Genomic DNA, 576,716 nt, shown 5'->3' on the forward strand with positions numbered 1-576,716 from the left:
CTCCCTCCCCTACTGTACGGTTATTGGCTTACACTAATTCATTCCTGATTATCTCCGAGAAGGAGATAAATGTCTGTGTGTGTCTCTCTCTGTACCGTAGTCTTTTTGTTACGATTTGGACTGTTTTTTCTCTACGTCCCTGATATGCAAAATGTAGTCCCTGACTAGCAACCTCAGCATCTTGAGGGAATTCGTTAAAAACGCCAAATCTCAGGGCCGACCCAGACTTACTGAATCGGTATCTGCATTGCAACAAGATCCCCTGGTAATTCCTATGCACATCAAAATTTGGAAGGCACAGCCCTCAACTGATGTCCTTGGGTCTCCTTCACATCCATCCTAGAAAGGTCTTAATCCTCATTCCTGAGATGAGTTCTCTATTTCCTGAATCTGTATCTTCCTTTTTCTTGATTATATACCCTCGTGTTGTGGAACATATCCTCCAATAGTTCTTTGAGGGAGGTTGCCGCCAGGTCTTTTTTCCCACAGAGTGTGCATGTCTGGAACTGTTTTTATTCTGGCTAAGCACAGAATTCTAGGTTGAAAATAACTTTTACTCGGAATATTGGAGGGCTTGTTCCACAATATTTTAGCTTCCAGAATTATTGAGAAACTCTACGTTATGATATTTCCTTCTGCTTCACAGGTCACTAAATTTCTTGATATGTAACTCACTTTCGTTTCTGTTTCGTTTTGTCACAAGAAGCTTTAGGATCTTCTTTTTATTCCCAGTGTTCTAAGACATAATTGAGTGTTTTGGTTATGGGTCTTTTCTCATTCCTATTGATCAGTTTTTCAATCCTGAAACACATGTTCTTCAGTTGTTCTCCCAGGAATTCTCCTGGGAGATTTGATCATTTCTTCCCCCTGCCTCCCCACCATTGTATCTTTTATTTTTTGAAATTTGTTGTTTAGATTGTGGACCTTCTTGGCTGATAGATTTTCTTACCTGTCTGTCCTACTTTCTATCTCTTTATCTTTTTGTTCTACTTTCTCTGTGACGTTTTCAACTTAATTGGACAAATGATTATCAGATTATTTTCTTTTATCATACCTTCATTACTAAGTGCCCTCCTTATTCTCTGTTCTTTTATAGCATTACATTATTTTTTCATGAGTATAGCTGCTTTTATCTCTGAAGATGTAAATTATTTGGTTTTTAAAATGCTTTCTACAAAACTCTGCATTGACTTTGATTCTTTTGAGTCTTCTTTGGTTGGTTGGTTGTTTATGTTTGGTCCCTGTCATTTCTGCTAGAGGCATTCTTCATCTTGTGTGGTGTTCCTTGCTGTCAATTTATATGTAAAAGTGATACTCTAAAAAGATGCTTTGGGGAAACAGGCAAGGCTTGTTCACTGCTGGACAAGGTGTAAGATGATGGGGCAAGGACCATCTGTTTATTTTGTTCTAGAGATAAATATTCTAATTACTTGCTTTGAGAATATACAGCCTTCGTGGGGTGCCTAATGCAGGAAGGAGGCTGGGAGTCTTAATAATTTCATTATATGCACTGTGTTAGTGGGGGTTCTCCAGAGAAACAGAACGAATAGATATCTGTATCTGTACCTATATCTGTATCTATCTATCTATCTATTAGCTCAAATGATTATGGGGGTCAAAAAGCACTACAATCTGCTCTCTGCAAGTTGAAGACCCAGAAAGCCCATGTTGTAGTTTGTAGCCCTGATAACTGCGGAGCTGGTGGTGTAGATTCCAGTCTGAGTTTGAAGTCCTGCAAACCAGGATTGCTGAGGGCAGGAAAAGATCAAAGATTCAGTTCAAGAAGTCTAGCAGAGAGAAAGTGAATCCTCCCTTCCTCTACCATTTTGTTTTATTCAGACCCTGAGTGGGTAAGATGATGCCCACCCACATTGGTGAGGGTGATCTCTTTTACTCAGTGCCCTCACAGACACTCAGAAATACTGTTTAACCAGCTATCTGGGCATCCTGTGGTCCAGTCAAGTTGACACATATTGTCTGTCAACCAAGGGGAGAGAGGCTGATGTTACTCTTATATCACAAGGAATATACACCCCCCTGTGATATTGTTCATAATATCCAGGAGGGAAGAAGATAATATTGCTCCTCATATCACAGAGGGTGTACAGCCTTCTGTGAGAGTGTTCATAATAACGAGGGAAGGAGAAGATACTATTACTCCCCATATCTCAGGTGGTGTACACCCCCCTGTGAAATCATTTGTAATCTTCCGGGAGTGAGTTTAATATTACTTTTTATATCATAGGGGATGATATTGTTCATAATATCCAGAAGGGGAGAAAATGATATTATTCCTCATATCGCAGTAGGTGTACAATCTGCTTCGATGTTCTTCATAGTGGCCAATGGGGGAGAAGATAACATTACTCCCCACATCGCAGGGGGTGCATAGCCCCCTGTGATAATGTTTGTAATATCCAGGTGGGGAGAGGATAATATTACTCCCTTTATCACAAGGTATGTACATCCCCGTGATATTGTTCGTAATATCATGTAAGACTCCCATAAAGAAACTCTCCCTAGTGCCAGTCTTTGCTGTCTCATCCTTACGAGCAGCCCGCCCTGAATCCTCTCTCAGGGTGCGCTGTCTCATCTGCACCTAGCTTTCAGAATACTCTTTCTTCTTTGTAATAAATTGTTCTATGCTGCCTCTCCTTTGCTGTGTGTCTCTTGTCTAAATTCTTTTAAACTAAGGAGACAAGAATGGAGGTTTCACAACAGCCATCAACAAAACCATTTACTATCCCCTATCCGTTTTTAAATCAAATGGAAGAAAGGTACAGCTGAGTTTTAATTTGGGATTGATCAGAGTGGCACAGGTACCTCTGGTTCCTTGTCTTCCTCTTTTTTCTCTTTTCCTCTTCTGGTCTTATTGTCAGTCCCTTTCTGCCATTCAGTTAGAACAAAACCTTTCTCCGTTAAATGCTAGAATGTTTAGTGCCTATAACTATCTTCTTCTGTTATGAGGATAAAATAAAATAAATAACAAGTGAAGAGCTTAGTATAAGCTCTGGAATTGTCCATTGCTGGACTGACATCATGGACACATAACCTGTGTGGTCCTACAGAGTCCCATGCCTAGCAGCCACCCACACTTGGTTTAATGCTCTGCTATCATTGTCTTGAAATTCTTAATAATTTTTGAACGAGGAAACCCACAGTTTTATTTTTCACTGGGCCCCTCAAATCCGGTAGCTAGTCCTAGTTAGCCATAAAGAGGAAAGATCATGCTTTTAGCTAGCACTGACCTCTAATGCAACTCTCATTGCTGATAATATGTGACTCTCAGAATCCTAAAGATTTGCCTTTGTGGGTGTACATTCAGACACCAATTGTTCTTTCTGTCTGTTGCCACTACAAAAGAGCTAAAAAAAAATAGTTGCTGTGTTGTATATTTAAGACATAGTTGTCTCTCACATACCACAAAGAAAATTGAGCTCCTTTAAAATCAAAGGATCAGTGTGATTGGAGATCTGTAGCATTTTCAAAAGCGTGCCCCCAGCTTTACCTGCTTCTCTGATTCCCAGGACAAAGCAGTAAGATCCTCTGCTCTCATAAAAAGAACTGTTGTATCAGTCAGAGTTCTCCAGAAAAACAGAACCGGTAGGACATATATAGATATATAGGAAGGAATTGACTCACTTGATTATGACAGATGAGAAGTCCTATGGTCTGCTGTCTGAAAGCTGGAGGCCCAGAAAAGCCAGTAGTGCAGTTCTGATCTAAGCCCAAAGGCCTGAGTACCAGTGGCCAGTGGCGTAAATTCAAGTCCGTGTCCAAAGGCCTGGAGAACCAGGAGTACTGATGTCCAAGAGCAGGAGAAGATGGATGTCCCAGTGCAAGCAGAAAGCAAATTTGCCTATCCTCTGCCTTCTTGTTCTATTCAGGTCTTCAGTGGATTGGATGTTGCCCACCCACATTGGTGAGGGTGATTTTCCTTAGTCTGTTGATTCAAATGCCAGTATTTTCTGAAAACACCCTCACAGACACTCCCAGAAATAATGACTTATCAGCTACCTGGGCATCCCTTAGCTCAATCAAGTCAACATATTAAAATTAACCATCACAACCACGGTGGAGTATTATCTTTATGAATCCGTGTGTCCCACAAACACTTCTTGAGTGCCTATGAGGAGCAAAACACTGTCTTACCCACTAGGGTTCTAACTGTGAACACATCACAGTTAGAGGCTCCTGCCCTCCCTGAGGTCACAGTCCAGTGGGAAAGATTAGGTGTTACAGGTAGTGCTGGATGAAGAGATACTGAACACCTTAGGTGTACATGAGGGAGCCTAACACAAGAGGGGGATCAAGGAGAATTCTGGAGAACAGGAGTTCTAATTTGATACCAGAAGGATGAAAGGACAAGAGAAATATCCCTTTAGTGGTAGTTGGCCTAGGGAAATGAGAGAACTTTGTATAGAAATCTACTAAGGATGGTTTTGAGGTCAGATTGACCTGAGTTTGAGTATTCTTTCTGTTGCTAACTAGCTGTGTGACCTCAGAAAAGTTACTTAACTTCTCTGAGCCTCTATTTTGTCATCTGTAAAATGGAGACATAGTACCTACTTCACTTGGTTGTGATAAAGATTAAGGAGCTAATTTCCTTGAAATCTAGCATAGTGCTTGGCAAAGGGTAAGTGTTAAATACATATTGGCTATTTTTATGTCAAGTCATATTAACTGATTTCCCAGCATAAAAGCTGGCATTTTTGTGATTAAGATATGAAGTTCTGAAGCAGTACAGCAGAGATTGGTTTAAGGTCATAATATAGCTGGCTTTTCATCATGGCTTGGCCACAAATTCCCTGCCTTCCACCATTTCTGAGTAGTCTTTCTACTGTGAAGGGGTTTTCACTTGTCAGTGTGGAAACACAATGGCCTGGGACCTCAATGGGAGGGCCAGTCAAGCCCTGAGACATGGTATTATGAGGGAATCAGAGTTCTGAATCCCATCCATTGTGTTCAGCTGAGCTGCAAACAGGAAATATTGTGGTCAGTCTAGTAGAATTAAAACCAGGGATCCTTATTAATTCAAGACGTTGAAGTCATAGCCCTGGGGAAGGAAATGGGAACACTCATAATCTCTTTGAAAGCATTTGTTGGGTACAATTTATTTGTGGTTATAGCAGATGGTATCTAGAGGATGCTGAAAATGGGAACCTCAGGATTCACTCCTATTACATGGTCTCCTAATTTTTGCCACCTGTCTTTCTCTCTTCACTGAGTTCCCTGTGACAGGGTCAGACCTACACCATAATGGTTTAATCAGGTCAGCCTGAGTGACAGCAAAAACCACGATTATTGTTTGTGGCACTCTGCCTAACAGTGTATTCATCAGAGAGTTAATTTCCTCCCAGAAACAAAACACAGGACTATTTGGTTTTTCTGGCCTGAGGCTTAAAAAGTTCTGAGTGTGGGGCGAGGACCTTTGGCTCTGATTTGGATCATCTCCCTTCCGGAATTCTTTCTGAAATAGGATTGGTTTTTTGAAGCTCTTCCTGTCTATAGAAATTTTTTGTTTGTTTGTTTATTACTCATTCACCAATAAACAATCAAAACCTACATTCAAAGCACCCTAGAAAAAGAAGACTGTCTAGTCCCTGGAATCAAGGAGTGAAAATCTAATTGCAGAAAGGAAACGAGCTGACATGAAAGCTAGATTAGTGTATCTGTGTTGGATATGTGGGGACTAACTCTCTCAGTTAACAAAATAAAGGATGCATATCATTCCAAGGTTTCAATGGTCTAGAATCTAAAGATCTTGTGGAGATGTTACCAGTAGGGGGTCTTGACTGCAAGTTGTCCAGGTTCTTAGTGTTTTGAACAAAGAATTGGACAAAACACCCAGCAAAGCCAAGAAAGAAGGAAGCAATGCAAGAAAAAAAGCAAGGATTTATTGAAAATGAAAGTACAACCCACAGTGTGGGAGCAGGCCAAGCAGTGGCTCGAGGGCTGAGATACAGGATCTTCTGTGGTTCAAATACCCTCTACAGGTTTCCCATTGGCCACTTGGTGGTACCTCATATAAATAAAGTGGTGGCCTGCAATCTGTCTGATTGTGCAAAGCAACCAATCGTGGCTGAATTGAAGTTACAAAGGTCACACTCCTGTGCAAACATCTGACTGGCTGCAAAGAGCAACCAATCAGAGGCTAAGGTGACATTACCAAGTTGCACTTATATGCAAATGAAGACTCGGCCTGCAATCAATCCGATTGCTTGCAGGCAGCCAATTTTCCATCTGTTGTGCAGAAAAGGTGAGGCTCTGCAAAGGAAGTAGCCTCTGGTCCTTTTGTTACTTAGGCATGGAAAGTTAGGGTTTCCTTTCAATTTAGTTCTAGGAAGTTGGCATCAAATGGCCTTAGGTTCTCTGCCTCCAGACCCTATTCTCCTGCCTCAGAGAAGCCTGATTTGCCATCTTGCTGAGTGAAACTGAGTGATGTAACAATGATGATGATAATGATAACATCTGGGTTCTCTGTTGTTTATCCAGTGCACATCTCAGATATTCGACATATAATCTTTACTTTTCAAAACAAAAGTATTATTATTATTATTTCCTTTTCACCGATGAAGAAAACATCTTAGAGAAGTTGAGTAATTTGCCCAAGGCCACACAGCAAGAAAGTGGCAAATCCAGGGTCGGTGATTCATGAAATGTGCTGCTTCCTATTTGTGTGATGTTAGGCATGATGCACACCCTTTGGAGATTCCTATTTCCTTTTCTATAAGGTGAAATCAAAAGGTAATTAGGTTGTTATAAGTATTAAAAGAATTAATATATCTGCCTAAGTGCAGTGGCTCACACCTGTAATCTTAACACTTTGGGAGTCTGAGGCAGGAGGACCACTGGAGCCAAGGAGTTCAACCTGGGAAATGTGGTGAGACCCCGTCTCTACTGAAAATAAAAAACATTTGCCAGGTGTGGTGGCACATGCCAGTAGTCCCAGCTACTTGGGGAGCTGATGCAGCAGGATCACCTGAGCCCAAGAGATTGAGGCTACCGTGAGTTGTGGCCATGCTACTGCGCTCCAGCCAGGGCAACAGAGTGAAACCTTGTCTCTAAATAAATAAATAAATGTAACAGGGCTTGGAAAACTGTAGAGTACTATCAATAGGTAGCTTAATATTATGAAGAATATTTACAGAGAATTCCTTGAGCTCATTTTGGGCTGTTTCATGCCAAAGAAAACCTGTGTTCTTTATGTTAGAATGTGTTGGTGATGCATTTCTCCACATCATCAACAATTTCTGGTGCATTTGCCCCCAGGATAGCTGGGCCATTCATCTGAAAAACATTTATTGAGCTCCTTTACTTATGGAGCAAAATGTCAAGCTGGGTGCTGGCACCTGATGGGGCACATGCACCTGATGGACTCCTCCTTCCTGAAACTTGTAGCTCCATGGGGAAATTAGCAGTAGACATATAAACATACAAAAAATACATAATTGCAAATTTTCATGAGTGCTCTGAGGGAAAAATGCCATTATGAGAAAAAACCAGGGAGGTGGCATAGTTGAAATGGACCAAGAAGTAATTTTTTTTTGCACTCTTGTGACTTTATTTATTATATATATATATCTCTCTTATTGCATTTTAGGTTCTAGGGTACATGTAAAGAACATGCAGGATTGTTGCATAGGTGCATTCATGGCAATGTGGTTTGCTGCCTCCATCACCATCACCTATATCTGGCATTTCTCCCCATGTTATCCCTCCCCAAGTCCCTACCCCCCACTATCCCTCCCTTAGTCCCCCCCCGACAGACCTCAGTGTGTGATGCTCCCCTCCCTGTGTCCATGTGTTCTCATTGTTGAATACCCGCCTATGAGTGAGAACATGTGGTGCTTGATTCTCTGTTCCTGTGTCAGTTTGCTGAGAATGATGGTTTCCAGGTTCATCCATGTCCCTACAAAGCACACGAACTCATTGTTTTTGATGGCTGCATAGTATTCCATGGTGTATATGTGCCACATTTTCCCTGTCCAGTCTATCATCGATGGGCATTTGGGTTGGTTCCAGGTCTTTGCTATTGTAAACAGTGCTGCAATGAATATACATGTGCATGTGTCCTTATAATAGAATGATTTATAATCCTCTGGATATATATCCAGTAATGGGATTGCTGGATCAAATGGAATTTCTATTTCTAGGTCCTTGAGGAATCACCACACTGTCTTCCACAATGGTTGAACTAATTTACTCTCCTACCAACAGTGTAAAAGTGTTCCTGTTTCTCCACATCCTCTCCAGCATCTGTTGTCTCCAGATTTTTTAATGTTTACCATTCTAACTGGCATGAGATGGTATCTCAATGTGGTTTTGATTTGCATTTCTTTAATGACCAGTGATGATGAGCATTTTTTTCATATATTTGTTGGCTTCATATATGTCTTCTTTTGAAAAGTGTCTGTTCATATCCTTTGCCCACTTTTGGATGGGTTCGTTTGTTTTTTTTCTTGTAAATCTGTTTCAGTTCTTTGTAGATTCTGGATATTAGCCCTTCGTCAGATGGGCAGATTGCAAAAATTTTTTCCCATTCCATTGGTTGCCAGTTCCAATATTGTTTCTTTTGCTGTGCAGAAGCTCTTTAGTTTAATTACATCCCATTTGTCTATTTTGGTTTTTGTTCCCATTGCTTTTGGTGTTTTAGTTATGAAGTCTTTGCCCATGCCTATGTCCTAAATGGTAATGCCTAGGTTTTCTTCTAGGGTTTCTATGGTTTTAGGTCTTATGTTTAAATCTTTAATCCATCTTGAGTTAATTTTTGTGTAAGGTGTAAGGAAGGGATCCAGTTTCAGCTTTCTGCATATAGCTAGCCAGTTTTCCCAACACCATTTATTAAATAGAGAATCCTTTCCCCATTGCTTGTTTTTGTGAGGTTTGTCAAAGATCAGATGGTTTGTAGATGTGTGGTGTTGCCTCTGAGGCCTCTGTTCTGTTCCATTGGTCTATATCTCTGTTTTGGTACCAGTACCATGCTATTTTGATTACTGTAGCCTTGTAGTATAGTTTGAAGTCAGGTAGCGTGATGCCTCCATCTTTGTTCTTTTTGCTTAGAATTGACTTGGCTATGCGGGCTCTCTTTTGGTTCCATATGAAGTTTAAGGTGTTTTTTTCCAATTCTGTGAAGGTCACTAGTAGCTTGATGGAGATAATGTTGAATCTATAAATTACTTTGGGCAGTATGGCCATTTTCACAATATTGATTCTTCCTAACCATGAGCATGGAATGTTTCTCCATCTGTTTGTGTCCTCTCTTATTTCATTGAGCAGTGGTTTGTAGTTCTCCTTGAAGAGGTCCTTTACGTTCCTTGTTAGTTTTATTCCTAGGTATTTTATTCTCTTTGTAGTGATTGTGAATGGCAGTTCATTCTTGATTTGGCTGTCTTTAATTCTGTTATTGGTGTATAGGAATGCTTGTGATTTCTGCACATTGATTTTGTATCCTGAGACTTTGCTGAAGTTGCTTATCAGTTTCAGGAGATTTTGGGCTGAGACGATAGGGTCTTCTAAATATACAATCATGTTGTCTGCAAATAGAGACAATTTGACTCCCTCCTTTCCTAATTGAATATGCTTTATTTCCTTTTCTTGCCTGATTGCTGTGGCTAGAACTTCCAATCCTATATTGAATAGGAGTGGTGAGAGAGGGCATCCTTGTCTAGTGCCAGATTTCAAAGGGAATGCTTCCAGTTTTTGCCCATTCAGTATATTGGCTGTGGGTTTGTCATAAATAGCTTTTATTATTTTGAGATACATTCCATGGATACCTAGTTTATTGAGAGTTTTTAGTATAAAGGGCTGTCGAATTTTGTCGAAGGCCTTCTCTGCATCAATTGAGATAATCATGTGGTTTTTGTCTTTGGTTCTGTTTATGTGGTGAATTATGTTTATAGACTTGCATATGTTGAACCAGCCTTGCATCCTCAGGATGAAGGCTACTTGATGGTGATGGATAAGCTTTTTGATGTGCTGTTGCAATTGGTTTGCCAGTATTTTATTGAAGATTTTTGCATCTATGTTCATCATCGATATTGGGGTGAAGTTTTCTTTTCTTGTTGAGTCTCTGCCAGGTTTTGGTATCAGGATGATGTTGGTCTCATAAAATGATTTGGGAAGGATTCCCTCTTTTTGGATTGTTTGGAATAGTTTCAGAAGGAGTGATACCAGCTCCTCTTTGTATGTCTGGTAGAATTCAGCTGTGAACCCATCTGGACCTGGGCTTTTTTTGGTTGGTAAGCTATTAATTGCTGCCTCAACTTCAGACCTTGTTATTGGTCTATTTAGGGTTTTGACTTCCTCCTGGTTTAGTCTTAGGAGGGTGTAAGTGTCCAGGAATTTATCTATTTCTTCCAGGTTTACTGGTTTATGTGCATAGAGTTCTTTGTAGTAATCTGTGATGGTGGTTTGTATTTCTGTGGAATCTGTGGTGATATCCCCTCTCTCGTTTTTTATTGCATCTATTTAATTATTCTCTCTTTTCTTTTTTATTAATCTGGCTAGTGGTCTGTCTGTTTTGTTGATCTTTTTAAAAAAAAAAACCAGCTCCTGGATTTACTGATTTTTTGAAGAGTTTTTTGTGTCTCTATCTCCTTCAGTTCCGTGGCCATGGAGGTCAGAATCTGCTAAGGAGTGTGTAACAACTCACCTGCCAAATCAACTAGCCCTGAAAATGGATGTTGCTGGAGTGTCAGGCCCATACCTGGCCATTGCCGGCAGTCGAGAGTGGACGGGAGCAGTTGGGGGGGGTGTGCCCGAAGACCATGTATATAAGATGGAAAGAGGTTGGCAGATTTTAAAATATGTTTTGGATATTAAATCAACACGATATGAAGTTGGGTTAGATGCGAGGAGTAGGAAAAGAAAGGCATCAAGAATGACTCAGCCTTCAGGCTTCAGAAACTGGGTAGAGGCAGTAGCATCTAAGGAAAGGCTGGGGAGTGGCTTGGTTGGGTGAACATTGAGGGAAGACTTGGAAAATTAAGAGTTCTGTTATGGACATCTAAAGTTTGAGATATCTCTCAGATATAGTCATGGAAATGTTAAATGAGCAGTTATAGATTGTTCTGGAGCCCAGAGGATCAGGACTGGAGATAGAACTCTTGGAGGCATCTGCATATTTATATTAAATTGTGGGATTAAATGGAATTTCCTATGCACGGGGTAGTGTAAGAAAAGGAGTGGGCATAGGACTGAGTCCTGAACCACTCCAACAGTTTGGGTGGAAGAGGTGGGGCCAGCGATGGAGATTGACAAAAAAATCTGAGAGACGAAAAAAAAAAAAAGAAGAGTGTGGAAAAGATTATGTGCTTGACTAAACTTAAATCCAGCTCCTGAACCTTTTTCTGAATCCATCTGTGTAATTTTAAAATCCAATTTTAGCAAAACTGGTCTTATGCCAGTTTATTAAGAACCCCTTCACCTTGTCCTCCCTACCTGTGATACCTATCTAATCCTTCTATCCTCCAGCATCCCCCAAATGGTGGGATGTCTGATCACCTTGCCTTGCCTTTAGCAAGATTCCTATTAGTTAGGTGTAGCCAGAGTTTCCCCTGTTAGTAATTTTCTATCCTGAGACCCTCACCCTGCTCCTTGGCTGTGAGTTCCCGGTTCCCTATGTTGTGTTTGGAATTGAGCCCAATTCTACACCAAGATCCCTTTCCCCCTATTGCAATAATCCTGAATAAAAGCTGTTTTTACTATCCAGCCCTGGTTTTTCTTTGATAAGTGCAAGGAAGTGAAGACAGTGTTTCATGAAGAAGAAAGTTGTTTTTTAATAAAATAATTGTTCACTGGATTTGACAAAATGGAGGTCTCTGGTGCTTTTTGGTGATTTACAGAGGACTGAAGAGTGAATTGGAGGAGAGGAAGTGCAGAAAATCTTTGCAGACAATATGTTGTGCGAGTACTGGCTGAGAAAGAGAACAGATGATGAGGCTGTGCACTTACAGGACTGGGAGTCAAGTGGGGGTGGTTTGCATGTGTTTTGAGCTGGATGTTGATGGGAAGCAAAGAGGATTCTGCTGGATGTGGAGCCTGAAAATGAAGGAATGAGCTTTCTGTAGGGAGAGAGGGAGTAGGATCTTGGCCCAAAGCATGAAGTGGCCTTTGATTCTCTTAACAGGAAGGAAGTAACAAGAGGTAGCCATGGACACAGATGGGCTGGGAATTTGGTGGTGAAAAGATGCTGGAAGGCTTGGCTTTTACCATTGAAGCATGAGGCAAGGCTGGGGTATCAGTAAGTTTCTGTAGAGTTTCCTGGTCCATCTGTGTGAAGAGTCAGAGCTTGGGGCTGGTACAGTCCCAATGGCTGCTTGTAGCTTTCTGGCCAGAATAACACACAGCTCTTTGTTTGATATTTGGGTAACTTAAGGATCATTCTGGTGCTTGGCCCTATAATGATTCTATAATGATATGGGTTATCCTTTCCATGTCTAGAAACTAAAATTACCCAGCAAAACCCCATACTAATGCAATTTAAGTTTCTCTTCACAATCACACACATTTATCATATACTGTGTCTACTATGAGTGCTGCATACTCCCATTGTAATGGGAGAGATAGGAATATAAACATAAAAATAGAATGCAAGGTGAGAAAGTGAGAAGTCCTGGGGGATGGGACAGTCAATGTAAGGTGTCTAGAGAACAAGGAGAACACCTAACCCATTTATTTCCAAGCATATTTTGGCCTCTAGTTTCTAAGTTCTCTCCAGAGTCTCCAGCCACATTTGTCACAGCATCTTTCTTCTTTCCTGGTGGGGATTCCCCTAAGAGTAGTGGAGATGCTCACTAATGAGAAATATTAGATATTAGTAGCAGAAGGCAAGTATTAGAAAGAATCTCCTGACAGTGGGTCCTAAATAATGACAGATTATATTTCAAAGAGAACAAAAAAGAACAAAAAATCCACCCCCTGAGGCATTTAAAACCAAACAGAGCAAATAGGTAGACTATATAGGGTGTGTGCACCTTGCCCTGCCCCCAGACAAGATGTTCAAATGACTGTTTTCAATTGGAAGTTTCCAAGATACTATGATTTAGCTGAAAGGCCCATGTGAGTTGTGATTAGATATGAAATAGGACACATGGTTTGCTTTATAATCCACCGAAGCCCTGATAAAGACCAAATGCTGTGGAGGCTGTTTTAAGTTCTGGCAAAGGTCATGAAGTTGGAATAACCAGGCAGCTCAGGCAAACTTTATTAAAATATCAGTTCTTATTTCCCTCTCTGGAGTAGAAGATAGCGTGGGATGAAGAACTGGAGGAGCTTAGGTCATTATGTTTTGTTTATTTTTTCCATTCTCTTTCTTTGTTTTGTTTGTCAGTCTTTCTTAGAAACTGCTTCTGCTATTATATTAGCAGTTGGCTTGCTAATTTGTCAATGGATGGTAGGAAGACATCTCATCCTAATGCTGTCTCATTCTGGTGAGTTTGACTTGTTTTTCCCTCCCTCCTCTCTCCTACAACATTTCGCTTTTTACTTCTCTGCCCCTTTCAGAAGATTTATAATTGTTTTCTATGTGGATTTTTAAAAATCCTTTTTTTTTTTTTTTCTCAAGACTCCAGGCTGGAGTGCAATGGCGCGATCTCGGCTCACCACAACTTCCGCCTCCTGGGTTCAGGCAATTCTCCTGCCTCAGCCTCCTGAGTAGCTGGGATTACAGGCACGCACCACCATGCCCAGCTAATTTTTTGTATTTTTAGTAGAGACGGGGTTTCACCATGTTGACCAGGATGGTCTCGATCTCTTGACCTCGTGATCCACCGACCTCGGCCTCCCAAAGTGCTGGGATTACAGGCGTGAGCCACCGCGCCCGGCTTAAAAATTCTTAGTTTTTTTAAGTGTATTCTTCCTCTTTTCTTTTTCTTTCTTTTATTATACTTTAAGTTCTGGGATACAGGCGCAGAACATGCAGGTTTGTTACATAGTTATCCATATGCCATGGTGGTTTGCTGCACCATCAATGCGTCAACTACATTAGGTATTTTTCCTAATGGTATTTTTCCCTTAACCCCCACTCCCTGACAGGCCCTGGTGTGTGATGTTTCCCTCCCTGTGTCCATGTGTTTTCATTGTTTAACTCTCAATTATGAGTGAGAGCATGCAGTGTCTGGTTTTCTGTTCCTGTGTTAGTTTGCTGAGAATGATGGTTTCCAGCTTCATCCATGTCCCACCAAAGGACATGAACTCATCTTTTTTATGGCTGCATAGTATTCCATGGTGTATATGTGCCACATTTTCTTTATCCAGTCTGTCATTGATGGACATTTGGATTGGTTCCAAGTCTTTGCTATTGTGAATAGTGCTGAAATAAACATATGTGTGCATGTGTCTTTATGTAGAATGATTTATAATCCTTTGGGTATATACCCAGTAATGGGATTGCTGGGTCAAATGGTATTTCTGGTTCTAGATCCCTGAGGAATCACCACAGTGTTTTCCACAATACACTCCCACCAACCATGTAAAAGTGTTTCTGTTTCTCCATATCCTCTCCAGCATCTGTTGTTTCCTGACTTTTTAATGATCGCCATTCTAGCTGGTGTGAGTTGGTATCTCAATGTGGTTTTGATTTGCATTTCTCTAATGACTGGTGATGATGAGCTTTTTTCATATTTCTGTTGGCTGCATAAATGTTTTCTTTTGAGAAGTGTCTGTTCATGTCCTTTGCCCAATTTTTGATGGGGTCATTTGTTTATTTCTTTCAAATTTGTTTAAGTTCCTTGTAGATTCTGAATATTAGCTGTTTGTAAGGTAGATAGATTGCAAACATTTTTTCTGATTCTGTTGGTTGCCTGTTCACTCTGATGATAGTTTCTTTTGCTGTGCAGAAGCTCTTTAGTTTAATGAGATCCCATTTGTTAATTTTGGCTTTTGTTGCCATTGCTTTTGGTGTTTTAGTCATGAAGTCCTTGCCCATGCCTATGTCCTGAATAAGATTGCCTAGGTTTTCTTCTAGGGTTTTTATAGTTTTAGGTTTTACATTTAAGTCTTTAGTCCATCTTGACTTAATTTTTGTATAAGGGGTAAGGAAGGGGTCCAGTTTCAGTTTTCTGCATATGGCTAGCCAGTTTTCCCAACACTGTTTATTAAATAGGGAATCCTTTCCCCATTGCCTGCATGCTTGGCTGCTCCCACCTTCCAGGTGCAGTTTGTACTGGCACTGTGGAAAGCTGTTGTGACTTAAGGAGTTTTCTTCTCTTTCTTTCATTAAAAAAAATTTACTTCATTTTTCCTCTTAATTATCAAAGTAATGTATATATACTCAGGCAGGACATTTGGGGAGTCAAGTAGAAAAGTCCAAAGAACAACAAAAATTATTTTATGAAATTTTCTCTGTATATAGTTGATATCCAGTTTCAGCTCCAGCAATTCCTACATGAATGACCCTGGGTTACTCTTCTCTGAGTCAGTTGTCTTGTATGTTCAAGAGGTTGACAGCAAAAACCTAGTAGAAAAATTGGCAAATGTTTTTCTATGAGATAAACATTTTTTCTACTAGAAATTTATTATAAAATAAAAGACATGAGGGATAACTCACCAAAAATATTGAAATGGCTATTAAACATATACAAGATGTTTAATTTTATTCAAATGCAAAATGTTTCATGTTACTCATAAGAAAAGTGCAAAATGGCAAAAAATTTAAAAGCTTCATGATATGTTTTTTCAAGGAGGCAGGGAAAAAACAGGCATGTCCACATATTGCTAGTGAAAGCACAAAATAATACATCCTTATGGAGTGAAATGTGGCAATGCCGAATCAGACCACAGTGTGTTTACACTTTGATATAATAATCCCACTTTAAGGAATTTACTCTGAAGATTGATCTCAACAATATAAAAATATAGATGCACACAGTTATTCAATGTAGTATTATTTATAATTTTAAAATGTCAGAAATGACCTAAATCCCAAAATATAGGAAATTTTTATTGAATGAAATATGGAACATTCATATGATGAAAAACTACAAAAATATCTCCAGGCTGGGTTCAATGGTTTATGTCTATAATCTCACCACTTTGGGAGGTCGAGGCAGAAAATCACTTGTGCTCAGGAGTTTGAGACCAGCCTGGGCAACATGGCAAAACCCTGTCTCTAAAAAAAAAAATTAAGAATTTACTGGGCATGCTGGCATGCACCTGTAGTCCCAGCTACTCAGAAGGCTGAGGTGGGAGGATTATCTGAGCCCAGGAGGCCGAAGATGGAGTGAACCATGATTAAGCCACTGCACTCCAGACTCAGTGACAGAGAGAGATTCTGTCCAAAAAAAAAAAAATCTCCATTAACAAAGATGAAATAACTTACTGTGAAAAAAGCAAAAGGCAAAGGAGTACATACAGTATGCTATCTTTCCTGTAAGAAACGAAAGTGATAAGATAATATACATCTCAGGAAGGATGAATTGGAAACTAATGAGATTGATTACCTACAGGATGTGGATAGGAACAAGGTAAGGGATAGGAACAAGGTGAAGTTTTGACTTTTGGCGTCATGCTAATGTTTTTCACTCTGAAAAAAATTAGATCAACAAAGATGTAGGGGAAAAACCCTAAAATGGAATACAAACAGAAGCAGACCAACCTAACCTTCAAATGAATGACATGACCACACTGAACAGTGAAAAAGAACAAACTCAGTAGTACTTTGGCTATTGTCCATCAAAAGATAAAGCTGAACTATATATATTAGGTTTGATTTCCACAATGTATGGGTTAGCTATTCTGAAATTACTTTCTGTGTATGGTAGGACTGAGCAAATGAGTAAATATATTGATTATGCTGGCAACCAGATTTTCACAGTTTGAGAACAGCGATACAAATAAAAAGCAGGAAGGCTGTGAAGAACACGGTAGTGTTTGGTGTTGGATTGTAATTAGAGGTATTAGTATGAATATCTGTTTATATATAGACACGCGTATATATGCATGTCCACTTAGAGGTATATATATACTCATTAACATTATTTGTGGGTGTATATAGATACATCCATAGGTATCTATACACACACACGCACACATTTCCTAACTGTGCACTGAAAAGACTTAGAAGTAAACAACAAAAATAACAACAACACACTTTTGTTTACAAATATCATGCGCCATTAAAAATAGATGTGGTGCTAGAATTCATGACTGATTCCAGGGCCAGGGAAGAGAAAAACCAAGATGAGCCTGGAACATCTTCTTGGCTAACAAGTAAAAATGTACTTAAAAAACAATGGGACTTTGTAACAGGGTTCTTCAGAGAAACAGAACCAATAGGATGAATGGATCAATAAAAAACAAGAGACATATTATGAAAAAATGGCTCATGCAATAATGAAGATCTTGGCAAGTCTCAAGTTCTACAAGGTGAGTTTGGAAGCTGGAGACCCGGGAGCGCTGATGGTATAGTTTCCATCTGAGCCTGAAGGACTGAAAACAAAGAGAATCAACGGTGTTGTTGCATTCCAAAGACCAGCAGATTCAAGACCTAGGGAAATATAATATTTCAGTTAGAGTCTGAAGGCAGGAAAAATTGACCTCCCAGCTCGAAGGACACCAGGCAGAAAGAATGCTCTCTTTCATGAAGGAGAGGTAGCATTTTTTTGTCCTATTCAGGCCTTTAGCTGATTGAATGGGGCCCATCCACATTATGAAGGGCAATTTGCTTTACTCAGCCTACTAATTTGAATACTGATCTCATCCAAAAACATCCTCACAGAAACATTCATAATCATGTTTGACCAAATATCTGGGCATCTTGTGGTCCAATTAAGTTGACACATAAAATTAACCATCACAGGACTTATAAAAAAAATAACAACAATACGGGATTATAACTCACTGAATAAAATAAGAATTGTGAGTCCATAGTGACAACAAACAAATAAATAAGTAAAAGAAAAAAGAAATCTCTTTCTTATAGGAGAAAGTCAGGAATGATGGAGTTTAGAAGATCACCAATTTGCAAACACAATAAAAATGAAGACAAACACAAATTTAGGGGCAATCTACAAAATACATGGCCCAAGCATTTATACAATTTTACTGTCATTAAAAACAAAAGCTGAAGAACTGTTTCCAATTGAAAGAGACTAAAGAGATACAACATCTGAATGCAATGAGTGATCCAGGATTAAATCCTGAATCTCAAAAAAATTCGCTATGATAGACATTATTGAGACAATATGGCATAAAAATATTATTGTATAAGTGTGAAATCTCCTGATTTTAATTATTATACTGTGGTTATATAACAAAATGCCCTTATTCTAAGGAAACCATTCAGTGAAATATTTAGGGATAAAAGAGCAAGATATATGCAACTTGCCCAACTTGTTCAGAAGGGGTGTGTGTGTGTGTGTGTGTGTGTGTGTGTGTGTGTGTGTGTGTCTAGAAAAAGAGACAGAGAAACAGAAAGAAACATAAAGCCAATATGGCAAATTGTTAATTGGTAAATTCAAGTGAACATTGTAGAACAGTTCTTTATAGTATTCTTACGAGTTTTCTATAAGTGAGAAGTTATTTCAAAACAGTTTTAAAAGGTTTTTTTTCAAATGAGTGTTTATTTTTAGTGTTGCTACAAAGACTAAATAAAATAATCTATAAGAAGGGATTAAAACAGAGCCTGGCATGAAGGAAAACAACTAAGATTTTTAGCTATTATTAATAATGTGAATATAATATCAGCATATTAATTTTGATTTATATAAATATATATGTATACTTTATACAAATCAAATATTTATGTTGACATAAAAATTAAATATAATGTGTTTAAATATATTAATATCCACATATATATCAAAATATTTTATATCAATAATGGCATCAATACATTCATATTAAATGCATATATATCTATAATACAGATATAATATGTATATATATTTATATATTTTTTTCAAGACAGAGTCTCTCTCTGTTATGCCAGCTGGAGTGCAGTGGTATGATCTCAGCTTACTGCAAACTCTGCCTCCTGGGTTCAAGAGATTCTCATGCCTCAGCCTCCGAGTAGCTGAGATTACAGGTGTGTGCCACTAAACCTGGTTAATTTTTGTATTTTTAGCAGCAATAGGGTTTCACTATGTTGCTTAGGCTGATCTTGAACACCTGGCTTCAATCTACCTGCGTTAGCCTCCGAAAGTCCTGGGACTACAGGCATGAGCCACTGCACCTGGCCTATACTAATATTAATGTAGTACCAATGTATTACCTATTGAAATAACTAACTTATTTTTTAAATTACATAATATTATATATGGCTTGCTTTTTTCACTTAAATTATACCATAAGTGATTTGATTTTTCAAACTCTCGGCCTCAAGCAATCTTCCCGCCTCAGCTTCCCAAAGTGCAGGGACTATAGGTGTGAGTCACGATACCTTGCCTAGTAATTTGAATTTTAAAGAGGTGTGGTAGTTTATTTTTTGTATATATCATAATTTTTAAAATTTTCTAATTTTAGGTGTTTGTTGTTTCTATTTCTATTCTTTTAGAAATAAATAATACCTGATGATCAGAGTATTATATATAAAATTATTTATACTTTCATAAAATAACTAAAAGTTATAAATTTTTGTTCCTTTTCCTAATGATGTAGGACAGGACCCTTTATAAGGCATACTATATGCCTTATAAATATTAGTTAAAAAAAATTCCTAATGTAATTAACAATATTTTTAAAATTACAATCCTAACAATAAATGAACAGTGAGTGTCCTACATGTATACACAGTGTCCCTTAATGTAAGTCAAGAGAAAAGTATTGCCAAAGTATAACCCACAGAAAGCAAATTTTGTGGGAGGTTAAAAGTTGTCCTAGGATTTGAATCCCTGACTCCAGTGACTGTAGCTTAGTAATGAACGGAACCATAGGTCTGTTTGCCAGATGACTGCATCCTAAATGCTTGATTACATTCCTACATTTGCCCAGGAGACCACCAAAGAAGAGCCCCTGCTAATTAGATTTTGAACTGAGATTTTTTTTTTAGAGAGGAGAACATTTATTTGGTTTGATTCTAGAAGTAACAAAATCAACAAGTTTTTAGCATAAAAAATACTGTAAAACAGTATTTAGATTACCTGTGAATCAGACATGTTTGAAGAGATGTGACCATTTCAAGATTCTTTAAATCAGTTTGGCCTTGATTGAAAAGACATCTAACATATCCCACTGCCAAAATACCTCTTAACAGAACAATTGTCTACTTTTAAGTGGCTATAAAGGAAATAGTTTCCCCAGCTCTAGGTTCTTACTGTAAAACTAGATTATTAGTTGTAAAAGTGCTGCTGATTTAAGGTTTTTTAAGGTTTAAAACAATAGATGTTGAAAAATTAAGGTTCTTTTCCCCCTATTTATTTCTTCAGGAAACAGTCACCATAAAATGCATTCCCTTGCCTCTTGATAGTAAGCAGATGCTACCCTCCCACAAAACAGAGCTCAAGAAACCTTTGCCTACGGGGCAGACTCTGCCATAAATGTCTCAAGATATTTACTTGGCCAAGATTTATGCTACATTGCTATTAAGCATAATCTTAAAAGAAATCATCCATTTAATTAATATTTATGAATACTAGTAAATAATTTGAAAACATATGCTATAAATTTCTAATATGGAGTAGTAAGGCAATGTGCCATTGCATGGATGCATAGACATAGAAATAGAGCTTGGTTTAAAGAAAAAGACATCCTGAACCCTCTTGGATATTGCCTCTTTTTTAAATTCCCATGTTAAAAAAGAAAGAAAGAAATTACCACGTTTCAATTTGTGTAATAGGGGGCCCTTAATTTACATTGATGATCACTTTTTTTAATGTAGAGATAAACTCAGTGATGCTTGAAAATACAGGTCAGGGGCCTTTGTTTGCAGGAGTTTATGAAAATAGATTGGGCATTTTGTCAGCTATTCTGGGGAAATTGCCTCCCTAACTCGGCAACTGTCCAGGAGTGCTTTATTGAGGCAGTAGTCTGGGAGTGTACAAAAGCACAGTAGGTCACATTTTCAAGGCTTGATTTCTTTTCGAATTCTCTGATGACCATACGGCCCAACCTCTGACTATGGTGGTTGGCCTTTTTATAAAGGGAATTTATTATTGTTTTTGCTAAAGCTAAATTGTTGCTGAAATGCGATGACTTGCTTAGGAGAAAATACAACTTAATGTTGATTTCCCATTCCCAGGAACTCTAAAGTCTCTTCATTTAGAATAGAAGGATTTATCCCTCCTAACTCTCTTGTTTTGGCAAGTATAGCATTCCATCCTTCTTTTTTAAAAACAGCTCCAAATCACCAAAAGTTGACAAATTTGTGATCTTTCATTTTAGTCATTGGGGGGATGGTTTAGAATTCTCTAGTCAAATTTAAGGAGGTAGTTTCAAAAGAAAAACTATTTCTTCACTCTCCATTCCAGCCCTCAAACTCAGCTCCTTCTCCCTAATTCCAGTTTTAATACAAATATTGAAATGACTAATACCATATGACTTTTTTCAAATATAAAAGTTGGAAGTTTGTGTATATGTATGTATGTATGTATGTATGTATGTATGTATGTATGTATATTTTGAGATGACCTCACTCTGTTGCCCGGGCTAGAGTGCAGTGGCGCGATCTCGGCTCACGGCACCTCCGCCTCCCGGTTTCAAGCGATTGGCCTGCCTCAGCCTCTTAAGTAGCTGGACTAAATTCTTTTCTATCTCCTGAGTTCTGACCACTAAATAAAATCATGAATGTAAATATATAGTCATGAAGCATGACACAATTTATGGAGACAGAATAAATATCTTCCCAGTATTCTTTGATGGATTGTATACGCCCTCCATTGTTTCTTAGTTTCCATAAGCCTTGTTTTCGTTGATTCAGTTGTGGCCGCTACAGTCATGACTAAAGCCAGACGGACTGGCGATCTTGTTACATAAGGAGATAGAAACTGCTAATCCAGGAGCTTGTCGCATGAAGAGATTGAGACCGTTTGCAAGACATTTGCTTAGTAGTTCTCAAACTTTTTAACCTCAGGATTACTTTTCACTCTAAAAACTTATTGAAGACCCCAAAGAGCTTTTATATATTTGAGTTATACTATGTATTTACTGTATTAGAAATTAAAACAGAAATATTTATTTAAAAGAAACAATGCCTTTATTACATGTAAACATTATTTTGATGAAAAATAACTTTTGAAAATAAAAAATTGGTGAAAAAGTGGTGGTGTTTTATATATTTGTAAGTCTCTTTAGTGTCTGACTTAATGGAAAACAGCTGGATCTTCACATCTGCTTCTGCATTCAATCTCTTGTGATGTCACATGTCATGTAGCCTCTGGAAAATTACATTCTATACTCATGAGAGCATGTTAGAGAAGAAGGAAAAAATATCTTGATATTATTATAAAAATAATTTAACCTCATGCATCCCCTGAAATGGTCTCAGGGACCAGGCATCTGTGACTACTTTGAGGATTTCTAGCTTAGAAGATACTAAAAATGCACATTGAGGCTGGGCACAGTGGCTCACAGTGTAATCCCAGCACTTTGGGAGGCTGAGGCGGGCAGATCACTTGATCCCAGAAGTTTGAGACCAGACTGAGCAACTTGGCAACACCCTGTCTCTACAAAAAATACAAAAATTAGCCAGATTTGGTGGCATGTGCCCAGTCCTAGCTACTCCAGAGGGTGAGGTGGGAGGATTGCTTGAGCCTGGGAGAGGGAGGCTGCAGTGAGCCGAGATCGGAGCACTGCACTGTAGCCTGGTGACAGAGCGAGAATCTGTCTCAAATAAATAAAAAAACATTTAAAATAAAAACACATATTGCATTTTATGTTGTGATAAGGGTACCTCCTCAAAGAATGATACCTGAATCTGATTTAGTAATCGTACAGATCTGATTATGCTGTCATTTAAAGACATGATGAGTTAACAATAATCTTTTTTTTTTTTTTTAATATTTATTTATTCAGATGGAGTTCCACTCTTTTGCCCAGACTGGAGTGCAATGGTGCAATCTCGGCTCATCGCAACTTCTGCCTCTCGGGTTCAAGCGATTCTTCTGCCTCGGCCCCTGATTTGCTGGGATTACAGGTGCACCCAACCATGCCTGGCTAATTTTTGTATTTTTAGTAGAGATGGAGTTTCACCATGTTGGCCAGGCTGGTCTCGGACTCCTAACCTCAGGTGATCCACTTGCCTTGGTCTCCCAAAGTTCTGGGATTACAGACATGAGATGCTGTGCATGACCCAACAATTACTCTTTTTTTTTTGAAACAGAGTCTTCGCTATGTTGCCAGGCTGGAGTGCAGTGGTGTGATCTCGGCTCACTGCAACTTCTGCCTCCCAGGTTCAGACAAATCTCCTGCCTTAGCCTCCTGGGTAGCTGGGATTATAGGCAAGTGCCACCACACTCAGCTAAGTTTTGTATTTTTAGTAGAGACAAGTATTCACCATGTGGGCCAGGCTGGTCTCAAACTCCTGACCTCGTGATCTGACCACCTCAGCCTCCCCAAATGCTGGGATCATAGGCATGAGTCACCGCACTTGACCCCAACAATTATTCTTATAGCTAAAGATACACATGTGTTTTCAGAGAAACTGAGTTTTCTGTTACTTCACTTGACTATAAAAGGATTAAATATCTTTTTGTAGACAGAAAAGTATCAGGACTCCTCATCTGACTTCTGCTGCCTGGTTTGTAACAAACTCATTTCTTCAAACAAGAGGAGCAGTTCGCTCTGTAACAAATGTAAGATGATGATATTGCAGATGAGACTTGGGAAGGTAGGGGATTTGCCTCAAGTCACACAGCAGCCTAATGGGAAAACTGCAAATGGAATCCAGAGTGCTTTGATCACAACTCATTCTTGTCCATTTGGTTGGAAAACTCAACTTGTATTAAAAATAGGGAAAGGCGGTCAACCTAAGAGCACATTAGAATGCTTGTTATATGCTCCCATCGTGACTTTCATTTCTCCTCATGACCCTCAGCATGTTCCCATTTCTAGTTAGGTGTCCTCCTCCAATTAGATGGTAAGCCTCATGAAGACAAGCTCACATCTGCCTTGCTCACTGTTGTAGTCCTGTATTTAATCAGGGCTCTCCAGAGAAACAGAAGCAATAGACAATATATACATATATGGAAAAAGATGATTAAAAAGATCTCCCTACCCCTAGCCTTTAGTTTCTATCCATGATTGGAAATTGTAGTATCAACCCTCCTCCCAGTATTCAGGGGTCCCATCAATAACACGAGCTGAAATGCTCCAGAGGGACCTTAGTAAGGAAAACAGAAGGCGTCAGGAAATTCTCCATCATTTTTCAGTGACAGCATTTGTCAGAGGAGGAAATTAGATTATAGAAAAATGCTGAATTAGATATCTTTATCAGTGACTGTTAAAACCCCAGGGGAACAAGATAAAACTATTCTGAAGACAATGGGGTTGGTAAGTATACTGTAAGAAACACGGCTATTGTGCACTGCTGGAGTCATAGGCTGAATGTGAGAGTGAGAGCACACTTGTCAGGATTCAGAGAGAAGTGCAAACAGCCCTACTGAATTATCAAAGAATGCACAAGGATGGTTGATGGCAACCACACTCATTTTTGCTGTGTGTTATCAGAGGTTGCTGGAGATTGCTGGGACTTGCTGTATCATATCAAAATCACAACAATATTCCAGAGATATGGATGCCTTTCTGTTTAGCATTATCTATCCAATGCAAAGCCTAACTATTTTCTTATGTCCTCCAGTGGCTCTCCAGTGCCAACACGGCAAAGACTAAGCTCCTTGGCAAGATATCAAAGACTCTCCAAACTCTAGGTCTTGCTTGCCTATCTCACTTCATCTTCCCTTACCCTTGGCCTTCTGCTTTAAGCTTCAGTGAAACCCAACTTCTTGTGATGTTCTACTTGTAGCAAAATGCTCACACACCTATGCCTGTGGTCTTACAAAGACAGCTGGTTAAAATGGCCCATCTGTCTTTCTGTATCCACCCCTTCTTATTCCTCCTTTTAGTGTCAGCCCTGGCATTTAGGTTTTCTGAGAAGCCTTCTCTGAATGTTCCTCTTAGCCCATCCTTGATCCTCCCATGGTATCTTATAATGCATACTACTACAGATGCAGGTATTATATGACCTTCTTTACGTTTTCCTGTGGTCGAATTTTAGGTAAGTGGTGCATATGTTAATACACTGGTTAGTGCTACTATTGCTATGCATGATAAACTGTTCTTTGTCTCAGACTCACAAGTTTTGTGTCTTCTACCAGCATTTATGAAAGTGTGGCAAGCTAATTTGTTAGCTCGCAAGTAGGGTAAAATCCCAGGCTCTTTATAGTTCATTGTATGTGTTATATTCATTGTTTTACTTCCAGCACCAAAGTAGTAGTCAACATATGCTTAGTGTTTAATAAATATTAGATGAATGAGTGAATTGATTTAATGCTACAGAATAACAGCAAAGAAAAGCAGCCCAAAGTGATCAGTCCACTTAGACAATGTCTTTTCAATGGCACCTCTGCTTCTGCTTAGCCATCTCCAGTATGTCTTCCCTGGTTTTCCAGTGTGGCTTCCAGAGTTTATTTCCTAACTACATTTTTATTGATGCCAGCAGAGAGAGCTCAGATATTTCTGTGACATTGTTTAGAGCATGAACCCAAATTGCACCATCATAAATGCCATTTCTTACATGCTTACCAGGGCAAGATGCAGTGATAAGTGTCATACAATTGAAGTTTATTCTATAAATTATTGGGCTAAAAAAATAGATAGCATTAAAAGCATAGTGTACTAAATGGGCTGTGCAAAACACAGGAGTATATAGTGCAGAAATTAAGGAAAGGCTATAACTAAATATTTTCAGCCTCTTCTGAACAAGGCTTAGTATATGTAATTTGTGTCTGAAGTGCTGGTATGACTTTCTGAAATTGTATACTTTTTTTTTTCACTCTCAGTTAATACTGGAAAACTTAGTCATGAAGTTAAGAGGTGAAATAAAATATGTATGGTCAAGTGCTTATAGCTAAAAAGTTGGAGAAAGGGACTGTAGTCTCCAGAGAAGCTACATTACAATTTTTTACTTCCTGTTTAGAGCCTAGTCCACTTTATGAACAAAAATTTTGAGAAGTATTTTTGATATAATTCCAGAGAAGACCTCCAAAAGATTCCTAGACATGGGGAAGTGTCACCTATTTAAAAAAATATTTAATTAAAAAAAATTTAAACCAGTGACACTAGTCTTGAGATTTAGAAGTAATGAGAGATAATTTGAAACTCTGAACAAATAAACTTTTAGACAAAAATTTTTTTATTATACCCCCACCACCTACCTTAAACATATTTGGTTGAGTGTGTTGATTGTAAGTAAGTTGGGAACCTATCGTAACTGTAACTTGTAAGTACAGACGTGTTTTTTAAAAAACAATAATAAGAGGCCAAGGCGGGTGGATCACGAGGTCAAGAGATCGAGACCATCCTGGTCAACATGGTGAAACCCCGTCTCTACTAATACAAAAAATTAGCTGGGCATGGTGGCGCGTGCCTGTAATCCCAGCTACTCAGGAGGCTGAGGCAGGAGAATTGCCTGAACCCAGGAGGCAGAGGTTGTGGTGAGCTGAGATCGCGCCATTGCACTCCAGCCTGGGTAACGAGCGAAACTCCATTTCAAAAAAATAAAAAAATAAAAAATAATAATAAGGAAAAGTCATTGCATAGCTGGTCATTCTTCAAATGATGCCAGATCCTAAGTGACTTCAGGCTTGTTAAGTATATTCATCTTGTTGTGAAATAGATCTCCAGAACTTTTTCATCTTGCAAAAACTGAAATTTGTCTCAGAATTTATTAAACAACAAATTCTGTTGTTGTTTAATACAACAACACCCCTCTCCCCTGCCCCCAGCCCCTGGTAACCATGATTCTACTTTCAGTTTCTGTAAATTTGACTACTTTAGATACTTCATATAAATGGAATCAAACAGTATTTATCTTTTTGTGACTGACTTATTTCATTTAGCATAATATCCTCAAGGTTCTCTTACTTTGTAGCATATGCAAGACTTCCCTATCTTTTTAAGGGTGAATAATATTCCATTGCATGAATAAATCACATTTGTTAATCCACTTGTCCATCTATGGATGTTTACGTTGCTTCCATGTCTTGGCTATTGTGACTAATGTTGTGATGAATATGTGTGTTAAAACATCACTTCAAGACTGCTTTTAATTATTTTGGCTATATGCCCAGAAGCAGGATGGCTGGATATGATAGTTTCTATTTTTAATTTTTTGAGGAACTTCCATACTATCTTCCACAGCAGTTTCACCATTTGATAATCCCACTAATAATGCACAATTATTTCAATTTCTTCTTGTGGAATTCTTAAGACTGTCTTTTCTCCTTGAGAAACTCCCAGGGGATTATGACCAGTGATGTCACTGATTTTCAATCTGGCTGAAGAATGTAATTTTCCTTCGAATTGCAAAGTGTGTACTCCCTAAGGAAGGGAGGAGAGAAGGTTAAGTGGAGAAAAATGTCAATAGGTAGATGCTGGGTAAATACTGGAGGAAAACAAAGTTGTTTCATTACATATCATTTGTCCAAATCAATACACATGACTTGGTGGCTACATTTACGTTAAGGTCTTTTCAGTCTGATGGACAAAGCAGATGTGTGAGCATGAGTCCAATCATGAAAAGACTTTATTAAAATACAAAGAGTCAACATATGTCACATGGGGGAGGCATATTACTAAGAATGTAAGTTCTTAAGGCAAAACCTTCTTATAGCCCATATGATAAAACTCTTTTCTCATCTTAGTCTTATGAAGGGCATGTTATAATGCTTTAGGGCACATTTATTTGTTGGACTTACCACAATTTATAATTAATATTTAGTTTTGTGATTATTTTTTAATATAGGAAATGAATACAGCATAAGGCCAGGGGGCATTTTTTTTTCCTCACTGCATTTTCTTTGTTGATAAATCTGGTGTCTGGGGCATTGTTGGAAGTTAATTGATACTTATCAAATGAAAAAATTAAGTGTGGTACAGTCTTATTTGCTGAGGGAGAAGATGTGAGTTCTATACTCAGAACCACTACTAAGTAGCTGTGATTTCTAAAGCAATTGACTTAGTCTCTTGGCCTTGGCTTACTCATCTGTCAAATTATGATTTCATATTTAAACGCTTTTTTCCCCAGACAGTGTTACTTGGGATCCTGGGGTTTCTAGGAGGTGCCCTGAACTGAAGAATGCAAAAATCCAAGATCTGGGGCCCTTGGTCCTCCACCCCTACTTTCCAAACAAAGAAATCTACTTACTGCTGTTTCATGTGTTAGGATACTATCAAGGTGTTCATTTACAAAATGATTTCAATACTTAAAAAATGTTCAAAACTCATAATTTGAATTGGAAAATCTCTAAGGCTCCTTTCAGCAGCTAACTGACTAGGCTGTCCTTACCCCCAGAATCTTTACTTCATCTAGGGTTTCGATAAAGTATCACCTCTTCAGAGAGACCCTACTTGACTAACAAATCTCTTGGTATAATTTGTATTTATTATCTGGTATTCTCTATTTTGTGTGGCAGGGGTTAGTGTATAAATCTTATCTTCTCAACAGCACTGCAGGTTCTTTGAGAATGAAGGCCAAATAATGTGTATCCCTTTCTCCATCATAATCAGTATTTAACATATGGCCAGAAATGTAATGAATATTAGTATTCAACCCATTCATTCACAAATTTTTAGAGAACTCTTTGTAATGGTTATTATACATTAGACACTTGACATTTATAAGTCTTACTTCTCCAATTAGATTGTAAAGTTTTTGAGAGCAGGCACTAGGTCCTACTCAGCACCTGGCTTGTACTAAGGTAACCCTTGTTGAAGGGATCAGCATATTTCTGTGAGGCACAACCAGTGTGTGGCTTCAGCTTCAGCTTTCCAAACAAGTCTGTGATTTTGTCAGTAGAATGTTGAAATTTACTCCTAATATGTGGAAAGCATCTTTACCTGTGGTTTGGTTTTGTTAATCTCATTGTGTTCTGACTTAGCCTAAGCTGCCATGATGTTTTTATGTGACAACTATGTTTATTTTTCTTTTTCCTCATGCAAAATGTCTTTTGAGAAAGCTGGAGTTAGGACATTTTTCTAGAGTCACATTTTAAAAAATTAAGAAGATCAGTAAGCAAAGACTCCCAATTCCTTGAGTTATGCTTAGAAAAATAAAATTGCTCCTGGTGCTAAGCTTTGAAGTGACCAAATCACTCCCAAGCCCCACACGGATCATTGAAATGGAAAACATCTGAAAATTAAATTCTTTTTTTGCCTTTGGTGCATCTTCCTCTTTTCTATAAAAGCTGGAGATAAAAAGGATTCCTGATTTTTTTTCATGTTTTTAATGCATGCACAAAATTCTAATGTCTATTTAATGCTAGCGTTTGAAGCTGTGTTCAAGTTAATTAGTAATAAGAAAAATGCATTGCCTGTTTGATTTTCAGTTGTGAAGGCAGAGTGGAATGGAAGCTGTCCGTTTGTTCTGATTTCCTGACTGAATTTAGTGGACAAATGTGGAAATGACAATATGATCAATAGAATTTTTAGCCTGAAGTTCCATGTCTATACATGATAGCCTTGAATATGGAGGATGGAAAATGTTTTGCTTAAATAGATTCACTGAAGCACATGATTTGAGTGTAAGCTCTTGTAAAGTTAGAGGACCTGAATCCTTCATCCTTTCTGTAGCTGGACCATTAGCTTCAGACATAAAACAAAGTGCTGGGAGAAGGATTCCTTTGTTGTTAACAGCTACATGCTTGCACAGTGTGTACAGGTGTGTGTTTGGAAGCCTGTCTCCTCAATGTCTCTCCAGTCAGGGGCATCCTCTTCCAAAGTCTTCTTTCAGATCATTCCTTTAAAGCCTGCCTCTTATCTGAAATAAAGCAATAGTAGCCTGGGAGCCCTTGAGGTAATGGCTTAATTGAAATTGGTATGTATCTTTTTCATCTATGCTTTTATTTTTAACCACAGATGTACAAATAAACAATAGTTGTGTTGGTTTTTGGTTTTTAAGAGTTACATATTATCCTGTCCATATTTAAAAAAAAAGTTTTATTGAGGAATAACTGATACACAAAAAATTGCACACATTTAACATATACAATTTGATGAGTTTGAACATATGCATATACCATAATCAAGGTAATAGATAAATTGACCATCTCCAAAAATTTCCTGTCCTCTTTAATTTTTGTTTAGTTTCATTTTGTTTTGTGGTAAGAATACTTAACATGAGATCTATCTTAACAATTTCTAAATACAATACACCTTTGTTACCTATAGGCACAATGTTGTGCAGCACATCTCTAGAACCTATTAATCTTGCATAACTGAAACCTTGTACCCATTGAATAGCATCTGTTCCTCCCTCCTCCAAGCTCCTGGCAGCTACCATTCTACTCTCAGTTTCTGTGAGTTTAACTATTTTATATACCTCATATAAGTGAAATCATGCAGCATTTGTCCTTCCATGGCTAGCTTACTTCACCTAGCATAATTTCCTCCAGATTCATCCATCTGGTCACCTATGGCACGATTTTCTTCTTTTTAAAGGCTGAATAATATCCCATTGTATATATATAACACACTTTCTTTACTCATTTATCTGTTGATAGACACTTATGTTGTTTCCATATCTTGACTATTGTGAATAGTGCTGCAATAAACATTGTAGTACAGCTATCACTGTTCCCTCAGGCAGTGCAGGGTTTATCTCCTCCGACAAAGGTGGAAAGGCTGATGGCAGCATAGGTCAGGGAGGGGATGTTGCCACTACTGGGAATGGGGATCCTGATTTACATTCTTTTGGATATACATTGACTGAATCATATGATGGTTCTATTTTTAATTTTGGGGGAAACCACTACACTTTTTTTCATACTGGCTGCATCATTTTATATTCTCACTAAGAGTGTAGAAGGGTTCCAATTTCTCCACATCTTCATCAACATTTATCTTTTGCTTTTATTTTTGATAATTGTGATAGTTAATACTGTCAACTTGATTGGATTGAAGGATGCAAAGTATTGATCCTGGATGTGTCTGTGAGAGTGTTGCCAAAGGAAATTAACATTTGAGTCAGTGGGTTGGGAAAGGCAGACCCACCCTTAATCTGGGTGGGCACTATCTAATTAGCTGCCAGCTTGACCAGAATAAAAGCAGGTAGAAGAACATGGAGCGATCAGACTAGCTTAGCCTCCCAGCCTATATCTCTGTCCCATGCTGGATACTTTCTGCCCTTGAACATCAGACTCCAAGTTCTTCAGCTTTGGGACTTGGACTGGCTTCCTTGCTCCTCACCTTGCAGAGGACCTGTTGTGGGACCTTGTGATCATGTGAGTAATACTCCTTAATAACCCCCTCCCCTTTCTATTTACATCTATCCTATTAGTTCTGTCCCTCTAGCAAACCCTGACTAATACAGATTTTGGTACCAGGGGTGATTCTAGAGGAGCAGAATATTAAGGATGGAGTTCTTTAATTGGTTTTGAGGTTTCTGGAGTTGGCTGCTTCTTAGGATTAGCCCTGGTATTAATCAGGGTTCTCATAGAAAACACTGTTAGTTTTTGGAATGAACTGTTTAGAGAGTTATGTAAAATAAATGCATTTGACACTCCTGATTCACTGCTCATGAGAGGCAAGGAGGTTGGTGACTATACATAATATTTTTGACTATATGTGAAGAACCAAGGAACATAATGAAGTTGGTTAGTTGCTCCTAACCTCATTGGACAAAGTGATGAAAGAAAATGATGAACTTAGGGATTCTAACTCTTAGCTTCAGAAGCATATATTAAGCCTCAAATCTGCTAAGATTGCCCTGAGTGAGACTCTTATCTCCTGTAGAGAAAGAGCTCAAATTGTGGAAAACCAGACACAAGCTCTTATTATGAGAGTGGCTGACCTGCAATGTAAGGTGCATGCACAGCCTCGCCAGATGTCTACTGTTAAATTGAGGGCATTGATTGGAAAAGAATGGGACTCTGAAACTTGAAATGGGGATGTGTGGGAGGACCCTCATTAGTCTTTCCACCTTTGTCTGAGGAGATAAACCTGCACTGCCTGTGGCAACAGTAATGCCCTCCCCTGAGGCAGTTGCCAGGCAAGATAATGTTGATTCTCCTCAGGGGCCACCCCCAACACTCCTGTTTGCTTCTAGACCTGTAACTAGACTAAAGTCCCAGCAGGCCCCTAGAGGAAAGGTTCAGAGTGTGACCCATGAGAAGGTGCACTACACTCAAAAAGACTGCTTGAGTTTTCTAATTTGTATGAGCAGGAATCTAGAGAACAGGCATGGGAATGGGTATTAAGGGTATGCAATAATGGTGGAAGGAACATAGAGTTGGATCAGGCTGAATTTATTGATTTGGACTGACTAAGTAGGGATTCTGAATTTAATGTTGCAGCTCAGGGAGTTGAAAAAGGTTCTAATAGTTTATTTGCTTGGTTAGCTGAAATATGGATTAAAATATGGCCCACGATGAGCAGCTGGAAATTCCTGATCTCCCTTGGTTTAAGGTAGAGGAAGGGATCCAAAGGCTTAGGGAGATTGGGATGGTGGAGTGGATTAGTCACTTTAGACCTACTTATCCCAGCTGGGATGACCTAGAAGACATATCCTTGATCAATGCTTTGTGAAATAGATTTGTGAGGGCAGCACCTGCATCTTTGAAGAGCCCTGTAATTGCTCTTCTCTGTATGTCAGATCTAACAGTGGGAACTGCAGTCACTCAACTTTAAAATTTAAATACAATGGGAATAATTGGATCCTGAGGTGGCAGGGGCCAAGTGGCAGCACTCAACCATCAAAGGCAAGATGGGCATAGCTATTGCAATGGAAAGAAGAGGCAAAGAAGCAATCGGAATAGTCTGACTCATGTAGAGCTCTGGCACTGGCTAATTAATCAGTGTTCCTAGAAGTGAAATTGATAGGAAGCCTACTGCAGTTTTACTTAATTTATATAACCAGAAAACTTCCAGGTCAAGTGAACAAAAGACTAATTTGAATTATAAAAACATAGAATCATGGCCCCTAAATAAATTTCCAGACTTGAGCCAGTTTACAGACCCAGAACCCTTTGAATGAAGGGGAGGCTGGGTCCCCTTGAGGAAGGACTCCACTACACTACCGACAATTTATACTGTTAATCTTTCTCCCATCTGTTCCCAAAGAGACCTCTAGCCTTTTACCAGGATAACTGTGCATTGGGGAAAGGGAAATGATCATATGTTTTGGGGACTACTGGACACAGGCTCTGAGCTGTCGTTGATTCCAGGGAACCCAAAACATCACTGTGGTCCTCCAATTAAAGTAGGGGCTTATGGAGTCAGGTAATTAATGGAGGTTTAGCTCAGGTCTGACTTACAGTGGGTTAAGTGGGTCCAGTGGGTCCCTGGACTTATCCTGTGGTAATTTCCCCAGTTCCAGAATGCATAACTGGCATAGACATACTTAGCAGCTGGAAGAACCCCCACATTGACTCTCTGACTGATAGAGTGAGGGCAATTATGGTGGGAAAGGCCAAATGGAAGCCATTAGAGCTGCCTCTGCCTAGAAAAATAGTAAATCAAAAGCAATATCACATCCCTGGAGGGATTGCAGAGATTAGTGCCACCAGCAAGAACTTGAAAGACAAAGGGGTGGTGATTCCCATCACATCCCTGTTCAACTTTCCTATTTGGCCTGTGCAGAAGACAGATGAATCTTAGAGAATGGCAGTGGATTATAATAAGCTTAACCAAGTGGTGACTCCAATTGCAGCTGCTGTACCAGATGTGGTTTCATTGCTTGAGCAAATTAACACATCTCCTGGTACTTGGTATGCAGCCATTGGCTGGGCAAATGCCTTTTTCTCCTTTCCTGTCCATTAGTCCCACCAGAAGCAACTTGCCTTCAGCTGGCAAGGTCAGTAAAATACCTTTGCTGTCATACCTCAGGGGCATAGCAACGCTCCAACTTTGTGTCATAATCTTGTTCGAAGAGACCTTGATTGCTTTTCATTTCCCCAAGATGTCACACTGGTCCATTACATTGATGACATTATCCTGACTGGATTTAGTGAGCAAGAGGTAGCAAACACACTGGACTTATTGGTGAGACATTTGCATGCCAGATGATGGGAAATAAATCTGAATAAAATTCAGGGAACTTCTACCTCAGTAAAATTTCTAGGGGTCCAATGTTGTGGGGCCTGTCATGATATTCCTTCTAAGGTGAAAGATAAGTTGCTGTATTTGGCTCCTCCTACGACCGAGAAAGAGGCACAATGTCTAGTGGGCCTATTTGGATTTTGGAGGCAACATTTCTCATTTGGATGTGTTACTCCAGCCCATTTATCGAGTGACCTGAAAGGTTGCCAGTTTTGAGAGAAATCTAGAACAGGAGAAGGCTCTGCAACAGGTCCAGGCTGATGTGCAAGCTGCTCTGCCCCTTGGGCCATATGACCTGGCAGATCCATTGGTTCTTCAGGTGTTAGTGGCAGATAGGGATGCTATTTGTGAATGCCGTAGGTGAATAATAGTGGAGGCCTCTAGGATTTTGGAGCAAGGCCCCACCATTTTTTGCTGATAACTACTCTCCTTCTGAGATACAGCTCTTGGCTTGTTACTGGGCTTTGGTGGACGTTTGACTATGGCTCATCAAGTTGCCATGCAACCTGAACTGCCTATCATGAACTGGGTGCTTTCTGACCCATCTAGCCATAAAGTGGGTTGTGCACAGCAGCATTTCATCATCAAATGGAAGTGGTATATATGCGATTGGGCTTGAGCAGGTCCTGAAGGCACAAGTAAGTTACATGAGGAAGTGGCTCAAATGCCCATGGTCTCCACTCCTGCCACCTGCCTTTTCTCCCCCAGCCTGTACTGATGACCTCATGGGGAGTTCTCTATGATCAATTGAAAGAGGAAGAGAAGATAGGGCCTGGCTCACAGATGGTTCTGCACTATATGCAAGCCAAAAATGGATAACTGCAGCACTACACCCCCTTTCTATGACATCCCTGAAGGACGGTGGTGAAGGGAAATCTTCCCAATGGGCAGAACTTCGAGCAGTGCACCTGGTTGTGCACTTTACATGGAAAGATAAATGGCCAGATGTGTGATTATATAATACTGATTCACGGGCTGTAGCCATTGGTTTGGGTGGATGGTCAGGGACTTGGAAGAGGCATGATTGGAAAATTGGTGACAAAGAAATTCGGGGAAAAGGTATGGGATGGATCTCTCTGAATGGTCAAAAACTGTGAAGATATTTGTATCCTATGTGAATGCTCACCAAAGAGTGACCTCAGCAGAGGAGGATTTTAATATCAAGTAGATAGAATGACTCATTCTGTGGATACCACTCATCCTCTTTCCCCAGCCACCTCTGTCATCACCCAATGGGCCCATGAACAAAGTGGCCATGGTGGCAGGGATGGAGGTTATACATGGGCTTAGCAACATGGACTTCCACTCATTGAGGCTGACCTGGCTATGGCCACTGCTGAGTGCCCAATTTGCCAGCAGCAGACTAACGCTGAGCCCTTTATATGGTACCATTCCTCAGGGTGATCAGCCAGCTACTTGGTGGCAGGTTGATTATATTGGACCTCCTCCACCATGGAATGGGCAGAGGTTTTTCCTCACTAGAATAGATACTTATTCTGAATATGGGTTTGCCTATACTAAAGGCAATGTTTCTGCCAAGATGACCATCCCTGGACTCATGGGATGCCTTATCAACCATCATGGTATTCCACACAGCATTGCTTCTGACCAAGGGGCTCACTTTATGGCTGAAGAAGTGTGACAGTGGGGTCATGTTCATGGAATTCACTGGTCTTACCATCTTCCCTGTCATCCTGAAGCAGCTGGATTGATAGCACGATGAAATAGTCTTTTGAAGTCACAATTACAATGCCAACTAGGTGACAGTACTTTGCAGGGCTGAGGCAAAGCTCTCCAGAAGGCCATTTATGCTCTGAATCAGCACCCAATATATGGTACTGTTTATCCCATAGCCAGGATTTATGGGTCCAGGAATCAACAGGTGGAAGTGGAAGTGGAAGTGGCACCACTCATCATCACTGCCAGTGATCCACTAGCAAAATTTTTGCTTCCTGTTCCCATGACGTTACATTCTGCTCTCTTAGAGTTCCCAAGGGTAAAACACTGCCACCAGTAGACACAACAATGATTTCATTAAACTGGAAGTTAAGATTGCAAGGTCTTGGCTCACTACAACCTCTGCCTCCTGGGTTCAAGTGATTCTGCTGCCTCAGCCTCCCCGAGTAGCTGAGATTACAGGTGCCCACCACCATGCCTGGCTAATTTTTGTGTTTTTAGTAGAGACAGGGTTTCACTATGTTGGCCAGGCTGGTCTTGAACTCCCGACCTAGTGATCTGCTCACCTTAGGTTTCCAAAGTGCTGGGATTACAGGCATGAGCCACCGTGACCAGCCTCAATGCACCCTTTTTAACGTTATTAGCTGAAGAAAAATAGGTTCCTTTTAAAGATGTTTTAAGGTTAGGGGAAAAAAAGAAGTTAGAAGGAGCCAAATTTGGACTGTAAGGTAGTTGTCTAATGATTTCCCATCAAAGCTCTTGCAAAATGGCCATTGTTTAATAAAAGAAATGAGCAGGAGCATTGTCCTGGTGGAGATGGACTCTGGTGAAGCATTCCTGGGTGTTTTTCTGCTAAAGCTTTGGCTAACTTTGTTAAAACACTCTCATAGTAAGTAGATATTATTGTTCTTTGGTCCTCCAGAAAGTCAACAAGCAAAATTCCTTGAACATCCAAAACAAAGTTGCCATGACCTTTAATCCTGACTGGTCCACTCTTGCTATGACTGGACAACTTTCACCTTTTGGTAGTCATTCCTTTGATTGTTCTTTGTCTTCAGCAGCATGCTGGTAAAGCTGTGTTTTATCTTCTGTTGTAATGATTTAAAGAAATCCTTCAGGATCTTGATTCTATTTGTTTAAAATTTCCATTGAAAGTGCTGTTCTTGTCTACAGCTGATCAGGGCACAATCGTTCTGGCACCACTCAAATGGAAAGTTTGCTCAACTTTAATTTTTTGGTCAGAATTGTGTAAGCTGAACCAGTTGAGGTGTTTATGGTGTTGAATGTTGTTTGTGTTATTGATTGTGTTATTGATTCTCTTCAGTTAAGGTATAAACTAAATGTTTTTTTATTGCATTTTGATGTGGATGGTGTGCGGTCTGCCCCTGTGAGCTTCATCTTCAACATTGTCTCAACTCTTCTTAAAATGAATTATCTGTTTGCATACTGCTGATTTCTGTGGGGGCATTTTCCCCACAAACTTTTTATAAAGCACCAGTGATTTCACCATTCTTCCATCATAAATTTGATGTTTGCTCTTTAATTTTAACAGAATTCATGTTGCTCTGATAGCAGTGCTTTTCAAACTGAGGTCTTATACGTCTTAGTGCCTCAAGTTAGATGCTGTTCAGACATGTTATAACAAGTTAGTAGCAAGTTTATTGTGGTGCAAAGAATTTTTGAAATCCATGTAATTTTTTTTCATAACACACATTTTTCATGAACTTTCCGAAGTCCTCTTTACTTAGTAATAAATATAATCAAGGAGATGAAAGTCTTGTACACTGTACACTAAAAACTACAAATCACTGATAAAAAAATTAAAGAAGGAACAAATAATTGGAAAGATATCCCATGCTCATGGATTGTAAGACTTAATATAGATAAAATGTCCATACTACCCGAAGTAATCTACAGAGTCAGTGTAATCCTTATTAAAGTCTATCCCTATATTTTTGCAATTTTCTTTTCTTTTCTTTCTTTTTTTTTCAAGTCAGAATCTTGCTCTGTCACCCAGGCTGGAGTGCAGTGGTGCAATCTTGGCTCACTACAACCTCCATCTCCCAGGTTCAAGTGATTCTCCTGCTTCGGTCTCCCAAGTAGCTGGGATTACAGGTGTCCACTGCCATGCCCAGCTAATTTTTCTGTATTTTTAATAGAGATGGGGTTTCACCATGTTGACCAGGCTGGTTTCAAACTCCTGACCTCAAGTAATCCACTTGCCTTGGCCTGAAGGATTACAGGTGTGAGCCACTGCACCTGGCTGCAATTTGCTTTCTTTACTCAACATCTTTTTTATTTAGATGATGGTTATTTCAATATTTTTCAATTGCAATGGTGAAGACTGTCAGGTATAAGACTTTTTGTACACATATGAGAATCTAAGTATAACTCTAAAATTTAAATGCCTAACTTAAGGTTTTTTGAATATTCACTTTTACTGGAAATGGTCAAACTGCTTTCTGTTTGTAACTATTTAAAACTTCCAGTAGCAAGTAAGAGTTTTTCCCCCTCTCATCTTTTACCAGATTTAATATTGTAAGATTTTAAACTTTTTATCTTATCTATCTAAAAGAATCTCATTTTAAGTCTGTAATTGCATTTCCCTGATTTTCTGTTTAATTGTGGATGTTTTCATGTATGTATTAGCCATTTGTGTATTTTCTCCTTTAATAAAAGGAGAATATTAAGGTTTTTTTCTTAATTATTTGTATGGGTTTCTGACGGTTCTTTAAATTTTAAACATAAAGGTTTTGTAATTTATTTTCATTGTGAGTACCTTCTCCCAATTTGTGTTTTTTTTAAAAAAATCTTTAATTTTTTGCTCTGTGGAAAATTTTAACTATTATATAAAACATATCGTTTTTCTTTTTTTTACTTATTTTATCATACTTAAGAAATTTTCCCTTGATATTAAGATGATAGTCCCTTATGTTTTGGTTCCAAAAGTTAAAGCCTTTGTTATCAAATTAAGATATTCAAATCAACTGCAATTTGTTTCGATGTATAGTATGAGGTAAAGATCTAATGTTTTTTGATATATGATGTGAAGAGTAAAGATCTAATGTTATGTTTTCCATATAGATAATCAATTGTTCTGTCAACATGTGTTTGATTGTGTATCATTTCTTCACTGGCTTCTATTCTGACCGTGGTCGTATACCAGGTTGCTATATGTGAGTCAGCTACTTCCAAGCTTTTGTATACTCTTTCTTTGCCTTATTTCTATCACTGTAAAAATTCCAGTTTCTTCATTATTAAAACTTTATAATATAAAAATATTAATCTTTAACAGGGCAAATTCATCCTTAAATGTATCTTTTTCAATTTGTCTTGGCCATTCTTGGTTTTCACTCTTGTAGATAAATTTTAGTATCAGCTTGTCATTTTACACATAATATATAATTTACATATTTAATATTATATGTAATATACACACATAACATATATGTACATAATGTATATATGTGTACACACATATATAAAATCCCTTGTTGGCATTCCAATTGACACTTCATTGAAATTTTAATTTAGGGAGAATTGATATTTTTACATTATTAAGTCTTCTTATCCAGTTAGATATATCTTCCCATTTATTTAGATGTTTTTATGCCCTTTATTAATTTTTATTTTCTTCCTGAAATTTTACCCAACTTTAATTAACTTAGATAAATTACCAGGGTCATTAAAGTTTTGTTGCTATTATGAAAATTGTCTTTTAAAAAGCATTTTAAGTAATTAGTTGTTACTGGTATACATGAATGCCATTGATTTTTGTACGTTGACCTTATGCCCAATGAACTTGTTGAACTCTTTGAATAGTTTAAACAATACATTCTTTTGTATATTTTGTACAGAGACTCCTATCTTTTGCAAATAATGAAAAGTTTATTTTTTCCTTTTAAATTTTCATGCCTCATTTTTTTTTCTTGACTTACTGCATTGGTTAGTATCTCCTATTCAATGTTGAATTGTGGAGATTGGAGCAAAACATCTTTAATTGGATTTAGAAACTTCCCTTCTAGTCCTAGTTGACTAATAGCTTTCAGTTTTTGTTTTTTTAATGAATGAGTATTGAATTTTACTGAATGTCTCTTTTCTGCACTTACTAAGATGGTCATGTCTTTTTTCCTTCATTTTTAAACTGCTAGATGTTTTGATTTTGAATGAACCTTGCAATTCCAAAAACTTGTCTGAAACCCTGCCTCTCTAACTAGTTCTTTTTAAAAGCCCTAGCTTGGCATTTCAACCTGTTCAAAGAGTATTTTATTGATTGAAGTTGATAATTGTATTATTTCCAGGCCCTTATCCATTTGTGACAGATAGAAAAGTTGACATTTGTATAAATCTTCAGATTTCAGGACATTTTGACTAATCTAACTCTGTTTATTTTAGAATATGTTCGGCACAGTTAGGCCAAGCTTCATGTATATAATTAACTTTGCAAAGATTATATTTCCTGCAGACACTTCGAGTACATTACAATCTGAGTTTGTTATTTTTTGCTTAGCATGCTGAAGTTATTTTTCCCATAGAAGTGATATAAAAACATTTATCTCTGTTTCTAGACTAATCCATAAACCTTATTTAGCCCAGATGTTAGAAGAAGCATGTCAATGCAACCACTTATACATAGCGTACAATCCTTTATCAAATGGATTCCAAATTTCAACTAACAGCTTCTAAAAGAGATATTCACAACCTGGGTAATTTTAAAATTAAGTTTGAGAATAATATTGTCTATTATGCTGTGTTTCTTAACCATCATTATTATTATTTTTGATTATACTTTAAGTTCTGGGGTACATGTGCAGAACACACAGGTTTGTTACATAGGTATACACGTGCCATGGTGGTTTGCTGCATCTATCACCCCGTCATCTACGTTAGGTATTTCTCCTAATGCTATCTCTTCCCTAGCCCTCCACCCACAACAGGCCCTGGTGTATGATGTTCCCCTCCCTGTGTCCATGTGTTCTCATTGTTCAACACTCACTTATAAGTGAGAACATGCATTAACTGTCATTATTAAGGCTTAATTTCTTGCCTTTTCAAGATTAATACATGACTCACACATTGTCACTATGTTTAATAATAACTGTTTAGAAAATAGTATTTGTTTACTTATAAAGTAATTTAGGTGTTCTGACTTTGAACCATCCTTGCAATCCTGAAAAAAAAAAATTCTTTGCTATTGGTCATATTATCTTTTAAAACACAGAGCTGAATTTAATTTGTAAATAAGTTATTTAAGATTTTGCATTTATGTTAAAAGTCAAATTGACCTATAGCCCTCTCATGTCAAGTAGAGCATGCTGCTCTTCTGCCCTGCTCAAAGGGTGGTTTTATTTCTTAATGTCCTCTAATCATGTTGTCAGCTCCCAAGTCTGAGATCAACAAGGCTCTTCCTGTAAACCCTCTCATTGGGCTGTGTTTCTGCTCTTTTCTGGTACACAGAGGTGTTTGTATAGCTTTTCTTTATTTATTTGTTTTCATGTTTATGTATTTTGAGTGTGGTATGTATAACCTTTCCTTTCCTGAACTGATCCTCTTCTCTTGCCATAGTATTCTTAACTTTCACCCACTTATTCTCAGAGCAAATAAAATGAATCAAGAGATTCTTGAAGATTTGGAGTAAGTATATATGCACCATTCATTGCTAAAATATCCACAAAGCATGTTTTTAAAATTTTTTCTTCCTTCTTTTGCATTCTTTCCTTCTTTCATTTTTTCTCTTTTCTTTCTTCCTTCCTCATATAATTTTCTTCTCCTTTTTCATTTTCCTCTCTCTATTCCTTATGGCTTCTAAAGAAATAGATATGGTATTGTGACCTTGTTAGGGGAACCACAATCCAGGTTGAGTTGGATTCACAGTGTCCTGTATTTTTGGCTAAGGTTTAGGATAGCCAGAAATGTCTCAATATAAACAGTTCCCCCAAAATGAGATAACACTTCAAATTCTCTCTTTATGGTTAATTTAAATGTTAGGCCAGATGGTATGCCATTATCTGTTTTTCTTTTCCTGGTGGGGATGAAATACAGGCAAGCATTTTATTAAACAAGACTTTCACTGACCACTGAATATTGACAAGTTAACTACATGAATCTCTGTTGAGAGAACAGTTCTTGGCCTGTGATATATCTGAATTATTGGGATTGTGAACTATATGCAAACGGATTAGATTAACGGGATTTTTACAGATTTTCAAAAAGAGCCAGATACACAAAAAGCCTTCTAAACGGAAGAACTAAAGATGGTACTTAAGAAACAGCACCCTGGGATCTAGTTCCATCCTATCTTTTCCCTTAAATGCCATGACAAAAGTTAAAAAGGGGCCAATCCTGCCTCTCTGTCCCTTCTGAATGCCAGGCTCCTAGTCTGAATTTAAATAAAAACCTTTCAAGATGGGAATGTGTTGGAAGAAAAAAAGGGCAGAAAAAAAGTGTGTTGGAAGAGTCTGTGTGAGTATGTACACGGGTGGGTGTGGGCATGTGTGGCCTATGTGTTTGTGTGTGCTCCTGTGTGTGTGTGGAGCACTCGTGAGAATGCATGCACATGTGTGGGGCGTGTCAGTGTGTGTGCATGCATGTGAATGCATTTGCCAGTGTATGTGTCTGTGTGTGGTGACTGTGTATCTTGTGTGTGTGTGTGTGTGAGTGTGTGTACCTCTGTGGATGTGTGCATGCTCGTGTGTGTGCGCCTGTGTGTGTGTGCATGTCCGTGAGTGTGTGCATGCCCATGTATGAATGTGTGTGTGGCTGTGTCTGAGTGTGTGTGTGCCTGTGTGCTGCAGGCGAGAGAGGCTGCTCCGGCTTGGCGAGTGGCAGAGCAGTTAGTACATAACTAGTAGTGAGAAAGGAAGCTGGGAAGAGACTGGGAAGAGGCAACCGACCTCATTAACAAAAGCTCAGTTTTGTCCCTGCGGACCCAACCAGCAGAAGAGACGGGGGCGAGCCGGTGGCTGTCCGCCAGGGAGGTCGGGGTCCCTGCAAACAGTTAAAGGCATCTTTATCTTGCCCTTATCAGGGGGAGTCCTGAGGCTTGGCGCTCAGGAAGTTTTCAAAGCTGCAGCAGCTGCGTTGGAGAAGACCAGCAAGGAGAGCGGAGTGTGTATGTGAACTTCAATTCTATATTTTCTGTGGGGTAGGTTAATGGATTTTTAGTACAAAGAAAATTCAAACACAGCTGACCTGAAAGACTGGAATTTCAGCTCTCTTCCTTCCTTGGGTTCTCTTTCCTCCCCCTTCCTCTCAAAGCCCTTTAAACCAGATTGCCGGGTCAGTGACTCTTATCCTGCCCGCCAGTTCCAAGGGTTTCTAGCTTTTTTGGCTTGGAAAGGAAAACCACTACCTGTAAGTATCTGCTTTATGTGTTTCTTTTCATTGTGACTGTGAATGTTCTGTTAGCAGAATGCCCCAGAGATTGTTAGTGTGATATCATTGATGCCAAGTAACAATGCAAGACATCTGCAAGAGTAGGCTTGCAAAAGTTTAATTCTCCTGTTAACTCAGAAGGTAGCAACTTACAGTGTTAACAAACCAAATGCCAAAATTGAGGTTTTTTTTTTTATTACGTGACACAAATTTCTCTCTTCTTAATCCATCCGTGGTGGCATTTGCCAATGAAATAACCATTTTTAATTGTGTAATTTTTCCATCTGAAATTAGAATGTTTCTTCTCAGCTAAAGGAAATGGCAAAGGGAAAAGACACAAAAACGAACGAAACAGATAATGTCCTCGTGGTGCAAACAGAGAGAAATTTGGATGAGATAATTTCTGGATACCTTTGCTTTAGTTTAGTTGCATTTGGAGATATGTTTTTTTTTTTTTAAAAACATGATTTCTATTTCATTGTGGGGAAGAGAGATAGTGCTGGGGAGGCAAAGAAATGGCATTGTTCTGAAGTTTTGTACTGATTTTTAGGCTCTCTCTGCTCAGTACTGAGATTTGGTCCAGAGACTTTGGTGCTGTTGTAAAGAATTTCTTTTCATTTTATCTGGAAATCCGGGAAACAATTTCTGGCTTACAGAAATTGTTTTCAAGGTATATAATTTTAGTTTCTGTTTTTTTTTTTTTTCATGACTGCACCCAGTCTTGTTACTTGGTGTGCATTACAAAGCTTAAAAAGAGCATTTCAGGGAGCTGATTGGTGTTTATAGCCTGGGAATCCTGCTGGAGAGATTAACTCTTCAGGGCTGCTTCACAGACTAGAGCAAGTATTCGAATGCTTTCCAGGTTTCTGCTCTGGAAAACTGACACCCACTGTTTCTGACTCTAGGTAACGCTTGAAAAGCAGTTCCTCAGCCCCTTGCTTACACTTGCTAAAAATGCCTTTGGTGCAACTCTAGGAAACTTTGCTGTTTCTCTCCATCAGGCATTCTCAAAACTTAATGTGTGTAAGAACCCCCTACTTGCTTGGTGAAAGGCAGGTTCTCAGTCCCCAGCCCCAAATGATTTTAGACCTGGGGTGGTACCAGGAATCTTCTCAGGTGATTCTGAAGCAAGTGGGTCACACTTGGGTAAACATTTCATTGTCCTTGACAATGAAATTCTTGTCATTTACTTGGTTAATATGAAATCTTTTATCTAAATAAGAAACCTGAGTTTGAGCTGTTGTCGAGGATAACTTATGTGCAACATGGTTTTTTGGCTGACAAACCAGGGCTTTTTAATTGGCTTTCCACCAATCTCTTCATTTTTGTTTCTTGCTCCCCTTTCATTTCCATGAGGAAGAAAAGGAGTTGGCAAAGGGACCTGACTACGATGTTCCCTGCTTTTACATGTTAGGCTATATGGCCTGATCTGCCCCCTCATGGCTAAGCAATGTTTGTTTTGGAAACTTTAAACCCAGGACTGTTTTTAATAGTTTCCCAGCCTCCTGGGGTTGCTGGGCTGCTGGAGTTGGGCTAGGCTGAGTTGGGGTAAACTGAGCTGGATTTCATGGAATGGTTCAGAAGTCTCATATTTTGAAAATGACTTTGGATTGGACCATCCCACAGGGAAGAAAAGAAACAGAAAGTGATTCCTCGATGGTGTTAAAATTCCCATTTCACAATATATGAAAGTCCTAATTCATCCTCCGTCCCCATCCTTGCATTTTTATGGCATTTAATATTTATATTAAAAAGAAAACTGGACATGGTCATCAGAACCCCTTCCTTTCTTCCCTTTCTTCATTCCAATTATTTTGGTGTGCCAGGCTCAGTGCTAGTTTCTAAGGATTTGGAATGGCACGCACAGGGTCCTTGTCCTCATGGTGTTTCAAATCTTAGCTGTTACTAACCAGCCTTGGAAGAGCCATCTAACCCTCAAAGCTTCACTTCCTCATCCGTAAAATGAGTTGAATTAAATGAGGTTTGATATCTTCCTGGCTCCAATATTCTGACATTGGTGGACATGACTCAGTTTTCTAAACACAGATATGGGATATGAGAGCTTTTTAGCGTTTATTTGGAGAATAGGCCTGAAGATTTGTCTAATTGCTTTTCTTCAAAACTGTTCAGATATATTTCTTTCTCTCATAAAGAACCATGGCTGCAGGTATACTAAGTTAGACAAGTGTGACCTTTTCAGGTCGTGTAGCCATTCCTTACAATGGGATCCTGTAACTCCCTAGAAAGGCTGTTTCCCTGGGCCAGGTTACACAGAAGGGCAGCCGCTTATCTTGTCTGAATCTAATGTCGCTCCTCCTTTGGAGAGCTGGGTGGTCTGAAAAGGGCATGACAGCTTCCACACAGGCACAGCTTGCAACCTGACCCTTTCATTCAAGTGATTCAGCAACTTTTGTGCTACCTGGTGAGAGGCTTACACAGACATCTTTGAGGAGCTGAGCAAAACAAAACAAAACAAAAAAACAAAACCCAGTCCCTAATGAAATCCTGTCTTACTATATTTTGTCTGTAATGCAGCTTCTCTCACTGCAGTAACTGGGGCACCATTTCAAAGGGTTCTGAAACTTGGTCATCAAGATAAGAAATTATAGCTGTGATCTATGTGCTTTTCGACAACATAACATTTAGCTGTCTGAAGATAATATGTTTGAGTGGAAAATTATTGACTGGAGGACAGGGATCTTGCAAAATTAGGATATTTTTAAACAAATGTTCTTTGCCTCTCACAGGTAAGTTTTTACAGAAGTCAAAAATAGTTTTTGGTTTCTCCCTTAAACCTGCCTATTTATGGAGTTGATATTTGGGGGAAATGTGTATTAAAAAATGAGGCCAAAAATGCTCTTTTTGTGCATCATCTGAAGGCTGCTAAGATTGCATGTCACTTTTCACTCTCAAGTTTATCCTTGAAACTTTATCTTTCTTTTATTTGACCCCATGGAAAGACCTATTCCGCACTCTCTCCCTGAAACAAAGAACTCTGTTCTGTGTCTATACCTCCCTAGTGACAGAAGACAGATAAACACTCCAGGAATGACTGAGCCTTGTGTCCTTCATGGGGTGTTCTGCTTCCCTGGAACTCTTCCCTGCTTTCTGTCAAACATTATCAGCTGCTTAGTACTTACAGATGCTCTGTGCACTCTTCTCTTAAAATAAGTAAGCCACAATTTTGTCTGGTTAGGTCATACCCACTGCCATGGCATCTTCATTCTAAGACCTATATTTCTTGCTAGCACAAAAATTATTTGGTAAATTACAAACTCAAACCACAGTAAAGTTAGGAAGATTTCAGAAAGGATAGATACCGCAGAGGAAAACTCATCCAAATTTTTAAAATTTGTCAGGCGTTTCCTATCAAATCTCATTCAAAGTACAGATTTTTTTTTTTTTAAAGTGATCTTGCACCTTAGAAAGACAGCAGAGCAACAACACAACAGCAATACTTTAATTCTGTTTTACATAAATATTCCTTTTTATTATCACGTGGTAGGATGGTTCTATTTTATCCAATAAGCCTTAGTGATTGTTTTAAAACCAAAAGGTAGTATTGATATAAGAGCTCGAATGTTAAATCAGAGAGGTGCAGTAGGAAAAAATCATGGCCTTTGAAAACATTTCATCTGGGTTCTGATCTTGGGCTACAGTGTTCTTTGGTTCTGTAGTGTTGGCCAAGTTACTCAGCTGGTTTCCTCAGGGGTAAAATGAGGGCATTGATATTTACCTCACTAGATGTTTGTATATGGAACATGATGTACAAGTGTTTAATAAACATTTCTTCTTTGGAAGATGGCTAATACAGGTGTAATGGCTGAAAAGAAAACAAACCCATGGCAAGTAACTTAATTTATAGATGAAAAGAAAAGAGAAACAGGAAATAAAGTTATATTCCAGATCCCACTGTCTGGGCAGAACAGAGCTCCACCCACCACCCCCTGGCCTTTAACTCTGATACTCTGATGAGCAACCCAGTTCTCACTTGATTCTTTTTTTTTTGTTTTTGAGATGGAGTCTCACACTATCAACAATGCTGGAGTGCAGTGGCATGACCTCAGCTCACTGCAGCCTCTGCTTCCCGGGTTCAAGCTATTTTCCTGCGTCAGCCTCCTGAGTAGCTAAGACTACAGACACACGCCACCAAACCTGGCTAATTTTTTTGTATTTTTAGTAGAGACAGGGTTTCACCATGTTGGCTAGGCTGCTTTCAAACTCCTGACCTCAGGTGATCTGCCCGCCTTGGCCTCCCGAAGTGCTGGGATTACAGGCATGAGCCACCGCTCTCAGCCCTCACTTGATTCTTATAGATGAAAAGCCTGAAACAGATCTGTGAGCTTACAGATTATGAAATTGGTTGGTATGGAGAGATCAAGGGCAATGTGAAAATCATTTGGTCTTCATTTTTTCCTGATCCTCCTTATATATAGGTGTTTTATAAGGAGAGGCATCATTTTGTTTTTCTCAAGATTTTGCTCCATTGTGACAAGGGGCCCCTCAGGGGTAATATTTATTTGAGAACTTGAAACTCTGGGGTTGCACCATAGTGAGCCTGCGAACCATCACCAAAGGAAGGACGTATTCATTCAAACATGTGGAGGAGCGTGTTCTCTCTCTCTCTTATCATTTAAAAAAATAGATCTGGTGTTTGCATTTACTTGCTCACTCAACTGATATTTATTGACCTTCTCTGTGAAAGGTTCAATGATCAGCACTAGAGAAACTTGGGTGAACAGAACAATCTTGGTTTTTGTCTTCAAGGAGTTTATAGATCAGGAGAAACAGCAGACTTCTTCTTTTTTTTTTAACAAAATGCTTATAGATGTGCAACATGTGGCAAAGTGTAGTTGAGGATTCTGTGTGAACAGATAAAACTGGTTTGGGAGATCAAGTCCTGAAGGATGGGTAGAATTTAGCCAGGCTAATGGGATGGTTGATGGCAGTGAGGAAGGGCATTCATGGCAGATGGAACAGCATGGACAAAACCTGCAAAGGCTTGGAAGCTGGGGTTGGCAATATGGTGAGTTTAAGGATGGAAAGAAGTCCAGTTTGACTGGCATGTCAATGGCAAGGAGGAGAGTCATGCACAAAGAGGTTGGAGAGGACAATCGGATGCAGTTAAAAGTGACCCCAGAAAGGACCTAATCCATACTCTCTCCCTGAAGCAAAGAACCCTGTTTTGTGTCTATACCTCAGCTCTTGCCATTATTTGACAACACTGAGGGAAAGTCTTTTCTGAAAGTTAAGTTGAGACTTTCACACATTCTCCCTGGTTCTGCACCCTGGAACCATCAAATAACTCCTCTTCAAATATCTTAACACAGACTATTTAAAAAAATAGAGTGCTGCCAAAGCAGATCCGCTCTTTCTCATACATATGCACTTGATTTTGGGACATGTAGAGTTACACAGTTTGCTTATTGGAAGCTAACTCACTGGCTCAGTACATCATTCCAGGCACTGATAATCAAGGCTGTGGCTCTTGATTGTGTCTTCAATGATAATTGTGCTCTCTGTGAATTTGATAAAGCTTGTCTTCTGTATTTTTCTTTAAAGATTTAGAAAAATGTTTAACCAGAGAGATCCAAAAACGAGCTATAAGGCACAACTCTAAATGTTTCTAATGAGAAAATGATGTCCCTAACCTCTCTTTTGTTTCCTTTTAAGGAGAAAACTAGTCACTAGTTTCTATAACCCAGAATCACAGAAATGTCTAAGTTTTAATATAAAGAGCTCAAATGTATCAGTGTGTGTTGGTGTTCTTGTTTTTTATGAGACTGCTTAAGGCACAATAATTAATGATTTCATGTATTGATACATAAGTTGAACTCATCCACATGCAGCAGACAGTGTTGTCCTTCTGCCTTCAAAACACATAGGCAAATAGGTGCGCTACCAGGTAGGATGTGATAACTGCCCTGTGATGGGTTTCGATAAAATATAATTCTTCCGCAATCGGAGGAAGGAAATCTTTCCAGATGGAATGAGGAGGTCTTAGGGCATCCTGGATGAGGCATTTCTTAAGGGGTTAGTAAATGGGAAGGATCTTAATAAGGATGGAATCAAAGACATTTCAGGTAATATAAAATAGCCCCTTTTAACATGAATCCATTGTTGTTTAATGTACTGTGATATAATGACCCACTTTTCCCCAGCAGTCAAGTCATCAACCATCCATTTCAAATTACAGATGCAATTATCTTTGCTTTCCACATCAGCAATTCTTGGTACTTTTCTTTCCTTTTAATATTTTCTTCATCTGAAGAAGATCAGACGCCTGCTGACCACATGTCATGGCTCAGTAACTTTGGTGTCATCAATGACTGTGGCCTCTGCTACCTACTTTCACACATTAGATCTGAGTGAGACCACACAGCATTTTATAAAAATGACTGTACTTAAATTTTGAAAAATAGTCTATGTCTCAAGCCCTTAAAAATTTTGGAACAATAAAAAAAAGCTGCTGCTGGAGATACTGATGGGTGATTAAAAAACATCACTTGAGGGTGATTTGTCAGTGAGAGAAGAATAGGAGTTAAATGGCCATTTGATTACACTAAACAGTACCCGAAAAGTTTAACACTGCGTTTTTTATCCTATTCATAATCTTGTTTACCATGTAACCATGTTAAGATTTCCTCCTGATGTCAGTAAACTGATCTTCCAAATTCTTAAGACATTACTATAGCAAAAGGAAATAGAATAAAATATGTAGCCACATAAAACCACATTTAAAAATCAGTTTGTAATATACACTGGACTTAGAGTTTGGTGGCAGGATGGAGTGACAAAGAAAATTCCTCAGACAGGACTAAAGGACTAGCTTTACACTTTCATAGAATCTTTCAAAAACCCCAGATGGAACCCATTTTGTCTTTCTCATTTGTCCATAAAGCTTCTGTAGTGCTAATTTGACTGTTCAAGCTAGGAGGTGGCAGTGTGCTGGGTGTGGGTGTACCATTTAGCGTACAAGATGCTATGTTGCCTCACCATCACTCGTGGATTGTTGCTGAATTGTGTTCCTGGAAACTACTGGTCTTCTTTTACCCCAGTAGAGACATTTCCTGATCTGTGGCTTTGTAAGTTGTTTTGATGCCAGTCCCCTGATAGCGCAAGGAAATTACAGGCTATGGGATTCATTGGTAGGAAGACTCTGGGGTCCTTACATATTCCTTCCCCCACTTTAGGTTTTTCCTCTGTTAAGAATGGCAAATGATATCAACCACGTGAGCTAATGGAGATACAGTCAGAGATCACATAGTGTTTCGAGACAGGCTTGAACATTCACAATGCTCAGAGGCATCAAGTCTGAATTGTTAGCTCTGTGGCCAGAGAGATCTGAAATTAAGACTTTAAAAGCTAAGACTTGTCCAGGAGTGAAGGAAGCTGAAATTCTTTATTAATTAACAACAGGCAGGTGTGGTGTCTCATGTCTGCAATCCTAGAAGTTTGGGAGGCCAAGGCAGGCAGATAGTTTGAGCCCAGGAGTTTGAGACCAGCCTGAGAAACAGTGAGATCAGATCTCTAAAACAAACAAACAAAAAAATGCCAGGCATGGTGACAGGTGCCTGTCCTCTCAGTTACTCAGGAGACTGAGGTGGGAGGATCACTTGAGCCCCAGTGGTCAAGGCTGCAGTGATCTGTGATCAAGTCACTACATTCCAGCCTGTGCTACAGAGTGAGACCCCATCTCTTTAAAAAATATATATATAAACTATCTTCACACCCCTGTGAACTCAGAATTATGAATCCCCACTGTACAGATGATGAATTCAAGGCTGAGAAATTTTTAACAAATTTAATTATATTACAGATTGAGTTTCTTTCTGCAGACACTAAAGTGTTCAAAAAGTGAGTAAAGTGTTTATCTTTAGTTCAGATGATTAAAGGAAGTCTTCCTACAATGAGACGTGCGAACTAAAGATGACCTGTTTTATGCATTATCATACTGTCTCTTTATATAAAAAATCCATTTAATTTTTTAAAAAGGAGTCGATTCCTTTTTCCCTTCAAAAAATTGATTTTTATTTTTTATTATTGAGTAGAAAAAGACAGATTGGAGAAAGCTGGAGACAGTAATACGGGCTCAAATGAACAGAACTGAGGTCCATGAACATGTTGAAGAGTGTTATAAGCAGTATGGGATAAGGGCCATTGTTTCATTGAAAATTTAACAAGAAGTAATTGACACATTAGGAACACAGAGGGGAATTACACTTATAGAATAATGTGAGAGACTTTTAATTTACAGACCAGAATGTTTAAATTTTTCTTCTTTACAGCAGATAATTAAGCAGATAGCCTCAAATCTCCTTCTAATCTGCTCAATAATGATTTTGCATTTTATGATTTTAGAGAGCTCTACTACATATTGCCTAAACTTAAATACCCATTTCTACCTTGTCTTAAAATATCATACTATAAAGAAGCATGAAAAATGTTAGCCTTGTGAATAATACAATTTATTATTATAATATATAGACTTATCTTTGTCTTTAAAGATTCATAGCAAGGCACCAAGTGAAAATGCAACAGAAAATAGTGGTAGCACAAAATTTTACTAGTTAAACTTTAATTTCTTTCATTTTAGGCTTTGCTTCCTTTCTGACAATTTTGCTAATTTAGCAAAGATTTTTGTCAACACAGGAAAAAACTAAAGTTGGGGAAGGCATATGCAAGGACCCCAGAGTCCTCCCACCAATTAATCCCATAGCCTGTGATTTCCATGCACTATAAGGAGACTGGCACCAAAGCAACTTATAAAGCCACAGATCAGGAACTGTCTCTATGCCACTGACTTGTGTACTTACCCCTCACACATGGGACTGGCGTTCCAGGGATGGCTATCCCAGCTAGGCTGCCAGTGAAAAGTTGGCTCATGATGCCTCCCTTGGAACTTCCTGCCTTTCTTTACCTTGTGTCAGCCTCTCTCCATCTAGGACCATCCTATCTTCCTCTACTCTTCCCAGCCTTCCCCCTACCAACCACCTCCACACTGGGTCTTCCTTTTAGGCTCTTCCTAGTGCTGTTCTTGGAGGTGGCATCCCCAGCTCTAGACCCACCGCTGCACTCTACCCTAAGAGACTTACTGAGTCTGATGGTTTTTTAGATATGCTAAAGATCCTAATTAAGCTCCTTTTACCTGTTGTCATACTTAGAGAAGAATAAAATAAAATGCAGTTGTTAATGCAGTTAATATTTTCAGCAGTAGTTCTCTATCCTGGTTGCTCATTAGAATCACCTGGAATACTTTTAAATTCAGATGTCTGGGCCCCATCAGACAAATTAAATCAGAAACTCTGGGAGTGGTGATTGGGTGATGGTAATATGAAGCTAAAGAGGGGGCCCGTTAGTGTAGGGGTGGCAGTAGAGGCAACTCCTTTATCTTGGCGTGTTTCCCATTCTCATTAATAGCGCAGACCCAGTCATCCCTTATAAGAATGGTTTGCTTCTTTCTAGGACAGAGGAGTAGGTCTGAAGCCGTAAGCGTGAAGCTTATTTGCAGCCAGTACTTTTTTCCAGGCCCTGGGAATCAGGCCCCACATCGCACAACTCCAGCAACACTGTTCACATTGCGGTCTGTGTAAACAGCCTAAGTGGTGCCCTGGAATTTGGTGTGCTGAACTGAGCAGAACAAATAAAGGAGTCTCCTCACCTTTGGCTAACACCCTGAAGGACAGATAAGTTAGTATATTTTTCCACAGAAATATCTTCCACCATGAGGAGTTTCTGCAGTGCTCAGGGAACATCACAGTTTGAACTGTACTTGCCAGCCTGTCTGGACATTGCACCTACAGTAAATATGTTTCCACTTCTAGACAGATTTCTTGCCCAATATTTTGAATGTAGCCTATTTGTGTCTTGGAGACTCTAAGAAGGTGTCTTAGCTAAGACTGCTTGTGTGTTCCATATTGGTTTCACTTTTAAAACGTTTCTCTGACTTACTGGTGTTTGCAATTCTTATATGATGTAATTTTCTACATTGCTATATCTTTCGGCACTTTTTTTCCCAACAAATGAGACATCTAATCAGACATTCAGATACTTTATTTGCAGCCTGTGATGTTTATGGAGATTTTGTTTTTGAACCAGTACTTGAAGTACTTTTAATCCTACTGCCTGAGAATGCCCTCCCAACCACATTCTCTACAGCTCACCCCAAAGTCTGCCAAAGTAAGCAGATCAAGTTTCACTTTTCTTAATGCCATTAAGTTCTGTGAGCAACACTGCATCAGAGACTCCGGCATGTGCCGCAAAATGGACACTGGCATGGGTGTGCAGTCACACGTGGTGTCTCTCTTTGGGGGCATGGCCTGTGAGCCACTGGGTTGGTGCTTGAGTAGCTGGGGGTCAGGAGATCCCCAGAAGAGACAGTCCCCAAAAGCCAATTAGTGTGATGAGCAAGAACTCACTGTGATTTGGCTTGTTCCTTTTTTGTTACTGATGGTCCTGCACTACTCTAGAGAAAATTATCTAGCTGTGCGTGGGTGTCATGGGAGAGTCAATTCAACCTGAACGATGAGGCATGTCAAAAGATGGCCAGTTCACAACTTTTTATAAATTAGTAGACTTTAATTTTTGAAAAGTTTTAGGTTTATAGAAAAATTCAGCAGAAAGTTCAGAGTTCCTATATACCTTGTCACCTCCCAACCCCTAGTTTCCACTATTATTAATGTCTTGCATTAGTGTGGTGCATTTGTTACAATAAATGACCAACTATTATTAGCTAAAGACCATATTTTACAATAGGGTTCACTTTTTGTGTTGTGCATTATATGTATTTTATTTTATTTTCGAGATGGAGTCTCACTCTGTTCCCCAGGCTGGAGTACAATGGCATGATCTTGGCTCACTGCAACCTCTGCTTCTTGGGTCTAAGCGATTCTCCTGCTTCAGCCTCCCAAGTAGTTGGGATTACAGGTGCCCACCACCATGCCTGGCTAATTTCTGTATTTTTAGTAGTGATGGGGTTTCGCTATGTTGGCCAGGCTGGTCTTAAACTCTTGACCTCAAGTGATCTGCCTGCCTTAGTCTCCCGAAGTGCCAGGATTACAGGTGTGAGCCACCACACCTGGTTGCATTCTATGGGTTTTGACAAATGTTTAATGATATGTATCCACCATCACAGTGGTAGTTTTAAAATCAATTTTAGAAAAATTTTTCTTCAATAGGCCTGGGATAGAAAGGGGCAGGAAGGGAACTAACTTTGGCTGAGCCTTGCTGTATGTGTGTGCTGGCAACTTTGATTTACATTGACAGATAGTGTCACATTTAACTAGTGTAACAGCCCTGAAAGGTATCAGTTATTGTCTTCATTTTATAGATGAGGAAACAAACAGAGCCCAAGGAAGAATAGGAACCTTGCTCGAAGAAATGTTGGAACCAGAATAGGGGCACAGGTCTGGTAGAGCTGATTAATAGGGTGGCTTCTGATTTTCTTTCACTCTCCCTCTCCAATCCTGCATCAAAGAATTAAACTCTCTCATCCCCCTTTTGTAATGGCACTGAATCATACAATTATGTACAAAGTTATTTGTAAGAAAGAAAAATTATAAAAAACTAAGTGTGTGTAAGTCATGGTTGGAGACATCAAAATTGTGCTGAGATCCTCAACAGGGAAGAACATAAAGACTCTCATTAGACTCCTTGGCCAGGCTTGATGGCTCACACCTGTAATCCCAGCACTTTGGGAGGCCAAGGCAGGAGGATCACTTAAGGCCAGGAGTTCGAGACCAGCCTGGGCAACGTAGTGAGACCCTGTTTCTACAAAAAAAATTTTTTTTAAATTAGCCAGGCATGGTGGTGAGTGCCTGTAGTCCTAGCTACTTAGGAGGCTAGGTGGGAGGATTGCTTATGGCCAGGAGTTTGAGGTGGCAGTGAGCCATGATCAAGTAACTGTACTCTATCCTGGGTAATAGAGTGAGACTCTGTCTCTTTAAAAAATAATCTCATTAGAGTTCTATTAAGCCTCTTAGTTCGTTTTAAGTATTGCTCTTTTTTTTTTTTTTTTTTTTTTAGTTTACTATATCTCAGCATATGATAGTATGCTTTACATTCCTCACTCTACTTGCATTATGGGTAAAGCAACAACAGATGTCTAACCTTTGATGAATCACTTAGCCTCTTTGGGCCCCCGTTTCCTCATCTTGGTCACCCTATGCTAGAGCAATAAACATGGTTTCAGGCACCTGGGCTCTCCAAGCTGTCTGCTGGGATTGGAATACCAGGTACTCTAGTTATGAGAATTTGCTTAGACAAATTATGTATTTCCTTAACTGCAATAAGGGAATAATAATAGAATTGGCTTCATACATTGTAGTGAAGGTTAAATGAGTTACAACAGTGCCGGCACAAAGTAAGTACAGTAATATATGCTTATTATTGTTATTATATGTAAACTTTGGAGGAGCTCCTTCTAACTCTAGAATTCTATGATTTTTCATATACTGTAACTTGGGCTCCAACAAACAACATTGCACTTTTTATCATTTACCATAAAATTTCTTAGGTCATCAAAAGCAGATCTTTACATCAGACTTCTTTACAAAACTATTCATAGTGGTTGATCCCTTTTCTACTACAGACATCTGTGAGTTTGAATTTTATCATGAGCAAGGTATCCAAGTGAGATGAAGATGATCAAGGTTACATCACAACTTGAGGAGCAATGCTGAATAGTTTTCTGAATGTCTCAGCAACCCTTTTCATAATGAAGTGTTTCACCCTGAATAGTGGAAGTTTCTTTAAGTGTACACTGGTGAGTTTGATGGAATCATGAGAGCGTTTTGCTCCTATGCTATCACAGCAAATACCATTTTGTTTTTTGTTGTTGTGTTTTGTTTTGTTTTTTTTAAGTGAAAGCAAATTTGTAAAAAAAAAAAAAAGAAAAGAAAGAAATAAAAGAATGGCTACTCCATAGACAGAGCAGAACTGAGAGCTGCTGATTGCCCATTTTTATGGTTATTTCTTAATTATATGCTAACCAAAGGCTGGATTGTTAATGTCTCTCTTTTGTAGACCATTGTCATTGTAAATAGTCATGGTGCTGGTAGGAGTGGGAGTGTAGCAGTGAGGATGATCAGAGGTCATTTTTACCACCATCTTAGTTTTGGTGGGATTTGCCCAGCATCTTTACTGCAAACTGTTTCATCAGCAAGGTCTCTATTACCTGTATCTTGGGCTGACCTCCTCTCTCATCCCATGACTAAGAATGCCTAACTGTCTAGGAATGCAGCCCAGTAGGTTTCAGACTCACTTTACCCAGCTCTTATTCAAGATGGGGTTGCTCTGGTTCAAATGCCTCTGATGTTTCCCCTCTCCCTTTTATAAGAGAACCCTTAATCCTAGGAGTTGTAGAGGGACAGATCTATATTCTGTAACGTCTTCAGGCTGAATTGGGGTGATGATATTCCTGCCTAACTAGTAGAATCGCTTATATTTAGGGTAGAGAGGAGCTCAGTTAGGAAGTGTCAGTATGTTGAAGGCCACTCATAACTCCTGAGTTCCAACAGAAGGTGATATCTAGAAGATTAATAAATGTTTAAGAAAACGTTGAATAGGCTTATTCTGAATTCCTACACAAACAGTACAACAGCAATATATTCCACAACAGTAAAGCAAAATAAGTAAAAGCAAGCCAAGTAAACTAAATTAGAAGATTTTTCATGAGCTGGACAACTGTTGGAACCAAGCTAATATGGGGTTGCTAGCTGATTCCAATACATGCTCAAAATTAGAATATTGATCAGATTTTTTTTTTTTGAGACAGAGTCTCGCTCTGTTGCCAGGTGCCAGCAGGCTGGAGTGCAGTGGTGGGATCTCGGCTTACTGCAACCTCCGCCTCCCTGGTTCAAGCAATTCTCCTGCCTCAGCCTCCCAAGTAGCTGGGACTACAGGCGCGTGCCACCACGCCCAGCTAATTTTTGTATTTTTTAGTAGAGACGAGGTTTCACTATGCAGGCCAGGATGGTCTCTAGCTCTTGACCTCATGATCCGCCCGCCTCGGCCTCCCAAAGTGCTGGGATTACAGGTGTGAGCCACCACTCCTGGCCAGATTTTTTTTTTTTTTTTTTGAGACGTGGTCTTGCTCTGTCACCCAGGCTGGAGTGCAGTGGCGCGATCTTAGCTCACTGTAACCCTGCCTGGGTGCAGGTGATTCTCCTGCCTCAGCCTCCCAAGAAGCTGAGACTACAGCTGCATGCCATCATGCCTGGCTAATTTTTTTTTTTTTTTGTATTTTTAGTAGAGATGGGGTTTCACCGTGTTAGCCAGGATGGTCTCAATCTCCTAACCTTGTGATCCACCCGCCTCGGCCTCCCAAAGTGCTGGGATTACAGGTGTGAACCACTGCACCCAGCTGATACAGATTTTTACATTATCCATCCTTCTTGTTTCTTCTGAGCAGCAACCAGAGAAGAACTGGTTGGTTCACAGGAATAAGCAGTCAGCCTAAATTGCAGGAAAAAAAAAACTCAAAAACAACTGATGAGGCTAGAATCTAATAACAGGTGTACCACAGTTTTTGAAACAATTTCTCTCTCTAGTTTCCCATTTTTACTAAAGACAAATCAAGAATTATTTTTCACATAGGCTTTTAAAATTGGCTTTGATGGAACTCTGTTCCATAAGGAATCCCAAATAAGACTTTTTTAAAGCTGAGACTGGTCATGGGTTTGTACCCTTAAATTCCTATGAGTCGGGTAAATTCCCCTCCTCCTGAGGTCGTAAGACAACCTGAAGCTCCTGGGCCTGTCGGAAAGTGACTTTCTTTACTTATCACCAGGTCAGGAACCCTGTATAGAAACTGTGTAGAAAAGGTATGAGGACAGTTTTCCTAGAGGGTTTTTATTGGCTTTTCAAAGTTTGACTCCTTAAAGGAAAGCACACCATTCCAGTCAAAGCCTTGGTAAAATAACCAATTTCTTCAACTGTATCCTGTTACAAAAGAAACAGATTCTTATTGCACTTATGCAAATAACTATATTGCCATAAGTTAAGACTACTTACAACTAGTTTCCAAATTCTGGCAAAATCAGGTAGAGAGAAACAAATATGCTTCAAATTTTGTTCATAGGAGTATACTTTACTCAATTATTAAAAGCTATAAATAGCTCAAAAGAAAAGTTTTCTTGACTCTGAAAAAGAAAACAAAGGATCAGCAACGTTTTATGCAAAAAGTAAAAAAATCGCTTCGGTCTTCTATTAGTTTAGTCTATGCAGTTAATTCCTGTCCTGCTAGATATTTACGAACATTTCAGCTTTCCATGAGAGTCCTGAAAGTTGCTTTCCTCTATTCTAATGTAACAATTGCCAAAGTTATTAGAAACCTGCATTTAAGAACACCTGTCAAAGTCCTATAGCTGATTATAAGCTAGCTTTTGAAGAGGATTGAAACAAGACAATAATTGTCAGTGGATGACAAAACACCTTAGGGCAGCTCCTATTAAAGTCACAGTTGGCAAGGAAATTTTGTTAACTTCTGTGGCATACAACAATTGTACGTAACAATTATAACTATTAATAACATATGCTAAGTCATATTAGAATTGCAGGAATTTTTCCATTATTTTGGGACACATACCAATAACATATTTATATAAACACAGCCCAAAGAAAGCCAACACTGTTTTATATTTGACAATGCTTTCTGTATTATTTTTATAACAAATAAGCCAAATGTCACTGTTGTCTTAATGTACTATTAATGTTAAATCCAATTCTTAATAAAATCTTATAGACAAATGTATTTAATCTTAACCAGTTTGACCATAAGGTAAGATTCTCATAAATCTTTTATAAACCTTTAAAATACTTGTGAAAGAGCAGATCAGTGCTCTAAGAAAAACCTATTGTGCTTTTATTTCAATGTTCAATTTATAGAAAACCTGAATAATACCCCTTTAGCTTTAGGCAGTATGTTCACACACAGAATTTCTTTTACAATTCATTTTTTGCAAACCTTCCACAACATCCTTAAACCTTCAGCTTTATCCTAGCTAACTTAAAACAACATTTTAACCTTTTAATCTAGGCAAAATATTCTGTATTTCCATGAATTCTTATAATCTTTTATCAAAAACACATTTCACTTTCTTTACATACCTTACACGTAAAACTGTTTCTGTTTCCCAAAGATTACTTAAGTCACACAAACTAAAAGGCATTACACTTTCCTAACAAAATATTTGATTTAAGTTCTTGTTATTTTTAAGCCAATTAACAAAAGCTCTTTTATATTACACACACAGCACATATAAATACACAGATAGAAGATAAGGGACTCATTTCCTGATCTGAGAATTGAACCCTGAACCCAGGCCACCATTGTGAAAAGAGAAAGCAGGGCCACATGGTTACAAGATCAAGCTCCCAAGGACATAACTGACCAGTTTGCTGGGCTGTCTTGGACAGCAGGCAAAGGTCCTAGGTCCACATTTTCTAATCCTAAGGTATCCCTCTTTCTGACAGAAAGATATGGAAAGACAAATTCATAGCACAAAGTACAACAGATTCACTACAGTTTAAGACTAGCCTCATGAATTCTTTTTCCCATTAATCAAAACTTTACAGCGGAGATAAAGTGTAATTTTTACCATTCATTCAACCAATTTGCACAGAGAGAGAGAGAGAGTGGCCAGAAGTCTGACTGGTAAGAAATTCTTATCCTTTTGCTGGCATGCCAGGCTTCTGGGTTTCCTTTCCCTGGGTGGCCCTAGTGACCTGGCTGGCTGTACGACAGCCCTGGGGGCCAAGCCACAACATGAAGGAAAATTATCTTCTTCCGTTATGGCCAGAGTAAAATAGTGTGACAAAATACAGACATTAGCCCTTCTGCTTAGCACCCAGTATCAAACTGGCAAGGCTCAAACGTGCCCCCAGCTGGGCCCTGTCATTGTTAATCAAACCTCTGACCAGGAATTTCAACTTGTGGTCTCTGGGCAAGATAGTCACCCCTAGAAAGAAAAGATAGGAAAGGGAAAGAAGAGAGAGAAAAGTGTTGCCTGTGGCAGGGTGGGGAAGGTGAAGAGCTCAGGGAGGCCAGAGAAAGACGCCCCCATTACAGCAACACTGAAAAGTTCAGGTGGCAGTTTGTCGGTAGAGGAGGGATCTTTCACGGTAGTCCCTACAGCTCTCAAGTTTCCCCTTTTGGGGAGAAAAACTTCCCATGTCCCGTGATCCTGTACATGCCTAATTCTGTCACCCATAGCCATCAACAAAGAGTGAAAGGCAGATTAACCCAAAGAAAATAGTAGTTAACATCCTATAGTGCCAAACCCATTCTTAGCTGAGAGAGACTTTACTGAGAGGAGCCTCTAACCCTCTAAATCTTAGGAAAGACTCTAATCTTCCTAAGTTGGGTCTCAAACCCAAGTTTGGGCAAGTGTCCCTGCCTTTTATTAAGAGGGGTCTTTAACCCATTCTATCTTAGGAGAGACTCTAACTCTCCTTAGTTGGGCTTCTAACCCAATCCCATCATCTACTCAGGTAAATACACCCCACTTACCCAAAGTCAGCCAGTTTGTGCATGCAAGTGAATTTTCCTTTGGGCTGGAAGTCTCTTCAGTATCATCCCTTCACAATTTGCCAGAATAATATTACTGGATACTACCACTTACCCAGAGTTAGCCTTTGGGTTGGGGGTTTCCTCAGTATTGTCCCTTCTGTAGTGGCCAAAAAGATGTTACAGGAAAGGGGTCCCAATCCAGACCCCAAGAGAGGGTTCTTGGATGTCACACAAGAAAAAAATTCAGGGTGAGTCCATAGAGTAAAGTGAAAGCAAGTTTATTAAGAAAGTAAAAGAACAAAAGTATGACTGCTCCATAGACAGAACAGGTAGCAAATACCATTTTGTATTGTAGAATACCTGATTATAAATCTCCCTCACACAAGACCTCAACCTCTCAAAGATAGTTACTTCTTATTGAACTTTTACTTGCATAGTGCCTCTCTGCTTTTTCTCACAAAAACTCCTTCCTTCTAACGTAACATCTACTTGTTTATTCTTTGACTATGCCACATTCTTTCTCTCCATCTTCAAACATGCTTTTACTTCTCCTATCCACCTTTCTCAATACTAATTTTTCTTTCAAATTTAACTCTCTCCCCTTCTGGGAAGCATACCTTGGGCCCAGTTTGAGTCAAATGCTGCCCTCCTATAGCATAAGATATATCTCACCATTACTGCACTTACCACCCTTGCTGTTTTGTTTTTCTAAGACAGGGTCTTGCTGTGTTGCTCAGACTGGCCCTGAATGCCTGGGCTCAAGCAATCCTCCTGGCTCAGCCTCCCTACTTGCTAGGACTACAGACATATTCCCCTGTGCTTGGCACTACTGCCTGTTTTGAATCATTAGTTTATATGTTTGTCTTTCTGAATTACACTATAAACTCTCTAAGAGCAAGAATTTTTTTTGGTCATTTTTGTCTTCACAATCCCACACTTAACATAGCACTTGTCCCTAAGTGACTACTTAGCAATCGTTTGTACAATGAATGAACAAATGATATGTCATACTGAAAGACACAAGATACATTCTGAAAATGTTATTGGCTCAAAGATGAATTCCTGAACGTGATTCAATGTGAATTTAAGCAGAATCTCACTTTTGGACAGTTTGGTGTTGTTCCATTGTAAATTAAGAAATGAATTCACTAAAGAAGAGGAAATTCCATTTCAGTTGGTGTGACACTGGTGGAGAAAGCCTTAGGTGTGAGTTTGGGTACATACTCATGGTAAGTCCCAGATGAAGAATGGGGTACACCATAGTGAGTGTGAGTGAGTGTTTTTTACTCTGCTTTAGTTATTCAATTAAAGCAACCTGTTGTAAAAATTCGTATGATATAACCCTCTGGCTGAAAGCAACATGATTTTAAATTTTGGCCACTTCCTAACTAATCTTTAAGGAAATGCTTCTGATGGTTTAAGAGGCTTTGATAGTCATTAAAAACAGAACTGTAAGTTGAGGGCACACATTTTTTCCCTCTGCAATCAGTTTTCTCTACCTTTGAAGGTAGTTTTAGTGGAAGGCCTCTGAAGAAACAGGCAGATGTTTGGTTTCTAAGGGATATATTAGAATTTGAATTTCTGAAGTAGACTTATTAGGTATAGATTTATCAGGCATGGCTAGAAAATTTTTTAGATACCATCTGGCCATCCTATGTTTTAGTCATTTTAATTCTCTAACCTTGTGTCTCTTGAATGATTTCTCTAAAAAGCTGTGGGTTTTTTTTTTTTTTTTAATGAAAAAGAACAAAAAAACGTTTTCCATAAGTTTGGAAACTGGACTTAAAGAGGCTCCTTTCTGCAAGACTTCTTAGAACCTTTAATATGCTCATATTATATTGTGAATTTTTAGAAGGTGATTTTAGCATTCTGTGCTTCAAACATATTTGGGTATGGTGAACTTTTTTTGTGGAAAGCTTTTAACGTTTCCAAAATATTCATTTTCAGAAGCACAATTTGCAAAACATGGCAGAGTAGAGTTAGAACAATTGAAAATCTAAGGAAGGAAACCTAATGAGTGTGTTGTAGGCAAAGATTTGTCTGTCTTTGCAGCCTTGATCATCATGGGGTTCAGAACATTGTATCCCGAAATAGGGTGCCTTGGCACACTGAATATTTTGAACTGAAGGAATTTGAGAATTGGCATGTGCTGGAAAGATTCTCTGACCTTCTCCCCTGAACAGCAGATTACAATACCCTCATGTGAGAGAAGTACCCTCCTTATACCCAAATGAAAGGAATATCCTTAACTGCAAGGATGGAGGGACACCGTGGGGAATCTGCACAGGCAGGTCTTGCTCACTTTCCCGCAGTTTACTGCCTTCAGCTCACACATCTTTTTCCTATTGCATTTTTCCATAATTTCCACTCTTCATCAAACTTAGGATAAAAATGCTCATGCTTAATGTTTCTGTCTTCCTTTTTTTAATGAAGGCTCCCATGTTACATAACACTTACATTCAATAAATTTTATGTTTTTCCCTTGTTAATTTGTCTTTTTTCAGTCTAATTTACAAGGCCCCAGCCAATGAACCTAAGACAGTAGAAGGAAAGGATTTTCCCCTCCCCTCTAGTCATGACAGCATAGCCTGAGGGAGGGCTCCCTCTCCAGAGTTCTGAGTCTGGCAGCTTCCTAAAGATCTGGGAAGGAAATGCTGAAAGGAATATTTCTGGAATGAGCATCTGTGATTTAAGGAAGCCACCTGGGATAATGGACATAGTGCTGGTCTAGTGTCAGAACTGAGATTCCCATCCAGGCTTGGTTTCCAGATAGCTGTGTAGTCTTGGTAGGCATTTAACTGCCATGGGACTTGCTCTCTTATGTAAATGAAGGAATTCCTAGAAGAGAACACACAAATGGCTAAGAGAAGTTTAGATAAAAGGGAAAAAAACTAAATTTTCCACATAAACAAAGGAAGTGCAAATTAAAACAGTGTCAGATACATTTCACTTGGGAGATGAATAAAGATTAAAGGGGCAATGTTGAATGTGGTCAATGAGGAAGGCTGGTGAGGGTGGAAATTGGTACCGGGTTTCCAGAAAGCATGCATATCCAGAGCCTCAAAATAAGCTCACACCCTTCAGCCTTACAATTCCACATCTAGAAGTGGATCAAAAGGAATAAACTAGAGAAATTGATTTATACTTAAGGATTTTTTATCGTAATCTTTTGACATAGTAACTACTTCAATGTGGCAGTGAGATGATTATAGCAACTATAGTACACCCATCTAGTGGCTCTAATGCACAAATTAAAAGTACAATTGCAAGAAATGTTTAATAATACAGAAAATGCTTACAATAGAACATTACATTAATAAAAAGGGATGATACACAACTCTTTGTAGTACAGTTCCAAATAATTTTGAAAACCATACATGCATGCATATGCAAGCATAAATGCATTTTTTGGAGGTATTGAGAAATATATGTTTTCTTTTTCTATAGGTTTCTGTGTTTTTTTCCTTTAATTAATGAGCATGCATTTCTTTCATATTTTGAAAAAAGTTATATTCAGAAAAAGCAAATATATTGATAAATGAAATGAAGAATATGGCCTTGTTGATTTCTCATTTCTCTTAAAACCATACATTGTGTGATGTAGATTATGGTTTAGAAAAATTGTAGAGAAGAGGAAGCAAAATGTTATAGACAGAGTCAACACACATTTTATTGATTTAATAGACTGGGATTATGAAGTGGTCTATTTGACTTGTGATCTTTAAACTGTGCTTGTAGTGTAAGCAGTTGGAATGTGAAGATGCTGGTAGACAGGGCATCCCTTTAATTATTGACTCAAAGCAGCAGCTACTTTCTTTAGAGAACATTGCTTCCAGTGAAACATTAACTTCTGTGATAGTATTTATTGCTGTCTGGAACCATAATGGGAGTTGTGAAATTTCCTTAGTACTATAGGAATAAAACCTTAGGGCTAGTGAAGCGATTGCAAAAAGTACAAGGTTTTGGCATAACGTGAAGCAGTATATATAACAGTAGTGGTTAAGGGCAAGGGTCTTGGAGTTAGGCAAAACCAGGCTCTGATTGCGATGACAAGGTCAAGCTGGTGACCTTGGGCAAGTTACTTAACCGCTTTATGTCTAGTTTTCCAAATCTATAAAATTATTATCTACCTCCTAAAACCATAGCAGGGATTACACAATATAAAATAGGCAAAGTACCTTGAAGAAAACCTACTATATAGTAAACACGTAATAAATGTTGGTTTTGGCCGGGCGTGGTGGCTCACGCCTGTAATCCCAGAACTTTGGGAGACTGAGAAGGGTGGATCACTTGAGGTCAGGAGTTTGACACCAGCCTGGTCAACATGGTGAAATCTCGTCTCTACTGAAAATATAAAAGTGAGCCAGGCATGGTGGTGAGCACCTGTAATCTCAGATACTCAGGAGGCTGAGATGGGAGAATCCCTTGAAACCAGGAGGTGGAGGTTGCAGCGAGCTGACATCGTGCTACTGCACTCCATTATGTCGCTTAAATCACTGTGTATTTATGTATGAAATTAAAATAATAATAGAAACTAGCTATGTTTGTTGTGAAAAATAAATGAAAACATGCATAGGATGAATGTAGCCCAGTGCTTCTGTATAGTAAGTGAAAGCACTAATAAGCAAAGTAGAAAGGAAGGAATTTGCACACAGGGGAGACTGAAAATTGTTTATGAAAGAAAAAAAACTTAGAAGTTACAGACTTTTTCTCATGATTTTATTATCCCTGTCTGAGAGCATTCACTTTGAAATTTTTTTTTTTTTTGAGACTGTCTTGCTCTGTCACCAGGCTGGAGCACAGTGGTACAGTTTCAGCTCACTGCAACCTCCATGTGTTTTCAAGATCAGGAAGATTTTCAGCCTTTGTCGGGGTCATTGAACAATTAAAGCTCCCTAAGAGGTTATGGGCTTATTGAAAGAGAAGAATCTGCTTTATGGTTGTGTCTTCCCGATGCTGTTTTGTAGTTTGGGTCAGCTGAGGAATTGGCATGAGATTGTCAGGATAGAGGAGAAAGGGCACTTGGCCAGGATGCCTGAGGCTTGTTTCTCCCACAGCTCTGCTCTCCTGCCAGGACCTCAGGCAAGTCACTTTGAATGTTTCCTCTTTATTGCCCATAACAAGGAGCAATTTGACTTCTGTATCTACCTTAGGGAGTTATAAGGTCAGTGGGTGCCATGGCTCTGAGGTCTTTGTAAAGACTATCCAAGTCTTGATTTCCTCAAACAAAACATAAAGAAGAAAACAACTTTCTCTAAGTTTAGACAGCTGGTTGTTCCCTGAGGACAGTTCTCCTGATTTCCAGTTTGTTGCTCCTTGATAAATCAATTTATGGCACATGTGATTTGGATTCAATTCAGTTGTCCTGTGGATAATTTTATTCAGCTACAAGTTTATATTTGAAACTTCAAATTTGATTTATATGAATAGCTTTGGAAATTCATTTTTATTCAAATTTTGATGATTTAAAAATACATCATAAAAATTCAATTGATAACTTCTTTTTTTTGAAACAGGTTCTCACTGTCTCACTTTGTCACCCAGGCTGCAGTGTCACTCTGCAACCTCGATCTTCAGGCTCAGGTGATCCTCCTACCTCAGTCTCCCCAGTAGCTAAGACCACAGGCACATGCCGCCACACCAACCTAATTTTTAAAAATTTTTTGTAGAGATGGGGTTTCACTATATTACCCAGGCTGGTCTCGATCTCCTGGGCTCAAGTCATCCACTTGCCTTGGCCTCCCAAAATGTTGGGATTACATGAGTGAGCCACTGCAACTGTACCTTCCATTGATAACTTCTAAGTTTAGCTTCTGACTAGCATTTTAAAGATTTTAATGTGGAGTAGAAGTCAGAAAATCTTTATAGGCTTTCTTCACCATCTTGTTGAGGATTTCAAAAATCTCCTCCGTTTGGGTGGGTTGATCTTGAGTTGACTATTTTCACTTAAAATGCCATTTTTCTATTAGTTTATTTTATTTGTTTAATGACTTTAGTGTACTTGTAAGACCTAAAGTTGTGGAAAAGTTGTTCTCATAGAAGTAGAGAGTAAGAGGTGGTTACCAGGGGCTGGGAAGGAGGGAGGGTTGGGGAAGTGCTGATCAAAGGATACAAAATTTCAGTTAGTCCAAAGGAAGCAGATGTATTGTACAATGTGACTACCGTAGTTAACAGCATTGTATTGAGTAGTTGAAAATTGCTAAGACAGTAGAATTAAATGTTCTCCTCATAAAAAGAAGATATGTGAGGTAATAAATATGTTATTTGATTTCGCTATTTCGCATTGTATACGTATATCAAAACATCATGACATACTGATACTGTGTATATGTATGTATTGCAAAACTGCTAAATCAAGTCATTAACCTGGTGGCTCACACCTGTAATCCCAGCACTTTGAGAGGCTGAGATGGGAGAATAACTGGAGACCAGGAGTTCAAGACTAGCCTGGGCAACATTGTGCGACCCCCCTCCCTACAGAAAAATTAAAAAACCAATTAGTCAGGTATGGTGGTGCACACCTGTAGTCCCAACTACTTGAAAGGCTGGGGCTGAGGCTTTCTTGATCCCAGGAGTTGGAGGCTGCAGTATGCTCTCATTGTACCACTGCATTGCTAGCCTGGGCAGCAGAGTGAAATCCCTGTCTCTAAAACAAACAAACAAAAAAATCATGTTGTACATCATAAATATATACAATTCTACTTTTCAGTCATAAATAAGTAAAAATTAAAAAATTTTGTGAGTCGGGGGTAATAACTTCAAGCCCAGGGAAGACAAAAATGTTCCATTGCTTATGTCATCTTTAGTCAAATGGTAATAACTACCTAGATCACTGATGAGAAGAGCGTTAGGCCACATATGAATTCCGCAAAAAGCAAAACAAATAAAAAGCTATGAGGAATTATTGATATCTTGATAACTATGCTGGGCATAGGAGGGAGAAAGCACTTGCCTTATGTTGTGTAGCTACCATTGCAAAATTGAAGACAGGGAGAATAGTAAAGATTATTTTCATCAAGGCACATCATTACCATTGACCATTAAGAATTTCCTTTGCATTGAGAGCTGTACAGCTGAGATCCTTTTTTTTTCTTGTTGTGCAGAGTTTATCTCAGATTAGAGACTGGAGTATCATGTTTATAATAACATGAAGAATACATGCTCATATAGTTAAGCCGAATGTGTAATTATGAAATAAATACTAGCTCACGTTTCCCTTCCACCAATTATGTTACTAAATTATTTTCTTCTGTTCAAGAAATTTCCCAAGAAAGTTTGGTTGAAGAAATCTTTATGAATTTTCATAAGGAAGAATTCAAAACAGGGTGGTTTTTCACATTTCAGAAAGAATTTTCACACAGTTTTATTGGCATTCATTGGCTTTTACAGATGTACTGTACTTAGAATACATGATTATCATGTAAAGAAAAAAGCCAATGATGGGAAAATGGTCAGGGAGAGCAGAACTGATTTGTAGGCATGACAGGAGGATTTTGAAATGTTGAGAAACAGCTGAACCACACAAGCAAGCCAAGACAGGATTTGTTTCTTTCATTTTTTTTTTTCCTTCTCTTTTGAGATGGAGTCTCACTCTGTTGCCCAGGCTGGAGTGCAGTGGGATGATCTTGGCTCACTGCAACCTCCGTCTCCCAGGTTCAAGCAATTCTCCTGCCTCAGCCTCCCAAGTAGCTGGGATTACAGGCACTCACCACCACGCCCAGCTAATTTTTGTATTTTTAGTAGAGACAGGGTTTCTCAGTGTTGGTCAGGCTGGTCTTGAACCCCTGTGATATGCCTGCCTCAGCCTCCCAAAGTGCCAGGATTTGTTTCTATTGCAGAATCAAGTCTGAGGTGGCTAAAAGTCAGTTTACAAGCTCTCTTGGGGGAAATAGCCAGGTGCCTTTTCTACTTCCACCTCCAGCTCCCCCCAGTAATTCTGCTGACTCCACGGGTACCTATACTAGCAATCAGAGCAAGCTGTGGACAAATAGATTCTGAGGATCTGACTTGGCCCTATGCTGGGACCAAGAAAACAAAATTCTCAAGATATGCTAGGCTTCCCATTAGGGTGTTGTTTTTAATGTAGAATTTGGCTGTCACTGGACCTAGTAATTTTGCGTCAGAGACAAGACAGTTATTACCATCTCATTTTAAGGCACTAAAAGATCCATCATCACTGTGAAATCTTGTTTGCTTCAGAATCTTGCTTTGCTTTGCTATTGTTCCGTTTTTCTTCTGGCCCTTTCTTGATCTGCTCATCTGAATTCTTTTCTCTTTCTCCTCCCATGCCACCTTCTTGAAGCCAAATATCAGAGCAGTATTTTCCATGGAATGTCCACATACTTGGTGTTTCCCAACACCAAGGGAAAAATACAAGAGCAAAATTAGAATGCAAATAAAACCAAACAAACCATACCCTTTTTGATCTTTATTGCTCCTAATTCTGCAGCCTTCAGTCTAGGCTCAGTTGATTGAAGGATGAGTTTTGTTTGATTTCGAGTTTGGAAATTGTTACTCTTCTACTTTTCCTCCCCTCCTAATTGTGTTGCTTCAGGTTGTCTTTGAAATATCAAAATTCAGTTTTTTATTAGATGTTCTGTCTTAAGACTATGAGAAAGAGAAAGTTAGAATGTAAATAAAACACACTCTATTTGACATTTATTGAACCTAATTTTGCCACCTTGTCACCTTCATTCAGCCCTAATTCCTTCTATTCTGTTTTTCCTGAGAAAGCTTGTCTTACTCTCTTGTCTCTTTGATATATATAGTATATATTTGTATGTATTTGAGATGGAGTCTCACTCTGTCACCCAGGCTGGAGTGCAGTGGCACGGTCTCGGCTCACAGCAAGCTCCGACTCCCTGGTTCAAATGATTCTCCTGCCTCAGCCTCCTGAGTACCTGGGATTACAGACATGCACCACCACGCCCAGCTAATTTTTGTATTTTTAGTAGAGACGGGGTTTCACCATGTTGGCCAGGCTGGTCTTGATCATCTCCTGACCTCGTGATTCGCTTGCCTTGGCCTCCCAAAGTGCTGGGATTACAGGCGTGAGCCATTGTACCCGGCCATCTCTTTGATATATTTTGTAATAATAATGTTACATTTGTATGGGGTTTATAATTAGGAAAATGTTTCCACATAGATTATTGGTCTGACAGAGGAACTTTGGAGGAGGCAGGATGGGTGATTTCATTTTTTTAATTTTTTTGAGATGGAGTCTTGCTCTGCTGCCCAGGCTGGAGTGCAGTGGTGTGATCTCAGCTCACTGCAACCTCTGCCTCTCAGGTTCAAGCGATTCTCCCACTTCAGCCTCCCATTTTGGAAAGAGGAAAGTGATGTTCATAAAAATCAGGATTAGAATCCATGGCTGGGCACGATGGCTCACACCTGTAATCCCAGCACTTTGAGAGGCTGAGGTGGGCAGATCACTTGAGGTCAGGAGTTTGAGACCAGTCTGGCCAACATGGTGGAACCCTGTCTCTACAAAAAATAATACAAAAATTAGCCAGGCATGGAAGTGGGTGCCTGTAATCCCAGCTACTTAGGAGGCTGAGGCAGGAGAATTGCTTGAATCCAGGAGGTGGAGGTTGCAATAAGCCAAGATCATGCCACTGCACTCCAGCCTGGGTGACAGAACAAGACTCTGTATCAAAAAAAAAAAAAAAAAGATAATAAATAAATAAATAAATAATTAAGATTAGAATTCAGATCTTCAAAATTCAAGTCTATTCTTTCCACAGCATTGTGGTTCAGGGAGCCGTAAGAATAGATCTCCTCCTTTTTCTCTCTTGTCTTTTCCTAGAAGATAAACATTAGCATCTTGGACTTTGACCTTACTCTCAGTTAAGGGCTTACTATGATATAATTAGAGAATTATCTATTGTTTCAGAAGCTGTTAGGTAGGAAGTTAAATCTTTAGCTGATTAGTGACTAAACTAAATTAATAAAAAAACTTGAGGAAGAAGGTGATTATTAAAGGGGTAGATATGTTCAGTCGTGAGTCACAAAAAAACCCAAAATAACAGTGAGTTAAATAGGAAAGAAGTTTACATTCTCTGCTGTGTAAAATTCTGGATGAATGGACTTGTATGGTGATTCTGCTTTGCAAATGCCCCAGAGACCCAGGGTCCTTCTAGCTCACAGCTCTACCAGCCTATGCCATAGTCTCATTTTTTCATGTACAAGGCAGCACCTTCCATCTTGGCAACAAGATGAAGAGATGCATAAAGAAAAAGGGACAAGAGGCATACCATAACTACCTCTTAAAAAAGGTTTCTCAGAACGGCCGTGTGACCACTCTTCTTAAATTCCGTTGGCCAGAATCTGATCACATGACTGCAGATAGCTACAAGAGAGGCTGTGAAATATAGTCTTTGTTCTGGGTGACTATGTACCTAGTTAAAATTTTTATTTCTATAGAGGAAGGTGAGGTTGGATGTTGTGGGACAAATAGACATTCCTGTCAGACATAGATATTGGAAGAGAGTTACTAAGTTACCATAAGAGAAAGGAAGGAAACATTTGCTATGTTATTTCAACAATCTAAGAGGAGCTTATTTGGTATTCTAAATTGTTTACATGAAATAGAAGATTTTGATCAAGTTGTTCCATTTTGGTCTATGTTGCCTTTCTTATTAAGTCAGTGCTAATCTAAAACATATTTGAAGTCATTAAACACAAATTTGTAAAATGTGGCAAAAAGCCTTCAAGATAGTTTTTTTTCCTGTTGAGATCGGTTAATTCCCATTTATAACCAGATTGGCCGTAAAAGTGTGGGATAGTAACTGAGCTGTGATCTATTATTAAAGGAAAGGGGTGTGGCTGGTCTAGAGACAGGCTGACCAGTGATACACAACATGTACAAAGACCAGAAAATTGACTCTAATCAAAGTCTTTGTTTTACGTGCCTTTGCATAATAAAAGATGTTTGTGGGGTTTGAAAGGAGATTTGTTTCAGCTGTTGGCTGAGAGGGTGGCAGGAGAAGAGAATTCTGGGACAGCATACATGTGTCTGCCTCTGCCAAGGACTGTTCTTGCAGAACCTAAAACACACTGCTGACCAACCATTTGAAGATAACTGTTCAGTGAAATCCTACCAGTGCCTTTCTATTTTGCTGCGTTCTTCAGTTTCATTTGGAATTAATAGTCCTCCCATTAGGTGGATTGCTACACCTGAGAAGAAAGATATATCTGCTCTTTGTATACCTTGATAGGCTATTATTACCAGGGAACTAATTATATCGATGATTTTCTTCAATTTATTTTCAGTTAAGCAACAAAATGACATAATGACATATTTACCTCTGACATAGGCTTGCTTTGCACTGGATGTCAGAAGATGCATCTTTAATGAATTAATATATTTATATTTTGTCCGTAAAAATTCTGCTCATAAAAATATTTATTTTCAAGTTATCTACATACGTTTAAAAAGACTTTAAACGCAATACATTTGTTTTGATGTTTCTCTTTATATCACACACACATGCAATTTTACATAAATTACGTATGTAATTTTTGTGCCTTTTTTTTTTTTTTTTGAGACGGAGTCTTGCTCTGTCACCCAGGCTGAAGTGCGGTGGCACAATCTTGGCTCACTACAGCCTCTGCCTCTTGGGTTCAAGTGATTCTCCTGCCTCAGCCTCCTGAGTAGCTGGGATTTATAGATGCATGCCACTATGTCCTGCTAATTTTTGTATTTTTTTTTTTTTTTTTTTAGAAAAAAACACAGAGCTTTATTGTTCTCAACACCAGCAGCAGCGGTCTCTGCAGGACCAGGGAGTGAGTTCTGTTGACTGACAGGGATAGGTGGCTCCTACTTGCCAGCGATAAGCGGGTTCCGCAGGACCACGATAACTGAGTCCCCACGCAGGAACATCTTGGAGATGTAGCAGTCTTTGTTGACTGGCTTGGACTTCTTCTTGCCCTTGCCGCTCTTGGGTACCTCAGTCCACATCTCCTTCACGTTCTCCAGCACCATGTTGCAGTGCCTATCGAAGGCCTTCACGCGGCCCAGGAGTTTCTTATTGTTGCGGCAATTGATGAGCACTTGGGTGTTGTTCTTGACAGACTGAGTGAGCACAGAGAGTGGACCCATGTTAAATTCCTCCTTCTCTCGCTTCTGCAGCTCCTCCGGGGTCATCTCACTCTTGGGCTTGTTGAGGAGGCTCATGTTGGTCACTAAGCTCTCGGTTCACTCCGGTTTCCTCCGCGTTGCTGCTGTCTCAATTTTTGTATTTTTAGTAGAGACAGGGTTTCAACATGTTGGCCAGGCTGGTCTCAGGTGATCTCTTCTTATCTCAGGTGCTCCACCTGCCTTGGCCTCCCAAAGTGCTGACGTTACAAGCATGAGCTATTGCGTCTGGCCTGTTGTTGCATTTTTTTATTGCATGTTCTTCTTTTCCTTTTTTTTTTTTTAGTATTGCTGTTTGAGTAGTCTGTTCAGACTGCTATAACAGAAATACCATAGACAGGGTGGCTTAAAGAATAGAACTTTATTTCTCACAGTTCTGAAGGTTGGGAAGTCCAAGGTCACCTCTTCCTGGTTTGCAAAGGGAAACCTTGTTGTAAGCCTCACTCAACCAGATAGAGAGTGCTCTAATCTCTTCATCTTCTTCTAAGAATCCCATCGTGAGTACTCTACCCTCATGACCTCATGTAACCTAATGCCTCCACAAGGCCTAATCCCATCACATTGGAAATCAGAGCTTCAATATATAAATTTGGTGAGGGGACACAAACATCTAGACATAGCACCTTCTTCATTTTTCTTTGGTCTATCTATTCTGTATTGCTCCTTTCAGATTGTCTCTAACAACAATGCGATGCTTATCTGTCCATATTTTTCTCCATGCCTATTTAATTGTATGTTAATACAACATACATCTCCATATATGTATATGCATATACACAGATGCAGCTTTTAGAGTTAAGGAATGGAAGCATACTTTTCTACATTTTATTTTTTCTGACTCCCCAATACCTTGTAGAAATCCCTTCAAGTTGAATGATATATCTCTAATTCAAATTTTAAAAGTGACTTTCCATTCCATGGTATAAATACACCTACGCTATTTAACCATTTCCTTGCTGACGGGCATTTGCATTGCTTGCTATGCTTTGCTTACAAGTTTCCACTACGGACACTGCTGCAATCAACAATCTCGTTCATGTATTTTTGTAGAGGTTGCTTTTATCTCTGGTGGATGGAGTCTCAGTGTTGTGTGGCAATAATGAAACAAACGTTGATGGATTTTGATTTTTACCTCAGATTTTGTAGCACCTCTTCTTTCGGTGTTTGACTGGAGGTGCTGCCTGGGAAAGACTAGTCGGCCAATCATCAGGAAGTCTCAGAGTGTGACATTTTCCAGAGTCCAGAGTCTCGGCCTCAGTGTTATGGGCACAGAAAATGGACTTTATCCATATATCCCAGGACGATCTGCCTTTTTGTGACAGATTCTCAATAATAGAATTCATGTGACATCTTGATCCATGGCTAATGGTGTCTGCTTATGATGCCAGTTCTTTTTTTTTTTTTTCTTTTTGAGATGAAATCTTGCTCTTGTTGCCCATGCTGGAGTGCAGTGGCGTGATCTCGGCTCACTGCAACCTCTGCCTCTTGGGTTCAAGCGATTCTTCTGCCTCAGCCTCCCAAGTAGCTGGGACTACAGGTGCCCACCACCAAGCAATAAGTTTTGTATTTTTAGTAGTGACAAGGTTTCACCATGTTGGCCAGGGTGGTCTTGAATGCCTGATCTCAGGTGATCTGCCCACATTGGCTTCCTAAAGTGCTGGGATTACAGGTGTGAGCCACCATGCCTAGATTTTTTTTTTTTTTTAAAGATATAGTAATATTCCTGGGTTTAAACTATAATCAGTATAAGGGAATTTAAGGAATTGTTTTCTCCAATGTATTCAGTTAGTTAACAAATATTTATTGGTATATCAGGCATTGTTCTAGACACTGAGGATAAATCCATGAGTAAAAATTATAAAAATTCACATCTTCTTGAGGGACTTGGCAGTGACTAATATTAGGTTGATACAAAAGTAATTGTGGTTTTTGCCATTGAAAGTAATGGTGAAAACCACAATTACTATTGCACCAACCTAATATAAAGGATTAAATGGATTATATCAGGTGGTTAGAAAGCACTAAGTTAAAAACAAAGTAGAAAACTGGTAAAGGATGCTAAGAGATGGGACTGACATAATTTTAATGGGGTTGTTAGGTATGACCACACTGCATCTGTGACATTCGATGGGAACTTGAGAGTGGAGAGGTGGAAGGAGGGGTATCTGGGGGAAGAACATTCAAGTCAGAGATGACAGAAGTGAGAAGCTTTAGTCGGGGAGAGAGGAAGGAGGAATGGTGGATCTTGATTTGTTTGAGGAAAAGCAAAGACATTAGTGTGGCTGGGACAGGGTCGGCAAAGGGAAGACAAATGGGAGATGAGCTGAGAGAGATAAGAGGAAAACAGATCACAGAGTGTCTTCTGGGTCATCACCAGGGCTTCAGCCTCACTTTAAGACAAGACACCACTGGAAGTTTGAGCAGAGACGTGACCTGATATAAGTAACATTTAATCGAAATCTTGGCTGTGATGCTGAGAAATGCCTAAAGGAAAGGCAGGAGTAGAAGTAGGGAGATCAAATAGGATGGTATTGCAATCATCCAGCAGAGACTTGGTGGCTTGGACCAGGGTGATCGCAAAGGAAGTGTAAGACATAACTGGATTCTGGATATGTTTGGAAGGAAGAATATATTAACTTTTTACTTTTGTGTAACAAATCGCTATAAATTTTGTGGCTTAAAATAATACAAATTTATCTCATAGTTTCCCTTGATCTGCAGTCACATTATGGCTTAGCTGGGTTCGCTGCTTCAGGTTACCACCAGATTGCAATCAAGATGTTGATGACCTTCATTCTTATCTGGAGCCTTGACTTAGAAAGAAGCTACTTCCAAGCTCAGAGTGTTGGCAGAATTCATTTCCTTGTGTCTGTAGAACTCATGGAGGCTTGCTTCTTCATGTTCAGCAGGACAGCCTCTGGTTCCAGTCTGCCAAGAGAAAGTCTCCTGTATGACAAAATGTAATCATTGGAGTGACACCCATCATCTTTGTCTAATTTTGTTGGTTGGAAGTGTTACAGGTTCTGCTGGCACTCAAAGGGAAGGTACTTTTGGATACTAGGAGGCTGGAATTATTTGGGGAGTCACCTAAGATCTGTCTACCATAAAGAAACAACAGGATTTTTTGTCTGATGTAGAATATATGATGAAGAAAGGAACAACTGAAAAGTTGGAGTTGCTATTAATTAAGATAAGGAAGACTGAGGGAGGGATGATCGAGAACTCAATTTTGGCTGCATGAAGTATGAGATGCCTTTTATACACCACCCAGAGATGTCAAGCAGCAGTTGCATATGCAAATATAGAGTTACTCAGGGGGATCCAGGCTAGAGGTATAAGTTTGAGGTCCATTGACACATAGGTGGTATTTAAGGCCAAAGAATGAGATCACTAGGGAATGAGTATAGATACAAAACAGGTCCTACGACTGGACTCTAGGGTCCCGGCATTAAAAAGTCAGGGAGTCTAGAAAGAACCAGGTAAGGAGACAAAGTGAGATGGAGTGAGATAAGAGGACTGCAGGAGTGTGGAGTCCTTGAAGCCTCCATGTGTTGAGTTAACTAGTTTAAATCTCAGAAAGCAGTTTCCTCTTACCTCCCAGTTTTGGGAGACACCTACCTATCCTGTTGCTTCTCCGCATTGTTGTCTTGAGTGGTCTTAGATGCCAAAAGTGGGTGGAAAAAATAATGTATCTTGTGAAAGTTCAACAACCAAATGTGCATTCATGCCTAAATAAGTCAACCTAAATTAGCCTGATTGTGGGCAATGGAGTCAGTGGGAGTGTGTGAACAGTTTTATTCTGGGATTGATACCATAAAAAACATGCTGATCTGGCCAGGCGCAGTGGTTCACACCTATAATTCTAGCACTTTGGGAGGCCGAGGTGGACAGATCACAAGATTAGGAGATCAAGACCATCCTGGCCAACATGGTGAAACTCTGTTTCTACTAGAAATACAAAAATTAGCCAGGTATGGTGGCAGGTGGCTGTAATCCCAGCTACTTGGGAGGATGAGGCAAGAGAATCGCTTGAACCTGGGAGGCAGAGGTTGCAGTGAGCCGAGATCTCCCCACTGCACTCCAGACTGGTGACTGAGCAAGACTCCATCTCAAAAACAAAACAAAGCAAAACAGAAAAAGCCAGGCTGCTCTGTAAAGTATACACCCCCTCAGGTATCAGGTGACACATGTCAGGCACTGCCTCAAAAGTGAAAGGTTGCAAACAGTGACAAGGGAATGGAAATGGATTAGATGTGGATAATGGAGGCACTTGTTTTTCTACAACCTTCTGACAAACATTCATTTTGGTATCTACTGGTTATGCACAGATATTTAATAAAATTATTAAGATGGAAGGTCTTTCTTTGGGCATAACAATTCACCATTTATTCACCTAATTATACTCTGAATTTAAGGATATATTTCAATGCATTTTACCTTAGATAAAATCTTTTCAGTTCTTATGGAACACAGAGACATCATCATGAAATTCTAAGTGCATAAAGTGGAGACAAAGACTCTATTTGTGCATGTTGAGTACATGGGAATGTAATTAGCATTGTAGATAGTATAAATACTCATGTCCATACACCGTGTCATTAGCTGTGTGTGCTGAAGCTATGTCACCCCATTCATAGTCCCTTTCATGAATAAACGAAAACTTTAATGTTCACATAGAAAAAAGGCATATTTTCTGTAATTTCCACTCAAGGGTTTCTTAGGTGTCTTCATTGCCCAGCAAAGTTAGAAGTGTGCCCAGTGTGACAAATGGTTAAATTTCTTTCTTATTGGGGTAGCATTGATTCAGAATTAATCATGTTTTCAAACAATGTGTCAATAATCCTATCAGCTCTCTGAGAAAAATTAGATTATAATCCTCATTTAACAAATGAGGAAATAGAAAGAGTTAGACAACGGTCTGTGAACTCAGGGGACCAAAAGCACATTTGTTGGCATTGAGGCTAGCTGTTTCCTCCTGGACCACACAATTACATCCCGATTGGGGTAAGTCCAGTCCGGAAGCAGGAGCTACACGCAGGGTAATGAAGTGGCTGCATTGCCTTCCAGATGGGTCTGGAGGTCAAGTTAGTTTATTTGTTTTTAATTTAGCTGAACTCATAGGCTGGTTGAAAGATCCCTTTGTTGGTAGCGATCTTTTGAATAGCTGCACAAACCTTTTGGTCTCTCTCTTGCTTTACTCCAACCCCTTCTCCCATTTACAGGATTAGAAAAGCACTTGGGAGGCACGTTAATCTTGCCGGCCTTGTCAGGAGTGATCAGCGAGTTTTATTAAAAGCCCCGGGATTGCCTGAAAGGCCTCCTTGTCTGACTTTGAAATGAAAGGGGCATGTTAAGATCTCAGGGCACATTGTCAAGACCCCTCGCCCTGCCCCTTGGACTATGAGCTGACCCTCCAGGAGGAACCACAGAAGCCCTCCTTTGTTGAAGGGATTTCGCTGGTGGACGGAAGGGAGTTGGGCCCTGTCAGCATGAACTCTCTGAGATGGGGGGTGGTGAATGCCCTGCTGCTCCTGCTGCTGCTCCTCCTGGCCTGGGCCAGCCCCACCTTCATCAGCGTCAACCGTGGGGTGAGGGTGATGAAGGGCCACTCCGCCTTCCTGTCAGGAGATGACCTGAAGTTTGCCATCCCCAAAGAGAAAGATGCCTGCAAAGTGGAAGTTGTGACGAATGAGCCAATAACCCAGAGGGTTGGGAAACTCACTCCACAGGTAGGTCCTATCTGTGATTTTCTGTTCGGTCATGTGTATGAATGCAAGTGTATGAAAATGTGCGGGGGGCAAAGACAGAACAGGATGTAAAAGGTCTCCCCTCGATCCATCAAAGACGAGTATTAGAAGATGTTCACATTTGAATTGGTGTAGTTGCATTTAGCAGGCATAATATTGCGCTGCTTTTCTATGTGAGGTGAAAACTATTTTTAAAGCATTCTCGGCTGATTTCAGATTACAAGCCTGAAACCAGCAGGATTTTATCTTGATTATAATAACTCTTGTGGAGGAAAGCAGATTCAAACTAATATGAATGCATATATTTTTTTCTTAACAATGCACTATTTCAGTAAGTCTTTCCAATTTCTCCTCTTTTCTTGAAAATAACTCTGGTATATCTTACCAGCTGCTTGACCTTATTATAGAGTAGCTAATTATACAGAAAAAAAGCACAAAGCATAATGTAAGAGAATTACATTGGAGTTATTCTTGCCCCAAATTATCACATCCATTGCCAGTCAGAGTGGCTTTGAATAAGAGGCCAAGATTTCAAGACATTTTTAGGACATACCTGTGACCTTAGCATAGCAAAGGTAAAACTTGGTGTTTCATCTGTTGATATCACATAAACATTCTTTTGAATAAGAGAAAAGAAGTAGAAAAGAGATGTGAAGATACTTCATTTATTCACTGTTCTTTGAAAATATCTGCATAATATTTTTCCTTTTAATTAAAATCTTGGAGACCTTTATATTTAAGGGTATTCTATGGCAAATCCTTTTGTAGAGTGAAGAGTTACCTCCTAATTCATTGGGTTTGAAAAGTCTGTATTCTCTTAGACTGTTTTTGCTTAAAGTAGGAGTCACCACTATACATAATTTTAAAAATTGGGTCTGATTTTATTACTTGTTCCTACTGTCCTGTAACTTTGCTCCCAGTGCAAAGAATCTTGAGAATATTCAACACTAGATGCTTCTGCTGCTTCTGGAAAAATGGACCATTCTCTTTTGCTGAACTATGAACATTATTTTCTTTTCATTTGGCTAAAAAAACATCCATGAGGTTATTCAAAAGTGGTACTAGTTATTGCAGAGAGAGAATAAAAAGACTTAGATGGATACCAGTTCAATTGGTATCTCTCGACATTTCATTTACCACACTTAGAGACCCATTCTGAAACACATCAGAATTCCATGGAAGAGGGTCTCGCATTGCTTGTATTTCTGATGTGATAGTAACCAAATGTCTCTGCCTAGTTACAAGATTTTATTGTCAGTCAAAGAGCTTTAGATGGGTATCTAAAAATGTTAGAATACAACAATGGCCCCACGTATTAGCCATTGTATTCCCAAGTGTTTGGTAGTTGCAACATCTTCTCAGTTACTCCCAATTATACTTACATTTTGAATGTGTTTTGATTGGCACTTATGAGTCAGGGAAACAGAAGACACCTGGGATTGCTCATACTGGAACCCCAATGTGCTAAATAAGATGACGAAGCAATACAAATAAGCTCAGCACTGGGCAACAGAGACCCAACTACAGGGACTGGGGTCAAAGGGAAAATACAGGCTGGTTGCAGTGACTCACGCCTGTAATTCCAGTAGATTGGGAGGCTGAGGCAGGTGGATCACTTGAGGCCAGGAGTTGGAGATCAACCTGGTCAACATGGTGAATCCCTATCTCTACTAAAAATACAAAAATTAGAGGTAATGGCACACACCTGCAAGCCCAGCTACTCAGGAGGCTGAGGCACGAGAATGCCTTGAACCCGGGATGCGGAGGTTGCAGTGAGCCGAGATTGTGTCACTGCACTCTAACCTGGGCAACAATGTGAGTCCTTCTCAAAAAACAAACAAACAGACAGATAGACAAATGGAGAATGCAGCCCGTAGAATTTTGAGAGAGGGTAAAATAGGGTCCTGATCCTGGAGGACTGGGCTAAATTAGGGCTCTGCTCCTAGAGGACTGGGGTAAATTAGGACCCTGATCCTAGAGGACTGAGCTAAATTAGGACCCTGATCCTAGAGGACTGGAGTAAATTAGTGCCCTGATCCTAGAGGACTGGGATAAATTAGGGCCCTGATCCTAGAGGACTGGGGTAAATTAGGACCCTGATCCTAGAGGACTGGGGTAAATTAGGGCCCTGATCCTAGAGGACTGGGGTAAATTAGGACCCTGATCCTAGAGGACTGGGGTAAATTAGGACCCTGATCCTAGAGGACTGGGGTAAATTAGGGCCCTGATCCTAGAGGACTGGGGTAAATTAGGGCCCTGATCCTAGAGGACTGGGGTAAATTAGTGCCCTGATCCTAGAGGACTGGGGTAGATTAGGGACCTGATCCTAGAGGACTGGGGTAGATTAGGACCCTGATCCTAGAGGACTGGGGTAAATTAGGGCCCTGATCCTAGAGGACTGGGGTAAATTAGGGTCCTGATCCTAGAGGACTGGGGTAGATTAGGGACCTGATCCTAGAGGACTGGGGTAAATTAGGATCCTGATCCTAGAGGACTGGGGTAAATTAGGGCCCTGATCCTAGAGGACTGGGGTAAATTAGGGCCCTGAGCCTAGAGGACTGGGGCCTTTGATAACACAGGAACCCAGGGCTGTGCTGGCACATGAGTGTCTTATAAAGACTGATGATTGATAATATGGTACCTCTTCCAATCAATATATTTTGAAAAGTCATTCAACATTTATTTAGAAGTGGGGCTGAGTATTTTGGGAAAAAGACAAGCAAAATTTCCATTAGTAGCTTGCAGGAGTAAGCTGTCTAAGCTGTCTTCCAGTTTGGACCTCAAGTATGCATGCCCAACTAAGCAAAACAAAAGCTCTGCAGATGATCAGATTCTTCTCCTTAGTAAGCAATTTGGGGAGGATCTATTGTTACCTAAGCCAGCCTCTGAGAGCTCTCCTCTTTCTATTCCAAATGGCTTCTGACTCCTTACCATATATGGCACCTTCTCTGAAAGAAATAAAATTGTCTCCATTATCTATTTTTAGTGATGTTTGAATAGTCCTGATTGCTTGGCCTGTTCCAAGGCACTGAGGAGGAAAAAAGGATCCAAGTGACTAGAACTAGGTAAAAAACATGTGGTTACAAGAATCAAGGACTGGAATAGATACCTGCAAGTCATCTCCATCTCACACTCTCTGATTTTAAGGTAGAACTCCAGTTACTAGAAAGACAATATAGAGAAGAAACAACAAGTTGCCTGGCTGATTTAGGAAACTCTTGGCTGCTGAGAAACACCTCTGAATATAGTGATTCCCTAGCCTGCTGTTGCTCATTTAAAAAAAGTAGAATCAAGTCATGAATACTTAGTGTATGTATTTCCTGAGGAAAATATGATATCTCAAATGGATTTATAGTCTCTAAAGTCAGTATGTGATTTGTATCTTCTAATATTTATTGTACGGTAAAGGAGTTCATTAAAATATGGAGTTTCATCACCTTTTTTAGCCAAATGTTAGAACTTTGTGTTAGAGAAATCTGTATCCTGGGAAAACTTTGTTCCTCAAACTGCCAGGTGATCATTGCTATTTGTTATTCTCATGATTTCAACAAAAACAAGATTCCCAAGTCAAGTCTGTTTTATTTTGTTTTGTTTTATTTGTGCTTAATTTTTAACCCAAGATGGTTCAGCCCTCCCCTAGGGGTTTATTTCTTATGGAGTTTTAGAAATTAAGCATAGCTAAATGCACGTGCACAGGTGTACACACACACACACAACACACACACATGCACACACAGCCTAAACATTATTCTTTAATAGAGCTTAGTAATAAGCTGAAAGCCAAGCTTATGTGAACCCATTTCTAGTGAGATGACTATTAACAACACCCTGCTGTATAATGAACAGTTTCATGTGATTTGCACATAAAATGTTTTGTTTAACATCTGTTCAATTAGTGTTTTCATTTCATTACTGTTTGTCTTAGGACCAACAGGTACATTTTCCTATTGAATATTTGGAAAGGGATTTCAGTTGGTGCACATCAGTGCATTCTGTTTAGATAACCCTCTTGCTATAGTCAATTAGATGAGGTCGACAGCAATGTTTTCCTCATGTTTTCGGACAAGACTCCCTCACACATGGCACTTCTCACACCTAGCCCAAAGCAAGAAATATGCTGGGTGGAAAAGCACCCCAGGTTAGTGCTGAACTTGCTTTTTTATATAGGAAATATAGCAGTAAGAAAGTATCTCTAGTTTGAACCAGTTTACTGTCATTAAAGTGAGTAATGAGTTAGGAATGTGTGACAATTTAATTATAAATTGTAATTGAAAAGCAGTTGAAGTGGAAAAAAACAAAGCTAGACAGTAATTAGAAAAGGATTTAGCTCTCCTTTGTTTTAGTTAGTAAATTTATGGACAATTACGGTTGTCGCCTTTTATAAAAGGAAAACATATTATGAAACATAAAACAGATGTTTCTTTTAACAAAGCAGATTGTCTCTTTATTACCATGACTATTTGTCAATGGTATGGGGAAGGTCTTTGCTTTATCTTCTTCCTAGTTGTCAGTTAAAAAGAGGAACCAATGATATCTGTGGGAAAAGAAACTCATTTGTATTAGTGTTAAAGTCTTCTCTGAATTGATTCTGTTGCCTGAAAATGTTTGAGCCTGTGAAAAAGTACAGACAAAACACCAATGGTGAACATGCATGCATACTTCAAGGGCATTTCTTAGAACTCTACCAAAGTCAGATTGGGCAGAATAAGGGGCATGATGTGGGTGGGACAGATGATTCTTCTTCTAGAAATCAGGTTCCCAAAATATAGCAGTTGGCAATGTCCTTAATAATTCTGAGTGAGGTGAGACAGTTCACTATAATTTTATTTTAATAGAAGAAATTGCTTTTAGGTTTCTATTTGTCTTATCGACTATTTCTGCTATTACCTAACTAATAAAAGTATGTAAGACACAAGTATTGTGTATATAAGACACAACTGTGTGTCTTTTGCAAGTACATAAGACACAACTGTGAGTCATGATGGACTCTAATTAACCACAATAGTGTTCATAGTCAGTGGCTTCATCCTTGAATATGAGAATACTATTTGGAAAAGAAAGAAATAAAAGGAGAACACACATATACAGAAAGAATACAGTGTGTCTGAGGGTGGGTTAAAGCACACCTTTTCATGCAGACACACAGAAAATTGCTGTGAACCCCTGAAGGGGGTAAATCAAATTTTGAAAAATAGAACCATGTTTTAAATGCACTCTAGATGGTAAAAAGACACTTATTTAGAGAGGTAATTGTCCTTTAACTAATTTTCTTGATCCGCTTTGGTTTTCACAATTTAGATATTCTCAAAACAAGACACAGCTGTATAAATAGGATGGTGAGTGAGTTTGGGGGTAAGGTAGAGGTGGTGGTGGTGAAGACACACACACACATACACACTTTGCTAACAGACCATATTTTCTCCAGGCAGTACTCTCCTGCCAAAATGGTAAATCTTGTACCAATTTTCTCATAAATATTTATCCAATTCTTCATGTGAACTAGGTCTTTGACTGCCATTTCCTTCCCAATGAAGTCAAGTATGTTCACAATGGTTGTCCAATTCTTGATGAAGACACAGTGAAGCTCAGACTCTACAGGTAAGTGGCACAAGAACATCACTCATTTGCTGCCAAGTAACCATTCTGTGTACTTTTGAGGGCTTTTCCTATGGATATGTATTGTCATGAGGGGAGTTAATAGATTCCAGACAGGAAAGTGAAGGCCTGAGTGGATGAGGCAAGATTTGTAGCCAACTTCCACTTATTTCCATTTGTGTCATCTTCCTTAGGGTTCTTCTGTAGCCAATTTTTAGCCCTATCCTGTTTCCCTCTAGTGTCCTTATATAGGTATCTCTGGTGTTCCAACCCACCACTTATGGTGGAAAATGGAAACCATAAAACTACAAATTCTTAATGAGAATTAGGAGGAAAATATATCCCAAAAATGAATGAAATTCTTCTTTTTTATTACCAGCTCCTTAGTTACAGGAAGTGCAATATCTTCCATTTTAAAACATATTAAATATTTAAAATTCTTTAAAAATCAACTGTGAAGTTAAACATGGAATGACCATAGAAGACAGCAATTCTACTCATATGTATATACGCAAGAAAAATTAAAACTTATGTTTTACACAAGAACTTGCACATGAATGTTCACTGCAACATTACTTATAACAGCCCAAAATGGAATAAATCCAGCTGACTAAAGGTTACACAAAATGTGGTATATTCATATAATGGAATATCGTTCAGCCATAAAAAAAAGAATGAATCACTGATGAGGGCTACAACATGGATGAACCTTGAAAACATTATGCCGAGTGAAAGAAGCCAGGCACAAAAGGTGTCCCATATTGTATGGTTCCATTTATATGAAATGTCTCTAACTGGCAAATCATAGAGACAGAAAGTAGATTAGTGGTTGCCAAAGGCTGGGGGAGGGGAAATGAATCCCTTTTGGGGGTGATGAAAATGTTCTGGAATTAGGTAGTCATGACGGTTATACAACCTCGGGAATACGCTAAAAAACTCTGAGTTGTATATTTTAAAAGATGAATTTTGTGGTGTATGAATTATATCCCAATGAAAATTAAATTTAAGCACATGATCATGGTATTTCTGACTTCATAAAAGTAACAGAATTTGTGTATGAGGAGTAGGCCCTTATATGGTTTTTTTACTTGGTTTTTATTGTTTTTAAGAATATTTCATTTAAATATGTTGGGGTGAATTTCCTTTAGGCACTAGACTAATTCAAAAGACGTTTGTAGAAGACATTGGAACAGTGAATCATTCTACAAACATTGATGATGACCTATTATAGGTCAGGCTTACACTGAGCATAAGAAACAAAAGGGGGAGAATGCATAGATTATTTTAGTGCTTGTAGTCTAAGGCAAAATATGAGCAGGTAATTGCAATGCAGAACAAATGCTGAAAGAGAGGCACAAGCAAAATACTGTTCAGAAAATGAAGCGGCACCCAAGAATTCCTTAGGGAGATATGAAATTAGCATACAGGCCATTTGATCTTTGTAAGACTTTAGAGTTAAAAAACAAACTAACTTTAAAGAGCTCACATAGAAGGGCTGGGAAGGGTAATGGGGAGTTGTGGGGGACGTGGGGTTAGTTAATGGGTACAAACAGTAGTTAGAAAGAATGAGTGAGACCTAGTATTTGATAGCACAACAGACTGACTATAGTCAGTAATGATTCAATGGCATATTTAAAAATAACTACAAGAGTGTAATTGGATTGTTTGTAACAAAAAGGATAAATGGACTGGGTGAAGTGGCTCACCCCTGTAATCCCAGAACTTTGGGAGGCCAAGGCAGTTGGATCACCTGAGGTCAGGAGTTTGAGACCAGCCTGGCCAACATGGCAAAACCCCATCTCTACTAAAAATACAAAAATTAGCTGGGCGTAGTGGCATGTACCTGTAGTCCCAGCTATTCGGGAGGCTAAAGCAGGAGAATCTCTTGAACCTGGGAGGCGGAGGTTACAGTGAGCCGAGACTTTACAGGTAAGTGACACAAGAACATCGCTCATTTGCTGCCAAGTAACCATTCTGTGTACTGTTGAGGGCTTTTCCTATGGATATGTATTGTCATGAGGGGAGTTAATAGATTCCAGACAAGAAAATAACAGAAACTGGAGGCCTGAGTGGATGAGGCAAGCTTTGTAGCCAACTTCCACTTACTTCCATTTGTGTCATCTTCCTTAGGGTTCTTCTGTAGCCAATTTTTAGCCCTGTCCTGTTTCCATTGCATTCCAGCCGGGGCAACAGAGTGAGACTCTGTCCCAAAAAGAAAAAAGATAAATGCTTGAGAGAATGGATACCTCATTTATTAAGATGAGATTATTATATATTACATCCCTATATCAAATTATCTCATGTACCTTTTAAAATGTATATATACACATCTATGTACCCACAAAATTAAAAATAAAAATAAATTTAAAAAACTTAAAAGAGCTGATGAATTCTTGCTGCTCCCACCCTTTCCTTGGGTTTCTAGGCTGCTGGGAGGTTGGAAGAGTACACGTGAAAGGCAGGGTTAGAGGAGCTTCTTCTACTCTTGGTCTTAAGCACATTTAAAATAAAATATTCAGAGGAGTAGGCAGCAGCAGATCAGGGAACATGCTTATTCCCCTCTTACCACTTCTCCTCCTCCAGCCCCTTTGGCAAGTTACCTGAGCTTGTTATGCCTCAGTTTCTTCCTCTATAGAATGGGATTAACAATGTCTACCCTAGGTTTTTATAAGGATTGAATTATACACTACTGTAAAGAGTTTAGCATATTGCCTGGGCCATAATACATGGCAGCTGCAATTAGAAGCTGCATTACTGATGCATACTAATCACTCATTAATCTTCTCTCTTCAAAAAAAATGAAAATCCCTCTCTTTTAGACTCTGCAAACACCCTGAGATTAGAGTTGCTAAAAAGATGGAGGGAATGGAAGTGGCAATTGCTGAATATGCTTTACATGCCAAGCATTGAGCTGGGCACCCAAACTAGGCTGCAAATGACCACCCATGTAGTGGTATTTCTGAAGGGCAAAAAGGCCTGAATGCTTCAGAGACCACTCACTACTTCACTCCTGAATTAGAACTCAATCCAGAAATTATACATGCTTAATACTCTTAAATTACACACGTGCTAGAATTAGACTCTGAGGTCTCAGCAGTCATTAAATATCCATATGCATGATGAGTTTGAGAGCAGGTGTTAAAAGAAAGATGTTGGGAGGAAGAAGTGGCAGGAAAAGGTGTTGACACCAGGGTAAAGAGAAGAAGGGAAGAGAACAGAGAGGCTGAGGGTAGAGCCTGAAACAAAATCCAAACTCAATCTGTGGCACAAATTTTGTGAAGGCCAATCTTTAAGCGTCCACCTGAGTACACAGATATCAGAAATTTCTGAGCACCAATTAATATTGTTTTTTTGCCCTGTGTTCTCCACAGATTTACTGAAACAGATACCTTCATAGAAACCTTTATCCTGCGGGTCTATCTCCTGGAACCAGACTGTAACATGATCCGTATGAGTAACAATGTGCTGGAGGTGCCTGAATTCAATGGACTGTCCCAAGCAATTGATAAAAATCTGCTCAGATTCGATTATGATAGGATGGCTAGCCTGGAATGCACGGTCAGCCTGGACACTGCAAGAACTCGACTGCCAGCCCATGGTCAGATGGTTCTGGGGGAGCCGCGGCCAGAAGAACCTCGTGGAGATCAGCCACACAGTTTTCTCCCAGAGTCCCGTATGTCTTTTAATACTTATCTGGGTGTTACTAAAATTGACAAAAATATCCATGTATGTTCACCTTCCACCATGAGGAAGAGTTCTAGTTAACTAATACAAATTTTAGCTGGCTGAACAGTGTCAGTTAGTAGTTAAGAGCACAGACTTTGCAATCAGAAAGACCTGGTTTTGAGAACTTCCTCCACTCTTTATTTTCTGTGTAATTTTAGTTATTAACTTGTCTAAGCCTCTCTAAAATGAGAAAGAATAATAGCTGCCCTGTAGTGTTGGGTAAGGATAAGAGTGAATGAGGTTATACACATACACAGTGCTTAACACAGTGTCTGACTCACAGTAGGTACTCATTAATTGTCAACTGTTATTAGTAATAGCAACAGCAGTAGTTGGTGCATTTATGGACTATTATTGGATTATGAGCAAGTTTGAAGTAAAGCTAGTTGGTAGCAATGATAGATTAAATCAGGAAGAGTTGATGGATAACATTCTTTCTGCTATTCACTCAGTCAATATATTTTGGGTACCTCCTCTTCTCTCTAGAAACTATGAGAAACCAAGAAATATAAAGGATAATCAGAGTAATAGTAGTAATAATTTGAATTTGGATGGAATGACAAATTAGAGGCACATTTATTCTATTTTGTACATCAGAGAAATGAGACTCAAAAAAAAAAAAAGAAAAAAGTGGGTGGCTGGGCGTGGTGACTCACACCTATAACCCCAGCACTTTGGGAAGCTGAGGCAGGAAGACTACTTGAGACCAGGGGTTCAAGACCAACCTGGACAAACTAGCAAGACCCCATCTCTACAAATTGTTTTTTAATTTTAAAGTGACTTGTGATTATTACATACCAAACAAGGGTAAAAAATACAGTTGTTCAGAGATGTGAAGACTGTTAGAGAGACAGTTATAGTTTTCAGTGAGAAAGAGCATGTTGGTTCAGGTGATCAAAGAATGTTTAAAGGAAGGCTTAGTGAAAAGACTAAGTGGACCTAGGAGGATATGCAGGATTTGAATGAGTGAGAGCCACACGGGGAGGGGGTTTCAGTGAGCAGACAGTTTAGCAGAGATTGTATGACAGAGACATGGAAGCTGGTGCTGTAGAGGAAAGACCGGAGCTAGACTGTGGAAGGCCTGCAGTGAGTCACTGGTCTATTTGTCAGAGATGTTCAAGTCTCAGAAAACACATTTTATTATATTTTCTCTCAGTTTAACTTTTGGTGGGTGAGGGCATGGTGAGACACCTGATCAACTGTTTTGTAGTAAAGAAAATTACAAGCTTTCAGAATCATGACAAGCCACCCAGTGAATGATTGGAGGGTACATGAGTGTTCTTGAGGCAGTGAGAGGGAATAAGTATTCATGGGAGGGAGCACTGGTTTTTAAATTTCACAATTGTTTTGTTTAAGTGACTATCTTAATCTAATGCTGTACCTTCTAGAACTGGGAGCAAAACTCAAGTGTCCAGGTGGAAGCTGTACCCCAGGATTAAAGAAAATAGAAAGCCTCAAAGTGAGCTGTGAGGAGTTCCTGCTAATGGGGCTTCGTTATCAGCATCTGGATCCCCCTTCACCCAACATCGATTATATCTCCATCCAACTGGACCTCACAGATAGCAGGAGTAAAATTGTGTACAAGGTAGAGTTTGGGTTTATGTGTGGGTTCCCCCAGGATTCACAGTAAGAGAGCCAGTTACATGGGGGTGCTCGTGCCAGCTCTCGTGCCAGCTGTCATGCCAGGGAGAGTTCCTATGTTTTGGGGGTGAAACTACCAGTGACTCATTGGAACTGCAGGCTTATTGGTTCTGCTGGTAAGTGCTTAAAACAGTAGTTTGTATATAAAATTTCCCTTCTCTGGTTCTCTTCTAGGTCCACTATCACTACAGCGATTTGGGAAGAAGTGGGGCTAGTTATATGTTAACCTTCTTCCTCCTTTACCTCCACTACTCTTCAGCTGTCGTTTGATTTTTTATAATACCTTCTCTTTGATGCTTCCTCTTGTCCCTCTTGAAATCAGGGGGCCCACTCTGCAAGGTCACAGGAAACTAGTGGGGAGGAGAATCTCTGTCTCATGTTTATGTTTGTCACAGATTTGTCACCCTTCCAGGCTTTGGGATGAAGGGCTGGCTCATCAAGGAGACAGGCTCCCAAAGACCTCCTGCATCTTCCAATTGCTTTTAATTCTCTTGTCTTTCCTTCTTTTGATCTCTCTATATTGAAATAATTGGATTCCATTTATTGGAAATATTTAACGTGCTGTGCTGCTGATTCATGCACTCTATAATTTGTTTATTTGGGAAACCGGGGAAACTGTGTACCTGCTGAAACAGCTCAGATTTTGTGCTGATGAAAGATGATCCAAGATGAGTTTGGAAATACTTCTATCTTTCACAATCTGGCTTCTCACAGGGATTTCTTCTAAGGGGCCCAGTCAACTATTGAACATTATTACTCCAAGGAATTGATATGACAAGGAATCATAAAGAAATGATAAAACAAAATAATAGAATTGAGATCTGGAAAAAAACTGTGAGGCAGACTAGTCAAACTGATCAGGTAAATCACATGGATAGCTTTTCAAGGATAAATTTCTGAGTCCAGCTAATAGTTAAGAGCATGGACACTGGGCACAGATTGCCTGGGTTCAACCATCTATTTAATTAGCTGTGTGACTTTTGGTCTCATTTTCTTCAACTTAAACTGGGGTTAATAGTACCTACTTCTTAGAGTAACTGAGAGGATTCAATGAGAAAATACTTATTACTTGAATGACATAAAACTTGGCACATAGTAGTGCTATGCATATTGCTGGTTTTAAAAGTCACCCAGTAAAAAGCTCATCAGCCAGGTTTGCAAAATCAGACTGGGTTTAGCTCAAGCTTCCTGTTTTATAGTGGTGGCCCTGAGGAGTGACATACTTTGTTCAGACAGACCTACATACTAGGTCTACAGACAACTATCAGATGTCTTCTGTTTGGTTTAACACAAAAACTCCTTTCACTTTTAATGATTTCTTATGTCCGTTGAAAAAATTGGAGCCATTTTTCTTTTTGACCAAATTTTCTCATTTTTTTCCTTGCTAAATAAAGCCCTTGAATAGGGCTTTATTTGTTTATATTTAAAAATCTATTTTATTGGGAGTTTATCCCTTTACCTTCTTACTTTGTTTATTATTAACCTATTCCATAGCTTATTTCGCATGTCATAAAACAGATTCATTTATGAATATAAAAGTAATAGGCTCACTGCAGAGAATATTAAAAAAACACAGAAAGCAAGATAAGAAAATAAAAGTAGCTGTATTCTACCATTTTTACATACACACACACATGCACACGTGCATGCCAGAGTTGGTTTTATTTTATGAAATCAAATTTATACTCTATGTGAAGTTTTGTATCTTGTTCTTTTGTTATTTTTATGGTTATACAGTCAATTCTCATCATGTGACCAAATAACCATTCACTCACAATTTCTTCTAGATTTTTAAAAGTCTCCTTCCTTACATTTGCCTTTTTAATCTACCTGAAATAAAATTTTATTACATGATGAAATACAAGGAACAGTTTTTTCCAAATAGCCCAACTTTTCAACACCATTCATTGGACAATTAACTTGTTTCCCATTGATTTTAGATGATCTTCTATTGTATAGAAAGATATAATGTGTACAATTTCAAGGCTAGCTCTTTTGTTTTTTAGATTTACCTACTTATTCTTTGTCAGTCTCATATTATTCTAAACATAATAGGCCTGTAATTATCTTACAGGCAAGTTCTTGCTTATCACTTCTCTTCAAAATTTTCATAGCCATTGTCACCTAGACTTAATTCCAAATAAATATCATTAAGTTATTTATGTTAGTTTCAAAAAAAGCAGCCCCTAAGGATTTTTGTTAGTATCCAGTTAAAACTATAAATTATTTGGGGAAAATTAGAATAATGAAACATTGATCATATAGAGTCTTTTCATCCAGAAATGAAGTATCTCACTTCATTTGGACAAAGGTTCTTTTATATGATTCTGTAAAGTTTATAGTTTCCTTCATGTAAATTGAGCATACTTATTAAGTCCAGTCCTAGGCTCTTTGTTTTTGTGAACCTATTGTGAATAGAATATTTTTCTCCCATTATATTTTCTCATTGGTTATTTATGATAAATAGAGAAGCTATTTTTGGAATAATTTTCTTGTATCTGGCTTCTTTCCTAAATTCTGCTATTTTAAGAAATTCTCAATTCTTTGGGCTTTTAAAGACCATAATTATATCTTTCACAAATGATGATAATTTTGTTCTTTCTTTTTCTGTAATTATTCTTATTTTTGCTCTATTCCCCACTGGGTTGAGCAGAACAATATTAAATATAATGTTATTTATAAGAATTTTTGTCTCATTTTTAAAAATATATATATTTTAATTGTGTTTTAGGTTTTGTGGTACATGTGAAGAACATACAAGATTGTTGCATAGCATCTCATATTTTTTATTAATGTCAATTGTCCACATTGAATTCATCTTTGAAATGATGTGGTCTCTCTGCTTTTTCCATTATGTGATAAATTTATATCACCCTTTTCCTTTTAATCTGTCCATGTAATTTTAAGTGACTTTCTTGTAAGGTACATATAATTTGGACATTTTTATGGAATTTCAGAATATTTGTCTTGAATAGGGAAATGCAAACTTTATATTTGTGGTAGTAATAGACACACTTTTTTCTATCATGTTTTATGCTTTCTTGCTAACTAAAAAAAATTGTCTGGCAAAATATAGGGGTTTTTTTGCCTTTATCTTTCCTTATTTGACAATTCCTTATCACATTTTATGTTTCATTTGGACTTAATTCTAAACTTAAAAATATTATTAAGCCTACATTTGTAATATATACAGTCAAAAAATGAAGTGAACTCTCATCTGCATCCTCTGTTTGATGAGAATTGATCCAATTGTTCCTTTCTCTTGGCAATTGTTTTGTTTATATAATTTGCAATTTCAGTTCTAGCATATGATTTTTATACCTTATTATAAGCAGTAGGCTCTTTCAACATTTGTATCCATTTTATTAACATGTTTAAAATAATATACTTACTTAGACTTGACTCTAGACTCAATTAGTCTTAGCGTTCAGCACCAGTCCTTTTAAATCACAATTGACCCACTCTTGAGTTTTCTAATTACGCATCTTCAGAGAATTTTTTCCCCAGTGGCACGTGAAGAGTAGATACTCTAAACCCTGGGACATCTCAGTATATTGTCCACCTGGCTTCATCAACCATGCAGTGGGAAGGGGAGGGGTTGATGGTCTTCTCCTCTCTTCCTTTCTTGCAATTCTCTTTTCTCTGACCGTTGCTGGTTAGTTTCTGAGCTTTCAGGCTTGTGGCAGGGGTGGTTTCGGAGAGTGGGAGGGGGGATCTTACTTAATCAGTCACTGATGAGATATGATTTTGTGATCTCTGAGCCTAGTAGTTGTCTCAAGCTGCATCTTTGTCTTAGGGACAAATTCGTGGTTTCTCTGGAGAGCCCCATTGGTCTATCACTCATAGCTCTCTCAAGAGGCTGTATTTCTAGTCTGAGTTGTCACTTGCAATTTCTCCTTTAGCTCCTAGGATTTGATTCAATCTCCAGCATTTTGTTACTGGATTTTTGGCCTCTGAAGAGAGGTTTCTGAAGTTCAGGGTCCAGGAAAACCCCAGACCAGCCCTCTGCCCACTTGGCCCATATCTGGGAGCATTTATATGTCCCTTGCTGACACAAACAAGAACAGACTGATTCTGGCAGAGCTATCATTATTTTTCTGCTTCCAGCCACTTAGCTTCCTCAGATATGAGCCCTGCATCAGCTCTCTGTGTGTGCTGCAACCGCAAGAAACACACATTAAGGGACAGGGGATATAGCATTGCCCTGCTCTTCCTGCTCCATGCCAGCATGTGATGTCGAAGGTTGCGGAAGTAACTGAATACAACACCCCAGAGCACTCCTCTCTCCTGATCAATGTTTTTCTTACCTTTCTCAATCTTTTTATATTCTTATATGGGCAAGAAAGTTCTGGAGTGTGGAACTAGTTCCAAACAACTTGCTTTGTAAATTCTGCATATTTTACTACCTGTCTTACATTCACTTGGAAATCTAATCTCTTTTATTGGAACTTTAGCATTCTGTCATACACAGATTACAACTCCTAGCCCAATTGTCAGTGTTAAGCAGTATTGGATTAATGTGAATTTGATAACTGAGCCTAGTTCTCTCAGCAATGAGATAGGTCAACTCCCATAAGAGCTATCATCTACTGCTATGAGGATTCTTTTTTTCTTCTTTTTAGTGACAAAGTCTCACTCTCTTGCCCAGGTTAGAGTGCTGTGGCATGATCACAGTTCACCATAACATCAAACACCTGGGCTCAAGTGAGCTTCCTGCCTCAGCCACCTGAGTAATTGACTATAGGTATGCACCACAATGGCTAGGTAATTTTTTTATTTTTACCTTTTTGTAGAGACAGGGTCTTGTTCTGTTGCCCAGGCTGGTCTCAAACTCCTGGCATCAAGCAATCCTCACACCTTGACCTCCCAGAGTGCTGGGATTGCAGGCATGAGCTACCATATCTTTCCCTATGAGGATTCTCTCTGCCCATAGCACTTGTTGAGGTCTTAGACCTTGTGGCACAATTTCACGGTTTCTTTGAAGGGTCTCTTGCTCATAGTGCTCTCATTTTGGGAGGATGCATTCCTACTCTTAGTGGTCACTTGCAATCCCCAATACCCAGCCCTTGCTTGGAGATTCAGGGTTTTGACTAACTAGACAACCAAGCAACTATTCTTCATTTGCATGAGAACCAAATCTTAAAGACATATTTCCTTCATCCTTCCCCTGCCCCCTTTAAAACTACATGACAGGAGGTAAGGAAGGTGGCTGGAGGTGGTTGTTGGTGGTTGCCAGACTGCTAAGTGCCTACTTTGGCTATTTCATTTGTTCTCACTTAATACTTAGGAGTCTAGTATTAGTATTTTCATTTACAGCTGGAAAGAAAATGAGATTTAAGAGTTAAGTAACTTGTATAAATCCACACAAATTAAAAGAGTTGGAGATAGAATGATAAGCACAGTTCCTTCCGATGCCAAAGTAGGTGCTCCCTTCTTCACCTGGCTGCATGTAAGAGTCACCAGGGATCTCGAAAAATACTGGTTTTCTGGTCCCCTTTTTGAAACAATTAAGGACCTCTGGAGACGGATCCTAGTTACCAGCATGTGTTTAAAGCTCCCCAGGTGATTCCAATATGCAGCCAGGTTTCAGGTCACCTAGAGGTCACATCCTCTAGGCTGTGGCTGTATTGAATATTATGCTATTGGCCCTGTATGATATTGCTTCATTCATATTATTTCCTCCTTTGTATTTTCTTTCTCCTTCAAAAGTCAGAGAGTGCATGGCTGCCTGTCTATATCAGAGCTGGAATTCCAAATCAGATTCCAAAGGCTGCGTTCATGGCCATGTTTATTCTGGAAGTGGATCAGTTCATCCTGACCTCCTTGACTACATCAGTTCTGGACTGTGAAGAAGATGAGACCCCTAAACCTTTGCTGGTGTTCAACATTACTAAAGCCCCACTTTGGGGCTATGTGACTCACCTGTTGGATCACACCAGGCAAATCTCTTCATTCACTTGGAAGGATCTCAGTGACATACAGATCGCCTATCAGCCACCAAACAGCAGCCATTCTGAGAGGAGACATGATGAGGTGAGGAGAGACAAAGGTTCCAGCCTAGTCAGAAGTCACAGGGTTAGTTAAGAAGCCCCTATCTTGAACCCTCAGGTTCTTTTGTACATTCATCGCCTCAGAAAAGAATCAATCACTGTAAATCAGGATGCAAACTAACTGCCCAGAGGAGCCAGGCAGGTGGGGTCAATGAGCAAACCCCACTGAGGGGCACTGAGGCAAACTGAAGCAAGAGCCAGCCTCTCAAGAAGCAGCTGCCACTCAGCTTGTGCCCACTGCTGCCCTGTAAGGATACAAGTATGCCCACTGTTGCTGTAGCACTCATGTGCCAAGAGAAGTTGGAGAATGATACACTTTTTGGTAAAATGCTTAAATTCTTGAATATAGAAAACAAGTAAAAATTGTAGTGAAATGTATTGTGCCAGCTACCAAATATTTCTGAGGGCCACCTTTGGCCCAGGGCTCACCAGTTTGAGAACTGCAGCAGCCTTCCACAGCCTTCCTGCATCACAGAGACCACTGAAGTTAGAGATGGCTTATGTTTACAATTCTTTTATCTAAAAAAAATGTTTTGATGTGTTTCTTCTTTTTAAGTTCTGGGGTACATGTGCAGGATGTGCAGGTGTGTTACATAGGTAAACATGTGCCGTGGTGACTTGCTGCACCCGTGAACCCATCACCCAGGTAGTAAGCCCAGCATATATTAGCTATTTTTTCAAATGTTCTCCCTCCCTCCACCCCTCACCCCAGCAGGCTCCAGTGTGTGTTGTTCCCCCAAAATATGGAATGTTTCATGAATTTGTGTGTCATCCTTGTGCAGGGGCTATGCTAATCTTCTCTGTATAGTTCAAATTTTAGTATATATGTTGCCAAACTGCCAAAGTGAGCACACAATTCTTTTTTTTTTTTTTAGATGGAGTCTTGCTGTCACCCAGGCCGGAGTGCAGTGGCACGATCTCAGCTCACTGCAACCTCCACCTCCTGGGTTCAAGCAATTCTCCTCTCTCAGCCTCTCAAGCAGCTGGGACTGCAGGCGCACACCACCATGCCCAGCTAATACTTCGTATTTTTAGTAGGGACGAGTTTCACCATATTGGCCAGGCTGGTCTTGAACTTCTGACCTCATGATCCACCCGCCTTGGCCTCCCAAAGTGTTGGGATTACAGGTGTCAGCCATGGCACCCAGCCCACAATTCTTTTATTAATCAATTCTTTTACTCTTTTTTTGTGAGAATTTTTTATGGGAATCCTTAATTTTAATTAATAACTCAGACTCAGGATAGGAGATCCCATAGTCTCATTTGATAACTAATTTCACAATGAAACACTGTCCATCAGGAAGGTGCTACTTCTATCTAAATCCCTTTTGCTTCAGGTTCAACCTCTTTCCTCTGGTTTTGTACTCAATGGGAGTGGAGGACAGCTGGTTAAAGTCTTGCACGTCATAACGCGTCACATACTTAAAGACCTACCAGCAACTTGATTCAAACAGGATGGAAATTTTAAACCAGCAGACTGATACAGACTTGAGTTCAAGTTTATTAAGAAAATTGAGTGTCCCTGGGGTTACCAAGTTGTCCTCTATTGTAATGTAGGCATTTTCAGCATGTAGCCTCAAGGGGAGACAAAAGACTTCAGGCTAGAAATGCTATGCTTTGCCTTCTGCTTTTATTTCCCCCTCTTCATCATAGTCCCTGGCCTCCCATGCCTTCCCTGTTAGGAAATAATTTCTCATTGCGCGTCCAGTCTTCCTTGGAGCTTACAAATAGAGCACCGCTTTTCTGGCCGCTTCCTGGCACATTGTATAATGTGCTCTTAAAGCAGAACCTGTGCAGATGTGTGATTTTTTTTTTGTTAGATGGTAACTCAATTTTTTCAGTGGAGATCACACACTTCAGGTTGTGTAGACTGGAAGCCCTGGGCCAGGGGCCCAACTGAATACATATTTACATTACGCCTCCAAAAAAGACACCTTCTGCCCATGGAGTTTCATTTTCAGTCTGTTGCTTTGGCAGCCTTGAATCAGTTTCTTTTGTTATTCAGTATTTGCTGATATATTGCTATCTGATTATTTCTCTTATCCTCTCCTACCAACCACATGTTCTTCAAAAGTAGGGAGTATGCCTTGCATTTCTGTGTTAAACCTCATTCTTCTCTGTCAACATCTGGTGCAATATATACACAGTGCGTAACAAAGATCAAAATTCACCACATAGCCCCTACTTATTAGTTGTGAATTTCACGAAAGCAAAGTTGAAATATTTAAACATTTGTCTAGTGGGATAGATGTCTCTAGATCAGAGTTTCTTGATAGTAGCAGTACAACAATTGTCGTTTTGTATCAGATAATTATTTGTTTGGGAGGCTGTCCTGTGTACTGTGGGATGTTAGTGTCCCTGGCCTCTACCCGCTAGATGACAATAGCAGTCTCCCACACACCCACTTCTGAAACCAAAAATGCCTGCAGACATTCCCAAAAGTCCTCAAAGGGGACATCACCCTTAGTTGAAAATCACTTCTCTAGATCTTCTACCTTTGAGAGAGATTTAAGTGACTGAATGTGGGAATGAGTTAGTCTCCCGAGCCAGTGCAGAGACACTTCTCCAGTATATTACCAATTTTAGATTCTTTTACATAGAAGAAAATTTAAAAATACTGCTAAAGTAAGGAACAAGATCTAGAACCTGAAAAATTCAAATCAGGTTGTCAAAAATGAGATGTAGGAACAGCAGACACCTGAATCTCTGTTTGCCTCTGTGTGTGGGTATGCTCCAGAATTAATACCACTTTACCCTGTAACATTTCAGTGTGTGGCTCACTTGCACCTGTTTGTTTACAGGTAGAATTGGAGGTATACGACTTCTTCTTTGAAAGGAGTGCACCTATGACAGTCCACATCTCCATCAGAACAGCAGATACAAATGCCCCCCGTGTATCCTGGAATACAGGTAAAGCTTGATATAAGACATCAAGCAACATAGCCCTGAAGGGAATACAAGAAGGTAGATGGGTCAGGAAAGAAAGGTAGTTTTATTCCTATTTCTTACATGAGGCAACTGAAGCCCAGATACATTAAGGGCATCAGATAGTAGCTTTTGTTTTTTTTTATTCCTACTGGCAGTGTGAGAAATTTAAATCCAGGATTCCTGTGTCCTGAGTCCAAGTTCTTTCCCCTGCTGGAGATATGACAAAAGGATACCTTTCAACTGAATGAAGCAAAAAAGTGACTGTTTGTGCTATTGAGCTGTAGTGGGACTGAAATCTCCAACTCAAATTGTTCCAAGGGATTGGAGAAAGGTTTAGCTTTTGTAATCCATAGTCTATTTTTATGTTGGGCTGCATGGAAACTAAAATACACAAATAAGAGCTTTAACTGCTTTAAAATGTGCCTTTCTATGCTTCTCAATTCTCAATGGACTTATGTGATCAGACGTAAATGTGGAATGTAAATGGAGATTTTTTCCATTCTCACTGATCCCATCAATACTGTTTGAAATATACTTATAAGCAGTGGTGATAGATTGTATTAAGGGGAAAATATCTGTGTCTGATTTAAATCCTCAGGTGGCAGCTTAAACAAGCTGCTTGGTACATATGTACATGTGGGTATGTGTTTGTATGTATGCGAGTTTCAGTAGAGATAGAGAACATCAGATGAACAGCCCTGATTTATAATTCTGGCTCTATATACTACTCTACGTCTGTCAGGAGGGTAATGAGAGAAAAGATGGAATTGGTAAGCTGACGTTTAGGAATAATCACGTTGCAGGAACTCCTGCTTGAGCGTAGAGACAGAATAGTCTCTATGTGTATGTGTGACCGGTGACATCCAGGTTTGTTCAATGTCATTTTGGCTGCTTTGAACATCAAAACATTCTTTAAAAAGAATCCTTTTTAAAATAAATGTTTGCTTATTATGAACTTGATCTGCATCATCATTGAAATTTGAAGAATACTTTAAAGTTATTATTTCACCATGAAGATATAACCAATGTTAGTATTTTTTTGTATACATTTCTAGACTTCTCGATTGTTCCTCTGCTGTGTGCTCCATGACACCTTGTCCTGTGCACTCCTGGCTTCCAAACCCCTACTGCCAGTCACAGAGATTCTTATGCACTTTCCTTCCTTCTTTCCTTCCTTCCCTCCCTCCCTCCTTTCCTCCCTCCTTCCTTCTTTCCTTTCTTCCTTCCTTCCCTCCCTCCCTTCCTCCTTCCTTCCTTCCTTCCCTCCCTCCCTTTTCTCTCTCCCCCTCCTTTATATATGTATTAGCCCAGTTCCTCTAGAAAACAGACCCTGAGGCAGATCAGATGTACTAATCCTATGCTGAAATCAAGAGTAGGGGAAAACGTAGCATGGCTGAGCCGGTCACAGCTTTATAAGATAAAGCAGATTTATCTGTACTGCCGATGTCTCCAGGGAGGAGATGGAACCTCTGTGTCTGGGAAGAGTTAAAAGTGGGGTGGGGAAAAGGTCAACAATCTATTAATGGTCAGTTCTTTCCCATTTCCTGTCTTTAATGGGTTAAGGTTTACGTCACTGCATGTTAACCCCCCACATGCCCAGATTGTGTTACCTGGCCCCTCTTAGCAGCCATTGCACACACTCCCTGGGTCCCCTGGTGCAGGACCTGACCAGTCACAAGTTTGGTCCTGCCACCACCAGAGGGCAGTGGAGGTAGCCGGCTGCATCAGAAGATGATGCAGTGGAGGCAGGAGGGCTTTATAATGTTGGAGACTGGGAACCCTCTTGGGGCAGCTGCAGCTAGAGAACAGGCAGTTGGTTGCGGCTGGGGTGGTGGGTGAGGCTGGCAGATATGAGGGAAGCATAAGATAGGTCCAGCAGCACACTGCCTTGTGATTCGACCAGCTTGCTCTGTCCCTTGCAGGATTCTCTGCGATCTGTTGTAATATTGGGGTTAATAGTACTAAAAATAAAAATAGTACTAAAAATAATAGCAAATTACAGTTTCTTGAAAAGCTTTTAAAGATCCAGTATTCAGATGGTTTCATGAGTGGAAATTCATTCATCTTTTCTTAAGCAGGCATGTTGGCATGTCATAGAATTTGCCAACGTCTTTTTCTTTTTTTCTTTTACTTTAAGTTCTGGGATATATGTGCTGAATGTGCAGGTTTGTTACATAGGTACACATGTGCCATGGTGGTTTGCTGCATCTATCAACCCGTCATCTATGTTTTAAGCCCCGCATGCATTAGGTATTTTTCCTAATGCTCTCCCTTTGCTTTCCTCCCACCTCCCTGACAGGCCCTGGTGTGTGATGTTTCCATCCCTGTATCCATGTGCTCTCATTGTTCAGCTCCCACTTATGAGTGAGAACATGCAGTGTTTGGTTTTCTGTTCCTGTGTTAGTTTGCTGAGAATGATGGTTTCCAGCTTCATCCATGTCCTTCCAAAGGACATGAACTCATTCTTTTTTATAGCTGCATAGTATTCCAGGGTGTATATGTGCCATATTTTCTTTATCCAGTCTGTCATGCCAACACCCTTTTCTCCTTTCTCTCATAGGTCTGAATCTCCTGGAGGGGCAGTCTCGAGCCATCACTTGGGAACAGTTTCAGGTTGTCGACAATAACGACATTGATGCTGTCCGGCTAGTCACCGTTGGTGGCCTGCAGCATGGATGGCTGACATTAAGAGGTGAATGATCCAGCTTGATAACCTAGCAAAGAATCTAAAAGTATTTTCTTCAAAAGTATATTTAACAGATATATGTAGCATCTCTTGGGTCCCATTTCTCAATGAAATTGTCAAATGCAGAAAATCTGGAGATCTTGAAACCATTGACTTTTGTGTTCAAATGCTCAGATCAATGTCTAACCATTTATAAACAGTACCTTGTGTGTGGCTCATTGTTTAAACCTCAGTTTTGCTTTCTGGATGCCGTGCAAGGCTCCTTCTAAGTTTACTCCTTAACCAGTTGTTTTTTTCCCAGTTGGAGGACAGTGTTTTTTATTTTTCTACTTCAAAAAACTATATTGAAAAATTAGGCTGGGTGCGGTGGCTTACGCCTGTAATCCCAGCACTTTGGGAGGCTGAGGCAGATGGATCATCTGAAGTCAAGAGTTCAAGACCAGCCTGACCAACATGGTGAAACCCCATCTTCTAAAAGTACAAAAATTAGCTGGGCATGGTGACGGCAGACTGTAGTCCCAGCTACTAAGGAGGCTGAGATGGGAGAATTGCTTGAAACTGGGCAGCAGAGGTTGCAGTGAGCCAAGATCACACCACTGCACTCCACCCTGGGCAACAGATCAAGACTCTGTCTCAAAAAAAAAAAGAGAAAAATCAATGCATAATGAATACTTTAGTAATAATGATATTATGTTATTAGAAGTTGTCATAGTTTAAAATAAATGAATTTATAATTAATCTATAGGATAATAATTAACAAGGTAATAATTCTAATAAATGTAATATTTATACTTTATGATAAAATAAGCCATTCCTTATAATGAGCTCAGAGGATTTAATTCAATTATCTTCTTAGTTTGCCTAACTGTAAAGCAGAAAGAGAGCTCTCATTTTCATTTGTGACTAGGGAATTCTGGAATCAAAGCAAAATGATAAATGTATGATACATCCTCCCGCTTAATCCCAGGATACTGGGAGGCCAGTTTAAATCTGGGTGTATCAGTCAGGGTGGGTGTGCAGTTGTATGTAAGAGAAATCCAAGTGCAGTGGCTTGAAAATTAATTATTTTCTTCATGTCTTTCAAGTTGGAAGACACAGAAGGAACAATGAAAGAAGTCATGCCGTGAAAGAAGTGTGCTCTATTTAAAAAGTTTTCCCAGGAGCACAATACAACAATTTCCACTTAGATTTTCTTATCAAACTATGTCACATACAACTCCTTAGTGCAAAGGAGTTGGGAAGACTGAGTATTTTTTTTTTTTTTGAGACAGAGTCTTGCTCTGTTGCCAGGCACCAGACTGGAGTGCAGTGGTGCAATCTTGGATCACTGCAACCTCCGCCTCCCAGGTTCAAGAAATTCTCCTGCCTCAGCCTCCCGAGTAGCCAGGACTACAGGCACGTGCCACCATGCCCAGCTAATTTTTATATTTTTAGTAGAGACAGAGTTTCATCATGTTGGCCAGGATGGTCTCGATCTCTTGACCTTGTGATCTGCCCACCTTGGCCTCCCAAAGTGCTGGGATTACAGGTGTGAGCCATGGTGCCCTGCAAGACTGAGTGTTTTAAAATGACCGTATTGCTATGCAAATACAACTAGGATTGTGGTACTAAGAAAGAAGCATAACGTGGCTCTTGGGCAAGAAAGTGTTAAATTGTTTATTCCTCTAAGGTCTTTAACATAGCTGCATGGTGTGAAGAGAGTAATGGCCATTAAGAATTGTACATCTCTGGCCAGGTGCAGTGGCTCATGCCTGTAATCCCAGCACTTTGGAAGGCCAAGACGGGTGGCTTACTTGAGGTCAGGAGTTCAAGACCAGCCTGGCTAACATGATGAAACCCTGTCTCTACTAAAAACACAAAAATAGCGAGGCATGGTGGTACATTCTTACAGTCCCAGCTACTTGGAAGGCTGAGGCAGGAGAGTCATTTGAACTTGGAAGGTGGAGGTTGCAGTGAGCCAAGACTGTGCCACTGCACTGTACTGCAGCTTGGGTGATAGAGGGAGACTCTGTCTCAAAAAATAAATAAATAAATAAATAAAATTATAAATCTCTGAAGAAAACAAAGCATGTTTGCTAATACTATAGAAATGAAATGGGGAGTGGGAGCCCATGATGCAATGATGTTCCAGGTTCAGAGGAGATAGAAAATAGTATGACATGACTATTTATTAAGCATTTACTTTGTGGCAGATACTGTGCAAAGCATTCTGTATACTTTATCTCATTTATCTCATATCAACTTTATGACATTGGATACTATTATTATTCCCATTTTACAAATGGCTAACCTGAGACTTAGAACAACTGACTTATCTAAGGTTATACACCTAGAAAATGGCAGAACTGGGATTTGAACTCAGTCTGTTAGAGATCAGAGCTCTAGCTCTTGGTCTTTGAGCCAGTAATTTTCAGATGGGCTTGATAACACTGGTTGTTGCTTCCTTCCCACCCACCTCTGAATGTCTAATTCAGCAGGTCCAGGATAAGGCCTGAGAATTTGCATTTCTAACAACTTTCCAGATGGTACCAAGGCTGCTGGTTTGAGACCACTCCTCTAAGAACTGTTGCCGTGTAGAATGGTAGCAATTAACTGAAGAATAACCAACATTTTTTGTAGGCTTACTATTGCTTAAGTTTTCTCATTCTTGCCATGGATTATGAGGTATTTATATTAGTAAGGGTTCTCCAGAGAAGACAGAATGTCTGTCTGTCTATTTCCCTACTACCTACCTACCTACCTACCTACCTACTTACCTACCTACCTATCTGTGAGGTGATTTATTATGGGAATTGGTTTATGTAATCTATCTATCTGTCTATCTATCTACCTACCTACCTACCTATCTATAAGGCAATTTATTATGGGAATTGGCTTATGTAATTGTGGAAGCTGAGAGGTTTCATGTTAGGCTGTTGGAGAACCAGGAAAGCCCATGAAGTCATGAGCATTAGTCTGAAGGCCTAAGAACCAGGGAAGCTGATGATGTAACTCTCAGTCGAAAGCCAAAGGCTTGAGAAGCTAGGCAAGGGGAATGGAGAGAGTGAGTGGGGTGGAGGGAGGTGGAGGGTGTTAGGGACCCATGGGGGTGTTAGAGAGTGGCTGGTTTATGTTCTAGAGTTTAAAGACTCAAGAGCCAGGAGCTCCAGTGTCAGAGGGCAGAAGACGGAAGGAAGTCAGAAGGCGGAAGATGGAAGGAGAGAGAGCATTCCCCTTTCCTCTGCCTTTTTGTTCTATTCAGTTCCTCAATGGATTGAATGATGCTTGCCCACAAGGGTGAGCATGATCTTTTCTCAGTCTACTGATTCGAATGCTAATCACTTCAAAAAAACAGCGTCTTCACAGAACCACCCAGCAATAATGTTCTACCAGTTGTCTGGGCATTCCTTAGCCCAGTCAAGGTGATGGAAAAAGTTAAAACCATCACAGTAGTGTTATCCAGGTTTTACAGATGAGTTTCATAAATTAGATACCTTGCTCAAATCTGTACAATAAAAATGTTGCAGCCAGTATTTAAAACTAGACGTATTGTTCCTGAACCCACTAACAATCTGTAGTTTTTCCAGGTGAGGGAAATACAGGCTGCACATTTTCCATAGCAGCCTCTGCTGTAGTGATGCTTTTCTCACAGCTGCTGCTCCTGCACCTTCTCGCTCAATCTGTTCTATCTCTGTTCTCTCCCTCAGGGGGGAAAGGATTTCTCTTTACCGTAGCTGACCTCCAGGCTGGAGTTGTTCGCTATCATCACGATGACAGTGACTCCACCAAAGACTTTGTGGTCTTCCGGATATTTGATGGCCATCACAGCATCCATCACAAATTCCCCATCAACATCCTTCCCAAAGATGATAGTCCCCCGTTCCTCATAACCAATGTTGTGATTGAACTGGAGGAAGGGCAGACCATCCTGATCCAGGGATCCATGCTGCGAGCTTCGGATGTGGATGCCAGTGATGACTACATCTTCTTCAATATCACGAAACCTCCACAGGCTGGGGAGATCATGAAGAAGCCAGGGCCAGGACTGATAGGTAAGTTCCGGGCAGTTAAGATCATTTGAATGACATTTACTCTTCCATGGAGAACCTTCTATGTACCCTTCTGGGTTTGCTGAAATTGTGTCAGAGTTTGCATTAAGGTGAACATCAAGGTTCTGAAGTAAGATAGTATTTTTATTCCCATTTTATGATGAGGAAGTCTGAGATTTAGGAAAGTTAATTTGATCTATCCAAGCTTGTACATCTACAGATTTCCAGAGCTGAGCCTCAAAGTAGCAATTACACTGTGAAAAATTAAGTTGGCCAAGCAAGGTGATACAACAAATTAATCTAAAAGGAGATGTTTGGACTAGTCTAGATTATTGATAATTTCATGAACAACATTTATTTACATTTTGTTAGAATCACTTCATAACTACTTCTTTTTTTTTTTTTTTAAGACGGAGTTTCGCTCTTGTTACCCAGGCTGGAGTGCAATGGTGCGATCTCGGCTCACCGCAACTTCCGCCTCCTGGGTTCAGACAATTCTCCTGCCTCAGCCTCCTGAGTAGCTGGGATTACAGGCACGTGCCACCATGCCCAGCTAATTTTTTGTATTTTTAGTAGAGACGGGGTTTCACCATGTTGACCAGGATGGTCTCGATCTCTTGACCTCGTGATCCACCCACCTCGGCCTCCCAAAGTGCTGGGATTACAGGCGTAAGCCACTGCGCCCAGCCCCATAACTACTTCTTAAAGTAGATAGATCTGGAGTTTGACAAAATAGGGATCAAGTAAGTAGTTAGTGTTACTTTGTATATTTGAAATAAGAGTAAGTTTCTTGAAAATATTTTTCTAATGATAATTTTTCCATATATCGAGACAGATGTAGTGACTTTAGTTTTCCTGCTTTATTATTTATTATTTTTCTGCTTTATTATTTATCTTTCATGAAAACATTTAATGCCGATTCCTTGGGTACATAGAACATACTAGACATAAGACTTTTGAAGCTAAGTTCAGTATCATTTTACCTTGATATTTGATAGACTCGTACAAAAGTATGTGGTATTTTATGGACCCAATAGGCTATCCTGTCCCTGGCTTCCTTCAGAGGGATTTGTTTAATGGAATCATTTATTATCGTCACTTTGGTGGAGAAATCTTTGAAGATTCTTTTGAATTTGTCCTGTGGGACAGCCATGAACCTCCAAATCTTTCAGTGCCACAGGTAAGAGGCCGTTTCTGAACACTTTCCCAAAGTCTTGTGCACAGGTATCAATTCTGGGAGATGTGGTTAGAAACCACATGAAAACAGGTTTCAAGGTTTAAAGTTTGGAAAACAATGAATTCAATAAAATTAAGCAGATTTCTTTGGAATAGGACTACTAAGATCCTTACTTTTTGAAAGAGTTTTACATGTATCTATGTATTCAGTGTTTCAAGATCACTTAACTATGGGACCCTTTTATATAGAGCACCTCACAAAGTTTTCTTGTCTCCTGACTCTCAAGAAAACATTTATTCTGTATGTGGTGATTGAATTGTAGGTCCTAGAGTTAGGCTGCCTGAGTTTCCCTCTTGATCTTGACACTGACTAACTGGTCAACCCATGCCCCAGTTTCCTCATCTGTAAAGCAGATAAGAGTAGAACCTTCCTTTAGATTTATTGTGAAGGTGAGATAATACATATAAAGTACTGAGAATGTTTTGGTATATAGGAAACAATAAATACATTAGCTACCATTTATTGTTGTTTTTAAAGATCTAAGAATTTCTTACTACCTCTAAAGGATATAATTTAAATGTATAAAATGTAGAAATATGTTTAAGCAAACATTACCATACAGAAACTACAGAAAGTGGAGTCCATATAGTGTCTGGACAACTGTAACAGACTCCTTGAAAGGAGAGAATGGTTGATAACAGAGATTTTAAAAAAGAACAGCTGAAATTAAGTGATCACCTGATATGGTTTGGCTGTGTCCCCACCCAAATCTCATCTTGAATTGTAACTCCCACAATTCCATGTGTCATGGGAGTAACCCAATGGGAGGTAATTGAATCATGGGGGTCGGTCTTTTTCATGCTGTTCTCGTGATAGTGAATAAGTCTCTCGAGATCTGATGGCTTTAAAAACATTTCCTGCACAAGCTCTCTCTTTGCCTGCTGCCATCCATGTAAGACGTGGCTTGATCCCTTTTGCCTTCCACCATGATTGTGAGACCTCCCCAGCCATGTGGTGTGGTACATCCATTAAACCTCTTTCTTTTGTAAATTGCCCAGTCTCAGGTATGTCTTACTATGTGAGAACAGGCTAATATACCTACTAAGTACAGTACTTTTTGCTAGGCATTTTGTTCCTATTATCTTGTAGATAGCATGCATATGGATCCAAGCAAATCTTCAGCCTGTTCTAGAATGACTGCTTAAAAGCAAGTATCTTATTTGTTACATGATGCCCTCCCATAATGTCACGGACACTGACATTAGTTAGTGCTTAGATGATCGAGCTATTCATCTGTGTGCTAAGAAAAGTATAACAGAAGGAGATGATCAGGAAAAATGATTCCAGAGAGCTGATAAATGGAAGGCAGTAGGTGATCCCTATTAAGAAGAAATTGAGAATGAATGAGAAAACTCAGTTCATCTACTCTCTGACTAACAAGTCAACTCCTTTTCAAATAACATCTCCCTCTTTTTATCAATATATTATATGCCATTTCTGGATTACATTTTTGTTTGAAACCTTAGTTGATTTGATAGTTCAAAATGGTAACAATTAATAGGATTTACCTCTAAATCTTCTGTGTGTCTATCCAATCTGAGTTATGTTTCTGACTAGAATACTGTATCACTTTTAACAGCCTATAGGCCTTTTAAAAGATAGAAATTACAGGACTTCTTTTTTCTTCTTTTATTGTTATATATTATATAAATCATGTCGTTCATATACACAAATATAGATGGAAACTTTAGTACAGCATAAATATTTCTGAATCTGGGCAAATTGGTCAAACTAAACTCTGTAGATCTAGTTATAAGTTTATTCCCTATGATGAATGGGTTTCTAAGATACTTATTGTGTTTTTCTATGCTTTCATCTTCTTAATTTACATTAGAAAGAGAAAGAGAGAGAGAGAGGGAGAGGGAGATCTACACATTTGCTCTCTCTTCATCACCACGTATCTTTGGCCCCTAAATATTTATCCAGCTCAGACTTGTGTACCTGCCTCTCTGCCTGACATCTTTACATGTATGTCTCATCAGCATTTTAAATTTATTATGACCAAAATACATTTAGCATGTGTTCCTAAAAACCTGCACAAAATGACTGTAGTTGGAATTGCTGAAGTCATCCCTGACTCCTTTCTCTAATATCTGCACAACCAATCAGTCAGTAGGTTTTCTAAATCTGCTTGATGAGGTTTTTGGATCTATCTCTACCTCTCCACCTCACTGTCATCACTTCAGCTTCAGCCTTCATTTTTTTCTGGTCTAGATCATCCTTAGAACCCCTCCCATGGCCTTTTACAAATAGAAGTGATTAACCAAATCCTTATAGTTGTGATAAATTAAAACTCATTGATACAGTAGCAGTAGTCTAGTGAAATTAATCTAGCATCTGTTTTTCCCCCATTCTCTGTCTTCTGGTTGGTGGTAGCTTTGGCTTAGTTCCTCTCCAGACTATGGACTTGCTCTCAGCTCTAACATTACCTGTTCCAAGAATCCTCTGATGAACCGATTCCACAAACCATCAGGCTGGATCAGCTTGGCCTTTTATATGCTCTGGTGTCTGTTTACCCATACCTTTGTTATCGAACTTTCTATAAAGTGAAACCACTATTTCTTTTATTGAATCAACTCTCATCTCCTTGGTAGCAGGGACCCTGAATTATTCATCTCGATGTTTCTAGACCTAGATATCTGATTCAGTGTAGACACTCATGAAATACTTATTGATCACAAAATGAATTTTGGTTCTTTCAACTTTTACTGAAACTAGGAGGAAATAAAAAGACCCAAACATTTGGTAGGGACTAGGGAGGGAATGAGATGGGGAGGTAATAAGTGTAAAGCTTTATTCTTCAGAGTTTCAGAGAAATAAGTGTGTGAATGCCAATAAAACAAGTATTTTGTGTGTGTGTGTGTGTGTGTGTGTGTGTGTTGGCAAGCATTTTTATATTTAAAACTCTGATATTACCAGTGAAACTCTAATTTTTAAGGAACTCAAATGATTACCTGGTCTATTTGATGTTTACATCCTCAATTTGGACAAGCATCTAGTTATATCCTACAAATAAAAATAGATTTAAAATATTCAACAAAATTCATAACTTTCAGCTACTCAACTAGAAGTTCAGATAAGATGATTACCTGATGGTTGCTTTTGTGATCAGAAGATTCCATGGTTTTGATTTATTTTGATGTTGTGATGGAAGCACAGATCAGCAATGCCAATTTTGACTACAACAATGGTATTCAGAATACCCAATACAAAAATGATGATAATTCTTTTTGAAATTGACACACAAACCAAAAAACCAAAATATGGTTAAGCTTTTTTCTATGACATGAAAAAGACTAGAACTTCAGCTCACCAACCTACAAGCTGTCCTCCCTGGGGCAAATGAATTAACCCCATTTGGGGCTCAGGTTTTTATCTCTGAGCATTGGGAATAATAACCATGACTATTATTAGCAAAGTGCTATCTGGATCACATAAGATAGCTAGTAGCACAGTGAGTACCCAGTACTTAGTAGGTGATCAATAAATTAATTCCCTGTCTCTATCTTTCATGACTGTTGCAAAAGTTTACACCATGTTTACTATCCATTGTGAAGCATTTCAATAATTAAAAATTAAATCCAGTTATCAAAATAAAGAAACACAATGGCAGTCATTTTTCTATTTTCCTAGAGTCTGTGTCATGACTTTCCCCCCGCAATTGTAGTGTTTTGCTAATCTACAAAGTTCAGAAATTCTCTGTGGGACCTCCCAGCCATAGTGTAGATCAGTGAGGCTCCCTTTAATTGGAAAACTGGATTTAATAAGGAAACAATAGTTATTGTGTCTTCAAAGAGACCATTTTCCATGCCAATTTATTCTCCAATGTGTTCTTTGTGTAAAAAGAATGTACAGCATGCTTTCTTATACCCTTGTGGTAATTCTTGGTGGGCACATTTGTGTGTGTATGTGTGTGGTTTTAAGGAGCAGAGAGTTTAATAGGCAAGAAGGGGTAAGAAGGAAGGAAGAAGATGGAAGGAAGAAGCTACCCCTGAACAGAGTTGAGGGGGGGCTCCAAAGCCGAAAGAGGAGGTCCCCAACTGTGGTGGACCAGCCAGGTATATATGCAGAGGCTGGAGGAGGCTGTGTCTGATTTGCATAGAGCTCAGGGACTTGGTTTGACCAGGCATGTCATTTACATGGGGGTGGGGGTGGGGTGGGGAGTGGGAGTGGGGAAGGGGAGTTTGGGTGGCAGGTAGCTGGCCCTCCCACCCTAACCTTTTACCCACCCTAACCTTTTAATATGCAAATGTGGGGTGCTGTGATGTTCTACTGTGGGGATATGTGGGACGACCATGTTGCCAGAACGTGGGGCAAGGGCAAGAAGGCGCACAAATCGCCATGTTGGGTGGACCCAGTTTCTAATGGGCAGCATTTGTATATCAAAGGTTGCTGGCCTGGTTCTAAGATCCGGGGCTTTACCAGAAACTTTTCCAGCCCCAGGCTGTTCCACTTTTAAAGCATCAGAGATGCTTTAAAAGATGAAAACTTCCCAAGGGCCCCTTTTCTTCTCTATCTGCCTAAAATAATTTCTTTTTCTTAATAACTCCTACCATATTCCTCCCTGTGGTAACATCTCACTAACTGCTGTTAGGGGGTTTTGGGCAACAACTCTTTCTGGCTACTTCCTCCTGAAAAGGGTCATTGAACGGGGAACAGCAGCTAGGCCTCCTCCTGGGGTTGATTTATTGGTCTTTGGAAGAATGGTGTGTCCATGTGTGGTTCAGTTTGTAGTACCATTTGGAGTTTGATTGCTTCTGGGCGAGAAGAAACAATTTGAGTTATAGTACTGAGTATACAGTGTCCAAATGTCAATACAAGACATATAACCAAGAGAGGGCTTAATAAAAGGGTTAACCAATTCCATAAAGAAGACTGGAATTTATTAAAGAGGGATTATAGCCACCCAGGGCTGAAGCTGGCATTTTCCCTGAGCCTGTTAACAATTTTGATTTGATTTTTAAGTACCTGTAGATTTTCCTTTACTTTACTAGGTGTTAATCCAAAAGCAGCATGTTTCATTTAAAAGTGCATCACTAAATCCAATAAAAAGTCCTAGCAGACTCAGTGATAGTAAAACTTTTATGCTTCCTTTTTGTCAGTAACGATTATCCCAGTTATAAGGATAATTAAGTGAAATACAACAGCAATGGAAACTCTCTGTCCAATATTTCAGTTAGAAGGTGCTACTGTGTATAACCCTATTGCAAATAGTAGAGTGAGGACAGCAATTCCCACAAGGGTGGTGTGGTAGATAATTTCCATCTAAAATTTTACTTGCCAAGTTATAGAATTCCCCTTTAGAGATCTATGAAGTTCCTTGATTTTATTTTCCCAAACAAAGAAAATTCCAGGTTATGAGCACCTTGCTCACTTTGATTACCTGGCAGAATTTGCAAGATAATTGCCCAGAACTAGCATATTGATTCACATTTTTACATTACTCATCCTTTTTTTTTCCCAAGCTGCAGAAGATCACCACTTGATTCACAGGAATAAGCAAGGTTAGTCTAAAATGTAGGCAAAAACTTAAAAACAATTAATGAGACTAAGATTTAATGACGTATGATAAGCTTTGGGGCAAAATTTTTCTTTTCAGTCCTCATTTTTGGTAAAAACTAATTATGAATAAACTTTAGTCTTATACTTGGCCTGATTATTTGCATAAAATGGATCAAGAATGACTATTTTTACATAGGCCTTTTGGAGTGGCTTTGATGAAACTCTATTTCACAAGCAATTTCAGATAAGACTTTTAAAGCCGAGCCCAGCCATGGGTTTGTGTCCTCTAATACCTGTGAGTTGGGTGATCCTCTCCTCTTGAGGTCCTAAGATAAACTTGGAACTTCCAGACCTGTTAGAAAGTGACATTCTTTACTGACTACAGGTTAGGAACTCTGTGTGGGTACTGTGTAGACAAGGTATGGGGCCAGTTCTCCCCAGCAGGCTTTTATTGGCTCTGCTTGTCAAGCTTATTTACTTAAAGGGAAACACACCCTTTCAGTCAAAGCCTTGATAAAATAATCAGTTTTCCAGTTGTGTCCTGTTAACAAAGAAAAATTGATTCTTATTGCACTGGTGCAAACAACTACATTGCCATAAGAGTCCCCAAATTCCACAGGAACCAGGCAGAGAAAAATGAATATGCTCCAAATTTTGTTTACAGGAATATACCTTACCACGTTATTAAAGGCTGTAAATAGTTAAAGTTTACTTGACTCTGAAAAACAAAACAAGGATTAGCAGTATTCCAAACAAAAGTCAAAAAGTTTGCTTTAACTTTCTGAGTGCAATCCACTTAAATTTTGGTTTGCTTGTTATTTGTGAACATGTCAGTTTTTTTAGGAGTCCCGTACATTCTTTCTGTATTCCAATGTTACAATATTAAAAGCTATTAAAAACCTGCATTTTGAGAACACCCGTTAAAGTCCTTAATATAGCTTGATTATAAACTGTCTTTTGAGAAGGAACAAAGCAAGACAACAATTGTCTGCAAATGTCAACATTTCCAGGACAGTTACATTTAAAAACATGACTGGCAAAGAAGTTTATTTATTTTCCTGGTTTACAATAACTTTACCCCTCATTATGATTGATAGTATATACTTAGGCATTAGAATTTTAGAAATGCCATACAATTTTTGAACATATATTAGTATTCACCGAAATATAACTTAAAGAAGATTGGACATCATTTTGGCAATCTCATGTGACTAAACATGTCAAATAATCCTGTTTACTTCTTTTCTGAATGTTTCAGGGGCCCTCTGGACCATTAAAAAAAAGTCAGGAATCAGGAAGGATAATTTCCAGATTGCCATAAATTATTTTGCCAAAATGATGACTCAAAAGGCAAAAACTTTTTATTAGACTTTACTATGACATGAAAATTCTGTGTATAACTAAATTTTACCCTTGCATTAGTTTATTTGTTTAAATGAAACCTTATAGATTATTCCATTTTATCTTAACCAATTTGACCATGAGGTGAAATCTTTGCAAACCTTTTATAACCCTTTTACTAAAAGGCAGATTAGTGTCTTAATACCTCCTTGCTATGCTTTTATGTTAATGCTTAAATATGAAAAGACCATATAGATACTACGGGAGACGATGGTGTAGTGCTTCTACCATGCATTTCATCGCAAGGCAACCCAAAGCCAATTGGCTTATTTTGTAATCAGCCCATCCCTGATGGGAGTCTCATCTCCCAGTGGTGGGTGGGGATGTTTCCTTATTATCCAGGTGGCTAAGAGCATGCTTCTCTGATTTACAACTACTATTAACCATCCCTTACCTGTATTTTCTACCTAGTTATTACTCACCAAAGCTCTCTCATAATGCGAAGTAATTTCTGATGCCCCCAAAACTCAAAATCATCAGATAACACAATGCAAAACAGAACAGAGCCTTTGGTTTTGAGAGGGATCATTTCCTTTTAATTCCTGGGGTTTTATGAGGAAAACAGATTTTTTTTTTTCCCCTGCAATGGGATCTGTAGCACCTCGTCTGGTTTTCCCAAGGAATCCCATGCTACCAGAAGTTATCTTAGAGCCTTTCATGCATGCAGTAAGAGTGGTCAGGAGAAAAATGGAAAAAAATAACTCAGTTGAGTGAGAAGAAAAGAACCTTTCTTTGCCTTCCCTATTTTTCCTGTTCTCTTTTGGCCTACTATAGGAGACATTTTGCTTATCTCCAAAATTCTCTTCTGCTTGCAAAGCTGCCTATTTTAGCTGATCCTTATAACAACTCTGTGAGATTGTTAGTATTATGCTTAACTTACTAAAAAGAAAATCAACACTAAAAGGTTAAGTAACTTGTTCAAGGTCAAATAGCTGCTAGTAAGTGGTATGCTCAGGACTCTAACTGTACTGTCAAATTCCATGTGGTTTACACCATATTGTAATGCTGGTCTCCTGGAACTTTCAGTCTGGGAGAGAGACTCATTTGTAAACTAACTACTAATACAAAATAATGGAATAAATATGCTAGTTGAGGGATGCCTAAGTTTGTTAAATCTGCTGGAACAGGATAAATGACTAAGTAATTTAGAAATAATAGAAATTTATTTGCATAAATAAATTTATACACAAATAAGCCATAACATTCTACCCCTGTCCCCCCAGTTTATGTTCTTCTTACATACAAAATGCACTAATTCCATCCCAACAGCCCCCAAAGTTTTAACTTATTTCAGCATCTATGCAAAAAAATAAATAAATAAAGTCTAAAATCTCATTTAGTACATATTTATGTACTAAATCAAGTATGGATGAGACTTCAGGTACAATTCATCCTGAAACCAATTTCCCCTCCAGCTGTGAGCATATAAAATCAAACAAGTTATATGCTTCTAAAATACAATGATGGACAGGTATAGGATAGACATTCCTCTTCCAAAAGGAAGAAATAGGAAAGAAGAAAGGGCAAACAACATTAAGTCTTGAGGCTTATGAATAATCTACTTTGACTCCATGTCCTGCCTTCTGGACATGCTGGGGCTAGGGTTGGGCCCCCGAGACCCCAGGCTGTTCCACTTTTGTGGCTTTTCTGGGTACAGCCCATGCAGCAGCTGTCAGAGTTATCATCAGGTGCCTGAGGCTTTCCCAGATTGCACATTGGTGGTCTCTGGGGTGGCCCTGACCCTATGGCTCTGCTGGACATTGCCCTAGTGGGGACTGTCTGCAGCAGCCCTGCCCCTGAGGCAACTCTCTGCCTGAGTCCCGAGGCTCTCTGAGGCATCTCTTGAAATCTAGGTGGAAGCAGCTGTGCTTTCACAGCTCTTGCCCTCTGCACACCTGCAGAGTTGGTATTTGTGCCAAGGACTACTGCTTCTGTCCTCTAGAGTGGTGGCTCAATCAGTTCCTGGGCCTGCTTAAGCCACAGCTGGGATGGCCATCTGCACACCTGCAGAGTTGGTATTTGTGCCAAGGACTACTGCTTCTGTCCTCTAGAGTGGTGGCTCAATCACTTCCTGGGCCTGCTTAAGCCACAGCTGGGATGGCCAAGGAGGATTGCGTCAGAATGCAGGGAGCAGAGACTTGAGGCAGTGCTGGGCAGAGAGCCCACAGGTCCTTCCCTTGAAACCATTCTGCCCTGGAGGCCCTGGCATTCTGAACCTGTGATGGGAATGGTGGCCTGATAGATGTCTAAAATACCTTCAGGGTCATTTTTCCATTGCCTTGGTAAATGGCAACTGGTTTCTTTCTATTCATACTACTCTCTTTGTCAAATAGGCACTTGGTCACACCTTTTGCAGTCTCTCCTAAACATGCTTTTTTATTCTATATGTGGCCAGGCTGAGAATTTTTCAAATCTTCAAGTTCTGATTCCCCTTTGATGATAAATTCTGGCTTTAGTTCATTTCTTTCTTCTAGTAGTTTACTATAAGAAGTCAAGAAAAACCATGTAACATGCTCAACACTTTGCTGAGTTATTTCTACTACCACGTATCCCAACTCATTCCTGCTCAGTTCTGCCTTACCTAAAGCATTAGAACACAGGCACAATTCAGCCAAGTTGTCACTTTATAACAAGAAGATCTTTCTTCAAGTTTACAATGAGATATTCCTCATTTCCATCTAAGACCTCATCGGAAGGGCCTTTACTGTTTGTATGTCTACCAATGTTCTGATTATGACCATTTATGTAATGTCTAAGAAGACTGAGGCTCTGTCTATAGCACACCTCTTCTGAGCCCTCACTAGAATTGCCCTTTATGGTCTATTCACAGCAATATAGGCTTTTTCTAGCCTGCTTCTCCAAATTCTTCCAGTCTGTACCCATTACCCAGTTCTAAAACCACTTCCACATTTTCAGGTATTTCAGTAGCTATCATCTCTGTCTTAGTCCGTTTGTGCTGCAATGGTGAACTACCTGAGACTGGGTAATGTATAAATAATAGAAATTTATTTCTCACAGTTCTGCAGTCAGGAAGTTCAAGACCAAGTTGCCAGCGTGTTTTGTGTCTGGTGAGGGCTGCTCTCTGCTTTCAAGATGGTGCCTTGTTGCTGTATCCTCCAGAGGAAACAAATGCTGTATCTTCACACAGCAAAAGGAATGGAAGATGAATTCACTCCCTCAAGACTTTTTATAAGGCACTAGTTCATTCATGAGGGTGATTAGATGCTCATGAATTCAACCTCATGGTCCAATCACCACTAACAGACCTGTCTCTTACTACTCTTGTAATGGAGATTAAGTTTCAACATAAATTCGAGCGGAAACACAAACCTTCAAACCATAGCAAGGGACAAGTAAAATTCAGAAACAATTAATTCCAACTGAAAGACTGGGAAAAGATGTAAGAAGAGCATTTATGAGTAGGGAAGACTCAGATTGCTGGAGAAAGCAGGAGAAAAGCATTCTAGATTGAAGATGCAACATGATCCGTGGAACTGTGGTCAAGGACCAGTACATGGTCAGTGCATTGTGTGCAATTAGTGTTGGATTAATGTTGAAAGGCAGTAAAAGATGTTGAAAGGTGGCCAGGTGCGGTGGCTCATACCTGTAATCCTAGTACTTTGGGAGGCTGAGGAGGGCAAACTTGAAGTCAGGAGTTCAAGACCAGCCCTGGCAAACATGATGAAACCTCATTTCTACTAAAAATACAAAAATTAGCCGGGTATGATGGTGGGTGCCTGTAGTCCCAGTTGTTAAGATTTTTGAAGAAGTGAATTAACTTATTTGATTTGTACTTGTTAAAAGATAACACTAGAGGTATGAAAAATCTAGATTAGCTCTTGGAGTTAGGGCTAACAGAAAGGATGCAATAATGTAAGGATGAAATTATGAAAGGTAGGCCGGTAGCAATGGGAATGACACTTGGGCGTGGGATGTGGAGTATGGTCACTGCATAGGAAATTTTATAAGTAGAAACTCTGGGACTTGGTGATGTGTTATATGTGGGTGGAAAGGGAAGAACCAAAATTTATGTCAAGGTTTCTAAGATTGATGACTGAGTATAGGAATTATCAAAGAAAGCACAGGTTGTCAGTAGAAGAGAGATGTAAAAATAAAACCAGGAACATATTTTATGTTTCACACTCCCATTCTGTAGCACTCATGACTGGATTCACTATAATTGTGATAATTATATATTCTTTTTTTTTTTTTGAGTTGGGGTCTCGTTCTGTCGCCCAGGTTGGAATCCAATGGTATGATCTTGGCCCACTGCAACCTCCTCCTCCAGGATTCAAGCAGTTCTCCTGCTTCAGTCTCCTGAGTATCTGGGATTACAGGCACCCACCACCATACCCAACTAATTTTTGTATTTTTAGTAGAGACAGGGTTTTGCCATGTTGGCCAGGCTGGTCTTAAATTCCTGACCTCAAGTAATCCACCTGCCTCGGCCTCCCAAAGTGCTGGGATTACAGGCATGAAGCCCCGCACCTGGCCTGTGATAATTATATTCTTAAAATATAATATTAAATGAATAAAGAATTTCCATTTTTTGGCTCACACTCTCAATAGCTCCTGAATCATTTGACAGAAATATATTATAAATGACAGTCTTTGAAACTATCTTAACTGTCACTAGGTGATTGTGGGGCATTCTCTTTGTTTTTTTTTTTTTTTTTTTTTGGTATTTCAAATTAATGGTACAGATATTTTTATTTCAGGTGGCAACAATCCATATCACTCCAGTGGATGACCAGCTTCCAAAGGAGGCTCCTGGAGTTTCTCGGCATTTGGTTGTCAAGGAAACTGAGGTGGCCTATATAACTAAGAAACATCTACATTTTATAGATACAGAATCATATGACAGGGAGCTGGTCTACACAATAACTACTCCTCCATTTTTCTCCTTCAGCCACAGGTATCTGAAAAGTCAGCATTTGGGCTGCTAGTTCTAGGATTAAAAAGTTGAAAGTGTCAATATATGGCAATACATAGTACTGTGGTTCACTTGCTCCATTGGTCAGACATGAAGTTATACTTATTTAGGCATTTATTTTTCTCTCAAACTTACCTCCTGTCTCCCTTTGAAAGCTGTATTAGTTGGTAAGTGATCTGCAACTTGTAGTGTCTTCAGCATTGGTAGGCTAAAACAGTCTTTAATCCCCTTTTTGAAAGACAATGATTATTTTTCTTTTTAGTACAATTTATTGAGATCATCCTAACATTAATTTTGTGAATTACTGCCATAAAGTGGTTACATTCTATGATTTAAATCCAGAAAAGTGGCATGAACATACCTTAGGCGAGTATCATATACATGATAGCAAGAAAGCATTTTTAACATGAGTGTAACAATTCCCTTTCATGATGCCAAGCAAAAAGTTGTGTACATTCCTTTTGCAGTCATGACAAGGATGACATTGATGAAACTGGACTTAATGCTAGAATCCCCATAAAGAGAGAATATAAAGATAGAGAACCTGGTTTCTTCTCACAATGAGGTCTTTCAGTTTTTGATTGTGGGCCATTTGATTTCATTTTTCTTATCTAAAAATGAGCTGATGTGTTCTTCTGTATTTCTCTTTAGACACTTGGATGCTGGGAAATTATTCATGGTGGACAGCATACCAAAGGTAGTCAAAACTCCTATGGCCCTGGAGCTGAGGTCATTCACTCAGGTATGAGGATATGCTAAAATGCTGACAAACATGATGTAAATGTGCTCTTAGAAGGTATGGCATGCCTAATATTGTGCCTGAGAATGTTGGCCTTTGATACGTGCCACAAAGGCTTGATGTCTTTATACTTGTTGCTTATATGTTTCCATTAAGCATGTGGCATCTATTTCAAAGTACTTGATCAAGTTGAGTACGGTTTCATAATCTTTTCAGTAATTTTACAAAACAGACCCTTGTATTGTTTTGCCATCAGCAGGACTCTAATTTGGGGATCTGGTGTAAACATATTTATTCCACAAAATTCAGTTTATTCAATATCTTACTGTATTAGTTTTCAAGGGCCAACAATAATATACCATGAACTGGGTAATTTAAAATAAACCACCAGGACATAAAGAACTATGAGCTTTATTTTCTTGTAGTCCTGGAGGCTAGAAGTCTTAAATCAAGGTGTTCATGCTCTTTCTGAAACTCTGTAGGAGAATTCTTCCTTGCTTCTATTAGGTTGGTGCAAAAGTTATTGCAGTTTTTGCCATTGAAGTAAAAATAGAGCTTTTGGTAATCTTCAAAGTCATGATGGTGGCATTTACATTTTCCAATATCAATTAACAGGATGATTCTTTTTGACCTATAAAAGCTTTTTATCCTTGCAAATCAACACCCACATGTCCATCTCACCTTACTTTGCAGCATGCTGTAAATTATATGAAAGTGGCCTACATGCCCCCTATGCAAGACATTGGCCCCCACTGCAGAGATATCCAGTTCACATTTTCCATCAGTAACCAACATGGTGGCACTTTGCATGGGATCTGCTTTAACATTACAGTCCTCCCAGTGGACAATCAAGTTCCTGAGGTATGTACAATGTTCTGTGTGGAGGATGAAAAGGAGGGAAAGAAAGGAGAGTCTTGAAGACTTACTGGAAATGGTAACTTTCATTTAGGCTAGTTTTTTTAACTTACAAAAGAAATTTCCATCTACAGTATAGTAAAAAAAGAGGAAAAAAAGCAGGGGGAAAAGGATGTTTTACCTCCCATGGGACTTTCTATATAAAAGGTGAGATTTTCCAGTTACTAAATTTAACATTATTTTCAAAGCTTTATCAAATTCTTTTTCACTCTTCTTCTTTCTGCTGAGTTTCACATGTTGATTGGGGGAGGGGATTAAATTATGGGTCTCTTAGCAACTGGAAGGGCTTATTTACCCTCACTGCAGCCCAACTGTGCTGCTCTGTAATCTAAAGAAACTCTTTAATTTTCCAAAATGAATTAAGATGGACCCTTCTGTTGTACTTTGTCTCACTGCCCCATGTTTATCAAAGCCTTAAAGGACTTGAGTCTTCCATTAAAACTGAGCTACAAAGGCATTGCTACCTTGTGCATTTTATTTGTGAAGCTGGGATTTACACTGAGAGTTTGTCCCATACCTACGCAGTTCCCCTACCCACCTTCAGGTGCTAGACGTAATTAGTATAGTCATTATTGTTCTTATTATTTTCCTTAAAAGCAGGAAGACAAAATAGCATTACCCATTCATTATGAACCAGAAAGGACCAAAGCCTACTCGTGCCTCATCCTTAAGGAAAGAGGTCACCTTTCCAAGTGCCTACCTGGACTATAGCCGGCATTGGTGTTTTCTTTCCTGGTCACACCTCATCATCTCTATACCTACCCAAGGTTGTGGGGCAGAGGTCTTACCCTGAGGGCCTAAAAGGGTTGCCCAACTTGCAGAAGTTTTGATGGGAGTCTTAGTCTGTTCTCACACTGCTAATAAAGACATACTTGAGACTTGATAATTTACAAAGGGAAGAAGTTTAATAGATTCACAGTTGCACATGGCTTGAGACTTGATAATTTACAAAGGAAAGAAGTTTAATAGATTCACAGTTCCACATGGGAGGCCTCACAACCATGGCAGAAGGTGGATGAGGAGCAAAGTCACATCTTACATAGTGGCAGGCAAGAGAGTTTGTGCAGGGAACTCCCATTTATAAAACCGTCAGATCTTGTGAGACATATTCACTACCATGAGAACAACATGGGGAAAAGTGCCCCCATGATTCAGTTATCTCCACCTGGACCTGCCCTTCATTTGTGGGGATTATTACAATTCGAGGTGAGATTTGGGTGGGGACACAGCCAAACCACATCAATAGATCTAAACAATATATTAAAATAATGAATTGCCAACATTTAAAGGTCAGAAGATTTTCTATTAAGGCTGTTCTTAGTTTGAGATTCTGGCAGCTCTAATAGAATTGAACTCGCACACCCCACAGCAGCCATTGCATAGGGTGTGCTCTCTAGCCCACCAAACCCCCACCCAACTCACCACACTTATTTCTGTCACTGGCCTGACTTCCCACACCTGTGGACTTGCCACCTTTGGTAGAAGACCTGCCAAAGGGCTCACATGGAGGAATTTAAACTAACTCCATTCTTTGATACCTTTCCTATTAGGAACCCGATCATAGTCCGAGTGGTGAAATTGTTTAGAATGCCTATAGAGTTAACTTGATTAGATTTTATTCAGACTATTCTTTTCTGTGTCTGAGATACAAGCCATGAAATAGCCTCACACTAAAGAAGACAAAGCTTTCTCTAAAATAATCATGGAGAAATGCTCTTTTATGCAAAGTAATTCAAGGCTCTTGCTGCTAAAGGATGATCTGAGGAGGAAACTAAAAAGTGTAAAGGGAAAAGTGAATGTTATTGAATAGTTATGAGGAGTTGGGGCAAGAATGGCAGGGTAGCTTCCCTTTTTTTAAAAAATTTTTTACAATATGTGGGCAAATGAAATAGTTCCTGAAAAAACTGAGAATGTTAGAAATAAAATTAAATTAGCAGCTTCAGTGAGACCCACCACAGGAGTTGTTGCTTAATGTAGAATTCCTGCAGAGAGCTGGCTGAGTGAGAACCATTGGAGGATGTTGACACCACACTAATCTGAGTCCCAAAAACCTGAGCACTGGATTTGGGCAAGAACTAAAAAGCTAATGCCTAATGAGTAGGGAGAAATTAGCCTTATGCTTTTATTTTTTTGGAAAGTTGCTGTAAAATATATACTTAAAAAATCATCAAATATAGCAAAGTATATTCCTTGAAAAACTGGAAATTAAAGATTCCATATTGAATATTAATTCAATACAGCTCAGAAAAATGAGGTTGGCAAGCATGGACCTTCATTCAAAGACAACACTACTCTGAGTAAGAGCTCCCTCTCTCTCTTTTGCCAACAAACAGTGATAATGTAGGTTTAGCAAAGTGAAAGTAAGACTTGGGAGGGGCCAGGGTGGGGATAGTTGTAGGGAGAGAAGTCTATTGTTTCTATTGTTTGTTGTTGTTGTTGTTGTTGCTTTTGCGGTGGTAGTTGATTAAATAATAGAATAATAGTTTGCCTGTAGATCTACTAGGGCAGGGATCTATAGGCAAACAAGCAGGGTGAGCTGAGTAGGTAGGATGTAAGGTAAAGTAGGTAGGATGTAGTTGATTAAATAATAGCAGGTAGCAGTCTCTGAACTGTAGGTCTCATAATTTCCATGACTCAAAGGGCTGGACTTTTAGCACCATGAATGCCCCAGGTGGCTGTAGCCTGGAGTTGCTGCCAACACTGTGCCCTGGTGTACAGAAGGACAGAGCCGGCTCCTGAGTGGAGGCTGCAGCTTCACTTGCTTCCTTCCCTTTCCTCTGCCAATATGTTGTCATCCTCCTGTACCAGCTCTTTATTCATGGAACATCCTCCCTCCTGGGAGCAGCAGCTGCTCTGAGAAGAGTAGGTGCTTCCTAAGAGAACTGCTGCATCTTCCCATGGGCAGAGCACTTACCCTAGACCACCTGGGAGGGGCCTTCAGAGCCCGTGATTTGGTAACCCACTGTATCTGCTTGCTTTCACTTCCGCATAGTAATATAAGCATTGGGGAATTGGGGAAATGATAGGTTAAACAAAACTAGCAGATTTTTCTCCTGCAGGATCTCAGAGCCTTGGATATGTTTATGTCCCTTATGAACCTCCATGGTGAGGGTATTGTATGTAACTTTTTTCTAGACTTATTTGGCCACAGAACACTTCTTGCCCCCTCCCAAAGGGGTGATAAACTATCCCAAGCCATTCAACTTGCTTTTTACTTACAAATGAATTATTAGTCAGTAGAGCAGTGACTGTTTTTCTGTTACAGCAAATTATCTTTGTGGCTCTAATATTTAAGTCTAATGTTTGAATAAATCCATTTCCTCTGGAATCTTCAATTTTGCTGCATTATTTTCATTTATAAAATATTCACTATGACTGAAGCTTTAAAGCTCCAATCCATTTCCCAAGACTTTAAGAATTTTTAGGATGAAAAGTAGATGAAACCTTTTCTTCAGGGGAATTTGACATAGATTTTGTTTATTTTTTAGACTAAGCTGTATATGTGTAGAACAGTGTTGGGAATGGACATGAGAATGAAAATTATTATTTTCTCAGTTTAGCAGCATGGGTAGTAATAATTGCTCATTCCACTCTACAGGCTATGAAATAAATGAAAAGTAGATACTTTCAGGCTTATAGATCTGCCTTGCTTCTTTGTAATATATTAATGCTTAAAATTAGAAATAGTAAACAAAATATTTTTCAGTCAAAATGTCTAGCCATGAACTTATCCTTTTACCACATTCTTGAAAAATTAGTTGGCATGTGAAGATAATACTGGAAATTTGTTTTTTTGTTTGTGTTTTTGTTCTTTAAGTTCTGGGTTACATGTGCAGAATGTGCAGGTTCGTTACATGGGTATACACGTGCCATGGTAGTTTGCTGCATAGGGGAGGGATAGCATTAGGAGAAATACCTAATGTAGATGATGAAGTAAGGAATACTGAAAGTTTTTTAGTAATGTAATGAGCTCTGTCTTCAGGGGTCCCTCATGAAACAAGGCTTTGAATATTTCCTTCCTTTCTTCTTTCTAGGTATTCACCAACCCTCTGAAAGTGACTGAGGGAGGTCAATGTGTCATCAGCACAGAGCACATTCTGGTTTCTGATGCAGATACCAAGCTGAACAATATTGAGCTCTCCCTGCGGGGACTGCCTCTGCACGGAAGGCTGGAGCTGAATGGATTTCCTCTAAATGCAGGAGGCACATTTTCTTGGGACCATCTCCATACATTAAAAGTTAGGTTAGAACATTGCATGGCTTTTTTAATTTAAATGTTTTGTTTCCTTATTTAGATCAGTTCTGAGGCAGAGTAAGAGAAAGAAGTTTGTCCAATTCCTTGAAGGATACCAACATGCCACTTAACATACTCAACGAGTCAGTTGTAAATTACAAATGATCAATTTTTGCCTTTCTCTCCAGACGTTTTCTTTCCGTCTGGCTTGCTATACCAGTGGAGATAATTTTATGTACATTTGAACGGCAAAATTTAATTGCCGTAAATATTAAATTTGCGGTAACTGCACGTATCACAAGAGGTAATAGTCAAACTAGATAAAGAGAGACTGAAATAATCTGTGAGGCTAATGTATATAATTGAACTTGTCTCCCAGAGAAATGAATTTCATAACCTGGAAACTCTGGGATAGAACTCTGTTGATCAATGTCCTTAATGTAATCTTATTCCATTCTACTAGGGCAGGGATCTACAGGCAAACAAGCAGGGTGAGCTGAGTAGGTAGGGTGTAAAGCAATACCTGAGTCTCCAACAGGGATGGCACAATCCCTGGCCTCATAGTCCTAGAGAAGTTGCCCTCACCTTAAGGTCTTTCATTTCCTCTACTTAATGCAGTTCTGTAAGAAACTTTTCTACAAAATTGAGTGAAATTTCTCTGGAAAACAACACAAGCTATTCAAAAGCAATGGTTAGGTAGACCCACACACTAACTTCTCACTTGTAGAGTCAAGCTATAAATGGGAACATTGGCCCTTTAGATAAATTAAAGATTTATCTACAAATGCTTAGTTCTGCATTTGACCAGAAAGTTGGTCAGAAATTAAGGTTTGTGCACAAGAAGACCAGTTTGATCCTGACAGTTTTTAGTTCCATCATTGATTTACAGTCCACGATATCTTGATCTTTTCACTCACACTCCTATTCTTGTCTTAAAAAATTTTTTTTTGTTGTTTTTTTAGATTTCAGCTCTCAGCTGTCTGTTAGAGTACTCTATTTAGGTAATTCTTACTAAGGAGTGAATGATGGATAGGAAAAATAGTATCAACATTTGCTAGAAATATCTGTTCAAGCATACTATTAGAGCTTGCAATTATTTTTTTTTAATTTAATCTTCATAGTAATTAAATCTGACAGGGTATCCATTCTTGTATTTTAATTGAAGAACTAAGTACAAAGCGGTTGAGGAATTTGCCCAAGTTCATTCAACTAGTATATGGAGGGGTCAGATTTTGAAAGAATATCTGCTTGACTCCAGTCATCCTTTGGATGTGTACTCTTAGGACCATTTCATCCTTTTAGGGATTTTAGCATACTGAAACAGAATTAGTGCATTATCACTCACCGATATACTTTTGATAAAAATTGCAGGGAGCATGGCAAAATAAAGCACAGCGGGTAGTGCATGGGAGAAACATGGAGGGTGGGGAGGATGTGGGACTTCCCCATCATAGGAAGGGAATCCCCAATCTGAGATTCTGCCCAGCCTATGGGTGAAACTAGTCCTCAGTAAAGTATCTTTCAGCTCTGATATTTTCCCAATAGTTAAAGATTATTAATATATTATTTTTAACACAACTTTTATTTTCCATTCCTAGGACTTAAGTTTAAAATTTAGCTTAATTCACTTCAGCAGCTCTTTAGAACTTTCCAAGCATCACTGCAATGGGCTGGAGAACATGTGGAGAGCCTAGAATTAGACAATGCCTTTAAGAAACGTGGCTGAGAATTAATGGAAGATAGGCCAAGGCTAGACAAAGGAAAGGTATTTTTTAGGTCTGGGAGAGATTTAAGGATCACGAGGTCAAGGGATCAAGACCATCCTAGTCAACAAGGTGAAACCCCGTCTCTACTAAAAAATACAAAAAAATTAGCTGGGCATGGTGGTGCGCACCTGTAATCCCAGCTACTTGGGAGGCTGAGGCAGGAGAATTGCTTGAACCCAGGAGGCAGAGGTTGCGGTGAGCCGATATCGCGCCATTGCACTCCAGTCTGGGTAACGACAGCGAAACTCCGCCTCAAAAAAAAAAAAAAAAAAAAGAATCTATATAGATTGAGAGGAAGATAGCTAGTCAGTGGAAGAGGAAGAATGACAGTCAGAGGCAACACATAATTCATTGATCAAGGTTTTAGAGAATAGCTGAGTAGATTAGCCTTAGAAGTAGAAAAGGAGAGAAAAAAATCAAATCCACAGTGTCCCACTTTTCATCGAATGCTCAGCCTGAGGGTCCCCTGGCCCTAGTCAATGTATTCTACAAGTAGACAGACCTATACCAAATGGTTCCTATTGTCACAGTGGCAATTGAAGGGCTGCTTTTTACTCTGAGGGCACATTAGAAATGCATATAACATTTTTTCCAGGGTGGAGCAATTTTGCATTCAAGGATATATGAGTAGTTAAATATGTGACTTCAGGATTATGCTGGTTTTGTTGTTGTTGTTATTGTTGTTGTTATTTATTTATTTAGTGAACACATGGCCAGATCCTTGGAAGAGATCATGTGTCATACATCTCAATTGACTCTCACACTGTTCCTAAGAGATTAGTGACAAATATTATTCCCACAGGTATCAACATGATGGATCTGAGGTTCTTCAGGATGACATACTCTTGGAGGTCACCGATGGCACAAATTCAGCAGTATTTGTTCTACATGTTGAGGTGGGTGAAAGTTTCCTCCCTGGGTTATTGTCTGTCTGTTTTGCGCTGCTATAACACGATACCACAGACTATGTAATTTATAATGAACAGAAATGTATTTGGCTCATGACTCTGGAGGCTGGGAAGTCTAAGATTGGGTGGCTGCATCCAGTGAGGGCCTTCTTGCTGCATCACCCTATGATGGAAAGGCAACAAAAGAGCAAGAGGGAGCCAGAGACTGAACTCCCAACCTTTTATGATCAGCATTAATCCATTCATGAGGGTGGAGTCCTTGTGACCTGTAAACCTCCCACCTCCCAACACTGTTGCAAGTTTCCAGTGCATGTTTTTTTGGGGACACATTAAAATCATAGCAGTCATATAGAAATAGAGCTGGTTGGAAAACTCTCAGATCTTGACAGAACTTGAAACCCACAGCCTCCAAAGTGAGAAGTTACCTGCTTCGAACCTTGTATGTCTCAGGCCTGGCAATAGAGACCAAAGTTATAATGGTGAAATGGCCAACTATAGTATTCTCTGTCTCCAATCTGTTTAAAGATAGAATTACTCTGATCTCAAACATAGATATTTGATTTAAAAAGTAATTGATTCTATGTATAAATTATTTCTAATATCTTTGAACTATAAAACTCAGAAATATTTATTTTACAGTAGTGCAGGTTAGACTAGTATCATTGAGGTTTCTCTGTTTACAGAAAAAGCCATGTATATGTGTGTGTGTATGGTGCCTCTTTGTGAGTTCCTGTACCATATAATCCTAGCATGAGTGTTTGAGATACTATTTCCCCCTTTTGGCAAATGAAGAAAAATCTGCACATAAAATTTGAGTGCAGACCAGGTGTGGAGGCTCACACCTGTAATCCCAGCACGCTGGGAGGCCGAGGCAGGCCAATCACTTGAGGTCAGGAGTTCAAGATCACCCTGGCCAATATGGTGAAACCCTGTCTCTACTGAAAACACAAAATTTAGCTGGGCGTGGTGGCTCGTGCCTGTAATCCCAGCTACTTGGGAGGCTGATGCAGGAGAATCACTTGAACCTGGGAGGCGGAGGTTGCAGTGAGTTGAGATCACCCCACTGCACTCTCGCCTGGGCAACAGAGGGAGACTATCTCAAAAAAAAAAAATAAGTTGAGTGCATGCTGAAGGGACTTACAGGAACCCCCTGAGTTTCTTTGTTGAGTGGCATGCAAGTCCAAGAGCATAACTCGTAGGGTTTTGCAGGTATTTATAGTTGGTGACAAAAGAAGGTCTGAAGAAAAATATACCATGTTCCCTGAAGAGCCACTAATTATTTTCATTGTACTAGTTTATTTCTTTTTCTGCTGGAATTTTTTCAGAACTTTGTGATATGAAATCATTATTATATTGGTAATAATAATGTCTTTGTAAGATATTTTAGTGACTAATAAAGAATGTTCAGTGAAGAAGTTATCCCCATTTTATAGCTAAGGATATTTAGGTCCAAAAATGTTTAATGACTTGCCCCAAATCATTGACTAAACAGAGTAGGCTTGGGTTGGCATCTCCACGCTTTGTTACCTAGGCCAGTGTTTTTGCCTCCTCACGCTGCCACACTTCTACATCACTAGGTGATTATAATAATTATACTGGCCAGCAGTTCCTGTGCACCTCTCTATGCCAGGAACAAGGCAATCTCTTCCTTTTATTTTCCCACTTAGTCGTCATAATGGCCTCTGAGGTTTGGATAAAGATCAGTTTGATATTGCAGCTTCAAAAAGGACAGTTTTCTTTGTTGGCAGACTTACAGACAGACAAAGCTTTTCTGAGTTACTTTTCTTGTCTGAAAAGCAAATCTGTGAGGAGAAAACCCCAACCCTAAATTCTACGCATGACAATAGGCAATGCATTTTGGGAAAACAATCTGTTTATTGTTTCTTTTTAAACACAAGAGTATGGTCTTTAAAAGCCAAACAGAGGCACAGCCAATTTTTGGACAAGTGTTTGTGATTTTTTTTTTTTTTTTTTTTACCCAGAAGGAATATTCTTAATTCTATTGCCTTTGGACTTTATTATTCATTTGAAAGCTGAGGTTCTTTTGTGAACTGCTGCAAGATGGTCATCATTGAATTTGTTGGTGATATTCCTCAGAGTCAAAAACGATACTGGAAAGGGTCTTAAATGAATTCACTCAGCAGACTTGAACAAAGATGAATTTTCTTAAGCCAGTAGAAAAGTAGAGAATACTGTAGGCTTTTAAAATCTTAAATAACCAGCCTGGAGCTTTCATTATTCAATTTCTCTATCCATTAAAGGAAGTGTCCAAACGATTTAATGTATATTTGTTATAGAGTTGCTAGCCTGTTTAAATAACAGAGTAATCAGGATATATATGCATAGTTGCATTCTCTCATTCATTTATTCAGCAAATATTTAATAAGTGCCTTCTCTATGCCAAGTCTTAGGCTAGATGTTTAGAATATGATGACGAATAAGACAAAGTCACTGTTCTAAAGGCCACAGGCCAAGGATGAAGACAGGCATTAAACAGATTATCACCAAGATAATTAATTGATTAAAATTTAGATGGCACTGTACATAAATAGGATGCTAAAAGAGAATCAGTAATAGAAGCCCCTAAATTAGTTAAACAGTCAAGGAAGCATTTCCTGAGGAATCCCTATGTAACCTGAAGGAGGAGTTAACCAAGCAAAGAGTTGGGAACCGAATTCCCTGGTGGGAGGAGAGATGGGCAGTGGGAAGAGAGATGGTGCAAAGACCTTGTGATGGTGGGAATGTGTGTTGGGATAAAACTGGAGTAGAGTGGCAAAGGCACCTCATAGCATGAGATAAGGTCAGAGAAATCCTAGCAGAATCAATGGGAAGCCACTGAAGGTCTCTGTACGGCAGTGACTTAAAATCCACATGTTGAAAAGATCACTTTGGCTGAGCATCAGGGAAGAAGGTGTAGGGTTGACAGGATTTGCAGGGCAGACGTGGCGGACTTGCAGCACGCACCAAGTTGTGGCTGTGAACTCAGAGGGGGATTGTCTTCACTCCCTTTTAGAAAATATACTTTTCCAGATTTCTACACGATCTTTTTAAATTTAGAGAGCCAGCGTGATCCCATGTTGCTTTTCTTTCCTTTCTACTTGGAGTTTTATTTTCGTGACAGTGAGAGAAAAACATTTTGTCAAGTTGAAACCTGGCATTGATTGAATAGTTACAGAGTTTCATATTTAACTCAGACTCTTTGAAATGCAGCTGCTGCTTATTATAAGTCCAGAGAAACTTCCTGGGTGGCAGGAAGTTGAGGGTGGAAGAAAGCTTTGTAATCACCAAGTAATTTGAAACAAAAATAACTTTGATGCAGTAAATGTAAATGCCTCAGACCACAAGGACCAGAACTCTTCTGGAATGTGTGAATTTAATGAAAGAGGATAAGGGCTTTGGCGAAGAATGCCTTATATTACATTTATATTTTGTCTGTCTAGAAACAAATGAGAGTTTTGAGTCCTGAACCATAACCATATTCTCCATTGCTACCTAAAATGTCTCTCACATGGGGCATTCCTTGCAAGATGGTTTACATAGGAAAAGTTAAAAGATGCAGATTGCTTGGCCAAATTCTATGGCTATTGTTTCATGTGTCTGTAAGATCAAAAATGCCTTTCATTATGACTATGAGCAATGGATTATCAGTCAAACAATTTGTCATTTCTTTCTTTTTCTGAAAACATGCATTCTTTTTCATTGCCTAGGTATTCCCTGTCAATGATGAACCACCAGTCCTAAAGGCAGACCTCATGCCTGTCATGAATTGCTCAGAGGGAGGAGAGGTGGTCATCACCTCCGAATACATTTTTGCTACTGATGTGGACAGCGATGACTTGAAGTTGATGTTTGTGATTGCTCGAGAACCTCAGCATGGGGTGGTGAGGAGAGCTGGAGTCACGGTGCATCAGTTCTCTCAGGGAGATGTTATCTCAGAGGCTGTGACATACAAACACACAGGTAAGCAGCAGCATCGTGACCAGTGAAGGAATGCAAGCAAAATGAGAGTCTCCACTCCTCAGTGTGGGCTCCCATAATCAGTCATCATGCTTGCTTCCATTAAAAACAAGAAGCAACTGCAGCCTGGTCTCCATTTTTCCAGCATGATCACCATAAATGGAAGTATTTCTGATTGTGTTATTATAACGAATTTCAAACAGTGGAGAAAGGGCAGATGTTATTTGCTACTCTGTTCCTGACACGACCACACAGACCTTCCATTCACCCTGTGATGCTCCTCAGACCTTTTGGTCAGTTTGACCATCATAGTTTGTGGATCTATAAATCAAGACAGGAATGCCTGAAGCAAGCTCCTAAGGTAATTATATTATTAATTTTCAAAGCTTATTGATCACCAGTGAGCACCTAAGAAGTAACTGGTCTGCTTTTTGAGTTCCTGAAAAGCAACAATAATGTCTTACCCTGTATATGACTTGCCCACAGCAAACGACAGCGTGAACACGGGTTAGATGTACAGAAAATGTTTGTTTATTAGCATTGCCCTTACACTTCTGGCATTGCTTTATGTTGTCACCCACGTGGCATTTGTTCCACTAAAAATGTGTTAAATCAACATCTGATATCTGCAGGGTATAGCACTAGGCACAATGGGGTACACAGGAATATGAACTAGACCTGTGTAAGACTTTGACTTAAATGGGCAGATTTGCATGCACAGATGACCGTGTGACTGACGCATTGCACATCATCACATCATCTCCTGTTGCACGTCTTTTGAGGTCTGGGTTGGGAACATTTCCTTGGTAACAGTGCTGTATATTTCGTCTTGCTGCCTTTTGCTGTATGCTAGTGCAATTTACTGTCTACTCATCCATATGCCTCTTTAAACTGCAAATTCCAATGCAGGAAGTACGATCAAGTATGTAAGGCCAGGCAAGTGGTATAAGAAATAAGAGCTTTCAGAATTCAAATCATTTTCTTATTTGAAGAGAATTTAAGCAGTGAGGTGCCGAGACCAGCTCGGCCATAGAGACCCCCACCCAGGTGGTGCTGAAGACATTAAGAAGCAGACACCCAGATAGAACAACAAAGTGGGACTATCTAGGGCCCAACAGCCTTCCTAGCTGAGAGCATCAGGGGCTGACAGCATTTCGGGCTGAGGGCCTTGAGCAGATTCTGAGCCACAGCTTTACTCTGAACAGGTGATTATTATTAACAAACAGGTGTTCTGTGTCTTCTCATAGAACCAAGATGAACTAGGTAGGCAGCTGGTGCCTGCTTACCACTGATCAAAGACAAGCTAGAAAATATTCTCCACGAGGGAGCCACAGGGGCAGGATCGTGTAACCTGTGCTTAAAGAATTGTTTTAACCAGTGTATGATATACATATACTGTTTTGCTACTTTAGAATGCCCCAAGCAGTTTTCCACTTGGGTGGTGGGGGTCGGCCAGCTTTTCCTTGCCACTGTTCTTGGCAAACAATATAGTTCATCATACACTCAGTAGTGAGGCATGGAAGAAATTCAAGAGGAGGAATAGAAATAACGAAAGAGTAATTCAGAAATGGGAGAAAACATTTTGAAATATTTGTCCTAAATACTTTGGAAAACAATGATTTATTGGAACAATAAATATCTCATGGCCAATTAGTTAATAAGGGACAGTTTAATCACTTAATCAGACATCTTTTTTCTTTAAGTGGTATCTCTCTGTCCTATTACCTGTGTTTAGTCTTAGGAAAGGTTTCATGGGTGGTTTCCTTGTCCTGGGGAGCACAGTTCATATGTTTGATGTCTCTCAGGAGTTCACAGCTAGGTACTTGTTTATTTCCAAATAGAAGTGAAATAGACTGGAAGAAAAGGGATCCAAAGACAAATGATTGTTATTTATTGCTTAATTATTTAACATCTCTGGCAGGCTCGTGTAGCACAGGTAAACTAGGAATGAGAAGAATCTGTCTTCTTTTCCAGTGCCTTGTTCTAAGTGGAACAACAAGTATACAGATTTCTGCATCTCCTCTAGTGTGACAGCCATGGATAGGACTATTAACTAATTAAAAAAAAAAAACTAGTAGGACATTGGGGCAAATTATTTCAAATAGGTGGCTTATGGTTATGTTACTAAATTAGAAGGAATACTGAATTTGAAGGGTATTTTGGTATTTGAATGTCATGTTTTCTTGTAATGATTACTGTTACTCAATTGGTAGTTACCCAGCCCTGTGCTGGGATCAGAATAAAGAACCACAGTATTGTAGGATTGAGGTTTCAGTGAGTCTTCTAGCCCCTCTCCTGCTTCTACATGTTGATTTAAAGGCCACCTAAGAATAATTTTATCAGCGTTACTTTATTTGCTTTCTATAAGTATAAAAATAATACACATCCATTGCAGAAAACTTGGAAAGAATAGAAAAGTACAGTGAAGTTTTGAAAAATCACCTTATTACATGTCTAAAAGATAGTCACTCTTCACATTTCAGTATTACAGTATTTTATTCTCTTTATTCTAACCATAGTTTTAACATAGTTGCAATCATGTTGTACATGCAGTTTTGCAGTTTACTTTTATCATTTAGATTATCCTAAAAATGTTTATTAAAATGTATATTAGATGTTAGAAAGTCATTATAAATATGTTTTAGTAACAGAATAACATTTTACTATATAAAAGTCCATTATTAGTTTGCTGTTCTCCAAACATTAAACATGAAGTAATTAAAAAAAATTTTCTGAGGTGAGGCATGGTGGCTCACATCTGTAATCTCACCACTTTGGAAGGCTGAGGCAAGAGGATCACTTGAGCCCAGAAGTTCAAGCCCAGCCTGGGCAACACAGGGAGGCCCTCGTCTCTGTGAAAATACAAACATTATCTGGACATAGTGGGACACATCTGTGGTCCCAGCTACTTGGAGGCTGAGGTGGGAGTATCACTTGAGCCCAGAAGGTGGAGACCAGAGTAAGCTATGAGCATCCCACTGCACTCTAACCTGGGCAACAGAATGAGACCCTGTCTTCCCTCAATTTTTTAAAAAATAACACTATGATTAACATTTGTAAGTACAAATCATGTCCTTAGGCTATATACCATTTCAAGGTAAAGAATTTCTCTGCCTATGTTGTAGGCTTTTTAGTGGCTTTATATTCAGCCTACTTTCCCAGCTATTTCTGTAAATATCCTATGGTTCCATTACAGAGAAATTTGCTATTTGCCTTCTTTTTCTTAAGCTGTCTTCTCTTTCTATAGTGACTTTTGATTTCTCCTCCCCATTGCCTTTCCCTACAGATCTTCTGTCCCATCCCCCAATCTGCTTACCTGCTTGGCAAACTCTTACTCTTTAATGCTCAGCACAAAACCAGCAAAGGCATCTGGAAACTTTGCTGTCTTTCCTTGGCATGTATGCCCTGCCCCTATGCCATTGTCAGCTAAAACTCATTTTCTTTCATCTTTAGCACCTTGCACACAATCAGGCTGAATGAAACATGTAAAATTGCTATGTAATAGGTTAAAAAAAAATGGTTTCATAGTAGCAATTTCATGTGGGGGATTCTACATAATATATATATATACATCTGTGCTATTCTAGCCACTCTGCATTTTCTTCTCTACCATTAGATTCTATCAGTGCCTGATGCATAGTGAGTTTTTTTTGACATTTGACATTCTTTTGAAATGTCTTTTGACAATTCCAAAATGTCTGCCTTTTTCTCTGCTGGTGCACCTGAAACACTAATTATCACATAGTAGGTATTGAATAAATATTTATTGAGTGAATTATCAATGAACAAATGTTTTAAGCCAATTTGTATTTTAGATATATGAATAGGTGAGAGGTTTCTTATTTTTGACTCTTCCTCACATTAAAAGCTGGTTTCTTTCTAATTCTCTCAACTTCAATTCTGTTTTTCCTTTTAAGCCCAGTTTTCTCAGCCTTTGATCACTTGGTTGCTCAATAATATCATCTTTAGATTTTCCTTGTCATTTTTAAACAGGGGAAATAATAGCAGCCACAGAGCTCTGCAGATTTGACCAGTGTCCAGTGAAAAGAGAGGATGTCCCTGATCTTTTATATCCTAGGTTCGTCAAAACTCCAAGAATTAATGGCTCCTTGTATTAGTCCATTTTCATGCTGCTGCTAAAGACATACCTAAGACTGGGCAATTTGTAAAAGAAAGAGGTTTAATGGACTTACAGTTCCACATGGCTGGGAAGGCCTTATGATCATGGCAGAAGGCAAGGAGAAGCAAGTCACATCTTACATGGATGGCAGCAGGCAAAGAGAGCTTGTACAGGAAAACACCCATTTTTAAAACCATCAGATCTCATGACACTCATACACTATCATGAGAACAGAGCAGGAAAGACCTGTCCCCATAATTCAATCACCTCCCACTGGGTTTCTTCCACAAAATGTAGGAATTGTGAAAGTTACAATTCAAGATGAGATTTGAATGGGGGCACAATCAACATATCAGTCCATTCTTAGGATGTTCATGGTGATGCATGAGAAATACCAGCAGCACATGTGCAAAACTTTTCAGTGTCCTGGATAGCAAGCTCTCTTACTCCATGTCCTTAGTGGGTAACTCAAGAGCAGATTGCCCTGTTGCTAATAAACTATCTAATCATGACATTTTTTTCCTTCTTCCTCTCACTGTCTAAGCTGGGAGCATTTTGAATCCCACAGGTGTGAGACCTACAAAGTGAAAAGGAGAAAATGAAAATAAATGCCTCTTTTTTTCCATGCACAGTTGCTATTTTTAAAAACATCCTGGCTAATATATAATAAGGAGAATATTGAAAGAAGTGGCAAAAAGGTGGCCTACTTTTGTATTTCACCTATCTGACATCCTCTTTTCTCATAACTGCTATGTGGTTGATGGTTGTTCATTTAAGATGGTTACTGCAAATGGAAAGACAATTCCCAAAGGAATACAGATGCCTTCTCCCTCTCTCTGAGGTTGGTCCTAACATGAGACAATTATAAGGGAAGAATGAAACCTTCACTAGTGAAGTTTCGGGTCCCTGCCTTGTTCATTCATGAACCATCAAACCCTTGTTAGCCCTGTTTTGTCCCTCCATATGGTAATACATGGCTGGTAGGGAGTTCACCAGAGGCAACATATGGGCAAGAATTTTTGCATCATTTTCATGACTATATTTGATTTCATAGTGATAAAATTGGGTTTTACATTTATTTAATCCACTAACTTTTTTTCCCTTGCCATTTCAATGCTTGAAGAAGAGGTGTGAGTAGATTTCATTTTGGTATTCTATATTTTTAAAAAGTCAGGTTTCAGCTATAGTTGTGTCTTCCAGGTGGCGAGATTGGCGTGATGCATTGTTTTGACACCATTACGTTGGTGGTTTCGGATGGAGAGGCTGGCCCTTTTGTGAATGGCTGCTGCTACAATGGACCTAATCCATCTGTTCCTCTTCATGAGTCCTTTCCAGTGTATAATCTCAACATCACAGTATATCCAGTAGACAACCAGCCACCTTCCATTGCAATAGGTGACAATGTGTTTTTCTGTTACTATACTATTGTCTGATCTAGTGTCATACCTATGGTTCAGTGAAACAATATATTTTATTATAATCTGAAAAGAAAACCACCATATGGAATTGTCTTTCAGTAATTGCCTCAACACAAATTTGTGGAAAACCCAAATCTGTTAAGATTACAGGGCAAAAGTCTTTACATGTTTAAAAATTTAAATATTTCTGTATGGATAGAGAATACATGTGTTGGGGTGTGTGTATGTGTGTGTGTGTGTGTGTGTGTTGGGACAAGGACAACATTGCAATCCTCAAATATTCTGATTTTATTTCACATGGGAAAATATAATTTTCCTACTGAAGAGAAAGTAATTTATTTTATCCATAACAATATCTATTAGAACAGAATGAGTATACCAGGGAGACCACTTATATACATTTAACCTTACTTGCTTTTTAGAAAGTCATCTCTTCACAGGCATTATGTATATGTTCTGTCCCTCAGAAAAAAATATAAGCATATGTATGAATGTTATTGTAATTTGCAAACTATCTCCCAAGCAATGTTCTGGAAAGAAAGCATTATCCCAGCAGAATAATTAAGCATCAAGGCATGAAAAATATCTTCTTTATGAGCAATTCATAATAGCTCTCAGGCAATTAACGCTCTGACAAACAGAGGTAACAACTGATCTTGAAGAGTACATAAACTACATTTAGTGGCTTAACATTAAAACAGTTTGGCAATTCCTACTTTCATTTGTCACTTCCATAGAGACACAAGGGAAATCAGAGTTCCTTGAGAATGACTAAAGGGCTGTGCTGGAGCAGTTAGTATTTCTGCTGTCTTTCCATTATTGTCTGGCTTACCCGTACAAGAAAAAAATATAATTCCATAAGTCAAAGTAAATTCACTCATTACCACTCAAGATTTTCACTTTAAAGAGAATTATGCCAGAGAAAATGAACATCTCCTGTGAAAATGTTTTTGCACATGGGAGGCTTCTCTGAACTAGAATTTCAGTCACTGCATGTAGTCCTACCTAGTCTGTTTAGAGGATTTCATGCTAAGTTGTAATTGTGTTTTTATTTGTATGCAGGTCCCATGTTTGTTGTAGATGAGGGCTGCTCAACAGCCCTTACTGTTAACCATTTGTCCGTCAGTGACCCTGACACTGCAGCAGATGACTTGGAATTTGTTTTGGTGTCTCCTCCTCAGTTTGGCTACCTCGAAAATATACTCCCTTCTGTGGGTTTTGAAAAAAGCAATATGGGCATAAGTATAGGTAAGTTGTAGCTTCATGACCAGCAATACTCCCTTTATTATATTTATGGATGTGATTGGCCAGCTCATGCTTAGTAACTGGGTAAGGACTTTCAAAATGTTTAAAGTGCTGGGTGTGGCAGTTCATGCCTGTAATCCCAGCACTTTGGGAGATTGAGGTGGGTGGATCACTGGAGGTCAGGAGTTTGAGACCAGCCTAACCAACATGTGAAACCCCATCTCTACTAAATACAAAAAATTAGCTGGGCATGGTGGCACATATCTGTAACGCCAGCTACTTGGGAGACTGAGGCAGGAGAATTGCTTGAACCCAGGAGGCGGAGGTTGCAGTGAGCTGAGATTTCGCTATTGCACTCCATCCTGGACAGCAAGAGTGAAACTCCATCTCAAAAAAAAAAAAGAAAAGTTTAAAGCACCATATGTATTCAATGAATTATTATTATTACTATTATAGCTGATACTTTTGAATCTTACTATTTTTCATTTTAATTTTTATTCTGAATTTCCCCATGCATGCAAATTTACTTCAAAACAAATGGAATTTTATTTATGAAAAATCCAAGAATAAACATTGATGAGATAATGGTTTAAAAGGCCCTCATAGCAACACAGGATACCATGATAGAGTAAATCTAGTGGGAGCTCACAAGGTCTCATCCTCACAACCTTCTAGCACTTTGAACAGGTATTGGAGGAAAGGATGAGGAAATATACTATGGGTGTAACAGAGAGAACGCCTGAAATGTTGAAGCAGATGACATTGATTTCAAAACCAAAATGTATCCCAGATACTTAAATAGCTCTTGTATTTCAAGCAAAAACAAACCAACCAAAACAAAAACAGAAAGCAAAAACAAAATCTTCCAAGGATATATATAAATGACTCTCCAACCCTCTTTTGAAGAATGTCCATTTTAAATATGAAAGAGACTGAATTTAAGATTAATTGCATTTAATGTTACCCAATTTCTCTTGTGACTTAATGCACATCTTAGAGCATTTTTCTCTTTGGATTTAAGCCATGTCAAAATATCAAAACAGTGGGTTAGCTAATTCCACTCAATCCAACCCGTTGCCTGATATGTATTTCTTAGAGTGGACAGATGATTGATTGACTCTTGTTTTGCCTTTACATGAAGGAGGTGGTCTCTTTTATTCAAGCATGACAAGAACCATTCATGCAAAAGTAGTCATTTAATCAAGGGAAGGTCTCTGACATTTATTCTAAGTATCTAAAGTAGTCTTGAAGTCCCTGTGCATACTGGTTAGTAATTATCACTCTTCTCTCCATTCAAATTTGATCCTTCTTTATGATCCGTGGATATCTGCTTTTATGTTGATGGTTGGCTCTTGTAGCAGCCTTTGATAGCAGATAGTTAGGTCAACTGCTGCGATCTCTTATTTGCATTCCTGAGAAATCGGCTGTTATTGGGTTAAGGATTAAGCACCAATAACTTGGAAAAATGTTTTTCTTATTTATCTGTTCCATCTTGGTGTGCTCTAGATTCATTTCAGTGGAAAGACATGAACACTTTTCATATTAACTATGTGCAGTCCAGGCATCTGAGGACAGAACCAACTGCTGACCAGTTCACAGTATACGTCACAGATGGGAAGCAACACTCCATGGAGATACCATTTTCTATTATCATCAACCCCACAAATGATGAAGCTCCTGACTTTGTAGTGCAGAATATTACTGTAAGAAACATATCCAAATGTTCAATTTCTCTCTTATCGTTTTTAATTTTTATTTTCACCTAGTCCATTTACATTGGTCCAAGTACACTTAACACATTTAATTGGTGAGGAGTGCGGAAATCTTTTCATAGGCTGGGCGCTCACACCTGTAATCCCAGCACTTTGGGAGGCTGAGGCGGGCGGATCACAAGGTCAGGAGTTCAAGACCAGACTGACCAAATGGTGAAACCCCATCTCTACTGAAAAATACAAAAATTAGCTGGGCCTGGTGACTTGTGCCTGTAATCCCAGCTACTTGGGAGGCTGAGGTAGGAGAATTGCTTGACAGGACCAGGGAGGCAGAGTTGCAATGAGCCAAGGTCACGCCACTGCACTCCAGCCTGGGCAACAGAGCAAGACTCCATCTCAAAAAAAAAAAAAAAAGAAAAGAAATCTTTTCACATCAATATATAATTCTTTTTAGGCAGTTCTATTTTTTCACAAGAGTATTTAACCCAGACATAGGTTGCAACCAATCCTGAGAAATGAAATGAGCATAGGCTTTGGAATCAGAGGGACTTGGGTGCTGCTTTTTACTAGTTGTAGGGTCTTGGGAAAAGTATTTTTCTATTCTTCATCTGCAAAATGGGTATCAAATCTTTCTTAAGGGGTAGCCGTGATGATTAAGGTAGTCAAGCACAGAGTAGACTCTTAATAAATGTCATTATTATTATTATTATTATTATCATTATTATTTTTGAGACAGAGTCTCACTCTGTCACCCAGGCTGGAGTACAATGGCGGGATCTTGGTTCACTACAACCTCTGCCTCCCTGGTTCAACAATTCTCCTGCCTCAGCCTCCTGAGTAGCTGGGACTACAGGTGCCTGCCATCACACCCGGCTAACTTTTGTATTTTTAGTAGAGACGGAGTTTCACCATATTGGCCAGGCTGGTCTCAAACTCCTGACCTTGTAATCCACCCACCTCAGCCTCCCAAAGTGCTGGGATTGCAGGTGTAAGCCTCTGTGCCCGGCTATCATTAGTATTATTGATGTTAATATTATGTTTGTCATCTTTTCTCTGATAGTGACCAAAGCACATCTTAGCTATTTTGAGAGAATTATTTTGCCTTATTTTCACAAAAATAATCAAATTCTAAATGTGAAAATATTTATCTGATTTTAACTTTCGGCTGAATCTTAATGGAACACGAAATTCAGCTCAGCATGAAATGTGAGAGCCAGCTCCTGCCTTTTCACTTTTGTTGGCACATGGGTTTCTCTGGAGAGCCCTTCAGTAATTATAAGAGAGAAAAAAAATCTTCAGATGATTCCTCCTATATTTACCTTCATTGTCTCGTATTTGCCTAGGGTTGGGGCTTCTGAAGTAATTAGACCACTGGGAAGTTGTCCCTTGCTCTTCTCTGGAAGTAGTCATGCTGTTATCTGCATTCCCCAGAGAGACTATTGGAGAGTGAAAAATATGAAGCCCTGTGTGTTATGGGCAAGCAGATTTTAAGCTTCACGTTTTTTTTTTTTTAGATAACCATATTTTGCTTTCTTGTCAGAGAATGTATTTAGTTTATAGATGGTTGAGCTTACATCAAGTTAATGCTGCAAGAAGATTTGAGGTTTTAGTTTAAGTTATTATAATCCATTCCAAACCTTCTAATAAGGTTTGGCATTTTATGTATATTGAACCAAAATTTTTGTTGTCCTAATCCCAATAAACTATTCAATCTGCAAGAAACAACCTCAGATTTTAGTCAAGCTCTATGAAGAAGGATATTATAACATATTTTAAGTTGCTTTATTAAAGTTCTTGGAGAAAAAAGCAAGGTCCTATTTAAGATGTTTTCATAAGTATATATCATTGTAAGTTGAACTGATGCCACCTTAATCTTTAATAAGTAGGGCTAGATAAAAGAAAATCAGTATCCTTTTAGCCCAAGTATCATATATACCAAGTGATTTTTTTTTTAACACATGTTCAATAAAACGTGGTTGCAGGAGGGCACCCTTCAAAGTCAGTAAGAGAGGCTGAAACGAAAGGATGCTTTAGACCAGGCACAGTGGTGCATGTCTGTAATCTCAGCACTTTGGGAGGCTGAGACAGGAGGATCCCTTGAGCCCCAAAGTTCAAGACCAGCCTGGGCAATGTGGCAAAACCCCATTTCTACAAATAATAAAAATAAATTTTAAAAATGAGCCAGGCTGGTGGCATGTGCATATGGTTCCAGCTACTTGGGAGGCTGAGGTGGGAGGATTGCTTAAGCCTGGGTGGTTGAGTCTGCAGTGAGCTATGATTGATCTACTACACTCCAGCCTAGGCAACAGAGAAGAGCATGCGGAAGGAAGGAAGGAACGGAGAAAGGGAAGGAGGAAGGAAGGAAGGGAGGGAGGGGAAGGAGCAAAGGAAAAGGAAGGGAAGGAAGGAGGGAAGGAAGAAAAATACAGGAGTTTTTACTGAAATAAAAATAAAAACCACAAAATATACTTAATGTATGTAGCAGATATTTGTGCCACTTATAAAGCAGATGGAGGGAAGGAAGGAAGGAGGAGGAAGGAAGGAGGAAGGAGGAAGGAAGGAAGGAAAGGTGGGTGGGTGTTTTAATAAATCCAAACCATAAGGAAGAAAGGAAGAGAGGGAGGGAGGGATGGGGGGAGGGGAGGGTGTTTTAACAAATCCAAACCATATATGTCCTTCAAGGCTTAATTGCCTTCTCAGTCATGAAAACATCCTGATCTCTGCCCTTTTGTGATTCTTGTTTATGGATATCTAGCAACACTAGACATTTACTTCCTTGAGTTATAATTATTGATGGACAAGCCTTTGCAGTCTCACCTGACTTGGATTGTTGAGAATATTTGTATTCCCCACAGCATGTAGCATGATAACATTGTAGATTACCAATAGGCATGTGTAGAATTTATACACTCTTATTATTTAGATTTTGCTATATTTCAAAGTAGGAAAGAGAAATACTTCTTTGTTCTCGCAATCCTCACTGTGAGAAAAAACGATTGAATCAGCAGAGTAACATCGTCAAGTTCTAAATGACTAGATACTACATGAAATGATAAACAGGCGCTTGTCTTTGTGCTTAAAGAATTATAAAACCTGAAGTAGGCATGAGAGGGAATGGGAAGAGTAGTTCAGGAAATCTGGAAGTATGAGAACTGGAGGGAGATGAGGAATCCAGAATGAAAATATACATAATTAAGCATCTAGTAGCACCCTTTGTAATTGTTGTTGATTTCAATGGAAATACAGAAGTTTTTACTGTAATAACAAAAATAAAAACCACCTAATATGCTGAATGTATGTAACAGATATTTGTGCCACTTATAAAGCAGACAGAAGCATAAGACTTGTAGAAGCAAGGAGATCCAGGAAGATTGGTTTATGAAGGTAAAGTTTCTAGGTTCAGTTTTACAACTGAACTTTTCTGTGACTTCTTCAAAGCAAGCACCGTCTTTGTTGCATTTTTCCCCCGACCTTTGAATTATGAACAATACATATTTTAAAAATCATATTTTTTCCTTCATGGAAATGAATAAAGTGCTTTGAAATCTTCAGAAAAAAATGTAAGGGAGATTAATAGATTTGTTGTTTCTTTTACACTCCTAGTAAACCAGCAGTTTCTTTTTAGGATTCATCCTATACAAGTCTCATAGAAAATTTGAAGTAGGATATATTCAAATAATTTTCTTTGAGCAATTTTCCAAAGAAAGACAAGTTCTCTTTCATGCATTGCCGACTTTTGTGATGTGTTCTGGCTCAGGTGTGCGAGGGCCAGATGAAAGAGCTGGACTCTTCCATCATCAGCGCCGTGGACCTGGACGTTCCCCAGGATCCCTTGCTGTTCAGCATCACTCAAAAGCCACGCCATGGCCTCCTCATCAGTGGAGTGTTTAGCAAAGACTTCTCTGAGAATAAGCAGTCAGCCAACCCTGATCAGAAACATGCACCTGTCCACAACTTTTCCATGGAACTCCTCAAGACTGGTATAGCATGTTCCACTTCTATGCATTTGTTATTGTTGATTGAATAATTTAACCCATACTTACATGTGGAATCTAAAAAGGTCAGACCTATATAAGCAGAGAGTAGAATGGTGGTTACCAGAGTCTGAGGGTGGGAGGATTGGGGAGATGTTGGTTAAAGGATATGAAATTTCAGTTAGACCGGAGAAGAAAGTTCAAGAGATTTATTGTACAGCATAGTGACAATAGTTAACAATATATTGCATACTTGAAAATTCCTAAGATAGTAAATTTTAAGAGTTCTCACCAAACAGGGAAATAAGTATATGAGGTAATGCATATGTGAATTAGCTTGATTTAACCATTCCACAATGTGGTCGGGTGTGGTGGCTCACACCTGTAATCGCAGCACTTTGGGAGGCAAGACAGGCAGATCACTTGAGGTCAGGAGTTCGACACCAGCCTGGTCAACATGGCGAAACCCTGTCTCTACTAAAAATACAAAAATTAGCAGGGTGCGGTGGTGCACTTCTATAATCCCAGCCACTCAGAAGGCTGAGGCACAAGATCGCTTGAGTGTGGGAGGTGGAAGATGCATTGAGTTGAGATCATGCCACTGCACTCCAGCCTTTCAGCCTGGGTGACAGAGTAAGACTGTCAAAAACAAACAAACAAACAAATAAACAAGCAAACAATTTCACAATGTATACATGCATCAGAACACCCTGTTATATATCATAAATATATACAATGTTAATTTGTCAATCAAAAAATAAAATTTTTTAAATAATTTGACCTAGAAAACATAATAATAAATCACAGAAATTGGGGGTGAAGAAATAGCTTTCACCTCCTTTATTCATTTGTCCATCAAGGGCTTTCTCTAGGCCTGGATGAATGTAGGACAAGAAGCTCTAGGTAGAAACAGTAGGTAACTGAAAAGGCAATAACATGTTTTCTTTCACTTTTAGACTCCCATTAAAAATGATATTTGAGTTTTTTGTATTTTCACTCAAACATTTAATGCTATAATAAAAAAAATTCCTTTTTAAAACTATTGAGATCATGAAACTACGTTTTAAGAGATTTGTCTGCCAAAATTTCCACAGTTGAAACAAATATAGAACCACATAGAATAACACTCATTATTCTCTGAGGGGATAATTTGCTCTTTAGAGAAATGGCACATTGCATAGCAGCCTGAATTATTTTTTAATTACTTTTAAAAATATTGCTCTCATCCCATTTTTCACATATGAAAATGCTTTTAAAAATTTGAGAAAAGTGTGCGATTCCTGAATGACTGCCTCCTCCCATTGTCCTTCCTTAGGTGTTTTCTTTTCCCAGCCTGTGAGGTCTTTCCCGCTCCTTTGTCAGGCTAGCCAAGGCTGTGCCTTCAGAATGCAGCTTTCTGTTAACCTCCCCCTCGAAGCCAACCCAAGGTCTCCAAGCCACTCCTTCTCTGTGCTTGCTTCATTTTAGCACTTATTCAACATTTTTCCAACTGTCTTTTAGTTATTTGTTTCCCCAACTAGTGTGTAAGCTTTCTGCCCCAAAGGTTTTTTTGTAATTTTTGCAAAAATTGTCTCAGTTTTAAATTGGAAAAGTGCAGCCAGGCACAGTGGCTCACACCTGTAATCCCAACACTTTGGGAGGCTAAGGCAGGCAGATCATGAGGTCAAGAGATAGAGAGCATCCTGGGCAACATGGTGAAACCCTGTCTCTACTAAAAATACAAAAATTAGCTGGGCATGGTGGTGTGCACCTGTAGTCCCAGCAACTTGGGAGGCTGAGGCAGGAGAATTGCTTGAACCCGGGAGGCGGAGATTGCAGTGAGCCAAGATTGCACCAATGCACTCTAGCCTGATGACAGAGCGAGACTCCATCTAGAAAAAAAAAAAAAAAAACAAAGAAAAGTGCATTTATATATTTCTCAGCTTTTGTCAATTGTAAAGAAATACATTCTAGAACATAAAAGATGATATCATCAAATCAATAACCACATGCTGAAAATAATAGAATATATTGTTTAAAATATTTGTTTTCAAATTTGACCAAGGAAAAAATAATAATTCAAATTTTATTCTCAAGAAAGTCAATTTTAAGAAAATAACATTTGTTGGTTATTGTCTAGCTAAATAAGAATTATATGATCATTGTGTACAGTTTGGACACAGTCATTTTGAAGAAAAAATAAAAATTTCCCACATAAAAATTAGTATTTTAATATTTTGGTGACTTTCTCAGAAATTAGATTTTCACCTCTATTTTATTTGTGGTTGATTTGTGGCTGTATTTTTTAAAAAGCTTTAGTGTATTCTCATAATCATCCTTCCACACAAATATACAAAGTTTATAAAACTCCTCCATATTATATAATCTGTTTTTCTTTTTACTTTTTTTTTCTTTTGGAAACAGGGTCTTGCACTGTCACTTGGGCTGGAGTGCAGAGTTGCGCGATCACAGTTCACTGCAGCCTCAACTTCCAGGGCTCAAGCAATCTTCCCACCTCAGCCTCCCAACTAGCTGGGACTACAGGCACAAGCTGCCACACACATGACTGACTGAATTAAAAAAAAAAAAATTGTAGGGACAGTGTTTCCCTATGTTGTCCAAAGGGGCTCAAGTGATTTTCCTGCATTGGCCTTCCAAAGTGCTGGTATTACAGGAGTCGGTCACCATACCTGACCTCTTCTTACTTTTAAAATATTGAGGCCAGGTGTGGAGGCTCATGCATATAATTCCAGCATTTTGGGAGGCCAAGGCAGGTGAATCACTTGAGGTCAGGAGTTTGAGACCAGCCTGGTCAACATGACAAAACTCTGTCTCTACTAAAAGTACAAAAATTAGCCAGGCATGGTGGCACCTGTCTGTAATTACAGCTACTTGGGAGGCTGCGGCATGAGAATCGCTTGAATCCAGAGGGCAGAGGTTGCAGTGAGCCAAGATCACGCCACTGTACTCCAGCCTGCGACAGAGTGAGACTCTGTCTCAAAAAAATTTATTATTATTATTATTATTGAAAACTTAGTTTTTGATAATTACATTATCAAAAAATCATCATATAGACTTACTATGCTGTAATTTTTAAAAAGAGATGACTTTGTCACCCAGGCTGGAGTGAAGTGGTATAATCGTAGCTCACTGCAGCCTCAAACTCCTAGGATCAAGCATTCCTCCCTGTCTCAGCCTCTTGAGCAGCTGTGACTACAGGCATCACCTGGCTAGTATTTTTTTAAAAATTCTTTTAAAGACAGGGTCTCATTATGTTGCCCAAACTGGCCTTGAACTCCTGGCGTCAAGCCGTCCTCCCACTTCAGCCCCCACAGGTTGGTAGGACTATAGGCACTCACCACTGTACTGGCGCCTGTGCTACAATTTTATACAACTGTCTCTCATTTAAAAATATCCAGATCGTTTTCCGTTTCTTGGTATTAAAAGTTACATTTCAATAAACGTATTATATCAATCTGGGTGCACATCTCTTAGTATTTCAGTAGCTTTAGAGTTAGTTTTGAAAATAGGAAATGTTAGGCTTCCAATTTTGTTCCCTTTTGAGTCTGTTTTGGCTGTTCTGAGTCTCTTGAATTGCCATATAAATGTTAGGTAGGTTTTTAAAAATAACTACCTTTTTAATATTTAAATTTTGATTTATTAAGAATTTATTTTGGTGATTGGCTCGAGGTAGGGATATAACTCTATAATTTTCCCAAGTAATTAACTTTCTCAATTTTATTTAAATACCCTGCACATTTGTTTATATAGTTTATTTAAAAATATATTCTTTCCTAACTGGTTTTAAATAACCTCCTTAATCAAATACTAAATTATTTAAATAAAAAGTCTTTGATAGGCTAAGGAGGCACTCTTTTACTTCAAAAAACAAGTTTAGTTTCACCCTACTGCACTGATAAATGAACTCTTGCTGATACTCATGCCTTGAAAATTAAGACATTATCTGTGATATATGTCATGATGGTTCAATCATAAGGAAGATTTACTTACTTTTTTCTTCTTCCAGGAATGAGGTTGACGTATGTGCATGATGACTCAGAGAGCCTTGCTGATGATTTTACAATCCAGTTGTCGGATGGGAAACATAAGATACTTAAAACCATTTCAGTAGAGATCACCCCAGTTAATGATGAAAAACCAATGCTGAGCAAGTAAGCTACCTGAAAAGAATCCCTTTCAGATTTCTATACAATTCTATGAAATCTACAATACTAGGTACAGATGTGGTGTGTGTCTCCCAAAGAAGAAAGTCTTCACTAGCTCCTATCACAGCTTGCCCCTGACACTCAGGCATGAGGAGCCTTTGGTGCAAATGTTAGTTAAGGTAACCTCTCCTTAACAATCAGCCCTTTAATTGATTTTCTTCTAAACATACTTATTAGTTGTAAAGAATAAGAATGAGTGAACATACAGTATGGAATGAACAGTCTACTAAACTTATAAATACAGGCACATACACAAACATGACTACATATATACCAAAGTGCAACTAATATATAGATTCAACTAAAGTCTAATAACATTAACTGCAGACAGTCCTTAGAACAGATTTGCTAAAACTTTTAACTAAGTGTGGCTGAGGGAAATTAATCAACCCACTTCTTTCATTATCTCGGTACTTTTTTGTTTACCAGTCCTCTACTATGTTCCATATGGGTCAACACCCCCTGCCACCTCACAATGATCAAAATGATCATTTTCTAAAATTCTGAGCTGATATTATTAATTGTAAACTTTCTCAGTATCTCCCTGTATCAGTCTGTTCTCACACTGCTATAAGGACATACCCAAGACTGAGTAACTTATAAAGAAAAGAGGCTTAATTTACTCACAGCTCTGCAGGGAGGGTCCTAGATTACCTAAATATCACCTAACTCAGAATGACAGATCATCAACGACACTGGAACATCTGTAGGCCAATCATTAAATCTTTTTAAATGAGTTTCTGTCTGTAAAATTGGAACACTCATACCTAGCCCTCTTACTTCATGGAGCTGTTGTTGTGAGTGTAAAATGAAATACTGGAAACAAGATTATTTTATAGAATACATTATAACTTGCAATATTGTAAAGTTCGGTACATGTAATCAATTAGAGGTGCCTAAGTACCTCTTCCCACATTCATTGGGGTGACCCATTGTCTTTTCAGACTTTCACGAGTAAGGATAGAGAGCCTCTCACTAGTCACCTTCAGTGCTTGAATATTGAATATCATTCTTTAATTGTTGAAGATTGGAAACTGTGAGAATCAATATAAGTGTCCCCCACTAAAGGAACATCTTCTATTTTTATATCAACCCAGACATTTTCCTTTTTACAGGAAGGCTGAAATTACAATGAATATGGGGGAAACTCGTATTATTTCTAGTGCTATTCTTTCAGCCTTAGATGAAGACTCGCCCAGGGAGAAGATTTACTATGTATTTGAAAGGCTTCCCCAAAATGGGCAACTTCAGCTTAAGGTTAGTGACTTTTTACTTTTATTTTTCAAAACTAATGTAGCAGGTATAAATCTTCTCAATATACACATTTCTGTGATGGGATTTCTTCTCTGATAGCCATATATTTTCCCACAAGTAAATAATTTAATTTTATTAGTTCAGAGTGAATTCATGGTGTTCTAAAGTTTCTTTGCCAACATGGGGTAAATTCAACAAATATTAAGATTCTTCACTGCTCCCTCTCCCACAAAATTATCCCTAAATTCTGAGGAGGGGAATTACTGGAGTCAAGCAAGCTGTCTGCTTTCTGAGGGTAATCCAGACTCTTCTGAGATTTCTTCATTTCTACCAGATTTTTGATTTGTGATTCATGTAACTTTCCTCTTTAGCATCATCATCTCAATGATAAAATTCCTTCAGTTCTACAGTCTCTGTCATTCTCTTAATCTCTCTCTCTCTTTCTGTATTTCAGCTAGATTCTAGATCATTCTCAGGAACATGAAAACTTTCATTATTCTTTCATGATAGTCAGGTACAGGGAAATTTGGAGGGCTGCCTCTAGCTCCTTTGTCCCTAATGGTCTCATTAAAACATTATCTGAATCCCAGCACTTTGAGAAGCCAAGGTGGGCAGATCATGAGCTCAGGAGATCAAGACCATCCTGGGCAACATGGTGAAACCCCATCTCTACTAAAAATACAAAAATTAGCCGAGCGTGGCAGCACACACCTGTAGTCCCAGCTACTCAGGAGGCTGAGGCAGGAGAATTGTTTGAACCCAGGAGGCAGAAGCTTCAGTGAGCAGAGATCATTCCACTGTACTCCAGCCTGGGTGACAGAGTTAGATTCTGTCTCAAAAAAAAAAAAAAAAAAAACCCAAACATTATCTGAGTATTATCACCTCCTGCCTTCTCAATAATTTGCCACAGTGAGCATCTTTCTTTCTTTCTTTCCTTCCTTCCTTCCTTCTGATTCTCATCTTCCTTTCTTCCTTCCTTCCTATGTCTTTCCTAGGGAGACTACTTACTCCACAAACAATATACCAAATTGTTCTGTATTCTATCTGACATGAACTTCAAAGATGAAAGGTTGGTGTCTTGGTGCCACTGCAGCCCCACCTCCCCTTGCAGCACCAGAGCCCTTATGTTTAGGTTCAGATGGGCAAAGTCTTGAACCAAAAAGTCAGTGTGGGAAGAAACCTCATGTGGGACTTGACTCATCCTGCTAGCATCTAACAGATTTTAACACCTGCCGAATTTGAATCCCATGAACTGCATGACACCATAAATTAACATTCCTGAAATTGTATATGTTCTACAAATTAGATGTTTTAATGGAAAGCAAATAAGCATGGAAACAATAAAGGGATACTAGGGGTAAGGTCACCTGGGTTTTACTGCTGACTCTTTCAATAGCTTGCTTTGTGGTTTGGTAAAATGTCCTTGTTTCACTTTAGGCCTAGAATAGCAAAATTTCAATCTGATTCAGACTGTGTGCATGATGCCCAAGGATCAGCCCAACACGAATTATATAGATCAGTCACCTGAGAAGGTCAGCTGAGTCATCAGTCCAAATGTTTATTTCAATGGTGGATTAAGACTAGCAACCACAACCACCAACCGTCCCCAGTGCAATTATTTGACGGAACGCTTAACTTTTCATCTAATGGAGGCACAGTCCTAGAAAAGCAGCAAGAATTCATTCTGTGTGGAACAGCTTGATTGTCATAGATTGCAGGCACCATAGAGAATCAGAGTGAAGAGCAATCACTGATTTAAATTGAGGTACAGCTGTGTCCTTATTTCATTTCAAAGAGTAATGAAGCAGAAATGCAGTGAAAGCTCACACATTTGGGTGGCTTGGGAACGGAACTGTTTTGGATATGTGAAAATGCAGATGGGTCCAGGTTCCCAGTATGGCGCCACACAGTTCCCTCCCAGCTCCCTAGAAGTTCTCTCAGTCTTTCCAAGACCAAGGACCAGTACTCCAGCCCTCTTGGACTCTCCCAAGTTCTCGTTTTCTTGTTGACTTTTCTTAGATGCCCCATCTTGAATCTGACTTTTATTTTCTTTCTATTTCTGGGTCTTCAAATGATTCTATTAAGTCAATCTCACATTTGGGGGTGCCAGTGAGGAATTACATGGAGACAAGAGAAAGGGAAAGATGTCTTCTTCTGTACTTACTCCCTTAGACAAGATAGAGAAAGGAGAAAATGTTAAATAGAATTGTAGGCTTTCCCGTTTAAAACCTGAAAGAGACTGTTTTAAAAATTACATTGGCAAATAGATCTTGTGGAAACAAACACTAGCTTTCCACAGAACATAAGTCTACAAACATCAAATGGACACACACATATATATATATATATATATTTAAATAATACAAATTTATTGTCTTACACTTATAGGGATCAGAACTCCAAAAATGGGTTTCATAGGGCTAAATTCAGCATGTTGGTGCAGCTGCTTTCTAGAAGGTGTGGGATAGAATTCATCTCCTTACCTTTTGCAGCTTTTAGAGGCTGCCTGAATTCCTTGACTCTTGGCCACTTTACTCTGACCTCTGCTTCCATTATCACATCTCTCTCTGGCTCTCCCATCTCCCTCTTTCACTCCTAAGGACCTTTGTGATTAGATTGGACTCACCTGGATAATGAAGGCTTCTCTCCCATCTCAAGATCCTCCTTACCTTCATCACATTTGCAAGAATGGACACACATATTTAAGAGACAGAAACATTATCAAGTAGAATGACAAAAGGCAAGTGGTAGCACAATCAGTGGGGAGGAGGACAGAGCTCTTTTGCCAGGAACTGGGAGTCTGTGGAATAATGTATCAAGGGTAATAAAAAGGAAATGATTTAAATTTCTGTTTTAGACTCTTAAATTAGACAGTAAAACCACAAGATAATATCATATAATAAATTTTAAGATGACTTTTTAAAAGAATATGTCTAATGACTTTTTATGAGCCATTGCCAGGGAAAGCTATGTACCTTACATGAATAATAATAGGATTATTAATAAGATAATACAGATTTATGATTGCATTTTGTAATACTCTCAGATGTTAGCCACCCCCCTCAGCATAAAAACCTTTTTAAATTGAAAATGCCACGATTTCTATACCATGTTCTGTACAAAATATATGCTTAACAAATGTTGGCTTACTTTTAGAAGATTCTGATAAAAATCATATATGATATTTGCAGTTTATATCTTTTGATGACGTAGGATATAAATGTAGGGAGTGATAGTGATCCCCATCATTTTCTTTCTTTAGTAAGGCTGGAAACATACTGGCAAGTAAATGCATCTGTTCTATTTTTGTTTTGTCTACTTCAGATAAGCCCAGTAATGAGCCATGTTGAAAAAAAATATATTTGATTAGTTGAACAATGAAAAAATGGAAACTCTAAAAGAAACACATTTAATTTCTAAAGACCCTTTCCAAGAGCTCGATTACCCACCTGCTCTCATTAATTGGAATATTTAATCAGCTATGATTGCTTATGATAAATACCTTTGAAGTAACAATGCTGTTGTATTGTTTGACTTTGTCTGAAACCCTTTGGTTGAAGCTAGTGTTTTTCCAAGGTCTCAGCTTATTTTAATACACTTCTTTGAAAAGAAAAAAATAAGGTAGAGTGGCAAAAAGTAGTCTGGAATTTCCCTGACATATCGTTTCTATTAGAGGTTTTCAGGGGATACGGAAAATGTCCATTAATGTACGTTGGGGGAAAAGAAAAAAACATGGGCAGCTGACTAACTCTGGCTCTTTTCAGATAGGGAGGGACTGGGTTCCTCTCTCCCCTGGCATGAGATGCACTCAGAGGGAAGTGGATCTGAACTTGCTGAGATACGCACATACTGGGGCAATGGATTCCCAGAATCGGGATAGCTTCACCTTCTACCTTTGGGATGGCGACAACAGGTCCCCTGCTCTTGACTGTCAAATCACCATCAAGGACATGGAAAAAGGTAAAAGCAGGTCTACCAAGGTTTATTGGGATAAACTTTTATCACTGGTATAAGCATTCAACATTTGTTTCTTTCTTCCTCTTTCCCTCCCTTCTTTTCTTTTTTCCTTCCATTCTTTATCTTTGAAATTCTGTCATTTATATTTAGATCCTTTGGCTTCTCACATGCTTTGGCTGGAACCTATGAGGTTCACAGGAGTAGCCAATCCATTTGTTATTTTCATTATTTCAAAAAGTTTATTGGAAATTCAGCATTGCACACAATATGGCTATACAGGCTACTTTAACTGTTAGGAGTTTTAGCTTTAAGTAAAGTTTTACCAAATAGATGTGATAACTCTAGTTTTATCTTCAGGAAGTGATCTATCACTGGAAAATGGAGTTTCAAAGGAAAGTACTTCTAAATGGTAATGATAAATGAAAAGTACATTTTAAAATTTAAAAATAATAAGGATAAACTTTGTCATTGGAAAGGCTGGAAGTTGTTGCTTCTTTCATTTTGAAAGTGCTGATGCATGGTGGGATTGTAAATTAGTTCAACCACTGTGGAAGACAGTGTGGCAATTCCTCAAGGATCTAGAAATAGAAATACCATTTGACCCAGCAATCCCATTACTGGGTATATACCCAAAGGATTATAAATCATTCTACTACAAAGACACATGCACATGTATGTTTATTATGGCACTGTTCACAATAGCAAAGACTTAGAACCAACCCAAATGTCCATCAATGATAGACTGCATAAAGAAAATGTGGCACATATACCCTATGGAATACAATGCAGCCATAAAAAAGGATGAATTCATGTCCTTTGCAGGGACATGGATGCAGCTGGAAACCATCATTCTCAGCAAACTAACACAAGAACAGAAAACCAAACACCGCATGTTCTCACTCAAAAGTGGATGTTGAACAATGAGAACATACAGACAGAGAGAGGGGAGCATCACACACCAGGGCTTGGGGTATGGGGGACTAGGGGAGAACTAGCAGAGGGTGGGGGGATTGGGAAGTAATAGCATTAGGAGAAATACTTAATGTGGATGACGGGGCTATGGATGCAGCAAACCACCACCATGGCACGTGTGTACCCATGTAACAAACCTGCATGATCTGCCCATGTACCCCAGAACTTAAAGTATAATAATAATAATAAAAAAGAAAGTGCTAACACATACTCTTTAGGAACAAGGAAAGACACTATAAGATAAGCTTCTCATGAATTAATTAAGCAGAATCCGCTGTATAAATGGTGAATGGGGGAGAGTTAAATGGTAGATGAAGGACAGCTTTTTTTAAAAAAAAAAAAAAAGCTCAGCAAGGGAGAGTATAAGCCCTTGATATCCAACTGTCACTACCCCTAAGTTTGCTTCAGCTTATGGGAGGGGGGTGAGGATCATATCTTATTTATCTGTATTATCCCAGGATCTATATATTCCCAGGATGAAGCATAATCTTAGATCCTCAGTACATGCTTGATTGACTGAATGCTTCCCTTTTTTTGTGTTGGCTGCCAGGAAGCTCAGAGGTAAATTGAATGCTTAAGTGCAGTAAAAAAAATTGTATGTGGCAGAATTATAATTGTCCTAAACTTTTAAAAAAGTGAGTCAGTTTGATTTGTTTTGAGATGTTTACTCTGAGCTGTGTAATAATATATTTTATTTGCTTATTTCCTGGTTGTAAAATGTGTTCCTTAAAGAAGTCTAACAAATGATTTCAGATAAGCTAGATGTTACCATCCACATTTATCTCTCCCTGCAAAACAACTATGTTCATCATAAATATATGTCCAGGAAAAATGTAATACAAGTAATATATTAGGGCAGACAACTGGTGTATTCTCATTGGCTCAGCACAACACAGTTTTACAGTGATATGGGAGAACCTGTTCCACATAGTTATCTGGGGACTCTTTATATCTACACATTCCCTTATTCTGAAGGTGTTCCAGTCATACAGGAAGTGAGATATAGAAGAAAATTAGGGGATGTCATGCCCTAGGTGTGAAGGTTGTATACCTCTCATATACATTCTAGTGGCTGAATCACAGTCATATGCCACATTAAGAGAGGCCAGGCAATAGAAACTTTAGCTTTGCACCCAGGAAGAAAGAAAATAAGGTTGGCCAGTGCATTGCCAGACTCTGCCGCATTTGACATGTGATTATTTTCTAAAAGGATTTTTAAAAACTTATACAAAGTAGACACATTAACCTGTAAACATTTTCAGTTCAAATTTTTTCCTCTTTGTGTCTTCTTACAAAATGGTGTTTTATCACTGTACTTTTTTTTAACATGATTTTTTTCAGATTGCTGCATAACTTTGTAGCCGTAATTGTTTATCTCTAAACAAGACTATACTGAATAGTTGATTTAAGCATAACCTTAAAATTGAGCATTTGAGTGTTTCCATTTGAGAGCTCTTATTTATAACATTAAGCTTCCCAATTGCTGTGTCTTCTGATTTGCACAGTGGCACAAATGATGTTGAGATCTTTCAGAGAAGTTTAGGAGGACATTGTCTATAGTTGACTCCAACCTATACTTTGCCCTTACAATGCTGAAAAATTGCATCACGGCAAGAGCCAATTGCTCTTCCTCCCCTCAGATCTATTTCCTGCTCCTGGTGAAATGTCTTGTGGGTGCTTTTTGTTTCCCCCACCTAGTTCATTCTTCTTACTTCCTTAATGTGTTCATCTTGCTTCTCTCTGTAGCATCTGTGGCTAAGGTTTTGATTTAAATTTAGAATGGTCTTTGATTCTATGTAGGATTGAAGTTGCATAGCATTTTGAGATAAAAGCATAGTGTATGAAAAGACCCAATTTAATCATCTGAAACAGCGTTTCCCAGTCATGACCCTATTGACATTTTGGGTTGGAGGATTCTTTGTTGCAGGGGACTCCCTTGTGCATTGTAAAATGTTTAGCAGCATCCCAGACCTCTGCCCTCTAGAAGCCAATAGCAACTCCCAGTTATGACAACCAAAAACGTCTCCAGACATTGCCAAATGTCCCTTGGGGAGCAAAATTGCCTGTCATTGAGAACCACTGGTTAAAATTTTACCACCTTGATGGTTTATTTGTATTTCTTATTTCCTCAGGAGACTGAATATCTTAAAAAAATTTTTTTGGCCAGTTGTATTTTTAAATTCAGAAGTGGCTTTGCATTTACATCATGTGTTTTTCTTTTTGGATATTCATCCTTTTAGTATTAGTTCATAAGAACTCCCTAGATATTAAAGACAGGCAACAAAATAATGCAGTGTTGAAGAACTTGTGCTCTGGAGTCAAATGGCTTGAGTACAAATTCTCACTGAGTCTTTTATTAATTGTGTAACACAAGCCAGTTAGTTAGCATTTCTATACCTTAGTTTCCCTATGTATAATCTGGGGATATGAGAAAACCATATCTCACAAGATTGGTGTGAAAGTGTACGGGCCCTTAGTTCTGTACCTGACACAGAGTGGAAGCTCTATATGATCATTTTTTAATGGACCTCAGGTGAACAAAATTGAATTATAATCCCTAGTTTGTGAAACTGTATCGTTCGTCCATGTGTGACCCACTTCTACCTTCGTCAGTCATACATTAAAAAAAAGTGATGAAATATGCATAACACAAAATATACTGTCTTAGCCATTTTTAAGTGTACCAGTTCATAGTGTTAAATATATGCATGTTGTTGTCCATACAATCTCCAGATTTTTTTTTTTTGAGATGGAGTGTTGCTCTGTCACTCAGGCTGGAGTACAGTGGCGTGATCTCAGCTCACTGCAATCTCTGCCTCCCGGGTTCAAGCGGTTCTCCCACCTCAGTCCCCCAAGTAGCTGGGACTACAGGTGCACACCACCATGCCCAGCTAATTTTTGTATTTTTAGTAGAGATGAGGTTTCACCATGTTGGCCAGGATGGTCTCTTGACTTCATGATCTGCCTGCCTTGGCCTCCCGAAGTGCTGGGATTACAGGCGTACGCCAATGCGCCTGGCCCCAGAATTTTTTCATATTAGAAAACGAAAAGTCTATATCCATTAAATAATGACTCCCCATTTTTCTTTCCTTGGCAACCATTGTTCTGTGTTCTGTCTCTATGAGTTTACTCTAGGTACTTCACATAAGTGGAATCATATAGTATATATCTTTTCATGACTAGCTTATTTCACTTAGCATAATGCCCTCATGGTTCATGCATGTTGCAGCATATGCCAGGACTCCCTTCCTTTTTAAGGCCGAATGATATATTACATTGTATGTGTATATCACATTTTGTTTATCCACTCCTCTGTTGAGAGGCACTTGAGTCACTTGGATCTCTTGGCTATTGTGAATAATCCTGCTATGAATATGGTTGTATAAATATACATTTAAAAGTATCTTATGAACATTTGTGCAACTACCACACAATTGAAGGACTGGAATATTAATAACAGACATCTTCCTATATTCTCCAGAAAAAAATACCATCCTAAATTTTGTATTATTTTCTTACTTTTGTTTATCATTTTCTCAGCTTCCTCATATAACTAATGAATGTTAATACACTACATCTGTCTTGTTCCATGAAGCTGTAGTTCATTCATTTTGCTACTGCATGAAATTCAGTTGTGTGAATAGAACACAGTTTGTGTATACTTTCACTTTTTGAAAGGCATTTGGGTTGTGTGTAATGTTTTCAATTACAGACAGTGCTGCAATGACCACTTGGGTGCATGTCTCCAGGGGTAGCAGGGCATATGTTTCTTTCAAGTACACAGCTGGGGTGGAATTGCTGGGTCAAGGCATACATGAACATTCAGCTCTTTACAAAATAATGCCAAATCTTGTACCAATTTACACTCTCTCCAAAATTGTATGCAAGATTCTCTTGATCTATGTCTTCTTCAACACTTTGTACAGTCAGGCTTCTACATCCTTGCCAATCAAAAAGTTATGAGATGACAGTTTATCATATTTCTGTAATTACTAATGAGATTGAGCATTTAAAATGATCTTTACTGGCCATGTGAATTTCTTCTGTAAAATATCTGCTCATGTCTTTTGGTTAATTATTTTTATTCATAATAGTTATGTAAACCTTTCTACGTCATATTAGTTTTGATTTTTGTACAGTTTTGGCCTCTGTCTTCTGCCTTTGCCTCGGACATAATATATTTTTTAATATGGTTCTTGGCTATAACTTCTTATGTCATGTAGGTGATATTGTCATCTTTACAAAACCACTTGTGGTGTCTAAAGGTGACAGAGGTTTCTTAACGACCACCACTCTCCTGGCTGTGGACGGAACAGACAAGCCTGAGGAACTGCAATATGTCATCACCTCCCCTCCACAATATGGCCAGGTTGAATATGTCCGCTATCCTGGAGTTCCCATTACAAGCTTCAGCCAAATGGATATAGCCGGGCAGACAGTTTGCTACGTACACAAGAGCAAGGTGACTGTCTCCAGTGACAGATTCAGGTGAGCCCCATAGAGACTTTTCAAACCCCTTCTTTGGATTAATACTTAACAGAAAAGGAGATCTGTTAATGTGCTTCACTATAGTAACCATTTTACAAAATATGTATATTTTATATCGTGTTGTATACCTTAAATCTATAGAATGAAATTTATTTTTTTTAAAAAAAGGAAAGAAAAGGAGAAAAAAATGAGTCATTTCAGCTCTGGTGCAGCTATGTTTTTCTTTTTCTGCCTTGCTGTATGTAAGGTGAAGCCACGCAGTTAAAATGACAGCAGTAAAGCAAGAAATTATGGCCCGTTATTAAAAAATAAACACAGTAAACAGATCCTAATGCAAGTTCTGCTACGAGGAGAGATGTGAAGAGCTAAGGCTCCCAGCTAAAGATGGACCTGGAAAAGTAATTTCCTTCTTTTGGGAGTATGTTTTTCTGTCTGACGAAAAGGCATTTATTAGTAAACATTTGGCATAAGCAGACACTGCCTTTTGACACAATGTGTTCTGGTAACTATATCATAAATCATGTTGTCATAAAGTAGATCATATTTTCCCATAGAAACAATGTGATAATTGAGGGCTGTGCACCTGTTCTAGAATTCTGTATCAAATAAATCATTGGAATGAATAAAAATCTGGTGAAAAAGCAAAGATACAACATTAATGAAAAACTATATTCATTTAAAATATGGAAATTTGTTTCAAGTCACATAAAGCAAGAGCAACTCTGGAAGATCTATAATCTTACAGCTCTCAAAGCTGGCTGAACCTGAGGTCCTGGAGAGAAACACAGGTCACAACGCCGGGCATCAGGACTGGGAAACATTGGACTTTGAGGGAACCATTGTACACAATCCAGTTTTGAGTTTTGTCAATTCAGAAGGAGGCCCTGAGAGCATTGGTTTGTTTATTGTATACCCACACTTTTGGCTCCTGGTACAATTTTCACCATGACACAATACAGTCTTCTAAAGAGCACTATAAGATGACATAAATGGAGCATATTCCTATATTATTCAATGGGTTCCCATAAACTATCAAGTATCACTGACTCACCCATGTTCAGATATCACTGTCCTCTATCTCACTTTTACCTATCTAAATTCAATATATCTGCTCTGACAAACACTGGTTAAATGTTAGGAAAGAGGATGCTGCTCACCTTTTTAGCTTTAAAATGATTTTTGAAAGCTGATTTGGATAATCTAACAAAATGAACAATCCCAGAAAGCTGGAACTAATACCTTATTTTTTTCTCTTGATAAATATCCCTTAACAAGCAGGTAATCATTTAATTGACCAGTATCTTAACTAGTTCAGTCCTTGAGTGTCGCTAGGCATTCACTAAAAAGCGAGATGTGGGGATTCCTTTTCAAGCCAGCTCTTTTGTTTGAGAGGTGGAATAGCGAAGTTAAGATACAGGCTTGGGGGCAAGAACTGCCTGAGTGACTCACAACTCTGTGACCTTCATCAGGTTACACAACCTCCTGTGCTCTTGTTTCCTCTCCTATGAAATGGATTGATGTTCACAGCACCTGCCTCACAAGGGTGTGGGAGGTTTATATGAGCTTATGCACGTAAAGCATTAGTAGAACAACACCTCACACATAGAAAGAACTAAATAAGTGTTAGCTACTATTATTGTTGTCGTTGTTGTCATTATATTCTTGCCTTGACTACCTTCTTACTTCCAATAGTTACAACAGCAAGCATGATCTTGAAGGAGGAAAGGAGTTACCAAGAGGAGCAATGATTGTTCTTTTTTTCCTGTTTGCTAATGGAGGCTGGGTGCTTCTTGGCTTAATACATTTGTATCAGATCCAGGGCTTTTAATTTTACACTCATTTCTGGAACTTCTAGCTTCTTTCCTTTCCTGCTTCCCTCTGTCAATGCCCACAGGACAGTCTGCTGAAGACATTAGTAACTGTCTTGAAGAAACCAGTGACCTTGTTGGAGAACACAGGAATGAATGCATAAAGATGTTGAGAAATGAAGGTTAGGTATTAATCGAGTGGTGAGAATGAAGAACAAAACCTCCACATGTAAGGACTGGCAATACTGTAAAAATTTCCTAATTCACATCCAGAGAAAGTGATAATTAGATGGCATTTTAGAAATAATTTATCCCAGGAATTTCTACATTTTTAGATCCTCAGAGAATTGCCAGAGAGAACTACAAAATGCGAATTCTTGGGCCTTACCCAGAGAGACAACTTTGGTAAGTCCAGTCTCAGGCCCAGAAATCTGTGTTGTTTAAAGGTATCTTCAGGTAATTCTGATGGAATCAGGACTAGCCATCAATGGTCTGGTCCAGTCTGTTGTTCTGAATATGTTCTGAGGAACCTCAAGAATTTATGGAAGTTGAGGCTGCATGTGGTGGTTCATGCCTGTAATCCCAGCACTTTGGGAGGCCAAGGTGGGTGGATCATCTGAGGTCAGGAGTTCGAGACCAGCCTGGCCAACATAGTGAAACCCTGGCTCTACTAAAAATACAAAAAATTAGCCAGGAGTGGTGGCAGGCACCTGTAATTCCAGCTACTCAGGAGGCTGAGGCATGAAAATCATTTAAACCCAGGAGGCAGAAGTTGTGGTGAGCCAAGATCATGCCACTGCCTGGATGACAGAGTGAAACTCCATCACAAAAAAATAAAAAGAAAGAAAGAATTAAGAATTTATGGAAGCCTTTTAGGGCCTCCCAGAGATAAAATGAAGAGCTGAATTGAGGTTCTAGGGCCTTCAGCCCAATGTGTTAATGGAACGTAGGTGTGTGTTTTATGTGTGAGTGTGTGTGGATGTTAATGCTTTGTTTTCTAGTTTGTTTTGCATGCTGGGCTTCCAGGCAAGGCGTTCCTTTAGCAAAAAGGCTGTGATGCCTTAGCAGGTTGGTATTAATATGTTTCTAACAGCTCTTCATATTACTATTTTCCTTTCCTAACAGAGAAAGTACAAACCACAGGCCCCAACCCATTGGGCAACAATATTTAGCAAGCATGGAAAATATTGTTTTCTTATATTTGGTTTAATAGTATTTATAGTGTTCGGTTTTTAGTAGTTAAAAGGTTTCCTTTAAATACACTGATTTAAGTTAAAAATTGAATTGATAGAAAGCAAACTAGTAAATAATAAGTGTACACATAGTACAGGCATATGGCAAAAATATGGTGGTGTTTCAGTGACTCAAGATTAGGAAACAAGGTTTTAGGGAGAAAACAAATAACAAAGGCTGAAAAGCATTGATTTGGTCCAATCTCTTATTTACACATAGGAAAGTTAGCATTGCTTGAACACCTGCAATGCATCAGAGAATGTCTTGGACTCTTTTTTTGTGTGTTATTTTTCTTAAGCCTTATGCCACCACCTTGCGAGAGATGGAATAGTGTTCCCATTTTACATATGAGAAAACCAAGGATCCAAGAGGCAAAGGAAGTCACCTACACTCACATAACTAAGTATCACTGCTGAATTTGGGGCTCAGAGCTCATTTCCAGGGGAAGATTCTTTCCATTTTACCTCATTGTACCAAAAATTTGTGGAGAATATGCATATGTGTGAAGGAACCTCCTCAATGTGTCATTCTGATATTTGGCCAGCAGTTTTACATATTTATAATGGAAGAGCCTAGCATCTGCCCAAGACCCAAATTTTAATCTTGTCATTTCACTAACCCAATCATGGACTACTGTGTTGTTTGTCAAGTGGCGCTAAACCAAAGCTGAAAGCCTGTTTTAATGAAAGTGTGATCATAGTGCTTTTTAAAAATTAAATATATGCAACCAATCTAATCACCTAAATTTATGTTGCTTGCTGTCAAATTTGGCAAGGAATTTGGCTGGGTAGAAGAGATAAATTTCGTGGCAGAGGATTTTTCCCCCTTCCCTTTTTAATGTAAGCTATGGCAGCATTAATTAAATGGGGGAGTTTAATAGTCAGATTTTACCTTCTGCAAAAATATTTTGTGAATCATAAATTTCTCCTGCATTGTTTGGTGCTGCTGGCCTGGAAGAAAGATTTGGCAGCATGTTCTAGGACAGATGACACCGAGTGATTAGCAAGCTGACTTCAGCTGCTGGCAGCCGGGTACTAAAAGAACATGCTAATGTCCTCCATTTTGACATGCCGGCTGGACTCTTTTTTTTTTTTTTCTGAGGAGCTGGCGCTATTTATGATTCCATTTTTATCTCTTAAATGCCATGACAGATGGCAGCTTCTTCAGCCAACTCTATTGCCAGGCAATGCAGAAAGCTTGAAAGCACCGTGGTAATGGTGAAATCAGACCAGGCAGGCACCCCAGACAAATCTGAGAGTCATTCCCCAAATTTCATGAGAACGTGGTCATCTTGGCTGCATCTCTTCTCAGGAGGATGTATTAAGGGAAATTAAACAAAATGGACCCACAGAAGGAGCTGCTACCACCAACTTCTTCACCGCAGAGTGGATACCAACATAGCAATGACTTTATGGTTTTAAACCTGGAGAATATATTTGGAGGATTTGGGGGAGAGGGTATTTGAAAGAGCTTCTGATCGGTCAGCTTTTGCAGACATGAACAGCACTGACCTTGTTTCACTTGTTCTGCTAGCTTTATTTCGACTGGGAACTCAACCATAACCATTCACTCTATCTCTCTCTGATAATGTCTCTCTGCCTGTGAGTAGTTTGCACTGTTACTTGTGAAAGTGGAATGATGTATTTGATCCAGTCATGTTTAGAAATTGCATCCTTTTCACCTCTGGCTTATTAGCTTTAGGTCAGCACAGACAGCTGCCTCTGTGTCCCAGATGGGAGCAGTGGCCTCAAAAAACATATTTCTTACTCTTCTGTGGTCTGTGGCCTGCGTGCCCTCGCTCCCATCTGTGTGATGGCAGGCTGCCTGTTTCCAACGTGGGCAGATCGCCATCATCTGGCAGGGAGGGGTTTGAGATGGACAGCCCGGATCATAAGACAACTTCAGTAACCTCACAAAGGTCATGCATGCATCGAGTAGATGTGGCCGTCCTGAGATGAGCTTTGAGGACCCCGTCAGGCATTTTGCAATTCAGTCTCCAGAGAGGAAAGTCAGAATTCGATATTCAAGATGGCCGCCTCTGATGGAGTCCCTGGCACTCACTCGAGCTCGCATTTGACTTTGTTGCTCTTGTTCCCATCTTTCCCGTTTTCTTTTTCCTTTTCTGATATTTGACATACTTTTAATAGTGCACAATGCTCTACAATTAACGCTAATGCTAAAAATACATGTCCTTTGGCTTACATTTGCACTAACGTACCAATGGCTGATTTAACACTCTCCACAGAGCACATTTGATACAGGGATCTGGTAAGGAATAGAGAGCCAGTTTATTTGTGAAACAGGGTAGAATGAGAGGTGTGAAACATATTTCTGGAGGGGGAAAATGGGAAAAAGGGAACTTGGAGGCACTGAAGGAGCACCTAGCCTCCTCCTCATTTTATCATGGATCAGATGATAGGATCTAAGGGGAATAAGAAAAAGTAACAGAAAAACAACAGAATAAAGGCATAATTCTGTGAAAGGCTCTGCCTGAGAAATAAAGCATAATTTTATACCTAAAATGTATATCAATGGACTTTTGAAACTGTAGAGGTGACTAAGTAAAAAGTTTGAAGAACAGACATATTTTTCTAGGTTCCTTTTTTTTCTTTTTCCTTTTTTCTTTTTTTAAGTTGGGGTTTTGCCATGTTGCCCAGGCTGGTCTCAAACTCCTGAGCTTGGGTGCTTCACACACCCCAGCTTCCCAGAGTGTCAGGACTACAGACGTGAGTCACTGCACCTGATCTTTTTCTTTTCTCTTGCTTTCTTTTTTTGTCTGTCTCTTTCTTTCTTTTCTTAGTTTCTTTCTTTTTCTTTCTTTCTCTTTCTTTCTCCTTCCTTCCTTTTTTTCTCTTTCTTTCTTTCTTTCTTTTTTTTTTTTCCAGGATCTCTGTGTTGCCCAGGCTGGAGTGCAGTGGCACATTCATGGCTCACTGTAGCCTCAAGTTCCCAGGATCAAGTGATCCTCCCACCTCAGCCTCCCTAGTAGCTGGGGCTACAGGCATGCACCACCACACCCAGCTAAATTTTGTATTTTTTTATATAGAGAGGGTTTTGCCATGTTACCCAGGCTGTTCTTGAACTCCTGGACTCAAGCCATCTGCCCGCCTCAGCCTGCCAAGGTACTGGGTTTATAGGCGTGAGCCACTGCACTGACCTCTTTTGTAAATAAATAATTGATTTTATAAACACCTCATGGTCCAGTGATGAAATTGCCCAATTTGCTAAAAATATACTTATCAAAGGTTTAGTTTTATCAAAGAAAAACTGATTGGTTTAAGGAAACTGTGTAATTTTGCTCAATCTATTCTAACGGTAGTTGAATACCTTTATTCAAACTGTGAAAAATAATGCTGTGGGAGAAATAAATCAGGTTTCATTCTTTACAAGTCTAGCTGTATGAAGTGTCAAAATTTATTTGTTGTATTTTGCTTAGCAATTTTAACTCTTTGGACATAGATTTCTTTTTCTTTGTATCACATCAGACATGTTTTCCTTGTTGGCAGTCTTATTAACTAGATAATTAGAAAACTAGAAAGCTTCAGCCTAGCCTTCAAAGCAAAATCAGTACTTAGCCAAACTCATCTCTTTTTACTTTTTGTCTAACTGCCATCCCCGAGTCCGAGGTCTCAGGCAGGATAGTTGACTCGCTGCTCTCACACTACCTAATTGCAGGTCTCTTTATGCTCCGAAGGATCAATGCTGAAACCCTGAAGGACAAGACATCTTTCACAAAAGATAAAGAGATTGTTAGTCAAATCTGCTAGATATGTAAAATAATTACAAACTCCATACCTTCTCTAGTTAAAAAAGAACCTCCAAAGAAAATGTATAATTTATATATGTATATAAAATTTATATCTAAAAATGTTATATATAATTGATATATTCTACAAAAACATTATTTTTAGAGATTTTTGTACCAGTGGAATAGAAGAGTGTATCCTCCATGAATATTTCCAGCAACTATGGTATGTGGAGAAAAGCTAATAAGACACAGCTCTGTGATTATTTCTAAGTACATTTCTTTGGTGTGTAGTGAATTTGTCAGTCCCTTTTGGTAGTAATGATTTCCTAACTTTTTGGAGTTTTAATATTGTGCCTTGTTTGCATAATTTCATGATACTCTTAATTCTTATTGAAATAAAAATTACATATTGAAATGCTACAAAGATCATTTAAATCAGTGTTATTGTGAAATTGGCTTCAGTAGGTAGAATGTGATTTCATGATCCATATAATCAGAAGCATAGTATACTAACACAAAACTAAGATTGTAAGAAAGATTTTGCTTATCTCGGATATGTATCATTTCAGCTTTCTTTTTATAGTTTTGCAATAGTGCTCAGGCATCACAATTTTTTGATGGTAGATTGCTAAACCAGCATTTATTTTAAACTCTGCAAGAGTAGAGGATGCAGGAATCAAAAGACCTGTGTTCTAGTCTCAGCTTCATCTCCTACCTGCCTTGTGATCTTCCACAACTTACTGAACCTTTCTTTGAAGCAGGAAAATAATCCTTATGTAGCGTAATTGTCACCTATCTTCTAGGGAGCAAATGCAGAAGCTCATGTAAACTGTAAGAGATTAGGGCCTACCGTAATATTTTAGAGTTGGTTGGTACTTTATTATCTTCTGGTTCATCCCCTTCATTTTTTCAGAGCAGTGATAATGAGGCCTGGAGGGGAAGATGAGTTAGGTGAGATTACATGGCTGAGAAATGTGATCTGCTATTAGCTAAATTCAACCCATTCAGCACTTTATTGCATTGACCTCCCAGTTATCAGACTTAGAACTTCAGTTTATTACACTCCCATGGAAAAAAATACAATTGAGAAGTTATAAATAAATAAAGAGGGTATACTCTTCACATTCATATGATGAGTCTCATTGGATATGAAATTTTTATTTGGGTCAAGGAACCACATTAAGCATTGATGAGCCTGAGGAATATGATTGTCAGAATTTGCCTGTTCCATCACATAGGTCTGTCATTAGTGTTATTGGGAAAATACTCTTGGGTGTAGAATGGTCCATTTATGTGTTACTCCAGTGACTGGTTTAATGATAGGTGTTCTTCTGTAAGATCTGCCCTTGATTTTTCATTTGAGTCACAACACGACATATCCTTTAGTAAAGGTGTGTATTATCATTTCATTCCAGTAGATGGTGACACAAGAATCCATGCTGAAGGCTGCCTTGCCTCTCTTTGCCAGATTCATCATCAGCAATGGACTGCGGACCGAGCATGGGGTGTTTGAGATCACATTGGAGACTGTGGACAGAGCCCTGCCCGTGGTAACCAGGAACAAGGGGTTGAGACTGGCCCAAGGGGCCGTGGGCCTGCTTTCCCCTGACCTCCTTCAGCTGAATGACCCTGACACGCCTACAGAGAACCTCACCTTCCTCTTGGTTCAGCTTCCCCAGAATGGCCAGCTCTACCTGTGGGGGACAGGGCTGCTTCAACACAATTTCACCCAGCAGGATGTGGACAACAGGAATGTGGCTTATCGGCACTCAGGAGGGGACTCACAGACTGACTGCTTTACTTTCATGGCCACAGACAGGACAAACCAAGGCTTTGTTGTGAATGGGAGAGTGTGGAAAGAACCTGTTTTATTTGCCATTCAGGTAAGTATGAAAAACACAGTTCATTTGCCAGAGATGTGAAAACAGTGAGATCGAGAACTATTTTATTTATTTATTTATTCTTTGAGACAGAGTCTTGCTCTGTCACCCAGGCTGGAGTGCAGCAGTGTGATCTCAGCTCACTGCAACCTCCTCCTTCTGGGCTCAGCAATTCTCCTGCCTCAGCCTCCCGAGTAGCTAGGACTATAGTCATGCACCACCATGCTCAGCTAACTTTTTTGTATTTTTAATAGAGATGAGGTTTCACCATGTTGGTCAGGCTAGTCTTGAACTCCTGACCTCAAATAATCCACCTGCCTCGGCCTCCCAAAGTGCTGGGATTACAGATGTGAGCTACCGTGCCTGGCCGAGAACTATTTTTTTTTTAAATTTCCTTTCTTCTTTCATTCAAATACAGAGATTGTGCATCTACAGCACACACAGAATATTAATATGAATGAAAGAGCTGTGGTCCCCACATTTGTGCTAATGACTGACTGTGAGTGTTGATGGTAGCACAGAAAGGAGCAAAAGCCACGGGCTTTGGAGTCAGACAGACCAAGGTTTGAATTTCTGCTTTGCAATGCATTAGCTGTGTGACCTTAAAGAGTTCTTTAACACTTCTGAATCTACTTTTCCTCCTTTGAAACACATGCCTACAGAATTGTGGTGAGAATTCAATAGGATTAGGTATCTAAAGCAGTAGCATATGGCCTGAAACACATTTGATGTTGAAACTTACGAGGCAGCATCTTTACACTATTACACATGTAATAATAATGAGGGTATTAATAGCAGCAATTGCAGTTTCTTTAGTGTTAACTGTAGGCCAGACCCACTCCACATAAATCTCATTTGATTCTCATAAAATTCCTATGAAGCAAGTTTTGTTATTGACATTTTATAGATGAGGATACAAGTTCAGGAGTTAAATAATTTCATCAAATACACACAAAGATCTTAAGTCTTTCTGATCCCAAATTCTGTGTCCTTTCTATGGCACTACACTGCCACATTTGTTGACTATTACAAGGATTCCTGGAGGGCATAATGTGTTTTTCTTTTTTAAGTCAAAACACATCAAGTATATTCTGGCTCTCAAACCCTTGAATCTACTCTCCTTGGAAGTAGTTCACCCTCTTCTACACACTCTCATCAAACACAAAATAGATAAAATTTGTCTCTTACTTTAGAATACTTTCTGACTAGTAATATAGTTACATTTTCCCTTGCTGAGAGAAAGAGAGAGAGAGAGATTTTAGGGAATTGACTCATTGGCTCATGTGATTGTGGGGCTTGACATGTCTCAAATACACAGGGAAGGTTGGCAGGCTACAAATTTTAGCAGGAGTTAACGTTGCAATCTTTAGCCCAAAGGCAGTCTGGAGGCAATGTTCCTTCCTTTTTGGGGGACCTCAATCTTTTCTCCTAAGGCCTACAATTGATTGGTTGAAGCCCACTTGCATTATGGAGGATGATCTCTTTAACTCAAAATGTACCGATGTAAATGTTAATTCCATCTAAAACACACCGTGGGAAGTTGATACATAAAATGAAGCCTCCCAGACTCTGTGTATGGGACAAGTCTTGAGAGCATAGAGTGGGTGCTGGATGAGTCCTTGGCAGTTGGGAGGTCAGGAAAATACGATGAAATGATGCGGCACTGGGAGAAGAAAGAAGATATTGACATCATGGACACAGTGTGTAAGAAGCACTTTGTATTAAAATTATTATTTTTATCATATGTTTTAATTGATCTTAGTCCCATTCCACTCTTCAGTCTATTAGTGTCTTTTTTTGATTCCTGACTTCTCACCCTGGGTTGAGACATGTCTCTGTACTGTCCAGCCAGGGATACTTTTCTGGGTCTCTTTGGCTGCAAATTTATACGAATTCTAAATTCTGAGTGCAGATGTCAGAGTTCCTTCCTACACTCCAAAGCACAGATGGAAAAGAGGGTGGAGATTGGAGAAAGTACCAGAACTTAAATTAGGTATCTCCCAACACCAACACTCATCTTAATGAGAGAGTTATCTATTGGAAGTTGTGGAATTTACTGATAGGAAAATGTTGGACATATATTGTAAAGCTTTTTTGTCAGAAGTATGAGGTTTTAATTGCAAAACAAAACAAGACAAAAACATTATGTGTAAAAACTCCACAGGGTAAGCTTCAAACTTTCCCCCGTAATTCCCCAGAACCCTCAGTCTCTTTTAACAGAGAAATCAAGAGGCTTTAAACAGTGATCGATCCCACCAGCAGCGTAGGAGAGATGACGCCATCAGTGTCTTGCCTTCTAGAGAGTTTTCTGCCGAGACAATATGGATGTTGACCTCTTCTGGTGGTACCTGAGTAATTGAGGGCAAAACTACTGCAAAACATGGGTGTATTTGACTGACACCAGCAGGCACAGCCTGACATTTATTTTGTAGGAAATCTTTTATGTCTGATCAAGATTATTGCAACTGATGCAACTTGTACTTCTTCTTTAAAGGGTTCAGGTGAGGGAGAAAAAAGTCATGTTATGCTTTCTATACATTTTCAGTAAGTCCAACACAAGTTTTCAGAGGATAGAGTTTTCTTTAAAAAAAAAAACAAACAAACTTGCAATCCAATATTTTAAAATGCTTCTGGTATACTGAGCCAGAAGATACACTTTTGTCGAAGCTAGAAGTTGAATAAGTAAGACCTAGGGTATATTTTAATGTGACCAGAGACACGACAAGGAGCTGTGTTGCTAGAGCTTAGATGTTAGCTTTTTTAAAAACACATGATCGCAACAGGCATTTCTTACTTTTGTAACACTTTCATTTTTAAGGAATTATAACATCCATAACGAAAATAAAACAACCATCCTACATTCAGCTATTTATTTAATGTCGACTTTGGGTATTTCTTACATAGCTTGGAAGTACTTTAATTTTCCTCTTCTTCCACTGACCATCTCTCCTACTGGCCACATGGTTGTGGGAGCTTCTTCCCTCATGGGCCACGATGACAGCTTGACACCCAACCTCACTGCTCTGCAAGATGCTGCCCATACTCTTCAGGAGAGGAGAAGAATGACTGTGACTTTTGAAAATGTCTGTTGCTTTTTCAGTTTATAAAATAGCTATGTATTGCAAATAATTTATAAACCATAAGAAAAAAAATTCTTCACAACCATACCACTCAAAGATAACTATTGATGATGACTTTCTTTCATTCTTTTATTTTGTTCAATTAAAAATGGGATGATATTATTTATACTATCATGCATATTGACTGTTTCCATCTTCATGTATTCTGAACGTTTCCTTATGTCATTAACTATTCCTGATCGTACTTGATAACTAATCATATTCCTGATAACATGATTTTTAAAGGCTGCATGGAATTCAGTCTCAGGTGGAGATGGTTTATAAATCCCCTGGTGGACTTTTGCATGCTTTTTGTAAATTGCTATTATAAGTAGTATTTTAGTGAATATGTGAATATGTATCTAATCATTTTTGCATACATCTGTTTCTGCAAAATACAGAAAATTTTTCACTATTTTGCACCCCTACTAGCAAAATATAAAAATATCTGTTTTTTCACATATTCGTCATCATGAGTTATAATTATTTCTGTTTTTTTTTTTTTTTAAAGAATCTTGCCAATTTGAGAGTAAAAAATGGTTGGTTGTGACAAATCTTCTTATGAATTAAACAGAGGAGGAGCTGTAATCTTTCCCCACCCCAAAACAAATGAACAGATTTGTGCAAATGCTCCAAGACTTTTGCCTACATCTGTACAAACATTATGTATAGATAAATATGTATATATTAACAAAAGTAGTATTATAATTCTAATTCTATTCTGCAATTTTCTGGGGCTTTTCAGTTAATGCAAAATTGTGGAAAATTTTCACTATCAATTCATCTTCTCCCTTATTCTTTTTAATAGCTACAGAGTAGCTCACTGTATCATAATACACAAAAATCTACTTGGTCTTATCTTTGACATGAATTTTTTTACTTTGCTAGGGTAAACTAAGATTTACAGTAGTATCATTTTGTGGTAAATGAAGTCAAGAACTGAGAGATTAGGAGTGAGGGGAATGAAGATTCTTATACCTGTTTGCTAGTATCAGCAGTGAATCTGTTCTAATCCATCCAAACCTGTTCTATCCTTAACCTACACCAGTCCTCTTGCAAATGCAAGGTGGGCTGAGCTTCATACAGGCTGAACGAGGTCCTTTGTTGTGTTTGAACCTACACTTCTGTTCTCACTTATGAGTTACTGTCCATCACCATCTTCACAAATCGTGTCCACCTGTTCAGGTACCTGGCTCTCATCCTCAGTGAAACAGATATGCAAATTATCTAGAAATAATCACCTTTCACTTTTTCCTTACTGAGGTATCTCTATTTTTATTCAGCATTTTTGCCAGTTGAAAAAAAGACCTGCCCCCCCAAAATTCTATATATTTGTAAACCCTTAACAATTTTGTGTCTATAAATCACTAAACACCAGGAAAATGGGGGCAGTTCTTCTGTGGAGTTAACATGAAGTCTGCTCTAGAATTCTTGGGTTAATTTTAGTGTATTCGTTTCATAGACATTCAGGCACTGTACCAAGTGCAGGGAATCCACAGGGGTAGAAGACTTGATGCCTGCCTTGTTGAAACGTGTATCCTAAGTGGGAGTCAGGCAGTAGGCACATTGATAAAGTGGGATCAAGGTTTACAGTGGAAAGTTGGCCTCTGTTCCAAGCACTGTGATAGTTGCTGAGGCTCTTGTGAACAGAACAGTCTTTAGCAGGAATCCGCTAATGAAGAGTATAAAGAATCTGAAATGCGGGACTGTGTGTCATTGTTGAACCAATAAAGCCCAACATTGCATGGGGGTGAGGGGCCTCTGGATAACACTGAATGTCATTGTTGATGATCCAGGTGGACCAGTTGGACAAAACAGCTCCACGTATCACACTCTTGCATTCCCCTTCTCAAGTGGGGCTCCTGAGAAATGGCTGCTATGGGATTTACATCACTTCCCGCGTGCTGAAGGCATCAGACCCTGACACTGAGGACGATCAGATCATCTTTAAAATTTTACAAGGTCCAAAACATGGACATCTGGAGAACACAACAACAGGTACTGGCTTCCTTAATCCTTATAATTGCTCGTTTTAAAATACCCAGTGGCTGGCAGGGCTGGAGAGTAATTTAATTAAGTGCAGGCCCATTTGGTAAACACTCCTCAGGGCTTACTGATAGATGCAGTTTATAAATCAATATTGGTCCTAAAGAGGGTTTGAGTCTGAGCCTTCCTAAATGTATCCTGACTGGCAGAAACAAATACTGATATACAACTGTTGATTATTTATAATTTTTTCTCAACAGCTGATTATAATATATTCAGAGGAACACAGTGTCAGGACCAAATTTCATATTTGTGACAATTTTTTTCTTCTATCATGAATTCTAAATGATTCTAAATGATGTCAGATCAATTTTTTTAAGTTCTTGATTTTTTTCCTAATGGTTTCTCTGGATTGTATATTATTTCTACTTTCTGAGCACAATGATTATAATACATCATTAAACAGGATGGCACAAAATTATAGATTTTTATTACTGTATCTTCCTACTCCCCTTCTCTTTATTTTTATATGTTCTTTAAGGCAAATATTTCTGAGGCAGTCAATTTAATGCCTAATTTAAGCTCATTGCATTTGAGTTTTAAGATAGCTACAGTAATTTTAATTTCTTTTTAAAAATGTACATTAGCTGCTTTTAAAGCTGTATTTAAAATAAAATAGCTGTACAATTTTATTAGCTCTTAATGTTTTGATTACCTATGATATTCATTTATCTGTTTTTTGTAGGTGAATTTATCCATGAGAAATTTAGCCAAAAGGACTTAAACAGTAAGACCATTCTTTACATCATAAACCCATCTTTGGAAGTAAATTCAGATACCATGGAATTTCAAATCATGGATCCCACAGGGAACTCGGCCACTCCTCAAATGTAAATTCTCTTGCTTATTCAGTAGTCCTATATGTTACATCCAGAATGTATCTGAATAATAGGAAAGGGAAATGTTCTTTTTAAAACAGAACCTAAGAAGATAAATTAATAGACCATTTCACAAGCTCATAGAATTTATTTGGAGAAGGAATTTTAAAAAATTACTGCTTTATAATAGGAAAGCCAATAGCTTTACAGAGTACAGAAACATTAAAAAGCTAAGTTGACGTTCACATTATGCATGTCAGTGTATACACTTTTATACACAGGGAGGTTTCTTAACAATTCACTAGCATCCGACGCTGAGTTTGCAGGTTTATGTAGCAATTGTGCAGCAAGAGGTCACTCTAGGACCGTGTTAGTAACAATAGCCTTCTAAAATATCTGCTGTCGAGAGGAATGAGATAGTCAAGCAGAGTTAGCCAAACACCTTCTCTTTCTCTATGAAGAAACTTACAGTTACTTGACAGTACGTTTATAAGGTAATAAACTTATCCTAGGTAAGATGAAGATACTATAAAGAGGAAAATAGGTTTTGGAAGGTGTGTAAGGGTTTGACCCTCAAAATAGCAAGAGTAACAAATCTTGAAAATTAACAAGATTAACAGACCGTAGCAATTTCACTGACTAGGTCCCTGTTCTAGACTTTTCTTGAATGTAGAATTTGAATAGCTTACCAGCTAATGGATGGTCATAGAAAGCTCTGCCAGAGTGCAGTTCTTCTGGTACTGCGCTGTTTTTTCGTCGTTTTTGTTTTTGATGCTTTTCCCAGACACCTCAAAGAAAAGTTGTATATTTATCCTTGTTTTAGTAGTCACCATATCCTAGGCATACTAAGCACCATAAGTGATACAGCCCTGTTATGGTCCTTTTATGATGGTATATAGATTAAAGAAAGAAAGCTGAGAAACTTCTGCAGTCTTCAGAATTCTTGCTTTTTCTTTCCGATCCTGAATTGTAGTTCCAAAAACTGACCAGCAGAGGCCACTGTAGTCATTGTCAGAAAAAAGCTAGCATCCTTTTCTTAGCAAAACGCATTCCCAGGGTCCCAGTCTGTTACCTGATAAAATGTAGAGTCTGGCCCAGATTTATTAACTCCACAGACTTTTATTGAGTGGCTACTATATGTCAGGTGCACAGTACTAGGAGCTGGGGAATAGGTGAGAACAAAGTAAACCTGGCCCCTGATATTAAAATGTAATCTTGAGATTATAAAACGTAAAACAGATGTCCTTTGCCCATTAAACCATCTCTGCCTAAGAGAAATACATCTTCAGGGTCACAATCTTTATAGAAAAATATGTCAACTACTTGCAAGGTCAGACAAGTATCTTCCAATTCTCAAGAAAATGTAAAAAAAAAAACCTGCTCCAAAAAAATTAATAAGTGGACATCACTTTTTTGACGAATTTATAGGTGAGAAAACTGAGGGCAGAGCTAGAAAGTGACTTTTCTAAGGCGGATGCAGCTAATTAGTGAAGGAGCTGGGCTTCCGGCTCAAGGAAACGTAGCTTTAGAGTGCATGGTTTTTCTCAGTGCAGTAAAGAACTTCTTGCCCCTTTTAAGGACCGTGTCCATCTTGCCTGAAGGGAAGAGAACAGCAGGCTTGTCTTTCAGCCACCGAAGCAAGAAAGAAGGAATACTTACTCATCTAGGGCCTGGGGTTCTGTTGTTGTTTTTGAGACGCAGTCTCGCTCTGTCACCAGGCTGGAGGGCAGTGGCACGATCTTGACTCACTGCACCCTCCACCTCCCGGGTTCAAGTGATTCTCCTGCCTCAGCCTCCTGAGTAGCTGGGATTACAGGCATCTGCCACCATGCCTGGCTAATTTTTGTGTATTTAGTAGAGCCGGGGTTTCACCATGTTGGCCAGAATGGTCTTGATCTCTTGACTTTGTGATCCGCCCGCCTCAGCCTCCCAAAGTGCTGGGATTACAGGTGTGAGCCACCATGCCTGGCCAGGGTTTTCTAAATGTAAATTATTGATCCTATATCAGTGTGAACTTTATATCTGACACACTAGAATTTATACTATAGGTTATAAACCACTAAATTTGGAGCTAGAGGACAAGGTTTGAGCTTTGGCTCTGCCCTTCATCTAGTGACTGTTCAAGCCTTAGTTATATCTTCTGTGAAATGGGGAAGATATTACAATTTGTTTAGAGAAACAAATGAAAAGTATAATGTATATGAAGGCATCCTGTGTATTTAAAGTCCTTAACAAATGTAACTTGTGGTGGTGATTGCTACTGTAGTTAATTTATGTAGGAACAGCAATGACTGAAGAAGTATCCCGGAAACATTTGGTGGATTAGAAAGCCTGCCTCTAATTAGAAATTGATCCTGGAATGAATCACAAAGTGAACAATCAATATACATATTAATCAACCAACTAAATGCTGTGGAACTTTGTATTGTTCTTTGGCTTAGACAGGATTAATGGATTAATATTCTTCATATTTGAAGGGGTGAAACCTCTGTGATAAAGCTAAAGGGATTGCAGGGTGCCATCTGGAACAGAAATAGGCCTATTTTGGAGCATGGGAGGGACCCATGTTCAGTGAGAAATTCAGCATCTTCACTGCTGGTCAGTTTTGGCTATTGCAGGATTCCTGTGGAGTATCATTCCTGAAGGATGAGTAGATACTCCACTGTAAAAAGTGTTAGGAAATGATTGTTTTGTGAGATCATCAAGTTTTTGGCAGCTAGCTAGCTTGAATGCTTGTTTAACTGCATCACAGCCTAGAATCATCGAGGTGTGCATGTGGATTGGGAGTCTCTCAGAGATGGAGCCTCGGCAGCAAATCTCAACCCAACTGGGCTATAGAATCACCTCTCTCTACCCACCACACCACTCACACACAGAATAGCTCAGGGAACAAGGTTTTCATGGAATACATCTGGGAGTCACTTTATTGTAAAGAGAAATTATTTTATAATGCTGATATCCATGGGAATTTGCATAAAGATTTAGATTTTGCTAAGTGCCTAAATTTCAGGCACTGTACTAGGTGTTTTTATGAGTTGTCTAATTTTATCTGCAAAACAATCCTCTGAGGATAAGGAAATCAGGCTCAAGGCGTGCAAGTAATTATCCTGAAATCACTGGAGCGTGAACCCTGACCACCAGACCTAAGTGAGTGTTCATCTTATTGGCTCACACCTTGGCTACACCCCTCACAGGCTCGTGACTGTTTTCTAGTCTGAGTTGAATCTCCAAGATGATCTGTAGAAGTCCCAAACTAACTTATGCAGGACCCACATCATTCATCAAAAGCACCTTTGTGGACCACGGAATGTGGCCAACTTCTGACCAAGGTGGTTTTTCTAATACAGCTTCCACGTAGACCTCTTTCTTGTGCCCACTGGAGAAAAGTGAACTTCAAAAGCAAAGTTGAATGCAGAAGTCCTCGCTAACTCAGTGGCTTCTCTCCAGTTCAGCACTCTGAATCTTCCCCTCTCTCTGGAACCCACATTCTTATGGTTCTATCATCCATTTTTGGCTTTAAAAGAGAAGGGACAGAAGAATAAAAGGAATTTCCATCAGGCATACTTTGCAATGTTTAGCAGCTTTTCTGAAACACCTGGTAAGGGAAGAGGTTGAAACTATTGGCTAATACCTGCACATTACCTGCAAGCCAGGAGTTAAGGTTTTATCTTCAGACTAGATCTTAGGAAAGCACAGAGGAAGGGCAGGAAAATAGCACTTATTAAGCACCCACTGTGTACAGGTGCTTTATACATATTAACTAATTTAAATTTTAATCATTTGACATGAGTGTAATTTTCCTCATTTTTAAGATAATGAAAACCAAGGCCCAGAGAGACTGAGTAACTGACCGTAATCACACACTAATCAGTGGTTACAAGGTGTGCTTGATTCCAAAGCACTTGTTTTGGGTACTAACTATGCTGCCTCTTGGCTAAACACTATTTCCCCATTATCAAGAGAAAAAGAGAAAAATGAAAACACAGGTGTTCATAGCATTCGATTATGGAGTTTAATAGCATCATCTTTGAATTGATAAGTCTTAGATTGAATACTTGAAAAAATGTTTTTTAACATTTCTAGGAATTCTTGTCATATGCGACTTGATTATAAATGAAGATATAGTTATAAAGATAGCAATTTAATCACAATTTTAGCTTCTATAAACCTTTTACTGAGAAGCTCAAAATACTTAATGAGAATTCCTGAAAGTTCACTTAACCCCTTTGAAGTACAGACTCATTATTACATTTTTAATGTGTCATAATTACATTATTATAGGAAGCAAGGAAACTGAGGCATAGAGAGTCTATGTTTCTTTTTCATAGACTCTTGTTAACCTGGATTAATGTTCCAATTCCCAAACTAGTGATTTAACTCCAGGTATTTCTTTCAGCTTATCGTTTCTTCATCAGCGAATCAAATAGCCAGAAAATAAAATATCAGAAAGAACATATTTATTACCCCAAGACAGGGTGTCTCAATCTTGGCACTATAGGTGTTTTGGGACAGATCATTCTGTATCACAGGGGAGTGTCCTGGGCACTGCAGAGCATTCAGCAGCACCCCAGGCCTCTCTCAGCTGAAGGCCAGCACCATCCTCTTCCCAGCTGTGGCAGTTAATACCATCTCCAGACAATGCAAATCTTAAGAACTACAGATATGCCTTAGAACATAGCATACATATGTTTTAGGAAATTATGAATTATGTTAGAATGCTCATTTATCAATGCCATCTTTCTGTCTGTGCTAATAAAACCTAACAATAGTCAAAGAATCCAGAGTAAGTCAGGGCTAGAGAGAACATGTAAGGATCTAGCCTAGCAATTTTTTCCAAGTGTGTGAAAGATGACGTTAGTAAGGTTGGGGAGAAAAATATTTTTGATGGTTGTATTAGTCCATTTTCATGCTGCTAATAAAGATATGCCTGAGACTGGGTAATTTATAAAGAGAAAGAGGTTTAGTGGACTCACAGTTCCACATAGTTGGGGAGGACTCACCATCATGGCAGAAGGCAAAAGGTACGTCTTACATAGTGGCAGGCAAGAGAGAATGAGAGAGCCAAGCGAAAAGGGAAACCCCTTATAAAATCATCAGATCTCATGAGACTTATTCACGACCACGAGAACAGTGTGGGGGAAATAGCCCCCGTGATTCAATTATCTCCCACCAGGTCCCTCCCACAACGTGTAGGAATTATGGGAGCTACAACTCAGGATGAGGAGAATTCAAGATGTGGGGACACAACCAAACCATATCAATGGTCAACTTAGCTCAGGAAACAGTGGGATAAACAAGATTCATTCATTCAGTTAACAAACATTTATTGAGCACTCACCATGTTTTAGACACTCTACAAGACACCTGTGTTATCACAGTGAACCAAACACCTGTGCTTCCTTGGTGCATATGTAGGATCTAAATCAATGATAGTATGTTTGCTGTACGTGGTACATGCTTTGGAAAATGAAACACTTGATCATGATGAGGGGGATCAGAGGTGCTGTGTTTGGAAAAGAGATTGTGATTTTAAACTGGGTGTTTAAACAACATTTCCTATACCTGACTGCTTAGAGCTGGTGAGTGACAGAGAGATCTGAAGCCTCACAAGTTCGAATCCAATTTTATTTCCACTGCTCTGTGCCATGTCTTCCAGATACAACAGTGGTTTTCAGGGATCCAAATTTAGCTTCACATTGAATCAGCTTTTTCTTTCTTTTTTTTGAGATGGAGTGTTGCTCTGCCACCCAGGCTGGAGTGCAGTGGTGTGATCTTGGCTCACTGCAACCTCCGCCTTCTGGTGAACCAGCTTTTTCTGTTGTGACAAACACCTTAAAATCACATATGGAGGAAGCCCTCAAGTGGGGGTGACTTTCCTCCCACTTGTCAAGGTCCAGAAACAGGTTTGGTTGTTGTGACTAGCGGGAAGTGGTGCTCCTGCATCTAATGCAAGGCAGGCAGGGATCTACTGCAAGGCGGGCAAGGATGCTGTTGAACATCTTTCCCACACAGGACAGCCTCCCACAGCAAAGAACTGTCTGCTCCAAAATGGGTGGGAAAGCCTGATTTAGAGGCTTAAGGAGTTTTATCCTCCTGCTAAATGACTTGAAGCTATTGCCATATGGGTTTCACATGAAGTATGTTCATGGCATTCAGTTCTGACCATAGAATGAGCTTCAATCAAAGGTGACAGGAAAATGGAAGCATTGTTAAAATGGAAAGATATGAATCGACTTTATCTACATGATACCTACACATCTAGAACTTTACAGATTTCTCTCCTGGGCTCCTGCATCTGGACACCTGCATGATGCCAGGCATATAGCTGTGTGGCTTCTTGCAGGGAAAATTCCCTAGTGATTGACTACATCTCTTATTTTTCTTCCAGGTGTTTGGGTACATTTTAAGCTCTCACAGTCTCAGCATAGAGAGATCTTCTCAAATACAGTACTGCAAAAAGCAAAAAAAAAAAAAAATCACATTCAAAACATGTATTGTACACATTCAGTAGGCATGCAGGTGCTTTGCTAGGTATTTTTCTTGAAAATATATAGCCTGGCTTAAATTTCATGGCTTTTCAATAGCTCTTTATTATTTGTAGGGAATAGTTTTAAGAAAATAAAATAGAACATTGTGTAATGACAACCTTGACCCATAAGCATTATGCAGCATACAAATGGTGCATCAGGGAAATGCATGCACGTTCCCAAACACTAAGACCCATTATACCTTGAAGCTGAACAGCCCTCTGAATGGTTCCCTTCTGGATCTAGATCAGCAATCAAATTACATTTAGCTTTAGGCCTTGAGGTCACCAGAATCTACAGAATGGCATTGATGGATGTTTGCTTGTCATGATTAGCATTAGCAATGGATGAATTCTCAGAAGAATTGGACATTGAAACTCATTTGAACTCTCTGATAGCTGAAATCCATGCAAATTTATTTGTTTCACGCTTTCCCACTGCCCTCCTTTCCTTCCCATTTTATTTTTCTCTCTTTTTTCCCTAATCTGTCTTGCTGACTTTTTTTTTTTCCTTTCTCATTTACCTGGATCCTTTTGGGATTCTTTGCAACATATTTCTATTGGCATTTATGATTTCCTTGTTGTTATCTTGTAATTCTTCAAAAACACACACAAATCCCTCCTCATCTGTGGGAGATATGTTCTAAGACTACAAGTAGATGTCTGAAAGTGCAGATAGTATTGAACCCTAGGTACACTATGCTTTTTCCTATGCTTCACGTACATTGCTATGATAAAGTTTAATGTACAAGCTAGGCAGTTAGAGATTAATCACAATAACTAATAATAAAATAGAACAACTAGCTTGGGATGCCAGCATCACTACTCTTGTAAAGTTCTAGATGTGTAGGTATCATGTATTTTACGATTACGTAAAATAAGAGTGACTTGAACACAAGCACTGTGATACTGTGGCAGTCAATCTGATAACCAAGCCAGCTACAGAGTGACTAATGGGCAGGTACATCTACTGCGTGGATGTGCTGGACAAAGGGATGATTCTTGCCCAGGTGGAACAGCAGGGGATGATGTGAGATTTCATCACACTACTTAGAACAGCATGAAGTTGAAAACTTATGAATTATTTGTTTCTGGAATTTTTCATTTAATGTTTTCAGACCACAGTTGACCACAAGTAACTGAAACCTTCAGAAAGCAAAACTGTGAATAAGAGGAATTACTATAATCATTTATTTCGTGTTTCCTGATCTGTTTTATGCCAGATTTGAATTCAGTTGCATCAGAGACCCGTGATGTTTCCAGTGTTTTTTAATATAAGGATCCTGTTTTCATGTTTAAAATTTTATTAATATGAAGTAGCAATAAACTCAGTAATAATGAATTTCAAATCTGATTGAATAAACATGTATGTTTATATAGATTCATGAACCCCTATAATTCCATGCTCTCACCCTACCCCTGCCCCCTAGCCCATGATACTCAGCTATGAACCTGTGCTGTTGAGTGTATCTAGCTGGTGAACTTAATCCATAGAATGTGATTTTGACAATAATCAGTGTGGGCACAGTGGTATTTGAAGACAGATTTCTTCCCTAATATGAATGGCCCCAGGAAAGCCTGGAGAGTCTGTGAAATACGTGAACTCGCGTTTCATATGGTAGCACCCAGAATTTCTAGTTCCACCAAAAAAAGAAAGAAATTATAATAAATAAACTTAAAAATTGAGAGGAAAGAGGCTGACTCTGATTAGAAGTTTGGGAAGTACATGTAGGGCAACCACTGAGGATTTTGTAAATCTGGAATAAAAGGGAAATGAATAAAACAAAAACAGCGGAAGCACAGTTAACGATCATAGCGAAGGCTGCTTGTGTCTTTTATCTTGCTCTATAGTAGGGTTACAGATAGCAAAAAAAGGCCAGACCTCAAAAGCGAAAATGTTTCTGGGTAAAGATAAAACTGTATTGCTCTGCTTGAGCTCACACAGGAGTCACAAAGAACTTCAATTGGGAAGAGAAATGGTAGAGGATAAATAAAAGATTTGGCAATGATTTATGCTTGAATTTCATCTCTGCTACCTATTAACTTTATCGTGACTTTTTGCCTTTAAATTAGTTACTTCATCTCTTTAAGGCTTGGTTTTTTGGTTTTGTTTTTGTTTTTGGAAAAAAAAAAAAAAGTTCCTCTCTAGATGAGGTTTAAAGAAGACAATTTCCACCAAACATTGGACACACTAAATATATTGTAGAAGAAAAGACCATCCTGTATTTATCAGGTTTATTTAGTCACATAGTCGCATCCAGGCCTCATACCAGTACAGTCCTTTTATATGCACAGAAAGAGAAACAAATGACACTTAGGAAACACACGTACATTTTAATTCCTAGGCACATCCTCAAGGATATTTTGTTAGTAAACTGAACCCAAGTTCAGAGAAGATCTCTGTCTAGAATTGTTCTTGTTGTACCAATTATCCTTATCTAAAGGATAAGATAGAAGAATTCCTATCTGTGTCTTTTCCAGAAAGGAATGTCTCCTTGAACTTAACAACTGCTGGTTCCTTTCCCTTCTAAACATTCAACATTGAGTCCCCTTTGAGTTGTAAATATCTGTGGGACTTTCAGCAGTCTTTTAACCTTTGATTCTTCATGTGTAAAATGGAATTCTAATCCTTGCTCTGTCTACCTTAGAGTGTTGTTGTAAGGATCAAATGAGAATGTTAGTAAAAATTCTTTGTGACCTAAAATGTACCAAACAAGTATAAGGAATTTCTATCATCACTGCAGGTTGATCAACCACTTTTGCCACCATGGTATGAATCAGTGGCTCAGTTCATTCAGCAGAGAATCCCTGTAGGCATATACTGTGCATTCTTATGATTTCTCTTTTCTTTTCCTTTTACGCACAGTTTGGAATTGAAGTGGTCTCATATTGAGTGGTCAAAGACTGAATATGAAGTCTGTGAGAATGTGGGTGTGTTGCCCTTGGAAATTATCAGAAGGGGATATTCCATGGACTCGGCCTTTGTGGGTATAAAGGTAACGACCCTGAAATGCAGATTATCAAGCTAAAACTTACATTGCTGGTTGGTGTCTTTCATTATATTTTTTTAGAAAAATTCAGAGTGACCAAGGAAATTTCAAATTGCACGGAGATCCCACCATTCTGAAGATTCTAAGTACAAAACCTCTTTGTCCCTCCATCCATCATCTAGGTTCATAAACTCTGAGATACAGTGTTTTTTAGTGTATGTGCTGCTGAAGTGAACACAAGAGATATTTTTTTAAATTCATTTTTAAATTTGAGACCTGGCATTTGTTTCTATAAACTCTTTAGACTTTGAGATTTATTTCACAGGGAGCTATATTCAACTTTGTGAATGTGGGCTAACTGCTTTAGAAAGAGATATTGTATGCAAGACATTCTGTGGGGCACCCAGAGCAAATTTCAGTCCTGAGAGGCTTTCTCTTAATATGTACCTCAGTCACTTCCCATAAGCTCAGTCGATGAGGCAAATAGACAGCTTAAACCTGTCTATCTTAAGAGTTGTCCAAGCCATACAAAATTAGGAGAACATATCCTAATACAGGCACCCTGAAATATGAAGAATTTTCAGGTAACCATTCTAGATCTGTCAACTTGCTATTTCTTTTCATCTGTGTGACCCATGAAGCATAACCTATGGCTTCTAGAATTGAAGAATTTTATTTTAGGAGTCATTATAACAAGAGCGCTTCAAGAGAATGACAGCATGAAACACTTGTACACGCTAATGATGAATAATGAGCTGTAAAGACTCCCTCTCTCCATCTGATGAAAAGGGCACTGATATTATCTTCTGGGGAAAGGGCATTTCTGTTAAGTCTCAATTTAATAATGAATTCAAATCACCCTCAGAAGCCTGGGAACATAAATTTGACCATATCTACGCTCAGTATTTATCTTTCCAGTGGACACAGGTTCTTTTTTCCCAGATCTGTTGGTTACTTTTTTGTTATTAAGACAGCAGAAAGCTTGGTATGCCCTATAATTTTCCAAAATATTGCTTATGGAATAAGGAAGACTCTGCCTGGAGGTTTTCTAATAATCCTCCAGTCCTCCGCAAAAAGCACCATATGCTCTAGTCTGGAGTTTTGGGCCACACCACCATTCACCTTGCCAGGTAGAAAGAACAGGCATGGTGTTACATGGAACCTTATGCTTATTTATGCTGAAAGTGCACAATGAACCTGGCAGCTGAGTGTGCAGGCCTTCATCAAGCACAGTCCCAGACAGAGTCTTTCAGGACAACTCTACCCTGAGCGCAACCTGCAGCCTTACACTAGAGCTTGGCTGCTTGACTGGGAGCAGGGAAAGAGGTGGTACTTTCACCCGTGTGGATTGCCCTGAATCGTGCACCTTCACCTGACTGATTTCTCCAACCACCTTGCCTCAGACCATTTCTTCTCCCACATAGGATTCTGTATACTCAGTGGTGGTAAATACTAGGTAATTACACGTGCAGGAACCGTATGGGGAAATGCAACTTCCAGCATATGGTGGATACAGGTGTACAATGGGCTGGCTTTCCACAATGAAAGGTGGTTCTGGAGGAGCCTTGGCATTGTAGACAAAGAGCAAATGGAAGCTTAGGAAGTTATACCTTTTTCAACAAAATGTTTCCACTGCTAACCAACTAATATATGAGGGGGCCTTTGATTTGAAATGAACATATTGTCTGAGACCATAGAAGGAAGAATTTTTCAGCTTTTCATTATGCACTTCATTCTTTTTTAGAAGGTGCAGAAATATATTGTGCCACATTCCCAACCATCTTAAACATTCAAAAAATATGCACAAGTAACAGCTGCCCGTTATGCTTGCACAGGGTTCTCATTTGATGACTTATTTTTCAAATCAGCCAAGAACACTTTTTTTTTTTGGTGGAATCTCTCTATTGCCCAGTTTGCAATGGCACCATCTTGGCTCACTGCAACCTACGCCTCCTGGGTTCAAGCTATTCTCCTGCCTCAGCCTCTCCAGTAGCTGGGATTACAGGTGCCCACCATCACGCCCAACTAATTTTTTATATTTTTAGTAGAGAAGGGGTTTCACTGTGTTGGCCAGGCTGATCTCAAACTCCTGACCTCAGGTGATCTACCCGCCTTGGCCTCCCAGAGTGCTGGGATTACAGTCGTGAGCCACCGCTCCTGGCCCAAGGACACTTCTTAACACGTGTTTAGGCACCCTTTGGGTGGAATTCAAGGCCATGACTTCAGAGCGCTAAAATCATCTCTTTGGTTTTTAGCCTTGGAGCCAGAGCTGAAAAGCAGGGGTGTATCAGTAGACTCCTTAGACTAGGGCAATGTTTTTTTGTTTTAAAAAACCTACTTGACGTGGTCCTTGAAAGCCCTAGGTTTTGGTTGTGGATCTCCTTTGTCTGGCTGTTCACCAGCTCTGCCAGTCCCACAAAGCTCTCCTTCATGTTGTGAAGAGTGATGGTTTCATCCAGACAGAAAAATGAACCAGATGTGTCTGAGTTAATCTGGTCTAAAGGTTTTCAGTGCCCTGGAGCTTGCAGGATACCTCCAAGCTAGCTGACAGATCATTACATGGGTTGTCAGGAGTACCTGCTTTTTCTTCTCCTCTTCAATTTCTTCCCTCCCTTTCCTTTGAGGGACTATTTTAAAACCAAATCGGGGTAGAAGGAAGATAATAAGATAAAATTGTACTTTCAACAAAGACAAAAGTATAGTTCAAAGTTCACACTCCTTCAATAACTAAATCATTTATAAAGGAAAAACCAAACAAAACAAAAGCTTTCCTTTCCATTGATATTAGTCTAGCAAAAAGTCAACTTTAAGGAAAATCCATGTTGCCTGGATCCCAAATGGTTTATATAATTTTTAAAACCCCTACTTAATATTAAAAACAGATTTAAGAGCATGAGTTTAGTCTAGTATGAGGGAGAAGAGATGTTTCTCTATTGTAGAATATTTTATTTTAAAAAGATTTTTTTCCCTCCTAAGGTCAACCAAGTGTCAGCTGCAGTTGGAAAAGATTTCACCGTGACTCCATCTAAACTGATTCAGTTTGACCCAGGTACATTTTGTGTCTGCAGTTTATTTTACAGTGTTTTTTTTTTTTTTCGTAAGCACGTCTGGAGATTGTAGAGAAGACAGAATATTACACAACTTTGGCCAACTAGAAACTCCTCAGGGAGCCATACTACCCCGCTCTGAAAGAGAGGTGTTTGGATTTGAGGTTTTGCCCTTATTTTTTTAATAAAAAGTGAATTTTGATTTCAAATGAGAAGAAAAGTTATAACAAATATAAGCTATCAAAGCAAACATCCAAGACAATCCAGAAAAAAATATTCAGTCATTTAGAAATTATTTAAAGTTCTGACACAAAGCTGTTAAAATTTTATTGCCTCAGATTTTTGATGAAAGTTTTCAGAATGTTTATATGGATTCCTAAAGGGCATTTCTAAATGATCCCTCATGGAGTAGGTTGATATTAGGAGATTCCAGGGGAAATCATTATTTGGTTAAGTCGCACTTATTTTGTTTTAAATATGTGGGAAAATTTTCCTAGGTGCAAGTGGAAGTAAAAAAGGTTGGCACTTGCTCTCAAGGGTGTTCTATTGTGTGAGAAACACAGACAGGAAAACACTCACTGATATTACACTGGGACCCAAAAGATGAGCTGTTGTTTGGGCTACGAGAAATCTTGGAAGACTTCCCAGGGGAGGCAGTATTCTAGCGTGTAGATGAAGAAGAAAATTCCAGGATGAAGGACTAACACAAAAGCAGAAACACACCTTTGGGGAAGTGTGCCTAAAGCTGAGGCTGGAGCTGCACCATCTTTCTCTGACTTCTGTGGATGGGACAGGTAGCTCTACCTCACTCACTGCATCGCTCTCTCTATTTCCCTGTAGTTTGAGATGGATCTGAATCAAATGTGGGGGTTTGGGGGCAGCAAATATGATGGGCCTAGAGAAGCAGACAGGACTGTGGCTTTGTGATTTCCAGCCAAGGAGATGTTCTGCACACTGAGAACACTCCTCTAAGAGTAAACCATTGACATCATCTGCCACTAACTCATAAAGTGTTGCGCAGAGGCAAAAAAAATGGCCTAAGTACCAGTACCACCCCAAAATTGCCTATATTAATATCAAACACAGAAAAGAATGGCTTTCTGCAGTTCACTGCAAGTAGCATGATGCTTGAGAACTGTGTTAGTTTCCCAGGGCTGTCATAACATGGCATCAAACACTGGGTAGCTTGAAACAAAGATGTCGAGTATCTCAGTTCTGGAGGCTAGAGGTCCAAGATCAAGGTGTCAGCATGAAGGATTATTTCTGAATCTATTCCATGCCTCTCTTCCATGCTGGTGGCTGGGTGGCAGACTTTGGCATTCTTAGCGTCTGCTATATCACCCCAATCTCTGCTTTCATCTTCATATAGTGTTCTCCTTGTATGCATGTCTGTGTTATAAAGTGCCCCCTGCCATGGAGTCTCACTGTGTTGTCTAGGCTGGAGTGCAGTGGTGCCATTTCAGCCCACTGCAACCTCCGCCTCCTGAGTTCAAGCAATTCTCCTGCCTCAGCCTCCCAAGTAGCTGGGACTACAGGCACGCACCACCATGCCCAGCTAATTTTTTTAAATTTTTAGTAGAGACGGGGTTTCACCATATTGGCCAGACTGGTCTTGAATTCCTCACCTCGTGATCCACCCGCCTTGGCCTCCCAAAGTGCTGGGATTCCAGGTGTAAGCCACTGTGCTTGGCCAAATCCCCCTTTTTATACACCATCAGTCATGATGGATGAGGGGACCCCCTTATTCCAGTATGACCTCATGTTAACTAATTACACCTGTAATTACCCTAGTTCCAAATAAGACCACATTCGGAGGTACTGGGAGTGAGGACTTAACATACAATTTTTTTAGAAACACAGTTCAGCCTATAACAGTGAGCCTTCACTTAGACATGCAAAAATCCATCTTTGTTTCTGTCCTTCCTCTGATATTTAACTTTCTAACTCAGATAAGCTGGTTCCTCCGGCTGACCTCCTTTGTGGGAAGAGATCCCATGTTATATGGGAAAGATTCCTGTTATGTATGTGCTGTTTACTCCTTCACTGCTAAAGGCTCTTGTGATCAACCCTACAATTAAAGGGTGAGATGATTTGCACTATGTCCCTTCCTACTTCACGTTAAGGCAGTTCAAACCTTCCATTTCTTGGGAGTCAAGAGTCTTTGCCATATGTCATCTTCATTATTTGAGGTCTGTTACAAGATTAGGAGTAATTTTGCCTGCTAGTAGGTTTCAAGCAGCCCATCAGGTGCTCTATTTGGATTGCTGGGAACTAGAATGTATTACACTAGAAGAGACTGTGAAATCTACATCTTGGAGGTTTCACTGGATAAGATTAATACCCATTTGTCTAGAAGAGCTTACATGCTGTTTTGAGTAGATTCTAATGACTTCTGGGGACTCTAAATAATCTTATGATTTTAGATATTATTTAGACAATTTAAGAAATAATATAAGCCTATCTTATAAATTCAGAAAAAAACCCACTTGGCTGTTCATTGTTTTGGAATTTTATTAACCCAGAGGAAGTTTTAGAAACTGAAATCTTGCTTTACGGAATTTTGAAGCTCTCCATGTCCGCAGGTCCAGTAAATATTTACTCCTGTCTTGTTAATCCTTGCCTCTTCTGGGTCTGGTGTCCCCATCCCCATACCTACCCCTTTTACCAAGTGAAATCAATTTGTTCCTTTAAAAAATGGCAGCTTCTGTGATTGGGTGAAGAAACAGAGTGAGCAGTCGAAGGCGGTGGGACGTTGTAAGGTTTGAGAACTCTTACATGGGAGCTGGGAGGAAGCTTGCCTTGAAGCTGCAACTATGCTACCAAACCAAAAAAACCCAAACAAACAAAAGCAAATCCTGACTACTTTGCATTCAGCTATTGGGGCTAATCTTATGTGGATATAAAAATACTCCTAAGAAAATGATTGTTTTCCTTTAAAATATGTGTTCCTGAAAGACTTGCAGCATTCTTAATTGAAATTTCATCATTCCTTAGGGTCAAAATGTTTTCCAAGGGAACAGATCTCTAATGTGGCATTTACTAAAAAATATTGAGAAAATGTCTTTCAGTGGTGAAATCTGCTTTTGAGGAAAATATGCAGGAACTTACCTACTCTGTAAAGTGGAATATATCTGCATAAAGTGACACCTCTCTTTCCTCTTCAGCACCTTTTGTTTTGCAGGAACAGGGAGTCAGTCCAAGCCTTCTGAAAATGATTGTATATCTCAGGGACTTAGCAAACACTTTGCACCTTGAAAGTGAAAGAGGAAGGGAAAAAAATGATAAAGTTCTTACTTCCAGTCTCATTAACCTAAAGAGCTGGTCCTCTGTGCACACCTGGTCGGCATAGAAACCAAGTTGGAATGCAGACAAACAAATCAGAAGCACTTAAATGAAACTGAGAAGATATTTCTCTAACTCCTAACGATCTGGTTCTACTCTATAAGGTCCAACAAAAACCTTAAGGTTTTTTTTTTTTTGGTTGGGGGGTACTATAATTTTAAAAAATTAATCTTAAAATAAGGGATTTGGTTGGGAGTTGGAAATATTTTTGTACTAGACATAATGCTTAATTTTATGGTCTTCAAGGGTCAAAACGGTTCTCCAACAGTCTATCTGTCTGGCTCTCCAAACCTCTCATATAACAGTCTCAGGCTTATTTTGCTAAAACATCCACTTTCAATATGTGACTTCTTTGTTCAAGAACCTTTTCTGTTGCCTGTGTTGTAGAGTCTGAATCTGGCCACCTGGTGTCCAGGGCTCTCTGCAGTCTGGCTACAAATCATCTTTGCAACCTCATGGCCTCCTGTCCACCCATGTAACCTCTCTATTCCAGTCAGCTAATACACTCACCTTTCCCTGATCGAGAGCTCTACTTTGCTATCTTCCTATCTTTGCTATGTTTTTTTCCCATTTCCTCCCTCCTAATCCTTTCACTTCTAAAACCCACATTTACATAGGATCTACCATCTCTTCTATATCTTTTGGTAGCTAAATATATATAGCTTTCAATAATTATTTGACTTTTCTGATTTTGCTTTTGCCTCCTCCAAAAGATTTTAAACTTCTTTAGATCAGGGCTTGGCTTATGTTATACTTCTGGTATTCTCCATAGCATCTAATGCAAAGATAAGCATATCATAAGTACAAAATATATATTTTGATATATTGATTCATCCATCCATGAGATTGGAATTACATGGTATTATTATACATACTAGATGCTTCAGCTTCTGCTTTTGAAAAGACCGTGAACGAAATTGATTTCAGAACTCAGTGCTGAAAACTTAATAAATTAGCTGTCAGCCTATTTTTTAATAAAATAAAATTATTCCAAATACACATAATTTTTTTCCCTCTAAGTGTAGCGAGCCAAAAGTAGGAGAAGTGGACAGCTTCACCTTTCCATTGGCTTCTGTTGAGGGTTGAAGAGACCGATTAGATCATAAGATCTACATGAGGCATACCTTCAAGAAAGAGGCCATCATATAGATGGACAGTTGAGGTGCATAAGTCTGTAGAAAGCATTCTGCAAGAAAAAAGAGTCTTTTTTTTTGGAGCTTGGGAAAAGGTCTCACTCTGTCACCCAGGCTGGAGTGCAGTGGCACATTTTGGGCTCACTGCAGCCTTGACTTTCTGGGCTCAAGTGATCCTCCCACCTCAGCCTCCTGAGTAATTGAGATCACAGGCAAGTGCCACCAAGCCCACTTAGTTTTTGTTTTTGTTTTTTGTAGAGATGGAGTTTTGCTCTGTTGGCCAGGCTGGTCTCAAACTCCTGAACTCAAGTAATCCACCCACCTTGGCCTCTCAAAGTGCTGGGATTACAGGTGTGCACCATTGCGCCTTAGGGGAGGAAAAGCACTCAAATAGCCAATGAGCAAATGGCAGAGTAAGCTTTTCCAACTTAGCTCAGAAAAGTTATACCATAAGTTTACTGTGTTTATTCCTCTTAAACTTGAGCCTTCTTTCTCCACTAAAAAGTATTCTCTTTACTTCCTGCCACCACTTGCTCTTCTAAATGAACTCAGGGGATATCCTGTGATCCACATCATGGAAACTGCTCAGGATGAGATCATCTCAGAAGTTTCTTCCAGCCTTAATATTGTGTGTATCTGGGGTTGCTTTGTTTCCCATCTTGGTGGTGACAGGATGGCTGGGATATGTTTGTAATGTCAAAACTGTTTTGTATAATATTAAGTTCACAAAGTTACTGTGAAGCAAGCTTGATTATAATTTCATGAACAGAGGTAGTCAGAAAGAGGGGAAAAAAAAATGGCTCTGTCTATTTCTAGAACCCCCAGCCCATAAATTCTCTCTAGGAAGATATCAAACTACTGAATATTACATCACAAGAAAAAGCATTTGTGGGCTAGAAAGATGTCAGGAAGTGAGGAAGCTGATGCAAGCAGCTGCCTTTAGAAATGATTAAGAAATCAATCATTTCAAGGGTTCTGTGAATAGCATGAAGTACCATCCAATAATCACTTCTGTCTACATCAACAGCTTAAGATTTTTTTAAACTATTAAGATTTTAAGATTGCAATACTTGTTTATTCTTGAGAAGAGAAGGGACAGGTTGGGGAAAAAAAAATTAAGTCTTGGATCTCATCTAATAACCATTTTTTTTTTATCCCTCACATAATGCAGCTTACTTTTTTGTTACAGTGTTTGCATTTAAACGGAATCATCATTGTCCAGGAACAAATGTGGTCTTTTCATATTATTTGGGAGAACAGCAGGACTTCAGTGAGTTGGTAGCAGTACAATAGCTCACTCGGGCTACTGCAGTCTAGCTGTAGACATGTTAATTAATATATTTCTCTGACACCTAGGTGATTGAAATAGCAATTAAAGAGTAATTAAAATGTTTACTTCTTGTAGGAATGTCAACTAAGATGTGGAATATAGCAATTACCTATGACGGATTAGAGGAAGATGATGAGGTCTTTGAAGTAATTCTGAACTCCCCTGTGAATGCAGTTCTTGGCACAAAGACAAAAGCTGCAGTGAAAATTTTGGACTCAAAAGGAGGTATTCTTTTGATCCTCATCTTGAAATCAGGAGCGGTCCTGGCGCTGTAGCTCTTGCTTTCAACAGCCAATGTGCTTGATAACACCTTCAAATCAAAATGCTTAATTTCTTGTCAAGAAAGCACCCTCAGTTGTGATGCAGGCCCTTTATTCTGGTTTCTGCTTCATGTGGTTTTCTTCCTGCTAAGAACGATCGCTTGAGAAAAGCAACAAGTCAGTGCTGGAGTTGTTTTTTTTCTACCCGTTTGTTGTTCTCACCGAGGGGGAAACAGTGTTGGTGAGAATCTATCGACAATTATTTTCCCCCCGAGTCTGTAGAGTTGTAATTATCTTCCTCTGTTAAAGAGCGCTCTTAATGCCTAAAATCTGAGCCCCCACTGTAGTGTGATCAGGAAAATTCTAAGAGAGGAAGGAATTGGAAAAAAAATAGATGTGAAAGATGCAGCTGGCTTGGGAATTTAGGAGCAGCTGGAGAATATTAATGAATGACTTTGGATGGCAGCACCAAACAGACAATCCTGGATTGTCTATGCTAAAGAACAACCTGTGATCTAAATAAAATAAAGACCAGCCAAAGTCTTTGGTGCTCTGATTTTTTTCTGCCAAATGCCTTCCAGTTACTTGTCTTTTTAGCATTTGACAAGTGTCCATACCATACTCAATCTTATACCCCATTTTTACACCTGTCGTGCCCTATGGTCCATATTTTTTCTTGCCTGGAATCTATTATCTTTCTTACTCTATAATAAAAATGGGCACTCTCCTCTTTTCTTTATAATATCCATGTTTCCGCAACATCTCCCCCCTACCTTTCCTCAACAAATTTATTTCTTTTCCAGTAGACTCTTCTGGTCACGTGAAGTATACAAAAGGCAGGATATACACATCTTATATATGAAATAGACACTACCCAGACAAGGGTTCTGCCCTCAAATTTTTTTATGCCTTCCCAGAAATACTAATTGGTGAGGTTTCCAATAGAAGCCACTCTATTAAGATTTACTGGGTCTTTGTTCTGTTGCAACTAAGTGCAAAGTTTTATAAATATGACTTAATTCTATGATATCTTTAAACAATTCCAGTTTCTACCTCTAGGAAATGAATAAAGTGCTTGTGAAATACTACTTAATCAGTGAATAAACTTGTATTTTGGGGTATACTATAATAAGAGAAGTGAGACTTTTCCCCCAGTATATGGCATGATTATAAAATCATAACAGTGATTTTCATTTGGGGTTTATGGAATCGATTTCATGACTTTCTAATCACTCAATAGATGTGCAGACGGGCACAGCTTTCCTGGATGTAAACTGATGAAGAATAAAGGCGTTTTTGGCAAATGGCAAAAAGGCAACATCTGGTGGGAAAAACATCCATCTAGCTTTAATGACAAGCTGCTCCAGGAGCTGTGTCAATGTGATCCCTTATCTGTTTGTGTAAAATGAACTGACCGCCTGCCATCTTGCATGCCTCCAGGACAGTGCCATCCTTCATATTCCTCCAACCAAAGCAAGCACAGAACATGGGAGAAGGGCATTTGGCGTCTGCTGCCCCCAGGGTCTTCCTTATCCACCACTTCTGGTTCCTTTCATCTGGAAAGAAGACCTCGTCCATCTTCCACGCAGCTAGCAGTCACCAGGGGAGACACCCTGTGGGGCTTTGATTCTACACATTTTTCTCGAAGGAAGCTTAGGACCCGTGGGAATGGCAAAACAGTAAGGATGGGGACCTTTTGGGAGTTGATGTGCAGAATACATACTGAAAGAATCAAAAGATATTAAGTATTCTGAAACACTGAAGAAGCTGTTCTGATTCTCATAGTGAGTAGGGGCCGTGGTTCCTTGCACAGTTATGCAGTGCCTTCTGTTTACAAAGATCATGAGGCTGTCTTGCTTCTTTAATTGTACTAACTGAGGTGATAGATAATGCTGATTCATCCATATGACTTCTGCTTTGATTCCTTTTGGGACCAGGACAAATAGGGAATGATCAGTGACCCTAAAATAGAGGGAGATTAAATGATGCAACGGGGTGTGGAAGCCATGGCTTTGACCTTATTAACACAGCATTCTAACCACTGCACACTCTCATGTGTGCACATATGTGTGTATATGTGTGTGTGTGTGTGTGTGTGTGTGTGTGTGTGTGTGTTCTTGGACCTCTGTGTACTATAGATACACCAAAAAATAAAGAGGTATTTCCTCCCTGACTGGAACTGTGTATGTGTGAATCCATACAACAATCACAAATTCTGTTTAGGCCTACTGATTTCTGAAATTCCAATGATTTGGACATGGAAAATCTTAAGATACATATTGTACATAAGATACTAATTGTTCAGACATTAGCAAGATCTTACTGGGTGGTTTTACCCTATTGCTAGTTATTAGTCAATCCAATTCTGTTCATATGTTGTTCTCTGTCAATTTCAGGTTCATCCATCCTCTGTTTATAGAAATGGAACAGACATCATCTATAATGTAAGCATAGCCACAGAATTGCTAAATTTCTTATATTTATGGATGCAAGTATTTAGTGAAACTATTGTTTTACATTTTTTACATTTATATAAAATTGTTTTGAAATTAGAGGCTTAAGTGTTCAGAAAAACAAATCCTCTTATCTTTTTGCTTTGACCAAATTTTTGAATTGCTCGTTATTTTGTTTGCTATCTCGGTGTTTCTTTTTTCCTTATTGTTGTTGATTGTTGGTTTCCTCAAGTATCATGGGATCGTTTCCTTGAAACTGGAGGATGACAGTTTTCCAAGTCACAAAAGGAAGGCCAAATTATCCATCATTAGTCAGCCCCAAAAGACAATTAAGGGGACAGAACTGCCTCAAGCAGATAAGGTGGAATCCACAACTGGCTCACACTTCCCCAGACAGGTATGAAAATCTTTTTTCCTTCCTATTCACCTTTTAACAAGTTATTTGCTGGGCCATAAACACACTTAATTCACAAAATAGCCTCCAAGGTTGGTTAGGGGGACAGTTTACTCAGCACAAATGCTTCTCAACAAATGAAGACCCAACGGAGGTGAATATATAAGCAACTTTCCTTAAGACAATTCTAAATTGCTAAGTTGCCTTTTCTTCTCAAAGGACCATTTACCCTCATTTCCAAAGAATTGCACTCTGGAATTAAAGGGACTCTTCCATTTTGAAGAAGGCATCCAGAAGCTGTATCAGTGCAATGGGATTGCCTGGAAAGCCTGGAGTCCCCAAACCAAGGTGGGAGACAGGCTGAGCAGCCAAGAACCTTTACTTGCAGTGTGCTCTATGATAAGCTAATAAAGGGGAATGATCTGGTGCATGACTTAACTCATGCTACATCTACCTGCCAAGGTTACAACTTGAAGGTTAAGAGGAAAAATTTGCCCAAAGTGGCTTTTCAAAAACATCACAAAATACGTTAGTTAAATCAATGTCATTTAAGATGTTTACTTGTTTTGTTTGGTTATCAGAATGTCAAAGTTGTAAAATTGAAATGTTGCTGACTGTGATAGTATTTTCTGTAAGAAGTCATTGCGTTTCTCAAGATGGAGAATTGGGATTAGGGCTGACTCCCTTTGCAGTGACAAAACTACTTGACTGAAGTTAGGGGACTCGTAGGGCTCCTTATGCTGAACTGACTCCAGATCGTAAAGACCATTATGATGTGAACACAAACAACTGTTTTTCAGGATGTGGAGGACAAATCCTGCCCAGCTGGGTGGCACCATTACTCAGGCTACTGTCACATCTTGATCACAGAGCAGAAAGGCACCTGGAATGCAGCTGCCCGAGCTTGCAGGGAACAGTAAGGAACCCTTTTGCACATTTGATTGATGTCTCCTTTTCCACTATTTCTCTATTTTCTTATGGAAGTCAAGAGTTGCTTCATTCATTCAACAAGTATTGAGTGTTTAATATCTGTTTGGCTTTGTTTTAGGAGCCCCGCGGGAATTCTGTAGCTCAGAATGGATTTGTGAGTGGCCTTGATAATGTATCTGGTTAGTGCAAAAGTAATTGCGGTTTTTGCCATTACTTTTGTACCTACCTAATATTTGACTTTGTTCTTTTCTGTAAAAGCTGCACCATTGCCATGTTTCCCTTTCTTTTCTTTTTTCCTCTCTATCTCAGTCTTTGTGAGGAAATCAGAAAGAGATTTTCTGAGTCAGCAGCATTGCAGTTCTGATATCTTTTTTTATGTGATAAGAATTTGTGCCCATTTAATTGAAAGTATATAGCAATGAAAAGCCTTATAGCATCGGGCCTCTAGCAATGCGATTATATAGCAATGATTATACAGCTGGACAAGTAGGACAAAGCCTTACTAGATAACAGAACATTCAATAAAGGATGACTTGTAGTCAGGTAATGACAACCAAATGTATATAGTCAAGAACTTTAAAAATGCATATGTGCGGCCAGGTGCGGTGGCTCAAGCCTGTAATCCCAGCACTTTGGGAGGCCGAGGCGGGTGGATCACGAGGTCAAGACATCGAGACCATGCTGGTCAACATGGTGAAACCCCATCTCTACTAATACAAAAAATTAGCTGGGCAGGGTGGCGCGTGCCTGTAATCCCAGCTACTCAGGAGGCTGAGGCAGGAGAATTGCCTGAACCCAGGAGGTGGAGGTTGCAGTGAGCCAAGATTGAGCCATTGCACTCCAGCCTGGGTAACAAGCAAAACTCCGTCTCAAAAAAAAAAAAAAAATGCATATGTGCTTATCCGTGACTCTCCCTTTTTTTTTTTTTTTTTTTTTGTCAACCTGGATATTATGCAAACAACACAATTAGACTAATATGCCCCATGGCTGGAAATTGAGACTAGGGAAGTCTCTGGTTATTATTGATCAGATCTTTTACTTCATCAAATTTAAAATGTTATACTTAGTTAAAGACGCCATTAAGAAAATGAAAGAGCAAACCACATTCAGGAAAAGCTATTCTCAAACATAAACCTGATAAAAGTCTTAAATCCAGAAAGTACACACAACTTCTACAAATCAATGACAAAAATACAATTCAAACAATAGTAAATGATTGGGAGTTTTCGCAAGACATACAGTTGGTCAATAAATAAATGAAAAGGTGCTCAAAAACATTAGATATTAGGTAAATAAAAATGAAAACCAAAATGAAATACCACTTCACACCTACTAGAATAGTTAAAATTATAAATATGGCAATCCAAATTTGTTTTTAATTTTTAAACTTTTAAGTTCAGGGGTAAATGTGCAGGTTTGTTACCTGGGTAAACGTGTGTCATGGGGGTTCGTTGTACAGATAATTTCATCACCCAGGTGTAAAGCCTAGTACCTGTTAGTTAATTTTCCTGATCCTCTCCCCTTCACCTTCCACATTCCAATGTGGGTTGCTCCCCTCTGTGTCCATGTGTTCTCATCATTTAGCTTCCACTTTTGAGAACATGCAGCATTTGGTTTTCTGTTCCTGTATTAGTCTGCTACAGATAATGACCTCCAGCTCCATCCATGTCCTTGCAAAGGACATAATCTTGTTCTTTTTTATGGCTGCATAGTATTCCATGGTAGACAATACCAAATGTTGATAAAGATGTAGAGCAAATAGAATTCTCATGTGTTGTTGGTGGAAGTGTAAAATGATACAATCACTTTGTAGAACGGTCTAGCAGTTTCTTACAAAGTTATGTGCATCTACCCTATGACCTAACATATTCTACTCCTAGGTATTAAAGAAATAAAAATATATGCTAAGAAAAGCTTTATAAAAGTGTCGCATAGTAACTTTATTCATAATAATATTAATTTGGGTTATTTTTTGTTACAGATGTTTAGAAGTACTTGATATTTCTTCATCAACAAGAGAATAAATTGGTTTTTTTTTTGATAAATTATTTTATAAGTGATGGAATAAACTACTGAAACCTCCAACAATTGTAGATAAATCAAAAATAGAATGTAGAGAGAAAGCAGCCCTACACAACAGAATACTTATTATATGATTCCATATATAAATAAGGAAATATAATCTATGTTGTTAAAAATAAAAAATTGTTATCTCTGGTAAGATTGTGGAATGACTAGAAAACAGCATGAGGAGACGATCTGAAGTGAGAGAAGTGTTCAATATCTTATTCTAAGTGGTTATTAAATGGATGTATATACAATTGGCAACACTAATCAAATTGAATATTTAAAAATCTATTCATTTTATTATATGTAAATTATACCTAGTTTTTTTAAAAGCTAATAAAATGTTTTAAAAGTGTGTTTAAAAATTGCCAAAACCACCTTTTTCTTCACTGGTATATTTCATGTTCTAACTGTGAGTAGAGTCACCAGAGAGGTTAAACAGTGGCTTTCAGGAGTTTGTTGTTACATTGATGATATCAAATAAGATAAAATGTTAACATTTTTACAAATAATAATTGTTTTAAATACATATAATTCCATAGTGCTATATGTTAAAGAACAAAGAAGACATTCTCCCATCATTAAGATGGTTAAGATGTAAAATGACATCTTAACTAGATGTCATTTAGTTTGTCTTTACGTATTGAAAGCTCCAGTAGGAGTAGTGGTATTGGTCTTTTTTCCTCCTTGAGGAAAGAGCTTTGGTGTTGATCAAAAGCTATCTAAACTAGCAAGAAGATTGCAGTACGCAACAAATGGGAGAATACTCTGGTGTCTCTGCTTACAAAATTAAGGAAAAGAGTAGTTATACTCCAGCCAAAGTTATCAAGATTAAATGGTTGATTTATTGATAAAATGTAGATGAACAGAATAGAACTTCCCAACTTGAAGTTTAGAAGCAACCTTTTGTTCATCTTCCTGTGGTTCTTAAAGGACAATGCAAGTAGCTGGTCTATAATGAAGCTTTCATTGGTTCTTTATGTATGAGAAACGTAAGGACAGTATATAGTGAGAGATATCTTTCCATTCAGTCATCGATGGTGGTGTCAGATTGCCAATGTGTTTTTTTTAAAGAACTGTTCTTTATCCTGAGATTATAATAGTCTAGCTTTTTGTTGTCAAAAATCACTTTTTATGATATAATAGCAATATAATAACTTTGTTGATGCATTCATGTTGACAAATCTACATCAGTCTCCCATCATCTTTTGTTTTCATTTTATTGATCCACCTATTAATAATTATGGGTAGGTTCTATCGGTGAGTAGCAAGGAGTTCTTCACATATATATTAATACTGTACCATTCAATCATCACGATAATAAACTCAAGGCCCAAATTAATTTAAAAGCATAGGTACTTTCTCATGCACTTAATCTAAGATTTCATCTGCAGCTTGGTTTTTAAGCACTTTCACCCATGACCCTTTTATATTGGCCTGACCGTAGTTCTACATGCCTCCTTGTCAATAATGTCTTACTTTTATATTGATAGTATGTGAAATTGTTTCACATGTATTAGCTTATTTGATCCTTCCATCATTTCTCTTATCTACAGTTTACAGATTTAGTTAAAAAGAGGTTCAAGGAAGCAAAATCACTTGCTCACAGTCATATATAGAAGTAAATGAAAGAGACAGAACTTAGTTTTTCATCATTATACTCTCTAAAATACATCCCCTAAGTATAGTGGGTTTCTCATCACAGATGTACTCACAAGCATGTCTATTTTAACTGTGTTGAGGTTACATAAAGTAGATTGTCAAAATTATGTGTTAATAATTGTATTTCTCTCACTGTAAACACATATTAAGATTTTTATTAAATTATGGACCCTAAGTTGGATTTAAATCAAACTAACCTTTCAAGGCAAACCTAAAGTATGATCAAATTCCTCATTTATAGATTCATTCATTTAACAAAGATTTCTGAAAGTCCTTTACAAAAGGTCATTCACAACACCCATATTTCCATAAGGACAGCAAATTTTACTTTATCCTTTGTGTCCCTAACCAGATTGCTAACTCAACTCAATCTTTATCTCCAATCTTCTTTCCTCTCCATTGATGTTTTATTATTTTTCTAAGTCAAGGGAGCCAGACTCCTAGATTATGCATCTCTTGAATTTACATATTGTAATCTCATCTGCTCATTTCCTCAGGCAGTCATTGTACATTTGGTAATTCTATTATTATAGATCATTATCTATTAAACCATTTTGTTTTCCCACAGGAGTGTCTGGAACCCCTGCTGGCCTTTCCTTAGAGTTACCCTGAAATATACCTATACTTAGTCAAAAATTTTCAGAGAAGTAGATATTTATTTCTATAACTAGAAAAATTAAAGCTTTTGTTTCTAATTCTATAATGCAAATATTTGTGTATGTATATCTACTTATTTTAATTTTATATCCTTATATACACCTATGCAGATACCTACCATATTTTATATGTATGTGAGCATAAAATAAAAGGAGTGATATTTTTATAAAATAATCAACATATGAATACCTAAATATTTCTTTTGTGAACAACTACACTGTAATATTTTACCTATCTGAAGCAGAGTTATCTTCCCATCTCACTCTTTTGGAATTTCTTGCTTTTTGGAGAGTCAGTAAGAAAACCGAAACTGTACTTGAGCAGCTAAAATGGATTTTACCAAGTTTGTTTTAAAGATAGCTTTAGGAATATTCAAGCTAGAGAAGATGTTAAATATCATTGAATAAAACCCATTACATTTTGATGATGAAGTTGAGGCTGCGAAGTGAGGGAACTTCAGTAAGATAGTTAGTTCAGTAAGAGAATTAGGGAATTCAGTGAGAGAATTAAGGGGCAATCAGAAGTGGAACCCTGGTCTCTCATGCTCTGTACAAAATGCCATAGTGACTAGGACACCCCCTCAAGCCCTCCCTTGGCTTATGTTTAACACAAGTTTGATATTGTGTGTTCTAAGCCTACAGCACATTAGAATGACCATGTTGGATGTGATGTGACAGGAACTGAGAATCGATAATGAGGTCGATTAGAGCCAAGTCACAAAACCCAGTTCAGCAGTCTAAGGCCATTCAGTGAGGGACAAAGTGCCTTATATATCTAAGTAAAAGAGGCCTGGAAATCATCATTGCATCAGATAGCAGTAAAGTACTATTATTAGTGGGGGAAAATCATTTAAAAATAGACAAATTATGTTCACTATATCTAGTCTGGAAAAGCAGAGAAACAGTTCTGAATTTCAAAAAGACAGGCAAAATAAATACTATTAAATTAAATTCAGTAGCTATCTAAAGTAATGTGTTACTAATTTTGTTTCCTACTTTTCATATCAATGGATATTGACTAGGCAAAAAGATCATGGTGATTTAATTTTTTTCCTTGTTTGATTTATTTAAATGCTTAAAATTATTTTTTAAAATTTAATTTTATGTTTAATTGACAAATAATAATTGTATATATTTGTGGGGTACAATGTAATGTTAGGATACATGTATACATGATGTATTTGTTTCTTGTTTGAAACTTTCTTTTTTTTCTTAAAGAAGAAACAAAGAATTATTTATTGGCTTTTTACTTAAAGCATTTTTAAAGAGGTTTTAATGAGCACCGCTGGGGAATTAGGCACAATCAAATATTGCTTCTAAAAATAGCTAGCTGCAAAAATAATTCATAAAAAAAATCTGTTTTGTGAAAAATATTTTGTATATGTTTGTAAAAACAGGCACTTTAATTTCTACACATTATAAGAAGGTTTGACAGTTGGGGCTATACTCATTTCATTGAATATAATGAAGAAGTCATAATTAAATGTTTATTCGACTAAGCACACTAAGCTCCAAATTTAAGCCTGACGTAATTTTATCTAAATAGTTTGGGTTACCTTACTGATCAAGTTAACTTGGTATTTGCCAAATTTATACCAGTTAGAAATAAACTTGTGAGAAGAATAGTATTTTGGCATTGAATAAATAATCATTATAAGTAGGCAGTTACTGAATTTCCAAAAAGATGTTTGAAATCTATTGTTTATGTTTTAAAGCCTATTGATGTTTTATGCTGGAAAGCCCAGATATACAATAAAAGATCACCTTCCTTGATGTCACCTACCCCCACCCTGCAGATACTTTTTAAATAAAACTACAGTACTAAAATCTTAGAAAGTTCTTTTAACATACATACATTTTTGTGTATTTTAAACTTATTTTTATTTGTGTTATGCAGAAATGTTAACTGCTTGTTGCTGATGCTCTCATTTTCATTTGCATGTAGATACCTGGGCAACCTTGTAACTGTATTCTCCAGGCAGCACATGCAATGGCTCTGGGACATTGGTGAGAGAAAGGCCTTCTGGATAGGCAAGTATCTGTGCTGCACTGAGGAGCAAGGCAAGGACATGAAACAAACAAGCACCACCACCCTGCTACTCACTTCCGTGGGTCAAATGATCATGGTTTACCATCATAGGCAACCAATTTTAAACTCATCTTAAACCTTTGACACAATACATTCATTTTAAGACATCTATCCCAAAGAAATAAATAGGGATGTGGTCAGATTGATAAGCAAGAGAATTCAATGCAATAATATTTCTAAAAGTAAAAAATTAGAAATCACCGTAACTAAAGAATGGTTAAATAAATTGTAGTATAGCCATATGAAGGAATATGTAAGATTTAATGATTTTGCAAGCCATTAAATAATCAAGACATGAAAATTACCTTATGTCTATTAATTCATTTAACAAATATATGTTGGATGCACATTATATTACATATAAAATGTAAAATGTATTTCATTTATGGCAAGGTGCTAAGTAAAAATGCAGGGTCTACATTCATATAAAGTATGAAATAATTTAGAATTTAAAAATTATATACATGTGGTGTATGTATAAATATAAATAAATTATATATATATTCCAAATAATTAGAAATGACTTAACTCCAGTTAAGCATTATAGGTAGGCTGGGTATAGTGGCTCACGCCTGTAATCCCAGGACTTCGAGAAACCAAGGCTGGAGGATTGCTTGAGCCCAGGAGTTCGAGATGAGCCTGGGCAACATAGTGAGACTTTGTCTCTATGAAAAATTTAAAAATTTGCCAGGCATGGTGGCAGCTAATAGTAGTCACAGCTACTTGGGAGGCTGAGGTGGAAAGAGTGCTTGAGGCTGGGAAGTTGAGACTGCAGTGAGCTGTGATTGCACTAGCCACTGCACACTAGCCTAGGCAACAGAGCAAGACCTTGTCTCAAAAAATATATATATACATGATTTTAATTTTACTTCTTCTTTTCTGAAGTCTTAATATGTTCTACAGTTTTAACAATAATAACAAATCTTTTTTCTTCTTCTTCTTTTTTGAGATGGTGTCTTGCTCTGGAGTGCAGTGGTGTGATCTTGGCTCACTGCAACTTCCGCCTCCTCGGTTCAGGTGATTCTCCTACCTCAGGCTGCCTAGTAGCTGGGATTACAGGTGCCCGCTACCACACCTGGCTAATTTTTGAATTTTTAGTAGAGATGGGGTTTCACCATGTTGGCCAGGCTGGTCTCGAACTCCTGACCTCAAGTGATCCACCTGCCTCAGCTTCCCAAAGTGCTGGTATTACAGGCATGAGCCACTATTCCCAGTGGAATAACAAATCTTTTTAAACCACTTTAGAAATAGAATTTTCAGGGCATATCAAAGTCAATATTCCCACTACTTCTCTTTAGAGGCATTGTATTTGAACGATCTATAACAGTTCCCTCGCTTAACTTTTCAATATTTTTGTAGTACTCAGTGGGTCCCTAAATTCTGAAATGATCTGAGTATTAAGAGACAGGGCTGGAAGATACATTTTCTCTACATCCATAATGACTCATTGTAAGGCTCTGTCCTCACAATATGCTTAGGCATCATGTCATCTAATCAATAATTCAAGGAAACAATCCAGAAGAAGATAAGGCATTCCTAACCAAAAGTATTTCATTTGATTCCACTCAAAAATACTGACTGAGAATCAGCTGGGGGAAGGTAAAATGCTATATATCTAGGACTGTTTTCATGGTCAAATTTGTTTTGGGGAATGTTGGATCATGCTGTGGCAGGGGATTCCTTTCTCATTTTATTCTTTTTTTATTTCTATTATGAAAGAGAGTAAGTCGGGGAATGCTTCTTTAAGAAAATATTACAGAAGCTTTATAACATTAAAGTGTAATTTGCAAAATTTGCCAGTGGGGGTAGAGAGGCAAGTTGAGAAAATCTGCTTTTTATTGGAATTGTAGCAGATTGAAACATCTTAAGCTCTCAACTCAAAATAATACATAGTAAGCTACTTTCAAATATGAAAACCAGGACATTTAAATAACAAGGAAGAAGAACAATAGGCAAAAAATATGTTTCCTTGTGATAGGACTTCTGCATGTAGGATGATATGAATACTAATAATAGCTGCCATTTATTAAACACTTATATATGCCAAGAGCTTTACATACATTATCTTATTTAATCCTCAAAACAACCCTAGATGTACTATTTTTATGCCCATTCCTTAGATGAGAAAACTAAAAGAGAGGTTAAGTAACCTGCCCAAAGATACTCACCTAGCAAGTAAGTGGTAGAGCTAGAATTGGACTGGGATTTGCTTGACCCGTTGTGTCTTAGAGTATTCCCAGTTCCTATCCCTTGTTTTAGAACCTGGGCCCATATTTGCATGTGATAACTGAGCTTTGAGCAATAGTTGGAGATGATATCTAAGTATAAATGCAATAAAATTAATTGGCACATTCTTTTGGTTCACATTAGGTTTGAATGATCAAGTGCGTGCTGGCCACTGGGCGTGGATCGGTGGTGAACCTGTTGCCTTCATCAGTGGGAGAAGAGGGCCCTCTCAACACTCCAAGCCTGGAAGGAGCTGTGTTTTGGTTCAAGGACGAGGGAAATGGCAAACAAAAGACTGTAGGAGAGCCAAACCTCACAATTATGTGTGTTCCAGAAAACTCTAAATATAACAGGCTCTACAGGTACCCCCTGGAATTTGTCACCTATTTATTTACAGGATCTGTGACTATTGCTCCATAGAAAACAAACTGTTAAATGATTGACTGGGTATACTTTTGTGATTCTGTCTAGTAAAAATGGAACATTTTTAATAGTGCCAGAAAGATTGATAAATGAATATTTTTTACAAGATAAGATACAATTATTGTCTCTTGATACCTTTTGCAATAAATGCCAGCAGTATTATAAAGCATAAGATTGGTTTATTCCAGGAGACCCCCACCCTTACCCTACTCCAAATCTCAGGCAGTACCAGTCTCATGGTCCTTTGATTTTTAAAAAAAATTTTTTGGTCCCATTACCTCTAATAAATTTATTCTGAAATACATATTGCAGGTGCTCCTACCACTTTCGTTTGAGTGAAGCTAACTCTACTAGTTCATTTAACCGAAGTTGAACTGCAAAGTTGTACCTTTGGAGCCCTTTAAATGAGAAATTTAAGATTAAAGCCTATGGATGAAAAGAATTTTCTATGGTGAAAAAAAAAGACTTTAGATGAAAGAATCTTGTAGGTGGAGGCTCGTCTACAAAGCTCTAGCTCACGTAAGAATTCAGGGGGCTGCCTGTACTTCAGAGTTCTACCCATCATTGTTCATGAAACAGATCTCCTTTTCCAATTTGAATGTTGGCATTCTGCCATCCTAGAGCTAATGGTTGAGTTTCCCCAGCCTTACAGAGTCATGAGAAATTTCAAGTAACGTAATCTCTTCCTCTGTGTTTATTGTACTGACGAGCATTTCTCAAGAACATTTGGGATAAAGAGTATATATGAATGACGGTTGACATATAGAAGAAAAATACTGCTCTTTCAGAAGTATCCTGATGAAGTGCGCTGATGAACGGAGAAAAATAATAGTGAAAACAGAGCCCTTGAAAGCCTACATTCTCGGAAAGGATTTTGAGCCCTTAAATCTTTAATATTTGCAGAAATGCCACGTTAACTATATTCTCTAATGGAAAGGTACCTTATAAATTTATAATCTCAGCAGAGTGGAACATTTTTGTAACAATGAAGTGTGTTGCAGCCTTACCAAAACTCCCTTCTGAAATCAAGCTTTAATTACAGGAAATTAGAACTGTATGTCTGAAACATTTATTTAAAGTTTTTCTCTTCTCATAATCACTGAGAAATATGGTTGTGCCAAACGTCACTTGCTCTATGAGCACCGATGTAACTTCAGAATCAAAATGGGGTTATCACATAGATGGGAGCTCTGGTGCTAGTTTTATTATAAAAATACCTTGAGTGTTGCAGACACTAAAATTGCTTAAAGAAAGTCAGTTCAAGTTCTGGATACAAAAACATGACAAGCTTGTTTTATTTCAGTTCATTTATCAAGGTTATAATTAATTGAAAAATTTACAAAGAGATTGGAATATGATTCAGACATTCTGCCTATTACTTAAAGCTAAACATAATTGTAGTGTCAGAGGGTCCTTACCTTAGATGACACAGGTGGGCTCCAGGCTGGCATAATGTACAGGTTCTCTGTGATATACAAGCAGTTTCTGGAAGTTTAATCAAAACATACTACACCCATCCTCTTACCAGCTCCAGTCAAATTCCTTCTGGTCCACTGGCTTCTTCCGTGTGGAAATGTGAGGTTTGGGCTAAAGAAAAAAGAGTTATTTTTCTAAAGGGTTAAGTCCTAGGAAGGAAGTAGAAGTTTGGGAAATGAGGGATTCAAGGGCCACTCTCTCTGCTGAAACTCTAAAACTATATCAACCATCTATAACTGGAAATCTAGAAGTATGTCAACTATGTAAAATCTGGTCAGCATGGCAGATTTATTATACATTTCTGCAATATAAATGATAAATGACACTGAACTAATTGCAAATGTTAGCATAAAGAGTGTTTTGATTTTTAAAACAATTAGAAATACTACAAAAATGTTTAAAAAATTCCTGATCGTGAAAGCATTAATCAAGTTGGAAAATTCAAGTCATTTTAAGAAGGTAAAAATAGAAATTTGGAGAAGTCTGGGTGGTGGGCAGTATTCATCAAACCTTCCTTTCATTCTTACGATTGAACTTTGACTCGGGGGGGCAGGGGGGAAGTAAATGATTGTCAAGCTTCCCTCTGCTTTGACTGATAGTTTCTGATGGGAGTGGGAAGGAAGGAAATGGAGTAATGGATAGAATGGGAATGAGAGATTACAAGAGAGAAAAGGAGAGAAAGGTGAGAAGGGTTCAATGGAAAGGATGAGAACTGATGGTAGCTAGGAAGGAAAGCATTAAGAAGGACCCAGCTGAAGGTACCCAGCTCTTCTCTCCAAACTTCAATACCAACTCGGGAAAAGGCCCTCTGTATCAAGGGGCATCAATCCAGCTCAATAGTACCTAGCTTTTCAAAATCTTTTGATTGTTTGGTCTTTAACAAACACACGGCATCTATTTGCTAAAAATAAACTTAAGGAACATATGATAATCATTTCATCTCCTTCCAAGAAGTGGTGAAAATGAACCAGGTGACATTAATTTGATTTTTGTTTTTGTTTATTTTTAATACAGTCATAAAGATATGCACATATTTTAATTTACACTATGGTTCTGTATAATTTAAACCATAAAATGGTGCTGATTAATTTCTGCAACAAAGCAGCATATCAAATGTACTGTATCTAGTGTTGTATCAAAATTAATAAAAGAAATTTGTTTTAAGTTCTGAGACACTTTTCTTTAGCTTTTAACATTTTATCTTATTCCTGGGGACACATGGAATTTTAGATTTTAATGATGCTATTTAGCAAGAATGGAGGAGAAAAGTCAACATATTTTTTATCTTTGCTTGTCAGACCAGCCTTTAGTTGTATGGCTTCCATGTATCCCTACATGCGACCACCATTCATTAAATACTGAACATGGCATGCCAACCATGCAACTGACATGGTTCCAGATACTGGAGATATTGTAGGGAATAAGATAAAAACATAAAAATATAAAAGCATACTGCATATATGCAAATTTATAATAGCATTTTACACCTCAAGCTTTTTATCAGGGAGGAAGTCACAGTGAAAATCAGTGATTGCATTATCCCTTTTCCAGATACAAACAGCTCAGGCCAAAGTTTGTTATATTTTTCTCTTGGTTAAGAAATTGATATTAACTTCCTAAATTTTAATTAGGTCAAAGTGTTATTGATAGCAGCTGTCCCAAATTTTCTGTCTCCAGAATCAAGTTAGAAACTAAAGTTTTTATATCTAGTTAATTTTGTAACTATTACTCTTTCCAAAATGACGAGTACCTGCCTTTGTATCTTAGGGATTCCTGGAGTAACAGAAATTAAAGAGAGATACCTTTGATATCATCTTACTTAATAATCTTGTGTTTCAACAGGGAAAGTTACTGTGTGAAGAAATCAGCACTAGAACTGAGGTCTTCCAAACCTTAGCCTGAATTTTTTCTAATTATTCCACATGTCTATTAGCATTCTGAGCAGATGGTTTTATTATATTCAAGTAAAATACACTCGTCTTTGAATAATGAGTATTATAACATTCACCATATACTTGAAAACACTATCATAAGCAAAAGGCAGACAGAAAGGGTCACATATTTTGTGATTCCATTTATATTAAATGTTCAGAATAGACAAATCTATGAAGATAGAAAATAGATTAGTGATTTCCAGGTGGGGAAAGAGGATTGGGACTAACTACAAGTAGGTACTGGGTTTCTTTTTGAGATGATGGAAATATTTTGGAGTTATATAGTAGTAATTATAGAAACAGTGAATATACTGAAAACCACTGAAGTATGCAGTTTTAAATGGTAAATTTTATGTTATGTAAAGTGTATCTCAATAAAAATGTGATTAAAATCACCATATAAAATGTATTTTAAAAAGCTAGAAATGGGTTGATGTAACTGTATGTTTATCTTGCTCATCTAAGATATATTTCTCAGTCTTTGCCCCGTGTCTCACCCTGGGTTTTGTTTGTTTGTATAATTGGTTAAAGGGAATGAAATGCTGATTTGACATATTTTAAATTTATAGTACTGTTTTATTTATCTTCCTCTCCTTTCTCTCCATCAATCACAGGGGGACTATTACTAATGGCAAAGTGTGTCTGGATGTCTGTAATGTACAGAACACCATGATTGTCTCAAAATTAATTTTACAAGCCTTTAGAACAGGATCGTGCAGGAGATGAATATACTATCCTTATAACTTACACATATAACTTCATTTTGAGCAGTTTTTATAAGTCTTATGTTCTGCTAGGCAATAAAGTTTAGTTTATCTTACGACAGAAAGGAACAAAAATCAACCAACACTTCCATTAAAGGCCTCATGGTAACCCGCATCACTTTTTCCAAGCAATGACGTACGAGTTCACCTTTTGCTTCTATCCCCATCTGTATTTTTGCTTTCCAAAAGCAATCAATCTCAATTTATCCTACAGAAAAAAAAATGTTCAAACCCAACTATATGCTGCCTACAAGGAACATACTTTAAATATAAACACATTGAAAGTAAAAGAATGGAAAAAGATATACCATACTAAAACTAGTCAAAAGAAAGCTGGAGTGGCTAGATTAATATCAGAGACAGCAAATTTTAGAGCAAAGAATATTGCCAAGAACAAAGAAGCTTATTTCATAGTGTTAGTGGGTCACTACATCAAGAGAACATAATAATTCTAAACATTTGTGTACTAATAACAAAGTTGTTTTGTTTTGTTTTGTTTTTTTGAGATGGAGTTTTGCTATTGTTGCCCAGGCTGGAGTGCAATAGCGAGGTCTTGGCTCACTGCAATCTCTGCCTTCCAGGTTCAAATGATTTTCCTGCCCCAGCCTCCCAAGTAGCTGGGATTACAGCCTTCTGAGTAGCTGGTGCCTGCCACCACGCCTGGATAATTCTTGTATTTTTAGAAGAGACGGGGTTTCACCATGTTGGCCAGGCTGGTGAACTACTGACCTCAGGTAATCTGCCCACCTTGGCCTCCGAAAGTGTTGGGATTACAGGCATGAGCCACTGTGCACAGCCTACTAATAACAAAGTTTTAAAACACGTGAAGCAAAAGGTGGTAAAACTTCAAAGAGAAATAGATAAATCTCTACTTACAGGCAGAAACGTCAATACCTTTTTCTCAATAATTGATGGAACAAGTAGGCAGAAAATCAGTGAGAGTATAGAAGTATGGACACTATTAACAAAGTGAACTTAATTGAAATTTATAGAGTATTCTGCCCAACAACAGCAGAATGTACATTCTTTTCAAGTACATGTGACACATTTACTAGGCAGAACATATTCTGGGACATAAAGTAAGTCTCTATAAATTTTAAAGGATTCAAGTCATATAAAATATGTTTTTTGACTACTGTGGAATAGTACTGACCACACTTGGAATAGGGTGACAACTTTAAGCAGTGCTTGTTCTCACCAGTAACCAACCCCAGCAGGAAGAAGGAGCTGGGGGTGGGAGAATTAGGATTTTAACTTGCAATATCACAAGTGAGAACTTTGCTGCGGGCTGGGACGTTTGTGTTCAATATGGAAAGGTTTTCAGTTTTTGGAGGAATCCAGATGACTAAGAGAGTCCTTTCTAAAGGACTAATGAGAGTTGTGATCATTGATACACAACTCTTATTCTAAAGAGAGATAAATTAGGGAATTGTTTTTCACATGACAGAAGGATGACCCTATTTGCTTTGTTAATGGCTTGGACTTGGATGATAGTTATTTTCTATCACCCAAAGAGCATAGCTTCTCTATGGAGCCACATTTTCAAAATTTTCTTTCACATTCAGCATTGAAGAAACACATTTGTTGCATGTATTGAGGAGGCCTGTGTTTGCAAATCATGCCCCAAGTCAACACTTAAAGGTCTAAGTGGTGCTCATCAGAGAGAAAGGTGGTTCAATGTACGTAGGAGTTAGTAAGGATTCAGGCAGAAGCTAAACAGAATGGCCCAGCAGGGATTGGCTCCCAGTAAATTATTTTCTTGCTTACAGATTTCCTACCCAGTAGACTCACTGGGGTCATTTTAGTGACTAGACGCAAATAACAGGCTTCTTAGACTTTCAGACTTGAACCAAGTTGAACTTTTGCAAATGTGACTAAGGCCTGCCAGCTTGATGGCAAACCTGGGCCCAGCATCAGGTGCCAGCAGAAGGCAAACCCTGGCTGGAAAGTTGTGCTTTGCTTTTCATTTTATTGTCACAATTTTTCACAGTTTGCCTCATGCCACCTTGTTACTTAATTCCCACACCTCGGGGGAAAAATGTGTAATCCTTTAATATTTATGTTACTTACTTAAGATACTTAAGATTATGTTTCTGCCTAGGTGTTGCCAAGATAGTCAAGCCAACTCTTGTTTATAGAGGGTAGAAAATATAAATCTGTCCAAACTCTTTCACAAAATGAAGGCCTTAATATTTCCAAAGAGTTGAATTTGGTACTACTCTTGGAGAGCCTTAGAGAAGCGCTGTCAATACAAGGCGTCATTGTTTTAGGTTTCCTATCCATGACTTGCTTTTTTCCCCAACTTTCCTCTCTTTTGGCAACTTCTCCTCACATTCTGTCCTACATTTGGCCCTGAGTCAGTTGAAAGCTTTGCAAGTTGATTTTCCATTCCCATCTGAATTTTAGCTTAGCTGTGGAACTGTTTTCCATGTGTTTTTAATCATTTGTCCATGTGTTATGAGCTTATAGGGACAATATGGTTCCCCCAAGCTGCCTGCATTGTATAAGCAGAAACTGGCAAGGTGGCCAGTGGGGGAACAGTTTTCAGACAGATGCCCCCTACACTCATTTCTGTTGGTGATACACCACCCCCATGCTCCAACTGGAGTAAAACAATTTACAAGCTGCATAAAGTTACCCAACAGACATATAGTCCTCTGGCATGAATTACCTCTTTTAGGAGTGTGATTATCCTTCAGGGGAGACATGCCTGGGAACTGTGGCTGGTGTGACAATGTTCAAAGGCCTGCTCTGAGACTTTGACCAGGCTGGGAAATGAAGAATGGTTTAGTCCCAGAGTCTATGGAAATTTGATTTTGAAATAGAATCTAAACACAGAGAATTAAGGATAAATTCTCCAGGACAAAGAGATACTTCTTAGAAAGTAAAATGTAACAAGGGCCTATGTCAGAAGTTTCCTCTCACATTTTTATTGGATTCAGTATGTTAAAACAAACATTGATTCACCTCCTAAATGTAGACTGAGGGACCAGGAATGGAAGAGAAACAGAAAAATACATTAAACAAAATCCCTTTTCTCAAAGTTGCTGACAATGTGGTCTCCAGCACACGTACTCCCTGCCCTTGAGAAGTCCTCTCCCCCTTGTTAGGAAGATGTGCACGTACCCAAATTAAGCCAAGTCCAAGTAATCACTGAAGGGCTGAATCAAGAAGGAACCTGGCTTTTCAGAGTCCCAAATAAATCTCAGTATCATGGATGAGATGTCTCCCTTGTAGATCCAGAGTGGATGTGAGAAAGTAGAGGTGGGTTGGGACAAAGCTTCCCGATATTTGACTGGTAAAGGCAGGAGACAACACTCAAGTACAGAACCTGAAGGCTTCTATGGAATTAAGAAAATTTGAAATGATCAAACGTTATATAAAAGCATCCAGTGGAATGCAAAGGGTTGACAACTCGGGGTAGACTATTGAGTAAAGTTGGTTGGAAAGGATGTGATTCCAAGAGCAGAGTGGAAAGGAGAAATGAAGTCGTACGGTTTGATGGTCAAATGTGAGGAGACTCACTTATCTGATAGTTTTTATTTTTCTCTGCTGAAAAAGGGGTCATTTATTGAAAACAATGGAAGAGGCAGAGCAGGCAATGGTTTAAGATAATTAGAGAAGATTTTCACTAACCTACGTGGAAAATGAAGAGTGACTTAAGTAGAGGAATGAGAAAGATTGCTAAGCAGAGTTGAGGGTTCTGCTGAGACAGAAGGCAATTTGTATAGAATCAATTTTTGGTCATTTTGTCTGGGTTTCTGAAAGCATCCCCGATTCCAGGTGTGGGCCCAGAGAAGATGAACAGCCGGGTGTTTTCAGGGTCAGACTTTCTGTTGTTGTTGTTATTCTTTTGAGACAGCCTCTCACTGTTGCCCAGTCTGGAGTACAGTGGTGCAATCTCGGCTCACTTTAGCCTCTGCCTCCTGGGCTCAAGAGATTGTCTCATGCCTCAGCCTCCCAAGTAGCTGGGATTAAAGGCAGGTGCCACCATATCTGGCTAATTTTTGTATTTCTGGTAGAGACAGGGTTTCACCATGTTCGCCAGGTTAGTCTCGAACTCCTGACCTCAGGTGATCTGCCCGCCTCGACCTCCCGAAGTGCTGGGATTACAGGAGTGAGCCACCATGCCTGGCCCCAGAGTGTTGGACTTCTATTAGATGGGTGCGAGAGAACAAAAAAGGGACTAGGGAGTTAGAAATATTGTAAAAGTTTGAAGCGATAGACCATGGAATCCACGCTGGATAGGAAAGAAAATGAAGACAAAGAATTTATGTATGTTAGCCAATTAATTACATAATTCATTCATTATTAAATGAACATTTTGGGGAATTTACTATGTGAAAGGGTGTGCTACAGTCTTAGCTGATGACTAAACAGATCCTACTTTTATGGACTTTAAAATCTGAAGTACAGATAGATGTTAGAAAGAGTGGAATGTGAAATTCACAGTTTAGAGTGGAGCTGTTGTTGGTAGTAACAGGGATCAGAATGTAATGGGTGTAGGGAGGCCAATTGGCATGAGTGTGGTCAGATTTCAGCCAGGGTATTGAATAGGACTTCCATGGGATACTGACGGCATGCTAATGGTCAAACCCAACCATATGGACACTGAAGCCACCCAGGATGATAGTAAGATTCAGGGTGAAAAGAAAGACAGTGGCCTAAATGAGGAAGACAGGGCAAGTAAATTGTCTCTGCAGACATTCAGGGACATCAAGTTAAGTACCTGACATCATAGAGTTTACAAACTGTACTGCAGATCAAGGAATCAGATCTAGTTTTTTGGGCCACAAGTACAGAGATACTTCCACTGACATTACTTAGCTCTGAGATCAGCTTTCTACAGAAGGAAAAAGAGACAAGGTAAATTTTAAAGATGAGGAAAAAGGAGAACAATAGAGGTATTGCATCAGTGACTGTGTCCTGAACTGACTAAAAGTATAGGCACAGGCACTGGGGATGGATGGACAGGTGGGAAGGTGCAGCACATGGTGAGGGACAGCTCATGCTGCCTTGGCCTAATTCTCAGATTTGCAGGAGCCCTCTCTGCGTTCTTGGTACGTAGCTGATTAGACACATGTAGGTATTGTTTATGACTGGTGTACAGTACTAGAAGCATCCTCAGTTGCAAGAAATAAAATACCCCCAATATGTCAAAATACTTCTCAATGGTATTGGGAGTGTTTTGGACAGAGGGCAGTGAGATCACTGAAACTACAGACAGAATAATCTAATCTTTAAAAGACAATCTAGGCATCAGTGCCTTGAAGTGGAAATGGGGATTTTTTTTGTCTGCAGTTACACCATTTGATATTTGTCCTTTTCCACTGGTCACACATTTTGGTATCTTTGGGTGACAATTTTAAAAGATTGAATAAAGAAACTGACAGCAATGGTTCTCTCCATGGCAAGGACAGGCAGCCTGAGGTGGAGCCAGAGGAAGAACAACCTTTCAATGTGTATTTTTTGTGTGTTATTTAAATTTTTTGTTACTATGCGTATTTATTACCTACTCAAAAATAAGAGAAATGTACTGCACCATGTCTACAGTGCTTCCTTGAATTCAGCAAATATTTATTATTAAATAAAATTAGCTCAAAGAAAGCATACAGTTCACTACGTCTTTGGGATTTGGATCTACCTGATGGTCCCTGATTAGTACAGGAATGATGCCTGCCTAAATTTTCTTTTTGTTGTTGTTGTTGTTTTGAGACAGAGTCTCCCTCTGTCTCCCAGGCTGGAGTGCAGTGACGCAATCTCGGCTCACTGCAACCTACGCTTCCCAGGTTCAAACGATTCTCCTGCCTCAGCCTCCCGAGTAGCTGGGAATACAAGTACCGGCCGCCACACCCAGCTAGTTTTTGTATTTTTAGTAGAGACGAGGTTTCACCATGTTGGCCAGGCTGGTCTCCAACTCCTGACCTCAAGTGAACTGCCCCACCTCAGCCTCCCAAAGTGCTGGGATCACAGGTGTGAGCCACCGCACCTGGCCTAAATTTTCTTTGTAAAACTTATTTTGAATATAATAGGCTGTCCCTATAGATTGCAAAATCCACTAGACCTGAACCTGAACAAAGACACTGTCACCACTTATCTCCAGTTCCTAGCACAGAGCTGGCATTCAGATATGCGCTGTGAGAACGAATGAATTAGTCCAGTTAAAGGGGCAGCTCTGTGGAATGCAGCTCTTCCTCATGTGTTTCCAGGGAAAGGGGAGGAGAAAGTCTACATTTTGAATAATTAATTAAATTGTTCATTAAAAGGTTTAAGGGGAAATCATATATCCTAATGTTCCTTTTCCCTTATTCCTTGGAAAATAAGAAAAAAGAGCCTGTCTTCTTTTGAGTTTAAAAAAATAATCTAATCTTCCATGATGTGATTGTTGTTCTGTGTTTTGAAAAGAGAGGTAGTGGTGAGGCAGTAGCGTGCATCCCACACAGATTGTCACTGAATCCTTCAACCAAATGTCCTTTTCCAGCTCTGAGGTTTCCTCTTTAACTCTAATGTCCATCCCCCACCTCAACACTGCCTCTCACCTTTTGTTGATTTAAGACGGGCTTTCAGGGAAGAACTTAGCCTCTCTGTTCATCCTTGGAGAGCACCAGGCTTCTTTTTAACTGTCTTCTGAGAGTCTGTAAGAGAGACAGAAAATGTAGCTGTTGCTGTCTTCTCACAGGCACACTGGGGAGCTCCAAAAAGGAGACAAACCATCGCAACATGTCTTGAGTGGCGGGTCTCGTGGCCCTCTTTTCTTGTACATTTTGAAAAAGTGTCATATGAAAACATTTTTTAATTTTGGTATCTTCTTGAGGTCCTTTAGAGTTCCTGAAGATATCTGAGTGCCTTAGAAACCCAAGTCAAGTTGAAAACCGTCAGATTATGCTGAGAGTCTGACCTGTAAATGGAAATGAATGGATTCTGGAATTGACCGCTCTGGTTCTCATGCATGTCTAGGGTTGGCCCAGGAAGTGGGCTTAGCAGGCTTGGGCTCACTCATATACGCTCAGGCCTACCCGTCACTGTGGCTTTGGTAACAAGTGCACTAATAATTGGTGATTCTGTCTCCTCACGAAAGCTTCCTACTGTATCTGAGACCTCCTCCAGACCTACTTCCATTTCCATTTGGTTCATCCAAATTGGGAGGTAACCAGATGCCTGTATCAACAGAAGACCAACAGAGGCAGCATGTTTTAGCAAAAGCTACAAAATATTCATTTATGTTCTTAAGAGTAGATTGTAATGTATTACATGTTATACATGCATAATTATCCACATAAAATGTATCAATGGCTTTAGAATTGATGAACAGACGTGGTGGTGAAAGCTGATAGTCATTGCCTTCAGCTGAAAAAGACAGGTTGGAGATAGGCTTATGTTTCATAGTTCCATCTCAGAGGCTTGCCTTTGCTAGATTTACTTTTCAGGGATAGTATTTACTAATGGGGGTAGGGAGAATATTTCAAGATACTTGCACATTTTTTCAAAATAAGTGACAGAACAGCAAAAAGATATTCTCTGTGAGTGATGTTTAAATGGCACTTATAAGGACCAAAATTAGAATCAGAGGAAGGGAAGTTTAGGACTACAGCAAAGTGAAAAACGAATAGCTGACATTCCCATAGATGATTTTATATAATAAAGTTAGATGATGCATAGTAAATACCACTAGACTATCTAACCTACTTGAGGGCAGGGACAAAGTTTTACTCATTTTTCAATCATCTACCAGTATCTAAAATGATTCTTAACACAAAAAGTGAGTCTTCTACAAATTTCAGTTCAACAGGAATTATCTCAACTGTATCTTATGTTCAATAATTCCAGAGCCAAGCAAACTGAGACCCGAGATACAATTTCTGAGATGGTCTTTAGTTTGGGGAAATACTAGATACTCTGATTGATAGCAATGGAATTTCAGTTCCTGAAAAGTAACATTTAAAAGATCTCAGGAAAGATATCATGGCTGGCTTCCACACCATATTTATACCAGGAGGCCTAGTGACTGGCCCTGGAAAGCCTATTGCATTCGATGGCTGAGGGTAATTAAGAAATTCAAAAAGCAGTCAATTAAAAAAAATATGTTGACATAGCACAGGGCCTGACGCCTATAATCTCAGCACTTTGGGAGGCAGAGGCAAGAGGATGGCTTGAGGTCAACAGTTTCAGACCAGCTTGGAGAATATAGTGAAAGAAAGCTTAATCAGTATTGACAAAGAAGGGGGAACATGTTCCAGGACTATCTGTGTTACTGAAAGCAAGGAATATAGTGATTGAATTAAAAGGGGAGAAATAAAAGCAGATATTGTGTTGCTTCCCAATGCAAATACTGTTTGAATCATGTGGTAGGCTGATTGGACTCCATTCTGGGTTTCAGTTTTGTGGACATGTTTCTTTTTTGTATCCTAGGCTGATTCATGATAGTTTTGAATGATAGTTATTTTTAAATTTTCCCTTTGATTCCTGAGGATCCTTATTTGTCTCAATCTTTGTTTAGCCTGGCCATTAATTAGTGTAAAATAAGGGGAGATGATGTGGATTCAATAAGGTAAGAAACTGACTAGCCAACTTCATGCCCAAAGTTATCAAACCTGGTTCTTAGAATCCACGTTCTCATGTCTAGCTCTTTGTTTAAAGAAAAAAAAATCGATACGATGGCTGGAGGGAGACATTTCTCCATCCTCACTGAGGACTGATGAGCTGTCGATCTACTACGTGGTATCCTGCTGAGAAATATGTGAACAATTGGAAGAGTTTATCTGATGACAGACCAGTTGTGAAATTTAGCACCCAGTAATTGATTCTTAATGTGAGAGGATTAACTTGGGAATTGTGAGTTTCTATGTGTGGAAAGGAGACTGTATTCCCTCAGTTATCATTCAAAAATCAATAACCCCAATTCACATGTAAGTAAGAGGCAATACATCCCTTGCTCAAAAAAAAAAAACAAAAAAACATCCTTCTAGCTCTTCCTTTCTCTTCCTTACAATTTTGATATACTTCTTTGTGTGTGTGTGTGTGTGTTTGTGCATAGCCTTCCTAAAGGCCTGGGCTTTTTCTAAATGTATAATTTTTATCCAGTATACTTCTCTCACAGCAACACGTCTTGTCTACTCTATTCCAGCACAATGCAGATGCACAGCAAATGTGAGTTGACTCTAGTCCTTCTGACAACATCCATGGGAAATTTAGGCAAAGAATATGTTGTCTTTGCTAATACTGCTCTTTAAGCCTCAGACACAGCTTAACTTTCAGCTAATTACCCCCTGGGTCCCAGGCTTTCACTGGGGCCTTTTAAAATACACAAAACCAAAGTGAAGGCAGGAGGCCATTAGCACTACATAATTCAAGCAAACAATAAATGTGTTTGCTCTACAGGCTTCTGACCACCTGGCTTCCCATCCTACCAGTCAGGTTATCTATATATACGAATTCCTCGTTCCCAGTCCTGCAGAGAATGAGCCTCTCCTTTGGGTTGTGTTATCTACAAAAGAAGCTTGGACTCCTGACAGCATGCGTCTCCTCTTATTTCAGCTGCTGGTACTCCTGCCTCTAGGAAAGGCCACACGGCACCAGGATGGCCACCAGAATCAGAGTTCTCTTTTCCCTGTACTCCTACAGAGGAATCAAAGAGCGCTCCCCCCAGGTAACCATGAGGAAGCTGAGGAAAAGCCAGATCTGTTTGTTGCAGTGCCACACCTTGTAGGCACCAGTCCTGCAGGGGAGGGCCAGAGGCAGAGAGAGAAGATGCTGTCCAGATTTGGCAGGTTCTGGAAGAAGCCTGAGAGAGACATGCACCCATCCAGTGACTCAGATAGTGAGCACCTCCCACCTGGGACCCAGTCCTTCATCCAGCCAATAGATGGGATGAAAATGGAGAAATCTCCTCGTGGGGAAGAAGCGAAGAAATTCTGGCACCACTTCATGTTCAGAAAAAGTCCGGCTTCTCAGGGGGTCATCTTGCCCATCAAAAGCCATGAAATACACTGGGAGACCTGCAGGACAGTACCCTTCAGCCAGGTATGTAGTCTCAGTGGAGAGCAGATAAGGGTTTGCAGGTGGTAGTGGACAGCTGGGATGGATGGAGAGTAGGAGAAAAGGCTGTCGGGAGCCAGAGTCTAGCTTAACTACAGATTTGATCCTTGGGCATTTGTCATAGGATTTGGCAAAGGTTAAGTTTTCATCTAACCTTTCCATTTTTTTCTTGGCATTCTGGAAATGCTGCAAGAATGATATGAAGATACTGTCAGTATCAGTCATCATTCACATTGAAGACACAGAGCTTTGTTTTATTTATTTATTTTTGCATTGGAGGTGATCTCCTCAAAGAGATAAATCATATTGTACCCTCAGTTAGGAAACTGAGAATTTATGGTAATCACCAGAACTCCTTTGCAACTATCTTTCTGCACTCTATTAAGATGTAGATGAGCAGGTCAACTCCATTTGTTGATGAAGTGGGGTTCACTGGACTCCTCCCCAAACATTCTCATATCCGTTTACCATGGTCTTAACCCCACATTTCATACTTAACTACTTTATAGGTTTATGAGGGGCTTCTTTAATAGCTTGTTAAAGCTATACCACAACCTCAAAGTATGTTGAAGTTCTCAGGCAAAAGTTATCTCATTTCTAGTATTACAATAGCAAAAATAAAAAAAGATTTTAACTTATTTTCTCATATGAGCTTTCAGAAAAATCAATCTAGATGTGAGATCATATTCCCTCCCCTTAGAAGTACCTTTATCCTGATTCATGTTGTGTTGGCTGATTTGTAGTTATTATGATCAATTCCATGCTATTAAAGCACAGGGGCATCCTACTGTCTACTTCCTCCAGTTCTGGCAATATCTACATCCCAAATGTTAAATTGAAATTGAGAACTTGCATCAGATCCTTAAACATGAAGATATTGAACCAAAAACAATGCAGGGTAGAGTAAAATTTTACGGTCCAGTGATGCTACCCGGTAACGCTTATTGCAAGCAGTAGTATAGGGCAATTGACTGTGCAAGGCAGTTAAGTATTCTGCCAGAAAAGGCAAGGATGTGTAGCAATGACAAGTCAATTATCAAATAATAATGACCACTCTGTTGGCCATGTGCAATTAGAAAATTACTCATAAGAATCAGACAATCAAATTTCCTTTGAAATCCTTGTTTTGAATGCTATTGCTAATTAAATTAAAATTAAGATGTTTGACTCACATATTTTGAAAGGAACATAAAGCTAGGTGATTGGCGTTATGAGAGGTAAAGGTGATGTAATGCACAATGATTTGCAGGCATACGCATTGCAACTCTGTTTGCACAGAACTTCATAGATTTAAATGTACTACGGGTATTGCAAAATAGGACAGAATTAAAACTGTAATATTCTGATCTATTCTACAATCAATTTAACAAATATATATTGGGGGCCTACTATGCACAAAGTACTGCGAGGAATAAAAAGGTAAGGCATGGGCGGGTGCAATGGCTCATGCCTGTAATCCCAGCACTTTTGGAGGCCAAGGTGGGTGGATCACAAGGTCAGGAGTTTGAGACCAGCCTGGTCAATATGGTGAGACCCCATCTCTACTAAAAAAAAAAAAAAAACTTAGCCAGGCATGGTAGCACATGCCTGTAGTCCCAGCTACTCAGGAGGCTGTGGCAGGAGAATTGCTTGAACCTGAGAAGCAGAGGTTGCAGTGAGCCGAGATCACAACACTGCACTCCAGCCTGGGTGACAGAGTGAGACTCCATTTCAAATTAAAAAAAAAAAAAAAGTAGGGCAGATTACTTAAATAAGATAATTACCATTAGAATTTTTCAATTGCTTATATCCAGTTAGACAAAATTTCTCAAAGTTTGGCACTAATAGTGTAGAGTAAAATATTTTTATGTTAATTTAGGGATTTCCTAAAGGCTAATAAAGTAATTTACTCAATAAAGTTTAATCGAGGTGGTTCTATGTCTTTATAGATACCATCACTTGGATATCGCAAATTGTGTCCAAAATTGGAAAGCTTTGAGATTTTTAGTGTAAATTATCCTCAGATTTACAGTTCATAGCTTCTGCATTATGTGTGTTAAAGACATAATTCAAAATAACGTAATGGAAATGTGTTTGCTTTTTAGACTATAACCCATGAAGACTGTGAAAAAGTAGTTATTCAGAACAACCTTTGCTTTGGGAAATGCGGGTCTGCTCATTCTCCTGAAGCTGCACAGCACTCTCGTGCCTTCTGCTCTCACTGTTTACCTGCCAAGTTCACCATGATGCACTTACCACTGAACTGCACTGGCCTTTCCTCCGTGATCAAGGTGATGATGCTGGTGGAGGAGTGCCAGTGCAAGGTGAAAGCTGAGCATGGTGATGGACACTTCCTACATGCTGGCACCCAGGATTCCTTTATCCCAGGAATTTCAACTTAAAGAGCCATCCCACTATTACCTTTGAAAAGCAAAACCACAACAGCAAAGATGCTGATTATTCAGTCTGAAAATGTTAAGTGGGTATATAATATTTTCAGGAAAAGATGGCTTGAAAAGGAGTTTTAAGATAGCATAATAGAGGAAATGATATTAGTCTAGTAATTGGTACATGTTTGGGACCTTGTCTCAGCTTTGCCACTAACTGGCCATAGAATATTAAGTTGTAAAAGCTTTCTCCATCTAAATATTTTCATCTATAAATGAGGGACCCTACCTAGATGATTACTAAAATGCTTTCCACTACTAATATTCCGTGATGTATTTTCTCTAGGTTTGGGTAAAAGCCCTCTATCTAAAGAAGGAAAAGAAATAAATGAAATAAAAATTGGCTTCTTTAATAGCATGTCAAATCATCAGCAAGCAAACAAGCAAGATAGAGAGGAAGGAAGGAAGGAAAGAAGGAGGGAAGGAAAGAAGGTCGGTAAGTAGGTGAAATATTATTAGAAAAGATTCTCGGCCAGGTGCGGTGGCTCATTCCTGTAATCCCAGCACTTTGGGAGGCCGAGGTGGTGGATCACCTGAGATCAGGAGTTTGAGACCAGCCTGGCCAACATAGCGAAACTCCCGTTTCTACTAAAAATACAAAGAATTAGCTGGTTGTGGTAGCAGATACCTATAATCCCAGCTACTCTGGAGGCTGAGGCAGGAGAATCGCGTGAACCCGGGAGGCGGAGGTTGCAGAGGTTGCAGTGAGCAGAGATCATGCCATTGTATTCCAGCCTGAGTGATAGAATGACACTTTGTCTCAAACAAAAATAAAAAAAGATTCTCATAGTTACCTTTGCAACTCAAGCAGTGTTTTATTTGACTTCTATATCAGATGATTAAGTCTTTCTGTAGATGTATGGAGTAACTTGCTTGATTGCCTCCTTTTTAAAAATACTTCTCATATAAAGTACTTAATGTCAGCTCTCTGGCTTTGAAGAAGGAACAGTGATGTTACTTTTAGTAGTTAATATAGGGACGAGGTACAATCACTGGTAGCCAAATAAGTACCTATATTATGAGAAAGGAAAAATATATGACCACTACCAGGCTTAAAGATCAACCCAGAGATGCTAAGAAAGTAACTCAAAAAAATTCAATCTTCAATCTTCAGGTGAAATGATTTATTCACACGCATTTTGAATTAGGTAGTAAGGTTTCTATGTTTGAATGACTGCTTTTTGCTGTTTAATAAAATTTTGTATTGTAAATTTTATTCAGCAAATGCCAAAATAACAAGTTGTGAAAATATTCTGAATATTTTAATACATTAATTTTCAGTATATGAAGCATTCTGGAAAATGTTCTTATATTTTTCCCTTGTTTGTTTTATCTCGTAATTTAAAGGTACTATGGGGAGATTAGCTAGCTCGAAGCATTTCTGGAATATCTTCATAGACTTAAGCCACTGGCCCAGGGTTTTCTTCTGATCTCTAAGAAGCCTACTGTTTAAGTCTCTCAATCACCTCTCTCCTGCCTGTATTAATTTTTACACATATATGGTACAGAACTGCCTTTTCTCAGCCAGACTACTTTCTCTATAATATTCAAATTTTTATTTTAAAAAATTACTTTAATAATTAGGTTTCATTTACTTTCAGTACACACATTTTTCAGAATAACTGGGAATAATAAATCAATATATATTTTAATTCTATTCCTCTTTAATCACACCATTTAACATGGTATTACAAAGAAGCAAATGCATTTGTATTTAGTGTATATTTTGCAACACATCAACATGAATATGAGTTACACAGATACACACGTGGCATTTACATTGGAATATATTATTATACCCTTTGGTGGTCAAAGGCAACCTACTTGGCCAAGATAGAGACATAAGGATAAAATTGTTAAGCATTAATGATATCTCAGCTGGTCAATATATTTTGGTGCCAAAAGCTATCAAACAGTCATGGTTGCAATTGCCTGACTCTGATTATGTAAACCTATCTCTGCCAATTAGACTCTCCTTCACCTCCTTACATACTTGTAAAATCTCTTTCATCTATCCTTGCAAATAAACTCTCAAGCCCAAACCTCAAACAACTATCTGTTTTATTCAAATTTTAGTCTGCCCTTCCCTCGCACATATGTTCTAGATGGGATAGTTGATAGTGGTATCAAACTTTACATTCATAGAATAATTGCATGAAATGCAACAAAATTGCTCACATTCAGTCATTTTTACTTATAAAAAAAGGCAATTTGCAATGGTTCAGCATAATATCTAGAAGCATAAGAAACCAAGAAGAAGAACACAAATATTGAACATTTATTAAGTGCCAGATACTGTGCTGTCTTTTACAAAAAGTAAACAATTTAATCCTCACAAAAACCATATAAGGTAGCTAATCACCATATTTTATGGGTAAGAAAACTAAGCCTTATATTTAGTGTATACTATGCAACACATAATAAAAAGTATCAGCAATTTGCCTAAGAGCATTTGGAGAATATGTTCTATTTCGGAGTGAAATATTTACTCATTGGTTCTTTGTCAGTTTATATTGAACTCTTCTAGGTCTCTTGCCTTTAGGCCTCAAAGCTAATTTCTTTTTACTTCCTATCTAGTTCTTGTATCTGAAGATTATTGATGTTATATCTCAAAAGAGAAATCGTCTCTAGGTCAGGTTATCAGCCAAATATTTCCTTGACTCAGTTGGTCCTCGTGGCACGCCTTTTCATAAATCTTGTTCTCATTTTCCTTTCATATAAAATAAGGCTGGTAATAACTACCTCAAAATTATTGTGATGATCAAGTGTACATAACAACACTTCAGAGAACTTCAGATCCTGTAAAACTACAAGGGATTAATTTATTCTTCTTCATTCAGACTTTCTATTTTTTAATTTGTTTTGAGAAATGGAAAAGACATAGAAAAGTGCAAAGAACAACATAAAGCTGAAATTCCCATCACCAAAATAAATAGTTACTATTTTGTCATCTTTTGCTTCTAGCCTATTTTTGTAATAAGCCATTTCAGATATAAGTAAAGTTCCTTCCAACCACCATGCTGAGTCTCATTCCACAAGCCTTTGCCTATAAAACACTCCACCCCTAAAAATTCCTGCTTATACTTTCACGTCCCTTTTATGTTTTTACAAACTTATGTGTACTTCCATAAACAATATGTAGTATTCTTTTGTATATGCACTACTTCATTCAGCATGTATTTCTTTGTCCACCAACGATGTACAAGATACAGCTCTGGGTGCCATGAATACAAAAAGGGAGCAAGTCAGACAAGGTCACTCTACTGGGGGAGACATGGAGTTTGAAAATCAATCAATGCATCAATCAATCAACTCAAAGGGAAAAATACCAGGTGGCTATAAGTGGTATGCAAATAATTAAAATATGCTAAGGATTGATTAGATTGAGTGATCTCTGAGATGGTGCCATTCAAGCTATGTGCTTTGAATTACGTACATAATATTCTCTATTAATTGTTAAGCTGGGTGCAGTGGCTCACACCTGTAATCCCAGCACTTTGGGAGGCCGAGGTGGGCGGATCACCCAAGGTCGGGAGTTCAAGATCAGCCTGACCAACATTGAGAAACCCCGTCTCTACTAAAAATACAAAAAAAAATTAGCCAGTACCACAGTAGGTACTCAATAAATATTTTTTATCTGCATGAAAGAAACAATATACACATATGCAAATACATGCACATACAAATATGGACACACATATAGATACATACAGATCCAAAGTTAAACACCTAATACTAATCCATCCCTTCTCTGATTCCCAGAGCCCACTATTCATGCCTGTCTTAAGGCACCTGTAACATTGAGAATGTTTCCAACTCCAGTAGCAGGAAACACAGCTCAGAATGTATTAAATTAAAAAGGGATGTACTATATCTATAACAAGAAGTCTGGAAGGTAACCAGTTCCTTGGTTGGTCAAGTCCGTAGCTCCATCCATTCCATCCATTCCATCCATTCCATCCATTCCATCCATTCCATCCAATCCATCAAGGACTCAGGTTCCTTTCATCTTTCTGGTCTGTTACTCTCAGCACGTCCTCCACAAGCTTAAAACTACTCTCAGTCACAACGTGGCTGCTGCAGTTCCAGACATACTTTACTACTCACACATCAGTGTCTCTCCCACTTCAATCCCTTTTAAAAAGCTAAATAAAATCAGTTATGTCTAGGATAATTAAACAGTGGAACAAAATCTTTGTTTTGACAGCAAGGAATAAAGAGAAAATGACTGTTGGGTAGTCAAGTCACTTTGTCTGCCACAGTTATGGCCACTTTTTAATTAATTAATTATTTATTTTACTACTATTATTTCTGAGATGGAGTCTCGCTCCATCTCCCAGTCTGGAGTGCAGTGGCATGATCTTAGCTCACTGCAACCTCCAACTCCCAGATTCAAGTGATTCTCCCGTCTCAGCCTCCCAAGTAGCTGGGAGTACAGGCGCACACTATTATGCCTGGTTAATTTTTGTATTTTTAGTAGAGACAGGGTTTCACCATGTTGATCAGGCTGATCTCGAACTCCTGACCTCAAGTAATCCACCTGCCTTGGCCTCCCAAAATGCTGGGATTACAGGCATGAGGCACTGCACCCGACCCACTTTTTAATGTGTCATTATTCTGTCTTATCTTTCCTTCTAGATTCTAAACTCCTTAACAGCAAGTCTTTATATAATAACTTATGTATACCTTAACAAAGTACGCATCTTTGATACCCTTCTGTTCCTAATATAATGTTGCATGTTTTATATTTACGTACATAAACATATACACATATACATAAAACATGATTTTAATGTTTTACAAGGGGTAAATGCTCAATACATGTAAGCCAAACGAATGAATTTTGGGAGCCACTCTTAGAAGGTTAGGCTAGTGTACATAGTGTGGGAAGCTTTGAATAGCAGCCAACACATTTTAAGAATGTATGAGGAGTTTTTGAGCAGACTGGGAGAGTATGAGTTATTTTTCTTTTTGAGATGGAGTCTTGCTCTGTTGCCCAGTCTAGAGTGCAGTGGCATGATCTTAGCTCACTGCAGCCTCTGCCTCCTGGCTTCAAGGGATTCTCCTGCCTCAGCCTCCTGAGTAGCTGGGATTACATGTATGCACCACCATGCCCAGCTAATTTTTGTATTTTTAGTAGAGATGATGGGGTTTCGGCATGTTGTCCAGGCTGGTCTTAAACTCCTGACCTCAGGTAATCCGCCTGCCTCCACCTCCCAAAGTGCTGGGATAACAGGTGTGAGCTACCACGCCTCTCTGGTACGGGTTTATAAGAGCAGTTTCAGAGGACCTCATGAACCCCCTAGAGTGTACGCAAATGTGTGTATGGGGGCATACTTCAGGGGAGAAGGTCGAAATTTTGATGAGCCTCTCAAACATATTCATGAGCCAAACCTTTTACCAGCAGGTATAATAAATGGAAGAAAAAGCCTGGAGTCTAGCTGAGCCAGAGAGCTGGAAGAAACCTTGGAAATCATGTGCATAAACCTCTTCATCTGGATCTCAGAAAAGTTGGGTTTCTATTTTGAGAACAGAGGATGAATTTTAAATACACATTAGTGGATCCTCTTCACCTTGTTGAATCTAATATCCACATGCAGGAGTTTGCAGTGGTGAAATGAGTGAGTAATAGTACCCTGAGCAAAGGAATGGACTTTCCTGTAATACTAGTTTTCCAAAGCAAGGCCTCATTTATCCACCCACATGTCCAGGGGAGAGTCAGATTTTCATTTCGTTGCTTTCCTTCCTCTTACTCTGTTTTGTTCATCCTCCTTTCTTCCAAAAGAAACACTCACCAGGGACCCACCTAGGGGTGGAGACTTGGTTAATAATGTTTTTCAAGGAAATATGACAACTTCTCCTTGTTTGCCAGCTAAGGGAAACACGCCTCTTTCGTGTCCCATATACAAAGAACAAGAATTTCCAATAAGTCACAATGACATTACTAAAAGGAAACCTGCATCCTGCCCAAACCTCAGACAAGAAATACATGAAAACTTAAATGGATAGACAGATCCAACATCCCACTCCAGCTCAAGTAAATCACTGAAAGCATGCCCTCTTCAAAAGGCCTGGGATCCATGAGATTTAATAATGTCTTTGAGCCTTGAAAATTAATATCCTGGAGCTTTACAGGCTTATGAGAACATATTGTAAGCCTATCATTGAATGGGGTCCCAAATGTGCATATATGAGCAAAAAAAAGACTCTATACCCAATTCTCCTGTTTGTCCTTAAAGGAGATTATAAATCCTGTCATAACTCTAAGAAAAACTGCAAATTGGGTAGAATTTTCTTTGGCATTCACTTTTCCTGTTTCCTGCCTCTGGTCTCCCCCTTGGGCTCCCTTCTCTTCCTTACCCTCATTTCAGGATATTCAAATCATCTTTAATGCCTCCAGGGCTCCTAATTAAAGTCTACTCATCCATCCAGCCCACTGATGTATTAATTTAATTATCATTTATTTACAGTCTATTAAGTGTCAAGCACTGTGCCTATTGGAGTACTAAGATGGCTGACAGGCTCCTGCCCCAGAGAAGACAGAATTTTCCTGGCTGAGAGTTTGGGTTTCATTCTCTAGGCAACTGCTGCTTCTGAACCTTGGCTGTGTATTAAAACTACCTATGAGCTTTTGAAATACAGACAGACTGTTCTAATGGGTGAAGATGGGAGTTTGGGGGTCAGCATGCATTAGTGTGTATATTTTTAAAGCTCCACAAGTGATTTTGCTGCAAGGTCAGATAATGGGGAGGTAGGGAGTCACTGAAGAATTCTCATCACATGAATTTTGAATTCTTGTGCAGATTTTTTTCTGGAAAGAAAATATTGTGCTGTTCCCCTAACCCTTTTTGATCCTCCTGTTGTGTTCCACTGAAACTCTCTTCCAGGCTCTTTAGATTTCAGTTCTACACAATCAAAGAGTGACATTACTCCTACCCATTAACTTAATTGCATTTTTAGCTCAGAGGAAATAGGGTCTTTACCTATGTTGATTTTTCTCCTTAAAATAAGTTGCTCTTTAAACAATTTTCTAAATTGACATTAAATTATATGCATTTACTACTTATATTGTTTTGAAGTAAATAACATTGTGAAATGACTAAATCTAGCTAGTAAACATAACACATTACCTCACATAGTTACCATTTGTGTGGTGAGAACACTTTATGCTTTCAGCATTTTTTCAAGAATATAATATACTGTTAACTGTATCACCATGTTGTACAACAGATCTCTTGAATTATTCCTCCTAAGTGAAATTTTGTCTTTTGAGCATGCCTCCCCAACATCCCCCAACCTGTCCCCAGTCACCATCCCAGCTCCTGGTAACCACCATTCTACTACTTCTATAGGGTCGTATTTTGTTTTAGATTCCACAGGAGTGAGATTGTGCAGTACTTGTCTTTACATGCTTACTTTATTTCACCTAACATAGCGTCCTCCAGGTTCATCCGTGTTGCTACAAATGACAGGATTTCCTTCCTTTTTAAGGCTGAATGGTATTCCATTGTGTGTATATGCCACATTTTCTTTATCCATTCATTCATTGATGGACACTTAGCTTAATTCCATATTTTAGCGACTGTAAATAATGTTGCAATGAACATAGGAATGTAGATATCTCTTTGACATCCTGATTTCATTTTCTTTAGATACATACCCAGTAGTGGGACTGCTAGGTCATATGGTATTTCTGTTTGTAGTTTTTTAGGGAATCGCCACACTGTTTTTCATAATGGCTATACTAATTTATATCCCCACCAATAGTGTGCCAGTTTTTCCACATCCTCACCAACACTTATCTTTCATCTTTTTGATAATAACCATTTTAACAGGTGTGAGATCTCTCACTGTGATTTTAATTTGCACTTCCCTGATGATTAGGGATGTTGAGCATTTTTTCATATGTCTGTTGAAGATCTGTATATATAGTTTAGAGAAATGTCTATTCATATCCTTTGCCCATTTTTAAATTGGATTACAATAGCTTCCCCCTTATCCACAGGGGATATTTTTCAAGACCCCCAGTGGATTCTTGAATCAGTAGATAGTACAGAACCCTATTTATACTGTTTTTTATAAGTTTGACAACAGAGATGGCTGCTAAGTGACTAATGGGAAGGTAGCATATATCACATGGTTATGTTGGAAAAAGGGATGATTTATATTCCGGGCAGTTGAAGCCAGACAGTGCAAGATTAACACTTTTCAGAATGGCACATGACTTAAAAATTATGCATTGATTATTTCTGAATTTTTCCATTTAATGTTTTCAGACTGTGGCTGACCAAAGGCAACTGAAACCACAGAAAACAAAACCGCAGATAAGGGGGGACTACTATATTCATTTTCTTGCTATTGAGTTGTTTGCATTCCTTACATATTTTGAGTATTACCCTTTAACAGATACATATTTTGTAAATATTTTCTCCTATACTGTAGGTTGTCTCTTCACTCTATTGATTGCTTGGTTTCTATGCAGAAGCTTTTGTTTGATAAAATCCCAGTTTTCTATTTTTGCTTTTGTTGCCTGTGCTTTTGGAGTCATATCCAAAATGAATCACTGCCCAGACCAATATCTTCGAGGTTTTTCTCACTTTTCTTCTAGTAGTTTTATAGTTTCAGGTCTTACATTTAAGTCTTTAATCCATTTTGAGTTGATTTTTGTATGTGATATGAGATAAGGGTCTAATTTTATTTTCCTGCATGTGAATATCCAGTTTTCCTGACACCATTTACCTTTCCCCGTTGTGTGTTCATGGTGCCTTTGTCAAAAATCAGTTGGCTGTTCGTGCATGAATTTATTTGTGGCCTCTCTGTTCTGCCTCATTTGTCCATGTGCCTATTTTTATGCCCGTACCATTCTGCTTTGGTTACTACAGCTTTGTAGCTTATTTTGAGGTCAAGTAGTGTGAGGCCTACAGCTTTATTCTTTTTGCTCAAGATTGCTTTAGCTATTTGGTGTCTTTTGAGGTTCCAGACAAATCTTAAGATTGTTTTTTCTATTTTGCGAAAAATGTCATTGGTATTTGATAGGGATTGTGTTGAGTCTGTGGATCTCTGGGCAGTATGGACATTTTAACAATATTAATTTTTCCAATTCATGAACATGGAATATTTCTCCATTTATTTTTCTTCTTCCAGTTATTCATCAATGTTTTACAGTTTTCAGTGTAGAAAATTTCACCTCCTTGGATAAATTTATTCCTAAGTATTTTATTTTTGTGGTAGCTTTTTCAGATGGAATTGTTTTCTTGATTCCCTTTTCAGATAGTTTGCTGTTAATGTATAGCAATGCTATTGATTTTTGTATGTTGATTTGTATCCTGCGACTTTACTGAATTTGTTCATTAATTCTAATGGCTTTTTATGGAGCCTTTAGGGTTTTTTTAATATGTGAGATCACATCATCTGCAAACAAAAATCATATAATTTCTTCCTTTCCAATTTGGATGCCTTTATTTATCTGGCCTAATTTCTCTGGCTAGGACCTCCAGTAATATATTGAGTAGAAGTGGTGAGAACGGGTATCCTTGCCTTGTTCCTTCTCTCTGGAGAAAAAGCTTTCACATTTTCTCCATTGAGTGTGATGTTAGCTGTGAATTTGTTAGGTATGGCCTTTATTTTATTAAGGTACTTTCCTTATATGGCTAATTTTTTGAGCGTTTTTATCATGAAAAGATGTTGAATTTTGTTGAATACTTTTTTACACCCAATGAAATCATCTTATGGATTTGTCCTTCATTCTGTTATGTGTTATATTTATTGGTTTATGTATGTTGAACCATCCTTTTATTTCTGGGATAAATCAGCTTGATCATGGTGAATGATCTTTTTGATTTGCTGTTGAATTACGTTTGTTAGTATTTTGTTGAGGATTTGTGCATCCATATAATTAGTGATATTGGCCTGTAGTTGTCTTTTCTTGTTGTGTTCTTATCTGACTTTGGTGTCACAGTAATGCTGGCCTCATAAAATGAGTTCAAAAGTAATTGTTCCATTTTGATTTTTTAGAAGAGTTTAAGAAGAGTTGTTATTAGTTCTTTAAACATTTGATGAGATTCAGCAGTGAAACCATCAGATCTTGGGCTTCTTTTTTTTTGATGGAAGACTTTAAAGAAAATTATTTTATTTTAAGTTCTGGGATACATGTGCAGAGTGTGAAGGTTTGTTACATAGGTAAACATGTGTTATTGTGGTTTGTTGTACCTATCAACCCATCACCTAGGTATTAAGCTTCACATGCATTAGCTATTTATCCTGATGCTCTCCCTCCTCCTGCCCTCACCAAACAGGTCCCACTGTGTGTTGTTCCCTGACCACATGTTCATATGTTCTCATTGTTCAGCTCCCACTTATGAGTGAGAACATGCAGTATTTGGTTTTCTCTTCCTGTGTTAGTTTGCTGAAGATGGTGGCTTCCAGCTTCATCCATGTCCCTTTATAGGACATGATCTCATTCCTTTTTATGGCTGCATAGTATTTCATGGTGTATATGTACCACATTTTCTTTATCCAGTCTGTTATTGATGGGCATTTGGCTTGGTTACATGTCTTTGCTATTGTGAATAGTGCTGCAATAAATATACATGTGCATGTATCTTTATAATAGAATGATTTATATTCCTTTGGGTATATAGCCAGTAATGGGATTGCTGGGTCAAATGTTATTTCTCATTCTAGATCCTTGAGGCAATAGTAAATAGCCTACCAACCAAAAAAGCCCAGGACCAGACAGATTCATAGCTGAATTATATGAGAAGTACAAAGAGAAGTTGGTACCATTTCTTCTGACACTATTCCAAACAATTGAAAAGGAGGGACTTCTCCCTAATTCGTTTTATGAGGCCAACATCATCCTGATACCAAAAACCTGGCAGAGACACAACAAAAAGAGAAAACTTCAGGCCAATATCCCTGATAAACATCAATGCAAAAATCCTCAATAAAATACTGGCAAACCAAATTCAGCAGCACATAAAAAGCTAATCCACCACAATCAAGTTGGCTTGATCCCTGGGATGCAAGACTGGTTCAACATACACAAATCAATAAACATAATTCATCACATAAACAGAACTAATCACAAAAACCGGATGGGAGACTTTTTATTACCAATTCAATCTACTTATTCATTATAGGTCTGTCAAGATTTTGTATTTCTTTATAATTCAGTCTTGGTGTGTTGTATGTGTTAAGAAATTTATCCATTCTTCGTAGGTTATCCAATTTATTGCCATATAATTGCTCATAGTAGACTTCTGTGATTGTGTATTTTTGCTGAATCAGTTGTAATATTTCCTTTCTAATTTGTGGTTGTATTTATTTGAGTCCTCTTTTTGTTTTTCTTAGTCTAGGTAAAGGTTTGTAGATTTTTAAAAAATCTTTTCCAAAAGCCAACTCAATATTGGTGATCTTTTCTATCGTTTTTAAGTTTTAATTTCATTTCATAATGCCCTGATCTTTATTATTTTCTTTGTTCTACTAACTTTGAGCTTTGTTTGTTTTTGTTTTATAACATTGGGCTGTTTATTTAAGTTCTTGCTTCTTTTTTGAAGTGGGTGTTTATTTCTTTAAATTTCCTTATTAGAACAGTCTTTGCTGGATTCCATGTTGTGTCTTCATTTCCATTTGTCTCAAGAAACTTTTTAAGTTTCATTTTAATTTTATCATTGGCCCATTGATTGTTCAGATTATATTGTTTATTTTCCATGTCTTTGTGAATTTTCTGAAGTTTCCCCTGTTATTAATGTCTTTTTCCATACCTTCAGTTTAGATCTATGTGTGCCCTTATGATGAAGTGAGTTTCTTGTAGACAACATATCACTGAGTCTTGCTTTTTTAAATAACTTCAGCCACTCTATGTTTTGTAATTGGAGAATTTAATCCATATACATTCAATGTAATTATTGATAGTAAGAACTTACTACTGCTATTGTGTTAATTGTTTTCTAGATCTTTTGTTTTTTCCTTCTTCACTTGTGGCTTTGTGGCTTCCTCACTTCCTTTGTGGCTAAGTGATTTTTTTCTAGTGGTTTGTTTCAATTCCTAGCTTTTGGTCTTTTGTGCATCTACCATAGGTTTTTTTGCTTTGTGGTTAACATGAAGCTTACAAAAAGTGTTATGTGGTTATAGTAGGTTATTTTAAGCTGATAAAAACTTAACTTTGATTGCAAAGCAAAGCAAATCTTTACACTTTTACTCCACCCACCAACATTTTGAATTTTTTCATGTCACAGTTTACATCTTTTTTTACTGTATGTCTCTTGAGAAATTATTGTAGCTGTTATCATTTTTAATAGTTTTGAGTCTGATTCTTTAAAATTATTTTAGTCTTTGTATTACATTTTTCATGCCGATCACTTGTTTTCCTCACTTCATTGCATTGATTCTCTGTCTGTTGCAGTTTGCTGAGCTTCCTTAAAATGATTATTTTGAATTATTTATCAAGCAGTTTATGCATTTTCATTTCTTTAGGGTCAGTTATTGACCCTTTATTTTGTTCATTTGTGATGTCATGTTTTCCTGATTATCATTATTTTTTTTTTGAGATGGAGTTTTGATCTTGTCACCCAGGCTGGAGTGCAGTGGTGTGATCTTGGCTCATTGCAACCTCCGCCTCCCCAGTTCAAGCGATTCTCCTGCCTCAGCCTCCCAAGTAGCTGCGATTACAGGCGTAAGCTACCATGCCCAGCTAATTTTTGTATTTTTAGTAAAGGCAGGGTTTTACCATCTTGGCCAGGATGGTCACAAATTCCTGACCTCAGGTAAGCCACCTACCTTAGCCTCCCAAAGTGTTGGGATTACAGGCACGAGCTACCATGTACAGTCTTTTCTTGATTATTCTTAATCCTTGTAGTCATGTATTGATGTGTTTGCATTTGAATAAGTATGTGCTTATTACAGTCTTCACAAACTGGCTTTTTTTGAGAAAGTACTACAACAGACACACTCCTAGAGTGTACCAGAAGCCCAGGACAGATGGAGTTGGCATAGCAGGCTTCTGCCCTGCCAGAAATCCAGGTCCCACTGTGGCTGGTGCAGCTTTGCCTAAAGCCTGGGGTCTGCTGTGGTTGGTGCAGTGCTGGGGCACATCAGAAGCTGGAGGCCACTGAGGGCTCCCTGCTGCTGAGAGCTGTATGGAGCCCAGAACCACTAAATTTAGCCTGATGGTGATAAAGAGATTGAGTCTACCATGCAAGCCTGAAACCTGGGGTATTACAGACCTGACTGGTGCGGAGACTCATTCTGTAGGTAATAGTCTTGTATAAAAGACTGTGGGGAGGGGTGGTCTTCATGGTACTGAATTTTACAATGGTGGGTCCAGTGTTGGAGCCCAAGAGAATGTCCTAAGTTCACTCTCTTCTCTTTCCTGTAAGTGGACAGTATCTGTCTCTGTGCTCTGCTGCTTGGAGTTGGGAAGGGGTGACACACGTAATGTAAACTGCTCTTTGTACCCTCTATCCTCTTCAATGCCTCTTTTCTTATTATTGTGCTACAACCAGGCACTGTGATCTCTTATCTATTTTTCTTAGCTCTTGTGAAGGTATTCTGTGGGTGGTTCTGTGTGGGTAGTTGTTCAAATTGATGTCTCTGTAGGGAGACAATCACTGGAGAGTACTACTCTACCATCTTGCTCCATCCTTCTTTTAAGTTGCACTTTTTATCACATAGTCATTACACTTATTCTTCCATCAGTATTTAGCATTGTAATTCAATATTTTTCAACTATTACTGGGCCTAAAACTTACTTTAGGCACTTACTAGCAATGCCTCTTTCTGGGTTCCATACCCAAGGATGCTGATTCAGTGGGTTTGGGAGTATGCTTAGATATCTGATTTTTTTTTTTCACTTTTTCATTAAGAAGATTTTAAAATAAAGCTGGAAAAAAGTACCAAAAATACTTCTATACGTTCTACCTGAATCCAACAATTTCTTGGCATTTTTGCCATATTTGCTTTACATCTCAACTTGTATGAATGAGTGTATATGTGTATTCACTACATATTTTTGTACTGTTTGAACACATGAAAGTAAATTTCAACTATCAAGACATTTCGGCTTTAATATTCCAGCATGCATAAACCTACAAATAAGAATATCCTCCTATATAATAAGAATACTATAGTCTCTCCTAAGATAATTAACAATATTTCTAAAATATCATCTATATTTTTCATTTTAACAGAAGGTTCTGGATCTAGTTGTCTGTCTTAAATACAGTGGAACAAGTTTCAGACATTATGATGGGGCAATGGAGAAGATTTTGGGGGAGCAAGCAGCAGGTCTTATAAGACAACCCAAATAAGCAGCAAGTTAGTGCTGGGTTGACGTCACAAAGTACATCAGACAAATATCCTATCTTGCCAGAATGGCCACTGCACTTGACACACAGTCTAAACTAAGCCAGATAGGTTATGTGGGTCCTGGGAGCCACTCCTACACTCTGATTTCAACTATAAGACAAGGGAAACAGTTTTTCTTGCCCTAGGAAACTTCAAAGAAAATCCTCCTGCCCTCATTTTCATAATAAAAAGTTGACTGGTGAATGTACAAAAAGGCATCTCTATAATTAACTACATAACCTGGTTTAAGTAATAAAGTTTGCTTCAGTGTAAATGATCAATCAAATTACTCCCCTCTGTGATTAAAGAGTTAAAATTGTGGCCCAGTGTCATGCTTCAGGGCAGCTGTAAGGAATAGAAATCATGGGAGTTGTAGTGTGATAATTCTGCATGCTCTCTAATATTGTCTTCATAAAATAGCATCAGCTGCTGCTGCATACGGTATAATTTTAATATGCTCTTTTAATATTTACAGTGTGCCTATAAAAGATTTCATGATGACAGCTGGTGGTTCCCGTGGTAATTAATAAATGACAGTACAACTGTGATCAAATGGTTTCAGGAAAGACTCTCTCAAAATGCTGGCTTTCAGAAATCCAGGCCTGGGTATGATTTCTGGGTAAAGGGTTTTCTAAACCATGACCCCATTTTATTATTTGCCTATGTGGTTTTGTAGAGTTTTATCTCCAGGTTCTTCCCAAACAGCAAAAAGTGGGAAAGGAGCCGATGGTACAGTTTCTTCCAGCGTGTGTGCTAGGCTACCTGGTCGTTATGGAGGCGGTCTTGACTGAAGAGCTTGATGAGGAAGAGCAGCTGGTAAGAAGGCATCACAAAGAGAAGGCGTTGCAAGCCAAAATTCAGGGTATGAAGAATGCTGTTCCCAAGAATGACAGGAAGAGGAAGCAACTCACTGAAGATGTGGTTAAGTTGCAAAAAGAAATGGAACAGAAACATAGAGAAGAACTGGAGCAATCAAAGCTGCCTACTAAGGAGAATAAGATAGATTCTGTTGCTCTTAACATTTCAGATTTGTACTTGAGAATCAGCCACCTTGGATATCAAAAGCACAAAAGAGATGGGGGAAAAAAGCTGCATTGGAAAAAGATAGCTGAAACTGAAATTGAAAACTCATCAGGAGCCAGACATATGGAAAGTGAAAAACTTGCTCAAATATTGGCAGCTAGACAGTTAGAAATTAAACAGATTCCATCTGATGGCCACTGTATGTATAGAGTCATTGGAAATCAATTGAAAGGATTGTGCTCTGACTGTGGTTGCCTTAAGAAGTCAGACCACTGAGTATATGCAAAGCCATGTGAAGACTTTTTGCCATTTTTAACAAACCCTAATACAGGAGATATGTATACTCCAGAATACATATCGGTTTCAGAAGTACAATGATGATATTGTAAACACAGCTGCATGGGGAGGTCAGCTTGAGTTAAGAGCTCTGTTTCACATTTTTCAAACACCAATAGATATAATACAGGCAGATTCTCCTCCCATTATAGTTGGAGAAGAATATTAAAAAAAAACCACTCAGACTTGTATATTTGAGACATGCATGTGGCTTAGGAGAACATTATAATTCTGTTACACTTTGTTGGTAAACATAGCTACTGAAAATTGCAGCTGATTTACACAATGTTGTACAATTATGTTTTAATACAGTGTGCTGAACTATTTCTATCAAGTGTTGGGTTGTTCTAAATGCTACCGAAAAATATAACTACCTTAAATCAGTTTTATGGCAAAGCTACTAACAAGTGCTTTTAGAAATATGCCAAAGATAAACTTTACCAAGTGTCTTCTTAGTGGAATTTAAAAAACTTGTAAGTCCATTGTAGAGAACATCATTCATAGACCAAGATAGTACCCTATTTGCTTGTACTTTCATTTATATAGGATCCTGGACATTCTGTTTTGTGTTGGAACAAATTTTCAATGTTTCTAATTCTCCCCTTTCCTCCTGTTACTAAAAACTTTCAAAATAACCATTTCAATGTAATTTGTCTTGAAGAAGTTTACCCAATATAGTTGGCATTGCAATAATGTAGTATGGTGAAGGCCAAATTAATTAATGCTTATAAAATGAACTAGATTGTAGTAACCATGGTATTGATGAGATTAATGCAGTGAACCTTTGCTATTAATATATATAGACTTATCAAAGCATAGCTAAAAAGCTTGCCTTAATAATGAAGAATTTAAAAATATTTATTTAGATGGGATTCAGTTGTTTATAGAAGTGAGACAAATTCAAAGGTAAATAGATATTCTCTGTCAAATTTAAACCTCTAAAGAATTAGAGATTAGTTTTTTATTTGTGTATAACTTTAAAAATACCTAATAGATTACTGTCTTTTTAATTCATTTATTATTCTTTGGTGTTTTTTAAGCAGTGGACTGGAGTTAGTATCATCATGTCTTAATTTCTCTCATAACTACACATTTTTATATTTCCTTTTTTGTTTTCTACTTTGCTTTCCTTGAAAGAATAAGCATTTTGTGGCCTTTACCTTGTGCAATTTTAGGGAGTAGCAGTGTATAAGGTCCAAGGCCACATTTACTTGAAATTCTTCCTCTGTTTTAATCTGTCTTACAAGATATCTCCCTTTTTGCTTCATTCTTTAGGATTTGAAGAAAACATTTGCCACTTGTTATTTTGTTAGCCTTATTAATGTCACCTTCCCTTTAACTCAAATAGTTGAGAATTTTTATGTTACACATACGAATAAAGTTGAAAGCCACTGTTTGGAAGCTAAGACTTATATATAGTAGGTTTCTATGTGAATGGTTTATTTAGCTCAGATTGCAGGTTACTCACAACAGCATTCTTTTTAAGGGACATATATACAAATGTCTTTCATAATTTATGTAAGAAAGTATTATGAGAATGAGACTTTTTTGTTTGATGTATTTTTCCCAAATTAGAGACATAACTAGTAAGATTTAGCATCATTTATAATATTAAAATTTTTGCTCCATGACTACAACTAAATTTATAAGTAAATACTGGGTTTATAATATGAAAAATGGGGTGTCACTCTCTTCACATACCCAGCAGGTAACAATGTGGGAAGCTGTAGGGTCATTGATAGCCAGTAAGTACTTCCTGAAGGCTTTCCAGTTCAAAAGAGTACAAGCCATTCTGCCTGCCAAACAAAATATATTCTGAAGGATGCCTGTTTTGTAACCCTTGATCTGAGTTTCTTGGTGTCTGAAATTTACAGAAGAATGAAACTGTAAAACACTAAATGCTTCGGGTTTATTTTGAAGTAATCTATTACTTTAAAATCAAAACGTCAGCATTAGGAAGTAATAAAACAAGATATTATGAAACCCAGTATTGTAAGTGTTGTCTACATCTAAAGTATTATAAAATAACTTATTGGCAGCTTTATTCTTTTTTTCCTTATAAGATTTAGAATTTTTTTGGTTATATGTCTGTTTTTCATTTTTGCTGTATTTTTAAGTGGCCAATGTGATTATAAACAAGATTTGTATGGTCAGCTTCTGTTCTTTCCTAAAACTTCAGATAAATATCATTTTAGCTATAACCTAAAAAAAAAGTGTTTAAATAAAATGGCTTTGGCCTCCCAAAGTGCTTAGATTACAGGCATGAGCCACCACACCCAGCCAGACATAGTTTTAGCTTTGTGCTCTAGTTTTTGTGGAATTATTTAGTTCTGTCAGTGGATTGCTAAGTAGCCATACACAATATGTAATGAATGGATATGGCCATGCAACAATAAAATAAGTGATGCGCGTGGTTAGGTTTGTTTTTATGGAAGAGATCATGAGTGATATTGTGCAAAATGGATGGGGTGGGGACAAGATTGGAGATAGGAAGACTACTGCTGGAGTCCAGGTGAAAAATAATGACAACCTGAACTTAGTGCTGTAGGAATCCACACTTATGTTCCTGATTATTCCCGCTGGCGCAGATTCCCTGAAGCCATATTGCAACCTTAAACTTGCTTCCCTAGGTCACCTGTAGAGGCCCACTTTATTTATCTATTGCGAGGACATTTGTTTCCTTTTTCCTATTTTTTCTATAATAAACTTTCTCAACAAAAATCTCACTCAATCTGTGTCCTTCATGCAAAGAGGTTGGCACTATCAACACTGTCCTACTTTAAATATGTTATTTACATTTTGATAGGAAGGACTTTTAAAATCATTTTTCTAGACCCATTTTACTTCCTTATTGTCTTGGGACTCTGTTAGTTCTATTTACTTAAGTTAAGCTGTTGTAAATAGATTCTACTCAGAAATTTTTTTAGAAAGCACCAGTTTCCCCTGCTTTCTACATCAATCCACATTTCTTCAAAGGATGAGGGATAAGAGTGACCCACTCAAAGCATTATTGCTTCCTCCCATATTAGAAGAGTCCCTGTGTGAACTTATGAGTCTCATTACTTGAAATGGCAGCTACTTTATTGTGCTATTGACACAGAAAGGGAGTCTTTCTTGACTTTGAGTCCTGACAGTGGAAAACTTTCATCATCAAATGGCTGTTAAAACCTAGAGGATTATGCTTGTAGCCTAACAAACTCAGATTTATTGCCTTACAGGAAGAGATGTCACTCCTAGGCAAGAGGGAGGAAGGAGGTGTCTTTTGTAAATTGAACTTCCATTGAAGAATTTTGAAGAGCATCTAAGGGAAGCAGGAATCCATTTTTGATTGGTTGTTTGAGGTGGGATTAGGAAAAGAGAGATTTAACTAGGATTGGATGCTGTCATGAGGGGACGATGGCTGAGCAATTGGGCATCTCTAGCAATAAACTAAAATAGCCAGCAGTCTGGGGCATCATTGGTAAGAAGTCAGCAATCACCCAAAGAGGGGGTTATTATGGCATTTTATAACTGCTGTATGACTTTGGCAGAAAGTGTTTCCTGTTAATTTTGCAGCTGGCTTTATATGTGTCTGTCCTCCCTGTCTGATTAGTGGCAGGGCTTCTTTTCTCTTTTCAGTCCAAATTGATTCTCACTCTTTTAATCCAAAGCAGATTTTAACTCTTTCAGCATCCTAGACTCGTAATCCATCAGAACATTCGCTGGGATGCATTTCCCTACCAGCACTTAACTGAGTGTAAAAATCTCAGGTTCATTATGATTTAATAGAAACTTCTAGAGCCAACATCAAACAATCCAAAGTCGAGGTCTTTAAAGCAATGTGGCCTCACTAACAGGTTCCAATGTAGAATATTTCCAACCTTTCCAGATGCCCTGCTACTCTACCTTCTGATAAAGCCACTGTCCTCACTAATATAGTCTTTTCCAGCTTGGAGTGGGTCATCACCTTTCACCAAAAGTCTAAGGGCTCTTCACTGGGAATAGCGTTGTTTTTGAGGCTCACCATACTTGGAATCTGTTCTACCTTTCCGGCCCTCTCTCTTTCCATGTATCCTACCTTTGAGCCACACCACAGGGATTCTTGCACTTTCATTTCTCTATGTTTTTGCTCATACTTTCCTTCCTCTTGAAATTTCTTTCCCTCCTTTCCATCAATCAAAATCCTATTCTCACTTGCCTTATACAAGAAACCATTCTCCAAGAAGCCATCCTTGAACCATCCCATTGAAACTAGTAGTTTCTTTATTAGCACTTCCATAGAACATTGCTTGTAACTCTGTTTAGCATTGCTACTGTTTTTTTTCTCTTAAGCACATGGTGTTTTTTTTCTTTTAGTTTTCCTTGATATTTGGGGGAAAATGTTTATTTTACTTACTCTCTACATCCTAGGGATATTTCTTAGCCTGAACTTCCTGGCTTCACTGTGATCCTTTGAAAACATAGGAAGATGGGGCAACTTGTGAAACTTCATATATATAAATATGTATGTTCATATATATACATATATATATTTTTGTGTGTGTGTATGTACTTTGCTGCAGTCCACAATTGTATGTGTGCACTTTGCTGCGGTCCACAACTTTCATCAGATGCATAAAGAGATGTGTAACCCAAAAGAGGTTAAGAACAACTTTTAGAATATTAGACTGTTGTGGCACAGGCACTCTGCCACTCAAACAGATGGAAGAGACAACTATAGGCAACCAAGAAATCACGAATGTGCATCAAATGTGGGTGCTTAAGGCATGGTACCCAGCTGGGCAGGTGGAGGACACCATCCATCCAAAGCTGCCAAGGGCTATTAGCCAGTACTGATTAAGCTCTGGACTGCACTGACTTTTGGAAATTGCACTAAAATCCAGTTCCTCTCTAGTCATGGCACAGAAGCACAGGAGTTGGCTGTGTTTACCTTCATAAATGCCCTGACTGTGACTTTGTTAGAAGCTTGGTTGGCAGTGGCAGCAATGCTACTTGTCCTTGTCTACTTTTTCTACTTCCAGATAAATATTTGATTAATAATCACATTCAGTTTGTCACAGGCCCCATGAAGTAGATTAGAATTCTGGATGGAAAACATGTGCTACAATCTATACCGTCTTTTCATAATATACCCAGTAAATAGAAAATCTCCTCAAAAGATTACCTGATGCCACATTTCCTTCACTCCTTTATTGTTACCCAGGTGTCTGAATATATGGGTTGCAATACAATATAACCAATGCTTAGCATGAATGATAGAACTAGATGACTTGATCTTCAGTGTAAGGGATAGGCAGGCCTTTGATTATACTTCTGAAATGCCCAGGCTAAAAAGGTTCATGTTTTCAAGGATGTTTTCTCCTGCCTCTTCTATCCTTCTATTCCCTTCCTTGAAAATTCTCTGTTGATTTGGCTGATAAAAGACAGGTTATTTTAAAAAGGGATTGAAAAATCCATACACCTCCAATTGTCATGTGCATTCATGGACCTGTCAACTAATTTTTATTTTGGCAGTTTTGAGATCACTTGTCACAAATTATTCCCTCTCACAGGGCTATCTGAAGAGAAAGAAAAATAATATGTGACTCAAGTAGCTGGATTTGGGTGGGGGGGCAGATTCCACATTTAATATGCAATTGGGAAGGTGGATTCAGGTGGGGGATTCCATATTTATAATGCAATCGGGTAGGTGGATTCAGGTGGGGGGATTCCACATTTCCTCTTCCTTCAGAGTGATTCTTTATATGTAATATTTCCTTCTTTTCAAACAAAGTTACAAAACTTCTACTACATCAAATGATTTATGAAAAATAAAGGTAATTCTACGAAAAGCAATTGTAACTAGTCTTTCAATCTAGCTACGCATAAATGGGGGAGTGTATTTGTTAACCCAAAAGGCAATAAAACCTGTTTATAGGTAAATCAATTCCTACCACTGGGTTCTTTTGGGGATATTTCGTAATATGGGTCAGTAATTCTAAAACTTGAGTGTGTATTAGGATCACCTAAAAGGCTTGTTAGATCACCGATTGCTGGGCTACACCTAAACAGTTTCTACTACAGTAGATCTGGGGTGGGACCAGATTCTCACAAGTTGCCAGGTGATGCTGATGCTGCTGGTCTAGGGATCCCACTTTGATAACCACTAACCAAACTCTTTAAGGTCACAGGGTGTTTGTAATTAGTTGAGAAACCAGACATAACATGTTTAAAAATCCCTAGCAATACAAGGTAATATAAGGTCCCAAACAAGCAACGATGTGTGCTATCTAAGCGCAGAGGTGAGAGAACTCTGGGTTGGCAAGATTTCCACTCTCAAATCTGGATAGGGGTAAGATCATCAGAGAGCAGGGCATTCTAGGATGGGGAAATGAACCAAATTAGTTGGAGCTAAGACTGGACAGGTAGGTAGGGATGTGTCTGTGGAGGACTTTTAATCACATCTTACAAGGAGTACAGATTTTATACAAGAGGTAATATTTCTTCCACCAACACACTGCCTCCTCCTGTGGCACGTGGGCACAAAGATCTAACTCCACATTACTGCAAACGGTTTAACCTTCCTCAAACGCTGTTCAGCTGGGGTGAGGTGGGAAAGTTAGTAGATCTCTGGTGGTGAAGATACCAGGTTAGACTTCGAGGTGGATTACTTGCATTGCTGAGTCCAAAAGTTGATGGCTTTTGCAGGGACGGGCAACTTTTGGCGGTCTCCCAAAATACAAGAAAAGATTGTTTGGGTGTGAATTTAGGTTGAGGACAGGAACGGGAAAAATCCTGTGCTGTCTGAGGCAACCCCATAGAGGGTCTGAAGTGGACGAGACCTTGCACTACAGTGCGGTGCTTTTCCATCTTTACGGTGCACCCCTAGGAGTCACCTGGTGACCTTGCTGAAGTGCAGCTACTGATTCCGCAGGCCTGAGACTGTGCATTTCTAAGATTGTGAGTTTCCAGAGGATGCTGATGCTGCGGACCGCGCTTTGAAGCAAGGTACCATGGGACATCCAGAACGCCAGCGGGGAGAGAGGCCTGCTGGCCACATTCCCTGAAGGAAGGATACTTGCAGTCTTTTCAGCCAAGGCCCCCATCCTGTCTCTCGGGAGAGGGGAGCAGTGAGGATATGGGGACAAAGAGAAGGACGGCTCGAACAGCGCTGAGGAGGGGTAGAGGCGCCCTTGCACTCCAGGTGCGAGCGCTCAGGCCAGTGCGGTCCGACGGGGCCCGCGGCTCGGGGCCGCGGCGCGATTGCAGGAGTTTCGGCCCTCAGCGGCTGCCATCGCGGCTCCGGGGAGCGAAGGGAGACGGCAACGGCAGCACACAGTCCCTCCCCGCGCGGGCGCGCGGGCATGCGGACACCCACTCGGCCGGTCCAGGCGCTCAGGCTCCCGGAAGCGGAAGGGGAGCGCGGCCCGGCCTGGGCGGCGGCGCCGGAGGAGGCGGAGGTGGCGCCGCAGGAGGAGGGGAAAGAGCTGCTGGCGGTCGCGAGAGCGGCGGCGGCGAGAGGCGAGCCAGCGGCTACGGTGAGTGTGCGGGCGCGGGGGCGAAGCGGCCGCCCCCACCCGCGGCCCCCGCTCCGCTCCGCTCCGCCCCGCTCCGCCCCACCGAGCCAGCCCGCCGCTCCTCCGTGCCGGGACGTCCTCACCTGTCCCTGCACGCCCCTCGTACCTGCCCTGCTTGGAACCCGTCTCGGTGCCTCCCCACCCCGGGCCTGGCCTTTCTCAGAGCGTCTTCTGCTAGAGCTGGAGCCACCTGCTAAGTGCCCCTCCCTCAACTGGGGGTGGGGAGCTCCTGCTCGAGTCGAGACGAGACGATGTTGGCTAGTTATGATTTTTTAAAAAATCTGTATCCTGAATGACTCGCCTGTAAACTACAGTTTCTCTCTCCGCACCCCAGCCTGGAGACCTGCACTGGGATCCTGGGTTCTCTGTGCTATTCCAGAGCTTTTCATTCATTCCAGACCTCTGGTGTGAAGCTGCAGACGAGCAGGAGGACAGTTTGCTCCTTTATTGACCTTCTAACTCCTCTCCTTTCGATCCAAAGAGGTTTACGGGAAAATGTCTTATGGATGGCAGCAGTTTGCACTTGTTATTATTCACTACAATAGGTCGCCGGATTTTAACTGCAGAGACCATTTAAGTTATGGTCTTTTTCAAGCTCTATGTGGGTCACATTTTAAGATCCCATGAGAGTCAAGCAGGATGTCTATATCACCAGGGCTGAGAGCACATGACCAGTTATTACTTTGAAATACGGTAATATAGCAGTCCCTAAAAGTACAAGAGAAAAAAAAATCAAGGTCATTGTGGGCAGGTTATAAATTATAATGTAAAGTTACAGTCTAAAATATAGACGACTAAGGATAATTAAGTGCAAGTTAAAAAGGTGTTAAGTAGGTCCTCAGCCTACTATGCTAATATATGCACTTTAAAAAATTCACTGCTTTCCTTGTGGTAAAAATAATAACACCGTTTGATGACTGTTTAGTATGCACCATTCCTGGATTAAAAAGCTTTTGGTGTAATATTAAATTTCTTCCAACTCGTCAGATTTTACTTATTTTAAAGAGTTGTGCCATCTCTTAAAAAGGCAAAAAGATATTTGAAGAATTGAGGTGAGAAATCAGTTGGAAAGAAAGAGTCAAATGAGATTTGGTGTTGTGGAAAGAAAAACTAGATTCTAGTCCCATTTCTGTCACTATTCAGTTGTGTGGTCGTGGCTAGGGCAGTGACCCATGTTATTTTCTCTGTACCATCAGGGAGTCAGACTAAATTCTTTAAGGCTTATTTTAGCTTTTCCATGCTTACTTGGAAAATATTCTGTTTCTGAATAATATACGACCCTTTAACATGTTGAATGTACATTAAAAACATTTATGAAGTATTTGTAAAATTATATCAAAATATAAGTTAAGACTGGGCGCGGTGGCTTACGCCTGTAATCCCAGCACTTTGGGAGGCTGAGGCGGGTGGATCACGAGGTCAGGAGATCGAGACCATCCTGGCCAACATGGTGAAACCTCATCTCTACTAAAAATACAAAAATTAGCTGGGCCTGATGGCGCGCACCTGTAGTCCCAGCTACTCGGGAGGCGGAGGCAGGAGAATCGCGCCGAGATCGCGCCACCGCACTCCAGTGCGGTGAGCCGAGATCGCGCCACCGCACTCCAGCCACTGCACCCCAGCCTGGCGACAGAGCGAGACTCTGTCTCACACACACACAAAAAAGTATATATATATATATTTATATAAATATATGTATGTAAAAGATGTATAATTCCATAATTGTTTTGGTGTGGTACTGTTCCAGAATTCGTTTTCGATGGTAACAATTATATTAGATCCTTTCACACTGTTGAGATTTCTGTTAGCATACTTGAGAAGCTGTAGTTGGAATAGAACATCATTTAAAGAAAATGATGACTGTGTCGCTTTTGCCTATGAGGTGCTTTGTTTAATAAGAGAAATCTAAGCATTTAAAAATACATACACGTAATCATCAGCTTAACAGGTAGTTCTGAGACAAGAATTAATTAATGAATCATAACATTTTTGCTTATTTGCCTACTGCCTCATGTCTTTAATTCGTAATGACCGATTCAGAACTTGTGGAAAAGCACATGAATAAAATAATGCCGTGGTTTAGTGAAGAAACTGCTTGAGAAGTTTAGTAATGTCTCCATGGAGCTTTTTTTTTTTCTGGAATTGTAATTGAATGTGAGCCAATGAAAACTTTTTTCAGCATAGAAGGCAACACAGTGGCGCTATCAATACTACCCAGCAAAATAGGAAAGGCAGAGAACAGGTTGTTTCAATTGCCAAGAGGTTGTTACCTAAATTGTTTGACTTTTTTATTAAGGAATGTAACATTTTATGTTGTTTTAGTAAAACATTAGGGCTCAGATTCAACTTTTCAGATGCACTAGATATAATAGGCAATTTAGCATCTAGTAGAATAATGAGTGCTTAAATAACAAGTGAAAAATATAAGTGAAAGACAAGAATAAATTGAAAAACAGTTTTTATTGTTGAAATAGTGATTTGTTTAAGAATTCTTGATAAATTGAGTCAGACTAGTTTAAAAAGCATATTTTCATAGGCATGTGAATTATTGCTGTGGTCATTGATAGCTCCCTCACTGAACAAAAATACCTTAGTATGATGGTAGTTTTTGTATTTGTTTCACTTTTTAGATCTATCCTGGGCAAAGTTGTGACATTTTGAAGTTTGCCTTCTGCCTTTCAGGCCTCTTTTTCCTCTGTGCTATTTCTCTCATAGATTAACCTTCTTCCCCATTTCAGAGACTCTCTTTACCTATCTGTTGCTCGTTCTACAAAAGGGCAGGTTGGGTAAAATTGGTATTTTTCTTTTCACTGATGAATTTCACTTTAATTCTAATGTGAAATGCGCAAGTGTGATGTCAACCAGGCTTCTGATTTTAAGCCTTTTATCTGTAATTACAGAATGAAGAACATTTTCACTTACTGCAGGATTTTCAGCTTCAGCAGGCAGGTGAGGAGAGATTTTTCTTGTGGTGTTAGTGTTCTTAAATCATATCTGCTTTGGTAAAGCCTGGTGTGAAGGAAATCTAATTTAGTCTCCTATTCCACCCTCTCCCCCACACCAATCTCTCTTGGTGCAGTGGGTTCTAGAAGGTAAGTAGCAGGCTTCCCTTCCTTCTTGGAAGAACTTACTCGATTCATATCCAGGAAAAACCTGGGCCTCTTCATTTCTGGCTTTTACTGTATCTGAAGGTTTTCCCTTGTGCTGATTTTGGAACAAAAGTTACCTGTTGCTGCCTGTCCCTATCCTACTTTCAATTTTGCCCTTTTAGTCCCTTTTCCAACTCCTACCTTCCTAAATGAAAATTCCTGCAGAGACATTGTGTACTGACTGAAACAGTATTTGGTGGTCTTTAATTTGTATCGTCCCACACCTCCCAAGTTATTCTATTTTTTCTTAGAAGATTCTGATGACGTGAGCTCGAGACAGGGAGAATGGAGACTGAGGCAGCACTGTACTCCAGCCTGGACAACATAGTGAGACCCTGTCTCAGACAAACACACACAGAACAAAACAGTGCCCTAGTTATCTACTTTCTCTAAAGTTAAAACAAGTTAATGCAAGTAGGGAAAAATAAATGTAAATGCCTGTATTAGCAGTACTGGTAGTATTAGTACTGCTAATGTAGGATAGTGTTAACAGTATTACTAATAACACTGCAGTGTAGTACTACTAATATAGACATATACATTTATTTTTCACTCATGAGAATGGTACACACAAAACAAATTTATGAGAAGAGCAACAGCTTATGCTCAGTTTTGCCCACAATGTAATTTAAAGACTTAGTCTACAGAGTGGATTCTTGAAACCATTGATAGTGCAAGTATGTTATGCTTTGACATTTTGTCCACCCACATTTTTACAGTCTTCCTGAAAAACCCAGCAATTGGTTCAGAATTTTCTGCTTGCATTATACATTCTTCATTAACTTCTGAAATCAAGTACTGATTTTCTTTCACACTTTTTTCCTTTGCTCACCAGTCCTGCTTTTAGTTCAACGTGATTTGGTTTAGGGGCTTTAGTTCAGTCATTCTATTTTAGATCAAGTCTCTGTTTTTGGTTTTCTGCTTAAGGTAGCCCCCCAGCCAAGATGTAGAAATACAGCTTCCCTATGGTAGTATGATACTAGCTGCAGGACTGTAATAGTTGAAATTTTTTTAAAACCAGTTCTCAGACGTTAACTTTAGAAAAGTAGATAACTGGGTCATTTTTTGTTGTTCTTGTGTTTTTTTTTTTTTTTTTCCCAAGGCTAGAGTGTAGTGCAATCACAGCTCACTGCAGCCTTGGTCTCCATCTCCCTGGCTTAAGTGATCCTCCTACCTCAGCCTCCCAAGTAGCTGGGACTACAGGCATGTATCACTACACCCGACTGGTTTTCTGTTGGTTTTGTTTTGTTTTGAGATGAGTCTCGCTCTGTTGCCCAGGCTGGAGTGCAGTGGTGCAATCTCGGCTCACTGCAAACTCTGCCTCCTGGCTTCAAGTGATTCTTTTGTCTCAGCCTCTGGAGTAGCTAGGATTACGGGCACCCGCCATCATGCCTGGCTAATTTTTGTATTTTTAGTAGAAATGGGGTTTCACCATGTTGGCCAGGTTGGTCTCAAACTCCTGACCTCAGGTGATCCTCCCGCCTCAGCCTCCCACAGTGCTGGGATTACAGGCATGAGCCACTGCACACAGCCCCTGTTAGTTTGTTTTGTAACTAGAGTCTAGGTCTGACTATGTTGTCCAGGCTGATTTGGATTTCCTTAGCTCAAGCAATCCTACCCCCACTCAACCCCCAAAGTGTTATGATTACAAGCATGAGTAGGCCCTGGGGTTTTGATAAATTGTATCATTACTTTAAATGATTGGGACCCAGAAACATTGTTTCATTCTGGAGTTTGTAAAACCAGAAGTAAAACTTATCTTTCACTTTCCTTTCCTCTCCTCTCTCCTTGACTCCCCTGTAAAGTTAGCATTTTGGAGGTACTGCTTTGCCAGGCAATTTCTCATTTAAGTGTGACAGCAACTGTGTAAGTTGACATTTTTATCTCCATTTTACAGATGGTCAAACTGAAGCTTGAAAAGAAACATAAGCTTGGAAAGTGAATAAGAGACTGCATCATAATTTGAACATTATTCTCTTTTAACATCTGTAGAAGATTACTTTTTTAATATGTTGATAATGAATATGTGATATTAAAAAATTAAATTCCTAATTGGTAATGAGAACCTGATTTTTATGAAGAATTATTTAGCTGCCACATTTGACCAGTTTTCAGAGTAGAATGATATCAGAAGTCAAAAAGTTTTATAAATATGTTTAAAGGTATACAGCTATAACTGCTTTCTAAATTCATTTTTAGCTGTAATTAGTAAGTTTGAAATTTCATATATTCATCTAATAAGCATTTCCTTTTGACACTATGGAAAAAAAAATTTGGTGTGTTCGAAAGCTTAGCCTATAAATTATTGATTGTGTTCTTGCAGGCATAGCAATATTAAAAATATTTAAAGATATTTTATAGTTTTGAAACTTTGGAATTGTTTTGTTATTCAAATTTTTTGAATGTTTAGGCCCAGCATTACCTCTTTATTTTGTTTTTGAGACCCGGTCTTGCTCTGGCACCCAGGCTGGAGTGCAGTGGCACAATGATCTCTGCTTATTGTAGCTTCCACCTCCTGGATTCAAGCTTCAAGCGATTCTTGTGCCTCAGCCTCTTGAGTAGCTGGGATCACAGGCGGGTGCCACTTTTGTATTTTTGGTAGAGACAGGATTTTACCACGTTGGCCAGGCTGGTCTCAAATTCCTGACCTCAGATGATCTGTGCACCTTGGCCTTCCAAAGTGCTGGGATTACAGGTGTGAGCCACCGTGCCCGGCCTGGTATTACTTTTGTTACCACATAGATGAGATTTGATTTCTTGGTGGTGATGATGGTAGTGGTGGTGGAGGTGGTGTTGATCTAAATACTAATCTCATTTCAAAGACTGTGTCTGCAGTGTAGTTCTGATAACTATAAATGTAATGTATGATTTTTTTTTTTTTAATTTAGATTTTAAGCCAGTGAGTAACTGGATTTGACTCATGAGTGATTGGCCTGTGCTGTTACCTACTAACGTTACTGACAGAAATTACTGTTTTGCTGAAAAAATTATTAAGCTACTCTTGAGTCATAGACTTAGCAGCATTATTGGTTTTTGGCCATGTTTCAAAATGTTTTGTTGTACCACATTTAATTCTGTTTGAATTTTTTTTCTGAAAGAATTCATTTATTTTCCATTGGGGTAGCACTCTTTAACTTTGTTTTTTATTTTTTAACTTTTTTGAGATGGAGTCTTACCCTGTTGCTGAAGCTGGGGTGCAGTGGTGCAGTCTCTGCTCACTACAACCTCTGCCACTTGGGTTCAAGTGATTCTTGTGCCTTAATCTCCCAAGTAGCTGTGATTACAGGCACACCTCACCATGCCCAGCTTATTTTTCTATTTTTAGTGGAGACATGGTTTTGCCATGTTTGCCAGGCTGGTCTTGAATTCCTGACCTCAAGTAATCCTCCTACCTTGGCCTCCCAAAGTGCTGGGATTACAGGCATGAGCCACTGCACCTGGCCTTTAACTTTGTATTTCTGTGTTTAGTCTCTAAGAAGCAAAGGTGCAGCCAAGGAGCCCACTTTAAATTAACTTAAAAAGTTAGAGTAGAAACAAAGTTCATTTGACAATCTAACAATCGTGGACCATAGAAAAGGTGACCCTGGGAGGAAATACAGGTTCCCTGCCCCCTGCAAATATATAAAGGGAACAGAAATGTAATGGTGATAATTTTGATGTATTTTTAACATTCTCAGTATGTAATAGTTTGCTGTTGCTTTGGTAACCAGCACACTTAACACACTTGTATCTCGTCCTTTGTTTTCCGTCTTAGAGAATGGTTCCACCCTTCACCTGGACCCTAAGTGTAAAACTTGGGAGCACAGAGTCTGCCCTTTGCTCCCAATTGATCACTAAGTCCTATCAGTTTTACTTAAGTTCTCCTAGATCTGCCCTTTTTCAGTATGCCTCCTGTCTCAAGTGTCACTACCCCACCCACTTATACACACACACACACAGACACACACAGACACACACACACACACACACACACACACCATTCCCCTTATAAGTTACCATTTTGGGGGTGCTCACCCCATGTGTCCTCATCATTTCTCACCAGTGTAACAGTCAGCTTACCTAGTTGCATGTAGTCAGTCTTGGGGCTTTATCAATCCACTGAAATCCAGCCCTTAGATTGTGTCTGTTCTTTCTAAAATACAAATTTGATTATGGCATTTTACTGCCTAAAATCCCTCAGTGGTTTTCCACTGTGTTCAAGGTGAAATCCAAACTCATTGGCATGGTTTAACAGTGTTTTTCAATCTGAGGATCTACCTGTGGGTCATGAAATCAATTTAGTAGGCTGTCACCAGCATTATACATTTTTATTAAAGTAAAATAAACAGGTTGCAGTGGTACTCAACTGTAGTGCTAGCTACCCAGGAGGCTGAGGCAGGAGGATTGCTTGAGCCCAATGTGCTATGATCGCACCTGGGAATAACCACTGCACTCCAGCCTGGGCAACATAGTGAGACCCAATCTAAAAAAAAAAAAAAAGTAAAATAAAATAGCAATATCAGTGTGTGTCATATATAGTAAGGGTAAATATCACTTCATTAAACTTTTTTAGTTATTCATATATATCTGTGTTTATTACTAATGTTATAAAATTTATTACTTAAGAGTTGGTTGCGGTCAAAAGGATGAATATCTTACCTTTTCTATATGCAGTGGTTCTTGTTATTTCAATTTACTTAGATTTTCTCTGCCTGCTTTTATGCCTTTGCTTATTCTGTTCTCTTGGTCAGAAGAGCCTCCAGTCTTCATCTAGCTAACTCACAGGCTTTATTGTCTTCAGGAATCTTTTCTGATGGCTATTTACTGTAAGAAACACATTTTGTATTCCATGAACCAATATCCCTATCATATGAGATACAGTCTTGCCACCTTGCCCTCTGTCTTGTCTTACTGGTCTTGTCTGTTTGCTAGTCAGTCTCCATTGAAGATGGAGCCTCTCTTTTTCATCTATATCCTGTGTCAAAGCATAGTACGTATAGTAGTTAAGAAGTGTTGATTGAATTAATAAAATAATGAGTCAGTATATGTTATATACAACACTTTACATTATTATTAGTTTTTAAAGCTTGAATTGTAGAAACTGACTTTTATGTTTCTCTCTTAATGGTTTCATTATAGGAGGATTACTTTCTTAAAACATTTTAAATTAAAACTTCCATATTAAGCTGTTTATCTTTGTTTATGAATTGTGATTAGATACTTCTAGCAGAATCTGTTGTTATTTTGTGATTTGTGGTCAACAAAGTGTGTGATGAAGCCCAGATACTGGACATATGATGCTTATTTGATTTTATGGGAAGTGGGTGATTTTAAAAGAGAGACTCTCATATGTAATGGTAATCAAATGAATATTCTGAGGAGATGGATGGGATATGAAGGCACAGAATCAAATGGAGTTGAATTATTTTTTCTTATTTCTAAATTTAAGATGTTTGTAATTGGTATTTTCACAATTAGAATATTTAGTTGCTTATAATTTGTAATCTTTGTGAGAAATCATTATTTGTTAAACCATTAATAGGTTCTCATGGAGAACTGTTATTGAAGAGAGATCCATTTGGTGGAATATAATTTAAAAAAAGAATGAATCAAGAGAAAATCTCTATATGCAGGTACCAGAAAAATTACAGCACATCTCAGTGAATTTGCAAGTGGTAAGTTTGCTTTTGATTTTACATGGTAATATATTTTTGAATTATGTGCCATCATATCCTTGGAGTCTTATGCTTAGAAGCACTTAATTGTCAGTTAGCAAATGTAGTTACTTTATGTTTATTTAAAAGTTTTCATGCTAAATTTTTACTAACGAATGCTGTTTTCTTAAATAAGACTTTTTCCATAGAGAAAAATAATCTGTAAATAATATGAGTTTTGTAAACATCTTTCTGAATCTTAAGTCTTATATGGCTTTACAGCGAGTCCTTCTGCACTTCATTTTTAAAAACATGAATTTTAAAAGCATTTACTATAAGAATAATATATAGTGACAGAGAGGTCTAAATTAAACGTTTTGTTTGTAAGTTTAGTGTCTCTTAGGCTGTCTTTATTTTTCAGTTAATTGAAAAGAATTTAGAAGTACATGGTTGTTGATAAACTTACAAGATCACACAAATATTTGAAAGCCTTCTTGTCACTACTCCTTTTTCCCTCAGCCCACTGATAACAGTTTGGCTGATCTGCTTTCTTGTAGCCTTTTTTCTGCACTTTTGCAGAAATTACTTATGCATATACATTGCATATTTTTCTAACAAAAATGTAATATAAACTATTTTATAACTTGCTTCCCCCAATACTTCATTTTGAGAAATTTCAAACAGAAATATTCAAAGAATTTGATTGTGTAACATCTAAATACTTGTCACTTAAATTCTTAACTAACATTTTACCAAATTTCAGCACATACTCATCTATTTTTCTGTCTACTTTGTTATTAATTTTGGGGATTCATTTCAAAGTAAATTGCAGACATCAGTATACTTCCCCTCTACATACTTCAGTATACATACTGCTAACTGGAGCTCAATATTGGTTTACAGTTTCTTAAAGGTAAATTTACATACCATGACATGCAACAATCTTAAGTGTACATTTGCTGAGTTTTGACAAATTCATAGATCTTTGTAACTCAGACTCTATTATCAGTAGAAACATATTTATTAGCGCCACAGAGTTCCCTCATGCCTCTTCCTAGTCTTCCCTATCCCTGTCTCTCTCCAGAAACACTGGTTAAGATCTGTTCCCTCTCCACGGCTATTGGATTTTGCCTACATCACTTGCTTTGTTCATTCAACAGTATGTTGTGGGTAATTATATGCAGATCTAAATCTGCCTTCTTTTCTGCCTTTAAAAAAAATTGCAATAGCTTGGAAATAGTCTGCACTATGGGTGCATTAGAATTTGTTTGATCATTCCCTTTTCTCCACATGGACCTTTGGATTGTGCCATATTTTTGATTATAGAAAGTGCTGTATCCTTGTACATCCTTGTATGTATATATACAGTCTCAGGAGTACTTTTATAGGTAATACTTAAAATAAAACTGCTGGGTAAAAGGGTTTTACGTTTTGATACATAATGCCAAATTGCCCTCCCAAGGTGATTGTATCAATTTATATGCTCACTAGTAACATATGAGAGTGTCCTTTTTTTCTGTGCACTCTCACCATTGGATATCATCTTTCTAAGTTTTTCAATACAATAGATGAAAAATGTCCATTGTTATTTCACATTTCCTAATCAGTAATGATTAGCCATTGGGATTTTTTTCCCTTTGTGAATTGCTTTTTTATATATTTACATTATATGCCTCTTGCTGGTCATGTGTTGTAGTATTTTTTCCAGGAATGCTTTATCTTTTAACTTTGCTTTTCATGTGTTTTGGGCTTCAGATGTGTTAATTTTTATATGGACAGACATGGCCAATGCGTCTTCATTGTGAAGACCTTCTTATTCCAAGAATATAAAACCACTTGCTATTCTAATAGTTTTCCTTTTAATGGAATTTAGAAGAAAAAGACAAATCATTGTGAACTGAGATGCCAGGAAAAATTTCAAATGGAGAGTGAGATTCAAATTGGCCTTGAAGTCTGAGTCAGATTTAGATGGTGTAAGCAGAATGGTAGGGACATTTCAGACAGGAGGAATGAGTGATGGAATATGGTTGAACAGTAACGAGACCACTTGGGCTGAGGTGAAGAGTCATATAAAACTGTAAGCGTAGACATACATGTTTGGATGGATTTCTTGGTAATCATTTTGGCTAATTGTTACGATTTTCTAAAATCTGCATCTTGATGTTTTAGTTTTCTGTCCAATAATAGTTTCCTGTCATTTTCACATTGACTTGAGTATTCTTCTTGAGGAAAGTATGTGGTGAAATACAGTTGCCTGAAAAGGCAAAAAATAGTGGTATTCCATTGGAATAAGTTGAGCATTATAAATATTTACTGAGTCTAGTTTATTAGAGTTAAATTATATTTGTTTTTAAAGTTTGTGCTGTAGTAATTTACATCATTTAGTCACTGTAGTCAACTATAGTTACCAGATGGCAATCTTAAAAAATGTTGAAGTACCAGTATATCCACTAGTTACTTAATCAGAGTTTTGAGTTATGAGCTCACCATTTAATATACAAATTAGTATGTCGGAATCTCCTGCTAATGAAAGTATTTTATGAATGTTGTCCTTAAGAACAAGTAACAGCACCGTGTTCGGTTTGGTTGTTGCTCACAATGTGTAATAGTTTCTCTTCAGCCATAAGCCACGCCTGGTAGATGTTAATTGGGTGGAGTGATCTTGCAACTCTTCCAGTTACGCATTTGTGGTTTGCCATCTGATTAGGAGCTCTTGGAAGATCACTGTTTTGTGTTCTACAGCCCAGTTGAAAGGACTATGTGGCACTAAGTGTTACCAATCAGGTATTTAAGAAATATATTCATCTTATTTGTTTGTTGTTTTATTTTTCTATCCTTTGCTCACTTTTCCTTACAGATGCTTGCTCTTTTAGAGACTGTCATCTCTGTTTTCAGGAAGAATGAACATATTTTAAACTATACTTTTCACTATGTAATACATTTTGTTGTGAGAGAGCTCTTCTTGTGATAAAGAAAAATTTGTTATTCTCTAGTAGAGGAGACTGAGAAATCTGTTCTAGTGATAAAGAAAAATTTGTTATTCTCTAGTAGAGGAGAATGAGATTTCTTCTAGTGATAAGGAAAAATTTGTTATTTTCTAGTAGAGGAGAATAAAAATAAAGTTCGAAAATGAGTATTTGATAATTTTGCTACTTGTTTTGCTGGCTCACGTACTTCTCTGTTTCTAATGTTAATAAATTTAGAAATAAGTAATGAAGTTACTCTCATATATACTTAGTGAAATTCATGTTCTGTTTTTAGTCTTGAACAGAACTGAAACATTAAAAGAAAGAAAGGTACATAAAATTAATACTATCGAACATGTTGTGAGACAGAGCACTTGTCATTTCTTTTACCACTTGATCATTGGCAAGACTAAAAAATTAACAGTCTTAAATGTTTCTCTTTTTAGCTGTGTAGATAACTTACCATTTGTATTTGAGATTCCTTTATTAAAATGACTCTTAGTAAATTAAATAGCATGCTTTATTCTCTCTGACTTTATTCATTTTAATGATACCAGTCTGTCTTTTGATTTTTAAATTGAAAGATAAATAAATGACACTTTTTTAGTGACCTAGGCACTACTTCTGTTTTAAGATTCATACACAAGTTGGAACGTACCTGATTTAAACCATTGGGTGGTATTGCATTTGGGTTCTTGTTTTTGTTTGTTTTTTCCTGCTACTCCAATATTTACAGGATCTGGGGATGAGAAAATGGGAGGTACTCCTTTAAAATTAAGTATTCCTTAATCTCTTTTTTTGTTTCAGTAGCTTTATAGCTTTGAAGAACATTGGCAAGGCCTCCAAAGGATGGTACACTGAGGCTTTTCAACTGATGATGAATTATTCTTAGAATGAAGTAGACTGGGATATAGGCTGAAAATCTGGGAGTCACCCTTGACACTTTCCTCTGTAACACCTAATATCTAATCAACCAGAAAGACACACTGGTTTGAGTCTAACAGTTGGTTCTTTCTGCAAACCTAATTTTGGCTTTTGTCTTCTCTTAGCCTAACTGATTTCTGTCTTTAATTTTATCCTTCATACCAGAGCTTCAATTATTTATTTATAGTACACATTTTTTCTTGTTAATCCCCTGCATCAATAGCTTTCCATTGCCAAAGAATTCAGTCTTAGCATTCTAAAATGGCATCTTTATGTCCTTCATGATACAGGCCTATGTTTCTTACCACTTACTCTCCACAGAAAGCTTTATGATTTGTGATGGGAGGTTGTAATACCTCCCATAATTTCTACTCTTGTATACCTCTTGCTCTTCCTTCTGTTTGCAGTATTGTTGTCACTTGTTATTGCTTGGATAACTTTTACTAACTTTCTAAGACTGATCTCAGGTTTCACCTCTTAGAGGAGGTCTTACTAGAATCCTCGTTGAACTAGTCCCATCTTCTGTGCCCTTACTAACATTTTGTCCGCAAATCTGGAGCTTACCATATTAAACGTTTTTTCTGATTCTTTTTCCTCTTAAACTGTTCCTTTAAGCAAAGACCGTGTCTTCTTCTTCATTGTATCTGCAGTGTCTAGCAAGTGATGGGTATATAGTGGAGGCTCAGTGAATATTTGTTGAACTAAGTATGTTCTACTCATTGTGGTAACATTGAAGTGTTAGTGAAGCACATGGGTCAGTGGTTCCTAGAAACCAGTCAGCTGTTACCAGACCCTTGCAGAGCATTTTACAACATTTTATTGTTTTTTGAGCTTTATGAAGAATCACGATTCAGTAGATGTAGAATGGGGTCTGGGGACATGTATTTTTCAAAAGCTCTCAAGGTGTTTTCGGTTTTCTTACAGGCTAGAGAACCATTGTCCTAGTTTATTATTATACCATTATATTTTATGTAAAAGGTGCCCCCTAGACCTTATACAGCAATTTTTTATTTAAGCCTTGGAAGTTATATCTACCAAAGTATGGATGTATTTTAAGTCACTTTTTTGGTACCCTGTATATATAAGTATCTTAACTTTTTAAGTGTCTTATTGAGAGATCTGTTGGCATATTGTTAACTCTCAACTAAAAAAATATTTAAACAGGAGTCTTCTTGAATTGATCATAATGAGATTTGTTGGGCTTCATTCTATGAATTTTAATATTTTTCATGATTTGTAATTACTTTTCACTTTTTATTGTAATTTTTCAAAATACTTTAAAATGTCGTATTGTAGTTTAAAATCCACAAATCTGAAGTATATAGCTCAGTAAATGTTTACATATGTATATACCCATAAAGTACCACTGGGGTCAAAATATGGAACATTTTCCAACCCCTCAAAGGTTCTGTCATGTTCCTTTTCAGTTAATATACACCCCTGTCACTGCAAGATAACCACTATTTTGACTGGTGTGATTAAAGCTGCTAAAAATTTTTGTACATAATCTTTTGGTAGACTGGGTTAAGGACAAACTTGTGTTTTAAATTCAGTAGATGATTCCAGTTTATACCCATGATAGCAATTCATAATGAAACATTGAAATTATTTGAAGCTTATGATAAAATTTGAATATCTTGAAACCTCTCTTTGTTTTCCCAAGTATTTACTGTAAAAATATATATACAAAGAAATATCAATAAACATATCAGCTATACAAAGAAAATATCAAATATGCAAAGAAAACTTAATGTAGTTTATAAAAGTTGCCAGAAATACAGTTTTTAGTCAAATATTTCAATGTAAGTAATTGTTTTCTTTGTTCCTTCTCCTTAGGATCATCCTTTCTTGTGGGTTAGCAGGCAGTTATAAGATTGCAAAATGGGTCTCCGGATTCACTTTGTTGTTGACCCACATGGTTGGTGCTGCATGGGTTTGATTGTCTTTGTTTGGTTGTACAATATTGTTATAATTCCCAAAATTGTCCTCTTTCCTCACTATGAAGAAGGACATATTCCAGGCATATTAATAATAAGTAAGTTTCTAGATCTTTATTTATTTTCTTGTATGATTATTTTTCTCATTGTAAATGTTTTTGGAGTGTAGTGCCACTATGATAACCATCCTTTTAATGTATTTAATATTTTAGCAGTGCTGTCAGTATTCAGTTATTTACGAATTTATGGACTTAGAGAAATAATGGCCTTTATAGATTTGCAGTTAGATAAAAGTGATATCTCCATATTTAACTGGAAAGTATGTAAAGACCATTTTGTTAAAAATAGAAAACTGACACAATAATGATAACTTATATGTCTATATGTATTTTTAATATTGCAATTTTGTACTTAATTACAAATATAGACTTTTTAAGAATAGAGAATAGTATACATTACTGAGAAGTGAGAATTTCATGATAAGAAAAATATTGATTATGAAGTTTATTATGATAACACTTTGAACTCTGGATGGTTATTAGCCAATTGGTGATGGCTTACTTATGATTAAAATAATCAAATTGAAATTACATATTTTGCATGTACATGGCATTTACAATTTTCATGTATGTTACCTCATTTTGACCTCACACGAACTGGGAAATGCAATCTCTGTTATACGAATGATAAAACTTACCAGTACTATGCAGTCAGTCCTGGATTGAGCGCTCAGACCGTTTCCTTTTACATGTACAGTGTATTGTTTTTTATCCCCCCAGCAGAATTCCTCTATTCCTATTATTTAAAAATGTAGAATTATGGTGACCATATCTATTTTCCCTTATTATTTTTGTTTTCTGGCTATTAATATTAAAATTAAAAAGTTTCTAAGTCTTAATTCTCAATTATTTGAAGATCCATCAAAAGGGACAGTTGAACAACACTAATTCAGAGTAATATTGAATATGCTTAATTAGTTAATGAAGAAGTTTAATTGTAGAATTTAAAATGGTATTTTGATCTTTTCAAATATAGAACATGTAGTAATTAAAAGTAAGCCTATATAAGTCTGTGTTATTAAAGAATCTGATTTATAAAAAGTTTGTTATTATCATGCAAAACAATAATTAAAATTAGTAATAATAATTAAAATTAGGACTATTTAAGGTAGTCCTCTTGGCAGTATTATTTGGTGAGTGAAATCAATTAATTTATTTTTAATCTTTAGAAAATGATTTCTCCTGATAGTGTTTATTAAAATATACATTTTAAACTTTAAATATGATTGTTGATGAAATCTTTTGAAGGGTAAGTGAACTAATTTATTTAATTAATTTATTTTAAAGTATTCTATGGCATTGCCATATTCTGTCTGGTTGCCTTAGTGAGGGCCTCAATAACTGATCCAGGAAGACTCCCTGAGAACCCTAAGATCCCACATGGAGGTATGGTACTCTGCATTTATCAGTTTTGCTGATTCCAGAATTATTGTCTTTATTTACATATTTTATTGCTTTTAATACATGTTGGTTGTATATGTCATCTAACACAACTTTATTTGCTTGTATGTGTCTTTTCCAAACTTCTCTACTTAAAATTGCAACCCTGTTCCCCCTGTACCCCTGCAGTTATACCACATCCATCTTTTGGCTTTCTTTTCAGTGTACTTGTTTATTTGTTTATCTTCCTCCTCCCATTCTAGATCTCCATAAGCTCTGTGAGAGTGTAGTTTTTTTTGTTTTTGTTTTCTTCATTTACTCACTGTTATATCCCTCGTGTCCAGAGAGCCTCTGTCATTTAAGATGTTCAGTACATATTTGTTGATTGATAAATGATTATCTGAGAAGTTATATTTTAATAAAGGAGTTTTCTTGATGGTGCCACTTATGTCATATTATAAATACAATATTGCTTAGAATAAATATTTATAGTATTAAGGATACTATTGTCTGTATTCTTCCAAGTTCTAATAATTAATGAAAAAATTGGCAAGGATTCTAGTTTCAGTTGAAGGTGATTTTTGATTACTCTTGCATAATAACTATTCAGATGTAAAAAACAAATTAAAAATGTATTGCTTGTTGTATTACTTACTGTGTATATATAGTACAGCCTTATTTATCTTCGTTCCTGAGGCTCACTTTTTGATTGTTTGCTATATAAGCTTTGAGAACTCTCTGAACTTTCTTTTAGTAAGAAATGTGTATGTCTGTGTAGTACATTAAATAACCAAAATACTTTTTATAGTAAGTTAGTAGCTTCCAACTTGCTGCATATTAGAATTACCTGGGGAACTTCAAAAAATCTAAGTGTCCAGGTCATACCCCATTTAGTTAAATTAGAATATCTGGGACATAAGAACCAACTATCAGTATTTTCGAAAGATCTTGGGTGATTCCAGTGTGTAGCAAAGTTTGGGAACCAGTGCAGTAATTTCTTATGAAATTAGATTAAGTGACAGGTTACTTATGAAGCCTTCTCTGAATTCTGATAGTTGCTTTTCGAGACCCATCATTTAGAGGCTTAGCTGGCTTTGAAAATTCAGAGATTAAATGGGAATATTACACTGATGTTTATATTGCTGTAGAAGTTTTCGAACACTACATTAAATATTAGTTTTTATTAATGTATAGAGGCAGTAGAACTGTCATTAGAAGTTGGTGTATGTATATGTGTTTTGCAGTGGGACAGGTGGGGAGGGTGGCACTCTGCAATCTGTATAGAATCACTTTTCTTCCCACCTAGCTTAGCCAAAAGCTCTCTAAACTATTGTATACATGTGTTATCTACTTCAATTTTAAAATCTAGTGGCCCATGAAAATCAAAGAAACAGGTATTTTCTAACTTGAAGACCCGTTTCTGATGAACTCTTTAGTTTGCAGTGGTGAAAGAATGAAATGCCTACATGTTCCAGACACTGCAAATCAATGAGAGGGGCCAGGTAGGAAGTATTTCATATTAAAAATTTCATACCTTATCTGAAAGTAGTCGTCTCTACTCAGCTATAGTAGAATTGTCATGCAGTTAGATTATTAGCTCTTAAAATCTTAAAGAGAACAGAGGGAGTCCCGATTTTTATGAAAAATTTTGTGATAAAAACAAAGATCCTGGAAACTAACTAAAAATATTAAGAACATTGTATGTACCACAAAAATTATATCTTTAGACCTAATTGAGTCCATGTGTAACAACTCTGTTGTCTTTAATGTCTAGACTGTAGTGATGTACAACACCCTGGCATCTTGCTGTTTGGATGTCTGCATTATATCTTGTTTCAGTTGACATGTGACCTGTTTTTCTTCCCTGAGTCCAAAAAACTTCCCATTCACTCCATTGACAAAAATACACTTATTTATCATATTTTAATGTTTCTCCAAAGTCTACTGGTATCACATATTACATGATCCTCATGGTAATTGTATGAGGTAGGTAGTCAGGAGAACAGATTGTCCTTCCTGGATTAAACAGCTGGTTGTTGGTGTGAGTCCCAGCCCAGAGACCCAGAACCTTGTTTCTGTCATCTTGTTACCATGGATCTATATACAGATTGATAATTTTAGCTTTTTACTATGAATCTAGGGAAAACTTAAGTCATCATGTACTTTTTGTGCTGGTTACCTGATTCTTTTGTAAATATGATTTTAATTTAGTAAAAAAAAATACAAAATTTTAACACTGAAAAATAATATTAAATGCCTAGAGAGTTGAAACTATAGAATAGTCACATTTATTCAGGAATATTTGAAGGTTGAACAATTTCATTTAATTAATTCTTCAGAAAAGGAAACTTAAAGCCCTAATACTTTGGTGATTTTAACTGTTTTTTTTTAATTGAATTACTCTGAAATATTTTCCATGCTTTTCTGCTTTTTTAAAACACAATGATTTTAATATATGTGACCCCTAAATATATGAGGCAATTTGAATATAAGGAAATGTTCCATTTTCCCATGAAAAGATTCCCAGAATTTGACTTTATAAGCTTTCAAGCATGTAGATGAAACAGTCAAGTAAAATTATCACAACTTTGTTTATATTATTTGAATTATTCACATGTGTATTTGAAATTAAAAAAACATAAAATATAAGCATTTCAAGTTAGAAATATTTTTATCACTTTCATATTTTATGAAATTTTATTCCAGCTCTTAACTATGTTTAAAAATGTTTTATTGAGTATAATTTACATGCCATATAATTTACCCAGAGTGTACAATTCTGTGGGTTTTAGTATACCCACAGTTGTGTAACCATCACTGCAATCAACTTTAGAACATTTTAATCAAGGTTTTCACTTGCATGTTCGACATCAGTGTTTTTGTCACTACTAGAGCCATTTTTTGTCATAGCGTTACAGAGGAAATTCTTTGAAGTTAAAAAAAAAGTGCATCATGTTTTGATGCAGTCTCTTGGAAAATTTACCCCAAGCTATAAGGATGCCTGTACTCAGTGATCAGGGTAATGTATTCATGCATAGGGTAATGTATTCATCACATAGTTTTGGTTTTATCCACCCTCTTATATTGCTTTTTAAATGTGATCTTTGAGAGACTTACTGACATTTATTTCCTACATTGACAACTGATTCTTGTCAGGGAATCTCTGTTATGACCCAAACTTTGAATTGATTTAGGTAATTTTTTTTCTCCTCAAAGCATTACTTTGGATTTTAAATATATTAATTGGGAGAAGGCCCCTTAAAATGTGAGTCTTTTAAAAGACTCAAGTAGAGCGTGATTCCTTCCTTTCTGTGGGTTAAAAAAAACCAAACCAAGCATTGCGTTATATTCATTCAAGCATTTACAGCATTAATAAATATCCAGGTTAAACAAAATGATGCTATTTACTCACTTTTTTTCATTATCCTTTATATTTTGATTTCTCTCTCCCTTAAAAATATATCTGATAGCTTTTAATATTTCTATAGCTATCATAAATTTTCAGTTGAATTCTTTTTCTCATAGGCTTTTATTTTATGTCATTACATGGCTAGCACAAAAATCATCAGATATCAGAATGTATCAGTCACCAAGATCCTTTGTGGGCATGAGTAAAGGGAGGAAAGGGAAATGACTAAGAAAGGCTTTAGAGATATCTGGGTATGTTAAAATGGCTGGATTTTTTTTCTTGCTGCATAAGGCAAAAATACCTTCTAGATGATCAATTAAATTCCTAGATTTTTTTACAATAGTGATTTCTCTTTTGTTCCTTAAACGTATAGGGATGTACGTACTCATATAGGTTTGTGAAACTGAGTTTTTACAGGTATTTCTCATTTTAGATACTTACGTGGTATCTTCATGTTATCAAAGGAATGACTCAAGTTCTTTCTTTAAATAAGTTTATGGTCCAGACCATAGATTAGCAAATTAGCAAATAAATTCTTCTTAAGACCTGTAGTAAATATTTTCAACTTTATGGGCCGTACAGTCTCTGTCACAACTACTCAGCTCTGCCATTGAAACACACAAGCAGCCATAGACAATATGTAAGTGATGGGCATATTAAACTTTGTTTATGGACACAGAAATTTGAAATTCATATGATTTTTACATGTCACAGATTATTTTCAATAATTTAAAATTGTAAAAATTATTCTTAGCTCATAATAGTTCATACAGAAACAGGTGGTAGACTGGATTTGCCTGCAGACTGTAGGTTTGTATCTGTGGTCTAGATTACAAAATTAGAGGCTTTCTCTGACTATAGCCAAGTGCTCTCTTTTCTGAGGATACGTTTTAGGTATAAAATGAAGAATTTATTCTGTACGATATTATATGTTGATTTCTCAGAAACTACCAATAATGAATATACCATGTTTATGTTTTGAGGGACTGATAAAAACAAAGTGTTCATACTGCCTTTTAATGAAAATTGGCTCATTGTGGAGAGCCTTCTTCATGTCTATATTCCTTGCAGTGTGTGAATTCAAAGTTTTAACATTGGGATGTTTGGGAGCATTGAGTAAGCAGTGGAGTGGGATATGATATGTTTGTGACATTGTAATATGCTACATATTAAATGAGTTTTTATTTCACTTACAGGAAAATAATACTAGTTTAACTGTATGTAAATTAAGCTTTAATATTGTTGCTCTCACATTTATTTTCATTAAAATAACTAAGAAATGAAAAGGATTTTCTTTTACAATGAGATTTCAAGTGTAAGAAATAATTTCTCAATTTTTATATTATTGGAACAATTAATTTGATATAGGTTTTATTCATATTTTGTTTCTTCAGAGATACCTGTAGTGGGAGTATTTTCCTAATGCTTCACTATATAAAAGTCCAGCATGTTGATGTTGCTCCTGACCATTAAACTAAAATAATGGAGTTCAAATAGAGACTCTTTTTAGAAAATTGAATACCGTCTACTGTTATCTTTCATTTTATTTAGACTCTTTCATTTTTTGATTTTTAGACGTTTCATACATCAGCAAGCATTTAGTGACTACCCATTGTGTGCTAGGGTCCCATTCTTCATATGCTAATACTCAATCTGAATGTAGGAGTTAGGTTAATCTTACTATGGCCATACTTTTAATGAGGTTATGGGATACTATAAACACAGAAGATGAAAATTAAAAGAATTTTGTAAAAGTAAAATTCCTTTCCAACATATGTTTAAAAGATACATTTTTGTATAATAAGGCAGTTGTCTTTTCTAGATCGCTGACTCTTCCACAGTTTTCATGGATCTGATTAGGACAATTTTTAATGAAAACAAAAGCCTTTTCTGTTACGTAAACTTTGTATTTTTAGCACATAACTTAATTGTGTGCTCTTTCACTACAGATTAGAGGGAATTGCTACTTGGTGGTAGTTCGGTGTTTTGTGAAGAACTCCTTTATTTTCATTAAAAATAGTAGTCATCTTACAACATTTTTCACTACTGAAAGTATTCTGACAACCTCCCAAATCCATATGACATCCTTCTCTAACCTGTCCCATACATATTCTTAAATGAATCTACTGATATTTTAAAAAATTAAATGATTTAAGGAAAGTGTATATGGAGGGGTGTGCTATCTCTGTTTTTCAAATGAGTTTATAGGATTGATTTCAACTTACTAATCAACTGAAACCAGGGTCAGCATTATTTCTTCTTTAGAGCCTTTAAAAATAAAATTTCTAAAAATCAGTTTGTTTAAATAAAATTGTTTTAGTATAATAATTTGGTTGGGCTTTAGGGTTTTGTCATTGGATTTTACTTACATTCTCACAGTATACCCAGAATACAAACACAGTATTAATAGCATCTTATTTTTATAGTCTTTTAAATTAGGAACATACAAAATAAGGCATATATAGAATAGAACAGCAACATTTATGGCAAACATGTTTACACTGAAGGCTTAGAAGAAGAAAAATCTCTTAGAGTTATATGTTGAAGGCTTCCCATAAAATCTTCTAAACAATTGTTGCTAAATGTCAGCATTACCTACTTGCCTTCATTAAATGGATTTTAATTTCTTTCTCTAGAAAGGGAGTTCTGGGAATTATGTAACAAGTGTAATTTGATGAGACCAAAGCGTTCCCATCACTGTAGCCGCTGTGGCCACTGTGTGAGGAGAATGGATCATCACTGTCCATGGTAAGAATAATTCACTTCTAGGGGAAAAAAAAAAAAAGCGAGATGAGTAATGTAAATCTTACAACTTAGCATCTTTAAACAAAAGCAATGTTAAAGTTATACAGGTTTACAGTATCTTAATAGGATATCTTTATTTAAATTATATGGTTCTATCAACTCCCAAAGTAATTTTTCCATAGAAATCCTATTTTTTGTTAACAGAGAGATTTTTAACAAAAAAACTAAGAATTAACATGCAACCTAATATACAAAAGGATTAAGGTGATTGTTTTAAATGAGGTGATGTATATAAAACATTTAGTGCAATATCTGACACGTAAGAAGTACTTAAACGGTAGCTACTTCTAATTGTAATAAACCATGTACATTCAAATGTTTGTATCTCCTTTTCATTTGTTTAATTAATAACACATATCAGATAACTTGATAACTTCCTCCTTACCCCTTAATGCTTTTTAAGCATTATGTATTGGATATAGCTACTACCATTACGTGCATGTTGGAAGTATGTGAGTGGTAATTAGCTGATTCTGCAGAACTGCCAAGAGTTTTGGTCAATAGGGGGCTCTCTTGTAATATTTAAAGAAAATGCTCAGTTGAGAAATAGAATTTTTGAAAACAAATGCTATGTGAATTCTGTATTGTATCTCATTTTAAAGCTGTCACAAAAATCTGTGAACAAGATATTGTATTTAATTCTGTTTTCTTAGCATTGGCTCTCTGTATAAATATTTAAACTGGTATAGTGTAGAATTTTACAAATATATCTGTACATATATATATGGTATTTATATTTGTATACACATACATGCATATATGCAAATTTAACTGCATAGTGGGCCTCTTAATTTATAATTGCATTTATTTAAAATTGACTCAAGTAGAATTTAGCTTTTTCTAATGTTAGTCAATTTAGAGTTTTCCTTATTTTTGGTAACTTATTTTGATACAACAGTTAATGAGCAAACTTTCAGTGGAAATTAGTTTTTTTGCATAGACTGATTATTTAAATAGAAGATAATTTCCTGAAATATGAAAAGATAGAGCATTTTAGATAAAAGCACTTTGTAACTACATAAAAATTTAAAAATTTTCTAAATCTGTCAACAAGATGGAATAGTATATGGTATGTAGTTGATACCCAGGAATGTGCCTTGAATCTAAACAGATTCCCAAGTAATTTTGTAAAGCTCAGTGATCTGATATTTGCTATCACAATGGTAATAGATTCAAGAAAAGCTAGGTGAAACATGTATTTAGATAATTGCTAATCATACAGAAAAGTTCAGTTTTTAAGCACTTTTTATAGTAGTGTTTCTTACTAACTAAAATATAAATGTTTATGATACAAGTGGTTATTGATGCTTTTTCCCAAAAGAATGCAGTAGTTTAAGATTAAAACAATAATCAACTAGGAAAAACTCACTTATTGGTGACCAAATAAGGTGCTGTTTAACCTTAATTCTAACCTTGGGATGATTTCTGTTTCTAGGCCTCTTGCTTCCATAGTTTTAGTCAAGTTTTCAGAAGTTGGTAGCAGTGGCGGTGAAGTAGAAAGGACTGCAGGATCAGAAAGGAGGGTAGACAAGGGACCTAAAGAGATTCAGGAATATTTATGACTGAATTTCCTGATAGAGCACTGCTGAAATGTTCAGAGAGAGGCGAAATGTACAGTGTAAATTGGAAGCAAGGAAAATTTTTGATGTTTTCAGAAATTGCATTACTTAACTGCCTAACACAGTTTTAGGTTTGGAGATCAATTTTCACATTGCTTTAAGGTTTTCTGTATTTCTGGCTCTGATCATTCTCTTTATTTATTTATTTATTTTTTGAGACAGAGTCTCACTCTGTTGCTGCCCAGGCTGAAGTGCAGTAGTGCAATCTCAACCTCTGCCGCACTGCAACCTCTGCCTCCTGGCCTCTGGTTTTCCTGCCTTAGCCTTCCAGGTAGCTGAGATTACAGGCACATGCACCATGCCTGGCTAATTTTTGTATTTTTAGTAGAGTCGGAGTTCTACCATGTTGACTTGGCTGGTCTCGAACTCTCGAACTAAGGTGATCTGCCCCCCTCAACCTCAAAGTGCTGGGATTACAGGCATGAGCCACTGCATCTGGCCTGATCATTCTTTCTAAGTAGTTTAAGTGTTACAAAAAGAACTCATATAGATTGAGGACCTTAATGCTTGCTAAAGCTGTTCTGATTAAGAAGAATGCTGTGATCACAGACATTGTTTCTCAAACTTCCTGGGGACAGGAAGGATGGAACAAGGATAAGTCATCTTTCAATCAACAGGTACTGAAGAGCATTTCTGAGTGTATATTAATACATAAGCACATTTCTTTTATAGCCTTGCTTGCAAATAACAAAGTACAGTAGATTTTCATGTTTACAAAGCATGCACTCATAAGTCTAAGAAATGCCTCTCTAAGGTTTTTCAGTTCAGTTCTGTATTTGACTTTAAAAATGGTTTAATTACAAGTTAAAAAGAACAACTTAAATTAGGACTGAAACCTGTTACATCATTTCTTTTTCAGTGACAGTATAATACTATTTTGAAGTGAAAACATTTGTGCAAAGTAATTTATAGTTTTGATCAAGGAGTTTTTTTGCTGGAATTTTAGAATACTTTGACAATTTGGATACAAGAAATTTGGAGTAATAAAATACTCAGTTTTAAATAGCCTTGAAAATTTTTGATTATAACATTAATCATCTTTCCTAGTTAGGGTTCACTGTTGTATTGGTGGAAGTACAGCTCTATGTATCTGTAAATAGTTTTGAATACATTTTTATTTTCAGCAACCAGGGATAGATTTTTAAAATGAAAAAAAATGGTGAATGCTTAGCAGTTATGCCAGAGTGGCAAGTTTCAGCTGTTTTGCTTCAGGTCATTCAGCTTGCTTTCCACAGCTAGGATGCCGTAAAGGAAGAGCGATATACAGGGAAGCAGGGTTCTTGCTCTCTTGGCCCCTGTCTCTTCTAACTGTACAGCCTCTGACTAGAGGCTTAACTCCTTTGTTCCTGTTTCCATGTCAGTGACACAGGAGGCTACTGTCTGCTCTTCCTGTCTCGCTGAGTTGTTATGATTTGAAGGAGGATAACATATGTGGACATCTTTTGTGAAGTGCTTTACGTATATAAAATGGTGTATTTATACTTTTCTTTGCATAGTTTGATTTGACCTTTGAGTGGCCTTAGCATATCTCCATGAAGTTAAGCATATGTGATATTATTTGTTTTTATTTTAGTCTTACTGATCCTGAGGTAAACTTATTGAAATTTAAAATAGTTTCTTTTTCATTTTTTTCTTTAGGATTAACAATTGTGTTGGTGAAGATAATCATTGGCTCTTTCTGCAGTTGTGTTTCTACACTGAACTTCTTACTTGCTACGCACTGATGTTTTCTTTCTGCCATTATTACTATTTTCTTCCACTAAAAAAGCGTAATTTGGTAAGAAATGTTTATATCCACTAACATTAGAGCACTAATATTAGCATACAGTTATTAATATGTGGTTCCTTTAAGTTCAAAAGACTGGAAACAAAACAACAAAACCCTCAAATTGGTGAATTTTGAATTATATTGGGAGTGAGAAAGTGGTCCCTAGTCTGAAATGTCCTTTTAATGAAATTCATTTATGATTATTTATTAGTGTTAAGTGGCTTTCTTTAGAAAGCAACACATTGGATCTTTTAATATATGTGTCTTGGTTTAAAAATACCTAAAATAATTAAAAACAAAGATGAAATGTTCTTTTTTCAGGAATAAAAATGTAGAATTTAATTTTAAAAGGTTCTCAAATAGTTACGTTCTTGAGAAAGAGAACTTTTTTTCTCCCTGACTTTCAACAGTAATGATAAGATGAATTTGCAGGATGCTTTAAAAGTTATCCATATATACCATTTGAGGCAGTACCTTCCCACTTTGTAGAGGAACTGCAATAGCTATTAAGACTAGCACCAAATAGTGGTGATGATGATGATGATAGCAGCAGTTAGAATTTTTAATTCCTTGTCAATATTGTGCTATGGATATCTCATTTTAATTCTCACTTTAGTGCCCAATATATAAGGTAAGACTAATATATAAAATATTGAAGGCATGAAGCTAGGAAGTGATTATTCAACTGGATTTAGTTATAGAGCTGGGATTTGAATCTGATCTTGTGTGGTTTTGGGCTATTATTTTTTTTTTTTATTTGGATTTCGATTTTTTTTTTTTTAAAAAAACTGTGTGTGTGGGAGGGGGTGCAGACAGACAGACAAAGTGTGCAAGTACTCATGTGAGGATGCAAGGTAAGGAGAAAAAGAGGAAAGAAAGAATAAAACCCTTGATGGAGAAGCAAACTTTTCTTTCCTGTTTACACAAGTTTATACTGTTTAAATCTTTTATATTAGAAAAAATAAATTTATTGGAGGTACATACAATTGAATTTTGGAATAAAGGAGAGAGGGAGAAAATGTCTAAGGTATTTGGATCTTTTTAGTATACCTGATCATTTGCTATCGCTGCTTGGCTATGTATATTAGGGGGGCCTTATGGTGAATATGCTCATTATATTTAGCTTGAGCAATTAAAATTAGAGACTAATAACTGCAAAAAGTTCAAAAGGTGGAATTTTAAATTGAGGTGTTTGACATTTCACACTGAGAATATAATGCATGCTAGTGTTATAGTTGTAGAAATGTTTCATCTTATTTATAGATAAACTTGTGATATAATTGGCATTAAAGTTAGATTGTGTAAAAGAATATACATATTCCCTAATCTGCTTCAAATAATTGAGCCTAATAAGAAAAACATTAATATAAAATTCCTCAGTAGAATTAAGATAGTAATTTTTTTTTTATGTGGCAGAGAAGGAGAATTTAGTGGTGTAAATGAAAAACTAATAGAGGCTGTCTGAGAGGTAATGAATGCATTGTAGTATCATGCAGGATTGGCAAACTGTGGACCTTGGTTTAAATTCAGCCCTCTGCCTGCTTTTTACTGGAAAACAGCTACTCTTTTTTGTGTATATATTGTCTATGGCTACTTTTGTTCTATAAGAGCAGAATTGAATAGTTGTGGCAGAGACTATGGTCTTTGAAGCCTAAAATATTAACTGCCTGGCTCCTTACAGTAACTTTGCCAGCCTCTGGTAGTGGAAAGATCTTGTCTCTTGTAAACAGACATACCTATTAAAAGCCTGTTTTTTCTTATTACATGTATAAGCTTTGACACATTGTTTAACGTCTCTGATTTGTAATTTTCTTCTTCTGAAAATGTGAATGAGATTAAATGAGATAATATATGTAAACTTACCTGGCATATAATAGACATTCAATTTATTTTACATTTGATTTTAGTGAAAGCTCTCAGAGGGAGGAAACAATTTTTCCTTGGCTTATTAATTTTCATGAAAATTTTAGAGACCATTTTATATTAACCATTTATTACTAGAAGATTGATGACCAACTAAGGAAATTCCAGTAATCAAATGAAGGATTAAGGTGTTTGAAATTACAACTAATTTTCTTCCCCAAATTAAAGGTAGAAACTGGAGAAATAAATGTCAGTCACCTTTTTTAAAACTGGACAATGGAGAAATGGATTATCAAATATAGGTTATATTTGAATATATATACTACATATATATATATTTACATGCATAACAAATGTTGGAAAAAGATCAGCGTAGTAAATGTTTATTAAGAGATTAAAAATATCAAGAAGAAAGTATATAAAAAGTGAGTATAAAAAGTGGGTTTTGAAATGTCAAACCAGATTTTCCTTAGAGCAACCAATTGTAGATACAATGCAGGTGATTTTTAAAATAAAAATCATAATAATGTGTTAGTCAGTAGCATTTTACCAAATGAAAATCAAATGATTATGTTGGTTGTAAGAAAGCTAGGAATAAAGCAGGTCTAGGGATCTGACAAAGTTATTTATGTCCAGTAGTGCTGAGCAGAAATTGTTCTCTTAGCCCAAGTCTTATAAGTTTCCTTGTATCAAGTGAGGTACTTTAATAATTACCACCATATTAGCAGTAATGAAATGAAAAATCAAAGGTTATGAAATTTCCAAGATCACTTTGTTTCCTATTGAGGAATCGAGTAATTTTTAGTTTTATGATATGTTATCTCAGTGATGAAGTAATTAATATATATTATCAAGTTAGGTGTATGGAGAGAAGAGCTTTACCACAATATTTCCCATTGTAAAAAAGACAGTTTTGTTAGACAAATTTAAATCCATAAAATGGAATGTTTATTAGCAATGTTCTAACTACTTAAGTTTAATAGAGTAAAGCTAAATTCTAGGACCAGAATTATAACTAAACTTGGAGAAAGTATTTTATAATCTATGTAGCTCTAAATGTTCCAATGATCTGAAGCAAGTGAATGTTCAGTAGTTACTTAGTATACATTGAAATGAATTCTTGTCATTTAATTGATTTAGAAGTTGAGAATTTGAAGCTGTATTAGAGACACATACAAACTTAGTTATATCTTCTTGGTGGATTGACTCTGGTATCATTATAAAATATGCCTCTTTATTCTTAATAATGATTCTTGCCTTAAATTTTTTTTTCTGTTATTAGTTTAGCTATATCAGTTATCTTTTAATTAGTGTTTTCATGGTATATCTTTTTCTGTCTTTAATACTTTCAACCTTTCTTGGTTACTATGTCTTGTATGTGTCTTATAGACAGCAGATACTTCATCATTAAAAACATATTTGTCTTTTAATATGAAATATTTAGTAAATTTTTGCTCAGTATAACTGGTATTTTGTCATCTTCCTATTTATTTATTATTTGACTTCATCTCTTCTGTGGTTCCATTTTTCTCAATTTCTTGCCTGTTTTGGAATTTCTAATTAAAAAAAATTTCCAGTTTTCTATTTCTAATGACTTTTACTTTTATTCTTTTTATAGTTTGCCCCAAAGTGAAAACATTGTTCTCTGATTTTTTTTGAAGTCTAATATAAGTTAGTACTTTACCATTGTGCACCTAATGAAAGCAGTGGCTTTGGAACACCCTTTATCATCATCATTTTTGGCATTGTGGGGTAGAAAGTAGATGCAGAACAAAATCACATGGTAACAAGACTTTATCATTGTTGCAAATACATTATGTGTTATATTGTTATATATATATATAAGTTATGTGTTACCGATAGTCATTATTTATTTTGAATTATCTACTTAGGTGCTTTTTCTAGTCCTCCTTATGTCTGAGCCTCCTCTAGGCTTACTTTTTCTGCTTTTAGTGCAAGTTTGTTGGAACAAATACTCTCAGTGTTAGTTCCCTGAAGATGTTTTTATTTCTCCTTCATTTTTGAAGGATTTATTGTTTGTCACAGAATTGTAGATTGGTTGTTACTTTTGTTTAGTTTTTAAAAGATGTTACTCCATTGTCTTATGGTTTCCATCATTTCTATTGCAAAATCAGTTGTTGGTCTTACTGTTACTCCAATGAAATGTGTGTTTTTCTTTGGCTGCTTTTATGATTTTTTTTTGGTCTTTATATTTTAGCAGTTATTCTGTGATTCTATGATGTGCTTATTTTCTTTGCATTTTTTTTCTGTTGGAGAGTTTATGTAACTTTGAATCTGTGGCCTGGTGTCATTCTTAAGTTTCGGAAATTTCTTGGCCTTTATTACTTCAAATATTACCTCTGCTCAATTTTTTTCTCCTGCAGTTCTGGGATTCTACTTACATGTACTTGAGTTCTGATTGTGCTGCATATGTTTGGAATTTATTTCTTCACCTTCCTTTTTTATTCCCCCTCTCTGCTTCATTCTAGATATTTCCTGTTTATCCTCTGGTTTACTCATCAGCTCTTCTGCCATGTCTAATGTATCCTTAAATCCTTCTGTTGAGTTCTCAATTCAGTTATATTTTTCACTTTTAGAATTTCCATTTGATACTTTCTTTCATTGATAATTTCTTTGGTGAAATCATCCATTTTGTCATCTTTTTTTGAACATTGTAATACATTATTTTAATGTCTATGTTTGATAACTTCAATTTTGAGATCCCCTTATGGGTCTGTTTCTGTTGACCTTTTTCCCTCTCAATTTCCAGATATTTGGTCCTGTCTTCTGACATGCTTAAGTCAGAATACTGAGTGTTTTATATGACGTATTGTAGAAAATGTGTTTGATGTGTTCTTTCCTCAGATTTGATTTACTCTTTTTTTTTTGATGAGATATAAAAGAAGGCTTATTTTAATCCAATGAAGGGTTTGTATAACAAATATTTCTAATGCTAAATAACAGAACATTGGTTTTAATACAGCAGTTCTTGGGATGATGCTGTTTATTGCATTTATTGGTATTTTGAAAGGAATCTTGATTGCTGGGTTTGTCTTTGTGAAAGACTGGTTTCAATGTGTCTTTATTCCAATAGTATAGTCTTTTGGGGTCTCAGCTGAAAAACTGAGGTGTTTATTGTGGAATGTGCCCTACAGTTACTGCTTTCCTGCCCTTAGAGATTTTGCAGGATGTTCTGAGTCTCCACTTCTACTTGGCCTTTCATGCAATACTGTGTGTGAATTGGGCAAGTACTTTCAGGTAAAGAGTAGTGCAAAATATATGGCTCACCTTAGTGCCTGTCTACTTTCTCTGAGATTTTGGCTTTGTAAGTTCTGGAAAGTTTGGCTACTTGCCAGTATCTTCAAACAGCTGTGTATTTATTAATTAATTGGATTTTATCTGGCTTTTCATAGTGTTCTTGGTGTGAGGGTTGGTTTCATACAAACTATTTCGTCATAGGTGTCAATGGCAATAGCATTTTGTTTAAAAATTTCTTCTCAGGTGATTTTAATCATTGCTGCCTAATTGTATAACTCCAGGAGGCAACACTCACATCATAGTCTATGTAAATAGTATCCTGTGGAGTTGTGCAGTGCAGAACTTCTGTGGCCATAAGGTTTGAGAAGTGCTGTACTGTAGGGAATGAGATTCATGGTAGACTTTATAGGTGAGATAGAGATTAACCAAATTGGGAGATGAAGGAAGTCATTGCTGGGCAAAAAAACAAAAGGCTTGAGGGTATAACTGGAATAACTGGTTTTTAGGGCAAATCTGTTGTAAAATTCCAACTGTATAACAAACTCTGTAAAGCTAAATAATAAAATAATGTTCTTACTTTAGCAGTTCTTTTGTAAATGATATTTACTGTTTTTTCATAAATGTAGAAAAAATTTGTCTACGGCCATACCCACTCTGAACGTGCCCAATCTTGTCTGATCTCAGAAGCTAAGCAGGGTTGAGCCTGGTTAGTACTTGGATGGGAAAAAATTTACCAATAATTTCAGAACAAAAGTCACCATTATTACCATTGACATTTTTAAAAAATAATGTTTTATGGTAGAATCTTTCTCTATAAACTCTTGCCCCATCAGTGTTTTTTGCAAGTCTTTTCCTGTGTTTCTTTCATTTTTCTCTGAAACAAACAAAAATCTATATCCAGCTCTTGATTATGTGTATAAAACTGTGTGTATATAAATATAGTATCAGGAACCTTATTCATTCATCTTATCCTTTCTAATATTCAGGATGTGGAAAAGATCCCCAAAGTTCTCTATCTTTGGATATTACATTAATGATTATTATGCATAATTTTTGTGAGAGTAATGATGCAGTTAAAGCGTGCTGTCTTTTGACCCTGTCTTCTGTCAGCTAGACTGAAGAAAAGCTGTAGTCTGCTTTTTCTTTCTACCCATTCAGGTAGATAGGTGGCAGCATAGTATCTTTTCTAGCCCATCTTTAAATTCCAAAGCTGAAAGGAATTGTCTGGGTTGGAAAAGAAAGTGTTAACTTTCTTGTTTTTTAAGGCAAAGTGTTTATTCATTAAACAAACAAACAAACAAACGAAAATGAGTTGCCCTTTGACCATTGCTGTAATGACACTTAACCTATATTCAGTAGAAAACTGGTACATTGTGGGTTATGCTCATGCTCATGGTAAAGACACTTGAGAGAAAGCAGGTTGTTCACAAATTCTGGGAAATGAACAGATTGGGAGCCTGATTTTCTTCCATTTCTCTCTTCTCCTCGCCTTCTGTTTTCAGGAGAGCTCTTTCTGAGCTGGATTATTTTAATTTCTTTGCAAGTGCCCCATTGTTTTTTATAGTAACTTAATGCTTTTTAGATTTCTTCTTAATCTTTACTTTTAAAATATTCTTTTATCATGTACATTCAAAGATTTATGTGTTTTTACCATGTGAAGTTTTGAGGAAATATTTGAATTTATCCTTTGTTGAGGAAAGGAAGGACTAAGATGTGCAGGAGATAAGGAATTTATAGTTTATCATGAATCAATGCCCAAATTTAGGATTTATTTTTTAAGCCATAGATATTGATTTATGTTCTGAGTCTTATACTAAAAAAAGGCCTGTGAACCTAAAAAGAATTAGTGTTTACTATCTTCTTCAAAAATAGTAACTAAAAAATCCCAAAATTCTCAAAGTATAAAAAATGCGTATCTAGAAAAATTGCAGAAACTGAGTAATAGTTTTGTTTTCTAAATAAATGGAGATATATTCAACATTTTTTGTTAGAATCATTAAATCAATAAAGATTATAAACTTTGAGATGTTTGGAAAAGTTTTTCAGATGTTAGACATTAAATTAGTTTGCATCATTTGCATTTATCATTCCAGTATTATGTTGAATTTTACTTAAAACCCCTCTTGAAACGAATGTTTCACTTTAAATATTTATTGGCATGAAAATCATTGTGTAGGTTCTAAAACCTGTAGATTGGGAATGATTTGGCATTTTAAGTGAATAAAATAGATGGATATTAAAGAAAATGAACTTTCATTTTTGACCAAGGTCCAATTTGACTATTTCACAGTTACTTTAAATGCTTATAAGCTGATGCCTAATCATTATCAAATTATAATAATATGTTTCATTTTATTGCATACTGGTTATTTACCAAAACCAATACTAGAAAATTATAGCTTTTTAATTAAATATGAAGGAAAGTACCACTATATTTAAAGAGTATACCTTCTTACATTTATTGTATGTTTATTCATGAATATTTTATTGGTCAAGTGTTTTTATTTTTATATTATTCTGGATTTGTATATTACTTGGATTAGTAGAAAATGTCTACTCATTTGAAATATTCCTGAAAGGATAAATAGTATGGGTGCCATCTTACAGATACAGTAACTGAAATTGAGAGACGTTCAATACCTTGTGCAATCACAAAATCACCACTTGGCAGAGCTGTGGTTTGGGCCCATGTCCCTAAGTCATGTTCTTGCTATTACTATATCCTATTCAAGCTCCTATTCAATACTACTTTTTGCATTTTTCCCTCAAGAAATTTTTTAGCAATATTATTGTAAGATTAAAAAGTATTAAATATATTTTAAAATACTAAACTTCATAATGTCTACTCTTCAGAGAGAAAACTCAGTGAACCTCTTGACTGGTAGATTAATCTTGACTGTTTTCAGTTTTCGTTGAGGCAGTCTGTTATATCTTATAAAGGCATCATAGTGGGTTAAAAACATTTTTTTAAATATGTACCTGCTGGAAATCGGATGTAGGCAATGTTTACTGTTTCTCTACATGAGAATATACAAGCTTTTTTAAAAAATAAATAATTTGTGGCTATTAGTGTCAGATTATACAGCTAGTCTTTGATGACATACCACTTCAATTCTAAAATTATGTCTTTTAGCTTCTTTTTAGATGAAGTGTATTCAGATAATTTCTAATTATTGTATACTCATTTTTATGTGAAGGGGAAAAGCATACTAACTGCATTTAAGGCTATGAGAGCAGTGGGTGACAGAAGGGGAAGAGAGGAGAGAGAATTTCAATAAAGGAAATGCTGCCAAAATTCAGAAGAGGAAAATAAATAATGTTAGTAGCCTAGCCAACTCTTCTGCTAGGAAGATACATTATTATTATTCCAATTGGCTGATATCTAATAGTGTTGCTAGGGATTTGATGTCAGAACTGTGCCTCAGAATTATTTGCCTAGCTTTTTGGCTAACAAGAAATAGAAATAGCCAGAAGACTTGGCTGCAGGTAGCTTTGAATATTGGTAAATCTTTTCATAATTTATTTTAGTTTTTTCCTATAATCAGTTTTAAAGTAGCCTGAGTACTTCTGCTATTTAAAAAAATGTTGTAGGCTTAATAATAACTTTTGTTTTCTTAATATCTAAAAGGGTCATTTCACTGAAGAATGGGAAAAAATTTCTGAAATATACATTTAGCTTTTTAGATTTTTGGAAAGAATAGCCAAGAGTCAAGAATAACCAAGAGTTTTGTAGAATTAAAATTGATATGAGATGAAAATTATTTTTAATGGTAATATGAAAGTAATTTGGCTTTTTTGTTCCTGTTTTCTGAGATGCTAGTAGAGATATTATTCCTTAGTAAATTTTCTTTTGCTTGAAAAGCATAATGTCAGATATACCATTTTATTTATAAAGAAATAAGAATATTATTGTAACAATTGCCAGTTTCATTCGTCAGTGTATCTCTATACTTTTAGTGAGAGATGGAACACAGAAACCTTATAATAAATCTTAATCCTGTTCTACAATACCAGGTTGACTGAAAATATGTCATCACTAAACATGTTTCCTTAGTCAGCTGTAAATATTATAGCATTTAACATAATTTCTCTGTAAGACTATTTCAACCATTACTGTGAATGTAAATGGTTAAAACCTGGCAGCAGTTTTATTGTCTTACTCTTTTACTTTTACCAAACACTGTAGCACTGCATTAACTGGTAAATACAGTAAGGAAGTGTGTTATCCTGTTCTCTTATTGGATTGCCCCAACTTTTCTAAAATTTTTACTGCTAAAATATGGTCAGGCAGACAAAATAATGTTTCTAGAATACTTCACCCTCAGTCATGAACCGGACATTCAGATGCTAGTGAAATTTGCTTTGCAAGATAGTTGCATATATTCGTATGTGTACCAGAATTTAATGGGTAATTTTGAATACTCAATGATGGCAATTAAGGAGGTATAAATATTTTTTTCACTTTAGATATCAATTGCCACTAGGATGTAAAAAGACTGAAAAAAGCACGTTTTACCTGAGGGCTGGGTTGGGGAGTGTGGAAGGGTTTTATGTAGAATAAGCTTGTAACTTCCTTTCCTGTGTTCTGGAATACAATAAACCTAAAGTGAGGCTCATTCCAAAAAGTACTCATAATCATACAGATATTGTAGGATTTTATTTTAGGATTAAATTAAGATTGCTTATTTTAATGTCAGAGTGTTTGTCTTATGAACCTACCCTCAGCATGTAAAGTTGGTTATTTAGTTATTTTGAAAATTCATATCTGTATGCTTTAGATATCTCAGATATGATCTAAACTGTTTCTGTTCTTTTTATTTTTTAATTGTATGACCTGTACTGCCTCCAGATGTTTCTATTGTTGAACAAAAGAGAAAAACAAAATCCTTTACCAGTGGGTACAGTGGTTCTCAACGGGGAGGAGGTTGACTCCCCACCACAAAACATTTGGTAATATCTGGAGATGTTTTTGGTTGTTACAACTAGGGAAGTGCTACTAGCATCTAGTGTGTGGAGGCCAGGGATTCTGCTAAATGTCCTGCAATGCACAAGATAGTCCCCTGCAACAAAGTACTATCCAGCTGATTGTCAGTAGTGCTGAGGTTGAGAAACTCTTCAGTAGGAGGAATATCACAAAGACTACTCTTTACTTTTCAGAGTAGTCTCATAAAAACACAGAAAACTACTTATAAACTATTGTTTAGAAATAAAAATTGCTTCAAACTGATTGATAGGAAAATTGTCATTTTTATATATAAAATTTTATTTGTAGAACACTTAATCCTAGCACTTTGGGAGGCTGAGGCAGGCAGATCATGAGGTCAGGAGATGGAAATTATTCTGGTCAACATGGTGAAACCCCGTCTTTATTTAAAAATTCAAAAAAAATTAGCTGGGTATAGTGGTGCATACCTGTAGTCCCAGCTACTTGGGAGGCTGAGGCAAGAGAATCACTTGAACCTGGGAGGTGGAGTTTGCAGTGAGCTTCAGGCTGCACTCCAGCCTGGTGACAGAGCAAGACTCCATCTCAAAAAAAAAAAAATTCTGAAGAACATTTATTCAGTCTTTCAGTATATATTATTGAACTACTATATTCACTTCCCCTTCATCTAGGCTCTGAAACAAAGTTCCTGTGTTTAAGGAGCTTACATTCTGATTAGAGAAGACAGGCAATAAACAAATATATGATAAACAACCTAAGTATTATGATGTATAATAAAGCAGGGTAAAGGAATGGATATAGTCAAGGAAGACCTTTCTCATAGTGACACTCGAGCAGAGACCTGGAACTCAAGCAAGTCACTGTTGACATTCTCGAGGAAACAGTAAGGAGACCAGTGTATCTTGAGTGGAGTGAGGTAGGGTCAGAACAATAGGAGATGATGAGAATAGTAAGGGCTGTGATTGGACTGGAGACTTTGTTTTATTAAGATAGTTAGTGGTTGGGATTTTGTAAACTGTTAGAGGGTTTTGAGCCATTACACAATCTCATTTACATTTTAGGGGAAAAAAAAAAACCTGATTGCTATGAAGAATAAACTGAGGGGCAAGGATAATAGCAAGAAGACCAGCTACTAGGCTGTTAGAATACAGTCCAAACATGAAAAGATTACGGTAGTGGCAGAAGCGTTTAGAAGTGGTCTATTATAGTTTGAAGAGCTAATAGAATTTGGTGATAATTTGGATATGGGCTATGAGATAGAATGTGAAAAGTAAAGGATATTTCCAAGACTTTACAGCCCAAACAACTGGAAGAATGGAGAGACTGGTTACTGAGAGGGGAGCCTGAGGAAGAATAGGTTCTGGGAAGAAGTTAAAGATTTTGGTTTTACACATGTTTACCTATTTGACATCCAGGGGGAGATGTTAACTAAGCAGCTAGATATAAAAATCTGGATTTCAATGGGGTGATCTGAGCTAGATAAATAAATTTGGGAGCTTTGATTGTATTTAAAGACATGAAAACTGACTGGAGATTTTCTAGAAAGTAATTATGAATAGAAAAGAGAATAGTTCTGAAGACCAAACTCTAGACACTCTTCAGTTTTTGAAGTTAGAAAGATGAAAGGAACAAGAAAGGTAACTAAGACTGCAGCCAGTGAAACAGGAGGAGAACGATGGTGAGAGATGGTCAAGAAAGTTGGTCATAAATTGAAGGAGAAATTATTATGATGTGCTGTGGAGTATAAACAAGTAGGGAGTTGAATGTATTGGGGGAAGCCAATGAAATGGTGGTTGGACCAAGGAATTGGAGGTCCCATTGAGGTTGAGAATTCGTTAGCATTGACAGTCTGCAGGGAGTTAGCTCAAAGAAAGCATGTAGTATTCATAAGGTGACATACTTGAAATTGTAATTATGTTATGGGTTACAGTTATTATAAATGATGAGGTATAGTATATAGTCTTAGAATTGAGATTAGGATAGAAGATAAGATGATAGGAAGAAATGAACTCAAGGAATTCACAGATCAAGTATTTAATTATCTGCTAGATCTTAAATAGCCAAATCTGACTCTTCTTTTCCTTTAGCTTGCATTAAGAGGTGGTGCCCCACTACTGCCTAGTTTTGCAACATTAAAAACAATTTAAATTATATAATTCTAAAAGATTACCAGATAGGAGTATAGGAATGTTATTAATATTTCATGGGAGTGACCCTATCCTGCTGATTTGTGTGTAAGGACATAACTATGTTTATGTACATGTTGCCTATATGTTTCTTTTTCTGTGTTTATTGCTGCTATTATATGTGTGAAACAGTCCTTGTAGATGTTATTCTTTATCTCTTCATATGTTGAGGGAAGAGACAGTTCTTTGTCCAACTTTCTTCTTTTTCATTCATTCGTTTAATAATTATTGGTTGAGCTGGAACTGATTCTACGTTCCAGCGACTCATCATTGAACAAGACAGGCAAAAGTCCCCATCTTCAAGAAACTTGCATACTGCTAAGACAGACAAACAAGAAATAGATTCGTATCAGATGGAGACAAATACTATGAAAAAAAAATATGGCAAGGAAATAGGGAATACTTGGATTCTCTGTAATTTGGTCAAGGAAAAAGTATCTGATAAGGCAATATTTAAGTAGAAACCTGAAGAAAGTGAGGGGAGTATGCGTGTGGTTGTCTGGGGAAAGAGTTTTCTTGGAAGAACAAATGCAGCAGTCCCAATTTGGGAGTTTGCAAATATGTCTGAGAAATAGCAAGGAGGTTAGTGTAGTTGGAGGTGAGCCAGGAAGAAAGTTATAGATGAGATCATAGAGCTGGTCTGACTCTTCCTGTCTTTTTTCCTGTTTCTCACATCCTTTTCTGTGTCTTATTTGGCATATTTTTGTTTCTCTTTTTATAGGCCATTTACGACTAACTTTTACATTTTATATGTATTTTAAGAGTTAAGTTCTAAAATTAGTAAAAGTATTCGTATATTTTATATTTCACTATCACAACTTTTTGTACCTTTTGTATTGTAAAAGGTAATACACACATGGAGGAGTGCATGAAAATAAAAACAGTTAAGTGAATCATCCTGATTCTTTTGGGGAACATTTGGAAGATTTAGATATAGTTTATTTTTGTTATGAATATTGCTATAAATATTTGTAATATTGAACATAAAGCCACTCATTGTGTTAATGGGCATTTACATCGTTTCTAGTTTTTGGAGGTTGTAAATAATGCCATTGTAAGCAGCCTTGTTCATTCCTCTCGCTGCACATGTGCATATGTTTCACAATGTATAGCTGGAAGTGCTGGTGTTCAAAGATTAAGTGTATGTTCCTTTAGATATTGTTAAATGGTTTTCTAAAATAGTTGTACCAATTTAAACTCCTACCAGTAGAGTATATACATTCAGATTGCCTCATATGCTTACTAATAATTGTTCAAGCCTTCTTAACATTAGCCTTAACAAGTATTAAGTCTTCTTAACATTTTTGTATGTATGAGCAGTACTTCCTTGTGTTTTTAATTTACATTTCTCTGATGACTAATGATACTGGGCTCTTTTTCGTATATTTACTGACTATATGACTGGCCTATTTGGAGATGTGGTGCCTGTTTAAGTATTTTGCCCATTTGACTTTCTCTTGGTAATTGTAAGGTGTTTTAGATTAGTCTTTTTGGTATGTGTTGGAAACATCTTTCACTCTTTGGTTTATCTTTTCACTCTCTTAATGGTATTTTTTGGTAAACAGAGGTTTTAAATTTTAATGTACTCCATCTTATCAACCTTTTCATTTTTGAGTAGTGTTTTTTGGGATTAACTTAAAAAATATTTTTCTATCCTAAAACCAATGTAATTCTCCTTTGTTATCATCTAGGTACTATATTTTTCTGTCTTTGACATTTCTACCTGGAATTGATTTTTTTTTAATTCTTGTGAGAGAGAAGTCAGGGTTTCAGTTTTTCACGGATTAATAGTCAATTGACTTAGCACCATTTATTGAAAAGATAATTCTTTCTGGTTTGTTCTGTAGTGCCATCTTTCTTATAATCAGGATTCATGTGTGTGTGTGTGTGTTTCTGTTTCTATTCTGTTGATCTAGTCTCTCCTTGTGGAGAGATAATACCACACTGTCATTATAACTATAGTTTTATAATAAATGTTATTATCTAGCAGAGCAGTAATTTTTAACCTTTTTTTTTTTTTTTAATTCCCATTGCCTTTCTATGGAAATTTTCTCCTCTCACCACTCCCATGAAGTTAAATACTAAGGAACAAGACTTTGTCAGATAAAATTGACTTGTCTAGGGCCATAAACCATAGCAATAGCTTAGACTTCTTTTCTCCCTCTAAGAACCAGTTTTCTCCCACTTGGGAGCAAAACTTGTCCTGTCAAGAATACATGCAGTAGTACAGACCTTCTTAACCTTATTCTGTTTATATGAGCGTCATGGTATTCTTTGTGTTTGTTTTCTCCTATGAAATATAGAAACAGCTTAGCAATTTCTACATACTAAAGCAAAATAAAAAATACCAGTAGAGTACATAGTATGTACTGTGTATATAGTATGTATGCACATACTGTGTATATGGTATGTATGCACATACTATGTATATAGTATGTATGTACATATTGTGTATATAGAATGTACATACATATTGTGTATATAGTATGTACATACATTACTGGTGGGAGACCTTTTATTAGGATTGTATTAATTCTGTAGATCAGTTTTATATAGTTGACATCTTTATTGAGTTTCCCCGTCTGCAAACATGGTACAGCTTCAAGAGAAGAATTGCTTTAAGAAGAAGTTAGAAACATATACATTTCTATGATTAGTAAAAACTTTTCTGCAAAGAATATATACAGGTTTACTATTGAGTTCTCACTGTATCAAACATGTAAGGAAACAATAATGTCTATCTTACATAAATTCTTTCAAAACAGAAAAAGAGGGGATACTCCTCAGCTCATTTTATGTGTATAGTATGTCTTAAATACTTAGCCTATCAATGAAAATAAAAGAAAAAAAGAAAATTTAGACTAATCTGATTAAGAACATAGAGGAACAACTTTTAAACAAATATTAGCAAACTTAGTGTGGTTAAACTCTACTGACCAAGTTGAGTTTATCCTAGGAATGAAAGGTTGTTTTTGCACTAGAAAATCAGTCAGTATATTTTATCACATTAACAGATTAGGAAAAAAAATTCAAATGAGCATCTCATTGTGTGAAGACAAAGATAAAATTCGGCATTTATTCATGTTACACACTCTTAGTAAACTAGAACTAGGAGAACTTTCTTAATCGGATAAATGGTCTTTCTCCCCCACCCCCTTGAACAAAAAAACACAATATCAACCAACTGTAGTATGCTAAGATGAAATGTTGACTTCTTCCCTCCAGGTTTGGGGCACAAGGCATTGATGCCCACTATCACCATTGTTACTATTAAACATAGCACTAGAAATTCTAGCCAATGTAGTAAGACAAGAGAAAGAAAGAAAAGGTACAACTGCTAAATGAAATAAAATTGTCATTACACATAGATGGTATAATTGTGTAAATGATTTATCTATAGATTCTTTGGGTTTTTAAGAAAGTATAAAAAAAGTGACTATGAAACAATATTTTAAAAAATCAGTTCTGTTTTTATATGCTCACAAAACTTTAGACAATGAAATTAATAGCAAATGCCATTTATAATAGAATCAAAAAACCGGAAATTACTGAATTAAATCTGACAAAGAAAGTGCAAGGCCTTTAGGAGAATTTTAATGAAAGATAATGGAGAGAATATATTATATGTGAATGTATGCCTGAGTATGTGTTGTAACTTGAAAATCTAACTTTAAAAGTTTTATGCAAATACAAATTACCTGGAATAATCAAGACATTCTTGCAAAAGAATAAGATCAGATGACATGGCCTACCAGGTATTGGGACTTTTTACAAAGCCGTAATAACTAAGACATTTGTCACTGTTATAGGGAGAAACAAACCAAGGGAATAGAGAGCCCATGCACGTGTGGATACTTACTCTCAGATCACAGAAGAAATGACAGCTTTTTAAAAATCATTCTGGAACAGTTGAATATTCATATATGAAAAGTAAATTCAGATCTCTATTTTTTACTGTGCACAAAAAAATTAAATAATAATTCTATGTGAATTAGTGACCTAAATGTGAAAGGCAAAACTTATAAAACTTTTAAAAAGCTTTACAAGATAATTTAGGAGAATGCCATTATTACTTTAGCATCAGGAAAGATTTCTTAAATGGGATATAAAAAGCACTAAAGAAAAAGATTGATACATTGGACTACTTAAAATTAAAAGTTGAGTTTATAAAAAGATGCCATAAAGAGAGTGAACAGGTAGTCTCAGAGCAGCAGAAGATATTTGCAATATGCAACTGAAACATAACCATATCCAAAATGTATGAAGAACAGTTAGTAACCTTTATTTTGGGTTAGGATAAGGGAGAGCTAGCAATGGGGAAGGAATATATAGGAGCCTCTGCTTGGTTTCAGATGTTCTAAGTCTTGAGAGGATAGTGTTACTTTTCTTTTCTTTCTTTCTTTTTTCTTTTTTTGAGACAGAGTCTCACTCTGTTGCCCAAGCTGGAGTGCAGTGGCACAATCTCAGCTCACTACAACCTCCGCCTCCTGGGTTCAAGTGATCCTCTTGCCTCAGCCACCCTAGTAGCTGGGACTACACACATGCGCTACCATGCCCAGCTAGTTTTGTATTTTTTTTTTTTTTTAGTAGAGACAGAGTTTCACTGGGTTGGCCAGGCTGGTCTCGAACTCCTGACCTCAGGTGATCCACCCGCCTCGGCTTCCCAAAGTGCTGGGATTACAGGCGTGAGCCACTGTGCCTGGCCCAGTGTTACTTTTCTTTAAACTGAACATATGTTTTATGAATTTATCTGCATATAAGCACATTTCTTAACAAAAATGGAAGAAATGTAAACAATAAATACATTTATTGATTATATTAGTTTGCTAGGCCTGCCTTAACAAAATATAACAAACTGGGTTGCTTAAACAACAGAAATTCATTTTCTCACATTCTGGAGGCTACAATGCCAAGATCAGGATGTCAGCAAGTTTGTTTTATCCTGACACCTCTGTCTTTGGCTTGCAGATAACCACCTTCTCTCTGTCCTCACATAGTCTTTCCTCTGGGAACATCCCTGGTGTCTTTACCGTGTCCAAATTTCCTCCTCCTATAAGGACACCAGTCAGATTGGGTTAGTGCCCGTTCTAAGGGCTTCATTTTATTTTAGTCACTGCTTTAAAGGCCTTGTCTCCAACTACAGTCACATTCTGAGGTATAGGGGTTAGGGCTTCAACATATGAATGTTGGGGACCCATAACACTGATTATGTAGTAAAGATCTGGGATAGCAAATGGGTTCCTGTGATTTGGATAAAAATTTTAAAGCCAATTTTTGGATTCAAAAAGTGTTAAATCTAAAAAAATCTAAGACAGAAGTAAAGATGTACTCTAGAGAACAGTGTTAAGTGACTCAAAATATGGATTTAGTGCTGATGATGTTAATTATGCATGTGTGAACTTGGAATACAGTTGTTTTTTTGAAAATGTAAAAGTGATAAAAAGCAATTTCTAGATTAAAGTTTTTTACTACTGTATTTTACATAAATACTTTAAATATAAATGTATACCCAAATGAATAAATATAATATTATAAGTAGATCTTTTAGTCTCATCTCCATCCTTGACATTTATAAATTGTAGTTGGCCAAAAATTATTTTAAAATCTTTTCACTGGGAGAAGAGTGGTTAGATTTTAGTTGGTCATAGATGGTAATTTTAGTACAGTAAGCTCTGCTATAATGCAATATGTGCATTCCTAAAAATCACTTCACTCTGTAAAACCATGCATTAAAACCACAGGGCTTACTCAGGGAAGGGGGGCACAGCACTCAGAAACTTTGTCTGTGACACTTAAGAGGATAGGAACCTAATAAAAACAGCAGCAGTCTTTTATAAATGTTAAATGATTAAGAAATCATACTATGATAAACATGGCACTTTACCTGGAAAAAGACCTGAAGTTTTCTTATGGAAGTGAGCATCAGGAAGGTTGCAGAATGTGAATTATTGTGAAGTGATGGAAGGAGGGTCTGTGAAATTGGAGGGAAAGTTGTAATAGTAGATGTGAGTGGGTGTGGCTAATAGCATGGAAGATAAACTGAGGTGGCTGGTAGATGATTAACGGGTGAGTGTGTTTTGTATATTCCTGCATATTTTGGTTCATCTGGATACAATTTTTTGCGTTTAGGATTTTTTTCACAGATAAAATCATGCATAAGAAACAATTATTGCTGTGGTCAACTGTTGTTTAATGTATCAATTATATTGAAACAAATTTGTGTTTTTAAATAGCATTAATGTAGAATTTAATTAATTTTTAATATCATCCACGGGTCTATCATTTAGGTTTTATGTTTTATAAGGATTCTGAATTGGGTTCTTTTTACTGAAGTTTTGAAATTATTGCCTAATATTTATCTGCTACATAATGTTTTAAGTGTCTTGCTGAATTCTAAGTTTCTCTAGACTAATGAATTAGTAATGTGGATGTGGAATCAGATTTTTACCTGAGTATACACACAGAAAAGTAACAGTTCTTTTGTTTCAAGCAAGCATACTATCCTCTGGTGGCCTTTCTGTTTTTGAAGTTGCTATTAGGATACTTTAATCCTTAACATGAATCAGTATAAAAGAAAGCATGTGGATGGTTGTGTTTGGGTGTCCTTCCCATCCACGTGGTGCTTTTATTTTCTGTGGTGGTTTTATTCCACATCTTAGCAAGAGCAGGTTTCCAGGAGAAATCTCAGTTCTCTAGTTCTCTCTCCTTCCTCTAGTGTGGTTGGTTGGTAACAGTGAGGGTGAATGAAATGCTTCTCGTTTTCCTGTCCTCCTACCACAATATCTTTGGTTTACTTTCAGGACTCTCATTTTCAATCTCTGAGCCAGAAGACCTGCCTTTCACTCACAGCATTTCAATTCCTCCCTTCAATCTAGGCATTCTTTTATGTTTCTACAGTACTCTGCATGTATCACTGTTATAGAATAAATCATATTGTTTTGGAGTTTTGCAAAGTTGGGCTCTCTTTCTGAATAAACTCTGTACTTCTTGAAGGCATGGATCATATTTTTATCATTTATACATTTCTGTTGTATAACACAGTGCTTGACAGTGGTGGTTGGATGACTGGATGGAAGAATGAATGAAGTAGGCTTGAAGAGAGCTGTTCTTATGATCCTATTATATATGATTTACCTTCATTTTGACTATGTTAATAATTTCTAGATCTCTTGGTCACTTGAACTTTAATAATATGAATCATGCTTGTGTATGCAAACTTTTTAGCAGAAAAATAATAAAATTCATTGTGTAGACCAAAGATTGTACAGCCATCTGTGTTTGTTTTGTGTTTCTTTTTCTTTCTTTTTTTTTCTTTTTGGCTAAAATAGGTTCAAAAAACAAACAAGGCTAACTTGCAATTCTAAGATAGAGGAGTTTTGATGCAATAGAGGAGTAAATTTCTATATTTTTCAGCTTGCTATTGTAAATTAAAATACCTATTTTTGAAATTTTCAAGTATTTATACATTGATTTAAATAGAACAAGTTTAAAAGAGGGAGAGACAGTTCTTTTAAGATAATAAGGAAGATGTGTTATGGCTCAATTCTTGATTATTATTGCAACTGTAAGCAACATAAGCAACTCTGAATTGTTTTTAAGGCTTTCTTTTTATTTTCCTTTATAGGACCTCTTTGTTGTTAGACATGAATTGGCCATAATGAGACTAGCTGCCTTTATGGGCATTACTATGTTAGCTGGAATAACTGGACTCTTTTACACTCAACTAATTGGCATCATCACAGTAAGTATATTTTTAATGTAAAGTAACATTTACGAGTGTATTACCTAATTCTGAATGTAATTCTAAAAGTTATAGACGTTTAGAAATCAAAGGAGAAAATTACCCATGCTTTTTAATACTTTCATATGCCTATGCGATTTTAAAGTGATCAGGTACAAAGTACATACAATTTTGTATCCTGATTTTAAAAATTAACAAAATAGTATTTTTATATGACTGTAGGCATCATATTTGTAGTTTTTATTAATACACAATATCTTACATATTTATGGGGTACATAGAAGTATTTGTTACATGCATATAATATATAATTATCAAATCAGAGTATTTGGAGTCTCCATCACCTTGAGTATTTATCATTTCTGTATGTTATGAACATTTCAAGTCCTCTCTACTAGTTACTTTAAAATATACAGTGTTGCTGACTGTAGTCACCCTACTGTGCTACTAAGCATTATAACTTATTTCTTTTAACTGTATGTTTATAACCATTAACTATATGAGTGATAAAATATGGTATTTGTCTTTCTGTGTCTGGTTTGTTTCACTTAGCATAATGACCTCCAGTTCCATCCATGTCTCTGCAAATGACAGAATTTCATTCTTTTTATGGCTGATAGTATTATTCCATTGTGTATATGTACCAATTTTTAAAAATCCAGTCATCTGTCGATAGAAACTTAAGTTGATTTCGTATCCTTGCTATTGTGAATAGTGCTGTGATAAACATGTAAGTGCAGATATCCCTTTGATAATACTGATTTTTTTCTTTCCTTTGGATAAATACCCAGTAGTGGATTGCTGGATCTTATGGTAGTTCTATTTTTAGTTTTTTGAGAATTCTCTGTATTGTTTTCCTTAGTGATTTTACTAATTTGCATTCCTACCAACAGTGTACAAGTTCTCTTTTCTCTGCATGTTTGCCAGCATCTGTTACTTTTTGTCCTTTTAATAAAAGCTGTTCTAACTTAGATAAGATGATTTCTTTTTGTGGTTTTGACTTGCATTTCCCTGTTGATTAATGATGGTGAGTACTTTTCATATACCTGTTGACTATTTGTATATCTTCTTTTGAAATAGGTGTATTCATGTCCTTTGCCCACTTCTTAATGGTATCATTTTTTTTTATTGTTAAGTTGAATTCCTTGTATATTCTGGATATAGTCCCGTGTCAAGCAAATAGTTTTCTCTTATTCTACAAGTTGTCTCTTCTTTCTGTTCATTGTTTACTATACAGCTTTTTAATTTAATATAGTCCCATTTGTCTGTATTTGTTGTCAGCACTTTTGAGGTCTTAACCCTAAAATTTTCATCTAGACCAATGTCCCGAAATATTTTTCCTAAGTATCATTCTAGTACTTTGGCAGTTGTAGGTTTTATGTTTAAGTCTTTAATATATCTTGAGTTTGTTTCTGTATATGGTGAGAGATGGGGTCCAGTTTCGTTCTTCATTTTTATGCATATGGATATCCAATTTTCCCAGCACTTCCCATTTATTGAAAAGAGTGTTCTTTTGTCAATGTATGTTCTTGATGCCTTTATCAAAAATCAGTTGGCTATAAATATGTGAATTTATTTCTGGATTCTCTATTCTGTTCCTTTGGTCTGTGTGTCTGCTTTTATACCAGCACCATGCTGTTGTGGTTACTATAGCCTCATAATATATTTTGAAGTCAGGCAATGTGATGCCTCCAGCATTGTCCTTTTTGCTTAGGCTTGCTTTGACTATTCGGGCCCTTTTTTGACTTTATACAAATTTTAGGATTATTTTCTCTAATTGTGTGAAAAATGACGTTGGTACTTTGATAGTGATTACATTGAATCTGTAGATTGCTTTGGGGAGTATGGTCATTTAACAATAATAATTCTTCTGATCCATGATCATGGGATATCTTTCCTTTATTTGTCTCCTCCTCTAATTTCTTTCACGAGTGCTTTGCAGTTTTCCTTATAGGGATCTTTTACCTCCTTGGTTAAATTTATTCTTACAGTGTTGTTGTTTTTGGAGCTATTGTAAATGGGATTGTGTATTTTATTTCTTTCTCAGCTGGTTCATTATTGGTATATAGAAACACTACTGATTTACTGATTTTCATATGCTGATTTTGTATCCTGTGACTTTACTGAATTTATCAGATTGAAGAGCTTTTTGGTAGAGCCTTTAGGTTTTTCTTGATATAAGATAATATCATCAACACAAAAGGCCATAGGTGGCCTGTATTGTGTTGTAGTATTTTTCTTCTAAGTTTGTTGAGAGTTCCAATTCCTTCCTCTTCAATTTTTTGAAATAGTTTGAGGAGAATTGGTGTTAGTTCTACTTAATTTAAAAGTTGATGGAATTGGCAGTGAAGCTGTCCGGGTCCAGAACTTTTGTTTGTTGGGAGACTTTTTATTACTACTTTGATATTATTAATTTTTATTGGTTTGTGCAGGTTTTCTGTTTCTACCCAATTCGATCTTGGTAGGTTGTATGTGTCCAGTAATTATCTTTTACTCTAGGTTTTTCAGTTTGTTGATATATGGTTGTTTGTGGTAATCTTTGATGATCTTTTGTATTTCAGTTGTATCAGCTGTAATGTCTCCTTTTTCATTTCTAATTTTATTTACATGGGTCTACTTTCTTCTTGATTAGTCTTGAAAGTGGTTTATTCACTTGTTTATCTTTTCAAAACACCAACTTTTTGTCTTGTTGCTTCTTTGCATATTTTTAAGTCTCTTTTTCTTTTACTTCTAATCTGATCTTCATTATTTCTTCTACTAATTTTGGGTTTGATTTGTTCTTGCTTTTCTGGTTCCTTGAAGTGCATCATTAGACTGTTGACTTGAAATCTTTCTACCGTTTTGATATAGGCATTTATTACTGTAAACTTCCCTCCTAGCATTGCTTTTGTTGTAGTCCATAGGTTTTGGTATGTTTTGTTTTCATTTGTTTCAAGAAAGTGTTTGATTTCCTACTTAGTTTCTTCCTTGGCCCAATGGTTGTTCAGAAGCATGTTACTTAACTTCCATGTATTTGTATAGTTTCCAAAGTTCCTCTTGTTACAGATTTTTAGTTTTATTCCGCTGTGGTCTGAGAAGATACTTGATACAATATATATATATATTTTTCATGTTTTTTGAGACTTGTTATGTGTCCTAACCTATGGTCTGTCTTGGAAAATGTTCCATTTGCTGATGAGAACAATGTGTATTCCGCAGCTGTTGGATGAAATGTTTTGTAAATATCTGTTAGGTCCAGTTGGTCTAGAGAGCAGTTTAAATCTGATGTTTCTTTGTTAAGTTTTTTACTGGAGAGAATCCTGTGTCCAAGTCCTCAACTATTATTTTATTAGAGCCCATCTTTCCCTTTAAATCTAAAAGTTGGTTTATATATCTGAGTGCTCTGGTGTTGGGTGCATATTTAGAGTTGTTATATCTTCATGCTGAATTGATCCCACTGTCATATAATGGCCTTCTTCGTCACTTTTTACTATTTTTAACTTAAAGTCTGTATATCTGATATAAGTATGGCTAACCATTCCAGCTTACTTTTGGTTTCTGTTTGCATGGAGTATCTTTTTCTGTCCCTTTACTTTTAGTGTATATGTGTCTTTACAGGTGAGATGAGTGTCTTGTAGGCAGCATATTGTTGTGTTATGTTAGTTTGTTTTTTTAGTCCATTCAGAAAGTCTATATGTTTTAAATGCAGAGTTTAATCCATTTTCTAAAGATTATTATTGATATGTGAGGGCTTACTCCTGTCATTTCATTGATTTCTGATTGTTTTATATATCCTTTGTACCTTTTTCTCTCTTTTATTGTTTATTATTGTGGTTTGGTGGTTTTCTTTAATGGTAACATTAGAGTTCTTCCTCTTCCTTATTTGTGTGTTGGCTCCACCAGTGGATCTTAAATTTATTTATTTATTTATTTTTGAGACAAAGTCTCGCTCTGTCGCCAGGCGCCAGGCTGGAGTGCAGTGGCGTGATCTCGGCTCACTGCAACCTCTGCTTCTGGGGTTCAAGCAATACTCCTGCCTCAGCCGCCCAGGTAGCTGGGACTACAGGCGCATGCCACCACGTCCAGCTAATTTTTGTATTTTTAGTAGAAACGGGGTTTCACCATGTTGGCCAGGATGGTCTTGATCTCTTGACCTCATGATCCACCCACCTTGACCTCCCAAAGTGCTATGATTACAGGTATGAGCCACCTTGCCCAGCCTTAAATTTATTTTTTATAAATAAAAGTTGAGATAGAGTCTTGCTGTGTTGCCTAGGCTAGAGTGCAGTAGTGTTACCTTGGCTCACTGCAACCTCTATCTCTCGGGTTCAAGCAATTCTTGTGCCTCAACCTCCCAAGAGTGGGTTTTATACTTCCATGTGTTTTTGTAATGGTAGCTATCATCCTTTTGTTTCCAAGTATAGGACTCTCTTAAGCATTTCTTGTAGGACCAGTCTAGTGGTGATAAAGTCCCTCAGCTTTTGCTTGTTATCACCTGCCTTTTTCCTTTATTTATGAAGGATAATTTTGCTGGAAATAGTATTTTTGTCTGAAAGTGTTTTTCTTTCTGCACTTTGAATATTTATCCCATTTTCTCCTGGCCTATACAGTTTCTCCAGAAAAATCCACTGTTTGTCTGATGGAGATTCCCTTATATGTGACTTGATGCTTTTTTCTTGCTGTTTTTACAGTTCTCTCTTTGTCTTTGACTTTTTATAGTTTGATTGTGATGTACCAGAGGAGACCTTTTTGCATTGTATCGGTTTAGGGATCCCTTAGCTTCCTATACCTAGATGTCTAGATCACTTGCTAGACTTGAGAAGTTTTCAGCTGTTATATCCTTAAGTAGATTTTGTAGGTTTTTTGTTTTCCCTTTGTCTTCTGGGACACTAAAAATTATTTGGTCACTTTATGGTGTTCAATATGTCACATAGGCTTTATTTTTTTAAATGCTTTTTTTCTTTTTTTTCTGGGTTATTTGAAAATACCTGTCTTCAAGTCGTGAAATTCTTTCTTCTCCTTGATCTGTTCTGTTATTGAAACTTTGAAATATAGTTTGTGCTTCATTTAATGAATTCTTCAGTTTCTGTTTGGTGCTTTTTTATATGTATTTGTTTAGTAAATTTCTCATTCAGAGCTCCAATTGTTTTTCTGATTGCTTCATATTTTCTGTTTTCTCTTTATCTCTCAGTGAGCTTCTTTAATATTATTTTGAATTATTTTTCTTGGATTTCATAGATTTCTTTTTGATTGTAATGTTTTATTGGATAATTACTGTATTTCTTTGGAGTGCCATATTTCCTTGCTTTTTTATGTTTCTTGTGTCCTTATGTTGTATCTGTGCATCTGTTGTAACAGGTGTTTCTTCTAATTTTTTGAATTTACTTTTGTAGGAGAGGACTTTTTCCTGAAGATGTATCTGTTGTGTTGGTTAGGTAGGGCCCTTCGGTTTTGATTCTAGGAATGTGCAGTATTATGGTTGCTGTATGATTTCTTTGGCTATAAACAGCATCAGTGGTATCTGTGATTTCCTCAGTGGCTTAGGGTGTGGTTGTTAGTGGATGCTGTAGTGAAATTTTGCTAGGGACTGGGTTGCCAGGTGGGCCTGTCCCTGGTGCTTAGTGGTGGCAGCAGCAAGTGGGCCTGTTTTTGGGCACCAGGGTGGTATTGGCACTGCTGTTAGCAGGTCCATGCAGACCGATTATTGGGCCTTTCGGTGGCTTGTTCAGGTGCAGATAGTGGCAGTAATCAGCTGGGCAGGTGGACAGGTTCTTGAGTCCTGGGAAATGGGCATGTCTTGGGTGATGGCAATAGTATTGGCAGAACAAACCTCTGGCTCCTAAGTGTTTTGCACAGGTGTTGACAGTATCAGTGATGGGCTGGGTGGGCCACCCCTCAGACCCACAGGTGGCATGTGTGGGTGCCAGCTATGGTGGTAGTAGCAGCAGTCTGGGTGGGCCTGACCTCAGGCGCATGAGAGGAATGTTCAGGTGCCAACAATAGTGGACTGTGCTGAGGATGGTCCCCAGGCTCCTGGACAGTGTGTTTGGGTACTGGAGTTTGAGGATGGACAGACCTAGCCTCAGGTTTCCTGATGGTACATTCACCCGCTGGCTGTGGTAGGCAGTGGTGAGGTCATCTCCAGGCCCAGGGTAAAATATTTGGGTGGGGCTAGTATCCACTGCGGCCCTGCTACTGGATTGCTTTCAGTGGCTGCAGCTGTATGCAGTGGGCTGGGGATTGCACACTTTGCTTGTACTTCAGCCTGGCAGTGCCACCCCCCAATGGCTACTGTGGGCAGGGGTTTGTCCTTGTGCATGTGAAAATGCACCCTGGATTTGCTGCTTTTCTTATGCTTATTGTCAGCAGGGTCTTTGCCAATGGTTTATGCTTCAGCCTTGGTGGTAGCAGCCATTCCCCAGTGGCTATGGGCAGGGAATATCAGTGGGCCTCCAGAAACGTGGAGATGCAGGGGCTGTTGGGCTCCCTGGCAGGATACAGTCTGGTGGGGCTGGAATCTTAATATGATACCTTCCTGGAGCTGCTTAGGGCTCAAAGGCTGTGTAGGACCCAGTATGAGCTTCCTCTCTGGAGCAGTGCCTTCATACATTCTCCAGGCAGCTCCCTGTGTTAGTCTTGAGATTTGAGAGGGTCTAGGGGCTTTCCTCTAGCTAGGATGCAGGAGTCTGCAGTGGGAATGTTGGCCATTGGGGGTCACTTACTCATCGTTTTCCTGCACTGGGGACCTTCTCCATGCTCCCAGCCAGTTCTGGCTAACCAGGCTGCCTTGCTTTCCTCTCAGTCCTTGCTTTAGGATGGTGTTTCCAGTCATTTCTCTGTTGAATTCCAGTGTTCTCTCTTAGATGACATATTTTATGTGTGATTATCTACTCACTACTGTGGTTCTTTGTGGAGGAGGTGAGTACCAGATGTTTCTAGTCAGCTATCTTGAACACCACCTACAAGTTTTTGGTGGACATAACATTTTCATTCCTCTGGGGTATATAGAAGTGGAATTGCTGAGTCTAATGGAAACTGCATTTAACTTTTAAAGAATTGCCACTGTTTTCTAAAGTTGCTGTACCATTTTGCATTCCCACTAGTGGTATTTAAGGGTTGATTCCTCTACAGCCTTGGTGACAATCGTTATTACCTGTCTTTAAAAATGGTTGCCATCCTAGTGGTTTTGAAGTAGTACCTCCTCATGGTTTTAATTTGCATTTCTCTGATGAACTAATGAGGTTGAGTATCTTTTTTTTTTATATGCTTTTTGTCGATTGCGTATCTTCTTTGAAAGAAGATAGAAGATAGAAAGATTTGTGTATCTTCTTTGAAAGGAGAAATCCTTTGACCATGTTTTAATTGGGTTGCCATTTTACTGTTGAGTTAGAAAAGTTATTTATATATTTTAGATATAAGTCCTTTTTCAGATATATAATTTGCAAATATGTGATTTGCAAATATTCTCACATTCTCTTAGTTATATTTTCACTTTATTAATAGTGTCTTTTGAAGCACAAAAGTTTATACTTTTTATTGTCTCAATTTATCTATTTTTTTCTTTGATAGTGTATGCTTTTTGTGTCACATCTAAGATATCATTGCCTTATCAAAGGTCAACAAAATTCACTCCAGCATTTTCTTCTAAGGGTTTTATTGTTTTAGCTCTTAACATTTAGTACTGTGATTCATTTTGAGTTAATTTTTGTACATAGTGTGAAGTAGGAGTGCATCTTCATTCTTTTACATGTAGATATCTAGTTGTCCCAGCCCGTTTCTTGAAAAGACAATTCTTTCTGTCACTGAATAGTGTTGACACCTTTGTTGAAAATTAATTGGTTGTTTTCTGGACTCTTAACTCTATTTTATCTGTATATCTATCTTTATAACAGAGATATCTTTATGTCAGTACCATACTTTCTTAATTATTGTTGCTTGATAGTAGTTTTGATACATTTTTTATGCTTTTTTTTTTTTACTGAAAATGCAGGAGTAAATTTTGTTGACCTTTGATAAAGCAATGGTATCTTAGATGTGACACAAAAAGCATACACTATCAAAGAAAAAGATAGATAAATTGAGACAATAAGAAGTCAAACTTTTGTGCTTCAAAAGACACTATTAATAAAGTGAAAATATAACTAAGAGAATGTGAGAATATATTCAGTAAAAAACATTTAATTTAAATATATATGCCATACAGGCATACTTGCTGTATTGTGTTTTGTAGATAGTGTTTTTTTTTTGAGACTGAGTTTTGCTCTTGTTGCCCAGGTTGGAGTGCAATGGCACAATCTTGGCTCACTGCAACCTCCGTCTCCTGGGTTCAAGCAATTCTCCTGCCTCAGCCACCCAAGTGGCTGGGATTACAGGCATGTGCCACCATGCCTGGCAAATTTTTTGTATTTTTAGTAGAGATGGGGTTCCACCATGTTGGCCAGGAGGTGGGTGAATCACAAGGTCAAGAGATAGCATTGTTTTTTTTAAACTAGTTTAAGGTTTGTGGCAACCATGCATTGAGTAGGTTTTTCAGTACAATATTTCCAACAGTGTGTGCTCATCTGTTGTTTCTGTGCCACAGTTTGGTAATTCTCATAGTATTTCAAACGTGTTCATGATTATTATATCTGTTACGATCTATGTTCAGTGATCTTTGATGTTATTATTGTAATTATTTTGGTGCACCACAGACTGCACCAATATAAATGGCAAACTTAATTGGTAAATGTTGTGCATGTTCTGACTGCTACATTCACTAGCCATTCCTCTCTCTTTCTTATTTGGGCCTTGCTATTCCCTAAGATACAATAATATTGAAATTAGGCCAAATAACAACCCTATGGTGGCCTCTATGTATTCAAATTAAAAGACGAGTTGAATGTCTCATTTTAAATCAAAAGCTACAAATAATTAAAACTTCATGAGAGAGGCATGTCAAAAGCTGAGATAGGCCAAAAACTGTCCCTCTTGTGCCAAATAGCCAAGTTGTGAATGCAAAGGAAAAGTTTTTGAAGGAAATTTAAAATGCTACTTCAGAGAACATACAAATGATAGAAAGTGAAGCTGCCTTATTGTTGATATGGAGAAAGTTTTGGTGGTCTGGTTAGAAGATCACACAAGCCACAACATTCCATTAAACCAAGGCTAATCCAGAGTAAGGCCCTGACTCTCTCTTCAGTTTTATGAAGGCTGAGAAAAGTGAGGAAGCTGCAGAAGAAAAGTTGGAAGCTAGCAGAAGTTTGTTCTTAAGGCTCAAGGAAATAAGACATTTCCATAACATAAAAAATGCAAGGTGAAGTAGCAAGTGCTGATGTAGAAGTTGCAGCAAATTATCCAAAAGATCTAAGATAATTAATGAAGGTGGCTATACAAAACCACAGATGTTCAGTGTACACAAAACAGCCTTCTATTGGAAGAAGATGCCATATAGGACTTTTGTAGCTACAGAGGAAAAGTCAATGCCTGGCTTCAGACCTTCAAAGGACAGGACAGGCTAACTCTCTTGTTAGGGGCTAATGCAACTGGTGACTGTAAGTTGAAGCCAGTGCTTATTTGCCATTCCCAAAATCCTAGGCTCCTAAGAGTTATGCTAAATCTACTCTGCCTTTGCCCTAGAAATGGAAAAACAAAGCATAAGTGACAGCCACATCTGTTTACAGCCTGGTTTGCTGAATATTTTAAGTCCACTTTTGAGACCTACTGCTCAGAAAAATGTTTCTTTCATAATATTACTGCTTATTGACAATGTACCAAGTCACTCAAGAGCTCCTATGAAGATATACAAGGAGATTAATGTTGTTTTCATGTCTGCTACATCGATTCTGCATGCTATGGATCAAGGAGTAATAATTTCAATTTTTAAGTCTTATTATTTAAAAAATACATTTCACCAGCTATAGCTGCCATAGATAGTGATTCCTCTGATGGATCTGGAGAAAGTACACCGAAAACCTTCTGGAAAAGATTTACCATTCTTGATGCCAGTAAGAACATTTTTGATTCATGGGAGGGGACCAAAATAGCAATGTGAACAGGAGTTTGGAAGTTGATTCCAAACTTCATAGCTAACTTTGAAGAGTTCAAGAGTTCAGTGCAGGGGATAACTACAGATGTGTGAGAAATAGAAGTAGAGCCTGAAGATGTGACTGAATTGCTACAATCTCATGATCAATGTTGAATGAATGAGAAGTTGCTTCTTATGGAAGAGCACAAAATGTGGTGTTTTGAGATGGAGTTTACTCCTAACAAAGATACCGTGAACATTATTGAAATGACAACAAAGAATTTCTAAGAGTAGATAGACTTAGTTGGTAAAGCAGTGACAGTGTTTGAGAGGACTGACTCCAAATTTTTGAACAAAGTCCTACTGTGGGTAAAGTGCTGTCAAACAGCATTGCATGCTACAGAGAAATCTTACATGAAAGGAAGAGTCAGCCCATGCAGCAAACTTTATTGTTTTAATTGTGGCAGTCACCCCAGCCTTCAGCAGCCACCACCCTGGCCAGTCAGAATCCATCCACTTGGAGGCAAGACCCTCCACCAGCAAAAATATTGCATCTCCCTGAAGATTCAGATGATCATTAGCATTTTTTAGCAATAATGTACTTTTAATTTAAGGTAGGTATGTACATTGTGTTTTAGACATAATGCTGTTGTACATGTTATAGACTAGAGTATAGCATAAACATAACTTTTATATGCAGTGAGAAATCGAAACATTTTTGTTACTGGCTTTATTTCAATACTCGCTTCATTGTAGAGAATCAAACCTGCAATATCTTTGAGGTATTTTTGTAAGTTATTTATGGTTTTTGTATATCAGATTTGATTCTGACTCTCTTCTATCAACATGTTAATTCTCAAATTACAAGGTTTTCTTTCCGTAATATTGAAAACATTACATTTTATTAAGATAGAGAGATGGAGTTATGATGTGATATTTCTAAAACTGAGTAGAAACCACATTTGTTAAATAATGCTCACTCCAAAAGTTTCATCTCTTTCTGCATATATGTAGTACCCTCTCAGAACACTGTACCAGACATTGCTGATATCTACAAAAATTATACATCTGTGAAATATTCAAAAAAAGTATTAAGGAGAAAGCAAAAGGGAGGATATATTTGTTATCTTAACCTTTAGTCACTTTACTTTCTCTTGAATACAAGTACTTTTTAGAATTACAATAAATTTTTAAGTCTCTTTAGCTGGGATTTCATAGTGAACTTCAAGCATTACCCTTTTTGGATTAAAAAAAAAAATTAAAAAGGGTTTCCAGAATTTACTACTCCTCACATCGGTTTAAGATTCTTCGAGGCTTGATTATTTAAAAGTATAATGCATTCAGTGTTTAATTTTAAATCTAATGATTTATTAGCATTTAAATAAAATAGTTTTTCATGTTTTAATTAAGTTAAAATATAGATTATGCTTACTTTATTTATAAAATACATTTGCTGTTTTGTGATAAAATTAAGATTACCAACAAGAAATTTTATATATGGACATGTTTTTGTCATAATTTGAATCCATGGATCTCTCTTTACAGTGTTAAAGAAGTGATGGATTTCTTAGGTAGCATAAGAAAGAAGTGGGAGAAGGAATCACAGTAAATTTAGTCCTTCCATTGCAGTCTTACTTTTTCCTCTACTCTTGCACACTAAATATCTTAGAGGCATTTTGGGAAGCTAGTGGTGCAGATAACATTTCATTACATAAACTATTTTATTGCATAACTTGAATATAGACCTACTAGACATCAAACAAGCAAAATAAGTGCTGTCTCTTTGGAGTTTAGCTTGAGGTTTCAGGGAACCAGCTATGAGTTTTCAGTCATTTTTTTTTTACCATTATTCATTTTTCCTTGGAATAAATAAATCATTTATCTCATGTATAGGAAGAAAAAAATCTCATCTTCCTGTTGATAGTGGAAGGATAATCATAGCAGTGATAATCTGATGTCATTTTAGACCTAACAAGAGTAGATAATCTGTGACCCAGATAGAATAATTAGAAATTACTTTAACTTAAAAATAGTGGATTTCTAATCTCATTTTCAAGGTTAAAAGATTTCAACACAACCAGATGTTTCTGTTAAATAGACTAATCTGAAGCCCAATTCAAAAGGATTACCTGTGATTATTTTTCTATTTAATTTTAAAAAGGATTTAAATATACATGTTTATGCATTTTTACTACAGTTTATACTGAAATCAAAATGTTTTCAAGTCAATCTACATCGAGGCATTCTTTTTTATTAAGGGGAACAGGTTGGTCAAATTATTTTTTAGACTTCAGGCTGTTTAGCCTGTTTTTTCTTCTTCTTTTTTTGCTGTTTCTGAATGAAGTGGATAGTGATGTTGTTATTAATGTAATTGATGTTGTCTGAATTATTGAGCAGTACTTCACACATAGCCGACAATAATATCCATTCTGATGACCACCAATACTAATAGTGCTGAGTGATTGTATTCGTCATGTTTTCAGTCACTGGGCTTGGAGAGAGTTAATCAAGAAGTGCTGTAACAGCTGGTACAGCGCATTCTGGTGAGGTTCTGACGGTGAGCTATTGTGTACCATGACACGGCTCTGACAGTTTATCTAAATTTTATATACAAGCATTTTTGTTTTCTAGGCTCTGTGGACTTTATATAATAGTGTAAGCTTTTGATGATATCTCTGGAGCTTTTCTCAGTTGTAGTGAGTTTGGGGGTAGAGTGAGACAGATGTATTTAGTTGCAATTTTGTAAAAGACTAAATTCTCAAAAAAATAGTGATTTTTGCATTTGGTTTCACAGGTACTATTATTAGATTCTATTTGAATTACTAAAGATAGCTTAAATCAAAGCTTTTCAAATTAAGAGGAAAATATTTCTCCCATGAATACTGGCTCATATTGAACTCACAAAGTTAATGTTTACCCAAATAAATACTGGAAAAATCACACATGCAGGGGTGACAATTTTAACTAGGTTACCTTATGCAGTGAAAAGTATCTTATGTTCAAAATGTTAAATCAGTTTAAAGGAGACTATCTACATCATTAGTAAAGATATCATTTTACTAATCAATTTGTTGATTTACTTGCCTTTTAATCTATACACAGAAATGTAGTCCTGAAATTATTAATCCCTATAGTTAAACTTTGCCTGGTATTCTGCCAAATCATTGTGAATTAGCAGCATTCAGTACACTCTTTATAAAAATTAGGTTTCATCTACTCAACTCCAGGTCAGCATTACAGACATGAAAATCATTGCTAATTATGCTGACCCCAGCTCACTTATACTTCTAATAAAGGGAACTCTCTATATCATTTTTATTTTCCTCTTTGAGTTGTTGCTTAATAGAAACAAAATAAATGTATTTCTAATATAGTATTTCCAATTGTAATATTATATGAAAGATTTTATAGCTTTTTTAAAACCTAGAAAGTTGATTAAAATTTAAAATGTCCCTTTTTTAAAACATGCTTTTAACATCATATAGTAAAATTGGGTATAATATTTTTTAGAATCTTGTATATGATAAAGAAGTTTATAGAAACTAGGTTCCCCCTTCCCAAAAATATTTGTTTAAATACTAAGTTACATTACATAATTGTGTGAAATACTGTTTTAAAAAAAGAATTATCAAAATGTATTGTGATAATCGTGATATGTGGAATGAATTGGACTACTCTATTATACATATGTTCCTATTTATATTGCATAATTTCTCTCTGCTTAGTGTAATAAACTGATTGGAAGTATTTTTGATAAAATTAAAAGTAATTAAAAACATCTTTTTTTTTTTTTTGAGATGGAGTTTCGCTCTTGTTACCCAGGCGGGAGTGCAAATGGCGTGATCTCGGCTCACCGCAACCTCCGCCTCCTGGGTTCAGGCAATTCTCCTGCCTCAGCCTCCTGAGTAGCTGGGAAAAAACATCTTTTTCTATAATTTTTTTCAGTAGATTAGTGCATTTACATTTTCTTAAATCACTACTAGTTGCTTGAGTGATTAAATAGATGCTTAAAAAAAATGTTGGTAAGGAAACTAAACCTTTATGGATTTTCCTTTTACTTGCAATTTTCCCTAAATATTCATTTTGTTATTTCTTGATCTAAATCTACACAAATATTTAATCTGACAGTAAAACATCATAGAATTGCAGGAAGCAGTGAATCTTATATTTATGGTTTGCTTATATTTTATCACAGTAATTTATGTACATTTTATTGATATATTATTATTCCCTGAATCTCAGCCAAAGGAGCATATTAAATGCCCATCTTATTTCCACTAATAACTAAAAATCTTATCGAAGTAAAATTTTGGTGTTAAAAATGTAAGAGTAGTTAAATTTGAGTTTTGATTATAAACATAGTTTTTCAGTTGTTCCAAATATTCTAATTAGTACAAGACTTATTTATACAAAACATTATTGTGTATAATTTTTCTTGCTGGCTTCCTCTCTATATTCCTATATAATTATTTCTTGTATACTTGAATACTTTTACTAGACTGTAAGCTCCATGATGCTAAGGACTGTCATAGTAGATACTTAGCAATTATTGATAGATGGATAAATGAATAAATAAATCATGGTTTATGTATTTAGGACTTGTTTTTTGAACTGGATTGTAAGCTCTTAGAGGGCATAGAATTTTATATGCGTAGTCTCTTGTCCCTATTATTTATTTTTCATTATAAAACCACTTGTTTGTTTAAACATAATTTTGAAAGTTACATTTTGAGGTAATTGAGATATTTATTTCCAAGCCCTCTCAGAAAGTAGGTAGTAGGCAATATCAGTAAAATCTAGGAGTACCATTTATTTAGGAGTTATAAGGGATTTTGACATTATTAACTCATTTAATCCCCACAAAAACCTATGAGGTAAGCGTTATTATTTGGAAACCGAGGTCTAGAGTTTTAGCAATTTTCTTTAGGTTATACAGTCAGAAAGTAGTGTGATGAAGAGAAATGTAGGGATTATTTTGGAAAGAGATTTTCAGTGGCTATAAATGTAAGATCTGTTGCCTTCTCACTTTTGTTCTATGATAGATTAGATGTTTATGTGAACTTCAGATCCCTAATAAAAGGCGTAGCTGGTCTTTTGTTGGAAATGGGTGCTTAAAGAACCATTCATTTCAAATAAGGAAAGTAATTCTGACTTAAAAGGAAGAGAGAGCGAGCTGAGGTTAACAGGACATTTTCCTCTTTTGATTGAAAACAAAACTAAAAATAAGGAATCATGCTATTTCTGTTCATGTCCAATTAGTTTAGTGCTGAAAATTTACATTAAGTTGACCATTTTGTACCATATATGCTGCTAAGTGCTATGGAAAAATTTAAATTTAAATGAGCTACTATTTAGAAGTGCTAAGAAGTGAAATGAACGTCTTTCTTAGAATTAAAAGAAATTAGTAACATATAAAGCAGACAAATCTCTAAATGTGAAAAACTTACCTAAGTAGCGTTTTTAATCTTTAATTTTTAATTGATATATAATAATTACACATATTTATGAAGTACAGTGTGATGTTTCAATATATGTATACGTAATATAATGATCAAATCAGTAATTAACGATCACCTCAAACATTTATCATTTCTTTGTGGTGAGAACATTCAGAATCCTCTCTTCAAGCTACTCTGAGATATACAGTACATTCTTGTTGACTGTAATCACACTGCTGTACAAGAGAACACCACAATTTATTACGCCTTTCTAATTGTAACTTTGTACCCATTGACCATCCTTTTACCCATCCTTCACTTCTTTCTACCCTCCCCAGTCTCTGCCAACTACTGTTCTATTCATACTTCTATGAGATCAACTTTCTTAAGATTCTCTATATGTGTGAGAACAGTCAGCATTTGTCATTCTGTACTGGCTTGTTTCATTTATCCATGTGATCGCAAATGATCATATTTCCTTTTTTACGGCCAATTAATATTGCATTATGTGTGTGTGTGTGTATATATATATATATCATATTTACTTTATCTACTCATCTGCTGTTAGATACAGATTGATTCCATGTCTTGGCTATTATGAAGAGTGCTGTAATCAGCATGGGAGTCTGACATACTGATTTTATTCCTTTGGATGTGCAGTTGTCCTTCACTCTCCATGGGGGATTGATTTCTGGACCCCACAGGGATATCAGAATCCACTTACGCTCCTGTTTCTTATGTAAAATGATGTAGTATTTGAATATAACCTATGGACATCTTCCCTTATACTTTGAATCATCTCTAGATTATTTATAATACATAATACAATGTAAATACTATGCAAATAGTTGTTAAATATTATTTTATTTGTATTATTATTGTTTTTAAAATTGTTTTTCTTAAAATATTTGTGATCCATGGTTGATTGAATCACAGCTACAGAACCCACAAATTTGGAGGGCTGACTGTGTACCCAGTACTGTAATTGCTAGATCATATGGTAGTTTTATTTTGAATTTCTTGAGGTGTCTCCATACTGTTTTTTATAATGGCTGTATATATTTACATCTTCCCCAAGAGTGTGTAAGGGTTCCCTTTTCTCCACATCCTTGCCAACACTTACCATTTGTATTTTTTATAATAGCCATTCTAACTGGGATGATGTGATTTCTCATTGCGGTTTTGATTTACATTTCTCTAATATCTAGCAGTGTTGAACATTTTCTCATATACCTGTTGGTCATTTGTATAATCTTTTCTCTATTTTAGAATCAGATTTTTTCTTTTTTTGCTATTGTTTGAGTTTCTTATGTATTCTAGGTATTAACCTCTTGTCAGCTGTATAGTTGCAGAGATTTTCTTCCATTATTTAGGTTGATTTTTTATTGTATTTTTTTTTTCTAAGAGACAGGATTTCACTCCATCACCTAGGCAGTGATCATAGCTCACTGCAGTCTTGAACTTCTGGGCTCAAGCAAACCTCCCACCTCAATCCCCCAAGTAGCTAGGACTACAGGCACATGCCACCATGCCATACCTGCTAATTTTTAAAGTTTTTGTTTATTTGTTTGTTTTGTAGAGACAGGGTCTCACTATATTGCCTGGGTTGGTCTTGAACTCCTAGCCTCAAGCAATCCACCAAAGTCCTGGAATTACAGTCGTGAGCCCCCACACCCAGCCATTCACTGTGTTGTTTCCTTTGCTGTGCAGAGCTTTTTGGTTTAATGTAATCTCATTTGTCTGTTTTTGCTTTTGTTACCTTTGCTTTTTATGTCTTATCTAAAAAATCCTTATCCAGGCAATTTCATAAAGCATTTCATCTGTGTTTTCTTCCAGTAGTTTCATAGGTTCAAGTCTTACACTGAAGTTTTTGATGTATTTTGAGTTCAGTTTTTTAATATAGAATAGTGTTTTACACTAGGTTAAATCACCATAGAGTCATTAGGTAACTATATATATCAGACTTAGAAGCATCAACAAGACGTATAATAATAAAGAATGCAGGCAATAATTGAGGTTAGATTGAACTGTCTTTAAAGAGGCTAACGAAAAGAATATTCTTACTTTCATCAGGTCTGTAGTTTGGCAGGTCTAGAAACTCCATTTTGAAATTGTTTGCAGGGTTAAACAGGCCCGGAGGCAGTGGCTCTTACTTCCAGACTCAAAAGAGATAGTCAAGATAGTCATATAACAGATTGTTTATTCCTGTATGTGCAATTGTCAGGAGTGCCGAAGGACTCTTCAGCACATTCTTATTCCTGTATAACAACATATGTGGCAAAGTGTTGCTTGGTGAGAATGAACTCAAAACAGGATGAGTTAGTTGGATGGATTGTATCATCAAGCTGTCTATGCCAAGAGGACTGGGTTCTCAGGTCTGTTTACCAGGAAACCGCTGGTGATAAATTCTTGCTCTTTATCTTGCACCCGCAACCTCCCATTGTTCTAACATCAGGCCAGTAAATATCTCTTTCTCCTTTTCTCTTAGGAACTTTTCCCCCCATTCCAGGTATAATCTTATTAGTTAGGGTACAGGTTTTTTTTTTAATAGTCAACATAATTTTTTAGACTAGATCTGAAAAATAAAAATAGTTTCTTAGGTGAGATCACCCACCAGAAGATAAAATATTAGGTAAAATAGGTAGGGCCTGTATTTCTGTATGTCTTGCTGTTTCTAGTTCATTATTTTTTCAAAAACTTCCAGTTTTTAAAATAATAAATGATTCTTAAATATCTCTTAGTTATATAGACTGATGAAAGTCTTAGATGTTTTGATCATTAGACTGTAATCAAGGCATTTATCTATAAATGAAGTGTTCTCATAGACAACACATGGTGAAAATGTTATTCCTGGACAAGTGAATTTCTCTGGAATGCTGAGTTTTATATATAACTAAGAACTTATACTTTGTATTTAAACTCCTTGAGGATAACGGTTATCATATTGATCCTTTCATGATGGGCACTAACCATGTTGAGTCTTTAGTATTGAATGAAGTTATCTGCACCAAAATATTTTAATTATTTTAGTGTTTTTTAAAATGCCAAACGTATATTAAACTTAATTTGACTTTTAAGGATAACGTGGTTTTTTGTATTCTTGCTGGTAGTAACCCCTGTTCTCTTCTAGTTTGATGTTTCTGTCCTGCTTGTGGATGTGATAACTTAACTTGTATTGCTCTGGGTATGTTACGTGTAAGCACCAGTGCAAAAACTTGATGGCATGTTCGGTTGCTAAAATACAAATTGTACTTATAACGGTATTCTGGATAGCAGTGTTTCAGAGATATGAGCATTTGCCATTTCCAGAGGAAAAAATAGCCTATTGTGGCCGGCCTCACAAATCCTCCTCCTAAAATAATGGTAAATATCACATTGTTTGAAAGAATAACCATGCTTACGATGATTTAGTAGATAGTCTTCTAGTTATTTCCCAAAACAGATTCAAGGAAGGTATCAAAAACATTTGAAAATAAAAGCTTTTTCTGTATGAAATCTAAATCTGAAATCTTTAAAGTTGATTCTTTTAATGCCACAAATAAATCTCTCAGGATTATAAGCAAGTTGCAGTTTCTGCATAGTAAAAATTTCCCTTAATCTTAGCTGGTGATAGTTGTCAGACCTTGCATTTGCCTTATGTGCCATGGAATAGTTTCTAGTTTTTAAGTGTTGCCCACAACTGTGATCTTAGGCCATTCATATACCTTTCCTAATAACATTTCTATTTCATCTTTCTCTTTGACTTCTATTTCATCTTTTTCTTTGCACAAGCTGTTTTAATTGCTCTGGAACAACATGTCACCATCAAAACTCTAAGAAACCACTAAAATGATTTCACTTCGTTCCTTTACAGATGTGGAGCTTGAGGCCCAAATTTCCTCTAAGACCCTAATCAGTGTTATATGTTTGTAGACTGTGTTTTCATAAAGTCAAACATTTTGAGAAAATTATAACAGAGCTGAGAAAGGTTAATTATTAATAGAATTAACATTGGATACCATGAATTATAATGTTTGATAGAAAAACTAACTAATATAGAATAGATAGCTAATCTATAACTTTTAAAAAAATTCCTGGAAAATCTGTAAATGAAACTCTGTTATTAGTTACTATTTATCTTAAAAGTAGATCCATTTTCTCTAATTTCCTCTTATGTAGGCTACCTGTAGTTATGCAAGTATTCATAATGAGAATTTAATATGATGAGCTATTTAATGTCTCTAAAGAATTGTTTTTGAGTGAAGGTGCTGTTTATTGGCATCATTGGAAAAAAGTTTTACAGCCAAGCAAGTTCTTGGGATTTTACTTGTAGCTGCAAGTGTTTGTATGAATAGTACTGCTTAATAAGTTCACCTATGTATGAGCAAAGTGTTAAGGTAAAGGGATAAAAAGAAGAAAACCTCTTCAGCTTTTGGTATGTTTGAATGAATATATACTCTTTTGCACTGTTTCAAAGAATATTTAAAATACAAATAAATTTCTAAAAATAAGATTGTATAATTTGTGTTTTTATTATTTGACTATTGCCATAACAGTTTGCCAATCTAATGATCAGTCTTCTGATAACACAAATTAAGCCAGCATTTCTAGAAGCAATCTTTTGTTTGTTGAAATGTTTTTCTTATGTATTTGCATTAGAGCCTTAAAGAAAGCATACAATTAGGAAATTGCATTATTATGAAAAAAGTTATTTTTCTGCTAAAAAAGAGCTCTGGTCAGTTTAGTTTTCAGAGTAATAGATGTTGTAATATGGCAAATTCATACTTTATTGTGAGTTTTGTTGTTGTTTATGGAAATCTAGAACCAGTAGCACTCTTTGACTCTTAGGCAGTTTTCTGTTCATTAGTTTCTTTCAGATGTCATTTTTATATTTATTTTTAATGCATATTCATTGACAGTTAAATTGAAAGTAGACTGTAGACTTTCAAACGAATTGTCAAGAAAGCAAGTGTAATAAAAGGTTATATTTTAATGAAGTGCTACTCCCATAGTTTTTGTGAGGTTTTTGTATTTTAAACAGTACTAACCAAATCTTTTTTTTTTTTTTTTTTTTTTTTTTTTTTTTTTTTGCATAATGTAGATGTTGTTTTTCCAAGGGAATTCCAGCAATGTGTGAAAGATAATTTAAAATTTATAATACATATAAATGGTTTAAATCTTTAGAATATTCTCAGAATAACATTAAAAACATCATAGAATAGATACAGAATAAAGACAATAACTTTGTTACGTCTGAAAATAATTTTTTGTTTTTAATAGGATACAACATCTATTGAAAAGATGTCAAACTGTTGTGAAGATATGTAAGTATAAAACTTAAGTGTGTGGTATTCTTATTTAAAAATAAGACATATTTGAGAAATATGTGCATATAGTAGAAAGATAATATAATGATGGCTTTTTCTTGTTGCCTTGTCTGAGGCCTGTGCTAGACGAGCATACCCCAGTCTTACCGTAGGGGTCTTCCAGCCATGATAATTTTCACACTAAAATGCTGATCATTCTTGTGCCTGGTCTAACTAAAGTAAGTTAAATTATTTGTCCTGAAAGTACATCAAAAGAGATTTGCTACTGTGTTGTTGACACACATTCTGTTAATCCTGAGATTCTCCTCTGCTTCAAAAGTTGTGCTAGGTTGATTGACGACACAGATACAATATCTGTTATCCAGAGTTAAAACTCAGCTGCATGCCATAATGAAAGAAAAGCTGTATTTATGATGCTGGGACACAATTCATCAGAGTCCAGTAATGGATCCCCAGCCAACCTGTATTGTTTTAGCTGACTGAAGTACACCATGGGAGTGCTGTCTTTCACTAATAATGCTGTCTTCTGTAGATCGAGGCCCCGAAAGCCATGGCAGCAGACCTTCTCAGAAGTTTTTGGCACTCGTTGGAAGATCCTGTGGTTCATTCCTTTCAGGCAGAGGCAACCACTGCGAGTTCCCTACCACTTTGCCAATCATGTCTAAACAGATGGATGGTGGGCACAGATGGGTCCTCCATGCTGGAAATGCGTTACAGGTTTTATGATAATAGAACTATGACAGTCTTCAAGTCAATTAAAATCCACCCACCAATCTTAGGCATCATAATGTGCCCCAGGCTTTATTTTAATAGTGATCTTGATCCTGTTGTGGGACTAATACAAGATCTATATTTAAGTTTTAAAGCATGTTTACTTTCAAATTAGCTTTCCACAGGGATTTCTTTAAATGCTTTTGTTATTAAACTCAAAAGGCAGTGATTGGGATGAAATAATTTTACATAATTTCTTTTAGTACTGATAATGTTACAGATTCTAATTTATGGTAAATTTCAGATGTTAATTTAAAATTTTCACTTTTAAACAGTACTAACCAAATCTAAATTTAATTTTTCAGTTTTACAAAAGCTGATACACCTTCTTATAGTATAGATAAATTTTCTTTTTCAAATCCAATTTAAAATAACCTTTCCTTTTATATGTGCTGCAACATTTTTAAAAATGCAGCAGCAAAGGAGTGAACAACAGCAACAGAAAAGGGCAATGATTTCTTAGGAGTGGCTAATGTTTTCTTCTTTTTTTCTTCACCAAAACCAAAATAAAAGTACCACTGAAGTAAAACACCCAACTACCTACCTGACTGTAAAGGAAATGTTAAAACTTTTTTCACAATAATTTTTTCATTTTCACCATTACTGTTGTAATTATTGATTGTGTTTAGAATATTCGCCCCCAGGAGAACTCCTGACCAGTGGGCATGTATTCCTATTTTACCCTAAGATTTTAATGAGCAAAAAGGGGAGAGAATTTGCAATAACTTCACAATTACCTTTTCTAGTGCAGTTACATTAGAATGCATATGTTTTTAAAATGATAGTATAACTAGATAATATATAATGTACAGTATAAAGAGGAATATTGTGCTTTTGAAAAGAGTATACTTTTTACTTTTATTTATGTACTAGTAGATGTAAAATTCCACATTGAAGGTTTATATATAGATATTGACCAACTCATATAGAAATTTTATTTATAAGAAGCTACTACTAAAAGAAGTTACTAACTTTTGTGTACCTATAATCACCTAAATTAAAATTAAATTTTAATTGTCCAGCTATAATTTGCATTGAGAGATTAGCTAATGTTAAGAAGTGACCCTAAAATAAGAAAATATAATGATCTCGGTTTATCATTATCCATACGCAAATTTAAATTACTAATAGTGATGTTCTCTTGCAAGGCATAGAACATTTGTATGAAAAGACATTTAGTATGCTTTGAAAAAAACTCAGCTTTTAATTTTTTTCCATTACAATACTGCAAAACTCATATATCTTTTAAAAGAATATATGTACTCACAGTCTTTCCCGTGAAGAGAAGATTGAAAAGTCTACTGTTCATGAACCATGCTAATATTTTCCTTTTAGTTAGCCTTGGAAGTAAGGAATAATGCCTGGGAAATAATTAAACACAAGGTTACCATTGTCAGCCAGTTGGCTGTACTGTGGTTAGTTCTTTCAGAAATTGTAAATATCTTATAACATATTCTGAAATAATAGAGTAAGTTCTTCTCAGAGATGTTAATATTATGTTTTTCATGTTCTAATTAGAATAGTTTATTAAAAACTCAGAAGTGGCAGATGAACGTATTTATTGGTACTGAAAAAAGATGTAGTGAATTAAATAGAAGAAATATATTTATAAAGCTTAGTGAAACACAAAATTAGAATGTTCATGTCAGGCAAATGGGTTGCATTTTGTGCAAGCTAATTGACCACATTTGGCCTGGTGACAGAACTGTTTATAAGGAAGTAATATATAGATAACGTAGGTAGATGTCAGTTGAATGCCTTATATTGTATGCCTTCCTTTCAAAGAATGACCTTGAGAAAACGGCAGAGCCAATGAACATCCCCTAAAGATCTCTGTGGCTAATTTATACTTTATGTAGCAGCAGTAGGTACACTGAAAGGTACTGGGCGGGGTCTCTTTCATACTCTGATGATTTGTGTTCTTATTTTTCCTAGATTTACCACTTCTAGGGCATATTCTTTACCCTCTTCCTCTTTACCTTCCCTGGTCCTGATCCCTCTGTACTCAATAACCTTAAATTATTGGACTACAAACTAATACACTAGAAAAGCGTATGCTTATTTTATTTGAATGGCAGAAATGCTATCAGTATATTTACATAAGAATGTATATTAAAGTATATCTATATATACTTAAACTGTAACTTTCAGTATTCCCAAGTTAGCATACCTAACCCTCCTGTGGGTTTTGTTAATTAATTCTTGTTAGACTACCAGAGAGAAACCAACTGGCAGTGTCCTAAGCGTATCTACCGGTGTTCTTTCTGCGCCCTCTTTTGGCTAATTGGTGTAATTATACTGGCACTAGAGATTTACTGCCCTATAAGTAAATAGTATAGCCACATTCTGAACATATCAAAAGTACAAACTTAGGAGGAGTGTATATACAAAAATGTAAAATTTTATGAAAGTGAACATGGTTTTATGATATTTCTAGTTCTGAAGAATGTGATGACTACTTTGCTTCATTTATGTATATATTCTCATTAAATTCTTGTTATCGATCAGTCACAAATTTATATCAGATTAGGATAAACTAAGCCGTTTCATGCATTTTATTTTAAACCTCATTTTGGCAGAGTAACTCCTTAGAATAGGAAAAGCTGTTACCTTTACCAATTTATTACAAAACAGAAATTTATTGTAGCTACAAAAACAACCAAGCGTCTACTGTGTTTTAATGAATATCTAAAAAACTATGTTAGTTTTTTTTACTCAGTTTTGAAATGATTTGTTTTTACTGGCTCTATTGCCTTAAATAACACAGAAATTAATGATTCTTTGTATACTTTTCCTTTTCTTTTCTGCTTGTTTTTTTTTTTTAACTTTCCCAGAGTTATATCTATGGTTTTAATAAACAATTTATTATGTATTCTGGATAACTATGAAAACAACTAAAGGTGTTGGACATTAGAAAATAATTGTGAGCAGTGAGATTACTGATGTAATATGTGTGTTGGACTGAAGTATTTCTTTATAAACATTCTGTTTGATTTTAAGCAAAATGTATGTTAAAGGATGCTTTTACATTAGTAAAGTCGTTATTGGGCTTCAGGAAATGGAAGGTTTTTGCCTAGATACTATAAGTTATACCTCCTGAACAATCATATTTGTCATTGTTTTCTGCAAACAAAAATGTTTATGGGCTTCGTATAGTCTTAAGATTTTAGGCAAAAATGGACTGAGTTCAGGACCCCTCAACCAGTAGGCATTCAGTTAGAGAGCAGTTGGTACTTTGTAACCCAGACTTCTAGTTTAAAAATATCAAGTTAGCTGACGTTCCATTATAATAAAAGTGCTATTTTGCTTAAGAGTTGTATTGAAAATATTTGTGCTTAACATAAGAAATAGCTATTTTAAATTGTAGTTAGCATATTAACCTCTTTTTCAGAAAAAAAGTATAGTTTATTTTTAGTATTAATGAAATAGAGAACATAATATGTAATGTTCAGTATAACAGCTGAGTTAAAACGCCTGTCAGAATTAACATCAATATGTTTTTGCCAATGCATAGAGGCATTTTTCTCTAAGTATGGTGGCTAATGATAACTATTCTTTGTTAGACATTCAAGTCACTTCCATACAAGTAACTAGTTGGCACTATGTTTCACTCTAAAGTGTGTATTAATTCTGAATGCTAATCATGAAGACTTAAGACAACACTTCCAACCAAGAAGTGTGAACTGATTTAGATTATGACCACACAATTTTCTGTGTGTTAGATCATGGGGCAGTTTGAGTGTTTTCACGTGTATTGCTATAAAATCACAATGTATCAAGCTCTGGTTTAATATGCCATTCATATTAATTAACAGAGCTGCTAGTCTCTCTCTGGAGCTTGCTCTAGTCTCTGCTTTTCTTGTGCTTCCTGTGTCAATAGATTACTTAGCTCAAGTTTACCAAATTTAATAACCTATAGTTACTTTATTAAATACGTTTCTGACATGACCTCTAATATTCATAGATATATCTGTAATTTATTTGATAAAATTCACACATATTAACATTAAGTAGTTTGCTAATAGATACAAATGTTAGATTTTCACACAACTCTACTACTACTGCTTTAAAAAATACATAAGTATTGGTAAATGTAGCTAATAAGCCGTGTACATTTAATGTGTTCTACTTGCTAGTATTATTAACTGTATAAGTAATGAATGTGTTATTTAATGCCCAAGTTTGTTAACCTTTATTCTAGAAATCATCCTCTGAATTTATCTATAAATCACAAACTTCATTGTGCTCTATAGTCATTCTCAGTTGAATTCTAGAATATTCTACAGTACCATGTGAGAAAGTATTAGAACCAACTTGCTTGAAGTATTTTGAACCAATGCTGTAATTCTATTATTAATCAGTATTTAGCATTTCTCCTGCTTTTGAGGTGATAATGGTTTAACTTCTTTATGCAGTTTTTAACAACAAAACTTACTACATCTTTGTTAGTTCTTCAGATGTTGCAATACTGCCTGCTAATTTGAAACAGAAATAACGGTATTTAAAAAGGCATTGATATTACTGATATTTTCCAGTATCATTTTTTTACTATTATGAAGTTCTTTTTGCCTTGTCTACCCTAGAGAATAGGTACAAATGAGTAGTGAGTATCTAAAAACTTACTAAGGTGTAGAGAAGGCTGGATGGTGCATGAATAATCACCATCTCAGCAACAGAGTTGACTTGAGCCAGTTTCTGACATCAGAAAATCTCTTTGCTGTAATCATTTTAGCCTTATCTCTTATTTATACCATTTTTACTGGAAGAGTTGTTAGTGCATATAAATATTTAGTTTGAATTATTTAACTTAAGGAATTTATATTGCTGTTTCTATTCAGTTGGTCAGATGCCTTTGAGAAATATTTTACTTTTAAATATCATAATTGTGTAGAGTGTGTTAACATGAAGTGTTAAAAATAATGTTGAAAATGCAGCTATTTAATGCAGAGGAGAAATGAATAGGTTGCCCAAAGTTTGAAAAAACTGGCACCTTTTCTGGAAATCTCTTATTGCAAAGAAAAGATACTGAGTGTATAGAAAATTTTGTCACTGGAGGAAAAATAAACAATATGCATATAAGGGTGGCTTTCACTTTAACATTTGAGATATTTTGGAGTTCTTGATACCTTGAAGGTCTCCATTTCTATTGATGTTTTGAATACCTGTAACATCTAATGTCGTGCTTACAACAGTTCAACACTGATTTTTTTGGTATTAATAGCTTTACATATAAACAAAGATGTGGACAAATAGCTTAACAAAAGTTGTGGGCTTTTCTGTAGCTTTGCCTGCCTGTTTGACTAAATACAAGGTTTAATTGTTTGCAGGCTGTTAACTAAAAGGAAAGCTTATCTGCGTATTGCAAGCTATATATTCTTGCCAGTATCCATTGGATGATATTTTAACCTACTGGTGCCTGAAGTTAGTGTCTTACAACCTCAACAACTCTAAAACATCCTGGTGCTATTCACGTTAGCATTGAGTGACATTTTTAATTCCTGTACCAAAGAGTTAATTTTCTTTTTGGTTGAATGAGTTTTCTTCTCACATCGTTGTGTGTTTATAAAGCAGAATTTAATGTTACTAAGATCAATTTGATTAACAGATCTTATTTTTTGCATGCTGCTGTGACAATTTAATGGATTTTAAATGTTTCTCATTTGGACTTTTTTTAAGTTAGGCATGTATGGATTTTAATTTTGTATTTTAATATAGCTTGGCTACTTTAAAAGGTAGTTTGATAGGCTGAAATTACAAAAGATTATTGAAGCACTTTTCACAAGTTTTTTATTTCTGCAACAATAAAAAAGTAAGAACTCTAATATTATTTATATAAATGAACAATATAGCTTATTGGGCACTTTAATGAATACTGAAACAAAATACTAAAGTGAAGAGTTAAGGGTCCATTCTGATTACAGATCAAGAATTCAGCATATATGTGTGTGTGTGTATAATCTTTAGTGGCTTTAAAGAATAATGTTGCCATTTGTCTACTTTGCAAATAAAGATAAAGTAAAAGAACACCCTTAAAATATATGTATGTGTACATATATATACATATATATGTGTATAGATATATATAGAGAGAGACATACGGAGAGACAGACAGAGAGAGAGAGAGATGCTTTCCCAAGAGGAAATATATACCTTGATTTAAGCAAAACTGATAACAGAATATTGAACTTTATGAAAAAAGTCTGGATATTGTTATTCACTTTACGTAGAAAGTTAGAGTAAGATTACTTTTACAACTAATTTTGCTTAGTAGTTTATTTTACGAAAATGAAAAACACCCTTTAAGTGTACTTGTAATTTAAAGTACTTTTGAAATGTAATTGTCCAAATGTAATACTGCTATATATACTATTTTGGTTCCAAATTTTTCCCTTTAAAACTCACAAAACACTCTGTGTCCTTACAACTGCAGCTAAAATGGTTAATGATTCTGGCAAGAAGGTGACAGTGTGTGTATTAGAAGAGTAGACAATCACATTTGAATATATTTCGCATTATTGTTAGTCAGCTAAAATCAACCTCTCCTTGACTGTAGATATAATATGTGGTTTTGCAGTGAATTCTGAATGGAAAAAAAGAATCAAGTCTTAAATTTATGTGAAATGTGGCTTCAGGTCATTTGAACGATATGTAGAAATCTAGATGAACATATCATTAGAGGTGAAGGCAAAATTTGTTTGAAAGCCTAATGAGATGAAGCAACATTTTCTCTCTCTAATCTGCCAACAATATTCCCTAGATTGTGTTGCCACTATATTGATTCTGAGTAATTTGGCTTGTTTATGCATGATTTAAATGCATGTGGCTGAATGCAGTAATTTTTCAAGTTACTGGGTAGTAGAAAATTCATTCTATTAACTGTCGCCCAGAGATGAACATTTAAAAGAAAAAAAAATTCTACTTTACCATGTGTAAGAATAAAGCAACTAAATGATACAAAAGTAAAAATTTTCATCAGAGTCAGAGATACTCAGACAAGTGAATTGCAAATCTAACATAAGGGAACAAAGATAGGCTCTTGCAAGGACAGAGCACACGTGGATCATGCTGTCTGAGCTCACTTTGTGTCCCTGGAATTAGTCTTTTTTGTGTATGATCTGACTGGCAAGTTTAATGAATAGCCAAAATTCGTGTTATTTTGAGGCTCCTAAAATTGCGTGTGAACCCCAAGTTCTGTCTAGCATTATATTCCTAAAATACTTTTATTTTAATAGTGGTATGTTCCAAGTGCCATATGAAGATCCTGTTTTTAAATTTGTCAGGCATTTTATTATTCAATGCATAATATGTATAGATCCGAGTGCTGTTTTTCTTGCATTGTTTGTTATTTTTTACCTTGTCTTTCCCCTAAGAGAATGTAAAGAAAATCTTCACCAATATTTCTAGTGCTAATGGTAATTAGGAAAATAGTAGTTGAGAGATATAAGAATAGATTGAGAAGAGGGAGTAAAATGGGTGAAAATGACAAGTGGGAACCATGGAGCTGATATATATTTGTTTAGATGAAAAGTCTACACTGGTTCTTAATACGAAAAACAAACCATGTATCTACCTTAAGAACAATGTTGTTGTTTTTAATTTATTGTAGTGATTTAGTTTTATTCATGTAATATTTCAGTTTTCTTTGCAGATTGTTTTTAATTTAAACTGTGAAATTTTTACTTCTCAAAATGTATTACGTACTGTATTTTTTGAAATCTCATTTTTAAATAAATATTTTTTAAAAACATAGGACTGTTTTTCTCCCATTACCTTTTTATTTAAGAAAATCAACCCAAATTCTAGATTTCAGCACTACCAATGTAATAGGACACTTTAAAAAATTTTATACAATGTGGATAATTATTCATGATTACTAGCCTTGGGATATTGTTCTACCATAATCCCAAAATTCATTAAGTATTCAAAAAGAACTAGATGTACCTACTAGGGTTGAAATTGACAAACACAATATTTCTAGTTAGGCATATTTATCTTAGAGATGACCCAGATGGCTAGATTTAGTTACCCAATTTATTTAACATTTATTGTGACAGACACTATCGTATAGAAGTATTTTTTCTTAGGGGAATAATTTATGTACAATAAAATACAGAGACTTTGTTTATACCTAGGCACTATTTTAGATCTAGGAATATTGAATTAAAGCCTTTGTTCCTATGAAGTTATGTTCTAGTAGCTTTTTGTTGACAAATTTTCTTTAAGCCTAAACTAAATGCTTTACTTGTAGGAAGTCACAAAGAAGTAAACATGAGTTGGCAAAAAAAAAAAAAAAAAAAAAAAAAATCAGCTCCGAAAAGACAATCAGTAGGTCTTACAAACAGTAAATTAGTAGAAACTGCCCTGAGATTGAAAGACAGAAGTTTAACTTTATTTTTTAAATTATTTTTAAAATTTTTATTACCAGAAAAGTAATTTTGAAAAATATTCTAGATTAGTAGATAAATTTATTTGTTAAATTTGTAGATAGAATTATAAATTTTGCTTTATTGGTAAGTCAAAGCAGATTTGTCAGAAAGTTTGCCTTCTGATAAACTTTTAAGGGTTATAAATCTTTAATCTTGTGTCTTTTGCAATTTCCTTTGTTTTGATTCTAAGTAGCATTTATAATAATGCTTTCTTAGTGATGATAAGTTACAGTAGTTCTCAAACTTTTTGGTCTCAGGACTCCTTTACATTCATAAAATTCATGCAGGCCCCACAGAATTTTTGCTTATGTAAGTTGTGTTTATCAGTATTTATTGTATTACAAAATAAAACTGATCAGGACCTAGGAGAATTTGAAAAAAAAAAAGGGAAAAAATTAAATAGCAGCTAATTCATTTAAACATAAACTCATTACATGTTAACATGAATAACAAATATTTTTATTTAGAAACCCATGATTTTACGTTGCTGCAAAGCTTTCATAGCTGCCTTCATAGAAGTAGTTTGGGTCTCATACTGCTGCATTACACCAGTTGAATTGTTATTTTATTAGAAGTATTTGGAGAAGTCTGGTCTTATGCAGATAATGTAGTTGGAAAAAGGAGTAGTATTCTAATAATCTTTTCAACTAACTAGATATTCTACTCTGGTACTACACAAAAACTCAAGTGATGGCTTCTTAAAGTTTAATTAGTTACAATGTGGAGTCAGAAACAATACCGGGAAACTTTTCATACTCTTAAAATTTACTGGTCTCTTTTTCATTTTGGAAAGTTCTTTTAGTCATACAAAATAAAATTAAATTCATTAATATTACCACTGGCTTGTCAGAAAAGTAAGTATTGGGAGGCAGTTAGGTTCATGATGACAGATTATATTTTTCACAATACTAATTTTCATGTGAATACCTGAATTTTATGATTGGCAACCACATACTGTCAGTAGTTGTCTTGAAGTGACAGATTACCTTCACTTATTTTTGAGAAAATGCTTGCCAAATACCCAAGTCTGAAAAAGTGGTTTGTCAGTCATTCCTTCAAGGATAAAATGGTGTTCCATGAAAAAAAGTGGCTAGTTCAGCTTGCAACTCAAATAGTCACACAAGTTCTTTTCTTTAGGCATACACAATTAATCTCTGGAATTCACTTGAAGTGCTTTATGTGTACTTCCATTTTGTCAAACAGAATATTTAAAATGTGCTCAAGAACAAGCTTTAGTAAAATTAATGGTTTTTACTGTTTCATCAGTATTATTACTAAGTGAAAAATGGCTTGTCACTTTTTTTAAGCTAAAGTGTGTTTTAATCTAGTTAATTTGGCTCTGTTTGGGGAGGAAAACAATGGGAGAAGGTAGAGCAGAACCACATACATTTGAGACTAGATTCATTTACTCTGACAAGTGAGAAGAAACATCCACTGCATAAAAATAATTTGTATCTGCATATTCCAGCAGATACAAATTTTGAACACTTAAAATATGTATCCTTTACAGATTCACACCAACTTAGCCTTGTATACAGAAGCAAAAAGTAAAAATACATGATAGTATTATAAGAGTACAGAATCATTTGAGAAGCTGCCAGATACTGTAGATGAACAAATGCATACAAATGCTGCTCTAGGCTGACCAATTACCCACATGAGCAGCAATTATATTAGCGTGCAAAGGCAATTGGAGGGAAAATTGGACTCTATGGACATCCAGCTGAGCAAACAGTACTGAGGAAGGATAGAGGATATGTGCTAGTTTGGAGAAAAACTAAGCTAACTTAAAAAAATATTTGTATCAGTCACAGCACATTCTTTGTATGTCCTCTGGATGACTAGTATTTTCAAATTAGGCCCCTTCTCCAAACGAGAAAGCACCTCTGCTTAAAGATCAAACACCATAAAAATAGCAATTTGTTTTGCATTTTTTAAAAAGCTAGACTATTGAGGAAATTAGGAACTTGAAATAATACAATTACGAGCACTCAGATGCTACTGTAGATATGCATTTGAGTGTGTCTTTAGTAGTAAGTTTAATTGTAGCATGGTTTGGGTGATATTTATCCTTCTTAGTATTGAAATTTACAACTTTAAAAAATTAGATGTGTTCTCTCCTTCCCAAAAGTAGCTACTGGCCATAACTGAATGTTTGAGTACCTAATATGAGCTGGAGGTTTTACAGTTCCACATTGAAACTATGAGTGAGTAATCCTAGATGAAGTCATGCCCAACAAGTTAATGAAATTTGTTGTATAGCCTGTGTCAGCTTTGTAACTGTAGACCAGATATCCTCATTATATTAAACAGGTTCATATTTTAATGCTATCTAGAAGTAACCAATATCAGGGATTTTTGGTTGGTCTACACTTGTAACTTGATGTCTGTCTTTAAGAGAATTCTTCAATGTTCAAAAGCATTTCAGATATTTTCATCGTGGAAAAGTACCCACAATGTAGAAAATACTGATCCAATCAGTACAGTACTGTGCTGTGAAGTGCTCTAATTTTTGTCATTTACTTTTCATGGGCATTTTTTACATTTGAAAGTCTCCAATAATTTGGGTGATCACTGTTGTAGGAAGCTTCCGAAAGGGTCTTCAGTGATCCCCACTTTCTGGTATTCTGTAGAATCTTCTTTTCCCTCCTCAGAGATGAACACTGTTTTAAACATGGTATGTAACATTCTGATACATGTTTTCATACTTTATGTAAACATGAAAAATATTTTGTTTGATCAGTTTTTAAAATTTATATAACCCCTCCCACAACAGCCCTGATCTCTTGTCCCTACTTTCCCGTGGCCCCCATAGCACTTATTACCATTTAGAACAAAATGGAAAAAATGCCCATTACCAAAGTCTTCACTCCCACCCTCCTTCCCAAAAGTAGCTACTAGCCATAATTTGGTGTGCATCATTCCACTTCCCTTTTTTCACATTATCATATGTTACATGATATATTCCTGTCATATAATGATATATGATTATCCCTATTAACACATAATAACTTTTTTTTTTGAGACAGGGTCTGCCTCTATCATCCAGGCTGGAGTGCAGTGGTGCAATCTCAGCTCACTGCAGCTTCCACCTCCCAGGCTCAAGCTGTTCTTCCATATCCAGCTAATTTTTATATTTTTTGTAGAGTCAGGGTTTTGCCATGTGGCCCAGGCTGGTGTCTATCTCCTGAGCTCAAGCAATCTGCCCGTCTTGGCCTCCCAAAATGCTGGTTATAGGCATGAGCCACCATGCCCAGCCTCTTCTTTTCTGTACAATTCATCATATCAGTAAACTATATTTAACCATGCCTCTATAGTGGACATCATACAGATTTTCTTTTGCTATTAGTAACAGTGCTACGGAGAACAGTCTTGTGCAGAAATATTTGTACCCATTTGCTAGTATTTCTATAGGTAAAGTCTAGACATGAAATTGACAAGTCAAAGGATGTACATATTTTTGATTTTGATAGGAAGTACCAAAATATCTTCCAAAATTCTTTACACACATTCTCAAATGAGTACTGCTAATCTTGAAAATTTGTAGCAAAGTAATAGAGGTGAGCGTCTGTTTTTTTTTCTCTTGCATATTCCTTGTTTATGGTTTTTGACTAGGTTGTTTACCTTGTTGAATGTTAGTAACTTTTTATTAATATATTTTCTGGATATTATTTTTTAATCTATTTAATAGGTTTCTAAATTTGAGCCAAGTCTCTTGTTACTTTTGCTGTATAACAGCCCCAAACTTAGTGACATAAAACAACCAACCATTTTTAAAAAATTTATTTATTATCCTTTAAGTTCTGGGGTACATGTGCAGATCGTGCAGGTTTGTTACATAGGTATACACATGCCATGGTGGTGGTTTGCTGCATCCATCACCCCATCATCTACCTTAGGTATTTCTCCTAATGCTATCCCTTCCCAATCCCTCCACCCTCTGCTATTCCTCCTCTAGCCCCTCACCCACCAGGTCCCAGTGTGTGATGCTCCCCTCCCTGTGTCTGTGTATTCTCATTGTTCAACACCCGCCTATGAGTGACAACATGCGATGTTTGATTTTCTGTTCTTGCGTCAGTTTGCTTAGAATGATGATTTCCAGATTCATCCTTGTCCCTAGAAAGGACACGAACTCATCATTTTTTATGGCTGCATAGTATTCCATAATGTATATGTGCCACATTTTCCTTGTCTAGTCTATCATTGATGGGCATTTGGGTTGGTTCCAAGTCTTTGCTATTGTGAACAATGCTGCAATAAACATGTGTGCATCTGTCTTTATAATAGAAATAATTATAATCCTTTGGGTATATACCCAGTAATGGGATTGCTGGGTCAAATGCTATTTCTATTTCTAGATCCTTGAGGAACCGCCACACTGTCTTCCACAATGGTTGAATTAATTTGCACTCCCACCAACAGTGGAAAAGTGTTCCTATTTCTCCACATCCTCTCTAGCATCTGTTGTCTCCAAATTTTTTAATGATTGCCATTCTAACTGGTGTGAGGTGGTATCTCAATGTGGTTTTGATTTGCATTTCTCTAATGACCAGTGATGATGAGCTTTACCATTTTTTTATGGTCATTGTTTCTCTGGGCCAGGCATTCAGAAAGGGCACAGAAGCTTTTCTTTGTTCCATAGTGTCTGAGGTCTTAGCTGGAAGACTGAAAGACAGTGGAAGATTCTATGGCTGGCAACTGCAATCAACAGAAGCCTCATTTAGTCACATAACTGTTGGTTGATGCTAGCTGTCAGCTGAGAGCTCAGCTTGGGCTATCATCCAGAACACATACACATACCTCTCCATATAACTGGGCTTCCTTACAGCATGGTGGCTAGGTTCTAGAAGACAGTGGCCCAAGAGAACCAGAAAGAAACGATATCACCTTTTATCACCTAGCTTAAGACATCACAAACCTACTGTAGTCACAAGCATGCCCAGAGTAGTGGGAGAAAACATAGACTCTATTTCATGGGAATAGTGTCAGAATCACATTTCACAGGAAAAGTAGGATGGAAGATATTGTTGAGGACGTCTTTGGAAAATTAAATTTGCCCAATCATTATGTTGTATGGAAGAACTAAACTACCTTGAAATTTAATAGTTTTCATTATGTCTTCTGGGTTTTATTACCTTGTTTAGAAAGTCCTTTCCTAAATCGAAATTGTGTATTTTCCTTCATTAAAAAAAAAAAAAACTTTGCTATTTTTGTTTTTTTAAATATTATGCTCTTGAATCCATTTGGAGTTTATTTTCATAAACTCCAATGTAGCTTTATTTTTATAAACGTCAATGTTTTATAAATGTCAATGCATATTTTTGGAAACTTTTGTTTCTGTAATAGTGTATAGTGAGAAACTAAATTATTTCAGATGAACAAAATATTAACAGCACATAAGACCTGATAATATAAATCTCCTAAAGGAAAACGTAGGGGAAGAGCTTCATAACATTGTTGACTTCTTCGAGATAACACCAAAAGCACAAGCAATAAAAGCAAATATAGACAAGTGGGGCTACATCAACTTTAAAAGCTTCTGCACAGCTAGGGAGAGTTAATAGAATCAAAAGGCAGCCTATCAAATAGGAGATGATATTTTCAAACCACATATTTACAAGAGGTTAATCAAAATACAAAAGGAGCTCCTACAACTTAATAGCAAGAAAAAAATCCATATAAAGCCTGATTAAATAATAGGCAAAGGACTTTAATAGATATTTCCTCAAAGAAGACACACAAATGACCAACAGGTAAATGAAGAGATGCTCAACATCACTCATAGAGAAAATGTAAAACTACAACGAGGTATCATCTCACAATTGTTAGAATGGCCGTTTGAAAAAATCATGTTGGTGAGGATGTGAAGACATTGGAACCCTTTGGTACTGTTACTGGGGGTGTAAAATGGTGCAGCTGTTTTGAAAAATGGTATGGAAGTTCCTCAAAGAATTAAAAATAGAAATGCTTTATGATCCAGGATTCCCACTTCTGGATATTTTTCCCAAAAAAATGAAATCAAGATCTTGAAGAGATCTTTGCACTCCCCAGTTCATTGATGTGTTATTCGTAATAGCCAAGAGATGGAAACAACCAAAATGCCCATTGAAGGGTGAATGAATTTAGAAAATTTGGTATATACACACAATGGAATGTTATTCAGCCGTAGAAAAGAAAGGAAATACTGTTAGATGCTACAACTCGAACCTTGAAAACATTTTGCTAAGTGAAATAAGCCAGCCACAGAAGGACAAATGCTGCATGATTTCACCAATATATTTAACATAGACTCATAGAAACAGTAGAATGGTGGCTGCTGTGGGCAGGGATAATTGGGGAACTGTTGTTCAAAAGGTATAGAGTTTCAGTCACGCAAGTTTAAAAAGTTCTAGAGCTCTGTTGTATAACATTATGCTTATAGTACTCCACTACACTTAAAATTTAACAATACTGTATATTTAAAAATTTACTGAGGATTGATCTCATGTGCTTTTTACCACAGTGCAAAATAATGTGAAATATAAAAAATAAGATCTGAAAAGTTTAATACTAAATTTGTATAATTAAAAAAATACCAAGATTAATCACATATTAGTATTTTGCTTTCTTTGTTTCAGTTTTCTCACTTTGTTTTCTAAAAACATGAAATATTACAGATACATCTAAATCCTCATTCTGCAGTTTTCTTCTCCAGAGCTACCCACCATCCTAAAGCCAGTGTGAATTATTTTCATGAATGTTTTTGTACTTTTACAATGTATGTAGCATCCATAAATGATACTATTTTAAAATTTTACATTTATGTAAATTTTAATCAGCATCATATTTTTTAAACAAAATATCTTTATTCATGTAGATCTGGACCATTCATTATAAATCCCACAGAACAGTTATTTGAATAAACTGTAGTTTATATATTATTCACTAAGAGGATTATTTCCTTTGTTATTAACTTGTTGAAAGAGGAGTGAAATAGTGAAATGGTAAGGTATGTGCATCTTCAACTGTAAAAGCTTTCCCAAATTGCTCTTTAAAGTAGTCAAACCAATTTGCACTCCAACCAACATATATATCATTTCATCTTCCCCCACATCCTCACTAACCCTTGATAACATTATATATAATGAATTTTTCCAATTTGTTGTTGATCTATATTTTTGCATCATTTGCCAGGAATCTAATGTAATTTTCTGGAAAATGTCTTTGTAAATATCAAGAGAAAAAGTGAATAAAAACATGACTCTAGGAACTCAATAATTCATGAAGGATATATTTTCTTAAAAAGACAAGGGATGCGTCAACATCTAAGAGTATAAATAGGAATCAAAAATTATGCTCTTGTGAGGTAGCCAGAGATAAACCACATTAAACAATACTTAGAGTTTGACCCTTACTCTAAAGTTCAGGGTCCACTTGATTGTGTTTGTTCCTTAATAAAGAGTAGTAATTCCATTTCTTTATCTTTCTCAGGTAGAATTAATTTTGTAAAGTCCTTGTAAAAATAAGTATTGCCTGTTGAGATTGTATTTTTATATTTTGTTTATCTAGCAAACCAAGATTAACTCAATAATTTATATATCATATGTGGGTAAATTAATGAGCTTTGGTTGCATTTATATAAAAGTAGTTGAATCCAAATCTTTCACGTTACAGATGTGCTTGTTACTGGGTTTTGACAGGAGTAGAACCCACAGTGCAGAAAAATGTCACAGCAATTTTTTGTTTAGTACATTTTTTCATATCTGATTTGCAGTGTCATTTGTGTCCTTGAAGTACAGCATATATTTAATTCTTCTAGTGGTTATGTTAAAAATTTTGGAAGCATTTACCCATATTTTTCTAATTGTAATATTCATGTAATATTCATTTAAGAAATGGTATCTGCTAGTATCCCCTCCCATTTGAAATAAGAAATTCTCATGCTATGTTTTTCAGCTCCATCAGGTCATTTATGTTCTTCTCTAAGCTGGTTATTCTAGTTAGCAATTCCTCTAACCCTTTTTTCAAGGTTCTTAGCTTCCTTGCATTGGGTTAAAACATACTTCTTTAGCTTGGAGGAGTTTGTTATTACTCACCTTCTGAAGCCTACTTCTGTCAATTCATCAAACTCATTCTTTGTCCAGTTTTGTTCCTTTGCTGGTGAGGAGCTGAAATCCTTTGAAAGAGAAGAGGCATTCTGGTTTTTGGAATTTTCAGCCTTTTTGCTCTGGTTTTTCTTAATCTTTGTGGATTTATCTACCTTTGGTCTTTGATGTTGGTGAGCTTCAGATGGGGTTTTTGTGTGGATGTCCTTTTTGTTGATGTTGATGCCATTCCTTTCTGTTTGTTAGTTTTCCTTCTAACAGGCTCCTCTTCTGCAGGTCTGCTGGAGTTTGCTGGAGGTCCACTCCAGACCCATCTGCCTGGCTATCACCAGCAGAGGCTGTAGAACAGCAAAGAATGCTGCCTGTTCCTTCCTCTGGAAGCTTTGTCCCAGAGGGACACCAACCAGATGCCAGCTGGAACTCTCCTGTATGAGGTGTCTGTCAACCCCTGCTGGGAGGTGTCTCCCCATCAGGAGGCATGGGGGTCAGGGACCCACTTGAGGAGGCAATCTTTCCCTTTACAGAGCTTGAGCACTGTACTGGGAGATCTGCTGCTCTCTTCAGAGCCAGCAGACAGGAACATTTAAGTCTGCTGAAGTTGTGCCCAGAACTGCCCATTCCCCCAGGTGCTCTGTCCCAGGGAGATAGGAGTTTTATCTATAAGCTTCTGACTCGGGATGCTGCCTTTCTTTCAGAGATGCCCTGCCCAGAAAGGAGGAATCTAGAGAGGCAGCCTGGCTACAGCAGCTTTGCAGCACTGCGGTGGGCTCCGTCCAGTTTGAACTTCCCAGTGGCTTTGTTTACACTGTGAGCAGAAAACTGCCTACTGAAGCTTCAGTAATGGCAGATACCCCTCCCCACACCAAGCTCGAGCATACCAGGTCAACTTCAGACTGCTGTGCTGGTGGTGAGAATTTCAAGCCAGTAGTCTTAGCATGCTGGGCTTCATTGGGGTGGGATCTGCCAAGCTAGACCACTTGGCTCCCTGGCTTCAGCCCCCTTTCCAGGGGAGTGAATGATTCTATCTCATTGGTGTTCCAGGCGCCACTGGGATTTGAAAAAAAAAAAACTCCTGCTGCTAGCTCAGTGTCTGCCCAAACAGCCAGCCAGTTTTGTGCTTGAAACTCAGGGCCCTGGTGGCATAGGCACCTGAGGGAATCTCCTGGTCTGTGGGTTGTGAAGACCATGGGAAAAGCATAGTATCTGGGGTGGAATGCACCATCCCTCACGGCACAATCCTTCATGGCTTCCCTTGGCTAGAGGAGGGAGTTCCCCAACTGCTATGCTTCCCAGATGAGGCAATGCTCCATCCTGCTTCTGCTCACTCTCTGTGGGTTACACCCACTGTCTAACCAGTCCCAATGAGATGAGCTGGGTACCTCAGTTGGAAATGCAGAAATCACCCATCTTCTGTGTTGATCTCACTGGGAGCTGAAGACTGGAGCTGTTCCTCTTTGGCCATCTTGCCAGCCCCATAAAGGCACTTCTTATATGGCAGCAGCAAGGGAGAATCATATTCTTTTTTATGTTTATCTGTTTGTTAAATTTCTCACTCAGGGATGGGTGAGGTGGCTCATGTCTGTAATCCTAGCACTTTGGGAGGCCAAGGTGGGAGGATCTCTTGAGCTCAGGAGTTTGAGACCAGCCTGGGTGATATGGTGAAATCCTGTCTCTATAAAAAAAAAAAAAAAAAATTAGCCAGTCATGGCATGGCATGGCACGTGCTTGTGGTCCCAGCTACTTGGGAGGCTGGGGTGGGAGGATCACCTGTGCTGGGAGAGGCTGAGGCTGCAGTGTGAGCCATGATTGTGCCACTGCACTCTAGCTGGGGTGACAGAGTGAGACCCTGTCTTAAAAATAAATAAAAACATTAAATAAATAAATTGTTTATTCAGATTATGAATTGCTTTTCTAAATTTTGTATAGTTTGCCTTCTGTTATATTTCACTGAGCTTCTTTAATATCATTATTCTGCATTTTTTTCCAGGCATTTCATAGATTTTTTGTTGTTGTTGGAATCTTTTAGTGGAGAATCATTGTGTTCTTTTGAAGTGTCACATTTCCCTGCTTTTTCATGTTTCTTGTGTCCTTACCTTGGTATCTGCACATCTCATGTAATAGTTGCTTCTTCCTTTTTTATGGATTGGCTTTCATAGGGAAACACTTTTTCCTATAGATGTATCTATAGTGTTGGTTGAGTAGAGCACTTTGGTTTTGATTCTGAGTGGGCACAGTAGTGTAGTTGTATTTTTTCTATGGGTGTAATCAGCATCAGTAGTGTCTGTGAGTTCACAGTAGCTTAGGCGATGGTTGTTAGTGAAGTGTGTGGTGAGGCTTTGCTGGAGATGAGGACACCAGGTGGGCTAGTACTCAGTCAACAGTGGTAGATGCAGTTGGCCAGGTATGTTGGCCCTTGGGCCTTTGGACAGCATAAATGGACACTGTAGTAGTAGGTCTAGGTGGACTAATCCTTGAGCCTCCAGGCAGCTTGCTCTGGACTGGTTGTGGAGGCAGTGGGTCAGACAGGTCGGTGGGCCCTTGGACCTTTGGTCAGTATATATGGCTTTGATAATGCCAGTAGTGGTCGTGGGCCAACCCTCAGGCCCCCAAGCAGCATGTATGGGCATCAGCTGTGGTGGCAGTGAGCTGGGTAGGCAAGTTCTCTGGCCCCCAAGTTGTTTGGAAGGGAGGGCGTGTTAGTGGTGGTGGGTAGAGTGGGTCAGTTCTCAGGTACCCAGATGACATGTCTGGGTATTGGCAGGCTGGATGGGTCTGTCTTTAGGCCCCCAGAAGGTAGGCACAGGTGGTGGTGGTGGTGGGCAGAGCAGGCCTGTTGTCAGGGCCCATGTTGCTGTGTGTGACTGCCAGGCGTGGCAGGTAGGGCAGATCAATTCTCAGGCTCTTGGTTGGATAGAGGCATCAGTGGCAGTGGGTGGGACAGACCTGACCTCAGACCCCTGGATGGTATGTGCAGGTGCTAGCAGTGAGGGCTGAGGCAGACCTGTTCTCAGGCCCCTGTGTGGCACTGGGGCAAGCTGGTACCTAGGTCCCCTGAAAGCACATGCAGGTGTGCAGCGACTGCTGCTAGGGAAGGGACTGGGTTGCTGTCAGTGGCAGTGGCCCAAGGCCAGCTGCTCTCAGACTGAGGAGTGTGTGCTCAGCTCCCTTTGTCCCAGAGCGGCCTCTCTGGTGCACTGCACTGTCTGTTCCCTGGGATGTAGGACACTGCTTGGGCTAGAGTGCTGGGTACCCAGCCACACTGCTGAGTCTAGCCAGCATTGTGCTGCTGCAGTCCTCTTGGATGTCGTAGAATGGCAGCAAGGCTCCAGGGATGTGGAGACGCAAGAGAGTGTTTGGCCCCAGGGAAGGCTGTAGTCTGGTGGGAGCTGAGCTCTCAGATAGTACCCTGCTATAGTTGCTTGAGTCTCGGGGGTGTGTGGGCCTCATCCAAAACAAACTCCCTCTCTGACAAGCTATTGCATGGACTCCAGGCATTTCCCTATGCTAGTCTCAGGGCCTGCGAGGGCTGAGGGGCTCTTCCTGGGCTAAGATTGCAAGAGTCTGCAGTGGAAAAGTGAACTACAGGGGGATCTCTCACTTACCTTTTCCCTGAACTGGAATGTTTCTCTTGGCTATGAGCCTATCTCAACCAGGCTGGCTGCTTCACTTCTCTCTCCTCCTATGCCTCAGAAGTTCTGACACTGCCCTGCTGAATTCCAGTGTTCTCTCTAAGGCACTCTATTCAGTGTGTGATCATCTACTCACTGTTTTGGGCCTTTCTGGAGGAGGCAAGTGCCAGGTACCTCTAGCCACCAGCCAGTAATTTATTCTATTAGGAATTCTGGGATATTTTGTTCTCTGTTTTTTGGGTTTTGTTTTTTCAGAATTTTTTGCTTTTTCTTAATCAGACAGTTCCAACGCAATTTCCAGGAATGAAGCAATAGACAAAGGAAGTCTTCCTGTCTGAATTCAGGCATTTGTTGGTCAAGCTCTTGCTAGTTTTCTTATTTTCTCGGGGATGAGGACCAGGAAGTGGTACCAGATCTTAGTCCCCACTGTTCTTCCCAGAAGGACCAGTGCATACTCTCACTGTTCTGCTCTTGGAGAGTTAGCCTATCATACACAAAAGCTTTGTGTGTGTATGTGGGACGATTTCTAGGGACACCACCTATTCCCAGCTAGCTGTCCTCACCTTACACACACTTCTTCAGGGCACTGGGCCCCATCTCATCATACCAACACCTTAGGGGCTTTCATGAGGTACAGCCTCAGGTTGCCACTGAAGAATGATGCTGCATGTACCACTGCTACAGAAGGAGTAGGTGAAAAGACACTGGGGGTCATACGCATTCTGCTGTTCCATTTTGTTGCTAGGCCAAATTCCATTGTTACCAATCCTCAATTTGTTATCTATTCATTTACTATAAATATTTGGGTTGTTTTCCATTTTTTATACTATATATAAAACTGCCATGAGCATTCATATGCAAGTCTTTGTAAAGACATGTTTTCATTTCCCTTGGATAAATGCCTTAGAGTAGAATTACTGGGTTGAACGGTTGGTTTGTTTGATTTAATAAGAAACTGCCAGATTTTCCATGATCATGCCATTTTACACTCCCACCAGCAATGTATGAGTGTTCCAGTTGCTCCATGTCTTTTCCAGCACTTGGCATTATAGGTCTTTTTAAGTTTAAGCCACTCTAGTATATCTGGTTGTGATTTTAATTTACATTTGCCTGATGGCTAATGATGTTGAACATCTTTCATGTGCATATTGACGAATCTTGTATTTTCTTTTTTTGGAGATGCCTTTTCATTATTTTTCCTTGTGGCATTTGCAGCCAATGGAGATGTCCTTTCAAATCTTTTGACCATTTTTAATTGGGTTGTCTTCTTACTGAGTCAAAAGGGTTTGTTATATATCCTGGATACCATTCCTTTGTCAGATGTATTTGTATTTTCTTCCTGTTTGTTACTTGCATGTTTTAAAATTCAGCTATTGTATTGTGCACAATTGAATATTTTGTAGTAAATGTATAGTTGTACAACCTTCACCAAAATTCAGTTTTAGAACATTCCCATCACCTTATGAAGACCCTTTGTACCCAGGCAACCACTGATATGCTTTTATTCTCTATAGATTTGATTTTTCTAGGCAGTTACTATAAATGGAATCATACAATATGTAGTCTTTCATATCTCTTTTCACTTAGTATCACGTTTTTGAGGTTCATGTATGTTGTATCATGTGTCAGTAATCTATGCCTTTTTATTGTTGAACAGAACTCCATCTTATGAATATGCCGTATTTTGCTTATTCATTTATCAGTTTATGAACATATGGATTGCTTTCGGTTTTGGGCTATTACGAGTAATGCTGCTTTGAATTTACATAAAAGTGTGTAGACATATGCTTTATTTATCTGGGGTAGGCACCTAAGAATGGAAATCTACATTGAATGTTATATTTGTATTTAACTTTTTAACTAGTTTTAAAAGTGTATGTAACATTTTACTTGCCTACTAGAAATGTATGAGGGTTTCAGTTTTCCACATCTGCACTAATAACTTATCTTTTTGATTATAACCATCCTAGTGAATATCTAGTAGTATTTCATTGTGGTTTTAATTTTAAATTCTCAAATGGCTAATAATGTTGAACATATTTTTATGTGTGTATTTTTATGTGTATGTTTATTAACCATTTGGATATCTTCTCTGATAAACTGTCTATTCAGATGTTTTGCCCATTTGTTAAATTGTTTACTTATTATTACTGTTACAAGAATTATATGTTCTACATACAAAGGCTTTATCAGATATATGATTTGCAAATATTTTCTTTTAGTTTGTGGCTTGGCTTTTCATTTTCTTAATGATGTCCTTTGAAGTCCAAAATTTTTGATTTTGATGAATTCCAATTTATCATTTTTTTTTCTTTTTTTTTTTTAATTGCATTTTAGGTTTTGGGGTACATGTGAAAATCATGCAAGGTTGTTGCATAGGTGCATACGTGGCAGTGTGATTTGCTGCATTCCTCCCCTTCACCTATATCTGGCATTTCTCCCCATGCTATCTCTCCCCAACTCCCCACCCCCCCGTCCCCCCCCACTCCCCGCCAACAGACCCCAGTGTATAGTGCTCCCCTCCCTGTGTCCATGTGCTCCCATTGTTCAACACCCACCTATGAGTCAGAACATGTGGTGTTTGATTTTGTGTTCTTGTGTCAGTTTGCTGAGAATGATGGTTTCCAGGTTCATCCATGTCCCTACAAAGGATGCGAACTCATCATTTTTGATGGCTGCATAATATTCCATGGTGTATATGTGCCACATTTTTCCTGTCCAGTATATCATTGATGGGCATTTGGGTTGGTTCCAGGTCTTTGCTATTGTAAACTGTGCTGCAATGAACATTCGTGTGCATGTGTCCTTATAGTAGAACGATTTATAATCCTTTGGATATATACCCAGAAATGGGATTGCTGGGTCAAATGGAATTTCTATTTCTAGGTCCTTGAGGAATCGCCACACTGTCTTCCACAATGGTTGAACTAATTTACACTCCCACCAACAGTGTAAAAGTGTTCCTATTTCTCCACATCCTCTCCAGCATCTGTTGTCTCCAGATTTTTTAATGATCGCCATTCTAACTGGCATGAGATGGTATCTCAATGTAGTTTTGATTTGCATTTCCCTAATGACCAGTGATGATGAGCATTTTTTCATATGCTTGTTGGCCTCATGTATGTCTTCTTTTGTAAAGTGTCCGGTCATATCCTTCACCCATTTTTGAATGGGCGTGTTTGTTTTTTTCTTGTAAATCTGTTTTTGCTCGTTGTAAATTCTGGATATCAGCCCTTTGTCAGACGGGTAGGCTGCAAAAATTTTTTCCCATTCTGTTGGTTGCCGATTCACTCTATTGACTGTTTCTTTCTCCGTGCAGAAGCTGTGGAGTTTGATCAGGTCCCATTTGTCTATTTTGGCTTTTGTTGCCAATGCTTTTGGTGTTTTGGTCATAAAGTCCTTGCCTATGCCTATGTCCTGAATGGTTTTGCCTAGGTTTTCTTCTAGTGTTTTAATGGTGTTAGGTCTTATGTTTAAGTCTTTAATCCATCTGGAGTCAATTTTAGTGTAAGGTGTCAGGAAGGGGTCGAGTTTCTGCTTTCTGTATATGGCTAGCCAGTTTTCCCAACACCACTTATTGAACAGGGATTCCTTTCCCCATTGCTTGTTTTTTTCAGGTTTGTCAAAGATCGGGTGGTTGTAGATATGTTGTGTCGCCTCCGATGCCTCTGTTCTGTTCCATTGGTCTATATCTCTGTTTTGGTACCAGTACCATGCTGTTTTGATTACTGTAGCCTTGTAGTATAGTTTGATGTCCAGTAGTGTGATGCCTCCCACTTTGTTCTTTTTGCTTAGAATTGACTTGGCTATGCGGGCTCTCTTGGTTCCATATGAAGTTTAAGGTGGTTTTTTCCAGTTCTGTGAAGAAGGTCATTGGTAGCTTGATGGGGATAGCGTTGAATCTGTAAATTACTTTGGGCAGTATGGCCATTTTCACGATACTGATTCTTCCTAACCATGAACATGGAATGTTTCTCCATCTGTTTGTGTCCTCTCTTATTTCGTTGAGCAGTGGTTTGTAGTTCTCCTTGAAGAGGTCCTTTATGTTCCTTGTTAGTTGTATTCCTAGATATTTTATTCTCTTTGTAGCAATTGTGAATGGCAGTTCGCTCTTGATTTGGCTTTCTTTAAGTCTGTTATTGGTGTATAGAAATGCTTGTGATTTTTGCACATTGATTTTGTATCCTGAGACTTTGTTGAAGTTGCTTATCAGTTTCAGGAGATTTTGGACTGAGATGATGGGGTCTTCTAGATATACAATCATATCGTCTGCAAATAGAGACAATTTGACTTCCTCCTTTCCTAATTGAATACCCTTTATTTCCTTTTCTTGTCTGATTGCTCTGGCTAGAACTTCCAGTACTATATTGAATAGGAGTGATGAGAGAGGGCATCCTTGTCTAGTGCCAGATTTCAAAGGGAATGCTTCCAGTTTTTGCCCATTCAGTATGATATTGGCTGTCGATTTGTCATAAATAGCTTTTATTATTTTGAGATACGTTCCGTCGATACCTAGTTTATTGAGAGTTTTTAGCATAAAGGGCTGTTGAATTTTGTCGAAGGCCTTCTCTGCATCAATTGAGATAATCATGTGGTTTTTGTCTTTGGTTCTGTATATGTGGTGAATTACATTTATAGACTTGCGTATATTGAACCAGCCTTGCATCCCCGGGATGAATCCTACTTGATCATGGTGGATAAGCTTTTTGATGTGCTGTTGCAATCGGCTTGCCAGTATTTTATTGAAGATTTTTGTATCTATGTTGATCATGGATATTGGCCTGTAGTTTTCTTTTCTTGTTGAGTCTCTGCCGGGTTTTGGTATTAGGATGATGTTGGTCTCATAAAATGATTTAGGAAGGATTCCCTCTTTTTGGATTATTTGGAATAGTTTCAGTAGGAATGGTACCAGTTCCTCTTTGTATGTCTGGTAGAATTCGGCCGTGAACCCATCTGGACCTGGGCTTTTTTTGGGTGGTAGGCTCTTAATTGCTGCCTCGACTTCAGACCTTGTTATTGGTCTAGTCAGGGTTTCGACTTCTTCCTGGTTTAGGCTTGGGAGGAGGCAACTGTCCAGGAATTTATCCATTTCTTCTAGGTTTTCTAGTTTATGTGCATAGAGTTGTTTGTAATAATTTCTGATGATGGTTTGAATTTCTGTGCAATCTGTGGTGATATCCCCTTTATCATTTTTTATTGCATCTATTTGGTTATTCTCTCTTTTCTTTTTTATTAGTCTGGATAGTGGTCTATTTTGTTGATCTTTTCAAAAAACCAGCTCCTGGATTTATTGATTTTTTGTAGGGTTTTTCGTGTCTCTATCTCCTTCAATTCTGCTTTGATCTTAGTTATTTCTTGTCTTCTGCTAGCTTTTGAGTTTTTTTGATCTTGCTCCTCTAGCTCTTTCAATTTTGACGATAGGGTGTCAATTTTAGATCTCTCCTTTCTTCTCATGTGGGCACTTATTGCTATATATTTTCCTCTAGAGACTGCTTTAAATGTGTCCCAGAGATTCTGGTATGTGGTGTCTTCATTCTCGTTGGTTTCGAAGAACATCTTTATTTCTGCCTTCATTTCAGTGTTTATCCAGTCTACATTCAGGAGAAAGTTGTTCATTTTCCATGAAGCTGTGCGGTTCTGGGTTGGTTTCTGAATTCTGAGTTCTAACTTGATTGCACTGTGGTCTGAGAAGACTGTTTGTTATGGTTTCCATTCTTTTGCATTTGCTGAGTAGTGATTTACTTCCAATTATGTGGTCAATTTTAGAGTAGGTGTGATGTGGTGCTGAGAAGAATGTATATTCTGTGGATTTGGGGTGGAGAGTTCTGTAAATGTCTATTAGGTTTGCTTGTTCCAGGTCCGAGTTCAAGTCCTGGATATCCTTATTAATTTTCTGTCTCGTTGATCTGTCTAATATTGACAATGGGGTGTTGAAGTCTCCCACTATTATTGTGTGGGAGTCTAGGTCTCTTTGTAAGTCTTTAAGAACTTGCGTTATGTATTTGGGTGCTCCTGTATTAGGTGCATATATATTTAGGATCGTTAGCTTTTCTTGTTGCATTGATCCCTTTACCATTATGTAATGTCCTTCTTTGTCTCTTTTGATCTTTGTTGCTTTAAAATCTATTTTATCAGAGATGAGAATTGCAACTCCTGCTTTTTTTTGCTCTCCATTTGCTTGGTAAATCTTCCTCCATCCCTTTATTTTGAGTCTTTGTGTATCCTTGCATGTGAGGTAGGTTTCCTGGATACAGCACACTGATGGGTTTTGGCTTTTTATCCAATTTGCCAGTCTGTGTCTTTTGATTGGGGGCATTTAGTCCGTTTACATTTAGGGTTAATATTGTTATGTGTGAATTTGATCCTGTCATTTTGATGCTAGCTGGCTGTTTTGCCCATTGGTTGATGCAGATTCTTCATTGTGTTGATGCTCTTTACCATTTCGTGTGTTTTTGGAGTGACTGGTTCTGGTTGTTCTTTTCTATGTGCAGTGCCTCCTTCAGGAGCTCTTGTAAAGCTGGTCTGGTGGTGATGAAATCTCTGAGTTCTTGCTTGTTCACAAAGGATTTTATTTTTCCTTCACTTATGAAGCTTAGTTTGGCTGGATATGAAATTCTGAGTTGAAAGTTCTTTTCTCTAAGGATGTTGAATATCGGCTCCCACTCTCTTCTGGCCTGTAGGGTTTCTGCTGAGAGATCTGCTGTGAGTCTGATGGGCTTCCCTTTGTGGGTAACCCGACCTTTCTCTCTGGCTGCCCTTAGTATTTTCTCCTTCATTTCAACCCTGGTGAATCTGATGATTATGTGCCTCGGTGTTGCTCTTCTAGAGGAATATCTTTGTGGTGTTCTCTATATTTCCTGGACTTGAATATTGGCCTGCCTTGCTAGGTTGGGGAAGTTTTCCTGGATAATATCCTGGAGAATATTTTCCAGCTTGGATGCATTCTCTTCGTCACATTCAGGTACACCTATCAAACGTAGATTAGGTCTTTTCACATAGTCCCATATTTCTTGTTGGCTTTGTTCATTCCTTTTTACCTTGTTTTCTCTAATCTTGCCTTCTCGTTTTATTTCATTGAGTTGATCTTCTATCTCTGATATCCTTTCTTCTGCTTGGTCAATTCGGCTGTTGAAACTTGTGCATGCTTCGCGAAGTTCTTGTGTTTTTCAGCTCCATCAATTCACTCTTATTCTTCTCTAAGTTGTCCATTCTCGTTAGCATTTCATCAAGTCTTTTTTCAAGGTTCTTAGTTTCTTTGCATTGGGTTAGAACATGTTCTTTTAGCTCATGAAAGTTTCTTATTATCCACTTTCTGAAAGCTGATTCTGTCATTTCATCACACTCATTCTCCATCCAGTCTTGTTCCCTTGCTGGTGGGGAGTTGTGCTCCCTTGTAGGAGGAGAAGTGTTCTGATTTTGGGTGTTTTCATCCTTTTTGCGCTGGTTTCTTCCCATCTTTGTGGATTTATCCGCCTATCGACTATGTAGTTGCTGTCTTTCTGATTTTGGTGATTTTAAGACTGCAGCAGCAGAACTCATAAACCCCCTTTTTCTTCCCTCCCGGTGTTCTGTCCCAGGGAGTTAGGGCTTTATGATTTCCCGCTGTCTTGCTACCGTTTTCCCTGCCCACAAGGTGGCAGCCTAGTCACACTCAGCCTGCAGAGGCTTCGCTGAGCTGCTGTGTGCTCCGCCCAGCTTCCGTGTGAACTTCCCTGCAGTCCTGTTTATATGGGTGTAGTTAGAACTGCTTCCGCTATGTTGGCCTGCCCCTGTAGTGACGGAGTCTCTTTAGTGGCAGGTTGCCTTGGTTACTGCAAATTGCCCTGGGAACTGCAGGGTGTGTCCTAATGGAGGACGCCCCTCCCCCACAGAGCTGGACCGACCCAGGTTCAGTTGTGTTTCCTGTGGCGCTTTCTTTGCCCTGGAATCTCCTGGCTTGACTCCCTGTTTCAGCTCCCCTTGCTGGCTTACCGGGGACTCGGTCTCACTCACTCTGCAGGCGGAGCCACTGCCCCTGCCTCAGGGCGCAGGCCAAGCGGCTGCGCCAGTCAAACCAGCCACGCTGGCGACCCGTGGGGCTCTTCCGCCTGTGAATCTCCTGGTCTGTGGGCAGTAAAAATCCACTGCACTGTGAGCCGTTGCATCAGCTGAAGCGGCGGCTCTGAGATTCGTGGTGCGTTTTTGCCTGGGGAATCTCCTGGCTTGACTCCCTGTTTCAGCTCCCCTTGGTGGCTTACAGGGGACTTGGTCGCACTCACTCTGCAGAAGGAGCCACTGCTCCCTGCCTCAGGGTGCAGGCCTAGCGGCCGCGCCACTCAAGCCAGCAGCACTGGCAACCTGTGGTGCTCTTCCCCCTGTGAATCTCCTGGTCTGTGGGCAGTAAAAATCCGTCTGGAAATGCGGCATCCACTCACCCTCTGCGCTTTCTCTCGGAGCTGCAATCGCGAGTTCCTCCTAATCGGCCATCTTGGATCTCTCTCCCAATTTATCATTTTTAAAAGTGATCATGATTTTGGTATTATCTAAGAGCTCTTTGCTTAACCCAAGGTCATGCAGGTTTTATCTAGAAGTTTCATAGTTTTAGAGTTTACATTTATATCTTCTGTGATCCATTTTGAGTTAATTTTTATGTATACTGTGAAGTGAGGGTCTTAGTTTTCTTTGTTTTGTTACATATAAGTAATCCAGTTGTGTCAGTACTATTGGATGAAAAGACTCTTTTCCCATTGAATTGTTTTGGCAAATTTATTGATAATCAATTGATTATAAATTTAATGCTTCTTTCTAGCTTTTGAATTATGTTCCATTGTCCTTATCCTTATAGCAGTACCACTCTGTAGCTTTATATTAAGTTTTGACATAAGGTAGTATAAATCCTCCAGCTTTGTTCTTTTCTTCCAAAATTATTCTACCTATTCTAGCTCCTTTGTATTTTCATATGAATTTTAGGATTATTTGATCCTAATTGGTGCCACTCACCATGCCCATTGCACCATGTCCAGGTCATAGTAGGAACTGTCTACATCTGAAAAAAAGCTTTTCTGTGGAACTGGGGTTTTTATTCTCCAGGTTTTCAAATATCTTATGTCACAACTTTTGAAAGCTTCCTCTATTTGCTTGAGGGCTGTCCATTTCTTAGATGCTGCTCTGTGGGTTCCTTGGTGCCTGTGCTGAGTTGACCAGGAAAAGTTCAGAAACTGGGCCCTGTGCATAACTGTCTCCAAGCCAGGAACAGGGTGCATCCCCTCCTCCTCCCAGTTAATGGCTCAGGGAGCTCTTCCCTCTTAGTGGCTCAGGATCTCTGAGGAGACCAGATGGTGTAGAAGCACCTGCCCCTCACCCTGGGACACTGCCATGCACCATTTTCCATCCTGGGTCATCTCTCTTAAATCTCCAGGACAGTGTTGGTTATGAGGACCCAGTGGCAGAGGTTGGGCTGGACCAGCATGTGGCAGAGCTGTAGCTTAACCAGGGACATGTCCAGAAGTGACTGTCATTGCAGATTATAGGAAAGGACAGTCTTAAAGCTGACCAGGGTGCCTTTCATGTCTTCCTTGTCAACGCATTTCCTTTTCGGTCCTTGAGCAAACATTGTGTTGTGTGTCATGAGGTTGCCTGCCCAGCCCACTGTCTCCATCTCACTCACCACCACTGAATAGGGGGTGACATCTGGCCAGCACAGTGTGGGGCAGATCTATTCAGATTTTTTATTTCTTGTTAAGCCTATCTTGGAAATTTATGCCTTTTTGCTAGGAATTTGTCTGTTTTATCCATGTTATCTAGTACGTTGACATAAAGTTGTTTATAGTAGTCCCTTAAAATCCTTACAATTTTTGTAGTGTCAGTAGTGATGTCCTCTCTTTAATTCCTAATTTTGTTTTCTTTTTTTGTTTTGTTTAGTTAGTGTATCTGTTTTAGTTAGCAATGTTTTCTTTTTTTGTTTTGTTTAGTTAATGTATTTAAAGATTCGTCAATTTTGTTAATCTGTTTAAAGACATACTTTTGTCTTGATTTTCTTTATTATTGTCATTTTCCATTTCCTTTATTTGTACTATAATTTCTAATTTTCACTCTTTCTTTTTTTTCTACTTGTTTTGAGTTTATTTTTGAGTTAGAAGCTTAAGGTATTGGGTTGAAACCCTTATTTTTTCTAATATAGATTTTAAAAACTATAAGTTGAGTTTCCTTCACTACTTTAGCTGTACCACATAAATTTTGATATGTTATGTTCTTTTTTATTCAATTAAAACTGTCTTCATTTCCCATTTGATGCGTTCTTTGATCAAGGATTGTTTAGAAGTATGTTGTCTATTTCCAAATGTGGAGATTTTTCAAATTTGTTTCTGGTGTTGATTTTTAATTTAATTTCATTGTGACTGGAAAACACACTTTGTATGAGTTTAGTCATTTTAGTTTATTAGGATTAATTTTATGGATTAGCATATGATGTATCTTGAGCAATTTTTCACATGTGTTTGAGAAGAACATGTATTCTGATAGTAGTAGGTTACAGCATTCTGTAAATGTCAGTTAGGGTAGTTGGTTGGCATGTTTGTTGAAGTCTTCTATAGCCCCGCTGCTTTTCTATTTAGCTTTTCTATTATTGAGAATGGGGTATTGAAATCTTGAAATATTGTCAAATTGTTATTTCTTCTTTTAATTCTTTCAGGTTTTGCTTTATGTATTTTAGAGCACTGTTGTTAGGTGTGTATAGATTTATTATTGCTATGTGGTCCTGACAGTATACTGTACTGTTGGGTTTATAACAGAGAATACATGTACAAGTCAATATCACTTAAAAAATCCTTCATTAAGTGGTAAATATATATAAATATACATATTTTAAAAGAGAAAGAGGAAGGAAGGAAATGGAATTATATAGAAACAAAGTTACTATATTTTACTGAATTAAATAAATATAAATCCAAAATAGACTGTGATTAGTTACAATGGACATTCTAATTGTTATAGTAACTACTAAGAAAATAAGCCAATAAAATATGCTTAAAATCAATAGAGTAATTAAAATGGTACACTAAAAATAGTTGTTTAATAAAAAAGGCAGGAAGGAACAGAGAAAATGTAAGACACAGAAAACAAATAGTAATATGGCATGCAGACATCCAATTGTACTAATAATACTTTAATGTGAATCGAGTAAAAACCTCAACATAAAGGGAAACATTTTCAGACTCTATAAAAAGAAAGATCCAACTATATGCTGTCTGTAAGATAAAATTTAGATTCAGAATAAATAGGTTGAAAATAAGAAAATTTAAAAACCATACATCATGCAAACAGTAATCATAAGAGCTAGAATAGCTACCTTGATATCAGGCAAAATAGATTATAGGCTAAGAAATATTACTAGAGATAGAAGAATATTTTATAATGGCAAGAGATATACTGAAAGGTTATAATTTAATATCAAACATGTATATATATTTTTTAATTGCACTTTAGGTTCTGGGGTACATGTGCAGAACATGCAGGATTGTTGCATAGGTACCCACGTGGCAATGTGGTTTGCTGCCTCCATCCCCCCATCACCTATATCTGTCATTTCTCCCCATGGTATCCCTCCCCAACTCCCTACCCCACACTGTCCCTCCTCTAGTCCCCCCCAACGGACCCCAGTGTGTGATGCTCCCCTCCCTGTGTCCATGTGTTCTCATTGTTCAACACCTGCCTATGAGTGAGAACATGAGGTGTTTGATTTTCTGTTCTTGTCAGTTTGCTGAGAATGATGGTTTCCAGAGTCATCTATGTCCCTACAAAGGACACAAACTCATCGTTTTTTATGGCTGCATAGTATTCCATGGTGTATATGTGCCACATTTTCCTTGTCCAGTCTATCATCAATGGGCATTTGGGTTGGTTCCAGGTCTTTGCTGTTGCAAACAGTGCCGCAATGAACATATGTGTGCATGTGTCTTTATAATAGAAAGAATTATAATCCTTTGGATATATACCCAGTAATAGGATTGCTGGGTCAAATGGAATTTCTATTTCTAGGTCCTTGAGGAATCACCACACTGTCTTCCACAATGGTTGAACTACTTGACACTCCCACAACAGTGTAAAAGTGTTCCTATTTCTCTACATTCTCTCCAGCATCTTTTGTCTCCAGATTTTTTAATGATCACCATTCTAACTGGTGCGAGATGGTATCTCAATGTGGTTTTGATTTGCATTTCTCTAATGACCAGTGATGATGAGCATTTTTTCATATGTTTGTTGACCTCTTAAATGTCTTCTTTTGAAAAGTCTGTTCATATCCTTCACCCACTTATGAATGGGTTTGTTTGTTTTTTTTCTTGTACATCTGTTTTAGTTCTTTGTAGACTCTGGATATTAGCCCTTTGTCAGATAGGTAGGTTGCAAAAATTTTTTCCCATTCTGTTGATTGCCGGTTCACTCTAATGATCATTTGTTTTGCTGTACAGAAGTCCTGGAGTTTAATTAGATCCCATTTGTCTATTTTGGCTTTTGTTGCCAATACTTTTGTGTTTTAGTTATGAAGTCTTGCCTGTGCCTATGTCCTGAATGGTTTTGCCTAGGTTTTCTTCTAGAGTTTTTATGGTGTTAGGTCTTATGTTTAAGTCTTTAATCCATCTGGAATTAATTTTAGTGTAAGGTGTCAGGAAGGGATCCAGTTTCTGCTTTCTGCACATGGCTAGCCAGTTTTCCCAACACCCTTTATTAAACAAGGAATCCTTTTCCCATTACTTGTTTTTGTAAGGTTTGTCAAAGATCACATGGTTGTAGGTGTGTGGCGTTGCCTCCAAGGCCTCTATTCTGTTCCATTGGTCTATATCTCTGATTTGGTACCAGTACCATGCTGTTTTGATTACTGTAGTCTTATAGTATAGTTTGAAGTCAGGTAGCATGATGCCTCCAGCTTTGTTCTTTTTGCTTAGAATTATCTTGGCTATGCAGGCTCTCTTTTGGTTTCATATGAAGTTTAAGGTGGTTTTTTCCAGTTCTTTGAAGAAGGTCATTGGTAGCTTGATGGGGATAGCATTGAATCTATAAATTACTTTGGGCAGTATGGTCATTTTCACAATATTGATTCTTCCTAACCATGAGCATGGAAAGTTTTTCCATCTGTTTGTGTCCTGTCTTATTTCGTTGAGCAGTGGTTTGTAGTTTTCCTTGAAGAGATCCTTTACATCTTTTGTTGTATTCCTAGGTATTTTTTTCTCTTTGTAGCAATTGTGAATGGCAGTTTGTTCTTGATTTGTCTCTCTTTAAGTCTGTTATTGGTGTATAGAAATGCTTGTGATTTCTGCATATTGATTTGGTATCCTGAGACTTTGCTGAAGTTGCTTATCAGTTTAAGGCGATTTGGGCTGAGATGATGGGGTCTTCTAAATATACAATCATGTCATCTGAAAATAGAGACAATTTGACTTTCCCCTTTCCTAATTGAATACCCTTTGTTTCTTTTTCTTGCCTGATTGCTCTGGCCAGAACTTCCAATACTATATTGAATAGGAGTGGTGAGAGAGGGCATCCTTGTCTAGTGCCAGATTTCAAAGGGAATGCTTCTAGTTTTTGCCCATTAAGTATGATATTGGCTGTGGGTTTGTTGTAAATAGCTTTTATTATTTTGAGATACGTTCCGTCGATACCCAGTTTATTGAGAGTTTTTAGCATAAAGGGCTGTTGAATTTTGTCGAAGGCCTTCTCTGCATCTATTGAGATAATCATGTGGTTTCTGTCTTTGGTTCTGTTTATGTGGTGAATTACATTTATAGACTTGCGTATGTTGAACCAGCCTTGCATCCCCGGGATGAAGCCTACTTGATCGTGATGGATAAGCTTTTTGATGTGCTGTTGCAATTGGTTTGCTAGTATTTTATTGAAGATTTTTGTATCTATGTTCATCATGGATATTGGCCTGAAGTTTTCTTTTCTTGTTGAATCTCTGCCGGGTTTTGGTATCAGGATGATGTTGGTCTCATGAAATGATTTAGGAAGGATTCCCTCTTTTTTGATTGTTTGGAATAGTTTCAGAAGGAGTGGTACCAGCTCCTCCTTGTATGTCTGGAAGAATTTGGCTGTGAACCCATCTGGACCTGGGCTTTTTTTGGTTGGTGGGCTATTAATTGCTGGCTCAACTTCAGCCCTTGTTATTGGTGTATTCAGGGTTTCAACTTCTTCCTGGATTAGGCTTGGGAGGGTGCAAATGTCCAGGAATTTATCTATTTCTTCCAGGTTTACTGGTTTATGTACATAGAGTTGTTTGTAGTAATCTCTGATGGTAGTTTGTATTTCTGTGGAATCTGTGGTGATATCCCCTTTGTCATTTTTTATTGCATCTATTTGATTCTTCTCTCTTTTCTTTTTTATTAATCTGGCTAGTGATCTATTTTGTTGATCTTTTTGAAAAACCAGCTCCTGGATTTATTGATTTTTTGAAGGGTTTTTTGTGTCTCTGTCTCCTTCACTTCTACTCTGATCTTAGTTATTTCTTGTCTTCTGCTAGCTTTTGAGTTTTTTTGATCTTGCTACTCCAGCTCTTTCAATTTTGATGATAGGGTGTTGATTTTAGGTCTTTCCTTGGTTCTCATGTGAGCATTTATTGCTCTAAATTTTCTTCTAGACACTGCTTTAAATATGTCCCAGAGATTCTGGTTCTTTGTGTCTCCATTCTCATTGGTTTCGAAGAACATCTTTATTTCTGCCTTCATTTCATTGTTTATCCCGTCAACATTCAGGAGCCAGTTGTTCAGTTTCCATGAAGTTGTGTAGTTTGAGTTCTAATCCTTAGTTCTAATCCTGAGTTCTAATTTGATTACACTGTGGTCTGAGAGGCTGTTATGATTTCCGTTCTTTTGCATTTGCTGAGGAGCGATTTACTTCCAATTCTGTGGTCAATTTTAGAGTAGGTGTGATGTGGTGCTGAGAAGAATGTATATTCTGTGGATTTGGGGGTGGAGACTTCTGTAGATGTCTATTAGGTTTGCTTGTTCTAGATCTGAGTTCAAGTCCTGGATATTCTTGTTAATTTTCTATCTCATTGGTCTGTATAATATTGACAGTGGAGTGTTAAAATATCCCACTATTATTGTGTAGGACTCTAAGTCTCTTTGTAGGTCATTAAGAACTTGCTTTATGTATCTGGGTGCTCCTGTATTGGGTGCGTACGTATTTGGGATTGTTAGCTCTTCTTGTTGCATTGATCCTTTTACCATTATGTAATATCCTTCTTTGTCTCTTTTGATCTTTGTTGGTTTAAAGTCTATTTTATCAGAGACTAGGATTGTAACTCCTGCTTTTTTTTTTGTTCTCCATTTGCTTGGTAAATCTTCCTCCATCCCTTTATTTTGAGTCTATGTGTGTCCTTGCATGTGAGATGGGTTTCCTGGATACAGCACACTGATGATTTTTGACTTTTTATCCAATTTGCCAGTCTGTGTCTTTTGATTGGGGCATTTAGCCCATTTACATTTAAGGTTAATATTGTTATGTGTAAATTTGATCCTGCCATTTTGATGCTAGCTGGTTGTTTTGCCCATTATTTGATGCAGTTTCTTCATTGTGTTGATGCTCTTTACCATTAGGTACTTTTTGGAGTGGCTGGTACTGGTTTTTGCTTTCTACGTTTAGTGCTTCTTTCAGGAGCTCTTGTAAGGCAGGCCTGTTGGTGAGGAAATCTCTCAGCAATTGCTTGTTCATAAAGGATTTTATTTCTCCTTTGCTTATGAAGCTTAATTTGGCTAGATATGAAATTCTAGGTTGAAAGTTCTTTTCCTTGAGGGTGTTGAATATTGGCCCCCACTCCCTTCTGGCTTGTAGGGTTTCTACTGAGAGATCCACTGTGAGTCTGATGGGCTTTCCTTTGTGGGTAACCAGAGCTTTCTCTCTGGCTGCCCTTAGCATCTTTTCCTTCATTTCAACCCTGGTGAATCTGACGATTATGTGCCTTGGGGTTGCTCTTCTTGAGGAGTATCTTTGTGGTGTTCTCTGTATTTCCTGGACTTGAATATTGGCCTGCCCTGCTAGGTTGGGGAAGTTCTCCTGGATAATATCCTGAAGAGTGTTTTCCAGCTTGGATTCATTCTCTCCATCACACTCAGGTACACCTATCAAATGTAGATTAGGTCTTTTCATGTAATCCCATATTTCTTGTAAGCTTTGTTGATTTCTTTCACTCTTTTTTCTCTAATCTTGCTTTCTCATTTTATTTCATTGAGTTGATCATCAATCTCTGACATCCTTTCTTTTGCTTGGTCGATTTGGCTATTGAAACTTGTGTATGCTTCTTGAAGTTCTTGTGTTGTGTTTTTCAGCTCCATCAGGTCATTTATATTCTTCTCTAAGCTGTTTATTCTTGTTCACATTTTGTCAAACCTTTTTTCAAGCTTTTTTGTTTCTTTGCATTGGGTTAGAACATGTTCTTTTAGCTCAGAGAAGTTTGTTATTACCCACCTTCTGAAGCCTGTTCTTGTCAATTCATCAGACTCATTCTCCATCCAGCTTTGTTCCCTTGCTAGTGAGGAGTTGTGATCTCTTGGAGGAGAGGTGTTCTGATTGTGGGTGTTTTCATCCTTTTTGCTCTGGTTTCTTCCCATCTTTGTGGATTTATCTACCTGTGGTCTTTGTAGTTGGTGGCTTTTGGATGGGATCTCTGAGTGGACATCCTTTTTGTTGTTGATGAAGTTATTTCTTTCTGTTTTTTTTTTTTTTAGTTTTCCTTCTAACAGGCCCCTGTGTTGTAGGACTACTGGAGGTCCACTCCAGACCCTGCTTGCCTGGGGAGCACCTGCGGTGGTTGCAGAACAGTAAGGGTTTCTGCCAGTTTCTTTTGGTGTTATCTTTGTCCCAGAAGGATACCTGACAGATGTCAGCCTGAGCTCTCCTTTATGAGGTGTCTCTTTGGATATATGGGGGTCAGGGAGCTGCTTGAGGAGACAGTGTGACCCTTATAGGAGCTCAAGTGCTGAGCTTTGAGCTCCATTGTTTCATTCGAGCTGCTGGTCAGGTCCATTTAAGTCTGTTGCAGTGGAACTCATAACCGCCCTTTTTTCCCAGGTGCTCTGTCCTGGAAAGGTGGGGCTTTATTTATAAGTTTCTGAGGTGCTGCTGCCTTTTTTCAGAGATGCCCTGTCCAGCTAGGAGGTAATATCAGTAGCTTTTATTGTTTCATAAAGTATTTTTGTTAGTGAAATTGACTGTTATTTTCTTGCAGTTTTCATGATAGACAACACAATAATTACTAGTACAGATTGATGTTGTGTCTCAATTTGTATGAAGGGATTATGCACCACAGTTTTAGAACTGCTGACTTAAGTCATTTACATTTTGTATAATTATCATTATAGTTGTGTGTGTGTGTGTGTGTTTTATTTTGTTTTGCTTTGTTGTTTTTTTGAGATGTACTTCTGCACTGTCACCTGGGCTGGAGTGCAATGGTGTAATCTTGGTTCACTGCAACCTCTGCCTCCTGGGTTCATACAGTTTTCCTGCCTCAGCCTCCCAAGTAGCTTGGATTACAGGTGCACATCACCACACCCAGCTAATTTTTGTATTTTTAGTAGAGATGGGGTTTCACTGTGTTGTCCAGATTGGTCTCAAACTCCTGACCTCGTGGTCTGCCTGCCTCAACCTCCCAAAGTGCTGTGATTACAGGCATGAGCCACCATGCCTGGCCTATAGTTGTATTTAAATCTGTCATCTTGCTATTTGTTTACTGTTTGTCCCATGTCTGCTGCTATCACAAAATATCTGAGACTGGATAATATATAAAGAACAAAAATGTATTTATAGTTCTGAAGGCTGGAAAGTCCAAGATCAAGGCTCTTTCAGATTCAGTGTTTGGTGATGACTTTCTGGTAGCATTCTCAATGCCAAAAGGGGCAAACACTATGCCCCATCATGGCAGAAGGGACAAAAGTGCTAAAAGGGACCAAATTTACTCCCTCAATCCTCTAATAAGGCACTAATCCTTTCCTGAGGGCAGGTCCCTCATGACCTAATAATCTCCTGAAGGTCACACCTCTTAATACCATTATGTTGGGGATTATATATCAACATGAATTTTGGAAGGGACAGAAACATTCAAATTATAGCATTTTATCTGTTCTTTGTTCCCCTTTCCTACCTTTTTTAGAGTAACTCAGTGTTTTCCTTTACCCCATTTTATTCCCACTACGGTTTGTTAGCTACGCCTCTTTTAATTTTTGATGATTTCTCTTAGAATTACAGTATGCTGTATCACAGTCTACCTTTAGATGTTACTATGCTACTTCAAGTATAATGTAAAAACACACAACATTTTGCTTCTATTTCCCCCTTTGTCCAGTTGCATATTGTTGTCATGTATTTTTCTGATATGTGTGTTATAAACTTCCTGATACATTATTATTACTTTTCTTTTGCTGGTCAGTTATCTTTTTTAAAAAATTAAAAGTAGGAAAAATATCTTTCAGATTTCCCCATATGTTTATCATTTCTGGTACTCTTCATTCCTTTTGTAGATCCTAGTTTTCATGTAGCATCTTTATCCTTCTGTCTGAGAATTTCCTTTTACATTTCTTGTGATTCAGGCTTGCTGATGATAAATTTGCTCAGCATCTGTTTGTCTGAAAAATTTTTCTTTCACCCTCATTTCTGAAGGATATTTTTGTTGAATATAGAATTTGAGGTTGGTGGAGTTTGTCCCCTCCCCACATTCAGCCCCTTCCATTCTATTATTTTTTGGTATTTATATTTTCTGGTGAGAAGTCTGTGAGGTTTTTTTCTTTTATTCAATATGTCATTTTTCTCCATTTTTAAAATAGTCCCATTATCTCTGGTTTTCAGTAGTTTAAGTATGATGTGTCTTGGTGTGGTTTTCATTGTGATTATCTACTTGAGTTTAAATTTGTGAGTCTATTATTTTCCTCAGATTTCAGAAACTTTGGCCATAATAACATCAAATATTTTGTTCAATTCCTTACTTCTAAACACATGTAATATCGCTTGGTATTGTCCCCTAGGTTACTAAGGCTCAGCTTATATTTTTCAGGGTTTTTTTTCCCTGTCTTTCTGTTTGAATAGATTCTATTTCTGTATCTCATGTTCACTGTCTTTTCTTCTGCAGTGTCTAATCTGCTGCTAACCTTGCTGCTAACCCTGCTGCTAACTGTGAAACTTTCATTTTATATATTGTACTTTTCATCTCCAGAAGTCATATTTAGTTTTTCTTTATATCATTCATTTCTCTTTTAATTATATACATGTTTCTCTTTTAACACTTAAGCATGGTTCTAACAGCTGTGTTTTAAGCTCCTTGTCTGTTAATTCCATCATCTGTCATTTTTGCATCTGTTTTTATTGACTAACTTTCTTCCTCATCATGGTTGCATATCCTTGCTTCTTCCCATATTTAGTCAGGTTTGGTTGGATGCTGGATTTTAAAAATTTGGCATTCTGGAGTGACGGCTTTTATTGCTTTCCTTTAAAAGTATTGGACTTTGTTCTGATAGTTGAGTTACTTGCAAATCAGCTTGATCATTCTGAGACTTGTTTTTAACTTTTGTTGAAAAGGCTATGCTACTTCAAGTATAATGTAACTTAGTTCTGGTTTTATCCTAGAACTAAGTCATGTGTTCAGTTTGAATGTCCCCAGCCCTGCATGAGCTCTGAAAATTGTTCAGCTCTCAATTTTTTTGTTCAGCTATGCAGTCTCATCCTACACAGGTGTGGCTCTGTATTCAACAACAGTCTGGGAGATATGATGATTGCTGAAGCTTTTGCTCTGCACAGTACCTTCCTTCATGATACTGTGCCCTGAAAACTCCAACCTATGCCTCTTCAATTCAGTGAAGCTGCTCTGCTCTGCTTGGATTCCCCTCTTTATACAACAGTCTACAAAGTGACTGCAAGCAGAAATCCAAGAGAATTTCAGGAGTCACCTCATTTATTTTGATTTTTTCAGGGATCATAGTAGTACTGTACTGCCTGTCAGCCAGTGTGTGAGAATGGTTGTTTCATACACTTTGTCCAATTCTTTCATTGTTACAGGAGCCTCCATTACTTTTGAAACTGTAATGCAGTTGCGGTTGCCTCTTCTTTTCTTCACTATGTGTATCTCTGGCAGTTTGAGCCTAGAGAGAGCATGGATTAGTGCAATGACTGGAGAGCATTGCTGTTGAGGCTCATTCATTTACCCCTACCCCAGTGCTTTATGAATGCCTGCTGCAGGTGTCATACAGCATCACAGCTGCTTCTCCAATTTATGAGCCAGATTTTTTTTTTTTTTGAAATTTGCATTGTATTACCTGCTTGGTTGCAAGAAGATGAGGACTACTGTAGGACAAATTTGTTTTTATATAGCAATTTCCCATGAGTCACAAGGGATAGTTCCCCATTTTCCTTGTTGAGATCGACTTGATCATCTGAGTCAGTGGGCTCATTGTGGAAACATGTGAAATCCTTTATGCTTTTTCTCAGGCTGCTTCTGTTGCATGAGATAAAGCCAGAGCTGACTGTGAATTGAAGCCTCTGTAGCTGCTTAAAAAGATCTTGTTCCATCAGCCTTATAACTATTCATCATCATCATTACCACCACCATCATCATCTATATTTTATTGAGGAATCTCAACCCACTGGAGCAAAGATACAGCTTTTTTTATAAATAATTGTGGCCTGTTAACTCCCATTTGTGCTACCGGATGATGGCTCCCTTAATGACATTTTGCCCAGATTCTGTAATGTTTTTTAGTCACTTTTGTTTATCAAAACATTTATGCTGATATTTAAGCCTTGCTCATGTATAATTTTAATCTTTTTTTTTTTCTGAGACAGAGTTTCACTCTTTTTGCCTGGGCTGGAGTACAATGGCATGATCTTGGCTCATTGCAACCTTGCCTCCCAGGTTCAAGTGATTCTCCTGCCTCAGCCTACCAAGTAGTTGGGATTACAGGTGCCCACCACCATGCCCAGCAAATTTTTGTATTTTTAGTAGAGATGGAGTTTCACCATGTTGGCCAGGCTGGTCTCAAACTCCTGACCTCAGGTGATCCACCTGCCTCAGCCTCCCAAAATACCGGGATTGCAGGTGTGAGCCACCATGTCCAGCCTTATTTTAATCTTTTCTACAGTTTGAAGCTCTACTTTCACCCCTACACCTAAGTCAGGCTAGGGTTGAGATTCCAGAGCTGCTTTCTCATCCAGAGATTCAAGTAGGAAAGAGGAAGAGGCCAAAGGACAAGAGCCACATTCTTCCCTGTTGGTTGTTCCTGCTTCTCTTGCTGGCACCAGCTGGCTGTTGACATCTTCTGTTTGGTTAATTTTCTCTTATTGGTCTTTAATAGTCTCTCTGGAGAACCCTGGGAGAGACAAAAGATACTCCAGTGATTCCTTGATTTGAGGGATCAGGCTTCCACTTCACCTCTTTCCTCTCCTTTGACTCTAGTGAAAGACAGTCCACCCAGCAATGTCTTGTAGCTAGTATCCTTTTGCATGGTGGGTGAGGTTCTTTATTGAGGTGTAGGTGAAATGAAAAATGTTGAGCCACCCCTAGGTCTTATCCACCCAACTCATGGAAAATTGTATTCTTTCTGTGATATCAGTGGAAATGTAAGCAGCTTCTCAGCCACCTCTCTCAACTCCACCATCTCTCCTCACTCATTTCTCCAAGACCAAACAATACAACAAATACTCAACAGTCCTGGTGCCTTACCAGCTTTCAAAGGAAAGATGACAATCTCTTGGTTAATGAAAAGTGAGGGGTTTTGGGAACCTACAAGACTTAGCTAGAATTTCTTTTAGGGTCTTTCTCCCTTAGCTTTGGAGAGAAGAAACATCAGGTATCCTCCTTCATGGAAAGGGGTGGTTATAGCCTCTTCTTATGAATATTCACTCACAGGCAACACATCTTTGCCAGTTCTTCCTTTATTTTTGTAGGATGACTGGGGTTGGAGTTGGGGAAGACGGAAACCGGCACCTTGCAGTAAACCTAGAACATTTCGTGCCATCACTTTATGCACTTGCTGCAATTCCAGGACAATGGGGAAAATCCTGTCTTATAATAACCATGAAACTATACTAGTAGCTGGCATTTACTGGCTACTTGTTAAGTGCCATGCATGGTACTGAGAGCCTTACAGGCATTACCTTCTCAGATCCTCAGGACTATGAATCATCCCTTATTACCTCTATTTCACGGGTGAGAAAATTAAGGTCACTTGGCTCTTCTGTAGTAGAGCCAGAATTCAAACGTTGAGTCTGTATTTTTAGGCACTGATGGTGTTTCTCCCCTAGAGTATGCATTTGGGGCATTGATACTATTGAGTTTCCATCTTTAGGTGCATCTTCACAGATTCCAGTTGGAGGAACTGGAGAGGGCACACTGTGCCTGCGAGACAGAAGCCATTCTCAGCCAGGAGTCTCATTTTCTCCTCGGAGTCTCTAACGTCAGGATTCTGTGTGATTTGGCCATAAATAATAAATATGGTTTAGTAGAGGTTAATAAAATGCTTGTTGAATTACTGCCAACTTTATTCTAGGTCCTCGTTTCTTTGGTTGTTCTCTTAGGGACTAACTGCCTCTCTAGGAATTAATTTCCCAATGTGGATTTGAATTAATTCCCTCAGGCCACAGAATTGTAATATGGAAGAGATCATTCAGCAAATGGCACCCAGCTTTTCTCACTCCGGTTTGCCAAAGACACTGTGAGGCTTTGTTTGAACACAGGCAACAGTACTGGATGGCAGATGTTTACAAATACCATTTGTTTAATTGCTTAGGCACTTTATAATATATTTTTCTCTTAAGCTGTGGAAAACACCTCCTTCATCAGCTTTAAATCAGAGTGTAACTTTGGAGGGCCATTCTGGCTGCCTTTTTTCCTTGTGCATTGGTCCAGACAGATGGAGTGAACAAAAAGAAGAGAAAGGGGAAGCTGTTGGCAGTTACCCTCAACTTTGCCTCTTTGTAGCAGCAAGCAGCAATATAGAAATGAATACCCTTTCCATTTTTGCTCCCCCGCTGACCAAGGAGAAAAAAACACTGAAACCGGCAGAAAAGCACTCACAGTCATCTAGCTGAAAAGACAGTCAAGGAGGGGGATTGTGTGGTGGCAGCCCTCTGTAGCAGTACATCTTACAGCATCTATAATCTGTTTCTGAATTCTGCGAATTTCGCAGGGACCTGAAATGGCCTTTTTGGCCGGTACAAGCACTAGTAGAAGGTTTCTGCGGGCACAATATGCATGCCCAAGGTGGGCTTTCACTCTGTGCACAGTGACCTCAGTCCCTTACGAGAGCTGCAGAGCCCCTGACTATTGCACCTTGAGAGGATGCAGGCATGTGGTAAGTTGGTCTAGATTTCAGATGCCTTCATGTTTGTAGGGAAGCCTGCAACAGGAAATGGGGCTCTGCAGAGCCACCTTTAGAGATAAATTGTGGTCACAGACCACAGACTCTTTTTACTCTAGCATCAGCATGCCAAGCATTAGGGCCATTCTCTGCCACCCTTACAGCATTTCCACTGTTGCTTCTGAAAGTACCCACAGCCAGACCTCACTGGGAGACTTTGATTCAGTAGGGCTTGATGGCAAATGGGAATTTGCATCCATATATCAATCCATAGACAATTGAGATATTCAGCTATGGTCAATATAATCAATGCATTAGTGCTTTCTGAAATATGTCACTAAATATATCCTTTGTATGTAACAGCCACAAGAAAGTTCTCTAGAACTAAAATTCCAACCCTGGCTCTGCCACTTATTAGCTGTGTGACCCTGGACAATACACTTATAAACTCTCTGTGCCTTATTTTTATAATCTATGGAGGTAGTAGTATCTACCTCATTGGGCAGTTTGGAGATTAGATGAATTGTCATATGTGAAACACTTAGGATGCAGCAATCCCTCAATACGTTGTTATGATTTGTCTATAGAGGAAAGAAAAAAATGGCCATACATTTGCTTCGGGGTTTGTTTTGTTGGGTTCACATAGAAAAACAGAGAAAATTGTCTTGCTCTACATCTGGCCATTACATAGCAAGAGGCTTTGGAGCACTCTGGAATGCCAGTATATTTTTCCCCTTTAATTCTTGCTTTGATTTATATCTCTCCTTTAAAAAACAAACTTTCTTATACAATCCAGATTTTATAAAACATTTTTATTTTCAAATCAAAATTTATTTAAAAATAAAAAGTAAATCTACAGGGATTGCTTTGGCTTCTCCAGGAGTCAGTCCAATAGCAGAAAAGGCACCAATCCTCCTGTGACAAATACACTTATTCTAAGCAAATACTCTTGGCATTTTTAGTTTTATTAGCTTCAACAAATATTTGTTAAATATATACTAGATGTGAGGCACTTTTGGGAAAAAGAGGAATAATAGAAATTAATATTTATGGAGCAGCTGTTTTATGCCAAATGCTATAGTAAGGATTTCATAATCACCTGTTTAATGTCTGCAATGGATGTGGTTAACTAGATATTTTACAGATAAAAACCCTGAGACTCAGAGTTTGTTGCCCTGACATTTATGAAATCCAGGGCTCTCCTCTTTCCACTGTGCCATACCGTTTCAGAAGATTCAAAGATAAAGATGGAACAAAGTCTGACCTAATGATGGTGTTTTATATTTACATTGTATCTTGTGGTTTGTAACAGCATGCATGTCTACAGTCTGCATTCTGATTGGGATGTAGATCCCAGAACTGCTGCCCTATCCTGTATTGCAGCCTACGTTTACAGATTTGATCATACTATGTTTGTAGGGACCTTGATGCTATGGGAGGGCTTTTATCTTACTTCACATGTTTATCATAACAATCTTATGAAGGAATTGATGGCAGTCCTAGTGATGGCAATATTTAGTAAGCATTTACCATGTGCCAAGCACTATGCTAAGAGTTTTCCACATTGTCTCATTTAATCCTTAGCAGAGCTGGTAGATCCTTTTTGCATCTCTGTTTTATAGATAAGGCCACTACCAGCATTATTGCAGTGCAAAAATCAAAACTCACATCCAAGTCTATCTCCCTCCAAATCCCAAAATCTTAATCACTGTTATACTATATTATGTGCATTTAATTAATTAAGTAACCAAGGCTCAAAGGGGTTGTGGGCTTGCCCTAAGTATGACAGTTAGACTGGGACTCAAGACCCCATCTTCTGATGACACACTTCTGATTAATAAAGCACACAAACAACAATACTAAAAGGCAGAATAGGAAACAAAATAGGAAAAATAGCAGGTGTGTGGTCCAGTGAAGTCAGGAAAGGCTTATGAAGAAAGTGAGCTGGACCTAATAGGATGAATAAGATTTCCAGAAATAGATATAACCATGATGGATATTTCAGATGAATGGAAGAGGCTTAGCAAAATGAGAAGACATGGAGAGTTCAGAAACAAAAAATACGCTAGTGTTAATTTACCACAATATGCGGTGTACATAGGGTGTTCGGACGTGAGTCTAGAAAGCCGTGTGTGCTTCTGTGCAAATCTGAAGCATGAGCTCCTACACTGATGGAGAATGGGGAACCATTGAATGTTTTTGAGCAAGGAATGTGTTGTGGTCAAACCCACACTTTAAACAATTTTAAAAATTGATACATAATCATTGTTCATATTCAGAGGGTACAAGTAATGTTTTAATACATGCATGCAATATGTAATGATCAAATTGGGATAATTAGCATATCCATCACCTCAAACATATATCATATTTTTGTGTTGGGAACATTTCAACTCTTCTAGCTATTTTGAAATATACAATAAATTATTATTAACTGTAGTCAGCCTACTGTGCTATCTAACAATAGAACTGATTTCTTCCATCTAACTGTATGTTTGTATTCTTTAACCAACCTCTCTTAATCTCTCTTTGTTCATTTTCTCAGCCTCTAGTATCCATCATCCTACTCTATACCTCATTGAGATCAATGTTTTTAGCTTCCACATATGAGTGAGAACATACAATATTTGTCTTTCTGTGCCTGGCTTATTTCACTTAACATAATGATCTCCAGGTCCATTCATCTTGCTGCAAATGACAGGCAGGATTTCATTTTTTTATGGCTGAACAATATTCCATTGTGTATAAATACCATATTTTCTTATCCATTCATTCATTTATGTACACTTAGGTTGATACCATATCATGGATATTGTGAATAATGCTGTAGTAAATATAAAAGTGCAGGTATTTATTTGATATACTTATTTTCTTTGAAAAAATACATAGTAGTGGCATTGCTGGATTCATTTTCTGAGACACCTCTGTATTGTTTTCCATAATGACTGTACTAATTTACATTCCCCTAACAGTGTATAAGAGTTCCCTTTTCTCCACATCCTCATCAGCCTTCTTTAGTTTTTGTCTTTTTGATGGTAGCCATTCAGAGGTGAGATGATGTATCACTGTGGTTTTGATTTTTATTTCCTTAATGATTCAGGATGTTGAGCACTTTTTTTATATACCTGTTGGCCATTTGTATGTCTTCTTTTGAGAAATATTTATTCAAATACTTTGACCACTTCTTAATGTGATTATTTGGTTATTTGCTGTTGAGTTGTTTGAATTCTTTGTATATTCTGGATATTAGTCCCTTGTTGGATGAATAGTTTGTAAATATTTTCTCCCATTTGACAACTTCTCTCTTCTATGTGTGATTGTTTCCTTTGCTGTGCAGAATCTTTTTAGTTCAACATAGTCCTGTTGGTAGGTTGTATGTGCCCAGGAACTTATCCGTTTCCTCTAGGTTTTCTAATTTGTTAGTGTGTATTAATAATTATTATCTAATAATTAGTCTCTAATGATCATTTGTAGTTCAATGCCTCATTTTTCATTTATGATTTACATCTTCTCTCTTTTCTTGGTTAGTCTAGCTAGTGGTTTTCCAATTTTGTTAATCTTTTCAAATAATCAACCTTTTGTTTTGTTAATCCTTTGTATTGTTTTTAAGTCTCCATTTCATTTAGTTCTTCACTAATCTTTGTTATTTCTTTTCTTCTCCTAACTTTGGTTTTGGCTTGTTCTTGCTTTTCTAGTTCTTTAAGGTTGTTTATTTGAAATTGCTAGGTTGTTTATTTGAAATCTTTCTACTCTTCTGATGTAGGAATTCATTGCTATAAACTTCTCTCTTAGCATTGCTTTTGCTGTATCATAGGTTTTGTTATGCTGTGTTTTCATTTTCATTTGTTTCAATAATTTTTTTGATTTCCTCCTTAATTTCTTCCTTAACCTAGTGGTCTTTCAGAGCCATGTTGTTTAATCCTAATGTATTTGTACAGTTTCCAGAGTTCCTCTTGTTATTGATTTTTAGTTTTGTTTCATTGTAGTGTATGAAAATACTTGAGCTGGGCACAGTGGCTCATGCCTGTAATCCCAGCACTTTGGGAGGCCAAAGAGGGCAGATCACCTGAGATTTGGAGTTTAAGACCAACCAGGTCAACATAGTGAAACCCCAATCTCTACTAAAAATACAAAAATTAGCTAGACACGGTGGTGCATGCCTGTAATCCCAACTACTCCAGAAGCCGAGGCAGAAGTATCATCTTAGCTTGGGAGGCGGAAGTTGTAGAGAGCTGAGATCTCACCCCTGCAATCAAGCCTGGACAACAGAGTGAGACTCTGTCTCAAAAACAAACAAACAAAAACCTTGGTATGATTTTGATTTTAAAAGATTTTTTTTTTTTTTTCCTGAAGCAAAAGTTTATTTCTTTTTTTTTTTTTTTTATTGCATTTTAGGTTTTGGGGTACATGTGAATAACATGCAAGGTTGTTGCACAGGTGCACATGTGGCAGTATGATTTGTTGCCTCCTTCCCCTTCACCTATATCTGGCATTTCTCCCCATGCTATCCCTCCCCAACTCCCCACCCCCCCCACTATCCCCCCTCCCCCCCAACAGACCCCCATGTATAGTGCTCCCCTCCCTGTGTCCATGTGTTCTCCTTGTTCAACACCCGCCTATGAGTGAGAACATGTGGTGTTTGATTTTGTGTTCTTGTGTCAGTTTGCTGAGAATGATGTTTTCCAGGTTCATCCATGTCCCTACGAAGGATGTGAACTCCTCCTTTTTAATGGCTGCATAATATTCCATGGTGTATATGTGCCACATTTTTCCTGTCCAGTCTATCATCGATGGGCATTTGGGCTGGTTCCAGGTCTTTGCTATTGTAAACTGTGCTGCAATGAACATTCGTGTGCATGTGTCCTTATAGTAGAACGATTTATAATCCTTCGGATATATGCCCAGTAATGGGATTGCTGGGTCAAATGGAATTTCTATTTCTAGGTCCTTGAGGAATCGCCACACTGTTTTCCACAGTGGTTGGACTAATTTACACTCCCACCAACAGTGTAAAAGTGTTCCTATTTCTCCACATCCTCTCCAGCATCTGTTGTCTCCAGATTTTTTAATGATCGCCATTCTAACTGGCGTGAGATGGTATCTCAATGTAGTTTTGATTTGCATTTCTCTAATGACCAGTGATGATGAGCATTTTTTCATATGTTTGTTGGCCTCTTGTATGTCTTCTTTTGAGCCTTGTTTTGTGCCCAAACATGTCCTAGAGAATGTTCCATGTGTTTATGAGAAGAATGTGTTTCCTGCCACTATTAGATGAAATGTTCTGTAATTATCTGTTAGTTCCATTTGGTCTAAAGTTCAGTTTAAATCCAGTATTTCTTTGTTCATTTTCTTTGTAGATTATCTGTCCAATGCTGACAGTGAGGTGTTGAATTTCTCAACTATTACTGTATTAGCATCCATCTCTCCCTTTAGATCTAATAATATTTGCTTTATATATCTGGGTGCTCTGGCTTGTATACATTTATATTTAAAATTGTTATATTAAATTGATACCTTTATCATTATATAATAAACTTCTTTGTCTATGGTTTTTGATTTACAACCTGTTTTATCTAAGTATAGCTACTTTTGCTGGCTTGTGGATTCCATTTGCATGGAATATGTTTTTCAGTCCTTTCATTTTCAGTCTATATGTATCTTTACAAGTGAAGTGAGTTTTTGTATAGGTAGCATATAGTTGAGATGTTTTTTAATCCATTTATCCAGTCTGTATCTTCTAAGTAGAAAATTTAATCTGTTTTTATTCAAGGCTATTATTGATAGGTGAGGATTTATTCCTGTCACTTTATAAATTGTTTTCTGGGTGTTTTGTGTATCCCTTGTTCCTTTTTTCCTCTCATATGTTTATCATTGTAGTTTGGTGGTTTTCTGTAGTGGTGAAGTTTGACTTCCTTCTACTTCTCATTTGTGTGTCTTCTCTATCAGTGAGATTTATATGTTCATGTGTTTTCATGAAGGTAGAGATTATCTTTCACTTCCAAATATAGGACTCACTTAAGCATTTCTTGTAGGGCTGTTCTAGTCAAGATGAATTTCTCAGTTTGCTTGTCTGAGAAACTTTATGGTTGACAGTTTTTTCCTTCCAACACTGTGAAAACATCATCCCAACACTGTGAAAACATCATCCCATTTTCTTCTGGCCTGTAAAATTTCTGCTGAGAAATCTACTGTTAGTATAATGAGGACTCCCTTATATGTGTCTTGATGCTTATCTCTTCCCATTTTTAGAATCTTCTCTTTGTCTCACTTTTGACAGTTTGACTATAATGTGCTTTGGAGAAGTCCTTTTAACCTATTTAGGGATTCTTTTGCTTTTTGTATCTGAACATCTAGATTTCTTGAAAGACTTGGGAAATTTTTAGCTATTATTTTATTAAATATGTTTTCTATGCCTTTGGCCACCTCTTCTTTTTCTAGAACTCTCAGAATTCAAGTATTTGTTTGCCTTATAGGGTCCCATATGTCAATGTTGACTTTCTTCATTTTTTTTTTTTCTGTCTGACTATGTTCTTCAAAAGACCTGTCTTCAAGTTCAGATATTCTTTCTTCTGCTTGATCTAGTCCATTGTTGAAACACTCAATTGTATTTTGTATTTTATTAATTTAATTGTTCAGTTCAAGGATTTCTATTTGGTTCTTTGCTATGATATCTACCTCTTTATGGAATTTCTCATTCAGATCATGAATTGCTTTTCTGAATTTTTGGTATTATTTACTTGTGTTCTCTTGTATCTCACTTATCTTCCTTAATATCATTATTTTGAATTCTTTTCTGAGCATTTCTCAAATTTTCTTTTCTTTCAGATCTGTTAATGGAGACTTAGTGGGTTCTTTTGGAGGTTTCATGTTTCCTTGCTTTTGTGTGTGTGTGTGTGTGTGTGTGTGTGTGTGTGTGTGATTACATGAAATCTATTCATTTGATGTGACAGTAGCTTCTTTCCATTTTACGGACTGGCCTTTGTGGGGAAAGATTTTTTCATATATATGTATATATATATGAAAAAAGTCAACACTCTATATATAGTGTTGGTTTGGTTGGGTGCTTTGGCTTTGACTCTGACTCTGAGTGGACATAGCAGTGTAGTTTCTATATGATTTCTCTGGCTGTAGTCAGTATCAGTGGTGTCTATGAGTTCCTCAGTGGTCTAGACTGCAATTATTTATGGATGCTCTGGTGAAGCTATGCTAGGGACAAGGGTGCCAGGTGGGCTAATCCTTGGGTGCCCTTGTTGGTGATGGTGGGCAGAGTAGGCCTGTCTTCAAGCCCCCAGATTGTATGCATGAGCACTGGTGGTGGTACATGGGGTGATTCAATCTGTAGGAGACTGGATAGTGCACTTGAGTGCTGGTGGTAGTGGGTGGAGTGGGCCTGTTCTCAGGCTCCTGGTTGGTGCATATGGGTGCTGGCAGTGTTGGATGGAGCAGGTCCCTTCCCAGGTCCCTAGATAACACACATGTGCTGGTGGCAGTTTTGGGAGGGTGACTTCAGACCCCTCTGATGGATGGTTTATGCAAGCACCAGCTGTAGTGGGCAGGGCAGATCAATTCCCAGGCCCCTGGACAGTGCATTCAGGCATAGGTGTTTGTGGTAGTGGGCAGGGCAAGCTTGCTCTCAGCACTCAGATGACACATGCAGTCACCGGCAGTAGTGGCCATGAGTGGGGCAAGCATGCCCTCATCCCCCTAATGTTGCTCACAGGTTAGCAGGGCACAGGTTGATCCCCAGGCCCCTGGATGACATCATAAACACTGGAAGTAGTGGGCAGCACAAGCCTCTACTCAGGCCCCAAAGTGGTGTATACAGGTGCAGGTGTAGGTGCAGGTGCAGCGAGTGGGGCAGGTCAATCCCCAAACCCATGAATGTTGTGAGCAGGTACCAGCACAAAGCCACAGTTTAAGAAGATTCTTGTGGCAGGAAACACTGAGACTAGGAGGAGCTCATTGTAATGATCTTTGGGATAGAAGGAAAATATAAACCCATGTGGGAAATGTAGAAGGGAGAAATTCAGATAATACACAATATAGAATTAGCAATACCTCACAACTGTCTAGATGTTTGGGGCCAGAAAGAACAAGATATCAAATATCATTTATGTTTGAGCCTAGATCACTAAAAAACTTGTGTTGTCATGAATGAAAATAGGAAATTTAGGATTATGAGTTAATTTAGGTGAGGAGATAATGATCTCATTTTGGAATAAGGCACTTTGAAGTGAAGCCACTTATTAAAATTGAAGTACATCAACCACGAGTGAAAAACAATGCAACCAAATATACGGTTAAGGGAGGCATTCAGAGGAAGGTGATGGTGGCTTAGGCTATCAAGGAAGCAGGCATGTAAAGAAAAAAGACAAGACACAACTTTTGAGCATTTTTATATTTAGAGGACAGGCAGGGGATAAGGAGTTCTTAAAGGAGGTAGGGAAGTAAAAAAGGAATGACTAACATTAAGAAATGTGACAGATAGTCAAGGAAGTTGAAATCAGAGCAAAAAATTTAAGAGCAAGTTTGATTTCAGAGTGATTGTGAGCAGATAGGAGTTGGCATTAGGGAAACCAAGAAAGCAAAGGATTAAGAAGCGAGTGAGCTGGACCAGGCAGAACGAATGGGCTGGTAACTCTCACAGGAAATCTGTCAGTAAAACTCTCATCAAGACACAAGATCAATTCAATCTCATTTTGCAGTGTCAAATGGCATACTGCATGCAAGTCAAAGGGGATATATGCTGTGTTAATATACAAATCTGTATTTTTAGAAGATTTAGAGAAAGTGAAAAGTATTGAAAGTCAACATGAGAGAGATTTCTAAGGCAGTTCTTCTAAAGATGAATGAAAAAATACAATGTCACAGGATGGAAATGAACTTGCAACTTAAGAAAAAAAAATCACAATTTTGGCTTTGATACAACATTCCACTAGTAATTAGAGGAGAGAAAACTATAGCTTCTGAGAGAAAAAAAAATTCCTTAAGTTATTTCCAATGTAGACACCAAGTTTCTGGAACTAGCTATTAATGCACCTGGCTACACAGGGCCCTTATCTTGTAAACAAAAAGACAGCGTCCTCATGGTGACACAGTGTTCAAAGTTCGCTTATTAAATGATTTATTTCAAAGCGTACATCGCTTCCAACAGATTACAATGAAAGGACAACAGTCTTTTGTTTTTCATTATTATTATTATTATTATTAAGCTGAGATCTCTGTCACATGTTACAGTGTTGGCCAGATTAAAATGAGTCTTTTTAAAACAGTCAGTATTGGAATATTTGAAGAGGATACACAAACTTCCAATTCTTCATAGGTGCGATAACTTTATCATGTACCTTTGGATAAAACCAGATTTTGCAAAGAATAGACTCTGATTCCAGATCATTCATACTTACCTCTGAGTTCAAAACATGCGCGCGCGCGCACACACACACACACACACACACAGAGAAAGAGAGAGAGAGAGAGAGAAAGAGAGAGAGAAGCTAAAATAGTACAGTTAGAGAACCGATGCTTAGTTCTCTTTTGGAGGTAGCAAGACCTTCCTTTCCTGGGTGATATGGAAGTCTCATTGTTTTATGATTTTGACATGTGGCTGCCTTTAGATGAGTTTGTGTTTCTTGCTGTACATAGTCAAGAATCAGGAAATGAATAAAATGCTCATTGCTCACTTGCATGTTCTCTCTACTTCAGTCCCTTACAAATTGAAAGAGTCCTGTTTGCTGTATTCTTGTGTTCTCTTTATTTAGAAAAGTATAGAATGTGAAACAGTTACCTCATTATTTTTAACGTTATTGTTTAAAAATTATAGAAAATAAAGAAAGAAAAAGATTATCTATAACTTCATCCTAAGAGAGACCACAGTCATTATTTTAATGTATTTCCATCCAGCCTTTTTTTGTTATGCACATTCGTTACATAATTGTACTCATAGTCTAATACAACTTTGCATTCTTTTTCACTTCAATTTCTATCTGAAGCACACATTCACTCTCCATGCCTCATCCTAGAGACTGATACAAAGATTTTCTACTTTGTCAAGAAGGCTGACTGGGAGACTGATATTTACCAATTCACTCTTGGAAACACTGCGGTTGGTTGGACTTTAATCCAACTGTAGCCTGGTTACATTTCTTCTAGTCCCTTAAAACAAAGAGGCTGTGTCACCCTTGAAAAGGCCTACTTATCTGTTTTCAACAATATGCTAGTTCTTTCATCTTCCAGAAATCTGAAAAGAATTTATATTATGGTATATAAAAGGTATAAATGTAAGTACAATGTAAGATGACAGCCGGGAGTGGTAGCTCATGCCAATAATTCCAGCACTTTGAGAGGCCGAGGCAGGCAGATTACTTGAGTCCAGAAATTCAAGACCAGCCTGGGTAACATGGCAAACCCTGTCTCTACAAAAAATTAGCTGGGTGTGGTGGTGTGCACTTGTAGTCCCAGCTACTCAGGAGGCTGAGACAGGAGAACTGATTGAGCCAGGAAGGTCAAGGCTGCAGTGAGCCATGATTATGCCTCTGCACTCCAGCCAGGGTGGTAGAGTGAGACCCTGTGTCTCTAATGCCTGATTACTAGACTTATTATTGTATGCTCGCTAAAAACAAGGTTGGAACTGGGATGACCACCCACTTCAGCAGTAGCCGAGAATCATGCCATGGGTTGCATAGTTTGGAATGAGGATGGCAGATAAGATTTGAATTTCTATTTTTCATCAATTGACAATGGTTGTACTGAATAGAAATCTGGGTGTGTTTCAGTAAGAAAGAGTATCATGATCATTTAGCAGTTGATCTCCTGTTTCAGACGCAAGGAGAAATTTCCAGCACACATGCCTAAGATTTACCATCCTTTTAGACAAGTATTTGTTTAAGGCCTACTATATGTCATGTACTTTGTTTACATTACACTATATATTCCTCATAGCAATATGAGAAAACAGATACCATTTTCTCACATGGGCAGTGCAGGAGAGCATAAGTGAGGTGCTGACTCAAACTTAGAAATTAGGAAAATAAATTATTTCAGAGCATAAAGCTGTGAAATCAACATATAAACTCAGATTGTCAGAATAACTCCCAGAATAGCAAACTTTGCCAATAACCATATTTAATGTGTAAGCATATTTTAAAGAAAGATTGTCAACCAGAGGAAGATATCATTGATAATAGAAGCTTAGAAAATAAGAATATAAGGTGTCACTGAATCCAGTGTTGGCTGTACATTCCCAGCAGGGCCGTTCAACTTCTTATATTCAGCAAACATTTATTGAATGTTTGCTGTGGGCCATGCATTGTGCTGGATGCTGGTCATATGAACAAGGCTGGAGTATTTCCTCCCATTTATTTCTTCAGTCTTTTCTCCTCTCCAACATGTTTTCTCCTTCAACCTATATGTTCCCATTGTATTTCAAATCTATAATCTGAATATTCTGGAACTAAGATGCGGAAGGAAGGAGGGGAAGATGTGATGCAGGGGAATTGCTCCTTAAAAAAAAAAAAAAATATATATATATATATATATATATATATATAAAAAATATATATACACTTTATTGCACTTTAGGTTCTGGGGTACATGTGCAGAACATGCAGGATTGTTGCATAGGTACCCACATGGCAATATGGTGTGCTGCCTCCATCCCCCCGTCACCTATATCTGTCATTTCTCCCCATGGTATCCCTCCCCAACCTTCCTACCCCCCGCTGTCCCTCCCCTCTTCCTCCACAACAGAGCCCAGTGTGTGATGCTCCCCTCCCTGTGTCCATGTGTTCTCATTGTTCAACATCTGCCTATGAGTGAGAACATGCAGTGTTTGATTTTCTGTTCTTGTGTCAGTTTGCTGAGAATGATGCTTTCCAGATTCATCCATGTCCCTACAAAGGACACAAACCCATTGTTTTTTTATGGCTGCATAGTATTCCATGGTGTATATGTGCCACATTTTCCTTGTCCAGTCTATCATCAGTGGGCATTTGGGTTGGTTCCAGGTCTTTGCTATTGTTAACAGTGCTGCAATGAACATATGTGTGCATGTGTCTTTTTAATAGAACAATTTATAATCCTTTGGATATATACCCAGTAATGGGATTGCTGAGTCAAATGGAATTTCTGTTTCTAGGTCCTTGAGGAATTGCCACACTGTCTTCCACAATGGTTGAACTAATTTATGCTCCCACCAACAGTGTAAAAGTGTTCCTATTTCTCCACATCCTCTCCAGCATCTGTTGTCTCCAAATTTTTTAATGATCACCATTCTAACTGGTGTGAGATGGTATCTCCATGTGGTTTTGATTTGCGTTTCTCTAATGACCAGTGATGATGAGCATTTTTTCATATGTTTGTTGGCTTCACATATGTCTTATTTTGAAAAATGTCTGTTCATGCCCTTTGCCCGCTTATGAATGGTTTGTTTTTTTTCTTGTAAATTTGTTTTAGTTCTTTGTATATTCTGGATATTAGCCCTTTGTCAGATGGGTAGATTGCAAAAATTTTTTCACATTCTGTTGGTTGCCGATTCACTCTAATGATACTTTGTTTTGCTGTACAGAAACCCTGGAGTTTAATTAGATCCCATTTGTCTATTTTGGCTTTTGTTGCCAGTGCTTTTGTGTTTTGGTCATGAAGTCCTTGCCTATGCCTATGTCCTGAATGGTTTTGCCTAGGTTTTCTTCTAGGGTTTTTATGGTATTAGGTCTTATGTTTAAATCTTTAATCCATCTGGAGTTAATTTTAGTGTAAGGTGTTAGGAAGGGGTTCAGTTTCTGCTTTCTGCACATGGCTAGCCAGTTTTCCCAACATCCTTTATTGAACAGGGAATCCTTTCCCCGTTGCTTGTTTTTGTCAGGTTTGTCAAAGATCAGATGGCTGTAGATGTGTAGCATTGCCTCTGAGGCCTCTATTCTGTTCCATTGGTCTGTATCTCTGTTTTGGTACCAGTACCATGCTGTTTTGATTACTGTAGTCTTTTTTTTTATTTTTATTTTTATTTATTTATTTATTTATTTATTATTGCATTTTAGGTTTTGGGTACATGTGAAAAACATGCAAGGTTGTTGCATAGGTGCATATGTGGCAGTGTGATTTGCTGCCTTCCTCCCCTTCACCTATATGTGGCATTTCTCCCCATGCTATCCCTCCCCAACTCTCCACCCCACTGCTGTCCCCCCAACTCCCCCGCAACAGACCCCCGTGTATAGTGCTCCCCTCCCTGTGTCCATGTGTTCTCCTTATTCAACACCCACCTATGAGTGAGAACATGTGGTGTTTGATTTTGTGTTCTTGTGTCAGTTTGCTGAGAATGATGGTTTCCAGGTTCATCCATGTCCCTACAAAGGACGCGAACTCCTCGTTTTTAATGGCTGCATAATATTCCATGGTGTATATGTGCCACATTTTTCCTGTCCAGTCTGTCATCGATGGGCATTTGGGCTGGTTCCAGGTCTTTGCTATTGTAAACTGTGCTGCAATGAACATTCGTGTGCATGTGTCCTTATAGCAGAACGATTTATTATCCTTTGGATATATGCCCAGTAATGGGATTGCTGGGTCAAATGGAATTTCTATTTCTAGGTCTTTGAGGAATCGCCACACTGTTTTCCACAATGGTTGAACTAATTTACACTCCCACCAACAGTGTAAAAGTGTTCCTATTTCTCCACATCCTCTCCAGCATCTGTTGTCTCCAGATTTTTTAATGATCGCCATTCTAACTGGCGTGAGATGGTATCTCAATGTAGTTTTGATTTGCATTTCTCTAATGACCAGTGATGATGAGCATTTTTTCATATGTTTGTTGGCCTCATGTATGTCTTCTTTTGTAAAGTATCTGTTCATATCCTTCGCCCATTTTTGAATGGGCTTGTTTGTTTTTTTCTTGTAAATCTGTTTTAGCTCATTGTAAATTCTGGATATCAGCCCTTTGTCAGACGGGTAGGCTGCAAAAATTTTTTCCCATTCTGTTGGTTGCCGATTCACTCTATTGACTGTTTCTTTTGCCGTGCAGAAGCTGTGGAGTTTGATTAGCTCCCATTTGTCTATTTTGGCTTTTGTTGCCAATGCTTTTGGTGTTTTGGTCATAAAGTCCTTGCCTATGCCTATGTCCTGAATGGTTTTGCCTAGGTTTCCTTCTAGTGTTTTTATGGTGTTAGGTCTTATGTTTAAGTCTTTAATCCATCTGGAGTCAATTTTAGTGTAAGGTGTCAGGAAGGGGTCGAGTTTCTGCTTTCTGCATATGGTTAGCCAGTTTTCCCAACACCACTTATTGAACAGGGAATCCTTTCCCCATTGCTTGTTTTTATCAGGTTTGTCAAAGATCGGGTGGTTGTAGATATGTTGTGTCGCCTCCGACGCCTCTGTTCTGTTCCATTGGTCTATATCTCTGTTTTGGTACCAGTACCATGCTGTTTTGATTACCGTAGCCTTGTAGTAGAGTTTGATGTCCGGTAGTGTGATAGTAGTCTTATAGTATAGTTTGAAGTCAGGTAGCGTGATGCCTCCAGCTTTGTTCTTTTTGCTTAGAATTGTCTTGGCTATATGAATTGCTCCATTTTTATTCTTCTCAGTTCCTGTTGGAGAATACTTCAAATTCTTATTCTAACATTTTGGAGTTTGATTCCCAAGCTTGTAAAGCATTTAGGTTTTTACATATAAATGCATATGATGAGTTTGACTCCATTAAATTCAAATTCAAGATTAAAAGAGTCACGGGTCAGTCTTGCATTTTAAGTTTCTGAACCTAAGATCTGGAAAAGAAATGGGATTTAAAAAAATTAAACAAACTAAATAATTAGCAGCTTCATAACATGTATTTTTGCCATTGACCCCAGCATCACTCATGCTCATTATGAAATGTTTTCATCACTTCATTTAAAGTAATTTCTAGACCAGGCGCAGTGGCTCACACCTGTAATCCCAGCACTTTGGGAGGCCAAGCGGGGCAGATCACCTGAGGTCAGGTGTTTGAGACCACCTGGCCAACATGGTGTCTGTCTCTACTAAAAATACAAAAATTAGCCAGGCACTTGTAATCCCAGCTACTCAGGAGGCTGAGGCAGGAGAATCATCTGAGCCTGTGAGGCTGAGGTTACAGTGAGCCGAGATCTCGCCACTGCAGTCAAGCCTGGGAGACAAGAGCAAAATTCCATCTCAAAAAAAAAAAAAAAAAAAAATTTCTAACTTGGAGCTTTAGAATTGGCTTAAGTTAAACTTCTGGTTTTTGGATGAACTGGTTTCCCTAGTTTTAGAATGCTGTTTATTTAAATGATAAACTGAATATGATTGGCATTAACTCCACTATAAACAAAGCAAATGATGCTTGTATCTAACTATCCAGAGATCCAAAGCAACAAATGGATGGGCAGAAGGAATCACAAGTGAAAAATCTACAGATTCAATTCTATTTTTAAAATGAAAAATTTCTATATTAAAAACATCAAAGCCTTCCTCCCTCTTTCTGCCCTCCTTCCTTCCTCTCTCTCTCTTTCTCATTTTGAATAATGTGCTGGTGTGATTTTTTTTTTTAAAAAAACAGGCTTCCATTTACCCTAATTTCTTCACTTATTTCTTTTCAATTTGGATATGCTTCTGTAAGGTGACTTAAAATCTTTTCAGGAACAAGGCTGATTATAAAAAGAGAAATGTAAAATAAATAGAATACAAAGACCCTAAATAAAGGGAGAAAATTTTGCCTTTTGAATTGGCTGTAATTTTCTTTCCACTCCCTGCTACCCCATCTCAGGCATATGTAGGAAACATCTTCTGAATGTCTAGCACCAAATTAAGATTTAGTACTGACTGCAAAGAGCTTAAAGCCCAGTAAGAAAGACAGACAATTAAACAAAATAAAATACAGATAAAGTATAGTTAAAGGCTATGTCATGAATGCTTTCTCATCAATGTGTTAACTTATGCACGTTTCAATGAGCTAGTCCTATGAACACAATTATGTAAAAACACATACAGGCGAGCCATACACTTGCTGGGGAGACCAAGTCTTTAACAAAGACAGAAGATTTAAGTAGATTTTGTTTATTTAAAAAGTTACTCTTGCAAAGTTATGCAGCCAACCTCCATTCTGTCCTCCTTAGAGTCCCACTACATAGAGACAATGATTTCCAGCACTTTTAGGTTTTCGTGCTGCTAGCAATATTTTTCTAAATAAGATGCCTATAATGCTATTTCTTGATCTTTTTTTCAAAGGTAATTATTGTGTATTGACTTGTCTCTATGAAAAACATGGACTTCGCTTTCTTATTACCGGACCTCCACTACCTACTGCCATTGAGGGGGAGGGCGGGGTTTGGTTTGTTGTTATAGCAGAGGCTGTGCTCCAAGGTCTCAGGACCTTGGGCAGATTGTTGCTGTATAAAGCTGTCTGATAGTTCTGTATGGAAGGGCTAGGCCTGTTGACCGGAGGCTTCTCTATAGTTTTCACCTGATTCCCACTATGAGGGAATCAGGCAGTTATTCTGGCATTTTACTGTCCAGCTCAAAAATGTCAATATTTTCAGGTCTTCTCTCTCAAGCTGGTTTCTTCCCCTCCTCTCCCCTCTTCCTTTTTTTTCTTTTCATTTCATTTTTTTGAGATGGAATCTCACTCTGTTGCCCAGGCTGGAGTACAGTGGTGCTGTCTCAGCTCACTGCAACCTCTGCCTCCCGGGTTCAAGTAATTCTCCCATCTCAGCCCCCCAGTAGCTGGGACTACAGGCACATGCCACCATGCCCGGCTAATTTTTGTATTTTTAGTAGGAATAGGGTTTTATCATGTTGGCCAGGCTGATCTCAAACTCCTGGCCTCAAGTGATCGCTGGCCTCAGCCTCCCAAAGTGCTAGGATTACAGGCGTGAGCAACAACCTCACTTGGCTAAGCTGGTTAATTTTCCTAAAGAGAAATCTTACAGTCTCTTGCTTGGAAGGTATATGTCTAGTTGTCAGCTTTCCCAGAACCAAGCTGGGCATGCAGATAGGAATTTCACTTTCCAGTGTGTAGACTTCTCCTTTATCTTACTGTTTTTAGAATGTCACCCCTGTCCTGAGCTGTGGATGCTCTTTCCAAGTGCAGGGTTCCTCAGGGTTAATCTCTCCAGGCTTCTGGGTGGAGAAGGATATTCACATGATTGTGTGAGGACATTGAGCAGATCCAGGGGTGTCAACCACTTCTTACACATTCAACAAATCCTTCTGTTTTCGTACCACCCATCCCTGCCTTCCTAGGCATCCAGTACTCCTAGTTTCTGAGTCCTCTGGGTTCTGTGATGAGATTCACCTTATGTCTTGCTTCCCCACACCTGCAGGTACTCAGCCTTTTTTGGTCTGCTAAGTTGGATATCACATATCTGCTTCGCACATCCCAAAGTTTTGTTGAAATATTTTATCGCCTGTCTTCTTCTCTTCTCTCTGCCCTGGTGGGTTTATGAATGTTTATAAAAAATTTTTCCTTTTATGTTGTTTTACTAAGTTTCCGTGAGGTAGAAGAATGTGTCTTCAATTTGCCTTTTGGAACTTGGAATCATAAGTTAGATTTTAAAGGACAACTTAAGGATGAAGAGGCATGGGGGAGTGAAAAGGGCATTTTAGTTCAAGGAAATAGCAAGTCTAAGGATGTAGATCTCTAAAAGGATCTGGCACCACGTTTAGGAAACAGGGATTGTAGTTTGGCCGAAGCGTGGGGTATAATGGCAAGGGAGACTCTAAGGAAAGTAGACAACGCTGTTGCAGAACAGCTCAAATTATCTTCCTCTCTCCATGCGTGCTCATTGTAATGTGACTTTGCAGCATTCTCTGTCAAGAAGGAGAGTTTATTCCCCTACCCCTGGAATCTGGGCTGGACTTGTGATGGCTGTGGCCAATAGGATATGGCAGATTGATTATATACAGTTCCAGCTAGGTCACAAGGGGCCTTGCATCTTGAACTTCCTATTTTGGAACCTGCCCAGCTGCCACTAGAACAAGCTCACCTCAGTTGCTGGGAGTCAGAGACATATGACCCAGTCATTCCCCATTGCCCCAGCTGAGAGTCAGACAGACCCAGAGCCGTCACTTGGCTGACTTGTAGTTGACCACACATATGTGGGAGCCCAGTTGAAACAAGAAAAAACACCCAGCTGAGTTACTAACCCACATAATTATGAGCTAAATATGTGGTGGTTAAGTGGCTACGTTTTGGGGTTGATTGTTACTCAACTGGCGCTAACCAATCTCATCCTCAAATAGAAATTTAAAGAGGCATTGTGGAGCCAAGAAAATAATACTGCTTAAAACAACATGTTCAGATTCAAGTCCTTCCTTTGCTACCAACCAGTTGTGTGTCCTTGGGCAAGTCACTTAATCTCAGCCTCACCATCTGTAAGTTAAAGGCACTGGGAGGTGGACCAGATAAGTGGTTTTCAAGCTTCTTTGCATATGTGAACCCTCTAGGAGCTTGTTAAAAATAATCCTTTTGCCCTCAATCCTATAAATCTGAAAAATCTATAATTTCCTTTATTTCCCTGGTGATTCTGCTGCAGCCAGGCCAGCATGCATACCAGACCCCAGTGGTTGACAGCTGCGAGAGCTTCCAGGTCCCTTTGGGTCAATAATTCTGTGAGCTCAAGTCCCCTTTCTGTGGCTTTTGCAGTGGCTTTAGATGTTTTTTTCTGCCTCCACCATGGTGCCAGGATTTCTTTCTCAAAATGTCCCTCCCTGCCTGCCTCCCACCACTGGGGCTGAATCACTTTCCACCTCCCTGCTCTCCCCGCCCACCCCAACCCCACAGGCTCAGACTCCGGCTTTGTTACCAGTCGTGTAACTTAGTAGATAGTTCTGCTTTTACCACTCATTTCACATCCACTTCTTAGCTCTGTAAGAACTCTTTTGATTGTTAAAGAAAAGGGCATTCTATCTGGGCATTATCCCTCAATCTTAAAGGGAAACCACTGATTCCATAGCCTTTTGGATTCTCCAATGATCAACTGCACGTCTCCAGTATCCTTTGGCAGCCTTGTGTAGGGGTTATACCTTGTTCAATCTGCTGTTTTCTTACGTTCTCAGAACCAGTTTTTCTAAAAGACCTTAGTCTTCTGCCCTTGACATCGCTTGTTTCCATCTGGAATGCTCCTCCCTTAGGACCAGGTTTTCCCAGCTAGAGTTTCTCCTTGGTTACAGCTTTACCATGAATAACAGTAGTGCCATCTCTTGAATAAGATACAAAGCATTAGTCAAAGCCTTACTATTTTCCAGCCATGTGTGTGTGTGTGTGTGCACACACGCATGCATGTGTGCATATGTGTGTGTGCGCGCGTGTGTGTGTGAGATGGGGCAGGGGTGAGAAGATGGAATATTTTTCATAAACTGCATCCATATTGTATAACCCCTCTTCATCCCTTTAAAAAATTGTCTTGGGACATCAGACAAAAGCTGTAAGGCAGATGGCAAAACCTAAGTAGTTCCCAGCCTTTGGACAGTGGGTGGGGTTTGTAAGAGGCAGGCCTCCTGGGAGCTGGAGAGTGCCAGGCTCAGGGAGATGAAAGAGACACCCTTTGTTGTTGCTGGGTGACCTGAAAGTTTGACCCTGTCTGGCGCTAAACACACCCGTCTCTTTGGATTTCCCTCTGCACTGGGGGAGTCAGCTCCTTCCAGCTACAGTAATTAGCAAATCTGGACAATTTGCAGATAGGTTTTAAGTCCTATTTAGGATTTAAAAACCAGCAGGGGTCAATAAAGTTAATTTAACTTTTTTATTGTGAAACTAGGGTGATTTATGAGATAATGCACATTCAGCATAATGTGCTCAGGAGCGTGCAGCCACTTACTGTGAACTCAGCCAGCATCAATCAAAGAAATAACCTGTTAACAATGTCTTTCCTTTTCACCATAATCTTATCTCAATAAAAGTAGCCTTTTTCATACTTAAAACTAAAGCAAACTCAGTCTTCTCATTGTTTGGCCATGAGTGAAGCTTCCTTCTCTGTCATTGGATGAAGCCTTGCTAAAGCCTGCAGATGAACCAGCTTGGTGGCCAATCAGATTGTTGCCTTTCAAGGGGCCTCACACCCCTCTTGGTATGACCTGCGGATTCTGTCTCCCTCACACTAATGTAAGCTCAGCAGCAGGAGGTCCTGTGGGCTCTGCTCTGTAATGGTAGGACTGTATTTTACACAGGGATGGGCACCTGCTGGCAGGGTGACCCAGGACAGTTCTTTTAGCCTCCCTTCCTCTCTGGTGTTTCTTATTGACATAGAAGGGTATCGCACCAATGGTCTCAGAGCTGTTTCAGCTTCAGCATTTGTGAAGTGAATACACTTCTGATTTTCCCACCACTCCAGTCCTCCAGCAGCTGGTGTGGCTGTGAACCCTGTGAGATCATCTGCAGGGCTCTTGCCTGACTGGTAGAGTTCGGGTTGGTTCCCCTGCCCTCTGACCAGTCCTGGGTACCATTACTCTCTTCAGAGGGAAACACTGAGACCTTTTGTTTTTTAATTCATAAGACTCAACACTAAATAATATTAATTTGTTCATATTCCAAATGACAGCATGAGCTTTGGGATATGTTTTCTCATTTGCTCTTTACCTGAATTAGAATCAGGACAAAGGTTAGCATATTTGTTAGAAAAGGAAAGTAACATGTAGCAGCTCTAAGTCACTTGACCAGAGTCACGTGGCTGGTGTTGGTGACATTGCACTAAAAATATAGAGCTTTGGCTCCCTCACTGGAGCCCTTGACACCACACGCCATCACTTCAAAAATCAAGCCACTCCTGAGAGGTGACACCCCATTTCTACCTGTGTTTTCACTCTTTCCCACACAGATATTTCCCAGGACATGGTGTGTGGTAATTATAAGTTATTGTAACTGCCTATTTATTTTCAAATTTCTTTCTTTACGAATTGGGTTTGAAAGAGGTGGAGAACTTCAGGAAAATCTCTGCAAAATGAACACGGTCATTCACTCATCGCGCCACATCTATTCTGTGGACAAATGCAGGGCCGACTTGGTGCTAGACTAGGTGCCAGGAACACAGTGTAAATCAGACCCAAGGGCTTGATGACCAGGAAGGGAGTAGATGAATCCATAGCATCCCTAAGCTAGGGTCGGAACTAGCTACCTCACGCAGTAGCTACAGGCTTTGGGACCATAAATGCATTCATTCCTAGGATTTATTTCCTCAGTCTTACTCTCTTATTTATCCAAACACCAGAAAGGAAATTAGTTGAGAATGTCAGAGCTGTCCTGTATTCTCCACGGTAGCACAGTTCAAAGGCAATATAATGTGAGCCACATATATAATTTAAAATTTTCTAGCAGTCACATTTTTAAAAAGTAACAAGCAGTGGTAAAATTAATTGTGTATATTCTTTAGTTTAATATACCCCAAATGTTATGATTTCAACATGTAATCAATGCAAAAATTATTTATGACATTTTAACCTTTTTTTTGTACTCAGTCTTTGAAATACAGTGTATGTTTTAAATCTTGAACACATCTCAATTCAGAGCAGCCACATTTCAGGTCTGCAGTAGCTGCTGCTAGCTGGTGCTGCCATATTGGACAGGGCTCTGCACTGGAGTCGCCTCAGGACAAGCAGTGAAGCCTTGGGGCACGGCTTTGTAATTACTTGTGCCTCCCGGCGCAGCACCAAGCCCAACTGGGCAGGGGCCTCCTGTTCTCCTGCTCTGTTTGTGTTTTCAGGGAGAGCTTGCATCCTCCCTCCTGTGCACGGCTGATCAGCAGCACGGAGAACCGTCCCCTCCCCCAGGTCCCAGCTCTGGCAGGCCTCCTTTCCTTGCTGTGAAACATGACCGCTGGTCAAGCCAGGCCTGCTGGTCCGCCTGGGAGCAAGCCCCCTGTTTGCAGCTCTCATGAATTGCTCTTTCTTTTCCATGGAGCACAAAAACCATTTCCCTGACTCCTTTTACTCCCATCGCAGCATTACAGCGACCTGCAGAGGGAAGGTACACAAGGCTCCCTTTGTTTCTTGGCTTGGAGTCATACAATGTACCTGCTTTAGATAAAAGTCTTACCCTGCAAAGCCACATTTTTTTGTCCCTTTTCTTCCTTTCCCATTTTTACAGAGCCAACAATCAAACCTTCACTTTCAACATTTAACCTTATAAAATATGAGCAGGTCCCAACTTTGAAGGTGGATTTGAGAGTTTCCCAGCACCCTGCCCAGGGTTTGGCTTTCTGAGAAGAAGGCTATGAACTGGGCATTGGTTCTGAAGACTCCAGAAATCCCTTTATGATGCCCCCTGATAATCTGGTGACCTCATGTTGCCCTCTGTTTCTCACTACAGCCATTTCCAGACTTCAGGGGGAGATACCCTTTCCAGAAATGGGTTGGATGAAACTACCGTGCAGTTAGGCAGACCTCACAGAGAACTGGCATAAATGGACAGGAGTCAATGCCATCTCTGAGGACAGTCACTGCCAAGCAGTGCAGCCGCCTGTCTTACCTCACCCACCCCACCTCAGAGAGCCTGCTCCCAGGAGAGTGTGCATAATGCGGGCCTTCAGATCACAGGCAACTTTGTTCTTTTATTTTAAAGGTAGAAACCTTACATTCACAGTGTAGCAGGACAGTTGCAAATTCAATCAAAAGATTTTGTAATATCGTCTTAGGTACACATTAAAAAACAACACTGAAAAGAAAGCAGTTCCCTGGAGGGTACATACACAGTGGCTTTTCAGAGGCTCCTTAAATGGTCCCAGGACTTAGGATACTTTTAACGTATTAGAACCTTTATTTTGGGGAGAGCCTTGGTGCTGTTGCAACTAGTTTTCTTTTGAGGAAAATAATGTTTGTTACCCCTTTCTTTCTCTTCCTCCCATTTGCTTTGCTCCAGGCTCAGCCCTCTCTAGGAGTTTGCTGTAGAGCAAACTTGTCCAACCCGTGGCCTGTGAACCACATGTGGCCCAGTTCAGCGTGGCCCAGTACAAATTCATAAACTTTCTTAACACATTATGAGTTTTATTTTTGTGATTTTTTTTAATTCAACTCATCAGCTATCGTTAGTGTTAATGTGTTTTTGTGACCCAAGACAGTTTTTCTTCTTCCAATGTGGCCCAAAGAGGCCAAAAAATTGGACACCTGTGCTGTAGAGAAACCATGTTCAAGTTGTGAGCATGTATTGAGCACCCATGATTTATCTCCCAGAAGTCTAAGCCCTAGAGATGCAGGGAGGCCCAAGAATTGCCCTGCCCTTCAAGCACTCACAGGCAGTTAGAGTGGGTGAAATTGTTATTTATACTTTTCAACAGTCACTATCCCCTGAATCTCTCAATTAGGGGTTGGTAAACTAGACTGAGGGCCAAGTGTGGCCAGTGGCCTATTTTGTTTTGTTTTGTTTTAAATTTTGTTGAAATACACATAACATAAATGTATCATCTCAGCCATTTTTAAGTGTATAATTCAATAGTGTTAAGTATATTCACATTGTTGTAAAACCAATCTCCAGAACTCTTTTCATCTTGCAAAACTGAAACTCATTAAAAAAACAACCCATCTTCCCTCCCCCCAGCCCCTGGCAACTGCCACTCTACTTTCTGTTTCTGTGATTTTGACTACTCGAGGTACTCCTATACATAGAATCATGCATCACTTGTCTTTTTGTGGCTGGCTTACTTCACTTAATATAATGTCTTCAAAATTGCACCCATGCTGTAGCATGTGCCAGGATTTCCTTTCTTTTTAAGGGCTACAATGGCAGAGTTCATATGGGCTGTGAAGTCTAAAATTTACGGTGTAGTTCTTTACAGAAAAAAAAATGCCAAATTGCTTCAGATAAGCAAGAATTGGTTATGTAAATTCCCTTATCTTCTTGTTTAAAATGAATAGACCATATACATAATAACAGCTTGCACACAATTTTACAGATGATAACTTTCACACACGTTACTGCACTGTGCCATGGTATGGTATTTAAAGATGAGGAAACTGAGACTTGGATTCCTGTTCCTAGCCAGCTTCCATTCTCATGGCACAGGGCAGTGGTTTGAAGTGATTTCTACTCTCCTCAGACTCCCTTATTTTAAACCATCCCCTACTTTTCAGAAACAACCTTGCAGAAAATGTAGCATGGGGCAGAATTTCTTCAAGCTTCTTCCCCAACTAAATTTACCTTTGTATTAGTCTGTTCTCACACTGCTATGAGGACATACCTGAGACTGGGTAATTTATAAAGGAAAGAGGTTCAATTCATTCACAGTTCTGCAGGGCTGGGGAGGCCTTAGGAAATTTACAATCATGGCGGAAGAGGAAGCAAAAAACATGTCCTCCTTCTCATGGTGGCAGCAAGGAGAAGTGCAGAGAGAAGCAAGGAAACAGCACCTTACAAAACCTCATGAGAACTCACTCACTACCACGACAACAGCATGGAGGTCACTGCCCAGATGATTCAATTACCTCTCCCCAGGTTCCTCCCATGACACATGGGGATTATGGGAACTATAGTACAAGTTGAGATTTGGGTAGGGACACAGCCAAACCATATTAAACTGCTTCTGTCCTTGCTTTCTGTCTCAGAGGGACTACTCCCTCCATCTGAGCTTACGGTCCCATCTCATCCCACTTTCCCTGGAAGCTCCATCAGCCATCCTCTTTTCTTATGCAATCAGTCTTTCCATTTTCTGAGTCACTGACCTCTGCTTTCAAACAATGCTGCTTCCCTAAATACATCTATAGCTACCTAAACACATAGATGGGACAGATATAAATATTTTCATGTAATAGTGTATGTCTGTTGTCTAGCTATTGATTGAGTTATCATCTCTCTTTTTCTATCTCTCTGTCTATCTATCTATCTAATCTTTCCAATCTACCTTTCCTGCAAGTTACCATTTTCTATTAGGACTTTAATTATTTTATTTATTTTGGTAGCAAGTGACAGAAAAAGCAAGCTGAATGAATTTAAGTCCCAAGAGGGATTGGTAGGATGGACCCCAGGGTGGCTCAGAGAGCTGAAATGAAAGCTAAACAAGCAGCCAGGCTTCAGGAAAGACAGCCAAGGATGGCTCAGGCCCCTGAGGGGCTCCAGAGGATGCCCTGTCTCTGTGTTGTACCTCTCTGCTTTTCTCTGTGTGGCTTCATTCACCTGGACTATTTCTCCACCAAGCTGGAAACATGGCTGTGGGTGTCTCTCAGGGTCATATCTCTTCAGCATTGCCACCAGAAAGGAATGACCAACTTTTAGTTCCAATGGAATAATCCTCAGGGATGACTCCAATCACCCTTTCCGGGGCCACACGCTACCCTGCAATGAGTACCATGACTGCAACATTCTCAGACCCCTGTGCTGAGTGTGGAGGGTAGAGCAGTTCTTCAAAGGAAGGCAGGCTTGCTGTAACCTGAAGGAATGAAGTGGCACTGGGCAGCAAAAATAAATGGATTTTCACTACATGCTCTATTTTCTTTCTTCTCTTTTCCACCAAATGTATGAAAGGCACTGCCATGTTTTGTGTATCTACTTAATCAACTTTCGGTCACTCAACCAATTCACTGAGGCTCACCTTCCGTCTCTATAAATACGTTGTTAAGGTCACCGATGTCCTTGTCCATCTTTGACTTCTCTAGAGGGCTTTGGACCTATTCACACTCTCCCTCCTTCATCTGCCATGGCTTCAGTGGTGACACTCTGTCCTAGTTCTCCTGTTTCTCTGCTGATATTTCATTGTCTTCTTTGGCCTTTGCCCTACTGATTATTTCTTTAAAATGTTTATCCCCCAGGCCAAGACTTTGCTCTGATTCACACCATACATTTCAATTGGGCATTGTGATGGCCTCCCGAGCCATCACCAATATAAACCAGGGACTCTGGCTGGGCCCAGTGGCTCACACCTGTAATCCCAGCACTTTGGGAGGCCAAGGCAGGCAGATCACCTGAGGTCAGGAGTTCGAGACCAGTCTGGCTAACATGGTGAAACCCCATTTCTACTAAAAATACAAAAAATTAGCTGGGTGTGGTGGCACACAACTCTAGTGCCTGTAATCCCAACTACTTGGAGGCTGAGAAAGGAGAATTGCTTGAACCCAGGAGGCGGAGGTTGCAGTGAGCCGAGAGCCGAGATCATGCCTTTGCACTCCAGTTTGGGCAACAAGAGCGAAATTCTGTCTCAAAAACAAACAAATGAACAAAAAACAAAACAAAACAGAACAAAAAACAAAACAAAACAAAACAAAAAAACAGGGATTCCCAGGTCACTAGATAACAGCCCTTTCTCCATCCTGGTCTCCTGGTAGGCATTTACTAGCTCTTCCTCTGGATGTCCCTCAGGCACTTCTCATATGTACAGAAACAGACTCACCATTTTTTCCTCCCTGGCTTCCCCTCTAAGAACCTGCTTTTGTGAAGTTCCATCTTGGGTATTGGCACCACCATCCTCCCAGTCTGCTAAGCCAAGAACCTGGCTTCACTTTGCCCTCCTCACTCCTCAAATAGGCAAGACAAGCCCATCTCATGCATATCTGTCACATAAATGTTTTGTTTCGTTTTCTCAGTGCCCATATCCACTGCTTTGGTTCTGAAAGTCATTATTGCTTGCCAGAACTATTTGTAAAAGTTTGCACACTCACCTCCCTGTGTTTAAACTTTTCCTAATTCCTTTTCCAAATTTTTCCAGAGTACAATCTGATCTTGGTTCGCCTTTGCTTAAAAATGTGCATCATTTCCTTGCCTTCTGAAGCCCTACACAATGGGCTCAACCAAAATTCACTGGTTTAATACCTCCTTTCCATGCAGCTCTTGATTCAAACACTTCAAACTGAATGCTGTTCTCTTCAGGCTCTTTGAAATATTTCATGTTTATTTCTGTCAAATTCATACATGTGCATAGTTTTTATAGTGAAAAAATTGTATATTACAAGGTTTATTGTGAAAAACAGTAACCTCTGTTTCTGCTCCTTTTAGAAGTAACCATTTTCAACTCTTTCTGCTGTTTTTCTTTTCTTGTTCTTTTTTCTTTTGTTTTCTTTTCTTTTGGTGTTTGCCTCCATATTTCTAAGTAACATGTTCAAATGTTCTCTTTTGAGTTCTCAGATTTAGCGTTTACACTTATTTTGTCCTTTCCTGCCTATCTGACTCACACACATACACTTTCCCTTCTATATCCTTGCACTGTAATTATGGAGTAAGTTTTGACAGAAACATATTCAAATTCTGCGTTAATATAACTGTGAATATTTTTCACAACTGAGCCGTGTTTTAAATCAAGAACTACGTTTCCATCCTTGAACAACTCTTTATTTTCCCATGCGTTAATAATTGTCATGATTTTTGAATTGTTTACTTTTCTATATACCAATCAGTGATTCAGTCCTAAGCTGGTTGCCAGAAGTTAAAACATTCTCTCAATATATTCACAGGTGGGGGTAATCCATGTGTTTTATTTATGTTCTTGGAATTCATCTTCTGAATCTCTCTATCTCCTCATATGTTTCAATTTGAGGGGAGTGAAGATGAGGTTAGGAGAAGGCACTCAGAAACAAAATACTAAGTACAGCATTCTAGCATTTGGAAGGAAGAGAAAACACTTTTCCTCAGATGTCAACCCCACTTATTTATTTTAAAAATCATCAAATCAGTTTATTTCCTATGTCAAGGTATTGCATCTCTTCTTGAGCTACATGGCCTGGTGTTTTCTTTCTGACTAGTTCATTGCTGCTTACACGCAGCTGGAAAGCACTTATAAAAATGGCCTCTTTCCCAGACACAGTGGCTTGAACCTGTAATCCCAGCACTTTGAGAGGCCAAGGCAGGTGGATTGCTTGAGGCCAGGAGTTTATGACCAGCCTGGACATCATGGTGAAACCCCATCTCTACTAAAAATACAAAAAATTAGCTGGGCATGGTGGGTGCATGCCTATAGACCCAGCTACTTGGGAGGCTGAGGTGGGAGAATCATTCGAGCCTGGAAAGTCAAGGTTGCAATGAACCGAGATCATGCCACTGCACTCCAGCCTGGTCAACTGGAGTGAAATCCTGTCTCAAAATAAATAAATAAATACAAATAAAATAAAATATTGCTTCTTCCATCAATGTATTGTGGGATGATAACTGTTGATGAAGATGATAATGACCCTATGGAAGTTAATGCTCAAATATCTCTAAATCATATCTGTTTTGATCTTGCGAAGGACATAGAGCAGTCACAGAACAGGAGCGATCAGCCTGCTGTGTCTACACAACAGCCCTAGAGATTAAATTGTGATTACTCTCATTTTACAGAGGAGGAAATGCCAGCAGCTTGCCCAGGTCCACACAAATAGTGTTTATGGGACTCAGGAGTTGAGCCCAGGAAGTCTGACTGAAGAGCCCATACCTTCCTCTGTGTTGTACCACCCCTGAACCTTAGAAACGATATACTGGGTGTGGTACCAACGGACAGAGTAACAAAATACTGTTACTTTTCTCTCTGGTCTCACTTCTAGACCCAACTGCGCACACCCCACGTCCCAGGATTTTAGCTTTGTAGTCATTCCCTCATTCTGCCACGTCTTTATGCTTTTGCAGATGCTGTTCTACTGCCATGGACTCCCTCCCCATGTCTTCCTGGAAAACATTTGTTCACCTCTTAGGACAATTCAGTTATCACTTCCTGGAGGGACACTTCCCCTGACTTTCCCAGAAGATTTCCTTCTCCATGTTCTGCAGGGACACCATTTATCCTGCTCCCACTATAGCATGAATCAGTGCTCTCTATACAAGTGTCTAATGCAGTGCTTGGACCTCTGAAGGTATTTAGTAAAAGTTTATTTGATGAATAGACAAATAAATCAATGAATGGATGATGAATTTTCTTAAGTAAACTTTCTCCATAGAACAAGAACCTTGCAATTCTCCAGAACAATTTTCTCCAATTAAGAAAATTTCCCCAAACTCTTCCCTCCATGGTTTACCTTCTCCTAAATTCATTTTTTTGTTGTTGTTGTTATTTAAAATATTGCATAGTGGAAAGTGGCTGACTCTGAATTTCTAACTAACTGTTTTGATTATACTCAACTGAGTGCAAATATTCCATTCCGCTCTTTTGTTACTCTTTTCAGTATTCAACATACGTATTACTCATAAAAATGTGACTTCCTGCTTTATTTCCAGTGTAACATGAAATCTACCAGAGAAGTTTCCATAAAACCCACCAGAGAAAATGAAACCTAGCAGAAACAGAAGATTGTATCTGTTCATGTGGCTCCCCACCGTCCGCTCACATCATGTAATTCTGCTTAGCACTTCTGGGCCCATTTCCTTCAAAGCACTTTCCAAGCATGACCTAAGTGATGTATCACAGGTGAGGGGGTGGGACGCCAGGAACTTGAGCTGTAAATGCAGAACTGTTAAACTCAGTTTCGGAGGAAATTAGATTTTAGAGTTGGAAAAGAAATATGGTCCTGATACTAACACCCTGTCTCACTTCAAACGACCGAACCTCCACCTCTCCTCTGACATCTCCTCCATGAAGACAAGGGGGATATTATGTTCGCTGGAAGGGTGACTGAGAAGTGCTTTTTCCACAGATTATGGAAAGCTATAATCCTCAATGGGCAGCCACATTAAAGGACAATTTTTTTCAAGGTTGTCAAAAAAAAGAACTGCCAACACTTCATAAACAAAACACAGTATACTGGAAAAGCCAGTAATCATTCAAGAACACACATAATATTAAATTGTAATAATAGCACTTGCTATTTATTAAGTGCCTACTGTGTGCCAGGTGTTGTACATACAATATCATTAATCCTTTTCACAACACTCAGAAGAAGGTAATGAATCTTCATACCTGAAGCCTTTTCCCAAGTCCAGTCTCTGTGACCCCTTTTAGTGTCAGTCTAGGGGGATTCTCTCACATAAGGACACCTTTTAGAAAATGCCACCAGGTGAGGAAGAGGCTAGGGTTAAATAAGGAATTGTGCTCACTGAGGGAACTTTTTCAGAATTAGTTTTTCAATCTCATGGAAAGCTCTGGAAGGTTCAAGTTAGCACAGCTGTGACCACTGGGGAGTGGGACTAGGGCCTGTGTATCCAGATAGGGGAAAGTTTCAGTTTTTAGTGGATAGCCTTCTGTATCACTCACAATTACGTTTTATGTAGTGATTTAGGAATTTCAAAATATTATAATGAAGATACAAGTATAAAGATCCTTTATGGCAGGGCATGGTGGCTCACACCTGTAGTCTCAGCACTTTGGGAGGCCAAGGCAGGTAGATCGCTTGAGCTCAGGAGTTTGAGACCAACCTGGGAAATGTGTTGAAACCCTATCTCCACAAAAAAATACCAAAAAATTAGCCTGGGGCACACCTGCAGTCTTAGCTGCTAGGGAGGCTGAGTGGGGAGGATCGCTTGAGCCCAGGAGGTTGAAACTGCAGTGAGCTGTGATTGTGCAACTGAACTCCAACCTTGGGTGACAGACCAAAACCCTGTCGCAAACAAACAAACAAACAAACAAACAATTCTTGATAATCCAGATCCTATTTCCATGTGTTGCATCTCCTTCCTAGTCTGGTGTTTTCTGCAAATTCAAGTAGCCATCCTTAAGTTCTTCCTGCAGGCAGGGGTGGGCTCTGTCTAGTTCATCACCGGATCTGCCACATCTGGCAACTGCCCCGTGCCTAGTGAGTGCTCAGTCATTATTTATTGAATGAATTATCTACAGGAATTCAGAATTTTCAGTTTTTCTTTTAAAGTTGATATAAAAAGTGAAACGCTCTAGACATCTTGGGACTGACATGGCATTTTGGTGCATTTGTTTGGATTAGCTTGCAAACTGCTCACCAAATGGCACAGGCTAATGAGAAAAGAAAACTAGGCAATATAGCTGACACGTATGTGCTAGGCTAAGGCCAAGAGCACAGTGTCAGACTATGGAATGATAACTGCACAGACATTACCAGGCCCTTCAAAGTATGAACACGAGGAGCTTAAAAGCACCTGCCCCATGGAGGTCAGGATGACACGTGTTAAATCAGTGATTTCATGTTAACCGAAGAACATCACCTGTCACATTAACGTTAATTGGACTTTTATAAGATGTGCATTTTATTTTTAAATTTTAGATTTGTGATTGTATAAAAGCCATAAGCAATATTTATAATCTTGTGTGTGCCTGTGTTTAAGTAATAATATGAACAAAATACCAAGTCAAACACTGGGGGTCTGTCAAGGGATCAATTTGGAGAACTACAATCTCAAATTGTTATTGAAAATACTAAAGTGGACAAAGCCAAGGACAAGAGCCCTATGGCATGTACCTTGAATTATTAATACACAGTTTGGCTATATTTTGTCAATCAGGTAAAAATACACGTAATGAAACTATTGCCCAAGCTGTGCATTTTATTCACAGGATATAATCACAGCTTTATGTGCTGTTTATCAAAATTAAGGATACAATGTCTTTGGCCTCTTCCTCCTGTCCGTCTAGTACTAGAAGTTGTTCATTTAACAGATGTCTACAGAGAGCCCTGTAGGTACTGGACCCTGTTTTAGGAGCTTGGGATCCCAGCCTTGGGAGCTTTCAGTGCATAATCCTTCCAAAGTTTTCCTCAGACTTCCACCAAGCTGTGGCTCTACCTCTGATACTGTTTACCAGATTGCATGCAGTTTTTATTATCATACATCAATTAACATAACCAGGCAACCAGAAATGAGACATATGCAGTTTCTGCCTTTCTGGAGACTTGAACTTCACTAAGTTGAGCTTCCACTGTGTTTGTGAACTCACTCCTGAGGCCAGGGAGCAGCCAAGCATCCCCAGTTCGTGGCTTTTCTCCCTGCTTGGCTTCTTTCTCCACAGGCCTAGGAGACTTGTGTGATTTGGCCTGGATTTATGCGTGTAATTCATTTTAATTCTGTATACCTCGTCTGCCCATTCAGTAGATCCTCCCTCTGAGAAACACAGACCCCTCAGCGTAAGAGATCTGATTTATGTAGAGAAGTGATCATGTGTTTTAACTGACATCAAGTTGAAAGGGTAGGAAATAAAATTGTATAAAACCTCATTACAGTTATGTGTAACATATGCATGCATTCTAAAAAGATTGAGAGGGAAATTGTTATGTTACTATATATATTATTATAAATATGTTAACAGTTCCTTGCTTTTTACTTTTTTCCCATTGAACTTGAACATAATTAAAATTTAATAAAATAACTAAATTTAGTTGACATGACATGTTTGGGTGACCATATGATGGCTTCAAGTTTTCACAGCTTTTTAAAATACTCGCAAGAAGGTTATCCGGATTAGCCTTAAACTTACAACACAATTGCCCACAAAGTTATTTTTTTCCTCTTTTATTCTTTGGTTTTGTTTTATTATGGGGGTATATGCTTTGCCAGGTGTTCTAGAGTGTTAACCATTTCTATGATTTATCAAAAAGACAAGAAAATGTTGACAATGATTTTGATTTCATATTCTCCACTTCTCTCAATGTCCTTGAAATATAGTTCATCGGGGCTGGGTGAGATTCAGTTTCCTCTTTATATGTTTGGTCCAGTTTTGGGAAATCAGCATTTCTGTCTTAAAAAGAAAAAGACAATTAAAGAAGATTATCTCGAATTTACCTTCAGGTCTAAAGCAGTACATTAAGAACAACTATTATATACAGATGTGAAAAGGTCTATCAAATATAAAGGAACTATAAACAATTGAACTTGAAATGACAAATTCATATAAATTTAACAAGGAGTGGAATAATACAGTAGTGACTTAGTTTTGGTTATAAAATAAAAATTATTTAACTTCTGAGACAATTAGCAGTTGATAATGTAAAAAAATTAAGAAATAGTGAATATTAATATGAATTATAAAATGCTTTTCCTCCAATATCTGTGTATTCTATTAAGAGACAATATGTTAGCCAGTCACAAATGAACAAATATTGTATGATTCTGCTTATGTTAAGTACCTAGGGTAGTCAGATTCATAGACAGAAAGAATGATGGTTGCGAACTGGGGAGAGGGAAGAATGGGAAGTTATTTTTTAATGAGTAGAGTTTTTGTTTTACAAGATGGAAAGAGTAAATGGTGGTGATGGTAGCACAACAATGTGAATGTACTTAATTTCACTGAACTGTACACTGAATAATGGTTAGAATGTTAAATTTTATTTTATGTGTATTTTGCCACAATTTAAAAGAGAGACAATGTATTGATATTATACTAATACAGAAAAGTCTGTTTTACTTCCATATATTTATTTAAGTTGGGAGCATCTTTTTTCCCTAATTATAAAAGTCAAACATAAAATTGGAAATATAAAAGTAAATTATTTCTTTACAGATGACATGATGAGAATTCTATAAGATATCTGATAAGAGAATTGATTTTTAAATGATAGAGCATTCTTATAAGTACACATTACTCAGAAAACGTAATGGAAATACCAATCTTAAATATAACTTTTAAAATAAAATACTTAGAAATAAAATTAACAAGAACTTATAAAATTTGAGTGAAGGAAAGCTTAAAACTTTACATAAGACATAAAATAAATTTGAATAATTGGAGAGACATGCGTAGTTCTAAATATGAAGACTCAAAGTGTAAAACTGTTGTCTCAAAATCTATAAATTTAATGTACTCCTTTGCAAAAGTGGATAAATTGATTCCAAAGTGTGTATCAAAGATACATATGTGAGAATACCCAAAAAAGTCTTTTAAAAAAGAAACAAGAGTAATTAAAGAAGATTGGTACCTCTAGTATTAAAATGTATTCTCAAAACTAATTTTAAATGGTTGGTACTGTTGCTAGAGTAGACAGACAGATGAATGGAACAAAATACAATTCAAAAATAGAGCTAAATGCATATGTGAATTTGCTATATGATAAAAGTATATTCCAAATCACTGAGGGAATTGATGTATTTTTTTTAAAAAAATTATATGAGGGCATTGGCTAGTTCTTTGGAAAAAAGAAACCTAAGACTTTGCTTTTCATGCCAAAATAAGTTCCTGAGAGCTGAAGAATGTAAACTTAAAGTAAGTTCTTAAGTAACTAAATAAAAGTATCAACTAAAAATATGAGCGATAATTTTTTATGAGAGTGGAGTGGAAAGGCCTTAAGAATAAAGACTCAAGGGCCAGAAACAATAAAGAAATAGTAAATAAATGGGACTGTATCAAAATGAAACACTTCTGCAGAGACTTACCATGGATAACATCAGTAGAAAATGTTAAAACTAATCTCCTTAAGATATAAGGAGCTATTAAAATTAATAAGGAAAAAAACCAACAACCCAATAAAAAAAGAACAAAATATTTGAATCAGTTTGCCAAGAAAATGAAATGTAGCTTATAAGCTTAATAAAAAGATGTTTATTATAATTCAAATAGGGATACAAAATTTAAAGTGATATGCCATTTTACACATCAGATAAGACTGGCTATGTTGTTTTAGTAAGAGTTTAGGGAAGCAAGTACATTTACCCACTGATAAGTAAAAAAGCAAGAATTGTTACAACTTCTTTGGAAGGCCTTAATTCAACAAATATCAATATTTTAAATGTTCATTTAATGTTCCTTTAAAATATTGATATTTGTTGCGTAAAGGCCTTTCAAAGAAGTTGTAACAATTCTTGCTTTTTTTCTTGTCAGTGGATAAATGTGATAATTACTGGATAAAATAGAATTAATATTTATTTTATCCAGTAATTATCAAACCAGGGTTTTATCTTAAAGATATACCTTCACTTGACGTCAAAGGCATCTGTGTACAGGCTATATAAAGGATGCTCATTTCAGCTTTCTTTTATTATCAAATGACTAGTAATATCAATCCATAAATAAAAGATCTGTTAAGTAAATTAAGATACCTCCATGCAATGGAGTATTATAGTCATGAAAAGAATAAGTTAGATATAATAGTTTTAAGGCCCAATAGAAAAAATGACTGAAACAAAATACAGAGAGCCCAGAAACAGACCAAATGATATATGCTCAATTCAAATTCAGTAAAGTAGAATACCAAATAGCCATTAAACATAGTAGATATTAGTAATGCAAACAGTAGGAATTAAAATAGGGCTCTATTTTTGCCTGTCAATGAGCAAATGTTTAAAGAATGGTAACATCGGTATTAGTCAGGCTACTGATTTATTCTTGTTTTTCTTGATTTATGTATGTGGTTTTGTTCATTCATTCATTCATTTAACCAATATTTATTATGTAATATACTGTACATTATGCCAGGCACTGAGTTCTTGTTGCTCAAAGACTACTTGATAAGAGTATAAATTCCAATTGCGATAGTATAAATCTATAGCTTAAAATAGTCATACTTTTTACTGAACAATTTATCTTCTAGAAATTTATCTCATATAAATAATCAGGTAAGTGTGCACAGTAGTAGTTGAAAGGATATTTAGTATAGCATTTGTGGGTAATGATTAAATGTCTAAAATTCCTCCATTCTTATATGTTATACCTCCTGTAATGTGACGTTGCAGATTCTCTCACCAAGCAATGGAGTCTATTCTTCACCCCTTGATTCTGGGTTGGACAAAAAGACATTACTAAGCATGTTAGAAACAAAGGCCTGACAAACACTTGCACACTGGGGCTTGCTGTCCAAGCCTCTGAGACCGCTGGTGAAGAAGCCCAGGCTGGACCCCTGTGGATGAGAGACCATACGGAGAGAGGACCCAGCCATTTCAGCTGTGTCAGCTCCCTCAGTTGCTTCACAGAATCATGAACTAAAAAAAAACATTTTGTTCTTTTAAGTCATGAAAATGTGAGATGATTTATTACACAGTGAAAGCTAATTGACAAGGCATTATTGGTTAATTCCAATCAATAATCCACCTATATGTTTACCAGAAATACACATAGGTTGATTAAATTCATACAACGGTGATAAAGTTTGGATGTGTGTCCTCTCCACATCTCATGTTGTGTTGAAATACATCCTCCAGTGTTGAAGGTGGGCCTAGTGGGAGGTGTTTGGGTTGTGGGGGCAAACATAATGAATGACTTGATGTCCTCCCATGGTAATGAATGAGTTCTTGCTCCAGTAGTTGATTTGAGAGCTGGTTGTCTAAAGGAGCCTGGCATCTCCTCCTCTTCTCTGTACCTCTCCCTCTTTCTCTCTTGCTCAATCTCTCTTTCTTGTTCCTTCTCATCACTGTGTGACATGCCTGCACCCTCTTCACTTTCCACCATGAGTAAAAGTTTCCTGAGGTTTCACCAGATGCTGAGAGATGCTGGTGCCATGCTTATACAGCCTGCAGAATCGTGCGCTAAATAAACCACTTTTCTTTATAAATTACCCAGTCCCAGGTACAGCAACTAAAAACTGACTAACACAGAAAACTGGTGCCAAGAAGTGGGGCATACTGTAAAGATACCTGAAAATGTGGAAACAGCTTTGGAGCTGGGTTACAGGCAGAGGTTGGATGAGTTTGGAGAGCTCAGAAGACAGGAAGACAATGGAAAGTTTGAAGCTTCTCAGAGACTGGTTAAGTGGTTGTGAAGCATTCTGAAATGCTTTTAGAAACATGAATGGTGAAGGCGAGGCTAAGAAGGTCTCAGATGGAAATGAGCAAGTTATTGGGAACTGAAGCAAAGGTCACCGTTGTTATGCCTTAGCAAAGAACTTGGCTGCATTGTGTTCATGCTTTAGGGATTTGTGGAAGGTTGAACTTAAGAGTGATGATTTAGGGTGTCTGTTGTAAGAAATTTCCAAGCATAAATGCATTCAAGAGGTGGCATGGCTGCTTCTAAAAACCTACATTCAGATGTGGAAGCAAAGGACTTCAAGTTGGAACTCATAATTAAAAGGGAAGCAGAGTGTAAACATTTGGAAAATTAACAACCTGGCCATGTGATAGAGAAAGACTCCAAGCAGGCTGCAGAACAACCACTTGCTGAAGAGATTAGCATGACTAAAAGGAAGCCAGGTGCTAATAACCAACACAATGGGAAAAAGGTCATGAAGGCATCTCAGAAGTCTTTGAGGCAGCCCTTCAGTTTTGGGAGCCAGGCCCAGAGTGCTCCTGTTTTGTGCTGCCTCAGGAGGCTACTCCTGCATCCTGCCTGCTCCAGTTCCAGCCTCAGCTCAAAGGGCCCAAGGTACAGCTCAGGCTGCCACTTTGAAGAGTACAGCTCAGGCTGCCACTTTGAAGAGCCACCGTAAGCCTTGGAGGTTTCTGCATGGTATGCAGAATACAAGACTAAAGCAGACTTGGCAGCTTCCACCTAGATTTCAGAGACATATTCAAAAGCCTGGGGCAGAAGCCTGCTGCAGGGGCAGATTCCCTTCAGGGAGCTTCTACTAGGGTAGTCCTAAGGAGAAATGTAGAATCCCCACTGGGACACTGCCTAGTCCCCACACAGAGTCCCCATCAGGACACTGCTGTGCCCTTCAGACCCCAGGATGGTAGAGCCACAAGCACTCTGGCAAACCTGCAGACACTCAACTTCGAACAGTGAGAGCAGCCGTGGGCACTGGATCCTGCAAAGCCACAGAGGCAAAGCTGCCCGAGGCTTTGGGAGCCCACACTTTGCCCCAGGGTGCCCTGGATGTGGGACATGGAGTCAAGGGAGATTGTTTTGGAGCTTTAAGATTTAATGTCTGTTCTGCTGGGTTTCAGATGTGTGTGGGATCTATTGCTCCTTTCTTTTGGCCAATTTCTCCCTTTTGGAATGGGAATGTTTACTCAATGCCTGTACCACCATTGTATCTTGGAAGTAGATTACTTGTTTTTTACTTTACAGGCTCATAGGTGGAAGGAACTTGCCTTCATTCTCAGATGAGACTTTGGACATGGGATTTTGGACTTTTGAGTTGAGGCTGGAATGAGTTAAGACTTTTGGGGACTATTGGGAAGGGATGATTGTACTTTGCAATATGAGAAGGACATGAGATTTTGGGGACCAGGGACACAATGATATAGTTTAGATGTGTATCCCCTCCAAATCTTGTGTTCAGTTGTAATCTCCGGTGTTGGAGATGGGCCTAGGGGAAGGCGTTTAGGTTATGGGGCAAATCTCTCATGAATGGCTGAGTGAGTTCTTGCTCTGGCAGTTCACAGGAGAGCTAGTTTTTAAGGGAGCCTGGCACCTCCCCCCGCCCTCTTACTCCCTCTCTAGCCAGGTGACACGCTTGCTCCTACTCTGCCTTCCATCATAAGTAAAAGCTTCCTGAGGCCTCACCAGAAGCTAGGCAGGTGTTGGTGCCATGCTTATACAGCCTGCAGAACCATGAGCCAAATAAACCTCCTTCTTCATAAATTACCCAGTCTCAGGTATTCCTTTATAGCAATGGGCTAGTACAATTGAAATATAAGACTGCTATTAAGAATGATGATGTGGGCCGGGCGTGGTGGCTCACTCCTATAATCCTAGCACTTTGGGAGGCTGAGGCGGGTGGATCACGAGGTCAAGAGATCAAGACTATCCTGGTCAACATGGTAAACGCCGTCTCTACTAAAAATACAAAAATTAGCTGGGCATTGTGGTGCGTGCCTGTAGTCCCAGCTACTCGGGAGGCTGAGGCAGGAGAATTGCTTTAACCCAGGAGGCAGGGGTTGTGGTGAGCCGAGATCGCGCCATTGCACTCCAGCCTGGGTAACAAGAGCAAAACTCCATCTCAAAAACAAAAAACAAAACAAAAAAATGATGATGTGGATTCGTATTTACTGACATGGAAAACTTCTTGATGTGCTAAGTGAAAAAAAGACAATTATGAAACTATGTAGAATATGATTTCTTTTTGTTTTTTTTTTTAACTATGCATATGTCTGCCATTTTATATTCTAATGTTAACAGTGGTTATTTTTGGTGATTTCTTAAATTTTAAAAATACTTTTTATTTATATCTGTTGTCTCATTTGTCTACTTGGATTAAAAGAAATAATACTACTTTGGGTTTTTTTCATAGAAGAAATACTGAATCCAGTCTGATTTCTATAAGTAAGATTTTAATTAACTGACTTTTAATTTTATTTTACTTGACAACTAGTAATTGTACATACTCATAGGGTACAAAGTGATGTTTTGACATATGTGATGTATGTATCAGGTAAGAGTAATTAGCATATCCGTCATCTCAACCATTTATCATTTCTTTGAGAACTAGCTTTTTTAAAAGCCATCATCTGTATACACAGCCCGCTCCCAGAACCATCCTCTTTCCATTTCTCCCCTCATCTCCGCTTTCTGAGACTGCTTTTGCAGCCCTGCCCAAGGGCTCTGCTTCTGTGTCTCTCTCTCCGCTTTCTTCTCTCTGATTGTTGGCCTCCATGAAACATTCATTATTATTTTATTTTTTGCCTCTGTCACAGTCCCTTTCTATCCTACTCAGGTTCCCATGAAGGATCTGTGTTTGTGAATGAGATCTGAGAGCACTTGGCTGCAGACATACTTTTGTCTTCTCAGGAGGCAAAGTAATGTGAGAAGACCTAGGATGGAATGAACATTACAGGTGCCCAGGGATAGTATTGATATGGGTGGCGGGAGATGGCAAAATTAGTGCATGAGAAAAAATGCCTTCTGGCTCAATGTGAAAACAGAATGCAATGATAATATGTTGCACTTCCCATTCTCCCCAGTGCCTGCTTAGTATTTTTATTATGACTTTTTTTTAAAGAGCTCAATATCCTTTCCAGAATGTTTGTAAAATTCTGACTAATCTTGAGATAAACAGACAATCCCTTTTCAGGGTTGGAAAAACAGAGTACCAAAATGATCAGGTGATATGTCTTTGGACAGAGGAAAACCTAGTTTTAAACTCTGTCATCTGATTATTACTAGTGAGCTAAGTACTTTAAACTTCCACAGTTAGAAATTCTGAAAGGAATGGCATGGCCACACCGATGGTCTTTTCACAAGTAAAATGTCATTTTGCTATGGAAAATTTTAAACACCACTGATGAAAAAGTAACAAGTAGTCTTAGATTGGGAAAATAACAATGGAATTTTCTCTACTTTTTTACCAGTCTCTCTATGTCACTATTTATTCACCTTTCCCTCTATATATGACGTGGGCACACATTTTTTTAGGTGGGTTTACACAGGTAAAGTTACGATGTTTTGAGGCATTTGAGGCAGCCTGTAAGCTTTTGTATCAGTTTTTCCAAACACTCAATCAAAATGCTAAGTGATGCAGTATAATTATGTGGTTTTGTGAGCTTGAGGATAGTTTTTATTTTTTTAATTGGTTCAGCCCCATGTTTTCCCTAATGGTTACAAATGATTAGAGGCTTGGAGCTATGAAATCTGCTTAGTGAAAGGTAATCCTGCCCTGGTAGTCATTCACCGTGCCTGGGAAAAAAAAGTAGTGTTTAATATATTATCAGTGTAAATGGTTGCACTGATGCTAAACTGAAGCAACTATTAACTGTGGGTGTGTGTTAATCCATAATTACAGTTGAACCTCTTTCTTGGAGTCACCAAAGATTTATCTTGGATTCTTTAATACCATGCAGTAAGTATGGGAATAAATTCCTCAAAGCTATATATAATCACACTGAAGCACATTTCTCTTCAACGTGTGCTCTAAACTGTGTACATGACTCTCTATTCTTCACTGGAAATTCCTATCATATTGGCCTATGCCTTTTTCTGGTTGTTTCTCATTATAATATCACCTTTAAGTCTAAACATATTGAAGGAGCAGATAGATATGACAGCAAGACTAAAATAATGTGGGTTTCCGCTAAGCATTCTCTTTTTAAATCATGTAGAAATTGTCTCACTGCTCTGGTAAACGACCCTTTTTTTCCACTCTTCTCTGTAAGAGACGTTTGGAGGCTGAATTACAAGCATTATCGGACTGGGTGGGTGTCAGTACTGAGATTCAAAGGGAGAACGGTACACCAGTTTGCTAAGTCAGACTAGTGCTTTCAAATAAGGTGATCAGAAACTCACTGTTCCTCAAATCTTTACAACCTATTATGTGCCAAGAGTTGTGCTGGGTGCTCTGAATACACATGCCCTAGGCCCCGTTTTCACAAAGATGTGGCTGGAGTCTAGCTAGAGACACAGGCAGGCAAGTATGTCTGCATTGCAGTGTGATTCATGAAGACCATAGAGGAAAGTATGCATTGCAAGTATTGGCCAGATTAGGTGGGTGAAGGCCAGAGGGGTCTTCAGTGAAGAAATAGTGATCATAGACACAGAGGCTTCCAATGCAGGCATTGGAGCAGGGCTGGATGCAAATCACACTTCTATGGAACACTCATTGCATGAGCTTGGGCAGATTTTCTCATCTACACTCAACTTTGGTTTCCTTCTCAGTAGGAATGTAATAGATAATACTAGTGAAGCAATACATGTGAAAGTTTAGTGCAATCCCTGGCACATAGTAAAATCTTTTCAAATGGTAGGTCTTGTTATTATTATATTGCTCACCACCCTCACATTATAGATGAGACCGATGGAAGCCTATGGGGGAGAAGTCTGTTATCCCAGTGCACGCCCTGTGTGAGCTGAAGCATGGTTTTCAAACTCTCTGTCCACATTCCTTCAGTTACACCATGACACCTGGGAAGCTGAGCCCACTGAGAAGCCAGGCTTCTCTGAGCATCTTTTAGACTTTGTCTAGGTTTTGCCACTCTGCAGAACAACAGACAAATGGCTGTGTTGCCTTTGTACTTGTGGAAATGACCTTTCTCCGGTAGGGCAAAGGGTTACTATTCTTTCTCTGTGAATATGGTCTGAGATGGGCAAAGTGGGGAAAGCAAAGGAGGAGACGGAGAAGAGAGAAGGATGGGAGGCAGAAGGGCAGCAGAATCAGAGAAAGGGCCCTTTGTCTCCAGCCACGGACACTAAAAACCCAGTTTAAAAGTGGCCTGTTGTCTCCAAAGCACTTAAAGTGGCATTGAGTCCTCTTTCTTTTCCACCATCTCCTTGTGTTGGGGTGAGAAGGGGAGAGGAAGTGGGTCTGCTCTGAAACACTGACTTTCACAGTGAATGGGGCAGGAGTTCTGTTTAGAGGCAGGAGGTCCAGATGGGCCTTATGAATGGATTTGGCCTGAAGGGACAGTGATGAGGGGGGAGAAAAGGTTTTGGGAGTTTTGTTTTTCAAGTGTTGTTTCATTTGCAGAATTTATGGTAAAGTGCGTAAAGTCAAAAACAAAATGGCCCTCTGTTGGCCCAGACATCTGTGGAGTTCTTTGATAAGCTTCCCTTGTACTTTTCCAAGGCTACAGAGACCCCTAGAAGGCAGCAAGAACAGGGCAGTGGTGGTGGCGCTGGGGCTGAGTACCTTGGTAATGCAGGGAGATGGGAGTGAAGGAGGACACCTGTGCTTCCTACGGCCTGCTGGAACTTTGAAGGCTGAAGTGCAGCCTGTCAGAAACCTTGTTCAAATGCCATCCTCCTGGGAAATCCCTTCAATTTGTGCAGCTCTACACAGCATCTTCATCTAGATCTCCTACCAGCACCACATAGCAGGAGCAGGTGCAGATCAGTAACATTCTCCTGCAGGTGAGGGCCCTGTAGTGTACAGAGGCTGAATACATGCCTTGGTCAAAGCTAGTAAATAGCAAAGCCAGGACTTGAATTTTGGTTCCTTTGATTCTAAGCCCAGTTCTTTTTCCTCGGTGTTCAAGCCTGCTATCGTGTGTGTTTCTGTAAATGAGAATTAGTTCATGCACAGTTGGTGGAAGATAGATGATGTTGGTATAAGAAGGACATAGTGTTGGCTCATACATGATTTTTCTGAAGGGGTCTCAAGGACAGTAGAATGAAAACATTCATTGGGAAAAAGAGAAACCCTTAGCTTGGCTGCTGCACTGGCATCAGGAGTCCCTGTCAACTGTATTTGTACAGATTCAAAATAGCAACTGACCCCGGTGCTGTCAGGCCAGGCCTGTGTGGCTTCTGGCTCGTGGCCACTTGCACTGCCTCCATGCCCACCTTCATAGGTGGCCCCGCTGACTCACAACTTCACTTCTAATTGCATTGGTGTACCTCTTGTCTGCCTTGCTCTAATTTTCAGCATGTCTACCCCATTATTTCTGTACATTTTTAATATCTAAAGTGAGAGTCTCTGGCCTTGTTGGCGGCCTGCTGGGCAGTAAGGTCTGTCCCCAGCTACTAGTGATCAGCGCTTTGGTTGGTGCTTTGGTGACAAAATTGCAAAGGTTTGTAAAAGTCTGCCCCAAATTTATGTTTCTCATTAGCCCTGTTACTTAATCTCTCACCTTCTGATTAGGAATACTTATTTACTGTTGTTAGACACATATTATCACATGGATTCATTACGAGAATGGGTAATATATGGTGAATTCTATTACTTTCACTTTACAAAAGAAAAAAACCCAGACTTTAAGAGGCTGAGTAGTGTTTTCAAATGGCAGAATAGGAGCTGAAACCAAAGTCTGCCTGCCTCTAATCACATTTGTGGTCAGTAGCTACCGTGTTGGAGAGCACAGCTGTAGGTGATCGTGCTCTGCTCTACCATGTCAGTTTTCTGAGTTTCGCGGCATTCTGGGCTTGCAATTTGTGATACTTTAAAATATTGCAGAATGACCTGCCTATTGGAATACAGAATTGACGCTGTCAGTCACAGAATGGTGTTCTATAAGAAACATCTTGTTTTGTTCACATTTTTGCAAAATTAAGATTTAAAATTTAAAGGAATACCTGAGTTCAAATACAAAAGAATATTTGACTTGCTCCTAGTTTTTCCCTCCAAGATCACATGGTGAGGTTAGCCTGAAAAGAGAAAATTGGGAGATATGGTAATAGCCAACTTCAAATATTGAAAAGGCAATTTTACGTGAAAGGATCAGATTTCTATATAACCAAAGGTGGCCACAGGGAAAGCAATGGATAAAGAATAGTCAGTTCTATGTGAAAAGAGAGGAGGCTGGCTTGAAAGAGAGGGTGTGCCTTTATCAGAACAAAATAAGTTTATGAAATTTGTGATCTATGTCAACCTTAAATAATTACAAAACAAAGAGCAGATTAAATCAATGTTAATTTTAAAAAAAGGAAATTTAAAAAATAAGATGTAAAATAAATGAAAAATAAAACAGAAAAGCAATAGAGAAAACCAACAAAGTCAAAAGTTGGAGCTTTTAAAAGATCAATAAAATTGACAAAACTTTAGCTAGAAGGATCAAGAAAACAAGAGAAAAAGAATTGCCAGTTTTAGGAATGAAAGAAGGGTTATCGTGACGGAAGCCATTGACATTGACACAATAAGAAGATATTACAAACAATTTTATGTCAGTTAATTTGATGGATAAAATGGATAATATTTTAGAATATGACACCATAAGAAATAGAGTCTGATTAGCCAATAGCTGCTAGATACTTTAAATTCATAATTTGAAACTTTTCCATAAAGAAAACTCTAGACTCAGATGGCTTCACTGGTAAATTCTATCAAATATTTAAAGAAGAAATAATAATGCCCCCACACAACCTGTGTCAGAATAGAGATGGGGAGAAGACTTCCTAGCTTATTTATTGAGGCCAGCATTACACTGATATCAAATCAAACAAAACTATTCTAAGAAAAGAAAATTACCGACAAATACTCATTATGAATACAGACACAAAAATCCTTGACGAATCAAATTGCTAGGTACTAGCGAATCAAATTCAGCAATTTATAGAAAGAATAATAAATACTTAATTCAGCAATTTATAGAAAGAATAATAAATACTTAACCAAGTGGGATTCAAAAATGCAAGAGTGGTTCAACATTGCAAAATTAATTAGTAATCCACATCCTTAAGAGATTGAAAGAGAAGTCTGTGATCATCTCAATAGATGCAGAATAAACATTATATTTACATTTATGACTTTTTTAAAAAGAAAACTCTAAGCAAAATAAGAATAGAGGTAATTTATTTAATCAAGACCACTATGAAAACCTAACTGCTAACACTAAATTTAATGATGAAATATTGAAGGTTTTCCACCTAAGATGGGAAACAAACAAGAATGTATTTTCTCACTACTGTTATTCAACATTGTAGATGGTGATTATGGACATTGAAATAATGAAAGTAAAAGAAGTGAAAAGCACACAGCTTGGAAAGGGGGAAGTATAACTCTCTTTCTCCACAGACGACATCCTTGTGTACAGAGCAAATCCTTAAGAATCTCCAAAAAAAAAAAAAAAAAGAAAAAGAAAGTATAGCACATATAAGTAAATTTAGTAAAGCTGCTGGAAATGAGAAATCAATATGCAAAAGTCAATTGTATTTCTACAGTCTAACAATGAAGAATTGGAAAATAAAAATAAAACTTTTGGTAACAACATTCAAAACTTAAGATACTTAGGAATAAACTTAAAGAAATTTGGAAAGAATAGACAAGTAGAGTCCAGACTTTGATCTATGTGTATAAGGCCAAATAATTTTTGCCAAAGATACTAAACCAATGCAATTGGGAATGAAAATTCTTTTCAACAAAAGGTTTTGGAACAATAATCTATCCATTTTTTTTAATAGCATTGATCTCTGCATTGTATTATATATAAAATTAATTTGAGACAGCTCATAGATGGAAAGCATTGATATCTATGTCATGTCATAAGCAAAATTAAGATGGATTATAGATGTAAACATAAAAACTGATATAATAATGCTCTAGAAGAAAACAGTAGAATATCTTTGTGACCTTTAAGTAAACAAGGAATTTTTAGACAGGAATCAGAAAGCAATATCCATGTAAGAAAAAATTGGATACATTGGACTTCATCAAAATTAAAAACATTATTAAGAAAATGAATAAAGAAGCTATGGACTGGGAGAAATTTGCATTATAGATATCTAACAAGGTATTTGTATTCAGAATTTACAAAGAACAACACCTCAAGAATAGAGAAATCAGCTTTGAAATGGACATTAGACTTAAATAGGCACTTTACAAAAAAGATATTAAAATGGCCAATTCTTGCCTGATAGATGGCTCAACATCATTAGCCATTAGGAACATGCATTTTAAACCACAATGAGATACCTTTATACACTCACCAAAAGGATAAAATTTTAAAAGACTGACGATGTCAAGAGTTGGGAACATACTCATATCTCTTATGGGTGTGTAAAATAGTACAACCACTCTGAAAAAACTATATGACAGTGTGTTTTTAAAGTTAATTATACATCTGTTCCACAACCAAGCAACTCCATTGCTACGTATTTACCCAGAGAAAGAAAATGAGGCCCGCCAAAAGATGTGCCCACGAATGTTCATAGCTTTTCTCGTAATAGCCCAAACCTGGAAGCAACCCAAATGTCCATCAATGGGAGAATGGATAAACAGATTTTGGTATAGCCATAAAATAGACTGTGACTCAGCATTAAAAAGTACCACACTGCTAATACACAGGAACATGGAAAAATCTCAGAAACACTGTTTTGAGTAAAGCCAGATACAAATGAATAGATACTATATGATTTGTATGAATTTCTAGAAAAGGCACTATATATGAGGATAGAAATGAGAATGGTGGTTGTGGATGGCCTGAGGGAAAGAGGGTATACCTAGAATGGGCAACAGGAAACTTTTTGGGGCATAGAAGATGTTCTATATCTTAATAGGGGTGTAGATTATATAGGTGGATACATTTGTAAAAACTTATCCCTGGAGATTTATACAGGACACTGTATGTAAATTCTACCTCAATAAAACTTTATTGAGATAATAAAATAGCAACAACCTTATCTTTATAGGTTATAGTCCTTCTGTGTGCATTGTAGAAGGAGTAGCTATGGAGGACTTAACAGACACTTCTAATTCAATCGTTGTTTTCTTGAGCCAGAACTATTCATAGAACATGGTGAATTGTGGGTGCTCTCATCCTGCCTTCTTCCAGTCCCAGAATCTGATCACCCTGTTGCTGATTCTGGAAGACCAGAAGCTGAGACATAATATTAACTTCTGAGATAAAAGCAGTGTGACCTACAGGAACAATGATTAATTTTAGAATATGACAGACCGGGTTTTGACTCCAAGCTCCACCACTTATTCTGGGACAAATTGCTTAATTTGTGCTGAGCCTTGACTTCCACTTTTGTAAAATGAAGATAACCATTCTTGCCTGGAGTGTGATTGTGAGGAGCAGTGCCAAGCTTTCTCCTTTAGTGGCTTCTGTGAAGCCGTTCCCAATTTGCCTTACAAATCAACTGCCTTCCCAGTTACACATTTTCATAGCACTTCTTTAAAGCATCCACTATAGATGTAATTTTGTATGTACTCAACATGAATGTGTGATTAATGTCATTTCCCACCCCTTCCCTCGACTGTAAGTTCCTCCAGGGCAAGGAACATGTGCATTTTTGCTCACCAGTACCTAGTACAATATCTGGCACAGGGCAGGTAAGCCATACATATTTGCTGAAAGAATGAAGACTGCCTGCTGAATGAAAATTTTTATTGCGCTCAATTCCTCTCCCACTGTGACAAAAACAGGTGAAACCATAAAACTCTGCTATCCATTCCTCCTTCTCTCCTCTAATTCCAAAGATATGCACACACACCCCACACTACCTAGGCGGGGTGGGGGGGTGATGGGGGAAGGCTTCTTTTTTTTTTCTAATTTCCCTGAATTCACTGGTACCAGATTTTCCTTGTCTTACAACCTGTGTGTGTGGCAAAGGCATTGAGAAGCAGAGTGAAAGAGGTGGGGTTGGGAGGGTTGGGGGTGGGCATATGGGGAGATTTGCCTCTTAATGGCAGCTTTAAAGAGATAACCCTGCCCTTAAGGAGCCCAGCAGTAAGAGACTTTGTCAGTCATTAAGAAATCTGCAGCGGCCTTTGTTCGTTCATAAGAACTTTCACACTGGAGGGCACTCCAGGCCACCTATCGCTGCCTGCCATCAAGGCTTGGGGGTTTCATGTTTATCTGTGTTACTCATGTGTTGAACTTGCACCGGCCTCTCTGAGTGGTTTTAGGAGGCTTATTTGTCAAACCCGCCTATTGTTTGGCAAGATTTGCCTTGTTAGAAACTGGCAACATGGCAGTATATTGTTACTCTGCCTTCAGTAGTGCTTTTATTTTTTATCTTATTTTCTGCCTTGAAGGGAGAATACTGCTGAGATCTCATGGACTGGGGCAGCTTGTAGCACTAGGCAGTCCTCTACAGAGTCCACCTATCACCGGCTTTAGCGTTCAGATATTCAAACATTTAGATGGAAAAGCGTACTTATTTACTTTTTTTCAACTTTGTATTTTGCAATCATTTGCAGATTCAAAGGAAGTTACAAAGAAAAAAAAAGGTACAGGGAGGTGCCATGCACCTTGCATCTTACTTTTTGTTTTTATTTACAAATGCGATACATGAGCATTATGGAATTTCAAAGAGTACAAAAGCATACAAAAGTGCCTGTTCCTCCTCATTAGTAATTGAGTCAGTATTTTTCTAATATTTTTCCTATGCACAAATGAATATATGGATGTGGTTGGTTTATTTATCAAAAACAGGATCATGCTGTGCAGCAAACTCCTTTTCTTTACCCAGAATCAAAGTAAAAAATATTTCTGTGTCGGTAGCCATAGCTGCTGCATATTCTTGTAAACAGCAACATAATCAGAGAGAAAATGTTTCAAACCCTTATTTTTAGGAAACATGGCATTTTTTTGGAACATTGCTAAAGAAAAGTTAGTTAAGAATGAGCACACTGCAATTCCAGACTTACTTCTCAAACGAAAAAAAAAAACATTTTCTAAGGGAAGCTCAGACTCTCAGACTCTGTTCCTGGTTTTAATCAAATTATTCTTGTCTGTAAACAAACACCTTCTCCAGGAGAAGCTGGAGGTGAATCGTGTCATCACTGGTGTGTCTTCCACTTTAATAATCGGATGTTTCCATTCCTTTAAGTGCTTAATCTTCCTGTTTAGGAAGGTAAAAATTCTGCTACTTGTCTCAAAAATGGCCTTTTGTCCAGCATGCTGAACAAGACTCAGGGCCTTCCTTTGGGAGTCCTTAGGGGTGGGAGAGATCAGTTCTAAGGAGGTCTTGAGGGAGGCCGTGGGAAGTCCTACCGGGACCTTCCGTGCAGGTGGGTGGGAAGCCAGTTCTCCCAGGTGGGTAGGCGCTGTCCGGGGCATGGGATCTGCTCAGTGCAGACTTGCTTTTAAAAGAGAAGCCAGCTTGCTCCAGGCCTCCTCCAGACAGAATCGCCAAGGGCAGAAAGTGAAGTTGGAGCACTGGGGATTGCTCCTGGCTTTTTTGACGGGCTCAGGTCCTGAAGATGAAGCTCCAGAAGCCAGAAGCCCTTTTTGTCTTCATGTTGGATCCGTCTTGTCTCTGCAAAATTCAGACCCCTCAGGACACTGGCTGGAGGGGATGGCGGAGTATGACAACAGCGCCAGAGGCTGACGGGAAATAGCTGTTAAAATAACCACAGGTCTCTCTTTGAACCTCAGAAAGAATGGAAAACTTGATTTTTTCCCTTGGAGGAGAATCAGACTGACTGAAGACGTCTCTGTCTTATCATCTGGCTTGCTACACGTTCTCTGCTACCCCCATGCTGACCGTGGGCACAGTGGAAGGCTCAGCTAAACTCCCATGACTGGTACTCTTTTATTTCTGCCAGGTCCTGGGAAATGATTGGATAATGTGTCTGATTCCTCCAAACAGGTTCTTAATGGGCAATATTTACTTGTCACTGTTAGCTGGAGTTGCCATCCCCCCATACTTTGCCTTTTGACTCCACCAGGACCTCTCAGCCTATAACCCAGAAGTCATTGCAGACTCCTCTCTGCATCAGCCTGCACACCCAAGGCCTGCTCTTCTGTACTCCAATGACTCTCCATGGTCACCCCTATGGTCTGAGGTCATTCATTCACTCTACAGATGTTTGAGTGTTTGTATGCCAGCCTCTAGGAATGAATGATGAGCAAACTCAGCCCTTCTTGTCCCTGCCTTCATGGTGCCTGTGGCTTAGGGAATGAAAGTCTTCATCTGCGTTTCCTAAGCTTTCTCACTGGACTGCTCTGTTCTCAGCTTTGCTAACTCAATTCATCCTCCATGTAGTCTCCAGCGCATTAAAAAGAAAACACCCCCCAACCCTGCAACCCAAGTCTTAATCTCATCTTTCTTCCTGATGGTATAGAGACAGAAGCAGCACTGTATGAAGAGGCAAAAGAGCAAAGACTTAATTTTAACTCTTCTGCTGATCAACTGTGTGAGTTCTGGTAAATCTCAGTTCTCTCACTTTAAAAATGGAGTTGGAGCAGATAACACCAATGCTAAAATTTATAATGATTCTAATCATTAGCTACAGCTTGGAATGGAACTTTCCATAATTTTTAAAGCACTTTATCAAGATATGATTGCTATATAAATAGCTATCCATGTTTAATGTATACATCTTGATGAGTTTGGGAATAAGTATACACCCATGAAACCATCACTGCCATCAAGGCTCCAAACACATTCATGCATGACCTTATTTCATCCTCACAACAACCGTGGGAGGGATACTATTCTCAGCCCCCTTTTATAGGTAAAGAATCTGAAGTTTATAAAGTTTAAGTAACCTGTGCGTGCTCCCCTAGCTAGCAAGTGGCACACCAGAACTCAGGACTGGTTCCCAAAGGGGAGCTTGTTTCTCTATCTGCTGTGCTATGACCTATCACTATGTTCATAAGCACAGGGCTCATACACTCAGTACAGAATTAGACTGGAATTGACAGGGCTAAAAAGCTAAAAATAAAATAAATCACAATAAAATAGCTTAATAAAATGATCCCCCAAATCACATCTAAACCTGTAGGCTCCATGGGTCAAGATCTTGAGCACTGATCACTCCTATCCATGGAGCTGGGAGTTAAGGCAACCCCAAACCCTGGGGAGCGCGGGGACGGACCGGAAGCCAGCCAGAGCCCCGGGCAGAGGCAGAGAGAGCAGACTGTGAGGACATCTGAATGGCTTCATTTTCACTTCCTCACTCTGCTTTTCCTCTCTATTTTTCTCTCTCGATCTCTATATCTGTTTTCCTCTCTGATTATATTTATATCTCCCTTTCCCTTCTACGTGGTGGAGTGAGACATTTTCCCTGCTCTATGCTTTCTCTCTCATTCTCCCTTAGTTATTAGCAATATGATTTGGGGCTATTTATGAGCATAGAAATTAAGCCGCCCGCCCAGAGGTCATACAACTGGTAGGGAACAACGCTGTGATTTGAACCTTGGCTTCTCAGATGGTGCCCATTGACCCCAGTCCATCTTGCTTGTTGAAGAGGTGGTGACTGTGAATAGGTGAAAGCAGTGAGAGACACATGGTAGCCTCTCTGCGAAGGTTCCTGTCCTCAGGCTCAGCTCTAGGCAGATCACTAGTTTATTTGCCAGTGGTGAAGAAATTAAAGCACTGCCAGGGCATGACTGAGCAATAGTTGGGTGACTGCTTTGGGCCACAGACCTGGCTTTTCCCAAACATTTGTTCTAGCCAGTGAGGTGTGCAAGTTGGAAAAGGCAGTTAGAGGCAGCATGGCTAAAGGGGAGGAGGAGAGGCTGCAGGAGTTGGGGGAATGGAGTGTAGGCAGGGGCAGATGCTGTGGAAAAGGAATTGGAGGGAACAGCTGAGATTTGAGGTATTTGGGGGATAAGGGGAGATGTAATCAACCCCGCAAAGTGTCTGTGAAGCCCTCACTAGTGCTTTCAAAATTTGCTTCGTGTTTTTAAACATCCAGTTAGCCGTTAGAACGGTGTCAGGTGAGATGAGTTCAGTCAATGAAGCCAATAACAACTGGCGTCCACCTGAGAGCCCCGGGCCTGCTCTCCAGATGATGATGGGCTACACCGGCTTGCTCAGAAGCTTGACTCCCAGTGAAAGACGCCCCACAGGCCCCCAAGGAGGAGCGCTCAGTCCACGGGCATGCCTCTTGGGAGTGCTGGTCCCAGTTCTGAATTTGTTTCCTTTTTAGGTCTGCCAGTGACACCCCCAGTCAGCAGTCCTCTGGCCTTCCCCAGCCTCACAGCAGGGGAAGGGCACAGATTAATAATTTCTGTCCCCGTCTCTTTGTTCCCCACGGATCCCACTTTTATCCATAAATGCCTCTCTCCCCGGCCGCTCTGTCCCCTCTTCCCTTGTCCTCTTTAGGCATCTCCCACTTGTATCAACTCGTCAAAAAGAGGGGTCCCCACGGTGACCGTGATAAGGGGCCTCTCACAGGTCTGCCTGTGTCTTGGCTGCACAGCGTGCCTTGATGGGGACAGGAGGCCCAGGCCCTCCTAAAGTCCTGGTGGGCGGGCGCTCGCAGGCCGGCACACTAAAGTTGACCTCTGCTTCCTGAGAGCTCTTGGAGGGCCGCGCAGGAGGAACGGGAGGTAGGTGCAGGTGGGAGTCTTCCTTCCACCTAGAGCACCTGAGGAAGCCGGGCTGAGGCAGGCACTGATTGCAGGGAGAGGAGGAAGCGTGCAGCCACGCGGCCCTCGCCCCCGAGCCAGAGAGCGGCCCCAAAGGCAGTTCTGGGAGTGCCTGGGAGTAGGCCCTGGGCTCTGGGGGACCTGCTGGCCCTGAGCAGCCCGAGAAGGTCTCCATCTGGGCACATCTCTTTCCCTGGCTGCTCCCACAGCAACTGGACTTCCTCCTGCCTGTGACGACGTTGGCTGAACACGGTCGTAAGATTGGTGAGACACAGACTGTATCTCGTGGCCCCTCACATCCCCAGTGTTTATGGTGATGCTTGGCACATAGTAGGCATTCAGCATCGTTGCTGCCATCTGAGAAAATTAAAGCAGGAAAATGTGATTACCATTAACAGGCTTACTGCCCAATCGTGGCTCAGAAGATAAAAAATACAAACAAGGCTTGAAGAATGGAGTAGGGAGAGAGAGAAAAGGAGGCACCCAGAGCAGGGGATACTTCAAAGGCAGAGACCTGGGTGGGGCATTCCAGTCCCCTCAAGCCCCTTCCTGCCTGAGAATTAAAAAAAAAAAAAAAACTAGAAGAGGGAGAAACAGAAGAATCGCCAGCCATGAGGGTATAAGCTAGTCAGGGAAGGGCAGGTTCTTTTGCTGCCAGCCCAGAGTCGGGCTACCTTAAGCGCCTGTCCTGTCTGAGACTGTGGCTGACATGTCTCCCCAGGTGAATATAAAAATACCCAAAGGACAGAGCCCTTCAGCAGCGGTTGCTTTTCATCTTTGAAGTTCACAGGCTGAAACAAGTTGCATCTGCAGCCTCACACACAGAGAAAACTCCGGTAATATAGCAATTTTTTTCCCTTCACTTTGACTGAATCAAATAAGAGTTTGTCCTTTTAAATTGTCTGCAGAAAATGTAAATTCTAAGCCTGAAAGTCATTCAGAGAATACTGCAGGGCATACGGAAGGCAGAATGACAACATGCCAATTAAAAACGGTTGCCTAGATTTTGTGGGGTGCAGTGGGGGCTCTGATGATCAACAGCACTGTTTGTAGAGATGTGCTTGCCTTTTTGTATTTTAGCAAAAGAAAAAGCAGGAATAAATATACTTGTCCTAGCCTGGATTTCTAATTATAGTGGCATGATTCTTTAAGATTCTCCCTGCAGTATTCAGGTTTTTACTCTTTGGAAGAAAAAAAAACAAGGCTGTTCAGAGCAAGTTATTTTATTAGTAAATGTTAGTTCCTGACTTCTGTGTGTGCTTATTGGAAGGACTAGTTCCAAGTCCAGGAAGAAACAGAAATGATCAGTGCTTACGGGATAAAGAATTTTTTCCGGAGAGTATGACAGATACGGACTAAGTGAGGGACCAGGTCCAGAGTCAGACTCTGGGCACATCCTGCTCCTCCCTCCTCATTTTTGACCAGCTCTTCTCTAGATGAAGGAAATAATGTTCCTAGGCCATCTTCAGAAGGGAAGTGAGCACAAGGCCCATTGCCTCCTGATTGAGAAAATGTTCTCAAGGCAGATTTATCCTTCCAGACTGCAGGGCTCTTCTTGAACAGTGATTTCAAAGAGTTAAACTGCTTCCATATGTCCAGCATGAGAATGGAGTTTGTAGCCTTTGGCAACCTCAGCTGAATCCAGCTGCAGCTGCTACCTGTGTGTTCCACTGTGTGTGTGTGCGTGCGAGTGTTCTCACACACACACCCGCACACCCATGTGTGCAGTGACATCTGAACCATGTTCTGACTGTGTCAATGAAACTGTTATGTCTTTGTTGGGGAGATATTAATTCTGAGCAATTACAGCTCCCTCTCTCCTCATTCCCTCCCACCCCCCTCCCCTCCCTTCATCTGCTCAGCAAGGACCATGGACCATGTCAAACAATATACAACAGAGAAGAATGCAAATAAACTTTAGTCTGCATCGCCCAGCAAAGCAGTTAGCCGCCCACTTGCAAGATACTTAACTCTTGTACACATGATACACAAAGAACGCTAGCTACTTTCACCAATCCCTTTAGACCAAAAAAAAAAAAAAAAAAAGGCAAAAGAACTGATCCTTGTCTTTCTATCTGTGAGGTTGCAGTTCCTCCTGCTAATAAAGGAGCTTTCTCCCATGATGCAGTGTGATAAGGATTGGCCTACATGTAGTCCAGCAAGCCACCGCTGATGTTTTCTTGATTAGGTGTCTTATCTTCCATTGAGCTGCATCTGATGAAGGTTGCTGACAGCATAATGGCTGGGAAAACGTCGGACAGCTCCATAAAATGGCAGCTATGTTATGACATGTCAGCCAGGACCTGGTGGATGGTAAGTTTGGCGTAATAACATTTTTTTCACCCACCCCCAAAACTTCCCTCCCTTCTTTCTTTCGAGCTCCTCCTTTATTGTTCCATGCACGTGTTATAAAGTTCGCTGCCTGTGGAAAGTTCAAGCTCAAGTTGTGGGACCCTGGGGTGCCTCTGCACACCAGTGTGCTAGATAGGATTTCCCTGCTATTGTGGCCGGGGGCATAGGCCTTCTTTTTAAAAAGGCAGCATGAGTTTTTGTTCACTTTTTTTTTTTAAAGAAATATGCAAATGGTACAGTCGGTCCCAGGCCGGCTGCTGTGAAATATATGGAGGTGGGGCAGTCAGTAGGGGATTGGAGCCTTCTTGGCTAATTGTTCTTGCATTGGTCTTAAAACAGAGTAATGTACTTCTTTCTTCGGCTCCTCTGAATAATGATTCAGATAGTGTATTGTATCATGTTGTGTGCGGCTCCCTCATCAGTATGCGACTGTCCCCCACGCTTTGCCTTAATTTGGAATCCACCTCCCTTTCAATGAATACTGTAACTGGAGCAACCACTGATTACTATGCCACTCAGCGTAATTAAATTTAGTTAATGAGGATATGCATATTCAGTTCATTATTTTTCTTTGCTCGGGCAAATGTGTGTGGGTTTGTTGTTGCTGTTTTTCCCCCCTTATATGTGTCCAGCTGCAAATGTGGTGAAGAAGGAAAGGAGCATAAAAATTCAGGGATATTGGTGACTCCTGTGACTCAACTTTTAACATAATATTGGGAAGAGAGAAGTTGTAACTTTCTGTAATCAGAGTGCTGGGATGAGAGGTGGTAGTTTGGGGAGAGAACATCTTTCACATCCCAAAAGTGCTACATGATAAATTTCAATATACTGATTTCTGTTGTGTGGACAATGGTCTCTTGTATGCAATAGTCGTGACAAGAATGGGGAAACCTTCCACAGGCAAGCATTTAATATGACTATTAAATTCATCATTGGGTTCATTCATCTGAGCATTTTCTTTTCTCATTTTTTCTTCTTTTTGCCCCTTTCATTTTCCGTCTTGATTGCTTTTTCTTGTTTGCTTCGATAATTATTGTGCTTACTACAAGGGCTGCTTTTCTCACAATTAGTACAGTGGAAGACAATGGGCACTTTATTCTTGGTGGGAGGGGTATGGCCAGCCCTGGTGGTCAGCGCATCCACTCTGCCCGGACAGAGGGGAGCTTGGTCCGATTAGTCCTGGCTTCTGGCATTGCTGGGCAGGAGGGTTTCTTTCGAATGTGTTTGAATTTCCTGAAAGGTGGATGTTATGCTGTTGCTCCTAGTCGTCTCTTGAAAGCTCAGTGTTCAGGGAGGCTTCCCGGGAAGCTGAGCCCTTCTCCGCACCCTTTCTCATTAATATGAGACTTGTAAACCTGCAGGAAAACTTTGCTGCTGCTGCTACTTGTTGCTGTTTTGAGTACTCTGACTCAGAAAGAAAGGCCAGTTCCTCAAGGAGAGACAGAAACCTCTCTCTCTCTCTCTCCACCCGCCTTTCCCCTCACCCCCGTTTTATTCCTGATGAAATATATTTTACAAGTGATATAAACTCTCAAGTGGCAAACTGTTATTTATGGTTGTATCTCTTAACTATACTTTAGTACTGTGCATGTACATGGTGAAATCAACTGGCAGATGCTTGGGGGAAAATGCTGTGAAATGTTTGTGTAAAAGATTTGCTTTATGTGACAATACCAAGGCTTGGAAGTGATGTTTTAATAGTTACCCTGCCTCTTAACTGTCATTTTTGGTTGTTCTAAGAAGTGAGTTTTAAAATCAATATTCTTACTAAATGAAACATTTTCTGTTGGGGAAAAGTCAAAAGGTTTACTCTATACAGTTTTACTGAAAAGCTGGGATTAATATGGGCCTAATAAGCTAATCACTATTAATATTTTGCCATTAAATTTCATCGTTCTACTTCTGTACAGTCAGATTGCAGCTTCTCAAGAGAAGTCTGCTATGAATATCATTATTAAAGATTTGTGTAAGCTGATTCTTCATTTTTAGAGATTGTGGTCTTTTATTGCTGAGGAAATGCCGAATATGTATAGGGACAAGTTCAGAGGTAAAATATTAGGCTAAACATCATTGCATAATTTATTTTGATATTTAATCTTCATTTGGTTACATGAACAGTATGTAAGTTTCTTTTTGAGGCCATCCTGTTTTAATAATCTTTGTTAATTTGGCACCAAAGTGTTTAAGGGATTATTATTTAATGTGTCATTGAAAACTTGGCATGACAGATGCTTTGTGGAAAACCTAATTAATCAAACTAAATGATTGCTTATCTTTAGTAATACATTGGAAGAGAGAATTGAGGAGAGGGAGAGAATACTTGGGGGCTACTTTTATATGGTTCCCCTGTTTTGGATGTAAGGGAGTTTTTTTTTTAATGTGTTTTAAAGTTCTTACAAACTCGTTTATTGTGATTCTTCTCTCACCGTGACACTGATTCTTTCATTTTTACAATAACTCTGGGGTCTTTGTGTAAGAAAGGATATTGTGTCCTTATTTGGCTTAATCAAATGAAATTTTAGTAAGCAGAACCTGAATTCCAAAACTGCAGTGTTAAAGTGCCCAGGCAATTGCTTCCTGACTTATTGTCTGTTTCAGTTAGATTCTCTTATTGTGTGACAATGATCATAAATTCTACTTGACAGGGAAAAAGCCCAAACAAGCCATAGTTGTCCAATTCTACATCTGTTTTCCTTCCTAGACAGGCATGTTTTAGCAAAACAGAGGGAGGAAAAACATTTTATTGAGACAGCTAAAAATAAACAAGTACACGAAGAGTAAACTCCTGTGTGTATATGTTAAATATCATCTACCTACATCCAGTTTTTAAAAGGACGCATCCTTATATGTTTTACTGCTTTAGATTATTTTGTACGTGACTTCTTTCAAGGAGAAAAATCATGTAAGCAGCTTAAATTACAGTTGCTTGGTTATATTTAGAGTTCTGTTAATGACCTTTCACATTACTTAAAAATATCGCTTGGAATATATTAAAGACATATCTCCTAAATTGCACTATTTCGTTAATGGTTATTGATGATGCTTTAAACCACTCATAAACTAACAAAAACGATTTTTGGACTTCCCATTCTCTTTTGTACTGCATATTTGAAGCTTTCTGTAAGACCTAGTAGAACTTCTTTGTCAGTTATGTGGAACTTCAGAGTAGCAAGCATGCACCAGACATTATTTTTTTCTCTAACTTTCAGTCTAATCCTTTGAAATCATCAGAACCAGGCCAGAACATTTGTAAATTTACTTTAATTGTGAAGGGCAATTATTTGAATATTAATCTGCAAAATTCATTTGAAAAACTAATTGCCAGTCTATGCAACTTGAAATTCTCATAGTCTTGTAAATAGTAACCACAGTGAATAGGCATATAAGCACAAAAACTAAGCTAGATCTTCTATTATCCAAGGTTATTCTTGGTTGAACACCAGTCTGCTCAGTTGTAATGTACTTTTCATTTGTCTTAAAATCATTTTTACTTTTTGAGAAGTTAGTGTGTTAAAATAGCAAACCAAGTACCCTTACATAATCTTATCATTTTGTTTAAGACAATGTTAATAAAAGTGACAAATCCATCAATTGTTTGCTATACTGATTTAATAATCAAATTTTGTTCTCAATGTTAATTTTAATTAAACAGCTTGGCGATAAGTATCAGTGTATGTAGACCACACTGAAAATACCATTTTCACAGCAAATATGTCTCTAAAGCCTTTGAGAATTTGAAGTGGAAGATTTATAATTGACTATTTTAAACTGAAAATCCTAAAATTAATATATCCTCTTAAAAATGCTGAAACTAGTATCTGTTACAGTCTATATTTCATTTTCTTTTACTGAAAACAAAAACATTTCTAAAGAGTCTGATAAATATGCAAAATACACATATTAGAAAACTTCTGCTTAATCTAATAACCACATTTATACTCCTGTGGCAATCTACCAACCATGCAAAGATATATCTGAAAATCAAAATTCAGTATTTACTTAATTTCAAATTTTATTTTATTTCTAGAAATGTAATTGAATATGGAAATGTAGAAATGTGGAAGAAACTAATAGATACCATACCCTACATCTAATAACCATATCAACTAGTTGCCTAAAGATATTATGTCTAAATAGTGGATCTATTTGTAGAATTAGAAACTATAAAATTTATGTTTCACTCAACAAAACTTGTGAAGAACATACTATATGCCAGGCTCTTTCTAAGGTGCAGAGGAGACCAATCCTATCTCCCCATTCTGAAATCAAACCCATGTCACAGTGTTATGGGGCAGGGGATAGACATCATATTAATGAAAGCTTCTGAATAATTTCTGTTTTCTCTAAAATGTTGGTAAATATATAGCTATTAAATTTGTAGATTTATCACTCAACATCATGGTAGTTAGTACATGTTTTTGGTATCGTATCTTCGACCCATAGGTGAATGTTAACATTACTATTACTTGTAAGCTATTTCCTGTACAATTAATGACATGGATAAAGAATAATGGTTTATTAGATACTAGTTGCTGAGTAAAACAACAACAATGATGATGATGATGATGATGACATCTGAGTAAAAATAATTTTAGCATCTGTAAATAGTAATGCTTTTTTAATATTTCAAATTTTGTCGCAGACAAATTATACTTTTTTCTTTCATGTCTTCCCCATCTACATTCTTTAGTGATGCATTTTAATTTGTAGTACCATTTTAACACATTTAAATAAAAGTGAACTGTATGAAAGATATGGTAAAATACATTAATATTCTTCCATGATACTTTCTTATATGGGAATGACTTTTATTTCATTTTCCATGATTTATTTTCACTTACAGGCTTGCATAACAAATGTTACATGTAAACTTTGGATTAAAAAAAGTATCCTTAGATCCTATCTTAATAAACAGTGATTAGATGGTTATTAATTTAATCAGAGAGTAAGGAAACACAAGTGCCTGCCTATCCTCTTTTCCAGTTCTTTTTTGGAAGCAAAGGGTCATGTTCTCAGGGAGTGTTATCTCCTCTATCTATGGGAAAGCTGGTGTTGATTTTCCAGTTTAGAGACTAGTCAACAAAGGGAGATATCTGATGCTCACGATGTCATTGAAACTCCAGCATATTTCTGTAACATGGCTGAATGATGTCAATCACTATTTTTAGGCATTTTTAAATTCCCTGAGATGATTATTTTGTGACATTTTCTATGCTGTGATTTGTAGTATATATTGTTCCGAGGAGGTGAGAAAGTCTGCTCAAATATAGGAAAATGTAGCAGGGCAGAAAAAGAGAATTACATTCCCCTGTTGCATCTCAATGTGCAAAAAAGTCAGGCTATTGATATTCAGTGCAAAAGTTCTTTTCACAAGAAGTTCTGCTAAGGGATATATGTAGCTATGCTACATATTTTATTAACTTTTAAGAATTCTAAATTTTATTGCATCTTAAATGCTTAGCAAAGAGCCAGGAGAAAAGAAAGTACTCAGGAAATGTTCGTTATGATCATTATTATTTCAGCTTACACTAAGCATGCTTTATACATGGAACAGATTTAGCATATCATGTAATAGACACTTTAATAATGATTTCCATTTCTTACTGTTCTAACATAAATTTTACCCCAGCACCTTCCTAAAAATAATGACTTTATTCAGAGACCTTTTTTTCTAACTTCTCACATACTACATTCACTTTCTGAGGTGAGAGCATAATGGATATGTTTATGAGCACAGGGCTGAATCCTGGGAAATGTAGATTTGGTGACCTCTGGCAAATGAATTTGCTCCTCTCACGGCTGGTAGAGGCAGCTGTAAAGTACAGATAATCAAACTCATTACATGTCGCTCCAACATGTCGTGAGGATGAATGAGATGGAGTCGGCGAGGCACCTGGTGAATGCTTTGTAAATACAAGGTCCACCACACATACCCAAGGGGGCCAATACAAATTGTGGCTATTTATACAGGCTCAGGTCTGAGCACTTAGTAGGTGCCCAAAAATACAAACAAATAACATGGTGTGTTATTTGAATGGAACCATAACATTTCCTATGGGGCTTTCATCACCATGTTGACTTTTTAAAAATTCACATGAACATTTTTGTGGGAACTGCATACATTAAATGAATCATAAAAATTCAGTATTTTCCATTTCAAATTATAGCAGATTTCTTAAAAACAGAGATTCCTGAAATATTTTCTCAAGGTTCGCAAGATCCAATGGCTAATGTTACACCTTAGCTTAATTTTAAACACTAAATACCATGATTTTAAGGATAAAAGAAACCAATGATTATGGAGGACCTCCTCTTTGCCAGGTGTTTGCCTGGTACTTTGGGAGGCAATTTATATAAATCATCTCCTTCAGTCTTCAGCACAGAACAATAACATTGGCATTACCAGAACCACTTTACAGGGGAGGTCACTCAACTTCAAGGTTAAGCAACATGCTGAAATGCGTTCCACTGATAAGGGAAGAAGGGGTGAGGACACGAAAACCCTCAAAGTTTAAATAAACTTTGTCTGCTCCTTCCCCAGAACCCAACCATCGACTGTTTCACCCATATGATCTGGGTTAGAACTAATTATTGGTGACCATGGTAAGGTGTTTTACCATTGCCTGCTTTATGTCAGTCTTCCCCTCCAGCGCCATTTCATGCCTCTTTCTGGGCCTCAACTCTCCCTCTGCGTTAAATGGGTTGGGACACTGGCTTCAGAGCTATGTCTGAGAACTGTAAAGCCCTAGGATTGGAGGTGGTTGAATTCTTTGGAAATGTGATTCCATTCATCTTTCCTCGAGACAATTAGACTCGCTATAGTCATAAGCCATCTGGGGGAAATTTTTTGGAAAGAAATTGGCAAGCAAAGTGTTTCCATTTTCAGGTTTTGATGATATCTGTTTACCTCATGGAGCTCTTGTGAGGCTCCAATGGGATAATACACAGTCAACAACTTGAAAACTGTAAAATGCAAAACAAATCTAAGGTATACATGTTATTATCTGGTGGTGTAAAACATGGGTGGGTGAAGAAAAGCTTTCCAGAATTTCGCTGATGTTCTGGAGTGTGACATAATGGTAAATTCTCACCAGGCAACAGAGGAAATGCCGGCTGCTAAAACAATGTATGATGCTGTTTGCAAATTCTGCCGCTAAACTCAAAAGTATTAATCCTTCAGATAACAATGCACTAATAGTTCACCAACATCCCATGTAACAGTACTGATAATATCCACTACCTCTTTCTGTACATTTAATGAGAAGGCATGAAATTTTTAAAAATTTCACCTGTGCCATTTTGCAGTTCAACTCACATTTTTCATTGATCTAAGTTTGCTTTTTTCCTTATACCACAAAAGACTCTTAATCATTCTTAAATGAAGTTACAATTTTCACTCACACTTAGCTTGTGTTATAATGGGAGTTACCTGATCACATGATGAACAGTACATTATGTTGTAAATGGGATATTTCTGTTATTTTCAAGATTGTGAGGTAACAATATTACCAGCAACTGTTTGAGAGAAAACACCCTAGCACATCTGATACATTTTTATGCTGTATGTATGAATGTTTAATATAAATGGGTCTACTATATTATATGGCATTTATTATGCATGAATATAAGATTTACCTTCTGTTATTTAGTTGCTCAAGTGTGCAACCAAAATTATAAGCCCCAAGAGGATGGGGACCACATCTTATTTATTTACCCTAAACAGCACTTTGTACATAAAAGGCCCTTAATGAATAATTGCTAAATTGCCTCAAGACTGTTACTATCCCATTTCACTAACAGAGAGGGGAATCCAATGAGCACTCAAGTTCTGAGTTGATCAGTGGTAATGGACTCAAATCTGTGGACCCAAGTTATGAATTGTTATACTTTTTCAAGATAAAACCTAAATGTACTAGAGGTTGGAATTATGATGAAATTAGCAACCAAGTTTTAAAACTGAAAGTAAGAGTAAGAAGAAGACCCATAGCAAAAGCAGCAAGTTTGTATTTCTCTGCAAGCAGACAGGCCCATGGTCATTAGTAAGTGGTAAGGCAGCAGATGGATCTTCCACCCTCGTCAGCAACCATCATCTCTAACTGTCACAATTCTTTTATCCGACTGCCTGAGATCTTTCAGGGGTCTAATAAGTTAGATATTTTGGAAAAGGTTAATATATTTGATGGATAAATGATCAAGGCAAAGTGACTTCAGAATAAGTGAACTTTTGGTATATTTTCCTGTTTTTGATGTAATAAGTTTCATTTAAGAAGACTGATTATTTTTCCAGTGTAAGGCTGCAGTCATTTCCTCGTGTTTGTTACCTTTATGGCGATGTCGGGAAGGTCTCTGTCATGGGCTGGCATTTTAACATTTAGTGTTTGGGTGAGAATTAGAGGCATACACGGAAATAACAGAAACCTAAAGTGGAATGGGTGGACTGTGAGGGGTGTGGGTTTGTGGGAAAGTGGGAAGGAAAGTATCTAATCATGTGTGAAGAGGTAGCTGCTCATAAATAATTTTGAGAAAGAGATAAAGTTAAAAAAATACTCTATTTGGATTCGGCCCTGCTTTGACCACTGTAAGTTGGTGTCTGAATGATAACTGAGCCAAGACCAGGTGTGCTCAGATATTATAAACTCTGCAGCCCAATCTCCAGAGCCCGAAAAGTCACCTGCCCTGCTCTTAGAGCCCACTTTTCCTCAGGGCTCTCATGAAGTAAATCTGAGAGGGTATTCTGGAGGCCCGTGAAGAAATCAGGTCCCTCTCAGCTGTAGGAGCTGCCAAGGACACTACCCCTCTATACCAGCAGAAACTTTTTTTTTTTTTTTTTAAAAAAACCTCACCCCTCTTGTACTTACTTTCAGATATTTTAAAGTGAAATGATGGTAGAGAGACAAGGGGGAAAATTGATTGTGGATTATTACTTTTGCTCCCAAGCACTTCCAGTCACTATTACAGCCAGGAGCACTGTTCTCCCTTTAGAGCAGAGCCTCTGGTTTGAAGGAGGAAAAGAGCTGTGTCTACAAGATAAGCAGTCTTCACTTCACCTTCAATAGTTCTTACTGTTTCAAGGTTCAATGCTGATACTGGCAGCTAATCTGGTGGAAGTTAGGCAGAGGGAAATAAACTTTCACTTCTCCAGTTTGGACTTTGGACAATAAAGGTGGGAGAATATGAGACTCAAAGTAACATCACATATGCTGTAGCAGGCACTGCAGAGGATAAGTTATTTGAGTTTCTAGAATTGCAGGTAGTTTGCTATTATCAATGACCCTCAATGACCTCACACAAACTTTCTTCACCTTCTCTAATATTTCCTTCCGTTTCCTGTTAGGTGGAATCATGGAATGCTATGTAATACCATAATAACCAAGACTTTAAAAGAGACAGCAATGGTTTTTTTATTCATACATAGAAGGAATAACACTAAATTGTCATTTTATTTTTCCAATAAGACATTAATTATCGTATATGAGGCTATTCATTTTATTGGCACCAAAGATGTTTGTAATGGTACCCCACATAATGCAAACCACATGTTTATGTAGCATGAATGTTCAATCAATTAGTTTACATACATAAATGCTGGAATATTGATGACACATGTTAGTTTTTAGTGGGAAAAAAGCCAGCAAAGCTAATTTGATGCATTGATCCTTGGGACCTTCGCACAGATGTGAAACTTTGACTTCATCACAAGTGATTTGGCTGACAAACAGTAGCTTGTAATTATTGTTGCGCCATCATAAATTAATTAAAAAATCAATCAATCAGCTTAGACTGGGCAGGCCAGCCACATTTGTCAGACTGGGCTGACACTTTACTTCCCTCACATGTTCTCTTCTTATCAGAAACTTTGAAAACATTTGCTTGTGCCAGATTGGCTTTCTCCTAAACTTCCAAACAATAGCATGGGTGTGGGGAGATATTGCTCAGGTATTGGTCAGTATCCGCTAAACGCCTGGCCATGGACTACCAATGGGTAGAGTAATAATTAGTGAGCATTCAAAGCATTTTGGCCAAAGTCGTCTCCCTAGGCAAAGGACAGGAAATAGCACCTCAATCTTTCGGCAAACAGGCATCATTTAGGGACTGCATGATTGCTAATGTAACAGTTTTCAACATTGTCCCAAAAAGTGCTTCTTTGATTATCTTTCCACCCAAGCTTATATTTTGAAAGATTTCATTAACTGAACAAATTGCATTTATTATACTGTGAGCTGTTGTTGCATTTTTCAGATATCACCATCCACGAAGTACTTCTATGTGCCTTCTCTGATAGGTACTTTGTATATATTACCTTATTAACTAACAATTTGCAACAACCTAGAAAAATATATGTAATTCCCATTTCACAGCAGAAAAAAATTGAGGCCCAGGGGATTTAAATAGTTTGTCCAAGCTTACATGGCTGATAATGGGCAGTGCCAGGATTCAAAGTCAGGTTATTGGCACTTCCCATAGCACCATGATTAACCAAAGACATCAAAGGACTTCTGAACAGAACATTACAACCCATGTTTTCACATGGAGTTGATGTACTTCTAGCATAAATCAAAGATATTTGATATTTTAGTTAGAGGACAAAGCCTTATTCTGGATAAACCTACCATTTTTGAATGGTATTTGTGAAATATTAAAAAAAAATAGTTCCTGCATAATTTTATTCAATATCCTTTCAAGAAATTTGAAAGGGTGGGAAACCTCTGAATCCTTCTTTGTCCTGCTCACTAAAGTCAGTGTTCCTGTCAATGCAGAAGCATCATCCACCGCTTTGTGAACAGGGTGTCATTGCTTGCTTTTGTGTAGCCTCAATTTCTTGTCCTGAATCAGTGGGGGCAGTGGCATGACAGCTAAGCATCCAAAGAACCAGATGGATGATGTCCCCAAACTGGTCTGTAAGCATAAGTGAGCCATTTAACCTGAGTCCTGATTACTTTTTAAACGACCATAAATGAAGCAATGGAAAGGCAGTGGTTTCTCACTTTTTGGAACTTCCATCATATATTCATAAAACTAAAATAGTCTGTTCATGAAACAGTCTTACCCTTAGTACCTGAAGTGTGCACATTTACTAGTTTTCTATTTTATGCTATTTCATCTTTTTAAATGAAGATGCGGTCTCCCTAAATTGATATCTTGACCTGCTAATGGGTCATGACACATGGTTTGGAAAATACCAAGTGAATGCAAAAGTTCTCTGTAGAAGCAAAATTTAATATCGGCACAGAAGTGCTTCAGATTCTTGTGTTTAGAGGTCTTTCATTATTTCAGCCCCTCCTTTTAAAGGAATTTCATACTCATTGGAAGACAGTGATTATTTTGCAGAATGCGATCTTGGTCTGTGGCACCACTGCACAACATTCCACTGAGGTATTTCTCCTCTGAACTGCTCTAAGTACAAGTCAGTCAGCCCTTGGAAGAAGAAAAGGTTGGGTGCAGAGTAAGTAACGCCGATCAGGCTGGGTCTGTGTTCATAATGCATGTTGAATTCTTATCTTAGATCTTTAGGAAAATAGCACCTATTAAGACAGACCCTTATTTTGTAAAGAAGATCATGGAATGAAATTGGAAAGTTTTAGGGAAAAAAATGTGTATAGCTCATAAATACTATTTAATTGGTCATTGAAAACATAAAGAAATGGCCTTTTGGTAAAAATTCAAGTAGATAGAATGAGTATTTTCTAAAGAGTTATTTTTTTCCCAGAAATTTTTAGTAGAAGGAAATCTTCGGTGCAGTGTAAGATAATATCTATTGTGCTTTACATATCCTCATGTGAACGAAGGAAAGTTAAACATTATAAATATTTTCTTTAGAATATGGACTTCATATTTTCACCAATCTGAATTTCATGATGTTTATAAAGTAGAGAACTGAGGGGAAGCTAAAATTAAAATGGGAGAGAGTATGGGATATAAAAATACCTTTTGGAGAGTGTTTTAGATTACATAGAGAGGAAGCATAGCATTATGGGTAAGGGCCGAGGCATCCAAGTCCAGACTGTCTGGTTCAGATCCCAAGTATGCCATCGCCCAGCTAGGTAAACTTGAGCAAATGACTTAACCTTTCAGTGACTCAGTTTCCTCGGCTGTTATGTGGGGGTCATAGCAGGATCTGCTTATTAAGATTGTTGTAAGGATTAGATGAGTTGTAGTCATAAACCATTTTGCCGGGCAAATATCGAGTCCTCATGCTAATAGTAATTAACTCTAAGTAGGGCATAAGCACAACGCACTTTAGTAAAATGCCATAAAGTAAGTAAGGTACACCAATAAAGAAAGACACAAAATAAGGTTACAAAACAAAAACAATCCCTGCCTCCCCACCTACCCACCCCTGCCAAGAAAAATCACAACAGAAACTACAACTAGGAGAAATGAATCTTAGCAGTTAAGTCAGTGGCTTTAGGGGCAACTAAACAATAAGCTCAACCAATTTCCACAAAGACTTTGCTTACTTTTCTGAGAAAATGATTTCTCCTAGATTCTGAGCTCCCGTTCATTTCACCGTATTTACTCCTTATGTCATTAATTTTATTTTTTCCCTAAACTCAATGGTAAACTTCTGCAAAGCAGAGATCCAATCTTACTTAGCCTTATATTTCTTCCTGGCACTCAATATCTTTGTACAAGGGCCCATCCCATCAGACTTGTTGAATGAGGTTGAGCTTGCCTTAAGCTCTAGTCTCTTAGCCCATCATTAGTGCTTTGAGAGCCCAGGATACACAGTTTATACATAAAGCCAATCCTTCTTTTCATAGAGGCACCCCACCATCACCACCATACATACAACTTAAAAATGAGCTGTGCTTTAAAAGCTCATTGGAAGCCATTCATTGGAAATTTTGTGATAAGTGTAGTGGGTCCAAAAAGACCCATCAAAGACAGTTTCACCCACAGTGCACCAGGTGCAATAATGGCTCCAGGCAATTGAGGCCTGGATTTTCCCCTTCCTCCTTCCGGGAAGGAAGTGGGAATCACCCATCTCCCAGTGGATGAGCACAGACTCTACTGCTCCAATCCAGAGAGGGGAGTTTGGAATTGGAAATATGGCCTGAGGTTCCTGGAGAGTGCAAAGAGGGTGAAGGAGAGGTCTCTACTTCTCTGTCCTCTCTAATCCATTTCTCTTTCATTCTCCCATTACTGGCAAAGAAAGGAGGGAGTAGTTCTTTAGTTTCCTTTTCTCTACAACTTGGTTTCCCTTCTTTTTTTTTTTCTTGAGTTTCTTCCCATGGTCTTGAGCCCAGAACCTGGAGGACAAAAGTAGTGGGGTTAGGAGTAAGGATGGAAGGTTGACCTAACGGATAACCTCCTCCTACTCCTCTTTCTCATAGCCACTCTACTTTTTGTTTCCCACAAGGCTATTCCCAGTCTCACCACTGGATACTAGATCATGATGACAGCTGGGGAACCTGGCTATCATTTGAATAATGGTAACATTCATCAGGAAGACTCTTAACAGCAATGGGCCCATAAATTTGTGTGGAATGGTGACAGGGATGAGTACAGGAGGCAGGAAAAGAAGCTTCTCAAGGTAGCCTCACTCAGCCAGCTGAAACAAGTCAGGAGTTGCCTGTATCCATCGACATAAACACCTGTCCTCTATTGCCTACCTTGCCTCGAAACATAGGGCATGGCCATAGATGGAGGGGTCGCTGACCTCTATAGAAAAATATGTTTATAATGACCTTGTTGCTAATGTCTTATCATTTAGGCCATCCATATTTCCAATGACATATAGACCCCAACCTTTTCTATCAACACTCCATTTGTAACTGCATAAATATATTCATTCTATCCAAAATTTTTATAGTGTATTTATAACAAATGCTGTATGAACAAGGCAGGCTTAGTGCTCTTCCTTGTGGAGTTTACATCTAGTTAGAATACAATGCAGTAAGTCCTTTGCTGCTGAGGTATTGGCTGTCTTGGAACTACATAATAGAGGCACCTAACTCATCTTGAAGCTGGTGCAGTTTCTTCAGATGCAAATAAGAGAGAGAAGATTAATTCCTGCAGAGGGATGAGCGTAAGCAAAGGCCCAATGGCAAGAGAGAGCATGACTCTGAACTGGGAAATAGCACATGGAAAAAGGCATCGTGCTGCAAGTAGGGGCACTTAAATTAGGCGGAAAAATCCGCACCAACAGCTCTGCTATTTTGCTGATGATGTAAAGAAAGAATGTCCAAGAACAGGGCCATGGGTTATTAAATCACCCTATCTACCTACACACACACACACACACACACACACACACACGCACACACCACCACCACCACCACCACTACCACTACCACACATCCACTGCAAGACAAGGATTTCATTATACTGAAATTTCACAGACATAGATCAAGTAACATAGGACAAGGGTCTAAGCTCAGATGGCTGCTGTTTCTGCAAGTTTCTGGTTTATCCAGCCTATTAGACTGTGGCCAGATGTACTGTGTTACCTACATAATCCTTATCAGCAGCATTCCATCTGTGTCACCCAAGTAGCAGGAATTAGCAGGCACCCTTTTGGAAAGTGGCCCAAAGGGTACAGAAAGCAGGTACGCCTTGGAGGCATGTAACCCACATCCCTGCAAGTCGGAGAGAAGAAAAACACATTGAGTTTCTGCCCCAGATAGTCACTTGAATTGCTCCCGCATTCCAGAGAGAGGTTGGTGGGGGGAAATAGGGAGGTTAGCTGTGGGCCTTGGAGTGATGATTACTTTGTAATGGAACAAATTAAATTATGTGAAATTTTAGATGCTTTCCTCCTGCCCTAGTGGCTCCCAATCTATTTAGGGGTAGTCAGAAAAAGGGGACCTTCACAACAGCTGCTTAGCTGCTTGAGCTCAGAGAGGAAACCCATAATTTGTCTGTAATCCCTAATGCCAACAGTTGTTCATTAAGAAACAAAACTAATGTAATCTTGATTATTTGCTCAGATTTCTACTCTATCATGTTTTGTACATCTGGCAGGCTAATGTAATTTTCCTCAGAAACCCAAAGCAATCTGGTGCTCAGACAACACCATGCAGATTTAGGTAAATTCCAGGCTCAGATTAGCATAATACTAACTAATCACGAATATCATTTGCATTCATTAGAGCATTGGGGAAAAATTGTTTCTAAATGGCAGAAAATTGAAAGAAAGATTAAGGGCAAGAGCTTCAAAATCCTGTTTGGCTTGGTACGACTATATTACAGATGATTTTTTCTCTTACAAGGCCTAATATTTAATGTGGAAGTATTAATTAGAGTATTGGAAAAAGACTGCATCTAATTGGAAGAAAACTAAGAGAGATTAAGGACCGGGCATATGGACTTGCTTTTGCTTGATTCAAGTATGGAACAGATAATTTCCCATGCAATGCCAAGGAGCTTAAATGTGTAAAAGATAGGGTGATTAATTTTTCAGACAGAACCAAGCCTTTTTTTTTGAGATAACAGAGAAACACAATTTCTTTCCTTATGGAGTAACAAGTTATCGGTCAGTGCCTTTGTTTTTGTGATCAAGGAAATAAGATAACAGAATTAAAATCCTAAATCTGAAATACTTTCAACTAAAGGGGAAATCCCATAAAGCCCACACACTGGGCAAACCTAAAATCACTGGTAATAGATCCCAAATGTTGTACTGATTTAAATAATAATAAAAAGATTCAACCCCCACCTCCTGGTGGCTAGCTATTTTCCTTGCAATTTCCCAGGTCCAGTCATTTGGCATTTGTGGAATTGGTTACAGGCCGTGTGCTGGAGGCTGCGCCTAACTGTGGTTCCAGGCAATTGTCTGCAAATCCTGTCTCTGGGCAGCTCGGCTGCTGTGGGGCTAAATTCAGCGCTGGCTTCCTGAGGGCTCGGAGCAGGTGCTCGCCAATGGCTTTGGCTTCTCCCTCTGACAGATGAGTGAGCCGAGCCGCTCCCCTGGAGGGAAGCCAGCTGAGCAGCCATTAGCAGTCACAGCCTTTGAATGTCCAGGCCAGTCTAGCTGCTCACAGAATCCTGACTGTTTGGGATTCAGGCTTTGGCCTTACCCTGAATGAGGTCAGGCAGCATGGTAGAGGAACTTGTTACTTAAAATGTGTTCTGGAGGGCCAGAGCTTTGGCATCATCTAGAGGCTTGTGGGAAATGCAGAAACTCAGGCCGCACCCCAGTCCCACTGAGTCAGCATCTGCATTTTCACAGGGCCCCGGGGATATGCATAGGCTCATTCAAGTTTGAGGAAAGGGGGGCTCTAGGGCATTGGGCCTCAGACATTCAGAGGCATAATGAATGATCGCACCAAGAACTTGTCACAAACTCACATTCCTGGGCCCACGATTCAGTTTCAGGAGGTCTGGGGAAAGTGAGGTAAGGCCCCAGGTGACTCTGATGTGAAGGGTCGCTGGCACCACATTAGAGAAATACTTGGCTAGAAGTGTTTCCACCTTACCTACTGAGTTAGTGGAAAAATTGATTAATGGCTCTAAACCCTAATTTCCCCACTTTAACATGGGGCTCCTATTTTACAGGTTTGTTGTGAGGACTGACAGAGCTCAGGTCTGCAGAAGGTTTTAACACAGCATCCTGTGCATTTTAGGCCCCGGCTAAGATATTATTTTTTTCCTTCCTTCTCCACTTTGGAACCCACTTCCTCCATCTGACTCCCTGCCCCAGCATTCCTGCGTTAGTGATAGCCTCCCAATTCCCCTTACGCTTGCACCAGTCTAGTTCTATCCTTCTGGCTAGGTCTCCAATCTTCAAGTTTTCTATCTCTCTCTTTTTTTTTGGATGGAATCTCACTCTGTCACCAGGCTGGACTGCGTGGCATTATCTCAGCTCACTGCAACCTCTGCCTCCTGAATTCAAGCAGTTCTCCTATCTCAGCCTCCTGAGTAGGTGGGACTACAGGTGTGTGCTACCACGCCCAGCTAATTTTTGTATTTTTACTAGAGACAGGGTTTCACCATGTTAGCCAGGATGGTCTCGATCTCTTGACCTTGTAATCCACCCACCTCAACCTCCCAAAGTGCTGGGATTACAGGCATGAGCCCCTGCGCCTGGCCTCTCCAAGTTCTTCCTAACAACCCCCATCCAAACCCCTATTTCTAGCTGCATTGCAATAAAGTGTATCATCTGTCCCATTCCCTATTCTTTTAGTCTCTATTCTCTGCTAAACTGGCAGATGACTCAAAGCTAATAGCTAAGATTTTGTGCAGTGGCTTAAGTATGCCATTTCTGTTGGGTACTTTAAGGAGATAATATCTTAGCTCAGTGGTTCTCAACTACGGCTACACATTAGAATTGTCTGAAGGTCATTTTTTAAGATGCTCAAGCCTTTCAAATTCACCGTGATTCTGATTAATTTGGTTGGGATAAAACTCATACGTTGGTATATTTTTTAAAAAATTCCCAGCCAACTTTTGTGCTGCTCAGTGAGCAGCTCAGAATTAGTGTCTTAACAAAAGTAATCAAGGAGGCCAGTAAAAAGAATATTTTAGCCGAAAAAGACTGTTCAGCACACACCAGATTAGATTAATTCAGCCATCTCTCAAGCAATATGGGTGTCAAATGTTGACCCACAATTCATTCAGTTCTGTAGCATACCACATTTTAGGTTTTTTCATGATAAATACATCCTGGAATTAGCTTTAGAGGGAAGGTTCCCTTCTTTGTCAAGTCATTAAACACCCTGTGAGAAAACAACTTCTTCTAAAACCAAATCTATGAATATAGGAATATCTTTTTAATACCTAGGTAATTCCACAACATCTTGCTGTTGTTTTCAGTAAACTACTTTTTGGAAAAGAGCCAGTGGGCGTGCATTCCCAGAAGGTGGTGGACGTTTGTGTGGGGTGTGGGGTGTGTGTGTGTGTTTTCCAAAGATGAAATATGTGTTAGGAAATTTCAGTCTAGTATCACAGTGAAAAAATTGGAGGGTTGGATAACAGATCAACATATATCAGATCCTTGTATTCCTATAATAGAGCTCTGAGAACAAACAAATGTGTAATACAATGTCAAACAATGTTAAATAAATGTAATTTCCTTCCTCATTAATTCATTTACCTCAAAGCTACATAGCCACGAATTTTACATGCCGAATTCTCTAGCTGCAGTATAATAAAGCTAGCAATTAATAAAAATTATTAAAGCTCTGATAACTGAGGTAAGCAGCATTCAGACCAAAATTACAGACCATTAAGAAAATAAAAAGTAGCATCACAGGCATTGTTCAGTACTTAACTATCTGTCAATCACTATTATAATTACTTTGCGTATATTACCTCATGTAATCTTAACACTCTGAAGTGGACATTAATATTTCCTTTTAGTTTAAACAAACTGAGACACAGAGAGGTGAAGTAACTTGCTTAAGGTCACAAAGAGAGTAAGTGAGGGAACTGGATTTGCCAGCATGCTATATTCCATATCAAAAGTTACAGGATTATCAAAACCATAACTAAAGAAAAACTATAGCTTTTCATTTTGTTTCATTTCTCTTTTATTTAAAATGAAAATAATTAAGCCTTTACACAGGAAGATGAGGAAAACAAACCTAGGAGAGAAAGAACAAGTTTTTCTTTTTTATAAAAAGCAGAAATAAATGAGGTAGGAAGAAGAAAAGCAATAGAGGTAAAAAATAAAGAGTTGGTCTTTGGAAGAAAAAAGAGAAAACAAACTTAAATACATAAATATAGCTGAATAAGGTATATTTTTAGTAATAAAAGAATACTTTCTGCATCTCTGTGTGGGTATATTTAAAAATTTAGATGGAATAAATGTTTTGTAAGTAATAGATAAGCTACAAAAACTTGGGTCTAGAAGCACAAAACCTAAGCAGTTACATTGTCATGAAAATTCTTTTAAAAGTTAACATTGAATTTTCTCTAATCTTTTTTTTTTCAAAAGCTTTGTACCATTTGACTCTATGGAAAAATTCTTTTGAAGTTTCAAGTAAGTTCCATGTCTGGAAAGAAAAAATATAGAAAGCTATTCAATTGATTTTATAAAGGTAGCTTAACTCTGATTAAAAAATGTGACAGAGAAAAGAAAGCAGGAAGGTAAGAAAAAAGGGATGGAGGAAGAGAGAAAAGGGAGTGGAAGGGAAGCGACACAAGAAGGGAAAAAGGAAAAAATTTATTCTAATTTATAAATAAAGGTACAAGTAGCTAAGTGAAATATTAATAAATTGAACCCAGCACTATATTAAAAACATAATAAATTGACAGATCAAATACATTTTTTAAATTTCTGTGTGCATATTGGGTTAATGTTAAGACTTCTATTATTTCATCCATTTTATCAATAATTCAAGAGAAAAACCTCATATAATCATCTAGTTATATGCCAACAAAGATATGCCTAGAAATACGAAGGTACTTTATTAATATGATTATAAATATCTGTCTCAAAGAAACAGGCAAAAATCACACTTAATAATGAGAGTCTACAGAACAGACTTTCGAAGCGTGTCTTGTCTGAAAGAACAGCCCCTCTAAAATCTAAAAATACTCCTCAAAAATACATTTCTATACTAAATACATTTGGACGTTTCATACTCTGAACCCCTTTAAAAGTTTCGCCAACCACACGTACGTGGGGTCTGAGAAGTGTTTCCTCAGCTTTGTGGACCTTGGAACTCTTTGCCCAAATCATATCTTGGGACCAGTGCTACTCATGGGACATCTTGGGAAACACAGAGTTAGAAAATACAACGGGAGGCATTCCATTCACAACAGTAACATACAGAGAAAATAATTAGTAATAAACCAAACAAGTAATGTGCAGCATTTATACAAAGTACAAATTTTACTGAGAATCTCTTTAAAGACTTGAGGATAGAGAATCTCATTCTTTATTCCTACATAAAAGAGTTTAATTGTGCAAAACTATCAGTTTGCCACAATTAACTTATAAATTAACTATACTGAGCCCAAGAGGCCTTATTTTTTTCTAACTGGACAAAATGATTCTAAACTTTATATGGTAAAAGAAATAATCAAGAAGATCTAAGAAAAAATGGAAATAGTCTGACATCAAAATATATTATAAATGTATAATCATTAAGACAGTGTGGCTTTGGGATAAGACATCAGACAGATCAAGTAGTGGAATACAAATTTCAGAATTAGAACCAAAATACCTATAAGCATTCAGAATACATTTGAAGCAGTGTGTCATAGCGGTCAAGGCCAGTCATAGTATATGGGTTCTCATTTCAACTCCGCCTCTTATTGGTTATGTCATCTCTGGATAGCCTTTTAGCTTCTCTGAGCTTCAGTTTTCTTGTGTAAAAAAGTAAAAGTAACCCTAGTACTTAACTCACATAGTTAACATACAGTGATGAAATAATGTTTCGAAATACACAGAAACTGGTATGTAATAAGCTCTCAATAAATATGTGCCATTATGATTTTTAAAAAATCAATAAATTTGATTACATAAGAATTAAAATTATGTAAACAAATTTGATAGGGAAATGAAAGATTTACATAATAAGATTATAAAGATTCTTTTATAAAGTAATCAAGTCTAAAATCCTCAAAAATATGGGAAAAATTTTTAAAAAACAACATACACTAAAAGAAAACATACACTAAAAATTAAATGAAGCATGGATATATAAGAAAGTATGTGCTGATAACCAATTAGTTACTTTTTTCTTCTATAAAATTGGCAAATATTCATGATTCCTAGTATCAGAAAGATAAAAAAGTGTTGCTAGTGGGAGTGTAAGTTGGAAGTTATAACACAAACTCTTTGGAAGGCAAATTGGCAATGTTGATCAAAAATCTCCAAAACTGGCACATCTTTTAACCTTAACCTCACAATTTATTGATGAAATTATCCCTAATGTGGGACACAAATTTAGTTACAAGGAACTGAAGCAGCAGCATCAAAGAGGAAACCATCTGAAATATTAATACTTGAAGGTGGGGCAATCTTCATGTGTACTACTAGTAAGCAAAAAGAAAAGGTTATAATTCAGTATTGCAATTCGATCACTAAGAATGTACAAAAACACATAGAAATGAAGGCTGAAAAGATGTGCACCAAATATTTTATAGTGGTCACTTCTCAATTATGGGATAAAGATTTCTGGTTTCTTAAAATGTGATTTTGAGGTTTTTGTAGTTCTTTGAATTCTCCAACTTCATACAAGAAAACAATAAAAATGTGTTTCTAAGCTTTTAAAATAAAACATACTTTTAAATGGGTATAAAGACAAAAGAGAGAATAGTTGCATCTACTCTGTGAAATGAAATCTATATACAGTTTCCATTGCAGTTATAATACGTTATATGCAAAAACGCTACAGATATTACACATGTGGTTTTGATATTAATATACAATTTCTTCCCCAAGACTTTGGTTTAAAACAAAACTTTTGTCATACACACACACAGATGCTTTAGTTAAGAGTGTTGAGAAAATTGAGTCTATTCTAGTGTGGGGTGGATTTCTTGTCTCTCCTTGGGCACCTTCTTAAGCTTTTCCGTTTCCCCTTATTTTTATCTCAGCCCATGTCCATCTGCCATAAGAGATTGCTTTTCTCTGTCAGAGTTCTTACTGCTAATTGCAAATAATTTAAAGCCTTTAACTGATATCAATCCATATCTCAAACTTAAAATGAGTCAAGGCCCGTGTGGTGGCTCACGCCTGTAATCTCAGCACTTTGGGAGGCTGAAGCGGGCGGATCACTTGAGGTCAGGAGTTTGAGACCAGCCTGGCTAGCATGGTGAAACCCCGTTTCTATTGAAAATACGAAAATTACCAGGGCGTGGTGGCGGGAGCCTGTAGTCCCAGCTACTAGGGAGGCTGAGGCAGGAGAATCGCTTGAATCCAGGAGGGGGAGGTTGCGGTGAGCAGAGATCGCACCATTTCCCGGGCAACAAGAGCAAAACTCCGTCTCAAAAACGAAAGGAAACTAAAATGTAAAAAATAAAATGAGTCTTCATAAACTGCATCGTGAGAAGCTGCTTTCTCAAAAATGCTCCAAGAACTGCCTACACTTGCTAGTGTTTAACCCAGAAGGGCCATTTTCACCGCAGGCTGGGTCCTTCTGTCTCTATTCTCTCCTTCTCCATTTTGTCCTGGTGCTTCAGGGGTGGGAGGGTTGTTTCATCATTCCCTGGCCCTTTTGACAGACAGAATAACTTCCAGATGGACCCAAGGACATAAACTGGAAAACAGGAGAGAGCAGGGAATACTGTTGATACATTTACTCCCTACAAAGTACAGGTTATATTTGAAACTTGCCAGGTAGACTTTTGTTGGCTTATGATAGTGATGTTGATAAAAATATGTGTTAGGAAGTATTTAATACCAGAGAAAAAAGGAAATGGGAGATCTAAGTTTTTTATATTGAAGTTTTGATGAAATGAAGCTCAATTTAGCAGAAGCAAGAAATGGTATGGTTTTCATTGATAGAACTTAGGGAACTAATTTTGCCATATTATCTTGGGTGGGGAAAGTGGGTGGAGAAAGATTATCATTCACCTTCTGCAGAACGTCTGTGACTGGCCAATGACAAAGATGCCTAAGCTTCCAAATTAATTAGCACACAACTAACTGGCATTCTAAATCATCCATGAAGTGTCTGATTTATTCCTGTGGAGAAACTAGGATATAAGCTCTACAAGGGTAGGAATTTTGGTCTGTTTTGCTCACTAATGTCACCACCATGTTCGGTGCTCACCACAAGCATGTCCTTAAGAAATGCTTGCTGAATAAAACAACTCATTTTAAGAAAGTAACTCATTTCAAAATGCAAGTCAAAACCACAATGAGATACCAACTCACGCCAGTTAGAATGGTGATCATTAAAAAATCTGCAGACAACAGATGCTGGAGAGGATGTGGAGAAATAGGAACACTTTTGCACTGTTGGGAGTGTAAATTAGTTCAACCATTGTGGAAGACAGTGTGGCGATTCCTCAAGGACCTAGAAATAGAAATTCCATTTGACCCAGCAATCCCATTCCTGGGTATATATCCAAAGGATTGAAAATTGTTCTGTTATAAAGACACATGCACACATATGTTCATTGCAGCACTGTTTACAATAGCAAAGACCTGGAACTAACCCAAATGTCCATCGATGATAAACTGGACAAGGAAAATATGGCACATATACACCATAGAATACTATACAGCCATAAAAATAATGAGTTTGTGTCCTTTGTAGGGACATGGATGAATCTGGAAAGCATCATTCTCAGCAAACTGACACAAGAACAAAAAATCAAACACCACATGTTCTCACTCACAGGTGGGTATTGAACAATGACAACACATGGACACAGGGAGTGGAGTATCACACACTGGGGTCTGTTTTGGGGGACTAGGGGAGGGACAGCGGGGGGGTAGGGAGTTGGGGAGGATTAACATGGGGAGAAATGACAGATATAGGTGATGGGGATGGAGGCAGTAAACCACATTGCCATGTATGTACCTATGCAACAATCCTTCATGTTCTGCACATGTACCCTAGAACCTAAAGTACAATAAAATATATTTTTAAAAAATAATGATAAAAAGAAAGTAACTCATTTCAAACATTTATTACAAACAGAATTTATTCTCTATCCTGGGGTCAGTATGTCCAAGTCTTTACACCTTCATTCTCATTGCTCTAAGTAACTGATGTACTGAGTATCAACCCAGAGGAAGTACCATATGGTTACATTCAGGATGTTAAACAAGTAAGTTCCAGTTTGTGAACAAGGGTAGAAGAAGATTCAGTTCTCAATTAATCAAATGTTTTAATTCAGCAGTATGTTAACTAGGGCTCCTTTGGTAACAAGGGATCCTAACCAGTTTGAACTAGCACAGGCAAAAGGGAGGAATTTTTGGTTTATGGAGTCCAAGGAAATGTGTAAAACTAAAGTGTATGAGTGAGAGGCATGTAGCTGGACCATCCTGGCACCAGAGGCCGAGCACCACATCCCATTCGGGCTTACATCCCAGCTTGGGTGTTTGCTTCATTTACACTCCCTGGAGATAGACTTTCTCCATGATCTGGGACAGAAGACACAGTGGTTCCTGGACTTTATGTCATATAATTCTCACTCTCTAAGCGAAACTGTTGATGTCAGTTCTAGATTGTATTTAAATTGCTGGGAAGGATTCTCATTAGATTGGCTTAATTAACTCCTCAGCCCTAGATCAAACAACAGCTTCTAGAAGGATGGGGTAATATGAAGTGTTGAAACTTCCCAAAGGAGATACATGGACAAAAAGTGGGCAGTTTCCAGGAGAAATGAAAGAGGGGCATCTGGACAGAACATCCCATCAGTGTCCACTACACTGAACTGCTGCTTCTGCTGTGGGCAGTGATCATTGCTTTTCTACATAAATGTCACATACACACACACATATATATTATATATATACACATATATATAATGTTTATGTAGAAAAGCAGTGATGCTTTTCTTCGATGCTTGTATATGTACACATATATGAATGCATATAATAATATTTATATATTAATATATATATAATATGTATGCCTGTTTAGATTCATGTGCTTAATATTCATGTCCTTTCCATATGACACAGGTTCAGGACATAAATGTGTGTGTGTGTGTGTGTGTGTGTGTGTGTGTGCACGCACGTGCCTCTTTGGATTCATGTGCTGAACCTATGTCACATGGAAAGAAAAAATTTATTACTTGTTTATTTCTGATGTAGGCAGCCTGTGTAATAGAGGCTGACACTCAGCCTCAGGAATATCATGTCTATTACAGAGGTTTGGTGGTTCCTTTATTTCTCTTTGACCTCCAATCAAGGAGTGAGTTTCAGCATTCCAATCTCTTTCTTCTTCTCACTCTCCCCAAAAAACCTAATGCTCTGCCAGTTCCTTGAGATGCTACTTAGGCATGGAGAAGATTAAGATATATGTGCATTATCTTCCCCTTACCAAAAATGGCTATTTTTTGTAGAATACCATTTCAAACAGTTTGAATTGGAAAAATATGCCAAACTAAACCTATATGTAGTGTTTAACCTAAGGACATCCTTAAAACAATTGCCCACTTTAGATTATTTTTCTTATGTTTACTTAAAGAACAAACATGAACATTATATATCTAACTTAATTAGTAGTGAAAGCTTAAGTTTACAAAATAGACCTACTGAAATGGGTGCTTTTAAAGGCATCAAAATAATCAACTATCATGTGTTGACCATGAAGAAAGAGATATAACATAGAAAATACATCTTTAAAACTCCACTTATGCAAAAATAAAAACTTTTATATCACACTCCCTCAAAAAATGTATGACAGATATTTTAAGATCATGATAGTGGAGTAAAGGAATGAAAGCCAGAATTCAGAACTTTGGATGCTAAAAAGCAACTGATTCTGTTTAACCTTAAAATCATGTGGAATTATGAAGAAATGCAACAGGACACAGTTGGATTAGTTATGCAATATTTCTTTATCAATTGTCTACTACTGTGTATTGCTCTAAAAATTTTTAAAAAACATTTAAAAAGTTTTAAAACATTTAAAAATCTTTAAAAAATGATTTAAAAAGTTTAAATCTTTATGGTATTGCCTGGTAGATATCCTGTTCTTTGGTAGAAAATGCCCATAGTCTGTATTCAAAACATTCCTAAAAGTTGATTTGTGTTGATTTTTAAGTCCATATAATAAATTATGTGTTTTCCAAAAAAAAAAAAAAAAAAGAAAGGAAACCTAATAAGCCTATATGTTTTCTCCTATCAACAGCTACCATGCCGAAACCTACCTTCCCAGAAAACTGCTCTCCCCTTTCAGCCTAGCACCTCCCCATACTCTCTCCTATTTACTGTGAAATATTCAGCAAAAATGTTCAACCAAATCTTTAAGGGTGGAGTTTTAAGGGTACAGTAAGGATGGAAAATGAGAAAAAGATAAGGTGAGACTATTTAGAATAAACCTAATTTACATACTCAAATTTTCAGTAAATAGGTACTTCCAGCATATTTATTTACCTTCACAGCTCCTCCCAAAATAATCTCTCCTAATTATTTGCTTCATGTTATATTATCCTTGTGAAACCTTTATTTTACCATCTCTGGGATTCTTTTCTGCTCATTTCTTCTCAAGAAAGACTTAGGAAACAGGACCATGAAACCTCATGCAGTAGCCTATCCTCCTTTCTTCTAGAGACAAGGAGTTTCTCTCTAAAAGTTCAAGCTTTGGCAAAGCTTTCCATCCTCCTGAACACCTAGCATGTCTCCTGCATGGTAGGTGTTCTCATGGGCGACAGGTCCATGCGTTTCAGAGGGTGAATCACTAAAACTCCTCTGTGGGCAATCTATTCTACCCCAAGCACCATAAATCAAAAGTAAGATGCAAGATTTATGTCAATGGTAATAAAAGATGGGAAGTTGGGTGTATTCAGACTTTGTAGGATGTAAAGCTTACACATCAAATTTCAAACATTTTGTTAATAAACACCACAAACTTTGCAAAATCCAGAAAATTGCATAATAGTTTTTATTTTGCCTAGCATGTTTCTATAATGACTTTTTCTTTATATTTGGCTGCATATGTTTTATTACCTCTTTGAATTATAACAATTTTGTAATACCATAAAATACTACTCAGCCATAAAAAGGAATGAATAATGGCATTTGCAGCAACCTGGATGGAACTGAAGGCTATCATTCTAAGTGAAGTAACTCAGAAATGGAAAGGCAAACATGGTATGTTTGCACTCCTAAGTGGGAGCTAAGCTATGAGGACACAAAAGCATAAGAATGATACAATGGACTTTGGGGAAATGGTGGGAGGGGTGAGGGTAAAACACTACACACTGGGTACAGTGTACCCTGCTCGGGTGATGGGTGCACCAAAATCTCAGAAATTACCACTGAAGAACTTATTCATGTAACCAAACACCACCTGTTCTCCAAAAACCTATTGAAATAGAAATAAATTTTAAAATTAAGTAAATAAATAAATAAAACTCCCCCCTAGGAAACAATATGGATTCCTTATCAGCAAATCTGCTCATATTTATGAAGATGTGGAGGACCTGATGGAAAAGGAAAGAGAAGTTAACATTTGTTAATCATCTGCTGTGTAAGAAACGCACAGATGACATACATACCCATTTATATAAGTAACTGATTTCTTGACAAGTGGAATTCAGTGATGTTTGAGCAGAAAAGGTTTTGCACCACTTTCTTTCCAACTCACTCTATTAGATTTCTTGTCCCTGGAGAATATTTGGGCAGATTCTTCATCTTTTCAGGTTCCTTTCAGGCATCAATAGACATTCTTATTTTCAGGACTTGAACCTCAATTCCTTATCTGCAATTCTGAAATCTCCACAGTTCTAGAAGTCAAAACTTTTTGAAGTTTGCTACAAAGACATTAGGTAGAAAAACTGTATGTAAACTTACGTGAGGCTGTGCGTAGTCATTTACATACCCTTACCTTGTATGGAGAATAATTCATTTTGCTGCAGAAATACTAAGGTGTTCGATTACAGAGTGCTGCCCTATACCAGCTGATGACAAGATATGCATAATATGTCCCTTCTAAAACTCACGATTAAGTGCTGGGTTCTGAAGTCTCTGTGGCCCCAAGTGTTTTGGATAAGAGACTAATATCTAATGTTTTAACATCTAACATCAAAACTTTCATTTCTCATCCAATTCAAAGCTTCCCTCCCTGTCCAGCATAGGTCTGTTTGTTAATTCTGTGGAACAGCACTGGGAAGGGTGGAGGCAACCCTGGGCCCTGCCAGTTCTGTAATAATTTTTCCATCTGCTTTTCCCTCTCATTCTCCCCTACTCACCCAGGAGCCACTGACTCCTCCAAGGCAGGGGGAGAGAAGGAAGGAGGAAGGTAAAGTCTCTGGTGCTGTTGTCATCTGGGTGTGGTGCCCTCTGTGCTCTCCCGTGGATGCTCTCACTGCACCACTGCAGGGGAAATGGGCTTAAAGGCACAGAAGCATTGGGGCAAATTCTGCCTAGATGGTCCAAGATCCCTGTGTAGAATGAGTGGGCCCTGGCCGCCTATTGTTCTTAGCTCTGGAGCCCCAACAGAAACAAAGAAATGTCCTATCGATTATCCTGTTATATATCCATTACCTCATTGTTAATGTTCATAGTTAACCCGCGAAACAGGAATGGCCAATTTTACAGTTGAAAAAGCCAAGGTAATACAGCAAAGTGGGGATTAAAAATCACATTAATTCATGCATGTAAGAAAGGAAATTAAATTTCTTTAGAAAGAAAGAAAATTAAAATACTAAGATGAAGACAGCAAAGAGCACAAGGAATCTATATACCAACGAGGCCAGAAAGGTGAATTTGAAGGACTCTGTTTCTTTATTTTATGAGAAGCCAGAAATAAAACAGCTTCTTTGAAGGGCAGGGAAAGCATTTGTCTCTAAATAGTATAATCACAGGAGCAGAAAGAGAGGGCAGATTCTAAAGAACCACATTTAGACAATAGGAAAACAAGATACGATGAACAGAAACTACAGGACTGTATCTTCTGGAACTTTCTGTTCCCACTCACCACTCATCAAAATCCAGAAAAGTCTGTAAGCTTTAAAAGTCAAAAGTGGGTTTGAGATCCACTGGGATGAGTTAGAAGCCTCCATTGTGCTCAGAGTGGGTCTAAATTTGGAAATAAACTCAATCCCACAGATTCATTATACAATTGGCACGACTAGGAGAGGAACTGAAAACTTTCCTTGTCTGCATTTCTCGCTTCTTTTGAGAAGGAGACTTAACGAGAGAGGCTGACATTTCAGAGACATAGCTTAGCTGAGTTTAGAAACCAGGGAGTGGGCGGTTTTCAGAAGGCACCTGTAAACACCATGTAGATTCGCTGTGGGAAATGCGTGAGAGTCCCAAGATGGCATGAAGAGAAACAAAGACGAATATTCTCCTCCCACCAAGAAGAGAAAAAAATGTAGGACTCTAGGGCGGCAAGGAATGTTTCATTCACTCATCCATTCATTCAAGAAATACTTATTGAGTTGGATTTTTTGTTTGTTTGTTTGCTTTTACCAGGACTGGGCACTGGGATTCTAAAGTAAATGAAATATTAAATAAGCCACAAATGTATGTATAATTGTAAACTGAGATAAGTGCTCTAAAGGACAGTGTGACTCTTTAGAAGAGGGTGTAAAAGAGGGAATGGAAACTGAGGTTTCCCTGAGCAACTCTCACTAGATGTGAACTCTGTGGTGAGTAATAACCTTGGCAAACATGAGTCGATTCAGCCATCTTCTGATTGTTTTACGTATATAATTTTGTGCAAACATCACGACAACACTGTGGGGTAAACATGTATTCTTGCGTCTTTCTGGAATATTATTCTTTCCTGTTCATCCACTTAATGTCTCAGGGAAAGGCAGTGGTGTGGAATGTAGGCTAAGAAGCCAGGCTTCCTGGGTTTGAATCCTCACTGCCTTACTGACTTGATGTGTGACCTTAGGCAAGTTACCTACCCTCTCTGTGCCGGTTTCCTCATCTATGATAACACGAGTATGATAGGACCTACCCATGCTGCAGAAATTTAAAGCAGACCAGTGTGACTGGTGGGAGAGTTGTGTGAGATGTAGCTAAAGATGTAGGCAGGTTGCAGATCTTGAATTTAGCAATAATTGAGTGTCCGCTCTGCAACCGGTACTACGCTGGAAGCTTTATACATGTTATCTGGGCTGTGTTGCTTCTCTTCAAGGAAACACTCATTAACCAAACTATTCAGTGAGTAAAATGCAATTGTGCTATTTTAAGGGTGATTGAATACACTGCCTTCAGCTTAGTAGTCTTCTTCAGAAAGGAACTGTGCCAACTGTATAGCTCTCTGATTGTTAAGTAATCTCTTTGCTCAGCCATTTCCAAAGGCAGAGTCTCCTGGGTCCGAACAGAAGAAATGAATGCAGTTAGTTGGAAAGCATGAGCTTTGCACTCAAAAGATTGAGGCTCAGGTCCCACACCTGCCATGTTTCAGGCTGTGTGAGCCTGGACAAGTCAATTCCCCTTCACAAGCAGCATTTTCCACATCCAAAGAATACAATACTCAGCTGCCTCTTCACGTTACTATAGAGATCAGGTGAAATAATGCACATGGAAACCATTTTCACTATCCATGAGGCAGCACGCAATGTTAGGGACCAGTCAGTACTCATTGAGAGTTGACTTCTGCCTGCCCCCTGTTCTGGTCAATGCACTGGGCCCAAGCTAAACACCCCATTCAAGTAAGGAGACCTGTTACCCTGCCAGACGCCACCTCACACAGGAGGGGAGGGGCCACAGCTGCCCTGACCACCTTCCCAGCTTCCACTGAAGAAGCCTTTTGTCTTTTTGGTCTGGGTCCTCACTCCTGCTACCTCCACTATCCCAGTCCTCATTCCCAAGCCTTCCAGCCAGACATCAGAATTTCTCCTTGCTCAGGTGCAGTTAAATAAAGTTTTATTCCTAGAAGTATTTGTCATGTAGGTAGCTCACTAGAAGAATAAACATATTTGCTGGCATAAATGGTGGTTCTGAAATCTTCAGTATTAATACTCCAGATTTCTGCTTCATTCTCTCTCTTTCTCTGTCACACACGCATGCACGCACACACAACTGCCAATGACTTCCATATACAGCCTTCAACTGTAAAGCTCTGAAGGCAGGAACCCCATCTCGATCACTGAATCTCCAGTGCTCAGCACAGAGCCTTACACATAATAAGAGACTAGTAAATGTGTGCTAAGAGTGGGAAGGAAAAAAAGGAAGGAAGGAAGGAAAAAGGGAGGGAGGGAGGCAGGGAAGGAAGGAAGGAAAAAAGGGATGGAGGAAGGAAGGAAGGAAAGAAAAAAGGGAGGGAAGGAGGGAGGGAGGGAGGCATGAAATGAGCGAGACAGTCACGAGTGTTTTCAGTTGTGCATGGTTGCAGACAGTTCTTAGACTAGCTACTGTAGCCACTATTTCCCAGTATCTCTCCCCTAACCAAGAAGCCCATCAGACTCCGTGTGATTTGGAACTTCCAGGTATCCAAATTTCCTCTGAAGTTTATCCCCCAACTCCTCTGTACATCAATAATCTCCATCCTTGGATGGCCCATGCTATTTCTCCTTATGTGATGTTGTTCTTGAGTGTATGTTAAGGTGGTTATGGCCTATTTTGTCCATCTTATTCAAAGAGAAGCTATATCCACTTTCCTTTCAGCTGCAGCTTAGTGTTCTGCTAGTCTGTGTTCTCACTGCTTATTCACGCTACCCAGTAGGACAGTTGGAATCACTCACTCCAGAGCCAGTTGTTGGTAAACTTTTCTGATCAGGCTTGTATTGACTCAAACCAAATGTGAGATTCACACAAACCCTTGTCTGTTTCACAGTCATATTACAAGTCTTGGAGAATTAAGACATTTGGAAAGAGTTCCATAGCTTCTCCTGATCTTCCAAGGAGGCATCAAGGTAGAAAGAGCGCAAACTTTGGAGAAAATATGATCTAGATTTAAGTCCTAGCCTTGCTACTTTCAGGGCAAAATCGTTTCTTCCTTTGAGCCTTAGTTTGCTTACTCATAAAATGAACTTAATAGCTCTCCTTTTTGTCTGGGACTCTTTTAGTTGCAAGTGACATAAACCCAATTCAAATGGGCTTAATCCAAATACAAAGTGGGAAATCCATGGCAGTCTGTCCAGCTTCAGGCAAGTTTAGATCCAGGAGTTCAGACAGTCTTTGAAACTTCTGGGACTTCCTCCATCTCTGAATTCTAATTTTCTCTGTATGTTACTTCGTCTTGAGGCTGCCTGTCAGAAGGTGACAGTAGAAATGGCATGGTAGGTCTTGGTAGGTCTTTTACTCAGCCAATCAAAAAAATAAAAATAAATAAAGATCCTCACTCTTCCTGCAAGCATCATTCACAGAAGAAATCTACTCTGTCCAGCCTGGATCAAATACCCACCTCTATGGCCAGGGAGTTGGAAGTTGGAAGTTGGTTATGGATAGCTCTCCAGGGATAAAGCACATGTACAGTGATAGTTATCCCGTGGAAAACATCCTGGAAGAAGAATCAGGCTCATTATAGAACTCCCTCAGTGGGTTCTTGTAAGAAATTTTGTAAAGTGCCTCATTTGCTATGAGATGGCATTTGAAAAGTGTTTTAAACAATGATGAACACATTATGTTTGGCTTTAGTTATTTTCCTCCCTTTCCCTACCTCCTTCCTAAAATCAGAGAATCTCAGCTATAGGACCCCAAATGAACCATAATTGAGCCACTATAAGACATGACCTCCTAGATACTGATGAACTGCCATTTAGGCAGAGCCACCAAGACTGCCTTGGCCAAAATGATTTGAACATTAAGGCACTGCTTGTAATAACTTTTATTTACACATATGAGCCCCCTTGGCACCTGTCTCATGTTCAGCTTATATGGTATTACCAAAAAAAAAATGTAATTGGGTGACATTGATAGAATTTAGTAAGTATAAAATAATCTGAACAAAGTAACATCTAACAATTTCACTTCCTTCTAACAAGATAAAAAGAACCTAGATACCTGGAATATGACTTAAGACCCTCAAATTATCTTTCTGTAGAAATTGGCATTCTATTGAAATACTGCATCTTGGACTCACAGGCAGGTTCTCTTGACTTTGTGAGTACTTTGTAACTTACGAAACTTAGCAGTAGATCTGAATGTGTGAAATATTGTGTGGTTTGTTCCTAAAAGACTGCAATGAACTAAACCTTGCTGTTTGGTGACCATAACAATTTGTAGAAAAATAAATGCACAGACTCATTATTGGATGTCACAAACTAAGCAGGAAGTGTTGACCATTTCATATTCACAGAAAACAAATGAAAATGCAATGGCTGATATTTTATTTCCCACGTGCCTAATAAAGTCCATGCCAGTGTTTATTGGCTAAGAGGACAATTCTGGGGAGGAATCTGGCTCTGATGGGGGAAGTCCTAAGTGTTTCTGCTTAGACATTTTCTTTGCTGGGGAGCAGCAAATGCCATAGGAATTGTGTGGGTACCTCACTTATTAGGGAAGAGGGAAATGGCTTAGATGAACTAGGAAAGGCAAGATGTCAAGGATTCCCAATGTAATGACAGCTAAGGTGGTGCAAAGAAGAGAGATAGGAGCTCACAGATGCTGAAGATGAGGTTCTTGTAGGTTCACTTCTGCTGAAGGCAACCAAAGCCACCCAAATTAGACACAGGTTGAGCATCCTCCATCTGAAAATCTGTAATCCAAAATGCTCCAAAATCTGAAATTTCCAAGCACCATCATGGTGCCACAAGTGGAAAATTCCACACCTGACCTCATGTGATGAGTTTCAGTCCCAATGTAGGTGCACAACACAGTTTATTCAGTGTCTCCAAGGGAAGAATAAAATTACCTTCGGGTTATATGGATAAGGTATATATAAATCATAAATGAATTTCAAATTTAGATATGGGTTCCATCCCCAAGATATCTCACTATATACATGCAAATATTCCAGAATCCAAAGATAAAAAAAAAATTTGAAGCACTTCTGGTTTTAAGCACTTCAAATAAGGGATACTCAACGTCTAAGAGTAAAAATAGATTGTATTTATTGAGTGCTTACTGCTTGCCAAACCCTGAACTAAGCACTTTAGACATATTGTCTCATTTAAATCTCACAACAGCCCTATGAAGTCGCTTTTATTATTCCCATTTTACAGGTGAAGAGATGAAGACTTAGAAAGTTGAAGTAACTTTCCCAACATTCCACATCTAGTAATTAGAAGATGTGGAACATAAACTTAGGTAGTTGATCCTAGAACCTTAGTCACTACACCATCATTTCTGGATTAGAGCAGAATAGATTTAAGATAGTCTGTGAGAAAATTAAATACAGGGGAATATACCAATAGTGGAAACTTCCATTCTTCTTGGTTTTTCTTTAAATATAGTTCTGGTCTAGGAAGAGGCTTTTCTTGTACACTAGCTTCTAATGCCTCCCATCTGTGTTTTTAACAAAGATAATTAGGGTCACCTTGGTTCAAGCAGACCTTCTTATTTTTAATTACACTGCACCTGGAAACCTAAGCTCCTAGCCGATGCTTGAAAGGATTGGCATTACCTTTAAAGGACAAGAGGTCTTTACTGAAGAATTCAGGAAATTAGGCCTTGGACCAGTCCACATAGTCCAGCAGTTAAAATTGGTCTCTAACTCTCTCTCTTAGACACAAGAAGTTCATTTCTCTTCTCTTCAATCTATTACTGCTGTGGTGATGGCAGAAGCACAGAGTAGCTCTGCTGCTCCTGAAATCCCTGTAGATATGTTGCAGTGTGCAAGATTAGCTTGAGTTGTCCTTCACCTCAACCTCAGTGTGCTCTTCTGGACTCTCTCAGAAGCATGGGTGTGGAGGATTTGCTCTGGGATTTATTTCTGAGAAGCTGCAGATGCGGTCTACATGCAAGGATGACCTTCCTTAGACCTCTGTCCCTCTTCTCCAGATTTTACTCCAAAGGAAGAGGGATTAAACAGGAACGCTGTGAATAGAGAAAGAACCAGGTAGCAGATCATTTTGCCTATATCTCCAAAGACACTGAAAGGTACTACATCAATGCCACCGGAAGTTTTTAAACATGTTTTTCCAATTAAAGACTTAAGAAGAACATGTTTGGAGTAAGTGGAGTAAATGGCTTGTCAAAAATTTGACAGCTACAGCCAGAATTTGAAATGAGAAAACTAAAGCACAAAAGTACTGCAGTTGTGGCAATTTTAAGGAAGGTTCTGTGAGTTACTGAATGCAGTGAGTGGGGAAAGGCCCAGAGTGGATGGTTTTTTGGATTGGATGGAGACCTAGGCAATTGAGAGTGGCCAGTCTAAAGGATCTCAGAGGTACAAACATCCAGAAGAAGCAAGGGGAGTGCCTGTTCTTCTGCAAGAAGTCTTTACACCTAGAAGGAAGAGCCCAGGTAGTTTTGGGGCCTGTATGACTTTTACTAATGTAAAATCACTGGGTGGGAAGGAATGGGTATATTGAACGCCTCTTTCAGAAATAAAAGCAGAAGCGGAAGTGTCAATCGCCGTAAGAGAAGGAGTCAGACCATGGAACTACACTGTGACAACTACTCTGCCAGCTTTGTAGCACTCCATGTTGGTAACATCCTTCGTGCCAGAAGTATCTGATCCCCTGGATCTGGCAAAAAGAAAAGAGACCTCAGGAAGCCAATCCAGGCTAAGAAGGACCTCCTGATACAGCAGCATTTAAAAGACCCTTTAATGGATCTACAGTGCTGGTGGAAAATAGAAAGGTCATGTTTCTGCCTTTGACATGTATATAGCACAACAGAGAGCCAAAAGGGGAAATAAGAAATCTGGCAGTGAGCCCAGAGAACATTTGAGAAATTCAACATTTGGTAACAGTAACTTTGAAACTATTGAGTCAAATATAAGATTGCTGTTTATTATTTGGATACAAACTCCTTACATGAGGGAAGAAATGTTTGTTGTTATTGTTGTTGTTTTTACTTTTTGCTGAATTTAAACCATAGGAAAATGGACAAATACCATTTGCCTAATGAGTGGAGGACTGAAAATGTGAATTCCACTCCAACATCCCACCAGGAACTCTTAAAATAAAAGACAAACCAGAAAACCCCCTCACCTAAGAATATGTCTCATGTATCAGCCAAACTCTAAACCTTTTTGAAGAAGAGATACGTTTCCACAGTTATGCTCAGGGATGGTGCCTTTAATTGATGTGAAATCTGATCTAACTTAAAAGAACTGATCTACTTCAAAGGAAAAGCGAGTCCTCTCTGATTCTGCCACTTCCGTTAATGAGAAATAAATAATAATTGTTTTGCCTCAAAAGACCTTCCCCATATTGTGAAACAACCTTTACCTACAAGGAGAAGAAGAAGGAGAGAGGAAGGAAAATAGCTTCACATGGAGAATAAAGAAAGTCTCTCATATTTTGTCATTTGTGCCAGACACATTAAAGCACATTCTGGTCCTGGGAAAGGTCCATTCAGCCATGTTTTTCTTCAAGATTTGATATTCAGGCAAGAAACTGTTATGGACACCTACACTGAGTGGAGTGGAAGCACAACGTGTCTGTTCTTAGCATTGAACAGATGAAGCAGTTATGACATCCTTGCCCCCAAGATGTTTATTTCATAATCTAATGAGCCTTGAAATAAATTATTTAAGCATCAAGGTGATACTATTATGGGAGAATTTAACAGTGGAATACATTCAGGAATTTTCCTCTTTCGAAAGATCTAATGATAGAGTTAAAGAGAAAAATGCTTTTTCCTTTCTAACAATCTGTGAAATCACATTTAGCACGCAAAAAAAAAAAAAAAAAATGCTTCTGCCTCAATTACCAGTGCTTATTCCTGGTAATTCAAAAACTCAGAATTTATAACTGCTAGCCACTCATATCATGTGGTGTGACATTTTATGTCAAAATCATGACAATATCTCCTGAACATGGTGGCAAAGTATAAGTTCTAAGAATGGAAACCAGGCCAAATATGGCCTTAACAAACCAGGGTCCTGGGAGGCCCTCCACTCCTGCCTTGTGAATATCTGTGTTGTAACAAAAGAGAGAGAGCACTGCCTTAGAGTAAGAAGAACTGAGTGAGTTCAAACCTGAACTCTACCCTTGAGCAACAATAGTAATCACTGCTACCATTTAGAGCACAGTGTCACGGGCTAAAGTCTTACTGAAATGTGAACAAAACCCAATTTTTTCATGAAAAAATTTTTCATATTCCTACTGTTTGATCCTTCCTCATCAAACAGTAGGAATATGAGGTTCAGAGAGGTTAGTTTACCCAGCTAAGTAACGGATTCAAGATTTCAACTCAGAACTGACTAGGTTCAAAGCTCTTCCACACTAGACACACCCCTTTTAAATAATGGCCCTTAGCCTCTTTACCTATAAAACGGACCCAGCCAGGCCTCCCTGATATGGTTTGGATCTGTGTTCTCCACCCAAATCTCTTGTTCAATTGTAATCCCCAATGTTGGAGGTGGGACCTGGTGGGAGGTGATTTTATCATGGGAGTGGATCCTTCATGAGTGGGTTAGCACCATCCCTTTGGTGATATTCTCCTGATAGAGTTCTCATGAGATCTGGTCATTTAAAAGCATGTGGCACCTTCCCTTCCCCCTTTCTCTCTTCCTCCTCCTCTGGCCATGTGAAGTGCTGCTTCCCCTTTGCCTTCCACCATGATTGTAAGTTCTCCTGAGGCCTCCCCAGAAGCAGAGCAGATGCCAGCATCATTCTTCCTGTAAAGCTGCAGAACCCTGAGACAATGGAACCTCTTTTCTTTATAAATTACCCAGTCTCGGGTATTTCTTCATAGCAGCAGGAGGATGGCCTAATACCCTCCCTCAGAGCATTGTCGGGGAAGAATGACTTAAATGTGATAACGAACTTGAAAAAGATGTATCAACTGTGAGGTGCCAATGCATGAGATTCTGCAATACCATGAATAAGTAATTCATAGAACATGTTTCAGATTATATTTATCCCTTCATCATCATGATTTTGATATTTTGGGTCTCCTTCATGAAAAAATTGGTATAGATTTTGTAGGGCAAATAGAAGCCACATTTCATTGTTATTTCGGAATTTAAGAAAAAAAAAATGGGGAGAGGGAGGTTTTGAATTTATAATTAAACTGCCGTGTCAAGAATGTAGAAAAAACTCAATAGATGAGAAGTAATTTCCACAAGATAAGGAGAAACTTCTAGATCATCCCACTTTAAAATAAAGAAAGCTATGAGTGTCTTGATTTTGAGAGAACTGCCACCCATCACCGATGCTACTTCAGGCCAGGCCGCTGACTTTCTCTCAGTCCTATCTTCTACTGTCTTTCCTCTTGCCCACATTCTCCACCCCAGAATGGTTATAGTTGTCCTGTTACACCATTTTCTTCCATACTTCCTGACATTTTACATTTTATTCCCACTTCCTGAAGTTTCTTCTTGCCCCTATTCATCCTATTTATCCTCAGTTTATGTGTTCACTTATACCTTCACCATCTAGTTCAAATCTGTTTCTTGATTTTTTTTAGATCCCTCAAAACTCTATCTGCACTCTTTCAATAATGATAGCTAACACAGGGTGCTTACTGTGTACATATATGGTTCTCAGAGTTTTACATGCACTCAATCATTTAATCTTCACCACAGAGATATAAATTATAGTTGAGGAAATGGAGATGAAGAGAAGTTAAGTAACTGTCCAAAATTACACAGTTGGTAAGTGGGAAAGCCAGGATTTAAAACCACATGGACTAGCTTACAGGCCCACATTTGGGCTTATTTTAATTTCTATATAGTGTTCCATTGAATGAATATAACAATTATTTATTCTTTAGTCAATGAACATGTGGAGTGTTTCCAGTTTTTGCTATTACCGCTAGTCCTGCTATGAACCTTCTTTGTACTGGAGATTTTCTCCAAGGTATAAAACTAGGGTTACAAAATATATAGAGAGAGTAACAGGGTATTGTGAATGATAATCTCAAATGACTTTTCAAAGTAGTGGTATACGTTCCTACCAGCAGTGTAAAAGAGCCTATATTTTGCCAATGTATGGTAGTGTTGGATAGTAAGATGGTATCTCATTGATATCTCAGTGTGCATTTCCTTAAATGCTAATGAAATTGAGATTATTTTCATATGTATCTTCAATATCCACGTTGTCTTTGCTGTGAAATGCTTGTTCATGTTTTTTACCCATTTTTCTGAGTTGTCTTTTTTTTATTGAGTTGCAGACATCTTTATGTAGTCTGAATACTAAGCCTTTGTGAACTATAAATTTTGCAATATCTTTCAGATTTTGGCATCTTTTCACTTCTTCATAGTATCTTTTGACAATCAGAAGTTCTTTAATTTAAAATATTTAAAGGTATTCATCTTTTCCTTTATGGCTAGTATATTTGAGGTTGTATTAAAGAAATTTTTTCCTACTTTGAGGTCAGAAAGACATTTTCTCATTTTTTTTTCTAGAATTTCTGTAGTTCTGCCTTTAACATTTAAGTTCAACTTGGGCACAGGGAAGGAAACAACACTCACAGGCCTAGGTGAGGGGATGGAGGGGAGGGGACGTGAGGGACAGTGGTGGGGGGGGTGGCAGGGAGGATAGGGAGGGATAATACCAGGAGAAATGCCTGATGTAGGTGACGGGGGGTGGGGGGGATGGAGACAGCAAACCACCATGGCATGTATGTACCTATGCAACAATCCTGTAGGATGCAGGACATGCACATGTACCCCAGAGCTCATATACAATAAATTAAAAAAAAAAAAACTTTTAAGTTCAAAATCTATTTGGATTTGATTTTTTGTATGTGTTTGTCCAACTAGATAATCAGTTTTCCCAGAATTAATAAAAGTCCTTCCTTTCTCTATGAATCAAAACACTTTGATTTATATGAAATGCAAATGCTTCACTCCTTAGGTTGTTACATTTTGATAACATATCAAATGTTGGTAAAATTTGGGGTTAATAGTTATTGTTGGCAGAAGAGTAAATTATAATTTTAGTGGTGAACAATTTGGCAATGTATCAAAATTACAAATGACCCATTTCTACTTCTAAGAATTTAGCCTATAGATGCAATCTCAAATATGTCCAGAGGCCTATGTACAAAGATATTCATTTTAGCATTGTTTGAGCATTCATTGATGCAAAACCACCTAAATTGAAAACTACCTGAATATTCATCAATGAAGTAAGATAAACCGTGGTACATATTATGCAGCTGTTTAGAAAGGATAAAACAGTATTATAGCCCCTAAGATGGAATGTTCTCTAAAATATATTTCATATATATATATATATATAAAAAAAATAATATATGTGTATAGACATGTAAAATATATATTGTAAAATATAAAAGCAAACTACCAAAAATTGGGTGTGACATACTATTATTTTTATAAATGTGATTTATTTTTGTAGACTCACTCTGAAAATGTACACAAAAATTTGAATAGTGATTGTCCCTATGGAGAAGAACCAGGAGGCTAGTACACTGGAAGGAGACTTTCTTCCTCTGAATGTTCTTCTTTTGTTTTAGCTTCATTTTTTTTCACACACGCATGCATTACCTATAGCTTGTTTTCATCTTAGTTGAATGAAAAAAATAAATGGTTGAATACAAAGATAGACAACTTGTGGTCTCCATATTCAAGGAGTTTATAGTCTGAAAGACACAAAGAAAGGCACACAAATACCCATAAGATAAGATGGCATGTGATGGGGAAAGTTTCCAAGAGAGGAAAAATATCTTCTTGCTGGATTTCTACATGTACTACATATCTCTTTTCAGTTTCTGTCCAGTATTATGTTTAGATAAACTTAAATCCACCATCAATGTGTTATATTTCCTCATTGTTATGAACATTTACATGAAGCTAGTTTTGCTTACAACCCTCTTCAGTCAATTCCCAAGAAAAATCTATAGATCTTCTACAATTCAGATCTTGAAGAGAAAGAGGCAATTCCTCACTTATCTAGGGTACCAATTGGAGTATTCTCTGCACTGGAGGAAAGATGAACATTTATGGAACATTTTTGGAATGTCAGACTTTGGGTTAGGGCTTAAATAGTGTTATCTTCTTTATGTCTTACCACAATTTCAAGAGACAGCTGTTACTGCCATTTTCAAATGAGGAACTACTGTATGGTATGCTGATTGCTAGCTGCTAACAAAGCTTCTCAAACTTTCCACTGGAGGCAGAGAACAGAGAATGCATCTCCAATCTGAGAGAGACAATCAAAAGCAGCCTACCATAAGCTCATTTTTTTAAAGTTTCAGGTTTCATCTTTGATATTCATTCAAATCGTGTATTCTACTCCATTGTGTATTCATCTTTGCTTTAATAAAAATACTAATGTTGCCCCATAGACCAGCAGTTAGAATCATTACTCAAGGAAGGTTGAGCCTGTGTAGCCTATGAGTAGGTGGCCCTGCTTCACATCACACACACCACCTAGAGGTACATATTCTCCAGCCAGAGCCTGGGGAAATAGCTATGCTTGCTTCCCAGACCCCACTGATGAAAGCAATGCCAACATAGGGTGGCATGAAAACTTTAAGCTAGCATTTCTGAACACATTTCTGAATAACCCAGGATACTATTTTGCAAAGCAAATTTGTAGTGCCCATACCAGGCATAACCAAACCAGAACCTGGGGATGATGACTGGGAACCACCATTTTTAATAAACTTTTCAGGTGATTTTTTTTTTTTTTTTTTTTTTTGAGACAGGGTCTTGCTTTGTTGCCCAGGCTGGAGTGCAGTGGCGTGATCATGACTCACTGAAGCCTTGACCTCCTGGGCTCAAGAAATCCTCCCAAGGCAGCTTCTCGAATAGCTGGGACCACAGGCTTGGGCCACTATGCCTGGCTAATTTTTAATTTTTTGTAAAGATGGAGTCTCATTATGTTGCCCAATCTGGTCTCATACTCCTGGAGTCCGGCAATCCTCCCAAAGTACTGGGATTACAGACATGAGCCACTACGCCCAGCCTAGGTGATTCTTTTGTAAGTTAAAATCCAGATACATACAAGTCTTTCTGAACCTACCTGGAAATCTAAAAGCCCCAAAAGCTGTCCTGGGTCATGTTCTCTAGACTTCCTCTGGCCTCAGAACAAGAGGCTTCTGACCTAACCCATATCATGGGAGCTGAGTCTCCACTAATCCTACCTTCCTGTGCCTGCCCATGCTTCCTTCGTCCTCTGTCTGGAGCATGTACTGACATAGCTGAGGAGGTTGTTTGTGAATGGAAATTCAAAAGAAAGATATTTTTGTCTGAAGGTTTTCAGGAACTAATGATTAGCTTGGAAAGCCATGGAGCTGGCTGCTGCGTTAGCTGTGGGAGGTATGTGGGGTGCAGAGAGAAGGAAGGAAGAAATCTAGTTTCCTTTTTAATCACATCCCTGATGGATTTGAGCAAGGGACTCAAGTTCTTTGATTTTCTGTTTTCAGCTGGAATCACCCAGTTGTCATCTCACTTTGAGAATTTGCTTAGGAGTTTGGGGGTGGGGTTAGGAAGGATGCTGGACACTGATCTCTATGGCCGTTTAAGTCAGCAGGGGCCTAACTGCCTGTGCTCCACAAGCTTGAGTGTGCTACTAGTTTGCTTCCCAAAAGACCTTAAATTCTAATGGACAATTTCTTTCCATGAAGTCTGAAAAGTGTTTCTCTCTGCCAGTTACATGCTTTTCCTAAATTAATTTTAAAAGGGTAACCGGGATGCAAACTGATTATTTTGGTTTTTCTGCCCTTTTGCCAATTTTGACTGAAAGGCAGCAATATAAATGTTACCTTAACCATTTATTTTTTAAGTCCATGGCTCTGCATGGAGGGAAGAAAGGCAAAGGTAAAGCTGGTTCGCGTGTGTGCTCAAAGCTTGTCTGAATCCAGGGCAAATTTTCAGTATAATTACTCAAAATTGGCAGACATGTTTCAGGCTCAAAAAATCAGTTTGTTTTTATCCAGACAAAGCCTTCCTTGGTATCCAAGCATGTAAAATGTTGATGTTTAGAGAGCGAAAAACAGAAAAGGAAAAAGCATTTGGATAACCTGACACAAAAGTTAGTTTACACTATGTTTTAGTTCATAGGTAAAGCAATCCAGATTGGGATATCTGCCTTCATCCCCTATGTAATTCCATTTCTAAAATTAATTTTATCATTTTTATAATTTTAAAATAATAGATGTTCAATGTAGAAAATAATAAAATATAGAAAAGGGTAATTAAGTAAGTATAAATTTCCTATTGTCCCACCATCCAGATATACCCCACCATGCTGAGAAAATCACTGTCAATATTTTATGGTCTGTCTTATACAGACTTAACTGTGCGTGTGTGTGTATTTACATGCATACATACTACATACCTGCTACCATTTTGAACTTGGAAGGCATCACCTGAGGAAGGCCTGCTATCTAATCCAATTCCTTCTCATCAGGGCCTTCCCTCCCCTCCCCTCCCCTCTCCTCTCCTCCCTTCCCCTCCTTTCTCCTCCCCTTCTAGAGTCCCACTCTGTCACCCAGGCTGGAGTACAGTGGTGCAATCTCAGCTCACTACAACCTCTGCCTCCCAGGTTCAAGCAATTCTCCTGCCTCAACCTCCTGAGTAGCTGGGACTACAGGCACCCACCACAATGCCTGGCTAATTTTTGCATTTTTAGTAGAGGTGGGGTTTCACCATATTAGCCAGTCTGTTCTTGAACTTCTGACCTCAGATAATCCACCCACCTTGGCCTGTCAAAGCACTGGGATTACAGGGGTGAGCCACCACGCCCAGCCAGGGACTGTGTTTTATTAATCATCACTACATCCCAGATCCTGGCAGTGTCTGGAATTTAGTAGACTCGTAATGTTTATTGAGTAAGTAGATACCAACACAACTACTAACACCATTCTTTGTGGTGTATTGTGTAGTTAAATCAGTGAAGACTGATACACCATCTTATATCAGCTGCATTCCTTCATTTTATGACAAAAATAAACTTGATTTTAAAAGTCGAATCTTGTTGGAGGACAAAATCAGGTACATTGCCCTTTATCTGCAATTTGGGGTTTAGGTCAAATATAAGTGAGGGACTTTCAATCCAAGAACTATCTATGGAATACATTTGTAATATCCCTTCACTTGAGCTCTTTGAATCTTGGACAAGATGTCATGAAGTTTCTGTTATGGACTGAATTTTGTCCCCTCCAAATTCTTTTGTTGAAGCTCTAATCCCCAGTGTGACTGTATCTGGGGATGGGGTCAAATGCCTGTTTGGGAGCTAATTCAGGTTAAATAAGATCCTAAGGGCAGGGTTCTAATTCAAAAGAACTGTGGTTTTATAAGAGGAAGGAATCTCTCTCTCTCTCTCTCTATCTCTGTCTCTCTGTCTCTCTCTCTTTCTTTCTCTCTCTCTGCCATGTGATGACACAGCAAGAAGGTGGCCAGGGAAAGAGCCCTCACCAGAATCTGACCAAGTTGCCACCCTGATTTGGACTCCAGTCTCTAGAACTTTGACAAAAATATATTTCTGTTGTTTAAGCCACCCTGTCTATGGTATTTAGTTTTAGCCGCTTGAGCTAACGAATACAGCCTCCATACAGGTACAGGCTCCCAGAGACTTAATCTGTCTTGTTAACCATTAATCCCCCACCTTGAATGGAGTCTGGCATATTGCAGATGGTCAATGATTATCTATTAAATTAATGGACTTTCATGAATCATTGTTCTGAGGCTGGAAGTGAAACATGAAAAGCAAATGGCCATTCAAGATGCCAGTAGCTGTAATTTACAGTTCCGTGAATTCACACACACCTATGTTTGTATTGCTGTACTTATTTCCTGATGCATTTATAAATTCTTAATTTCATTTCTCATAAAAAATGTTGTGGTTACTTATAAAAACACATATTTTGCAGCAGAGTAACAAAGAAGTAGATGAGAAGATCGGGTATGAGGGCAAGATAAATCCACAAGTAAAGTTAGCACACAAGGATATATGCCATAAGAATCTGTATCATTTGGCGCTGAACCTTCTAGAATCCAAAGGAAAGAGTTAAACCAATTCAGTTATAACATTTGCAGTTTCTGTAAGATAAAAGTAAATCAGTTGCCAGGGAGCTAGAAGGTAAATGCTGCTACTCAGGGCAGGGATATTTGTCTGTTTAGTTCACTATTGTATCTCTAGTGCCCCAGAACGGTGCTCAGCAAAAACTGAGTACTATACAATTTTTAAGTAAATTAATAAATATAGTGTTTTCCTAGGTGTAGGCACTGGAGGATCTTCCAAAAAGGAGAAACTATGTAATAAAGTAGGTAACATCCCCAAGACATCCCTACTATCAGCAAACTATTTAATTCCCTAGAGCAGTTTCCTTTCCACCCTTCTATATAAACTGTTGGTGTGAAATGTAATTCAACAAAATTAAATTGTATAATATCAGTTCCTTAAGTTTATCAGTTGTAGCTTCCTGATGATCTGCCTTGTGCCAAGAATAAAATGTATTTTCAGGCAAGTGTTCCGTGAAGAAACATTGAAGCTTACTTCTCGTAACATTTGATAAAAAATAGGCAGCAGAGAGTCTGAAATAATATTCTTCAGCAAAGAATCAATGTGCGCCTGTGCATTGTTGCTGAGGAAGGACAGACATGTGCTTTGACAATCAGGTGTCTATAAGGAAAGTTGGTGCTTCTCCTAGGTATTCTTATTGCTAACACTCATTGGGTAACTTCCATGTGCCGGGTACTGGGCTAAGAATTTCCTTTAATCCCTAGGAGGTAGGTACTCTCATTAAACTCACATTTTACCAAAGCTTAGAGAGGTTAAATAATGAAAATCACAGAACTAGTAGTGTTAAGAGGCAAGATTTAACTCAGGATGTCTGACCTCAAAGCCTGACCTCTTGACCAATGTTGATGACGTTGTGAAAATTAAGGAAGCTGAGATGTTTCTCCTCCCCACCAAGCATAAACACACGTATTTGGTATTCTCTATATGCCAACATATGCTTTTCCACAGAACCCCATTATGAACTTTACTGCATTCTATACACCCTGGTAACAATGAGATAAGTGATGTGGTAACAATAGAATGTAATCATGTTCACATCTTACCAATCTTCTGAACGTATTTTGTTGTTAAATTTTTAAATAATTTTAGTTGTAAACTAAAAGAAATTGAATCTTTCTTTTAGAAATTTAACAATTCTTTCTGTGAGAAATATACAATTCTGTTTATTTTCAAACAGCCTAAGCAGGAGGTTATGATTCAGTTCCAGAGGGCCATTTTCCTGTGTCTTTTCCTTGAGTAAATAATGCACAAGATGATCTTTGTCTGGGTTCAGTATCATAATGGGTTTTATTTTTATTTGAATTTTCATTTATTGATTTTGTTTTTCTTCCACATGAATAATGCATCCTTTCAGAAGGCATCCAAATTCACATTATTTGGCACACTCAATAAAAAGTCCTTTATTTTGAGCAGTTACAAATACAAATTATGTAGTCAATGTGTTTTTAAACTGTTTAAATATGTATTTAGATGCTAAACTGAGGCATTATTGGAGAGATTTATATTGCAAGTGGCGTACAGGTTTGCATTGTCCAAATATCTGCTCATTATAATAAAATAATTTTAAATGAGGCTGTTGTGGCTCATTTAAGAGAAACAGCATATTTAAATATTGATATAAACAACATCTTTGTAATCATTAGAAGAGACTGTAACTGTTAAGGTAAACAATGTAGCCCCTTCAATGCTTTGCACAGATTGACATACTTGAGGAATGCAGTGTATCACTCGTTCCAAGAGTTCTTATGTTCTATGTGATCAAAAGAGAATCTAAATAATGTCTAAGCTGTTCACTCCTGATTCATCTTCCTAAGAACATGGTGAGCAGGTGAGGGGTTCTGCAAATGGGGACTGGTGAAGGAAGCTGGCAGGGCTCCAGAGAGGGGCATGCATGGCTGAGGAGGAGGGGACTCAACACCATATCCCCTCCTGCCCCAGTGTCATTAGAATGGGTTTAGGACAGATACCTGGTGATTTTATGGCTAACTATGCCCTTGGTCAGGGCACTGTATTTGGCAGGGATTTGTCTGAAAGGAGAAAAACAGAGGAGCTACTTTTGATACGGAGAAAGATGTGTAGCAGAGATGGGATACATGAACTAAGAAAAATAATTTATTCAGCTCAGGACCAAAACAAACCTCGTTTTTGGGAGAAAGAACTGATCTCCTAGGACATGGCATTTCAGAAAGGTCTATTGGTGGTCATTTAGGGTGGCGGGGGAGATTCTTCTCAGTATTTCAACCTTTAGTTAGAAGATGAGGGTGAGGGTCATTGAAGGTAAATAACTTCCAAGGGCTTTGGAGGTCATTTAGTCTGGCCAATAACTGGAAGAGACCAAAGGTGAAAATGGTGCCAATGCAGGGAATGGAGTGAGGGAGAGACTATATCAGAACCGGGGAAACAGAGGAAGGAACTTGCATAGCACCAGGTGTTGAGGATCAAAAAGCATGGTTTCTACTTTGGGTGAGTCTCTTTGATAGTTCACAAGGCCTTGCAGGTCTCAGCTTCCTTCCTGCCCAATTCTAACATTCTATGTGTTCGCAGGTTTAACTTTCCAGGTAGTAATATCTGGAGAGACCTAGTGAATGGAACCAGGAGTGGCCATGCAGAGGGGGAAACACTTAGACTGCAGGTGGTCAGGCAAACTTTGAGACCTTGGGAAATCAGTCGATGGAGGAGAAGTTCTAAAGGGATGAAAGAAATCCAAAGTCAACAAGACTAAAGAGAAAGGCCGAAAGCTTATTTTCTTAATGATCATTTCCTTTTCATCCAGAGTATGAGTCACCCTTGTCTTGTTTTGGGTTCCTCCTGAAGGAGACTCACAGACAAAGATTTTAAGGCAAGAGGTTTTTTTGGGAGATAATCCCAGGAAACGGCAGGAGGGAAATGGGGAAGTGAGACAGGGAAGGGAAGGATGCCAACAAAGGAAGCCTTATTAAACCAGTTGCTGCTCTAGGTACCTGGAGCTCAAGAACTCTGAGAACTCTGAAGGACAGAACAGAACATACCTTGAGTTATCCTGACCATGGGGCTGGGATGCTGAGCTACTTATTTATATATATCAACTCAGGTTTTGACTGTTTATCCATCAGATTCGTTATCCATGAACTCAGCCATTGGATGAGAGCAGCTTTTGGAAGAATTTACAGCTTAGCACTTACTACTTGCTTGGTACACTGGTCTGTCATGCTCCCTAGTCTGGCAGAATCCTCAGGCAGTGAATCATGGGATTCACAGTAAACGTCCAAGGGGTTATAGATAATGCACCAACTGTGTCTGCTATTTTCTATTTTTTAGAAATTAATTTTAAAACCTGGATCTGAATTTTTTCAACTTCTCTTGTTATGAAGTGATTTCCAGCAGAAGTGATGCAAAAGCTGAAAGGCTTTGTACTAGAGGAAGAGGATATGGTTAAAGGCATCAGGATGTCTACAAAACAGATTTATTTCCATCTCAGCAGGAGGCAGCCATGTTTCTCTAAGTGTTGATTAAACTGTTCCTCCGTGGTGGCTCCCTTGCTTGTCTCATTCATGTTGTTCTCATTTACCTCCTTTTGCTTTGGGAATTTGCCAGCATGGAACTTGTTTCAACGGCTACATTGATTAGGTACAAGCTTATGTTAAGCTGGAAGCCAATAAATGTTTGGCTAGAGAACTTGTGGGGCTCATTAACCCAAGACAAGGTTTTGGGCTGAAAATACAAATAGACCCAGGAAGGCTATGATGAGTGTATAAACACTAGACACATAATGGACCGTCCTTCTCATTCGGGGGCGCTTCACTTCACTTTTGGGGTTAATATCGGAAAGCCCTCAAGGTATTTCACATAGAATCTCTTGAAGGGAGTCTGAATATGTGGGTCTGATGTCATTGGCAAATCTTATGCTTGCTTTGAGCTTCTGCCTGGGTCAAGAAGCAGCATGGTACAGTTAAAAGGCTCAGACCTAGGAGTAGGGAAGAATTAGATTCAAATTCTGGTCCAGGTAATTGCCCTATGACCTGCTCAAGGTGCTGAAACTCTCATTTTCCCAATAAATCTGGGCAATAATTTCTACATTCTCAAATTATGGGTAAGATGAAAATAAAGACCCCATATCTGAAGAATTAAAGAGGGCCTGACTTATAAAATGTGCTTCAAAAAAGTAATTTCCCTACACCTTTGATTGTCTTTGCAATTAAAAAAAACTGTCTCTTTCCCCTCCTTCCTCCCGCCTTCCCTCCTTCTCCTTCTTCCTTCCTTCCTCTCTTGTTTTCTTTCTTTTTTTCCAACTGGGGATTTTCAGTATATTCACAAGGTTGTGCAACTCATCACTGCTATCTAAGTTCAAGTCTCTTTCTTTTGATTCATTGGAAATGGGTTTTGTTGGTTTATTTGTTTCCCATAGTGTTTACAAAGAGTTACTTGTAAGAGAACCTTCTTTACTAACAAAGCCTTACCTTTGAAATCCAGTTTGTGCTACAAACAGCATTTATACATATGAACTCACATGACCTGTACTTGGAAGGTATGTGAGGTCTTTGTAAGATTCATTTTACAGATGAAGAAAGTGAGACAGGAGAGCTGACCTAAGGACAAAACATGAGTGAGGGGCAATATCGGAGCCAGATCTCAGATCTCTGGTTTCCATTCCCCAAATAGCACTCAGTGGTTACCTTTTTATACTAGAAACTTTGTCAACATGAGCAAGGAAATGTCCTGTGTGTGAAGTAGGTTGTAGCTTCTAGTATTAAGTCTCAGGGTTGGGGACATGGACAGATTGTCACAAGCAGTGTGGCCAAAAGCTCCACCATCCTCAAGCCTATAGATTGAAGGACAGCCGTTTATGAAACCCACAGCTGTTTCTCAGAAGTTTCGTTTGGAAATCTGCTAGTATGGGTTTCAGTACCATGAGGGTGTTTCCCATAAAAACAAGAGGATGATGTCACTACTACTTGCTGGTATCTACATGCACTCCAGAGCCTCCTGCAATCCCCGACAAGGGGGCTTTTCTGTGCCTTTCCTCAGCGATTGTCTCTAAGATTGGTGATTGTCTCTAAGATTAGCTTCCTAGTCAAACTCTAACTAGACTAAGATTCTCTTTTATTCATTGGGTAAGGGACCTGGGATCTCTGTTTAGTTTTATTTCCGATATTTTTTCCCTGTCATGTAGATTTGCAGTGGGTTTAGGTGGCAGTGTTTAGAAATAATTTCTTTGTCTAATCTCAACTATTTAACATCTGCAGGGATGATGTAATATGCCAGCAACTGTTTAAAGTTATTCTAAAAGGCTTTACAAATATGCTCTGTGAATGTGCACCCTGTTGATGGGAATGCATACACATGCTATTTTGTGAACAATTTGAGAGAGTATCAGAATTTTAAATATGCTTATCTCTTGACTGTAATTCTACTTTCAGGGCTTTTCCCGCAGCAATCACTCATAGCAATGTGAAAATATGCATGTGCAAGGATATTCATTACATCATTATAACAGTGAAAACTTGTAGAGAAATGCTAAATATATACTGATAGAAGGGACTCCTAAATATAATATACTATGGAATACTACTCAGCCATTAAAAAGAGTAAGGTTGATTTAAGTTCCCTGAAATGTTATTCATGATATGCTGATGAGAGATTGAAAAGCAAAGTGCAGAGCAATATGTATTATATGGTCCCATTTTGTAAAATATAACAATACCCAAGTGATTTCTATATGAATGTAATAACTTTTTCCCATTTTTATACAAGATCTTTCTAGAGTGAACTCTGTTAAATGGTGTTCTACTTAATACTTTAGTGGGCTTGGAGATGCAGATATTGCAGAAGGAAGTGAAGAAGTCTAACATGTTCTGTATGTTTGAAGGAAGGAGGGGACAGCAGAAAAGATAAGGAGAAGAGAGAGAAAGAAGGTGAGGGGCTAGCAGCATCTTAGATAAAAGCAAGTGTAGTACTCCCTGAAGCAAGATGGAGGAAAGGACTTAAGAACTGAAATCGTTAATGAGTGATTTTAAATAGCTCGCTATGTGCTTCATAGTAGAAAGTCTGGCTAATAACCCTCAAATCATAACTAAAATCGCTAATGCTTTGTGTGAATACATGTGTGTGTGTGCATAAATCCAGGAAGGGGCCAAGTTGTCTATATAAGTCAACAATGCAGAACAGAGACAGCAGCCAGAGAATAAGGAGCCCTTCTTGGCTTTGGAAACACATCAAATCCCTGAAAACATATGGAAATCTCAGGGAGGGCCTTAGATTTCCTCAGGGCATAAAATGTTTCAAGCTGTTTATCTAGCTCTTATGGATCTGAAAGACATCAGCAAACATCAGGATTGCAAATACAGTAAAAGAACTATTTTTTTTTCCAAAATGCTTGCAATATGGCTAGATTAACCAATCTAGATATTCTACCTACAAAAGAACCCAATGATAACAACAAAAGAAAACCTTGATCCAATCTATATATCTTCTGAATATATTCTCCACTTTCCATTATATGGATTATGGAGTAAGAATGGGATTTGTAATATATTTGCATAATTTCATTTCAGTACTTTAAACTTTATTGCTTTTAGAACATAGAAATAACTCCAAACCAGCCCAACTCATGCATTACCAGAACCGCCAACCTCACTTTGCAATATATCACCAAATGAATCTCCATGGCAGCCAACCAGCACATCCCACCATATGCCACACACCATGAGAAATTACTCTTCAGTTATTACTTGAGATAATAGTTTAAATGGATAAGCATTTTAAAAAATCCTTTTAGGCCAATCTCATTATTTGGATGGTTCTGATATTGAAAAATCTGAATAGGTGACATTTTGTTATTTAGATATACATTCATTTATATATACCCAGAAAAAGATTTGGAATACCTACCATCACTTCAGAGGGGAACTTTTAATTATCATTTATATACAACTTTATTATTTTCTTTATTTTTTATCATAAGCATATGTTATTTTGTAATCAAAGAAAGAAAATGTAACTTTTGCTGTCCCATACTTGGTAGGCAGCCACTTCTCCTATTGCCACACCTTTATGGAATGCTATTCCATACATACTGCCTCAGGCAGAATGGAATGTCATATGGGGAATCGGTTGCAGCTAGATGCTATTATTTTAAGAAATTTTAAACATCCTCTGCCTTTTCATTGAACTCAAGATGAGCAGTTAACAATTACAAGTATTCCTAGAAGCAAAGAAATCACATATATTCTGGTATTTATTTAAAGTACTAAGAAATTCAAATTCCTTATATAATAAGAAGTAGTTTTAGTCTTTATCAGCTCAAACATTATAAGCTAGAATCCATGAAACATGCTATTTTTAACAAATGTTTATTCTTCCTATCATTCTGAATGTGAAACATTTTTATTTCTTCTAAGAACATTCCAGGTTTAACTCTGAGAAATGGTCCTAGTCTTTCAACAATTGAAGAGATTATGGGCACCTATCTCACCCCAGTGTTTTAGTCTCCGAGATTGTTGGGTTTTCTTGCTGTCTTTTGGTTAGTTGTTGGTTTTTTATTTGAAAGTTTAACTCTCAATGTTTGTACAGATGACTAAATTCCTGTGTAATGTTAATATTAAGAAAGAAGTCAGGAATTTTGCATGATGATCTTAACCTGAAGGAATAAAAAGCCACTAGAAAATAGCCAAAGGACTATACAGAATAGCATATGGGGATTTTATATCTTACCATATAATCTATTAATACAGCTTATTAATGCAAATCATGAGAGGCTGACAAGTCAACCAATGCCTGATCGTGAACATTGGTCTGGCTCACATCACTATGCAAGCTTGAGACGGTGAGTCAAGATGCTACAGTTAGGCATCATCTATCCTCCCCATTATCTGATGGGCACAAATAAATTCAAAATTGAGCTGTTTTTTAATTTTTTTTAGATAAACTAAAATTGAGTGTTTTTCTCATTTAATCTTCCTGGGTGGAAAAAAAATGCTTAGAAAAACTCTAGGAAATTGACCTTATTCTTGTCATTTGCAAATCAATCAGAAAAAAAGTCTTTTGAACTTCTAGTATTTGATTTAGGGAGTAGAGTTAAAAGTCTCACAGATAAAACATTGATTTCACCTTTTTGTCTGTTTCAAATTTGCTTCCTATTGACATGTGGCATTGACTTATTATTCTGACAAGTCCAGAAAATGTATTTTCTGAGTCTGGATTTATTAAGTGCATTTTTTTTTATTGTCAATGGTCCTGATATCATTGCTGATTAACAGTCAAGATCCTTTGGAACCCAGGGAGTTAGTGTGAGTGAAGTGGGGGAAGATCTACCAAACTGGATTCCTTTCCCAGTGGTATTCTAGCTGGAAAAAAAGGAGCACGCTAATTATATTATTTAGGCCCTCACCAGGCAATATATGTGCTAGCACCTTGATCTAGGACTTCCCAGCCTCCAGAACTATGATAAATAAATTTCTATTATTTATAAGCCAACCAGTTTATGGTATTCTGTTACAGCCACCTGAACAATGTAAGACAAGACACATGATAAATGATAAATGCTCAGTAAATGTTAAGGGAAAAAATCCTTAACATGGTGGAGGGGATGGTGATATAAAAACCATAAATTGTATGAGAAATTGTATCATTTTGCCAAAAAAGAATGAGAAGAGATCTTTGGAAAGCTCAGATGTGCCCCACTTTGTGTGAATTTGATAGGTGGGTTGACAGGTCCTGAAACATATACTCTTGGGAAGGGTTGGGTAAGGTCAAGGAGATAGGACATGTCATTGAGTGGGAAAGCAGGAAGAAGTGGGACCTAATGTGGGTGTGGGGAATAGGGGCTGTCAGCAGGCAGCTGCAGGGGTCAGGGAGGAGAGCAACGGAGGACAGGAAGCAGTGGGCATTCCAGACTCACTGGCCTTTTTTCCATTTTCTCACATTTTCTTTGGCACTTGGCTGTTACAGGTTTTTAAGTTCCTAGACTGTACTATTCATCATGGAAGCTTCTCCTCACTTACTAAGGCTAAAAACACAGGCTCCATAGCCTCTTCATTTTGTCACCCCAATGGTCAAAAGGCTCTTACCCTGTTTTGCATTTGTGTCTTGGGGGAAACTTGAGAAGCAAAACTTTGGAGCCATCCTGCCCAGATGCAAATCTCAGCTCTACCACTCCCTGCTGTGTGACCATGGGCAAGTCACTTAGCACTCTGTGCCCCAGATTCATTTTAAAAATTAGGATGGTAATACTAGTATCTTTACAAGATTTTATGAGGCTTAAATTAGCTGTTGAGCACTGTTATGGTTAATTTCAGGTGTCAACTTGGCTGGGCTAAGTGATGCCCAGATAGCTGGTAAAGCAATATTTCTGGGTGTGTCTGTGAGAGGATTTCTGGAAGACATTAGTATTTTACTCAGTAGACTGAGTTAAAGATCACCCTCACTGATATGGGTGTGCAGCACACAATCCATTGAGGCCCAGATAGACCAAAAAGGCAGAGTGAAGGCTGAATTCCCTCTCTGCTTAAACAAGGCCATTCATTTCCTCCTGCCCTCAGATATCAGTGCTCCTGGTTCTTGAGCCATCAGATTTGAACTGGGACTTACACCTTTAGCCCCCAACCCCAGTTTCTAGCCATAATGTCTAATGGAATTGGCCTGTCAGTCTTGTCTGTCTTTTGATTTCATCCTTTTGGAATGGGAATGTCTATCCTATGCCTGTCCCACTATTGCATTTTAAAAGTACATAACTCATTTTGTTTCACAGGTTCATAGCTGGAGGGGAATTTGGCCTCAGAATGAATCATAGCTTAGGTCCTACCCAGATCAGATTTAGACAATATTTAGATGAGACTCTGAACTTAGATTTTAAAGTTGATGCTTGACTTTAAATGCTATTAGGATGGAACAAATGGATTTTGCATGGCAGGACATAAATTTTGAGGGAACAGGGGTGAATGCTATAGATGGAATATTTTTGTTCCTCCAAAATGCGTATGTTAAAACCTAATCCCGAATGTGATGGTGTTTGGAGGTGGAATCTTTAGGAGGTGATTAGGTCATGAGGGTGAAACCCTCATGAATGGAATTCATGCCCTTATTAATGGGACCCCAGAGAATTTCCTTGACCCTTTCACAGCAAGAAGGCAGCCATCTATGAACCAGGAAGAGGGCCCTCACCAAACACTATATGTGCCAGCACCTTGATCTAGGACTTCTCAGCCTCCAGAACTATGATAAACAAATTTCTATTATTTATAAGCCACCCAGTTTATGGTATTTTGTTATAGCTGCCTGAGCAATGTAAGACAGGCACATGATAAATGCTCAGTAAATGTTAAGAAAAAAAATCCTCCTTGAAAACATAACACACTTATTCAGTGTATGTCTTATAAAATCCTTGTAGAATGGAGTTGATATCAGGGTTGTGCAGCTTATCTCCCTCCTCACACCATGTCCGCCGGGTTCCTAAAGACTCCCCACAGTGCCTTCTATGTGAACTGGAGCCAGTGCCACTACTTAGGAGGTAATGGTGAAACACAGTCACGGTTCCGAAAATAAGCTATGCATTTGTATGTTGGAAATCTTCCCTTTACAGAACGGGAAAACAAATCTATGAGTTTTTCAGCAAAAGTTGAGACAAAAAAAATAATTGTGGGCCTAGGTAAATTATGAAAAGCTGTGAAAAGTAACACAGTGGTGAGTGATGAAACATCCATTCGTGAGAAACTTGCTCCTTTAGGCCTGTTGAATCTGTGAATAAACTGTCAACATCTGCAAATAGCACATTTTACAAGCTTGAATTGACTTTTCTACTGAACTGGGAACCTCATCATGGTTTTCTTCTCTGAAAATAATTCAATAATAAAATCCAAAAGAATACTTTTTGTTCTAGTCTTAGAATCTTGGTCGTGTGTCAAATGACCATTGATTTTCTACCCCAGGTCAAAAATTGTATGGATAACAAGTTGTATGTATAACATTTACCATACAATGGGATTATCCCAGGGACCACTCCTGAAACATAGCCTGTCCTTCAGTGTCTCCCCAGCTCGATATTGAGGGAGGTTCCGCAACATACTCCAGGCCTCTGAGAGCTAAAAAGTGTTCATTCCTTCACCTCTAGGACTACAAACCCGTCTGTCCTTAGGCAGGGTGTGTGGTTTAAGAAAATTCTATATCATGGAATGCTGAACATTGGATTCCCTTTTTAAAGCCTGGATGTTAAGTTGCTTCCCTGAATATGGTTTGTGGAAGCCAGAAATGAAAACTAAAATAATTCTAGGTCAGTGCTTCTCAAACTATCTGTGGTGAAAAACAAGCTTTGATTTGGTTTGGTTATTGTTGTTTTCAATCTGTTGCAGACCAATCCTTTTATAAATTGTAATAAAAATTAATTACTAGAAAAATGAAATTTTAAATAAAGCCTTACAGAATACAAGCTACACATTTAATTTTACAAAATTTAATTACTAGGTTCAACAGACATAAAATCACTATAAAATTGCCTTAATGTTCCCAAACTCTTGCTCTTAATTTCTGTTCTTGTCCCACTGTGGATATGGAATAAAAATTTTGTAGATGGACGCTGGTCTATGGATCACCACTTGGAGTAGCACCATGTTAGAGGTCGTTGAGGACAATACATTTTCATCCATGACTTGGACCTATTCTGGGAGTATTTCATAACACACAGCAACACGTGCATTGTTAGTGCTCATTTAAATGACCGTATCATCAGAAAGGTACTGTGTTAGAATTTTATTGCAAGGGACACAACATAGACCTCAAAATTTCAGTCAACCTGCTGATCTACAGGTAATCCATTGACCAAGACAAATTGTTCCACATGATCCCTCATCTTTTCTATGTCTACATTTGTGAAAATGCCTATGACAGGAGTGCCAAGGGCAGCCTAGAGAGCAAGGGAACTCACTGAAGGAAAAATGTAACATGCAGGTCAGAGATGGAGGCAGAGAATGGAGGGGTGCCAAGTAGCTGGGGGCAGTAAGACCTGGGCTATATGCCTGCCTAATGCAGGTGGGCCAGTCACTTCAGTGGCCTCTCCAGGGGCAATTATTCCTGTTTGTCCCAATTGGGAGACAGCTCGGACTGAAAATAACCATGGTTTCTGTGGGGCCACCCTAAGACTGTCACAAATTGGCTTGGTAAAGTGGCAGACTGAATTTCCCAGATGAGTTCCAAGGCACCGTGACAGGCAAAAACATGGAATAGATGATGACTTCTGTGGCAAAAATTAGAACCAGAAAAACCTTAAATTCTACTCCCAACTGGTAAAAAGAACTATGTAGATAAGGTCTAGCAAAGGCATCCGCCATCCAGAGATCAGTTCTTCCTAAATAGTGGCTATGGTTTTAGAAGCTTTGCCGTCTTCTACTAACTTGGTTATTGGGAAACAAATGTAGTCTTTCTTTTCTACGTGTTACTTACTGCACATTCTTATTCCTATAAAACCAATATTTGGCCCAAATGATGACAACACTTCTGGGGTGCATTCCACATGTGGTACACATTTGACTCTGCAGCTTGTTTATAAATAATCCCAGGCACAGGACAACAGTGATTAAAGCCCAGCCGGTGCCTGACCTCAGGAAGGAGGCAAATCCACTTAGAAGCCATTCACCTTTCATCCAGACTTCGTGTCCTACATGCGTAACATCGGTGATGTGAGGAAGGAAGTTGGAGCTTTAGTCATCAATCCTGTTTAAGTGAAAGACTGCATCAGTGATTTTGAGTTTGTTGCTTCCTATGATTATAGAAGTTTATATTTCATTTCCACAGTATTTTTTAATAGTAACCTTATGCTAATTCAGCATATGCTTACTGTAGAGATAATTGTCTCCAAGAATATCAATACATATGGAATTTTTCAGATCATTAATGCTTTAAACTATGCATCAAGTTCAATTATCTAACAATTTCAGGTCCAAGGTCAGATTTTAGGCACCAGGACTCTTCATTTCTGTTCCTTTTTTTATTTTAGAAGTGGAAAGGAATTTAGAGTTTACCTTCTCCATCCCATTCCCTTGACAGATGAGGAAACGGAGGCCTATGGGGGTGAAATGAGTTACACTGAGGTTTTACAACAAATTGTGGGTAAAATCTGGGTTCCATTCCCCTAGCTCTTTGTCTGGTGTTCTTTTAGGTATTTCCTCCTAGTTTTGGCAGAAATCAGAGTTCATGAAAGAAACTCTGAATGTAATTGCTGTGGACATGTGGTCTCGAATTTATACTACAAGATACTAATCATTGCCTGCCTGCCTGCCTGCCTGTCTGCTCATGCCCTCTCTAAAGGAAATCCCCCTACCCCAAGCCCCTGCTGCCTAATCAGTCAGATTTTGTACTGTGTGACTCTTCTACTCCCACCATTGTTAATTAGTCCAGAGATGACCATCTGGCCCTTATGGAGTTCATCCATAGAAGGGTAAAATGTAGATAGGACAATTCAAATTCTATTTTTCAGGGGGGCAAACCAAGGAACAGAAGGAAGTTGCTATTTGGAAGTGAGATCATGAAGCTGAAATAGGAGTAAGTTGAAAGCTCACAACTATGGCAAACCAAAACCATATGCAATTTAGAGTTGTGTAAGAGCAGGAACCAGGAGCAAGCAGGGAAAGCCAGTGAGTAAAGAGAGAAGAAAATGGAGCAGACATACAGAGTTGCACATAGACTCTGCAACATGGCTCTGCTGCAATGACAGTAACAGCTGCTACCAACCTGTGCCAGGCATTGCTCTCAGCTCCTCACCTGCATGAACTCATCTTAGCCCTCATAACAACCCATGGGGTGAATATTAATGTGATCTTTTTTTTCAGATAAATAAACTGAGGCACAGAGAGGTTAATTAACTTGCTGAAGTTCATACAGTTCACTTCACTGCTTTAGTATCTGCCAGTCTGTTTGCATCCCATGTGGCGATCTCTGTAATAGTCCTTAAACACACACACACACACACACACACACACACACACACAAAAAAAAAAAAAAAAAAAAAAAAAAAAAAAAACCAGAAAATGTAGTTATTTAACCACAACAAAAAGAGAATATTTGGGGAAAATTGGACTTGAAATTTTCAAGCCTGTGATTAAAAAGTCCCCTAGGAATAGTGGAATCATTTCTATGATTCGGTTCTAATGTTCTTCCTCAATACTTTCCTTGAGTTAGTTAGAGTTGGAGACCTCCCCAGGCAGAACCATGATGGACAGCCGTTAGCAATGATATGGGAGAGGCCTTTATAAGGAGTGCAGGCTGGATATTACATCCTTGTCATTAATACCTGAAAGGGAGAATACAAGACAGCAGTAGAAAGAGGAAGGAAAATGGAAATGTAGCTAATTAAATGCAGGAGAGCCCACATGCCCTGCTTCCAACCAATTTGTCTCAGGCACCTGCTGAATGATTTAGGAGCATGCATGCAGAGGGAAGAAACCAGTAAAATACACAAGATTATGTTATTTCCAAATTTGGAAGTAAGATGATTTTAGAACTAGAGGATAGGCAAAGGCAAACTGAATAATTTGATACCTAAGTCATACCAATGAGAAGAATGCAGTAATCCAGAAACAGGTTCCGAGTCCACATTTCTAGGGAAAAGATCTATACATTAACAAGCCTCTGGGCGCTACTCATCACCAGTGAAGTTTGTGAAACACACAGTGATCATCACTGTCCCGCATCATCCTCACACTAACATTTTCAAGTTGATAATAGGCTTCTATCTTTTTACCAGATGATAAAACTGTGTCTTACAGGGTTTTAGGGCCGTACTAGGTTCAGCTTGCACAGCTCTGTCCCCCAATCCCAATGTGTTCATGCCTGTCTACTTTTTAAAAGAAGTGGACATCAAGAAATAGTCTTGAGTGGGACAAAGGCAGCTAAAGAGAAGTAGCACAGGACAACAGGTGTTCTACCTGGAGTGTGCGGAATGGAAGAAGTGGGCATTGTTGTGCCTGCCTGCCTGTCCCAGTCCCACTTACAATACCTGGATATGTCAGTGTGGGCCACATGGTTAGGATTAGAATTAGGGAGGAAAGAGGATATGCGAGTGAGAAGCCACCAGTATTGCTGGAGTTATTTTTATTCCAAACGGTGGTCCCATCTCTACCTCCAGTTTAAGAGAGAGACTTTATATAAGCTGGACTCCCCACACTTGTAGGAATTACTTCCTGCCTACTTCATCAGAGTGATCAGCAATAAAATGTGAATATTTGTAGTGAAAAGAACCTGTGATTTCCTTGAGAAACACAGAGAAGGAGGATATGGTTCTGTGCCTTTACAGCTGTGAGATCTGGGCAATTTACTTGTGAGAGTCTTGGTTCCCTCATCTATTAATGAGTTCATGATCACTTCTACCTCTTGAAATTGTTTTGGAATTTAATGAAATATGTATGTAGAACACCTAGCATGCAAAATGCCTCACAAGTAATAGATAGCTCCTTCTTCATATACATCCACTGTATCTCCACCAGTTTTCTATCCAGTTCCTGCCAGCATCTTATTCAAGTGGAGGATATCATCTCATGTTCCAAATCCTTCCTGAGAGAAGCCCAAAGAGGAGCAAAATGAGAGCAGCAATGTTTAATAGCACTCAGAAATTGTTTTGGGCAGCAATATTTACACACTCAGAAACAGTGCAACAAAATTAAAGCCAGCCTCCAAACCAAATAGAGTACCCACTCTCACCCCTCTACCCAACCTGCATCTGGGTGTTTTGTTGTGTCTATGTTATGCTAAATGTTGGAAACGACCCCCTTCGTTGCCCTGAATGCCTTAGATCATACCATCTCCTCACCTTATCTTACTGGCAAAGAGGTTAACTTTAATTAGCATTTTACAAGCATTTTGTCTGCATTGGTTACCTTTACTACAAGTTTGATAAGTCCTTCTTGAAAGCTCCATATTCATTCCCTCTTCTTAAAGTCTTGCTAAATACTGTCTTACACAACCAAGATCTGATGACCATGCTTTGTAGCAAACGTACATCCTTGTTGAGTGGCCTTGCAAAATCTGTTGATTTAAACAGTTGGCACTTTGTGTGTAAGTTGGTTTGGGGTTAATTTCTATGGGGTTAATTTCTGCACATAAATTCTGGAGAAACAGACTAATTCCTAATGCAAAGCTAGTTACTCTTCCTTGGATAAAGTGGCATCTCCGCAGGATTAAAGTCACGTTGGAAAAGAACAGAGACTTGGAATTGCACAGACCAGGGCTTGATGTCACTCCCACCATTAAATGCCCACATCATTATTGAATCTCACTGAGCCTCAGTTTTTTTCATCTGTAAAATGAGGACAACAATGCCCTCCATATACGTTTACTGTGAGGATCGAATCAAATGAAAGGTGCCTGGCCTCCTGCAAGGGATCTGCAAATATAGATCTTAGTTTTCTTTACTGATGTAACTCAGGGCACCTAAAACAGAGCTTGGCCTGTGGTAGGTGTTCGATAAGTATTTATTGAATGAATATCAAATCAATAAATATTAAATAAGTATATCAGTATTGAATGAATGACTACATACTGAATTAATGCCGATTGAATGAATAAATGAATAATAAATGTTGGATGGATGAACAGTTTATAAAACCCTGTAGCACCAGGACAGAGGACATCCCCTGACCCGGGTAAGAGCTGTTAATGAGACCAGCAGCCACAGGTGGCTTAGTTGGCTGCCCTAAGCCTGTTTTCATCCTCTTCCATCCTCTCCTTGGCTTCTCTAATCAGTGTCTCACCCACTCATGCACCCCCAAATTGTATAGGCTTCTTAATAACCTTGTTGATGTGCCTGGATCCACTTGTGACCTGGCCAGGCCCTGTGCTCCGGCTGTGCTGGGAAGAACAACTACTCTCAGTGACTCACGTGGGGTGCAGGTCAAGGAGAAAAGTGAAGCCGGTTCCCTTTAGCATGGAATAGCCTTCAGCAGGGACAGCCTGTGGTGCCCTGAACTCATCGAATGATGAACCTTATTTGGATTTGAAATGACAGTTGTCAAGGAAACAGCCACTATTCCTCCACCACCCAACACCTCACAAAGGAAACCTAAAAGTCTCTTTCATTAGAGTGAGGCCCGACTTTTGCTGGTTCTCCTGCCCTTTTGCCCTGGCATGCCAGGATCGCACAGCCGCCTCCTGCACAGTAGAGCAGCAAGGCCTCAGCTGTGGTCCTGGAATGGTGAAGCTTTGGGACTCTAGATCTTAACTTTCTAACCCCAGCCTTGGCTCATTTTCAGGCAGGTAGAGGTCAGCCTGGCCAGTTTCCTTTCAGTGGGGCTAAAAGCCAGGCCATCCCTTGTGTGTCTTCAAAACCTGGGGCAAATGGCACTGTGTCTGCAGTCTCCTCAGCCCCAGCTCCCCCGTCATAACCCACATATTTGTATCTGGTTAGAATAAGTATCAAAAGTAGACATAAAGAAGAATGGAGAGGGAGGAGACACCACAAAGGGGGCCTTAGGGGGCAGAGGAGAGAGAAGAGAGGAGAAAGGGCAGAGAGGGCCCCTTGCTGGCAGGGCTGTGTTCCACCGCGGTGGGGAGGAGGAGGGAAGGCTGCCAGACAGGAGCTCCTAGCTGCCGACTGTTTCCAGGCTGGAAGCCCCCGCCTCTGTTGCTTTTCCCTCTGGCCTCCTGATCTCTGCAGCCAACAGAGCGGGAAGTATGAGGAGAGAATGTAAAACGCAGAGCCCAGAGGATGGTGCGATCCAGAGTGCCGTGTTCCTAGACCTTCCATCTGCACACTCCCAGCGCCGGTGCAGAGTGTGCTTCCAGAGCGGGCCGGTCTTTCCATGCCTCATCTTCACTGGAAAATAAGAAAAGACACGTCCCCTGCCTTAGTATTGCCTGCATGCTACCACTTGGCAGCCCTTCAGGATTTTATGACAAATAGTAATGAATAATTAACTAATCATTTGAGCTGCTACCAAAGCCTGAAGATAACAGCCCTGCCTCCGCTCGCACCACCCCAGACAGGCCTTGACACGGTTTCCTCTCTTCAGAAAGGCCGGCTGAGACGGGGGCTCTCTCCTGACACCCGCGAGGCCAGCAGGGAACCAGCTCGTTCCTTCCTGCATTCTGCTTCTCACTGGGCTGCTCGCACAAGACTGAGACAAATACAGCTGGGGACTCTCTCTCAGTCCTGCCATGCTTTTCTGTTGGAGACTGAAGTTTTGGGGGCCCATGACCTCCGTGAGCTTCATTAGAGCCGTGGCTTTTGGCACTGGACACATTTTGATTGTCACAACTGGGAAGGGGGAGTATTGTTGCTACTGGCATCTGGGTGTCATGCAGTGTACAGGATGGCCCCCCACACCAAGCATTGCCTCGGCTCCAAATGTCCACCCTGCAGTAAAGTAGCAGAAGGGCGCGTCTCCCCAGCGTGTTCCATTGCATCCTGGTGACTGTAGCTAGCCCAGGACCAAAGAAACTTGGGCTCCCTCGAGTGGTGATTCACACTATGACAGCCAAGAAGGGCCCGTAGCTGCAGGGGGTAGGGCGTGTGTGTGTGTGTGTGTGTGTGTTGAACAAGTCATTTCATCCATCACAAAATATGCTTTGGTTGATGGTGACAGCAATTTTCATAAATCATTAGTGAGCCATTTTCTTCTGTGTTGTTAATATCTATGCAGAGGCCTTTGAATTGAGTGAGCAGATTTTCTTCTGATTAGTCAAACAGTGTTTATTTTTTGAAATATGCTCTTCCCATTTAGAGTAGCACTTGAATGTGAATTTGTGTGATTTCTTTCTGTTTGTTTTCTTCATAAATGGAAACTCCAGGGGCTTCCATCAGGTTTCCCAGTCCTCCTTTTGGAAAGAGAACATTAAGAAGGTTCCAGGATGGATGGCTCAGAGATAATGCTTCCACTTACATTCTTGAAGGGGTGAGGATAGGGGAGTGAGAGGTAATTTTAAGATTCCAATTCTGAACGTATGAACCATGATGAAAGCAAGTCTTAAATGGTCCTACAAATGTCCCTACAGTAAAGCCTCTGCAAAGCACATCTTGTTTATAACTGATTATTTGGTCTCCCAACCAAGCAATATTCTTAATGGGTTATTGAAAATTTAACTGACTGCTCTCATTTATCTTGTAGCCTGTCATCGTGCCACTCCCGTGTTCATATAATAATATCTATTGAGCACATTCCACATGACAGGTACTGTGTCACATTCACTAACTCATTCATTCCTCACAGCAGTTGTATAGGGAAATATGGCTGCATCTTTCAGAGGAGGGACTGGGGACGTAAAAAGATAAATAACTTCGCAAGTTCGCTGAGCCAGCAAGTAAGAAGGTGGGACAGGAGTCAAGGTCGGCCAGGTCCCAAAGCATGCTAACTATCCCACTGAGGTCTTCAGGGTTCCGTCCATCAGAACAGCTGTCTAAGGGGCCTTGGGGGTCTCGGCCAAGCACCCCACCTCCTCCATCCTGGTGTCATTCTTGTGATCCTTTCCTCCTAAGCTCTCACTCCTGAGGCCACTTCCTTGCTGGGCTCCATCAGCTGTGCTCCTCCTCAGTGTGAGCTGTGTGTACCTGTTTTCTCATGAGAAACAGCCTCCCTTCTTCTTCCAACACTTCAGGTTCTGTTTTCGTTCAAAGCCTACCTCCTACCACCACCATAAAGCCTTCCCTAACGTTTTCCATGCTGAAATGCGCACTGTCTAGGTTTGGATGAAAGCCTGGCTCCTTCCACACACAGCATTGCCTAAGAAATAATAAAATCTATCTATATCGTGCACTGGGTTTACAATTTGAGGTCTCTGTGCCGCCTTCGTTTCCCACAAAATGAGCTGAATTGATGGAAGTAAAATACCCAGTCCACTTCACAAGATTCTTACCATACATAAATGAGATGATGGAAATGAAAATTCTTTGTAAATTTAAGGCATTGTTTGATTATCATCCTTGTCTCTCTTTTCTTCAATTTTTATTACTTTCATATTTCTTTTCTCTGTCTACTCCCAGATTTTGTTCAGTCATACAGAGCCAGTCACTAGTGGTAGGGTTGGAGAGAAAGTGGTTTTTCTTTTCTTGATTTCAGAATTTTCAGCTGCAAAAGTGCTGCATGTTACAAGCAGCTTCAGACCCCATCGTAGATTGTGTTTTTAGAAAAACAGGGAGAAAACCAAATGAACTCAGTCATGTCAACGATCTGAATAGCATCTTACATTCCAGAAAATGCAGATTTTAATAAAATGTGGGGAAAATTCACTTAACGATGCCACTCTGCCAGGAGGTGAGGAATGAGAGATCTCCTTCGCTATTAGCAGCATCACCATCCTGACATTGATGGGTGACAGAAATGGTTTTTTTTCCCTAGGGTATTTATTAAATATATAAGGGAAAATCCTACTGAAATCTTCATTGAAATTGTATTGGCTTTAGAAATTAATTTATAAAGAATTGACATCTTTACGTATTGAATCTCTCCATCTAATAAAGTATGGCTCTCTATTTATTTAACTCTTCTTTCATGTCTTATAGTAATTAAGACCATAAAGTATTTTCTGTTTTGTTACATTTATTGTTAGGTAGCTGCAGCTTTTCTTGCTGTTACTATAGGTGGTTTTTGATTTAAATTAAGTTTATTTCAATTACATAAAATAATCTAATTATTTTATGATTTAATTCTTTAATTGAATTTTAATTTTCATTATATATTGTTTAAATTATTTAATTTAGGTTATAGTTGTTTATTATTAAGTTTTATTAAATTCAACTTAATAAGGACAAGTTTCCCTGTGTTTTGTGAAAGCTCTACCGTTGTCTGAATATATATGACATTTGTGAAGCACATATCCAGCACACAGGAACCACTGTGATCAGCCGTTGAAACAAGTGAATGTGACATTGTCTCTGCCTTTGGGAAGTGTTGTATAACTTTAAAACAGGATGATATCTAAAGTAATAATTAATACAGTAAACTGATTGGCTATGGCCTTGTGCTAGAATCCCAGAACTTTCTTATAAATGGGAATACCTATTACATGAGCCTAGAGGCCCCATAGTCCCGGTGGTCAGGAATGCCTCATTTTTAAGTATGAAAAATTCTCCCAGTTGATAGTCACTTTAAGAACTCTAAAGGCCAAAGATAATTCGATAGGCTGCTGTTTCTCTTGCTGGTTACTAAAACTCTGGAAGACTCCAGTGATGGATTCAAAAATACCATACCATGATTCAGCACAGTACACTGGGCTGATCAGCAGAAACCAAAGAATATATTTTGTGCATTAGACTGAAACACTGATTGCTTATGAAAATGGTTTGACTAATTTAACTTGCAAATAATTTAAAACATGTATATTAAGATAACTAAGGATACCTCATAAACTGGAATGCTTAAATAGAAACTATTTCCATTTCTATTTAAGAAAAGGTGTTAGGACACTCTGCCCAGGAGGTTCCCAATCAGTCTCCTCTGCCTTTGGTATCTTCAGGGGAAATGTCTTTGATGCCTCAGGAGAAATCATCAATAACATGTGTATATGTGACTCATCTGAATCCAGTTCTCCCCTTGCTTTTGCTATTCCCTGGTTTCTCTTTGGACTCTTCAGGAAGATACCATAATGCCTTTAGTACATCTTTGCACCTGTTCCAACGATCCTAGAACACCCGCTTAAGATCTGGTGGAATAAATGCCCCAGCCAAAGTCTCCACAACTTAGGATTTAGAATTTGAGATCTCTGTGCCTCCTTCATTACCTGCAAAATAAACTGAATAGATGGAATTAAAATACCCAGCCCACTTCACAGGATTCTTACCATACATAAAAGAGATGATGGAATGGGGTGCCAAAGCTGGATTGCAGAGCACGGCATTTGGTTTCCTGTGTGCTGTGTTAGTACTATATCCAGAATGGGTGAGCTGATTGATGAAATGTGGAGGGGAAGCAACACATTTTTGCAAGTAGTTCCACAGTGGAAGAAAGACTTGAGCCAGAAGGACTCCTGCCTGCTGCTGATAGAGGCTGATTTGTAAGATTAGGCTTGGCAGAGAGTATCAATTCTGGGCTGAATTTTACAAAGTCGATTAGTTGGCTATGACACATCTATCACCAAGTCCTGTTTATTTTTCTTTTGAATTATTTCTTCCTATCACCTGTGTTCCTCCATTCCCATTGCCACCTCATAGTTGGATTTCTTCAACAAATTGATTCATTTATGTTCTCATTCAATAAACATTTAATCAACTCTGTGCTGATTGCTCTGCCAAGCTCACAGTTCCCTCAAGAACTCACAATCTACTGACGGAGAAATAAAATGAAGCATCAGTTACCAAATGGTGGGGTAAAGACAGTTGCAGAGAACAGCGTGGGATGCTTTGGGACTGTGGAGAAGATTGAGCTTATCCAGCCTTGGGGGTCAGGGAGACTTGATATCTAATTGCTGAAGAACAAGAGGGTGCACGGAGGAAGGGGAAAGAAGGTACGATCCTCTAAGCCAGAAGAAAAGCTGCAGATAAACAGAGACATATAAAGGTCTGGTGTGGAGCTTGGGTCCTAAAGACTATAGCAAATTAGGGATAAATGGAACAAGATAGGGAAAAGAGTAAGAAGTGAAGCTGGAATAACAAGCAGAGGCCTGGGCAATGGAAGGCCTTGTACGTTACACTAAGGAATTTGGATTTCATTATCCTTAGGGCAATGAGGAGCTGTGGAAGGATTGAAAGCAGGGGAGAGACCTTATCAAATTTGTGTTTTAGAAAGTTCACTCTAATTGCAGTGTAGGAAATGGATTATCTGAATACTCATTTATTTAAAATTTCATTATTATAATTACATATAGGTCTATACATAGAATATGATTGATGGTCATTTATTATATTGAGTTCAGGATTTGTGTGTGTGTGTATTTTTCTTTTTCTCAAATCAGATAAGATCTAACTAGCTGCAACAGAAATAGCCCTCTTCTGTCAAAGGGTGTTGGCATCAATTTGTTCTAACCAAACTATCTTTTTTTAATTTAATTTTGTAAATAGGTAATAAAGTGGTTCAAAATTCAAAATGTGCAAAGGCTATCCAGTGAATCGTATGACTTCCACCCCATTCCCTGGCTATCCAGTTCATCTTCCCACAACCAATGTTATTAGCTCCTTGTATGTTCTTCCATAGAAATGCTGTACTTATGCTCATATATCCTCTCTTAGCCTTTTTCAGATAAATGGCAGCACACAATACACATCACCCTTTGCCTTTTCTTTCTCACAAGACGATTTTATTTGAATGTCTTTTTATGTCAGCATTTAGAATTGTCTCATTCATTGCTATGGTTGTACATTGTTCAATTATGGACCTGTACTATAATTTATTTAGCCATCCTCCAAAAATGGTCATTCCATTTGTTTTAAGACTTGATTTTGCAAACAATTCTGCAATTAATGGTGTTGCCATTGCAATTTCACACACGTACAGGTGCATCTATAGGACAAATTTCCCAAAATGGGATGGCTGGGTCAGCATATGTTCTTCAATGCTTTTGACTAATATGGCCAAATTGTCCCCTGTTGAAAATGTAGCAATTTACACCCCTATCAGAAGTGCTACAGTTTGCCAGTATAATGTGCTATCAAACTCTGGGATCTCTGCAATGTAATAGCTGAAACAATTTTATCTTATTTTAATTTTAATTTGCATTTTCAAATTAAATGAGTGAGGCTGCACGTTATAACTGAGGCTGAGCATCCTTTCATATGAGTAAGAACCAATTAATACTTTGTCCTTTGAACTATAGGTTGATATTTTGTTTTAATTTTCCTAGTGTGTTGTTGGCTTTTTGTGCATTGATTTGTAGAAGTTCTTTAGGTATTAGAGAAATTAATCATATTCTATATGAGTTGAAAACATTTTTGCAACTTTGTCATTTGTCTTTTTACTTTGTTTATGGTGTTTTTTGCCTTCCAGAAAATGTTTATTATTAAGTAGTTGAATTTAACCATCTTTTATTCTATAGGCCTTCGGATTCTGTATCACAGTTTTACAAGCTTTTCCCAACATAAGAATATTTTTAAAAAGCCAAGTGGTTTCTACTTTCATGCCATAAATGATTTTTAAAAATGCCAAGTTGTTTCTCCAAATATTTTTGTAACTTCAGTTTTTATTAGGTGAATCATGAAATTCCCAATATTTGATAATTTCTGACCTACAGAAATGGTCTTAAGATCAAATCTAGTACATTCAATGCTTTGATCCACTGGGAATTTATTCTGCAATATATAAGGTCAGGTCCAACTTGTTGTTTTTGCAGACGCCAATCCATCTTTTCCCACTGACTATTAATGATAACTCTTGATACTAATTTTCCAAATGAACTTGTATATGTTTTTTATTTTCAGAACTCTCCCATTGATCTGACTGCCCATTCAAATTGTTGTGTTAATTATTTAGATTCTGTGTGTTAATATCTCATAATCCATTTTCAGAATGTTCTTCTTTTTAAAAGATTTTTCCAAGTGAATTTAGAATTGTCTAGTCGAGTTCCCTAAAATCTAATATGATCGTGTTTACACTTTTGTTAAGGTCACTTTGAATTTATAGCTTATCTGAGAGTTAATTACCCTTTTTGTCATTGGTATATTTTCTGAACTAGTTTCTTAACTATTTCTAGCCTCTCAGTTCTCTTGTCTAATCTGTTCATTCTGCAGTCTGCCACCTGACTAATCTGCCTAAACATCATTAAATCATATCCTTGAGTTTCCCTAATCCACACATTTTGTTTTCATCTTTCGCGTTTTAGAAATCTGCCATGTCCTCCTCTCACCCCTCCACTAACTAAAAGCCTTGATAAATCCACTTGTTCATCCAGTTCACATCCTCAAGTGAACTCTCACCTGGCTATTGTGACATACCACCTTTCCCTCCCTTCCATGAATCACTGCTCCACCTCACTCAAGTTAAATATGTGTGATGTATAAAAGTCACGCATAGTTTAATACTAAATTTATGCATGACTTTTGTTACACCACACATATTTAACTTGAGTGACTTAGGTTTCAAAAGCAGATAATTACACATTTATTACATTAAACCCCAAATTTCTGTGGTTGAAGTAATGACACATACTCAGATTTTTATTACTTTGCACCTGCATATGCCTTAAATTCCTGTGTGTCTCCATTATATACCTCCATTAATTCATTCAATCTGTCACCAAATATGTATTGCCGGACTACCATGTGCCAGACATTCTGACAGTCATCAGATATTTGTATCAAATTAAGCAGCAGTAACAAATAACCCCCAATCATGGGGGCTTGCAACCATAAAAGTTTATTTTTTGCTGATATTACATGTCTATCCCCACTCAGTTTTGACTCTGCTTTAAATCTTCATTTCAGTGTTCAATTCATTCCATGTTTGAGGAGCAGCCCTGTCTGGGATATGCTGGTGTCTTGGCATAGGGAAAGAGCAATGGGGAGACCATATGAAAACCTTTAAAGCTTCTGCTCAGAATGACACATGTCAATTCCACTTATATATATATATATTTTTTTTTTAAATTCCACTTAAATTTTATTGGCCAAAGCAAGACATGTGACTAAGCTTTGGGACTGGAAATATAACATTCTGGTAGGGAGGAATTCTGTAGTGAAAGGTACAAACTATTTTTAACAAATAGAACAATTACCACAGCAATAAAGTGGTGGAAAAGGCAAATATAGGACCAATGTTACAGAGCTGACAAACTAGCAGAAAATGCAAATATTAGCCAAATAATTGCACAGTTGTGACAAACGCTTCAAAAGAGTAAGAGAAAATATTAAGAAAACATAAAATGTGTAAGTCAACATAGTCTAGGTGGCTTAAAAGACCCTGTTTTCACGACAACCAAGAAATATTTGAGAGTTAACAAAAACTAGGGAAGAGAGAGAGTTACCTCCTTGTCAAATGCTTTGAATAATTTGACGTACTTCAAACCTCTTGGACACATTAATTTGACCAAGATAAGCAGAACTAGCACACTTCTATTTTGCAGATTGTCTGCAGTTAAATAACAACATAATCTTCTCAGAGGCTCAATGTTCCACAATTCCTCATTAATATGTTTTCCTTATTTGACAAGTAGGGCTAACTTTATAATTACATTACTGTATTGACAATGTTATCTGTTTCAAAGAGTCCTAAATGACAACTTTTGTATTTGGACTGGAATGTGCCTTCCTACAAATGGCAACATATGAGTCTTGATATTTACACTGCCTATATGTTTGCACAATATGTGTAATATATATTGTGTTTTCTTTTTTTTTTAAGACAGAATCTTGCTCTGTCACCAGGCAGGAGTGCAGTGGCGTGACCTCAGCTCACTGCAACCTCCACCTCCCGGGTTCAAATAATTCTCCTGCCTCAGCCTCCCGAGTAGCTGGGACTACAGGCGGTGCCACCATGCCCAACTAATTTTTGTATTTTTAGTAGAGGTGGGGTTTCATCATGTTGGCCAGGATGGTCTCCATCTCTTGACCCTGTGATGCCCGCCTTGTCGTCTCAAAGTGCTGGGATTACAGACAGGTTTGAGCCACTGCAACCTGCCTATATTGTATTTTCTTTGGTATAAAAATTTACTGCTATTTGCAAAAGAAGTGGGCAGTAATTATGGAGCAAGGGAATAATGTCACCATTTCAAATCGGGATGTACCCTATCCCTAACATGTAATTTTTAGACCATCTCCATTTTCATAAGACAGTGTTACTCTCAATGATTTACTAAAAAATAAATGAGTAAACTAATAATGATGCTAGGTTCTTAGTCTTGTTTTCTTAATGGATGCCTCTCAGAAGAGAGCCTTTGTAATTCCGTCTCCATACCATATGTCTCTGTTGACATTAAAGTGCTTAGTTCCAAATGAGTTGGCTTCATTCAAGCATCTTAATTCAAGAGTAGATGATTAGATCTTAAGCTAAAAACCTATTAGGATGTAAGCACTTGTATTTTTGAAAAGTATTAAGGGAACATCATAGTGTGGTTGCAGATAAATCCTCCCTATCTAGTAGTGGGTTGGCAGAAATCTCATTTGATCTTCAAACATGACAGACTAGCTTCATGTCAAAGTTAAACACAGAATGAGAAACCTGCCAATGTTTGTTATACAATACACACACTGGATCATGTCTGTTTTTAGCCTTTGCTAGGAGTTGTTTCAGTGATCCTGTCTTTGAGCAGGGATAGTCAGAGAAGATCAAGTGTCTTTTACATGCAAAAGATACCCCGAGCAAGATTCTGAGATTAGGGCAAAAATCCACCTTAGTGGGAGTTCCAACGTGAATGCCACATTGTGGTGGGCTTATGCACCCATGAGGCTTCTTAACAGGCACCATACTACAAAGCAATCAAAGTGGAAAAGAACAAATCACATCCCAAATACTTCCAATCCCTTTGAGAAAGCACATACTGATCTAAATAAAACCCAGTGCCATGATTGTTTCTGCTTTTATTTAACCACATGTGTGGTCCACACTAATAGGATTCTCCCCCTTTTCCTCCCTGCTTCCAGCTAATTTGTTTTAGTCCCTATGTAATCCTGTCATCAGCAGGGCACAGTGATCTTCATATAGGAAATGTGAAAATTATTTGATAACCATCTGCCTAACGTTTTGGCAGATATTTGTTTAGCTTACAGAGCTACTACCAAGTTAGGAGTCCTCATCAGGAGTAGACATGTCTACTAGGGAATAGGGCCAAATATAAAGTCCCAGGGTTGAGATTTTTCTCATTATATTCTGACAGATGACCTGTACATGCTGTACCACTCCTGAAGAAGGAAACACGAGACTGATGTATCATCACCTAACTTCAAAACACCTGTGCCTACCTGTCTTCCTTCCTTCCTTCCTTCCTTCCCCCTCTGTCTCTCCCTTTTTCCATGCTTCTTTATCTCCATCTCTCTCTCCTTCCTAATTTCCCTTCCTCTTTCTTCTTTCTCTTATTTTTTAATGTAAAAAATATCATGGATACAATGAAACAGTAAGGGTGGGTTTTGATTAAAACTGCTTGGGGAGTTTGAGTAGCTCATACCTCTAACTGTGTAACCCTCAGTGTGTTACCTCTTGGTTCACGTCATTGTTGACAGCTCCTTTATTACTCATTAGAAACACGGATAACCACAGAGGAATAAGAAAGGCTTTACGAGAACAGAAATGTAAATTGCTGCTGGAGAAGAAGTCAGATCTATATGTCAAAGTAGTTATTGACTTAAACATGAAAACATGAAAAATGAGAGCAGACATCCCAGATTAACTTGTATTGATAATGCCTCTTAACTGCATCCTCCCCACTCCCCAAGGGGCTTTGAGTACCCTAAAGATATTACGTAGTCCAGATGTACAAATTAAAACAAGTTCAGAACTTGAATAAAAGTAGTCATGCTTGAAATAAATGGGACTTCATGAAAATAAAAATTTTCATGAAAATTCAAATCAAAACATTAAGAACTGAGACCATGGTGGGAAACTCAAGCTGCCTTTCAATCGAAATATCCCCATCAGGACAAGTTTTCGTACTCTATGCTAAATGGGGGATTAAAGCTCTCTTAAGTCACTGAAATCTAATCAAATGATACAAGCAAGCTCTAAAATACTACGATTTGTATGTGGCAACTAGATATTTGGACACTAGTTTGATATGTGATAATGCTAAGAAACTACTGTCAAACTTATGTTAGGCCTGAAATGCTATTGTGGGTTTTAAATTTTTTTAAGTGCTTACCTTTTACACATACATACTGTGAAAATCCTTGTATTTTAGAGATACAAACTAAGATATTTATGAATAATTGGCCAAGAATTGATCAATATTGAAGTTGGATGGTGGGCACATTAAGGTTCAATATTTTATTCTATATTTCTATCTTTAAAATGCTTCATAATATAATTCCAAAAGAAAGAAAAAAATACTGTGAAATGTTAAGTATACGATGATGTAATAATCTGGTGAACACCTCTCTACCCACAATGCAGCTAAAGATTTAAAACATATAAATGTTGTTGAAAAAAAAATTATAAAGCGACTCTTCTACCTGAACTATCTGGCTACCTTTGTGGTGTCCCACTGGGAGGGTAGGAGCTGGAGTCGACTCATTAAAATTGGTAACACCTCAAATGTTTCCTCCAGCTGGCTAGAGCAGATCTGGATTCAGGCTTCTCCAAGGCAATGTGGTGCCAGCACCTGGACCCAAATCCCTGCTCTAAATAGTTGTGTGACCCCCTGTAAAGTTCCAAATTTCTCTGAGTCTCATTTGTGAAAAATATAATTAGCAATACCAACGCTGAAAATGTATTCAAAGCACGACAGACAGTGTCTGTAAATCACGTGGCTGGCACTGGGTAAAGTGTAGCTATTTTCTTCAATGTTTTAAAATAAGACATTTGAACATTTCCCAACTGAAATGTATGAGAATCTCTGAACAAATAGTAAATAGATACTTTATGGCCCCTTGATAAATAAAGCCCAGTTTTTGCCACTTATAAAAAAAAAAAAGGAAATCACCTTGAAAGTGTTTTAGTAGTTCCCAGGAGTCAGGAGGACAAAGTTAGAATATTTATTATTTGTGAGTTTGTCGTGGGAGCGGAGGGGAGGGCACTGTAACATCTGATTCAAGGGGGTTCTTTCAATGCAGTACAGGGGGGCACTTAGTTAGAACTAGACAAGTTTTATTATAAATAAAGATTGGAGTACACAGAGTGGAGAGGTTTTCAAAGTAAAGAATAAATGACCTTTTGAAATTATTATTCTAAGAAAGGATGATAAATGAAGACAGAAAATAGATTTGGGGAAAGTTATTGAAACAAACTATAATATTATCTTCAACTTCAGATTCTTGGGCAAGAGTTTCCTGGAAAAGTAATATTAGGTCAATGTAGTTTGAAGAGTAAAGTTGTATTAATGTAAACAGTTGAGTGGGTATAGATGTTTTCTGTTCTCAGTTAGACAGAGGCCTTTAAGAATTGTATTGTATTGTATTGTATTTATTTATTTATTGACACAGAGTCTTGCTCTGTTGCCCAGGCTGGAATGCAATGGCGTGATCTCGGCTCACTTGCAACCTTCACCTCTGGGGTTCAAGTGATTCTTGTGCCTCAGCCTCTCAAGTAGTTGGGACTACAGGCACATACCACCACGTCGTCTAATTTTTTTGTACTTTTAGTAGAGACAGGGTTTTACCTTGTTGGCCAGTCTGTTCTCAAACTCTAGACTTCAATTGATCCACCCACCTAAGCCTCCCAAATTGCTGAGATTACAGGTATAAACCACTGCACCCAGTTGAGAAGTATTTTTGTCTATTTTGACTTTTATTTTTCAGCCCCATCATGAACAGGGATTATATGATAAAAAACAATGCATTTCAACAAAATTAACTTCCTTTATATCACATTTTCAACTCATGCATTCTCTGTTGCTTTTTACCATCTCATCTGAATATTTCAGACTGTCTTTAGAATGCAATTATAGCTTTATGCCAGTGATCCTCAACTTTGCTTGCAAATTAGACTCATCTGAGGAGGCATATAAAGTCCTGAAGCCCAGGTTCCATCTCAGGCCAGTTAAATCAGAATATCAGGAGTGGTGCATAGGTGTCAGTAAGTTTAAGCTCTCAGTGATTCCAATGCACATGTAAGCTTGAGAACTTTGGGGAATTATAAGACTTTGGTTAGACCCTGACACTAACTACTGACTTTTGAATATGGAAGCAACTTTCAAATGCTGCTAAACATTAGTAGAAAATATTAACAATGACACAATATTATATACAAACATCCTGCCCTTTAAGGTCTGGAATTAAATTGCATCAAATTTTTCAGAAACTTAAAGTTTCATGGCAGCCTTCATCTTTGATCATCCATTCCAGCAACTTCCTTTTCTTCACTGTCTCATGGTGCTGTTCCTTTATTCCACCCTAGCATTGACTCAAACTGGGAGCAACTCCCTTTCTTTGATTTGTATGCATATCCCTCCATCTCCCAACCCTCACTTGTGCAAGACTTATGCAGGTGTAGCAGACATTGCTGGAGGTTGGAAAAATGAATGGGAATATTGCAAAAACATAAAAACCTTAATGAGATTTAGAGTATTAGATATCAGCTATCCATGGGATATCAGTAGACTATTACATATCAGTTACCCATGGGATGACAAGTTCTTTGCCCACCTTGCTTCCTGTACCACTACCACCTACACACCTCTGTGCTTTTGCTCTATTTCTTATTTGCCCCTCTTTTACGAGAAAATAAAAATTCCTACCCATGTCTTATTCAGAGCACTCCATTTGTTTCCAGCCTCATCCCCACACTTAGCTTTGGTATTTCCTTTGGATATCTAAAGATTCTTTAGTGTCCTTTACTAGACAATTAAGCATTCCCTTGGGATAGCACCTTCTCCATCCCAACTATACATACATATATATATATATATATATATATATATATATGTATATATATGTATATGCATACACACACACACATATATATGTATGTGTGTGTATATATATATATTATTGCACTTTAGGTTCTGGGGTACATGTGAAGAACATACAGGATTGTTGCACAGGTACATACATGGCAATGTGGTTTGCTGCCTCCATCCCCCCGTCACCTATATCTGGCATTACATCCCATGTTATCCCTCCCCAACTCCCTACCCCGCACTGTCCCTCCCCTAGTCCCCTCCAACAGACCCCAGTGTGTGATGCTCCCCCCCTGTGTCCATGTGTTCTCATTGTTCAACACCTGCCTATGAGTGAGAACATGCAGTGTTTGATTTTCTGTTCTTGCGTCAGTTTGCTGAGAATGATGCTTTCCAGATTCATCCATGTCCCTACAAAGGACACGAACTCATCATTTTTTATGGCTGCATAGTATTCCATGGTGTATATGTGCCATATTTGCCTTATCTAGTCTATCATTGATGGGCATTTGGGTTGGTTCCAGGTCTTTGCTATTGTAAACAGTGCTGCAATGAACATACATGTGCATATGTCTTTATAATAGAATGATTTATAATCCTTTGGATATATACTCAGTAATGGGATTGCTGGGTCAAATGGAATTTCTATTTCCATGTCCTTGAGGAATCGCCACGCTGTCTTCCACAATGGTTGAACTAATTTACACTCCCACCAACAATGTAGAAGTGTTCCTGTTTCTCCACATCCTCTCCACCATCTGTTGTCTCCAGATTTTTTAATGATCACCATTCTAACTGGTATGAGATGGTATCTCAACCAACTAGATTTTTTAAGGAAAAGAAAGCACTGGAGAAATATTACTACTACTCTCATGGGAATTATAATATCCCTTTCCAACTCTTAGAATTTATAAATAGTTAAATAAATTCAGATTTAAATAAAAATGCTTTTTTCAGATACACTAATTTAGTTCCTTATTTCAGCCAATAATTTTGCCTACCACCATAGACACTGCAAGATACAAACTTAATAGATGAAAAATATTCCAGGAAGACTCAGTTTATTGAGGACCTTAAGATAGATTTATATGACATACTTAAGTTATACATAATACAAGAGACTAATTTTTTACAGTGAACTCAGTCCCCAGTAATTGATTTTGGTTTATTGATAGTTACTTTTCTGTGATCCATATTTTCACATTGTATGTTTGCAAAGAACCAGGCTTTTTCTCAGTCCCATCTATGATTACATATATGGTCAAACCACAAGTTATACACTTTTTCATTCTCTGTCAAGTTTTCTATAACTTCATTGATAGAAGGCCAGATCAGTATAGGCTAAAGAATCAATAGAAAACTCCATTTTCAGGGTAGGTGCCTTGATCAATCTTCCTTCTATTCATAATTTTAAAACTTGTTTAAATATATGAAAAATATTATCTTAAATTCATCAATGAACTCTAAAGAAAAGAAAGAACTTTCAGCCTGGGAACTGGGGTAATTTGTTGAAACAAATGAGCATGAACTCTTGTTTTTACTACTTCTAAGGTACAGAGAATGGGAGACAAATCCTAGAGCCCACCAAGGTGGAGAGTCCACAATCCTGTATCCCAAAGAGTTATGCTCCCAGAGTAAATGTAAACTAGAAATAATGTGGCTACTTCTCTTCTCTCCTACTCTCAACCAGAATACTACAAAGAAAACATACTGCTTTTAATCTTGATGCTGAGTGAAGGTGAGAAAAAAAAAGAAGAAATCACTACTGAGAACTTGTAGCTACAGCTTATCTGAGATTTACAGCCTGAAGTCACACTTACTTAGTGGTTTTAAAATCCTCAAGCCAAGAATTTAATTGAGAGTGACCCAAGACTAATTGTACCACCGGGTGAATGATAGAAACAAATGTAGATCCTCTCTGAAGAACATATCTTCTTTCCAAGCCCTAAAGAACCCCCATGAATACAATTCCAAGAACATAGAGCATATTGCAATAAAAGTTACTAAATGCACGAGGAAATAATGCACCATGAGCAATAACTAAAAACAAACAGAGCATACATAGATTCATAAGGACTTCAGGTCATGAAAGTTTTAGACACAGGCTATTAAAAATTATGTTTAAATTAAAAATTATCATTAGAGAAATAAATTGCAAACTTGAAAATGTGAAATAGAAACAATGAACTATAAAGCATAACCAAACAGATTTTCAAAGAACTACATTGAACTTATGAAATATAAGATTCTTATGATAAAAATACCTCAGGCATCTAAGGGATTTCTGTGTTAGTTTATTCATATGTGATAAAAGCGTGTTGGTTCTGCATAAAAAAATAGATGTTCTTATTAATTAGAGATGATCACTAAGGTATTTTCAGGGCAAATGTTATTTCAGATGGGATTATGTGATGTCTAAGATCTGTTTGAAAATTTTTCTAAGAAAAATGTGTTTCAAGTTTGTAGGTAGAGAAAGATAAAATAAGATTGTTAAAATGATGATTATTAAAGTTGAGTAATGGGCAGAAGTTGTTTTTACTAATACTATTCTCTGTACTCTTGTGATGTCTTTAAAATTATATAATAATAAGTTTATTTAAGAGAGAGTATATTTACCTAGCTAGTATGGGCTCTGATATTGTTAGTTCTCACTATGTAATTTTTAGGCATGATTTTAAAATCTATGATTATACTGTTTTTAAGTCATATTATTACATGTGTGACACACATAAATTTTCACTGGTTGCTACAAACCACAAGCAGATGTTACATAGAAAAGAAATGAAATAATATATTGGACAGAAGAATAGTGAAAGCTGAAAAGAAAATTTGTGAACTGTAAAAGAGATCTGTAGAAATTATCCAGAAAGAAGCATAAGCAAACAAAACAATAGTAAAAATAAAGACAGAGACATGTGGGGTGTAACGAGAACATGTAATGTAGGTTGGACTGGAGTCCTGGAAGGATAAGACAAGGGGAATTAAGCAGAGGCAGTATCTGAAGACACAATGGCTAAGGATTTTTCAGAACTGAAAAAATGTTCCAACCCACAGATTCGAGCCCAATTAATCCTAAAGAGTATAATTAAATAGAAATCCATACTTACACACACTATTGTAAAACTAAAAACAAGCCGGGCCCGGTGGCTCACGCCTGTAATCTCAGCACTTTGGGAGGCTGAGGCGGGTGGATCACGAGGTCAAGAGATCGAGACCATCCTGGTCAACATGGTGAAACCCTGTCTCTACTAAAAATACAAAAAATTAGCTGGGCATGGTGGCGCGTGCCTGTAATCCCAGCTACTCAGGAGGCTGAGGCAGGAGAATTGCCTGAACCCAGGAGGCGGAGGTTGCGGTGAGGCGAGATCACGCCATTGCACTCCAGCCTGGGTAACGAGCGAAACTCCATCTCAAAAAACAAAAAAAACAAACAAACAAAAAAACTAAAAACAGAAAGAAAACAGAACATACAAACAAAACCAAAACCAAAATATATAAATGACCTTAAGAGGAGACAGTATCAAAGGCATGCTCTTCAGGTGAGCAACAGTCTGAAAGCACCTTTCTCAGCCAGGAAACCTGGAAGAGAGTGTGATTTTATCTCCAGTATGCTGAGAGAACCTGGAATTCTATGCCTAGTGGAAATGTACTTCAGAAATGAAGATTAAATCAAAACATCTTCATATACACAAAATCTGAGCCAGTGTATTACCAGAAAACTCTCTAATGGCAATTCTAAAGGACGTTCTTTAGCCATCAAGAAAATGTTCTCCAATAAAACATCAAAGATGCAAGAAGAAAAGAATAGACTGAAAAGTGGTAAATATGTTAGCGAATCAAAATAAGAATTGGCTATATAAAACAATAAATAGTGTCAGGCTAATCTCATTTGGGAACACAGCATAAATCCTACACAAAATTTCATAAAACCAAACCAGCAATGCTCCAAAACAATAGAACATAATGACCAAATTAGACCTATTTCAGAAATGCAAGGTTGGTTTAATATTTGAAAATTAAAACTTGAAAATTTGGAAATTAATGTACACATTGACAGATTAAAGGAGAAAAATTGATCATCCAAATAGAAGCCAGAGTGTTTGCTAAAATTTAATACTCCTTTTATGATCTGAATTCTAAAAAATATCAAAATGTCTTATGCCAATTGGCAATAGGAGGTAACTTCCTTAACCCAATAAAAGGCATCTATAAAAACTTACAGTAAATATTATAGTTAATGTTAGTCATGATAAGAATGCTCTCTTGAAGACCAGGAAAAAGATAAAAATGCCTGCTATCACCCCTTTTATTCAAACTTGTTCTGTAGATTCTAGGCATCACAATGATAAAAAAAAATGATTAAAATTATCACTATTTGCAATGATATGTATGATTATAAAAACAAGAGACCCGCCAAAACATACAGGTTAATTATTAGAATTAATAAAAGAGTTTGGCAAGTTTGCCAAATAAAAACCAATACAGAAAAATCAACTACATTCCTATGTACCAGCAACAAATAGTTGGGGCCAAAAAACACCAAATGGCACTGAAAATAAACAAACTACAACTATACACATCAACATGAATGAAGCTCACAAACATGAATATAAGAAGCAAGACACAGAAGAATGCATACTGTATTGTTCCATTTATATAAAGTTCAAAAACAAGCACAGTTAAACAGTTTATGTTTGAGGAATGCATACATAGGTGTAAGGCAAGAAAGAAAAACGGGAATGATTGTCTTGTAACTGGGGATTAGTTGCCTCTTGGAGAAGGCAGATAGTGCACAACAAGAGCTTTTACAATCCTTGTAATATTTTGTTTTAAGTTGGTTAAGCTTATTTTCTTGTCTAAATTATTAGTAATGTACATATTTTTTATATTCTTCTGACATATTTAACAATTTTTTTAAAGTCAAAGAGTAAACGGGTATAAGGACAAAATTTGATAAATGTTAAATGCCTGGATAAGGAAACGTTGGCTATATCATCTAAGATTTTTGTTTTCTTTTCCCCAATACATTTCTGTGTCTTTCAACATCTAATAATGAAAACAAATCTTTCCCTCTGGCATGAGGTTAAGTAACACTTTCAGGGATAACTCACTCTTATTTAGAAGCTCATCCATTCTCAGAGTTTCAACAATTACCCTTATCTCATGACATTCAAAACTCTATTTTTATTGCTTTCCATCACCCAGCCGAAGTCTCAATTTTTTCTAGCCATTACCTTCTAGATAGGGCCACTTGAATGACCTACTGTTACCTGAAACGCTATGTCTGGTTTGATGATCTATGTTGAACTTATGAACACTCTTCTGAAATTTACACTCCCTCCCTAGGTGTGGTCTTTCATTGCCGTGGTCACAGCTTCCAAACCTCCTATTCCAACCCTAAGCCTCTCTTGTGAGTTCCAGGTTCGTGTATCCAACAGCATATTTGATATCTCAATTTGGATCTTTCATTGGCTTCTCAAACTCACACATCAAATTTTGCATGATTAGGGCCATGAAAATCATAAATATGCTTAGAAAATGACAAATAATTTTGCTTTGCTGGTCTTAGTATGAGGGACTGAACATACTAAGAAATGTTACCAGAAACGTAGTTTGGGCACATACACTAAAGAGCCTTTGACGTTTTGTTTGACAGTTTGGACTTTGTGGACAATGGACAGTAACAGAGGAATTTTTGTTTTCTGTTCTTTTTTCATACAGTAAATATTAATCGAGGACCTTCCACATGTTAGGTAGATAGTATGCTCAGCAGTGAGAATACGTCCGCATCTGTAAGTCAGTTTCTGTCTTTATGGACATTACAGTCTATTGTGAGATTTATGCCACTAGATTTGCATGTTACAATGATAACTTAGTATGTGTGAAAAAGTAAAGGGTGAAACTGCAGGCAAAAGTAGGAAGGCAAGAATGCTGAGTGCTTGGACTGCAATAATTGGGAAGTAAAGATGAAGAGGTATTCCCAAGAGTATTAAGAGGAGGACATATTGCAACTGGGCCCAGGTTAGAATAAATGGAATGGAGAAGTGTGGCTTAGAAAGGGACTGAGGATGGCATTGAGGTTTTCATCTGGTTCATGAAGCTTGGGGAATGGCAGTGCCTTTACCTGAGATAGGTGATATAGAAGGAGAAGAAGGGCAAGTGGGTGGGAGACACCTGACTTCAGTTTGGACAGTTAACCTGAGATGCCTATGAAATAGTTAGCAAGGAGGCTGAGTAGCTAATTAGAAATATTGCCTCATGTTTTAGGAGAAAAGCTTCAGATGAAAGCATTGGTTTGGGAGCCCACCTATAGGAAGTAATAGCTGAGCATGGAGGATGGAGGCAGGTAGCATGGAGACTGCCAAGGAGGAGAGCCGAGGCAATCATTCAAACGACATACAAGAAGAAAAGTTTGGCACTGCCCAACTGATTAGCCTCAGCACTGCCATAGTGAGCTGTGAACCTTGACCTCCCTTTCCCGAAGTTCTGTGAGTCTGCCTCCCACTGTCCTGCATTCTGGAAAGGACAGAAACAACACCACATATAGGCAGAAGAGTCATGGGATGGGAGGATTTAAAGATCTGTGAAAGGTTTGGCTGCCATCACACCTGGGATTGGCCATGTCGCAAGTGTGTCCCTGGGTCAAAGCATTGTGCATAATAGCCTTCGGCAGACTGCAAACACTAGATCTGATAGAAGAAACATGTTCTAGTTATACACATTAGTAATACCATTGTTACTCATAAAAACAGCAGCTCATGGTTTGTTATGGGCAAAGTTGTGTCCCCTCAAAAAGAGATGTTGGACTGGAACCCCCAGATCCTCAGAACGTGACCTTATTCAGAGGTAGTGTCTTTACAAAGATAATCAAGTTTTATAGGACCAGTGTCCTAGCAAAAGGCAAAGTTTAAACGGAGACAGACACACACACACACAAAGATAAAGACGGAGATTAGAGTGATAACAAGCTAGGGAACACCAAAGATGACCAGCAAACCCTCGGCTGGGGGAGAGGCCTGGGACAGATTCTCCCTTCCAGCCCTCAGAAGGAACCAGCCCCGGGGGCTCCTTGTAGCCCCTAGAACTGTGAGGCGATCCATCTCTGCTGCTTAAGCCACCCGGTGGTGGTGCTTTGTTATGGCGGCCCTAGCGAACTGATACATGGCCATGTTTTACTGGACATTTGATCAAATGCATTTGTTGCTCATGCTAATTTGATCCTCGCAACGACCCCTTGCGGAAGACATTATTAGGTAACCTCTTCTACAAGGCAGGAAACTAAAACAATCAGAGATGCATGTTCCTGTGTGATAAGACACAGGACACAGAAATTTAATGGGGGGAGCATCAGGAAATTTCACACCTGGGGTCCAGCACACTAACCAGCCTGGTAGGAGAGGGTGGCAGTTAAGCAAGGGCGACCCAGCATCAGCCTCCTAGGCTCCAGTCCCAGCCCTGGCAGCTCCAGCTGTGTGGTCCTGAGCAAGCTCCTTCACCAGCTCTGCACCTTGGTATGATGAAGAAAATTATATCTGAGGTTCTCCTGAGGATGAAATGAGCTAATTCCTGTGAAGTGTTTAGCACAGTGCCTGCTGTATTACTATGTGCTCAATGAATGGTAGCTATTTTAAAATAATCATTCATGGGAAATTACAAGGGACCAGAGAAGCCCTTCAGTAATTTTGAGGGTAATACAATCATAGTTGCCTCTCGTAACTGTACTGTATAAATGCATTGTATATATTTAATGGTTTCTGGGTGTCTAGGGGTGGGGATGGATAGTAACTACTGCTTATTCCACAAGCAGACATGGTCACTTGGTGATTCTCTTCCAGGGACCATTCACTCATCACTGGGGAAGGCCCTCTCCTGAGGTCAGGCTCATCTTGACCCCCCAGGAAGTTGCTTGTCGTAGTAATAAGGGTTGAAGCTGCCTTGTTAGATGTCAGGCAGGAAAAAAAAGAGAAAGAATTGTGGGTTATATGCAACTGGGAATTAATCAGTTAAAAGGTCAGAACATGAAATATGGGTTTTGATATGGATGGATCCCACATGCTTTGAACTTTAAAAATCACCACATAAGGTTTCACTATAAGCATGTTCACCATAAAGGGACTTCACTACACAAATAATGAGAAAAGAAACGAAATCTCCATCCTGAATTTTAAAAATGCAATTAAAATCGGCGCAGACCCACTGAGCCTTGCCAAATCCTGCTTTAAATAACAGTTTGGAGAATCACAAACTTCAATTACTTTTGGCAATGTCTTGGTTTTCCATGAGGCACTACAGGTTATTAAATGTCGTAGTTATTTAGCTTGCTAATGAATAGTTTATCCTACATTCAATTAGGCTGGTTTTCCCTGCTTTTCTTTTCTTTTTTTTTTTTTTTAGCCCACTCAAAGAATTGATGATAATTAAAGGAAGGCTGTCAAGGGTCCAGGGTGTTTTTATCCAAGATATCTTTACAGTTCTAGGGTTACCTAGGGTAAAACTCTGGCTTCATCTTGTAAACCTAATATCTATCTTCCACATCAGGAATGGCTGGCATCATGATGACAATAGTAAGAAAAATTGCAGTTGTATGTTCTACACAACACCTTTCAAACCATTCTAAATATTTCACATTTTTCTCTTAATACCTTTGTGTAGTAGAAAAGGAGCAGGTTTATTATTCTTTTTAAAGTCAATGAGGCAAAGGAGGATAACTAAATGTTCCCAGATTATAAACTTCATCATGAATAAAGCAGAAGGAAACATGAACAGGTAATGTGGTGTTAATTCTGTGTCCATTTCACTGCATTATCCAGTTCCCTGGTTTCTCTCTCATTCTCAAGTGGCTGAGGCATTGTTATCAGGGGATGCAAATAATATTTTCATGTATTTTGAATCACCAGATTACCAAAGTGTGATCAGTTGAACAGCAGTCTCTTCCTGATCTGTGATGTGCTTGTTTATTTCACAGCCCCACTTATCAGGAGATATTGTGTCCCTAGTGATTTCTGACAATCACAGAGAAGGTCAAAATTGGACATAGACCCTGTGCAATTCAACAAGTATATTTGTGAAATGTATTTTAGAAGAGGCAAAATTAAAATCATCAATGACAAAACACCTAACCATAAGAAAAATAGACCAATTGAAGAGCCCTTCAATGGGTATCAGCTCCTTCTACAAGTCTAAAATGAGACCACACTTTAGGGATTCTGACTTACACCCAGGCCAATTCAGTATTTTAATCTAGTCAGCCTGTGCTCTGTCCTAGGTGCTAAGGTGAAGTGTGCGGGAGACAGAAAGATGAGGGAGGCACAGCCAGCCCCTTGCAGAGCTCTGTGGCAGTGGACTGTCCCAGCTCACACCAGGCGCCTCATGCATGTGAGGGCTCAGCCATTTTCAGAGCAAGCTCGTTGTCACCACTGTAAGAACAAATCCAGACAAAAAGTAGATCCACTAGATGAGCCAAGTGCCTGGATCATTCTACACAGAAGGGCTTTGAGGAATGACTTCCAGCTCCCACATGGCTCAACCACCCCTTCTCCCTCTAAGTCCCACCCCAAAGTTCTTCTCCTGCCCTGCCCACTTAGCTCCTGACTGAATTGACTGAGGTACTGGCTCATATAGGGCAGAAAGGGCAATATGTCAGCCCAAAACTGGGGCAAGCTGCTTCTGCCTTGGGGGTGTTTTCAATCCTTACACCGTGATTTTGCCTCTCTGCTTGTTTTCCCCACACGCCCCTGTCATGCCCCTATCTCTGGGAATGGAAACACCTGGCCAGACTCTGAGGCACTCTGGCCCCTCTAGTGTCCAACTCACCCCTTGGCCCTGACCACTTCTCATAAACAGAGCCCAGTCCCTAAACCTCAGGCCACTCCTGGGGCCAGGCATATACCAGCTCTCCTGGCACCTTCTCTTTCTGGCCTGAGACTCAGAGAAGCTCACTCCCACATCTGGGTTGGCCAAAATATAGCTAATATTTATTAAGCATTTACTGAGTACCAGGCACTCTTTTAAGCACATTGTATGTTTATTCAAGCCTCACAACAGCCCTAGAAAGTAGGTGTTATTATTATCCCGTTTTTATAAAGGAAATTTAAACACAGCAAGATTAAATCATTTGTCCAAGGCTGTCAGCCCCAGAGCTTCAAGTAGCCGGTGCCTCGTTGTGTCACCCAGGCTGGAGTGCAGTGGTGTGAGCTCTACTCACTACAGCCTTGACCTACTGGGCTCAGGGGACCCTTCCAAGCATCTGGGACTACAGGCCTATGCTACCGTGCCCGGTTGTCTTTTTATTTTTTGTAGAGAGGAGATTTCACTTTGTTGCCCAAGCTGTTCTCAAACTCCTGGCTTCAAACGATCCTCTTGCCTCAGCCTCGGCCTCCCAAAGTGCTGGGATTTTAGGCAGGAGCCACCACACCCAGTCTAAAACTTCTGGAAGAAAAGTAGCTCCACAGTGATTGGTTAGAACCCTCTTGGCCATAAATCCAGAATGCTGACTGGGCCCCTTCCTGACAACACTTTTCTTTCTTAAAACCTCAGAATCTTAATGTGATGAGAAGAGAAAATGTGGTCATTGGGGGTGTTCCCGGGCTCTCTACTCAGCCGTCCCTCTCTCCACCCCATGTCCCTTCCTCGGTGTCCTGTTGCCACCCTTCTTTCTACACGCAGAGCCCTCATTTGCTGCCGCCCCAGGCCTTCAGCTGTTCTCCGGGCTCTTTGTTATTACACATTATCATTAATGGATCAGCCCCCCTCACAAGGTTTCTAAATAGAGGCCTGGCCCGCCAGATCATAAAGGTTAGGCCCGTGTATTCCAGGGGGCTGTATCTGATGAGGAATTCTATTAGAAAGCTTTGCATCTGGAGTTTTCTAATGGTGCCTTCAGGCAAAAAAAATTAAAATTGAACCACCAACCAACAACCCCTCCCCACCCCCACCACCCCCTTTCCAGCTTTTCCCACAGCAAGCTTTCTGACTTGGTTAAATAGAATTCATTAATAAGCAAGGGAGAAAATCACTCCAGGCAGTTTACTCTCGAAAATGTAAACTGTTAAAACATTTTGTGGTTATAAGAATTCTGAAAATAATGCGTTGTTCTCTGGTGTTTCATGCTCTCAGGATCGATTTTCTGATACACACAGGAAGCATTGAGATGGTCACTTCTAAGACCATTTAGCGCCCAGCATTTCTTTATGATGGGGATGTATTTGGAAGCTTGAAATCTGGAGCTGCCATTTACTTGGGCTTCCTGTGTTTTCAGCTATCTTATATTTTTCCCTAAAAATATGATTTATTTCCATGAATGTATGTAGCGTATGAGCAATCCTTGGTATTCTTACAAGCACGAGATTTGTCCAGCCTTTCTCTCCTTCCCTCCCTGCTTCTCAGTTCCCCCCATCTACCCCCCACCAATCTCTCTCGCTCTATCTCACACACACACACTGAAACACACACACACACACATACACACACTGCGATGGGGGTGGTATTCTAGAAAGTACCCAAGAAACAAGAGACAGGACTCTGGGAGGAGGGAACCGTGGAGCCTTCATTGCAGGAGGGTTCCCAACCTGTCTTTGTCTGAAAACTGGGCACTGGGCCAGCCTCAGCCCCACGGATTGCCACTCTTGGCCTCCAGCCCAGTGATGGATCTGACTGTCATTTCCCTACCCCCAGCGAGGCAGGAGGCACACTGAGAAGAGGGCCAAGCAGGAGAACACAGAGCTTGGCCTGGGAAAAGGGGTAGGGGTGGCAATGCTGGAGATAGGACTCAGCTGGGGAGGTGGGGGACCCCTCCGGTCCCGGCCCGCCTGTCAGCTCCCCGCTCCTCTGTTAGAATCCATTATAAACAGCCAGGGAGAGGAACGACTCCATCAGAAGACAGCACCAGGAGGCAAGAGGAGAGGCAGGAAAGCCGGGCTCTCTCACGTGGAACAATGAGCCCCTGGTAAACATCCATCTTATTTTTAAAACTCTGAAAGGGGAAGTCAACAATCTTCTTTGGGAATGAATTCCATAGTTGAATGCCCAGCACAAGCACAAACTTCTCGCTTACACCCAACTTAAATCACTTATGTAACAGACCAATCTCCATTTATTTAAAATGTGTTGCCATAGGCAGGGAAATAAGGCTGACAACATTTGGAAGCTGACAAAGGGACAGCTTCTGTGAACTTAAGAAGACATGTAAAAGATAATTATAATAGCTGTAAGATTCTCCTGCTTTGAATAGGTGTTTTCTCCTCCACACTTCACATTTGGCCATTGTTTGTAAATGTTTTTCCCTATATTAAATGTATGGCATGTCAGAGGTGTAAAGAATCTGAAAGCTCCTGTAGCCCAATTTCCCTTACCTTTCTGATGAGGAAATAGAGACTCAGAGAGGCCAAGAGCCTAGTCCAAGGTCACACAGGGAGAAGGGCTGGAGAGAAAGGACTGGAACCCAGACAAAGCAGGCCACTTTCTCCTCTGTCTCTTTCTCTTTCTCTGTCCTCCCGCTCTTTCATAACGCCTTCCCTGCCTTTCTCAACTTCAACCTAATTTGAAAACTTTAAGGAAATGTATTTCCATCTGGGGTGCCCACTCAGATGTTCTCTCTATTCATCTGTGTCTCAGTCACTAGACTCTAAATTGTGTGAAATCATGATCCATTTGTTTTCTTCTCCATTGAATCCTTAAGATTCAGAAACAATAACTGAACCATAGTAAATCTCAATAAGTCTTTGTGAGTCGTGAATAAATTAGGGGGAGAGCGATAATAATGTCACTATTGACAGAGCACAATCAGAGAAAAAGAATCATCAGGTGGTAGGTTGCAAAGACGGTGCAAATGCCATCAGAAACCAGGTTTCGGTTCCATGGATTTTTCCCTTTGTAGTGAGTCGCAGGTATTGGTGCTTGTGGAAGAAATCTGAATGCATATCCTAAGAAGACAGGGAGTAGACAGGAGAAATTTGGTAACTGTTCAAAAGCCCATTTCACTCTAACAGGCAAGAACCTTTCAGTCTATCCACACAGTGACTAACATCAAGTAAAGGAGAAGCCCGTACAGATGCCAGATGAAAGCCTCGCCTGGTGAACACTTCTGCGTGTCAGGGTTTTTGCTCCCTGGTCATGAGCATCTTGAGGCTCGCAGCCTTGTAAACTTCTCCACGCTGAGATTCACCACTTGTGGCATGGCTGGAAGTCCTGAGTGATGTTCACCTAAGATTTCCAGCTCTCTGCTTTCCTGGCATATGGCAGGGGTGCCCTGCCTGGTACTTTTACAGCAGGCTGAGACCATGGAAGCAGATCTAGCCAGTGAGTTGTAAAACAAGCTTTTCGTTGCTGGTTCCGGAATCTGCAGAGATCTCTTTCCATTTGCCGAAGCAATAAGCAGTGTTCATGACAGTGGTTGTTACTTAGCCTGATTGCCTGAGTGAGGAGACAGAGGGCAGGGCCATGCAATGAATGTGGATCAGCGCAAGGGAGGGAAAGGCTTCCTTATTCCAAGCCACATGGTATGACCCAGGCTGACAGATCTAACGTGTGAAGTAATTTAAGGAGGTTAATGAATGTGGCATTTAATAGTATTAAATTCTGTAAGAGAAAGTTATTCCTTCTTCAAATCTTTCGTGGTCATTCAGAAGAGTCCAGAAGAAGCCTAGTTCTGAGGCTGACGAGGCCTTAGCAGATCTCCTGCCCACCTTCCTTTTAAACACAGAGCAGAACTTGAGCTTGGAGCTCAGAGTGCTAGGATTTCATTCGGTTGGTTTGTTTACACATTTTGTTTTAGGGTGACCTCTATTTGTGGAATGTGATACTATGTTTTTTAAATATATGGAATGTTATAAACTTTCCTTTGAAAATATATATGTTTAAATTAACTAACACTTCTGTGCTTACTACATGACAGACCTATTTTAGGTTGTTGACATGTACTTATCTGTTTAACCCTCATAACAATCCTCCAAAGTCGTTGTTACTTTTATCTCCACTGAATAGATGAGAAAACAGAGGCACAGAGGTTAATAAGCAGCCCAAGTTCCCCCAGTTAGTAAGTGATAGAGCCAGAATTCAAATCCAGATAGTCTGATTCCAAAATCATATGCTGTGAGTTGATCTTTTAAAAATATTATTTCTCCTGTGGTTCAATTGGTACCTGCCCATAGCAAAAATTATGAAGGTGGTACACGAATGACTGGACTTTGGGAAACAATTATGTCCTCTTTTGTTGATCAGGAGATTTGGTTTGCCCCCTGGTCCCAGGGTGACCTTTCACCAGACTCACCCACATGTATTTCTGTTCAGGCCAGAGAGTGGCTTGCCTGCTTCCTGCATAGAGCATGCAGCACTCAGGAGCAGGAACTCCAAGCATGAGTCTTCTATGTGGCCACAGAGGGCAGATGTATTTGTGAGAGATTGAAGAAAAAGAGAAGGGGCTATAGATGATCACATGGGAGTGAGTGAGTGAAATGTGTGTCTGAAATGTTTATCTTCAGAGATGTCCTCCTCCTAGAAGCTTTGGAGCTGTGGGCACCTGATCGGTACCTGCGTGAGGCTCCTGCCACCCACATACAGTGCCAGCTAGCTCCAGCTGTTCCCAGGCCCTCTCTGTTGAGAGAAATTAAAGGGGGCACCCTGATAGCAATCCATTGATTACAAATAGATATTTCTGTGCATTTTGTTTTAAGACGTTCAGCCCTTGGAATATCTTGTGTAGACTACTACTGCTTCCATTTTTACAGCAAAGAAATCGAAAATAAATTTTATCTTGAAACTTAACTAGCATAGAACACTCCAGTTTCTTTGTTAGGTTGCTAATGTTATTGGGAAGCTTTTCTTGATGAGATTATTGTAGCTTTAAGGCCTATATTCTGGCAGGGAGAAAAATCACTTCAAGGATCAATGGGTTTGAAAGGGAGCCTTTCCTCAGTCGGGATATACTGACTTTGGCTTCCTTTAATAGGAAAAGCAAGTCTTTCTGAGTCTCTGCAGTCCTCAGGCCATTTTGTTCTTGCTATATCTTTTATGGTTGTGCTGCCTAAGCAAATGGGAATAAGACTAGTGGTGAAAAAAATGCACAGAAGAGGCTCAGACTCACGTTATTCAATGCAACATTATTGGTAGTGGTGGTTGGGGGTGCGAAATCTGTATTCATTATTGATTAAACATAGGAACTGTTAGTCAACAGACTGGTATCTCTTTTTTTTTTTTTTTGAGACGGAGTTTCGCTCTTGTTACCCAGGCTGGAGTGCAATGGCGCGATCTCGGCTCACCGCAACCTCCGCCTCCTGGGTTCAGGCAATTCTCCTGCCTCAGCCTCCTAAGTAGCTGGGATTACAGGCACGTGCCACCATGCCCAGCTAATTTTTTGTATTTTTAGTAGAGACGGGGTTTCACCGTGTTGACCAGGATGGTCTCGATCTCTTGACCTCGTGATCCACCTGCCTCGACCTCCCAAAGTGCTGGGATTACAGGCGTGAGCCACCGTGCCCGGCCCAGACTGGTATCTCTTAGTCTTGTTACCTTCATCACCATTTCCTGGACAGTGAACCCAGTGAATCCTCTCCTATTACAATTTTCCCAATCAGCCAAGAAGATGATGTTAGTTTTATGTTCAAGGAGTTCGTTATTGTTCCTCTAAATAATTAGAAATTATGGGAACACAGCTTCTCTTTCCCAATATTAAGAAAGTGTACGTGTTTAGGCAATAGATGGCAGTGTTTCCACAAATTTTAATATTGCAATAGCTCTTAAAGAAAGCTTAGTGTTCAGTTCTTCTGTAGCTTGCCGTGATCGTATAGTGGTTAGTACTCTGCGTTGTGGCCGCAGCAACCTCGGTTCGAATCCGAGTCACGGCAGGAGGGGAGAAGGTTTTTGGAAGAGAAAGAGACTGATCCCAAGCTGTACTGCGTCTAAACAACATTTGCAACCAGACATGCAATCATGAAAATCAATAAAACAGAAACTGCTACGAGTATTTTCAACTTTAGGGAGATGACATATGCAGAGTGACTTTATTAATGCACTAATCCTGTTGCAAGTGTGTTGTGTGTGGGGTTTTTTATTTGCATTGACGGGTAATATGATAAAACTGGAGTGTAGTGGGCATGTAATTATTATTAATTACAACTACTTAAGCTCTGCTTTGAGCAGACTCGTCAAGTCTGCTTGCTTTTGAGCCTTGCCAGGTCTATACAGTAATAACAACCCTGAATTATTTGGAAAGATGTCAGCAGTAGATGTGGAAATCCTGTTTAACCAGGCATGAATTGTTGTTAGGAGGGTTTTTTTCAGGATGACAGAGAGAAAATGAACTGTCCCTTATCAGTAATTGCAGGAAACATTTTGTTTCTATGATATGAACTGGCTGTAATTTAACTTTCCTGCATCATTGGATAATGTACGAAGCCAGTTGTTGCTCAAAACGAAAATCTCTGAAGTGGGCATTTGGGTCTGATAAAGGGCATATTATAAGTAGACAATGGGTCTCAAACAATAAATAATGTCCATATATGGCAAAAAAAATTTAATGACATTTTCCAAAAGACTGGGGTTTGTATTATAAGTGGTTAAATGTTGAATTAATGTGAGAAACACAGCTTTAATGGGCCTTTCTCCAGGACTTAAAAACATGAACAATACAGCCTGCAAATGTCAACTGTAAGTATGTTATAATGAGGTTTTACTGCTCTAAAATTATAGCCCACTATGTTTTAAATAAGGGGTCATTAGAAGGTGCTTTTTAATGTCCCTAACCCCCATCTCACAGACAGCCTAGCAAAAATTCATATTTGTTATTTATGTAATACTAAAAATATTTTCAAATAAAAATATGTGCAGAGAGTAGAAACAGAATCTATCAGGTTCTTTCAGAGCCAGCAAATTCTTAGAAGTAATATTCTAGAAAAACTGCAATAAATATCTCTTCTCCCTTTCCAAAAAAAGATCAGTCTCTGATTACGGACCCAAAAATATTGGCCTCAGAGTATTATGAAGTAAGTGAAATGTGCTTATTTCCTCTTTCAATACTCACTTTCAAGACCATGTTCTACTCTGAGGTCTCCTCTTCCTAAATATGGCGAATTCCCCAATTCTCACTCTTTGCCCCATGTCTCTCACAAATTCTGCTTCCCCTTCTCCAGAGAGTTTAACCTAGGTTTCGCCTCAAGTCTGCAAGTCCTTCTCAACTGCCTGGTACTAATACTACTTCAAGAAGACAGATGAATTGCAATTGTTCTTATGTTAAAACAGAATAAGCCCATCCATGGTTGTTCGTATTTTATTAAGAGGCTGAAAGTGCAATGAATTTCTCATTTGAAGATGGAGATTGTGTTGGTTACGAGCTAACAAAACAACATGTACTGATTTAGAGAGTCGTGTACCCAGGGAATGGGTGTAGTAGGGGCTCAAAAAACAAATGGAACTAGGGAATAAAAGATGACCAGAACAGACTCTCTACATCTCACCCCATATTTCTTTCTGAATGTTGCCTTTATTCTCTGAAACTGACTGCTACATGGCAAGAAACATGGCAGCTGGCAGCAATTCCTGCCTTTTATATCTGAAGCACTGCCTCCAGCAGGAGATTGCCTTAGTTACTGATCAGATCCTAGGGAAGGATCTGATCAGCTTAGCTTTGGTCAGGTGTCCATCACTGGACCAATCAGCTGTGTACATGGGGATAGAGTTTTGTAGCATAGGAGAGAGCCCTTCCCTTATCTTGAGGCCAGTCTCAGAGTGAGGGCATGGCTAGTCCTGGAGACACCTCAGTTGTCTCCCTCAGAAGCTTTTCCCACTGCACTACTCAAGCACACCATTTGGTGGCTGTCTACTTCCACCAACTCATGAGTTTAGTTGCCAAACTACTAACATGTTTACTGCCTCATGAAAAAGAAAAGCAGTGGAGGAGGGGAGGTCAGAATATGACAGTTAGCCTGGACTCAACTTTGAGCATAGGGACACAGGGCAACTGCTTGGGCCAGGGGAGCACTTCCTGTTTTCTCTCCTCTGTCTCACCAAGAGAGGCCCTTTTCCCCTGGATGACAGTGCTCCCAACTTAGCTAGGAAAGAGCACAAAATCTTCCTGACTCTGCCAGATAAATCAACTTGAATTTGGGCAAGTTATCTAAGCTCTCACAGTAAAAAAAATAAAAAGTGGGGAGAGGGGAGATATTACCTTGAGAATTAAAAGAATAATATACAAACAAACAAAAGCCACTTAGCACAGGAGCACATAGTAGAAATGCAACACTGGTGCCTAGCAGGCATGCGACACATCAGATTTATTCTTACTATTTTAAGGCTGCCACATGCCCTCACCCACCATCCACCCTCCATTGATGGACTTTCTAGAGTAAGTTTTCCATTAGGAAAAGAACTCTTCACCATTGATTTCAGAAGTTTAAAAAAAATGTGATCAAGTAGACTACAAGCCAGGGGTAGCAGAAGAGTCAGGATCTACTGAGTGACCAGATCCTGTTCAAGCGTGCAGTCCTGCCTGGCTCACTCTTCATGAGTTTATTGTGACTGAGTGTCATAATAACCAATGGTTATTTTCATCAACAAAGAGTTTGATGACATTGGGTTTCCTTCTTGCTGTTGTTAAAATGTATTTTTACTCTGAAACCAATACAACATTGAGTTAGTTTTCAGAAATGTTAAAACTCAAGTTATGAGAAAAAATTCTGATTTTGAATTACATTGAGAAATTTTCTGCTTTTAAATTTTGTAGAATCATTTGACAAATATCTCAATGGCCCCATTATTTCCATGTCCCTATTGCCTGTATTTTATACCAAAGCCAATACCTGCTCAGGAAAAGTCAGGGGAGACTATGATATAATATGATATATTAATGGGGAGACTATGATATAATAACTCAGGGGAGACTATGATATGATAATGATATAACTTTCAAAAACTGTCTCTCCAAAATATCAATTATAAAGCATTTCAGGACCAGGCGTGGTGGCTCATGCCTGTAATCTTAACACTTTGGGAGGCCAAGGTGGGTAGATCACTTGAAGTCAGGAGTTCAAGACCAGCCTGTCCAAAATGACAAAATCCCCTCTCTACAAAAAATACAAAAATTAGCTTGGCATGATGGTGGGTGCCTGTAATCCCACTACTTGGGAGGCTGAGGCATGAGAATCACTTGAACCTGGGAGGCAGAGGTTACAGTAAACCAAGATCATGCCACTGCACTCCAGCCTCGGTGACACAGTGAGGCTGTGTCTCAAATAAATAAATAAATAAAAATAAGGCATTTCAGAGAAAAGTCAAGCCATTCTCAAACTAGGTTCTTTGACAACTCTTTAATGATGAACATTAGAAAAAGAACAGAATCATTATTTTGTCATGTGGCTTTAACAACTATAGTTTTCACCAGTTACATTGTCATACCCTGGATTTATTTATTCAAATTATAATATCATTTGCTCATTGAAAAGTCAGGAAAGCTCTTTCTTCTTCTATTCCTAGGAGTCAACTACAATGGCAAGAGGAAGTCTTAATTCCCTGTTATTTTATGTCCCTCATGTTGGTATAGCTGCAGTCAGTGATCTACTAGAGTTTGTTTAAGAAAAAAAAAAATTTTACTCATGTAACTGTAATTGAGTACCTGAATTAAAACTTCAGAACTACATATGCTTGCTTTATTACCATAAGCTATGGCTTTACCTAAATGCATCTTTCTTTCTTGCTCTCTGCAATATAGTGGGTTAGAGCTAACTTCTTAATCTCCACCATTAACCTATTGAATTGGAGAGGATTTATATTCCAATATTTTCTATGCCTACATTTTAGTGAGCTTTCATAAATAAAAGAAATTAACATTTATTTTTCTGATTAAGTCATAAATTGAATTCAAAGTAAATTTGTCATAAAATGAATACTTTCTTATTTAAAAACCAACATCTATTCCCAAATTATGAAGAATGTTAAGTGATTTTTTTTTTGGCAATAAAAAATATGCCAATGCATAGAAAATGATTTATTACACTAGAATCTGAATGGATGGAATTCACTTTCAGGGAGTACTGCTGGCCAGAGAGGTTGTTGCTGCAGGCCCCACAGTTGCAGCGGTGGGGAGCAGGCGCTCTTGGAGCAGCAGTGGACCCAGAAGTGTCAGCTGGTGGTGACTTTGTGAAAAGAAAGTGCTTACCCACCAACAACTGCTGTCATTTCACCCTCAGGATCTGAGCATTGAGGGATGATGAAGGGCCTTCTCTCTGTAGCTCAGCCATGGGCAGCATCAGGCACTGACAATTCTGCCAGTGCTCCTACCTGCTATAAGGTGTTATTACTTATCTAATAAATCACCCTTAAAGGCTGAAGATCTGTTAGCATGGCCTGGAAATGTGGGCCTTCCAGGGAGGAAGATTCTGACAAAAGCTACATCTGAGAGAAAGCTTTTCTAAAGAGACCTGGATTCAGATCCTGCCTTTGCCACTCTTGACTCCTTGACTTTGAACTTGACCTCTTTGTGCTTTGGTTTCTTAGCAAAGCAGGAAGATTACATGGATTAGATAAGGGGATGTTTATCTGGTGTAAATCTTTATGACCACTACTCCTTTCTTTCCCAGAGCCATAATCTTTGTTCTATGTTGTTTGTGTGGACTTCCCAGCATACCAAAATCAACCAAAAATAACATGCCTTGAGTTGAGCCACTCTGATTGGCAGCAGCTGTAAGACGCGCATGTCTTCACCTAAGCTCTGTCATTTGATTGCAGGTCATGAGGCCACTTCCAGGGTGAACTTGTGTGTTCCCCGTCCAAAGAGCCAGGCGGGAGGTCCCGGTCAAGACGCTCCAGGATAAGCGAAATTGCCACTAGATGGCGCTGCTTTTTGTCGTTCACAAAGACCAGGGGCTTTTTCTTTCCTTTTTTTTTCCTCCACGGATTCCTGGCCCAGGGTGTCAGCATTCGGGATCCTAATCTTACCAGACCTTTCTATTTTCAGCATATTATCAAGATCTGAGGACTAAAAAGACCCCACCTACAATCTGGGGGAATTACCTCAACAGTGTTGTCTTTATCCAGAGGTGATTTTAAAAGAATATGTTGTATTTGAATGTCAACGTTCAAAGGCTTTGAGGCAGAAAATTCCATTTCAAAAGAAAGTGTGATTAATGAAGCTACATAAATCCCGTAGAGGCTGGAGCAATTTCAGAAATCACACCATGCAAATCAAAGAAGCAGGTTTTTCCACATCCTCTCTCACTTTCTCTTGTTCTTATTTCTGCACCATCTCAACCTTTCCTTCCTTCTTTCTCTTTCGCAGTTTCTTGAATACACGTACCCCCAATCTCCAAAACATAAGGGAACTTGATCAGAAATCCTAGATACAGCTAGCTTCAGGCTCTGGCCTGAACCATTTCTCCTCATTCTTCCCCAAGGAGATTTAATGAGAGTTGAGGCTGTAGCAATCAACTCACACACCTCACAAATTGCTTATAAAATGGACTCAAATTCTGGAACTCTGTTTGGCCCAGTCTTAACATGATGTCTTCCTTAAAGAAAATTCTAGGCCAGGCACGGTGGCTCATATCTGTAATCTCACCACTTTGGGAGGTTGAAATGGGAGGATTACTTGGGCCCAGGAGTTTGAGGCCAGCTTGGGTGAAACCCCATCTCTACAAAAAATATAAAAGCAAGGCATGGTGGCATGGGCCTGTAGTCCCAGCTACTCAGGAAGCTGAAGTGGGAGGATCACCTGAACCTGGGAAGGTAGAGCCTGCATTAAGCCATGATCGCACCACTGCACTCTGGCCTGAGTGACAGAGTGAGATCCTGTCTTAAAAAAAAAAAAAGGCTGAATGAAAGATTAATGTAGATCTAGACCTTTTCTAGAAGTGGCAGGGGAATTTTAGAGACTGCCCCACAAAGGAGAAAGTTATCTAAAAATCCCCTTTAGATATTTCTCTGTCTCTTTCAAATTTCCTAATTATACCAGCTGCTAAGTGAGCTGCCTACTCTCCTCTGAGTTCTCCAACCAGTGGCTCTTCTATTAGCTGTCTCCACTCCTGCATCCGTTCACACTCCCGTCCCATCCATGAACATAAGCTCTCTACTCCTTGTGCTCGGAATACTCTCGGCACCTTGGAGAGGGTGATTGCCACCGCCCAGTCTATGTCTGCTTCCAAGAATGAGATCCTTATCCAGAGTAATAATGTATCAAGTTGTGTAGTGTAACATAGTGGAGTGTAGTCCAGTGATTGAGCTTATGAACTCTGGTGCCCAATTCTTGTGTTTAAATTTAACATCCATCAGTTACCTGCTGGGTGACTTTAGGAAAGTTACTTGGCCTCTCTGTATCTCAGTTTATCCTCATGTAAAATGTAGACAATAGTAGTATCTCCCTAAAGGGTTGTCACGTGGACTGAATGAGCTAATATAGGCAAAGCACCTAGAAGAGTATCTGGTCCAGAGAAAGTACCTTACGAATATTCACTATGAGTATCATTATTACTATTATTGTATACCACACATAAAGATGGGTAAAGAGAATATAAGAATGAACAATATAGTATCTTTGCCTCCATGGAGCTGTCAGGCTCATGATAGAAATGGTTAAGTCAGTCGATACTTGCAATTCATCATGATAAGATTATGAAAAAGAAAGCTACAAGTATAATAAGAGTATACATAGACATTTACCCCCAGTTGAGAATCTAGAGAACACTCCTTTTTGACACTGAGACCCGAAAGGGGCCATGGAGTAGCCCCTTTCCAGAGACAGCTAGCAAAACGCACATCTCTTCTGGCTTTTGTGGGATAGGCACAAGCCGAAAGGAGGGAATCTTCTTCTTCCCATTTCTGCTGGATCTCAGAATGGCTCCCATGCGGTGAGACCTGAAGGGAACTCAACTCCATTTTGCAACTTGAGAGCTTTGCGTCTTCAGGAGCTGTAAGAGGCTCCCTAGGCAGGGAAGTAGGATTATTCCTGAGCAACGTGACGTGAGACGGGCACATATCAAAGCGGTCAGAGGAGGAGGATACAAATGAATTTATTTCTGAATGTTCTTCCAGGTGCTCATGGAAATATTCAGGCATGTCTTCAGCTAGAGGAATGGTTGGAGGAAGGGCAGAAGTTTGATAGGCTTGATGAGCTGGTTGGGACAGAAAAATATAAAGACTTAATGAACACTGGGAAAGTAAGGTTTTCTTTTTTTCTGCTTTTAAGGAATCATAAGACATCCAGTTTGATCAGTTGCCAAACATATATTGCATGTTCGCATTGTATGAAGCACCATAAAACATAAAGATGCAACAATGAAAACAAAGGTTCTCAATGAGCTTGCGGTCTATAGGAGAAAATAGACATGCAAATCAGTTCAGTTATAAGCCAACAAAATGTGTCATAAAGGTATGAGAAAAGCCTCATGGGGACACAGAGGAGAGTATGAGAACTGCAAAGGCATGCTGCATGCATCTGGCCCGTAGAGCTCACAGTGGTGGAGGGGCACAGAGTGCAGGATGAAGACAGGGAAAATCATGGAGTGATTCGTAAGATTATCATGCTATAAACAGAGGGCTCTGTTTCTTTCTTTAAGCCAATAATTGCCATAGAAATTTAAGAATCTTCTTGAGTAACAGGTGAGGAGGATTTGGGAACGCTCAAAGGCAGGACCACGCCTTCATTCTGCCAGTTACCTGTGTCTCCCACACATTTCCAAAAAAGGCAGAGTAAAGTGAAAGTAACTGAATAGAGATGGAAGAAGCAAAGAAAAGAAGAAAGGACATAGACCTATGAAGAAAGGTAGCTCTTGTCAAACTCTCCAAGGAAGACTTGTTTTTCTTCCTTTAATCAAAAAGAAACCTTGGTGAGCTTCTCCCTAGAACATCTACTGAGGTGCAGAGCCTAAGCCTATTTCATTCAGTCATTTCAACTATCATTTATTGAATGCATATTATATTAAGGTGCTACGCTATCTGTTGGGAGGAAGATGAATGAAACTAGGCCTCTGTAGTGAAGTAGCCCATGGTCCAATCAACCAACAATCATAGTACCACAAAATAGTGTGGTAGTACCACAGTTTTTGGTATGTTGTAGCAGTCCTGCAGTTTGAAGGAAAACAAATGCCTGGAGATTAAAGTGGTGCCATCTAAGCTTCAGCGAATACCAAAAAAAAAAAAAAGATGTAGCAATGCTGAAATTTCAATCACACTAAAATTCACATAGGCAGAGAAAATGTAGTTTCTTATATATGTTTCTTTATATATGTCTCAATCATTTCTGTCTCTTTTCCCCAAATCTCTATAAGAGGGCATCAGGTGCACAGCTGGGGCAAGCAGCGGGGCTCACATGATCTTGTAGAGAGTGAAGTGAGGGGTCAGAGACGACACAGTGCCCGTGTTTTGCCCTCGATTTCTGCTGGTACAAATACTAAAGGCAGGACTGGCAGACCTTGTGTGCCAGCTTCTCTCACCTTGGTCAGGGTCTAATGGCCCTTCCTGGCTGACTCAGCCTCCTCATTCTGGTTCTCTGTGAGAACCTTGTAGAGCAGTACCACTAGACCTGTCTGTCCCCAAGCAAGACTAGTTGACAATTCATCTGCCCTTGAGTGCTGTGCAATGCCTGGCATCAGCCACACCATAGAGAAACCTACAGCTGAGCAGTAAAATGAAATTTCAAATACTTTGACTGTCCATGCCAGCAGCTAAACCCAAGGCCTCCTGTAGGAATCGAGCACTTGAGTACTTCCATATTTACTCACTTCTCCTTCCTCGTCTCTAGACCAAGGAGGGGAAATTGGAACAGAGCTGATCAATTCACTTTCCGCCTTTTCTTGCCATAATTATCCTCCTAATGTTGCCAGCATAGAAGAAATGGGCTTCCCTTCCCCCTTCCTCTTCCTGCCTAGATGTCCCTCATGTAAAATTCTGTCTGGTCCACCAGATATGTCAGGCTGGAGCTAAAGAAAGTTTGAGAAATCCTTTACCTCTCCATAAAGCCTGTTTTGCCTGCCTATTGTCTTGCTCAGAATGTTAAGAACCCACCCTGAGAGCTCTGCCTCTGAGTCAATAAGACCCGTGGCTCCAGCCTCTGAGAGTGGGCAGTGGAACAATAGCTGAGGAAGGAAATTAAACTCATGTCCTTAATATCTGCAAAGAGTGCCTCACTTTTAAGATAATAGAATTGTATTTCTTTGTCTTCTAATTGGGTAGTCCAAGGAATGTCGTTCTGCAGGTCGCCCTAGGTAAACTGTGGCAAGTGTTTCAAGCTCAAATATGTTTAGGGAACGCTGAGTTAAACAAAGGTAAATAGGTTTATTTAATGTGAAATCGTCAGAGCCTTTAATATGCTAATATGTTCTGTGAATTCCCATATGCTGTTTCCCAAACTTATTTGACCCTGGAATGTTTTTTTCACTTCTCCTAGAAACAGTGTTCCGCAGAATACAGCAATGGAAAAGGCTGAAAATCCCTTGACCCTAGAATCATCCGTTGCTACGGTTCTTCTGTAAGGGAGCAAAGACAAGTGGCTGGGGCACAAGTGTTGCTATATCTGATTTGTTTCCCATGTAGGCCCCTTCTTTACTCCATTGGGCCTGTGCTTACTTTTTAACTTAAACAGCCATGGCATCGGTGTTATGAGCATGGAGTACCTGGGGGTTAGACAGTTGGAGAGACTAGTGCTTCTCTCACTGTAAACAAGCAAGCATACCCGGTCCCCACCCCTTGCCAAAAAATTGAGAGATAAAAGGACCAAATTCCGGAGCTTCTCTGGGAATTCTCTGGTGGAGATGCAAGCCGACTCGGGTTGCCCTCGTGAAGGATGGGAAGTGAATGATGGGTCATGGTTAAGGAATGCAAAATAAAGATCTCATGACTTTCAATATAAAAATACATATGGTGTAAGATTACTGCACAGTTCCCCACAATCAGAAAGAATGCAAATATTCCCTGCATGGCAGGAACAAGGAAAACAGAATCTGAGTAGACAGAAAATTGGGATCAACAGGAAAAGTTCTGGCCAAACTACTTTGCAGAGAGTATAATGATCTTCAAATAGGTTCCCTAAAAGGGGCATTACCTAAGAAAAAATAATCAAAACTCAAGGGACATAGATGAGTTTTTAGGGAGGACAATGATGGATGAGAGGAAATGGCAGGAGAAAACTATAGACAGCCAGGATAATGAGCCCAGTGACCCTTTTACCTCCTCAAACTTTTCTTCTGTCCTGTGTAAATAGAGAAGAGGCCTGATGTCATGCAAAGTAAAAAAGAGGCAAAAATTGATATTTCATGTGCAGCCACGTGTGGGCTGAAAGTGTAACTCATAAAGCAAAAAATCAGTCCTCTTGCTCACATCTCTGTGTAAGAGGGCTTGATTTACACGTGTAGCTTTAGCACGAGAAAACATCTGAGCACACAGGAAAACAGCAGGGAGTTCTGGGGTGCCAGAAGAATCAGATATTACAAGCCACTCCCTGCTCCCATGGATAGGAGCAATAAACCATCCTTAAGAATGAAGTAGAAGAATATTTTTTGCCGCTGACCTGATTACCACTCTCAGACTTTTCCTCAAAATAAAATATGATGTATGCATTATTTTCCAAGTCAATCAAAATTAATTAATGGTAGCACTCTGTATTAAATTGCAGGCCGGGCGCGGTGGCTCACGCCTTTAATCCCAGCACTTTGGGAGGCTGAGGCGGGTGGATCACAAGGTCAAGAGATCGAGACCATCCTGGTCAACATGGTGAAACCCTGTCTCTACTAAAAATACAAAAATTAGCTGGGCATGGTGGCACACGCCTGTAGTCCCAGCTACTACGGAGGCTGAGGCAGGAGAATTGCTTGAACCCAGGAGGCGGAGGTTGTGGTGAGCCGAGATCGAGCCATTGCACTCCAGCCTGGGTAACAAGAGCAAAACTCTGTCTCAAAAAAAAAAAAAAAAAAAAAAAAAAATTAAATTAAATTGCTAAATATTGCTACTGGCATGTGGCGTACTTTTTTTTACAAAAGGGTCTAGTAGAGATAGAAGTGATCATTTGAACTGTTACGACTCCATATAGCTCTGAAAAAATAAAAATAAAAGCTACCTATATCAAGGCTGTTGTTATTGAAAATCCCGAACTGTAGGAACACTTCATCTTCCTCTAGATGGAAGCTGGGAGCCTCTGTGTGCGTCATTGTTTTACACGCCCAACATCCTCCCCACCCTTCTTCCCCCTTTCAACTTCCCCCACAGCGCAGGGCTATGGCCGGCAGGGTTAGGAACACAGCACTCTACACCCTCCCCAGTTGCAGAAGTGGTCACTGGATTCTGGTTGGGTGGATTTTGTACCATACTCTTCTAGCCAAAGAGATTAGTCCAAGGTGTGGACATACGACCTATGCTGAGCCAATCTGAATTCTTCCTTGGAGGGTCTTGAGTGGAAAGTGAGAGGATATTGTCTCAAGACTGGCCCTTTCAAGGTTTGGTTTTTTATAAGCCTGTTGGCCTTTAAGCCTTATTGCCTTCTCAAAGTAATTTAAGCTAGATGCTTATCATGTGCAATTGAAAAACTTCCGACTAATACAGGGGCCTTGGAGGAATGAGAAAGGAGCCTTACTTTTTTTTTCTGACTCCATAAGAATACTTACAGCAGGCACAGAAGCACCAGGCCAGAAACATCATGGTGAGCAAACATGGGCTCCAGGGACGTTCAGGGAGATTATGGCCTTTTGGGAAGAACAGCCCTCATGGGCTGCTAATAATTAATGAATTTCAACTGATCAATGTTCTATAAGGAAAAGTAGCCAATAACCAGAGGCCTAGCTTCTGGGGAAAAGGCAGGAAAGTTTCTATAAGTATCTGACAGTCTGAGGCCTGATGGGGAGCTGTTAGTTTCATTTTCCTGGGTCAAGGTCTCCTTTGTCATGTTAACCCTGCATAGCATGGTGGCGGCTTCCATTTTAAAATGTCTTTTTCTCACTAACTGAGCTAACGTTAACCTGTTTATATGATTATATTAGTGGGAATATAATTACTTTTTCAGTACTTTTTAAACTTCTTGTGACTGCATTAAAATGCATAAGAGAAACTTTTGGTCAGAGTGAAATGAAGTGCTAGGTAGAAAAGCAAGAAAAATAGCCCTCAAGGAAAAAAAATAGCAATTCTAATTCTTCTCTCATGAATTATCTTTGGAGTCTTGAATATCTATTAAAATTTCTGGCATATCTGTAGATTTCTGCTCAATCGTAAATCATGAAAATATAGAAGAATTGGGTATGCTTTGGTACAAAGAATATGCACTTTCATTGAAAGTAAATTCTATAAAGGTGTATCAATGTGAATCTGTGCTGCTATGCAAATTAGCACTGGGCCAATTCTAGTGTGGCATCCTTTGCTTTGTTGAAATGTATCCAACTGTGATGGATCCACTGTCCATTGGTTTGTAGCAGGTAATTTACATTTGTCAACTTTCATTTGTATGTAGATAAGATAACTGACAGTGAAAGCCCATCTTCTTATCTTTCTCGATGGAAGAGTTAATCTGATTTACCATTTCCATGATGTATGCTCTTCATTCCTCTTCAGTATCTTCAATTCCAGGTAGTTTTTTAGTGATTTGTTATGTTCCTGCTTTTACATCTTATCTCATGAAAGAACAGATACACTCCGTTAAATTAGATCCTAGGGCTTCTAGCCCTCCTAAACCTTTCTCTACCATGACCCAAAGCATCTCATCCAGTAACTAATATTGATAATTATTTAACAAATCTGTATTGAGCCAGACACTGTTCTAGGTCTTAGAATTTAGAAAATAGATGTTCATTTCAATTAATGTGGTTATTATTTATCTCATTTAATATTTGATAAGAATTGCCATCTGGGAAGAAATGAAGAAAAACAGGAAGGAAGCAAGGAAAAAAGGGACCTGTCTCTTTATGAATGCAACAGTTTTTCACATGGTATACATGCTTTTTTTTTTTTTTGCAAAAGACCCAGAGCTTTTAAATTATGTGATATCATTTTGTAACAAATAGTTGAAGGCAAGATGTGAAAAAGAAACCAATGCAATTTACTTATAATTAACTAAGTTTAAAAATGAAAAAAAAATGAGTTACTCTCAGTGGTGCTACTGTTGAACTGTCATCTAAAAGTTTATATAATTAGTGGAAGCATGTTAATTGAATTATGGCAATTAAGTCAGCCTTGAGACAAGAGGGTCCCTTCTGATTGACGAGATTGTGGTAATTCTGCAACCCATTTCCCCTGATAGAAAGTTTCGGGACTGTGTCTCATCCTGCCCCTTCATATTTTAGCTATGATAGGGTAGCCAAATCTTGATTTCTCTGGTGTTAATTATCCACTTTATGGGTTTTCTGGATCCTTGGATTCTTCTCTTCCTTTCTACAAGGTTACCGGGTTGACAGCAGGAATGGTAGGCTGGAGCCATGAAGAGGCCATGTAATTTACATTGGTTGTTTTTACTACCAAATATCTTCATCAGTAAAAGATAAGAAGTGGGAGGAAGTGAAAATATTTTGGGGGAGTTGATGTGGAGAAAATGATTATCTTTCCAGCCTTTCTTTAATAGTATCTTTTTTTTTTTTTTTTTGAGACGGAGTCTCACTCTGTTGCCTAGGCTGGAATCCAGTGCTGTGATCTCAGCTCACTGCAACCTCCACCTCCCAGGTTCAAGTGATCCTCCCACCTCAGCCTTCCAAGAAGCTGGGATTACAAGCATGTACCACCACGCCTACTAATTTTTGTATTTTTAGTAGAGACAGCGTTTCATCATGTTGGTTAGGCTGGTCTCAAACTCCTGACCTCAAGTGATCTGCCCTCCTTGGCCTCCCAAAGTGCTGGGATTACTGTTGTGTGCCACCTCGCCCAGCTCTTTAATAACGTCGTTGTTGATTGAAGTGTTGAGAAAACACTGAAGCCAGAGTTCACATGAGTTTGGGGACTGTTTGGGGACTATAATTGTTCATGTTAACCCCTTTTTATAGAGGCTGCAGAGTGAGCTAGCAGCATGTATATCAGATCATGTCCCCAACCTGATATTAATAAATGAAGTAGCCTTGGGAAATTTCCTTCCTCTCTCCACAACTAATTTACTCTATAAAACAAGAACACTGCATTCCTTTAAACTACAAAATTCTATACTTTTTGGTCTATTCACAAGCTCAGGTTCATGTTTTCTAGGGTTTTGAACATGGATTGTTATTGTTATACATCCTGGGGTGACAAAGCTGCGTGGGCAGTGTGTATGCCAGCCATGCTGATGGGATGCGGAACAGATGCCACCGAGGACTGTCAAAGTGTCAGTGTTGTGGATACCTCCAGAAAAAGAAAGCAAAAGAAAAGCCAACAGGGAGGAAGGGGTGGGAGGACCATACTGAAATGTCTGAAGAAGTGGTCCTGGGGAAGTTCTGTGAGCTGGGCCAGCTACATAACATGCAAAATTAAAACATGGCGTCCGTTGTTCAAAAATCAAAAATTTCAAAATGGCAACAGCAGAGCATTCAACCAAACGCAGAACCCTTCTAAGTGCCAGGTCACATGCCCATGAAGTGGGCCCTGTCTGTGGGCATGGTTGGTAGGAATTAATCCTGTTTCCAGGGGTTGGAATCACAGTAACCTCCCCTCCCTGGTCCCCTGAATCTGCAAGGCTCACTTCAAGTCTGCTTTTCATTCAGTGCTATGCTTCTTTCTTGCTTGCTTTTTTTTTTAACAGTGCTGCTAGCTGTATAAATATTTTACAGTTCCCCTATGAAAAGTTTCCAAGGGGCCCATGTTGAGGGAAAAAATCTTTGAAAGGATTTTTTCCATAGCAATTAAAACCTTTCAAAGCACCGAGAGCTCCCCAGTCCCACTTTAGTGCAACAAACCTCTATTTTTTTGCCCAGTTTGGATGGCTCTGGGTCTGAAAATAAGCCAGCCTCTTTGTTTGGTGACTTTGTGGGTTGCCGATAGACATTTGGAATTTAAATTCATTAGATACATGGCAGAGCTGTGGATGGAGCCGGGATGGATTTAGAAATGCTGTGATCAGAAACTCTAACCCCTATTTCCTGTATCTCATTTACCGGGGTAAAATGACTATAAATCAACCTAAAGCTCATTTTAGCTCCCCAAATGAAGTCAAATGTACACTCTGACTTATGCATATACCATTTTTAGTTAACGCACCAATAAAAATAATTGTGCAAGCCTAAATTTGGAAGTGTTCCCAGCGTTTATGACAAAACTTAATAAAGCCAGGCACATTGAATGTAATATGGGAATTTTATTGAAATGAAATTAGTCCATCATGTAAGCTCCACGTTTTCCTAAGATTTCTTGGACTTCATGTGAGAGCTCTCCTGGGGACCTAATAGGGTCCTGCAAAAATTCAGGCCCAGTCTGTAGAGACACAGGGTTCACACACAGACTCTGCAGTGGGTAGAATGGTGCACTGAGTTTCCATGCGGCAAACCACACACTTCTCCAGGCATACCCCTACTCTCTTCACCCCGGGTCTAAGCAGCAGATATATTGTTGTGGTTTTACTCAACACACAAGACTCCTAGAGAGATGGGGGTGGGGGTTCATTTGTAATTCTAGTAACAGTGGTATGTGCCAGAAACCTATTATGTAATTTCCCTGGGGAAACAGCATGGTAGAAGCCATTGTGGATGTTCCTACAGTTTGGTTGCTGAACCGTTTTTTAGGCATGAAAGCCAGGGGGCTGAGAGATGCTTTTTTGGCTGCTCACAGGAGGAAGCAATATTTATTTCTTTGAAATGTAGGATTGAGGGTAGTGGTGTAGGGACAAGAAGATGTGAATAAAGAAATTCAAGTTCTGATGTGGATTATATTTCATGTACAGTGCTCCTCAGGCTTTAATGAGTACATAAACACTTCCTGGGGTGCTTGTTAAAAAAAAAATGTTCCTAGGCCCTACCTCAAGAGATTTTAATTTATGACACCCAGAACTATACCTAAGAAACTGCATTTTAAATAATACCTCAGATGATTTTGACAGAAATAGTCTAAGGATCTCAGTTTAAAAAATACTTCTATCTGGTTAGTCATCAACAAGAGCAAAGAAACTTCAGTATCTTTAATAAATGTTTGTTTTTGAGGTGTTACCATGTGCTGAGCATAGGGGAATGTCTTCCAGCCCATCTACTTCACTGCATTTGGACCACCATCTTGGTAGGTGTCTAGTTTATTTTTTAAAAAACTCAGTGGACAGATACAGTTATGATGAATATGTTCTGAGAAATGCATCATTAGGCAATTTCATCATCATGTGAACATCATACAGTGTGCTTATGCAAACCCAGATGGTGTAGCCTGATATACACCTAGGCTCTATGGTATAGTCTGTTGCTTCTAGGCAGCAAACCTGTACAGCATGTTACCATACTGAATACTGTAAGCAATTATAACACAATGTGAAGTATTTGTGTACCCAAACATATCTAGACACAGAAAAGGTACAGTAAAAAAACAGTATAAAAACTTTAAGACTGAGTGCAGTGGCTCACGCCTGTAATTTCAGCACTTTGGGAGGCCAAGGTGGGCAGATCATGCGGTCAGTAATTTGAGACCAGCCTGGCCAACATGGTGAAATCCCATCTCTACTAAAGATACAAAAAAAAAAAAAATAGGTAGGTGTGGTGGTGCACATCTGTAATTCCAGCTACTTGGGAGGCTGAGGCAGGAGAATCGCTTGAACCCAGGAGGCGGAGGTTGCAGTGAGCTGAGATCGTGCCATTGCACTCCAGCCTGGACAACAGAGAAAGACTCTATCTAAAAAAAAAAAAAAAAAAAAAATTTTAAATAGTATGCCTATATACGGTATTTCTCATGAATGGAGCTTGCAGGACTGGACGTTGCCCTGGTGAGTCGGTGAGTGAGTGGTGAGTGAATGTGAAGGCCTAGGACGTTACTGCACACCAGTGTAGGCTGTATAAAGACTGTGCACTTAGGCAACACTACATTTACATCAAAATTTTTTCTTTCTTCAATAATAAAGTAATCTTAGCTTCCTTGTAACGTTTTTACTCTGTAAACTTTATTTTTTAAACTTGTTAACTGTTTAGTAATAACAGCTTAAAACACACATTGTACAGCAGTACAAAAATAATTCTTTATGTTATTATTCTGTAAGCTTTTCTCTGTTTTAATTTTTTTCTTTTATTTGTAATTTTTTTGTTAAAAACTAGGACACAAACACACACATTAGCCTCGGCCTACACAGGGTCAGGGTCATCACCGTCACTGCCTTCCAGCTCCGCCTCTTGTCCCACTGGAAGTTCTTCAGGGGAAGTAGCACACAGGGAGCTGTCACCTCCTATGACAATGCCTTCTCTGGAATATCTCCTGAAGGACCCGCCTGAAGACATTTTACAGTTAACTTTTAAAAAATAAGTAAAAGGAGGTGTATTCTAAAATAAGAATAAAAAGCATTGTAAATACTAGGCGATAGGAATCTTTCAGTTCTGTTTTAATCTATGGGGCTGTTACGGTATATGAGGTCTGACGACCTAAAAGTTGTTATGTGGTACATGACTATATTTCATGGCTTTGTTTTATGCCCTGTTTTAGTGCTTAATCACCATTGCTGTTAAGACTTTTTGTTCTTAGGTTTAAACAAATTTCTTCTTGCTGAAATTCAAGCGCATTTCTCTCTGGTTCTTCTTCAGAAGGGATAGAGACTCTGACTAGATAGCGTCTTAATAATAATCCTGTATGTATTTAAAAGACGTTAGAGTTATCTTCCCTATTAACCCACAGGCAGACAGATTTGCTCATGGTTCAGCGGCCAACTTCCATCTGTAAGGCTTCAAATCATTAGGTCCAAAGAGGGCAGAATTAGGCCTGTACCATACGTGGGTGCTTCCTCTGATTACCTTCCCCAGACCATCTTGGTGGGACTTGAGGGATTTAAGGAGCTATTTTTGGACACTGACATCATCATTTCCACAGTCCATATGGAGAGAGTAATTATCTTTTTGACCTTCTCTTAAATGCAGTTCTTTCTACTTCCCTTCATTTTCCCTAAGCTTCGTGTCTCTAATTAACAGACTATAAAACTTTTAGACCTCTTGGGCTAGAACAAAAAATGAATTGGCAAATTTAAAGGGAAATTGGACAATGCCTTTTCCTCTTGGTAACAGCATTAGACAGCCTCTGAGGTGGCCTCCTGCTATTCACACTTTGTGTAATCACCTGCCTTTGAGTGTGGGTAGGACCTGTGACTTGTTTCTAGTTGATAGAATATAGTAAAAGTGATGGAATGTCATTCACGTGATTATGCTATATTGTAACATAGTATACGGTATAAGTCATGTGTTGTACGTTATGCCTCATATATAAGACTTTGTCTTGCTAGCAAAATTGCCCCAGAGACGCTCCCTTGCTGGCTTGATGAAGTAAGTGGTCATGATGAGAAAGTCCATGTGGCAAGCAACCAGTACAGACTGATTATCCTTAACAGTTATATTCCCTGTGTCAATAGAAATGAGAAGGAAATGAATGAGTCTGAATTTTAAATTCATCATTTTCTGTGTTCGTTTGTGGTGTGGGTCTGTGGTCACTGAGACAAACACTGTAGGCCCCTCTAGGAGCTGAGGGCAGTCTCTAATCAATAGCCAGCAAGAAAGTGGGGCCCTCAGTTCAGCTGCAAGGAAGTAAATTCTGTCAAGAACCTGAGTGAGCTTGGAAGCAGGTTCTTCCCCATTCAGGCCTGCCCATGACAGTGCAGCCTCTCTGACAACCTGGTTGCAGCCTTATGGAATCCTGAGCTAAAGACCCAACTGAAGTGTGTTCTGACTTCCTGCCTCACAGAAACTGTGAGATAATAACTGTGTGGTGTTTTTTTAAGCTGTTAAATGTGTGGTGATTTATTAGTCAGCAAGAGAAAACTAATAGAATGGCCATTTGATTTGGCTTGTCTGGAAATGTGTAGGGAAGAATACAAAGATTTTTTCAGAGAAGACCTCCCAAGAAACATTTAGCCTCAGTGTCAGGCTTAATAAAGGACCTTATATTTATATACTTGTAAATATTTTGGACCATGCTTAAGATCTTCTATAACATTTGTATAAAAGCTATTTTCCCTTTAAAATGAAAAATAAATGTAAGAACAATTGTCATTTACTGAGCACATTCTGTATGCTTTGGAGTGCTTTGTGTATACTAATTCATTTAATCCTCTTAACTGGCCCGTAGATAGGCACTATTATGAACTCTGTTGTACAGATGAGGAAGCTGAAGCACCAAGAAATGAGGCCATCTACTTATGGTCATAAAATATTAAACAAATTTTTCAAAAAAAAAGAATAGAAAGTGAGAAAGGCTTTTGGCCTTTTGGTATCCAGTTATGTCCAATTACGTTTCCATATATCTTCATTTTTTTTTTTTGAGTTGGAGTCTCGGCTCACTGCAACTTCTGCCTCCTGAATTCAAGTGATTCTCCTGCCTCAGGCTCCTAAGTAGCTGGGACTACAGGTGTGGACCACCACGCCCAGCTAATTTTTGTATTTTTAGTAGAGATGGGGTTTCACCATGTTGGCCAGGCTGGTCTTGATCTCTTGACCTCATGATCCACCACCTTGTCCTCCCAAAGTGCTGGGATTACAGGCGTGAGCCACCGCGCTCGGCCCATATCTTCATTTTTAGAATTCTGTCTAGAGATTATGGAAACGGGACATGGCATGTGCCTCACTAGACTTCCGAGAGGGCCTATATAAATTCCTCAGCTATTTTCACTAACAATTATAATAAGTACTGAGTAGACATAAGTGAATCCTTTAGTAAATCTGTAAAGCTGGAAATGGAGATGTTCAAACCCTTGAGTCAAATAGGATTTCTACAGGCACACTCAATTGGACAAGTTATTTGCATGTTATTTCTATTCGTCTCTATTTTAGTGGCTTTTTTCACTGCATTTTTTATTTTGTTAATATTATTTTGAGGTAGAAACAAAAGACTGAGCCTGACATGGCCAACGGATGCACCATTTTGTGGCTCTCTTAGGTCATGCTGTTTTTATGCATCCCGGAATGATATTAAATTGACTTTGGAAAAATAGCTGCACCGTGTCCCAGGCTGGTAGGAAGCCTATGATTTACCTTTTTTCTACAGGCCTTAAATGTAATCAAGCATTCCCAAATTCTACTTGCAGCCTTGTTATTTCCTTTGGCCTTAAGAACCCCATTCAGATTCAGCCAACGTGTTTTTAGTGAATGCCAGGAGGTAATTACTAGTGTCTTCACTTTATAGATCAAAAAAATCCAGAGACTCAGAAAAGCAAAATTCTCTGTGGTTAAACAATTAGAAATAACCAATGAGGGACCTGAAATCAAACTATCCTGTTTCATGCTCAAGGCCCTGTTGACTGTCTAACAAACTGAGTGCTATGTATTCCCTTTAAACAGGTTCTTAATGACAAATGATCATGAGCTAGACCATGCATGCTTACCCCCACTCCTCATTGTGGAGCATGCAGAAAAATAAAGTAAAATTATTTAAATTTGCCTGATAGTGTGCCCCCAAATGGTGCGATTTTTAAGCTCACTGGGAAGGCTCCCGCTGCCCCAACTGTGTCCTCCATTGCTATCTATGCCACCGGAGACTTATTCCATTGGATCTGGAGTCTTTGTGCTCCTCATAAGTTTTATTATGAATCTAACACATGGAAAGAGCACAGAGCATGATGGGAAGGCCATTCAGAGCCACCCAGAGGTTCTTTGAAAGCCTCCTGCATATATTCTTCCAGTTAGAGATGGCAGTGCTAGTTAAAGAGGTGTGATTTGAGGGAAGGAGGAGGGTAAGTTTGTACTGTGGCTCTCCTGGAGTGGGCAGGGCTGAGCCCTGAGGTGGAGATGCCCTTCCTAGAAACTTGTAACCAGACACCATCCCACTTAGAGGAGTAACTGAACTTTTAGCCTCCTCTGAACAAACATTTTTTTGAAGCTCTTAAATAAAATATAAAAGCCCCCCATCCCCACCTCTACTTTTGCTTTGTCCCCGGGTCTAGTTTAATTATATATCCCATGCCCTGAGTGCTCCCCTCTGGGGAGTGTCTCCACAGTCTGTGTCTCTTGCGTCTGGGGAATTGGAGAAATTCTTCCTTCTCCCCCAGAGGCGGCCTGGAGTAAGCCACCCCAGCTGCAACTCTCCTCTGAGTCCTGCTCATGCCCCACATTCCAGATCACGTTTTCTGGAAAGCCCCACAGGCGCTGAGAAGAAAGTAGGACTTGACTCATGGGGAATTTGGGAGGATGGTAGGGAGGTCAGTCGCAGCAGCAGAAGAACGAAACTTCATTTTGAATCTCTCACACCTGAAGACAATAACCCGATTTGAACACTGCTAACTCATTCCTTAGCTGGCAGGTCTTCTGGCGCTCTCTGAAACCATGCCCGTTATCTCATTTTGCTTTATTCATTTGTTCAATGACATTTTCTGAGTCCTTACTGTGTGCCAAGCACTACTCTAGGTATTGGGAATACAACAGTCAACTGGATCCCTTTCCTCAAAGCATAAATTGCTCAATGAAAGAGTCGGACACAAGGATGAGTGATTACAATCTAGAACAATACATTATGTGGGAACGCATAGGACAATCTAAGACCATATGTAAGTACTTTATTGCTGCATAACAAATTAACTCCAAACTTGGTAGCTTAAAACAATAAATACGTATTGTCTCATACAGATTCTGAAGGTCAAGAGTCAGGGAGTAGTGTAGCTGGTGGTTCTGGCTCAAAGTCAATCATGATATTGCTGTCAAGGTGTCAGCCAGGGCTGCAGTCATCTGAAGGCTTGGCTGGGGCTGAAGGATCTGCTTCCAAAAAAGCTCACTCACGTGGCCATTGGCCTCTGTTCTTTACCACATAGGCCTCTCTTTGGGATGCTCACAACACGCCCTGCCCTACCCTCCCCACCAAAACAAGCAATCTGAGAGAGAGGCAGACAGAGGGAAACCACGGTGTTTTTCATACCTAGCCTCAGAAGTGACTTCCCATCACTTCTGCTGTATTCTATTGGTAAAAGACCAGCCCTGATACACTGTAGGTGGGAATTACACAGGGCATAAATACCAGGATGGGGGTTTATTGGGGACTGCCATGGAAATGGCCATCCTCATCCAGTCTAGATGCATGAGAAAAGGACCCCAACAGAAACCAAGGCCACAGGAGGGAAAGAGTTCAAGCCCTAGTATCCTTCCATAGTCCATAAAGATACTGACCTTTGCAAGGTGTCAAAGATAACAGAACTCTGACAGTAGACTAATCTCAGGGACTGATTATCCTTCACAGTTATATTCCCTGTATCAATAGAAATGAGAAGGAAATGAATGAGTCTGAATTTTAAATTCATCATTTTCTGTGTGCATTTGTGGTGTGGGTCTTTGGCCACAAAGTGCTTTGGTCTGAGCCAAGCACTGTAGGCCCCAGAGCACAGGAGAGACCTCATGTGTTTAGGAAAGCAGGAGCTGTTTTGTGTCAAAAATAGTGGCATAGGGACGGTGGTGCTCCCCAGGAGAGCGGGAGAGCATCTACCGGAAGACCCAAGTGTACTCTCTCTGCTCATAACCTTCAACCTCTTTGTTTTCTCTGAGTCAGTCTTGAGTTCCTTCCACCACAATCGAAGGCAAGGCTGATTTTAAAGTAGTTTTTCATTTCCCTTTTATTTTTAGGAGATTACCAGAGGCAAAGATAATCATCCTCTGATGAACTGTAACTTCCCAAATCTCCTAACCTCTTCTGCATTATTCATACTAGCTTACTCTGTCCTTTGCATTAACATTGGGGCCTTTCCAATAAATGATGCAAAATGTAAGACAATCGATACACAGTATAACAGGGCCCAACAGTAGGACTCAGGCAACTGAAATATTGGCTACAATGGGACAAAATATTAAAATATGGAACTATGAAGTAAAATGCAAAGACTGCAGACATACAATATCTGGAATCTGCTTGGTCATTTGGAAAACAGATTTTTTTTGGGGAAAAGTATTTTTTGGAAGATGGTAGGTATCAAGAAAGAAACTCAGAGAAGGGTAGGATTGTCTCATGTCACTTACTGAATTTTGATGCATGGTTTAATTTTAAACCTTAAAATGACTTGACATTGTTACAGATGTCAGAAACCTGGCCCCCGCCCCCCATATCCGAGGACATAAAAGACATTCTTGTAAAAGACACAGTGTATATGAAAAGGTTAGTAGTACTTAAGTTTGGGTGATAAACTTTGATCAGTGTTTCAAATTATGATTTGAACATTCATTCTTTTGCTTTAACATCAGGTTTTAACATCAATTTTTCATATCCTAAATCCCTAATCAGTTATTTTTCTTAACCATCTGTTCTTTCAAATGTTTATAATACCTTTTCTTATCAGACTGAAGATATTAATTATATTTCAAGTCTAATTATATATTAACAGGTTTCTTGATACGTAAGGTCTTTTCTTTTTGTGATTGTTGATTTGCCTTCCTCCTTTCCAGCTATGTTGTTTTAGAGGAAGAAGCTACTTAACTTTTCTTTCTACTTTTTCAGCATAAGTGGGGACAGGTGAGCTGTGTCATAGTCGGCATTCTAGTGGCTGGCCTTCAGAGTGTTGCCACTCCCCTTTCCTCACGGGGCACTACCCTTTCTTCTCTAACCCTAGAAGTGCTACCTTTAAAGAAAGAGGCCCCCTCCCATCCCCCATTGCTGCTGCCTGGGCCAGGGGTGAAGGATGGCATGGGCAGGCATTGGCATTCCTAGATGTCCTACTGTAGCACTGCAATCCAGCCCTGTGGCTGGTTGTTTGTGAACCCTCCTCTGCTCCCAACACCCTTCATCTCTAGGCAGGGAGCACCAGCTCTTTGCTGAGGCTGGCTTGCACCTGCTCATAAGAACAGATAGTTCAATTTTCAGGAAATTTGCCAGCCAGTTGTTAAACCTAGCTATTATTAAAAATTAAATTGCATAAGCTTATAATTAAATAAATTATATCAAAAAGCAAGCTAATAGATACTCAAAACTCATCACTTCCTAGTTATTTGGCTGTATGTTATTATTATTCATGTTATTGAGGTTATTTATCCATGGTGGAAGTGTTTACAGCCTGCATGTCAGCAAACACTAAAAATTTGAGCTTCTTCCCTGCCACAGAACCAGTTGTTAAACATTTGCCAGCGTATCACTAGGCGGACACTTCTATAACTTCTCAATTTTGTGGCAGTACTTGAACCAGACTGGCTGGGTTTCAACCCAGATTTTGCCATTTACTGGTTATATAACTTGGGTATATCATTTAACTTCTCTGTGCCTCAGTTTTATCACCTGCAAAATGGGGATAATATAGCAACTATTTCACAGGGTTGCTATGAGGATTTAAAAAATGATATTCATGAAGCACTTTTAAAAAGAGCCTGAAACCTAGTAAGTACTATGTATTTGCTAAATAAAATAAAAATTATTCTAAGAACCACAGTGCCCACTTTGATTCTATCACAGTTGTTTCTCATCTCTCAAAATCTATTCTGCTTTTCTTCCACACTAATAAAACATCCAACTTTTGTTGTACCCATGACCATTCAAAATAAAGATAAGATTTCTCAGCCTCCCGTGAATAAATTCTGATCAAGTGATATCAACCAAAGCATCACATGATGATAATCATATCCAGGAATTAATCTTTAAGTAACAATCTTTAAGTTGGCAAATTCTCTTTGTCCCGTTTTTTTAATTCCTTCTTCTATAGTAGTCTCTGAAACTTGGGTGTGATGGCTGGAGCTTTAGTCACCATATTGTACTATAAGGAAGGAAGTCATATCCTAGGGATAATGGAAATCTGAACATACAAATATGTAAAGAACCAGTCATAGCTGATGTCAATAAAGATGTAAAAAGTGGCTGAAATAGGTTCATGGTTTAAAATTAAAATAAAGACATACAGATTCAGGTGTTAGAGGCTCAAGAGCTAAACTTAGACTCTTAATGATCTTCCAGTTCCAGATCCATGAGGCCCAGCTCCCATGGCTCATCTTCTTGGATTTTTGGAAAATTCCGTGTCTCTTATTGCATTGTGCAGCTTTATAATATACTTTCACTGCTGGAGCTAATATAATTGGCAATTCCTTGAAACTAGGCCTGAAATTAACTAAACCTTTTTGGTTTACAGAACAAATGTGAAGGTATAATTCTACTTACTTACAGGCATATTTTGTGCATTAAAATTTTTTTGTTGGGATGGCACAGTGGCTCATGCCTGTAAACGCAGGGCTTTGAGAGGCAGGGATAGGAGGATTACTAGAGGCCAAGTGTTCAAGACCAACCTGGGTGACACAGGGAGACCTCTATCTCTACAAACAAATTTTTTTAATTAGTTGAGCATGGTGGTGCACACTGTAGTCCCAGCTACTCAGGAGGCTGGGGTGGGATAATTGCTTGAGCCCAGGAGTTCAAGGTTACAGTGAGCTATGACTGTACCACCACACTCTGGCATAGGCAACAAAGCAAGGCCTTGTCTCTAAAAATAAAAAATAAATGTTTTTCAGTGCAAATAAATTTACACTATAGGCCTTCTCCTTTTGAAATGTTTATTCCACACTATCTGAATTTTTATATATTATTTTTAATTCATGTTTTCCTTGGGAAAAGTTGCATAGGTGAAGTTTGTTTCTCTTCTAACTTCTTTGTTGCTCATTCTCATCTGAATTAAGCTCCTGTTTTGAGCAAAGGCATGCACCTGATGGATCCTCCTCAGACCTACTCCCAGTTCAGTAACACCACAGACTTTCTCTCATTGTCTTATAACAATTTACCAGTAAGATAAGATTTTCCTTAAGACAATGCTAAATAACTGGCCAGTTAATCAAAGCAATCTGATTACCATTGAAACAATATTTGATTCTATTATGGACTCAATTATTGACTCATATGAAAATGTTAAACTAGCTCTTCCAGTTAAGACAAAGGAAAGTTTAATATTTGCAGAATATTTAGTTAGATATCAGGCATTATTCTAAGGGCATTATTTAGCTTAACTTTTACAATCAATGTATCAAGGGAAGTTTTTAGTTGCAAGCAAGAAAAACCAATTCTGGGTAACAAACAGAAAAGAAAGAAATTGAAAGGATATTCATTTAGGAGCTCACAGGGTTGCCAGGAGGGCCACAGAATGAGGCTTGGAAAATGGGCAGAAATAAAGATAAGGTAGCCCCAGTATTAATTTTAATACTGATGCACTCTCTGCATTAACAGGTAAACCATGACATCTTGATGGCTTAAAACAATATGTATTTCTCACTTACAGTTCAATTGTTTGAGGGAAAGAAGGTGAGGTTTTGCGCTACATAATCACTAAAGAGGTCAAAATGATGAGACCACAAATGTTTTTAACATTGGACTTCCGGGATCACCTTGACATGAACATTCAGTAGGCAGATGAGGGGAAAAGAGTGAGTGGAGACACAGTACATGTGGACGTTTTTTATAGGTCAAGCCTGGAAGCAGCATACGTTATTTCTGTTCACATTTCATTCATCAGAACTCAGTCTCATGACCACACTTAGCTATGAGAGAGGAAATACAGCCCAGTAAGAAAAAGGAACAGCTAGTTTGTCCCTGCCCCAGCCTATCCTTCTGTATCCTTAGCCAAACTTCTGTGTCATGCTTCCTTTTGCACACAGCACAATCACACACTCTCCAAGAAAGAGAACTCAAAGCATTGTCTAGTCACTGAGTTTGGCTTTATGTCCAGATTCTCCAGGGATGCCATCTTCCCCATCAGGTCTAGATTCATGGCTCACCATGGCCCAGCTACCTATAGCTAGAAAGACAATTACCTACTGCCTCCTCCCCAGCACATCCCTTCTAGAGTGGTGGGACAAGGACAAAATAATTGCAGTAAACTCTTGTGGAAAAGAGAAGACTCACAGCCATTGCTGGTGAAGGTGTCATATTTTACTGGAGGATAGGCATTATGAAAACCCTGCTCTGGGAGTAAGAAAAGTTTCTAGAATAGACCCTAGATCTGCTTTCTCGGAGAAACTCCCTTGTCCATTGGTCTTCATAGCTCCTGGATCCACTATCTAAAAGTTTCTTCTTTTCCTTTTCCTCCTTGGCCACTTCTAATATCAGTGAAGGAAAATGCACTCTCCTAGGAGGTTGCATAACTCTGGTGGCCCAAGGTTTATTTTAATAATCAAAGGTATGTTTTAGTCTAACTTTATGATTTCTTTGGCAGTACAATTCCCTCAAAAACCTAGTAGATTTCTAATCTATTTACTTTCAATCAACATCATGTGCTAGCAAGCATATCCAAGGTTCTTCCTAGTCATAATTCTTAGGCCTGATTTATATTCTTGCTTTCTAAGTCTTCATGTTTCATTCTCTATCTACTGTATTGAGGCTGAGTCTAAGTAGGAAGATTTCACCTTTGATTTGTTCTTAGCTGCAAGGCTGAGTCTTATTCATTCTGATTTCTTGCTGTTCCAGTTTTGGAAGCAGTCAATTTTTCCAACTTTTCAACACCTCTAGTTTCTGACATTCCATTTCATTTTTGCTTGAAAACAAGCCAATTCTTCCCTGAGTTCATCCATTTTCTTTGGAAATTGCTACTAACATTCTGTTTTCCAACCCTTTACCCTAGAGCTAAAGAATCAGCATGTACTTGGCCTGTCTTTTGAGTTATAGCAAGAGGCAGTTTTATCAAAGGTTTTGCCACTGCATCTTTCTAGCCTCCAAAGTCAGTTTCCCTGCTATTCACATCCTCGTTGCTTAGCCGATGCCAGGCATTTTAGGTTTTTGTTACGGCAACATTCCATGCTCTGGAAAGAATGTGCACATTAGTTGTGGGAATTCTAGCTGTTATTTGGATTTCCTGAAATCTCAATGACATAGTAACAATGGAAGTTTTTTTCTCATCCACTAAAATCTAATTGGTGAGGAGGCTCTGCTCCCTGTAACCATTCAGGGACTCAGGCTGTTGAAGGCTGTGCCATATTTAAATGTGACTTCAAGTTTAGACTGGGCATCACCAGCCAGCTGATTGCTGAAGGAAGAGAGATTTTGGAGAATCTGGTGGGAGGACTTTATGGATCAGACCTGGAAGTGTATCTGTTTCTTTCAACCACAACTATAACTTTGGTAATAAGGTCAAACCTAACTCAAAAGGGAGACTAAAAAATGTATGTATGCCCAGAAGGAAAGGAAAATGGGTAAAAACTGCACAGAGTCTCTTCCATAAACTGGAACCTCAGCCAAAATCATGCCAAACAACAGATGAGTGAGGACACCACCCCTTTGGCAGCTGGAGGCCGGACACTGAAGCTTGTATCACCAGTGCCTCCAGCATCAAACAGGCTGCTGTCATTGTGTTGCTGTCCCTTAGAAGACAATGTTGCTGCTAGTGTCACACCATCCACACCGGAATGGGTTCTCTGTGGTCCTAGTCTCTTCAACTCACTAGCTCCCAAGTCAAAGCCCAAAGCAGATTTGTAGAGTTTAGGTTATAGGCCTACTCCCTTATTTGCACAAAAGGCTGGGAAAACAAGTCTTTGTTTTTAGCTTTGGTAGTGAGCAGTAGACTCTGCCCCCAGTCGTATCTCATAAGGTGAGAGGATCTCCAAATAAACATGGGGAATCAAACTAAATCAAAGGAACCAATTTCATGATGGAAATTTCAGCAACAATGGCAAGCTGTAGCAAAGAGTATTTTGAACAAGTAGGAGGTGGCCTGCTTTATTCTGTATATGTATATGCATGTGGTCTTGATTCCTGTTCATCAAGATTTCTGAAGGTTTGCTTCATCTGGAGCTGTCTTGCTCACTACAGCATTCAACTGCCTAGAATAGTGCCTGGTACCTGATAGTCACTCAATAAATAGTTACGGAATCAAAGAATCCTTGGGGTGGTAAATATGCTCATTTATGCTTCTGTTCCTTCTTGCATTTTTTGATGGCCAGTAGCGGTTGTTTAAACCTAAATACAAGAATAAGAGTAAAAGAGCTTCAATATTAGATAGGTGGACCATACCACAGGAGTGTCTCCTGCCTGGTTTCTGACTATAGAAGTATTCTTTTAATTATATAATAGAGTCCATGAAAATCAGAGGTAGGAGGAAAGACCAGTAAACATTGCCAAAAATCATTTTTTAGATTTTCTAGATTTTATCTTTCATAAGGATATGCTGAAATTTAAATCTGAAAATTAAAAAATTTTTTTTATCCAAAGAGATTCATCTTCTTGGTCCATATATTTAGAAGGATCTCTTTGAGGTGCCAGGTGGCCATGCTCCTGGATCACTTTGAGGTGCTTCTTTTTCCTTAGTAGGCTAGTGGCCTTGAAGTCTCATGTGAATCTGTGTTTGTTTCCTTCTCTTACAAAATTCCTTTCTGGGAATGTGAATTATGGCATCTCTTTGACAGAGAAAGGTGTAACTTTCCAGACGTTTTAAGTGCCACTGAAATTACATGACAATGTTTTAAAAGACAACTGGCTAATATAGGGTAAAGATGTTTAATCCTTTCCTAACAAGAAAATCTCCTTTTATCCTCTATTATTTTTATAAGAAAAACTATGGCATGCGTTGCCATGTCTCAGTTTATTTGCCCTGACTTAGACAAGGTTAAAAAGTGATGTGTTCAATGAGTTCTTAAGGAAGAAAGAGAAATGGGAAAGAAAAGAAGAGGGGAGAGAGGAGAGGAGAGGAGAGGAGAGGGGAGCGGAGGGGAGGGGAGGGGAGTGGAGGGGAGGGAAGGGGAGGGGAGGGGCAATCTACCCTTCTTTTCCAGTATAACTTAGATTTAGAATTAAGAGTCTGAAAATTACAAAATATGGATATTGGACACTATAAAAAAGAGAAATTTCTGGGAAAGGGGTATTCTGCCTCTTCTATTACACCCTAAAACAGGGATCTGGGAGCATGGCCACCTGGCACGGATGCCCTGCCTTGCCTGCTGAGGCTGCCTGCAAAAACCTATCATCTCTTAAAGAGACAAGGCTGTATTCTGAACACGGCTCATCTCGGCCTGAGGAGTCAGACCCCTTCTACAACATTTCATAACTGCGGATGCTTAGATTTTAAGAGTGCAGAGCCAGGTGCCTGTATAAACTATGTGTTTGAAAAGGGGCTGGGATAAAGGTGCAAGAACAAGACAAAAGAAATGTTCTGCTCAAACAGTGTGTAAGTGGAAAGTCTGTACATGTCGGCCAAAATGATTTTAAATAGGACTGAGACTATTAGCCTGGATGCTCTGGTCCAGATTCAGTATTTCAAATACCTCCTGGTACTGTATTTGCAAATTGTGTTTGAATAGGCACTGGAGGTTTCTTCCTTTTTACAAATTGACTACTTTTTGTCGCAAGATAAGATGAAGGACAAGATAAATGTTTTTAACAATTATTAAAACTTATTATTTTTTAAAATTTCTGAGCACGTTGGAGTTAATGGTTTTGGCGTCTAGTGTTTCATTTCAAGGCTAATATGCCATGCCATCTGCCAAGTGACAGTGTCTTTATTAGGTTACCATGGTATATAAAAAGCAAAATGCTTTGCAAAGTTTTTGAGCAGGATGATTTTTATTTCCCCCTTCAAATTTTTTCAAAATGTAAATGAACATGTTTTTAACAAAACTGTTGAAATGAGTTATAAATATTGAGATGATACTACCCAGTAATTTACGGCTGATATTTTCTTTTGCAATCTTAATTTTTTTAAATCTGAGAATAATCCTAAGGCTTAGATAATTTTACAAATATATATAAATTATTAACCCCATAACAGTGTTAATGACTACAAAAAATACTCAGAATTATTTCCTTAGAATTGGGAAAAAAGGCCTTTACCTCAACGGTATTTAAGAAAAGTGAAACTATTCGTTTTTCTTTTGTTTAAGCTGGGAGTAAAGTACAGAGGCTCAAAGCAGGTAAAAGGAGAAAATGGGATTTGCAGAGTTTTTGACATAAGCTAATAATTTTCTCCTTTAAAGCTAATGATTTATATGCACTAGTTTGCCTCTGCCTCCCAAAATGTGGTTTGAGGTGGCAATGTAATTCAGCTTTGCTGGATCAATTTCATCCAGCTTCATCTAGGCTGGATGATTTTTGCAAGTGTTTTTAAAGATAGTGTGTGATCAGTATGTCTCTTTCATGCTCTGGCAGTCAAAGTTTCAGGCTTTCTCCCCCTTCTGTCTCTGGGGAAAATTTTCCAGGCTTCAATTTTTCCATATGCCTTGTAAAAAGAATTTTTTTAAAAATTAGTTGTTTGTGTCCAGGGATACATGCACACATCCACTAAGATGCATACATATGTACTTAACTGAAAGAGACAGCAGTCATATATACTTTTGACAATACTTTGACATTCATATAAGCAAAAGGTGCAGGGAAAAAGATTTCTGGCCTACCAGTCTCACTTTTGTTATTGAAATGAAGCATGTAAGGGATTGTTCTGGAAAAGAATTTCTGTAACTCATGACCTAAGCCTACCATTACAAAGCCTAGGACTGCACCTCCCATAAGAGATAAAGATTAAAATGATATGGAGTAGGCACTGGTAGGATACCCAAAAAGTACTCGGCCTCACTGCTTATTTCTAATTAAAACAAGTGTTTCTAATTAAACACTAGACCACTAGGCTCCGTTTAGAACCATGGTACAGAAATTGCATTCCTAAAAGCAACATGGGGGGATATAGAATACTTAAATTCCAGAATAAGTCAATAAATACTTGTTGAGTAACTATGTATATGTTAGGAACTGTGCTAGGTGCCAAGGAGATGACTTGAGTAAGATAGACACTGCTCTAGGTTTCTTGTCGCTTCCAGGCCAGTGGGGAACTGGTATGTCCCAATGATGGATGGTACTGTGCTTAGAAAACTAAGACCCCAGAGATCGGAAGCCAGGCCTCAAGGGGACGAAATTTCACAAACCCAATGTCTGTGCACAAGATTGGTTTCAGTTAGAAAATGGAGCAGGTGGAAGAGAGATTGACAAAAGTCGAATAGATTCAGGACAATGACTCAGTGAATGTCCAAGAAGCTGATACCCTAGTGTGGTACTGCTGAAAACTACTGAGGGTGTCAATGGGTGGACACGCAATTAGCCTTTTCAAGTAATTTATTCTCCAATGAGCCTTTTGATAAAGACTTGGAATTGTCTGTAATAGCCATTGAGTATCTACTTAACCACTGCTTCTTGGAACTTGTGTCATCCTAAGTAGAAATCCACCTACATAATATTCTGTTTCTTCTTGGGATAATTAGAAAAACATTCCTGGTTATGAAGGTGAAATATCAAAGAGCGGAAAAAACTGGGCTACTCTGGCCCAAGGAGTGGTCGCTGATTGGCTACTTTGGAAATGGCTCACCAGAAAGGCCTTTGCCAAGCCATTGCCTCCTCCCTACCCTAGTGATGCAGTGTCACCCCACCAGAATGTTTTGTTCTCCAAGACCCTTGTTTCAATGGGTACATCCCATTAACAAGGCCAGCAGATGTCAGTCCTGATCCACTTTTTCTCAATAATGAACGAGGAGGAAGAGCCTATCGCTTTCCCAGTCACTGCCTTCTATTTGCTGTCTTTTCTTCTTCCTGAGATGGAGGCCCCCGCTTGGTTTGCTTTGTTAATATTTGCATTATTCAATAGTTATTATGTGATAAGCATGTTGTTTGCTTTCGATTTTGGTTGGTTTGTTTTCTTGTGCTTTTATTCTTAGCTGGTGGCTTAACTTGAGTTACAGCTGTGATCTGTATATTACTCAGCATGGATAGAATGTATGTTTTTACAGCTTCTTACCTGATGCCTCAACAATCCAAAGTTGGGTCAAAAAAACAAAATAAAACAAAAAAATTTAATGGGAAAAACATTTAGCTTTTATTCTGCAAAATCATCTTGGTGTCAGCCTTGGATATATCCCTTTTAGAATGAAGAAGCTTAGTCTTGCAAGTACTTCGGCAAGCATCGTTTCTGAATGCACATATTTTTAGCTTTCTGATTAAGAAGTAATAGTGTCCCTCTATATTTATTGAGTGGGAATCTTATCCTCGAGTTAGAACATTTTATGTTTAAAGATTAAGTAATTTATGTTTAAAGATTAAGTAATTTATCATAAGTGCATATGGAATGATTTTAAGCAAACAGAATATAAAGCTACTGTTTATAATGCGTTCTGCTATTTGTAATATACTATTTATTATGAAGGCATGCTTTTAAGTTGCTATTGAAATTTTAAACTCCAGGACTTGCTAGTGAAGAAAAATGTGTGTTTTTGCCTTTGATCTAGTATTGTTTGTTACAGCAGATTAGCTGTTACGTGCTCCAAGGTAAAATTGTCATGTAAGATGATTTCAACATGGTATAAAAGAATCTGAACATTGTGAGATGGCCAGTGCATCTGGGCAATACTCTGTTGCTTAAGTTAAATGTTACATACTTATTTACCAAGTTGCTTCATTCAAACAACAAGAACTTTCTTGATTTATTAAGACTAGCAATACAAACTGGAATATATATGCAACTCTTAAACAACTCTCACTGAATATTGCAGTATTTTTTTCTTTCAAAGTAAAGCCTATTATAACCAGATGTCTAATTCTGACTTTTTTTTTCCACTTGAATATGATGTCTGGCTTTCAAGAATTTTAAAATCTAATCTAAATAAACTTATTTTAATACTCTTCTGGGGGCAGGGAGACCAAATCAATCATTATTTATAATTCTTTGCAATGTTAAAAATTAAAAACCAAAGAGTATTTGTAACTTTGTATTTCAAGCTGTTATTTTAATTTCTTATATATTTTTTGCCTATTTTTAACTAAGAAAGACACTTGCTAATAAAATACATTTACACCAAAAAAAGTATGCATGTAAAACATCTTTTTATACTGTATTTAGAATTCCTGTGTTAATGTCAGCTGCAAAATTAAGAACAAAGCAAAGGTAATTTTAGAAGACTTGCTGTCTTGGCCTTTAATATTGTGTCCTGTTATTTCATCCAACTATCTAGACCAGTACTGTTCAATGGAAATATATAATGTGAGGCTTAAAGAAGAGCCACACCTATAATTTAAAATTTTCTGGTGGCTATATTTCTAAAAGTGAAAAGGTAAAATTAATTCCAATAATATACATCCAAAATATTATGTAATCAATATAAAAAATTGTACATGATATATTTTGTGTTCTTTTTTATGTGTCCTATGTCTTTGAAATCCCCGTGTAGTTTGCATTTACACATCTCAATTCATGCTAGCCACATTACAAGTACTCAGTGGTCATCCGTAGCTAGTGGCTAGTATATTGGGCGGTACAGGTCTAGATGATCAAATGCCTACACTGAAGGACTTTATAGAATATCACTGTTGAGCTGACACCGATCCAAAAGATTCACGTGTCGGAGCAAGATTGTTAGTGGAGTAAACTCCTCGAGTGTACAGGACCCCTTTGTTCTTGTTCTATTTTGTTTTTAACAGCTTGCTTTACTCCATAAAGATCCATCAGTCACCCTCAAACAGACCCTCTGCCTGTTAATGCCTATGAAGCTGCGTTTGCTAAGGTACTCACTCTTAGTGACCTGGAGCAAACATTCTAAAACCACACAACTGGGAGAAGCAGAGTACACAGGCTTATTGTCGGGAATCCATTCAGGGTGTGGAAAGAGTCCTGTTGTCTGTAGACTTTTGGGTTGTCTGCTGTGCAGTTCTGAAATGTAACCCTAGGATCCCTAAAAGAATGTCAACTCTAGAATTTAGATTTTCTGTGAGAGTCTAAATTTCACAAGTTTAACCAGCTTTTCTTTCAAAGAGGTCCCAACTTCTTAGACAATGTGTCCAATCTGGGGTTCAGAAACTATGGCTGCTCTAGAGAAGATCTCTCCTGTTACAGGGCTGGTTTTCCAACGCAGAGTGACTACTGAGGTGAACTGAAAAGCGCTGACATAAGGATTATTTGGAAATGGTACCAGAAAGAATACAGAGACTGTAGGAAAAATTGTAGATGTTTCAGGGAGAAGAAACAGCACAGGTATTCTCAAGTTAATCCCCTTCCCATTGGCTCTAAATTTTTGCAAGGTTAACCAAGAGAGAAATTAAACTGAAAACTGAGAAATAATCCATGGCGTGGAGATAAGTATCTTTCTTTGTTTTTTTTCCATCGCTCTACTATTTTACCCCGCTCTCAGCCCTTATCAAAAATAAATAAGCAGCCATTGGTCTTTGACATTTCCAATAATGTAACTCAGTAGTATGGGAAACATTCATATTATGCAAGCATGTTACATGAAGCCTGGAACATAGTGGGCACTAAATGAATGGAGGCCATTACTACAAATGTTATATTGCTGAGGAAACCACTCAGGCAACATGAGAAAACCAGAATGACGGTATGGTGCCATCTCTTCCATATGTATCACTTTTCTGCTTTATATTGGTTCTGTGAAAGGTAGCACATACCCATTATATCTTCTTTGTGCCATTCTGAATGGAATATTATTTCTTCCTTATTCACAAACCTTAATTAATAAAGGTGTGTTTGTATAACTACTATGTCAGAACATTCCAGTAGGATAAAGGTTTGGCCTGATACTGCTGGCTATCTTTTTATTTCCTTATTAAGTTGAAATAGAATATTGGTACAAAGTAATAAACATGACTTCATATGATCTTGAATAGGAATGTAATGGTTTTTTTTTTTTTTTTTTTTTTTTTTTTTGTTTTAATGACCCTGGGTCCTTTGTTTTTGGCCAGATAAAGACTTGTGAAGAATTTCTGAAATTTTGGGGGGAAAAATAGTTACTTTTATTCTCTACCCAATTTAGAATTTATAAAGAGAAGTGTCATATTGAATATTTTTAGATCACTTAAAAGTCAGAAATATGAATTGTTTTCTCCAAAATTAGCACTTAGTTGTCATCTTTGCTACCCAAAGTTTCATTCTCATCACTGAACTGTTAACTGCATGAAGCCGTTCAAGAAGAATTTGTCTGATGGCACAAATAGACAGTTATCTTTGCATATTTACCTGAAACACTGTTGTTTGCTTGTTTTACTCAGAGACTGTATTAGAAATAACCATATGTAACACTGCAGAAACAACCTATAGTTGAACATGACAACAGCAATTTCGTTAAGGTTCAGTTTTGGTTTTTCTCATTTGTTCTATATTTCCACTGTTGCCCATCTAATATCAGTGGGCTTTTATTTAAAGAGGGAAGAGTGAGAAAGAAAGAGTCAGACATAGAAAGAGGGAGAGAGAGGGAATTAGACATAAATCATTTATTATAAAGAAATAAAGTTCAACCCATCTTCCCAGAACTGAGAGGAAGAGCTTCATTAGGATTTCTTATCCTACTTTATTTTTAAAATCAAAATTATATTTACTTCCTATAAAGTCATGGCATGCAGGCTATAGCAATGGTCCTCCCAAATCCATCTGCATCCCCACATTCTTGGGGCACTTCTCTTCTTTTTCAATACCATTAATGGCTCAAAAGACCACAGGAACCTTAGATGCTGCTACAGAGAATTATGCTGGGTCACAGTCAGGCTCCTGTGACAATGACATTTTCTTTGAGAGTTCAGCACAGCTGCATCACTCTTAAATTTTAATGAACATCTTTTCTTCCTTTGGAAAGTTTCAGTGAAATGAAACAAATGAGCAATTTCTCCTTTCATCTCCACTTTTGGGGGGATAATATATGGTATCTTGGGTGCTGAAGTATCCTGTGACATGCTGAATTTGGGGTGTGCTAAAGCATAATTTTGCCCACAGTTACACAAAAACACAATATAAGGGTTTTTTTCCTCCCAAAGCCCAGGTGCTAAGATATCTTATAACCTATAATACACCAAAAAGTAAAGAGACTCCCTCCCCGCCTGAATTTGGGCCCCACTGTTCATTTCAGAGGACTGCTGACTCAATGGAGAGCTCCCATGGGAGGCGTGCCAATAGCTCCTGGGACAATGAGTGGCACAGAGGCGACACAGTCGTTATTTTAGAGCATTATTCTTTCTTGGTTTCCACAATGGCTGGGATCTGATAATTTAGCATTAAGCCTCTTTTCAACTATATGGAACTGTAATAAGGTGATTTAGCCAGTGTGCCTGTTCATTGTCCCAAAGATTCTGTAATCTATTATGCTGTGATGTGTAAAACAAAAAAGAAAAAGGAAGAAAAATGGAGAAAGAAACATAAACCAACTAATTATCAAATACATTAAAAGCTGCTTTGAGAGAGCTGTTATTTATTGGCATTTTAAATAAATCAATATAGATATAGGAATTGGCTGTAAAAGCCTCTGGGTACATTCACATAATGAAAGCCCAATTAATATCCGCAAGCACAGTGCACTGCCGGCAACAGGGAGCTACAAGGACAATCACTGGCTTCCGCAGCCAACACTGACAGCTGCAGTGCCCTGACAGAAAACAGCTTCAAAGGCCCGATCCCCACCCCCACCCCCACCCCAGCCTCAACTGAACACTCCCTTCATATCTCACCCGCACTGAGGCAAGGCCTGCAGGAACAGATGGGACACCAGAAGCAACCCATGGCTATCTGTGATGTCACCAAATGAGGCATTCTGGGATGCTGTTTGGGTGGCAAAAAAAAAAAAAAAAAAGTCAAAAGAATATGGGGGTGGGGACAGGGAGGGATAGGAATAATATTTTAGGAGGTGAAATTAGCGTGGCAAGGTGACCAGCAGGTTGGAGAATGAATGAGCTGTAAGGTGGTGGAAGAGGTCATGCTGCATACAGATCGGGGCCGGCTTACATTTCAGTTTTATTTTGGTATGGATTAAGGGAGCTTTATATTTGTGGGGCTCACGAGAAAAACATGTGGCTTCATGTCCTATAGGCCTGTTTGCTTTGAATTCATGCAGGCCGCAAAGCCCCTGCCAGCTCTCAGAGATCGTATTGGGAGACTATTGCCCTTCTCCCTACCGCCCCCCCATCACTACTATATTTTTCAAACAAGATACAAACTTTTTTCTTTAAGATGTCACATCTCTTTATTTTTTTATTAGTTCTTTTTTTTTTTTTTTTTTTTTTTTTTTTTTGGCTGTCCCCAAATATGAGTGAATATCTGACTAGAATAAAAAACTGAGTTCTAAAAAATCACAGCATCCAAACCTGCAGTCTGGGACTCCCGTTCTGAGCAGCGATGGGGTAGCTAGTACACAGATGGAGGCTTAAAGTCGATCTGTCGGGTGCTCTGTCACAGCATACACTGACATCTCAGCACCCAGGGGTCTGAGGAAGCCACCAGACACCAGTCTAGTAGAAGCAGAAAAGGAGAGCTTAACTAAACAGATTAAGAGAAAAAAATGTTCTACCAAAAATTTCCAATTCTTGCAGAGATTGAGTGGACCAGAGGAGGTTGTAAGGGAAAAATATTTTTCTTTGCCTTGTAATAAATATAATAATAATTGAAATTAATTTACTAATTAATTATATTCTAAGAGCCCTTTAGAGTTTATACACTTCCCACGTCAGGAACTTTTAAACAAAGACTGCAATGATACTGCTGTACAGAGAAGGCAGCTGAGACTTAGGGCAGTTCCGTGACTTGCTTATGATCAGTTAGGAAATGTCAGAGGTGAGGCTTCATTCCCAGTCTTCCAAGTCCTCTACAAGACATGGAAGCCATTTGAAGAAATCTATGAAACAACCCATGATTGGTGACATAATTTGGCTGTGTCCCCACCCTAGTCTCACCTTGATCTATAATAATCCCCATGTGTCAAGAGCAGGGCCAGGTGGAGATAATTGAATCATGGGACATTTTCCCCATACTGTTCTCATGGTAGTGAAAATGTCTCCTAAGACCTGACGGTTTTATAAGTGGGAGTTCCCTGCACAAGCTTTCTTGCCTGCCACCATGTAAGACATACCTTGGCCTCTCTTTTGCCTTCCACCCTGATTATGAGGCCTCCCCGGCCATGTGGAACTATGAGTCCATTAAACCTCTTTCCTTTATAGATTACTCAGTCTCAGGTATGTCTTTATTAGCAGTGTGAGTACAGACTAATAATATTTGGGTTTGTTTGTTTTGGCTCAAGAATCATTACTCTATGAGCGTATGTATCCAACTAGAGTGTCTATCTATGTTACCCTTATAATAGCACTTGTTATGTTGCATTTGTACTATTTATTTATTTGTCAGTTTTCCTCCACTAGATTGGGACCTCTTTGAGGGCTAGGCCTTTCTTGTTCACCCTGCATCTGCAGTACCTTGGGTAACACCTAGCATGTGGTAGACATTTGTAAATGACTATTGAAGTAGGACGGATAAGTTAACAGATACATAGATGGATGAGTAGGTGGGTGGACAGATGATAAAAGTCTTATTTTCCCCATTTGTCTGATTTAGCAATCCTTTTCATGACCTTACGGAAAAGGAACAGGTCAGGTGTAACCATTTCTGTATTTGTTAATTTGCCAAAAATACTGTAACTGGCATTAATAAGAAAAAGAAAAGATGACTGACTCTGATAAAAAAGCAGAAGAATTATAATTATACAAAAACAAACCAATAGGAAAATAAGGCAGTCACTAGTGGCATTTATTTTTATTTTATTATCAGTTCTTGGAAATGGTCTCTGCAGGCAACTAGGTAAAGCCTATTCTGGAGTGCTCTGCTAAGTGAGATAAATCCTCCTGGTAGGCAAGCTCATTTGAGTGCTTCAGTTACTTTTTTGGATGGCATCCAAATTAGCATCACTTCAATAAATGTTTACTGGGAGCCCTAGATGTGCTGGACTCAGTGCTAAATGTGGAAAAGGTTACCAGGTGGAGCAGGAGTTGGCTTTAGCCCAGAGGGAGTTGACAAACTGGGAGAGATTACGCAGAATCCCTGCAGAAACCTTCAGTACACGACTGTGCTTCCAGTACTCAACAGCAAATTTGAATTAAGCACTCAGAAGAGGGTGACACAACTTCCAATTTGAGTTGGGGGCAGGGTCAAAGAGGCTTAATGTATGAAATAGAAGGAAAGCTCGTATAAGTAGGAACCAGACATGGAGATATTGTGGTGAGCAAACACCAGATGGTGAAATGTATTTTTTTAGGCCATAGCCAATGTTGCAGTGTGATAAAGATGTTCCAGTGCACTGGGAGGATATACAGCACATTTCTGATCAAATGACTACAAGTTAAATTTGTTGGCTAAGGAGACAGGGTTGAAAGAAAGTTGTTAGAAGGAACATTACCCAGCTCTACATAGAAAGGTAAAAGAGTTTAATAATCCACAGGCATAATGCAATTCATTCCTTGGAGTTTTACCTTAAATACAGAATAATGCTGGAAAAATGATGGTGATGAAAATAGACTTGCCCAGCAAAAATAACAATGATAGGATTCCCAAGATCGTTGATTTTTAAACACGTGAATAAACACTTAAGGTGGTGGAAGTTATCAGATCTTTCTTCATGCTCCCCAAGTAATATGAGAGTAATATGAGTATCCTGCTTTTGAGATGGATTGCTAAGCAGCTCATGCATTACCCTTGCTTAATAATGCTAACCAATTATAGTCGTCAGGAATTAGCATGTACTATGTGCCAGGCACTGTGCTAAATGCTTTAAATTTGGTGTTTAATCTTCATAACCACCCTATGAGGTAACCAATTTTCTTAATAATCTTTTTTTTTTTTTTTTTTTTTTTTGAGACAAGGTCTTTCTCTGCTACCTTGTGATCATGTAGTGGCACAATCACAGCTCAATGTAGCCTCGGCCTCCTGGGTTCAGTCGATCCTTCCACCTCAGCCTCCTGAGTAGCTGGGACTACAGGTGCCCACCACCAGACCTGGCTAATTTTTCAAATTTTTGTAGAGACAGGGTTTTTTCATGTTGCCCAGGTCGGTCTCAAACTCCTGAGTTCAAGCAATCCACCAGCCTTGGCCCCCCAAAGTGCTGGGATAGGCCTGAGCCACTGTGCCCAGCCTATGATCTTTTTATGTTAGAATAGTTTTAGACTTATATAAAGTTGTAAAGAAAAATATAAAAGTTTACCCTCCATTCCATTGTCCTGATTATAAACATCTTACTTTAGTGTGGTATATTTTCTCACAATTCAGAAACAAATGTTGATACATAATGATTACCTGAAGTCCATACTATATTCAAATTTCTTCTTTTTTTTTTTTTTTTTTTACCTAATATCCTTTTTTTGTCCCAGGATCACATCCAGGATGCCACATTATATTTAGTCATTATGTCTTTTTTGGCTCCTCTTGGCAGTGGCAGTTTCTCAGACTTTCCTTGCTTTTGATAACCTTGCAAGCTCTGAGGTATATAGTCAGTTATTGTGTAGAATGTTTCTTAATTTAATTTTTCTCATGATTATACTGGGTGATGGGTTCTTGGGGGGAAGCCTGTTACCAGCAGCGAATCCACCTGGGTCTTCAGCAAACTCGATTCTTGTCTCCTTGGGGGAAAGAATTCAACTGAGGGCCAGAAGTAGGTGTAAGGTAGAGGGAGGAACTGAGGCCAGTCTTAGAGCAGAATTGAGTGAGTGTTTATTAAAAAGTTTTAGAGCAGGAGTGAAAGGAAACAAAGTACACTTGGAAGAGGGCAAAGTAGGTAACTTGAGAGATCTCAGTGCCCTGTTCAGCCCTGGTTTTAAACATTGGCATGGTTCCAGGATTTGTGTTTTTTCTCCCCTGATTCTTCCCTTGGGGTGGCCTGCCCACATGGACAGTGACCTGCCAGCACTTTGGATGGGCCACATGCACAGTGTGTTTACTGAAGTTGTATTCCTGCTCCACTCTAGGCATTTTTCCTTACTTGACAATAGTTCCTGGAGGAAAGTCATATTTCAGTTAAACTGCCATTTTGCCTCTTGAGCCTGCTCACCCACCTCCTGAGATCTTATCAGGAAGCTGCTGATTACCAGCTTCAGGTGTTTCCTATCTATTGGGAGACTGCCTTTCCCTGGCACCAGCTCTGACCAACTATTATTTTAGAGAGACAGTTTAACAACTGCCTGACCATCACCTAATGGTCGCCTGACATTCCTGGAAGGGGGCCTCTCTCCTGCACTGGTCATGTCTGCCTAACTACCTACTCTAACAAGACCACAGAGGTAAAGTGCCCATCACATCGTATCAAGGATTCCTACTACCACCATGATTTATCACTGATAGTATTGAGTTTGAACCAATGACTAGGTAGTATTTGTCAGGTTTCTCCACTGAAAAGTTACTCTCCTGCTCTCTTCTCTCTATACTTTACTCTTTAAAAGAAAATGTCTAAGCACAGCCCAGGCTTAAGGGGTAGGAGTTATATTCCACCTCTTTGAGGGGAAAGTCTCTGTATAAATTGATATTCTTCCATATGTGAAATGTGTCTATTCCCCCCCCAATTTCTTTATATATTCAATCATTTTGTTATATCAGTATGAACTCAAGAAATTTTGTGTTCCACTTTTGGTTATAATCCAAAGTCTTAGTCTGTTTAGGCTATTGTAACAGAATACCACAGACGAGGTGACTTCTAAACAACAGAAATGTTTTTCTTAGAGTTCCTTCTGGAGGCCAGGAAGCCCCATATCAATGTGCCAGCAGATTTGAGGTGTGGTGAGGGCCCACTTCTTGGTTCATAGATGGCCATCTTCTCATAGTGTTCCCATATGGCAGAAAGAGCAAGGGAGCCATCTAGGGTCTCTTTTAAAAGGGTACTAATCCCATTCATGAGGGCACCATTCTTATAAACTAATAATCTTCCAAAGGCTTCACCTCCAAATACTATCACATAGGGAATTAGTTTTCAACATACAAATTTTTGGAGGATACAAAAATTCGGTCTATTGCATCTGGTACTAAGTTTTTAGAATTCAAATTATCGCAACTTTGTCCATTGAGGCTCTTTTAGTTTACTCTTACGTTCCTTTGACATATCAATGTTTGTAGCCCTTCCTTACTTTCTGGTATTGCAAGATGTTTCAGCCTTCTCTTGTATATTCCTTGCCCAGTCTTGAAATTAGCTATTTCTTCAAGGAGTCCTGGCTCCTTTTGTTAAAGAATGGTATTAAAAGTCAAGATCTAAGAATCAGGTATGGAAGTATTTTTATTTTCTCCATTTTATATACAAGGAAATTGAAGCTTAGAATGGTAAAGTAATCTGCCCAAGGTCATGCCTTAGAAAACTGTAGAATCCAGATAAAACTCAGATCTGTCTGTTGTTATAACTGTGGCATGGTTTCTTACCTATTTTTTTCCTTTTGGGGCATCAGTCTGCTTTCCAATGAACTTTAAGAAATGCTGGAAGTTCTCCTGGTCTGTTGACATGTGTTGTACTTCAGCATTCCTTTTCTTACTATCCCTGAGATCAGATTTTGGTAGGGTTTATTTAAGACAATGGCACTTTAGTTAGTGGTTCTAATCTAAAATAAGTATCTTCAGAGGTAGTGCTAAGGTCTGAGAGCGATTTTTCCATGTTTTGAGAAATCTAATGGAAATCATATGTTTATCCATGACACAACTGCCCAGACTAAGGAGAATGTCACATTTCTTTGATTCTATATCAACTCAATGTGTCTGGCTACATCAGTTATTTCAAACCATTAGAAGCTCTGATTGGTTGATGATGATGTCATAGAAATTTTTGAAGTTGGGAAGGATAATAAAGAGTCTTTGGGGGTGGAAATGTTGGGAAAGGCCACATTTATTACTGGTCTGCTTGTGATCCAGCTCGGATTGAGGAGGACCCATTATGAGAGTTGTCTGTGTGTATGGCAGGGAAAGAGTAACTTTTTTGGATATAAAGTAGACATCTATATATTTGGTTTATGTTTTACCAATTTGCTGTAATGTTTTAATGTTCAAAATTCTGGTCCAAGTTACTTTTAATTTCTCCTTCATTTTAGATGCCTGCTTAAAATATTTAAAGTGTACACATTGGAATGATTTTTTGTATTCTATTTTCTGAAGGAAAAATCTATATCTTAGTGTAGATAAGCATATGGATCTATTTAATATGTTCAAAAGCAATGCATATGAATGACTCAGAGCTTAAGTTTGTGGTGCTTGGATGAAGTGCTTGTTGGGATGGACTCAGAAAGGTGGGAGGAGAAAGGGGGAGGGATGAACAACAACTCAAATGGAAGAGGAGAAACATGTGATGCTAAAAAACAAAAGAATCATGAGCACCAGGAAAAGATAAGTGGTTTTGATAGAAGCAAAGTTCTCAGTGAATATTAACAGGGCCTGACTTCATGTTTCACACAATTGCGTTCACATGAAGCCATATGAAGACACTGCAATTAAAATGTTTAGAAATAAAAAATGTTGTTTGAAAGACAGCTTTGAGATCATCTAATTCAGCATTCTTGATCCTAAGCTATACACTAGGATCACTGGGGAAGCTTTTAAACAATACACATGTCCAAGTGCCAACCCTTAAGTTTCTGATTTAATTGGTTTTTGACACAGCCCCAGCATGAAAATTTTTAAAACCTTCCTTTTAATTCTAATGTACATCCAGCCTTGAAACCATTGATCTAGTTGTTCCTTTTTTTTACATTACAAAGCATTTCAAATACACAAGTAGTGAAAATATATTTAAAAACGATGTATTTGCTACCTAGATTGAACACATAAACTTATTGCCACATTTGTTTTATTATTGTTTTTCAAGAAATATAATGTCATAGATATCCTTAGACTTTCTCATCCACCATCAAATCCCATTGCCTCTCCTCCATTTCCAGAGGCAATTGCTATCTAGAAGTTGGTCATATCCTCCCCATTCATAATTTTTATGTTTACTATATAGGTATATACACTTTTGATTGTTTTAAAATTTTGTATACATAGTATCATAGTATATGTATTCTTTTGCATTTTTCTCTCCTTCCCTCCCTCCTTCCATTCCTTCCTTCCTTCCTTCCCTCTCTTCCCTCCTTCTTTCTTTCCTTCTTTCTTTCTCTCTTCTTTCTTTTTTTTCTCTCTCTCTTTCTCCCTTTCTCTGTTTTTCTCTCTCTCTCTCTTTTTTGTCTCATTCTGTTGCCAAGGCTGTAATGCAGTGGCATGATCACAGCTTGCTGCAGCCTCAACCTCTCAGGTTCAATTAATCCTCCTACCTCAGCCTCCCCGATGTGGCTGAGACTACAGTGCATACCACCACACCTGGCTACATTTTGCTTCTCTTATTCAACATTATGTTTTTGCAACCCATCCTTGTAATTCAAGCTCATTAATTTTAACTGTAATATTTGTATGCATTCCCTTACTTATGGGCATCTAAGTTGTTTTTCTCATTTTGTTTTGCTTGGCTTTTGGTATATAAACATAGTATGGTGGACATTTTTGTGCATGTCTTGTTGAGCACACAGAAACAAGCTTCTCTAGGGAAGAACTTATATACAATTCTGTAAAGCAGTGCCTCGCAATTGGGTAGAAGATATGGAGCCCCTCAGCCCTCAGGGAAGCCAAGTGGGACCTGAGGTGACCACAGCATCTCAGTGGGTCACCTCCTGCTGTGAGCAGCCTCCTCAGCTTACCCCAATGTGTTCTATGAATATTATCCTTCTCTATGGGTGTCATAATGGGGAAAAGGTGGGAAACACTGCCCCCAGAAACATACTTAGAAGTGGCCATCCTGTGTTGTAGAGTAAGCACACTTAACTCTGTAAGTTATTCTAAATAATTGCTAAATGATTCTAAGAATTATTGTACCAATCCCCATGCCTACATTGTCAGACTGGAAAATTCTTTGCTAGTCTGATAGATGGAAGATGATATCTTGTGTTAATTTGCATTTTCCTAATAAGTTAGAAAGTCTTTCCTTATGTTTACTGGCATATGTCTGTAGCTTATGAATCCTCAATTTCTATCCTTTGCACATTTTTCCATTGAGTTGTGTGTTTCTTTTTCTTACTGATTTGTAATGACTGTATATATTCTGGATACTAATATTGTGTTGGTTATATGCATTGCAAATATTGGCTTACATTTAACTTTATTTTAGAATCACTTTTCTTAAAAGTTGTTATTTTTTAGTTGTTTTCAAGTGAAGAAACGTAAGGCTCATGGTTACATGGTAATAATGTTTTAGTACCATATGATGTCACTATGCTTGCTACTCTAAAGCAATATAGCAAGATTGAAAAGAACACTCGTCTGAACCCAAGATTACACAGGTCTTCTACATCTGCTTCTAATAGTTACTGGCAAAAGCCAGTATAAAAAAATAATTTGTTCACATTAGTTACTTAATTACCTGATTAAACTGACACACAGTGATGAACAATTAGTCACCTAACCCCAAGTCATACACCTGGTTAGTACCAAAGCTGTCAGAATCTCACACCATTTCCCAAAGTTCGCTCTGTGGAACCCTAGTCCTTGAAAAGCATTCCGTGGCCAATTTCATTTTACATTTTATTTTTCTCCTCTTAAAATTTCAGAGTTTACAGTGTGATATTAAAGTTCTGTTAAGTCTTGCAGTTAAAAACACAACCAACTTTCCTTTAATGAGCATTTTCTAAACATATTGGTCTGTGGAACCCTCCTTTGCTATGGAGCACCTAATAAAACAACAAGGAACCAATATTCGGTGGAATGGACTTTGAGAATCTCTACATCTAAAAATATTCCTCTTCAGTCTCCAAGGTTGTCTTCTTCTGGGTTGGTACTTTGTCGATAAAATCTAATAAACATATAAAAACAGAAGCACTAACATTCATTATACTGAACTTTAAACAATGGCATATAGTAAAGAGATTCCACTGGCTTCAAGGAGAAATAATAACACTGATTTTGTCCCCTGTGGGGTCTCATAAGTTACTCTAAGAGAATCCATGATAAAAATATTTCTCCCCATACTTTATGTGCATCTCTTAAATAATGTGGAAATTATTGTGGTGCTTGGTATTATGATCCATTCTTGGGTCCTGTAGGGTAAGATAGGGCTCTTTAGAAGGGTGTGTCACTCACCGGAGGACCTAGAGTCCTAAGGCAGGAGACAGGAACTCAGAAGTTGGACCTTTGCTAGGGTCAGAGTTTCTCGCTGGACTCTGTTCTCTTGGGTTCAGAATTTAAGAAACAAAATCATCCAAGCATATGCTCCTAAGAAATGGGTACTAAGATAGTTGCGAGCTTGGGTTTTCAAGCTCTGGAGAGGAAGGTATCCTTATGAGTCAGGAGTAGGAGGCAGATGTTTGCTACATATATTTCTCTACATTTAAATTTTGAACAAGTGTATGTAATATATACTCAAAACCTCAAGGAAATTATTAATGAATAACTAGATTTCATCTAATTAGTCAGCACATTTATCAAAATTCCACTGTGTCACCGGGTGTGGTGGCTCACATCTGTAATCCAGCATTTTGAGAAGCCAAGGCAGGTAGATCATCTGAGGTCAAGAGTTTGAGACCAGCCTGGGCAACATGGTGAAACCCTGTCTCTACTAAACATACAGAATTGGCCGCTGTGGTGGAACATACCTGTAACCCTAGCTGCTCAGGAGACTGAGGCAGGAGAATCACTTGAACCCAGGAGATAGAGGTTTCAGTGAGCTGAGATTGCACCACTGCACTCCAGCCTGGGTGACAGAGAAAGACTGTCTCAATAAAAAAAAAAAAAGAGAGATTCCACTGTGTCTCTGATCCCATATTAGATACTATACTTGATCTTAGCCAAAAGGCCGAGAAGCAATCTGATCCCGTATTAGAAATGATGACAACCATAAAAGTAGAAAATACCTATGAGGAAGTGATTTGCAAAAGATTACAAATACATAAATTGTGCTCATACTCAGAAAAATGGCAAGAACAATACATACATAAATGTTAACTATGGTGGTCTCTGAGTTGCTAGGAATATTGGTGGGCTGGGCGTAGTGGTTCACGCCTGTAATCCAAGGACTTTGGAGGCCAAGGCGGGTGGATCACCTGAGGTCGGGAGTTCAAGACCAGCCTGACCAACATGGTGAAACCCCGTCTTAAAAAAAAAAAATACTTCTAATTAAGAATTATCTATATTATTCATATTAACATATGTGACATTTCAAATAATTTTTTAAAGTTAACTTTATTTTTAGATGTATAAGAAAAATATTTTTATGTAAGTATGCCAATGCAGAGATAATTTTATAACTAATATGTGTTTTGCAAAGGTCTCCCAACCCCCTCTGTATGATGTCTGTATCATCTATAATAACTGGCCATAGATTTTCACTATAATAGTTAGAAGAAGGCAGTTTGAACGTTAGTGATATCCACAAGGTTTGTAGTGATATCCACAAGGTTTGGAAATAGATAGGCTGTGGGGCTTGGGTCCCAAGTTTGCCAATTGCTATGTTGCCTGACCTTGGTTAAGTTCCTTAGCCTCTCTGAATGTTCATTTCCTCATCTGCTGAGTGGGTAAAATAATGACACCAACCCCCATAGGAATTTTGTGAGGATCAGATGAGAATTCAGCAAAGCCCTGAGCCCAGTGGTTAGCACATAGTGAGCCCTGAGGATTGTTAGCTCATGCGAGGAGTTTGAGTCCAAGACCTTCAGCTAAGCTGGAGCGAATGCCTGATATTTGGTACAGACAAATCAGCAGGCCTATGTACTTGCAGAGGATACTTAGCTGAAAATCAAGATGTAAACTGGCTTTGGAGAGAGAAGTACTGTAAAATACTCAAGAGAAGGGTTAACATTTTCTTTTTCTACAATAAGATTTAGGAAAAAGAGAAGGTGACAGGGTGAAAATCAATCAAACAATCTTAGACAGGAGGTGTAGTGTGACCTGTGGGAAGGAGAAAATGCAAGAACTATAAAGCTACTGATCAAACAAAACCAAAAAGGGTATGAAAGAGAGGGTTTGATACCAGGCCATGAATAGAAGTTCAGGAAAATGAATGATGGTATGGGATTACCATGTTATAAATCAATGAGGTGACTGAGATGATATCATAAACCAGAAGAACAAAACTCAAATAGATATTAATGACACCTGACTTTGGATATTAACCTTCAACGTAGTCATTTGTAAAGTAAAATCCCTGGTTAGACAATCTACCCTATTACCATATGGTTCTTTTTTTGAGAGGAGGAAGTGACAAGGATCAGGTTTGGAAAAGAGAAAAATAAAAGCAATTTAAAACTGGACACTTGGGCTTTGAAGGCAAAGGGGTTTGGAAAGATTTGATAGTGCTGAGGCTGAGCTATCGAGTATCATGGTGGTGTCAGGTTTGTTTTCTGGGAAATATTTGAACTAATTTTATCAGCAGCATTTCTCTCTGGCTATTTACTACCTGAATATTTGTCAAGGCCTCTAGAAGAGGCAGCCAAACATGTACATCTGAAATTCTTTCTATTTGGAGCACAACTTGGGTGGGGAAGGCTCTCTTGTAACAGGGGTGGGGAGCTGACAGTAGATGTTGCTGCAAGAAAGATGAGATTTCAGGAGCTGTCATCAGGATTGCGACTTCTGGGTGCAGTCGATATTTTTCCAAATGCCAGCCACACAAGGATTTAAAAGAATGTGCAAAGAAGCATGTGGCGTGCTCCTCATGAAGCAAGAGCAGGCTAAGTGGCTCGCTTAGCATCACGCCCCCCAGCCAATCACAAGCTTGGGCACCCCGGCCTTTTCTCTGCAAGGCCTTGGCCACATGCCCTCCTACACAATTGTGAGGAGATTGGATGAAACACGATGGTATTTAAAGCACTCTTCCATGGCGCTCTTGCAGTTGTAAGATTTCCCAAGAGGCAGTTGCCAAGATTATGTTCTTTCCCACTGACTTTTAATTTGTAAATTGTAATGGGCTCCCCTTTAGATATGGCGATATAGGTAGCATTCCACAAGGTGGCCAGAGAAGAGATGATCCCATGTAAATCTTCAGGGTACACTCTCTGCCATGGTGAAAGGTGCAGGAAAAAGCATAGTGATCAAATTCTCTTATGGTTGGGCATGAGGCTTGTAGAAACTCTGGTCTTAAAAGAGATCCGTTTATCAACTATGTTCTTAAAGGAACTTCCAAAAAATCACATAATTTTGTTTAAAAGTAAACCACCCTTATAAAGGAAGAGGAAACAAATCAACCACTGGACCATGTTTCTCTTTATATTTTTACCCACGCTCATCATGCAAACCATGCTGGCAGCGTTCCCAGATTCTTAGCACTGCCTTGACACTCTTCTCCTCCTGGTGTAACAGCCCCATTTGAATTATTACTTTTAGAATACCTCCTTCTTTTCAACCCAGGAGGAAAACAGATTCACCCTTTCCGGGCACTAAAAACATAATCAATAGTGTAATAGGATATACCTGTATTTCAGTATCAGGGCCCTTAAAAAGGAGATTAATTTGAGAATAACTCAATAACTATCCTATGAATAAAACTGTACACAGATTTACTAAGCAATTAAACTTCACATTTTAGATAAGTTGCAGCTATATCTCATTGGATTTCCTACCGAGTTTTCTTTGTTAAACTGTAGGTAAGAGTTTCAAAGACAGAGAGAACCTATCACCTTTCATTTTCAATTTTTTGTCATATTCCTTTTGCCTAATAATCCTCTTCTTGAGAGTTTCGCATTGGTTTTACTGAGGTCAAGGCTAAGCTGATATTACTTAGCTACTTCCCTCCAAATTGTGCCATATGCTGTTGAGAGGCTTCCAGATACCCAGCCTGAGAAACTTGGTATTCAAGACATCTAGTATCACCAGGATGGTCTTCTCTGCAAAACCTGCTACCATCCCTGGTTTTTCTTTCTTGCTTTTTCTTCCTGGACTTTCATTCTCTGTTTGTTGCATTTCTCTAGTAATACAGCTAAAGTTCACTTATTCCAATCATCTTTCTTGCTGTATAATAGTCCCTTGGGTGAATATATGACTGTTTGTTGTTGTTGTTGTTGTTGTTGTTGTCATCCTATTGATAGACACAGGTTGGTTCCATCTGGGAGCTCTTACAAACAGTGCTGCTAGGAAATTCCTTGCACATGTAGCCTGCTACCCTCATGCAAGAGTTTATTGACGATTTTTACTTGGGAGTAGAATTGCTGAGGCATGAGGGTATGCCTGTCTTACTACATAACGGCAAACTATTTTCCAAAATGATAGTTCCAAACAATTCCCTGTGGAGCCAGGCTGCATGTCAGGCTCTGAGCCGACCCTGTGGCCAGCAAAATACATTCATCTCTCTCCTCCAACAGTGCAACAGTGCTTACTTATATTCTACTGAGAAGAATGGATCAGTCATCTTCCAAATAAATAAGAACCCCAAATGGAGAGACTCCTATCTCTTCTTTCTCTCTGTCTCTCTCTCTCTCACGCACGTGCACACACACACACATACACACACTCTGCTCACTTTCTGCCTCCCTAGTGCTGTCAACTATTGTACAGAAGCTGCACATTCCCTGCTGTGTTTTCAAATGTGAGGTAGTTATCCATCCATTCCTCGAGAAGCCTCTTCTTTGCTTTGAAAAGGATTGCCTTCGGGAGGGCATCTCTAAGACTTTATAATTCTGTTAGGAGGCTAATTCAACAATTCAGCTAGTAGTGACTGGGTACCTACTAGAGGCCGGTTGTCTTTTTCTCTACCCTCAGAGACCTTAGATTTTAATGGTGAGGGGGTGGATGGGGGCAAGCTAGTCAAAACAAACTACTATTTCAGCTCCCCTTATAAAAAACAAACCAACAAACAAATCCTCAGGTTTTTTTACCCTTTTTTCCAGCTAAACCAGGCATGAAAGGCTGGTGTTTTAAGCAAAACATCTTGGTACCACTATCTAAGTTGCTCTCTGTAAGGGACGTGAATTAGGAGCACTCAGAATGTTTCGCCCTTATTCATTCATTCCACAGATGTTTTTGTGAGCTGCTGCTATGTGCAAGGCACTGTTCTGGTACCCTGTGCTTTCAGAGCTTACATTCTAGTAAACATGAATTTCCACTGGGTTCTCTCATTGCTTCTCCAGATACTGTTCTTGGCTGATGTTGCCTTAATTGCCCGAAATCCCAATTATATTATTGGCCTGTCCTATCATCATTATATTATTATTCATTTCATAGATGAGGAATCCAATGTTCAGAGGGGATAGGTAGCTTGCCTAAGATCACACAGCTAAGAAGTCATAAGGTCAACGTTTTGCCCTTCGTGTTTTCTTCTGTGATACAACCCCATCTCCCAACCCACAGAATATTCTAGCCCCAACTGACCTGCCTAATACCTAATACCTAATTCCCTAATACCCTAATACCCCACCCATCTCTAGGCTTACTCAAATCTTTATTCTTAAACGTGACTCTGAATCTTTAGAGACCATCTACTAGTGCAGTAATCGGTATGTGGGCCTCCTAGCAGTGAGGAGAGAGCCCCAGGCATGGCCTGGTGTATGCAGGGTTCCTAATATCCTGAGACATCCAGAAGTGTAGCCATCTTTCAACCTTCCTTGGATGCCCACCCTTGCTCTATCCAATACAATAGCCACTAGCCATATGTAGCTGTTTAAACTAAAATTAAAATTTGATTGAATTTAAATTCAGTTCCTCAGTCACACTAGCCATATTTCAATTGGCTGCTGCTGGGAACAGTGCAGATTGCAGAGCATGCTCTATTGGACAGTGCTAGTGACAGCCATCCCCACACCCCCATTGGTACTCATGTGGCAACTACCTGCTCATAAGTGGGTTTGAATCATACATATATGTTGGAATTGAGGAATATAAACTAAGGCCCATGGGTTTAACAATAAAATAGTGAAAACAAATAGAGAGAAGCTGCAGGCAGAGAATAAAAGGGATGGGGAAGAGAGTTTCTAGAGTTCCACATGTTTGCGTCCCTCCAAAATTTGGATTTTAAACCTAAGCCCCAATGTGGTGGTATTAGGAGGTGACTGGGATTAGTGCTTTTATAAGAGACATGAGAGAAATAATTTATCTCTCTACCATGTGAGGCCGCAAGGAGAAGATAACAGTATGTGAAGCAGAAAGAGGCCCTCACCAAGAACATGACCATGCTGGCACCTTGATCGGAGACTTCCCAGCCTCTAGAACTAGGAGAAATGAGTGTTTGTTGTTTAAACCACCTAGTCTATGGTGTTCAGCTACAGTAGCCCAAGTGAACGAAACACGAGCAAAGAGCCAAGATGGCTGATCCTGAAAAAAGGGAACAGAAACAGAATTGGATATAAACTGAATTTTTTGGGCAAGTTGGAGGTGGCCACAAAGGCATGATACTTGCTGTTTTAGGTAATGTTAAACCACCACTGCAGTTTGTACCCAAAGCCATTGAGCAGAGCTTCATTCTGCAGGTGCTTTGATAATATAGGGCACAGGAAATCAGATGAATAATGAAGGAGGAAAGTCTAAGGTTAGGGAACAGGGGCCTCCATGCAGCATGGAGGAGTTCTGGGTGCTGGACTAGTGACAGCACCTAGCTTCCACCACCTTGAGTCTGAATCTCTGCTCTGCCCCTTCCTGGCAGTGTGGCTTTGTGCGGTCACTGAGTTGCTTTTCCAAAGAAACAGGGATGGTAATACCTCCTCTGCAGAGTGATTGTGGACTAGTGACAGCACCTAGCTTCCGCCACCTTGAGTCCGAATCTCCTCTCTGCCCCTTCCTGGCAGTATGGCTTTGTGTGGTCACTGAGATTCCTTTTCAAAGAAACAAGGATAGTAATACCTCCTCTGCAGAGTTGATTGTGTGGATAAGAGATAAGGTATAAAAAGCACCATGCTCCCGGTCATTGCTACCCTCCAAAATAGTTTAATGTGCTGGCATAGATAGAGGCAGGGGTAGTCCAGACAAGATAAGAACAGCATTTTTTTTCCATTTATTAGACAACCGCTTCCTGTAATTTGTTATCATAAATGAAGAGCTCTCTCTAATCATTTCCCACATATACTCCATGGTCTTGATTCTAGGAGGATGATGTGGCTTCCTTAATTTCTGTATGGATAAATTCAGAATTGATGCAAAGTGAATGAAGACATTTCCCTTTAGTTTTAACCTGTGCCAATACATTTTTCTATTCACATCACCATTTTATTGGGCCAAATCTGGCAAAAGCATTAGGCAAGCAAGCATCAGTCCCTAGTTTGTTTTTACATTTTGCCTTTAGCCCTCAGCTCTGAATTCCCTTTTCGTAACCTGCTTCATCACTTCAGTGATTGTGGTTGAACTGGCTTTTCCTTGCTTCCATGGGGCTTCTCATGGTGGAAGACCCAGAAACATTGTAGACTTTGGTGAAAGGGAGTTTTTGTGGTGCTGCCTGTCATTCAAAATTTTCCATTAACTTGTAGCAGAGGTGAGTCTATGTATTGGATTGAGTCCATTATTTTAAATATGTTTAGAAAATTGTACATTATTTGAATAAGAAATAATGGCAGAAGCCAGAAGTATTTTTATATCCTGTTCCCAAAGGGTCAAATAAGGCTTTGTTTTTCTTAATTTAAAAAAAAAAGTCAGACCAGGTGCAGTAGCTCACGCCTGTAATCCCTGCACTTTGGGAGGCCGAAGTAGGTGGATCACCTGAGGTCAGGAGTTCCAGATCAGCCTGGCCACCATGGTGAAACCCCATCTCTACAAAAAATACAAAACCTAGCTGGGTGTGGTGGTAGGCACCTGTAATCCCAGCTACTTGGGAGGCTGAGGCAGGAAAATTGCTTTAACCTGGGAGGTGGAGGTTGCAGTAAGCCAAGATCTTGCCATTGCACCCCAGCCTGGTTGACAAGAGCAAAACTCTGACTCAAAAAAAAAAAAAAAGAAAGAAAAATCTAACAACCTAAGAAAAGAAAGGAATTCTGCAATGTGAATGTAAATCAAGCTCTCTGGCAACCCTCTCGTGCAGAGCCAAAGTGAAGATATAATACCATTGGTGATGTAAGGACTTTGAGATCCTTATGAGTCAGGTTATTTACAAAACATTATTCTTATTTTCATTAAAATAGCCAGTAAGTGGGGAATTTTCACCTGCATTCAGATCTTACAGCACACCACAAATACCCTTTTATGTCTCAGCTGGTGAAACCATAAAGAGGTTGTTATTCTACAAAACAGCTTTTCACAGAAACATAATTCAATTTTAAGAAAATGAATATGAAATACAATACCTGTTCCTGCTCTTTCAACAGCTTTGTCCTCCTGCTCCCACTCCTGCTCCGTGAGCTTCCTTTGTCCCTCCCTAAAAGGCCTCAGGTGTTTCCAGGTTGTCTCAGCAAACAATTGTCATTCATTGTTTGGTATTGAGAGAGAGCCATTAAGGGACGATTTGGGGTGAAGTAATAAATGTACAGGGAGATACTGAGCTGTACAGATGGTAAGATATACTGAGAGTTGATTGGTTATAAGTTCTCCTGAAGTAATTTGAAGTAATTCCATCATCAACAGGTTATGAATACTTGTGAACTCTGTTTGTTTAATACGGATAGCGACAATGTGTGCCTATCACCTCAAATGCCTTTCTTCTTTGTTAATTGTGGGAGGCTTGCATCCTTCTCTAATGTGATTGAACTTTAAAAATGTTTAACATCAAAACCAAGGTCAAATCAAATCAAAAGTATGAGGCGCTGCTATGTTTTCAAACTACACCCTAATTCCTCTCTTCTATAGAGCTGGAGGATGGGCAGGGATGGGATAGGTCCCTCCAGTTAATAATCCCAGTCCTACACTTATCTCATTTTTTCCTGCTAAGTGGCTGCACCATGCCCCTTTTTTGCAGATGATTCCTGTTCGCCTAAACAAATCCTAATCAATGACATTTTGTGCTGTGTAAGAATAAAGTAGTTGGGGCTGGGCGCAGTGGCTCACGCCTGTAATCCCAGCACTTTGGGAGGCCGAGGCAGGTGGATCATGAGGTCAAGAGATCGAGACCATCCTGGTCAATATGGTGAAACCCCGTCTCTACTAAAAATACAAAAATTAGCTGGGCGTAATGGCATGTGCCTGTAGTCCTAGCTACTTAGGAGGCTGAGGCAGGAGAATTGCTTGAACCCAGGAGGTGGAGGTTGCAGTGAGTCAAGATCATGTCACTGCACTCCAGCCTGGGAGACAGAGTGAGACTTCATCTCAAAAAAAAATAAAAAATAAAAAATAAAGTAGTTGGGAGGAGAGATATAAAAATAATAAGTAATATACATAGCTACATTTATTGAGCCCTAAATATGAACCAGACATTGGACATAAATATGAACCAGATAAATCCCTCACATGCATTCCTTTATGAAATGTTTATAATACCAATCTGAGGCAATTATTATTTCCTTTAGAAAGCAGAGAAAACAGGAAAACAGTAGTTAAGTAACTTAATCAGATCATGACACTTGTAAAAATGTAAGCCAATGTCCCATCCAGATAAGCACCCCGTCAGGTGGTGTCCAGCACCTCTTTAATCCTTGCAGCTGATTCTAACTAATCTGTCCATTTGTTATTACTAGAGTGATCACATATTTGTCATCCAAACTGGGACCACTTTGAGGATGAAAATGGAGACTATTAAAAGCTATCATTAAAAAAGTAGGCATAAATGGGGATTGTCTTAGGGAAATTCAGATGTGTAGTCAACCTAAGCTATTAGGTCAATAGAGTCCCAGGTCAATCCACCCTTTCCCTTCCTCTTAAAATTTTCCTTTATAAGCCCTAGGCTGCTATAAACTTCACAATAAAATATTGAAGAAAAATGCTCCATCTTTCAAAGATATAGTATTCTCTTCCCCTACCAAAAACTTCTACTTTAAGAGTCTTTTCTTTTAATGTAGGAGGTATATGTGCTGATAAAAAGCATTCTCCAGACCAGGCATGGTGACTCATGCCTGTAATCCTAGCACTTTGGGAATCTGAGGCAGGAGATGACTTGAGGTCAGAAGTTAGAGACCAGCCTAGACAACATAGCAAGACCCCATCTCTACAAAAAAAAGTAAAAGAAAAAGTAGACAGGCATGGAGGTGTGCACCTGTAGCCCCGGCTACTCAGAAGGCTGAGGCAGGAGGATCAGGTCAGGAGTTTGAGGCTGGAGTGAGCTTTGATCATCCCATTGCACCCCAGCCTTGGGAACAGAGTAAGACTCTGTCTTTAAATGGCACATAGTAGTATACACAGTATGTGCTCATTGGGGTGAAGCAAAAGGATTTTTACATATTTGCATTTTGTGTATGGGTATGTGTGTTAACACTGGTACATACTTAAGCATCCAGAGCCTATCTGTTCAATAATACACACAAAATGTTGACTTATTATTGCTTCGTGGAGAGAAAGAATCTCAGAATCTGGGGTGAAAAGTGATTCATTTTACACAGTATATCATTGTGGTCAGATTGAAGGTTTTGCCTTGAGTATATTTTATTTTTCAAGTGAGAAGAAAAACTAGACAGATAAATACTTTTTGTGCAGTGAAGTCATATCACTATAGGAGGCAATCTGATTAAAGTAATTGGCACAGATTTTTGAATGAGTTACTACTCATTCAAACAGGTAAAGTTATTACTTTACCTGTTTTGTTTTTTTTTTTTAATGACACTTTTAGGCTGGGCACAGTGGCTCACACCTGTAATCCCAGCACTTTGGGAGGCTGAGGTGGGCGGATCACCTAAGGTCAGGAGTTTGAGACCAGCCTGGCCAACATGGTGAAACCCTGTCTCTACAATAAAATACAAAAATCAGCTAGGTGTGGTAGCTTGCACCAGTAATCCCCACTACTGGGGAAGTCGAGGCAGGAGAATCACTTGAACCTGGGAGGCAGAAGTTGCAGTGAGCTGAGATCATGCCACTGCACTCCACCTTGGATGACAGAGTGAAACCCTGTCTCAAAAAAAAAAAAAAAAAGACACTTTTAGAAGTGCTCTTTAACCAATGGAATGTTAAGCAGTATGAGAGAAGTGAAGATATTCAAGCAGTGAAGATATTTGAGGGTAGAGTGGTCATCCCTGTAGGAAGTAATGTCTTCTAAGTTGAAGCTACTCTTTACAATTTCTTCCTTTTTTTCCCATTTACAAGCCCACAAATATTCCAAAATATAAACTTTTTTTAAAAATCATGTTTTAAAACATAATTGTAAGGTCCAACAACAATGTGGAATGTTCTGCTCTTTAGTTATCCACACAAAAAGTTCCATAGCTTAAACTGAACATGGTGGCATCCCTGTAGTCCCAGCCATTCAGGAGACTGAGGTGGGAGGATCACTTGAGCCCAGGAATTTGAGACAGTAGTGTGCTATAGTGATGCCTGTGCATAGTCACTGCACTCCAGCCTGGACAACTTAGCAAGACCCACCCCTTAAAAAAGAAGTTCCATAGCTTAAACTACTCAAATAAGGAAACAGTCAGTGACATGCAAAAGTATTTATTTTGGCCACGTACTTTGAGATAACGCACAGCAGACTGGGTTTTCAAGCTAGTGCCTTAAACACTACATAATTCAAAAGGAAGCAATGAGTAAGCCTTGGACGATGTATTAGCTCTAAGGATGTTATCTGTGAGTATGACAAGGACTTTTAATTTTCCATCCCATACTTACTCTTCTATTATTACTAGTAACAGAACCCTGAATTCATTTGGGACAGTAATTTTTCCTCTTAAAAGATTCCCTCACCAGGCTCCCTTGCAGCTAAGTGTGACCATGTGACAAAGGTCTGGCCAATGAGTTGTAAGTGAAAAATGTTCCCAGATGCTTCTGGAGAAGCTCCTTAAAAGGAACTAACTAAGCCAGGAGGGGTTCTCTTTTTGCCTTCCTCTTTTCCTTTTTCATGATTGGAGAGAATAAATGATAACTAGAGGGACATCATGGTCTAAGGCTGTTAGAGCAGAGAGATAGAAAGAGCCTAGGGCTCTGATGACTTTGAGGAGCCACCATATGAGCCCTGTGCAGCCAGAGGTAGAGTTTCTCTTATGTTAGAAATAAGTCTTGGATGTTTAAGACATTGAAATCCAGTCTCTGTTATTGGCAGTTAAATACAAGTCCTAACTGAACAAACTACTTCTCTCCTTTAGGAGAAAGTATATCATGTAATAAAATAAACATGACATTCATTCATCATTATTCCTAAACTATGCCTTTTGCTGTGCCTGCTTTTTGTTTTGTTTTTAATTAATTAATTAATTTAGAGACAGAGTGTCGCTCTGTTGCCCAGGCTAAAGTGCAGTGGCATGATCTTGGCTCACTGCAGCTTCTGCCCGCCCTCCCCACCCCAGTTCAAGCAATTCTCCTGCCTCAGCCTCCTGAGTAACTGGGACTACAGGTGCATGCCACTGTGCCTAGCTAATTTTTCTATTTTTAGTAGAGCCGGGTTTTCACCATGTTGGCCAGGCTGGTCTCAATCTCCTGACCTCGAGTGATCCGTCTGCCTCGGCCTCCCAAAGTGCTGGGATTACAGGCATGAGCCACCGTGCCCAGCCTTCTTTTTAATTAATTCAATTTTTAAAAGACATTTCTTCTTTTAGAACAACTCCTGAGCTGAGTCTTCAGTTCCTTGCACTCTAAAAAAATTTCTCTCCTTTATAAACAACCCATCTTTCAACTCACAGAAACCTCAATTAATAACCATTTTTCTCACAAGATGACTCTAGGGAACATTTACTCAGATACTATGACTGTCACCATTGCTGCTAGTACTGAAGTAATAGAAACAGATGAAGTTTTCTCACTTGTTTATTTTCCATGTGGGGTGTCCCATTTAAAATCCTTCCATTATATGTCCCCAGGCCCTACATGTAGGCTGTGTTATGGATAGCCTTTGAAGCTTCTGTCTTCTTTTCTCTGGGAATGCGGGGAGGTGAAAGCCTGAATAAAAGAAAATAATTTAAAAAAGAAAGGAAAGAAGAAACAAAATAAGAACCGTATTTTTAACAAAAGGATTTTTGAAAGCCTTGGAAAGTGTTATGTTCACTCATATAAGGCCCCACTGTTTTAAACATATTTCACTATAATTTTTCCTTCAAAACCCTGACATTCGAAGTTGAACAGGGCTCTTTCAGTGTACAACCCTGGGACATGGAGAAATAAAAAGAACCGTGTTGCAACTAGTGCATACTCAGTGGGAATCATCATATCGCATAATTGCTTGAAATCCACAGGCTGATCCGATGTCATCTTCAGAAATATGCAAGTTTCCCTTTGTTTTCTGACTTAGAGATATTTCCTTGCTTTAGGGCTTAACCCTTCAATTGCTTCCCCTAGTTACTGAAACATGATTAAAAATGAATGTGGAGCTGCCCCTCCTAAAATCACCCCAAATATTAGGTAAGATCTCCCCAAATCTGCCAACTTTTATCCTAACAAAAACACAAAATATGCACTTCAAATGTTTCTTTTCACTCATTTCCTTTATCTACCTGTTTCTAAACACCATACACACACACACACACACACACACACACACACACACACACACCTTTAAATGTCTTTCTAAGAGAAACTAAAAGAATAAAGAGTTGCCATTTTGGAGCATGTAATATCATGTTTAAAAGTTCATCAACTTCCCCCTTTGAAAAAAAAACCTGGCAATGAATCTAAAATAATAATTCAAAAAGATTTAGAGAAAAGAATCCTTAAGACTTATTCTTCTGTAACATGATGTAAATCATAAATATACCACTGGTCTGGAAGTGATTACAACAGGCTATGAGACAAAAGATATTCCTAAGCAGACTCTGCTGGCAATGGGCTCTATACTCCCATCAGCATATAAAAGGATTTGGGAAGGTAAGTTCTCATAAATGCTAATAAGAGATTCACACTACTGTAAAAAGAATTCCCAGGTGTACATGTTCCAATAACAAATTCTAAGTCCTGGCCCATAACTGATTGTATAACCCATTACAGAAATCTATCCTCTTATTCAAGGTGAATGAATCTTTCGGTGTTCCAAGCATTCCCTCCACCCTTCGCCACTGTTCCCTTTGCTTCTTGATTGTCATTGTCCCTGACCTTCCTAACAGGATCCTTGGAATGAAGAGGAGGAAGCAGTATATAAACAGCTCATTCTAGAAGTGTGAGTCATTCTGGAATCGGTTCCCCCATTCCCTATATAAGGGATACTGTTCATGTCAAAGTTTCTCAATTGCTGTTAGAAAGCATTTCTTTGTTTTGTCTTTCCTTATACCTTTTTCCTGAGGGCAAGGGTTTAACTTTTTTTATTCTTCTCTGAGTGATTCAACACTTGAGTTAGAGATTCAGTTCACAGGACATCAAGAATTACGTTTTGCTTGATAGCATAGCATTAGAAGCTATGGCCAGCCAACTCAAAGGGACACTGCAATGCCATTTTATAATTAAGCAGGGCACCCGCTGGACCACATGTTATAACAGATGTTTCCTGGTCCCAGGTACTAAGCCAGCACACAGTAAAACCGCCCAGAGCCTCTCCCTGAGCCAAGATGGGTCAGTGTCTGGAACAACTCCTGTCCAGTGTCTCTTTCTGTAATTAGAGAATGAGGCTACCTTTTGGTCATTAATTCCATTTGAAAAATAGCCACGGCTAAATTAAAAATGAAAAAAAAAAAAAAAAACAAAGAACATCAAAGTGCTCTTAAAATTGAAAAGCTTGATAAGAAAACAGAGATAATTTATTGGTGATTTATTGTTTCCATCAGTGTTTTAGATCTTATATAAATTCAGCATGATGCCCTCTCTTCAACATGTTTTGCAAAATTTTCACTCCATTTATAAAATGGATAAAATTAGAGGCTCCTTATGCTTAAGCTGGAACAGAGTTTTAGGTTGGTTAGTACCAGGAAATCAAACTCAGATGCTTATAGAGGCCAGTTCATAAATGAACAAAGCAAGCAAGAGCAAGAAAAATCGTTCTGCTTTTTCTTTTTCTTTCATTTTCTTGTTTTCAATAAGAGCCACGAGTATGGGAATATCTCTCTCCATTCTGAGAACACAATAGTTTTGGCAGGGCTGACATTCAGATGGTGATCACCTGAGGTTAGCGTGGTCCTTACCAACCCATGTGTAGATACTCCCGTAAGCTCACCCAGTGAGGCCCATCCTCAGCCTCTCCTCCAAGAGCTCTTGGACCTCCCCATGACCAATTGAAGCAGAGCAGGGGGCATCCAGGAGTTGCTCTAGCACAAAGGTCAGTGTCCATTCTGATCGGTCAGTTTCCATGCCTTAGTAATTAAATATGTTTAATATTGCTCAGAACAAGTACATTGACAAATAGCAATTGGTATTTTGTCTGTTTAGGGCAAACCAAAGGGTAATAGGAAGTGATGAGGTCACTGGAGCCCTGGAGAGCCCCTTCCCTGTCAAAGGAGGTAGCAACTACTGACTGAGTAGGAATGTGAGACTCCTGTGGCCAGATCTTCTGAATTCTCAAGGGGATGTAAAAACCTATGTTCTTATGTAAAGTTTCCCAACTAAACTGTCAACTCATTTAAACACTATTATGGGCAAACTAAGTGTTTCTATGGGCCAAATGTAGCCTAGGTATTCCCAATTTGCAACCCTTTTGATTTCTGAGACATAGGAGAGGACTGAAGTCTAAGTGACTTGCCCAGAGATCACTCAAGTAACTAGTAGCAGAGCCAGAGTGAGATCCTGTATCTCCTGACTCCCCAGCCAGTGAGATCTGACTTTCTTCAAAACAAATCCTTTAATACCACTGAAAATCCTTCAGGAAGGATTTCTAGACTGCCTACCCTAGGAAGCAGGAACTTATATTACTTTTAGTATTACAATTCTTTATACTAGTGTTTTTTTCCCCCACAACATAAAAGTAAAACCTCATTTCCAAAGCTGACACATAATGATGGAAAAGATATGAAAAGTTCCAGAGATGACTGAGGCCTTGCACGGCTATAAGAAAAGGTTGGTCCTCTGGCAGGTTGGGCATTAGTTTTTTTGTGTGTGTTTTTGTTTGTTTATTTGTTTGAGACAGGGTCTCACTCTATCACTCAGGCTGGAGTGTAGTGGCACAATCTCAGCTCACTGCAACCTCCACCTCCTGGATTCAGGTGAGCTTCCTCCCTTAGCCTCCCGAATAGCTGGGATTACAAGTGCCCACCATCATGCCTAGCTAATTTTGTATTTTTTGTAGAGATAGGGTTTCAATATGTTGGCCAGGCTGGTCTTGAACTCCCAACTTCAAGTGATCCATCTGCCTCAGCCTCCCAAAGCACTGGGATTACAGGCATGAGCCACTGTGCCCAGCCTGGACATTAGTATTTAAACAAACAAATTGATAGCATTTCCAAGCAAACAGGGGTCAAAAAAGTCCTATAGCAAAGGTGACCTATAGCAGGGTAAGAAAGTCTCCAAGTCTGAAGGAACCTCATTATTAGGAGTGATCTGATTTTTATGGAGTTCCAGTGTCATGTGATCCTGAGATGAATCTGTCCTTTTCATGATTATTTCTTACCTTTGTTATGGAGCCAGATTGTGCCTAAAGTGAAGTCAAGTGTTTATAAAGTAGCTATGTTCACAAAATTAACACATATTTACACTATGGGCTAGACCAACATTCTCAAACATCTGTTATTATCCCACCTTCTATGTGATTTGGCTTCCTCTTATTACTTACACTCTTATTCATTTAATTTTTAAAAAGCTAGTGTACCATTTTTTCTTGATTAGAAAAACAGTTAACTCTCCTTGCGTTGGGGTTGGGGTTACATCAATGAATTAAGTATTCCTTGACCTTATGGCTCCATAGACCATTAATATACAAATAACTAACTTTGATAAAAATATTGAAAGTGCTATGATAAATGCAAAGAAGGAGCCATTAATTGTCTTTGAGTCAGATGCAGGTAAGAGTGGAAAAGCTTTACCCAGGATGGGATATTGGACTGGGCTTTCAGGAAGGAGCCAATAAGAGGTGAAGGTTATTCTAGGCAGAGAAAGCTGCTTAAAGAGAGGCACAAAGTCCTAAAGTGTACTGAGTGTTTGGAGATAGTGAATGGTTCAAAAAAGCTAAAGCCAAGAACACACAGGGTGAATGATAGGAAAATCTGCCTGGGATTGGTTTTAAATATAGTCGTACACAGTAGGACATAACCTTTTGTTACCCTGGAGGTAAAGAGCCCCCAAAGGATTTAGAGGTGGAGAATGTCCGATCTGCTCTGAGTTATGAGAACCTAATTTTACCTACAGTGGGCTGGTGATGGAAGGGACTGAAGGTAAGGAGGTCAATTAGAAAGCCACCCAAATACATCAGGCCAAAGACGGTGAAGTACTGAATTAGGGAATAGAAGCTGTGATGAAAAGGAAAAGCTAGATTTGAAAACCTTTTTTGAAATGGAAACAATAATATTTGGTGACTAATTAGATTAGGAGAAAAGAAGGAGTAGAAGCTGAGTCCAAAATCTCTTACTTGAATGCCAGATGTGTGGAAATGCCATCTATCCAGACATGAGGGAGAGCAGAGCTTTGGGATCGTGTGTGTGGGCAAGGGAGAGGTGGGGCTGGTTCATGAGTTCTGGCTTGGAGATGTTAAAGCTGAAGCACCTTCCAAAGACTCTGGTAGGTGGATCTACCCAGAAGGCATCAAAAACGTGGAACTGTGGCTCCAGAAGGAAGAACCAGGGGCCATGAGATTGACCCCTGTAGAAATATTCTGCAAATGACTTTTAATGATACAGATGGAAACTCATTATCTTGAGAAGGCTAACCTGATAATAATTAGATAATTTGAAAACTGGTAGTAAAAGAAGGCACAGAACAGCACTTTGACCAGCTTCCACATTATCTTCTTTTATACAATAAGATTGAGAAATCACTGTGCTTGAAATGATGCAGACACAAGTCTGAATCCTGATCATCATACTACTTGCTAGCTGTTTGACTTTGGAGAAGTTACTGTTTAACCTTGCTTAGCTGCTTGGAGGCAGACATCATTCTGGGGTCTGGGAATATAATGATAAGTCAACCCTGCCCTCAAAGAGCTTCAATTTCCTTTTCTGTAAAACTACTAGATTGCAACTAGATAGTAGGTATCAGGCACAGGCATGATACAGAGTACCAAAAACCTGTCACTTACGAAACCCATCACTTTCTATTCATGGTTCATTTAATTTTTACACCAAACCTATGAGGTAGGCATTGATGTTGTGCCTATATAGTTGGGAAAACTGAGATCAGGTACCTTGTACAAGTTCATAGGGAACAATAAGGGTCACCTGACTCCCAAAATGCTATACTACATCTCCTTTCCATTGTCAAACTAAATAGGCTATGCAGACATAAGCACCTTCTCTTTCTCTGGAAGCACCAAAATATGAGTGAATGGAGCATAAGTGATCATCCAAAGAAGATGCCAGTTAAATTGAGATAATGTGGCATAATAACATGAAGATAATCAAAACTGAAGTTAGTCAAGATAGCACTGGTATAACTCTCTTTAAGTGCTATTCAGATGACTAAACTAAAGATAATGGCTGAGAAATGCTTATCGGTTCAGGATGGCCAAGGCTGCCACTCTGCACCACTCCACGGTGTTGTGTGTGTAGTTGCACTGTAACCAGTCTGCACGGCCAAACACGGTGGCCCTGTCCATAGCTACAGAGTTTTCATCCTACCTCAAATTATTTTTGGAAGTAAGTGCAGAAAAATATTAGTAAGTGAACATCTTCAAAAGCATTTCAGGCATAATTTTTACACATAATTAATGAAATACAACTACTTAAAGTCATTCTGGGGTGGAAATCTTTGACATTCTGCGACCTCTTTATGTCTGCTTCTTGGCTGTCATCTTACATCCTCCTCTTCATTCCCTCAACATTGGCCTAGATCAAGCTCTCTTCATTTCTCTCAGGATAGCATCCAACCACTTGTTCCCCGCCACCACTGCCTCTCTCTCTTTTTTACCTTACTTTAAGTTCTGGGATGCAAGTGTAAAACGTGCAGGCTTGTTACATAGGCATACATGTGCCATGGTTGTTTGCTGCACCCATCAACCCATCATCTGGGTTTTAAGCCCCACATGCATTAAATATTTGTCCTAATGCTTTCCCTCCCCTTGCCCCCCACACCCCGACAGGCCCTGGTGTGTGATGCTCCTCTCCTTGTGTCCATGTGTTCTCATTGTTCAACTCCCTCTTATGAGTGAGAACATGCAGTGTTTGGTTTTCTGTTCCTGTGTCAGTTTGCTGAAAATGATGGTTTCCAGCTTCATCCATGTCCCTGCAAAAGACATGAACTCATCCTTTTTTATGGCTGCATAGTATTCCATGGTGTATATGTGCCACATTTTCTTTATCCAGTCTATCATTGATGGGCATTTGGGTTGGTTCCAAGTCTTTGCCCTCTCTTTTATCATAATACCACAATTGCGCTAAGGCTTAAACTCCTTCAGCATTTCCCTATCACCAAAAATACACAGCCATATTCATGGAGGAACATAGGTTTGCTTACAACCTTTTGACCTTCATTCCCAATTCACAACCTGTTAGGTCTCAAATGTGCCCGGCTGTTTCACTCCTCTGATCCCTCTGCACTTGCTAGTCCCTCTGCTTGGCATGTCTTCCCCAGGATCACCTGATGAACCCCTACTCATCTTTAAACACACAGTTCAAGAGACATTTCCTCTGAAAAGCCTTTCATGGCCTTTCCAAATTCTAATCTTTGTACCCACACAAGACTCTGAGTTCATTATAGAAACTGTCACAATAAATAACGTTTACTTGTTAACATGTTTGTCTCCCCTAGCAGACCAAACACTCCTTGAAAGAATGCACACTATCTTCTATATTTTTGCATTTCCATACCCAGTAGAGCACCTGCACAGGGTAGGGGCCCAGTAAATAACTGTTGCACTGAGTAGAATCGAATCCAATTGTCATTATCATGGTCATCAACTCAGGGTTAGTGGACTCTTACAGGAGTGTAATTTGTTGATAAGTGTTACATTTAGCATTTAGAGTGATGGAAGGAAAGACAGCCAAAACTCCTTGTTGATTCTGGTGCAAAGAAAAGAGGGCTCTCTAAAATAAGAGGTAAGAAGAAAAGCTAGGGGAGCCTGAAATGTGTTCATTTTATCACTCTTCAATGCAAGAGATTGTAATTTTAGTGCAGGCCAAGCCACTTATCCTAGAGCGTTCTGACAAATTTTCTGGGAAAAATTTAAAAAAGAATAAAATTCGGCCAGGTGTGGTGGTGCACTCCTGTAATCCCAGCTACTCAGGAGGCTGAGGCAGGAGAATCACTTGAACCCGGGAGGCGGAGGTTGCAGTGAGCTGAGATCATGCCACTGCACTCCAGCCTGGGCGACAGAACAAGACTCTATCTTGAGGAAAAAAAAAAAAGAATAAAATTAAAATCTGTGGTCAGAAGGTTACAGAAAGGAAAGACACACATATCCGCTAGGGAATAGGAAGTGGTCTTGTCTTCAGCAGCAGGGCTGTCTAATAAATCTGGAGAGTTTTATTGACTTCATAGGCGCAAAAATAACCACCCGGAGAAGACATCGGGTTTCACTTATTTTTTGGAAAGTAATTTTTCACAGACGCGAGGTTAAAAGAAAGTGGTTGCATGGGCCTCGGCTGTGGTGGTGTGTCTTCTGGTATGCGTAATGCAACTGGATCTCAATTCTGGGACGATGCCCAGATTCAGGGGCCTAAAGCCTCTGTTGAAAGCAATGAGGACAGAGTGTTGCCAGAATTTTATATATGCAACTATAGATCAATTGTCTTAGTGCAAGGGTAGACTTTGATCAGGAGCGTCTGGAGGGAGGAGTTTCATTAAATGCTGTTTTCAGCCTTTAATTCTAGTTTTTACATCTACTTGTTCCTAAGTCAGCTACAGACTCTGAATGGCTCTGACATAGAGAAACTGTTCCCTAAGCCACGTCTGGCTCTCAGGCATCAGCAGTGACTGGCATAAAAGGAGTTCCTGGGTAGAAAAGATGTACAGTTTGGAAGGTTTTGCTCGTACTCCATAGTTTTTGGTCTCACGTTAGACCAGTCAGAAAGGAACATGCTGATGCTCTCTCCCTCCTGCCTCATGTCTGTGATTCATTAGAAAAGCTTAAAAACTTCCCCTACACTAAGACAAGCTTTCCTAAGAAAATAATTGATAAGAGCATATGTTTGTTGGATGAATTCTTCCTGGAACAAACGTCTGGCCAAGAATAGAAAATCCAGCCAGTCTTAGAAAGTACAAGCATCTATTTCAAACTCCTTCAAATTTACTCATCATTATGGAAAAGATGGAAACTAAGTAAAATTTCCAAGTTTTTACAACTTTCTTGCTCTTTCCTCCTGGTCGACCTTCAGGGATCATATCCCACAGGGTAAGGAAAACTTTCATACTACCATCTTTCTTCTAAAAATCAACAGGAACACAGACAGAGTAGCCATCGTCTGTCCTCAGAGCCTTTAGCATTCTCTGCAAAACTGGACTGGGGGCCGAGAACGAGAGGGCCTGAAAATGACCATTAGACTGGGAAACAGGAAATAAACAAAATTTAAAACGATTTTGTCTGAAATAATCATCTTATTTTAGGAATGACAAAAATAAATGGTGATCTTGAAATTTAATTTTTAGCAGCAGAATTCTGTTTCTGAGCAAAGTCTGAGATAAAATAGCCAACATTTACTGAGCCCTTGGCATATGCAGGACACTGGGCTAAGCACTTTACATGTGTAGTCTTATTGAGTTTAATCTTCACTACTCTAAAATAGGCACTATTATTATGTCTATTTTATAGACAAGGGAAATGAGCAATCAGTGTGCCTCAGATAACACAGTACACAACCCACTATATGACACAGATCAAAATGGGGCTGATGCAGTGGAATTGCGGCTAGGTTACCAGGAACTCTTAAATCTCCCTGCTGCTTGTTCCTCCCTTACTCTCTCATCTCTCTGAAGCAACCCTAAGGCTTTATGGGGAGCAGAGTTTGATAATCTTTTCACTAGAAAACTTCTAAAATTTCTTTTTATTCTAATGCCCAGTGATCCTAATTCTGGAGCTATAAACCATAGTAACCGTCAAAACGTGCTCTATAAGACTGGATACTAGTAAACCTTACTCTTCCTTAAAGGGCTGGCTCTGGGTCACTTTTCACACACCTTTGAAGACTAGATTTTTAAAACTATTTGATCCAATAAACATAGGAATGAAATCAAAGAATTCTGCAGATGTAAACGTTCTGATGCTATAAGATGAAATGTGTTGTTTATATTAAAACAGCAATGCTAAAACGTAAGGACCAATTTCTCTTTCTTTAATCATTATTAAGTATTTTCTCACTAACACGTTTTCTTATACATTCACAGACAAATCGTTTCTAATAAATCCAGCCAGATGCAGGTATTAAGCACTAGAATTTTTGCCTCTTGCATTAAGTAGATGTCTGTCTGGGCAGTTGGCTCACCCAGAGCAGGGAGTTCATCAAGGAAAGGGAGAGACTTTTGATCTCTTTGTTGGCTTTTCACAAAGGCAAAAAAAACTCCACAGGCTGAACCTGTTAACTTCTAACTCACATCAGACATTTCCAAATTGCATGATTTTAGTGTAGCTAAGAGGGTGGGGAAACAGACAGTTTCTTACAGTGTGGCTGTGAGTATAAATGGGTATAAAATTATTGGAGGGCAATTTGGCAATAGCTATTAAAAATGAAATACTCATACCCTTTGACCCCATAATAATTCACCTCCTGGGAATTCACTGTAGAGAAAGACTCCTACAACTGCTCCAAGATGTTTAAGAGTAAAATGATATTTGCAAGAATATTTGTTACAGGAAAAACTGGAAAGAACTCGAAGGTGCATTAACAGGCAATTGGTTTAGGAGAGTATGGTTCAGCCATACAATACAATTTAATGGAGCTATTTAATAGAAGATTAAAGAAAAATCACTTTTTACCAACTGACATGGCAAGATGTCTCAGACATATTGCTAGATGGAAAACAGCATGCTTTTGTGTGGAGAGTATAATCCCATTTTTTGTAAAATAATAAGTGAAATATTAATATAGGCCTTGAAAAAATTTTAACTGCTTTTCTCAGCTGTGTGGGATTATGGGGGATTTCTACTTTCTATGCTACATATTATAAAGTTTCAAGATGTTTATGTGCGTACATATATATGTATATATATACGCCATTACTTTCTTAATCAGAAAAAAATAAATGTTTTTATGGCTGGGTCTTCTGAGAGACCTCTTAGGAAAGCGTGGAAGCCTGGTTCAAATCCATCAACTTTACTGTAAAACAAAAACTTAGTTGACATTGGAACAATGATACCACTTAACCAAAAGGAGGACCACACTTGGAAACTCATCTGGTCTCTAGAGTCTATAAGCCATTGTAATAATTAGCCCACAGTGGAGTGTTCTTCCAAGGAGGGGCAAAACTTAAAACTGCAGCCGGTTTTTGAACCACTGCCACAGTTAGGAAAGGACAACTGACAACCAGGGACTCAACCGGAGTCGTGTTAGTCCCAGTGGTGACTTGCCAGGAGTAGGGGTGAGGGAGTGTCCATAAAAGACAAAGAGTTTGTGTTTAAATTTTTCTCTTTTATTGAGCTAAAATTTGATGCAACTTCTCTAGCTCAGTTTGGTGCAATTTCTCTAGCAGATCCCCATTTTGTAGAGTGTGTAGCTTATATTAAAGAGACTCTTAATAAAATGAAGGTAAAATTACAAATATAAAATTAGGGACAAGATTTTGGAAGAGGACCCTAAAAAGGAGAAGCCCTTAAGTTAAGCTTCATTAGCTTCTCAGTGAATTCTTGCTGTTCTGACCCAAACACCCCACCTTTTTTTTTTTTTTTTGAAACAGAGTCGCACTCTGTCAACCAGGCTGGAGTGCAGTGCAGATCATAGCTTGCTGCAGCCTCAACTTCTGGGCCCAAGCAATCCTCCCCCATCAGCCTTCCCAAGTAGCTGGGACTACAGGCACACAGTGCCATGCCTGGCTAATTCTTAAATTCATTGTAGAGATGGATCTCCCTGTGTTGTCCAGGCTGGTCTCGAATTCCTGATCTTAAGAGATCCTCCCTGCCTTAGCAACCCCAAGTGGGATTATAGGCATGAGCTACTGCACCTGGGCTGACCAAGGAAACACAGGGCAGTAACAGGTACTCTTTCTTTTCTTGAAGAATTATTGTACCAAAACAATTTCCATACCATTTGTGGTGAAGGCTAGAGGCACCCTGAGGCATCCCAAGGCAGCCTTGGAAGACTGATCTATGTTCTTTTGGGGATACTTGAGTTTCTGTGGATGGAAATGCTCTGGAGAAGCTCTATTTGTTGACAATGGCAGACACCCAGTCCTTGATGTTCATAAAACTATGGCAGGCAGAGTTGGGAAAGATATATTAGGTCATCAATCTAGATTCAGGTCCAAGGCAGAATGGCTCACCACTATAGTCATTCCAAGTCATTGCCCAGGCAGCTTTGAAGTATCTTGAGGGCCTAACCCTTAGGCGGCTATTTTTCTCCTCTGGTTCCTGGGCAACTGTTGGGGTGTGTGATTTTTTTCTTTTCTAAAAAGACATGTTAGAGTTGGATCCACAGAACTACTTAACTATATCCATTCACCTAGATTTCTACAGTGGTTTCCTTATGAAGAAAACAGTTAATGTAGAGATGCCCTTGTATTGCTGGCATAAAGCTGTCATCAAAGAACAAATCACTGATTTCAACTTTTGTGTTGAGTTTTGTTTTAGCTTTAAGGAAACAGCAAACTTGCTGGGCTTCTCCTTAGCCAGCATGATCAAGAATGAGTAAGATTTAAAAGCTGCTTTCTGTTAATGGAAAGGAAGTAGCTTCCTCGCCTTTCCTATAAACATTTACTTTGAGTCTGTTTACTCCTGTCATTGGTAAACCTCATTTGTTCCCAAGTTTTATTTTAGGCTATTATAGGGCTAAAAAAAAAAAAAAAAAAAAAAACCCAAAGAATCCTAAAACTAAGCTTTCATTTTTTTCATGTTTTCTTTTAACTTCATATTGAATGATCCTAATCTTCCAAAATATTTTAGTGGCTACTGTTGTGTAGCAAAGAGGGAGATTGTTCTAGACTACAAGGAAGTAGACTTGAATTAATACAATTGCTTGAGTAATGGATGCTATGTGTCTTTAGTGAAATCATTTATGCTCCTTGCATGCATGTGTGTGTGCATGTGTGTGTGTGCATGTGTGTGATGTGGTATGGTTTTCTTGCTTGTTCATGAAAATATTAAAAACAATTCCCTTTTTGATAAGTAATGCTACTAGCAAATACAGAAGTGCTAAAGAATAATATAATATTTGAATATTTGCATTTGAAAGCCTATTGTTATTTTAAACCAAGACAAGTGGGTGTTAGTTTATTGATGCCAGTGACATCAGCATTAGTAATGGGCTCTTTTAGCAAAAAGCAATCCTCAAATGTCTTTTTCTTTTTGTAAGAATTCTGAAAGATGGGCTCCCAGTTAATCAACTATCAAGGAGCTCACTGTAAATGTTATCTGAGTTAAACTTATCTGAATTTAATTAGATTAAAAAGCTGACTGTGAATTCATCCAAAATGTGCTCATCAAAAAACAAAGGTATTTGAAAGTGCAGGAAAAGAAACAGGATTATGGGCAACAAAATTAATTTGAAACCTCTTAAACCTGGAAAAATCATTAAAGATAGAAATGCTGAATGTAAAAGCATTTTATTTTTATTTTAACAATAATTAATACAATATGTCTATCCCTGGGGTTTTCTGTGACATGTTCCTTTCAGAAAAGTGCTCTTCCACACTAACAATAAAAATTATCCAAAGGTACAAAATTAACCAGAGGTACAGTATCATAGAAAATCACCTTAAGAATATTTCTCCACCCAAAGCATTCAATTTGCCAAAAGATTTTTTGGTATAATTTGTGGATGTAGTTAAATGTAATCTCATAAAAAATTTAAAGTATTTTAATTGTGCATTAACCAAATTCTGTTTAGGAAAAATAATAAAATTACTTGAATTTAGAGCTATTCAGAAAATTATAGAGTGCATAATGAAAAGTTAATACTGCTAGTCACCTCAGTATGTGGGCCATATCAAATTCCTTACTGGCAAATAAATTGTAAGCTCTTAAATATATGAATATCTGTCCTGAGTCAAATGCTTTAGATAAGGGTGGGGCTTAATATAAGTATTTGTAGCACAAATAAACATGATTGAATTCAGCGAGGTCTTAAATTGTTCACTGTTTGGTATATATTTTCCTGATTGTCTTTCTTAGTTATGCCTCATTTAAATAGTAACTGACCAAGTGATAGCAACTGTATATATTTAAAATGCTCTCTGTGCAGACAAGCACTTTGGGAAGTTCTCCAAAAATTAACACATATATATATTGGATAGGAATTTGATTTAAAAAGAAGATAAATTTTCTCATATGTAATATTTAAAAATCCAGTGGTAGGATAGATCCAGTTTCTCGAACGATGTTGACAAAAATGTCTTTCTTTAAATCTAAACTTTACTACTTTCTGTGTTGTTTTCATTCTTAGGCATATATAGTGCAAAGATGGAACCACTCAGCAACCCCAGGGAAAAGGAGAGTGTTTGTTTTACGATAGAAGCTGACTTCCCATTCCCTAGCTTGTATCACACGCACATCCCTGAACATACACGAGTGCTGCAGTGCTAAGCTGGTATATTATTAATAGTTTCTTGTGGCTCCCATAACAAATTACCGAAAACTGGTGGCTTAAAACAACAGAAATGTATTGTCTCACATTTATGGAGGCCACCACCCCTAAGTCAAGGAGTCAGCAGGGCCATGCTACCTCTGGAAGTTCTGGGGGGAGGTTCTGTTTCTTTCTCATCAAGCTCTCATCAAGTGCCTCCAAGTATTCCTTGGCTTTCAGCCACATCACTCCAATCTCTGCCTCTGTGGTCACATTGCTTCCTCAACTTATCTTTATGTCTCCTTGGTGTGTCTGTGTCAAATTGTTTCTGCCTTTCTCCTATAAGGGCACACACGATTATATTAAGAGCCCACATGGATAATCCAGGAGGATTTCATCTCAAGATCCTTAACCTACTTACAGCTGCAAAGGCCTTTTTACAAATAAGGTCACATTCACAAGTTCCACAGGTTAGGATTTGGACATATCTTCCTAGGGGCCACCATTCAACCCACTACAACTGCCAAATGTTTAACAATCTTTTTGGCAAGAAAGGGTATACCCTGATCTTGTAGCAGTTCTGTAGTGTAAATACTGCCACCATGGCCAATTTCAAGCTATCAAGGGAAGACAAAGAACATGGAATTGGGAGGAGATGTATAGCCACACACCATTATCCAGTATTTCCACTATCAGATCCAATAGATGTAAGTAACCTCAAGAGCATAAATAATTGTAAAATGCAGTCAAATGATTAGGAAGTGATAAGGTTGATGTATCATCACCTTCATTTTTAACATAATTTAGTTATAAGTTTATGTATTTTAAATTTTAATGGTGATTGTTTAACAACTGGCACAGGGAATTTCTGAACATTTACCAGTTGGTTTGGACAACTTGGTATGAGTTGGCTCCAACAGACCACTGGATAAAGTATGCTGACTGATGAGGCCTGAGTCATAGAGCCCAGGACGTAAGGTCAGCAATAGCCAAACCACAGGAACTGGAAATAGGGTGTGTGGTTTCTTTTAGAGAAAATTGAGGTGCTATTACCTAAAGAAGGGGAAAGTAATATTAGGAAGACAGAAACAACAAATCCACCTCAGTGTCATTGTTTAAATATATTTTAATGATTTCAGGCTAAGGAAAAGATTTCAGTAAAGTTTAAAAGAATTCTAAGTACGAGTACTGTGGGTATACATGTACCTGCAAATCAGACTCTCTCCTTCTACAGAAAAAACACAATTTTTCACATTTTCATTTTGGTTAGCTCATAAAATCTGTGTTTTTTAAAACTGGACACTTTTATCTCAAAGTGATTGGGCTCAGAAAGTGCAAGAGAAACCAACAGTCTTTTTTTTAAAGTTATTATTTTTTTTTACGTTTTAGCAGTCTTATTTATGTATTTATATATAATCCACATTTTATAGACATATAAATTTATTTTTATGTAGTATATATTTATTTACAGTATATTTATAGTATATATATACAACATATAATTCACACATTGTACAATTCATCCATTTAAAGGGCAGAACGCAATGGTTTTTAATACAATCACAAAATTATGCAGCCATCACTACAATTAATTTTAGAACATTTTCATCAACCTAAAAAGAAACCGCACCACTTTGCTGTCATCCTCCAGGCTCCCCAAACTCTCTCAGAACTCTAGCCAGCCATTAGTCTAGTTTCTGTCCCCACAGAATTGCCTATTCTAGGAATTTCGTATAAGTAGAATGATACAATGCATATTCCTTTGTGACAGGCTTCTCTTACTTAGCATGATATTTTCAGGTCCATCCTTGTTAATGCATGTATTAATATTTCATTTCTTTCATCACCAAATAGTGTTCCATTACATGTATATCCCACATTAAGTTCATCCATTCATTAGTTGATGGACATTTGGATTGCTTTCCCTCTTTGGCTATTATGAAAAGGCTGCCATGAACATCATTTACAAGTTTTTATG

At 38.4% G+C, this 576,716-nt stretch overlaps 4 protein-coding genes, 1 long non-coding RNA gene, 2 other non-coding genes and 2 pseudogenes across 18 annotated transcripts in view; 5 read left to right on the forward strand and 4 right to left on the reverse strand.

The window, feature by feature from the left end:
* Window positions 1–42,439: 42,439 nt before the first annotated feature.
* On the forward strand, window positions 42,440–209,149 carry FREM1 (FRAS1 related extracellular matrix 1). 7 transcript variants are annotated; one of them, XM_064381455.1, is made up of 39 exons: window positions 42,440–43,218; window positions 78,107–78,613; window positions 84,135–84,229; window positions 87,598–87,899; window positions 89,341–89,537; window positions 95,303–95,626; window positions 98,445–98,553; window positions 101,132–101,263; window positions 104,944–105,288; window positions 106,323–106,465; window positions 118,144–118,340; window positions 119,010–119,100; window positions 119,791–119,958; window positions 124,047–124,255; window positions 126,815–126,908; window positions 130,628–130,880; window positions 136,198–136,392; window positions 137,478–137,663; window positions 139,167–139,363; window positions 143,130–143,352; window positions 147,353–147,497; window positions 148,667–148,808; window positions 152,570–152,765; window positions 157,958–158,222; window positions 160,366–160,435; window positions 166,430–166,894; window positions 171,807–172,008; window positions 172,742–172,886; window positions 182,267–182,396; window positions 185,367–185,439; window positions 191,318–191,467; window positions 192,943–193,181; window positions 193,899–193,946; window positions 194,188–194,352; window positions 194,569–194,697; window positions 195,150–195,265; window positions 201,610–201,695; window positions 204,124–204,341; window positions 204,715–209,149. In XM_064381455.1, the coding sequence occupies exons 2-38, from the start codon at window positions 78,374–78,376 to the stop codon at window positions 204,321–204,323; spliced, it is 6,666 nt and encodes a 2,221-aa protein (XP_064237525.1). In that variant the 5' UTR covers window positions 42,440–43,218; window positions 78,107–78,373; the 3' UTR covers window positions 204,324–204,341; window positions 204,715–209,149. The 7 variants fall into 7 exon arrangements, with proteins under 7 accessions (XP_064237525.1, XP_021531611.2, XP_064237538.1 ...); XM_021675936.2 differs by lacking the exons at window positions 160,366–160,435; window positions 204,715–209,149 and having other exon boundaries at window positions 166,480–166,894; window positions 204,124–204,708; XM_021675937.2 differs by lacking the exons at window positions 42,440–43,218; window positions 78,107–78,613; window positions 84,135–84,229; ... (20 more) ...; window positions 160,366–160,435; window positions 204,715–209,149 and having other exon boundaries at window positions 158,163–158,222; window positions 204,124–204,708.
* LOC105718023 (small nuclear ribonucleoprotein Sm D2) lies at window positions 72,535–72,964 on the reverse strand. Its single transcript, XM_012453501.3, has one exon. It carries the CDS (start codon window positions 72,921–72,923, stop codon window positions 72,567–72,569), a length of 357 nt encoding a protein of 118 aa, XP_012308924.2. The 5' UTR covers window positions 72,924–72,964; the 3' UTR covers window positions 72,535–72,566.
* Window positions 96,381–96,486, reverse strand: LOC135277287 (U6 spliceosomal RNA). Its single transcript, XR_010344911.1, has one exon. It is a non-coding gene; the product is annotated as a U6 spliceosomal RNA (small nuclear RNA).
* Window positions 209,150–215,903: 6,754 nt separating the features above from the next.
* CER1 (cerberus 1, DAN family BMP antagonist) lies at window positions 215,904–223,446 on the forward strand. Its single transcript, XM_012453502.2, has 2 exons — window positions 215,904–218,596; window positions 220,696–223,446. Exons 1-2 carry the CDS (start codon window positions 218,090–218,092, stop codon window positions 220,990–220,992), a joined length of 804 nt encoding a protein of 267 aa, XP_012308925.1. The 5' UTR covers window positions 215,904–218,089; the 3' UTR covers window positions 220,993–223,446.
* A 3,134-nt stretch (window positions 223,447–226,580) lies between these two features.
* On the forward strand, window positions 226,581–238,103 carry LOC105718047 (deubiquitinase OTUD6B-like; annotated as a pseudogene).
* Window positions 238,104–244,038: 5,935 nt separating this feature from the next.
* On the forward strand, window positions 244,039–319,162 carry ZDHHC21 (zinc finger DHHC-type palmitoyltransferase 21). 6 transcript variants are annotated; one of them, XM_012453503.2, is made up of 11 exons: window positions 244,039–244,238; window positions 247,178–247,226; window positions 252,948–253,080; window positions 255,737–255,843; window positions 258,786–258,984; window positions 260,233–260,331; window positions 266,371–266,482; window positions 269,797–269,935; window positions 289,800–289,916; window positions 310,596–310,639; window positions 311,175–319,162. In XM_012453503.2, the coding sequence occupies exons 5-11, from the start codon at window positions 258,831–258,833 to the stop codon at window positions 311,305–311,307; spliced, it is 798 nt and encodes a 265-aa protein (XP_012308926.1). In that variant the 5' UTR covers window positions 244,039–244,238; window positions 247,178–247,226; window positions 252,948–253,080; window positions 255,737–255,843; window positions 258,786–258,830; the 3' UTR covers window positions 311,308–319,162. The 6 variants fall into 6 exon arrangements, with proteins under 6 accessions (XP_012308926.1, XP_012308931.1, XP_012308927.1 ...); XM_012453504.2 differs by having other exon boundaries at window positions 244,150–244,238; window positions 255,767–255,843; XM_012453506.3 differs by lacking the exon at window positions 244,039–244,238 and adding an exon at window positions 244,492–244,970.
* Window positions 319,163–501,123: 181,961 nt separating this feature from the next.
* On the forward strand, window positions 501,124–501,195 carry TRNAH-GUG (transfer RNA histidin (anticodon GUG)). Its single transcript has one exon. It is a non-coding gene; the product is annotated as a tRNA-His (tRNA).
* Window positions 501,196–548,775: 47,580 nt separating this feature from the next.
* On the reverse strand, window positions 548,776–548,925 carry LOC135277480 (U2 spliceosomal RNA; annotated as a pseudogene).
* A 26,923-nt stretch (window positions 548,926–575,848) lies between these two features.
* LOC105718029 (uncharacterized) overlaps window positions 575,849–576,716 on the reverse strand; it is a 41,065-nt gene continuing 40,197 nt past the window's right edge. Inside the window, exon 3 of the long non-coding RNA XR_001107647.2 lies at window positions 575,849–576,716. This exon is cut by the window's right edge and continues 518 nt beyond it. This is a non-coding gene — a long non-coding RNA (uncharacterized LOC105718029).

This window comes from Aotus nancymaae, unplaced genomic scaffold (genome assembly GCF_030222135.1).
Source record: "Aotus nancymaae isolate 86718 unplaced genomic scaffold, 86718_ANA_hifiasm-v0.15.2.pri h1tg000003l, whole genome shotgun sequence".
Classification (NCBI taxonomy): Eukaryota; Metazoa; Chordata; class Mammalia; order Primates; family Aotidae; genus Aotus; species Aotus nancymaae.

Excerpts from the sequence above, each read along its gene's own strand:
- LOC105718023 (XM_012453501.3), bottom strand. The coding sequence starts at position 72,923 with ATGAGCCTCCTCAACAAGCCCAAGAGTGAGATGACCCCGGAGGAGCTG.
- CER1 (XM_012453502.2), top strand. The coding sequence starts at position 218,090 with ATGCGTCTCCTCTTATTTCAGCTGCTGGTACTCCTGCCTCTAGGAAAG. Across the intron at positions 218,597-220,695 it reads GGACAGTACCCTTCAGCCAG|ACTATAACCCATGAAGACTG; the intron begins GTATGTAGTCTC and ends TTTGCTTTTTAG.
- ZDHHC21 (XM_012453503.2), top strand. The coding sequence starts at position 258,831 with ATGGGTCTCCGGATTCACTTTGTTGTTGACCCACATGGTTGGTGCTGC. Across the intron at positions 258,985-260,232 it reads TCCAGGCATATTAATAATAA|TATTCTATGGCATTGCCATA; the intron begins GTAAGTTTCTAG and ends TTTATTTTAAAG. Across the intron at positions 260,332-266,370 it reads CCCTAAGATCCCACATGGAG|AAAGGGAGTTCTGGGAATTA; the intron begins GTATGGTACTCT and ends TTCTTTCTCTAG.
- FREM1 (XM_064381455.1), top strand. The coding sequence starts at position 78,374 with ATGAACTCTCTGAGATGGGGGGTGGTGAATGCCCTGCTGCTCCTGCTG. Across the intron at positions 95,627-98,444 it reads CTGAGAGGAGACATGATGAG|GTAGAATTGGAGGTATACGA; the intron begins GTGAGGAGAGAC and ends GTTTGTTTACAG. Across the intron at positions 195,266-201,609 it reads GCCCGAGCTTGCAGGGAACA|ATACCTGGGCAACCTTGTAA; the intron begins GTAAGGAACCCT and ends ATTTGCATGTAG.